Source organism: Hirundo rustica, chromosome 9 (genome assembly GCF_015227805.2).
Source record: "Hirundo rustica isolate bHirRus1 chromosome 9, bHirRus1.pri.v3, whole genome shotgun sequence".
In the NCBI taxonomy this organism is placed as follows: Eukaryota; Metazoa; Chordata; class Aves; order Passeriformes; family Hirundinidae; genus Hirundo; species Hirundo rustica.
In genome coordinates, this window is record NC_053458.1 from 11666125 (window position 1) to 12241654 (window position 575530).

At 38.7% G+C, this 575530-nt stretch overlaps 11 protein-coding genes and 3 long non-coding RNA genes across 40 annotated transcripts in view; 9 read left to right on the plus strand and 5 right to left on the minus strand.

Annotated features, from left to right (window-relative positions):
* The window catches only part of PIGK (phosphatidylinositol glycan anchor biosynthesis class K), a 66743-nt gene extending 49557 nt beyond the window's left edge, over window positions 1-17186 (minus strand). The window contains exons 1-9 of the mRNA XM_040073181.1: window positions 17091-17186; window positions 15589-15642; window positions 13473-13564; window positions 11293-11428; window positions 9949-10060; window positions 9508-9604; window positions 9046-9163; window positions 8190-8300; window positions 3568-3740 (exon numbers count right to left, since the gene is read on the minus strand). Coding sequence (XP_039929115.1) covers window positions 3568-3740; window positions 8190-8300; window positions 9046-9163; window positions 9508-9604; window positions 9949-10060; window positions 11293-11428; window positions 13473-13564; window positions 15589-15642; window positions 17091-17186 — 989 coding nt within the window. The remainder of the gene's footprint in view (window positions 1-3567; window positions 3741-8189; window positions 8301-9045; window positions 9164-9507; window positions 9605-9948; window positions 10061-11292; window positions 11429-13472; window positions 13565-15588; window positions 15643-17090) is intronic.
* A 15050-nt stretch (window positions 17187-32236) lies between these two features.
* Window positions 32237-115511, plus strand: AK5 (adenylate kinase 5). The gene is made up of 14 exons (XM_040073180.2): window positions 32237-32451; window positions 34137-34323; window positions 35300-35467; window positions 40933-41102; window positions 41222-41335; window positions 52114-52305; window positions 72077-72167; window positions 78318-78394; window positions 91578-91620; window positions 92732-92776; window positions 101158-101321; window positions 102317-102433; window positions 106217-106405; window positions 114138-115511. The coding sequence occupies exons 1-14, from the start codon at window positions 32392-32394 to the stop codon at window positions 114246-114248; spliced, it is 1728 nt and encodes a 575-aa protein (XP_039929114.1). The 5' UTR covers window positions 32237-32391; the 3' UTR covers window positions 114249-115511.
* Window positions 115512-115527: 16 nt separating this feature from the next.
* On the minus strand, window positions 115528-172971 carry ZZZ3 (zinc finger ZZ-type containing 3). 4 transcript variants are annotated; one of them, XM_040073178.2, is made up of 13 exons: window positions 172864-172971; window positions 148825-148977; window positions 144858-146419; window positions 132278-132416; window positions 130737-130884; window positions 130537-130652; window positions 130166-130237; window positions 129892-129993; window positions 128812-128907; window positions 124569-124721; window positions 121589-121723; window positions 118973-119073; window positions 115528-118602 (listed from the first exon to the last, which is right to left on the minus strand). In XM_040073178.2, the coding sequence occupies exons 3-13, from the start codon at window positions 146366-146368 to the stop codon at window positions 118458-118460; spliced, it is 2718 nt and encodes a 905-aa protein (XP_039929112.1). In that variant the 5' UTR covers window positions 146369-146419; window positions 148825-148977; window positions 172864-172971; the 3' UTR covers window positions 115528-118457. The 4 variants fall into 4 exon arrangements, with proteins under 4 accessions (XP_039929112.1, XP_039929110.1, XP_039929109.1 ...); XM_040073176.2 differs by having other exon boundaries at window positions 130537-130655; XM_040073175.2 differs by lacking the exon at window positions 172864-172971 and adding an exon at window positions 172403-172466 and having other exon boundaries at window positions 130537-130655.
* A 10382-nt stretch (window positions 172972-183353) lies between these two features.
* On the minus strand, window positions 183354-221918 carry USP33 (ubiquitin specific peptidase 33). Of its 3 annotated transcripts, none has more exons than XM_040072292.2 (24): window positions 221796-221918; window positions 216228-216366; window positions 215153-215206; window positions 213019-213081; window positions 210468-210620; window positions 209157-209256; window positions 206159-206228; window positions 204793-204906; window positions 204028-204106; window positions 201538-201958; window positions 201008-201148; window positions 199443-199555; window positions 197938-198110; window positions 197732-197802; window positions 197120-197153; window positions 196299-196344; window positions 195456-195636; window positions 194128-194254; window positions 192655-192824; window positions 191239-191320; window positions 189800-189908; window positions 187977-188079; window positions 187198-187266; window positions 183354-184875 (listed from the first exon to the last, which is right to left on the minus strand). In XM_040072292.2, the coding sequence occupies exons 2-24, from the start codon at window positions 216306-216308 to the stop codon at window positions 184718-184720; spliced, it is 2712 nt and encodes a 903-aa protein (XP_039928226.1). In that variant the 5' UTR covers window positions 216309-216366; window positions 221796-221918; the 3' UTR covers window positions 183354-184717. The 3 variants fall into 3 exon arrangements, with proteins under 3 accessions (XP_039928226.1, XP_039928225.1, XP_039928224.1); XM_040072291.2 differs by having other exon boundaries at window positions 197732-197826; window positions 221796-221910; XM_040072290.2 differs by having other exon boundaries at window positions 197732-197835; window positions 221796-221910.
* A 260-nt stretch (window positions 221919-222178) lies between these two features.
* Window positions 222179-257908, plus strand: MIGA1 (mitoguardin 1). Its single transcript, XM_040072293.2, has 16 exons — window positions 222179-222307; window positions 223045-223214; window positions 224921-225098; window positions 226062-226198; window positions 226421-226547; window positions 226954-227090; window positions 227847-227970; window positions 244149-244249; window positions 250961-251079; window positions 251262-251334; window positions 251672-251758; window positions 251882-251980; window positions 252295-252429; window positions 253611-253664; window positions 254305-254421; window positions 254756-257908. The coding sequence occupies exons 2-16, from the start codon at window positions 223092-223094 to the stop codon at window positions 254972-254974; spliced, it is 1830 nt and encodes a 609-aa protein (XP_039928227.1). The 5' UTR covers window positions 222179-222307; window positions 223045-223091; the 3' UTR covers window positions 254975-257908.
* Window positions 257909-258878: 970 nt separating this feature from the next.
* On the plus strand, window positions 258879-281373 carry NEXN (nexilin F-actin binding protein). Of its 8 annotated transcripts, none has more exons than XM_040072382.2 (14): window positions 258879-258911; window positions 266128-266209; window positions 267266-267457; window positions 267598-267679; window positions 267762-267910; window positions 269318-269359; window positions 270480-270674; window positions 270754-270927; window positions 273235-273420; window positions 277338-277538; window positions 278837-279058; window positions 280053-280238; window positions 280596-280953; window positions 281061-281373. In XM_040072382.2, the coding sequence occupies exons 2-14, from the start codon at window positions 266183-266185 to the stop codon at window positions 281072-281074; spliced, it is 2028 nt and encodes a 675-aa protein (XP_039928316.1). In that variant the 5' UTR covers window positions 258879-258911; window positions 266128-266182; the 3' UTR covers window positions 281075-281373. The 8 variants fall into 8 exon arrangements, with proteins under 8 accessions (XP_039928316.1, XP_039928317.1, XP_039928315.1 ...); XM_040072383.1 differs by having other exon boundaries at window positions 258893-258911; window positions 266132-266209; XM_040072381.2 differs by lacking the exon at window positions 258879-258911 and adding an exon at window positions 259368-259440.
* On the minus strand, window positions 271905-305894 carry FUBP1 (far upstream element binding protein 1). Of its 9 annotated transcripts, XR_005702120.1 has the most exons (22): window positions 305672-305864; window positions 304620-304710; window positions 303572-303634; window positions 302679-302717; window positions 302294-302333; window positions 301432-301481; window positions 301267-301338; window positions 300919-300976; window positions 300293-300455; window positions 300112-300210; window positions 299927-300028; window positions 299117-299219; window positions 298933-299033; window positions 298198-298339; window positions 297278-297438; window positions 296435-296589; window positions 296269-296348; window positions 293372-293500; window positions 292677-292751; window positions 287396-287541; window positions 285751-285843; window positions 282319-284883 (listed from the first exon to the last, which is right to left on the minus strand). XR_005702120.1 is itself a non-coding variant. In XM_040072391.1 (21 exons), the coding sequence occupies exons 1-21, from the start codon at window positions 305783-305785 to the stop codon at window positions 272693-272695; spliced, it is 1953 nt and encodes a 650-aa protein (XP_039928325.1). In that variant the 5' UTR covers window positions 305786-305864; the 3' UTR covers window positions 271905-272692. The 9 variants fall into 9 exon arrangements, 8 of the variants coding, with proteins under 8 accessions (XP_039928325.1, XP_039928322.1, XP_039928329.1 ...); XM_040072391.1 differs by lacking the exons at window positions 282319-284883; window positions 285751-285843 and adding an exon at window positions 271905-272710 and having other exon boundaries at window positions 299975-300028; XM_040072388.1 differs by lacking the exons at window positions 282319-284883; window positions 285751-285843 and adding an exon at window positions 271905-272710.
* A 303-nt stretch (window positions 305895-306197) lies between these two features.
* On the plus strand, window positions 306198-331382 carry DNAJB4 (DnaJ heat shock protein family (Hsp40) member B4). Of its 2 annotated transcripts, none has more exons than XM_040072715.2 (4): window positions 306198-306291; window positions 322462-322747; window positions 324991-325565; window positions 327155-331382. In XM_040072715.2, exons 2-4 carry the CDS (start codon window positions 322537-322539, stop codon window positions 327386-327388), a joined length of 1020 nt encoding a protein of 339 aa, XP_039928649.1. In that variant the 5' UTR covers window positions 306198-306291; window positions 322462-322536; the 3' UTR covers window positions 327389-331382. The 2 variants fall into 2 exon arrangements, with proteins under 2 accessions (XP_039928649.1, XP_039928650.1); XM_040072716.2 differs by lacking the exon at window positions 306198-306291 and adding an exon at window positions 322216-322384.
* Window positions 331383-334725: 3343 nt separating this feature from the next.
* GIPC2 (GIPC PDZ domain containing family member 2) lies at window positions 334726-358786 on the plus strand. 2 transcript variants are annotated; one of them, XM_040073524.1, is made up of 6 exons: window positions 334726-334993; window positions 342631-342816; window positions 346239-346419; window positions 349761-349870; window positions 350560-350641; window positions 358577-358786. In XM_040073524.1, the coding sequence occupies exons 1-6, from the start codon at window positions 334754-334756 to the stop codon at window positions 358729-358731; spliced, it is 954 nt and encodes a 317-aa protein (XP_039929458.1). In that variant the 5' UTR covers window positions 334726-334753; the 3' UTR covers window positions 358732-358786. The 2 variants fall into 2 exon arrangements, with proteins under 2 accessions (XP_039929458.1, XP_039929460.1); XM_040073526.1 differs by lacking the exon at window positions 334726-334993 and adding an exon at window positions 335224-335326.
* Window positions 358787-426308: 67522 nt separating this feature from the next.
* On the plus strand, window positions 426309-446932 carry PTGFR (prostaglandin F receptor). Of its 5 annotated transcripts, none has more exons than XM_040072916.2 (3): window positions 426309-426364; window positions 428245-429091; window positions 444746-446932. In XM_040072916.2, the coding sequence occupies exons 2-3, from the start codon at window positions 428303-428305 to the stop codon at window positions 445049-445051; spliced, it is 1095 nt and encodes a 364-aa protein (XP_039928850.1). In that variant the 5' UTR covers window positions 426309-426364; window positions 428245-428302; the 3' UTR covers window positions 445052-446932. The 5 variants fall into 5 exon arrangements, with proteins under 5 accessions (XP_039928850.1, XP_039928848.1, XP_039928853.1 ...); XM_040072914.1 differs by lacking the exon at window positions 426309-426364 and adding an exon at window positions 426529-426616; XM_040072919.1 differs by lacking the exon at window positions 426309-426364 and adding an exon at window positions 426529-426616 and having other exon boundaries at window positions 428245-428770.
* A 19756-nt stretch (window positions 446933-466688) lies between these two features.
* On the plus strand, window positions 466689-480857 carry LOC120756649 (uncharacterized). Its single transcript, XR_005702194.1, has 3 exons — window positions 466689-466745; window positions 467491-467628; window positions 480719-480857. It is a non-coding gene; the product is annotated as an uncharacterized LOC120756649 (long non-coding RNA).
* Window positions 480858-481363: 506 nt separating this feature from the next.
* Window positions 481364-485263, plus strand: LOC120756648 (uncharacterized). Its single transcript, XR_005702193.1, has 4 exons — window positions 481364-481546; window positions 481653-481790; window positions 482199-482305; window positions 483924-485263. It is a non-coding gene; the product is annotated as an uncharacterized LOC120756648 (long non-coding RNA).
* A 1685-nt stretch (window positions 485264-486948) lies between these two features.
* On the plus strand, window positions 486949-491308 carry LOC120756646 (uncharacterized). The gene is made up of 3 exons (XR_005702190.2): window positions 486949-487421; window positions 487913-487995; window positions 490822-491308. It is a non-coding gene; the product is annotated as an uncharacterized LOC120756646 (long non-coding RNA).
* Window positions 491309-506145: 14837 nt separating this feature from the next.
* Window positions 506146-571357, minus strand: LOC120756645 (vitellogenin-1-like). Its single transcript, XM_058421756.1, is given in 37 exon segments — window positions 506146-506352; window positions 509277-509438; window positions 510592-510751; window positions 510857-510951; window positions 511521-511618; window positions 512019-512205; window positions 512902-513037; window positions 514207-514345; window positions 514864-515006; window positions 516146-516352; window positions 517378-517593; window positions 518425-518481; window positions 518564-518591; window positions 518593-519491; window positions 520173-520342; window positions 521226-521445; window positions 522982-523126; window positions 528191-528376; window positions 528489-528582; window positions 528679-528868; window positions 529122-529241; window positions 529326-529427; window positions 529513-529637; window positions 534649-534746; window positions 534826-535043; window positions 537111-537329; window positions 538901-539023; window positions 540093-540258; window positions 540359-540516; window positions 540612-540762; window positions 543360-543511; window positions 544177-544338; window positions 546495-546746; window positions 549285-549436; window positions 549662-549682; window positions 551112-551130; window positions 571082-571357. Coding segments are annotated over 37 exon segments (6165 nt in total). The 3' UTR covers window positions 506146-506233.
* Window positions 571358-575530: the final 4173 nt, after the last annotated feature.

Here is a 575530-nt window from a genome sequence, read left to right on the forward strand (position 1 = left end):
CATGCAACCCTCCTAACACAAGCAACCAGTTTACTTATTTTTAGGAAAACAGTCACTGCCAGTAGGATCACAATTCTTCATAACAGAAGTATGAAATACAAGGCCTAATTCTCAAAAGCAATGAAACTAGGATGGTTTTATATGATGCTGTGTATAATTCACTTGTTACTGCCCTCAAGGGAAATATTCATCCCAATTTTTACCAACACTTTCTGCTGATACAGGTCTTTTTCCTCATAACAAGAACAAGAAAAGGAGAAAGTGTTCCAACTGGCTGTAGAGTTACAATCTAAGTTTATAAGACACACCCCTAATTTTTTAAATGTTCTAAAACCTGCAAGGCTCCTCCCCCAAAGAAGCAAGATTTCTTCTACTCCTTAATGCTGACTTTTTGCACTTGCATGGGGATTTAGACAAAACATAACCATCTGAAGCCTCAGAACCCCCAGACTGTCAGATTTTCTGCTAAAATTGGCAGCTACAGATCCCTGTCAGGACTGAGGCAGCTGCAGAACAAGCCCTTTGAAGTGAACACAGCTTAGACTGAAACAGCTACGAAGAAAGGAAATAGCAGAGGAACCTTCTCTTTATTTTTTAAAGCTTTTACTCGCAAATATTCACCTACCACTACGTGGATAGAAAGAATGCCTCTTCTCTTGGTTAATTAGTAGTTGTTCTCTGTATGAGCCTCAGCCCAAGCCAGAGGAAACTTCAAAGGCCTCACTCATCAAATGTCACGGCATGAGCTCCACGTGAAGCTGCCAGTTCTGATCTGGTTGCACAGCTATGGCTCACGCTGGGCTCGGGAGCGGATCTGTACAACCAAGTAATTGCTAAGCAATTGTGTAACAAAAGAACAAACTTCTATTGAAAAGATTTGGCAAAGTCACAGCAGTGGGCAAGATGAGAACTTGAACAGTCTGCCAGCAGTAGAATCCTGCTACGTGTTCATGCCTCACACGACAGCATCTTCTTTACCCGTAATCTGTTAATCAGCGGTTTACCTCTTTTGTTCATTTGGCTTTTAATGTCCTTATCTGCACATGTGACACCTGCAGCTTTAAAACAAACAAATCAGATCTAACATGGACTACTTAAGACTCTGTCAGAGTTGAGGCCCGGATTTTATTTTCTGATTATGCTCTGTAACAAACATTCTGCAGCAATCTACTGCCACCAACATGAAAAAGGAGAAGAAAAAAGGTATCGAGCTAACACTGAGGGAAGAATAAAACAGAGGACATGATTCATAAACGAATGAAGCCTCAAGACTTCATTAAATATTAAACCAATAACATCTTCACACTAATAACCGATGCAATACAAATTTTTCATGTGCCAGTAGTATATATTTGTATCTATACCTCTTGGTCAATAAATCTTAAAAACTCTTAAGGGCCCAAGTTCAATTCCTTATTATTTTCTTCATCAGGGCTTTTAAACCAACATTGGGCATGAACAAGATTAGTCATAACTATTTTGGAAGGATTATTTCACTTTTAATAAGCTAGGTTTAGTTCTCTCCCAATGAAACAAAAAAGAATAAACCAGGCTGTGATTGCCCCATCCTTCCCCAGCTGTTTTACCTCAGAGTGTCAGCAGCCATTGCAGAATGGTTTAACTGACACTGAGAGGGTTAAGAATAAGCACTCGCGTTCTTTCATTCAGGAGTCATTCTTACATTATTTTGGGACAATCAGTGGTAGTACCTATTCAAAAATCATGTAATTTGTGTTCCGCCTGCCTTCTCAACACCCTCAGAAACAGATGTGTGTAATGTTCGTAACATTCTTTTAAAAAAACAGAGTAACTAGCTCTTGTAGATCAGACACTCCAAAATTGCATTTTTAAAAAGCACTAACATTTTCATTTAATAAATTCATTTCAAGCTGTAATTCTTAAATTTTTTTGTAGCTAAACAGAGCTGTCATCCCAAGAGGAACTGACCTCGGAATTCTGCTTAAGGAATTTATTAAGCACTCCATATCACTGTCTGTTAGAGCTGTATCACAATTTTCCAGTACTTTTTAAACAAATTCTATATTTTCTCCTCCATTAAAAACATATTGTCTATAAACTCTTTTCAAATGGTAACAAGACACCGAAAACTTAAGTACTTTTTTAGAAAATTGTATAAAGGAGAACTATTAAATCAGCATGTCCCCATCCCTTCCAATTTCACAGACTTAAGTGGAATTGCCATGATAATGTAAAACAGCTTTCATTAACTATCAGAACATTTCACAAGGATAATATTCCTCTCTGTGCATGAGTGCCTATTTCTCAACAGGCTTCCATGTGTGCAGTCCAGTAGTGTCAGGCACCAAAATCCCTCCACTACTGCCACCAAACTACACACACACACACAAAAAGCTGAAAATTCCAACCAGTCATTTCCTGTTTCAGAATAGTAAAGCCCTTCAAAATCTATTTCTCCTCTCAATTGTCCACAAATTAGAAACCCACATAGGTAAGTTTTTATTGTGGTTTTTGAGTAGCAAAATGTCTCTTACTTGCCAAGACCTTTTTTATTCTTCAGTGAAAAAACAAATTTAGTGTCACTAAGGACTGTTCTATACTAAGGAATCACAAAACTAATTTCAGATTTATATCGTATGTACTAATGCATATGATCCAGATATAAATACAGTATGAAAGTAAAATATGAAATACACTAAACCTTGTAGGATATTAATAATGACAAGGACCAGAGTTACTGTTATCTTAAAAAAAATAAAACTGCTATCCACTGGCTTGAACAACAGTAAACAACAAGGCCGACAGGAATTTACATAAATTTATGCGCTGAGAAGTATTTAGTCCCTGATATAACACAATGTTTCTACCCTTTGTTTCCCCCTCCTACAGAGCAGTATCATTGAGCACAAAAGTCATAACAGAAATGGAAGTACAATGCTAAATAAACCCTACAGAACAAGCACATCTTCCTTTACATCTTCCCAATAGGTGGCAACAGAATCCCAAAAATACAAAGAAGGTTACACTTGTTTCTTCATCCACAAAGGAAGCCCTGTTACAACTTCAACCAACGAACTTGCACCAGTAATTTTAATCAAATGAATCACTGAATCTCAGGAACAAAAATTCTCAGGACAAGATAATGTCAAAGGCCAGAGAATTCATAGAACTCAAAGCATTTATTAAAAAGCTAATTGGTATTAAACACCTAACCTGATAGCTTATACTCGGAGCTTATCTGGGGTGGGAGGGGACAAACTACCACAAGCAGGAATTGCAGTAACAAAATATTTGAGCACTAAAGTAGAAACATTAAGGAAGAAAGAAAATTCTAAACAGTTTCTGTGGTTGTCGACATTCACACCTTGGTCTTAAGCAGCATTTATTTACAAGGGTGAGGAAAGGAGTGGGCACTTTTAAACAAAGCTTTCAGCTGACAACTTCACCACAGTAGGAGGTCCATATTAACTCCCTGATTCCTTGTAAGAAATGACAGGAACTCAGAGTTCTTTTTCCTTGGCAGTTACACAACTACTTCATTTTTGTGGCAAAAGCTATACAAATCAGGTCTAAACAATGGCTACTTACTCGCTTTCAAATCCAGCCACGTCCCGGTCCAAGGAGAGCGTCTCTGCGGTGATCTCCACCTTCCTGACGCTGCCAAAGAAATCTGTTATCAGAACTTTCTGCGGGTCTCGCTGGAACAGGTCGGTTCGGTGCCCAGGGGTGGAAACACACAAGCTCTTTGGGCAGACCTGAAACTGGAAACCAAGATGGACAATCACATCCTGTCCCTCACTCAACAGTCTCTACATATACCTTCCAAAATGAAACTACTACTCAAAAGAAAGATAAATGATACACGTAACTTGCATTAATTTCAGTACCAGCTCCACAGCTGAAAAAAAAAAAAATGTTGAAAAAACACATTAAAATGCATAAACATCTTGATTAAGCATTTCTGAAAACCTTTTTCCTTACAATAATGCCACTGGAGTTTAAAAATGCTCCTGTGAAAGCAAACTATCAATTACATCTAACTGATAAATGCACAAATATATTGCTGAATATAGATGCAGCAATGCTGTCATAACCTTCCAGAAGTCACAAGTGGGCATAATTTCTTCATATTTACCAAAGGGAGGCATGCAAAATTAAACAAGCTTTGATAAGCAGCTATGTTGAAGGCTTCATAAAGAAGCAAAAATTTGCATTTTGATCAGAAAAAGAAAGTCCATCGGTCTAGTTTCTAACTTATAGCCCCCAAATTAATGCATAAGATCTTAAAATATCAAAAGTGCTTTATTTACATTAAGTTCACAGACACCCTGTGACACCTACAAACTAGCTAAATACCCTATTATTTATTTTACCCGTGTACTTTGTCTACATATCAGATCCCCTATATCCCGCACATGCTGCAACACCTGAAAGACAAAACCAGCACTAACAAAATCAGAAGGAACAGTGACAGATCTGTTGCAGCGTTTAGAACACCTGGCAAGACAAGGATGCCTATTAAGTAACAAGTTTGTTACGTACCCAGCAGACACTCAAGGCAATACAAATGCATGATGGACATAAAGCCATTTTGCACAAGTCCTACCACACTTGCCACAACACAGATCACCTGGTAACAGTGCAGTGAGTCCTTCCCATTCCAGCCACACAGAACATTTTACACGTGAGATTTAACATGCAGGACTAAATCTGTCACCCTCCACATGGGCTCTTATTCTCCTTAATATTAATTTTCCAAGTGATCTTCACAAACAGGTCCATCAACCACAGGATATAGAGCTCACAGACCTAAATTACATCATGGGTCAGCTCTTACAAGGTTGCACCCTTGTGACAAAAACACAGGTCCTAATCAGCTCAGTGCAAATACAACTTGAATTATCCCAGCTTATGACTGACAAAAACCTGTGATACCTCCCAGCAGAAACACGGTGCTCAGCTTGACACAAAATGCACAGGCTTTTGTTGCTCATTCTCTTTGGACAACAGAGCCCTACATTACAAGAAGTGTCTCAGAGAGGAAACAATCTATCTGGCTTTTCTTCACAGAGGACAGATTCTATCTTCCTATTCCTCCCTTCTGCTCTATTCCAGTTTCTCTTTCATCTCTCTTTAGCCTAAGCCTGTAAGCATATGGCATTAGGCTGCCTGCCCAGGGAGACCTCAGCTCACTTTCACCTTTACCTGAAGCATACAAGCACACACTCAGCTCTTATTTCAATGATTCCCAACTCTTGTTGGCTGCTATCACACAGCTGCTAAAGAAAAGATGAGGCAAATCAAACCCTTGTAATGTTCCCTGTGGTGAAAATGAACTAGACTCATCAGCATCACGCTTCCCATACAAAAGCCATTTGTTAATGCACACACAAACCCTCTAAAGTTTTCATTTTCACCAAAACGCCATCAATTTTCTCCAGCTTTGCTCCAATTAAGGGTACAAACATAACAAGTCTCTGAACTAAAGTATAAAAAGTAAGCATTTATTTTAATCCCACTATTTGAAAATAAATTTATGCTGCAGTTGTACAAGTAAGTCTCTCACCAATGTTTTGAAGGTATAAATGTTGAAAAAAACTGCATCAGCACTGAAAGTAGGAAACTGATATTGCACCCAACTGATTCTTACCTGTCCCTCAACAGTTTACTACCACAACACATTGATATCAAATTGAACAAAAATATGAAGTGGCAGTGAAAAGAAGACTTCAGTGTTAAAAACCTACCCATCCACTACCACTGTAAGAAGGAACAATTACACCACAGCAGACTAACACTAATAACTGAGGTCTTCTGAGAAGAAAAGGAAAAAGCAAACACTGGCTAAGTTAAGCAAATTTTTTCCTATATTAATTTTTCCAAACTTTTAATTTTTTTTTTCAAACAGAGCTAGAAAACTCTCCCAACTTTGTTATCTTAACTTTTCTAACAACAATTTAGCTATTTTATGACAAATAACACCTCATTTAGAAATTTATTTGACTCTTATTTTAAAAGTTCAGATGTATGACATTCCAGTGTAGCTTTTATTTTCAGGGAATTGTGATCAAACCTGAAGTCAGTCATTTGGAGTTTTATGCTATCCCTTAGCAACACAGATGGAGCAGGTGGGGTGTAGGTGGAGTGGATTATGAAAAATGATGTATCATTCTTTGCAGGAATGCAATATCCAAATCTTAGGTGGATGTGAAGAGAAGCCGTTTCAAGAGTGGTTAGAGAAAAGTAAAGAGGTAATGGGATAGAAGCAGTGTAACAAATACATAGTACTTCAAAAAGAGAAGACATTTGACATATCAGAAGATCAAATAACTAATGATAATTTAATTTCAAAGCTAGGTAGTGAGCAACCTAAGTTACCCTGATCTTCGAAAGCATTAATTTAAGTTTAAAAAATCAGAGTTGGATAGAGTACCTCCTGCAATGGTTGGCAAAAAAACCCAGGTTTCTGTCCTCACCATGGACTAACCATATGTCAATTTGGAACTCTTAGACGAAGCTGTGAAAAGCACCAATCCAAAGTCAAATGGTCACATTTGCTGAAATGTGTGCAGATTATAACCCAGTACCTGATTACACAATGGTCTGGAAGAGACCTTAAAGATCATCTAGTTCACTTTCCTGCCAAGGGCAGGGACACCTTCCACTAGACCAGACATCAAAGTCCCATCCAACCTGGCCTTGAAGAAATTACCACAAATCAAGATTTATTTGTGCCCCTTCTCTTCCACTCCCCAAGCATCAATCAGCAAATCAATGTATGATAAGATGACTTATATGATAGAAGGAATTTACCAGTATGGATAACTTCCCTCAGCTCTTCCTGAGTATTTGGTATATAAGCAAAACCACAGTCAGGTATCTTCTGCAAAGAGCTCAAAAAGTAAACTACTTGGCCAGCTAAAAATTTTCTGCACTTTTCACAATAATCAGATTAACATCCTGCTGGCCAGACCACCTATACCACTTCCAAGAGAGTGTCTTACACAGTAGAAAACACTGTTCCTTTTTATGACCTTTTATTATTAACAGAAATTAATTTTCTGGTTTACAGGCATTTGAATGAACAGGCTAGACAAACATACTTAATCAATAAGGAACTTGCATATTTTTCTTTATCAAGATTTATTTTAAAGTCACCATATGTACCCCATACTTAGAAGGTATTAAATTATAGGACAGAATTTCATTCCCATAGAAGTAAAAGAACCTTGAGTCTTAGCCACTGAATCAATTCTGTACCAACATAAAATCTGCCAAGTGTGGGTTGTTTAGAGAGAATTCTAGCACACATGCAGCAGTCAGCCTAACACCATCCTCTGTAGACAGAGAGTGGCATAAAACTCTTGAGCAGCTGCTCCTTTTACAAAAATGAATCTATGACAACGTCTTTTGTAAGTGGTGGCTCTTAGATTACTGATGTGGCACAGGATTTACAGCTACAAGGTACCAAAGGATAACCCATGACTACAAAGAAACTAGCATTGGAACAGGTATAAAGAGTTAATAGAGCAAATAAAATATGGAAACATTTTCTGTCATCTCAAAAGTGTATACATCTCACTGCTAGAGAGGCATTTTCATAAATTTTGTCATATGCTATCTATCTGGCTTCTTCTTTTCTTTCTGCTTCATACCTGAAATCTACAATAATGTTTGCCTCAGCTATAATTAAGTGCAAACACTGAGGGATTTGTACATATCTTGCTCTGGAATCTAAGCAGATATACAGATAAATTAGTCTCTGCAGGCATGTCTGAGTGCACTGTTAGAATTTTAACTGTTTAATCACCTTCGCAAAACAACGTCAATGCCTGCTTTTCCACATCTGCAAAGTATCTGCCATCCTGGTTTTAGAAGCTTCCTGCTAAAATATTTCACATGCAAATGCTTCATTCTATTGGTATGAATATTTAATGAATACTTTATTATTTTTTCAGTGAAAAATACAAAATCCGGCTAATTTTGGTTATTTTTTTCTGGAGCCAGCAAAGCACTTTGAAATCAGGACAATCCTTGAAGTGTTACACAACTACATATAGCAATGGCAAAAAAACCCTCCCTCCAAAGCTGCTTCCGAGAGAAACAGCAGGAGCATAAAAAGCATTTGAAGAACCCTACAGACAAAACAGATTAGTTTTGGAACTATTAAAGTCATTAGCATATTCATGAATGTTGAGTATTCTACTTACTAGGTCATTCATATTCGTCTGACTGGCTGGATGAATTTCTTCCAAGAACTCTAACACATAGAAAGTGTATCTGTCCATGAGATGAACACCAATCCCCAGGTCAGGTTGATGCTTTAAAAACAACACACAGCAGTTATTGGGCATTTGCAGGAGAGAACTCAGCGTTCAGGAGAGGGAATAGAATGTAACAGCAGGTTGCAAAAGTCAAGCATAATTTTTTTTTGTTCTTAGGCAAATTATGCAAAGAAAATTGCTAGCTGTGAAGAAATCTACTGCTGATAAACTGAACAATGCAGTTTATCTATAAACTGTATCCTGGTAATATCTAAGTTTCCCAAAAAGCAGGGAACCCCTTCTTAATGGTCCAGCAGAGATCTGTGGACTTCAAAAAATAGGGCTGAGAGAGCCAGCGTATCTTACAGCAGCGTGTGGGTTCAGGGAATCCTGACCAGCTGCTTTTGGTCTGGCTGGGATCCCTCCAATGGCTCCTTCTGTAATTCAGCTGGGATGTAATTACAGCAGGTGAAGGTTAGAGTTTTGTATAGTATAGTAAGTCCTAGATTGAATATTCCTCACACACATCTCTCAGCAGTCTTCCCATAAGATTTCTTGCCATCCTAGGCAATGCATAAACTGGCCAGCAAGCACAGAAATCCATCATTAGCCTGGTTCTTTGGGACAGCACACAAAAACAAGCAGGGACAGTTCACTTACAAGTTTTGTCAAACCCTCACAAAAGATCGAATACATTCAGCAATTAGAATAAGGGGAAATTCTAAGTTAAAAGGCAACAGGAATTGTGCTTCTAACTCAGGCATTCTGAAAACTGTCTTCAGGATCACATAAATCTACTTACTGATAAAGAATCTTCTCCTACTTGGCTGCTAGCCAAGGCCATTATATTGGGTGAATAAAATCGTTCATACATGGATGCTCCTTGACAAGTATCAATAATAAACAACAATTCATTGTACCTGAAAGAAACAAAACAGCCTCCTTATCCATATCTGCTTAAACACCATATACATACTTTGCTTTTTAGTTACCAGGGCACCTGCTCAGAACCTAAGGAACAGGAGCTCACCCTGACTGGTTTTAGGATGCAAGTTTGCCCAAAGCAATACATTTGAGCAGCTTGAACTGCAGGAAGCTGAAAGCAAAAATTAAAACTCGGCTTTCTGAATGCAAACTCTCACACAATTTCATGGACAACTGACAGTAACACTGCTGCAGGTAAGCAAGGCCTACCAGTAAGACACACTTAAGAGTATGATCAGGATATTCAATAGTCAATGTCTACACAATGCTTATTTCTTACCTCCTTTTCTGCCACATTTGTTCAAAGGCATCAGCAAGTTCTACATTTGTGATTTCTTCAGAGTCTTGAAATTTTAGGAAACCATTTCCACCATGGCCTGACAGAAAAATCAGAACTTAGGCAATGATTAAAGGTTAAAGGAAAATATACAGCCTAGTTGATCATTTTTCTAAAACATGGTAAACACAATTCTCTTTCTCCAGAGACAGTCCAACAAAATAAAACGTTGATACAGTAAAAACAATACATATTCCATTTCAAATGGAAACTATACTGGATTAGTACTGCTTTACAGGTATTTTTCCTTAATTAGAATGACATGCTAAAACCAGAAAAACCTCTTTTGGTCAATCCTTTCGTGCATTTGGACTACTGATGCTTTCAAGAAACCCATCCAACTGAGCAAGCACCAATAAACTGTACACAGAAACCTGCAATTACCTGTCATGTATATTAGAATATTGCTTCTGTCATCAGAAAGAAGACGTTTAGATCGTGGTGTGCTTGGTGGAATTCTTCCCGTTAAAACACGCAAGAAATTTTCAACAGTAACCTATGAATACAAGCATAAAGTAATTTTCTAAAGATAAAAATATTGATAAGCTATAGGCTGGGTTACAGAAATTAAATAATGAAACACTAAAATATGCAGTGTATCTAACCAGACATAGTATGGTGTGGTATAAACTGTACAAATATTTTCTGTGTAAGGTTTTACTTCATGTGGTACCTTTTAATTTACTCCACTAACATCAGCATGTCACTCAATTACATCCACTAAGTCTACCACCATTATAATTTTTAAATATATTTACATTGATCTAAAAATCTGTCAGCATAGAGCTTCACTGTGCCAAAGCTGCTCCTGTACTCACAAAATGCTCCAACATTTGTGTGTTACCATGGGAAAAAAAAAAAAACAGTTTAAATTCTCTCTGCAACTCAGGAAAAGAAAAACAAGATCAATTAAATTACATAAATCTGAGTGATCAGATAAGATCCATCTGAGAGTTGCCTGCAAGACATCCTATAAAACACCACTTCCTCTTTAAGTACTCAGTAATTATGCACAGATCAAATGCCAGCAAAAAATCCATACCCAGGAAAAAACATGATGAAAAGAATGTAGCACTATTCCAGTTCTGTGTCTTAACTTCTTTGTATGTTCTTTTATTTCTTCAGAGAAATAAAACATCTACTATATACTTCAATACAATCCAATAAACCTTTAGCAATAATTCTACAGCACTATTAAACCAAGAAACTGATGTGTAATTTTGTCTCAGCTGGTAGAGATGCTGCCTGGTATGAAGGAATATTACATGAAAAGAGAGGTGACAGAACGCCATTTTTATACAGTAATTGCTTTGCACTAATGATTAAGTAATGGCTTTTGTTTTATTTTAGGAGCATATGCTTAAGATTAGGAAATGAAGTACATCTACCTAATAAACAATTCACTTGCACACCAAAATTTTCACAGTAATTTCTTTGTTGGCAAGATGAGACACCAAACAGTCATTTCCAAAGAAATTTCAGTAATGTGATTCTCTTCCATTATTTAAAATAGATAAACTAAACATGTTTCTGGTACAATGAACTTCAAATAAAAGCTCAAATATCAAGGAGGGGAGGGGTATGTATTTTAGATTCATCAGCTGACAATAAAAGCCCAGCCCAAAACCAGTAATATGAACAGAAAGACTTCCTCAGACTTCAGAGATGCTGCATAAATCTTTAACACTATAAATTAAAGACTTGGTGCTTTAATTAAAGCACAGTTACCTCATAGCTTCTGTAATCCACTTCCACATCATCTCCATAGACATTCAGCTCCATGTTTTTATGACTAAACACAGTTGCAGGTTTGGGATTTCTGGGATTACATGCCATATCATCTGCCAGCATCAAGACAATGTGACTGCGGAAAATAAGCAAAAAACCATTTCAGACATTCTACTCACACATAACAGTCAAACAGAAATTAGAACAACACTGTTCAACAATTACAACAATAGCTTGGATCATTAAAAAGATTCTTGGAATTACAAGTGAAACTTTGCATAGTTATACCCTATTTCCTTATGAGCATCCTCAGTATCACAAAGACAACACACAGAGAAATGCAGCTGGCTGTCATTTATCTACAGGACTAAGTCAGGCCAAAGATCAGCATGAGAGTATTTGACATCAGCAACTTTAGTATATAGGCTTGCCTGGACCTAGGAAGTCAGAGCTCTTAATAAAAAATAATCAGATTTTTAAAGGGCACTAAAAACAACCGACTCCAAGAATCATGACTAATGTTTTTTTTTCAACGTGATTTTGAGGCTTGTTGGGAACTTTGGGGGTTTTTTTGTTGTTGTTTTTTTTGTTTTGGTTTGTTTTGGTTTGGGTTTTTTTGGTTTTTTTTTGTCTTGTCAGTATTTTGAAAGAAGTCTTGCAGCAAAGAAAGAAAAACAGATAAAGTTTGTCTAAGGAAAAAATATGCTCAAATCCACATTAAAATTGCGATAAATGCTAAATAAAAAGGCACACTCTGTGTCTTCTCCAATGTCCTGAAGAATATTCCTGACTGTAGTCTAAAGCATTGCTGTCTTTTTGAGATTAATTCCAGATCTTTGGATACGGATAAGAAATGGATCTTGCTACTGAACACACAAATCTCAGCCACGCCATAGTTCTTGCAGTATTTCTCACCCCTGTTTTGACTTTAATGGTGAAGTCGGACACAAAGAAGATGAAAGTTCTCAGGTAAGGGCAGGACTAGTGACTAGTGACAGAATTTCTGAGGCAGTGCCAAGGGCACCCGTGCTTCAAAGGCTGCACAGGAGAGAGGACAGCTCCTTCTGAATGACCAGTGAAAGAACAAAAGGTATCTTTCTGTGCCTGCAGCCCACAGCACTTCTGCAGTGAGTTCCCTTGGATTTGTAACCCCAAAATGCATCTAAAAATTGAGTTTCAAAATCCTCTCTTTCAAAAACTAGAAAGACACTTTGTGGTTTTTTGTTTGGGTGTGGTTTTTTTGATTCATAGTTGAGTGGGAGTTAACTGAGGACTCCAATTGTCCAGTTTTGGTCTTGGACAAAAAAATGCCATACTAATTCAATCCATCAGCATATGCATTTTGCAGTGATGAAGCAGGCCACACTTCTTTAGGCAGACATGCTGGAGAAACTACCAGTTCTCTAAACTACCATTAAAAACCAGGACCACAAGGAATTCTATAGGAGCATATGATACATATAGCTTATTACACAATGAATGCTGGTGCCTTAAATTCACCTCCACAGTTCTGACAGAAGTAAATTACATTCTGAAACAACTGGATGGAACAGTGCCAACACCCCTAGAACTTCCAGTAGGAACACAAAGATACTTCAGAACCTTCCTGTTCCTGTTTTCAAGGAAGAGATACTGTTCCAATCCTTGTGTTATCACAAGAGAAACACAACTAGTATGGACAAAAAACCTGGTTTCTCAAAAAATATCATGCAGAATGGATTTTTTCAAGGCAACTGTCAATATATAGGAATTGCTCCTATAGCTCAGAGCCTTTAAAGACTCTGTGTAGTTACAGATGTGGAAGTTTTACAACTTAGTACAGTCACAGTCACCAACATCTCCACACTAAAGGGAAATTAAAGTACTGCAAGGCTCTTCTCTCATGGTAGTACTGTCATTGCTGAGTGCATTTAGCAATTTTCACATTACACTTTCACCAGTTTGTTAAGTGGTACATTTTAGTGGCTAGATTTAATTAGCCTGTTCCAAATGGAAATTTTATTATGCAACTTGTTGCTTTTCCTTTGGAATAACATTGCTGCACTTTTCACCACACTGATGTGCTTGCATTCTTCCTTTTTACTTTTATCCAGTCAAACTGGGAAGAAAAATGTATTTCTGTATCACTTCAGATAGCATGAGGACTTTTGCAAGAACTGGATTCACCAAGATTCCCTCACCTATCAGGAATGCCCAGTCTCTTGACACTTCTGTACACCGAAAGAGTATTTGCCACATGACGATAATTAAACCAGAATCGAGATGTACACACCTTGAAATGAGAAAAAAGGCATATTAAATAGTGTAAAGATACAAACTGGCCTGACACATTGCATCAGAAGAACGTGATTACAGGAATGTAAAAAAAAAAAAAATAGTAACTCAAAAAGACTGTAGTAACACCAAGAAACTCATGATAGAAGTTATGTAAGTCTTAGTTGTACCAAAGCAAAAAATTCTGAAAATAAAAGTTAAAAAGAAGTTCCTAGCATAGTGACTCAAGACAAAATTGTCACAAACCCTTACTAAATATAGAAAGTAGCACTTTAGGGAATAACTCAGTTAGAGGATAATCTAATTTTTTTCATTTGCTTTCTCCTTATCAGATGGAAGAAAGAACAAAGGAAGAGTTCTCATCTCAATAGCAAACCCATTCTGGGAGCATTCTTCCACAAAGGCACAAGTGAATTAATTCATACAGAAGCCACACACAGGGGAAAATGCACTGAGGACATTTGCATTTATGGAGTCAAAGTAAGAGCAAAGTGAGCTCTAAGCAATACAAATACAAATGAATCCAAACTCTCAGAGTTCAATTTCTACTGTTCTAACAGGCAAGGGTCAGGGCTCAGCCACTCTCTTTACTTACACGCTCCCTAAATCAGGTTCTGATCCAGACATTTCAAAAGCTTCTAAAAGAGGTGACTTTAAAACCACAAAAACAGAGATGCAGGAAAAAGCATTTAGATTATTTTTTTTTTAATTTTCAAGCTCTAAATGTAGAGCTGTAAGTTACACAACACAGCATCTTTTTCTCTACTCTTTTCATAAAAAGAGCTGAGTTGTAGCTTAAGTAATAATAAAATTCATCCTGAAAGGACCCCCTTGTGTGTCTCTCACCCCATCAGTTAGGAATTCCAAAAAAGCCCACAGGAATCAGTCCATGAGGACATTTGCCCTTCAGCAAGATTTAAAGCTCTGAAAACAGTGTCCAATCTAGCTGAGACATTTCAAGGTACAATCATCTGCCTCCAGTACCTCCCTTACAACAGTAGAAAGTGTGTCTAAGCTTTAAATATAATTATCCACACTGCAGCACATTAAATCAAGCTACTGATGAAGTGGGATTGCAGTATGATCCCGGGTTTGAAGTGCCTGACAGCAGCAAACCCCTGTTTTATTGCTTAAAAAATTAGTAGCAATTGCTACAAAACTTAATGATGAACCACTGAGAAAATAAAACCAGCAGAAAATCTGTTCAGCACAGAAAGCATATGTCCTTGGACCTAAATTTCCATCTTTTTTGTGTGTCTTTATGGGTACTAGTAAAAGCATCTATACTAATAAAAGCATCTCTTTGTTAATAGTATTAAAATTGTACGTTATGTTTAAAAGTTTCAAGTTTGTACATTATAAAATATATAAACTATTCCTCCAATTAGTTACTGTTAACTTTCCTTTTGTATTGCTCAGTTTTAGTATCTGGAAAACAAACAGCTGCTACTGAGTAATTACAATAGTGTTCTGAAACAAATTAGTCATTAAGACCTGAATTGTGATTAAGAACCAATTGTGCAGCATGATTCAAAGCTAATAAAAGTTACATGGCAAAGAAAAAAAGAATTAGGGTAAGAACAGTTGATCTAAACACTATGTTGCCTTATCTGATTTTATTCCCAGCCTGTTGTCACAAGTTAACAGATTGAGTAAGAACAAAAATGAGATACAAATTCTACCTTTCTGGTCAAAGAGACCAGAGTTCCGTGGTGTCAGAACTATGCCATTTTTCAATATGCAGTATGCTAATTTAAATATTTTAATGCTTTCAGAACTTTTGTTTTATGACTCCTGCCATGTAGCGAGACACATTGAGTGCTTGAAATTCGGTCATATTGAAAAGATAATTTTACTATAGCGTGATAAATCTGCAGGCACAATTTCAAGTTTATTCATTTCCAAATGTTTATTTCTCCGTTTCTTTCAAATGAGCACAACTCTTGAGTGACTGTTGCAATCATGGCTCCTGATGAAAAACTGTCAACTTTGTTGGAGAAAAACAACCTGGACCATGCTTACCAAAACTGCCCAGTTATTTGTATGTCCGCTTCTAAAAAACTGCTCTGCTTGATCCTGAAAGATGAACAAAAAAATTAGATTTTTTAGCAATACGAAAGAAATGACCACTCATAGTTTTGTTATTCCCACAACAGTACTCAATGCATATGTTTACCACACATTAATACTGAATAAACCTTAGAAAAGCTAGAAGTGAGATATTTTTCTTAACATTTGCACATTTCATGAGAATTAACTGCTCCAAATCTTGCCCTGAAACTTGCTACAGAACAAAGAGGAACTCTTAGTCACTTGCACCTTAGTTACCACCAAAAGCCCACACACCTCTACTCCGACGGACATTCCAAGAACAAAATTATATGATTCATTGACCTACAGTTTCATCCTTATGAGAAAAGAGGCCTGGATTCAATTCAAATCAATTCCATTTTCAAAAGTAGGTAAGAGAATCTGCAGTTTTAACCCACTTTAAATCCAAGTTGGTTGCATTTATCTTCCAAAATCAGGATCTATGACAGCAACCTTCTGTATAATCTGTGTTCTCCATGGTTCTCACTTTCCTCTGCAGATGAGAGAACCCTTTCTCCTCAACAGAGAGCATAAATCAGGACACAAAAAGGGGCTAAGACTTCGCAGAGGTAAGGGAATAAGTGTCACGGGGCAACAATAAAATCTGCTCTTAAATCAGACTCTTAACGCTGAGGAGTTCTGGGATGATGCTTGTGTCCGTACACAAAACGCACAGTAACAGAAACAGTGTTGTACTTCAAGCAGCAAGCAACTTGCAGTTTAATTAGTCATCCAGAGATTTTAGGACTATTTCTATTGTTCGGGGTGCGGGGGCTGTTTGGTCCTAGTTGTAATTAATTTCAAGCATAACAACTTGTTAATAACGCAAAATTCAAAAGCAAACAACACTCCAGATGTAGCGTGGGCACGGTGCATTAAGCTTATTGCTGAAACATGAAATTACTCCCACCTGCCAAACCCACTGGCACCGGCCGTGTGCAAGCGCCCCGCGGGATGGGCACCGGGCCGGGGAGCCCGGGCCGCTTCTCCGCCCTGGGAGCGCCCGGCACCCGCTACAAGTCACAGTGCGTGGCCAACGAGAAACTGAATTTCAGAAACCCGCCGGGGAATGAAAACTCTGGGACTTTGTCACTTCCAGCAGTTTCACCAAAGCACCATCCCAAAGCACCGGCGCCCCGGGCACGCAGAACCCCGCGGTTCCGCCCACGGGGCAGCGCCGGGCGGGCCCGGGAGCGGCTCCGCCCCGCCGGGGAGGCAGCGCTGGGAGCCGCGGCTCGGTATCGGTGCCCGTCGTAGCGATCGGGCCCCTCCTGCGTGCCGCCAGAGCCTCCGGACAGCTCCGCGGGCAGCCCACCGCCGCGCTCCCTGCCCGCGGGGCTGAGGCGATGGGGACGCCGGCAGCACCGAGCCCAAGGCGCCGCCCGCCCGCCCGCTCGCTCTCAGGCCCCGCCGCTGCTCCCCCAGCCCCGTACCTGGGGGCCGCCGGCCAGCGCCGCTCCGCAGCAGCCCAGCAGCAGCAGCGCGGCGGCGGCGCGGGCCCGGGAGGCGCCGGGCGCGGCAGCCGCCATCTCAGCCCGCCTCCTGCGCGGCCCGGCCGCCGCGGCTGCCGGAAGGGGGGCGGCGGCCTGTGCGCAAGTTCCGCGGGGCGGGAGCGCCGCTGGGCCGGGGCCGTGCCCGCCCGGGGCCGTGCCCGCTCCCGCCGTCCCGGATCCTGCCGGAGCGGTGCCCCTGCTCTGAGCCTGCCGGGAGCCTGGTCCCGCACAGAGCTCTCCCGGCCTCCCCGGCTCTGGAGAGCCCGCTCCGGTCCGGTTTGGCGGAGCAGAGGCGGCAATGGCAGCACATCTGGCCCTTGCCTTGGGCACACGAGTTCACCGTGGCGCCGTCACGAGCTGGTGCTAGAAAACACCGGCCGCGCAACCCTTGGCTTGGTTGCCTCCTGCAGGTGTAATAGCAGCCGTTTCTCTCGGCCGTCTTCCAAAAATTCCACGAAATCCTGGGCTCCGTTGGGGTCGCTAAGAGGGCAGGGAGCCGAGGGTATCATCAAGTCTTGGTGGCCACAGGGCTGTCTTGGAGAGTAGAGAGGGACCACCTTTGGCAAGGGAGGGAGTGGGATCTAAAGCTAGATTGTTTGTTTGTTTGTTTTTTCCACGAAGTCTTGCTACAGCTTTGCCTATAGTGCATGCATCCCTCAGAACTTGTGCATCATCAAATTTTTATTTCAATGTATTGAACCACTTGGTTTTATCTCATCTTGTCGCTGCTTTGTTCAATAGCCTGATGCCTTCCGTTAGTGAAGATCTGCCCTGAACCATGGAAGCTATTTCCTGCTCCATGTACTTGTCACCGGTAATGACTTTCTCAGACAGGAGCACATTCCCATGTATTGATGCTGGAATTTCAATGGCATCACGTTTGCTGTTTTAAAGCATCACTGGTTTCCTTGACAAAAATAATCACTTGTTATTAGATGGTCCTTACTCCCTTGGAAATACCACAGGCACCAGCTCCTGTTGTGCCTGAACCTGACTCCTGTGTGAGCTATTGTGAACCTACTGGGAGGTGCTATAGTTGTCAATGTCTCTTTGTGCCCACTTGTAAGCTGCACTGTTTATCTTCTTCCAGAAAGCTAAATGAATTTAGTGCCAGGCTTAAGCTTTTTTCTTGCTCCTTCAGATGCTTCTACTTCGGTCTCTTGATCATTCTCAGATGTGGTCAAGATGTAGTAAGTCTAGAGGATAGGCAAGGATAATACTAAAGGAACTCTCCAAGTGTGTATTCGTGCAGTTTAGTAAATCGATGAGTTGATTTTGTGTGCCTCGACTCAGATAGCACCTCATTACCTTTCTGCTCCCATGTGGAGTTGGCCAGAAACATTTGACAGAAGGTCTGAGCCTGTGACTAACTTCTTTCAGTTAAGCTTACTTCCTTGCTCCTTGCATTTATTACAAATATTCATCCTTTGGTAACATGCACCTTTTCACACAGAAATAATGCCAGCAGCTGCATCCTGATGATGCATCTTTGAAGCAGACATAAGTCCTGGTGTTTGTACCACATGAAAAGTTATGTCAAATATGGCCAAAGGTGACTTTTGGCTTATCAAGAAACATTCCTGACATGATAAGTAATGAATGTCTTTTCTGTGAATAAAAACTGAGTTGCATCAGCTCTTTGCAATATTCCAAAAGAATGGCCATTATTCCCTCTGATTTATATTCTGTGTAATACAGTGCATCACCCTCTTGGGTCGTTCTCTGGTTTGCCTTCTTAATTCCCTTAGCCTGCTTGAGTGTATTTTCTAGTGGATGTATTGCTCCTTCTACTTCTGGCTTGTATTTCTTTAGGGGCTCAATTTTTCTGGGCTTTAGTATTCATCAGACATGTATGAGTGTGCCAGTGCTTCAGGCATTATTCCTGGAGGTGGTATCACTTCTCCTTTTTTTCTCCAGTAAGACAGTATCGACAGCTTTGTCCTCATTTTTTTCATCTTTATTCCCTTAGGCAGCTCTCATTACATGCTTCCATGCCTGTACAGGTTTGGGGTTTTTTCTGTTTTTTTGTCTAGAAGTAAAGCTCTATGCTGTCTGCTTCTGTTTCTTCATTCTGCTTTGTTTCCATGCTAGTAACAGTACTTTTCATGCTCTGAGTGTTTTTAGCTTGACCTTTGCCACAATGTGTCTTGTACTTCATGGTGAGTAATTAGAAAGGACACCAAATGTGTATCACAAAATGATTTTTAATTAAAACAACTGTTTAAAAAGCTGCTGTAACTGCAGCTGGTATTCACATTGGTGCACATCTTGGTGCCCTTCCAGATTCTTTCCTCCTCTAGCAGGTTGCTCAGGCCCTAATTCTCTAATCTATACCCTCTAGAAATTGCCCTTTATGAACCATCTGTCAGCTTGCTCCTGTTCAGCATGGAGCAAACAAACCTTGCCTTCCACTGAGGAGGAGCAGAAATCCCAAGTGTAACCCCATGAGCTCCCAAAACAGGGATTTATGATACTAAGAGTTCACCTGACACTTTCTGATCACAAACTTGGTTTTTTTATATACCAAAAAAACTAATTAAATATCCGTAATTTTTTTGTTAATAACCTTGATTGTATTACCTATTTGTATCATAGTGTATCTCTTCCTTCTTCTATATTCTTGATCACTGGTCTGTGTCTGCTTTCCTGTTTGTATTACACTCACATGTACTGTCTGATAATTGTCTGCTGTGGAAGAGAAAAAAAATCTATCTTTGGCTGTATTTATTATGCTTCCAAGAGAAAAATTAAAAGAAGCTCTTGCAATGACATAAGTCAACTGGAGTGATTTTTCAGGAATCAATAATAGCTTGACTCTACAATCCCACTTAAAAATGCAGATTTATTGCTTTCTTCATTTTGACTGTCAATACAATAGATTTTAAAAAATGCCAAAACAAGTCTGCTATTGTTTGGTATCTCAGCTGATAAAATGGCAACAGTAATTAAATTATTGATTGATCTCACCCATTTGGGTTTTTCCCCGCTTCTGTTAATGGAAGGCTTGACTACAGAATGTTCATACTTTGAAAAGATTTACAATAGCAAATTAATACTGATAAAAATAGGCAAAATTAATATGGTGAGAGTAATAGATACAGAATTTCCAAAGGAAAATTATTTTAAAGAAGCCTTGTTTCTAATTTTACTGAGCTGAAACAGTGACAAACAGGGTGTTTGTCAATAGATTCTCTTTGTACACTGGCTAAACACAATAGACAATACACTTCCGTTCATCCATAGCATCGAGTGGTTTATCTCTACATTGGAATCAAACCAGACAGTGTTTGTTACTGTTATTTACAAAGTGGGATTATAGACATCATGTTTTACAGGCCTTTTGAGGTCAGAATAGAACACAGGCAAAAACCTTGAAGCCTACAATGAAATTCAGTTGACATTTGTTCTTAATGAATTAACCATCTACCTTGTCATCATTTCTGTTCTAATGATATAAATACTACCAGGCATCAAATTTCCATACTGCTGAATTCTGTAATAAACCAGTATTTCATCTTCAGAAGACATGAAGTTACCAACCATTCCAAAAGTTTATTCTGTTGATTAAAAAAAAAAATAAAAAAGGAAAAACAGTGGCAGCAGTTTATTAGGTGCATCACATTCAGTCTTTATGCATCAGTATTTTTCTCAATAGAAAAAGCTGAAAATATTTTCTCAAAGCATTATTAAAAGAGCAAAATTGTGGAAAATACAGCAGTAAACACCCTCAATGTATTATCTATTTAAAACACTGTTTAAAATTACCCTTCTCATTGTATTTTTTCATTAATACTTCAAAAGGATTCATTCTCAAATAGAAAATTCACAGGCTTCTTAATTAGGAACAAGATAAGAATCTTAATTAAATTGCCCTAAATAAACCTAAGTGTTGAACCAGTTTTACCTTTGACTTCAAGCAGTGGATAAAAGATTGCGTGTTCTAGAATCGGTAAGAAGTCATCACTTTTATTCCACTGTCAGTTCTGACATCTCTATGAGAAATCTCTCCTGTGTCCTGAACACACCGAGTACCTGAGTGTCTCAGGAAAGTCCTCCCTGTAGGCACTGAGCTGAAGTGGACTCAGCTCTGCTGGTTAAATTAACTCAAATAAAGGGCAGTGTTGCTGATAGACTCATTTTAGCTCCCAAACCAACACTTAAAGCTATTGTGTGTACTCAAACTACTCTTCAGCCTGCAATCTAAATATAACCTTTTGTCTTTCAAGTAATTGTCTTCATTTGCAAGCAAGGGGTTTTGTATTCCTTTGAGGACTACTCATCAGCTATATGAAAAAACAAACAAAACATTTGAAAAAAGAGGCTGGATGCACATCAGCTTTACCTGGAAAAAGTTAATATTATGAAAATCTTATTAGAAATAAGATCTCCAGTGAGCCCTGAGTCAACTTTATAAAAGGTTACTCATACTCCAAGTACAGTAACATTGATTAACGTTAAATATTTGTACAGTGACTAAAACTGGATCCAATATATTGCCAGGAAAGGTTATGCAGATCAATGTGTGATGGGTACTGGAATGTAATTAAACCTGAGTAGTGGAAGAGTGACTCGAGAAGCAAAATTTAAGACAAATCCAAAAATAGGCTGTTAAGGAATTTAAATCTCAATGAAAGGAATAACTTAATATTTTAAACTGTAAATATACATTGTTGCTGTTGTTGTTGTTAATCTTTATCCAGGTGTTTTGGGGAGGAGTAGATTGAAAGAGCCCAACAAGTTTTTAGACAAAGCCTACTTGTACTTTTTAGAGCAGCTGCTTGACAGCAGATCAGCAAACCTTAATACTCTACTCTCAAACTGTGTAAAGCAGAGAGATCATTTTGTTCTCTCTTTAGCTTCATTTACCAGGATTGTGTAAAAGCTGCTGTGGATCAGGTGGAAAGTGCTCATGCTGAACTAAGCATGGAGCATCCTTCAACAAACTACAAATTCTAACTTCATGCTCTTGGAAATTAAAAGTATCTTTCTGTGAGCTCATTTACCAGAAACTCTTCCCAAGTACAAATGCCAGAATGACTTCATACATTGAAATCATGGTGCTTGGCAGCCGGATTTTGCTATGATTTATAAAAATGAAGTCTTTTTGAAATTTCTTTCTGCACAGGTCGGTAAAAGGCCTTTTCACCATGACAGTGCTGGCATTCAGTGCAAGGTGGAATTTTCCTTTAAAAATTAAATGAGCTATTACTAAGCAGAAATTCTGGAAAAAACCAACATGATCAGCAAGAAAGTAATTCAGTGACTTGTCAACCCACCAAATATTTCATTTCTTAAAAGCCAATTTGTGTGGCCTATGTTAATGAGGATATTGTGCAAACTGAGAAGAACAGCCCACACAAGAATGCATTGTGAAATCTATGGAAGTTTTTCTATATAGTTTTGCAACTCATGAATAAAGAATTCAAGCCCCTTGTTTTCACCTGTCTTTGTGCTAAGGAGTGTATCCTGATGAGATTTTCTAACGGAAAGAGACCATCAAGAAAAAGACCTAGTGATAACTGGAATTACCAATACATGAATATGTGCCTGTCATTTCTATATATCTGCCCTGTGACCTGAACTAGTTGTTTTTGCTGCTGAATATGAAAATGTAAAAGCTACATTTACTGCAGTTAATGACCTTTTACATTTTAAGGGCATTTGAATTTACATGTTCATTCAAGGTGATTGATTTTTATATGGAGAAAAGACACCAATCAGTCAATCAGTTTCATTTAATCAGTGCCTTAATGGATGCATTTGCAAAAGTATTATCTCAGCAAAAATCACCTTCTTGCACTTGAACTCTCTTAGTTATCAAGGATTTCCTTAAACAAAATTTCTCTCATTATAATATTATGTAAATTTTAAAAAGATCCCTTGCATTTTAGCTGCAGGTGCATATTAAATATATATCTCAAAAAATCATAACACATCTCTTTACCAGGTACAGAAATGTAAGGATTCCAGATCTAAGTTTCACAAACAGAACAAGTTAAGGCTACTCTTTTCAGAATAATGACATCAAAATTATTTTTTTAGGTCAAGGGTACATAACTTTCCTTGCTACTTAGCTTTAGACTAAAGATGGTAATCATTTGACGTTGTTAAATGTAAAAATTATTAATGATTTTTAATAAATTATTAATTATTAATGTAATCTCAAACCTGATACTTCAAACACTATGTGAAAATTTAGGGTGTTGTTAATTTTATTTATTTTTGCTTTCGTCTGATTCTGTTTGCCTGCATATTTTGACAAGATTAGGAAAACAGTTTAATTTTTTTAATTGCTGTATATTACCATATTGTAAGAAGTGTTTTTAATACAGATTTTTTCCATGGATTGATTTTTGTCACATAGGAGACTGAACAAATTTTGCCTTCTTTATATCCTTATCTAGGAACCAGAAGAGCATGAACTATTTTTTCCATTTCCTTCAGTAATTCTGTGTCTAGTTATGATGGTCTAAAATCGCCATATTTGTTTTCAAATCCTTTTGTGAAATTAATCTTCATTCATTATGCTATTTATTGCCTGTCAATTCTAGAGACAAAATATATTTTCTCTCTTATAGGAAATCCTCATATGTTCATAAATCAAAATTTTGTTTTGGAAAGGAACTATGTCTGTGTGTGTTTTGGTAATATTGAATGGTAAACAGGATATTTACTCCAGAAATTGCTCATGTTTCAATAAAAGAAATTAGCTTGGGAGGCTGTACATTTTACTTCTGCAGGTCATGTTTCCCTTTTCCCTAGTCTAGAGGCAGATAGAATAAGGTTCCAGTAGAAAGCCAGTAATCAATAATTTTCAATCAATGTATATAGAAAAATGTCAGCTGCACTACAGGGTAATACAAAAAACTATTTCCAAACCTGATTTAGAGGTGATTTAGCTGTATATTGTAAAGAAAGGAGTAATTTAAGGGTTCTTTGAATATTCAAGTCTTGTCCAAATAATACAAACTCAGTTGCAAGCCCACGACCACTTTGTAAAATACACAAGAGTTAAAATAGGTTGGGGTTTTTTTTAATTCCTGAACATTTTTTAATAAATTAGAAAATCACAGCCACTGAGTTTCTCACTTGTACAGCTGTGTCATTTTATAGTAACCTGCCTCTGCTGATAAGGAATGCACGTAGGAGCAGAACTTTGTAAGTTCTCCTTAAAACAGCGATCCTCAATTAACTTCTCCTGAACCCTGCCTTGTGTCGTGACTCCAATATTCAGCCAAGGTGGATTTGCTTTCCAGAGCACAATTGCCTGATCTCTTACAAGGTATTAGTAAGGCAGAGCCAAGGGTCCTGTGCAGCCCTGCAGTTCAACAACTCTTCCATTTTATTGGATAGAATGACAAGAAAAAGAAAGGTCTTGGTGATTCAACAAGTGCTGAAGATTATTAGTGATATCCTACACATGGTGTAAGGTTCTATCAAATACTAAGCTAAAAACCTTTTCGTCCATTTAGCCAAAAGTTTTCCACCCCTGCCATGTTGAACCTGAGTTCAACCCTCATGTGCTAGTTCCATCAACAGTTATCTTTGCTAATAAGCCATCTGGCAGGGTGTCAGCTTGTACGGAGAACAGGTGTTTGATCCAATTCTCATTTGTTATACTGTCAAGAACACATTCACTGAGGTTGGTGACTAAATTCAGGCAATGTTCTCATACATCAGCAGAAAGACAGGATGAATTTCAAATTAACATTAAAACATTTCTATGGGTAAAACATTTGCCAGTTTCTCTCACGTCTCTCAACTTACCCCATTGTATCTTCAGGTGCAATTTCTTTATCTTGCCTACATTCTATGTTCTGCTTTGTATCTAATTATTACATAATGTGCATATATTAATCTCTAGATACTGCATTCCATTCATTGCAATGCAAGAACAAAAAGTTAAAGGGAGGAGTTCAAGAACTTTAGATCATTAAAAAATTACTTACGCAAAATTGAAATCCTCCCCTCCACCCAAAATATGTTCCTTACAGTAGAATTCAGAGTTGTGAGCCAATACCTGCCAAAGTTACAGCCTTTCTGGGTCTAGAAAAGAGGGTCTGGACAGTCATTCCCCACTTTATTATGAAATATAAAATACAAAGAGAGCTTTAGCTCTAGAAAAACTAACAAGGAGAAGTAAACACCAGTGGCTGACCAACATTTTGACAGCTACTACTCTGTGCTGAATACTGGAAACAAACTCAATACGAAAATAGGAAGCTCTAATTTCTTACCAGAATACAGTTATCACCATGGCCACTTTTGAAAACAGATTATGCTAACATTATTCCACTGTGAATCCTAATTATAAAAAATTGCCATTTCATAAAACAAGACTTTTTTTTTTCCTTAAGATTTATTCTATTCTTTGGCATACACACACCAACCATGTACCAGACCAAAATTAATGATCCTCATGTTTGAGTAGTGAAAAAAAATCTGCATTTATAAATGCTTTTCATACAAAACACCCCATCCAGGAATCCTTCTTGACCCTGTGTAAGAACAAATTATATCAAATGAAATTATATTTTTTCCCTTTGACTTGACACCACAATGTTTTGAGCCACTGTAAAGATACAAGCATCAAAAAATGTTGAAGTTTTCTCAGTGTGAGCAATCCCTGGAATTATTATGTGACTTTTCTAAGCCCTTCATACAGGAAGTTGATATTACTTGCAATTCATTTAGCTTTCTGTTAAAAAAAAAGTAGTCAAAATGATTATCTTTTCAAGAGCTGTACTTTGTGAGAGATGATTTTGAAGTAGGGAAGATTTTCACTGTATGACTGAATTACAAGTTATAGAAATAATGTATGCCAAATAACAGGAACTTGTACTTTCTAACAATCCTGAGCTCCATAGTGTTCCCAAGATGAGGTCTATAGCTGTGCTTGAATTCTTTTCTATTCCCACCACCACCCACAAGTCATTATTCAGTTCAAGCCTGTTTTATTGACTGAATTTTGCTGTGTTTTTTTGTATTTTGTTTTGGTGGGGTTTTTCCTACAGCTACACAAATTCCCCTAGCTCATAAAGAATAAACTAGATGAATAGAAATTATTAACAGGGGAAAATACATATATTAGAGCCTTAAAATCTGTAGTTGGATCCTTAGGTCTTTATTGGGAAAAAAACCACACCTCATTTGTACATTTCTGAAAATTCAGTATCTCTTGATTTGGAGTATTTATTAATCAGTAACTGAATAATGGCAATTGAGGAATATAATATAATCCTCCTGAAGATCAATTTCTCTAACACTATAGGGAGAGGGGGAGATTCAGTTTTACTGACATAAAATAAAATCAAAAAGCATCAAGAAGCTGTAATTGATTGGACAGAAGGTCTGTGTAAGCGCTCAATCTGTGTTCTCCCCAGCAGTGAAACACTGTCTGAGGGACAAGGAAAACCTCTACAGGACATCCTTTTTTTCATCTCTCAGAGGTTTAAGGACTTTCTGAGTTAATAACCTTGAATTTACTAAGTTACATAATGCTGTACAACACCCTCATACTATCTAATTATTATAAGCCAAATCAAGGATAAAAACTTAAATACAAAAATATGCATTATAATTGGGAATTATTTAAGAAATGTTAACAAAACAGAAGAAAAAGCAGCAATTTGCCTTGAAAATAAAGATACATAAGAATAAGAAAAACATCTCTTGCAAATACTAGGAGCCGCAAGAAATGTTTGTGAGAGATTCAGGAACTGTTAAAAAAAAGAGAAGGGAAAAAAATGACATAAAACCCAATGGTCAGAGGGGTGCAAGAGCATTTAAAAGAGCTGTTTTTCTGAAGAACAGAAGAAAACAATCCTTACAACATTTGTGCAATACGCTTGCACAGATTTATCAAAAGCAATTGAAAGACTTCACTAAATATTTCTGTTCTGTATATAAATGATTAGATGATGTAATTATACCATAGCATGATAATGAAACATTCTCCAATAGAATTGTAGTCAAGTAAGTTTTATAAATAGTAGTCACTAAAAATATCTGAGTAAATCTGCATATTTGAATAAGTTGTATCAGAGTTTTAAAATAGATGGAAACGACAGGAAAGGGAAAAACTGGAAATGGACTCAGAACCCTTGAAATATTTACATTCTGGGAATATGCTAGACCAGTACTTTCTAAGGGTGATGGCATTATAGTCTTGGCCATCTAACATGGAGCTTAGTGGAAAAATATAACTGATAAGAACATACTGGAATATAGCTTATATCAAATTTAATTAATGCCTGTCAATGCCAGTTTCTGAAAAAAAAAAAAAAAAAAAAAAAAATCATCTCAGATCTAGGCACAAATACTTGTTCAAGAAAGTTCCTTTTGGCTGATGAAGAAAAAAGTGCTGATCTGATGCCATTTACTTACTGCTGCAGGATATTTTCTTTAAGAAACCTGAGTGGATCAAAATTTGTGTATATATTTAATGACAAATTGACTGACCTCAAAAGTGAAGTGTAAATGGGAAAGACTGAGTTTCTGTTTTGGTGCCAGAGGAGCCGTGTTTTGGTTATGTGCTGTATAATATTTGCATTGATTACCAAAACCAAAGAAAACCACTGGTGGCAGGTAACACAGGCTGAGGCAGTGGGAACTCCCAGAGGGGACACTCACTGCTACTGAGCACGCTGATTTCTTGTTAAACTGCACACAAGCAAATATAGGAAGTCACACATCAAAGAATAAAGCGCAGGTGTTGATGCTCCAGCAGAGGAACCTGAGAGAGCAAACAGTGGAAAGCAGAGCTGCTGGGAATCTGCCAGGTAGCCAGCTCAGGGTGAGCCCTGTTGCCACACCACAGCAGGGCACAAATGCAAGCTGTCAGTGGGAAAACAACACAATGAGGGCAGCGAGGGTGTCACAGGCAGCCTGGAGGAGCAGAACAATGTGTCCTGTTTGATGCCTCTACATGCCACTCAAGATGCATGTAGATAAATTGGAGAGTTCAGGCAAGGGTCACAAGAATGATTATACTGTAACTGGAAAATAAAAAGTACAGCCATTTAGTTAATCATAACAAGGAGGGACTTGATCATGGCATTTCTTTAATTTTTTTTTTTTTTTCTCAGCAGATTCAAATATGCATCCTCAAGCTTTTAAGTGGCACGATCTTCTTTCTTCCCTCCCGTGTTCTATTCATCTTGGTGTCCTCAAAATTTACATAGAATGTTAATTCTGGGTCTCACTAAAATCTAGATCCAGAAATGAGATTTTTCTTGGTTGATTTTTCACTACTTTTCAATTAGTAATTTAATTCACTTAAGTAACATGTTCAGGTACCCGTAGAAAAGAAAAAAGGTCTATCAGAGTGGAAAAGAAAGGTGGGGGAAACATCAGGTTTAAAAACAACAGTTAACACTGTAGCAAAAGAGTTCAGAAAGGGATTCTCATAAAAGTGAAAAGATCATTTTAGCAACCTTGGATTAGTTTATACCACACTAAGTGCAATATGAGGCTGCAAGTATGTTCCAAGTTTACATTAAAGTATATACCACTTCTGGATCAGAGGCACATAATTCAGCACATTCTATTAAAAAGGCTGCACATAATTGGTGTGCTTACAGAATCTACAAATTCAAACTGTCCACATATCAGCCTATATAAATACATCAATCCAAGGACATTGGTTCTGATTTAATAAAGACGTCTAGCAGAGCAGCAACTTGTGTGACAAATCCAGCCACTAGTGTTTGAACAGGCACTAGACAAAAAAAATAAACATTTATAAAATACTGGGGTATTCTGAAGTGATTTTTGAAAACACAGAACCTAATTAAGGTTTGACTGAAGGCTATGGGTGTTGTGTAATTGGTTTAACCAAGAAGGATAGAAAGCCCAGAACACCATATCCCAGCTGATCCCTGAAAACACTGATTCATCTTAGTGCAGCATCTTCTAGCTCCTGGAGGAAACAAGAAGGATGAGAATGGAATCTGCCCAACAGTATAGGATCCATAAGAAGTTTTCTAGATGAATTTTCAGAAACGTTATAAATTTGCTAGCAAAATTTTATTTCAATTGTACCTTCTTGCCCTCCAGAAAAGACAGGAAATAACCTAAGTGATCCTTCTGCTTCACCCAGTACCCTAAAGAGCTGCCTGCACTTTCAGGAATGGGCAGTGCCCTGGAGCTCAAATGAATTCCCATTCCTCTGAGCATTTTTACATCCTGTGTTATTTTCTAAGGCAGTAAGACCACTTCGCTCCCACCTGCACTCTTGATCAGACACTTACACGACAAAGAGCTCACCTTTGAACAGCTCCTTTATGTTACCTGCACAACAAATAACCCAGCTTTTTGTGCCCCTTTGGCTCATCTCTGCTTAATCCTTCACTGCCAATGTTCTTCAGAGCCTTTGAGAAGCTTCCACCTGCGACCCTGCTTCAATAAGGGGATTCTTCTGACAGCAAACGCATAAAAAAATGCTTCTAGAAGAAGGTACCATATTATTAGATCCAAAAATATCCTTTCCAGATACATTTCACACATTCAGTCTGATAGATTTCCTAAATGGCTGTATTTGTTCTGAGGTGGTAATTTCCACAACACAGAATTTGATTTTGTGCAACAAAACAACATTTTGAATGATAATGAAGATGTGCATAATAATAATAATGCATAATTTTATAGCAGGACAGTTATTCCTGTCATTTTATTTTCTGTTAGTATTATCTAACTAAGCAAAATGCCTGGAAGCCTACAGTAAAAAAACAAGTGGGACAAGACTTTACACAAACATATTTCACATTCCTGAGGAAGATGCCATGGAAAGCACATGAAAGGAAACGTTTTTCTCTTGCCAAACTAGGACATTGGATGAGATACTAATTTACCCATAAACGTTGAGTATATAAAAATATATATTCCAAAAGCCTATAAATGGAATTTGTCCAAGACAATGTTAATACAGATGAAATTTTTTTTTGCATCAAGAAACAAAAATAAAAATATACACCCACAAAATGCCAAAACCACGGCTCTGTGTTCCTAAATACAATGGCATCTTCTATTAGCTCTCCTTAGCAAAGACCTTATTTTAAGAAAATATCTCTTTAATTTAATTCCATCTTCCTTTTGTCAACTTGCATTTAAGGTCTTTTAGAAGCAATTATGTCTCATGTCTTCTTGTTAGTACATTGGAGCCTACTCATTTTACTCCATCAAAATTAAGGCACTGTTCTTTTCAATGAATTTACATTTGGATGGATTAAAATTTTAGCAGAAGAAAGGGTTAAAGCCACATCCAGATTTTATGGGAGGATGAGAAAAACTGTAGAATTCTGATGAAACTCTTCAATGAAGACCAAAGTCTTCCTTGAACGTATGGGAAGTGTCAGTTCAGTGACTGCAGCTTCTCTAAGCAGACACCGCTGCATTCATAGAAACCGGAGCTGGAAAGGCTCTTAAGCCAAACTTCACAGACACTTCAGCTGTTGTTTTGCAGTAGCTTTGCACTGAAACAGGTTTGCCCAGAGAGTTGTGTGTGCCCCAACCCTGGAAGTGTCCCAAGCCAGGTTGGATGGGGCACTGAACAACCTGATCTTTTGAGTGGCATCCCTGCCCATGGCAGGGATCAGAAGTAGATGATCTCTAGGGCCCCTTCCAACCCAAAGTATTCTATGATTCGATGGGCCATCCATCAGTCAGTTGCTGTGAATGGATGTTAGTTGCTGCCCTTAATGTGGTAGCTGCTGGGAGTATTTGGATGACTTGGAAAACCAACCCAGTCCAATGTGTCGTTAGAAGATCATGGGACTGGTTTCTGGGCAGCATTTATCAGTTCATGGAATGAACAAGGACTAGAAGCTTCTCTGGGAGAAAGGAAAGTGTCTACATAAAAAGCTGGAGGCTGGGCTGATACTGATCCATAAATCATATACAAGACACCTAAAACCAATCCATTTTCCTATCTATGTCTGAGAAATAGGGATGTACACATGGAAAGCAGTTGTTCAGTGTTGTTTATAAGCTGGCAGTTATGTAATCTGTTTGTGTTAGGGTGTACCTCAGTGCAACTACAAGGACATTCTGTCAGAAAAGATAATAAAGTTAAAAGCTAATTGGAAAATCAGACTTGATACAGGACACTTCAACAACCTAAATAATCTACTCCGACTTCCAATGTGCCACAGAGTATCACAGAAGCTACCCCCTACTTAACACTTCCCAGGGTACCTCTAGAATAACGCACCCGGTTTTGGGCTCCCCTGTAAAAGAAAGATGTTAACAAACTGGAGTGAGTTTGATCCCTGTACAGGCCATTCACTTACAAATCGGACTCGATATATTCTGTGATTCTGAGTTGAGCGGACAGACACAAAGACAGTAAGGGATGGAGAGCGCTTGTTCTTGAAGACGAGCAGAGGGAGCTGGGCTTGTTCAGCCTTGTGCCAGGCTTAGAAGGTACATAACAGCAGCTCTCAAGGCTTGACAGGAGACCGTCATGAAAATGGAGCCAGGGTCTTCACAACGGTGGGCAAGGAACAAATTGAGACATGGGAAGTGATAGCTGAATAGGAGAAAACCCTTCTTCATGTCGAGGCCGGACAAGCAAGGGTTGCCCAGAGTGGCTCTGCAGTCGCCATCCTTGGAAGGTTTTGCAAGATGAGACTGAATAAAGCCCTGGGCAACCTGGTCTGACCTCAAGAGCTGCCTTTGCCTTAAGCAGAAGGCTAGACCAGAGACCATTTCAGATCTCTTCCTGTGACTCGCCGATCACAGGTGCCCATGACTGATCGTAGTTCGCGGCTTTATCGCCGGCCCAAAGCGCACGAAACGTCTCGCTCCTCAAAACGCCCAAACGCCGTGCCAAGGGCAGAGACCGCGTTACAGCGGGAGGCTTCCAGCGCCTCAGCGCTACCCCGGTGCCCGGCCCTCCCCGCGGAGCCGGGGCAGCCGGTCCGCTCGCAGCCGGGGCAGCCTGCCCGCGGCTCGGCGCCAGGCACAGCCCCTCACCGCCTCCGCTCGGCGCCTCACCGCGGGCACCCCCCGAAACTTTCCCCGGCAGCCTGCGCACGCTCTCGCTCCCCGCCGGGGGAAAACGCGCTCTCTCTCGCTCCCTCCGTGCGGCGGGCACGGGGAGGCGGGCGGCTGCCTCCCTCCTGCCTCCCTCCGCCCGCGGAAGCCTCGCCGAGGCTCCCGCATTGCACCGCCGCGCCGAGCCCAGCGCGGGGCTCGGGCTGCCCGCCCGCCCCGCCGGCGCCCCCGGCCCCCGGCTGGCGGAATGAGCGCCGGCGAGGCCAAGGAGTATCTGGCCCGCAGGGAGATCCCGCAGCTTTTCGAGGTAGGCGAGGCGCAGGGGGGGGGGAAGGCGTTTTCCGCCCCGTCGGGGGACGCTCCGCGCTGGGACCCCGCGGCGGGCAGGGCTGAAGGTGGCCGGAAGGACGGAGCGGCCGGAGGCTGCGGCTCGCGTAGCTTGCGCGGGGAGCGGCGCCGCGGGGCCCGGGCCGGGGCAGCGCTGCCCGCCGCCACCCGCGGAGCCCCCGCGGCCGCGCCCCTCCGCCCGCCGCGGCCGCGGCCGCCGCCCGCCCTCCGCCGCCGGCGGGGAGAGAACTTGGGCGTCCGCAGGGCGAAGGAGCGCCGAGGAATGCGAGCCAGGGGCATCTTACGTGGGTCGGGGGGAAGAAAAAAGCCGCAACTGTTTAGTGAGGTTTTGTTTAGCTTCCTACAAGTTACCTGCGGCTAATGGCTGATAATTACTTCTTTGTGAGATGTGGATTTCTTTCCCCCCCGGATGAGACATCATGTCATCTGTATATAACACACACACAGAACCCTATGTATTTTCCCTTGTCTGTGCTGAAGCTAGGCGTTTTTCTATGTATTTGAAAACTGCAGGACACGGAGCATGCTAATGCTTTAAATACACAGTTAGAATGTGAATGGTTTAACAAGAGATGCAGACAAAACTGGTTTTCTGTTGAGGCTCAAAGCTTGAGCGAGTGATTTTAAAAATTTGGTGAATATCTTCTGCGAAAATACACTGTTAGTTGCTGTGATCAGTTAAGCACTATAGTAAGGGCACAGATGCATAGAAATTATATCCTATTTTATAAGCTCAAATGTGTGTAAATACCAATTACCATATAAACTGTAGATAATAACTGCTCAAATCCTGAATTGGAGCTATTTATGTTTACCGTTAACACCAGCTATGACCCTCAAGTTTATTCACACAAAAATTAGGAAAAGCAGAGAGAACAGAAATCATCCTGAAAGACATGTATTGTTAGATGCAGCAGTCTCGTGGAGAGGTGAGATGATGACTTATGTATCACTTTGTCAAGAAAACGTGTGAGAAGAGGGCCTGGCAGTCTTTCTTTCACACCCCCCACAATGCTCATGAGTACAATGAGTAAAGAATTAATGCTGTAGAGAGGAGATTTCTAATGGCTCAGAGTCTGTGATCAATTAAATCAGGAAGCACCTTTGAATTTTGGGGTTGAGGGGTTTTATTTTCCCAATACTGATCAAGACGATATTTGAGTATTTCTCGTGATTTTTAAAAACCCTCTTTTCATTGCTTGTGTAAGTGTTGACAAGAATATGGATGAGATACTTGTAGGTGCAGTGGTCTTTAAGGAAAAGATACATTTTAGTGATGTCAAAGCTACAAAGAATATGTAAATTTTGGGGCTCTCTAGCTTGCGCATTGCTCTGTGTCTACTTGTCAGTGACATTTCTAAAAAAAATGTAGAGGGCTTTTTGCTGTTTTCGGGTTTTATTTCAGTGCAAACACACAACTGTAAAGACAGCCATGAGCTTCCTTTCCAAGTAATTTTTATGACATTGGCACGCCAAAATAATTTGATTTTTTGCAGGCCTCACTTTTACGCATTGGCTTGCAATAGAGAATCTGAATATCAAGGAATGTGGCGTTTCTCTGTGCGAAGTAAAAGACAAAGTAAAGGTGTTTGTTTTTCCCTGACACCTATCATTACAGTCTGTATTTCTGATCTTACATTTCAGAGTCTGTTGAATGGATTAATGTGTTACAAACCTGATGACCCAATTGAATATTTGGAGAGCTGTTTGCAGAAAGTAAAAGAGCTTGGAGGGCCAGAAAAAGTGAAATGGGACACTTTTGTCAGCCCAGAAAAGAAGACCCTGCCTCCACTCAATGGAGCACAGACCCGGAGGTCTTTTTTCAGGAATGGTAATGTATTAAACTTTAAAATAATTCTATTTCTTCAACTGTGTGTGGTTTTACATCCGCTACTGAATTATTTTATACACACTTCTATAGCAGATTATGCCTCATTCTGATTATCCATAGGCAAAGGAGTCAAGAATTCTGTTTCCTTGCTTTTTGGCATTTGTTTTTCTCCTGCCGCCTAGGCAGGAGAGGAAATTGTGATCACTTTCCAGCCAAATGATGGATGTTTGCTATGTAAATGTTTAACGCATCAGTGGAGAGATTTCTGGTATCCTACCTAAAACATTTGCAAAGATAGGGGCAGATCTGAAACAGTGAACTTGGACTGTGTTTTCACTTGGTCCTTATGGATGACATACACACCAACTTCAGTGCAGTTACAGTACGTGGTTTTTCTAGTTTACATTGGAGCTGTATGCTAATTTACTAAATAAAATCTAAATTATAAACTCTTAGAAAAATGCATCTAATAAAATCTAAGCACATGTCATACCAATACCTGTAATTATTTTATTTGTAATGTTAACGAAGAGTAATTAGCTCATCTTTCAGTTGCCATAGTTATTTTTCCTTGCCATCCAACATTTCATTAAAATAATCAGCAAGAATATTGTCTCTATCTCTGTGTAGAATATGTATCACTAGGAAGAGTCCTGCTTAATAGCAGAGGTCAGCTGCACAGTATAAAGCTTTTCTTCTCAGAGGCCTCTGCTGAACTCTGGGTGCTATGGGCAGATGTTCCCAGAAAACCTGATGTGCTTGTAAGGAACCACCAGAGAAAACTGACTCTGGGTGGTTGTCATTTAATAAATCAATTAAATAGAGAGGCCAAAAATATTTAATATAGCAACAGCAAACACTGTGTAAAATGATGAGATATTTATAACTTATGTATGATACTTATTTAAGTTTGTATACAGAACAGATTTTGAGTTTTCTATTTCCACAATTCCCAGTTTATTTTACTATTTTACAGTGATGCCTGATAACACTAACTTCCCATACCGACGCTACGACCGACTGCCTCCGATCCAACAGTTCTCCATAGAAAGTGACACTGACCTTTCTGAAACTGCTGAGCTAATTGAGGAGTACGACGTGTTTGACCCTGCAAGACCTCGACCAAAAATTATCCTTGTCATAGGTATGAAGGCAGTCATTTTGACAAGATTTTATCTCTACTATTTTGCCTTTTGATTCGTACTGCAAGTACATCGAATGCTTATATGAATTTAAATACAATTTTTCCATCTGCCATAGCAAGTGGTGGGCCAATTAAGAGTGTGAAATTGTTAGTGCTGGGGATGGCATCCCAACTGCAAGAATTTTAGGGGTCACAGCGAGCACCTGCACTCATGTTCTGTAGACTGGATGCCTCGTAGCAGCTGGAGGGCTCATGATTTGCTTATGAGCACATCTGCCACTTTGATTTCATCTTATCTAAACCTGGTTCATGCATTTCAAGGCAGCAGCACCTCGTGAACAAAAGTGCTCTTCCAAAGCATTCTCGGGGTTAAACTAAAACACTCAGATATACTCAAAGCTGGTCACAAAAAGGGGTATTTTAAAATATTGTGTAAGCCAGCTCAAAAAGGTGTTAGGGAACTGATGTCCTCTATACTTAGACCCTTGTCAAATGATTGGTATGTCCTGTTGGAGTGAGAATACAGAGTCACTGGTTCATTGCATTGGTAATCCCCAGGTCCATTTGGTGAATGAATCCTGTTCCAACTTTACAGAGAGTGAGCACTCAGTTCACATTAGTTAATTGTGCTCTCTCCCAAAGTTCTCTCTTGTGAGCTGTTTAGTGTTCTTTCTAAGCAGTTGATGCTTTCCAGCCTCAGACAAGCATAGGTTATTAAAAAATAGCTGCAGGTTAAGTGTAAACTAGTATTTTTTTTTTTCTGCTTGTGAATTTAAGTTCTTTGCATCAGTTTCCTTATCATCCAGATAGCTGTCTTTAGAAATTTTACCACCAGGCCTAATTATCTGATTCTCTGGATGGCTTAAAGAGTTATAGCACGGGTGCCAGGTGATGGATAATTACATTTTTAGTCTATAAAGCTTTATTCATATTAAAGAGAGATACTGCTTCCATAACAGAGAATGTATGTAGTATAGTAAAAGGGAACAGAAATGTCTTCTCTGTACTACAGAGTGGAATCTCTAGGAACAGCGTGTCCTCTAGGCTCTGCATCCAGCAGCTCTCAGAAACTAGATACTGGAATAGATTGAAAACAGAAGACCGGGCATTTTTCAAAGTATCTATGGTATTTGAAGGCATTTGAATTTTCTTAATCTTTTGTTTCAGGATTACAGATTTCAACATGCAAATCTCTCTAGGTATTGCTGAAATGTGAAGATTGCAATTAGATGGAGAAATAACGCATACCTTTCTTTCATGTTAATTAATTAGCTGCCCTTCCTTTTCATAAAGGAGAACAGCTGGCTTCTTTTCAGTGACCACAGAAGGCTCTTAATGTATCAAAATCTATGTAGCTCAATTGCAGCAGAGTGATGAATGGAAGGTTTGATTTAAGTGAGATAAAGAGAGATTGGCTTTCACCTCTGGAACTGAGTGTGGGTATATTTGAAGTGAAATCCTTGAACAGCAGCATGCAGTGACCAGACCGTGGATTTTACAGAGCTTTTCTTTTCTCCCATTTATATAGGGAACGTTGTAAACATTCCACAAAGGCTATTTCAGGTTTATATTCCCACTGGGTTTCTCTGAATCTATTACAGTGTGATCTGATAGAAACACAATACTGTATGTAGCTTTAGCAGCTATTGTCCATTTTTGTACAGTATCAAGACAATTTCTCCCAAATTCAACTTTCGATTGAGAAAGCACATAAAAACACATGTTGGAAAGAGTAACTGAATAAAAGAGAAAAAAATAATAAAAGTATACTGTTCATTTCAAGAAATATTGCACACAAAAAATATGCTGCATATTTTCAGTTAACATAAAATGCCAACCAAAAAAAATTTAGTTAAGTAATGTATTTCTGTCTAATTAGGGATAACTAATCATCCTGCCTTGCTCAGGTGGTGTTGGTCCCAGTCACTGTTAGGGACTGAAATGAAGTTAAAGACTTGTCTTCCGCTTCACATATTCTGTGAACTTTTCTTTATTAATGCATTAGCCCAAGATCTTTTTAATGCTTCCATAAAGGTTTTTACAACTTCTTTGCTTTATGAAATCTATCATCCTTATAATGAACCAGGTAGCTCCAGGGCTAAAGAGAACTCACTTATAAAGGTGGGGGTTTTGTTCTTTTTCTGGGTTTGCAGAAGAAACCTCTGGTGAAAGATAAAGCTATAAAGGTACATAGTGAGTATATGACTGGATTTTAGAAAAATCAGATGGAACCAGCCATGAGAGCACACATCTGAATCACTGGAAAAAATAAGGCACTATAGGACTAGTAAATGAGATTGTGTTTAAAAATGTGCTTCCTAATATACTTTTAAGAAAGAAATTTCTACTGTTAATGTAACTTGAATTTAGAGATTTTAAATACTAATTTTCTGGTGTCATTAGCACCTTAGTTGAATATGTTTTTAAGCTGCACTTTCTTAAATATATTGCTTAATATTAAAACAATACACTTTCCTTTTGAGATCAAAGTGTAAGGGCTAGATCAAATATAGTGCTGCCAGCAGGCAGCTGCCTATTGATTTGTTAAATCTAGTGCGCAGTTAGATTTTAAAGTCAGAAGTATTTTCCAAAATTTTATTATTAGATAAATTTATTCTGAATTTAAAACAATATATGGAATATTGAAATAATGAACAAAATTAGATTAAAACAACTGCTTTAATAACACTTTTTGGGAACACACATCTTTACTTGAAACCTGTTAGCAAACATAATTTCAGATGCAACAAGTGCTCCCTAGTCTAGACATCTTCTAGAAATATATAAAATAATCATACTTTCCTTGAATAATCTCAGAATAAGTAAAAAGAACAAAAACCAAAAGTGATGTGATTTTCCTTTCTTGTGAACACTTTGTCAGTGTGATTTCTCAAAGAGTCAGGAATGGATACATAGTTCAGTAAATTACGATCTGCTGTTGGAACCAATTTTGTCCTATCACTTTTCCCCTGTTTTGTTACCTGAATATTTCCCCTCAGACTGTAAACAGATAATACCATTTTGATATTATGTGTTTGGATTGATTTGGATTATATTTTTGGGATGTGTTTGGATTGATAAAAACAAAATGTGTGGGAAGTTTATGAATATTAAACTGAATACTTTATTAGCTATTTTCTGATTGCAGTTCAGGTTGAAAGAACAGAAGTGCTGAGCTGCACTTTTTTTGTTTTGGTTTGGTTTTTGACTTCTCTTTACTGGCAAAGAAAAGCTCTCCCTAACAGGAGCGTGAAGTCTATCTACTTGTTTCAAACATGTTTTTTTTAGCTATTTTATGCTTTTACAGACTGATGTTTTATCAAATATCATTTCTGGTTTTCTGGCACCTTTTGTATCTCTGTTGGAACACAAGCACTATTTTCCTTATTTGCCATTTTTCTAATTTTCTGCATATTACCTATGCTTTTCATTTCTGTTGTTGCTGGGTGCAACATAGTCTGTTTCAAACTTATAAGGTTCAAACTTGAAATGCATTTATCATGGGGAAGGCTGAGCATGAAAAGGAGCAGGGGGAACTGGAGCAGATGTGCTTTATAGCCACTTTGATGGAGAAGATGATTCCTACTGCTTATCTATCTACAGAAGGGGAACATTCTTTGTTCTAACAAAGAAGATAGATAGCTAAGCTGTCTATGAAAGAAAGAGTCCAAGCTGAAAAAACTAAGCCCATCTAGATCACCTGGAATTACTGAAATGGAAGAATAGCTGTAGAACCCAATGCAGTGTGCTGAAACAAGAGAGAAACTTATGTCTTTTTATGACAGAAAACCAAGTGAACTGAATGAGAGAAAAAGATTTTTCAGTTGTGATCTTACTGTATAAGATACAGTTTTTCATTTTTTTTAAAGTGTTTTGTGGACATCTGTAGCTGTGTTGTCTAGTTGGATGTTATAGGTAAATGCTTGTAGAAACATTATTTAAACTTACTGGATAATGATAAAACCTTTGGGGTTTTTTTGTTTTTTTTTTATTTTTCCCCCCAGGGGCATAAGTAAACTGTGGGTAGAGTGTGGGAACACAACAACAATGGGCACATTTGTGCGTGCACTCTCTTGAAATGGCTCCTGGTCTGAGCTCCAGAGGGCAGGTGCAGCAGCAGCATCGCCGCATCGGGGCACAGGGAGCTCCAAGAGACTGCTGGTGACACTGTGTGACGGAGATGTTGGGGTGCAGCTTGGAGCCTGGTTGCACAGAGTGCCCTAAGCATACAAATACCGTCCAGCTTATCCTGCAGCCAGAACTGTACTGATTAGAAAAATGCTTAAAAGCTATTCATGGGAATAATAGATAATATAAAAAGAGTTACATGATTGCTAACAAGAAGCTCAGTGTATTCAGATTTACTTTCATTGTATTGCTGTATTTTTTTAAATTCATAGAAAATGTATATTATTATAAATCTTAATTCTTTTTCTATTGAAATAAAATTCAGTGTTCTCACAAAGAATTTCCCAAACTATAGCTACTTAGGATTGGGAATTATTATCAAAACATTTGGTCTGGATTTGCTTTGTTATACTATTCAGTACCATACATTTTTCTATACATTAGCATTTATTTTTATGAAAACAATTCCTTTTTTTTACATTTTGAATTCCAGATTTCCTGTTCATCACATCATAACATGTCCTTTTAGTTCAGACATGGTCTGATTGTTTTGCCTGCATTCTTGCTGCTGCTCTCCAGCACACCTTCCCTGCAGCTTTCCCTACTAAGTAACGTAGCTGTTTCCTGTGAATTTGATACCCATTCAGCCTCTTGTATATATTGAAGGGTCTCTTTATTCTTCAAGTTGTCTAGCAAGCTGAACCTAATTTTTTCTCTGTCAGATGCTTCAAGCATCAATACCAAAAGCTAGTATTGCATGGTTCAATAAAAGTCCTTATACCAAATCACTATGGAAACATCTCAGATGATTTTTTTTTTTTTTTTTTTTTTTTTTTTAAATTTTAAAATCAGGAAACCTCAGAAGCTCTTGCAAGCATATTTAGGAGGAGATTTTATTAGTTCAATTTCATGACTAGGTTGTTGATTTAATTGGCTTATTCAACCAAGTATGATTTTTTCTGACATGAATACACTTCCGACTATCTGGCTCTGTCTCTGGGTTCACAGGGTTTAAGAAGGGAATAGTTCATTTATCTGCTTCTCTACTGTGGATCAAGAAACATTCCATTCAAGGAATGGCTTTAGAATGAGGTCAGCCTCAAAGAGTACTTATTTTTATTTTGCAAGTGGATTTGTATTCTTTTTGTAAATCTCATTTTACAAACTGTTATCTTTATGATCCAGTATATGAGACACATGGTTGGTAACAGGTCATGCAACTGTGAGATTTACTCTAATAATGCTTGGAAAATTGGTGCCAATAGCAAAGATTTCACTTATGATTGGGTACTTCTTATGAAAGGTTAATTTAATGTTTTGCTTATGATTCACACTAGGTGGCCCAGGAAGCGGTAAAGGAACACAGAGTTTGAAAATAGCAGAACGTTATGGATTTAACTACATATCAGTTGGTGAATTGTTAAGGAAGAAAATCCACAACACAAGCAGTAATAGAAAATGGAGCTTAATTGCCAAAATAATTACTACTGGAGAACTGGCCCCTCAGGTACAGTGTTTCCTATGTTCATATTTGCTTTCAGGGGTTTATACATCTTGTAGTGATGTGCACCATCAAGAAAACTTCCTTTACGATATTAAATAACCAACTTATTTTCTCTGTGAAAGGAAACAACCATAACTGAGATAAAGCAGAGATTAATGCAGATCCCTGATGAAGAGGGAATAGTAATTGATGGATTTCCCAGAGATGTTGCCCAGGCAATCTCCTTTGAGGACCAAGTAAGAGATTGTTTTTATTCTTAAAATAATTTACACGTTTCTACAACAGTTAAGCTTGTTGAAATAATTGGTCAGATTCTAAGAAGGAGCATTGCTCTTTACATCTTTGCAAGTACATAATTACAGGTTGACAAAAGATTTATGTTACGTTGTATTCTGTTGTCTGAAGACAGGCTACTTTGCAAAAAGACAATGTGATAATATAACTAAGAGTCCAAGTCTATTGTCTCGTTATGAAAGTCCTCTCAAGATGAAGAAGAAAAACACGTGAAATCTAACAGTGAATATTTTTTGCATATTAATGATTTATAAAGTAGAAAAATATAATATGTCCATATTTATTTGTTCAACATAATCTCCATTAGGAGAACCATACTTAAAGCAACACTACTTCACAGTGGTTTTAGTGTCAAGTTTATTACAGTGCATTGAAAAGATGAATTAAAAAAGGGTTAAAACTACCCATGCTTTGCAAGGTTTTGTAAACCAGAATGCATGCCTTTTTTAGAAAATAAGGTCATTTTGGTTTTTCTAAAGTACAATTCTAAGGTTTAGTCAACCAAAACTGTATTCCTGAGTTCTATTGACATGTTGTTTTCATGTGTGTATTTTAAACTAATCTAAAAATACTTTAATTCAGTGGAAAAACAAACAGCTGATGTCATTTTCTGATCAAGTGCTTCAAACATAACAGTTATGGTCACAAGAAGAGAAGTTTCAGAGCTGAATTAGAGTGCCTTCATGCAGAATGTTTCAAAGTCTTTCACAATTGCTGGTCTACTGCTGTTTCTGTATTTCAAATTCTAAGTGGCATTACCAAGGCAGAAGTAACAAAACAAGGCAACTAATGAGGCATTTCATTAATGTGCTTTATAAGGTATTATTCAGGGCGGAATTTAGAAAACTGAATTGAGGAAACTAAAGGAAACGGACAAAATAGTTATTACAGGAAATAGCAGTGACTGCCAGCTCTATCTCCTTATAATTAACAAAAGGGAAGATTGACTATTTTAGAAGTCAACTAGCAGAAATGTAGCCTTAACGATCGTTTCCTTGTGTTATTTTTTTTGTTCAGTGTGGTAGTGTGACTTGAGCACATGTCTTGGTGGCGTAATTTTGGGCTGATGTTGTTTTTCGTGAAAGAATGGGGGATATGATACTGGAGGAAGTGACAGGAATTAAGTTATCCTAGGCTCAGATTCTTTTTCTACTAAGGATAAATAACACTTGATTATAGTGACAGAGAGTTCATTCTTTCTCAGCCAATTGGGATTTGTAAATCATACTCCTCAAGGCCTGATTCTGCCTGAAAGATAGACCACTGAGTCTCTAAAAAAGTCCAGGAGCACTCCAGTTAGGGACACCTTTCAATATTACCTGTTCTAAAGAAATACAGGAAAGAAAGAATCCCAGGTCTTTTATAGGAGAATAGGCTGTCTGTTCAGATCCCCAATTTTCATCTGTCTTTGCAGTTGAACTGTAATATGACCATATCTGAGGCCATGGAAATAAATGTATAAAAGCTATACATACTTCAACATTCGATCCTATATCAACATCTCTAGTAAGATAAATTCAGTGCTTTATCTTGGATTTATATTTTAAAGAAATAAAATGTACTTCCTGTTTCTTTAAAATTCTCTCTTTAGTAAGCCCCAATGCTGCACACCTCAGTAGGAGGGTTTTGTGTTAAGGAAAAGGGACTATCAGCAGTCATGGTACTGATCATCCTTCACAGGATGAGGCTCACAGTCACCCATGGCAAGGCAGGTTATTTACAATAAGCATGCAAGCATTTTCCAGGCACTCAGAGATTCCTCAATAGGAAGTGCAATTGAGTTGTGGAGAGTTCAGTAATTAACTGTTGTGATAATTTGTCTAGGTCTGCAATTAGAGATAGTAGGGGGCTTTCCACAGCTGAGAAATGTTGCAGCTTTCTTTCTAGCACTGTGTAGAAGAACAGAATTGTTCTTATTAGGCAAAAGTGACAAAGTGGGAAATAATTAGCTGAAATTTCAGCAAAGAAAGTTTTGATTAAATAGTAATACAATTTTAATCTACTAAGCGATGGAACATCCTTTGAAGAAAATGGTGAAATCCCACAAAATGCAGATTGTACACGTACCATATTCTTATAAAGACATTCCCTGTAGAACACTGAGATCTGTTGATAAGAAGTTCCGAATAAGAATTAATTCTTATTGTTATCACTAGCTTTGTCATGAGCAAATACTTATTCCTACAGATGGTCCCTTTGAGACCATTGCATGCTTATGTACCTGAAAACAGCAGAAAAATTTATATGACACACACAAATTCTTTACCATTGTTTACACAAAAAAACCCTCCAAGGATAGTAATAGGTAGTAATACCAAAAATGAATTGTGGGGAGTAGTGGAAAAGGAAAAGCACAAATGAGGCTCCTGGTTTCTCTTGAAAACACATGTAAAATCTAACTGTGCTGTGTTTGCAGTCATCTTTAATGTAACAAATAATTTATGCTAAATTAATTCCATCAGTCTTTGGCTGTTTAGTAACAGAGCTGTTACTAAAACTTGACACTGGCTTTCATAATCTCTTCATTTTGTGGAAAAATCAAATGGATACATGTATGTCTGAGCTGCAGTTACGGGACCTGTCCTGCATAACGTTCTACTATAGAAATACATCATGATAACAACTGTTGTTAAATTTCGTTTGCAATTGCTCTTGGTACTACCAGCACCACATTTTTATCCCTTTGACTAATCCAGAAGCTGAACTTTTCTCTAGGAAAAAAAAACGTTATTTTTAGTAAACTAGGCAAAGCAAACCAGCTTATGCTAACATTCCCATACATAGGTATAGCTAAAAGATGATGATTTCTTCCTTATTATGTTGCCAGACTCTCGTGTGGACAGTAAGTTCTCAACATGTTGCTAGGCAGAATTGTATTAAAACACGTTGCATCTCAGTGACTAAAGTGCCTAAAATAAAGCAATGTATCATTTGCAGCGCACACAGTATTTCTCTTTCTGCTCAGATCTAGAAACCAGAAGTAACAAACACTGCTTCCATGCAGTAATGTCAATCTGGAATAAGTGCATTAGAAAGCACTTTGCACATCCCAGGAATTTTATATTTGAATTTAAGTTTTTCTCCCCTTTTTTTCTATTGAGTTTTGTTAACAGTGTTCCTCTCATCTGGATCTTTTGGGCAGCAAAGAAGTTTTTAAGATGGCACCAGTGATGTTTTCAGAGTTTCAGCCCTGCTTACCAGCCAGCACCACACTGGCCATTCTGGTCACTCACACCAGCTTCATTTCTTAATGCTCAGCTACTCATTGCAGCCTTCTTGCAGCCTGGAAGAACTCAGCCATCAGCACTGCAGTATTCTTTGAGTTTATCTCACTTTTCTTTGAACTCTTAAACCAAGTTGAAATAAGTCCTGTATTTTTCTCTTTGAAAACTGGGTTTAATAAGTAAATTCCTCTTATTGGAAGTCTGGGATTGTTGCCAAGTCCTGACCCTCTTATTTCTTACTTCCAGAGAGCAGAGTCGATACTGCCAATACTTTTGGTAGGGGTACTTTTAATAAAGCTATGAAGTTCCAAGCAGTCATAGTTGTAGGGAAAAAATGAAAACATGAATTTTAATGTCTTAAAATCAAGTAGGACTTGCAGTTTATATATTCCTTTTAAATATATGATAATTTCTATATTTTGCTCAGTTCGAACTCCTGCACAGCAGTGCAGACTTAATACAGATGTATTTAGACTGTCAGTTTGAGCCTAGGCATAAAGCTCCCCTAAACCACAAATTTCTTAGGTATCCATGCTCTCTGCTGAGTGCAAATAGCAGAAAGGTGTTTATGTTTCAAGGACACATTTGAAAATGCCAAGGAGAAAATGGTTTATTTACTATTAACCTCTCATCTTGAAATTCAGCGAGTCGCCTGCAGTCCCAGCATGCTGAAGCATGGTAAGTATCTTCCTCTCCTGCAATGCTGTAATAAAATGCCTCTGACTGGTGTATCGAACACCAATGGCTTGTGAAGAAATTGCAGTTTGACTTTCTGTGTAATCTCTCACATGTTTTTTTATCCTTCCCATGAGAAACAATTAACTGTATTTTACAGTTAATTTCAATTACTGCTTTGGTTTGTTTTTTTCCCTACCACTTTCAGTCATTCATGTGTAATTTTCCTTTTTTGTTAGTATCAATAGAGTAAGTACAGATGTAGTTTGCTTAAAAGATATTGGGCTTTTTTTAAAGAGTGAAATAAATATAGAACAGGTATTAGAATCAAAGGATATTCATTAATGAATGTAATTTAATTGCTTGATAAAAGAAGAAAACTATTTTTGTAGAAATTATAAAAAAAATATTTTTTGTTTTATGTGGTCTGGGTGACAAGACTATATTTGAGTTAAATTTTAACTTAAATAATAAACAGAGGCAATAAATTTTATCTGATTCTTTGTTTAAAATGTTCTTAGGAATATTCATACATGCACTATACCTCCGATGAATAGCTACTCATCTTGGCTGTAATTTGAGTTAATTTTTAACTCTCAGGTATATTCCTTACTAAAATTATTGTGAGAATTATTGTGATAAAGTATAACTAACTGTGTAGATGGCACAATACAGGATGGGTACTTTCAGAGGCTGAGGACAGCAGTACTGTTCCTCCAGGGCTGGTACTTAGACCTCCAAGCAGAAGCGATGCCTGCGGTGCCCTCCAGGTTTGACAGGGCTGCTTGTGCCCAGCTGCCTGAGGCTCTGACTGCCAAGCTCCAGCTCTGCAAAGAGCTTCTCCCAGCAGACCTGGCCCCGGCCAAGGGTGTGGCCTCCAGAGCAACCAGGGAGGTGAATGCAGCCTTGTTGTGAAGCTTCTTAAGGGGAAAGAACCTGGTTCTTGCAATAGGCTTTTGTTCGGGTAAAGATATTTCTTTCTGTATCATGGCAAATGTTATCTTCTTTATTTCCTTTCCCCGAAACTTCTACCTCCCTTCTCCCTGATCTCTACTTCACTGATCCAGGTACAATCCCCTAGTGAATATGTACCCAGAGATCCGTGTGAGGAGTGGGAGGACTACCACATGAGCAGCCTGCGTTGCTGCGGTGCCTTTTGTCTTTTCCCTGTGAATTTTACATTCCACTCTTCAAGCCTGACTGGGAAGCCTGTGGAATGGTCTTACCATTATCCTCTTGTCCCCTGGAAGCTGGAGCACTCTCCAGAGAAGGACAAGCAGTGGTTCAATTTTCTGCTGGGTGAGCAACCCCAGGCCTCAGGTTCCCAGATTTTCTGGGCAAGGGTTCTTCTCTGCAAGTCAGAGTAGGAAAAGGAGAGCTCATTCATTGCTGGTCCTCAGGACAGGACGCCTTGTTCTGAATTCAGAGTGAATTTGGGATGGAGGCGCCTGCTGAGCAGTTCTGAAGCAGAGGTCTTGCTCAGTCCTTCCTTTGTATCACTAGCCTTAGTGTTAACAGATAGGCACTTTTGTTAGTTAGCTGCCTGGCACAGGTGAAAAGCTGAATCACTTGTTCCCAAAGACACCAGTCTGCCTGATTACATACTCTAGGCAATTTGCTGGAAACTTATTTTCTGGGCAGTATAAATATGGTCTGAAAGAAGCTACCAGAAAAAAAGATTCCATCAGCAGGATCCATTCTTTGACAACATGATTCACGATTCTGCATTTCTAAACCAAGGAAAAACTATGCAAACAGTCCAATAACCCAGCGAGGATGGAGCTATAAAAAGCAAATAAGTAATTACAAAGGGAAAGCACACATACAAAGGACATAAACTAGCTTGCTAGTAACCTTTACCAACAAGAATAAAATGCACTGTTAAATTAATGGCAATTGTTCATGAGCTGTCAGTTTTCTCAGGAGTATCTAGTAGAACGTACCAGGAATTAAGAAACAGAGCATTTTCATATTTTGCCTAATGAGGAATAATGAGAGAGAGTGTACTCATCTAATTTCTAGCAAACAACCACACTACTCTCACTAACAAGAGATGTAGAAAATATCCCCAGAGAAAAGAGAGCATCTTTCCACTTATACTGCTTAATGTCAATAACACCATCAACTTGCATAAAATTGCTCTCAATTTACTCCCGATTCCAGTTTAGGAAGGAGATTCAGACCCAAAGAGAGTAGGATTTACTTACTAGTAAATATTATTCTAAAAAATGAGAGGATGTACCCACCAGTTTTATTCTGAGTTGATGCCATATGCTCTTCTTCTCATTGAAAATGAATAACCAGAAACCTGTCTGTTGCCATAGGCAAAGATTCTCCCTTCAGCTGTGTTCTAGTCGATAAGGAGTCAAATTCCCTTCCCTGAGCCCCACAGTCCCACCGCACATGCATTGCTGGACATGAATAAAACCCTCTGCCTCGAGCACAGGATGTGTGTACTGGGGGAAATCAGCATTAAAGAATCCAGCTCTTCTGTCTGTGTTGGTTCTGTACAACTTTTCTATGAGCTGAGTCTCAGAACAAAACTTATTCCCTAGCCATAAAACTCAACAACACTTAGTTGTGAGTTTGAAAAAAGGGTTTCCTTTCAAGTGAGTCATAAAACCCTGTCTCCTTTGCTAGAAAAAAAAGCAATTTATATTTACATAGGAGAATAGATATATTTCTAGAGAAGTAATCCCAGATGTCCATATATTCACACTGCCCTGTTACATTGCAGCTAAAAGTATTTATAAGTATGTCTTGCAGGCAGGTACAGTTGAGGTAAGTGGAAACAAAGTGGTTCATGAAAACAGGAGTGAAATATCAATAGCATTTCAAGGGTGTATCCTGAAGGTTGTAATGCATGTAGGAGAAATAATAATATTTAGTGCTATAAGGTCTGTATGCCTATGCATACAGGAGAGAGGTTACCCTTTTGTGCACCTTTTGTTTCTTAAATGCTTTTCAACTACTTTCTGATGATAAAGATGCATATTCTGAAGGTAAAAGTTGATTTCATAGAGACATCACATAATTAGATTCTGTTTTGAATTCCTACCTCAGATATGCTTGAATTACTTTCTTTTATACACTTCAAAAAATCTTTCAGACAATACTTCATTTGAAACTAGATTTCTTCAACTGAGAATTTTAAAGCATTGTTTTCATTGACATTTGATTTCTGTGAGTGAAATATATTTCAGATTAAAAAACCCGCAGTGTCAGAAAAAAGGTTGTCTTCGTACCTGAGATTCTGAGTGTCTTTTGTATTATTGCTGTGTAAAAAAAAATGAGAACAACAGTACTCAGATTCTGTAGAGAACTTTCAAAAGCAAAATGAGATGACTAAACTTAATTCATGCATTGTCCAATTCGCACATTCGCACCTTGTTATTATCCTCATTTTACAGTTAGGTTAAAAAAAAAAAAAAAAAAAAAATTCAGGATACCAAGGGTGTGTTCTCCCATTTTCCCATTTTCTTAAACAGTAAGTGACTTCTGCAGCCAGTGCAGTTTGTGGGAAATAAAAGCAGACGAGAACTTGCACACCTGACAGGACCATGGTGGAATTTGGATCCTTCCCTTCCTATGGGGCTGCACTTACCCAGCCACAGTTTCTTTAGAGAGCTGAGAAGGGTTGTGGTAAGCTGCACCCTCATGTTTGTAGAGACAGGAGACCCTCTTCCTTCAGGGCTGATAATTTCATGAGCGATCTGTTTATTCTAGGTACTCTCTGTAAGATGTGATGCTGTATGTCTTGTGGTGCACAAAAGCTCCAGCCTTGCACTTGAGGAGGTCTGGTATGACTTTACAGCCTGAGTAGGTGACATCCTGAAGTGCTGAGCACCGAATGTGAGGCCAGCTATGGCTTGCAACATCTGAAGATTTCTTACCGTCTTTCTGCCACTACTATTAGGATACACAGAAATGGAAGTACTAAATAAAACTACTCACTTGTCTAAACTCCTTTTGTCCTCCACTTTACTGGATCCTTGATTGCCAGCTGTAATTTCTGAGTCCTGTGTAATGTATGTTAGGAAGCTTCAATCAGCTGGATGTCCACACTGGGCCTTGAGATGTCTCTGTGCTCAGTCTGCTGCAAGGTATATCAGCCATTCCCTTTCATCAGGCTGTGTCCCATGACTAACAGGCTTTGAAATCGGTAGCATTTTCTTTCAGAATCTATCTGTGTCATAATTTGGGGTTTTTTAGTACTGTCTGCTTTTTGAATTCCCAAATTCCTCATTATTCTTCTACTGCTAGTGAAGCAACCTTAATTTAATGGAGCTACTTTTAATAATGTCCATATTGCATGAAAGTCTAACACAGAAACTTACTTTCACAGTCTTTCATGTGAAAAATTATGTGCCTTAAAGCTTGTATGTGGTAGAAAAATTAACTTTCATAATGAATTAATTCCATGAACAGACAGAATAACTCTGTCAGTTTATAATAGTCTGAGAAGGGAAGAGAAAGTTACTCTGGTTTTGTTGACGTTGAGGTGCATGTGATAGAGGTAAGAGAGAGCTTCTCTCCCACTGGAAGTTATTTAAAAAAAACAGGTTATAAGGTTAATTGTTTCAAAATCTAATAGATACTCATAAATAATTACCAGAACTATTATCTTTGTAGTTTGTGTGCTCATGTCTCCAATCATCTACAATGTGTGTAAAAAATAATTTGATTTTCTTTTAAATCCTATTTAATTTTCAGTAATGATAAAGAGGCCACCATCTTCCTTGCTAATGCTGCTTTTCAGAGTGTCCTTTATTGTTTGAAAATGACTCTGCTTTTTCACCACTTTCTGTTTCCTCGTATCCATGTACTACTCTGTCAGTGACCTCATTTGTAAAGGCTAATGATCACCACCTCAGGCAGGAGAAGTTGTGTTGGTTTCTTTTGACTTCCTAAGGATTTTTTTTTTACTCAGACTGACTGTAAAAAAGGCCAGACTATATTTTATGTTGTATTCTCTCAAATGACAGAAACCCAGCTTAGATGGGATTTTTTTTTTTTTTTTAAGCTTAGTTATTAATTTTCCAGATTTTCCACATGGGAAGTTTTGATTATTCAGTCTAGAAATATGGTTGTCTTTATGCAATTTAACACCCTTGGGTTGAGAGACCTACACAGAGACAGTATTCAGAAGCTTAATTGGTTTGTTCTGGCCCTCAATAACAACATAACAACTATATAATTAACATAAAGATATAAATCAGTTATTATTTACACCGTAGTAGTTAGAAAACATGTAGGTGTTTTAGTGATACTGGTGAATAGCTCAAATTTGACTTCCAAATTTACATTGCATCAAGCTGAACAAAGACAAAATTATTCTGTAGATAGAAAACATAATGAGAAAAATGTCTGTTTAACATTCTTGAGCATACATCATCATTTGCATTGTAACTAGATTATGTCATTTCTAGAATAGGAAGCCACGGTTTTTACTAATATTAGTTAAAATTAAAGTAGGAACTTTTTTGTTCGGGTAAGTAAAGACAGCAGAAATGACTTTGTGCTTGCATGTGAGAACAAAGAAATACTTTCTAATCTGTAATCAGATAAAAACTTGAACTGTTTGTTTTCATCTTAAATGCTTCTTACAGAGAATTCTAATATGTTTTAAAAGACAACACTCAGCTAGTGAAAACTTTAAGGAGAGGTAGGTTTCTTTGCAGCAACCAGATGCAGGAAAGAACAAAATGAGATGTTATGAATAAAGTCAATATACTTTTGTAGCCACATTTTAAAAATCCTGCAAATTTAGGTGTCTGAGTGACTTTAGGGTGAGAGGAAACAGTCTCAGGTTGTGCCAGAGGAGGCTTAGATTGAATATTAGGAAAAATTGCTTTATGGAAAGGATTGTCAAGCACTGGAACAGGGAAATGGTTGAGTCACAATCCCTGGAAGGATTTAACAGATGTGTGGAGATTCTGTGGTTTGTTTCTTTCACCATAGGTACTAAGTAGTAGTGACCTCTAAAGATTGCCTGTGAACATTTAGCCTTATTCTTAAGAAAGTGGGTCCATCACCGCTTTCCCCACATCAAGCACCAGAGATATCTCCTCTTTAAATGTTTGATAGCATCTTATAAAGAAGATTTAACTGGGAAAGAGCTAGAGTTCAAAAATATTTCTTTATCTCTTTGCTATAGGGCTTTACTTCTTGAACCACAGTGCAGGGATGGATGTGACACATACCAGTGCTCACCACACAGACTGAAAAGGACAGGGGAAATGAAAACCCTTTTAGCTGCCCCGCCCAACCTCTTGAAAAGTGCACTGAAGCTTTAGAGAGATTTAGAGAAATAGAGCAGGTGTTATAAAGTGTTCCATCCTCTTGGAACAGGTCTGTTTTTACCTGCTCCTAACCATCAATTAGCTTCATAGCGGCTGCCGGCTTTTAAATACCACCTTACTTAAAGAGTTTCCAGATGGAAACCATGCAACCATTTTCCTGCAGAGTATGAGACATCTATATTTTGCTCTTTAAAAAAAAAAATAGTTAGGGGAACCTTCTGGTAATGCAAATGATGAACATAGCCTAGAGAAGGTTTTTACTGTGAAGTAAAATTTGTTCATTAAACATTTTCCTTACATATCAGGTGAAACAAGTTGACTAGTCTCCACATAAGATCAACAAGCCCCTCCTTAAGCCTACAAACTTCCCGTAAAAATCCAACAGAAAATTAATAACTACATCAAGTTCCAACTTATAAAAATGTAACATATCTGAGCCCCACATAACAACGGAATTGCTGTGTTCTGTAGTGCTGGATAATCAACTTAATCAGACTTCTTGAATTGCTCTTCCCACAGATCTGTACCCCAGATTTGGTGGTGTTTCTGGCATGTTCCAGTCAAAGGCTGAAAGAAAGGTTACTGAAGCGTGCGGAGCAGCAAGGGAGACCTGATGATAACCTGAAAGCCACTCAAAGACGACTTATGAATTTCAAGCAGAATGCAGTCCCACTGGTTAAATATTTCCAGGAAAAAGGGCTGATTATCACAGTAAGTACTTTAGTGTATATTTCTGAAACCATAATTGTGGTTGTAGTTGGCTTCTTGTACCTTTTGCTTTAAGACAGGCTAGAAGAGTCTGTTTTAGGTTAATAGCATGGCTACTTAAGTGTTTTATGAAGACAACAAATTCACTGAGCAGTTGACAACAGCTGAATTATTGGCATGTTCTATGTTACAGACTGTGTCTGGTTGTAATAACACACAGAACTTGATACTACATATGGTATGAGAGCACAGATGGCCTGTTTCATTTCTTTTGATACCCTAAGTAGTTCACATTGGTATGTGCTCCTCACAGCAGGTGGGACTGATTCTGTGTGCTGGCCAGACTAATGACGGGTTAAAGCATCCTTAATTGTAAAATCATCAATTGATATTAGTCGCCTTAATGATATACTTTAGCATCTTTCTGAATTTCAGGTTGCAAATCCCAGGAAATTATTACATTAGCTTCTCCAGAGAGAATGTGTTCTGGTTTAGGATTTTGATTAACTCAGTTCTTAAGGATGAAAGGACTAAGATCATTGCAAGTTTTTTCTTTATTGTTGAGGAAGTGTGTATTTTTGTGATGCTCCTATAGCCTTTACAAGTGCTCCTATGGACTGCATATTTAGCTCCTCAGGAAATATGTGCCTTTGTGTATAAAGCAAGTGGGGCATCTGGAGAGAATTGCATTTCTGTGATGGGACCTGTGCAACAGAAGATTTTCTTCTTCATGGAGGTTTCTTCTACTTTTTAACTCTGTTTCTTGAGAGTTCTGAAGATAATTTAAATTGCAATGTTCACCTTAGATATCCTTTTTTCTTTTTGAAGAAAGCAGATGTTTATGATGGGTATGGAAGTGACAACATGGCATATGAACATTAAATTACTCTACTGCAGCACAAAGGAAACAGCATATACAGAAAATATTGCACTTATTTATGCTATTTCCCTAGAGAAGGAGGAAGAAAGAAAGAAAATAACATTCATCCTGCTGGTTATAAAGCTGAACCAGGAAGACACTGAAATACTATGCAGAGAGAACAGTGTGAGAACTAGAACAGCATAAAATAGAATTACAGTATCCTAATTCCTAGAGGAGTGAATCTTTGAGGCAAGGTCAGACAAGGTCAGCATTGACTAGAAGGAAATAAAAAGATTTACATTTTTCTTAAATCCCCACCTGCACCTTATCACTGCTATTCAAAGCTCTAAATCTCAGACCCTTCTAACCAGCATCACAATGCTACTCAGGGGAGAGAAGCAGAACCATTTGCCTTATGGATTGTTCTAATTTTAGAATGACAACTCATATTTTATACATATACTTAATAAATATATTGTTCTTCATCAATAACAGACCAAAAGAGGAAAGAAAAATTCACTGAAATATAACTAAATATGATTAATAAACAGGAAATTTTTATATATATATATATATAATTATAATCTACTGTTAGACACTTTATGAGCAAGATATAAAAATCTAAATTCCCAAAGAAGATTCATTTTCATGCTCCAACAGTTATTCCACACTGCTTTTAACATACTTTGGTTAATAGAAATGAGCCACATTCTTAATTTCCTCTCTTGTTGGTTAGGTTCCTTGGGTGTAAGTCTTTCCCTTCATTTTTTTTTTTTTTTTATTCACACGATCTGTGATCATTTGCTGCATTACCCAGGTTGTACTTGTTTGGTGCTCTGTATGCCTTATGTTCTCAGTCTGTGCATGGTGTACCTGCTCTCACAATCTGATCCTGGTTTCTGTTTTTTAGAAGTGAGGTCCCCACCTATGGTACCTCTAAGAATAGGGAAATACAACTCTGTCCTTTCTGAAAAACTCCCTCTTTGGAATAATGATATGTAAACTTCATTATAATTAACAGAAGTAAATATGTGATATTTTCATGTACACACAGTCTGTGTTTAAAATTCATTTTAGCAATCTGTCAGTAGTTTAACAAATCAGAACCTGACTTACTCAAATTTAATTCAGAAGGTATCAAGACTACAATAACACAATGTTGGACAGGAAGTATGTAAATAGTTGCATATGCTGCCATTTACTGTTTCAGGAACTTTTAACAAATATTAAAATATTATGTATTGTTTACCTAGATAATAACTGCACACAAATTACCTGGTGGTGGTGGGCAGATATTAGTTAGATTAAGTTATAACAGGGAGAACATGTAGGTACATGGGTGACCTCAAGTACTCTAATGTTTGGCAGAGAACTTCAGCTCTGGACACAGATTTCCAAATCTCCAGTGGACTGTAATCCACTAGAGATAATGGTGTAGTTCTTGGAGAGGAGATTATTGGGTTACAAAAATCTCTTGGCCAACAGTTATTAAAGCCGCTCTCAGAGAGCTTAGCTGTTCTTTGCAGAACATATCCCTTGTTCTAGACAGAAGAAAGTTTACAGAGATCATCGTCGTAACAGTAGAAGTTTCTCTTCCTGAAAGCAGGATTTGGTCCAGTCTGACTTATTGACAGTGATTCTACATAATCTTAGAGCTACAGTGTCAGCCTTGTTGCATCAATACGTCTGTGTGCATTAAAAGGGAGAAAATAAAAGACTGGCTGTAGTGAGACAAAAATACTAAACATTAAAAGAAGACTCTGGTCTTTATTTAAACAGCCAGAACAAGACAGCATCCTGTGGCATCCATGAAATGCAGATTTCTCTGATATCCTCATTGTTCCACTTGTCCTTTTAGGGAATTTACCATGCTTATGAAAACATTAAAATGACATTCAGATTAGTCAGAGAAGCAAAGAGAACCCAGAAAAAGTAGCTGAAGCTGGAAATTGAATTTGGGCACCAATTTAGAAGTCAAACAGTTGCGGGTGAGGGAAGTAGCTGTCTGCCCTCATAAGCATCAAACAAGCCTAATGGCTGTCAGCCCTCACAGAAAAATTCCCCACGGAATTGTTATATAAAATTTTTCTCTTGTTTTGGTTAAAAAAGGAGTTTTGCTATAGAACTTGCACATTGCCATAAACTTTATCTAAAGGCTGTGACTTACCAAAATACTGCTGAAAATATCAGTTCTAGATTATTTCTAAAATTTCTCTGTTATCATACAGCTGTCCAACTTGAGGTGTTGGTTTGGGCTTTTTATTTGTTTGCTTCTGAATGCTGATTCCAAAAGACTTGCATTTACTCATTCTTCCTTTAATTTTGGCCTGTCCCTGGAGAAATGTGGCTCCTGCAGTCCTTTAAGCAGCTCCCAAGGTCTATTCAAATCTCACTGGTAGCAAACTATTATGAAAGGCTTCATAGGAAACCTCACCCTGCTTTGCAGGTCCTAATGGCAGCCTCTGCCAGGCATGTCTCCCAAACCAGACTCCAGCTCAGAGAATCTTCTCCTCACTGGAGGAACATGAATGTGGTTTGGCAGAACACAGGTGGAGTAGATGCCTTTGTTTTCCTGGTGCCGATATCTGCGTGCATCCGTGCAGTCTTTGCGTTAAACAATCTTAAAAAGAGAATTTTAAAAATCCCACTCCTCCTTCCCTGAAGTGATGCTAGGAATAGGGACTGTTAGCCACCACCTCCCCCGCGTGCTCTCACCTCCCTGCTGCAGGCTCAGAATCTCATTTACGTGCCATCTGATGCCTGGATCTTGCATCCTGGGCTGCAAAGTGATACAGACTTGGCAGGAATGCTTTCCCTCAACTGTAGCCTCATTGGTGCCTGAGCAAGGCCTTTCTCCCCACAGGTCAGAAATGGGGATTTGAACCTGCTTTGTTTTCTAGAGGCTACTGAGCTTAGATTTCCTATTAATTGGCCCAAAGCCACCAAAATATTTTCAGATGCCTCTCAGTAGTCTTAAAAATACAGCAGCCATAAGCACAGTCCTTTAGGAACATTTTTGAGGTGTTTTTAACCTGATTACTACATAGGATCTTCAGAGTACGTCTGGCTTCTTGGGCATGACCAAGTGGACATGCAAAGGGGAACCCAGGTAGTCTGGAGCATCTGGAGCAAACCTTCAACGTTTTAGGACCTTTTCAAATCAAACAAGGAATGTAGGCAGCTGTTTGTGGGAACCTTGAGACCAGAGGTTTTGTTTGAAATTCAGGAGTCTTCCTCTGTTTTAGTGTATGGTAAATCTTTATCTGGCTCCATAAATGTATATGGTTATATAATAATTTAAAAATTTCTATAGAGGGAAAATTAGAGGTGGGATGGGAAATAATGACTATCACATTTTCATTTTTTGGTGTTTCAAAGCAGTGAAAGGTAAGTTGAAGGCTAAAACAAGTAACCAGAGCTCTGCAGTCACAGAAAGCTGTTGCTGAAAACTAAGGTTTTCTGTGTCTCTCCTTTTGATTTGATTGCCCTTTTGCAGAAAAACTGGGCTATAAGCAAGAACCTGTAACTGATTGCTGTAAAAATGGTGAACTAGAGAAAGTTTACACATGTTTTAATCACTGCTAGGTTTTACACTGCGTCTCAACTCTATTTATGTGTTTCTGTTTTGCGAGATTTTGAAGAACATACAAAGAAGGTCAATACAGGAATTTTATCTAGAAGTGAGTGTAAACAAACTGTTTGTAAATATATGCACATTTTATGTGGGAATGATAGATGAGTAATTTGTGCATATATAGAAGAATGTGCACCATAAACACTTCCAAGCTTCAAAATACTCTCAGCCTCCCATTTTATGCTTCATGTCAACAAGTATATCAGAAATACCAGTGTCTGCCAGAGAATGACCAAGGATGGAAACCTGCCATCTGTGTACATAGAAACATGCAGAAAAACCTTGAGGGTAGAAATTCTTTGCTGAGGTGAACAGTGAATAGTGCAACACTATGTTCTTTTCTAAGTCTGAAAGTGTGATAATTTAAACAGATACCAGCTCTTTGCCCTGCCTTTTGTACATCCAGTGGTTTGAATGAAGGAGATGACTTTGGAAAAAAAAAGAAATAAGCTTTAACCAGTCTGGCTATAGAATTCGGCAGTGATGAGTGCATGGGCCAAGCTGATTTAGGAACTCCAGAAAGAGAGAGGGAATGCTCGTTTTGACAGCCATACTATCCCAGATTTTATCCATTTCTGGCACTGTGAAAGCTGATACATGTTTAAAATTAATAGACCATTTTTTTTTCAGATCTGAAACTAAAACTGAGATAAGTAATTAAGCCAAGTTATCATGCAGAGGAATGAACTGTAGGAGATGTTTAAAATAACGTCCTAAATATTCTTCAAGTTATTTTAAACAGTTCATCTTAAGGTAATTAAGCTGTATCCTTTGGGTGAATAGCAGCTTCTAATTTTGTTCTTGTAGTTAAAGTGATGCTTAAAGAAGACTAATTTTTCGTATTTAGATGAGATATATTAAGGAATTAGACTGGAAAAAATATCTCTTCCCTGGGAAGACCTTTTGTATTGAATCAAGAATATTTATCATCCATAAGCAAATTTTCCTGTCCTGAACCACAGCTGGTTTTGTGAACATCCAGCTGAAGAACCAAAGCTGCATTTCAGCCCTGCATTGCTGTAAACAATAAAAATCCAATTTCTTACCCGAAGTGATTGAATCACATTAGTGATTTCCAGCTCTAATTGCCACCAGTGGATCTTCCCACTGGTGAAAAGTTCATAGTCGGTGACTTCCTGATTTTATGGCAAAACCACTTTGCTGTCATTTGGTGGAGAAAATTTTAATATTAACTTATAAAAGTTGCTACTTCAGTAGAATCAAGATGGTCTTTCAGCTCTCACACTCAGAGTCCTTTTAAAATGTTACTACATTTGACAGCTTGTGCTCTACAGTCCCAGTATTTAACATCCTTATTTTCTGAATCTATCATTGCTTATAGCACCTAAATTGCTAACATTAGGTGTTGTTAGCTATTCCTGTTTTCTTATGCAAGAGGCAACTGAACATTTTTTCTGCTATACTATTCTCAACTTTGATACGAAGGACAAAATGAGTCTGGGTGAACTGGCTTCTAGTAATCCGATCTAGTACCATTCTGGGATTATTTGAGCACTTGCTCCTGTTCCTTCTTTCCTGTAGATGTACTCTGAAAGAGAGGGGAATACCTAAAATATTCCATTTTCTTATTTTTTTATATGTGTCATAAAGATACATTTATTCAGGTTACGGAATGCTCAGGTATTGTAATGATGGAAGCCATTTAAGTGTCAAAACTGTCAGCAGAAAGTCTGATGCTCTTAATGTTATGGGCTTCTGGCATTTTTCTCCGGTATTTTGGAGCCTTATTTAAGCTTAACAGGGTTAGATGCAGCTACAGTGTTGGTGGAGAACAGAGAAAGCTGAAAAGTTACTCATCCATTGTGTGACTCAGGGTACACACTGCACTCGACAGCACTGAGGTGAGAACTACAGCCTTCCCCTAGGGCATTTTCCCCACTGCAGACTATCCTATTGAGCGTTTCTGATAGCTGTTTGGAGGACTTCTTAGTTTTTCTAAAGCAGCTAAAGAATATCTACCAAGCAGTAGATACTACTATACTACTACTTCAAAGCAGTGCTTTGAAGAACTGCATGGAATGATTCCTAATTAGGACAACACCAGTATTGTGTCAACTCAGCACTTCACTGAAGTAATATATCCTCACTCTTTACATTCACTGATACTTACACATCAGATAACCACTGATATGACTATTTTGTGTTTCTTATAACTGTGGTATCATTTAGTGTTAGCAGGAACATCTTTGCACAGCATTGCTTTTTACCATGTAGACATAACCTTAAAACTCTTGGCAGAGGCTCTCTTGTGAAGCCTGTGTGCTTTGTCTTTGCTATAACTATATATGTTTCTGTATCCTTTGGCTCAGTTAGCATCCTTCCTACTTCCACGGTTAACATTTGTATCTTTGAATCTTGCATAGTACTGCAGCTTGTTTCATTAATGGCCAGTGAATACAGCTGTCTGTTTATTTAGTTCTCACCATATCACATTCTGCAAATCAATAATCTACTTAAATAATAAAGCAGGAAAAGAAGCCTCATAAGACATAACTATAACACTGAAGTCAAAATTATTGTCATTTTCTGCGAAGGAAGAACCGTTGTCTCCACTCTCATCTGTGGGTTTTTTTTTTTTTTTTTTTTTTTTTTTTTTTTTTTTTTGCCAACAGTCAGTCATACCAGTCACAGTAAAAGAAAGAAAGAACTTAATGCACAGAATGTGGCATCTTTTCACGGTAACTTACTACGATCAGTTATTTATATCTAGGATTGTTCACACATATGCTACCCCTTGATCCATTTTGTTAAAAATAAAATTGCTTAAACGGCATTGTTTTTAGGCAAATCTTAACATTTTTTCATTACGTACTCCACTGAATTTCTTCTCCTGTCTTTAAACAGAATGTCAAAGTTGAAGTTGCACATTTATGTTTTCAATACCAGTACTTCAAAATTCTCTGCTCTGTATAGCATGCCAGGTCCTGTCTTTTCTTGTATGATACCATCCATTGTATTTTGGTAACACTATAATTTTTCTAATGCCAAGGTCCTCTCCCTCTCTTACCACTGCAAGATGCCAATTAGGCAATGTGAAAATATACTTTCCTAGTTTCCTGCCATGTCCTGCCTTCTGGGCTTTTTTTGGTCTGCTTTACTGAAAGAACAGACTTCTCTGTAAATGCAGAGTCCTTACTAAAAGGGAACCTAGAATGTGGGCAATGCAGCTCTTAGCCAAGTTGCTTATTTAATTTATTGGTCGCTAAGATATTGGAAAAAAATATCCAGCAATCCTCTTTGGATCTGCACCTTACTGCAAGAATTTCACCATATAGATTCTACATAATACACATTCACATAACCCCAAGGCAGGTCATTTCTGCTTCTTTTACAAGAACATTCTCTCTGCTCTCTGTCAGGCTCTGTATGTCACCTCAGTGTGCTGTAATGGCCATTAAAGGTTTTGTGGGTACTTTAGCTTTGATCTCTGACCCTGTTCATGGGGTACAGGATACAAATGAGCTCAGTTCCAGTACTGTGAACAGAGAGTTTCCTTCATTTATGCATTTCATGTTCCCTCATATCTCTTGATCTTTAGAAAGAGGGTCAGGAGCCATGTGAATTCTGAAATGAGTTTGGTTTTAAGGGCTATTCATTATAGCCTTGAACTACAGCCAGGAGACCACTCCTCAGAAAAATCACTAAATTTAGTAGGGCGAGTGTAATAGAGAATAAGTTAAACAAATTTGGGTATTCTCTCATAGGTTAGGTCAGCACTTGGCAACAGGAACCATGTCAGTGTTTCCTGGAAAGATGCCTCCGCTGAAACCCTCAGCTTTACAACCACTCATGTTAGTTCTTGTTAACTGTTTCTTATAACCCAAATCTGATCCCATACCTTGTAAATATTAATTATTCTTGAAAGTTAAAGGTTACAGTTGCTCTTTTTACATTAAAAAAAGTTCAAACAAAACTGCAAGATTCCCTTTTTCCTCATGAATTGCACAAGCATTTATGATCTTTGTTGATTTTTTTTTAAAAAGTGCCTTGGAAAAAGATTTACTCAAAGATAACTGATATTTGACATATGAAACAAGGCCTAAATCTAACCTCTTTGAGTACATGATTTGGCTTGAAGATGAAAAAGGACAGATAAAAAAGCCTTAAGCAGGAATAGAAGCTTGTGAGAATTTCTTCACTGGAGTATGGATGAGAATAAGAACGTAGAGAGCATCTCACCCTTCTCCAGTGACTATTTCTGTATTTACAGATGTTGTACTGCCCCGAGAGGAGGGTATGTAGGGAACTTACTGTCAATGAAACACAGGGAATTGTATTCAGTCAGTTCCCCATCTCCATTGGCATAATTTTAATAGATAGTAAACTTTACAAATAATTAGGATCTGCCCCAAATTATTTTTCTTCTTTTTTAATAGAGTCTACTCTCAAAACTAATAGAATCAAATAAGAGATTATAGTTCTGTGGAAGTTTGGACACTGACTTCTGAAAGTTTCTGGGAACTAGAACCCTATAGTACAAACTAAAGGAAATTTTGTTTCCTTTGTGGCAATAATGGCTGTATGAAACATAGTTATTGTTTGAACTAAAGTTTTAGAAAAATAATTTTAAGAACTAGCATATCTGAACTGTCTTGTAAACTCTGCAAATCTTGTTGTTGGTTCTATAAACTATCACAAGTCCATTTTTAGATGGAATGAGTACTGATGCTTCCTGCTGAACATTTATCATGCCTATTGGAGAAGATGGTGACCCTTAGAGTGAAAAAAAAAAATTACCTTTGATACAATTCTCTGTAAGAGTTACAAAATTTAGGATATGCAAAAGGAGAGAATTAGAATTGTATTAATGATTACAAATTAGGAGATTTTTGGTAGGACCCCATTTAAACAATTTTTGTTAAAACATATTTTTACTGTCAGATTATCCAAGTCATTTTATTCAAAATTAAAGCAAAAAAAAATTATAGAAAGAGAAAGGAACATCCAAAATATTTATTTTTCAATCTCACTACAGCTTAAACCATGTGGGAGAGTAGGTACATAAAATCCTCCCAATCCCTTTCATATGCAAAAAAATCTGGATGTAGTCACACTGTCTTTTTTCCCACTTTAAGTAGTTTCACTGCAAAAGTAAACAAACCTTCAATTTCTTTAATGTGTTCTATTTAATTAGAATTGTAAACAGAAAAAAGGTGCAGTGGAAGGTATTTTTAAGCCTTCATAAATGAAGGCTTAAAGGTATCCAAGTAATCAAAACTAAACATCAAAAAACCTTATGAATAAACTTGTTTTATCCCTACAAATTGCTTTCAGAACTTCTTACATTTGCTGAATATATTAACACTAAAGACTAAGCCCCTGTTTTCTAAGGTCTGTAAGTGCCAGGTCCAGAGCCTATGCCATTCTCCCTGGATCACGTGAATGGTTTTAGTAATATGTTTATCAGTAGTAAAATTTTAGTAATAAAGGCAAATATAAATCACACATTTGTTGTCTTAAGGTAAATTAAAAACAACATATGGCTGCTAATTTTTAAAAATAGCTATTATTTCTACTCACTGTTCGAGTCCCAGTCATTACTGCAATACCGGGGAAGGCTGACAGAGAGGAAGACCTTTTGTGCACTTTTAGCTGGTTTACATTACAAAGACAAACACTTTGAATGCACTTAATTTTGCAATTCGTTTCCCATGTTTTGCTGGGATCCCAGCAGAAATTAATATCACTACACAGCTGCAAGATTGAGCTTATTCTGCCAAAGCAATCGAGGGTTGAAACAGTCAGAACTACCCATACTAGCACTAGGCAGCAAACGGAAAGGTGGAAGCTTCACAGATATTTCTTTTACCAGGTGACATTGAAAACAACCAATCACACTGTGAGGAACACCATGATGTGTCTCATCCAGCAGAAAAACAGAGCAATGGTGAAGGAGCTGCGGTGATGGAGAGCAGTAGCCAAAATTATTTTAATACAGAGAAAACCCCCAATTATAAAATAATTACTGTTCAGTAAATGTAAAGTGGTGGATTCTGGTTTGGAATAAGAAAAGCTCTAATTTTCTGCATAAATTCAAGGAAAAGTCAGTTATAGCACTTTTTATAGATAGTGTTATATGAATACTCAGTATAGGTTGCTTAACTTGCTTTTGCAAGAAATTATTTATACTTTAACAATGTATTAATACTAACTATGGTATTAGACCCCAAGTGTTGGAGTTTCAGGTATTCTGTAAAGCACTTAGCTCAAACAAACAGCCAGAGGGAAAGTTACGAATTTCTAATTAAAAAAAGCTTACAGAGGCTTCATTTTGATCTTTCTTGGGTCTTTTGTTTCATCCTTCTCCTGCAACACACATTATGGTCACATTACATGCATTTCTTTTCCACATCCTTATCCCTTCTCAGATTTAATTTTCATAGTGAGGGTGATTTTCCTGATTTGTACTTTCTAGTTTTCTGATCAATACATTGGCCATTCTCTGTGCCAAGATGTTTCTTGGACATTTATCATGCTTTTTTAAATAAAAGAATTATATTAGTTAGGGCTTCCCTAAAATTATATTTAATTTAATAGCTTCTGGGAAGAAATATTGTCAAAAGCTTTAAAAAAGTTAAATAAATTATGTCAATCAGTTCCACTTCATCCACGTGTTTTATGATATTTTAAAAATGCTTTCAGCCTACATAATCACATGGGATTTTGTCCTACATTTGTTTCCAAAAAATACATGCTAGATGCAGGAATGTCATCTTACGTGATGACTAAAGCAATAGTTTCTGTCAGTATCTCCTTAGCTTGCCAGCTTTCATTTATAAATCAAGTAGTCTCCTTTTTGCTCTGAAACAACATGCTCCAATAATTTAGATGTCAAAACAGAACTTTCTGGTACAGAAATTAAAATAGCAGTAGCTCAATTCTTGCTGCGGGAAACAAACTCAGATCCTTCCTGCAGCAGCACAATTTGAAGTTGGCTTTATGAGCCCATCCTGAAGTCAGACTGACATCTGATGAATATTATCCTGTTTGATACAAGTCCTACTTCTAGAAGTAAATAATTTATTTCATGAAAATGTAATACTTTTTAGCTCGAGATTACCAAGGGAGGGCTAATTATCATGGATTCCAATACCATTTATGAAGTTTATTGATAGAGAGACCACCAGTGGAAATCCTGCTTATCCTGGGTCAGAATTTAGTTAAATACACTGGAACTGTGTAACTGGGAATTTAAATTTATTTTTGTCTTCCAAGAAAAATAGAAAAGCCAAAAATTTTCAAACATTCCAGTCCTTACAACCTGAAATTCCATTTTGAAGAGCTACAACTGTTGCAGATGAAATTATTTGTGTTGCTAAGGTCCTAGATAACTAAAAATGTCACATTTTTTCTTGAATTAAATGCAGATTTTGCATGTGAAACACCCACATCAGTGTTTAAGCCTATGGTTTACCCTATACTTGTTCTTGCAGCTGACTCATTAGTCCTCGTGCTTGAATAACTGGCTAAATTTGCAGCTGAAATTAACTCAGGACTTTTTTGTTAGCTTTCAGATTGTAGCATTCTTCCTTCAAAAATTGTGATGATACACAGACAAAAATTATATTTTTGGTAATAATTGCTATGAAGTCATCTAATAGTAAAAGACCAGACAACAATATTTTAGTATTTTGCATTCAAAATCTCTTCTACAAAAGCCAACAGGAGAAACGCTATTGATTTGAAAGGGAAATATTTGGCTATATTTGGCAGCAGCATCACTGTTTTTCTTTGAAATAAATTGCAAACTGTCAAGAGAAGAAAATAGTATTTATAGGAAGAAATGTATTTTATTTTTGTGTTTTCCCTTTTTTGTTGTTTTCTTATCTGAATTATAGTTGCTGCTCATTGGACCTTTTGGGGAAGCCATTGTCACGATATCTTTATTCAGGGGGCCTGTCTGTGATTTGTACATGCTGTGGGAGCTGATGCTAGAAAGTGATTTTGTTTTGTTTTAAACAAAAGGAAGAGTGACTCAGGAGCTCTATAGGCAGTGGGAAATGTGTACTTTTTATAAACTTTAATCAGGAAAAGTCTCTGCACACAAACATTCTGGTTAATGTCCTTTAGTTATAGGGCTCATTCTCTCTCAGAAGTACTGTTGCAGTCAATATTAGCAAAAGAAGGGTATTGAGGAAAGTATTTACCTGAACACATTGGTGATCAGAGCTGTTTCACTGAACTGGGTGCTCTGGGAATGAATATTCCAGTTCTTGTCTCATGGGATACTGGAAGAAATACAGGAATTGTGCTGTAGAAACTGATCCTTACCTGGTTTATTCCCAAAGAATTCAACCTGAAGAACAAGGGCACATCCACAGCCTCACAGAAGTCTTCATAGGTAAAGGTGGAAGAAAAACTACAGGAAGACAAGCATTATTACTGTGGAAAGAAAAACCAAAGGCATTTGGGGAAGAGCTGGGTAATTCTAGATCTTTCTGTAATGTCCCTGAGCTGTATAAAGCAAAGTGACAATTACAGCTTTTATTGACTGAGCTTCATGCCACTTGTTTGTACCTCTTTGCCCTTTGTCTACATTTCAAAATACTGAGTTTTACATTAATGCTACATTGTTACAGCATCACTGAGCTCTGGTAAATAAGAAAGATGAGCTCAGGCACAGAGGGCTGTTAAAGCTGTGTGAGGATTTGGACAGCTTTGAGTCATACCTGACTCTCTGTAATCAGTAATGTCTTTCCCTTTCCTTTGGGGTTAGGTGCATTAAAGTAAAAAAAAATCAAACAATTTATTCTAGACCCAGTGGAGGTAGAGAGTAAGAAGATTTCTCCCCTAGGCTGAATGTTTTCCTGGGTTCTACAGGAACAGAGTAAAAATTAATTCATGGAGCATCTCCTAACTCAGACCATAATTAAGTTTTCCATTCAAGCTCTTCAGAAGTGATCTGTCTGGAAGCTCAACACCACTGTTCTGTTTCTTTGTAATACCATTTGCCTCTTTAAAAGCAATTTCCTTTAAAAAGTAAATGCATAGTGAAAATTACTCCAACAGTGGAATGTATTTTTTTTTTTTTTTTTTAAAATAAGGAAAAGTGTTTGTGCTTCCAAGGTAGAAAAGATCTCTGTATGTTCATATACTAAAGCATTTCATTGGTGTCAATTAATCTTCAAAAATAATTAATATAGCTGACTTTGCTACAGAAGCGGCTGAACAGACGTAATACATGTCAAGGAGCAAGTTTTCAGTGATTTGCAAAGTGAATATGCACACAGAGTTTATAGACACATAGATGCTGGCTGTATTTATAGCTTGAAAAGTTCCTGCTAGAAGTAACTTATCTGAAAAGTCAGATAACCCAGAACAAACACATGCAAATCATGTCCTTTTAAATGCTATGTGAAATAATGCATATGCTGCCTAAGTGTTCTGATTCCTGACAACGATTTCCAAGATAAATAGAATATTTATGGTAGGGGTCACGGTAGTATAGAGAAATGGCTGAAACATTTTGAGTTGTATATTCCTAACTATGCTAAACTGACTTCAGGTTAACAGTTAGAGATACAAATATGGTGGAGGATAATGCCTATTGGAAGCTAAGGAATGGAGAACATGATGCAAAAATGACTGTGTTAATAACAGAGCAATACATTTCCTTTCCACATAGTAGTCACCAGCCTTCCAGATGAATATTGTTATTGGAAAAAAAAAATTAATCAACCAGTGCTCTTTAATATGTGCACAGGCAGAAAGGCTTTGCATTTTAGGATTATAAAAAATGTACGTGTTCCAAATCCACTCTGTGGCACCATCAGCTTCCCTATAAAACAAGCAATTGCTCCATCCGCTCAAGTCCATTAATTTTCTGTTACCATGCCACCAAATTATGGATTTCTCCCCTCACCCCCAATGACATCCAACTCTCCCTCAGCTTGTCTGCTTTCTGCTCTACGAGGGCCTGTAATTGCACCGTGTCTTTCCCATCATCTCTTGCCACCACACTGCCCGAGGCGCTCATTATCAGCTGAAAACTGCTCTAAGTCAGGGTGTTGCTCAAATGATCACAGCATAAAGACAGAAGTTCTCCCTCTGTCTACCTATCAAAAGCTATTACTCCACATAAACGTACAAAGACAGGCTATTACTTCTGCTGCTGGTGTTTCTTCAGTTGGGAGTTAGCATTTCCTTGCTGTTGCTCTGTTCAATATCCCAAGTATGGAAGCTGGCTTAGCAGTTTTACTGTGAAGGGAGGGAAACTGGCACAGCATCTCCACACTGGGCATGCTGTGGTGGTTTCAGGAACTAAGTTGTTGAGCGTAGCATGGAATAACAGAAAATCACTTTAAGAACAAACTTCCCCCCGCCAAGCCTGTGTTTTCTAGTAATTCCATTGTTTGTGTACTGCCAAATTAATAGAAAGGAGTCTGTGAATAGAAAAGTAGAAAAAATACAAAATTACTGGCTTTGAATTTCACCTATTTTGAGTAAATGAGTTTGGGATACAGAAAAGCTACCAGCAGCTGCTGCAGAACTGTCAGCTGCACTCAGGGCTGGAGAACGTTCACCCCTGTGCTTGTTTACAAGTAGCACTCACAGCAATAGATCCTTAAATTCATGTGGAACTTGAGAAACTGATAGATGTATGAGGACTCTGCAATTATTTATGAATACTCTTTGGAACTCCTGTGGTAAAAAATACAAGCTGTTAAGAGGCTTATTCCTTAGGACAGAGTATTCCTTAGGACTGTAATACTGGTGTTAATATCTCCAGTTCAGTTTTGTTCTAAATTTCTGTCTGTGACTCCTGCTAATTGCATAATATTTTAAAACTCATTGGTGAGCTGTAGTGTAATTTCAATTGTAGGTTTTTTTCTGTATGTAGTAAAATATAACATAAAAATTAATCTGAGATTTCAGAGTATTTGATGGAAAAGAATGAAAACATTAGAAACAGAGAATGGAGTAGAGAAATATCTCTCCCCTATATCCTCATCCCATCATTTGTGGTGTTTTGAAAGTCATTTTGGTTTTGTTTAAGTGTATCACTAAAAATACTTTATAATAGCATTATATTATACTATTTATAATAGTATAATAGTTTCCTGAACTCCCAGTCTGCACATTCCAGCTTCATTTCAGTGCCTCTGCTTATTGGTTTTCCTGCACAAGTCTTCATCTAATTTTTCTCGTCCCTCATCCCAATGGTTATTATACTACCTTATATATTCTTCCTTACATATTTCTTTGCTGTTTCCCCACATTGCTGGTGATTTTCTTTTGATTTTTCTACTTTCTCTAGAAATAACTGCACAAGTCAATTGCAATTATTAAGAGAAGCAAACTAGGGATGGAACAACAATAATGAAGGGATTACTGTGTGGGTGTCCAAAATGGCAAAGCAGCACCTATACCACAATGGTGTGTCTCGCTTCACCTTTTAGTATTACCAAGGGTAAAGTAGAACTGGTTCTTATTGTTTTCAATCCTTCAGGAGCAAACCCCTGCCTAAATCAGTATGAATAATTATTGTGTTCATAATAATATGAACACAAATGTGTTCTTGTCACATTTGTAGCTGCTGCCACCTGATAATCATTATAACTTGCTCAGTCCTATGAATTTCTTTATTTTACTAGGATTGTCAACTTTTCAACCAAAACTACAAACAGTTAAGGAAGAGTGGTGCAATCTGGCTTCTAAACTAGGTGTCTCTTAAAAGCATGGGAAAACCATGGTACAAGAAACCATGTTCTCTTTTCTGTAGATAAACCTTTTTTATTTAAGAAGAAATTGTTCCTCACCGCAGTTGATAATATATAGGTAATTTGTCCACTTCCTAAACAATGACTGTGTTTCACTTCCATGGATCTGGTTAATGGATTACAAAGATAGAAGTGACAGCTCTGGCTGTGTAGAGCAATACTGCTGAATTCCCTGAATTAGAGCCTATTTAAATTTTATTAATTTTTTTTTTTTAGGAATAACCTGAATTTTTCAAATAATGGGGAATCCATTGCAAATTGTGATAAATTAAGCAGTAAAGATAGTGATGTCAGAATAAGTTTTGCTGTTTGCTCCCATTCTTCTTTTAAACTTCTAAAATTTCTCTTTCCCATAGAAAGGTACAGGAAAAAGGTCATTGTCATAACCTGTCTGGAAGCCCCTCTAGTTTGTCAGCTGTGGATACTGGCACTGCATCGAGTATCTGCAAGCTTTCACCCCTGTGCAAACACCACAATGTTATGTTTAATTTGGACATGGCTTATTTTCTTTTCGTTGACATCCATCTTATCCTCAAATAGATGATATTTTCATCTACTGTTGTAAATATTATTTAGCTACAAGTTTGCTTGGGGTTTTTTTATGCTTTCTCCATTTCTGACTTTATTTCAGGCTGCACAAACAAGAATTCCCTGCAATCAGATTTCTTCCTAGCTTTCCAGTACTCCGGTTTGAAATGCTACTGTGATCTCCCCCTAATTTGGGAATGTTTTAGATAAACCACCTGCAACAGGCAGCAGTTTCGTTGGAGGTGAAACAGCCCGTAAGGGGCAATGCCAGACTGAATGACAGCCTCACCCAAAATTCTAGTTAACTGCAGCTTCCTTGATGTTTTTCCCTGACAAATGGGAGGAAAAAATTCTTCACTTTTTTCTTTAACTCAATACATGGTATTACCAAACCTCCATTTATCATCATGGACGTGTGAGATTTGCAATTTTCTATAACTCAGACAATTTTTCTGTGGAGCCTCTTCTGTTGGCTGGGATTTGTTGGGTGCTTATATAGAAACAATAATAATTTACTCTCTGCAAGCAGCAACAACCACCTGCATTCCCTAGGGTGATTATTTACAGTGCAGAAGATCTAGAAAATATTTTTCATCATTTTTATATAACACCATGCGAGTGACAAATTCTGCAATTCAACAATGCTTGTGTGAAAATTAGATGAACTTTCCAGAAAATTCATCATTAAGCTAGTCATCATTTACTTAAAAAAATAATAAACCCAAGCATAACCCTCAAGTACCTCAAGGTACTTTAGGATGGTCTGTGAAACTTTTCAGAGATTTAGATTGGTTTCTTAAAGAAATGTGATGCTCTTGTCCACTGAGGTTCTCTCTAATTTTTTCTGCCCCAACAAGAGACAGTACAGAACAAAAACACTGTTAGTGCTTCATGGAGGGAAATACCCTACAGTAAGGTCAGACCTCAAACCCCTTTGGCCACATAGGGAAGAAACACTTTGCTTCTTCCTGCATCACTGGTAGAGAGTATATCAATGCAGACAATAATACAGTTAATGTTTAATGAAGTTACACTTCTATAAAACATAAGCCTTGTCTATAATTAAACTGAGACATCCATTAAGATACCCTTAGATGACTTAGTTGCAAAGAACTGTGTATTGAAGCAAGAAGAGATTTGTTTTCTGTAAGGAAAACAACCTATGGATTTAGACAGGTTCTGCTCAAAGTACAAGTTTTACTGCTGTTTGTTCTGTGTGACTAGAGTTGTTTGAGTACGGTTTATCTTTTATTCAAGCCTCCACTAATTATCAAAGGATTTAATTTTAAAATATTTAGCTTTTCAGTGAAGTACAGAACTCATAAGGTTACTTAGTTTCTTTCAAAAATAATTTTTACGTGGAAGCTACCTTGCCTTCCTGTGGCTCAGGGTGTTAGAATTCTCATTTTGTGAGGGGAAAACTGAATCTATGTACAAGCTTCAAATAATTGGTTTTCTTTGGGTGACAATATAAGCTTTCATTACAAAGCCCAGACTTTTCAGAATGCTGAAGCACAGCTGGTGTTCTTTGAACAGAAAAGTTGGTGTTTCAAATTCTTGGAACCTTCAGAACATTTTGAGATGGATCATGTGGTTTTTTTCATAGTGCTCTGGATTATTCAGAGGAATGCTACTAATGAGAAAGCAAGTCTGTCATCTCTCCAAGTGTGGTGTGACCTACACGATAATGATCAGACACAATGTGATTACAATTTAGTGGGTTTTATGCACACACTTACCAGTAGAGGTGATACATGTTTTCCCTAGCAAACATTAGGAGCACTCTTTTCCTATCAACAAGGACATTCCAAAGCTGCTCTTTGTGTATTGATAATAAGTTGCCCAAAAGTTTTATTTTATTAACAGCTCTATTTAAGACCTGTTCTTCCACAAGCCTTGGTTTTAACACAAGTTAAAGTGTAATCCCTCCAATAAGTAAACACAAACCAATTTCTGCTTTAGGAACTAAAAAAAAAAGAAAAGCTTTGAGTTATGACAAATGCTAAATGGCAGAAGAATTTCTTGAGGTTAAATAAATGTCTGCCCAGATTGAGGGTGACTGCTGCAGGATGAACTTCTGAGTGGTCTTCAGGGTCAGACCTTCAAACTCCATTTCAAGAACCAGTCAGAAAACTCCATGTATTGCTACTTATGGTAGGCTCATCTATCTGTATATGTGATGATCTAAATAAATAAAGCTTGATAAATACAATAAGGAAAATCACAATCCCACTGTCAAGCACGTCACTGTAGCAGAACTTCCCCACTGCCACAGTAACCTGGCCATGAAAAGAAACCTGTCAGAGCCTAGGAAAAAGCTTGGGACAATCAGTATCAGAATAAGGGAAAAGACAGAATAAATGAAAAAGAAGGTTAAAATCATAAGAAATGAATTGTTTGTCATTTTAAAGGAGCTTTTATTTACTGATTTAATTAATTTATCAGTAAGTCATAGCACTTTCTGATACTGAGAAAGCTCTATTTTCTTTAAGTAGGGGATTTCAAAATTATTTTTTCTTTCCTAAGAGTTTTGCTCAACTACTTAAAGAAATTCTACATGTCACAAAAAATTGTTTCAGACAATTCAGAAGCTGCTGAAAGTTCTTCACTTGCAAATTTAAAAAGTTATTTATGCTAATTACCAAAAAGAAGTGGCAGTAAAGTAATCCCATTTCTGGTCTCTAAGCTGATATTTTTTTCAGCCATCCAATGACTGAAGAAGTAATGTGCATTACTAGTTTTACCTTCTGCTTTGAAAATTCATCCTCTGAGAACAAGTCCATTTTACTGTAGTTTGAATTTCTGACAGACTATTAAAAATAGCCAAAATGGTTTACAAAATTAAAGTCAAAATTTAAATGATTCATACCTAAAGCCATGGACTGCACATTAAAATGGAAAGATTCCTATCAGGAAGGCTTGGGGTGAGGAGTCACAGTACATGTTGATGTTCAGCCAAGTAGTAAGCAATGTCTGATTGCCTTTTTGCTTTGTTTTGTTTTGTTTTAGTTTGACGCAGACAGAGATGAAGAGGAAGTGTTCTCTGACATAAGTTCAGCAGTTGACAATAAACTATTTGCAAACAAAGAGACCACAGCAGGTGAGTTAATGTTGCACTGCTTTTGACACTGGGATGCCTTTTTCATATTCTTCAGGTTTGGATGTAGGTACTGTAGCAGAGTCTTGATTGACCTCAAACATTTGCACAATCATGGACAAAAAATCTCTTTATATTTGGAAACTTCATATAGCCTATCCAACAATTTGTTTATCTGCAAGTTAAGCTTAAAATACTATGGCAAGTCTACTAAACTATACTATTAATACAAAAATCATATAAATTTTCAGTTCTAGACGTCAGCTGTTTCAGTTCCAGTGATAGCTTGGTGTTCACCAGAAAATCAGTCCTGTCAGATTAATGATCATTCTTCCTCCCTAATAATTGGTACTAATTCTGAAATGGTGTGTGAATATAAGTCAAGTGTTTGGGGATTTTATTTATTTGTCTACTTATTATTATGCTTACTGAGGCTTGAATATCTTCAAAGTAAAGCCCTTGAGAGACAAAGGACCGAAAAAGAATTGAAATTAAAAAATTAAAAGCATTGAAAATCCACAAATCAGAAATAATTTGCTTGAGGGCAGAAGAGAAATGTTCCTTGGTAACTTCACAACTTCTTCCTTTTGCAATGGTATCCCTGGTTGTTTTCCAAATCAACACCTAGCCTTATATAGGTAGATGATGTAATAAATATCTTCTGAACCAGCACACAAAAAGAAATTTTTGATAATATTCTAAATGAGACAAAGATAAAGTACCAGGGTGGGCAGGGGGAGGGCAGTGAATGTAAGGTGGGCTGGGGAAGAGATTGAGAATTATAAGAAGTGCATCAGCTAAAAGCCCACAGGATTCTAGTGGTCACCTTTGAGATAAGATGCACACAAGAATAAAAATTATTCTCTTTCTCTGTTAAGTGACACACACTTATTTTATGCTTAACCGTATTCATAGAGGCAAGAGGTGGATCCCAAACTTTAAATGGCATTCCCACTGTAAAACATTTTGTTGATAATTGCCTCTGGATTCCCTAATTGATTTAAATTCTGGCCAGAAGGAGGAGGAAAGACATGTCATAAAGGTGCAAGCCCTGACAAACAGCTTAACGAGAGCTAAACAATTTGCACAAATTGGTTGTGATTCTGGATGAGTTCCATTCAGTTCCTCGAAAGTCAGATCTATTTAATAAATCCCTCACCAAAATAATTGGACCATGAGCAGATGCCATGCCACAATCACCTAATTAGTGCCTACTCTGAGCACTGATAATGAGATTTGAAGTAGGATTTCTGTGAAATCAGGTGTTTAGTTTCTAGAGGTTGCAATTCCAGCATGTCTTGATCTCACTTTTTGTCTTCTAATCTTATTAGTAATATTGCAATATACTGTAGTTCCTTGTAGCTAACATAAACATAGTATTTCAAATATTTTCATGCCACCACATCAATCTAATTCATGTTATACCTCTAAAATCCAGTTGTAATCAACTTTGTAACAATATGTACTGAAAGAAAACAACTGAAATGTTTATAGATGAAAATACAATTTTCTCATGGTTGCCTTCTACAACATATTAAGACTGTTGCCAAGAGCAACAACCTGTCATGAAACTCAACAGCGTAAGGTTACAATAAAATTTGTATTAGAAGCATCTTACCAAGAGGAAAATTAAAATGTAATTATTCTAATGCTCATCGGTGCTTCAACAAATAATTTCTATAATATTCCACTTGAAGTTTAGCTTCTAAGCATTTATCTTGCCCAAATGCTTATATGCAACGTGTATTAATTGAGTTATTAGACAGCGCTTCAGAGCATGTTCCATAACAAAAAAAGACATTTTTGTTTTATTGAGTTTAAACATGTTATTGAGAGAAGCAGTATGTTTCACAGGATAGGCTTAGATTGCTTTTATGACAGTCAGTGTTGAACTGTGTGAATACTATCATTGCTAAAATATGAGTATGGGCATACTTGAGCCAATGAACCATATTGAATAGAATTGCTAGCAGGATTCAAAATAAGTAATGCATTTAAGCAAGGATTGGAAATTCATTAGCTGATTTGCTAAACACAAATGGTCCAAGGAGCAGACTTAATTAATTTGCGTGATGGGTCATAGCTACCTTGTGATGGGAAGTGAAGTCAACTGCAGATAAATTTAGACAGATCAGTACAGTTTATTTTCATTGTATAAATGAATTTAGTGAACTGTGAAAAGGCAATGCTTGACATTTGCATTCGCAACAACTTAAGGATGAACACATTTTCAGAGAAAGTGCCATGAACTCAGGCTTAAAACACTGAAACGTTTTATAGGACCAGAGACTTTACAGCCATGATCCCCTGGGCTCTGGGGTGCATCTCTGTGGTAGGAATTATGCACCTACCTGTAACAGCCTCACTTTCTCAGCTTTCCATGATCAATCTTGTGCAATTCAGCTTAGGAGCAACAAACATCATGTAAAATATGGCATAAAATATAAAATACAGCCTCACGGTGAAGGAAGTGACTGAGCACAGCCGTGCACCCCTCTGGTGCAGGAGTGTCACTGTCCCTGACCGCGGACTTGGCAGGGGTAGCGCCAACTGCAGCCACCTTTAATTAACCTCATGCCTCTGTGCCGTGTCATTGGATCCTCTTGGATTCCTCACAAGACAAATTGTTATGAAAGATGCCTTCAGTGTCAAGATACAAAACATGGCAAAAAACCGGAATGCCTTCTAGCTCCCTGCTTTTTTGTATTTCAACCTGTTCCTCTCCAGAGACCTGATTATTCAGTTAACAGGGAATTAATAAAAACTTTCAACTGCTTTATTTTTTAATTAAGTAGTACTGCACCTAATAAAATCCTCTCTTTTAATCTCTTAAGGAAAACACAGAGCACATGAAAGTGACCAGATCTCCATTGCCTTAACTTTACTCATGCAATCAAGGAAGTATATTTTAAACCCTAAGGGCACCTTTTCAAATCAGGTGCTTGCAAGTTATTTCTCCATGGCAGTAAAACTTTCATGTGCTTTCTTAAATTATATTTTTAACTTGATTTTCCCCTTTTGCAATTGATAAAGTTACTCAGATCACTTCCTAAAGGTTCATATAAGCACAGGAAGGCTCCAAGTGAACCAAGAGCCTATTTGAGCTAAGAGATTATTTGGTGAAATGGGACATCCTTTTGAAAGAATTAAGACAAATCCTCCTGTAAGCCTTTCCTCCTAATAGACAAGTATAAATTGTTTTTATAGCCTAGTTCTCACGGTACCAACTTAGCAAAAGAAAAAGAATGCAACTTGCTCAGAAAAGGCAATTAAAACTTATGGTCAGCCTCTTTGTTGTCAGACATGAGATGTGCAGCCTGCAGTCTCACTGAAAGCAGCAGGGCATGCTTCCTTCCAAACCCTTGAACCAGTCCTCCTCTTTTCCGTAAGACAACACTGTGCATTTCACCTTTGCTAGATAAACATCGCCACAGGTTTTACGTAAAACATTGCTGATTTAAACTTGCATTTAGAAAACCTGAGCTGAGTTTTGAATTATCCCCTTCCCAAGGCTCTCCTTTTGGCTTTAGCCTTGTCTGCAGATCTGCCTACAGCAGCATTCCCGTCTGCCAGTTCCTTGCCGCGGGGCTCCCTGGTGTGCCTCGGCTCCCGTGCCTAACAGCGAGAGTTAATGAGCTCCTCGTTCTCCCCTGCATGACCTGTTTTAGGAAGATTTAGTCCAACCTTAGCAAAATATGCTCCCTCCAACAACAAACTGAGCTGGAGCATAGCAAACTACTCATGCTGCACCAGGGATATTCCAGGTACTCTGATATGACCTTTAATTACTTTATCTTGGCTTGGGAGTAGCCATTTGCTTCAAATAATTTCTGATGAGATGGTCTTTAGGCAATTTGAGAAGGGTAAAGAAGTCTGAGCATTGTTCAATGATAGATGGTTATGGGGTTTGTTAGTTTTCATTAAACCATGAAAGAAAAGACTGATTTTCAATTTTTCTTGAATATCCCCTAGGAAGAACCTATGCTTTTCCAAGGACACTGGTATTCTAATAAAAGGAAAAAAGGCTTTAAGATGCTTGACCATATTAAAATTGTATAACCATTATGGCTTTTATCACTTAAGATACATTATGCATGAGTATTCATTTTGAGCCTGACCTTTACATTTAAGTTAGCAGCACCATATTTCATACTAATGTTTCTAGCTAAGACTATGTACTGCTCTTGGTAGTTAAGTGACAGTTAATCAAGTGCCTTTAATAAAGTGCCAACAAGTGCCTTTAGACATGATTGATGTGTCAGAGTAGGCCAGTGCCAGTGACAACTGAGGCTTAGTTAAGTTAAATTATCGATAATGACATGGTGTTAAGAATGAGGTATCAGCTGTGTAAGATAAATCAAAAAATTAAGATTCTCTCAGCAGCTGGAAATCTATTTCCTTGAGTATATCTTTTAGAGAAAGGTATTTTCAAAACACCATAAAGTGTACAGGCCAGAGGACATGCTGCATGTGTACATGTGACCCTGCAGTACCAGGAATATAATTCCTTTCTGTAATTTTTTTATAGCAATCTGAAAAATTATACTTGAGCACTGGGGTGGTGGCAGGGGAGTGAGGAACCAAAACAAAAGCACCATCAGATGGTAGATGCAGGTCTTTCCCTGGTATGTCTTACGTAGTCCAGAAAGTGAAATTGAAGATTAATTTGGCAGTAATCGTTGTAATGATTGTAAACTAGAACACCCTGGAATCATCACTTGTACCGTGCTGTTACAGTTTTTGGTCATCATGACATCCAGCTCCTCTCCTCTAGTCTCTCTGTCAGGGATATTTACTTCACCACCTACATAGATTATAACTATGTAAACTTCAAAAGCAAACAAACCCAGATAATATATAAATGCATCTGGCACAAATTAAACTGCAAAATCTGTTATTGATAGTGCTTGTTACAGCAAGCCACCCATACAAACAACTCTAATGGTGAGAAAACAACTCCAGGTCAGCAATAGGCTTAAAACTGTGTACCCTCAATGCCAGTGCTTGCAGGAACATCATACCAGGTAGAGACACCTGTAACCCAGGAAGGAGGGGGTTATTTTCTTTGTTAGTGATCTTGTTTCACTGAGGACATGAGGAGACAAAACAAAACACAGCTTACACTTCCCCTCATGTTACCTGTTGCTCCCCACATGAAGTGAGTGGTTGGGCTCACCTGTGGCCAGCTGCCTATAATTTTTAGGTTTCTGTGTATCCTTACAATATTTTTATTATTCTCATTTTACTAATGCTGTGAAAGTGACTTCTATAATCTCATGTCTATTGACATTTTGATGTGTTTACAATACATGCAGAATTTGGTTTAGGGCTGCACCATCTGGAGGACCCAGGAGACCATTCCCTTCTTTATTGCCCAGGACTGAGATAATCTGAATGGGGTGACAGTGCCAGAATATGACGGCCGTGTTATACCCTTCCTGTGTTTATATAGAAACATTGTTGGTGGTTTATCCTCCCATTGTGGTTTAGTAATGACTCCCCCCTACATGACTTCTTGAAATATCGAGCTCAATTTGTGTTGTCCTGCACCTCCAGCAGTTCAACTGATGCTGAACTGTAAAGCTCAGCCAGGTCAAGGCTTCTCAACAATTGAATTTTGTCAGTACAAGAGACTGCATTCTTCCTGGTCCTGCCACAGGAAGATGACAAGGAGAAGGGGCAGAGCCACACAGTCTCCTTGGGAAGGGGTAGGATAGGATAGAAATGCTGCTGGAAACGTGCTGCTTTGGGCCCCTATCAATACCACTCAAAAATCCCTATCTGCTAATCAGAAATTAGTATTTCCTTTCTCTTTCTTAAACTGGTTTGTATTTTCCCTTGAGCGTGGCAATTTTACAATTGCAAGTCATGGCACGCAGAGCACCCAGCCCAATAAATATGCAATCTAGCTAAAACAATTCACCATTTAGCACAGCCCTTCCGTATTAAGATTTGCAGTGGCTTTTATGGATGCTTTGAAGGCTTTACTAATGAAATACCATTCACCTGGGCACTCTAGCAAACCTGAATAGTTCCTTGGATCATGGTTTTTGCACAGATACAGACAATTGAAAATACTATAGCATTCCATTTTCACATAAAGTGAAAATTTTCTATCCATTACTGAATTCTAATTTTTTTTTCCTATTTTAGGGCCAAATGAACTTGATTGCAGTCTGATTATGGATTCTGGAGATGCTATTTATACAGACTTTGACTTTGAAGACCAGGTAATTTTCTGTATATATGGCTTCTCTCTAGACAGTTTTCTAGTTTATGTACACACTGTGCTATAAAATTTGTCTGAACAAGGTGATAGAACTTTAAGGGTAGGGTAAATGGATTCTTAAGTGCAATATAAGTAAACTCATGATACACAGATGTTTCTTTCTGGGTAGAAAAAAGAATTAATATTATTGTAGTAATAAGAGCCTGTATCTTCAATTACTGTGCATTGCTGAGTTTCCTCCATAAATTTAAAAATGTAGGCAAATGTGACAAATAGAATTGCTAAAATCCACTGTAAGTCTGCTGTATGTTTAAGAAGTAAAACTTTGCAAATTAGCAGTATGAAATGATAAAAATTGTGAAATATATCTACGGCCGAATCAGACATTCTCCCTATGAAAAAATGTTTTTAAGAATAAAAAACAACAAAGCCTTACCGTATGTTGAAACCAGCCTTTCTACTGATCCTGTTCGATCCACATCTAAAAACTAAATTTTGATTAGAGCTTTCCTAGTATATAGGAAGAATGCCAGAGAGAGGGTGAAAAAAAGGTTGTATATATCTCTCCCCTATAATTTTCACATCAACACTGGTAAATTCACATCTAGACTAATGTTCAGTTCTGGATTTAGCAATACATCACATGGAGATACTCAAAAGAGTCCATCAAAGGACCACTAAGATAATTAAGGGACTGGGCCATCTCTCTTACAAGGAAAGGCTGAGAGACCTGAGTGTTCAGTCTGGAAAAGAGAAGGCTCAGGGGCATCTCATCAAAGTACAGAAGTCTAAAGGGAGGATGGAGAGAAAATGGATCCAGGCATTTTCTGGTGCCCAGTGACTGGACAAGAGGCAATGGGCACAAACTGAAACATGGGAGGTTCCTGTGGCTTGGATGCTTCACTAAGGATAAGGGTTATGTGCTTGTGACTGTGCTGTGGGTAAGCATTAAAAGAATGTTTTAAAAACATAAAATTTAAAGCCATCTGTCTATTACACCACTATATTTAAGGGTGGTGGTTTTCTATGTTTTGCTTCCTGTCTTCCACTTTTGCATGATTCTGCTTGTATTTTCTTCATGAATACCACAAACATCTCTCTAGATTTGTAAGCAGCTTGGCACAGAAAGTTAATTTGTGCTTCTGTTGTCATTCAACAAAATGCAGTTGCAAATGTTCTCACCTCTTTTCTCATTACTTGCAAAAGAGATCTCTTGTGACATTTTAAAGCTAGTGACAAAATGAGGGCCAACAAAACTGAATTTTTATTGTGATTGGTTCATTATTCATTGGTTTTCTTTCACAGTATTCAATGCAACACTTTATCCTCACCTGCAACACGTTGTATGTTCTAGCTCCATTCATTTATTTTCATTTTTAGACTCCTTTGCTGTTCTTTTTGGCTCAGTTATTTCAGCTTGGCTGTTTTCAAGGAGGCAGCTTGTCTCTGTCTCCATATCCCCTTTTAAATCTCATTCTTTCATAAACCCTTCTTAAAACATTCTCTGCTCTGGAAAGTTCTAAATTTCCCATTATCTTTGTCTGTACTCTACTTTATTATTTAGGGGTTTAGGCCTATAAGGCAGAATCTACATTTATATTATGTTTGGCTATTTTGATGTTAAATTTTGCATTTTAATGACATTTAAAATATGTGGAGGAATACATACACTAAAGAAATTATACTCTTGGTTCATAATGTTTACAAAATAACCACAAATTTTACAAAATAAATTAACAGAAATATGAAAATTATACTGATACCATAATAATTGCAAACTATATAGTTCATTGATGATACATTACACTGCCCATAAAAACACTACAGTTTTGAATGCATGTGATTCCCACACGAGATTGAACACAAAGATTATGATGGACCTTTCTGTCCTTGTCAACGGCAAATATTCCTGCTGCTGCCAGATGTGGCAGTTAGCTTTTCTCATTATTTTGCTTAAATTAACACATCGCCGTTCTGGCAAGAGTGCAAAACTGTTAACAAACAAAGAAGGAGAAATGAAGCTAAAACAGTGCTAAAACCCCATCAGTCAAAGACAGTTATACAAATATGAAGTGGCTGACACCAACTCACTTCAACTGCAAGTTGATATCTTGATACTTTTTACAAAATTTTTTAAAAATATAAATATTTATATTACTAATAAGTAAATGCATAAATAGTTTATATGATACACCTTGTACAAATATAAAGAAAATATAAAGGTGAAAGCCATTGCAACCCATTTGAAATTATGGAAGCAAGTATTATAAATAGAAGCAAAAAAGGGAGTGGAGATTACCATAAAGTCATAATACCACCTAGCTGCCTGGTCTGAAAAAACAAAATGAGAAATTACTCTCAGGAAGGAAAGATCAATAACTAAATTCAGGAGTGAGGAACTGCTCACATTCAAAACTTGAGCTCATTTTGACTGTGGCAGTGATTTAATACTCCAGTGATTTACCACATGCTGTTTACGAATTGTGTGAAGCATCAACAACCTTTACTCAGAGAATCTCATGTGGAAAAAGAATGTGTGTCTGGATACAAATGTGTCATGCAGTGATGTTATTGCATAGGAAATCTGTCATGAGGACGTGGGGGATAGGAAGGCTGGTTTCCAAGCAACCTTACACAGATGAGCTGCTAAAAATGGCTGAATTTTAGGGGAGCAGCTTGGTAGTCACTGAACAAGAGGTGCTGAGGGTCGCACAGAAGACAAAGCCACAGCTGGCAATGGGTTTCTTGGTGCAGCTGAAAAGGACTATACAGATACTTTTGTATTTTCTCATTCTTGTAATTAGCCAGGAAAATCTCCAGTGTAAACCAAGTCAAAAAACCCCATCTGAGTTCTTCAGATGTACATGACTTTTTCCAGAATAATGTCTCTTACTGGTAGGCAGAGCAAGGAGATCGAGTGGTGTGGTTCCAACTGCCGATGTAGAGGAGTGCCAAGTGCTTCCAGAAACACCTGATGCCTCTTGATGAAACAGTGCAAAGCAATACTAGTGCAAATTAAGATCTGGCTTTTCTGGAAGAGTATGCAGGGGAAATTGAGTTAAAAACAACTCAGAGAAAGTTTGAGCCTTGAATTATACATTTTATAAATGATTGTTGATTAAATTCATGTGACTAAATTAAAAGTAAGTTGTTTGTTTTCTACTGGCTATGCCTGAATACTTCAAGAACTAGAACACCTGTAATCACTAAGACCCTAAAGCAAGAGGGAAATACCCTTTAATAACAAACAAACAAACAAAAAAGCAAAAATAACCACAAAAAAAAGCCCCAAAACCCCTCACAGTCTTTTCTCCAAATCATTAATAACTGTTTTTCTGGTTTTGTCTCAGATCTGTGAGATCCTGTATTAAAAAAGGAATAAGTTTTTGGAATTACTTAGAAATATGTTCTTCTGGAAAACAGAAATAAATAAATACATGAAGCAGATAGTACCTCTCATTGAGAACACCTTGTGGAAGAACCAGCCAAGGTTTCATGTCTTAGCAATTTCTATCTCTTTTCCTGGAAAAATGATTACACTACTCATTACTTAATTGGATAACATAAAAGCAAAGCAACATGATTTGTTTCAGATATTTTAACCCATATTAAGACTTCAGGAATATATTTTGGGCCAGGCATTTTTGACTGCCACAGCTTAAAAGAGTATTCTCAATTTGCAGAACTTGCTGTCATGACTAGTGTCTGGTTTAATAAGGATTGTTCTTTGCTGCTGGAATGCTCTTGAGTGTAATAAAGGTTTCAAATGCTCACATTTATACTCTATATATTGTCAAAAACATATTTAGTTTCTTCTAATATTTGGAACAAGAGGTTACAGATTTCATAGAATGGTTTGGGTTGGAAGTGACATTAAAGATCATTTAGTTCCAACTTCCTGCCATGTGCAGGAACACCTTCCACTGGACCAGGTTGCTCAGAGACTGATTCAACCTGGCCTTGAATGCTTCCAGAGATGAGACATCCACAATTTCTTTGGACAACCTGTTCCAGTGCCTCACCACCCTTACATCTACAAAATATGGAAAGCATTTTTGTGCCTTTGAGGGTTACAAGTTCATAATTGAGAGATTTCCATGCCCTTGCAGTGCCATACTGCATTTACTGATGCAATTAGATGTGTGCAAAGAAGAGAGTGTGTGGGTTTTTTTGCCCTGTACCCCCCCCCCCACAATGTATCAAAGACCTAGGAAAGGTAGATGGGAAAAAAAAAAAGAAAAAACAAAAGGTTTTCTGTTCAGCAGTGACAAGCAATCAACTCAATATAAAAAAAAAAAAAAAACTGAATAACCCAATCTTTGCTGCAAGTGCAGAATGTTTTATAATTAGAAATGTGAACCTGAAAAATTCAAAAGCAAAACTAAAATCAAGTGGAGGAAAAAAGCCCTGAAAGACACTCATTCTAACAAGAGGAAATGGGCTCCTGATTAAAAGTTTTTGCCATGTAGTTAAAATTCGCTTTACAGCTTGGTGTAGTCTCCTGTCCAAAGCACAGAGGAATCCAGGCTTTAGGAGAGCAGCAGGAAAGCTTTTAGTGAACTGATGCAAAACAGACTCCATTGCTACCAAGACTATAACAATATTTCCAGCCTGACTCATTAGCATAGCTTGAAACTTAAATATTCAAGAGACATAATGAAAAGTTCCTGAGAGGCTTTTCAATGCAAAGGCAGAACACAAATATTAATAAAACTGATGGGCAAGAGCAAAATGAAAGCCTCATTTAACTAAAGCTCTGTGGATTAAACCAAAGACCATTTTTCTCCATTTACTATGTTTCCTATAATTTTGTTTTGACTCTCTTTTCCCTACTCTGAAGATTCAGTCCAAGTAATTTATTTAACCCTTTGGACACAATGCTTTGGGGTTAGCATTACAATACTACGGAGAGCAAAATGCACGCCTCCATTAGCAGGAGAAATTTTCATTCAGACTTCTAAAGGTACCTTTAAAAATTAGGTAAACATTACTTAAATTCTTCAAGGAGTCAAATTATAATGTCATTTATCAATCATGTGCTTTCTTTTTACTTGAGAACATATGGAACTTCTGGTGTAACAGCAGTTTTATTCATATGTGCTGTGCAGCATTAAACATTACAGGTCTTAGTAAAATGACCAAAAGTAGCCAGAAGCCGCTTGGGCTTTTAATACTGAACATTTCTACAGTGTCCATTTCTCTTTTACTGATAGACAGCAGTATCAATTTGAATTACAGATGCTGTTTATACCGGGAAACTGATTAAAACAGGAATATGGGATAGAAAAGAAGATGGGAGGACACTCAGAGAATGGTTGTGAAACTGTTCTCTCAACAGTTGTTTTTGTTAAAGATGGAGTCCAATCTAGTTTAAGGATATCTGCAAAAAGGCAAAATGAATAAGCATCCAAAGACATGAAAGGCCTGGAAAAGCAGGCCTAACTACAGAGAAAAGATGTTTAATAGAAATGTACTGAAGTCAGTGAACAATCTGTTCAGTTCACGTCACCATGGAAACTATCCTATTAAATGCTTAAAAAAAAAAAACAGTTCTAGAAACAAAGTACTACAGTTTGCCTTACAAAATGTTTCCTGAATAAGCTCAAACCGTGTGTATTTTGGTGCTTCGAAATAATTTTGTAAGCGCAAAGAATTTTTTTTCTCTTTCAAAATCACCATTGTACACTGTAATAAAGGCATGTATGAGAAAGTCTCCTGCTTTATTTTCCCCCATGCAAACCATGGCAAAACGGGCAAAAAAATAACCCAAGAGTCAACCTACACGTTTTCCTTTGAAATGCCAGAAGCAGTTGTTTGCTTCTCCTTTCACAGATGTTATTTGAACTTGCTTTCTGATGATACATATATCAGGGGAGACTACACTGTCAAGGTTAGTTGAAGTCTTTGCATTCCAATTCTTTCCTAATTTTGAACCCAAAGTTGCTGCCTGTAGCTCTGGTGGGCAGTACAGGGCATAAGGATTCAGTGGAAAATATGGTGAGCCCAAGTGAGTTACTGGAGATTTAAACAGCACTGACAACATTATTCTTCAAGAGGCGCTACATTTATGCCTCACTGAATAATTCTGCAGTAAATTATGAAGTCCTTCTCCGTGGCTTGTGGAAGTGTCTGTAGTAAAAGCATTGCAATTTGCAGTATCTCATCGTAATTTCTGTAGACAGTAGGATACTGTACGTGCTTTCCTCACACCAGCTTGCCCCTCCACTGGCAAACTGAGGCCTTATGCCTTCATGAACAAAAAAACCTTCACAGCTAAATTTATGAGTTCTACCCTTACAGTCCAGAGAACTTATGTAATTCTTGGGGAATATCAGGTATCCCACACAGTTCATGCAAATAGGATCCACAGTAGAACTTTTCCTATTCTACCAAAAACTGAAAAAGAAATGCAAAGGTGTATTTTAAACCCACTCTGCCTCCTAGATTTAGAGGCCTTACTCAGGGCTGTGGATTGGGTCTGTTCACATAGCCCAGCATCACTAAAGACAGCTACCAAAACCCTTTCTTGAAAACATTGGTAGTAATAATTCCTGTATTTTAAAACGCTGCAGAAGGAAGTGCCTTTTTATTTCTTTTATATTTCCTAATCACTGTCAAAGTACATCCTATATATTTTTACATATGCATATGAAACTGCAGTGATTGCAAAGATGCTGTTATACTCTATGGGATACAAACTGCTCTTAAAATCACTTATTTGCATTATATTGAAGCAGAAGAATTGCTTCTCTGGGTACACTGGAAAACAGAAAAAAATCCCCTATGTATTTTCAGAAAGCCATATGTTTCCTGTTTGGTTTTGTTGTTGTTGTTGTTGTTTTGGGATTTTTTTGGTTTTTTTACTCCTTATGTATCCCAGGATTGTGCAGTCGATGTTAGTCATTTTGGGCTTAAATATCAGTCATAAAGAATGAAAAGTGGCCTAGTTTTAGAACTCTTGCACAGCAGTGCATCTCAAATCAGTGGACTGTTTCTTCAGATAGTTCGATTCCTTCTTAACACTGAAGTCCTTTATAAATACTGCAGAAAGTTATCAAATGACCTAATAATAGATAAATAGATGTTTTAGTAAACCTTGAATATGCTTGTCAAATGTTAAGCAGAGAAGGTCTTTGAGAGGCAAAATTTAAGTACAACTGTCAATTTTTATCTGAATAGCAGCAAATCATAGGATCTGAGGTCACACGCTGGGTTTGGGGGGGTTTTGCAACACTCTATTTTTGTCCTTCTCCATGCCAAGATATTTTCTTTTCCAAAAATGAGTTGAGACGGACCTGCAGAAAAGCCTTTCTTATCTAAAGTTTAAAAAACCCAAAATACCCACAAAATGCACATACATACAAAAGAACCCAAACCAAACCATTAGCAACAAAGAAGCCCAACCACTGAATTTCAGCTCTCAGAAGGCAGCTCTCAGGGCAGACAGGTTCTGCATATAGTGCTGAGGTGTCTGATGTGAGCGATACATTCATTAGGATCGTCGTCAGCTGTCTAAAAAAGGAGCTGAGCAGCACCAAGTTTGCAGCTCAAGTACACAGGGAGGTCTCCTGCTGCACTTCTCAAAAGAAGTCCCTGAAAGAATTTGTGCCAAACAGCATAAATAGTCCACATAGAAAGAATAATTTAAGGAGTGATGGTGATTTACAGAAAAAAAAAACGAAAAAAAACCCACACCACTAAAGTAAAATCAGTGATAACTTCCAGAAAGAATTTTGTAGGCACTGGGTGTTTTCTGTAAATACAGACCTAACTGAAAACTAACTGAATACTATTTGTGATAGAACTATTTGAGAGTCGGTGATAGATAGAAAATATGCATAGATAATATAGTTATTGAATGTCTCTAATGTCTTTAAAATATGAATATATTTAAAAATCAAGCTGTAGTTCTTCTTCAAGTTACATACTAAGTTCAAGTTACTCTAGTCCAACTTTTATATCAAATTAATATTAAAATTGCAAATGAGGTGTTTGGTTTACCAGAACTCTTACAGTGCTGTGATGATGCAAACTGCTGCTGGTCTCCTGGGAGGGGTGTTCTGGTTACATACCTTGTTGCCCTTAAGAGGTAATTTCTTTGAAATTTTTTTCCAGTGTCTGGAAATCAAAATGAAACTAAATAGATTTTGCTTTCATTTCCATGTTTAGTAATCATATGTATTTTTGTCATTATAAATACGTACAGAAGTTAACAAAAAACAAGCCTCCCCCAAAACTAAAGCACACAGATTGTGGCTTTTTCCCCTCTAAACTACCTGCAGATATTCTTCTTAATGTTCTTGAAGAACATAAATGCAAAATCTGAATTAAAAAAAAACAAAAAAACCCGAACAAATTTAAAAGCTAGACAATTTGATCTTGGCTTGCAAGTGTTAAAAATTGATTAATCTCTAACTAATAGGTATCGCTTTTAAAAATTATTATTTTTAGAACTGATAATAAGTTTTGTTTTAAAAGAATAATCACGGAACACAGAATGGGGAAGGTGGGAAGAGGGGCTGCAGTGGGTCACCTGGTCCAACCTCCCTGCTCAAGAAGGCTCATCCCACAGCCCATGGCACAGGGTTGGATCCGATGGCTGTTGAATATCTCCAGTGAGGGAGACTCCAAAACCTCATGGGCAATCCGTGCCAGCGCTTTGTCACCTGCACAGTCAAGTTCTTCTCCTATTTAGGTGGAACTTCTGTGCATCATTTTCTGCCTGTTGCCTCGTGAACCACTGTTCAGCACCAGGGAGCAGAGGCTGGTCCATCCTCTGACACCTCCCTTCAGACACTGACACACATTCTCAGCCTTCCCTTCTCAAGGCTGAACATGCCCAGCTCCCTCAGCCTGTCCTCACAAGAGACAATGGCACAGAGTTTTGTCTTTGCTAGAAACCCAGAATTAAATGGGAATCACAGTGATCTCATCTGTCAGAATTTTGTAGATGCTTTTATGAACACTGATGTTTTTACAGTTGTATGCATTCTGAACAAACAAAAATCACCTCGAGAAGCATTAGCACTGTACCCTCATCTTAATTTCTAGTAGTTCCTTTTGACACAAGTAACTCCACTCTGCTGAGCAGTATGAAGTATATAAGAAAATTTGTCTTTTGGTGGGAAAAAAAAGCCTTGAAGTGTGAAGGTATTCCTACTGTGTCTTGCCTTATTTATTAGTTCTGGAGCAGAGGAGGTCAGAGCACAGCCACCTCTGCTTTCCAGGGGCATACTTTAACACTCAGCTTGCAGAAAGCAGCTCAGGCTAAAAATTGATTTGAAGTATAAATCAAATTTAATAGTATGGCTCATAAAATCCATTCTCAGGGAGCACTGCCCTTGCATAAAACCAGCAAAGAAACTTGTAATTTTTATTTGTTAAAAAAAAAATGTGTCTGAAACATTCCTTGGAACATTTAGATTCTCAAATTCAAAATTGAAAATTGAACATAATTTTAAACAGCAATCATACTGTATTTTAAATTCAGTCTTATTCTACTGCCTCTTTTCTCCTTTATCTGTAATTATTTATCTTCTTTGGTAAATTTGGAGGAGAAACTCCTGTTATATCTGTTAGAAATCTGAATAAAATGCATCAGGCACTTTTCACCACTATTTTCTAGAAGCATTCAAACAACAACAAGGTGGTAAGGGAGAACCCTTTTCTTTTCCACATAAAACAAACAAAAAAAAACCAACTAAAACATACAAGAACTGGAGCAGAGGTTAATAATGGGCAACAGGGAAGCTTTCTCATTTCATCAGGTGACTGACATTCACAACAGCTGTCACTAAGTCCTAATGAAAAAATGTCCCTTCATTAGATAAAAAAAATAAATCTATTTTATTGATATACCCTAAGAGTACTGATTCATTAGCAGCAAAATTGAAACTTCTGAAGAATTCTGTATCATTCCATTACTGTTTGCTGAGACTTACTGTCTCAGACTTACTGTTATTACAGAAATTAGGTGGGTTGGAACTAGATGATCTTCCAACCCAAATCATTCTATGATTCTGTGGACTTACAACTAGCAATGACAGCAAGTGAAAACTCATTGCAGTATCTACTACTCAATGAAGTATCTATTACCAGTCAGATATTTACCTATTACAACATAAGTGACAAGTAAAATGGCAGTCAAAAGCCGGCATTTTCCAACTCTAAAGACAAATGTCAAATAAGCAATTCTTTACAGGTAGCAAACTTCTCTATTTAGCAATTATTTTAACGCACTGTTGATACTGTTTAAGCAGTTACACGGACAGCTATACTCCATGAATGGATATGTTTTCAGATAATATCTGGAGATATAACTTGACTGTAAAGGCATTTGAAATTACAGACTACCCATCTTTCTTCGGAGCTCATTATAAGATGTAATCTTCCTCCCTTTGCTTTCAAGTACCTGGAAACAGCTCTAATGACTGTACTGCTGATGGCAGTGCGGTGTCAAATACCATTTGCTGTCTAACTGGAGGGACTTAGCCTTATGTGATCACTTGCCAAATCCCACAGTTATTTTCCAAAGCACTCTGGTAACAGGCAGAGCAGTGTCTTCAGCCTGATACAGGTCAAGCCTGCACAGTTTAGAGACCTCCTTGCTGGAAAGACTCAATCAGAAATGGGTATTGTCAACTGCAAGCACGAGGGGACTGCATTAAACAGGGTGCCAGACAGAGTGTCACTCTTTGCAAGGGACCTAAAACCAAACAGCACATCTAGCTCCTCACCCAGATCAGCACAAAAACTGGCTGGAGGCAGTTTCAGTCTGCAATCATAGGGAAGAACAAAAGCAAAACTTGAAAGAAATAATGTCGCTTTCAATTCTTTAATTTGATTGCAATCTTGGAATTCTGATCCTGATTTTTAAAGGAATTTTACTCTAAAATTTTACTTTAGTGCCTAAAACAATTTTGATCTATAAACTTTCAAAGGCATTATAAGAAGTAGAATCTAAAATGAAGCCTTTTGTATGCAATATATCCTTTGGAGGGTCAATTATTTTACTGTATTATTACTTCCAGAAATAAAGGACGTAAGGTTAATATTGTCACTTGAAATGTAGGAAAGAGATTAATCTCTCATTTGAAAATGACAGCTTTCTTTTTTTAAAATGGTAGTTCTTCTGCTGCAGTGTAATAGGCTGAGAATTACTATGAATCAAAAAATGAAAATAATTTGTGTAACCAATATAATCGTACTTCAGCCTAATGAAGAGTACTTCAGTTTCAGTGAAGATGGGAACACAAGAAGAAACCTGCAAGGGTAGTGCATGAGCCCTGCAAATTACATTGGGCAGCAGTTTACCCATTTCAGTCACCTTGCAGTTCATATCACTTCATCTGTTCCTGCAGCTCTACACATTTAAAGGTGGCTATTTGTGAGAGCTGTGCTGGCAGAAGCTATGGCTTGATAGCCATATGCTCCTGAGATGACTCACATAACATGTTTTGTGCTGATGTTATGCACTGATGATGTAATACTGTCACATGAGGATGTGGTGCTGTCAGTGCTATAATTGATATTTTACAGACCAGGCTAAAACATTGTTGCTGTGAGTATACTGACACCTCCTAACCTAGACTATGTCCAGCACATACATAATTCTCACTTATCTGAACAATAAAGAATTCCCATTCTGACAGTCTTGCTGGCCAGTATTTGTAATTTCGCATTGATTGTAATATACAGAAAGTGACAAAATTATTTTAAGTGGCTAAATCTCAGGAGAAAAAACATGCAACATCCCCCATTTCCCTGGTGTAGTCCCTCCTTGTAGTTCAACAGCCTTTATAACAACTTGTAGCTTGTGTTGCATTCAGAAGGTAAACACATTTAAGTTATTTGAGATCAAAGATTAATACCATCTTTATGTTATAGCTCACTTTTAGAAATTTCTCCAATATTGCTTTCTCAATATTAACAGTTGATCATACCACAGATACTTTGGAAGAAATTCAGGATGCACATTGGTTGGTTATATATCATGTGAGAATTGTGCAATTGGACAGTGAAGAGCTGTTCCTCACAAAACCAGTATTATGGCAGAGAATGGCCTGGGTTGGAAGGGACCCTCAAGATCATTCTGCTCCAAACCCCCAGCAGGCAGCTATATGTTCCAGTAGACCAGGTTGCTCAAAGCCCCATCCAACCTGGCCTTGAACACTTCCATGGATGGGTCTTCTATAACTTCTCTGGGAAACATGTTCCAGTGCCTCTCTACACTCACAGTGAAGAATTTCTACCCAAAATCTAATTTAAACCTACTGTCTTTCAGTTTAAAGCCATTCCCCCTTGTCACTCCATGTCCTTGGATACAGTCCCTCTCCACCTCTCCAGCTCTCTTGCAGGCCCCTTTCAGGTCCTGGGAGGCTGCTGGAAGGTCTCTGCAGAGACCCTTCCAGGCTGAACAAGCCCAGCTCTCTCAGCCTGTCTTCCTAGGAGAGGTGTTCCATCCCTCTGAGCATCCTGTGGACTCCTCTGGACTCGCTCCAGCAGGTCCCTGTCCTTGTGCTGGGTGCAGAGCCGGGTGCAGCGCTCCAGGTGGGGTCCCACGAGTGCAGGGCAGAGAGGAAGGATCCGCTCCTTCAGCCTGCTGCCTGCCCACACTGCCTTTGATGCAGCCCCGGACACGGCTGGCCTTCTGGGCTGCAAATGCACATTGATGGAGCGTGTTGAGCTTCTCATCCAACAACAACTCCAGTCCTTTTCCCCAGAACTGCGCTGGATCCGTTCTCCACCCAGCCTGTAACCGTGCTTACAGACCCAGGAGCTCTGACCTCGTATGCTGAACTTTATTAGGATCACATGGCCCCACCTCTCAGGTATCCCTCCCCTTGAGCACAGCTTGGTGTCATTGGCAGACCTGCCGAGGCTGCACTGCGCCCCGCTGTCCATGTCACCAACAAAGGTGTTAAACAACAGCAGTGCCCATCCCCAACCCTGAGGAGCTCCAGCCATTATATGGGATAGTGAATCATCTCAAGATATCTTGGGTTCTCTGTGCTCGTGTTCTAGCAACTGAAACAGCATTTCTGTGGCACTAAACTATATCTCAACATAGATTAAGACTGAGAGCTTAGAGAAATATATGTTAAGATACACAGATAAGCAGATGTAAGAAGAAATGCCAACTATGCAGAATATCAATTTCAATTTGTCAATTGCTTCATTAACAGGAGGAGGATCAGTCAAGTTTTTCTGGTTATGAGAGCACAGGAGGTAAGTTTCATTTTCAGTGTCAATTGCCATTTAATTTTGAAACCTTTGATTTCCCATTATTTAAATAGTTACTTAGAAAGTAAAGTGAATTCAGGTTATTTATATAGTGAACTTTATGCCTCAAGGGATTTTTATCATGTGAATTCTCTTTGAATGCAAATTAAAGTTTGTAAAGGATGTTTCTATACTCTTTTTCCCAATGGATCCAAAATTATTAGAAAATCCTACTGTTAATCAGCATCAAATCTCATAGGTGTTTTCAGAAATTGGCAGTCTCCTTGGAAAGTACGAGGTGCTGAGTCTAAGAGGAATGAAAGGATAAAGCAAAACATTTCAAGGCTAATGATTTTTTGCAATAAGAATCCTACATACCCCAAAATAAACCCCAAAAATTGTATGAGGTGTCTTGTATGTGATTAACACAATCACATATGTGTCTTGTAAGTTATTAACTCAAAGACATAATAAAATTTCAGCAGGCTCACATAGCGCAAGATCACCTTCTGCACTGGTATAATCAGCACAATGACAGGGACTCAGACCAGAAGGAATTGGTTTTTCAAAAGATACACTTTCAGTTAAAGGCAAAGCTGTAATACATACCATTGTTTTGTTGAGTGTATTGCCTGGATTTCAGCTAAGATGGTTATTATTTGGCTGAATTTGAGGCTGAGAGGAATTTAGAACTACATTTCAGAGAGTATAAAATCTAAATGGGAGGTGGGCAAGATTCTATAGCAATTATAATGTAATAATATACTCAGTAGAAACAGTGGCTGAGGAGGCATGACATCACATTATTACATCAAGATGAATCTGCTTTTTTTTCATCTTTATTTTTTAAAGAACTGATGTGTATTGCAAAGTCTATTTTCAGGTAAAATTTCTTTATCATAATTGCAATGACAACTATGAAACTGAGAGATTAATAGGCTTGTGGATAATAGCTCCTTTTGGAATGAAGAAAGTATATATATATATTTTTTATAGAAGAAAGTAAATCTAGTCAAATCAGATCCCCTTGCATGACTGTTACACAATTGGGTGTGGTAAGTAGCTGACATTAAAATTAGTAGCTCTTGCCACTAAAGAATTTTTATTTTCATTTTAGACTTTTCAGAAGATCTAAGGAAATCAAATATCATTTTTGTTGTTGGTAAGTAGGATTCCTAATTTAACTGCTACATTTGAATATTCCCATGTTATTTAGCTTTGATTATGTGATTTATTTTTTTTAGCAAAATAGATTGGCTGAGAACGTTTATTTTATGATGTTGGTTTAGTCTTTTGAAAGGGAGTTAGGATTTAATAGCATGTGATTAACTTGGGTCTAACCATGCTATCAACAGTCGTGTAAAGCTCAGAACAGGCAGCTCGTTTGATTGTGAACATGTTTGAAATAACATCAGCTCTTTTGCAGTTACAGTTGAGTTGTGTGACTTCCCACACCGAAGCTACCTCACCAGCATTAATTAAAATTTTACTAAATTGGATTATAACTCAAAAGTTTAAGATTTGGCTGAAAAATAGCAGGTCTCTTCCCTTCCTTATTTGTGAGGCAACTTCTGTTGAATACAGGTTTCAATTCTGCATGTGTTCAGCACTGTGTTAAAAGCCAACAGGTTGCTCACCAAGCATGATCCTTAGCACTGAAGCTTTGCAGGTTCAGGGTTTACTTTATATTGCTTTTGGAAATCCTCAGAGTAAAAGCACCGTGTTAATGCCCTTTATCACATGAATGTGAGTAATATAATTAGCATAAACTTAGAGCAGTCTTTTAAAACAAATTATAACCAGAAGATTGAGCTTAAAGCTTGGTAATAATTACTTGGAAAGAATAATTGCTTTTGTATTGAGCAGTTTTTGGAAATGCTTTACAATGCAGAGCAGGAACTCACATTTCCAAGGACCTAACGATAGATAACAGAACATGGGGGATTTTACATAGAACTAAATCAATGTGTGCATTGCTTTTCCTGGGGGGGGGGTGGGGCGCGAAAAGAGAGAGAGGAAGAAAGAAAGGACTTCCAAAATTAATGTTAAGTGAATGAAGTGAATGGAAGTTTCATTCAGAATTCAGGAAGCATCAAAAAACATTCCAATGCCTGTAGGTTGAGGGAGATGATCCTTCTTCCCTATTCAGCAGTGCTGTGGATGCATTTGGAGTACTGTGTCCAGTCTGGGCTCCCAGTACAAGAAAGATACTGATTTGTTGGAGTGTGGTATAGGACCACAAAGATGTCTGAGGAATAGGAGCATCTTTCATTTGGGGAGAGATTGAGAGAACTGGGACTGAGCCTGCAGAAGAGAAGGCGCCAGAGGATTTTACCACTAAGTATAAATAATTGCCCTAGGGAGGGAATGAAGATGAGGGAGCCTTAATCTTCTCAGTAATGCCCAGTGACAGGACAAGAGAAAATGGGGACAACTTAAAATGCATTAAATTTCACCTGAACACAAAAACCACTTTTTTACTATGAGGGTAGTCAAACACTGGAACAAGTTGCCCAGAAACCGTAAAGTCTCCATCCTTAAGATATTCAAACCCCAACCTGGCAGAGTTCAGATCAACCTGCTGTAGCTGATCCCAGTATAACACAGTCATTTGACTAAATGATTCCAAGAATTTCCTTGCAACCTAAAATTCTATTAAGAAAGCGTTCTCGTTGCAATTTCATCCCACGCTCTCTTATGCCGAATACAAGTTGACTTGATTTATTGCAACACAAGTGTTATCTGTTTGAAAAAGTAAAATGAGGTTACTGAAGAGTTCACTGGACTTTTTTTAAGGGAAGGATGCATAACACCTGATTTTCAATCTTTAAGCAAACTGTGATCTATGCTCACTGAAGTATACCTTCCTGCTGTTCACTCTGTCTCGCCTATCTTATTGAAAAAAACCCCAAAACATTTGGGTTTGTACAAGCAGATTTGTAAGGAAAAAAAAGAGAACACACTCAAGAATTTTGCCTCTGAAATTCTCCATGGCAAAGCATATTTTTCATTTGCCTCTGAGAATCTTTTTATTTTACGAGTGATTTTAAATTTTAATTTATAGGACATATATAATTTTTTTATAGGACATCTAGTAGTCATTTTGCAGCTTAAAATTGAAATCACACCTTTTTCCCAGTTATTCCTGCTCAGATTTTTGAGTAAATGCTTTCTGGGAGCAGAGATGAATTGTGCCTTAATCAAAACTCAATTTTCTTAAAAAGGTTATCATGAAAAGTTTTACTAAGTCCAAACATGGGTTAATTTTCAAAAAATTATCTAGAATGATTTATACTTTTTTCTCAAAATACCTCCATCTCCATCCCCCATCCTTGCACCCCTGCAAAAGTTTCTTAAAGTCTTATGAGAAGAGTGAGAGGGTTTTTGTGGCTTTGTTGGGGTGTTTTGAGCAACACGAGACCTGCATGCAAAATCTTGACTTTATTCTACTGTGAAAGTAAAAGGTATCTCCCAGAGACAGATTTCTTGAAGCAGTTAGTTTGGAGTGGTCACAAGCTCTGTTACCCCGTGTCCTTTTCAGGCAGGTAAATCTGTACGGATCACCTGTTGATCCACAAGCACTCCAGTTTTAGCATTACACACACGTTTGTGCAGGCAGGAAGTCACTGTACACGTCAGTCAAGAGCTGAAATCCGATCGCTGTGACGCTACAAGAGTGAAAGAAAAACATGAAGAAATCTCAGAGGAACAGGACAAAACTGTGGGGGCGTGGAGAAGGAAAAAAAGCCTCAAATGTCAGTGGTTAAGGCTCTGTTGGAGTGAGCAGTGCCAGAGATGTTCAGCCCAGGATACCTTGACTAGAGAGAGAGAGAAGTTGGGTTAGAGCAGGCTGCTGTAGGATACTGGAATGGGAAAAACTGTCTGGGGCTCAGGTGTCATTAAGGATGTTGACTTATTACATAGGTGTGCATTATTTGATGAGAAAATAATCAGATGGGTATAAGGGTGTTTTAAAGCTAGAATTTTAAAGATGGGCATTTGAAGAAGTTACCAAAAAAATCAAAACAAATGCACCATCTGCCATACTTGACAAACAGTGATACTGTTTAGAACAAAGGGAAAGAAACAGGCAGTTCCTTCCCCCACTAATTACCCTCGAAAACTTTCCAAAAGGGAAAAGAAAAAGAAATAATCTAATTAGCAAAAGTTTACCTCAAAGCTAATGTAGGAATTAACTAGAACAATAATCAAGTTGGAATAATTAAGCAACAAAGTCAATGTTTTATCCATATTGTAAAGCAGAAAAATTTTAACCACAATGAATGATGAACGATCTTCTAATTCTTAACTACTGCAATATTCCATACTGCATCCACAAAACTGTCACACATAACACAGTTTCTGGGAGCACTGCCCCTCCCTCGCCTGTGCAGGAGCTTCAGAAAACATTCCGCTTTGGTTGAGGCTGAAAGTAAAACAGGAAGTTTCAGGAATCTTTCTGCACTTTGGATCAGAAACACACTCCCTGCTGACTTATAAATGAGGTGTTTAAAGCTTAGTTAATGTAACCACTTTCCTCTATAGAATCTTTGTTATATTCTTGCTGATTATCTAAAGCTGGTAATTGCTTAATCTCAATGTAAGAAGGACCAGCTTTTTAGGTGACACTGAAGATATTCTCACCATTTACACCTAGGTAGACATTATCAGCTGCAGACAGGAGCTTCTTGCACACACACCAAAATTCAATAAGCAAATATATCACAAAACTCAAACTCTTTATTTGTCCCAGGTATGTCAGACCTCAAATGACATAACCTAATTCAATTTATCATGAATTTAGGTCTGCTTTGAGTGTAAGGTTTAACCAGATGAGGTCCCTTCCAACCTAAATTATGCTACAATACCTGTATTGCAGCTCCTTCTGCCATCAGAGAAGCACAGAATGAGCAGTACTGATAATTAAACATCCAGTCAGCCCAAGCTAACTGTAGATGCTGTGGAAGGCTAACTTCCCTGACTTCCCATGAAATCAGCTTCATGTTTTCTTTAAGAAGGATGAAAACTCAGTGATGTCCCAGGATATTGCATCACTCTGCCAACACGTACAACACGTTGTTTTCTAATGAAAATAATTTCTCAGAAAAAAAGATTTACAAAGGAAGTGTTGAGGGCTGTCTTGTTGTTAAATAATAGTACAATTTCTCTATGGTTTCCCTCAGACTAAAATAATTTGCGAACAACAGATGAGGTGCTATTGAGAAGCCTTCAAATGCCATATTCTGAAGTTAAGGCTTATTTTTACTTGTCTATGCAATCCAAGTAGCATTGATAAAATTGCCAAACTCATCAAGCCCTCCAAAATTTTTGCTTGAATTTAGGGATAGATTGACTGGGGTTATTTTGGTTTCAATTCAGACTTCTGAGGCTCCCTTGTGCAGCTAGGTTTCCCCTGCACTTCTCCCTGATACAAGAATGATACTCATTATGATAACAAGGTCTTGAAATTGAAACATTTTAAAATAAACAGTGGGACTGTCTTGTAAATCCTACTGCTAGCATTTTATACAAATACTCATGATATTTTGGTATATGATAAACTTGTAAGATTTAAAATAGAGACATCTCAGACTGTCTGCAAGACACTTTTGCTCTTACTGGTATTTCTGACAGCAACGCTGGTCCATGCACTGCTCATATTGCTTGGTCCTGGCCCTGCTCGCTGGCAGCAGCAGTCCCAGCTCCCTCTGTCATCATTAATTCATCTGCTGGTGATGCTGTGCTCTAGGTCAGAGTGGTACATTTGAGTCACATGCCCAGGCTCCTAGGCCTTCCCAGTCTGGAGGAGATTCAGGCAGGAGGGAGGAGAGCTTCCATGATCTAGGGTTGGCTGCAGCTGAGACCTTCCTTCCATGATCTAGGGTTGGCTGCAGCTGAGACCTTCCATGATCTAGGGCTGACTGCAGCTGAACACCCAGTAGTGCTGCTTGGGCAATTGGTCATTTCCCCACTCACTGAGACTATTCCTTTTCTCCCCTTGAAGGACTCTGTGAAGCATTTCTGCAGTCAATAATTACATGGGGAAAAGGAACCACCTAAGTCAGCAGTGCTGCCAGAAAGTTATTTACCAGAAGATCCCCTCTCACAGGCCCATGATTCAACATAATGGAAAGGAATACTGCTCTAAGGGATGGCATAGACCCTTTAATCTGGCCTTGGCTGCAGAAAAGCAATAGAGAACTGCATTTAATTTCTGTGTTAGTACTCTGGTTCTACATTCTTGCTTACTATTTGTATCAAAAAGCACAAAGGGACACTCAGAGAGTTCTGTTTCCAAGAATAACTTCACTGATTAATACATTGTTCTTTAATTTCTTCACCTGCAATTTTTTGGATTTTTATTAAGCTTCCAAATGAGCTTTAAAGCAAGGTGTAATACACTGGGCAATACTAGGAAAATACAAAAGCACACTAACATTGAAGAACTGCTGGTAGTTCTATATTGTCCTACAGGTCACATCACGCTCATAATTCCTCCGGCTTTAGCTTTTTTTTAGCTTTAGCTTTTTCTCTTCATGGCATTTATAGAAATCAGAAGACAACGTGATTAATCTGAATAACAAGTTATCATGAACCAACACTTTTTTTTTTTCCAAAGTATACGTAGGCAGATCACAAGTTGACAGCGTATAGAAAAAATGACAGTGTTCACAAAGAATCTTACAACAAAAGTGGGGACATATTTTTCTGCTAACAATTCAGCCACTGGAAAAGCTTGAATACCTCTTTCAATGCCCCGAGTTATTTTCCATATGAAAAACAGCGTAACAAGTTACAGTGAAGTCTTAACTGAAAAAATCTTTTCGCTAGCCTTTGTCATGTTTCATATGCACCTGTTATTACAGATAAACTTTCTTCACGTGATTTTTTCTTTAGAAAAATGAAGAGATTTAAGAAAAATATCCCCTAAAAGAACAAGTGCAATTTTTGTAGCACTACAAATTGATCCTGAGCCTCATGGCTGCTGGATTAATTTGCTGTTAAAGCTGCTTATGTAGCAGTCTTTTAAATATATACTCTGAGCAAGAAGGAAACACCTAATTAGTAAGAAAATGCACTTTCACATCCTTTCCCCACCTGAATAGCTCGATTTCAGTCACATTAAGGAACTTCAGAGGGAGACAAGATAGTACTTTAATTTCAGACACACAGATTAATAGCAGTGTAAAGGCCAAGTTGTGCTCAGCCCTCAATGCTGAATTTCCTGGGGAATTCAGCCTCTTCTCAGATCATGCCAGGCAAGAACTGTGGTCTCATTCAAGCATAAGAAAGCACAAGACTTGATGGAGTGGGTTGTATGCATTTGTCAAGCAGTAGGATGCTTTGCTACTCATCAGATGAATCTAAATTAATACCAGTGGCCAAAAAAACAACCACTTTTAGGACATAACTTACTCAAATATGTTTTTGACTCTTTAAAGAGCTCAGCATGTTAATCTCTGCTTCATTTGAACTTTCCTATTAAAAGAAATGGTCATTTTTGTTAATGTTTTGGAGGAATACTCATTATGTATATGCCCTGAATATTGTGCCATTCTGACAGTGTTCTGTTTTAAAATATTAACACACAAAGGTATTAGAAGCACATCCAATTTTCTGAATATTTACCTGCTAAAAAACCAAAAATGTCCTTGTACTGCTATTTCTAAAAAGAGATCTAGTTTATTTCGTATATGGGGAAAAATTATTAACATTCTCACTGGGCTCTGCATTCAGAAGAGAAACAGTTTATTTATTTATTTATTTATTTATTTATATGCACGAAAGAATACAATGATCTTTTTTAATACTGTATATATACACTAAATAAATAGGATGAAATTACTGCACTGTTAGCATTTTCAAGGCCAGGAGACAAAATGTGTAAACAAACTTACTGATCTAAAAAAAAAATCCCAAAACAGGCCAGAAATACAATTAATTGCCACGCAGATATTTAAGGGATTCATTACTGGTAATTTGCCTGTAATTTTGCTACATCTGTTTCTCTATGGCTGCTCCTATATTTTCCTTGCTTTCTTTCAACCAGTCTTTTTACAAAACAATAACATTCTTCATTTTATAGCGATAGAAAAACAACATGCAACCCACACTGGCCAGAAGATAAGCCTGCAACAAAGATAGTTCTAGAAAAATTGTAGCACAGGTGTGATTCTCACACCACAGCCTGGCCATTCTCCTTGTGAAGCTGAAGTAGAAGACTGCAGATCACAGAAGACAAATCCCTTCCTTTGATGCTCCTCCTTTATGACCCAATTTTTAGTCTCAGCTACAGTACTGTAATTTCTCTGAAAATTATATGCTCAGAGTAATTATTTCTTACATTGAATGCAAAAGTTAGAAGAAATTTCAAGCGAGGCAGAGAAGGTGCTAAATTTGCTCTATTGTGAACATGTTATTCCTATGTTTGTTTGTGGAAAGATAAGGGAACCAGGAAAGCCACGTATTTTCTAGCATCTTAAATGCCCGTAGCAGAGCCGTGTAGCCCTACCTGCAGGTCCCAACAGTTGATAAATGACACAGGTCACCTGCTGAAGAAAAACTTTACTGAAAAGAATTTGAACATTGTCTCCCTCCAAGGCTATAATTACCTCCTGCTGCAGTAGATCTTCTGAATAGATCCATCAAAGGCTGCAGAATTGCTGCTACACGCCGTGCGATTTTTCTCCACAAATTCCCAGCAGCGATTTGCTTTCCCGCCCCGCAGGCCCTGGCACCGACGTGGCGCCTCAGGGCCTCCCCTCAGCTGTGCCAGCAGCGCTGAGGTGCCGCGGTGGGACCGCTGGCAGGCGGCTTCCAGCAGGTTCCACGGGCCGTCCTTCTCTGCGGCCAGCCGCGGGTGGCTGCGGTGCCTCGGCGGGAGCCCCAAGAGAGCGGCCTTTGGCTTCCCGGGCCTGAGCCTGGCAGCGGAGGGAGAAGCAGCCGGCTCCGTGGAGGAGCTGCCGAGCGGCGCGGGCAGAGCTCGGGGCCGTGAGCAGGGGGAGCAGGAGGGTGCAGGTGCCATTCCTGCCAGGGGCACGCCGCAGCGTCCCCCGGCCTTGGTGCCCTTCCCTCCTGCCCGCTCTCTCCCACAGCTCCTGTGGGCAGCACGGGGGCCAGCTGCAGGTGGGAGCTCGTTTTTATTTCCCTCACTGTGGTGCAGCGAACATTACTTTGCTACCATTTGTTGCAGCTGTCAAACTGAACATGTACTGAGTCAAATCCCCTTTTCCACAGGCTGTTTCATGTTTTTCCTTTACATGCCAATAGTGTTTTAGGAACCGGTTCTCCTCTGTGGGAGATTTCACACTGTTGTGACTCCTTCAACTTCAACACATTTTTGAGTCAGCACTGTAGTTGTACTGGAAGGGAAGTATATGACTTGTTCTACTGTAAATAGTGTCTCTACAGGAAAAAAAAAAAAAAAAAAAAAAAAAGCCAAAATACTGTCATCAATTTCCTCCCATTTTCTTGGTGGCTGTAGTTTGAGAAATGGATGATTTCTGTTGTTTTCTAATTCTAGTTATTTTTTCCCTCACATAGGTGGGCCTGGCTCCGGTAAAGGTAGCCAATGCAAACAGTTAGCCAAGAAATACGGATTTACTCACCTGTCCACTGGCGACCTTCTCCAAAATGAGTTATCATCATTATCAGAGAGAAGTAAATTGATCAAAGACATTGTGGAGTGTGGTGAAGCTGTGCCTGGCGTGAGTGATGGTTTTATTTGGAGTTCTAATAGTTAAACAGAGGCAGTGGTAGGTATATTGTCTAAAACAGTAGAAGTAGATACTGGAGCTGACGATTCCCATTTCTAATCTAACCTCAGGGAGACATTTCATTGTTGCCAAATCCGTGGCACTTGTTTCCCCTTTCAGTGCCAGTATTTCTTTATGTTTCACATAGGCAATAAATTAGACATGAAATAAAGTGAGACAGATGCATTGCAAAATGTAAGTGTAAGTACAGGAAACAGAAACTTTATGTCCTTTTTATAGCGTTACATTTCAGATTCAGAGCTGGTCCTCCTGGCAGCTATTTTAAATTACAGTACCTGCAGCAGTTCCCTGCAGAGCTGGCTGACATCCCAGAGTAGCTGGACTGCAGCTTAATGGAGACTGTGAAGGCAGAGGGGGTTGTTCTCAGCTGGACCTGACTTTTATATGGCAGGTCCACAGTCCCAACCCTTGGTGAGTCTTCAGCAACTGCAGCTAGGTCAGAGGATGTGTTTGTTAATGAGAGATACTGGGAAATGCTGCTCAGGGGAAACTAAAAGCTGTGCTCAGGCTTGATTTTGATTGCTTTGCTCTTCAGTGTGTTTGGTAAGATGGGGTCACTTTCCATGTAATATAATTATACCGGTGACACAGCAAAATGCAATCAGATTGGAAAATGCTGCAGCAAAGCTCTAGAGTTTTGCAGGTATTAACATTCATTTTGAAACTATGAAATATTCTGAGCTATCTGGAGGGCACTTTGGGAAATCTTGGATGGATTGCAGCATTAGATTTGTGTGGCATAGCTGGTCCTGAGAGAATCAAAAGCAGGGTGCCCTGCAAGACAAGAAAAACACCTGCATTCACAAGGCCTACTTATAGCCAAACAGGGCTGTTTTCAAGGGTGTGGGACTGAAGTTAGTGCAACAAACAAAGGTATCAATCTTTCTTATTCATTAACCAACTAATCCCCTCTCTTTCCCATACAGAGTGTCATTCTAGAGCTACTGAAGGAAGCCATGGTTTCCCAGCTAGGGGACACAAAAGGATTCCTGATCCATGGGTATCCCCAAGAGCTGAAAGATGCAGAGGAGTTTGAGAGCAAGGTGACCTTACAGTTGTAATGCTGTTGTAACTCCTGTGATTCTGGTGCCGCTTTGGTCCCTCTCTTCAGCTGATTGCAGCAGGGACATGTAAAAAGCCAATCCAGCAGAGCTGTGCTGCTGATCACTGAAATTTTGGCCCCTCGTCAGTATAGCAAATCTAGCTGTTGCCCTTACCTACACAGACTCTAGAGTACAACGAGAAGTAAAGGCTGATTTTACCTAAATTTAATGTAAACCAGGAACAATTCACATTTAGTGGAAAACATCATTTTAGAACCAGTTTTCTAATTCTAGTGGATAGTGCTGTACTTCTCACGAAAATCTGATCAAGCACTATCTGATGCAAGTTCACAGAAGTATGTATCTTCACAGTTAATATTTATTACCAGTAAGCCAGCTCTGCTAAAGCTGGCTGCCACTTGAAACAGCCAAACAGGGATTTAATTTTTGTGATGAGTAACAGGTGGCACAGCCATAAAAAGAGCGTTCTGTGAGTGCCTGCGTGGCAGTCCCAGAGTTATCAATTTCCTCAGTATGTGCTAAGACCTAGTGAGAACTCTCCGCCGTACATTTCCCAGTCTGCTGAAAATACTCTGTCTAAGCCTAGGAATGAATCTGCCAGGGTTTAGGAGAAGTGGTGAATTAGGGATAGTAGTTAGTATATCTTACATCATATTACACTCCAAAAACATCCTAAAGAAGTTTATAAGGTAATATGACTTTAATGAATCCCCTGCTTTCTCACTGGGCCTTTAGCTGCTTTATTTAGTTGATTACCATAAAATCTTAGCAAGATTTAGGCATCAAAAGCCAGACAAAATAATGAGAAGTGTTGACTTATTAGTCTCTTTAATACAATGCTGTAGACTTAAAAAGATGCTGGAGATTTCTTTCATTTTGTGTCTAAGGAGGAACTATTTCAGCAGTGCTGTTTCTCTGGCAGGCATTCATGTTTGTGTCCTGGGGACACTCGTCTATATTATGAAGTGGGATTTTGAGATTGGAGTGTCCTGCACTGAGGTATTGCCAGGCAAATAAGTCTTAATGCATCCAGTGCTGAAGCAGAGCTCCTTGAAGTTCCCTGGAAGCAGCAGAAGATCCTGTAGTCCTGGACTGCATTTGGCATTTGGAGTACAAGACAAAGACCTCAAGTGACCATTTTGGACGTGTTAAGTCACCCGTGGTGTGCCCTGTGTCCACTTTTCACAGGCTGGCTGTGACCTACTCAGTAGGACTGTGAAGTTTTTTTAAATGAGTCCTTTTTGAGATAATGCTTTGCAGTTCTTTCCAAAGGGCGACGAGAAGTTCTTAAATTATAATTGAATGAGAAGAGGTGCACATCAGGCCTTACTAATTAATGGCAGCAGAGTACAGAAGAATAGTGCTGCATATCTACATGACATGTAGAAAGCTTTATAATTGTTAACAAAGACCTGTTCTACTTAGAAGACATCAAGAATGCTTATATTTCAGAGCTTGACTCATAAACAGAATGAGCTATGTAGAAAGAGCTTATTCTCCAGCCAGCTTTACTCAATTCCTTTCCATGGTACAATTGCATTTTTACCCAGCCATAATTCTGGAGAAGCACAAAACTCTTCCCTCCTCAGTCTTTCTACAAGGTGAAAAAACACGATTAAGTTATATATTCCACAGCACCAGGAAGTACCCAGTGAGACAGAGTAAAGACTCAAAACATTAGAGTTGTTTGGTATGTATTATTTAAGCTAAATTTTGTCAGGAAAATAGTAATTTAAAAAAAAGGTAGCAAAAATTGCTGTAATACCTGATAAGGGCATTACTTCCACTTTTTGTGGGTTTTAGTTTGGAAGAAAGGTATTTCTGTAACGGTTTGAATTCTACATAGCAATACCGAAACTTTTAAGAAAATCATGTAAATTTTTCAAAAGCAAATCAGACTGAGTGTATCAAGCAAGACACTATTATCTGATCCTATCAGTCAGCAGACTCCTTCATATCCTCATGGCAAGGTGATGATATAACTGATGGAAGGAATTATTTCCCATTTATTCTATTATAATTTAGAATAGGTCATGGAATTCCTCATGAAAAACTGGGAGGAAATAACTTCTCACCATCCTAATCCAGTTATACAAGAAGGGCGTTTGTTTAAATCATTGATTAAGCCCACATCTTTTTTTTTAATTCTCTATGTCTCTTGCACTATTAAAACTGCCTTGTTGGCTTTTTTAATCTCCAAACCCAGTGCTGCTACAGCTAATAGCATTAATGTTTTCTGTGTGGAAAAAATGGGTAGATAAAAGCCTGTCATTGAACTGTCTGACATAATCCCTTCCTTCAGCTTCTCTTACAAAGTCATTAAGGGTAGTAGAAAGGTCAACACAATCCAGACATCCTCAGTCAAATGCAGAAGGCCTGACATGAAATATTTACCTTTAGAATATTTCTTCCTTTAAGGACTGTCAACAAAGATAACAAGGACAATTTCCATATATTGGTCATTTAGACTTTCTTTGCTGTAGCCATGGTAAAAATATGATTTTGTAATTGTCATTAGTGTGAAGAGCAGTCATCTTTTCCCAAGACTTCTCACTGTTTCCTAAGAAGTGTTTTCCAGATCCCTGCTGGAAAGAGAAGGAATGAGAAAAAGAATGAAAGTGTCATTGAAGGATTAAATACATAACTGCACGGAAAAATTAACTTCTTTTCCCCACTGATCCTGTAACACCTTTTTTTTTTGCCTGAGACAGTGGAATTTATCACTTTGGGCTCAGCCCAGCAGTTCTTGCTCATCCAGAATCTTGTGTCAGAGATTGTGAAACTGGGCCTGAGCAGGGTGCACGACAGTGCATTCCAATATTTATGCTAATTGACATACATATTTTTCAGTGTTTCAGAGAAAGAATGATGAGGATTTGTGTTTAGAACTTTTGGCTCTCTCCTGAAATGCCATAAAGAACATTTTTCTCTTTCTTGCCATTTCTTTTTTTTCCCATAAAGTACTCCAATATCTATGATCAAATGTAGAGAGAGATAATTATTTATGACCTTTGCCAGGCCTAAGAATAAAAATAAATAAATCTGTATTTATTTTTATTAGAGAAAAGTACAGACTCTCCTTCATTACTAGTTTGGCACTAGTCAAACAGCATTGAAGAACCAGCTTCCCATAGAATTTGGAAATTACTTGCCAATTTGAAAATGCAGAGAAATGTATCACATCCTTCCTTTACAGCGTGGGTAGGAATGATGTGGGAACACTGCAGACAAGGACATAAAATTCTATGTGACATAAAGTAACTCACAGGATGTATTCCTGTGAATATTTGATGGTGTCCCTGAGCCTGTCAGTTGTTACTCATTTCCATCTCAAGTGGGTTCACTTTTACGTGGACATTTCCTGCTACTGCATCTTGAAATGCTAAGCTGTTAGTTCACCACTCTCTTTTCACACACTGAACAAAGAAAAGGCTACAAATACAACTGAGTCAAGTATCCCATAGGTCCTGTACTGTTTGCATCAAGCAAATAATGAACTGACACTCTTCAGTCCAAGCAGCCAGAATTTGTCAGATCCTATCTCTTTATCTCTCTGTGTAGAGCCCAGGCAAGCACAGCCTTGCTCCTCAGTGCTGGCATCCCTTAGTGCTGCTACAGTGAGAGGTGTTTGTTGATAAGCACAGTTCCCCCATAGACAAATACTATTCCCTAATAAATTCCTTGATGACTGTTTTGATGTTATCCAAACAAAACCTCTTCTACTGGGCCAGTACTTTGACTGTTGTTTTCCTTTGTCTCTAGGTTGGGGAACCAAAGCTGGTGCTCTGCCTGGACTGCTCTGCAGAAACCATGAGCAGTCGCCTTCTGATGAGGAATCAGGGCAGTCAGAACTCGGAGAACACTGGAACCACTGAGGAAAGAATTGAACGCTACTACCAAGCATCAAACCCTCTGATTGCATACTATGAAAGCAAGACACAGTTATGCAAGGTAAATTACTTGACCTTTTAAATTAAATTACTGCTTTTTACTTCAGTTAGATGAGCAGAATTTGGAAAACACTGATATTGCACCATTTATGAACTGTTCCTGCACTTTCCAGTTGTTCTCATTTCACAATTCCTTGGTTTGTTTGCAATTTCTGCAAACTTCTGAGTTCCACAGAACAGTCTGAAAGAATAAAACCACAGATTTATCCATAGTCAGAGAACCTATCTTGCATCAATAACTCATCTGTCTAGAATCTCTTATTAAACATAAATTCTGGAAAGCTTTTCTTTAAATATTAGGATTTATTGCTCTATAAGGGCTTTCAGAATTAGGATGAAAGTTTATGTTAATCTGAAGCCCTTCAGTAAAATATTCAAAACTGGGAGGGTATATCCTGAAATAAAACAGACCTGCATACAAAAAAGATATTTTGCTGGAATATATAACATCATTATATTAATTTCAATGAATTATCTCAGTTTACAACTGCTCAGGATGTGATATTTAAAGCATTCTTTTTATTCTATAATCAATACTTTACAGAGAAGCAAGAAAAATTCCATCAGTGCACTTAGCTGGCAGATCTGTAGACTCAATTACACAGGATTTTGGTTTTTTTTTCCTTTATTTCTCTGCTCTGTCATGCTCTGTCCCTTAGCTCAGTTACAAAAAGATCTAGTCCTACTGCTCTGTCTTTCGTAAAAGAGAAAGAATCCAGTAATTGTTTCTGGAAATATTATGGAATCTGTTTCTTCTAGAGGCTGCAGCAAACATGCATACACTTGCCCCAAAGTTTTCTCCTTTGCAAAGTCCCCAAAAGAGAAATGTGCAGCTAATTTATGCACCAATATCCTGACCTGAGGAACAGGGTATTACACAATGCTGACAAAAATATACTCAGAGGAAGAGTCCTGATTTGTGGCCTTTCCTAAGCCCAACGAGGAGTGCACGTAAGATAAAGTTTTATGTGGCAGAAGAAGTTCCTGATTACTTTTCCTCTTTAGGCTTACAAACGATTATGTGGTTTATTTGTTTTTTCTTTGAGAAGCTGTCTTGCCAAAATTGCAAGGATGTGCCTAACTAAGAATTCAGTACAATACACAATACACCAACACAGCACCATGCCAAGGAAAACAGAGCTCTCTGTCTCAATATCTTATTCCAGGGAGCTGTGCCTACCACAGTGTTTCCCTTTTTGAAGCATCAGGGAAGTGACAGCCCCAAAGAGAGTGAAACTGTACTTAATACTTTCACACAGATTTTGCAGTCATGGCCTGCCTCATTTCACTTGACACAGACTTTCCTTGCCCTTCCTTAATGCTTCTACTGCAAGTCCCTGCTCCATCCGCTACGTAATGGCAAAACATGCAGTCTTTTCTGGAAAGCTGGTAGCTCATTAGCTCCTTAAGGAACTTGCCAAATCTGTGGGTCAGAGCTGGATATGTGATTTGTGCTCATAGCACTGGTTTTGGGGAAGCTGACATTGTATGTTTGCATGTTAGAAAATACCTGTGCTTTGCTTGAACAGTGCCTACACTGTTTTTCTGACACTACACTACTTTTCTGACAATGTCTACATTGCCTGACCCTGCTTCTGGTGAATGTGGTGTTTAGCATATATCCATCTTCCAGGTGGAACCATTGGGTGTGAAAGCTCTGTCAAATCAGCTTTATAAACATTATTATGGAAAATGTCTTTTAGAACTGTTCTAGTGGTGAATATGTTTAAGCTACACGTGTTGAAGAAAGCAGAGAGTCAAAGGGAAGTTTGCAATTCCCAGGACATGGGGTTAGTTTCTTATTTATAGCAACAGATTTTACACACAGCCAAGCATTGTCATTAGCAGCCACTGGTTATTCTCTGAATGATGAAAGGAAATTCAGGTGGAAAGCAGAAAAACTGACACTAATAACTTCTGATCAAATATATAAAATGTAACTTCCGAGTGCATTTTTTTTTTTTTTTTTTTGTGCAGGCTAGGCTAAAATAGTCTTGGTTTTTTTATTTCTAATATCATGCACACACAGAGAAGACTGAGACTTTACCTAGAGGCACTCTAACGTGTTTAGTATTTTTCTTTCCCATTTCAATTAAAACACCACATACTTTCAGTGTTGGGGATTTGTTCATTCCTAAGTGGGTTTATCACTGTCCAACACTGACCAGTGCTGGCTGAAGATGTTCATGCTCCCAAGGAGATGCTGCTGCCTCTATACCTCTGTTTCCTGAAAGAACTGTGTGTTTCCTATCCATTTCAGACAAAGCCCCCAAAGTTAATTTAGCAGTGTTGATTTGAAGACCCCTTAAAATAAATTCTCATCTATATTCAGGGATTTATTTTAAATCACCCATGGACCTCCGTGTCACTACAGATCAGAGGCTCAGTGTACTCCTTTTCTTGGGCAAAGCTGGTGGGATCCAGTAGCTTCAGGGAAGCGATGCCTTCCCAAAGGTGCTATTTGGAGATCCAGATCAGTCTGTTGTCCCAGGATAAGCAATGGCCAAAGCATCTGAAGAGGAGGTGTTTAAGAGAAGAAGGGTCTAAAGAATCTTTGATTCCTGCCTAGGTTTGGTCTTTCCACAGAAGCAGCTCTTCAGTGAAAGCCCACGTGAGCTTTATGTCCCTTGGAATTGCAGCAATGCACTTTCTTAAGCAATCAGAGGAGTGGGTGTTGAGATTCTAGAATATTAGAGCCTAAATCCCTCTAACTTCCATGAAGATTTAGCATTAACCTTTTCTAGCCAGCTTACTGCAGCGTGTGGCTAAGGACCACTAAATTCTAAGTATTAATTGTGTAAGTGATCATGTTTTATAAAGGGCTTGACTGAAGCACCCAGCTCCACCTGGCCACAGAAAAGAAAATCACAAATAGACTTGTGTAACAAGAAAGTGGGGTTGGCATACTGGTGTAATTTAATTTCTCCAGTTTAAGTGTATTTAGGGTTGGACAAAATTTTCCACTGACTGGGAACAGCACATGACAACGGTGGGATATATTTAACTTGTCCTATCCACTCCAAAGGTTTGCAGTCCTGAAACAGGCTGATTAAATATGCAAATGTAAAATTCAGTCCTGGGCAGAAGGCCAGTAAAAGGTCTGGTGTGGGAATTAGATGTTGGCTGTGCACTCAGCAGAGGAGGAACTGATCTGTCACACCACATCAAGGTGTGGTGAGAGTACAGTGGCAAATGAGCTTTCTTACTCTGTGCATTGGAGCAGGCGTTAAGGCATGGCTGGATGGAGCCTGACACAAATGCAGTGCAGGCAGGAGAGCTCAGCTCTGACCTGGCTTCCTCTGCACTCACTGGGAATTCTCCCCTTGCTTGACTTACCCAGAAGAGACAAAGGTGTATGGTATATTGTAACAGCATTCCCACTTTAATCCTCGAGGATGTTACAACTTTCCCCAAGCTGGAGTTATTGTGCGTAGGTGCATTCATAACTAACTAACTTGATAGGTGGAACTGGAACATTTTTCCATTCTGCTGACCTCTGAACAAGAACAGTGACCTGGTGAAGCCAACAAAAGATCAGGACTGTGTTGGTGATTTCCCTTTGGCCAAGATTCCCTGTTTGTGTTTCTGCTCAGCAGTGGAGGCTTGAGACATGGACAGAGGGTGAAGGCTGTGGGTGCAGATGAAACACCTGTGAACCTGACAGGAATAAACAACAGCAGTCCTTCCAGCACCGTGCTGACATGAAGAATTGTGTACATATTGGCAAGGGAAGGTGAACTGACTGAAGAATGAAGGGCAAAGGCAGCAGTGTTCTCGCTTTTCTGCTGAGGCATTAAGTTTCTAAATTGTGTTCTGGAAGGTAAAGTAGTTGAGACTAATAAGTTAGAAAGTTTTCTTTTTTTTTTTTTTTCCCAATCATGTTTTTGGGATTTAGTTTAATATGCCGTAATTTCTTTTGTAGTCAGTTACAGAACACCCACCTGCTGCTAAGGACAGCGAGTGTCTGCTTTTCAGTAAAGACCTTGTACTGGAAAGGCCAGGGCTGAAAGCACTGCTCTCAAAAACACTGCCTGCAAGCTGCCTGGTTCTGTAGGAATCAGGTGCTTCAGATAAATGACATTAAATGAAATGAAACATTATAGTAGTACTAAGCAGGTAGACACTTGGTTTTAAATCTGTTTCTCAGTGAATTCCAAGGCAGCTGGACAGGAAAGTGCATCTGAAAATTTAGTAGACACCTACTTGTGTTTTGACATGGCTAAGTGTAAATCCCTTTGAATGTGTGGCCCTCTATCAACTGAGAAGAAAGGGAGGAAAAAAAGGATTGTTTTTAATATCTGACTCATCCTTTAAAGCTTTTTTTGAAGTGACAGTAAGTAGGAGGGTAGTAAGTAAAAGAGAAGAGCAGTGCCTTGGTAGTCAAGCAAGACTGCCCTGATCCTACCTAGCTAACATGAGACACCTGGTAGATGTCTTCCATACAACTTTCCTATTCAAACTCTGAGGAAAAGGCCATGAGTACAACAAATAAGCCAAGCAGGCCAGAGCAGAGGCTTAAGGGTGTCCAAAAACTTTGACTATTTCAGATCACATGCTATGAAAGCTTAGCCTACAAAGTCCAACAGAAGTTCATTTTTTCTGCGCTTATTTACTTTCCTTTTATTATTTTTTTCTCAGCGTTGTTCTACTATTTCTTCCTAAAATCACTTGCAATCACATTTTCCATGACCATTATGAGTGAACATGTGACCATCCACCCTCTCCCAGTGTTCCACTTGTGAGCCTTCCCTTGCTGATCCCATTATAATTGTGTGTGGGGAGGGGCGACTTCCCCCTTTCCAGAAGGGGCAATCACTGGTAATAGTGAGCAGTTATGTGGTTTATTTTCATCTTTTGAAAGGTTCTCAGAGACCCATTAACCCTGACAGATAAGGATGTTTGGAACAAAGGAACAAACGATTCTCTATTCCCCCCTTGGTGCTTTGTGGCCCATTAGATGAGAAACTGATCTAGAAAGATACATCAGAAACATTAGCAGGGGATCATAGATAAAGCAGAGCAGAAAATGCATGCCTACTATGAACAGGTCTCCGGGCAGTGTGTTCTCAGTGGATTGAGGCAGCCTGATCCTTTGCTGTGAGAACCAGGTGCTGCACAGTCTCAGGGAGATTTTCTAACACACTCTAATGCCCAAGACATAAATGTTAGTGACAACACAGCTGAGCTTGACTGACCTTCAGGAAGAAGATTCTAACTACTGAGTTCATTCCAGAGTCTGTTCTCAGCCATCCTCTCTACAGACAGGCAGGTTCTTCTCAGTGGCACTCTGTATTTAGAGTTCTAAATTTCAAAACCTACAACAAATGGAGATTTGTTGGCAGAAAACTTAATTGGTAGATTTTAATGACAAAAGGAGCAACATTGTACTATAGGGATGGTTACTCCAGTAATTTTTCATATGAGCTCATTAAATTTCTGTGTATTTGAAGTTACCAAAAGCCATAGCTGCATTTCAAAACTGTGGAAAACTGTATATGGATCTTGTTTTATGAGAATCTAGCCTTAAATAGCCTTGAAAATGGGCCTGATTTACGAGGTTTGTTATAATCTGAGGAAGAGAAATACAATTTTTTCTCTGGAGCTGCTGAAAGTGTAGTTGAATTACTGTAGTACTAGATGTGAATTATTGGCACATTAAGTTAGTTTTGTGCCATGATGTTAAGTTAGTTTTATGAATCAGGCCTTTGTTATTTAGGAGGCCAGCATGGGAAGCACTGGGGCTGTCATTAGTCAGCCCCATCCATATTTTATTGCTACTGTTATGAATTCAGCATTCCAGCCCATCATAAAGGGCGGTGGTTTCCATGCTTACAGAACTCATTCTTCATCACAACTCCTTAGATCTAGACCTGAGTAGTGGTCCCAGTCCTAAAGAGGTCACCAAAAAGCCAGTGGCAATCAGCTGTGCTGATAAGATTGGATCAGTTGGAAGTGCAGAAGTATTTATTAAGTAAAGCTATAATATAAATACATACTAAGATGAGAGCTTTGAAATGGCTGTGGCCTTCACGCTGCATGCAGTATATTTCCTGGGACAGCCATATGAAAATAGTTGTCTTGGCAGTTGAGACAGGCCAAACCAGGTGTTTTAGCAGCTGAGATGGGAGTTGCTGATTTTGTTTTAACTGGAGAAGGCAGACATTTGGTTCAGAATGGGTGATCACTCCCATTTTCTCTTTGCTACCAGTAAGTACCCCCCCACATCTAAACACTTCTGAAGGATGTGCGGCCCTTGTGGGAGAACTGCCCTTTCTAAGGCATCAGCACTTGTCTGCCTCTGCCTCAGCTCTACAAAAGGCTGGGTATCCAGTGCTCTGGGTGTGGAATAGGCTGGTGAGATGTGCCAGCCTTCTGACAGGATGCAACGGGGATCAAACTTCTCAGCATCTGCAGATGCCACCACGAATGAAAACCAAGCTCTGGAGAGTGCCTGCAGCCCCTGCTGGATCTCTGCAAGGAGCAGCTGCTGACTCCCACACCAGACTCAGCACCAAGGGACTGCAGTCAGCCGGACAGGAGCTGGCTGCAAGACAACATTGTATTTGAGCAGAATTTATTGGCCTATTTAAAAACACATTTATTTGAATATGAAACTCCTTTAATTCTCCTGCAGACCCAAGATGGCAGAAAGTATTATAGGCAGGGTTGTCCCCTTCAAAGACTAAAACTGTCTGGCTTTCTGGTCAACAACTTGGAGATGAAAATGCAGCAGTTCAGAAAAAGATCCTTTAACAAAGTTGTCATGGGTCCATTTAATCTTGTGCAGACTTCATGTCATGCATGCATGAAAGGCTAATAAGCATGGAGAAGCAGAGAAGAATCTTGCTTCGTGTAAAGACCAAAGCTCTCAGCAGGCATTTGAGGAAAGGAATAATTAGCATAGGCATCTGTGTGGAGTACACAGGCAGTGTGAAAGCTGCTTGTGGCAGTGCTGTGAGGGCAAAGACAGCTCTCCTTCCTCAGGTGACACAACAGGGCATGGACATGAAACTCAGTGCTCAGAACATCTCAGTTCTGCCTCACGTTTTCCAGGGAACACAGACTTACTGGCTGTAAGTGCCATTCCTCTCTGCTGAAATGCAGCTCTCTGATCTTCAGCACAGGAAAGTAAATTGGTCTTGTTTTTGTGAAGTAGTCATGAAAAACAGTTTGGTCAGAAAACTGAACCTTTGGGGTGTTCAAGAAAAAAAAGTGCTTCAATGAAAGTTGTGTCCTTATACCACAAAAGCAGTGCCTTACAAAATATAGGGGCAAAGGATGTCATAAAACCAGAACCAGTTCACCGGGTTTCCAAATACAAATGCACTGGAACACGTTGATTTGCTAAGTTAATGTGGAGCAGCCAAAACCCAGAGTGCTGTGCAGCCCTTCACAAGGACCTCGACAGGTTGGAGCGATGGGCAAAGAGCCCTTGGCAACTGTTCTGGATCAAAGGTGTAGCTTTACTTTAAAACATGAGTACTTAGAGTTTAAGCTCCCTCACTTAATGCACTTTGCTACAGATGATCAAGCCTGCAGAACCTTCTTACGGAAATCTGGAAACAAAATGAGTAATCTGGTTTATTAAAGCTGCTCCTCTACATTAGAATGCTTCTACCATGAAGCAGAACAAATTTCATTTTATGTTAGACCAGTTTTTTTGTGCCGGTGTTTAGATTCTGAGATAATACTGTGTGACTTGATCAAAACCTGACTTTTTTCCTGCTTCACAGGTTGATGCAGAAGGAACACAGGAGGACGTTTTCCTGGAAATCTGCAAGACAATTGACTCTTTTCTGAAAAAGGAAGAAGCAGCATTTTCTTTTCCACCAGAAATGCAGTAAAGGAGTGTAAGGTGTGTACACAGCCTTGCCCACGTGCACCCCACAGCCATGATTTGCTGGTCAAAGCAGTGCTGCTTCCTCGAGAGGTATCTGGAATTTGTGTATGTGGCGTGTCACTCTAGATGAAATCTTTGTTTTGACAGCACACTCAAAAGAAAAGTGCTCTGTATGCTAACCCCACTCTAAGAACTGTATTTTGTTTTCTCGGGTGTTTGCTCTTCACGGGTTAAAAGCAGCAGGGTGAGCAGCAGCTCTGGTTTTGTATTTCATGGTCACACACATTCCATGGGGAACAGGACCGTGCCTGCCCAGCAGGGAGCTCTCCACCCACCCCAGCAGGCTGACATTAGGGTTATTGCATACAGGTTTCCCATTATTATTTTCTTTTAATTAACAGTATTAATTTTTGTGGTGTCACTTAGCTTGTTCTTGGGCTTTAGTGACTGAAACCTATTCTCTGTAACCTGCAGCTCTAAGGGAGCTGGAATTAGTCAAGTTACAAGTTAAAATAAACTTTTCACACATCCCCAGAACACCGCTGCAAGAAGAAAAATTCATTGAAGATACAGCTGAATGTCGTGGAAGTCTGTCAATCCATTATTGGGGAGCAGACACCATTTTTGAGACAGTCTTGTCTTCTGCTGGGAATGTTACGATTTTATAACTGATTCCCAGTTGTGTGAGCTGAGAATGATGATTGTATTGTGTAGTTAAATGTGCAATCCAGTAATGATCCATATTAACAGCAGTTGTGCTAGAGCTATTAAAGTCCTTATGTAAAGTTGGTTATGAGCCAGAACATCTCATTTCATCTTTGAATTACACTTCAGAAGTATTTCAAATGCAAAATTCACATCATCATCTGTTGTCTCGTACTGGCATTGCCAAACCTTGGGATGGTGTGGTGGGGTGGGAAACCAAAAAAAGGAAAATGTCAGGGATTATTTGATTCATGTTGCTTGCACCTTTAGTAAGCCATTTATCTGTAAGCTGCAAAAAAGTCTGTAAAAGTGCTAATGTATTTCTGTTAGGTTAACTAAAATATTGTGGAGTTTTTTTGGTAATACTGACAGCTAAATAAAAGCTTGTTTGACATTCCTGTAAAGTAACTGCATCCTCTTACTGGAACTACTGGACGAATTCACAGTGAAAGTGGGTTGCATGACTGCTTGTACTGTCAAAGGTGTACTTTATGCAGCAGATTTGCATTTTTAAAGTTACCTTTCTTGTAATGAAGACATAATACAAATAAAACATGTACAACAACGAGGAGCAATGATTTCTGTTACAGTATATGTGGGTTTAATCCTTTTCAAAGCACAGTACATGACTTGAAAATATAGCTCAAACCAGCATGCTTACAGAGTATGTCCTTTTTCCAGTCAGGGCAGATCCTTCTGTTTCCTTTTCTTCCTTAGCATTTGCCCTGTAGATGCTAATGCAATTATTTTTTAGGGTCTGTTTTATTTATGTTCTTATCCTTCATATCCTGGATGTTCCTTCTTCCCTGGGTCCTTCTATAGCCTACATTTTACCTCTGGTGCTCTAGGGGTGCTTCTCCAGCTCGGGGCAGTGCCAGTGAGCAGCAGCAGCACTGGCAGTACCAGCACCTGCTGCTGCAGGCGCTTCTTTCAAACAGTAGAGTACTCTGCAGTTACCAAGAAGATGCAAATTCATCTGGGTAGGTTTTCTGGAGTATTTTCTATGATATTTAATTACAGTAGAAGTTATAAAGTATGGAGTCTCATACTTGTGCAGGATGGGAACAAAGGCAACAATCAGCTGCTAGTTTGTTGGGGTTTTTTAAAATTGAATTACAAAAAAATATTTTACCTATAACACTTTCAGTTTAATTTTTCTTCCTGCTTCTTCTGTCTTTTCTGTGGAAAAAACCAAAAAATCCCATGCTTGATTTGGTGTATGTGCGTTAGATACCTATTTGCATACGTTCAAAATGTATGCAGGAGAAATTGTTGTATATGCATGCATAGGGAAACATTAATATTTATACATATTCAATAAAATAGGACTTATCCAAGATACTTGTTTCTTGGGTGATTCAGACTGGAAATTATCCAACCTTGTTCCAAGGATACCAAGATCTTTTGTTCTTTCCAAGCTATCCTAAATTGATGACTGAGTATTTTCTCTAATTTATTTTTCTTATTCCCATAATTTTGTCAGAAAATGATTGTTACCACAGATCCTCTTCCTAATACACCTTCACCAACTCTAGTTTCCTGTAAAGACCACGAATGATGTGGAAAGCATATTTTTATGGTCTTAGAAAGCCTCTCAGAGCAGTATCTTTTCCAATTAAAACTAGAATATATCACGTGAGTTTTGTGGTGTTGTTTTAAGGTTTATTAAATTTATCTAAGTATATGAGATATGTGAGATAGTTTACATATGATATTTGCTCAGTGTTTTAGTAACTGTATTGTATTACCTTCTAAATAGATTAAATGTCTAAATTCTTTTTTCTGAATCAAAAAAATAGCTACACCTAAAGTCACTGCAAAAATACCGACCAATTTATATTCAATGTTACTAGGTGCAGCCAGCCAATTATCCTTCTTATTGCCACCTTTTAAAGTCAAACTCGTTTGTTTCCTAGCTAATTGCTCCGAGTATTCTAGTTTCAAAGCAACTGGAAGTCTATTACGGTTATAAAATAATCAAGTGGTTCTGAATCACAAGCTATACATTTCAATAAAAAATATATTAAGTAAAATATGTCACAATAATTACAAAGCTTTTCAAACAATGCTATACACCGTATCAAGGCTACTAAAATCTGGATTTCCTGTGACCTGACCGAGAAGTCTGTGAGTGAGGAAGGAGAGCACTGGAATGCTAACGGAGCCGTGCCGGGCGGAGCCGTGCAGAGCCGCCTGGGCCCGGGCGCGGAGCAGCGGAGGCGGCGCTGGGCGTCTGGCGGGACCCATCCGAACGGCCTGGAAACGCTTTCCATCTCGCTTAAAGAGTCACAACTACACAGAAAGGAAGTCACAGCAAGCATTCTATATATAAACAGACTGGATCCACATAGTTTATTTCTCACAGTTCTCCTGACAATTGAACATTATTTAAGAACGTACTGTATACACAGATAAGAAGAAACATACAAAATGTTTTAAATGATGCACAACAAAATCCAGCAGTATAAAAGAATGCATGTGAACCCTTGCTCACTGCTCAGGCTAAATTTAATCACTGTTTAAATAGTAATAAAAATACAATCTTTCATGGATCTTGTGCAGACTACAAAAGAGGAAAAATTATTACCATATATATGATTTATATTAGGCAGTTTTCTTTGATGAGTTGCACGAACAACTCCAAATACAGAGGCAGAAGGCTGTGTAATTTATTTTAAAGGAGTAAATGTTGAGTATTAGAGACTTTACACAGTTACTAGCACTGGCACTTTTCACCATATTTTGTACACATCACATGATCATCTTATATAACATTACATTTAAAAAATATATCTGAGTGACAATTTTATAACATTCACACACCATGAGCTGGTTAAGGAAGCAATGCCACGGTTGCCCCCTGTAGTGCTTCACTGTTGGTAAATAGAGTTCGTTGTGGTTTTAAAAAAAAATTTTAAAAATTGAAGGTCAACATGATTAAGCAGCTCCGATTTAATAAAGGCCCGCAGCCAACCATCGCCGAGACAGTGAGTATTTTTAGAGTACAGCCTAGAAGCAAACACTGTCATTGGTTAAAACCTTGCCTAAAGAAGTCAGTTACTGTGCTGAAAACTATTTCACAACAAAACTGCAAGCTACTAAACTGTTTTTATATAAATACTTCATCTCCTCTGGATCTCGTTATAACCAAGTTCTTCAAAGCCTTTGGAATTTACTCTGTCTTTAATGTGTGCTCTCATTTCTGGCTCACCCTTTTGTATGTGTTTCTTTTGTTTAGATTCACCACCTAAAAGTGACTAATGTGGTGAAAGAAAAGTCTCCCAGTGAAACCTTCTGCACACTAGGAATGTTCAGCTGCTGTTCAGTGATCTAGAACCATGACAGCTCAAAGCTGTAGTTTGACAAGTACACCCAGGAAGCTGTCATGCTGTGAGTGACATTTCAGGGAAAGCAGAGTCTTTCCAAAATGTGCACAGAATTAACAATGGTGCCATTGTTATTTTTCAAAGAGGATAGTAAACCCAAGATGGTAGATCTGCTTCCCATGTCATCTATTTGCTGGAAAGTAGTTTGGGTCAAGATAATTGTAACTGGTGCCCTGCGACATGCAGTAGTCTCTGTCTAAAAATGTCTCTGCTCTGTAAATAGGTTCTAACTGGTGATCTTCCTTATGAATCTCTGTTTCATGCAGACTGCAAGGGAAAGAAAAAAGATAACAGTTTAAAAGTCAAATACTTTCCTTATGTTTAACTTTCAGAAACAGCGATCATATGAACAGATTCATACTAAATCGGATAGCACTTCATTCATAAAGTCTAATTCCCCCTCCTATTTAACCATACCAAAGCTATCTGTCCACTGTATTCAAAGAAATAAAATTATACATCCAGAATCTGCTTACAAAATGTATCTCACACAAAAAGAGGCTAAATTATCTTCCACTTTGCTCAACACAGGGTATGTGTCCTGTGCTGGAGCAAAGATTTCCACCCTACGTAGCAATTATGCAGTAGAGAGATTCAATCTAATGACAAATCACAAGTAGAAGCACAGGCTGCTCACCAGTCCGAACAGGAATCACAGAAATCCAGGGACATTTCTTGAGGGCAGTCCTGGCAGTGCCACCGAACACCCTGGATAGGTTCAATCCCGCAGTTATCACACTGTGGAGCAGATGGAAGAGCACTGAGAACACAGCACCTGGAGGCACTTCCATTGCTAACAGAGCCCACCAGTTCACCTCGTGGAAACCTCTGTGTGTCCCTGTGCTACTGCCAGCCCACACAGCTGAATCCTCCTCACCACGGACCACAAGGTATTTGTGGATAAAGGAGTCCTCATTCTCTAGGAGAGGCCTCCAGAGCCCTGGGGATCCATCAAGCTTTTGCCTTGCTTCCCTCCTCAAACGCTGCACCTTGGCATTGTCCTGCTGAGAAAAGCGAGCCAGCCCTGCCTGGAGACACTCCCATCCTCAGCTGGCTCCAAGAACTGCTGTCACACAGCACAAGGACGTGATGTTTCACACGAGCCCAGCCACGTGGAACATCAGCCTTTCATGGCAGAAAGAAGCAGAAAGGCCAGGCCAGCAGAGCTTGTTGGGGGGCTGTGGATGACACTGATGCACTTTCCAACTCGGGAAATGTAGAAACACATCATGGGTGGGCTGGAACTAAAAGCCAGAGTGCTGGGAAGGAAGGGGAATAACATGTTTGGAGAAGGAAATGGAGGTCTGGAACTGAAACTGAGCAAGTGCAAGAGTATAGCATGAAGAGAAAAAAACTAAAGACAAAACCGTGTAAGATTAGATGAAAAATTCACAGTGCTATAGAAGAGGGGGAGAAATGCAAAAATATTTGATAAAAAAAAAAAGAAACCAATAAAATGGGACTTGCAGGCAAGGAGAGCTTTTCAAAAATCTGAACTATGAAGAGTGCTGCAGAGACAGGACTGAAAAGGAAAAGTGGGAAACAAGCCTGTGCTCCCATTGCTCATCCTCTCCATCTACCCGAACCTAAGTTCTGTCTCAGCATCTGTGAAAGCCGCTGCCGCAGCAGCTGCTCCTGCCACCACAAAGGCACTCAGGGTTACCAACACCTCGCACAGATCTGCCACAGCTGCATCCCTTCTGGCCACAGGTGGCTTTCTGCATGTCAGGGCTGAGAATGAGGAGGGACCAAGCATCCCAAGAGCTGTTCTCTGAAAACATCAAGTTCAGAATAATGCTAGAACTGAAAAATTGGCCCCAGTTATCTGAATTTGAGAACCAAGACAGCGGAAAGCCTTGACCTTAATTTTTGTGCTCCAGCTCCCCTCTGCCCTGTGAAACAGAAATACCATGCTTTTCAATTTGTAACGAAGAAAAGAAGTATTTGCAAATTGCTTGGATATTATGGCACTGAAAGCCACAAAAAGCCCACAAGGGATTCAATAATTCAATATTCAAAGCACAGGTTGAATAATGTGTAGTAAATGAGGCCAAAGGCTGTGCAGAACCCAAACTGCTCTCAATGGCTGCTTTATTAGGTGAGGTCAGTCCAGCCCGCAGACCAAATTTCCTGAGGGAAAGCAGTCCATAATCACCTGATTTCACAGCTTACTTAATGCATAGTACAAATGCAAATACATAACTCAAATGCAAAGAAACATTCAAACTTCAAATGCCTGACATTGTGTAATGCTGATTTACTTCTCAGAATAACTTCATCTAGATGAAGCAGTTTGTTAAAGTCTGGTTTGCCTGAATAAAGTCTCAAAGTTTGAGGGGAAGAAAATGCTAATTTGAAAAAACCCCACAAAATGACATACCAAACATACCATACCAACTAAAACCAACAAAAATAAGAAGCACCTTGGTGGTCTAATAATTTAAATCTGTCAGTATCGACTGATGAAATTATCTTAATTTTACAGACAATTTGGATTAAACCTTCATGAGGTGAATTATCCTTGCATTCTTATGTAAATGGGTATTAGAAAATAAATCTATCTCAGTATCACTAAAAAAAAACCCTGTTCCAACAGTTACAGCAACCAGTTAGACACAAAATCCCTTGCAAACCAGAAAATAAGATTTTGAGAATGCCCTTTCTTTCATGTTGCCTATTAATGGTTGTTACTGGGACAACATATCAGTTTAACTTAATGTTTATTTCCTTAATTTATATAAACATTGTTTTATGTCCTTGCTTCAACTTCTATCAGTTATCACTTGATGAGACTGTGAAGCTGCTACAAAGCAGAAAAAAATATTAATTTATTCCTCTTATCCAAAATCTCTGTCCCTTCTCTGGCCTCAGGTGGAGGAAAAATTACTCCAAATTCATAATCAGAAAATTAATAATGAATCACTGTCAAAACAGAATGTAGTGTCAAATGGAATTCTATCCTGATTTAACAAGGCTCTAATATAAGATCTATTTGCATAACGTGGTGAGAAAAAGACAGAATGTTTCTCAATATCCTCATAACATCAGCATTCAGTGCAAGCTGAGCTACCACAAAGACTGAATTATGTGGGCTGTTTTTCTTAAAGAAAACGAGGGAAAACAGACTCAGTGAACAAGAACTATGGAACCAAACTTGCAATATTAAATAAATCTTTTCAGGAAATTCAAACCACGTTCCCTTGGAAAGCTTCTACATTCCAGTGAGCAACAGAAGAACACCTCTTGCACTCACCTTAAATCCCACGTGCTGCACAAACCCACTTTCTGCATGCATCTGCTGGAGTTTCTGTTTCTTCAATTTTTTAAACTCTAACAGTTCTTTGTATTCGGGTAACTCTCGATAGGTTACTGGAATACTCTCTTCATCCTGTTCAAGGTAAAAAAAACCCAGAAAAATATTCTTACTGTAGGAATACAGTAACAAGTAAGACATGTATTTGTTCCATAAATCACTATGTATGATTAACAGTGTTTAAGAAAATTATAGCAATATATCCCAACATACTGAAAAAATGTTTTTTAAAACCATAACACCCATACCCAGTATTAACTTCTCACCTTTACTGGTAAGAATAAAATGCAATGAGAAGCACCACGCCATGACTGAAAGAGTAGAACTTTCAGAATTTTCCAACTCCCTTTATCCCTTTACTGTCTCTTAACAGTTTATAAAAACAGACTATTTTTTCATAAATTATGAGGCAGTTTGTCTCCCTACAGGCCAGTGCAGACATCTTCGCCAAAGACACGTGAGTTCTGATTTTTCTCACACAGTTTCCTTCAACGTAGGTTGAGGATCTGTTATCAAAGGACAGAAGCTCTAATTCTACCTCAGATGCTCATTTCAAGGTAATGATTTTATCGTAGCAGCTGTAGTTGGTAGATGTCACCTGTTTCCAAAGGTGACAAGTCTTTACTGATGTAGGGCAGTTTTCAAATCCTACACTGACAGGAACCTTCAGGTAGGGAAAAAAACTAAAACTACAAATAGTGATTAAAATTCTTCTAATGTAGCCTGAATGTGCAATTTCAGTTTCTTTTTATGAATATGTGAAGATTGAAGATTCTGTATTATTTAGTACGTTTATTAAAGCAAGTGAGGGAAAAGAGGCTTTACTACATTTCTGAAAGGCCTTATCAATTATTTAATTGCAGTTATGAACCTATATAAAGGACTAGGCTGCAAACTATCAGAAAAAGTTATGGTTAAATGACACAATTCAGTTGTGTAGTGATAAGCTACATTCTCTTTTCTATAAAACAGGGATTCACCTTCCATGCAAATCTCCCAAGTTTTTCTGAGAAAAGCTGCCAATCCCAAAATAACTGTGTACTGAATAAAGTATGCTTTAATAGCTCCCTGTGTGGACAATTCATTCTGGAATAATTAATAGCTGTGTTCTAGAATAATTAGACTACTGGCAAAATTAAGAGATCCTAACTGAAAAAGTCAATTAACTCTGTTAGGAATAGTGGGTCCTCACTTGAAAATGACTCGTTTATACCAAAATATAATTTTTCAGGAATAGTTATGACTGGTAATAATCAGGCAAATTTTTTTGTCATTACACAGGAAAAGCATGTGGTAATTCCACCGTGAAATCAAAGAAAACCTGATTTTCCTGCTACACTGCTTTTCTTCTGCTAAATGACACAAAGTATTTTTCTCCAAGACAGCGACTGTCACTGTGAGATCTGACTTTTAGCACTAGAACAGAATTCTGTCCATTCATTTTGAATATATTTTGCTCTCCCTTTCTGCTTCCAAATTGCTATTAGTTTGCATTGATTGTGGGGATCTTTTTGGTAACTGAGCTCCCCTGTATCCTTTTACCCTACTGAAAGCCAGAACTGTTTCTATCTGGAAATGTTACTTTAGTGAAGGGAGAAAAGACTATGCCAAATTTTAAAAAAAGTCTCTGTGTGCGTGTGGCACACGAGCATTATTATCACTGCAGAAATGTGAAACTGCAACTTTATTTATAAAAATAAATCTCAGTTGGTTCGTGGTGCCCACATTAATTATGAGTTAGGGCACCATGGCAAAACCAAAATGTTTCAGAAAACTGTTCAGAACAATTAGAAAGTATGTATTTAAAAACAATACAGAACAAAAGCATGTTAGCTCAAAACCAGCTGCACTGCATCTCTTCTAATAAGCATTTTCCTTTCCAGGCCTTCTAAGATTCTTATTGGAATATGCAAAGTTATCAGGAATGTCTGTAGATGAGCTGAAAGACCATCACAGAGAGAATACAGAACACGAGTAAAGATGGGATTTAAGACTGGGAAATAGGTAAGTAAATGTAACAATTAAGGAAGACTATGCAGTGCAGGCAAAGAAGTCAGTAAAGAAGATGAATGGACTTAGAGTGGGTGGCCTCAATACTGGTGTTATGCAACGAGGTTTTCACACACAAGATGTCACTAGGCTCACAAAAAAAAAAAAAAACAAAAACACAAACCCAAAAAATCCCAATTAACTAGTCAGGTTCTTCAGTCTAAGGAAAATCACAGTGATTCACACCAGCTGTTGAAACTTGCCCAGCTCCCAAACAGTAGGATATAGTCCCTCTACAGTTCTGTATGGAAATGGGAACAACATATGGCTAAATTCTTCTTGTATTACTGCATGTGATAAATTAGGAAAGTAGCACACTCCATGATGTAGCAATTCACTGGGTTAGGATGTCTACTAGAATTTGCCTCTAAGAATACATAAATATGCTCGCTGATTGACAATTCACTGTTAGTTCACACTTTGAAGTGGATTTTACAAAATTCGTAATTAATTCAGCCAGTAGAAGATAAAAAAACCCCAATGATGCCAATAGCATTTGAATTTTACCAGGCTCTATGTAACCTTTCTAAAACACATCCCTAACCAGAATCCCAACTCTATCATCTACATGATTTTCAAACCTCTCTCATGCCAGATCACTTACTAAAAATATGCAACTAAAACTTCTTCAAGATATTTCAGGACAAAACTGTTTATGACTTACAGACTTCCTTCCTGATTTGGTCTAAATTCTTTGCTGTTGGAGGCTGTTATATTAATAATGTATTTATATTTCAAAATGGCTCATAAATCTTACAATTTAATACTTACTTGATGGTATCTAATGGTGAAGATGCCTGATTCTCTAAACACTAAACAAGGTCAAAGTGACAGCAAGCAAAACATTCTCTGACGAATTTAAATGACATACCGATACTTCCTCTTCTGCTGCAGTATCCATATGGCTGTGAAAACTGCATCTGTCATCATCTTCATCCATATAAACTGGAGGTTCATGAGATGTCATGAAAGTTGAAGGTTTGAAAAGATGTTTATTTAAAGGATGTTGCCGTCTACTTGATGACTACAGTGAAAAAATGGTATATTTTTAAAAACATTCCTTGGCTATTATTTAAATAATCCTCATTGACAAAACTATGCCTGGAATTTGTTCTTTTGCACTCATTAATCTGTGATGTTTCCAGTTACTTATATTTATATCTCTGTATCGTGGCCTCCCACCGCCGGAGTTGTTCTCCCCCATATCAGGTGGAATCCAATGAACAGTGCAATGCTTTGGTAAAAATGCAGCAAGAAGGAGCCCTCACCATAAAACCCCGAGCACCTAAACAGGTGAGGCTGACAGCAAGAGTAAAACAGAAAGTAAAGGCTGTTACAATTTTGAAGACTGAGGACCAGAGAGCAAAAATAATAAAAAACTTCCAGCAGTGAGTGTATGAGACAAAGCAAGGAAGTAATTTTGCACAGGTCCAAGAGCCAAAAGGTTCATGCTTGACACTTATCAACTTCTTGTATTTGTGCTTTAGGAAAAAACCCAAGTCTAGAGCAATTGTCCTGGTGCAGGAGAGACAAAGCAATTCATTGCAATAAAAAGAGGATTCTAAGAGTTAGAAAGAACCGCTCTCTAAAGGTTTTCATTGCCATGGCATGAAAAAGGAACTTAAAAAACATTTGATGAAATAAATTACTCCATTACTGCACATCTAGAAACTTTCAACTTTAATGCTATCTGAAGGTGCAGAATGCATTCCAGTTTTAAAAGAGGTTACTTAAAGGCACTCAACTCCCATAACTTAATCCCCGTTGGGAGAATATTAAATATCAAAAAGAAGAATTTGGGGTGAATGAAACCGACTCAACCCTTTACTTAGCTACTTTCCAGACCAGCATTTTGACATTTAATGTCAAAACTTATATTCCTTGACTTAAAAAAAACCCCTACAGGTGTGACTCAAAAACGTATGCATGGGAAGTGCTTTCTCTGACAATCATAAAAGAGAGGATTGTTTTACACAGTACCTAGCTGCTCATACAACTAAAGCAAAAGGAATACCTGCAATGGTTAGTACTTAGTACATTCTGCTTTTTTAGCACAAGCTTTTATCCCCAAAGCTTCCTATATCAGTTACAAACCTAAAATATTATAGTACAACCCTTTACCTCTGAGGAGGGATGCAGCATTATCTTACAGCTGTGCACAGTTTGAAAAGTAAAGGCACAGATGACACAAATGATTTAGATGGAATGCATCTGTGCAGACAGAAGTACCAGGAGGAACTGAGATTAGCTCTGTTCCATCTTCATGGAAGAGATGAAGTCTGTAGCAAGAACTGGAAGGTGGTACCTCTGATCTGCAGAGCTACTGCAGTGCAAAAAAGAAAAGGATTTCTTCTAAGACTAATGTACTATACCTATTGTGTTGAATTTTTCCACTTTCTGCCTTATAATCACCAGCTACCTGTGCTTTGGTGCTTTTATGGTTTCCCTTGAGATTTCAAACCTCTCTAAAATACGTCCATGTCTAGATGCTATTTCAGCCTGAGCTGACACGGTGATTTACATTTTCTGTTAACAGAAAACAGATCTGCATTCAATACTAGATCTGGAGTCAGGAAAGGAAAACTGTGCCTATGCTTATACAGCAGCACTGCCATGCATAACATTGCTGTGACCTACAAATTGAACTGAGGATTTGAATTCTCATCCTTTGGTGAAGAATGAACTAAAATACTACTTAAAAGCAGACAGTTAAAGATCATTTTCCCTGTGGGAAATATATCTCCAGATTAAGTTTAAAAGCAGATGCACTAATGATATTATATAAGGATTAAATTGAAAATGATAAGCCATAATTGAAGAACTGAATACTAGAGTCCTAAATCTCTGATCCAGTTTTATTTTCACCAGCAGTAGGTAATGGTTATACAGGAAAAGAAACTGATACACCCTGATTAATTTCCTGTATCATTAGTTACAAGAGACATTTGTCATATGAGTAGATATACAAGGTAACTTCATCAAGATCTTCAAAGACTGAACAGGCTTCTAACCTCTCCAGTACCATTTTTAAAAAGCATCCTGAGCAATCCCTGTGGAGAAATGCAAGTATTTTCTTGTGAAGCATCCCTTCTGTCACAGATCTTTACATTAAATATATCTATGTTTTTTATTTTCCCGTAAGTATGCGCTTTAAGTATTAGCATCCAGTTTTCATACTTCTACTACAGGCAATAAAGCAGACACACTGCAGTTACAGTACCCAATATCAAAAGTAGGACAGGCATGACCCAGGCTCCCACTGGCCCCTGCATTTCCTTTCTGCCACATTCTATCTCCACTGCAGACCTGGGAGTAACTAACCTGGAATGGTGCTGTCAATCCGTGCTCTAAGCAGACAGCTCTATCAGCAGGCTGAGAGCACAATTTCTCCACACACATTTTCATCTGCTCTATTTCTTACACAGGATACAAATGTAACACAGAGATGCTGCTTAGTACAAACCAGGGCAGAACGACCTTACTCTTGTGACCTGGCAATAAGGATGTGAATCACACTGCAAAAACTGACCAAAGTACTGGATATGTTCCAGACAGAAGCCAAAGAAAAATCTGTATGATGGGATCATTACCCTTGCAATATGAGATTGTTAAAAGTTTTACAGAAAATACGTTTCACTCTTAATTATACTGGGTTTTGTCCACGGTGTGACCACAGTTTAAATTAGTGAAAAATACAGTTAAAAGGTCCCACACTGACCAAGTAATCCCACTGTTTATCAAATACACTGATTTTCTGCCTGACAATTTCACACATTCTGTAATGATGGTCTTTCCAAACAAAATTAACAGGAAAGAACAAAAGATGTGACCAAGGTAATTACAAGTAGTAGAGTGAAAAAAAGAACCCAAACAATTATAATTTTCAACGCCTGTTGAAATCGGCCACACAGCATTACTGTAGTACAGAAAGTAACCCAGCTGTGTAAGTAATTTGGAATTCTGACAGATGAATCTCCACAGCATTTAAGGTATCACTGTTTCCAGCTGTTTTTTTGGTTCTTCTGCCAGAAAGCACTTTTCCAATAGACAAGGTGGCAGACAGTCATGTCTCCACCTTCCCTGCCTCTGTTCATAGAGCACAATAGTAGATTAAAACTCTGGTAAAACGGTATTTCCATGATGGGTAGCAAACTGGAAAGGCTCCAATACAAGCACTTATTGTTTGCAGCAACTTCAGAGAATACGGGACAACTAAAGGGGTGTAACACTTTAAATCATTACACACAAACTGTGGTAGATGTTTTTATCAACCTGTGGACAGCAACTTTTGTTTCCAATCTTTCAAAGAAATCTGCAAGTCTGCCTTTTTGTAGAATCAGTGGAAAGTTTACTCTCTTATCTATGAGAAAACATCATGGACACCTGGATGCAAACCAGTAATGTTACTCCACAAAACACCATTGTAAGGGGCTTTGAAGAAGTTTTGCAAATACTGAGGAAACACAAAAAACCCCAAACCCAACAAATAAAACCCCCATGAAACCTGAGACTGTCCCTCTTTCACTATCTACAGACCTTATTATTACCCAAGAGCACCTTAAAGATTATTTAAATCAAAAATGTGACTGATATGCACAGAAATTTAGTCTTTGCTTTTGTAAATTAAGATTTTTTTGGGCCTATATTTTTTCCTCATCCATCCCAAGATGAGAAAAGCACTGTATTTTAATGGACATTTCAGTCTTAAGCCTATGCTTGAGCTAATTCAGCATGCTCAGGTATACATAATTTTCAATGGTTTTATTAATTAGAAGATTACTGTACAATATGAATTATAGGGCTCCTAATCTTCTTCCAACAGGGCTTTCATGATCACTTCCTGATCAGTTATAGTAAGCTTACAAATGAGGAAGAAGTAGCCCAAGACCATCATTCTACCCCTCAGTTCAGCCTGCAATTTGAACACTTCACATCCCCAAGAGCTGTCAACGTGAAACCAGAATTAACACCCAACTCACTACAGAGTGCTACTGGCAAAAGAAAAGAATTACTTCATTAAGTAACTTTATTAATCTATTAAAAGTATTAATGATTCCGACTCAACTTGCACATAAATGCAAACAGAAACACAGGATTCTGTAATATTGTCTCACCTTTTTGGAATATAAATATAAGTTTGGTGTTCTTCCTGGAACTGGAATACCAGCTTTAGTCAGTTTAATAAAATATTTCTGCACTCTACTGGCAACCTGGAAAAAACCAACATGCAACAACTCAGTATCAAATGAAATGTAACTGGTCTTCATTCCAAGTTTTGCCAGGATTGCTACATTGGTTCAGAATACCAGGAAAATAAATGCTCTGGATTCTACCTTGTGATGACTACTCTAATTGGTACTTATCTTGCAGTGCTGCATTTGTACTATTTCCAGATGCTCTGACAGCTTCCAGAGAAAAAAAATTACCTTTCTTTAAAAATATACGCAGAAGATTTTGCAAAAATTGTGATAGAAAGAACTTCAGTAGTTTGCTTCCTGCTGCAGCTAAACTCATTCTTAACAGATACATTATCCATAGTCAGCACACAGAAAGTAGGTCTCCATTTATGAAATAAGTAAGCATGCCTATTTTTTGAGATGTGGAGAAATACAGATATGAGCAGAAATGAGGTAATCGAGTATACTGAAGTACTTAATTAAATTTTTATCTGAAAGCTTGCAAATGAAATAAAAGAAATTAAAATACTGTAAACACAGAACTTCAGCATTTTTTACTTCTGGTCAAAATTAAGAAATTCTGTCATTTTAGGGGGAAAATTCCAACAAGTCAGATGCAGAAGTACTTGGTGTCTCCTCATCTGTGTCCTTCTTCAGCCTGTGATATTCACGTGTCTGCCCATTCTGCAGTACTGGGGTACAGGAAATTGGACACCACAGTGTAACTCAGTCTGAGCACAGTTGGTGTCACTATGCTTGCTGTACACAATTAAATTCATGTTGTCAAGATCTAATGAACAATTAGGTTCGGCAACTTTGCCATGGGGTTTGGGCACATTTAACATTCTGTATTTGAGATCCAGTGTAAGAGTCACACTTCTATTGGTGAAATGCAGGCCCTGATGTTACATTCTTAAGACAAAGTGATTACTGAAAACACATTGCTTCTTTACTGATATTAAAAAAAAAAAAAAAGTGAAGATAAGGGATTACTTCTCCAAGTGTTTTCCATGTTACCTGCTTTGCTGTTCTATTTCCCAGTTCATCTGCTATCTTCTGCCACCGTCGGGACTCTACCTCCTCTGGTGGATACTTCAAAAGCAATTGCTCGAGCTTTTTCTAAATCAACAGTGACAAGGAATAAATACATTTTTCCTAGTACAGCTAGGAGTTGTCAAATATCTAAATACATGCGACTCTGATCTCCCAAGTGCTATAAACATTATTACACAAATTACTTTTATGCTGATGTATGCTGCCACAGGTACAAAATTGATGAGTCTCCTGTTACCTGTTCCTCTACAGTCCACAGCTGGTTAAAAGTTTCAGGTTTGGTCTCATCGCAAAGTCGCCCTCTTATCATCTGCTCAAATACAGGACATAAAATGGAAAATGTGTTTAGAAGAATTATAGCTGGGATGATTGATTTGAACCCTCTTCCTTCTTAAGTTAAACCAAAACCAAACCAAAGCATGAGACTTCAAAACAAAATTTGCTTAAACTGAAGTTTAGTTATAGGATTTGAGTACAGGAATGTCATGTCATCACCAACACAGTCACCTGAAGCAACAGTTAAAATATTCACATTCCATACTTAAAAGAGGAAAAGAAATTTCAAAATGACTACTTTGTAATTTTTTTTCCTTCCTTTTGAACAACTACCTGTGGACGACTGTTTGTGGAACCTTCTGGACCATCACTTAAAGGCAAGACAGAGTACGAAACAGACTCTCCATCCTTCTTGGGATCCAAAGGACTTTTTGGTCTTGCAGGGATACCTACTGTAAGCAACACAAAGGAAGAATTATTGAACTTCCACACTGGTCATTTCTGTCTCGTAACATATGCCCACTTTCTTTTACCTTTGTCAAAAATCAGCTTCACTCTCCTACTGTTACGTTTTCGGTTCTTGAATTCTCTTTCAAAGTTTCCAAGGCTAGTGGTGTATTGGTCCCAGGCAATCTCAGGGAGCTGAACAACTCTCTGAGGAAATGGAAGACCCATATCAACCTGAAAAAATAAGAATGAAAAGTAAAAAACAGTATTTAATGTAATCCCTTTATATCCAAACCAAAACCTACAAATACTGAAATGCTCCAAAACCCAATGCTGCTTTTTATTTGACAGAAGAATGGAAAACCAGAATTTCTGAAGTGCCATGCAGCACAGTTTGTTTTGAAGAGACGGTAAGAACTTTCAAGAATTATACACAACAGTGCATATAAAATATGCAGCGGCACGGTCAATGATGGCTTATTGAGCATAAATCTTTAAAGTGTGCATTTCACAGCTGAAATCATGTGTTTGACACTTCAATATCCTGTTTCTGACTGTCCTTTATTAAACATACCATTAGCTCAGGATGTGCACCTTTCTTAACCCAGAAACTCAACAGATTCAGAGTTTCATCACCTGACACCTCAACTCCTCCCATCAGAGAAATTTATGCCTGTTTTGCACTGATTTTGCTGTCTTCTGCCTAGAACAAAACTGTTGCAAAGCTCACCTCTTTATTTAAAAGTCAACTGCAAGACTATCACTCCTTTGGTCCTTTTTGGACAAAAATACACCAGAGCACTTCAAACTGTCATTACTATTTCCCCATAAAATGACTATCAAATCTAACAATCTTACATCATGCATGCTATTAACCCATCTCAAAATTTAAAAGAAAGACAACTACTGGAACCAGGGGGCTTACATGTGACCTAGGTGTCTACAAACCTAGGAAAAGAGAACCGTAACTTCATTCTTCACCGCAATACATGTTGCTATCACACTACAAGTAACCGTGTTTGCCAGTGGTAGATGCTACAGCGATACAGGATTCAAGCTGAAAACATTTCTTCACTACTCCTGTTACTACAGGGTTTTTTAAAGCTTGAAAAGAAAATGTTTCCTTATAGAAATGGATTCTCCTCTATCAGACAATATTCTATTCTGTTATCTGTAACTCACATATGTTTTTCTAGTGTTCACTTTTGGTTTGGAATACAGACTACATTTCCTGCTCTTTTAACATACCCCACCAAATTCACTCAAAGCATATTTCATTTCTCAATTGAGAAAAATTAGAATTTTTTGATCTGTTACTTCCAGTCACCTGTAGATTTCAAGTTGCCTTAAAATACCTACACTATAATTAGAATTTTAACTATTACATTTCTACATACCAAAAAAAAGAAAAAAGGAAAGGAAGCATGTCTGATAAAATCATTGAAGACTTATGTCTTACAGATCTAGTAAGAAAGCAAAAAGCTATTTTTGCTCAGCAGTGAAAAGATTTTAAGCTCAAAATTTTAATATAAGTATATATATCTATTCTTCAATTTCTATAGACGCTGAATTACTAGTAATTAAAAAGAAAATCCAAGTAAGACTTAGGAAAAGTCCACAGAAATACCTTCTTCTGGAGTCTTTCCACAAATCCAATAGGATCTTTCAGTGCTTCTCTCTGGTGTCTGCCTAAACTTTCAAGGTCTTGAACTGCTTGAGTACGTTGAGCCTCGAGTACAGCAATCGTCTGTAACAGTCTCTGATAACTACAGAGACAAAGGAAAACATCTCACTGCATTTGCCTTTACAAGTGACACCCCCCACCTAAACACTAGCCACGGTTATCTACCAGAACCTACCAGATTTCATAGCTTATCTGAACCATTCCATGAACATTTTAACTGAATTATAGTAAAAAATATATAAAATTTATTTCAAGGCTATACAAATTTATATAAACCCATAAGGGAAAATATATTTAACTCTCCAGTGGTTTCCTTGAAATGTAAATTCTATAGCAGCAGAAACAATATGGTATCAGGGACAACCTATATTCATATTCTCAACAGCTGTAACCAACAGGCTTTGCTTACAAAGTTAAAAATACCACAAACAAAATGAGCTAATTTCTGTTCCACTTCAGCTTCCTTCCACCCCAGTACAAGCGGCTACCACAGAATTTTAACATTTCACTCCACCATCCAAACGCTGGACAGGAACTGTTCAGAAACACAACATTTTGTAGAAGCCCCACCTTAGAGCAGAACGTGAGAGTAACCTTTGAAATATAATAACAAACCAAGGAATAAGTAATTTGCAACATAAATTCAAGCCAGATTCCCCTTAAGAATAAAGAAGCTGAATGAAATGTCAGAGTTTCCTCTACCCCGGATTCCCACGCAATTTGGGGTGTCTGTTTAACAGACACACTCGAGCGTCACTGATGGCACTGTCTGCCTGTACCCAGTAACGTGTGCTTTCCAAACTGTTTTCCATAAAGCTATCTCAGACTCAGGAAGTCATATAACATTTAACACAGCCTTTAAAAAAGTTAACTACATTTAATACCTTTTATTAGCTTTAAAATTACAGTTGCCCACTTCAGTCTCTGAAATCCCGTAGCTACCCGTGTGGCCCCCGTTGTTGCAAATTATTATGTATTAACTTTTTTCATGACAATGTTTTCTGACATTTACTATTACAACTGTAATTTAGTTCAATACAAAATACACATACTAAAATCAGGTAAGAGATGTTTACTGCTGCAGTATTTCAGTAAATTGTCTTTCTGTTCCCTTATTGCTAAAATAAAGACAAGCCTGGCACAATGAATTCCATGTGTACTACAGAAAAGATCCAGAGGTTACTGAGGTAATTCAAGTTGTTCAATTGACTGCACTAATAATTGGCTAAGGCTTTAAGTGGACAGAAGTAAACAGTCTTAAGGCAAAATACAGGCTTTGTACCTTCAAATATTTAAGTTTCTTCCCGGACATTAAACTGCTGCCTCTCCATGAGAAAAAGTAATTTTCTTTCCACTCAAATGTAACATTTACAAACATGAAATACAGCTATACTTTCTGAAGTTTGAAACTAAAATACAGAGCTTGTTTAAAAACAATAGGACAAGATTGTTATGAATTTATTACTATGTACATTTGTCTGCACATATTCAGGTTTACATGGAGCCAAGATCTAAAATGCTTGTTTAATAGGCCATTAATAATGAACAGTACTGAATATTTTCATTACTGGGAAAGTGCTCCAGATTCTTCTAATCAAAATAACTCGGCATAAAGCGAGATAATTAATGCGGCTATTCTTCAGCAGGCGAAAAACTACCTCCAGCAACAGCTTACAGAAGTGCTGACAGCACATCAGAACCGGCCTGAGACAACAGCAGAGCTCAGGCTCCTCCAGGCTTACAGGATGAAGATCTTTACTCAGACCCTAAACACGGCACGTGTGAGCGCAGGGGCTGGCAGCTCCTGAGCCCTGGAGGCTCCAGGGCAATCAAACAGGCAGGATGCCAACACCTCGATGTAGATGCAGCTGTGACAACACAGAAGAGCTTAAGGATACCTGGGGAGAGGATTTACTCTGGACAACAAAAAGTCTGCTTCCATCAGCAGGTGCCCAAACTTGTGTTAAGAGAGCCGCAGTAGCAAAGGCTCAGCAGCGTACACAGATTTGCATGTAAGAAAAAGGCAGGTATTTAACACTGTTTTTCTTGAGCCATTTCACTTCATCTATTCAAACTGTATTTAAGCAATTGATTTTCTAAATGAAATTGAAAAAAAGGTAATAATCTCATTTAAAACACGTAAATACATAAAAGTAAAAAGCAACCAAATGTTGGAGATTTAAATGAAGCGATAATTTAATGATGATACACATACATAAAGGGAAGAAAGAAATCATCTTAATGAGGTAGCCTTAAATAATTTAGTCGGAATGGAAAGAGATGAATTTACATTTGGGGAAAAGTAACACAAACCCAAGAATATACAACTTCAGTTACTTCCCTCATTAAAACATTCATGTGACCTCACTGAAGTGGTCTTCATGGAATTAAGTAAAAACACAAGGATGTCAGGATCATTCAAAAAACACGTCACATAATACTGATCTGTGGCTACAGACTAGCATTATAACTGGAGAAAAGGGGGTTTTGAACCAACTCTTCAGACTAAAAGGCTTCCCAGCGCTTTTTCGTATCTCTACTAAGATATAGATTAACTTGAAGCTATTTACTTTAACTTCCATATTCAGTTTTAATGAATTAATATACTCTAAAGCCCAAGAATAAGACTGCAGTTTTATTAAGTGAGTATCAGAGGTACTGAAATACACAAAAATGGGGATTTGGGGATCATTCATTGCCTAGAAAAAAAATTTGAAAATACTAGTCCTGAAATACATAGTTTGCATACTCCATATTCTGGGACTTGCTGCAGAACTGCATTCTCCCCAAATCACTGCACATCCCTTTCAACTTCAACAGGACCTTTCAAATGTTCTTTTAAGTTTCGAACAACTATTTCCACAGGTTTGTACAGGCTCTCTGGCCCTATAGGGCTGTAATAACGCCAAGTATCTCTCTGAAAAAGCAGCAAGCTACACAACACACACACAGAACCCTTTCTTGAAGCCTCTGTCAATTCTGGCCCCACAGTCTTTAACACTACCACCATGCTCCTGCTGCATTATGCAAGAGATCATGTGAATGAATCATTTCCAGGACTATTTTAAAAAGTGGCTACCAATTCTCACCTCTATCTTTCCAGCTCCAAACTACCTCCTGCAGTTGTGTTAAAATTCTCCAAAACTGAAAGCCTAATAAAAGAGAAAGTAGCTCATTAACCTGCTGCAACACCAGCTCCATCCTTCAAGCAGGCACTCAAAGAGCAACCACCTCTACATCATCTTCTCTGAAAGATCAGAAATTACCAAGGAAAATTATCCCACATCCCAAACCCAAAACCACTCTTGAGTAAACTCACAGACAGGTCCCTTCCACTGTCTGAAGTTACACTTTCCTCAGTGCTAAATACTAAATTGTTAGCACATACAAAACCCAAAGCAGTTTTCTCTGCAAGAAAACTTTCACTCCAAAGAATGTAATTCTATTTCCATAATCCCAATATTGAAATACTCTTGCAAGTTCTTAGATCATGTTAATTGCAAGGAATCTTCCAAATTAACACTCGATTCATGCAGCATAGCACAGAAACAGCTTCAGAATCTCTGCTGAAAAACCTTGATTAGCATGGGGTTTGAGGGACTGATACTTAAAAAAGGAAAGCTACTTCTTACAGATTGATGCTGATCAGCAGGAATTCCAGCTGATTCAGTTTTTCTTTTGCAGTGATAAGTACTCCACTCTTTTGGGCTGCTCCATGAAGTAATTATCACAGAGCAGAGTCAGATTTCTGGAAGTCATGCCATAAGCAATTAGTTCTTACACAATTAATTTCCATTAATCTTGTTCTAATAGTGATTAGGAACACGGCAGCCTCCTCTCTTGCCTGTTACAAAACTTGGGAATAGCATAGCTATTGCCTTAATGAGACCCATGTCCATTCTGATCCAATTTACTGAGATCTACTTTCAAAATGCTTCTCCCTGCCATTCTTTCCATTCTAATAGCATTTACATTTCCAAATCAGGGTACTCAGAGTCATATCACAGATTTTAGTTTGTCTATGTCAGGACCTAACAGCAGCCTTTAGAAAAAACTATATGAATATGGACTCAATCTGGCTTAACAACTGCATGTTTCTTAAGTTAACCCTTGTTTTTTATACTAAATGACTTGGCACTGACCTATAAAAGGGGCCACAACTTTCAGCATTTTTAAATAAGTAATTTCGTTTTTACAGTAAGAGTCTGTCAGTCACAGAGTCCCTCCATGGTTTCTGCAGGTTTCCTCTCCCTTGAAGAGAAGATCATCCCGTACTTTAAGCCTTAGCTGAACAAATGATGTGAGCAACTGACAGTACAAAATGAAGCTTTTAACTTTTAGGTAGCTAAATCAAATTAGTTGGGGAAATAATGTGGGTGTTGATAACAACAACTCAAAATCAATATACAGAGTCTCTTGAAATTACTTTGGCAGCTACACTTGCCTTACATCACTCAGTACCTTGCAAAGATATGTACTTGGATGCATAATTAAAAAGAAGTGATTTGTCCTCTTCTAAAATGCTGCACAGCTGGTGGTCATCAATTTCCATTCCCAAATCTAACTTCACTTCTCCAGTTATATAGTTCACAGTATGTTAAAATGTACAGTCCCCATCAATTCGGGAGGGCTCTGACACTAAAAATGTGTACCCTAATTTAGAAATACTCATTACTTCTTGTGCAGGTAGGAACTCTTTCACACAAGGGTGTATACAGGTCTCATAATAAAGCACAGCTAAAATATACATAGAAAAAACCCTTGTTATTTTGTATTTCCAAGAGCTGTGACACAAAACTGGTTATTAGTGACTGGGAGGATTTGAGCAAGTCTTTGTTTCATTGCCATCTGCTGGCACTCCAGCAAAGTACAGATTACAACCTCCTCTCCCAGACCAAGGTCACTTATTACTCTGGATTTTGGTCTACTAACAGCTATTTAAAAAAAAAAATTCTCTTACTCCATGCTAAGATGAGAAGGTATTGGATATTAAACATCTTGTAAGACCACAAATTATGTAGGAAAAGGGAAACATTAATTGCACTTGGAATTTCCAAGTCACCCAAGGAGCTGTAGAAGAGATTCGCTCCCTAGAGAAACCTGAGCATCAGATCAAACACTATCCTGTCATTTCAAAGATGTGTGGTTTTTTCGTTTGGGCTCTGTTTGTTTGAGTTCAGATATAACAGAAAATGCTCCCAGCTCTTAAGCTTGGCTCGAAGTCTTTGCCAGTGTCACAACACAGTAATTCTGACACTGCAGAGTTTCTTGCAAATTATTCTGATGTATAACTAAGATTTTAAAAAGTCTCTAATTGCTCTTGGAAGAGTCTGGGATTCAGCGCTGGACGTGTGGAGGACAGGACAGCAATGAGAAAGTACAAGAGACTGATGCAGAATGGCCCTTCTCTGATCTCCCTTCAGAAACAGAAAGGAGTTTAAGGGTACAATCAATAAGAGCATCCATACATCAGCTCCCGTCAGGGCTTGTAAAAGCACCTTTGCCTGGAGGAAGCAGCATATGGTGGGATTTTACCTACTTAATGCTCAGACACTATGACCAGGGTAATCCATTTACAGCTCTTTCAGCAACTCTTTATTAAACTGCTTTCTACTCTGGCTTAATCTCTTTACACAGACTGTCATTTACTGTACTTTCACCACGCATATTTAATATTCATGCTTCAGACATCTTAAAGTATTTCAAAGGTAAATAAATAATTAAACTGCATCTCTATGTTATACAACTAAAGTACACATTAAAAGGCTTCTTCAAGTCTACTGTGCCAGGAACGGAACACAAAGCAAAATTTCTGAAGGTCAGCCTCACACCTATTTGTAACAGAACAGAACTAATCCAAAAAGCACATTTTTAAAGGACATTTTTAAAAACCCAACAAATCCTACAGCAAAAAAGCAAGTTCTTCTGCAGTAATTTACCTGGATGCAAAAGAACCATTTTCCACTCAAATTTTACCTTTCTTTCAACTTTCACAGCTTCAGATTTTGTGTTTCGACCATCTGAATAGTATTTTATTGCTTATCAACTTGGGACGTCCTTCTCTCTTAAATTCTTAACTCTTCCCCAGAAACAAAACACCCACTCATATTTCTAGAGGCTTCATTCTTGTCAAGAGCTGTCCAATGCATTCAGCAGGATTTAATATTAGCAGTACAAACGCACCCTTGTCAAATACCCACATTTCCAGCAACTTTTCTGAATTTTTATTAGCAATTAGGTCTCTGTGCCTCTAAACAAGTTTGGAACTTGTTTCAGTCTTGTCAACAAAACAGCACCCATCAGTCCTCTCCCAGTTAACACAGTTTAATACAGTCTTTTGATACTGATGGCACTCTAAACCATTTGCCTGCAGGACAGTAACATTCAGTAGGGAAAAAGATACAGGTCCCCTGTCACTCCTCTATTTTCCAGGCTTGTATTGACATGAGATAATGACAGAAATTGTTTTCTTCACAAAAGGCACAGAAAGACAGACTGACAGCACATCCCTAACTTTTTCTCCTTCCCTCTCATCATCTCTAATGAGAATGGTTTCAATTCCTTCACTGAGGGAAAGTAAGCCCTCCAGCATGCCCACCTGGACAATCATTTCTAGAAAGACGCTGGGAAAGCAACCGTTCAGAAGAAGCTTTATTCCACAGACAAAATAAGAGCGACCCATGGTCCCTTGAAACTGACCCAGCTGCACAGAAATCCTCTGACAAAACAAGCAGAGAAAGCTGACAACACCGATTACTGAACTTCTTCAACTCACTCTACATTAGCTTCTGCAGGTTTTCACCCAAACAAGACACACATATAACTCAATTATTCAGGTGCATATTCTTGCTATAGGAACAAATTAACATATTCTCCTCAATATGTTACAGTGATACTGAACATTAGAACAGAATTACAAGAATATGATCTACAATCATGAGTGGCTGAATGTATTTTTATTAGTACTCACTATAATAAACCATGGACAAACACAGCTGGTCCTTGTCTAAGGAAGCATAAACTTCCAAAGATTGCTATAGAAAACAGCAGCAATATTTTTACTTTGAGCTACCCAAAGCAAAATAAAGATGTGCAATAACAAAAAATGAAATATCAGCTAGCTATTCCTACCAAGAACAAAGTATAAAGGAAACCAAAGAGTAGGACCTTTCCAACTCTCAAATGCATGTATTGATTAGGACTCACTGCTGACTGAAAGAAGCTTGAACAGTATGTATTGCTTGCACAATTTATTTTTAAAAAAGATACTGCTGATCAGTTTTGCAGTTCATGCTGGTGATGTCAAAACTTCTTCAGAAAAGACCAGAACAAAAACTTGAAATTAGTAATGAAGCAATTTCAAGCTGGGTTAGTTAAAACTGACAAATAAAGAGAATCCATTCCCAAAGCAAATGGCAGTCACTTTGTTCTTGTCTTTGTGGTGGCATCATTATGCTTAATAATATTTTAGCAATCCCTACCAAGTAGGCAATTATGGTAACATTAATTTATTCCTTGTTCCACCGCACAACTTTACACCGACATAACTGGTATAACCACAATTTACTGCTTCTAAGCGTCCTTGTGTCAGCAGCCAAAACCACAGCCAGAGCCTTACTGTGCACACAGCTCTGCTGGGCCAGTACACTACTGCCCCGTCTTTTCTATTTTGTGCATCAACCACCTGCAGCATCCAACTTCTACATGATTTTACTTAAAGCCAATCTTGGTTTTGGTTACTTAGAATACAGACCAATCTACCAGACAATAGAAACTACTCTCTGTAGAAACAATGACATTTCATGTTTTAGTTTTACCTTAATAGGTAATTTAAGAAAAATATCACTGTACGCCACACCAGTTTTGCGAAACAAAGGATGAATTAAATCACATTGTAATCCAATACATATAGCATTTACACCTGGTTTTCTAAAATTATTAACTTCTCTTTTTCTTCACTAGAATTGCATATACTTCATCAATTCTTTTATATTGGTGATAAATTCTACAAATGACTCAGAGCTATGGATTAAAACTGCAACTATGAAAATTAACTTGATTTACACCAATTCCCTTTATTCCTTGAGATGAAACAAAGTCAGAAACAAAGCTCCCCCAGACTAAAACTGACATCTCAGGAAAATGAATTATCAGCTACTCACAGCTACATGACATCATTATAAAGGAATGTTAAGACTTAAGTATGCATTGAAATAAATCCCTACTGTGTGATCAATTTAACTTTGATTTGGAGACACATAGCTGTATGTACAGGCTTTATTTATAAAACTGATCTATGATTATTAGCCAATATATTCGAAGACAGTCATGGTATTTTTATCTTTTCAGGTTAAGGAAAAAACATGGTGCAGGCAAAGTTAGAAAAACTAGAAATTTAGAAAGAGGATGCTACAGTTACACTTTAAGAAGATTGTGTTTAATGCAGTTCTCAAATAACTGGTATGGCAAGGTGCACCAAGTCCTATTCTAACAATTCATATGCAGCAAGATGAACTTTTATACTGCTTTAATTTGATTCTTTAAGCAGAAAATTTGTGACTAAATAAAATACAAACCTCATGCCACAGGAAATGCTAAAAATGTTTCTTTTCTTTCTCACATTCACATAATATTAAAGGTGACTCCAAAGACATAAACAGTATTATCATCAATTGTTAAGCATTTGTAAATCTGATCGCTGCATGATCCTGCACCATTGTCTGTGTTTCCAAGATCTCTGCAACAACACAACCCATTGGAGGTAAGGATCCACAAAATTGGGTTTTAAGAGATGTATTAAAATCCTCATTTGATCTGTCTTCACTTTGAATGCCAGTGCATCTGTTATAATTTTAAATATTATCAAGTAATAAAGATACATGAAAATACCTATCTACTGAATAAGGTCCTAACTCTTAGAATTAAATGCCTGTAGGGAACTGCTCATGCATAAGGTTTTATTTCAGTGATCTTGCCTCCAGGTCTAAATGGCTCCTGTAAAGCCAACTGTATAGAGTCCTAGAAATGCATTCTGTAACACATTACATGCATGTGAAACCTCAATTCCTCAATCACATTTTCATCTAGAACCCTGGACTAAGAGTCAAATGAGGATTGTCCCTTTCTGCAAGCTAATACCTGCCAAACATTGCAAATCTCCAAAGGAAATACAGAGGAAGAAAAAGAAAAAATAAAACCAAAAAGGGGCACTAAATGATACACTGGACAAAGGCAGAAAGTACTGAGAATAAAATGCTGCACCAGACAGAAAATTAAAGTATGCTGCTGCAGTATGAGATAGAACTACAGTATAAAAAGATACAGCAAAGAAATATGAGAAATGCCTGAGGAAAGACATATGCAAAATATTAAGCACAGAATATAAAATTCAGGAGTGTAGAAAGTTTTAAATCAAGAAGCTCAGTCTTGATGAAAGTATCTCAGGAGAAAATGCAAATGTTTCTGAGCTAGAACACAGAAACAGAGAAACAGAATTCTCAAATATACACCAAACCGTACTTTTCTGAGAGCAGTTACAGTACACAAAAATTCCAGTTCTGTGTGTAGCAACAGAAAACATTAACAACACTTCACAACTTACAACCCCCAGATCAGTCTGTTATTATCTACAAAAATGCCTGTTATGATAAAACTTCTGCTTAGAGATCTCATCTCCGTCTTTGTAGGACAGTTCTATTTTAATAAAGAACATCCATCATTTCAGCCTTCTCTCTGATTAATATTCATCTGTGATAGTTATTTATTCTATTGCATCATCCAGTTTTCCCAGAAATATTAATATATGAATATTGTTTAAACATGTTAAGATTCAAAAAGCAGTAAAATTCATACAGAAATACTCCAATTTACATTTAGTTTTTTTTTCTTATTGCAAGTTTTATCAACAGCTCTTAAAGGTTTTGGTATATCCATATTTTATCAAAGTCACAATAATTTCTTGAAATGAAAATCAATTGTATGAATGTGTATGTCACCAAGCTATGTAATGCAACAAGACATAATATACGTTTACAGCCATATAAAATTGCTTCTATGACACAGAGGAATGTATTTTTTTCTGCTGTGGAACAATCCAGAGAATTATACTAATGCCTTCTTGGAGAAATCTGCCTCCTCAAACTAGCCAAGATGCTAATGTCTCCCTGAACTGGCTTTTAAGAGAGAACAGAAACATGAACCAGAGAAAAAAATCATCCATACTACTTCCAAACTGCTGAAGGACAGAAAAACCAAAACTGGACCATCTGAAGAAGTGATATGCAGAACACCAGAACGCTTGGCCTAGCCAGAACTACCACAAAGCAAAAAAATCCTTTACCTCCTGCTAAACATACAGTAATTGCACGGGAACCCTGGAATTCTTTGCATGACCAATCAGGGGGTTTTGTTTGTTTGTTTTGGTTTTGTGGTGTTTTGTTTTTTTTTTTTTTTTTTTTGTTTTTTTTTGTTTTTTTTTTTTTTTTTGTTTTTTTAGTTTTTTTTTTTTTTTTTTTTTGTTTTAGTTTAACCCTTTAGAAAGTAAATACCAAAAGAGATTAAATAAGGGTATAATTAAGACACTATTCAAAAACTGTTAAACACATGAATTAAGAGTATGCTCTAATGAACTTAGCTATTTTTAAAACTTGATAGAGGATATAGTGCACTGCACTTGATTTACTCTGGAAGTATGAAATTCTGGATAAATGACAACTGCACTCATATGTCAAAATATTGACTTAAGTTCTTTAGAAGGATACTATTACCATACAGAACCATCAATATACCAGACCTATTTTCTTACAAACATAAGCAACAAAAAAGGATGGCCTGTAATTTTTCAGTTCTATCAAAATTTTTTTAAATTAGGAGAAGATACAGCTAACACTCCCTCCCCCCAGCAGCATGCTTCCCTTTGGGAAAGTAGAAATATAAGACATAATTAAAACAATAACCACTTCTTTTGGAATTCTGCATTCAGCAACAAGTTAGTAGCAAGTTACCAAGTGTTACTCGCAATTTCAAAAGCTCCCCAACAAGGTCTCACAAACAGGCTGCCAATCTGAACAGCAGCTACCCACTTCTTCAGAACTCTATGTTCAAAAGCTAACACTAGAGCACACACTTGAAATTTCCAAGGACAATTTAGATTTGTGTTCAAGAATAGAAAAAACTACTGTTATTTTTACAGTATTTTTTTCTAACAAATACAACCCCTGACATCACACCACATTACTAATGAATCTGTGCACTAACATCAGATGAAGTCATATTACATACAGATCCAAAATCATCCTAAGAGAGTCAAAAGACAATAGTCCATTTTCCCCATTTGTAATTTTCTTTCTATCTACTGGGAAAAGCGTCCACTTTGGACTGATGGCTGAAGCTGCAAGTATTTGATCATTATTCTGAAATCACAGTTTGTCTAACCCATGCTCGAATTCAATTATTTCTGATTAAAATGATTTATTCATGTCCAATACTGAACCAAATTTCACTATATAAACATTGCAACTCTAATATCAAAAATCCAGTCATACTGGATTAAACAATCATCTGTGCCTTGTGCCCCAGATTCACAGTAATTGTGCTGTGAACATTTACTACATTTACACCGAACTACTATCAGTGCTTTACCCCTCCATGCAAAGCAGACTGAAGATCATCTGCACTTGGCCTTTCAGAACACCTACTAAACAGCAAAACACAGGACTCAAAATATCATTACAAAGACTGTGAAATAAAAAACTGTCCTGATCTACTTGAAGACAAATTTTCTCCACAAAAACATCTTTCAGTGAATCGCCCTTTTGTTTTAAAAATCTCTTGCACATTTACCACAAGGTATAGTTACCACAGTTCTACTTACAGACATTCAGATGATAAACATAAAAACGACTCAGAACATAATAATAAGAGTAGTAATAAAAATCATCATCCTCTATTTACATGTAATTAATATAAATAACAATGTAGGCATAATTTACTTTGGAGAAAGTTGCTGCATTTGATCAATTCATCTTCCTGAATACAATAATGCTGAGTTCTTTCCCATGACACTCTGAAAAAAGTATCTAACTTTAACTTTTATGTACAGCAGAATGCCAATGGCATAAGCTGTATCTGCAGTGTCTATTGGATACCCAGATAAATTACTGAACTCTAATTAAAGGTTATAATTCCTTTGGTTTTCCTTCCAGCTAGTTTTTAAGGGAAAATAAATTACGGATGCGTTTTTAAAGAAACAAAAACCCAAAGAAACGCAAAAAACCCAAGTTCTGGCTCAAGAATCCTGGTTGCTAGAAATGTATAAACCACATTGCTGTACCATACTGCATATTAAATAGAGTTTAATTTTGTTTGAGGTAGAAACAAGAAAAATTAAGACCGAAGAGTATGAAAATTATAAAGCACTTAATTTTTTGTGGAAGTACGGCAAATACTTAATAATTTCTGTAATAATAATATATTTTTGGTAAGAAACAAAAGCAGAATTCATGGTTACCATAGTTACACATACTCTTTGTTGTGTTTCAATGCCACATGATCTGACTCAAAGTAATACACATCAGGCTCTTCCTCATCCTCCTCTGCAGTGTGGATGTTGGCACTCTCTTTGGCAGGCGGTACATATCCAGCAACAAGCCTAGACTCAGAAAGTGGCTTCCTTAGTCCATCACTCCCGTGATCCCCTGTATTACTATTTCTCTCTTTTTCATTCTGTTTGATTTCTTCGGACTTTTTGGGAGATCCATTGATATTATTAATACCTATAGGTACATTCTTTTCAGTAGGACTAAGATTATTTTCCTCAACCTGTCCGTTTTCTCTACAAGGAGAGTTATTTTTAGTAGGGCTACTTCTGGCAGGGGCAGCCCTTCGTGGTGAAGTTCTCAACGTGTATCTGTGTTCTTGAAGTTCCAACATATTTGTCATCTGAGCTGAAACACAGTTCAGCACCGAAGAATGTGGTTCAGGTTCACCTGAGATTGATGCACTGTCATGGTGAGTATTCAGGTTGCTATTGGTGTTTTCAGCACACTGTTCCTTAGAGGCACTGCTATCTCCTACAACATCCACCTCCTCCTCCGAATCCCTTAACAAAGATGACTGGATTTCAGAAAAGGACCCTGTAGCTGGCTCAAATGCCTGATTAGCATGCTCCTCAGGCAAGCAGTCGTTTATTGGTTTGTGGTCCTCTAACTTTACCTGTTCTTGGGAGTTTGTGCAAGGCACATAATGGTCTACAACACTGTCCTCTTTGCTGCTATTAAGCAACAAGGAAGAATGGGCAAATGAGTTTCCGTTTTCTGCTACTGTTTTGTCCTTGGGCGTACAGGAACCAGCACTGTTTTGCTTAGCGTTCCCATCAAGCTGACAGTCATCACAGTTAAGAGAATTTGAGTCTCTCTCACCAACTCCATTGACAGTCTGATAACCTGCAACCTCTTCAACTACTGCAGAATTATTAAACCCTTCTGCACAGACATTCACCTTTTTAACTTCCCTTTTCTCACAATCATCCAATATAAGACATCGACAAGCTCGCTTAGTCCCCGTGGAGGCTGCATCATTGTCCGACACCAAGCTTTTATGCTCCAATGACTCCTTCTCTGCCTTAGTGGGCACGTCTTCTTCAGAACTGTTGGGTGCCTCCGAACGTAGACACCGCTTAATTCTTTTCAAAACTGGTGAAACAGGTTCTGCTTGTTTTTTTTCACTATTTTCCACAGTTTGCTTATCACCATTATCCTTCTCCGAAGTGGACAGCCCTCTCTTCCTAGGGCTCACCCATGACTCCCGAGCACTCTGCTGTTTCAAATCAGTAGTTCTGCCACCGTTGCTGCCCTTCTGAGTTTGCACAGATTCTGGCCTCTTCTTTGGTGACCTGGATCGGATTTGAGGATGGGGTGAGACTTCCTCCGGATGAGCAATACTACGGTTCCTTAATGTTCTACCACAAAAATTTTCATCCAAACCATTTAAACCCACTGTAGATCTTGTAACACGAGTAGATCGAGAAGCAGCCATACTATGGCAAGTCCCTATAGTATGTTCATCATGATCCACTCACTGGGAAACCTTCGAAAAAAATGTAAACAAAACAGTCATAAAACAAAATTTAAAAAACATCTAGAGACAAGCAAACCTGAAGAATGTGTCATCACAAATGTACCAATGTAAAACTGAATAAGCCCATTCAATGTATTCATACTGCTTCTTTCCGTGGTATTTCTTTAGAGCATTAAATTTTTCCATCTCAACTACAAAGTAGCTGACTTGGTATTTGTGGTTGTTCTGGCTTTAGTACTTGTGCTAGTGTTGCTCATATTTATGCCTTATGTAAGGCTGGAATGTCCCAGTTAGGCTCTAGTTACTAAAATACACTATTTCTATGTACTGTACATATGTTATAATGTGCTGGTATTATTATTTAAATTTGTTTGTTCAAGTAAAAGGTATGAGATTGCATTCTCAATATCCCAGTTCCATGGTTTCACAGACTAAGAAGTAAACCATTAAAATTGCATTTGCTTACTCAGTTGTTGCTTAAAGAAAAATCAAATATCTCATAAATAACAGAACTGCAATTCTAATTTAGCAGGAAATTAAAAAAACAACAAAGCACACGAGTAAAAAATACTTACCGTTACTATTATTAAAACTGAAATAAAACAAAATTTCTGAATCAGAATCATAAAATCATTCCAGCTGGAAAGGCCTTTGGGAGGCAATCCTATCCAACCTCCCATTCCAATGAACATGAGGCCTAAATTCAGATTTAGTTACATGGAACATTATCCAGCTGAGTCTTGAAAAAAACAGAGTACAGATATTCTACAACTTCTCTGGGAAACCTGTTCGTCCTTAAAGCAAAAATATTTTTTCTTATACCCAGGTGATGCCTCTCCTACTTCTGTATCACTTATGACAACAAAAGCTTGGCTCTATCAGGAATCTCCTCTGAGGTATTGGAAGGCTGTTTCCCTCTCAGCTGGTGAGATAAATCATCACTCACATCAGATTTAAGTAAATTCAGACTCAAAGATAAGTTTGAAACATCCCATTTCAGAATGCCCATATTTCACACTGCATGGTGAAATGTAGTATTTGACCTGCCCTGTATCTCAAAATAATTTTTAAGATAACTCAGTTCACTCTTACCCTTCTATCGATTTAAAAGTTTAATGTGTCAACCTCCATATCACCACAGATGTGTCATAATAACCTTGCTAATGAACAGATTCATATTTGTGCATAATGGCACACCTTCCCTTTTTCATCTACCTAAATTCCAGATTTAGGAATGAACAAACCCGTTCAACTGTCATATGATGTGAAGACTACAAATTTTAAATATGGAGTTAAATCTTTCACTCATTACTTGGAAATGCTGAAAAGAATAAATGGAAAAAATTGTTTCAAGAGGTGTTTTTCATTTTCAGCAAAGGGGAAAAAAAAGAACATAAATTCATAAATTCTACCAAATCTACTATTTAAGTGTCAGATGGTCCTAGCAGAGGAAAGAGAATGGGACAAGACTAGTACACTCTCATCCAACACAGTTCTGTTTAACATTTACCCATATTTACTGTATTGTGTGTTTAGGAATTCACAATGCAAGCAGTATTTCTAAAGGAAAGCAATGTATCCTAACAGTATTGCTTGGTGTAGCTCTGGACAAAACTGCAGAAGAAAGCACATAATTTTATATACATATGGTATAGCTCCATACACAACTGTTTATGACAGCTCATCATTTTGTGCAATGAAGAAAAAGACAATTATAAAGTGAAAATTTCAAATGTTCTCAAAAACAAATGTATCTGTGCTGCTACAATCCTCCTGCTTGTTAGCTATTCCTGCTGCCTTAGATGAACGCTTTGAAAGGTGCACTGTTTGTATTCCTGAAAATACATCTAAAGAGATGCTGCAGTGCTTTCATTCTGTCCACTTAAAATTAAACAAGTGTGAGCTCTCTAACACACTCTGCCTTAAGAGAAAATACAATTAGTACGTCAAGCAGCAAATGGTCAAGCATCAGCAGCTGACTGAAGAGAGCAAAACACTATGTGCTTTCTATAATGGTTTTTACACCTATTTTCCACATGGATAAACTGGCCCGCATATTCTCCCTCTTTGCACACAAGCTCAATACCACCTGGAGAGTGATCTCATTTGGGGTTGAACCCAAACATCAAAAACTGAGTTTATTTACATATTCCATTTCTCCATAGCTATTCTAATTAAAGCTAGCACACATTAGGGCTGAGTAACTGACATTTCAAATCAATACCAATAATATAACCTAAACCAAATTCAGATGTATACTTTGGTTAGTAATTAGTGCTGAGCTCAATGGACTTCAGAAATTGTTTGTAAGAGAGAAAGCTTTACTGATTTGCTGATATGGTACTTTCTAAAGAAATACACCTTACATGACAAGAAAAAAAGTTATTATTTCCTTAGTAAGTAAAAAAACTTACCATTGCAAAAGTAGAAGAAATATAAACTTCCACCATTTCATACAGCAGACTCTTACTGCACCACTCAAATAGTATCAATCACCATTGCTGATATCCATCATGTAATCCAAATGCTTTACTAGTTTATGCCATCACATTACCAGATTTTGAAAACTGTTGAGAAAAAGACAAAGATATCAATAAAACATTTAAATAACCTCACTGAAAATTAAGAAGAACGCAACAGGACATACAAAGAGTAACAGCTTTTTAAAGAAGAAATTATAAACTTTAAAAGTGTCCTACTGAAAGAAGAAACAATATGTTCTAAAATAATTAAGAATGTGAAATGTTAATTTAGGTTTTAAATGTAAAACATCTTTCTTGCTAGTTTCTAAGTGATTCACTGTATCACACATTTAATGTGCAAGCAAATGAATCCACAGGAGTGACATCAGAGTGTTCAAATTTCAGAAGGTATTTGAAGAGACACAAGAAAACAAGTAGTGAAAGGTACTACTACAACTAATGAATTATGAAATGCACTGTCAAATGTATTTTATAATTAGATACACAGTTAAAAACTCTATCTAATTTTAATTAACTGAGCAGACCTCTAAACTCATATTGTCTCCTAATCCCTGAATAACCTTCATCTATACAATGGGACTAGAATGCTTTCTAGAGTTCACATTAGACCTATTCTTCATCCATGGAAAACAATACACAGCACCTTGTTCGTAGTGGACGTGAAATATTTTGGATACTGAAAGACAGAATACATCTAGAGATCCAAAAGTCACACAGTGCTTTCAGTCGTCTCCAATTGGGCATCTGTGCCAACGACCAAGCTACTACTTGAAAAAACACACCAGCAATCACATTTAACTTAAGAACATCTAGTACTAGGAAGGCATCATAATTCACTAAAGAACAGTAGTTATTGAAGCTTTCTTCATATTCCGTTGACTTCATACAAATGATCTTATTTTCATCTTGATGGATGATCAAAACTTCATGATCTAAAACACAAGCTAACAGGTTCCTCCATATTCTTCATTCTACACAGTTTTTATATTTAAATTACTGGAAATTACTTTCAACGTACTTAGGATTTCATACTGGTAAGAAAAGAAAATTAATTCACCATTAAGTTACCAATTCAAAATACAAACTGAGCTGCATAAGAGGAGAAGAGATTAATTATGTCTAATTGCAGTGAAATTCAGTAACAGAAGATGTTTCTACAGTGATGCTACATGAAGTATCATAAATTCTATTATGTGGATAACTAAATCAAATCAGGTTTCATTTATTCACTGGGATTTCTCAATTTAACAAACAGCAGAGAACTATCATCATAATAAGACAAAGAACCGAAGAACAAGAAGGCAAAGACAAGCACTTGAAAATGCATGTTACTCTTAATCCATATTGTTGCCTTTCCTAAAGGTCCCTTTAACTGATGCATCTGGAGACACCAAAAATACGACACAGTTCGACCAATTTCTGCGGAATAACAACATACCCAATAAAAATACTAGCTAGGCAACTTTTTAAAAATACAAAATACATTTAAACAAAAAAACATTTAAACCAAATTTAACAGTGAGCCAATCAGAAGGTGGCCTAATCTCATAATTTCTAATCCCTCTACCAGTCCTAAGTAAAGAACATATGAAAAAGTTGTTTCAGGAATGGCTGGAATAGTAATGTCAGTATTTTGTCAGATTTGTACACCTCATCACTCCTGATTTTCTTTTGCCCAAAACAACCCTATTTTACTCACAGTAGGAAAGACACAACCCCTGCTGTATCTATTTGCCTTTGGGGACAGCTGAAGTTTTAGACGCAGCAAAAAGATTGTGCAAATATCAAAAAGAAAAAACCAAGGTGGGTAAAAAAAGTATTACTTAGTCAGAATTTTTTGTCTGATAGCAGTTTGCAGGGATGGAGGAGGAAATAACAATTTAAAAAACAGGAAACCTTAATCAGGATACAGTGAAATGAGGGCACCTTAATTGCACTTAAAACCTAGGAAACAACATTCACAAGGGCTTAACAAGCAAACAACTACATATTTTTCCCAGAAGTTTCCTTGGAAAAACTGTCTTGAAAATTAACTATAATTCCTTTACATTGCATAATCAATTACAATGACATTTTTCCCTTAGAACAACCACATCTTCTGTGGCAGAGAAATTCAATAGAAGAGTAATTTAATGTTTTGGACACACCTCATTTTAGAAGCTATTTATGAGTTGGAATACAGAGTGCAAGAGAAACTAAATAAGCTTTTAGATCTAAAAGCCTTGCTTTAGGGAACCACATCAACATTTAAGAAAGAATGCTGGAATACTGCAACGAAGACTAAAAGTTTGAAGAGTGATAATCGGCTAAGAAACAACGCAGTGGTCTGCAGAGCTCACTAAAAATTAAGAAGTTACAGTTTAAATAAAGTGTAATAAAAAAGCCAGAGCTCTGGAATAAGAAAGGGATTCTGAATTTGTCTCTTGTGGGGAAGGACCTGTGTAAGAAGCCAGTGAGCAAATGCTGCTGCTGAAATCATTCAGGAAATGGTCACACATTAACCTGTACGGACCATCTTCAGAGTGAGACTGAAGTTCAACTGCTTGCAGAAACTGTCTGTACATATTATGTACAATCAAGCATTTCATGACAACATGATGCATTCCTGGGTATGCATTTTTGCATTTAAGAACCCTTAAACTTACTCAGCTTTAGGCAGACTATACCAATACACACCATATTCACATTATGCTGGAATTTTTATTTAACTTAACCACAAGCCTATTTTATTTAGTAAAGTTACCAAATGCTGAACTATGCACATGAAAACTTCTAGCAATAAAGGAAACAAATTTACATGGAGATGAAAACCAACACCTAAAGACAGCAGAATAAGGAAAATCCTTCCTAAGTAGGCAGAATAACCAATTTTTTTCTGGGTTATGCTGGTACTGTCTATCTGAAAGTTAAGTATGAACCCAATTATTTAAAGGAATTCAGAAACATGGCTGCAGTTCCAAATATGTTCCACATGGCCCTAAGCTAGAGAAGAGCCAGTGAAAAGAAGCAGTCAATACCTGAACGTACTGGGTGTATACCAGACCTGAAACCAGCAGACACCTCTACTGTAACTGTGGTGGAATTATATAAATGGAACTTAAGATGGATAAATTAACATTACCTACAACACGAAACAAATCAAAAAAATAATGGTGTACTGGGGCGAGGGGAGAACAGATTTTCAAGAGAAGTCTCCAACAGTTGTTTGATGTCACTATTTGATGAAAATGGGCAGTATCTAGTCTTCTACAACAATTCAGCCCTAGAAAACAGGTGTGTTCATCTGATCTAGAGTATAATGAAGCACTTCATATTGAAGAGAAATAATCTGTTCTCTTCTTGTTCTTCTGAGTCTCATCTAACAATCAGCATGCTCAGTGACAATACTACAGCCATAAAGATTCAGATTATTCCTAGTGTTTAGATATGGCATTTGTAGATATCTGATAGCAGGAGCACTCTCTAGTACCATCCTTCAGTAAATCCCCAAATTACTTCAGAGACAATTATCTGCTATGGGCAAAGTTACCATTTAAAAGAGCAAATGTGACACACATATATAGCTGCCCAAAGTAATAAATAAAACTGATGGATCTCTGTGGTGTAAAATAGCAGTTCTTAACTTCTCTGCAGAGCAATGGAATGTTACTTACAACAGTACATTTTTAAAAATTGAAAGCAGCAGCTATTTATCCAAACAGAATCTAATCCCTTATAGAAGTATTTCCCCAAGACAGAAAAATTAGCACCTCTGAAAAGATGAGAATCTGCACAGACACCATATTATCAAGATTTTGGATTATCTTCACATAGAAAATACATCACTTCCTAACAAAGTGGTATTACTAAATTAGGGATGAATTTAATTTAACAAATTATATTCAGCAGTCTATCACATCTAGAGTATGCCAGCATCTCTTCCCACACATATTGAGTTTCACAGAACTACATTAGCAAGAAATCAGTTTTCTGGAAACAGTATTTTATTCTTCTGATTCTACATTACACCAAAACAAGCAGTACTTTCAAATGATAGAAGTAACCTTCACCAAAAGACATTACGAAGATCTTACTTGAAATAATATGTAACAATAAGCAGCTTAAAGCTATAACAAAAGCTTAAATGCAATAGAAATTAATAAATGTTACTGGAGCTGTTCTGAGATTTCATCTGTCTCTGACACAGAAAGATTATATCACATGGTCAAAATACAGTCTGTCAGAGTGGGACTACTTTCATTAATCTTATATATAAAAGACTAAGATTAAATAAAGAAAGTAAAAGAAAAAAATAGAATAACACAGAAAATTTGCCAACAGGTTTTAAAAGCATGCAAACTAGCAAGGGAAATGTTTTACTCAAAACTAAAACTGCAAAGAACCAGAATGGATAGTTCAACATGCCATTTTTCTTCTTTAAAAGAGGTGGGTTCTCTAGGCTAGACAACCTGTTCTTATGTAAGAGGAAAAAAAATCTTTAGAAAGAATTATCTGGTGGAAAGCTATTTTTACTTCTTTCTAGAAGAAAGAAATGTAACAGGCAGGGAAAATTAATTGATACTTAAATAATAAGACGTATGAAAACAAACAAAAGCTCAACCTTCTCCTAACAGTGTCTTACTCTTTCCCTAAAACCACAAAAAAAGGTCAAACCAGAAAGTTGTATGACAATGACCAGGAAGGTATATCTGTTCCTCTGCACACCTTCCACATCAAAACAGCTGACAGCACTGGTATTTCTCACTCTTCTGGGCGCCCTATATGAGGATACTTACTGGGAGGATGGGTGTGATACAGGCATCACTCCTCTTCCAGCCAGACATTCCAGGATAAGATTGCAAAATTATTTCACATAAAACTAAATATGAATTATACAAGTGTGACTTTACAGCAGAACTCTAGAAAAGCAACCACTATATCAAATTTCTTCTCTTTAAAGCCTGAAACACTTAAACTGCTTTCAGTTTCTTGTATCTCGGCCAAATTAGAATTTGTGCTGAAATGATACATTGAAGCATCTGTCTCAGACTGATATTCCCACCCTGCTGTCTCTCTCCTGAATTCTCAGTCAAAATAATTACTCATTTCTGTGCACAAATATGGAAATTATTTTAAACCCTTCTTGCTGCTTAAGATACATCTGAAGATTCTTCAAGGTTTTCTTCCTCCATATCTTGGAGGAAGAAATTGGGATTCGGCATAGAGAAGTGTTTGCCTGAGAACAAAAATCCTGGTGGAGCTGTGATGAAGGCAGGCTGAGGGGAACGCCAAATGTGAGTGCACAGGTAAGGAGAGCAGCTACACTGGCAAAATGAGTGGATGCTGACTGGAGAAAGAGACAGACTGGAAATGCTGAAGAACTGCTAGAAGACAGATCACAACTGTGACAAAAGAAAACTGGAACTGGGAGTAACTGGAAGGAACAGGCAGAATCTGTGATTTTACCTAGTCCCAACTCACCTACACACATCACACAGCACTCATCCCAATTACCTGTCTCAAATACCTGGGACAACTCTGTCAACACAACTATAGTGGAATTACACTCTGAAATAAATCTACAAATAGGTCAGAGTTGAAAAGATCATCTTTTTTTCTTTTCAGCTGGCTCCAGATCAATCAGGTTTTCCTGTGGGTCATATTAAAGGACAACGTGCTGCAGCACAAGCATGGGATCACATGGCCACATGAAAAGGTGAAGATGTGAACTTTGTAAGGTGGTATACCATAGCCCCTTGGAACAAGAAATCACATTCCACACTTCAATGCATCATCTGGTGTGTTCATCTTTAGCATGTCATCTTAACCAAAAAATGCAAAAAATGATCATTTAATACAATTTGCACTTGTGCTGAATAAAGACAGTAGCTTTAAGTAAACACCCTTAACTGAACCTACTTTACTAATATTTAGTCAATAAACCCACTACTGTCTGATACAATTAACTTATCAAGAAAATTAAAACCAGACTATGTAAATAACTTCCCAGTTAAAATATATACATATATATATGCTTAGCCTCACTTATTGGCCATCCCTCTGTATCCTTATCACCACACCTACCCAATCCACTTTACCGTTCTAGGTGAAAGTCCCACTCTAAATTATAGTATGCCTTTTTCATGTGAAGCCACTCAATTGCTAATTAGCTGTTATCCAAAGAGTATCTCCTGTGCAGGATTACCAAAACATGTGACTAACATCTTTGAGATACATTAAATCACACAGGTTCTTGAAAAGCTCATTATAAAATTAATTACTCTAATGTAATTACAGTAACCATTTATCAAAATGTTACTCTTGGAGAAGACTTCAATTGTATTTGATCTTTTAAACACAGAGCAGTTTAATATAAATAGGAAAACTATTATTTATTCCCTGAAGAAGTTATTATTACAATATACAGAAAGTATCTAGCATAAAAAGACATTGCTTTTTCCCATAGGTAGGCTGCAATTGTAGGAGTTCATCAAGTACTTAATAATCCTGCTAGCAGTTTACAGATGAAAAGGAACTTGATGGAGAAAATCAATGCTTCTTTACTTTTTCTTAAAAGTCCCAGGATAAACCAGTTTCCTCATTTTTATACAATATTACACTGGAAATCACTACTCTGATTTACTTATGGAGCAGTGACTATGAACATGCTACCTTAAGAAGTACACTGTAAAGTGCATATTGTCTGAAATACTGTCTAGAACATTTTTACCCAGGATGATTTTCAGTCAAGGGCATGCATTTGAAATACAACAATTAGTACAGGTTTTTATATGCAAAATCACAGCATCAGCTCCCGAAGCCTCCCAAGGCTGATGTACAACTCAGAGCAGCACCACACACACACAACCAGGTGCCCTGAGAGGGCTGAGCTTTGAAGTGCTCCTGCATTATACTAAGGCAAATACAAGCCCAGAGTTTGGGAAAGAGACACATGAGGAATGCAACCATTCCTGTAAAACATTTTCAATGTTGTTTCAGAATTAATATGATTTGTTCTAAATTTTTCTTCCGAATTTTAAATATGCCCTCACTCCCCAAAGAAACAAAAAGTGTGAAGGCTGTTTTTCCGGCCATCTACATTCATGAAAACTGTTTTAACCAGTTATTTTCCATCTGATAATGTTTTTGCCTTAGTCGAGGCTTTTCTCCCAGTCTATGGGATACACATTATTCTATAAGCAGATCAGCAATGGGCTGGCTTTGTAGTCCTAAACAAGGCACCATTCTGCCATACATTCCATCACACCTCCAATTTTCTGAAAAATTTCACTTTCCTCCCTCTGGCCATCTCCAAACCTCAAGGACGGGGAGGCAAATTCCAACCCATACATGCACTGACTAGAGTGCTTGTAAACCATGTACAGCAGGTAACTACTGGGCTCAAATCCCCCTTAAAAAGAGGGCTACAATTTTTGTGAAAACTGCAAGCTCTGTACAGTTCTGAGATGTTTACTGTCACGTAAATTTAGGGAGATTGCTAAGTTGGTCTAAAGATTCAAATGTTACTTAGTAACAACAGTAAATAGAGCGACACCTAAACAGTTGATCTAAATCACGCTTCAAATGCTTATAACATATTCTGGATAGACTGGGGGCAGGGAGGGCATGCAGAACTATCCCAAAATCCATGAAGAAAAAAAAAATGCAGTTTGTCACAGCTGTGGCCGTGCTGTGTCTTCTCACCCGGTGCATTTTCATGCTCCCAGAATTCCAGGCATCCCTTGGCACACCAACTGATCCTGTGTGTATAATCATAGCACCAGTCACCACCACCACACAGACGAGTTCTCACAGGCAAGGGGCATGGCAAAGTAATGGACAAGCTTATAAGCCAAGTATGCTTTAGACTTGAATTTAAACACAGTAGTAGCCTGCTACCATAGTAACCAAAGAATCTAGAAAAAGACTGGAAAATACCCTTAAGATCGCTGTGTCCAATTGTAAATGACTTGCCTTATGTCACTTTTTGACTGACAGATTTATAAAAGCCCCAGCTCTTTTAAATGCTCATCTGGCTCTTTTACAACTGACTTTGACATATTAATAAAATCGTATTACACCAAGTAATTTCTCTGGTGAACAACCAGAAAAACATCTATTTTCTGCAGAAACTGTCTGAGGTGCTACAGCTGTTGATATGTTTCAGTACTGTACTCTATGCTAGAACCTCAATATTGTGGCAGTTCTCAAAACAGTGATCTGCAGTAAAAAGACCTATCCCTCCTTCTGCCTTCTATATAGGATGTTGTTTATTTCCATTGCCTCGTGCTGCAGTTTGGTCTAATGCACAGCACTACTACAGCCAAATTTAGCCATATGTGACAGCTTTGCCACTGCAGTCTTTCAAAGCAGTTCTGAGCAGTTCCTACTCTGTGAGCTGGATGTCAGCATCATCTACACCAAGAATGCACCTTTCTCCCTAGAAGTACTTGAAGGCAGACAAATTATCTCCCAATGCTTGGGCATCCTGTCAAAACTGTAGCTATCAGCACCTGAAAATGCTTGTTCTTAGCTGCTTTCCAAATTCTGCTCTGTGACTGACACTGAGCTTGTTAAGCAGAGAGGTTTCAATACACCTCTACAGCCTGACGGTTCTCACTATATGTTCAGGCTGTATTTATGTTTTCTGACTAAGAAGACTTACGCATATTTCATTCTACTTGGCTTGGGAGTTTCCACTGGTAAGCACTGAAGGTGTTTTAAGTGCATTAGAACTGGGGTTTTTAAAAGCTCTTAAAGGGGCAGTGAGCAGCTGCTTTCTTGTTTTCAGGCACAGGAAACAGAACCTGCAATAAGAACACTATCACACCCCCCTTCCTTTTAATCACAGCACATCTACTGCAAATGGAGACCTTTATTTAAAAAAAACCACTGACTTTATTGTAAGACTGCTCCCAGTTCAACTAGTACATTACCTTTTTCTAGCTGCTACTGTTTATACCCAACTACTTTCAGATAGGATCACTAGCCACATTTTCCTTGATTTAATAGCACATCCGCAGCCTAATTTACTTTTCTAGTCTAATATATATAATTCAAATAGAACTATGACCACATCACATGTAATTTTGTTTTATTTGATTGCCATTCTGCTTTCCTCTCTTGCTGTGCTCAGAAGGTCTTTGTAGACCAGCACATTCACTGATAAAACAATATGCTGCTATTTATTTCCCACAATTTCTATGTTCTGTCTGGCCTATGTTTACAGCATCAGCTGGAAATACAAAGGAAGTTCTGTCTAGCCCACATTTATATTTAAAATTTCAGCCTTTTAGTTACTCTTTATTTTCTCAGTATGAACATTTTTTTTCATTTGAACACTTTGGCATTAAATTTAATTAACTGCCAATGTAACGGCCCTGTAAGAATGCAGGGAGTTGTTTCTTCTTTTCCTACAGGTTTTTGCTTTTCCTGTAAACACTGACAAAGAACCTTTAGGCTTGCTCCACTTTCATTTTTCATCTAGATGCAGGCTTACTCATAGGTTTGCAGTTCCTACAGTCCTTGCACAGTAAAAATTCAAAATAGTCTCATTCCCACTTTCTTGATCTTTCAAAGTCACAAATTTATTCCCTTGAAAGACTAAGCCGGGAGAGTACAACTTTTCATACAGTACCACTACACATCAGCTGCTTCTTCTCCAGGTATCTTATTAACGTGCTAAATATACAAATTCGATAGATTTAAAATGCATTTCAAAGCATTTCTAAGACTTTACACTGTTACTCTAAACCTACCATTAATCTGTCAACACACTGCTGAAATACAACTACAGTTTACCCAACACATCCTTTTCTTTTGGCTTCCTTTATTCAACTTTGTGATATAAGGAATACCCAGATATTCTACTTCGAATTTATTGTTCTTTGGGGTTTTGTTTTGCAACACTCAGTTTACAATTTCTTGCAACTACATGAGACAATATACTTCCAAAACTATGCTCACTGTTCAAGTATAAAATGAAAGCCTCCCTCTGAAGTGAAAAATTCCTTCTGATTCTATTACCCTACTGCAGCAGCTGAATACTTTATCAAGGACTTTGTAAAGATCTCTCTTGATATAGAGATGTTGCACCACATCTACAGAGCAAAAGGGACATAATTATTACTGCCTAAGCACATGAGCGTATCTGTCACCTATGCACAGAGACACTTGATTCCCTCTGCATGTTAATTGACTATTCACTTCCAAAACTTCTTCCTCATTAAATTTAAATGCAAATCAATTATGCTCAGCATTATTAACTCCAAGCCTCTTTTCTCACACAGAGCAAAGCCACACGTCTCTGCAGTCAGTACTTTGTCTCCAACAGCCGAGATAAGCAGATGGTTAGGCAAGAGCTCTGTGTATAATACCATTATAGCTCCCAAATATTTTTAGCTCAGAGTCCTCCTAAGTCATATGTAATTTCTATTTATTTTCTAAACTTCTGTGAATTTCTCTTCCGTGAACTTTCCTTGTCTTCCCTTGAGCTCCCATAAATTTTTAGCATTCAGGTTATCCCACTGATGTTTTTGTAAAAAGAGAATTCTGTACTTTCGTTTTTACAAATGAGCATAAAGACCTGGGAAAAAAGAAAAGGCAAGTTTAGATACCCAGTGCAACTCTCACAGCAACTTAATTTTAACTCTTTCTCCATTCTGCCTTCAATTGGCTTTTTCCTGTATTGCTTTACCTTTTTTTATTGGCAGAATAAATGTTTTGTGTTTTACTCAGAGCTCCCCCTTCTACTTCAGTTTTTCTGACTTTGCCAAAGATATACTTTCTCAGGGAAGGAAAAAAAAATCCTAATAGTAAAATTAATGATGGAAAGCTGCTACATGCATAAAGCATGCCTTTGCAACTGTAATGTCATAGATGATGCAAATACTCAGCTCCAGTAAAAAAGGTGTGTTTGTAGTTGCATCTACCCTAATAAAACACACAAAATTTCAAGGTTTTAAACAGCATTTTGCCTTTTTTCATTTTAGTTTTCTGAAACTGAAGTAATTTTTCACAGATTTGACTTTCCTCTTTTGTTTCAAGACAATAGGCTTCATGACTATGGTAGTATTTAGTAATTCAGGACAAACTCTGACCACATTTTAGTAGGATAGCAATTAGAACATTTAACCTTTTATATAAAAATACATGTCTGATTATGGTATCTAAATTTCTCGATAGTATCTATTTCCATAAATAAAAAGGAGACACCCATTTTGCCATTCCTTGCAGTTACCCTGTACCATCAGGTTAAAGGACTGAAGAAACATTAAAAGGCTCTTCAAGTCCCCAGTTCAGCCACCACAGAATTTCTCAAAGCACAAGAAAAAAGGGAAAAAAAAAAGAAGAGATACCATCTACCTTCAGCACATTTTATCACAGATTCAGGAAGCAGAAAGAAGCTGCCAGAAGGTGGGTCAGAGAGTGTGAATTATGTAGTTTCCATACCTACCCTGAGCAAACACAAGCAGATTGCCAGGGTTCAGACACTTCCCTAAATGGCCAACCCATCACAGCAGTAAAAAACCTGTACTTGCAGTTAAGTCCTTGCTTTGTCTCTGACCTGCACACACCAGGATTGCTCACATACTGTATCAAATGACAATACATTTAGAAACTTCTCATTTGGAGAAATTAGATAAAGCTTAGACTAAACGGCTACATTAGCTTAGATACCAACTTACACAAATACAATATAAAATTGACTTCTTTCCTACTTTATCCATCCAAAACATTCAGCTACAGAGATAAGATTACTCTGTTTATGTCTTACATGACCAAAACCAGTATGACCAGTAGCTTTCTGAATATGCCATAGATAAGAGTTTGGAGTCTTTAGAGTATGAATTTGAAAATAATCAATAAAAGCAGTTACAAAGCTAGAAGTCATAATGGTTCATTTTTACACATTTACTAAGATATCGAGCAGAAGGCTCTATATATGTTTCTTTTTAATAATAAATCACTTACAGTTTGCCAGTGATGTCCTAAAAAAGCCTTACTGGCTCTTTATAAGGCAGCTCTTACAAAGTATTCTAAGGAATTTAACAGCACTATAGCAAAACAAATGCTGTGCTTATTCCTTACTTAGTACCTCTGAAGAGCTGATATGAAATATTAAGTAAGGATTAGCTTGACTAATGCAGTTTATATACCATCCATAAAACTCCTTAACCTTTTAAAAAATATTATAGAAGAAAAACTCCAACCCTGATTGCCAGTTATCTTGAAGAACATCTAAAATTTCTGTTAAAAAGTACAAAATTATTCAGCTGTGAACAACTGTATTACTCACAGCACAATGCTGTAGCCATAAAAGAAGAAAAATAAATACAGTAAGAATATATCTCCTAGGCAGCCATTGCTGTATCTTGAACACACGAAGTCCTCATAACTCAGTGACATACTATCTCTCCAAGGGCAGTAAGCAATTAAACACTTTCCTTCTTTGATAACAGTAGGAGAAAAAAACCCCTTATATAAAATTCTCATACCTTTAAAAATTAAATTTCACAGTATCTGAGGACATACCTTAGCTGTAAGATCCTGGAATTAACGGTTACTTTATCTGGTCTATCTCCTTGTTGTTCTGCATAAAGAAACTATCCCAAGTTTTGATTATTCTTATTGTCCTTTTCTGTACTAAGCCTAGCAGACAGATCAGTGTGGGATAATCATATTTGAAGCATGGGCTATGCATGTCATAGATTTTTACCGCAGAATAGTTAATATTTTATGTCATGACCCCTTTCTATTAATACTCTCAACTCTATTTACTTTGTTTGACACCTAGTGAAAACTGAGTTGATGGCTTTACAAAAATGTCTATCAGAAGACTTTTCTGAGCACTAATAGCTGATTTCAAGTCAGGGCTGGGCTTTTTTTTATTCTTATGCACTATTTCACATTCCTAACAATGGGTTTCTATTTTAATACCCATTTGCTCAGTTTTGTGAGATTCTTCTGACTCAAGACAGTGGTGAAATAGTCATCAGATTTGTTTCGCTACTAGACTAGAGGAGTTTTTTTTCCCTGCAATCACTGAAATATCACTATTGGTATTTATCAAAATTGAAATGAACATCTGCCTATTATGACTTAAAATGCCCTTCTTAAATCACATACCAGCTAAGGTGCTGCTTCCTTTGAGTTCTGCATACACAGAGCTTGGGTTATCCTTGCTCAATTGAGGAAAACATTAAAACATGTTTTTAATTTGCTCTAAAGGATAAGAAAGGAGCAACTCACCAATGTATGTGCATTTAAACAGCCACTATGGAAATAAAAATGTAAATCCATGAGTGAGGTAACAATCATAATTAAAAATCCACTGGTGAGTCCAGGAGCCTATGCCAAAGGTTACCCATTCATTGACAATGAAGGTTACAAAGACAGCAAACAGCTTTTTTAGAGACTGAACCCTCTTTCAGCATCTGGCTTGACATCCAAAGGTTTTCAGTCACTCCAAGTGGGAAACTCTCATCATTTTGCATCTGAACTACTGCAACAGGTCCTTTCTCTTCCCCTGCTCAATTACATTCAGTTAGGTACTTCCCAAAAGAGCATTTCCTTCTTTGCAGTTCTGTCCAAGACACCACTTTCCCTGCACCTTCCTATCACAGCGATCAAAACCACACTCATCCACATTCCCACTCCATTATCAACAGAGTGGATTCACAGGCTGCTGGTGAGCCTTCAGTCATTCTCTCTTTAATTTTGCAACAAGACTTCCCAGGTGAGGAGGTTTCATTCACTGTTAAGTGATTTAATCCACAAAAAGGAGCAATCCCACTCCCCTGTAACTCTCAGGGACATCATTCCTATTTTTCCCATGCATTTGCTTTTGCATTCAATCCGATCTCACAGTGAGCGGATTTACAAGTCCTTACAAAAGAGTCATTTTTCCTCTAGTTTAACTTTCTGGACAGGTTCACTGTAATGGTGAAATGAGCACAGGAGCCAGTGGAAAACAGGGCCCACAACTTTGCATTTTGGTGACAGACAGTCCTTGGATCAGGTTTGCTGTAATGTGAAGCCCTTCTCTCAGGCTCTCCCTCATGTTTTGTAAGCCTAAGCAGCACAGGTACTCCTCTTATCTTGGAACTCTAAACTTTCATGCTGAGGATAAAAATATTTTCTAATTGATGCACAGAACCTAATTCCAGCAGGTTGTTGTTTCCACCTGTCTGTACTGCCCAGCTATACCCTGTATTATTCAGGAGTTGTGAATGCTGGAGAAATAGTCTTCACACAGCAGAGGTCAGAGCATCAGGTTTACTCTTTTCATTCTGGTTAAGAGTTCACTTTTATATGAATCTTTTTCAATTCTGTTGAAAACTTAACTGAAATCCAGCTGATGCAAGTCTTCACTAACAGAATCTGAGGCACAAAAAGAGGCATTTGAGGGGGAAAAAGCCCTGCAAACTTTCTGTATTCTTATTTGTTACTGATTCAAACCCCTGGGCTCTTCTTGACATCTCATCATGGAAAATAGGGTCAGGGAAGGTCAAAAAAGCAAGTTGTCCACACTTCAACAGAAGCTAATTTCTAAGTATCAGAAAGGCAAACTTTTGTTTCAAGGCAGTTGCAGGAGTGAACCAACCGAGGAAACCACACTACAGCCCACATAAAGGAAAGGCACATCTAAAGGAAGAGAAGCAAACAGAACTTAAATTGGAGCTCATGCCACGTCTGCAAATCAGGCCTGCTGACAGAACAGACAGGATGAGAAGAAATGTCCACATGATTATTTGGTACAAGTCATATAACAAAGCTGTAGTGACACATGAATCCAAACTGAAAATGGTACCAAGAATATTACACAGTGAGCTTCTCCAGAGCTCTCCTATGTCTCACAGAGTCTCCTGACCTTTTGGGATGGTTCCTTTGAGGGAATTTCTTTGGCAAAGTAAGTAGCTACATACAACAATCTAAGAAGTGTTTTAAAAAGGTAACTGATCTAACTGCAACTAATTCAATTATGAGATACACCCTAAAAGCAGGACACAAAGGTCTGATCACCATAGTTACCTCTCAAGTGGAAAATCAAAGAGACGTGAGTCACAGGGGATTAAATGACAGTAACTGGCCTGCCTTTACTTCCAGAATCCAAAAGAGAGGTAAAACATTCTCTCTCTATATTCAGAATTCTGATCGAGGGAAAAAATAACTCTTCATCTAAGAGGTGAATTTCCAATAAAACTGCTTCTGGGCTGGAATTAACCAGAGATATTTTCAGATCATGAGAGATGTAGCTGAAATCCATCTGCATTAAGAAGAAATTTGTTACCTGTATTGTTGGTTTGTTTGGGGGGTTTTTTTGAGGCACAGTCAGAACAACAACAAAAGACTGCCTATCAAGATCTTAACAGCAACCAATCTGTTCCTTCATACTTGCAAAATCTGAATGGTCTTGACAGCAAACTGTATTCCAAAAAGGCAATCCATTTATGAGAATAGAGGATTCTCAAGGATTTGCAAAATTCACTTTGGCTCAACAATTCAGACCTCCAAGACACATGTCAAGAAATCTGAAAAAGACAGACTTCACTTTGGGATGGGAGAGGTGTGGGAAGTTTTATTTGCACTCGGACATCATACAAGGAGTGAATGTTTCTCATTGTCCTTTTCAGCACTGGCTGTCAGGTAACAGATACGTGAAGAACTTTTTTCATCTGAAGTGTTTCAGGAATCCTCTTAACAAAGGATCACTGAATTCCCATGATCCAGAAAAATTCTCACCTGACCTCACTTAAAGAGAAATTACGTAACTACACTTTAATTCTGTTAGAAACCACTTCCTCACAGATGGATTTAAAACTATCCACGCACATATGAAAAGTAATTGCACTATAGCAGCCTCTACAGTAATACTGTGAATAAAGATTCTTTCAGTCCTTCTGCCTTTTTTAGAATGCACTGAATATAGCAGAATTTCCAGAAAATTGATGCAATAAACATCACGATTCTGCTGAAAATAAAACACTAGTTAAAAAGAGAAAAAAAACCAAAAACCAAAAAACCATCAGCTATACTTGGCTTCTCATTTTGCCTATTTTCCCAAGGATAAATAAACAGACCTGAACCAAACAAAACCAGAAATGTTGACTAGTGAGGATTGAGAAGACCTGAAGACATCTAGTCAGCTTTCTTTTTCCTGAGGTCTAGCTTTTAAGGAAATCCCCAAAGAACAGTGCTGGCAGCATAGCAAGGCACAGGAATGTTGTCAAATCTTTTCTAAGTGGCAATTAGACAGATTAGTTACTAACAAAAGCAATACATCATGTATCCCTAACCAGTGAAACTTGTTGCTAGTTATACTCTGACTTTTAGAAACATGTACATAGAAAGCACAAGTAAATGAAGAGAAGGGTAGAAAAGAGGTACTAGTATACTCTAATTTTACAATTATTAGTAAGATACAATTTTTGAAGTTGCCAATTTTTTTTTTTTTTTACACTGGAAATAGGAAAAAAACCCAAAGCAAACAAACCACAGCATCTGTTGAAATGGTAACAGCTTTCTACTCCAAATCTTTAGTCAGTCACCACCTATACACTGCTCCGGTCAACTCTGCAGGAACTGCTGCTCCAAACTGCAGGTTAAAGCAGCCTTTTCCAGGCAGTTCTGTCTGACAATGGCATCTCAGTTCCAGCTCTGCAGGTGGAGCTTAGGGAATAGGTGCATCTGCCTCTGCCTAAGACTTAAGCCCTTGTGCCCTTACTACATGAGATACCACGATCCTTTTATAATAGGCTACAAAAAAGCCTCTGTACTGCAGTGATACATAGAGGGAAAATCCCTGGAAGACTTAAATTCTTTTTCTCACATCATCTAATATGGTGAACAGTGTTTTCATTCTTCCTTTATTGATTTCCAGGTGTAGATAAACAAACACTACACCAGGATCTAAACCCAGTGCCCTGTCAGTTACCAACACTTTGTTTCTCGATGGTTTATTCACAATTTTCCCCATCAATTATAACAAAGATAATGCTGACTGCCTGTGAGGTGAAAGTACACATAAAGTCTACTCCATGTAACTGTGAGATGGAAAAATGTACTAGAAGTCTAATTACAATTAGGCTATAACAGATTGAAAGCATCATTTAACGTAAATCCTCTCCACTCTCTTTATATGTCAGGAATGTGACATTTGTTTCACTTTAACCCTTTCCAGAGCACAGACATATGTGACACAAAGCCTATCCTCCACTTGCCCTTAACCCTGAGGCAGCTTTGTCAAATTTCAAAAATCAGAAATGCTTGAACAAGGTCACATGGGACGTAGGTAGTTGATTTTGAATAGGAAAAAACTGCAGAAAAAGGCATTAAACTGAATTTAGTTCAAAAAGTTCTATCAATCTGTTCAGTACTTTTAACTCTAAAAAGCTTTAAATCATTTATGTCAAGGTTAGCTCTTCCAGTTTAATCAAATATTTTAAAATCATCCAAAAGAGTCACAAAGGAGAAATTCTGTATAAAACTGGTATATGTAATAGGCTACATTTCTGTTCAAGCTTATTTATACTGCTATTACATAGCAATAGGCATAAAAGACCAAAATCTCTCCCTAATACATGGAACACAAACCGATTTTAAATAACAATATATTTATATAACAAACCCTTCAGGAACCTTAAGACTTTATCAGTGGTGACTAACCCTCAACATACATGTCTCAGATATTAACTGTAATCTCAGTTTTTCAGAGAGGTGAAGTTGCATAGTGTGCTCTGTTTTAGAGCCTGCAATGCACCTGACTCCCTGGCTCATTAGAATTCATCTCCTGAGCTTTGCTTCTCTTGAATAAAGTCTTCTGAAAGATTTTGACTCTAGCTCAGTTTCTTTCTTTTGGATCACTAAAACCACCTAAAGGCAAGTTAAAGATATTAAAACCACAATGAAGGCTCTATTAAAGTTATCTTCTATATTACATTACAGATGGCTTTAAAGAATACTTTATAAAAACCCTTTAATGAATATATTTGATAGAGGGTTTTTTACTAAATCTTACAATTGTTACATCAGTATTTTTTCTTCTCCACCATGTTGTTTTGTTGCTTTACTTTTTTAAAATCATGACCAGCAATATTACAAAAAATAAAAAAATGAGGAGAGATCTAATGCTAAAAAGTCATCTTACCTCCTATGCGAAGGACAGAAAACTACACCTCAATCACCTCTAAAAGGAGGTTATTTAACCTTTTCTAGAGCACTTTCAGCAATAGCTATCCCATTACTTCCCTCAGATATATTACCCTGTGATTATCTATCCTGGATAGATAATCCTTCCTGGAGCTGGAAAGTTTTTCCTGACATCCAAATCTCTTTTTGTGCTCTTTAAGGCTATTATTTTGCATCCCACCTAGAGAGAACAGCTTCTTACATTATTCTCTCTTGCAAACTTTACCATATTTGAAGCCTATTATTATGTCTCCCCATCTCTCCTAAAAACTAAACAAGTACAATTCTTTCAGTCCCTCGTTAAAGATCATTATTGCAACTCTTCTCTAAATACTCTCAGCTGATGCAAATCTGTTTGAAGCAGAGTAACAAGAAAGGGACACTGAGTTATCTGAGGCCTTACACTGAGTACTGCAGAGCAACTTCCCTCTCACAGGCAACAATCCTGTTCATAAACCCCAGTTAAACTCCTGAGTTTCCACAGAATTGTCACAACTCCACTGAGTTCATTTTGTGATACAGCTGCTTGTTTACAGAACTATTGCTCAGGCAAGTGTTTCTCATATTTAAATTTATTCTTTCTACCCCAAAGAACTGTTTTGTGTTCCTTGTTACCGAACTGCATCCCATACAGTTCAGGTCATTCATCCAGTTTTCCGAGACACTAATGTTTGTATTCCCTCCCAGACTTGTCCTGTCCAGGCAATTAGTAAATCTACTTTGTTCTACCACCCAAGCCACAGAATGAAAAAATAAACAGGAATCAGTTCAAAAAATACAACTGCACAAGACACACCCATGTCTTTAATCTGAAATGTTCTTAAAGCATTTATTTAATAAGTAATTAAGCAGCATGATAAAACTTCTCTGTCAGTACCTATCTTTGGTGTTTCTAGATTCCTTGGCTGTGAGATAACATTCCTAACTTCAACACTACGGCACAGGCAGAGTATGTTTCAAACACAAACATACAGGGGAGGCTCTGTCACTCTCCTCCCGCTTTAATTCATTTCTGTGTGGCACAGTAACCCAGTTGCATAGCTCCTCCAATTTGCAGTTTGGGCTACCTCCCTGTTTTCCCTTCCTAAACTAGAGATACTTCAGAGACACTTCAGTTCACACAAAAAACCCTGCACCGCTCTGAAAAATTCACCTCACATGTACATATATATATGCTAATAAAACTAAAACATCAACAAAAAGCAGGATGTTATAATTTATGTACCAACAGGTAAACTCTCAGGAACACTCCTTTCCTCTCTGACTTTCAAATTTTCTAACTGAAGTGTTTTAAACAAAGTTAGAATCATCTTTTTCAGGCAAAAAGATATCAAGTACTTCTCGTGACAAGGGATTATTAAAATCCCACTTCTCTAGTACTAACTTATAAACATATAAAGATGAGGTTTTACACTTCTTACTAATACTTTGTCAGCATGTGTCCACCCCCAATCAAAAGAAATATTTGTGTTTAAATGATGTATTTAAATCCGAACTACTAAAAACATCTTTAAAACCCTGGACAATCAAATTGTCTATCTTGCCAACATTCATATTCCTATGAATTCTGTGATGAGGTTCAGAAGACCAGAAAAACTGGAGAGAAGCTCATAGCAATCTAAAACACTGCTACAAGGAGAATCAACTCTTTTCAGAAGCAACAAGAGACAAAGCAGTCAGCTGTATACAAAGCAAAATACTGAAATTCAGTATCAGGTAAAACTTTAACCGTGGGGCGGTGATGGAGCTGCTGAAACGAGTAACACAAGGAGGCACTCTCCCAGCAGAGGAAATGATCCCACTACGCTTCCACAGGACAGAGGAGTGGACTCCCTGAGCTTTATGTATTGGTATGTTTAACTGAATTCATTATAAGCATCAAAACACTGACGTAACTTTAAAGAACAGTTAAGTTCAGCTACTAAGCTTTTGGACAGAAGATACAACCAACTGCGTGTATAAGGGAAACCAATTAAATGCAATCTGTTAATACTCAAATTTTGAACACAAACCATATAAATTATTGACCTACTACACTACAAACCCCAAGTATTTTGATGACAAAGCTGCACTCCAAAAGGGAATCTTTTTAAAGGTCATTTTGTTTGAAGCACAAGTGTCCAACAAGAACACACCATTTAATGTTCAGCTGTACATTTCTGAAGTGTCTTTTAGAGTTACTCCAACAGAAGGAAGGTTTTCAGAAAACTGGAACTACCATGATGGTTCTTCCACAACCACAGCAGTTTTTCAACCACAAACCATATTTGCAGTGTTCTTAAAACTGGAACAATATACCCTTAAGTGTTAAAGTTTGCCAGGAGCAAATTCTTATCAGCAGCAGCTTGACTTCCAGCAGAGAACACTTAATTTGGAAACTAAAAAAAAAAAGCCCTCACTACAGAAGTGAGAAAGTTTCTCAATTTCTGCAACTTCACTCCCGCCTACAGAAGTGGCAGAATTTTTCTACTTCAAGGTTTTTAAGGACAAGGTCTACAAATATCTGTCTGGAATAATCCAAGCAGTTTCAAACCAACCTGAGAGAAAGGGAACAATAGGTCCTACAGTACTGCATTTCTAGAACAGTGAGTACAATATGGATGCAAGTGCCAAATACTTGATGAATAAATTCTCTCTTGCAAATCTGATTCCTTATGACCAGAGAGACCTGTATCATCAGTTCCCACACAATGCAAAGACTTTGGGAAAACCAGACCTCAATAGATTACCCCTAGAGATCTTAAAGAGGGGTTTAGAAATGTGAAAGGTAATTCAAAAGAAGAAGAAAAAAACCTAACCAAGAAAAAAAAAAGCACAACTGGAAGCAGAGCAGACTGCAAAGACTTCTGTTCCAGCTTCCCCAGTACTTTTAGGAATGTTACAAACACACTTTTTTTTTTTTAATTTCCTTTATGGTAAAAGAGCAGAATACAAGTTTTTCCAAGTTTGTATCAACCACACAACTATTATTGACCAGAAGTCAACCTAAGTACCTAAAACAATTTGGAAGAAGAGATACAGACAAATGGACCAAAAAAACCACCAACCAACCACATAAAACCACATAGAACTTTAAGTCTCTGGAAAATACTGAGGGTGTAAAGCCTTCATTCTGTATGAGACTATGGACAGCATATCTCACTATGTAATCTCACTACACAAGTATGTTAGAAACACTGATAAACATCAGAGTAGTCACATGCTGTTCAGCTGTAGAACAAAAGCCCTTATTAAGACACATTCCCAAATTCTGTGAAATAAAGATCCTAGTTATTTGTGCCCATTAAATCCATAATAACACCGACCCTAAGACTCCTATTTGCTATTTACCTTCTTCCAGAAGTGTTAAAAATGATGAGACAAGACAGACGACTGAGCTCCATCACTAAATACCTCAATAATGAAGCTATTTAAAATAGCCTCTCACTTAGTAATTATACACTTGGAGTATGCAAGGCAAAGGAAAAACCATTTAACTTAACAGTGGTACAACTGAGAATTTCAACAGCTACCTATGATAGACTAAACAACCAGAAACATAAATTATCAGCAGTATTTCAATGTAAGGTCATCCACTGCTGCTCCTCCCTGACACACACACGGTTGCACTGTGTAACACTGCTTCACAAAAAGCCTTTAAATTCAAAACTGCAAATTTAAGGCATAGAATTTTTTTTTATGGAATAAACACCACAGTGCTGGGAAAAGCCTGAAACCAAAGTTGTTTAAGTTTTTAATGACTTGCTAGAAGTCACATGTCAAACTGACTCAACCGCTAAGCCCTTCTAAGGTAATGGGAAGTTTCTTCAGTTGAGTAACAATTTTCACCTGATAGTTATTTTTTCGAACATTTTCCCCACATACTCTTTAAAGAGATTAATTTTTCTCCCCTGCTGTTTAACACACACCACGTTTTCTCCCTTACATTTTTTCCACTTCTGATTAAGCAAATACTATTACTATTAATCCAAAAGACAATACAGTAAGATTAAAAGATGCTTGAAAACAAACCACAACAGTACCGTGTCAACTTCTTTTCCAAAAAGCTATACTTGCTTACGTAAAGAATCACATTTTCCTAATACCAAACCTACCAGTCCCTACTAGATGACCAGTCCTTGGAGCAGCTAGGATGGGAAGCTAGTACCTAAGCACAGGTTAGAAATACACTCAAAAAGCATGCTCTTAAAAGGTTGCACAAGTCGGTATTTAATGTAAAATACAAGGTACACGTAGAGCTTCACTTAAAAACCTCAGTAAACAATCGCTATGTAGTGATTAGTACAGCATAATGACAATATCAACGGAAAACATGCAAATGTATGTACAACCATGGAAGAATTACTGGGGCTTTTTTAATGATAACTGGAAACATATTTACAAAATAAAATTCAGAACGTCAAAGCCTCAAGAACGTATTCTATAAAAAATTAGTCTCTGTTATGTGTTAGCCTAGAACCAGATTAGTAAAATACTCCAAGACTAAAAAACCTGCCAACATTACCGGATAATAACAAGGCCAGAACACAAAACACCATAAGGAAGAAGAACCATATGCTCTCCCTTAAAAGAGATTAGGATTAGGAGACAAAGGGAATATTGCTGAGCTAGGACACTTGCATACGAGTGGAATAATTTTTCTAAATAAAAAAACAGAACCGTATGTTACAAGTTTGTGACACGACGGGACTATATATCATAACCTCCATCGAGAGCAGACTTGGGATGTTAAACAGCTCTCTTTTAGACCCCTGCATCCTTAACCATCAGCGCCCCTGTCCCTGCGGGGCAGGCGCCGCTTGGGTTGCACAGCTGAGAGCAGAGGCAGCAGCCCGGGCCAGGGGTGCGGGGCAGGCCGAGCCGGCGGGACACCGACGGGGGCACCGACGGCCGCAGGCTGGCCGAGGAAGGGCCCGGGAGCTCCGGGTGTGAACACGGGCCGGCAGCCACGAGCGCCGCACGGCCGGGGCAGCGCTGGGAACTCGGGGACCCCCGGTGCGGGGGCGGCACAGCGGGGACACCCCAAGGGGCGCCGCGGGGCATCCGCGCCTGGCGGGCCCCGGGCGCGCGGACGGGGGCGGAGCGGCGCGGGGGAGGCGGCGGGACGGGGAGAGCCCGAAGCGGGGGAGGAAAGGCGCGGGGGGGGGGGGGGGGGGAGCGGCCGCGGGGCAGGCGCGGGGTGATGTGAGGTGAGGCGGGGCAGGGCCGGGGCGGGGGGTGGAGGCGGCGACGCGGAGCCGGCGGCGCTCCCCGGGGCGCGCGCCCCGCCCGCTCCCGAGCGCCCGCTCCCCGGCGGGAGGGGCGGCGGGTCCCGGTCCCGCCCCCGGCCCGGTACCATTACCCAGCGCGCTCAGCGCCGCCGCCATCCCGCACCCGGCCCGCTCCCGCGGGGGCCGCGCGACCTCGCGAGACTTCCCGCCGTCCTTCCTCGCCCGCCCCCTGCCCCCGCCTCCCGCGGTCCGGCCCGCGCGCGCGCACAGTGCCCGCGCGCGGCTCAGACGCAACATGGCGGCCGCGGCGCCGCGCACGTGCCTCGGGCCCGCCGCGCCGGGCGCGCGCGCACGTAAAGCCGGGGAGAGGCGGGGCCGCCGCGCACGCGCAGGAGGCGCCACGGCGGGCCAGCTGATTCGAACGGGGCGCGCGAGCCGCCACCTCCTCCCCGCACGCGCTGGTCACGTGGGGGCTTCCCCCGCTCCGCTCCCTCCTCCTCCTTCCCCCCTCCCCGCGCGGGTTCCGAACTCGGCACCGCCCGGGCTCCCCCCCACCCCAACCCCTTCCCCCGGGGCCGGGCCGGGCCCTCACCTGGCTCCCGCTCCTCGGCGCGACCGGGCCGCGCAGCCCCGCTCGCTCGCTCCCTCCGTGCCGCCCGCACCAGGCGGCGGCTCCGCACAGCGCCTGCTCCCCTCAGCGCGGCGGCGGCTCCTTCCGCTTCCTTCCCCTCCCCCCCGCGCTGCGGCGGGACCCGCTCCCTGCAGCTCCCCCTGCCGGCGGAGCGCGGCGGCGGCGCGGGGCCGGGCAGGTGCGTGGCGGGGCGCCCTGAGGGACGGGGACAGCTCCGCCCGCGCGGGCGGCAGCAGCGGCGCGGCTCTGGGAGCCCCGGCAGAGCCGCCGGCAGCGCGGGAACGCTCCGGGGCTGCCGTGCCGGGAGGGGGACGGGGAGCGCGGCTCGGGGGCAGCGCTCTGCTGGCTGGAGGGGCTCCTGCCCCCACTTGCCAGTTTTGTGCCCCCAAAAGCGGGGCTGTTCGGTTCGCGGCTCCTGAGCAATTTCCAGCGCTGTCTCCCGACTTAGCTCACGCGGTGCCGCAAGAACAGACTCGCTGGAATACTCCAGCCCTCTGGATTATGACTAAAAATTAATCGATTGCGCTTTCAAATTTCTTACTCTGGTGCTGCCTGGTTCTCAGCTCACCGGTGTGCAATCACCAAGAGTTACTACTACCTACCACCAGCATCCTGCTCTAATACATCAATTACCTCTACTCCTACAGACAACAAAATTAGTGTCTGTCTGTTCTTGAATTTCTCATTTTTTTTTTCCTGAAACACCACAGTTACAATGCATTTGGAAGAGTTTGTGTAGACAAGACAAGTAACATAGACTCAGGTTTTCTGTTAAATGCTAAGGAAATTCAAAAAACCTTTCTCTTAATAACAATGAACATGTCCAGTTTGCTGGAAAATCCTTAGGTAAAACAGTTCTCTGCAACAGAGCTAAGTATTGAAGAATATTTTCAATTGCTTTTAAAAGTAGTTAGTGACTGTATCATAATTCAAGTGATCGATACTTTTGTAAAGAAAGCACATTTAATAAAAACCTAATTACCCAAATTGCAAGTCTAGTCATACAGACATTCTTTCTGCAGCGTCTGCAGAAAAACCTCAGCAGCTTTTCCACTCTCCCAAGCAGTTCTCACTTTTCCCTACATCTTGCTGACTTGGAAGTCTTCTGTGATCGAATTCAAAACAACAGAAATCCCACAAAAGAGAGAGAGGGAAATTTTCTCTCGATTCTGTGCCACTGCTCTCCTGCAGCCGTGTTCTGTGCATGCCCAAGCAAGAGCGGCGTTCTCATTAATGCAGGAGCACCTGTGTGCACTAAAGCGCTGTGCCTTGCAATCCATTTAGAAATATGCTCACTTAGCTGAACAGCTGCAATGGCTGAGGATATTATTGCATTGCAGACAAGCCTTAGTGCTTTCACAGGAGAACTCAGGGTTCTGCTCAGCTGCTTCTGAGCAAAATCGATTTGGTGTGTTGATGGTGGGGTTTTTTTTCAGATTCCCACGGCGCTGCAAAGATGCAGTTGAGCAACAGACCTGACCAAATCCAGGGGCTGCTGACACGGGAGGCAGCACTTCTCCCATCCCTGCCCCACAGTCCTTCCTACTGCCCACTCGTCTCCTCATCCACACACACGGTAAACCAGCTGGATTTCCTAAACCACCAAGAAGCTGTTCCTGTTTCTGGTGTGTTCGTTTTCATCCACAAATTAAACTGCATTGGCTCACCATGGGGCTGACGAGAGCCAGCATGCGAGATGGGGGAGGGAGTGCTGCCAGTAGAGGTGAGGAACAAGGCAATCTTCCTTTGGCAGCAGTAACTTTTTGGCAATAGGATTAAACCAGTCTGACTATACTGTAACCACACCCTACACCAGGATTTGCCTTGAATTCACAGAGCAGGATTTATATATTATGTTCTGCCATCTTGCCTAAGCAGCAGTGATGCCTAGTGATGGAAGGTTAACAAAGAGCAACTGTTAATGGTGTGATGTTTGAGGTCATGGTTCCAGCTAATGAAAGGGATACTCCTGAGGCTCTTGCCCCACCTCTGCATGCTCCCTGCTTTTCCCTGGATTTAATCCAGCCATTGTGTACCTACTGTGTGGTTTGGATCTGTTAACCTTCCAGAGCAAAATTAACAATATGCAAGGAAGAGAAAGCAGCCCATATGTAGTAAAGCCTGAGATCAGGTTCACTAACACCTCCACCCAAGAGAATTTACATCAAAACCTGGAGAAACCTGCTTTGTTTGAAGCTCCCCAAGGCTCTACATTTACTCTGTTGTCCCCACAGTGCAAGATCTTTTTCACCCACTCTATCGTGCATCCCCTTCCCGGCAGTATCCTATAGCAGCTTTGAAATAATTTCTAAATGTCAAAGAATATACTCCTGCCTAGTAGCACTGTACTGCTTTCTCCAACACGTTTTCACTTCTAGTTGATGCCCCTTGTTCCTCATATACTCTACCCAAACTATCTCACATCTCTAGTTCTTGTGGCTGCAGCTTCCTCTGTGCTACAGCATCTGTCTCATACCAGTAACCGGTAGTTGTATTTATTATGGGCAGCCTTACATATTACTCATTTATAAGGCAACAACAAATTTTCAGGCTTCATCAGTGTTGGCAGTGGGGAAAAAAAACCCCAAACCACAAAACCCAAACCACAACAAAACCACTCCCTGTTCTGATCAGAATAATGGTATTAATGACAACCTTTCAGCCACTTACAATGGGACAAAGCTAAAAATTAGTAGATCAGACCCCTCCCAAAGCAGCATTTTCTACAAGAGCAGAAATCCTTCCATGTTTGTGGGATGCCTCAGCTCGTGTTTGTGCATGGAGAACTGCCAGCACTACAAGTTCCAGCTTTGATGAAGCTGTGACATAGCTCCTGCTTTCAGCAGCAACATCCCTGTTCCCACCCCTCTCAATCCATGAAATTGCTTAATTGCTTCTCCTATTATTAGCGCAAATAATATGTGATTTTTTTTTTCTCCTGACAAAAGATTAACAAAGCTCACTCGTTAGAACAGCACAACTGAGAAGCTGATCCTAAGGACATCTAGGTTAGTTCTGACAGCTGCTCTGCTCTCTTTCCACCATGCTCTCCAAACAGCATTAACAAGCTATTTCTGGTTCCTGCCCCTGCTCTGGTTAAATGGGGCTCACTCCGGATCTACACTGGCTCTTCCAGAGGGCATGCAGGACAAGGGAGAGTACGGCTGAATTCAGCTCCAGAGGCCTGTTTGATCTGACCCGGGGGGAACCGCACTGCACACGCGGGGTGTGTGGAATCACTCAGGTGGATATGCACTTAAACCTTGGACAGTGAGAATTTTCCTAAAGCCAGATTAAGTTCTGTTATGTCAACTTCCATGGCCCAAGCCTAAGAAATCATCCTGGACTGGATGAGAGTTGACTCAGCACAACAGTTAGATACCTCTGCATTAATTACTTTACCACCTCAGTAATTTTGTCTGTAGGCGTTTTAAAGGCGGCACTTTGAAGAAACAGAAGAAAAAGTATTTGCATTCTTGTAGATAGTTACAGAAGATAAAGTTATAAAAGGGTAGTTTTTGTTGAGACGAAAGGAAACAAAATTAAGTGTTAACACCATTTTCTGCTTGGATACATTACACATCCTTACACAATCACTTCATTATTGTTATAGGTTCCTTGTTTTGCTCAGTTCTGCCCACTCTGTACCCTGGAGACCCCTACACTTTTTTTTTTCCATTAATGCTACCATATATAAATAATAAATATGAGAAAGGCGAGATTGCCCTCAGTGAAATGTTTACATTGGTTTTACCTGAAGCAAAATCCTTTAGGGAAACAATTCTGTTTTGGTTCTAACCTTTAAGAACTATTCTGCCTGAAGACACTCTACTGATGGATTTAGGTGTGATTTCAGTAGCCAGTTTACATTAGACTGTTCTGGCTTTTTGGCACAATTTTCATTAAATTTGACAATATTACCAATTGAGTGCCATAATAACAAAATGCATGATCTTAGTAATAGTTTTACTACTTCAAATACTACTTGGACCAAGACTTTAGAGTTGCATGGAAGTCAGCATTTCAAAAACAGTATTAAAATATTACTAAACAAATAATTTTAAAAATGTAATAGTAGTAAATTTCATGCAATTATATGTAGACATCTGGTCTAATATCTACTAAAATAAATCCACTTCAATGGTAAGTTTAGAGTGCCTGGGTTTTATGCCTTTTTTTTTTCGGTAGGAACAAGGTAGGGGGAAAATAAGTTTTAGCTCTTCATTAAAGAGAACAATCTCCAGTCACTGATAATGGGTAAGTACGTTAGGCAAGTCAAGAGTCTTACAACCCACACAGATTATTATAGGTTTGACCTTAGTTACTGAAATTAATCATATTCTACGTTGAAAAAGCAAGTCACCAATCACAAAAGTGAAATGAATTTTCAAAGTTATAATTTGCATTTTTTGCAATAATTAAAGGATATTTAAAGTAGGGACAATCTAATCCAAACTGGTCTAAGAAGCTGCAGTGAAGTAACCTGATATTTATTTTTAATAATTTCATTAATTAGACTCTATTCAGTACCATTTAGAAACATACCTCACATGCGAGGTATTCCCATCTAAATGACTTTTTCTAATTTCAGTAGAGGCTTCAAAGTCAGGTCGATATGAAATGATAGCTAGATTGTAGTACATTATGAAAAAAAAACCATTCCACAGTGGAACTCATTAAACATAAAAGCTGCACACCAGAAGGAATAGCTTTGATTTTCAGAATGTATTACTCTTCTTAGTTTTTACTACTCAAAAGTGGGGGTTTATATTTCAAAATGGAAGTACTGCTACCTATTTCACCTAACTGCATTTTTAAAAATTTGGTTTATTGCAGTTTCTTTGAGTGTGTTATTATTCTAGTGTAGGAAATTTGACTCAGGCTTCAAGAAAACAACAATCCAGAGAATTCCAGGTTCTGAGACATTTCACATGTGTAAATCAGGGAAGTTTCGACTAAGCAGGATGAGAGGGTGAGCTGGACCCCTATGGGCACAGTGGTTTTGCCTAAGGCTAGTAAATCCCTAAAGCCCACATTACCTCCATTTACCTTCCCGGAGTGTTCCCATCAGCACAGCCTTTAAGAGTGAATCACCTTAGTCAGGGAGTTTTAGCCCTTACAGATGTTATCAACTCCTGTCCAAGCAGTCCCTTTTATCTTCCCTTTCTCCTTGAGTAACATCTCTTTGTTACACATTTGAATCGCTCTCGGGTATTAGTGGCTCTGCATTAATATTTTGAATTATGTATAGCCTACCTGAAGGTGCATCAGGTCAGAATATGCCTGTTTTTTGACTACCTTGCATATTCCTTCAGGTCCTACACCACCATAAATAGCTTTATTGTTACTCAAAACTGAACAGAATGTAGATTGTTCAATGTGTAAACCAGGAAAAAACATAAATTAGCAGTTTTCAAGTAAGATGGAGGTGTCTAAATAAAACAAATAAATAAAAATACCTGGCACACTTCTGCCTAGCCTTTAGGCACATTTTTTCCAAACAGAAAAGCTTTTCAAGGACAAGCCTGGCTTATGATTAGGACCCTCTCACCCTCTCATACAGGATGTGAAAGATTTAAATAGAATTTCAGACAAATTGCCATCACACAGGAACGAACACCAGCACCACCGACAGTTTAAGAACAGATTCCTGTTCAGGGCTCAAATCCAGAATGACAGTAGACACTTTTCAGATTTAACTTAAAAGCAGAGCAGAAGCCCAGAAACTGGCTCTATTACCTGTATCTTTTTCAACATCTACAGAAAGAGCGCAGGAAGACCAATCTCTGCACCTGAGTGTGCAAAGGTAAGGTCACATATGAAGCTCAGATTCCTACTGATCAAGTTCAAAAGACAGATTATCTCCACTACCCTGCTTGGTTGGACAGCAAATTCATTATATTACAAGCAAACGAGGTAAAAGAGAGCTTATTTCCCTTACTAAAAATTGTTCAGAAGACAGGTCACTCAGAGAGTTCATAGCTAAAACATGTTTTATTTCTGGCTTCTACGGTTAAATTGTAAACCTTGGTACTACATGAAACACTTAATTGAAAATACTGTCTAAGTGAATTAATAGCTGCCAGTTCGTTAGCACTTTGGCATGCATGAGTGCATTTCTTTTGTGTAACTGAAAATCTCAGAGTAACCTTACTTCTGGTGCTAAAGAGACAGTGTGTGCAGGAAACAAACATGCATTCACAGTGTGAGCAAGTGATGCATGTTCATTTGGGGTTTGGCATTTTAACAGACACCCAGGGGAAGTGGTGGTGGGGGAAAAAGCAGTGTATCCCCATGGTAACCAGGACATCTTGTTTTAAAATGTTTAACATGGTTAGCGTGTTTAATATTAAACACACCAGACAAAAAAAAATTAGTCACCTAGAAAAATAATTAATTTCTGAGCAAAACTATTCATGAACTATGAACATGAAAAGCTCCTGGCAGTGTCCTGGGAGATATGAAACAAAAATTGCTATTTTTCATTTTTGGCAGCTGACAATTTATTCTAAGCTTTTTCCTACGCCTATGAATCAAATGCCTCCTCTCTTCTGCCCTCTTTATTCTCCTCAACAAAGTACTTTTAGATTTACTTTCTCGTGTGCTAAGTTTTTCCAAAAACAGGCCTTATTAAATTTTTATTGTATAATAAATTGTTGGTGAGTTCCAAGTGAGGAATGAGGAACATATCTGGAAATGAAATCTTCTCAACTTGATTTGTGTTATGAAAATGTTTTGTGAATGATGACTGCTTTATTTTTGTACCTTCCATGCTTCCAATGACTAGGAAGAAAAGTGCTTTAAGATTCACTAGCTTTGCATAAAGGAATAGCAAAACTGCATAAAGAACCAGTGTATTCCCATTATGCTAGCTTTACCTTTTACTGATGGTTCATTTTATGCTTGCACATAGATCAGCAAATCAAATGTCAGCTCTATCTTTACATGTCCATTCCACAATCAGAACCTGAAGTTTTAGTTAATCAACTCAGTCATGACCAACTCAGAATAGAAAATAAATTTACTTGCTTATTCATCTCATAAACATCCTATTTGTAACCAAGTTCCTACTGCATTTTTTAAAGCCCTCACACACCCATGTACAACCTATGTGGAAACTTGCCATTAAGTGACTTTGCATGTTGTACCACTATTGGTCCAAGTGCAGAAAACCTACTGGACACTTCAGTGATGTGCTTCTCACAAATGGACCTTCCTTTTCTAGCTGCATGTCTGAGCTGACACTTATTTGGAAGAGAGAAAAGTTTCGAGACAGAATAAATAATTCTATCTTCCTGTGAAAACCATGACTGTGACTGTAAGCAAATGTGTAACATTAGATGTATTATAAGTGTATTTTATCTTACTGTGTGGCAGGGTTCACTGGTTTCTATGGAGAAGCAGACTTGTCACCTTGTTGAACAGCTTAAAGCTAGCCTAAAGTTTAACCTAAGACAAGTAATATCTTTTAAACAGATATATATATATTAAATATATATATACAATAGAACATATTCAAGAAAACAAGTGACACTTTTCATTGTAAGTGAGAATAGCACTTCTAAAATTGTACTGAACATGGCTATTTTCTAATCTAAGATTTTGAAGGCTAACATAAAACAAGTTTGTTTGTAACTGGATTAATTTCTGTGAATTAACACTGAAAGTGATTAGTCTGTCTTTGTAACACTTCAGAAACTCAGAAGTCTTATTTTGCTTCCTGCTCTTAACTGTCAGCTCTGGATGGCTTAAATATAGAGGGAAGCCAGAAAAGCCATCTGTTAGGAAGAATGAGAAAAAGCCTAGTTGTTCTACTCATTTCCTGGGCAAAATGAAGACTGAAAGGTTTTCAGTGAGAAAACTGCTTAGACTGCACTAAGCCAGATGTATATAGGGAATTCAAAAGGAATAAATGAAATAGAATTTTCTTAGTTCAGTATAAAGCAGTTGTACAGTGCAACTATGAAGAAAGTACTTGGTCCCTTTAAGCAGACAATATCTAAGTTTTTCAGTAAAATTTACAAATCCCAGAAACTTATATTATGAATAATGGGATACTCAGAAGAGTCAAATGTTAGCAGTATCATTACAAATAAATGCCTTCTGCTTTTAGGAGAAGTAGGATATATAGTGCTGGAAAAACCCAGTCACTATGCAAGTTTTGAATCTGAGAAGTAGAATTCTTAAATAATGCATTAGCATAGCACATCAAACTATATTAGATTTCATCAGAAAAATTCAGGACTACTGAACTGTGGGCATACTGAACTTCACAAATGAAAACGTCTTCATCCACATTATAACATAGCCAAACACATTTCTAACACTTCATGCTTTTTTATCGTATCTTGAAACAGGCCATTACTGATGGGAGGGCTGACACCCATTACAGCGGTAAACTTGGGTGTCATTTGCCTATTTAAAAAAAACAGCTTTACCAAATGTAGCTACTTGAGGTCACTACTCCAGCATAAACCCCAAAATAATTATTGTAGTGCCTCTAGCCATAGTTCAATTAAGATACTGGAGAGGTAGATTATGTGCATTTTTATATACATATATAAAATACACGTGTACATATATAAATATGTGTGTGTATGTCTAACATAATTATATTAATATACATAATATACATAAGTAGATATACACAGGGCCAACCTGGATGATACTTGCAGAAACAGCTTTCTGGACTCAGTTTAAATCACTATTTAGCTCTCACCTTTGAAACTTATTACAAAACTGCCTTATTTTACTACTGAATGATTCAGTAGCTCTTCTGCTATTCTTTTTCCCTCCAATTCTACTGTTCAGCTACATTACACAGTATCTAAGCAGTCTCCTCGATGTTGGGTGTTGAGATGATTGATTAGTTATACTGCTTGCAAAAAAACTTCAGAAACTTAAGAGAAATCAAGCTTTTAGCTGCTGAACGCAGTTTTCCTCTGAAGAGAGGATTAAAGTTCCCAGACTGAACTGCAGGTTTTTAATAGCTCATACCTAGATTTCCAGGCCTACAACAAGGAGTCCACTGGATTTTTCTCTTCTTGAAGTGACAGTTTCTCTGGCACCCAAACACATCGCTGTGTTTCCTCAACTGGAAACAAATGAACAAAGAATCCAAATAGTCTGGTGAAAGGCTTTTGGAAAAAAATAATTTCCACAGGCCCTTCCTGAGATGCATTCTTTCTTTGCTACAAATCATGACGACAGCTTTTCCCAGTAAAGGCCTCTCCTTTACCTGTTCTCTGAGTTATTGCTTTCCCTCCAGCATACACAAGCCATCCATCTGGAGCTCTCCCACACTGCCTTCCTTTAAAAGACTACTTCCATTTCTGCGACATAATATCCCTCGCAGAGCTCTCAAAGGGCTAAAAGCAAGACAGTCATCCCTTTGGAATTGTCTTAAAACACACCTATTTATCTCTGCAAACTCAGGGGTTTGGTTTTTTCTAAGTATGACAGAGTTCCAGTGTGAAAATGCCTTTTTCCACAGTGACAAAGGCATTTCACAAACTCTGCTGCCATAAGGAGAGTGTCTCCTTACTGATCTGTGTGCATCACAGATTGGCTATGGATTCCCAGACACCCAGAAGACTTGACTAGAAGGCTTCTAGGTTTCTGAAATAAGCTTCCTAAACCCAGCACAAGTCCCCATGCTAAAGCTGCGGCAAATATCTTTGCTTATCTCAGAAAAAATTGTTCAGTATTATCCAGCAATTATTTACACATTGGAAGTCTTGCATTTTCAGCATTCTTTTAAGGGAGAAAATGACTTCTTTTCAACACTGAATCCTTTTGCTTTTCCCTAAAATAACCTCAATTTGTATTTATCATCATATAGCATTCAGAATTTGGAACAGTACAGACACAAGCACAGCACCAAGTAGAGCAGAATAATTACCTCCTGTGCCTCACATCTGATGCTTTTGTTACTATTACTCAGAACAGGTTTTGTTTTGCTTATCACTGGGTTTTAACTCCTAGTTTGATCTGCTGTAATACCCAGAATACTCAGCACAGAACTGCTTCATTCCCTGACGAGCTGATGCCCTAACACTCAATTTTTCCCTTGCAAATTTGACAGGGCCAGGCTGTTCTACCACCCAGACTATTAACGAAAACATTGAATAAATTCGTAAACTTGATGACTGTACTGTGCTTTAACAGGAACAAGGAAATACTTCCTAAATTTCCAATTTAGAACGTTGTGTAGGAAAGATTCTTCAATTCATTGTTCTTTAGCTTTAATATGTTAAAGAACCTCAAATCAAAGAAAACTAGAAAACCTTAGGAAAAAAAAAAGAAAATAAAGACTTTAAATAGACTTTAACTCAGAATAGTTCACAGGCCAACATCAGCAACTTACTAATGACTGTTCATAAGCAAGTTAACTTTACCTGAATCAGTAAGACAAGCCAGTAGTAAGCATTTGATGCATTACAGAGGTAATATTAGCTTTAAGTTGCTTTATCTACTAACATAAAATCACATTTACAAATACTTACGGTTATTTTCTCTAGGGCTATTATAGGTGGCTTTTTAACTAGAATAGACCTTAGACCAGTATGATTTTACATTACATATAAAATGATTCAGAGGAATGTTGTATTAGCATTTTCTTACTTTGGAGCTAGAACTGTCAACATCATTGTCTAAACTTAAAATGGTCAAAAAATGTAATTGTATGGGTGTGAGAGCAGTTTTACCTCAGCATTACTTCAAAAGTTTTTGTATGTATGTAATAAATGAAAAACATTTAGGAAAGCTCCCCCCGTCTATTCCACAGTTAATTTTAGTTTTTTTATTGATCCAGTCTTGAATAATGCTGCTTATCTGGTAACAATATCAGGCAAAAACATGAGCAAGTGTCATTCTGCATTCCAATATGAATCATTCAATAAAGTTTCGCAATATATACATCTTATCCAGCTTCTGACATTAAAGGTCATCATGCCAATGAAAATTTTTAACAATACAATAAAATCTTTCAAATAGAAATGCTTATGAATGTAATTCAAGAGACCAGACAATTTAATTTTCTGAAATTTATATCACTCATGTCCATAATAATTTTACATTTCACACTTCATGCTCTCAAATGTTACCCTAGAGAAGACTAAATCTTTTTGCCACATATACTATTAAAGACACTAGCCAGGTTTATAGACTTACAGAAGACTACAATAAGATGTAAAATTTACTAGTAATAAGTTATGACATTTGCTGACTAAAACATTATTCAGTAGACCCTAATGTTTGAGCCACTCAAATACAATAAGTATTTGGATGTTATATACTACCGAATTCATATACTTACAGTGCAAAGTAAGAGACAGTTTTTTCCTGAGCGTTTAGGAAATGAAAATCCTTTTTCATCTTTCATTACAGTCCATTTAAAATATACTCCTCACATACCTAGGCTTGTCAAGACTGTACAATTAAGACAGGCAAAAGTTTGTAGATATCAGAGCCCAGTCAGGAAACAGAAGGGTTACTGAACATCTCTAAAATTTGTCCCTGTTTTTCAAGTCTAAGGATATAATAGGATTTTGCCTTTTAGCAAAAAATTCAGAAATTACATTTTTCCCATTGACCAGACATTCCAAAATGTACAAACCACATGCCTTCCAAAACAGAGAAACAGCTGCTAGTTAAACAAATCGCAATACATATTTCAACTTACTATTCTGTAGTTAATGTAATGCCCAGTGAGCTGTGCCTCCAACAGACATAAGAGAATAAAACTTTTAGGAATGTGTTTTGGGCATTTTTTAAGGAAGCTGGATTCCTTACAAGTTCATCTTTTTCTCAGTAGCTACAGACCATGAGTTTCTAATTCAATCTTCTCTTCTGTTTGCAATATATCCGGTTCTACTGGAGGAACAGGTGGTCTGAGTATAATCTCTGGACCTCCACCATAGATTGACTGAAGAAAATTCCATGTTTCTTCTGATATTTGTCCAGAATCTGCACCTGAAAAAATTTTAAAATTGAATTACTAATTAGAATAATTATTTAATGATTTAAGTCCAAAGCAGATACAAAAGGAAAAAAAAAAATCCAGATTAAAATTTAAAACAGTAAGAATTCAGATCCAAATTTAACACCATAACCTTCATTTTTGCTTTATCTTGCACCAGCTGCCAAACCAAATTACCTATTTCGTGTTAGTTTCATATTTCTTGATTCTTACAACTACGTGCTCTAAATTATGCAGTACTTGTAGAAAACATATGAAAATTCTATGATAAACATCTTATCTAATATCTACCAATCAAGCCAACAGCCAGCAGCTCTTGGTACTCAGGAAGCAATGATTTATATTGTTATAAGGACATGCAGTCACATCAATTACACAGTAAAGTTCAAGGACTCAAGACTCTTGTTTCATCAAAGAAATTCATACTGATAGTAAAGAATAGAAGCATGAGAAGCAGAGTGAAATTCCCAGAGAGAAAGGACTATTATTAGGATAATAACAGCTCTAGCAATGCTCCTGTAGCACTGATGGGTCAGCCTGATTTCGTTCACTGATTCACATCTGTGCTTCTGATTCCATGGCTCTGGCTGGAAGTCTGTCTCCTGTCTCAAGTTAGCATCCAACAAGCATTTCTCATTTTCCACAACTTTCTACAGTGGCAAAGACAAGATGCATCAGCACATCTCCCCTCTAGGTTTCAAGACAAGGATCCTGTCTGACACTGAGTGATTTCCCCACATTAACCCACACAGAGAGGTCACATTTCTCTTCTACCAGAATAAGCCTCCTCTTCCTTTAGCCAAACAAAACCCTGCCTGACAGCAAGTTTCCCCGATATCCTTATTAGACATTATTAATTTGACTTGTTAAGCCTTGTTTCAGCATCCTCATACTTTAAAAAAAAGGAAATTAGCACTATAAGCAGGGGACCTCCTCCCCTACCTCCTCTACCTTTCTGTCCCCATCACCTGCTGCAGTGGTGCCCACTGTTGTACTTTAAGAGTTTCTAAAGGGGAAGGGTACAAAGAGCTGCACATTTGTTTACCTACAGTAACTCAACTATGCAAAGCTTCATCTGGAAGTCATCATGCAGATCTCATGCCAGGACTAATGATGTCACACCTCAGTGCTACTCTTTAACTTTTAGGGTCTCAAGAAACAACTCCATGTCTGCAGGCACAGGAGTAGATAGAACTTCACCCCCTTAATCCAGATTGCAGCCACTCAGGTTAAACTGAACAGGCACAGTGAACTCAGGCACTGGAATCGGGACCACTGGATCACAGACATATGCAGTACTGGACACTATTTAGTGGTGTTCCCACCTCTTACAACTTACAAGACAAATTTTCCACATCCTATTAATTTTTATTTCTACCCAAGTTCTAATTTGTACCAATGTAGCTGAGAGTAAACCAAGAACTGGCTAATTTGCTATCAATTACTGCTTCTAAAGTGATTTTATTTTATCAGGCTTTATAGCTTGTACTTGAATTCTATCATCAGCACTTAAATCATTAAAATGCACTAAAAAACTCATGAGTGCCAAAACTCATTGTTTTTAAAATAAACTCTTGGCAATCTACAACTGGTGAGGTTTGTGGTAGGTTTACTGGTACATCCAGTGTATGCTGAGGCATTAAGCAAAATTGGGAAAAAAATCCAGTTAAATAAATCTTAATCTTATTGATGCAAATTCGACTTTTAGACTGAGCTGCAATGAATTTAAAGCTTCCTAGAAAGTCTAAACACTTCATAAAGCAGGTCATACAAGGATGTTTTCCTCTGTACCTATGAATTCCAAATAAATGGTATCTAGCATTTAACTCTGAAGAATAATGAAGAAATCCGTATCTGTGCAAAAACTTCTCTAACGTGCAACGTACAGTATCAAATGACTTGCAGAAAAATAAGCAACAGATTTTATTTACAGTGGTTTCCTCCCTCTGTGAGTAGATGTTTTTCTATTCAAATCAGGTTTCAAGATTCAAATAACTACACACAGATATAGAACAGTCTCCCAATTTTGTTAAGAAAACCCTCATCAAACCAAGTGATACAAAGCCAAAGCACACTTTTACCATTGTCAAGTTACTCTGCACCTCCTACACTCTCAACTGCACTTGGATTAGTCTGTTACAGATACTAATTCTTCATTTTAAGAATAAAATGATTCCCCAAAAATGGGCACAGCATAGATTCATTAGACACTGCCATTCATTTTATGGTAACAATAAATAAATAAAAATCATAGATTTTCCAAACTTCAGCAAATGCATCAGGGGCACAAAGCTGCAGCAACATTGGACACCTACCTTGTTTTAGCACAGTATTGCCACACTTCGTTACTGCAATCTTAGCATTATCAATGGGGCCAGGAGGATCTAGTGCAACAGAAAAATTATTAAAATTGGAGAGTTGGAAACAAACAGCAGGTTGGTGGTTCTATTTCCAAAGGGAAGGAAAAACAGCTCATTTGTTTACTGCTTGTTCTTCTACTGCTTAACGGCACATTCTAAGTCGTTAAAAGCTAATCACATTTTTAATTAGGAGTGAGTTTTCCAAAGCATTCATGATTACAGTTAAGTCTTCAAGCAACATAAAACACAAATTAATCCTAATTCTTACCCTTACCAAAGCTGTCCTAGAGCAGACTCTGACAAGATTGTAGAACATTTTATCAGTTTCTATTTTAAAACTTTAGAGGCATCTGAAGTCAGCTAAACTGACATTAGTACAGTTGTTACTGAGCTATTTGAGTTTAGATTTGACGAGGTCACCTTTCCTCCAGAAGCTGCAGCATTATCTACCAAAAAAATCCATCCCCCTTGTACTTAGATCCAATTTCCCTGCTGCTGCTAACAGCAAACATCCTACAAGCAAGCAACATTCTTTCTAATGCTATCCCATTGCTGTGAATTATTTTACTGTGTTCTGTAACCTGGATGTATTTGTAACCTATAGAACCTGTCATAGATGTTTAAGAGCTTTCGTTGTCTTTGCTATCTGCCCTTCCTACAGTCTTCTACCAAAGGAGAAACAAACACCACCACAACAAAATATTACCTGTATTTTGAAATGGGGCACAACTTACCATTGTCTTTACCCTTTACAAATCCTTCCCATTCTCTGAACCAGTGCATGCTAATGCAGTAAAATGTTGATGGAGATTCTTCTTCTTGGAATGCTCTATTAAGCTAGAAGGAAAAAAAAAAATCTGTGTTTTTCTGCCCTTTTATTTCTTTAAACTACTGAATTCTTTGAACCACTGTAATTATTAACACCATAACATTACGCTGTAACAGAACATTTTAAAGAACCACTGACCATAAAAAACAGTAAACACCTGGTGAATACCTAAAATGAGATTCTGATGGAGTGGTAGCCTTCATATTAAAAGCTGATTTATGATTTAGTTGAGAAATTATTTCTGTTTCCTGAAAACAGCAATGAGTTCTTAAGCACAAGTGCTTACTCAAACACTAATAGATAATTACTATTTATAGTATACTATATATATATATATAGTATATATACATATACACTATAACTACTAATTACTATACTGAGGGATGAACTTTTAAGCAGCAAAAAATGCAGAGACCTTATTTTTGTAAAATAGTGTTTTGAAAATTTTTTCCATACTTTTATGGAAAGTTCTTTGTGTGATGAACTGTATCTTCATCATTTTTGTTTTTCCTCAAGTATTTTGAGCAGATGGCAGTACAATTCCAAGCAAGGCACAGTGAACTAATACACTGTGACTTTCATGATTTACAGATCTTTTTACAACGTTATGAAGAAACAAGCAAAAAGTCACTTAAACCTTTAACATTATCTTTTTAGCTCTGTAATAATACAGCTACACTTCCCCTTTGAAGTCATAAACCTAAAGCATCCACACAACTTAAGGTTTCATATAGAGAAAGTGTTGCAATCATTCCCTAAAGCCATCTTTATAGAGGACAATAGAATTTTCTGTGTGCTAACCAGTAACAATATTGCACAACAGTGCACATATAATCACTGCTTTTACTGGAACGATACTGACTGCTAAAGCAAATGGGGTTGACTCAATGTCATTAATAATAATTACTAATCAGTGGTAATCCAGAGTAACTAAAATTCCTAAAAATTTTAAAAAAACATGGAAAAGCTGACAAGCTCTGAAGCATGATTAAAGGACAAACAGAACTAAAAAAACAGAGTCAATTCTATTTTTCTTCCTTTCATGAGTTGACAGAGCAGGAATGGGACTCCAATATCTCTGCATTTATTTTCACTGAAAACTTCAAAACACATTTTTGATTTAAGAACTTCAAAATCATTACCATTAGTTATTTACCTTCAGACTTGAGCACATAATTCTCTAACACAAGGGAAAATACACTAGCTCCTTGATATAAATTTTACAGATCCATAACAATATTAACATATTTACTTCACACCGAATTACTTATATTTGTTTATGTTTCTAATGCCTTTTTTTAAAAAATTAAAACTAATGATTATCATTATTTTTTTCTTGGCACAGTATTATTGAACTTAATAAATTATTGCACTTAAACCTTATCAGACTGCACAGAACAGACCACTGGCAGCGTATAAAGAATAGCTGCTCATGTGGCTCTTTCCATACTATAAAAAGTAATCCAAGAAAGGCATTAAAATTTTCTCCAAGTACACTTTTATATAAGCAGTGAAATCCCAAATATGAGCATAAAAGCTCATATTTGGGATTTCACAAGAACATTACTGCTGCCATTAGGAGAGCTGGGTTGGCACATAGGGACAGAGGTATTTAATGAAGTCCATTTGTCCCAGGAATCCCTTGTGCAATTCTAGTAATCCCTTGGGTCTAGTCATGAATGTCAGGTGCTGGCCAGTAGCAGAATGGATAAGTGTTTTCTTTTTTACCCGTATAAACATTTCCAATTCATTTTTCCTTCTTTTTTCAATTCTTTCAGACTCTATTTGGCAGGTGTGACAAACATACAGATGGTTAACAGCTGGTCCTCCTCCGTATCTGCAGTAAAAGTAAAAAAAGCCAAACAGTCAGCCTTGTGGACAATACCATGTAAAGAGATCATGCACCTGTAGATGGGGCAAATATCAGTATGAACAGAAGGCTGACACATGCCAGTGATCGCAAAAAGCCATAGTTTATTTTCCTAGTAATATTCCGTTCTCCAGCCTAAGACCATCTTACAATTTCTGACTGCCTCATGCCAGTACAAACCATGTCAAACTCAGCTGCATCACAGACTTCAGAAGGAGTTACTATGGTTAGAACATGTCAGTGAGTGCTGTTGTATATACACGGGTGTGATTCTACCACAAGCCTTTAAGAAACAGCCTATGGAAATTCCAGCCAGTTGTGTCTTAAACATGTTCCTCCATCCCACTGCAGACTTTTTACCAGCTTTGCTACCTCCCTGACCCCAGCCTCTAAACTTATTGATTGTTTTGCTCTTAATAGGTTATTCTTGACCCTTCCCTCCTGTTTTGCTTGTGTGAAACTATCCATGCAAGTCTGCAGGGGCATTGCTCCTGAGAAGGGTATTTTTGCATACAGAAAGTGAATAATGGAAGAAAAATTCAGTATATATAGGAAAAGGGAAATGCATTGGAAATAGCATTGTGTTTATTTTTTACTTGTGCGCACCAAAACTTAAAAAAAAAAAAAAAAAAAAAAAAAAAAAAAAAAAAAAAAAAAAAAAAAAAAAAAAATCAACCACAAACCTGTAGATGTATTGTTTAGGTGGCAGGAAATTAACAGCTAAAAATATTTAATGCAAGTGTAATACAGAGTGTTGAAAGCCAGCAGCAAAGCTCTGCTGCAGCTTTTTGTTTCTTTAAAATAAGGCACAGCTTGTAAGAATTCCTCCTTTGTAAGCAAGCACTCAAACCTGACTGACATGGAACTGTGGGGCAGTAACACAGAAGACTCAGATATAAGTTATTTTGAAGCAGTACTGGCAGCTGAGGCTATGGATTCAAAGCCAACATAAAAGAAAAGCTGTCTCTAGCCAACAAGAGAACAGGAAGCTGATACAGAGAGCTCTTTCAAAAAACCTCTGCAAAGCGTACTTTTGCTGACCTACTTTGTGTTATTTCATACATACCATACATGTTTATTGGCTTAATATTGAAGTACTACCCCAATAACACACTACTCTATGCAGTCTTTTACTCTGCACAAGAAAATGATATAAATTGGCTGTCTGCAGTCTCTTCAGTCAGCTGTGTGCCCAGAGGGCTGCCTTTTCCTGAGCCACTAATTCTAAAGTCTGATGTTGCTGCTAGGCTCTCAAACCGTGTCACTGGATTTTTTCCAATTACAGTTCAAAACTTACCTGCTGTACAGATTATCCCATATATTTTGAGGTAGCATTACAACGAGGTCCTCTATGAAGCTAGCTTTGTGTGGAGGAACACCTGCAGAAGGAATAAAAATAAACAAAACCCCCAAACAATAAAAAAACCCACTTGTGGATTTTAGGGAGGGGAGGAGACGATGTTAGATGTCCCTAAACAAAAAACCAGAACCTTTCAATGAATTCAGAGAAATTTTATGGACTAAATTTTACCTAGATATAATCTGTTACTGCATTTAGAGGCACCACTCTGATTTTAGTCTTCTATGAGGCTGAAAAGCTCATAAAAAGCAGAAGCAAACTAACTATATGAATAGCTAAAATTAAAGGGCTAGAATCCATTTTACATAATGATTTTAAAAAGCTTCTTAAGGTATACAGTTAGAATGTCAGGATGATTAATTATCTTGATTATGCACATAAACAACAACAAACTTTCTATTCAAAATTCACTTATTTGCTGCAGACCTTTTGGAATGACTTCAAACAACATGAATACTTGAAAGTAGAGAAATTTTGAGGAAGGCAGAAATGGAGGGGCTTGAAGGATTAGCAGTGGTGAGCTGAAGCACATGGTAAACAACAGTGGACTATGCAGGAACTCTTGGGAACAGGGAAAATCAAGTCATCTGCTGCAGCCCTGCAGAAGGAAAGCCAAAGGGCTCCCAGGTCCCCGGCAGATGGCTACAGGGACACAATCATCCTGTGCTAAGATTTTTGTTCAGCACTTCCACCTTCCAATCTAATGGAACTGATTCTTTTATTAGAAAATAGGTACTACATAGTAATGATTTCTTGGAATGTTAGCACTCAGATATGGGTATTTCCCCAAATGTCTTTTGCTTACTGTAATGCTCTTATTTTTTTTTCCACATATAGCACAAGTTAAAATTTTTATGTTCCTATATGAAATACACAGAATTACTACTTGATTTTCATACTGCTGTGCAGTGGATACTCTGCATCAGATCAATTTCCTCAAAAGCAGCTTTCAAACCTCACTGCTTATAGCCTCAAGCTGAGAAAAACATTTCAATTAGCAGATGTAAGTTTTAAGGATGATGATATAGTGACAGGATTTTTTAAAATGTGAATATTCAGGTTTAAGAAGCAAGCAGATAAGAGAAACCGTTCCTCTTTAAGAACCAAGGAAATTTATAAACAAAATCACATGTGCAGAGAAAAGAAAAAAAAAAAGTATAACTTCACACAGTATCATTTCTAATTAGTCAGCTACTAAAATAAGAAAGAATTTACTTAGAAGTTATAATTTACCAAAGAAGTCATAATTTGAACTTAGTATTGTCACATTGCTTTAATTGAAACAAGTATACACCGCTGTTATAGCTGGAAGTTGACAAATTATTTTTAAATGATTCACAGTTACAGTCTCACCTCCATGCATACAGAGAAAGTCATTATTTGAAATTGGTCCTGGCTCTGCAAACGTCTTGAATTTATTTAACCACTGCCTGGAAACGTAGAACTGCAGAAGACTTGGTTCCATCATATTCAGTAGCCCTGATATCCTCCGTCTCTCCCTCTGTGCTTCTTCACTGCTCTTTCTATCACAGAAATAGAAATCATTAAACAAATACAGATCCCTGTGTACAGTGCAGATAACTTTGTGAAAAGAAAACTCTGCCTTCAAGTAAATTACCTGGGCTTTGTCTGTACTTCCCAGTTTACACAGCCTAAGAAAGCAAACAGTTGGGCGGCAAGACAGAAGCCGACTGTGCTGCAGAGGTGCTACAGCACCAAGGGCTGTGCCCGCCTGCTCAGTTCCTGCAGAGTTTGAGATAAAGCTTTGCAAGCTGCTCTCCTGGGCCAGGTGGTCCTTGTTTAACCTTCACAAGTGGAGTTACACAGTAAGCTGATCAGGTAATTCCCCTACTTTTCCTGTTTCCGCCTACTTTTCTCACTGCAAACTGGAAGGAACTCTGCTTTCCCATTTTAGATGGAAGAGAATCTCTCTTCTCCAAGCCAGTAGTTGTCTTTTGTGGATATATTCTTTTTTAAAGCCGTATTTCATTAATGCTATTCTTTTATTATTTATTTGAATATGTTAACCCACAATCAAAGAGAATGTTCTTTCTTGGCAATACAGCATGACTGCCAAATTCCTTTTAAATGGCCCACTAAGTGAGACTCCTGGGCTCAGCTTGAACAGTGGCAGGTGGGAGTGCTCCTAATGAAAGTTAAAACATTCTCAGAACACCTTGTTTTTTATGCAACTTTGATACAACATATTTTGCAGCCAACTTGTAGCGGAAAACTGCTCTTAATACCAGGAATTTAAAATCTAAACATTGAGTTGCTTTTATTATCTCAAGTACAGAAGTTCCCTAGACTGAAGATGATAACAATGTGACTTCTCACCTTTCATTTCAATTCTCAGGAATAGAATAGTGTATGAAAGCATTAAATTAAATATATAATAAAATGTACAATAAAATGGATTAAATTACAACACAGTCAAAACTTCTGTTGTCCTACATCCCATCTGATAAAGACTTTGGACAATTCCAGTTAGAGCTCTAAGAGTTAAAAACCTTCTGTGTGCAAAACCTCCCCGTGTGCAGAATTCCCTTCCACTATTTGAAAATAAGGTGGCTAGTTCTTAATTGCTGCTTCAAGATCCCTTACTATGCAAATTTCATTTTAATATAAACACTTTAGCTTTGACAGAGCAAGTGTTAAGGACATAACTGAAGGATTAAGTTTTTCTCCAGCACAGGCTTTTCTTGTTGGTCAAATTCTTCTGTTAAAATTCTCATGGGGCAGCTAATTCTGAAAGCTGCCCAACTGCTTCAAAACTCACTTACATACATGACTTATAGGGATATGATTGTACTTCTAATGTCTTACCTGTAGAAGAGAACATAAGCTTCTGCATTTTGCACTGTGGATTCTGATACTTCCGTGACACTCTGGTCATCAAATTCATACCACAAATTATTTAAATTGTTGCGACAATAAGCTATGTAATGTCCACCTAGGGTGCAGGAAGTAAGAGTTATCAAAGAGTGCCTAGAGCTGCTCATTTTACTCTGCAACACATGAAAAGGAAGTAAGTCCTGAAAAAAACCCTCAAGCCTTAAATGGGACAAACAGAATCATTAGTAGATACGACTTTTGAAATTAACTTCTGTCAAACTCAGCATCAGCTTTTTTTCTGAATTTCTGTTAGCTAGCGGTGAGTTGAACGTCACTTTCAGCACATTCCTGCACTCTTCAAGCAGCGTGTTAAATACAGCCCTGCACCATGACACTGAGTTAGATTGTCTGAATTTACCCCCATCAGCTCCCACAACAAACTCTTTTCAAATTTTTGTATGCTTTATAATAGAAAATAGGACAGATATGGAACAGCTACATGATATCACAACCATAACTAACTGTGTTTCAAGACTCTTCATAATATATTTTAAATTATTACTATTTTAAAATATATATTTAACTGCTAATAAGTAAATAATCTAGTATCTGCTAAACTGATTATGTGAAGCACCACCTAGCAAGCACTAAAATAAAAAAGGAAAAAAAAATTCAAACAATGGATACCTTAAGTTTGAGAAGTATGAGGGGGTAACTTCTATAAAAAGCTATGTAAAGTTTCTGGCTTAAAATGCTTATTTCTCCTATTTTCCAAATCTTAAAAATACTGAAATCACCTAGGCAGAAATTACCTTGACATACAGCAGAAAGATGTTTATTCAGCTACTCATCACTACCCACAAATAGCAGTTACCACATGTTTTGGTGTTAAAACGGCAATGATCATCCAAGAGAACATATTTTTAAAAAATGACATGTCTTTGTAAACGGTTTCCAAAAGTTAAGGCATACAAAGCATTAACATGAACAGCACTTCTAGAGAGCAGCTGATCAACTGACTGGTCATCTGCTGGTAACATTATTTGTACATTTATATTGTTAAATGGTTTTCTTACTTAATATGCCTGTTCACTTTCTTCTATCCTCAATTTTATTTAGGTATTCCATATGATTTCAGAGATGTGTCAACTCTTTCAGACCAAGCCTAAAATCTTTTGGGTTAAGGTAAAAATTACAGCATTCACCTTCCACATTCTAATTACCATTGTTTATTTATTTCCCCTTTGGTATATAGTTACCAGCCTCAAAGAGTGCTGATGAACCAACTGCAAAGATCAAACAACCAAGCTCATACTCACTGCTGGCAGTTCCATGGTGGCAGATGACAGACAGGAGATCGTACGTCACGATCTGAGCTGGACTGTCCTTCGCAAGGAAAGGCTGAAGGTCAAGGCCTTCCAAGGGAAAGGACACGTGGGTCCCAATTTTTGTGGAAAACATGAGTTCATGTCTAAATCTTTTGAGATGAATGCACAGAATCTGTAAGATCGATCAACAGAGTCAGTCAAGAACTATATGCATTATTTGATATTAAATACCTAAAAAACTGTGTGTGCCATCTTTTCCTATTATAAGCCCAAAAAGAATACTTTTCCCTATGACCTGAAGCATATTCACAAGCTTTGTGTTTTAATCAGCAGTGACTACTAACATTGATGCAGCGCTGAAAAATGTACCTTTTTTCTTTCTCAAAGCACATATTGCACGATCTTGTCATGAGGGACATTAATTCTTCCTGATTATTGAAGATATCAACTCATGCTTTGAAGTGTAAGACTAGATTACTTTTTAAATGTAAAGTTACATATAGAAAAGCTTTGCAGTCTGGCTGTGGTGTTTAATTCAATGACCAACATCATAAACAGTAGTATATATAATAACACAGAATAGGAATGTTTTACTGTCCGCAGACCAACACTAAGAACATAGGAAAATCCCATTCCTGTGCTTGTCATGTACAAGATTCATTTTCTTACAGGGTGAACAACCACGTTCATCACATTCCTAAACAAATGCCAATATGAAGGCAGACTTTCATCGCACAGCATTATAAACACAATTTACTCCATGCAACTCGTTAGTCTTACCACATTCCTAATTATGCAGAAAAAAGTGCTTTAAAGTGCATATTGTAACAGTACCTCAGGAAATTTTTGCACTTTGCAGAATTTCACTCCGTTTCTTAACCTAAGCAAAGAAAAAACCAAACCAAAACAACCAATAATTAATTCTGAAAAAGTTTTACTTTATTGAGCTAGATCAGCAAAAGCCTAAGCTGAACATTGCATTAGAAAACCCAAAATATTTCTGGAATGTAGACTAGACTTGGAGTAGCCAAAATGATACAAACAATGATGGTTCATAAAACAATCTGTACTGCTGAAAAACTCAAACCAGCAAGTACAATCAAGTCCCAACTAGCTAACTAGTTTCTCTTAACACAGAGGAAAGAACTTGAAGCTTCATCAAAGCTGATAACCCAGCAAAAGACCAAAAAGAAATGAACTCATTTACTTCTAAAAAATTATCTACAGCACATACACGAAGAAATAACACTCCTGGACCATAAAGGGCTTAAAGCAGTCTTCAAACTTGGTTTCTTGGTTCTTCAGTATTTAAAGCCATAGTTTATTTATTTAACACACCTCAGTGACCTGCTGCGTATCAGGGGAAAGCTGCTGGTATTCAGGAGGGCTAAGAGCTTGTGTCTTGTCAAACAAAACCAACTTACATCTAAATTGCAAGGGCATGAGAAAGAACTAAGCACATGTGGTAGGGTAAGTTGGTGCTTCCTGACCCCTCCACCTTGGGAATACTGAATTTCTGACAGTCATAACACAGGGTCATATCAAAAGATGAAAAGCATTGGGACATATCCAACAGAAATAAATGTCTCTTGACTAACAGAAGCAGTAAAACCTCAAATCAATACGAAGTAAAACAAAGGTAAAAGCCAGCTTACTTTTTACATCTTCCACAGCTGTACATGTTATCACCTGCAAACATCAGGGAGAAGAAAACCAGCCATTATTCTCTAAATCTGAACAGTTATCCTTTAAGTGTGTACATTTGATAGAAAGAAGTTTCAAGGGAATTTATCTTTATTGCATTCAATATTTAACAGTCATAATAGTGTTGACATAGCAACTACAGGAAAGGTTCTTAGGTTTTATGTCTTCAAGTATGAAGTGATGCAGTATAATCTGAGGAGACGATGCTATATAATTTAAAAGGGAAATAATTTACTATGCCCAAATTGAGGTTATGAGAATGAATATTAATATAGTAGGCTTGGATTTTTTATGAGCTTTCAGTTGATACAATTTCACTAAACCAAATTCAGACTGACTTGACATTTCTAAAGCAGCTTTCATAGGCATTTATCTCAAATACTCAGTTGAATGAGAAGCTTACCTTTCTGAAATGAATGATCCCAAAAGAACAAGGATCAACTGTATAACACTAACAGGTGGCCTCTGCTTAACTGCATTAAGCTAAGAAGCCATTAATCATCTCACTGTGACAGGAGGAAAAAAAGCACAGAAGAAACATGATCAGGTAATTAACCTCTTACCCTTGAGCTCATCTCTGGCGAAAAAGGCAGCAAGACAATCTTGTAAGGTTACAACTGGACCCCAAAACCAGCTAGGAACACATGAGACAACAAACCTGAAACATCATTGACAGAAAAGAAAGAAAACCAACAAATGTTCTGCCAGAAGAGCAGAAACTACAATTTCAAAATAAATAATTAAATCAAACAAAGTAAATATTATTTACCTTTTGAAGTATTCCATAAAAAAGGCTATCCATCCCTGGGGGGCATATGCTTCTCCACATGACCCTGCCTTGACTAGAGATGTCTGATGACTTGCAGAATGGAGTTTAGCAAGATCTTCCTTACCTGGAATAGGCAAGGACAGATCCTGAAAGGTCTCCAGGGTTACAGACAGCTAAGGAAGAAAATAAATGAAACACAATGGAGTTAAGCTTGAAGAGAAATGGTAATTAAGCTGAATTCTGTAAAGTTCACTAGTAACTACCAAGTCAGTGCTTCACTGAAAATTCCACTAGTAGGAAGTTAATTATTAAAAAGTACATTAATAAGAATTAATTTTCTAAAAAAGAGGAACCAAAAAAACCCACTTTTGAATGAACTTGCACATTTTTATCACTGAAACATTTTTTTAGGTCATGATTATTTGTCTTCATATCAGCCATACAAAGCACTATGATTTTTGCCTCGGGATGTGTTACAGAAAATAGTTTCAGAAAGCTTCAGTTCACTGTTTCCACAGTATTTTACTCTGACATTATCTTGAGCTGATGTAACTGGACTCGCTGCAAGGGAGACCCATCTGTGCACTTTCTTGCTTCTGTGCTTCATTTAGTGATCACATAATCACAGAGTCAAACATCAAACATGTTTTAGAAATTCTTGTTTGTTTTTGAACTTGTTCACCAGATTAGCCTGAGGTCTCTATATACTTAGATCTAAACCAAGAGGTATTAAAGGCATGCAAATACACCAGGGTTAATTTTAAGCCTTATGTTGAGAAAGTTGTCCCCAGTGTAAAGATTTGGATATCCAGTATTTGATACTATTGCTTTTAAACTAAAGCAGTCCACTAGACATATTTAGGTAAACTGACTTTTTTTTTTTTAAATGATCATGTGTGCTGTTCCAAGTAGTTCTCTGAGCAAATAGTACAGAAAAAAAAAAATCAACTCTTCCTTCCTATGTTTCATCTCCTCTTGCAGTAGATGACAACCTCATAAAGCAGTTAATGCTTCATATTGTTGCAAAAGTTGGTGTCTTGGATTTTCTGAAAGACCTTAATTTTGTTAGCCTCAATCCATCTGATAAGACAATTACAGCACTACATTAGATCACTGTCTTGTCTTTTCTTTGAAACATTAGGTACCTGAGAACTTAGGACAGTAGCATGTGCCCGTTAGGGTATTTCAGAACATTATTAAAAACTAGTAAGACCTAAATTAAGTTGATGAGCAAGCTTCTTTCCACATCCTTGCTGTAAACCAATTCTCAAAATGTTATTTCTCAGACCTGAGTAAATATTCAGCTCAATGAATACAAGCTATTCTAAACACAAAATGCTGATAGTAGCCACTATTACAATTTGAGAGAAAAAGTATGAAACATCCCAAGCTTCTCAGGAAATCTGCCACAAAAGAATATAAAGTTACCAGAGAATAGCTATATTCATAAATCAGGCAGAAAAGAACATAATAAAATATTAAAAGCCAGAACTTTCTCCTCTTACCCGATCACAAGTCAAGCACTGGACTGAACTTATTATAGTCCCATCAAATATATCAGAGATAACACTCCTGTACTTCTTACGCTTCTTCCTTTTTGGTGACGACACCGTTGAAACTATAAAATGACAAAAATAAAATGCTGCAGTAAGGCAAAGTACAGTGGATTCTGATTACACTTCAGCTTTGTGCAATATAATTAGAAGTCTCTTATGTTCAGAGCTAAATTATGAGCCAAGCCCTGTTTTCTATTTATTAAATATTTCTTGGGAATTACAAGATCACATTACTGCCAGTACAGGCAATTCATGTGGGTTCCTCAAGCAGCTGGGGACAACCACCAGAACTGATTGCCTCTGTTAAGTAAAACTCAAACTGCCAGTCTTGAAATCTACAGCCTATGGATTCATCTTGGCAGGAATCCCCCAAGGTATAAAAAGGAACATTCTATTTGACACTTAATTTCCTCAGATCTTCCTGGGAAGTTTCAACCATGCTGGGCTGAAGAGCTCACACACAAGGTTACTGTATCACAACACTGATGACAGAGGATTTAAGCAGACAAAAGACTAGAGTCCAGCCTAACAGCAGCTTATTAAAAAATCCCCGGTCTCTCAACCTGTCCTTGGTCATGAAAAGCACCAGTGACCGAGTACCTCTTCTGACAGACTCACTTCAGGTTGTCTAAAACCCTCCTGTAATGGTGAAGCCAAAACTGGAGACAGTAGTACAGATGCAGTGTCAAAGCTGCTGAACAAACGAACCAAGGAGGTCAATGATTTAAGTCCATTAAATCACTGTCATGCAACACCAATGCTAAAGCATTAAAAAGCTAAGATGAATGTTCAGAACTTATCTGGACAGGCCAGTGAATGGAGCAGGATCACAGTATTAAAGGTGTATTTTTGGTTTGGGTTTGGTGCAATGCCTTAAAAGCATGCTCTGAAAGACAAGTTTTGCCTTAAGTAGTCTACCGTGAACAAATCAGGGAAAAAAAAAGATTATATATTGTTCCTCGTGCCCTAAAGCAGCAGTAAAAGTCTAAATATTCCGGATGCCCATAAATGCATCGTGCTGCAGTGCTAAAAGAAATACCCTGCACTGCAGGGACATTAACAACCATAAAGCAGCCAGCATTTACAGGTCTATCTACAGTACAGTTATACATGGCTCCTTAAACCTCAGTCAACTAAAATGGTGATTTACTGAACTCCTGCTGAAGAACCAATGAACTTATTCTCTGGAGAGCATTACCTTTGGGGATACTAACTTCTTCTACCTTTCTCTTCTCTCCAAACCAATGCTATTAAGAAAACTGTCTAAAATAATACTCTGTCTTCCCAAAATAGAGGCAAATACTATCCATGCTTCAAAAGAATCAGAAGATTACAGAAATACAGGGAATAATCTTGCATGTCCAGCTTACATAACACTCCCTCTCCCCACGAGAAACAAGGCTAAAACCCTCTTAGGAACAACACTGCATTGTTACACAAGATGTAAGAAACACAATGAAAACTGTAATGCAGGGTAATTTAGTACCAGGAAGGGGAAAATAAAGAGCCTCTACCTTTTTTGTGGACTTGTGCCAGTGAAGAGCACGACGGGAATGATTTTGGAGGACTGCTTGATAAGCGTGTGTTCGTCCCTTCAGCTGATGACGGTGTTTGGGCTGCAGATATGTCATTCATGTGAACGTCATTGATGTATTCTGCAATTGAGATTTGCACAAATTCTGTGAAAAAATTACTGCAGAATGAACAGACAGAATGGTAATATAACTTACTTAACCATGCTGTCAGGACATTTAGAACATAGCACCATTTCAGTTCCTTTTAAGTTAAGAACAAAACAAAAAACCCCACTCTTCTGGTTATCTGAAACCTTACCCAGTACAAGTAGTTAGCTTGTCAAGGGAATTAAAATTGAATTCTGAACACCTAAAATGAAAACATGAACTAAGTAGAAACATTGTTTGCAAGTAAAACCACTTACCCTATTCGACCCATACCTCTACTGTATTCTACAACTCATTTCCACTCACATTGATATTCTGGCTAAGATTTTGACTATTTCAATTGCACTTTAGCAATTCAGTACCTGAGAATCTGCTGTGTATCTGTACTTTGACAGTTCCTTGGTTATTTAAAAATTCAGTGGTCTCTGAAGCAGTGTTTGTGTCCTTTTCCAAGTCTTCCACAGAACTTGCTCGTTTAAGTTTGTTGCTTGATATTTTTTCCTTCTGCCAGTCTTTGGATGTGACTGAGTTGTTATCATCATCCTGAATTAACATGGTTGTTTCTGCAGGATCCTCTAAGACAGGTTTGAAAATTGTGTCATTTTCTGTTTTATCACAGTTACCACAGGATTCACAGGGCTGAAAGCTTAAGTCTGACTGGCTTTTATCTTCTTCCATACTCTCTTCAACACTCATAGGCTGGGCATCTTCCAGTTCTACAACCGGCTCTTTAAGTTCCTCATGAAGCAAATCCATTAGACAACGCAAAAATTCTTGTGCATCCTAGAATTTCAAACAAGTTTTACCATATTGCTCTACTTTATCAAGAAGATATTCATATCAGAAAAGACACAGATAACTAAAATGAAAGATGGCTGTTAAAGAAGAACGAAGAAAGTTCCAGGTCAAATGTTCAAAATGTCTTTCATTTCCAGACCATGTAAGTTTCCTGCATACAAGTAATCTTATCATACAAGTTTCCTCCAAAACACTCCAATTCCCAAAATAAATTACTTTAACAACCTGCAAAAATGCTGCCACAGCTCACTGGAATGATAAATGTAACTCAAACAACTATCAGCAGTGAGGTCAGACCCCAGCTCTGCTTGTAAAGGAACATTTTAAAGACAGTTCTTATAAACCTTGTCCAGAAAATCAACCAGAGCCTTGCTTTCACTGGGTATGAAGAACTTCATTAAAAAGTACTATGATGTTACTTAGCCTGTCCTTCCAATGCATCACACCATCAACAATACTACAACTCTTCTAAAACCTCAAGAAGATTTCCCAAATGTGTTCCCACAAAGAGCTGTAAAGTATTACTACAAGTCTCATCTGTGTTTGGAAACATCCTAAAAGGCACCAAATTTCATCAATCAGCACTGGTCCATGGCAATAGAAAGTATCCAATAAAGCAGGCATGCAGGAAAACAAAAGCCTCTTGTTGGCAACTACTACCGCTTTTATTTTCTTCTGCTTTCCTTTCTGTATTCTGGTTGTTCATAATAGTAATTTTTGCTGCTCAACATTCCCATCCATCATAGCAATTACTTATTAAGCTCAAAAATGCTGACTACAAAACATTTCTTTTATTAAAAATTGCAACTTACAGAACTGAGTTTGGATTTGGGTAATGAAAAGAAACCCAGTATGTCTACTTGCTGGCAATCCTTTCACAAAAAAGCAAAATTAACAAAACCATCAAGACATAGATTAAGAGATAAACATTTTTCATTGACCAATGTAATTTTCTCCCTGAAGACTGGACATGGCTGCCCAGCCTGCAAGGCTGGGCACTAGGAGAGTGTTGGTTATGAAAATCCTGCTGTGTTTTAATTGTTGCCATGAATCTTGCTGAACATACAACTGAACTATGATCCAGGCCTAACCTAAAAAAGTTCTTGTTAAGACTATTGCTCTGAATAGAAAAATATGTTTTCATCAGTGTTCAAAGCTGCAAGAATTAAGTTTCCACACAGTTTCGTTTTGGTTATCTGGTATATTTGGAGGCTGAATTTCTGCTTTTTCAAAAATCTTGGTGGCACTTCAGAAATTCATGAGCAGACCACAGAATATTAAGATTAGTATTTAAACATTGACTTTACAGCTACATGCAGCAATTGAACATTAAAACACGTGTTCTAATCCTACACTCCACAAACACAAAACATAATGGAAACAGCAAAACTCCTTTTAATAAATGCAGATTCCCAGAAGATACTAGTAAGCTTTTCTAACTACAAGGTTGAAATTTTTCACCTAGTCCTAAAGCTTTTACTGAAGCGCTCCACACTGTGTGAGTGCACCAAGATATTGTATGAAGCTGCAACTGAAGAATGCCTCTGCAATATGATAATCCCTGCCTATTGATCAAGCTACCAGCCTGTGGTTCCCGTAACACACAAACTGGGGGGGCTTTTTCCCAAGATACTAAATGGAAACTGCATACTGTGTGTTTTTTAAAACATCATTGGTAGACAAATACATTAAAAATCTGTTATATTCGTTTTATTTTTCAACATCTTTGTTTTGTTTTCTGGGACTGCTCAAACATTAGCAGCATTATTTTACACAAAGGAGTAGTTCAGATATTATTACTTAAATTTTCCTGAAAGAAAATGAGTTATCCTAAATTGAAGAACTTTTGATAATGTGATATAAATAAATCTAAAACATGACTTAATTACTGATTATTCCATTTCAGATTATCTGCTTTCAAGTCATATTAACTAAAGTTTATGTTGCATTTGCTTTAAACAAATACAGGTATTGAGGTATCTTAAGCATTACATTTCTAATTAAGAGATAACTTTATGACTTAGACAAATTTAAAAGGCATCAGGAAGTTTTACCTGTTGAGAGTAGCCTCGGAACATTGGATTAACAGTTTTAATTCCTTGAAATAAACCAGTAGGAACAACAGATCCAGGCCTTAAAAAAAAAAAAGTTTAAAATATATAAACACTGAAAAAGAAAGCATTTAAATGGATTTTTTTATCTTTACTGGGATCATACCATTACCTGCAATTAAACACCAGTAATATTAATCTCAACAAAACATAATATTGGCATTGAATTATTAACTACACGATTTTGAAAAACTCGTCACCCAACTGAAACAGTGACTGTATCAGGCCTTTTATGGCACATTTCTTGTCAGACAATCAGATGACAAATCGGACATACTCTTGGCACTGTGCACAATTACTGTTTCTTCACCTTTTTATTTGTATTTTGAAGTATTTTCTTAGCTAGGTATTAAACAAATTCCATATAAGGAAATAAGAGAAACTGATAAAACATTGATACAGAATGAAGGGACACAGAGAGGATAAAAGAGTTAAACATTAGATGTATTTCTGGCAAATATAAACATTTTTAAGAGCTCAATGCTTGTCATCTAATCTATTTCTTGTCATATCTTTGGTATATATAGAAAAGAACAGGTTACAAGGAGAGCTTGAGTCTTGCAAGTCAGTCTTTCCTTCCTAACGTTTTTTTAAAGAGGAATTCTGTGAGCATATGAAATAAAAATAAGAAACCTAGGACAGATTAATGCATCCCTCATGACTTTGGAATCTATTTATCATCATTTCATCACCAAAATTATATAATACCTGCTTTTGTGCCAGAGTTCTGTCATCAGCTTGAGGTAACTTTTACAAATTGCAGGTTTCTTATCAGTTCGGGCTAGGCCTCCGCAGTCAAGAAAAAAGTGCGTCAAAGGTGGGCTGAATAAAAAGAAGAAAACGGTAATTTTTCAGGTCGTTAAAATACAAGAGGAAATCTGCAAATCCATACAGAATTATAACATCAGAGTAATGCTATTCTATACTGAACAATTCCAGCTCCTATGTTCTTAAACGCTGTGACCAAACATTTCCTGGTAGGACAACTTCAGCAGTACAGGCACACTGCTCCTCAAACGTGCTCTGACACTCCTCAAGGAACCAGAATTGTCCAATGGGATTCAAATTCAAGGTAATTCCTACAAGCTGTCACAGGAGTACACATGTACCACTCCAGCAACAGCCACCATGAGCCTAGTCCATAAACAGCATCCCGAACAAAGCTTTTCTTTAGAAACCAACAGTGCCACAAGATGTGTGTAGGCAAATAATTTATACTTAAATGATTATTTCATGCAGTGTTTATTTCATGCAGTGTTGCCAGCTCACACACTCTCTCCTCTCCTTTCAACCTTCTTTCTGAAGTTACAACCCTCATCCATGTTGGACCCATTTCTCTCCAAGGAGACATCCCAGCATACTTCCAAAATGTGGCATTTCTCAACAGAATACTTTCCTCATGGTGCCTTGTCCACTTCTTTGTCTTCTAGAGAGATCTACCTCAGTTCTCCTCTGTCAGAGCCCCAGCGAGGCCCTTAGCCCTGCCTGCCCCTGGCCTGTGGCTCACAGGGACCCTGTGTGAGCCCTGCTCAGGACCTGCCACTCCTGCTGCGGGAAGCTTTCCAGCCGGGATACTGCTTCGATCTCTTCCACTTCTGTAGACTTCTCCTTCATGAACTTGCCTAGAATTCCCACAGATGGGATTTTGCATTCCATCATTCCTACCATGACTAGGCACAGAATGCTCCAGATACATTGTTTGTAACAACTGTATTCTAATCCCCATCTCTTTTTTTTTTTTTTTAATTATGGTTTATTCTTATGCATCTATTTTGCTTTTTCTATAGCAAAAGGAAAAATACACAGACTAATCCACAAATCAAGTAACTTTTTTCATATTTTCTTCTGATTTCTAAAACTGTATATATTTTTATTTAGGAGGCATTAGAACGAAACAGGGAAAAAGCTGAGTGACCCATATACCATAATAAATTGTTTGCAGTATACAAGACTGAGATTCAACAAACATATGTCCTCTTCCATGGTAGTGCATCTCTCCAAACCCCTTAAGTCCATCTGGAAAAAACACATGCATAAGCAAATACAAAATTGCATGAACTGTAATTTTCCTTACCAATTGGAAAGAGCTTGTAAAGCTGCATTCATGTAACAAGTGTTTCCAATATTTTTTAATCCTGTTAGACCTGAAAAACAGAATAAATACAAGTTTGTTAATACAATAATTCCTTAAAAATATATACTAATCAAAATACTCATGGAAAGCTTGGAATGCCAATTATAATGCAGAATTGCAACCAAAAGAAACACAGGACTCCTAAAGGAATACCAATCTAACTAGAAGTAATAATTAGGTGTTTTGATCTCAAATGACTAAAAACCACTTCAGACAAGTGGATTGTATTTCATCTTACTAACTTTTCATGGTTTATGACACCTGCAGATTTTAATTTAAAATATGTTTATCAACACTGGAGTTTTACTTTAGCTTAATGACTTACCTGTTCAGTTGAACTGTTGCTATGCTGCATTTGTAACTAATCACACTACCAAAAGCCTAAAGATTTCATTCTTCTGTCCCAAATTCATGCTAAATCAGATTACACTCAATATTCAAAACCTCCTAAGCATGTGATTATCCCAGGCTAGTCCTGCAATTAGTCTTTTTCTATTCCAATGATATACCTTTATTTTTATGAACAGATTACTCAATCTAGACATTCCCACGTAGTTTATTTCCTAACTCACACTGTTTACTTTCTTTACAGATAGTCACTTTTTCCACACACATGAAAGTTACAATTGACATTTATTCTTTCCATAATTACAAATTATGCTATCCACAGCTACTAAAGTATTACGTTAATGAAGAAATATTTCAAAATAAAATTGATTTTGTATGAGGGAACAGTAAATTTCTAAGCAAAGAATCAGTAAGACCAAAAAATTTAAAAAACTTGACAAACATCCAGCAATTAGTATTGATGACTATGCAATTCTTGAAGTATAGGAACTATCCTGGTAGTTTTGGTCTATGGCAGAAAAATAAAAGTTACTAATAAAATCTTCCTATATCTGAAAATCACTTCGTTTACACTTGAGTTACAATTTCTGATATACAAGACTTCAAAATTATGTTATAAAATGTCCTTCTATCTGTCTGAATGGAAATACAGTCCTGATTCCTGTATCTGAGTATGTATTCCAAATTCTGTTACAAAAGAACAATCGTTCTTACTGAAATTGGAAAGCAGTTAGAGGATTTTGATTTTATTTCAATTTTTTCAGAAGCAGCATATATTTCAGGAAGATACTCTCACTGCATTTTTCCAGCCTGTGGCAATGCAAGGAAAGTTTTCTAACAGACTTCATTTCTTGTGAAGATACATTCTAATGCTTGCTTCATCAAAAGCATTTCAAAAGAAATTTTAAGAGCAAAGTTAAAACAAAGCTAAAGAAGTTTCCCCCTTTCAGTTTAAGTGTCTTAACATAGTCACATCATTATTACTGGGAACTTTAACGCAATTCTAATTGTATATTATTGCAATTCCCCAAAATATTAATACAAGAAGAGATAAAATTATACAAATTCATGCATTGGTTGGAGAAACTAACTAGGAATAGAACACATGGTGTAATGATGTAAGGGCAGATGGCAAATTAGAGGGGTGGTGTCACATCCTGTAAGACTGTGCCAGACAACAGAAGGGACAAGGCAGGTTTTCTGGCCAATGCCAGCAGACTTAGGAGAGGGAAAGCTAAGGCTGGTAATAGATGAGTGAAGGAGAAACGATACCCACTGCTGTGGTTTAACTCCAGCCAGCAACTCAGCCCCCCGAGCCGCTCACTCACTCCCTAATGGTGGGATGGGTGGCGGGAATTATAAAAGCAAGAAAACTCATGGGTTGAGATAAAGACAATTTAATTAGATGAATCAAAAGCTGCTTGCACATGCATTTACCCCTTCCCCCAGGCAGTGTGGTGTTCTGCCCTCTCCAGGAAAGCAGGGCTCCATCGTGAAAAATTGTTACTTGGGAAGACAAACACCCTAACTCTGAAATCCCAACCTTCCTTTTCCCTCTGCAGGATGCCACATGTTACGGATTACCCCAGTGATCACTTGGGTCAGCTGTCCCAGCTGTGACCCCTCCCAACTTCTTGTGCACTCCCAACTCACTCCCTGGTGGATGGTGTGAAAAACAGAAAAGGCTGACTGTGTGTAAGCCTGGTCAGCAATAACTGAAACATCTCTACATTATCAACCTGTGTTTTCAGCACAAATCCAAGAACACAGCCCCACAGCAGCTACTGTGGAGATAACTAACTCTTGCCCAGCCAAAACTGACACGTGCATAAATTAGAACAACTTTTCTCTCATCACTGATGGAAAACAAACTGCCTTGACATGTAAAACAGTACCTCGAAAACAACAGCTCAACAATCTGCTGGGCATATTCTTCTGAAAAAATGGAATTTAGAAATATTTTCTTTACCATCAAATACACACATAGGTTTTAGATTGATCAATAATAATTTGAGGCTTTCAAGAAATAGTAATTACTATGTTATCTTATGAAATCAAAGATTAAAGCTTCACTGTTTGGGATTACCTTCACTGTTTGCAATTTCATGACTAATTTTCATCTTTACAATAGATTTAGTATTACAGTGGGGTAACCTTTGATACCAGAAAGTTTGGTAGTGCATGAAATCAATTATGTCAAGGAGAAAACAAATAATCAAAACCCCGCACTACGATACTACAGGCTCAGAAAAGGATTATTCAAAAAGCAGGAAAGTATTTAAATCAGGAGTCTTTTAGGGCAGGCAAAACCAGTAGAACCAATTTTAAAAAAGCCTACTTGAACCAGAGCGGCTACAATACCAACCACACTGAACATTACTCCAACATGCTTTGGCAACAGCCAAACTCAGGCAACAACCTCTGCTCTGAAGGTAAGAAACACTGCTGCAAGAAAGGTGAAACTAAAAATAGACATCTAAGTTGGAGCAGAAAAGGAAACAGTTCCACTCAGAAGAGAATTAGACCACAGCTGGAAAACAGACTTGAAAACATACTCATGGGATAATGCACGGGGTTTTGATTTTATTACCTCTGGTCTTCAATTCATCTTCTTCCACTTCTATATCTAAGTCATCAAATACAGCTGCTAATGGAATCTTCAGTGTGGGATTACTGGGTATTTTAAAATCCTTAAAAGGAGAAAAAGAATATTTACTTTAATTCATCGCCTTTCCACTTAATTAAGCTTACGTACAATTTTACCAACAAATCTAGAACTGGAAAGTTATGTAAAGGCATTTTGAAATCTCACTGCACAGGAAGTGAGAACACCAGGATTTCACAGGTACTCTGAGAAAGTTTACTAAGAATCCCCCCAGATTTCTGTTTTCAGATCAATGCATGATGTTTGTAATGACAGCTGAAGAACCCAAACAAAGGCAGGAATGGCATGTCTTCCCCCTGGATAACAAAGCAGCCAGCACGGAAGAGCTAAGGCAGGAGTCATCACCTGAGCCAGTGTAGGTATTTTTGATGTGCCACCAGATGGCCCTCTACAGTTAATGAAGACAAATTAAACTCTTGAAAGAAAATGTACAAATAGAGAAACAAACTAGTAGACAGGCAGGCAGTTATTGAATGATAGGCTCTTTTTGTGAGCACATAAATAAAAACCCTGAACAAAATGCTTCACAGACTTTTTAAGTTCCACTGATTTTTCTGTATATTATACCTGTTTCCCACAAAGACTAAAGAAGGTTAAACAGAATAGAACAGAAATTCAGAAGTCTGAACTCAGCTTTATATCAAGTGACAAGAATTTTTAGACAACAGAATTTATTTTTTTTGAATTCCAACGGTGATATTCCAGTTGAGCTGACAGCATTTATGAAAAATGGTCGGATTACATTCATATTAAATACTAAACTTTGAAGTTGCTATATTTCTTTATTACACAGACTGAAAAACTGCCCATCTTTCTGTTCAACCTGTGCATGATGGTCTCTTTTCTACTCCTCTATGTCTCAAGCAGAACACATTTAGAAATACTGTACTTCTACTTGTGACTGTTTTAACCAAATTACCTGTCGTGTTTATGTAACTACATTACACATGCAATAAAGAAATAACACTTCTTTTTTCAGCTACAAGCATTATTCCAAACAATTGTACTTAAGAAATTGCAGTGTAACTTTCTCCAAGGCAACACTTACCTAAGAAATAAAAATCAGAGGGAATGCTACTGATGCCAGTAAAGCCAAAAAAAATTCATGAAAATAGAGAGGAATTAATAGAAAGTTCAGTCACAAGAATGGAGGAAAAGTCAGTCTCTCACTTTAGAGAAAACACAATGTTTACTGCAAAGCTAGAGCTGCCTTTGTTCCACTGAGTTAAAAAATACCTGCACACTGTTTCCTTGTGCTTGGTGAGACAATCTTGTACTTGGTAGTGGAGAATGAGATCCCAATTTTCTGTCCAGGAATACTTCCTTACTACAGGCGTAACACCAAACACGCAGAGTAGTAAGATTGACAGTTAGACAGTGCTTTGTCTCCTAAAACAGAACAAGAACCACAACTGGGATTCAGAAATTGGGAATAACTAAATACTGCCACATGCAAGCTAGAATATATATATTAAAATTATAGGTTTTTCAACAATGAAACAAGTATATGTGTTAGAGCATTAAAACTGAGCAATTCAGTTACTGAAATTCTAGCACAAACATTCATTTTTAGTACCAGTCACTCAAATTAGCAACAAGATGCAATCAGAATCTAAGACACTGCCATATCTGATGTGCCTCTCTGTAATTAAAAAAATTGGAAGAAAACTATCTTATTCTTGTTAGAAATGCTACAATTCACAAGGAACATCTGTAACTGGCCACAATGGGAGCTTCCTCCCCTACAATGTTTATTTTTACTGGTTTGCTGCAAGAAATTCAGGCTATTTGCAGCAATCTGAAGACTAAGATAAAAATTTTTAATTCAGTTACAGTAAGAGGTCCTCATATTACCAGACTCAAATAGTTCTTTTGTTGACAGCTTCACACTCTGAAGCAATGTAAACTTGACAGATGAAGAATATTTTTATTGTTCAAATCTTAGTATGTTTTTAACCTCCTTGCCTAATGTAATGTTGGGCACTCAACTGCTATCTTCCTCCAAATATTTTCACTACTCCTTCCTGTACTTCTTCCTTCTGTGTCAGTATCAGCCAGGTTTATAGACAATACGGAAAATCCTAGAAATCAGCAAAGTCCTACAACTGCTGCAGGATGCCCAAGTTCCTCCTCCCTTCATTTAACAAAATCTTGTACAAGAACAATGTTTTTAATGTAAAGTGGGCTAAAATCTCATTAGGTAGCCCTCCTCCTACTAAACCCCTCAGATTTACATAAGTAAGTCAAACAATTTTAAACATGAGACTAGGCTTAATCCTGCAGCTTCAGGTCCATACATAATTACAAGACTTCAGAGCAATGGCCTAATGATTTCCTTGGAGTAGACACAATGAACATGACTATTTGCAGTACAGGGAGCCTTGCTGGTGTAAACTGGAGTAAGCAGAACTTGATTCATGCCAACCTCACTTCTCTCATTTTAATAGATTTATGGATATTTTTATTAAATAAGAACCCAGAAAAGTGCTTACTATCCTCAAATTAAAACTAAGTAATAAGAAAATCAAGACAAGGATGTCACTGACAGAGAATTAATAGCTTGACTGCTTTCTCCTACCTGGCAAGTACATAACATTGCTAAGGCAGCATGCAAAGCAGGAATAAACTACTGTAAGAAGCCAAGAGGTGTAAAACTGTAGGCAAGAAATTCGGGGACCATCTGGTCCCCAACCACTCTAGAAACACCTCATTTCTGAGTGTATTGTAAAGGCTTTAGAACTGTGATTCAGCTTTAACAGCTGATAAAAACCCTGTGAAAGTATTCATATAGATTTATATTAATGCACTATTGATTTGTATAAATACTCTTCTCAAGGTCCTGCTTCAAAACAAAACAAAACAAACAGGAGTGGTGGTAAAATGCAGTTATACCACCACATACTTCTTGTAAAACCCCTGTATAAATGATTCCTTCATTTTAATATTCACTAGGGTTTTTTCAGTAATTTTAGGGATCTAAAATTGCTCAGTGTGGAACTTTAGAGGCATTTACTGACAAACTGTCAAATGATGGCAAGAATTTCATTAGTCTCAAAATCAGCAACTCAGAAATGACATGCTCATTAAACTGCCACCTCTCTGTGCCCAGAATACCTTATTTGCTTTGTTTTGGCAAGCGCTCCCCTTGCACACGTGTGTGCCCAGAGCACACGGAGAGTTTAAGACCCAAACCTAGGCAGAGAAGCTGCCCAGCCATGGCAGAAATTGGTATGCTGGGAACAGAGTGCACACACCCCACTGCTCCCACCAAGGTGCATCCAAGATCAGGACACAGCAGGAAAGCACATGCTCAGCTCAGTCTACAGTTTCTTCATCTGAAACAAGGAGCATATTGCAAAAACAAAGCACCCATCCCTAGTAATTTATACTCCCTATCTTGCACCTCTTCAGCTGTCCATTAATGCAATTTTCCTCCTCTTACCCATCAGGCAGCCATAGTCTCAGAAATTCAGACAGAAGCAATGAAGTACTACACATAAGCTGAGGTACTCGAGTTTTTTATCTGTGCATCTTGAAAATCATCAGTAATTATAGTTCTGTTTTTATTTGCACCATCTTTTTTAGAAGAACTGCATAATTATGCAGCTGCACAAAACCTGTAAACTCACGTGTTCTTAAATTAGCAAGACCTGCTTCTAAAACATGAAAAACAATTGCAGCTAATCAAAGATCCCACAGTCAGCTAACACAGGTTATTGAGTTCATTGAAATAAAGTTTTCTAACTCCACTGCTTCAAGAAACTGTTTTACCAGCAAATACACGTACCTGGGAATGGGTGGTACTGTGATCAACATGGGATTCACCACAGCCAACATAGGTACATCTGTTCTGTTGGGCAAGATACACAGAAGTATACAGAATTAAAAAGTGGTCTCAAACAGGTTTACAGAATAGGAATATACTGCCAGTCCCTTTAAAATTCACTCATATTTCAGACTTGCACAGTCCTACACAAACCAAGAGACATGCCCAGTAAGCAATAAAATAATTAACACCTAAAGCAAAAAAGAATGCTGCAAGATTTAACTCAACTTCTCACACTGATGGGCAGCGTTTAGAATAGAATTTTTTTTGGCCATTTTAATCTATTTATTGCTATTACTGACAACACATATTTTTTATAATTCCTTATTTGGTAAAGATTGTTACAGAAAATGCAAAGTTAATCCAGTATTTGAGTGGTGAAATAGGGAATGGCAACAGCCTCAGACATGTTTATACAAAAATCCCTGCATAGCCCTATCTGCAGCGCCTATTCATCAGAGCATTACTTCACAACTAATTAGCTTCCTTACCTTTATATAACATTTCCAGCACTATATGGCTAAGAACTTGCCATGTTCTGGTTATAACAGGCAAAATAATTGTCAATTTTAATCACGCTCATTGCAAAATGTATTTGGCTGAGTTGAGTGTAGAATCTTGCAGCTGCCAATCTTCAAGCAATTTTTGCTAATTCCTCATTTGCAGGAGTCAGGCCAATCACACAGGAGGGTACAGCAGGTTAGCTGTGTAGCTCTCTAAGCATGTTAATTTATACAATCAAATAGTAGCTGAACACGGCCAATTTTCTATATTAAATGATCACAGATATTTGGTAAGTTAGAGATTGTTTACATGCTGGGATCTCACCAGGTTTTTCTACTGAAAAAGGTGAAGACAAGATGCCAATTCATCCAAGAGGAGAAACATCACAGCATGACATTAAGTGTCCTACTGCAACTACAAGACTCTCCTATGGAAATGTTGGTATAAAATTTAGTTTTTCAGTAACAGTCTAAGAGCTCTATGTGAGAAATAAAAAAACATGTTTTAAGCTTGACAGCATTTCCCCACCTGCCAGGTTGATGCATCCCTGAACACCTCTTCCCCACTCCCAAGAGGTTTTTTTATACAAAATTAAAATTCAGGTCATCTAACAAAATACATTAAACACTGTTTCTTTCCCCCTTCATGTCTGTTATTGACAAAAGGAGCAAAATAATCTGATCTCTTGTCACCACCATCCACCTAAAAGGACACAAATGAAGAGGATTTTAAAAAATACTCATAGTACACCTAAAGGGGGCATTAGCCTAGAGATCCTTCTGACAGTACTTAAAGAAAAAACTGAGTTAAATGAAGTCAAGCCTAAAGGGCAAAATTTCAATCTCTGTAAACAGCTGTAAGCGCAAAGAACTCAAAAGACATTCTAAAAACTAAGTTAACTATATGCTTTCCAGTTGGGATCATAGATAAGTCAGAAGCAACATATTTGTATTTTCTTTAAATACAGTGAAAATTACAGGTTTTTGTAGACAGCAAGAAGAGGCAGGCAAAAGCATATTTATGACAGAGCTATACCCAGGGTAAAGACTGTACAAAATTTTTACAAAGTAAGGAGAATGTTAATACAAGCTTCTGCAAGTTTCAAAATAAGTTTTTCTTTGCTTTGCTTAAGAATAGAAGTCAGAGTATGCATTATTCTGTAAAATGCCTGTATTTACTACTAGATGTTATAACTACAAATGCTAAGAAAGGCTTATAAAAGGTAATTTAATTAATTCAGGATTAATCTATTATTTTTTATATCTACAGACCCAGGGAAGATATTAAAAAACCTTCAAAACTTAAGAGCCAAAAAGTGTCATAACTCAAGTAAAAACACTAATATGCCATCTTCCTTCTTGTAACAAAAATCTAATTTTTAGCATATTATTCTTAAATTATAAGAAGCATGTACCCAAAAGAAATTAAGTAATTAAAAAAAATAAAGAACTGCAGAAGAAATTTTGCTTTTAAATGTCAAGTTCAACAATCTAATTTCAAGAACTTCATCACAGATATTACAGAAAAAAAAAACACTACCAAGTTTATCTTTACTAGAAAATGACTACTGTGGAACAACAAAACAACTTACCTCTAAGCATGCCCAAAGGTTGGGTCCTCTGACTTTACAGTCCTGACAGGTGCCCTATTAAAGTTCAAAACAAAACCAAGTTTTATTTCACTTACTTTCACCAGTAAACCACAACTTCAAGACAAAATGAGAAAAAAATACTGTAAAGCTTAGTATCAGATGAAAACCTTTAAGACTTTAAAGTTAACTTTAAAAGGGAGATATGCTGATAACCAAACTAGTTTCTGCTTCCCATAATCTCAAGATCAGCATATTTTTCCACTAAAATCTCAGATTTTGAGTTTTCATCTTAAACCAAAAATTGCTTTTCTAAGTAAGGCATAAATACGCACCATATCATATAATTATAATAATCCTCATAATGGGTCTTTCCTATAAATTTAACATAAAAAGAAATGACAGTGATAGAACTCTTAATAAATTCATATTCCTTCCTGCAGACACCACTAGCAAAGGTTTACACAAACAAGATGCAACAGTAGAAAAAATATTGTACTCCTCAGCAGCAAATTAATGTTACAGAAATTAAGCACCATGGACAGAAAAGGTTTCCATTTTCATCACTTTCCAGCTGCTTAAATGAGCTACAAGATACTTCTTTCTTCCATTTATTAATACTAGCTTGAAACCAAGCACTCAGGGAGGGGAGGTTTCTCAAACTGTGGCTTCTCTATCAAAGAGAACTGTTACCCAAGTAAACACAAGCATAAATGTCTTTGTTACAGTTTCTACTTGACGTCAGTTGTACTACACTACACTGATATTCCAAATAACTAAATGCCGCAAAATGACAATGAAAATGAGCTTGGTGCTCTCCTAACTCTTCTAACTAATGATTCCAATAAAACATCACTTGTGACAAAAGTGCTCTTTAAGTGCTGACAAATAGTTTTTCAGCTTCATCAAGCACACAATTCTCCTCATACTTTATTTAAACCTTCCTATTCCAGTTGAGGGGCTTTTACCCATGCTTGACACTTAAATGCACTTTATAACTAATAATACACTGAAACATGCACCTAAAAAACCTGACCAGTTAACAGTGATAGGAAGAAAGTGAAATGCTACAACTCACATGAGATTTCTGTATCAATTCCTCCTTTGTTATCTCACCAACCGATTCCAAGTGTGGGCAATTGCTGCTGGGTGATGACATTGCTGAAGCTGTATTTTAGGAGATCCTGAAGCTGGAATTTTCAACACCAGAGAAACACCTGTCAACAGAAGTAAGAATGAGTAAAACCCAATTCCTTAGAATAGACAGCAATACGAGATATCCAATATGCAACGTATACGTAACTTTTAAAACAACGTGCCTCTTTAGACTAAGTTAGTATAAATAATTTTATTAAGAGACTCCAAGAGCCCAAAACTAAACCTGCTGACTTCTCAAATGAAATCCAATGACTTCTAGGTCATAAACTAAAAGAATTCTGGATGGAGGAGAGCTGATTTGGGTTAATTATTTAACTTTCTGGACTCTGCCATGGCACCCAAATGATATAAACATTTGTTTTCAATCCTACCTAAAACTGCCCATGACCTTGCCTCTGTGTTCCGGAAAAGGATCTTTGCAACACTGCTGAAGCTGTGAAGGCTAAACTGCAGGAACACAAGACTCGTTTATCAAATGAGAAAGAAACTTTATCTTGGTTTTATTTATTTACAAAGACACGTTCTAGATTCAGACATATTATATATCAAACTCACACATAGCATTAAACACTCAGCAACACTTTTATCTTGTTCCCTTTGCCCATCCAAGGTCTCCAGTGCAGACACAGAAACTTATCAGAAATAGAATGCTACATACAATCACTTTGTCATTATTATTTCAATAGTTGCATAGAAAGCAACAGAAGGAACACCAACTCTGTAATGTACTTTTAATACAAATACTCCAATTGACTAATTCAGACAAAGACTATCCAATAACTTTTGTTTTTGTCACTTAAACAATTACTATTAATGACACAATCTCTCTAAGGGCCAAGAAAAAATTAACTTTTTTTTCCCAATTATTATCTGTCCAATGTAGTGCTCCTTTATCAAGACCTGCAATTAAACTTCAGCTTCACCCTCCTTGATCTGTTTGCAGGCTTTGGCACTGTAATCAGCACCTCTTTCCTCTTTGCCTGTGTGCTTTGGCAGCTTTAGGTTTGCTCCTTCCACTTACAGGACCAACCACTCATTTCAACATCAAGCACCCTACAGTTTTGACAGAGCGGGGGAAAACAAACCTTGCCCAGTGGGAATCTCAGACGCACTCCCTGGTAAACTTTCTGCTTATTATGTCTGACTTACTTTTTCCTTCCCTTGCTCGCAATAAGATCCCTTTGAATCAAGAGCCATTTCAGCTCCCTTTGGTAATTTTTCTATATGTGTGTGTATGTGTATAAATAATCTGTTTTATTATTATAAACACTGTTACACAAATAATATTATTGAAGCATTACATATTATTTGTAATGGAATGTGTGATACTTCATGTTGTGTTACATGCACATACATATATATACACATGCATATATACACTTAAATATTTTTCTTTATATATAAACAATTACTTATATATAAATATTTATTATATATATAATTGCAAATACAGAGTCGAGTATGAGTGAGCCTTTTTTAACATTATGTTAACTATCCTATAAAATATTTCAGAACTTACCTCATAAGACTGAAAATACTACAGTAAGTCAATCATTTAGGATTTTTTTTTCTAGATGAGATCTGAATTCTCTTCCAGGACCAGTGGCATGACATTTAAAATGCATTATTCTAAAACATAAGCTCCAGCTGGAGAAGTACTTCCTCAGTGCAGTGACTGACTGTAATCTATATGCACTGTTGCTGAAAGACACTTCAAATAAGGCAACAGATTTTCAAGCCAAAACTCCTCAACTTCCATCATACTAGCAAATCCTCTTTGAACTGTAAGGCTCCCTTTCAGAACAGAAATGGCAACATGAATGCATGTTACATCTTCCACAGTTTGCAAGGTCTGTTAAAATGTTAAAAAAGGACAAGTGAGCTTCAAATAAAGCCCAGACAACATTAAATACAGTGAGATGACTTAATACAAATGCTCTAGAAAGACTGATATAGTGGATTAGTAAAGCTTTAGGCTTATTTTTTTGTGTGTGGCAGAAGCTTTCTGAATGCATTTTTCCAAGTAATACAAAGCAATGAATGGAGACTTCACTTCATGCTGCTAGATTTGTATTCAATGTATTTAACTTTTCTTACACGAACTGCACAAATCCAAACCTGCAGTCCTGGACAAACCCAAACTCAGGAGCTCTGCTCATGCCAGTTTCTGTTTCTTGGTGCAATCTGCATCTCTCCTCTTCTAATAATCATCAGAAAGGCAAAAGCTGTCTAAACTCATGTCCCTGTGGATGTGGTCCCTATTCCTGTCCATATGGAGAACATCTCTTGTGGAAGTGTAGTTCATGTTACAGATTCTTCACATGTCATTATACGAGCAGAGCTGAGTGGCTTTTCACCTTTTGTTAACAAATTTTTACACACCTTCCATCTCGCAGCACTGTGATAACTCACTCCACTGCCATAACCTTGGTAGCTTAAAATACATTGCTGCAGGAACACATTTTGTAAAATTTTGTGTTAAAGTCTAAAACTGTAAAATTAATTAAAAACCATTAAAACCATGACTCATCCTTCACCTAAGTCCCAGCAAGCCCAGGGTAGCCCCTCCCTTGCTCACTGACCTTCCTCCATTTCACCACTTCCTACTCTATGTGAAGAGATTGCTTTTCTTCCCCTGCTCATCATCACATCTGCTTTTACACCAGCTTCTGCATTGCATTGGCCTCATCCAAAAATTGTTTTTCTGCATTTTCAGTCCTTGAAAAGAAACCCAAAATAATCCAACAAGACTACTTCTGTAGTTTTTCTCACATTCCAACAGGAGTTTTATTATACTCCTGTTCCAAAGCTGGAGTATATCTCCATTTCATGATCCCAGTGAGATCACACAATCATAGAATTGTTTGGGCTGGAAGAAACCTCAGAGATCATCTGGTTCCAAAGCCTCTACCATGGGCAGAGATGTCACTCACTAGATCAGGTTGCTCAGGGCCGCATCCAGGCTGGCCTCAGACACTTCCAGGGATGGGGCATCCACAAATCTGAACAACCTGTTCCAGTGCCACATTTCCGTCACAGTAAAGAATTTCTTCCTAACATCGAACCTAAACCTGCCCTCTGAGTTCAAAGCCATTCCCCTTGTTCTATCACTACGGGCCCTTGTTAAAAGTCCGGCTCCAATTCTCTCACAGCCCCTTTAGGCACTGGAGGTTGTGTAAGGTCTCCTCTTTGCTCCTGGCTGAACAGCCCCAACTCTCTCAGCCTGTTTCTACACCAACTGCTCACGATCACACTCATGCAATAAGGTTCTCATCAATGCTTCCCACAGATCTGGAAGAGAATTTCTCTCCCAGTCTATTGCAGCTCTCTCCACTGCTTCCCCCCAGAGGTTTCAGTTCACCTATCTCAATGCTTCATACTACCCTATCCCATGAAGCAAACCAATTAATGCTCCAAAGTAGGACTGATCAACACAATTTTGTTTTGAGCATGCATAGAGTCATACTTCAAAGAAAAAATTCTCTTGAAGTCCAGTCTTGGAGGGTTTTCTTTTCCTGACTAGTCTTTTCATTCATCAAGGGGAAAAAAAAAAAAAATTAAGCCATCAGAGAAACATGGACCATAATCCAAAGCATCATGACCAGCAACTGATCTATTATTCAGCAGAATTCCACAGCAGCACAAACTCGTGTGATGCCTACCATGGAAGACCTATCACGCCCACAGAAAACCCCCATCAAACACTAAGAGAATTCAACCGATCTCAAAAATTATCTTTGGGTCACGTAGGGAACCCAATTATTTCCTGAAGAAACAAACCAGATTTTAAATTCTTTCAAAAATTTTTGGATTAATGATTTCATCTGCCTAGTTACAGTAGTTAACACTTCAACAGATATTGAAACAGACAATTATATGTGTTATGTATTCCACTGATATTCTAAATATGGAGCTGTTTTAACAGATCATTTTACAGGGTTCAGTAAGGGAATGCTGATGGAAGACTTTAAGAATAAAAGGATGATTCTGAAGACATCAGTTACATGAAGCAGCAATTATGTCTTCATTACAGGGTTTTATTATTTTGTCAGTACAGCTCTGAATAACGGCATCTCAAACCACTAATCTGTAAATTCAGGCTTTTTTGTTGCACTCACAGTTATTTTACCAGTGATGCACTGGAACAATTTCATTTAACATTTATTTATATTTTATAGCAGTAATGCAAGAGTGACACAGGGTGCAACTCTGTACCTGAACGCTTAATTACTTAGAATACCAAGGCGTTCTGGAAGTTCAGTAATTACTTACCATATTAATATTCTTCACACTTCAGAAAAAACTCACCAGCATTCATTCAAAGCTGTAAAAGCCCACTGAAGTGATAGCCTTAGGCATATTCAGATTGTTAAGATACATAATTTTTATCGCTTTCCTAAAAATCTGTGGGCTTTTTTATAAACTTCACAGAAACTCCTTCAACTACTTTTGTACATGAATGACATTTTTACCAAACTTAAAATCAAGTCTTCTTAGTGTATGAACTTAAGGTTCATCTTTCCTATTTCTTGACCTATGTTCCTTTCAATAGTTTTGAATTTTATCTCTCCTCCTTCTGTGTTTTTATCTTTTTTTTTTTTTTAATCTAGCAAGAAAAAACAAGTGCATCACATTTCTTGAAAAAATTACACCACCAATCCCAGCTCTGGTAGAGAGCTTACTTTACCTATTTAGCATAAAACCTGGTATTTCCCCACTAAATGTCGTAAATATGCTCAGTAACCTGGTCAAAGGCACCTGGTCTTTCTCCTCAGGCACCAGGACCTACCCACTCAAGCAAAACACAATTTTGTAACTCAGTCCCATTACATTTTTTTTCCTGCCCTTAAGTACTATTACCACAGAGAAAAGGCATTTAAAAATATTCGAGAGTTGAGAGTATATCCTCTTACAGCGTTAGCCAGTTTCCATTTAACATTGGCTCTCAGGGAATACAGGCCACTCTTTCGTTTCTTTCTTCCATCACGCTAAATCCTAACTATGAAACCCATTAGCTAACCTCTCTATTTCTAAGAGGATTTTCCTAACTCGGGCTTTGCCTAAGCCCAGGAGAAGCTTACAGTGATTTTCCACTAGGTGATACCGCGGACTTTTCCCCCAGGCTGTGCCACCCCTCACACCCGATGATCAATGCGCATGGGTAACTCGGGGAGCGAACACGGCCATGTATCGGGAAATCACTGATTGTAGGGATTGCGCGGTATCCACGGCACCGCGGCCGCACAGCCGCAACTTCAGCAGGGACCTGCGGAGCTCTGCGGCCGCTTCCAGCCCACGGCGGGATGGCGGTCCCGCCCCACACGGCCCCGCCGACCTCCGGCCCCCGCCCGACCGCCGGGACGGCTCCCGGGGCGGCCGCCATCCCGCCGTGGGCTGGGAGAGCAGCCGGACACACGACCCGCCGCACTCCCACCCCCCGCCAGACCGAACCCTCCGCCGCTGCCCAAGCGGGCCCTTCCTCTCTTACCGGAGCAGCCGGGAGGATGCGCCGCGCACGGATCCCGGAGCTCAGCCGGGCCGCGATCAGCTCCGCATCTCGCCCTTGCCCGCGGGGACAGCGGTGCCGCAGCGGGGCTGCCGCGGCGGAGCTGGGCGCGCCCGGGCCGCGGCCCCGCCGGTACCGCCTTGCACACGCGCGGACGAGCGGGCGCGGATGCCGCGACGCCGCCGCGGAACGCGCCCCGCACAAAGATGGCGGCGCCGAGCGCCTCCGCCGCTCCAGTGAGCGCTGCCCCGCACAAAGATGGCGGCGCCAGGCGCGCGCCCCGCCCCTGCCCGGCCGCCCGCAGGTGTCGCTGCCCGGAGCAAAGATGGCGGGCGCGGAGTCTTGACGCCGCTGCTCCCCCTCACGTGGTAGCGGCTCCTGCCGACCGACGGCGGCCGCTTCTCCCTGTGCCGGAAGCGGATCCCGCCGATCTCCGGACAGCGCCGGGGCGGGAGCGGAGGGAGCCGCGTGCGACCCCCGTGCTCGGCGGGCAGGTAACCGAGTGCGGCAGCTGTAGCGACCCGGCCCGGGGAGAGGCGCGCCCGCTCTGACACGAGCGGCTGCGGGGAGGGGGCTGAGCGGCGCGCGGGGCACCCGGTTCTGTCCGCTGCCCGCCCGCGATGCCGGGGCTGCCCGGGCTGGGGAGGGCTCGGCAGGGCCGGGCGGAGGTGACTTCTGCCCCGCGGCCTCCATCGCCTCCCGCCGTGCCGCGGTTGCGGTCCCGGAGTCGCGATTCGGAGGCTTCGCCTTGTGTTCAGCATCAGGGAGTGAGAGAGGTGCGCCTGCATCGGAGAGATTACGTCAGGCTGTAGTGGATGTTTCTCGTGGTGTGTCTGCAAAATAAACGAAGCGCTGAATGAGATAAACTTTTTCTTGCTGCTCTCAAATCTTTTAACTCTTTCAGCTAGCAAATATGTCCTTCCAGCAGTCGTGGTTTCAGAGGCAGGGTTGTTGCCGTGCGTGATTCAGAGGCTATAGTACGGGAACGGCCGGCTGATCGAAGCACACCCAGCCCTCCTTAGCCCTGGCTGTGCGCGTCTGCACACAGCAGTTGGACAAATGGGGCCTAAGCTGAACCAGCAGATTTGCTGTCTCCACATTAAGTCTTGTCTCTACTCAGATACATCGATCAAACAAGTCATGTACCTGTGATGGAAGAGATTCGAGTTTGTAGAAGAAAATCGCCCTGGGCTTCTGTTGCGTAACTTAGTATGTATCCTTCATTTGACAGAGTGTTCCAGAGACCGTCTGTGAGTGTTTTCAAGACAGTTTCACTTAATGAGGTATGGGAGAGAAGGAGCCATGTCAGAAGAAGCTGTTACTGAGACACGGTTTTCTCTGAAGACAGTAGCTTTACGGGTGTTTCATCTTCCCCTTTCTTGGTATTATTCTCTTAACCAGGTAATAAATCCATTATCTAAATATTGTTATTTTTGTTGTACATTTAGAAGTTTAAAGCAGTGTTATTGCAGTATGTGCTTTTGTGAGTGTGAATTAAATTTTTACAGAATACCTTGGGGTTTAGTTTGTTTATAACACTGAACTAAAATAAGTGTGTCTTTTTGTCTTTTTCTGCTAATAAATGCTTAGTACATCATCCTACATCTGCTTCACCTGCAGTATCTGTGTATCTCCGTTTTGTAACAGTGCCATGATTCTCAAAATATGAAAATTCTCAAACTGTCTTTTTTTTCTTGTAGATTTTTACAAGCTAGACATAACTGTCATTAAATTTTGAATAATAGTATTGAGTTTTGCTTTTAAAACCAGGTCTTTAATATGACTGTATTTTCTTTTTATTGAATTAGACGCTTATAAGCAAAAGCTATGTAATGTTTTACAGTTCCCTGTAAGTACTTCTCTTTTACTGCATATAAAACCAGGATGAGATATTCTCAGTCTTAGCTGCATATGCTCATTTCCACATTTTTTCTGTACATTCAATACTTCAAAACTCACTGCAAGATCACTGTTTTCTTTTTCATGCTGCAGCATACTCGTCCTTTTTAAATACCACCTGCAACTCCCTTATGTGCAACTATTAACTTCCCTCTTTTTTGAGGTTTTCATTTCACCATTAATCAATTTATGATCATGTTTGTAGGCACACACAAATTTAAAGACATTCATTTGCAGTTCTTTGAAATGTTCACTTTGACATTTAATTTTGTGATCTTAGAGGTTTTGATCTCAGGTGTTTGGTTGTTAACTCTTTTCTGTGAAATACAGTAATTTTTTGTAAGTTTTGCCTTGGTGCTGCTGTTTCCTTTTCCTCGCGGAGTGCAGTGGCAGTTGTAGATCTCATCAAGGCATGGTACCAGCAATGGCAGGGTTCTTAAGTCAAGGGTGCTTCACTTGTTGGCTAAACTCAGTGCGGAGAGGAGCTTTCAATGTTTCTTCAGATTGCACAGTGGTGACAGTATCTACCAGCTGCACAGCAACCAGGAGTGCCAGAGTGCAGTGGTGCTCTGTGTGCTCTCTCTGGTATGAGGAATCACGTTACACAAACACCACATGAGGCCCAAGGACTGTGATTTTCCCCCAGCAGTCTGTTCCTCAAGCAGAATAAGTTTCCAAAAGATTTTGTGACTGAACTGTGATTTCCAGTTAAATGGCACTTTTCTTCTTCGTGTATCTTGTTACTTTGTATGTTACAAATTTTTAATGGCGTTTGCTACAAGTTGTTTGTGTATGTGGTTCTTATTTACTAATTTAAACACCTATAAGACTTATGACTGATCTAGATCCAAAATTAAAAGTAATTTTTTTTCCAAAACTGTTAATTTAGAGAAATGTATTTAAATTCATGTTCTACTCAAATTGAAACACTGCACAAATGCTGGCATTAGGATCTTCCACTCTTTTGCAGTGCAAGAAGTAGTGTAGTTGTAAAAGGCGAGTTCCTTCTCAGTATTTTCTTTGCTGTTAGAGATTTAATTGAAGCCCTGCATTATCTTGGCATTAAGAAGAAATTAAAAAAAACTTGAATCTTTGTTTGAAAGTCATTTGCTTAGATCCCCATAGTCTATGGATTTGCAATATATCTCGGTGCTGCAGTCTGTCTCTCAGTATATATATTTGCAATTAAATCACACTTTTATTTTCAGATAAAGCTTTCCCCGGGGTTAAAGAAACTTTTCACAGTAACAGCAGTGAGTGCAATATCTGTGATTTTTCTGGCCCATCACTTTAAAAGAAGACGTGGAAAGAAAAACAAGAAAGTGCCACCATGGGAACCAGCTCATCTCGTATTAGAGTGTACCAAAGCAGCTGCTTCAGAAAAAGGTAAGTCATGGAACCCCCAAGTTGTTTTTTTTGTTGTTGTTTTCTTGGAGACGAAAAAAAGTTGTGTGAGGGGATGGGTGTGCATAACTGCAGTAGTAAACCAAACTGTTTTCCTTTGATGATGGAATAGTTTGGATTGGAAGGGACCTTTAGAGTTCATCCAGTCCAACCCCTGCATTGAGCAGGGATGTCTTCAGCTAGACCAGGTTAATCACAGCCCCATCCAACCCGGCCTTGAATGTTTCTAGGGATGGGACATCCATAACTTCTCTGGGCACTCCATTCCAGTGTTTTAGCACCCTCATTGTAAACATTTTCTTCCTTATTATCTAATGCAAATCAGTTTTAAACCAGAGCCCCTTAGCCTATTGCAGCAGACCCTGCTGAAAAGTCTGTTCCCATCTTTCTTACAGGCCCCTTTGAGTACTGAAAGGCTGCAGGAAGGCTCTCTGGAGCTTTCTCCAGGCTGAACAACCCCAACTTTTAGCCTTTCCTCATAGGGGAGGTGCTCCATCCCTCTAATCACCTCCATAGGATGGAACACCTGAGTGGGTTTGAATTGTTGGACTTTACATTTTGAATTTGTCAAATTAGAAACAAGATTACAGTTATCTTATAAAGGAGCCAGGTGAAGTTTTAATCGTGAACCATGATTAAAACTCTTTATCAATAGTGTATTAACAATGGACTTTGCCATTCTTGCATGTTTGTCTCGATATGGAGAAATTCAGATCTGATTTTTTTGTAGATTAAGTGAATAATTAAGCTAAAATGCGTAGTTATGGTTACAGACAGTGAATTCTAATGTGTAGTTTCTCAAGTAGAATTGTAAGTAAAAGAATAATTGTTTTCTTCTAATCTAAATTGGGTTTTATTGAAAAGAATAAATGCAATTCTTAATAGATTTGCAAAAGAAGCAATATATTGAGTTTGCAAGAGCTTTAAAATTAATGTATCTCTTAGGTTCTAGTTGTTCCAGTAGTCGACAAAACTTGACTCTTTCTCTGAGCTCTGCCAAGGAAAAAGGATCTCAGTCCTGTATCTATGCAAATGGAGGACTTTTCAGTAAATACTCTGGTTCAGTTCAAAGCCTGACCTCGGTAAGTAAAAATATTTTAAGGCTCTTGAATGTCTGTTAACTTGCGTTGAGTATGGATCTAAAGTCTTCACTGAGCTGAAGGAAGTTACTGCACAGATGCTGAGAAACCACTGTCCTTATCACAGGGTAAAACCAATTTCTAGGCAGATGGCTTGGCTATATTGTACTCTGGCAGGAATGTGGCTCTAAGGATATTCTCTTTAACAACACTTTGATTTTTAAGGTTCAGAGTGCCACCTCATGTCACAGTTGTGCTTGTGCCAATTCTAATTCCTGGGATAAAGCAGATGAAGATGACATTAAGCTTGTCAATATTCCAGTGACTACACCTGAAAATTTATATTTGATGGGTAAGTCATAATAAGAATATTCAGCATCTGCTTACAGTGAATGTAAATAATTTCTTGGGTTTATGGTAAAGTGGCACAAAATATTATGGTGTTCTTTGTCAGGGTCCTGTTGGCAAGTGTCTGAGAACATTTCCATAAAATAATAAAATCATACTTGATCTAAAGTTAATTTTCCAGAATCCACTATTGCAGTAGTAATCCTTAAAATCAAGCCCTGAGACATGGGGAAAATGATCACGTTTCTTTACAGAAAAAGAAGGTAAATATGTACTGGGAATATACTGGTATGGGCTGGGAAGTGATGTTTCGACGTACATCTCTGTGATAATTATGCTTATTTTAGCTACATATTTTCCTGTGCCTCTAAAATGTGCATGTAGCTGAAGCTGTTCCTGCTCTGCCCTAGGTATGGAGTTGTTTGAAGAAGCACTGAGGCGCTGGGAGCAGGCTCTAACTTTTCGGAACAGGCAAGTTGAAGATGAGGCAATCTGTGGTTCCATTAAGCTGGGAGCAGGAGATGCAATTGCAGAAGAAAGTGTAGAAGTGAGTACATCCAGTCTGTAATCTACTGATGCTGCCCTGAATTGTTCTGTGTTATTACCTGAATCTTTTCAAATTCAATTATCAAACTTGACAATTGATTCAATTTCCAATTTAGTGGCATTGTATTTAAAGGAGATAAGAGATCTGAGTTCATTCCTTCTGACTTTTTTGGTTCGTTTTTTGGAGGAGGGCTTGGGAAGGGAGCTAACATTATTTACCTTTTGGCAATTGCTGATACATCAGTGTTTGCTTCTGGACACTATTATCGAGCTGTCCAGCAGACAGCTTCCCTGCACGTAATCCTTTGGGTCCTCTCTTTCTTTTATGATTATGTGAGAGGGTATCTGCTTGCCAAAGACAAATGCCTCAGGGAAAAATTATCAATTTGTGCATATTCACAAACAATGTGCTTAAACTTTATTTGTTTTCCTTCTTTCTCATAAACTAAATGCTAAAAATATTTTGAAGTAAACAGATATGTGTTACTTTATTTCTAGTGCAGCAAACATCACAGATAACTTAAAAATACTTTTAAATTTAGATTTTATTTTTTATTACTCTAAATGAAATACGTGTGTTTTCTGAAAAGAGTATATATTGTGGATGTTGAAGTTTTCATCTGACAGTGTCCCTGTGTGGTTTGTAGGAAATTAATGTGGCGCGGTTTGCTCTGTGGAGGCTTAATATCCTTGGATTTTACAAAGGAATCATAAAGGCTGAAAGCAAATAGAAAATCCTCTAATGTCTGTCTTGCAGGATATCATTAGTGCTGAATTCATTCATAAGCTTGAATCTCTTCTTCAAAGAGCTTATCGTCTTCAGGAAGAGTTTGAAGCCACCCTTGGGGTCTCTGATCCTGCTGCTCTAGCTAATGACATTGGTGAGTACTGCTACTTTACATCCTTTTTGCTTGTAATGGTGGCTCTTGGAGGGAGGACTGAAATCCACTGAGCAGAATTATATTTATCAGTAAATCAACAACAAAAAAATCACATTCTTTACATTACTGTGTTTGATGAAGTGGTTCTATTTTAGATAACAGTGGATTGAAAGGAAATTGTTTTCTTTGTAACTTGTCAGTATTTGAACATTTATACAGCAAGAATTTATGACCCTTTTTATAGCATGGGTGTTCAGAGGTTTTATGCATCTTCTGAACTATGAAACTTTGTATGCTTTGTCATAATTTTTTTACCAAAAAGGAAAATTAAACTAGAAAGACTTAATCTGAAGCAGATAGCCAGTAGCAGAGGTCTTATCTCTGGTGAGTGAAATTTATCACAGTTCTGAGTGATTAAAATGTAACAACAGCAAATACAACGTTTAGTTGCTGCCTGACATGCTGATTAAGTACATTAAGAGATTAAGATAGTTTGATTATTTTTATTGAAAGAATTGAATGTTTAAGATGGATGCTGTTGTACCCTTTCATAATTCAAGACGAAGCATCTGCTCTCCGATGACTGGAGTGGAAAGGCAGAGCCCGTTCTGGGATGGGTCTGTCAGGAGCCCTGTGCTGGCTGGCCTGGCACGAGGTGGCAGTGCTGTGCTGTCCTCTCCTGCATGGACCAACCGCAGCCTTGACCCGGGGGGAATTAGATTTAGGTCAGAGCTGGCTTTCTGACTCCTCTGCATACACCTGTAAATGTAACCCTTGAAGCAAAAAAGCGTTTGAATGTTTCATTTTGGTATCTGAAACCATCAGTCGAGTTGCATTGTATATCCATTATAATTTGAAGTTTATTTGTGATTTGTGTCTTCAGGCCAAATTAATGAAATGGTACTCAAAGGACTTCAAGTGAACGCTCAATGTGTTTGATTATTGTTTTGCTTGGTTATCCTGGGAGTACTTGCAATTAATATTTCATTTTTCAGATGTGATAACTAAATTCTTGTTTACCAAGAATCTTCTGAGAATTTGATTCCTTTCCAATGTTCTTTATAGAAATAATTTTTTTCTCTTGGGTTACTTTATTATTTCAATTTTATTTGTGGTGGCGCAGATGAGTGAGGGAAAAAAGTGAGTGAGGTTTAGTAAATACTGTTTTCTGTGTTCAGGATCTGGGGATTTTCATCATTATCTTTCTTGAATTTTTGACTTGAACAGCATGTATATTGAATCATGCTTCACTTTTTCAGAATAGTTTAATAAAAAATCAGAAGGGCATCATCTCCTTTGAAGCACTTGTGATGCTTGGAAGATTTTTATTCAATATTCAATATATTAACAACAACAGGAATGAAAGGGTTCAGGAGTCACAAGAATAAGCAAGTCCAAGAAAATTATGAATTCCCAGAGGTCAAAAGAAATAAAGATAGTACAGTCTTCTTTGAACTGCTAAGAATAATACCCTACTGCAAAATACAAATTACAGTTCTGAACGGAAACAGAAATGAAGGGTCTTGTACTATGTAGGAATGAATGTAATTTGTGGCAAAAGAGGCAGCTGAGATGTTTTCCTGGATGATTTATACATAAAACTTCTTAAAGAAATTAGATAAAAAAGCATCCTAGTGTATCATTTACTGTTCACTAATCTTGGAAAATGGGAATGGGTGTTGTTTGTTTGTTTGTTGAGATTTTGAGATCAATTCACTATTTTCCAATCATTTGGAACAATCTCCAGCATGTCATGCCTGTGACATTGCTAGTTTGCAGTTCTGGTGCCACAGACAAAATAATAAAATATTTAATTAGTTCCAGTTGATACAGTTTCATAGTAGGTAGGTTTGCTTGGACTATAGGTTTTTGAGAGATCTGCACTTTGGTGAATTGGTATAGCATAAATCAGGTGATAGTATTTAGCTCACTGACATGAACATTTATTTATATTTCCATCCACTGTTAAGGGAAGGGATTTACTTTTTAGTGAAGATATTTGGTCAAATACTGTAGTTTTATCAACTATATAGTTGATTATCAAATAATTTGTAGACCTGGAAGTTGATAAAAACTGATGATTTAGGGCATTCAAAGCATTGAAATGATAAAAAGCAAAGGTTAGTAATAAAGATCTGAATTATCTCCTTAAATTGTTTCAATCTAACAAGCTACATTCAGTCCTGGCCGGTATGGATTGTATGTAAAAGTGAGAGATTAAAAAGAAAAATCATGAAGAAACACTTTAGGACAATTACACATCATAATCAGTGTAAGCTCTCGGGACATGGCTGCAGAAAAAAAATCTTTTCCAACCTTTGTGTGCAAAGGACAGCACCAGCATAGAGCCAGAGATGCAGCCTTGGTTTGGTGTGGTTTTAGAATACTGTGTCCAGTTCTGTTGGTCATCTTTCAGAAGACTGGAGATTCTAGGCAGCTCAAAACAAGCCACAAAAATTTTCCAAGTTTTGGAAGAACAAGCTAATCTGTGGTTCACGTTGGGTATGTCAGCTTCTTATTGAAGAAAACACTGAGAGGTGACTGACTTGTTCTGAATAGCTGCTTACACATGGAAAAGGTATGTGGTGCTGGGGATTTGTAGACCTTGTTGTCAGAGTCATGACTAGATCAAATTTCTAGTTGTTCAAGTGAAACAAGTGAAGTTCTGAAGTAAGCTACCCTCAACACGCTTCAGAATCAAGATTGTTTTTTTTTTAGTGCTGTTTTGAGGAATGTTTTCATTCTTGAGAAGAAGATACAAACCTGGGCTTAAATGGTCAGTGTGGTCTTTCTGGCATTTAACTATTTCCACTTACTACTATTTTTTCTTCTTTTGTGGGCCTTGGTGTGAGGAAGAAGCGTTTGTCCTTAATAAATTCCTAATTGCCCCAGCCATGGATGTGCTCAAAGTCAGGCTGGACAGGGCTTTGAGCCACTTGATCTAGTGGTTGCAGGGATTGGAACTAGATGGTCTTTAATGTCCCTTCCAACCCAAACCATTCTGTGATGACACTTGCAGCTCATTAAAAATGCTTCTAACCAGCTCTCATGCATCGGGGTTTCAACTGTTTACCCACAACAATAATCAGAAAATGTTCAGCTCTGTTTTTTTTTTATTCTGAAGCATAGGAAAGATAGATATGGTTTGTGGATTTTTATTCTGTTTTCTCTACCTGAAGTGCTTGTGATCAGCCGCAGCTGCAGTTGAGGCTCTGACAGCTGGACAGATGCTATCAAGTGCTACATAAATGCCTGACAGGCCCTTCTTATTCTTAAGAATGTATGTTGTTTATAATTTGGTTTATAAGGAACTCCAGATTTGTTCAGAAGGAAACTTAAAAAGGTAAAAAATTCTAGCAATTTCTCAATTTTGGCTTTCTCTGTAAATTCTTCAATCAAACTTCCAGAGCTCCTGAAGCCTCTCTCCCCCTATTTATCTACTGTTCACAGATGCTGCTCCTTCCCAAAACCTTTAAATGTTACTCTTCCCAGATCAGCATTTCCCTCTACCACATCAAATGTAGATCTTGGTGCTGCCATTGATCAACCATACCACAGGCTTGCTTTTCACCTTGTGATCCCCCTTACTATTTTGAGTTGGTTGTGCACGATAAACAACTGGCCAAGCAGCAGCCTTCTGGAGGAGTCTGTCACATGGGAGAGGCAGGAAAGAGTTACCTGGAGCCTGCTGGAGTACAAGAGCTCATCACTGCAGCCACTGTCGTTCCTCGTGTGCTGTGTCTGAAGTGCCTCTCTTCTGCCTGCCAGGACAGCTACTTCGGGTATTTCTAAATATTCAGCTTTCAGCGGTGCAGAAGACAGGTATAAGTAAATAGTTATTTTCCCTGTGAGTAGAATACTGTTAAGAGTGATAATAATAAAAATAATTGGAAATAATAATTTTCAACTCGGTAAGCTGTTGTTGAGTTATAAGTGATTAATACCACCCTGGAAAAGACTTGCATTTTAAATAGATGAAGTAACGGAATACCAATATGTTCACTGTTGCATTCTCCACCAGGCTTTCAGTATTATCATATAAATCAGTAAGCTAAAAAAGGATTTCTGTAGAAAAAGTGCTTCTGGACATGAAAATGAAAGAAATCTGTCGGGCTGAACTGTGGTTGTTTTTGTGCTGTGCCTTTTAGCACTGTGAACCAGCATAGGGAGCCTACAAACAGGCTTCCCTGAGGCAGGCATAAGGCTGCACTCCATCAGAAAGGAGGCACTTGGCCCAAAACTGAAACAAAACACCCATCCTGTAATTTCTGAGTGATGAATGTAAAAGTATGTAGAGGGTTAAAAGCATCCAGTACTCTCTGTAGTCTGCCCTTGAAGAAAGTTCTCTGTATTTTTTTTCCTATTTAGATCTTTTCTAGCAGACTGAAATGTTAGTCGAGTTAACTTGGGAGGAATGCAAGGAGTTGGGAGAGAAACAATAGCTTTACTTACAAGCTGAATTGCAGGTCAGAGGGGAAAATTCTCAAATTGTAGGGTTCCTTGTCAGTGCTAAATTCCTAGTATTTCATATTATTTTTGTAATTTCTACTGTAAACAGGAATGCTGACATTCAAACTGATGGCGACTTGTGCGCACTGGCCCTTAAATGTTTTGACAATATTAAAATATTTTCATCTTAATACATTTTAATTTTTTAAATATTTAATTTTTATTGTGTATCAGTTACTCAGTTGAAAACAAATTAAGTGTTTGAGCTACTGCAGTAAAATCTCTCACAAAGGTCTGTGCTGTTGGATGATTTTGTTGAAAGGTTTGTCTGTTTCTTTTTTTAATTTTCTTCTCACACTCAAAGATATGTCTGGCATTTTGGAGAGAATAAGCACAGCCTTTAACCTAGTGACAAAACTGTTTGGAGGACTGATTTTCACATTAGAAACCTTTTCTTCAGCAGCTCTTAAAACGATCAAAAATCTTTGCATAATCAGTGAAGCTGTTGAAACCTCATTTGTATATAATTTATTAACACAGACTTCTGTAATATCGTCCTCTCCATGGATTAATATCTACAGCCTGTAGATATTTTCTTCCTGCCTCTGAAATATTATTGGAAAAAAATTAGTTGGAGTGTATTTTATTTGCTTATGTACAACAAATCTTTTCAGTTGTAATTCCTAGTCCCTAAAGAGGAGCAGTTTGCAATACTTCACTTAGTTGAGCTCTAGTAGTTCATACTACAACTTAGAGAGTCATGTAGCTTTTTATGTTAGCTTGAAAGCTTTTGCTTGCTTTGTTCATTCAAGATAAATTTACATTAAATAATTTCCTAATTTCTTGGAGAAGGCCTAAATACCTTACTCGTGGCTCAAACAAGATTGAAATCAAAACAAAAGAAAACAACAGCTTTTTCTGTAAGTGTGAAAATGTATTCATCCCAACAAGTGGGGGAAAAGGAAAGGAAGCAGTATTTATCTAAGTCTGAGGAAAAGCCAAGAGAAGTTATTCCAATCCTATTTTTTAAAAAATGATGCATCTTTTGAACGTAATTTTTAGCTATTGCAGTTTGTTGAAGTTCAGTCACTGCTAAAAGATGAGGTCTCATATTGCAACTTACTGCTGCAGCTCTGTATTTCTGACACCCAAGATACTCGAAGTGCAGATGTTTGAATTGGATTGTATGTCTTCCCTATCAGTAATATTTAAATATTCCCTTTAAAGGCACGTGGTTCAGTATTAATAACACTTCCTTTCTAAATTGCCGTCCATAAAATTCCTTATCAGAAAGCGCCTAGGTACGATGCTTGACTTGAGTAAGATCGGTAGTTAGAAGTTCATATTTCTGCAGACATTTTGTCTATTAAAATATTATAATGCTTGCCTTTCGCCACTATACTCTTAGTTTTGGCAATACTCTACTAAAAATGCAAAGTAGCTTTGCATAGACATGCAGTGAAGTTACTGCTGCTGAAAAGTACCGGTATTCATTATATGTATCTTTTTGTTGCTATTTGCTAGCATGGAGTGTATTTTTCTCTTAATTCTAGAAGCTGAAATCTTTTCAACAGTGGCTCAAGGCTATCTCTTTTTTCTGTTCACTGACCCAGCACTGGAGAAGTCAAGGTCACTTAGCTTGGAGGTTTTTCCAAAAGCACTTCCAATAAGAGGAGAAAGGGTCTGTTTCTGGTTTTTGAGGACTCTCGTTGCTGTTTGCCCAACAGCTTTGCCGTTAGATCCAGCAGTGCAGGCTATTTATACACCTCATTGCTTGCCCTTAAATGGCATCCCCGAGCCCTGTCTTCTTTCTGTCCACACCAAAACTCCTGTCTAAGCCCTTGTCTCTCTCACTTCTTGACTCCTGCCATGTTTTGCCTTGTCTTGTCCGTTTAAAACTTGCTTGTCTGACATAGACTTAACTGTTGTTTATAAAAATCACCTTTGCTCGTTTTTCTGACCAGATTATTCCTCTCTTAGGAAGTGTCTCTCCCTCGGGAACTTCTCTTCAAGTGGAATGCAGTGGTCCTCCTTTTAGCTCTAAAAGCTGCTTGTAATGGAGTCGCAATCCACCAACATGATTTTATTTCCCAGACTTTGTTCAGTTAGCTGTTCCTGTGCATCCCTGCTCAGGCCTCCTAACACAAAATGCATCTCAACTAATTCTGCGTGTTCTTTACAATATGTGGGCAGCTGCAATTGTCTCTTTCTCAATTTTTGGAAAACTATTTTAAAAGTACATATTTACCTTCTTTTTGGGTAAAGAAAAGGCGTCATTTTCGCCATGTGTCAGGGCTTGAATTAGTAACTGCTTACCTACATTTTGAAAAGTTACACGTAAGGAGGAAAAGGCCTCCAAATGCAGGAAGTTGGTTTTTGAAATTTCTCCTCTCTCGTGTTTTTGTCATACCTTCTTAACAAGTTATAGTTTGCAGATTCTTTTTCTTGCTAGAAAAGGTGTACATGCACTGAACTTCTATTAGTTTGTATATATTGTGAGTATAAATGTTCTAGAGGTATGAAAAATCAGATAGATGGCAATGAGTGAGGGTGGGATAAGTGTTTATTTTTCTGGCTGGAGTACTGACAGTGTGAGCTTGTATAAACTGATGACCAAGAACATGTTTTGGTCCACAGGGCCAATTCCTCTTTTAGAACTTCTCTAAAAACAATCTCTTCTTGAATTGCATTCTGCTTTTAAGAGAGGCTTGTCTGAGACGTTTTTGGGCAAAATGAAGAAAGGTGAGCCAGAATACACTGGAGGAGATAAAGGCAGTGATAGTTCAGAATTTGGAAATACTTCCAAGGTAATCAACTTTCTTGGCTTGCTAGCTTAGTCTTGGAAGTGCAGAAACAATACTTTGAGCTTTCCAATTGCTTTGGAGCACAGTATCAAAATGGAATATTGACAGAATCATAAAATCAGCAAGTACAGAACTCTGCACTGGACTTTTATTAATTCAGTAGTTAGAACTAAAATAGATACACTTCTGTCTGCAATTTATTTTCAAGGACTTAAAATGAAAAGAAAATATTGTGTGCATGTGCAGATACCCAAATCTAAGAATGAATGTGTCTACTATGTTTAAATCTTGCTGCCCTTTCAGTGGAAGACTCTGACCCATCAAGCTGGCATAAAAGGCTGTGGTATATCCATACAGCACAGTCCTCAGGAATTGCTGTTAAAAGGACTTGTTATTTATCGCTAGCCATGCCCCATCACTACAGCTCTGTGCATTTATTTGCCAAGCATTTCGTTTGGGGTGTGGTTTTTTAATTGTTTACCCTGTAACTGGAAGGCTCAAGTAGTCTGTGTAAGCATTTCATTCCTAATGGCCTTTTAATATCTTACAATTTTCTAAACTTCTGTTTCAGCTTGAAATGTTTCAAACTGGAGTAAATTTATAGCAAAAGTGACCAATAACAGTGGAGGGAATAAAATTTATTATTTATGTATCATTTTTCTCTCATGCGTGTATTTGTGCAGTTAATTGCTAAAGCTTTTAGAAAAAGTAACTGGGTTTGAGATATATTTGATTTCCCTTTTGATGATTCAAACTAAAGGGGTTTTTTAAAATAAATTACTCTAATTCTCTGTGAGATATCTGGACTGTGCACATGTCCCACCTTACCTAATGATCCAGTTTGTAGCAGAGTGCTGTGGTGTAACTGATTCCAGAGCACATGTCGATCACACCAGGCTTTATTCTCTCTCCTGCTATTTAAAGCTGCCCTTGTTCTACATGGAGAAAGGCTGCGAGTATTTAAAGGTAAATGTATGCATATTTCCACATGGCTTGGCACTGATTAGCAGCTGCTCAAACAGATGTACTTAAAGTTGCCATCTAGTCAATATATTAGTTATCAGTGGTGAACCAGAGCCAGGTAAAATAAAGCAAGGCTTGAATAATAAAGAATGGACATAACTTGGGTGATCACCAATGGTCAGGTTGCTCTAATCATTACTTGCTTTATGATTCAAGTATTAATATGTTGTTACTAATGCATTTAGCATCCTTATAGTGTTACTCATTTGGTTTTTTTTAGTTTCAGTTTGATAATTGGTCTTATTTAGTAAACTAAAGATTCAGAAGAACTCCTCATAGAGTAAAACTTTATAAGGATTCTTATCTCATTCTTTCCCATTGTTGGGGACAAGTGGAATGCAAGTAGGCCCCAGTCAGTGGGGCACTTAAGATATTCTTTAAGTCTTATTGCTTCAAGTTAAGCATATGTCTTAGTAATTTAAGTTCTTAAACCCTATCTGTTTGCAGCTGAGTTTGAAGAAGCCAGTCACATTCCTGAGCAGTGTCAGTGGAGTCTGCAGCATTCTGTAAAATAGTTCTGCCCTGAAACTGAAGGGAAGATTGTTAGGCTGTTCTTAGAGTTTTTCTGCATCAAACATGCTCCATTCTGAATACGGAGTCCAAGTGTGAGCCCAAAACACACATGCATGTCTGCATCTTTTGATTTTTCTTTCACTGAGGATCACCAGTTGTATGGTTCTGTCTTTGTCTGATAATTCAGGGATGAGAAGGTATCAGATTTTTTCTGATACTGTCTTCATACATGTAAGTGAAATTATCAATTGTTGGACAGCTTATTTTCTTTTAATGGAAGAACAAATGAATGTGTGGGTTTCTTTTGTCAGACTGTCTTTCTTGCTTTGAAATGTCAACATCCCTGTGGCATGATTTACTGGCTAAACAAAAACCTTCCCAGAAATCTTAGTTTGACAGAATCATCTTGCGTGGTCCCATACTCTTATGCTGTGTCCAGCAAAGTAGTTTTTATGCCAGAATACTAAAATGTTTGCACTTTTGGGTTTCATATGTTAAGAAACTGATTTGAAAAAAAAAGTAATTTGAAGAAACAAGGAAACAAAAAGTTTCAGGAGCTGAGCAGCACTTGCTGGTTATTATTGTCCCCTTTGATCACCACGTGTGGAAAATATCTGCTCTTTGAAGAAATGTGTGGTGGGAAAGCGAAGAAGGGGGCAATGAATTGCCTTGGAAAGAGGGAAGGGATACTCTTAGTAACGCACAGGTATAAAATCCTGCATTTAAGTATGCACTGACTCACGGGTGTGGAAGAACTGAGACCAAAGGGAGAAATTCACTTACTTTTGAGACTCCTCTCTCAGACTGGTGGGAAGACTTTTCTACCTAACCTGCTTATGGAGGCCTCTGGCATAGGAAGGGTACTGAAGGCACTAATTTCTAGGTGTGGAAGCCTGAAAGTTAGCCTCGTACTTCCTTCTCTAAATATGACATTGCATCTTGAATCCGCCCTGCATCCCCGTGAGTTAATGTACTGTCACACTGAATGGGGTTGAACAGACCATTCCATTGTCACTAGAAGGTGACTATGCAAAAATAGCAGTAGGTTGCACTTGGTTTTGAGATGTAAAGAACTGAGAAAAGGCAGTGACATTTAAATTTGGTGACTAAGGTGTCTGGCAGACTCCACAGGGCTGTGCTGTAAAGCCTGGTGCTTCAAAGTCTCAGCTTTGAATAAGCAGCACTGGAATTCAAACTGGTCTTTGCTGGGGACAACAGAGATGTGATGCTTTCTGAATTCCAGGAGAAAGGAGTACCCCCATGAAGAGGAGTGACAACTTTGTACTGCACATCCATCCAAACAGACTCTGTCTGGGTTAGACAACTGAGCAAACTTTGCTTGGTTGCTAAATCTTCTCTCTCAAATCAAATACAAGCACAGAAACTGTTACCTAAGCTGTTAGACTTGGAAACAGAAGAGTGCTCAGGAAACCTTTTCTATAAAGGATAGGGATTTAAACCTTAAAATCAGGGAAGATCCACTGATATTTAGGCTCAAGGTAAAGAAGTTGTAAAAAACCTGTAACCCAGTGTCGAATGGTATAATGTGCAGTTATGAATCAATGTTTACATTTTCAATGAAATGAAGGGCTGTGTGATAGGGAGAGACCTCCTAGTGACATGTAGTTTACACAAGATCCATCTCTCAAATCTGTTTCAGGATCATATGTCTGTAAAGCAGAGTCAGAGAAGTAAAACAGAGAGGTTGAGCACATGCATGCATCTGTTTTGTGTTTACTAAGCTGATTTCTCCGCCGTCAGCACACATGATGTGTCAATTCAGGGTATAAAATACATATCAGATGCTGATTTGTTTTCTTCAAATTCAGATTTCAGCAATATAGCACCATGTGTGTTTACTCTGCCTCTTCCTTGAGATTGTAGAGTTTCTCGTGGTGAGGTCTTTCTATTTTGAAATTTTGGTTTTACAGTAAATCCTGCTACAGTGATTCAGACACAGCTTTCACAGGTCATATTCTCTATACTAAAGTGATATTTTTAGCCCTTGGTAATTTCTTTGCTTAAAAAAAATTGCAGCTATCGGAAAATATTCCAACTCTGTTATCAAATTTGTGGAAGAATTCTTTAGCAGATTTAAATCTTGATAGAATAATTTCATTTATCACCATTCCACAAGATCAAATTTACATAGTATTTCCTAATACTCTTCTGTAATTTGATGTACCTGTGTACATGGATTACAGGAAATAAATTGAACTTATAATCCTTTCTCAGGTACACTTGATTTTTACATAGAGAGACTGAAATTATTACTGATGTAATTTTGTGCTGTTTACCTTTGCAAGATGAGAGCCATAGGATATAAGAGCAGTAACCACGTTATTTTGTTTTTTACACCATTAAACGTGGTATTCTGCAGATAATATAACTTTATGGACAAAGTCAGCATCTTGAATGTCTGAAAATAGCCAAATTATTATGAACATCACAGAAATTGTTGTTATTTCTTTCCAAAGCATTTGGAAAATCTCTTGAATATTATGAGAATGTTTTAGGCAAATTGCATCTTTTTCCAGATGATAAATATTGCAGATCAATACATCACAGTTTTCAGGTGGATTTTCTTGCTTATGTGTGTAAACTGAATGGATTGTACTATTAAATTTTTATAAGCATTCTCTACTTGTGAAGAATATATTACTGTCATCTATACAAATGCTTTTAATCAGCTGTACTACTTTTGTCTTAAGAATAACATCGAAGTAATACAGAACACAGTAACTGAAGAACATCTTGGGTTTTACATGATGATAATTAGGTGAGAACCCAGTGTCTTGGAAAATTGACTTTTTTATACCTGTATGAGTATGTTTTAAGTAGAAGGCTTTTTTCAGAACCCTGAATATTATAGTTGTGCCTGGAAACAATTACAAAAGCTCTATTGAGTCAACTTTTTCCAAGGAAGTGAGATTCAGTTCTCCATTCACACATAAGCAGAAGATAATTCCCTGCATGAAAACTACTGAGGTTTCTGTTAAGGATGTAATCTGAAGGCTCAGCAGTAAGCTCAGCCAGAGCTTACCTTGACAAAGGTCTGTAAGTACTATGAGGAAGGTGAAATTGCAAACTCTGATTATCTGACGCTGTCCTGTGCTCCGTTTTCCCCAGCTGTTCCCCACTAGACAGCTTTGGTTGCTGAGTTCCTGGTCTCACGCTGGTGAGCAGAAGCTCCGAGTTAGAAGAGGGTCCTGCTGGAGGTGTGAGCACCCACTGAGAGCCAGGCTGGAGTATCTCCTCTGGGTTTGGTGGGTGTGGGAGGACTGTTGCTTTGTTTTCTAAGGAAATCTGTCGCTTCAGTTTACATCAGAGCAGTTACAACAAAGAACCATGAGACATGTTGAACTCGTGGTACATGCTGATGTACCAACAGAGTATAAGATTTATGTAGATATTTTTGAAGTACCCTGACCTTAAATACATTTTCATGTTGAAGTCAGTAACAGCTTTGGTTTTATGCAGTTAGATGAGGTGCCTCCAGCTACCCCAGATATTTGTGTTACTGGTGAATATAAACACATAATGCAATAGGAGATCCACAATGGTCTGTGTGGGTACCCTGCTCCATTCTTGGCTTGCTTTTTTAACCTGTGGCTGTATGACCCAGTCATCAAAAGGGGCCACCTGAAGGCTGGCAGTTTTCTTTTTATAAATACGAAATTATATAAAATTCATTGCTTTCTGGGTGCATACTGTAAGACTTCCTGTAATACTTTAACAGCTACTTGGTAGAAGTGATGATCAGCACTCTCCGAATTACGACTATAACTCTCAGAATTATGACTATTTATAAATGTAAATAAGGCTGCTTTTGGATGTTTCAGCAAGAGGTGACAAACCACTGTGCCACTTGGGACTAGCTAGAAGACTGTGGCACACTCTCACAGAACTGAGGAGTGTTGATTCATTCTGCTGTGCTGTCTGAACTGTATTATTGTAATTCCTTTCACTGGGCAGGAAGCCACACATCGAAGGGGTCTGAGCACACAACGTGGGCTGGCAGAACACTGAGCCCCTGCTGCTCTGAGGGTACCATGACTGCTCATAAGTGGATTCCTTTGCAAGGTTTTTTCCTCTCAGAGTCTGTGAAGTTTCTCCTTTCTCATCCTTCTCTCCTGCTTGTGATGTATTAACTGCACCGATTTGCCCCTGAAATGGGAGGGCTGAGGAGAATAGGGAGCCATGACTTTAATGGTGGTACTTGGAAGTAAAATCTATAACTCCCAGTGAGTTCTTTACTAGTGGGTAAGTGCTTTCCTTTTTTAAATGTGTCAGCTAAGTGCCAAACTCACTTGTGAACTCCTGCCATGTTTCATTCAGGGTTGGCAGGAAGATAACATGGAAACAGTTTTCAGAGTTTTAAAACATTATGTGAAGGTGAATGCTTCCCAGTTGAATACTAAAAAGTTAATTTCTGTGCAGTTATGAAGGTCAGATTTTGCTCTGAGAGTTTAAGGGGTTAGCTTTGTGCTATCTTCCCATGAAAACTACCGTAACAACGACAAATAATTTTTCTGGATTAGCACTTTGTAAATAGATGTGAAAATAGCTCGGTTCTGGTATTTATTTTTTTTTTTTTAATCTTGTTTAGTTTTAAATAGATAGTTGTTTACAAAACCTTATAAGGCTAGGAGTAATTTCACAAGCTTTAGAAGTCCTCCATATTGTTCCATTTTTTAATACCTTAATCTAATTTAGGGACCACATATACATTTTACAGCACTACAGTCAAGAGCCATGATGGTAACATCTGAAATTCTGCTTCATCCTCTTTACAAATATAAGTGAACCCAAAATAACTCCTTGGCTCCTCAAATAAGTAAAGTATATTTGAAGCTCACATACTTGCTAGTGTTCCTTTCCTGAAGTTATTAGAATCCATAAGAACTAGGGATAAGTGTGTGAGCAGTTGCAGGCACTGGTGGGTGGGTTCCTCTTGCAGCTGTTCATTCCAGGAGTCTTTTTGTGCCACTGTCTCTTTTTTTCATGTTCTTGTGTCTAAGAATGTTCTGCTGGTACTTGCATGGTATGTACTCCAGCTGTAACTTAATTTCCACCCTAGTGAAATTCCGTGGTGAGTTTTCACGATAGCGTGCTCTCCTCACAGCGTGGGTATTGATAAGCACCTGCTTGGCTGAGGATGTTTTAGAGTATTAGGGTGGTGGTGGCCTGAAAGTCAGAAATAGCTGACAAGGCTGTTTTGTTTTCTTTAGGGAGGCTGTGCTTTGTGTGCACATATCACTTGCCAAAGGTATTATTTCACTCAGCAATACCAACCTTATTTTTAATCTTTTTCTTCCTCGTAACATGCAAATTTTGTGTCTTTTTCTGTAGCAGTGAGAATTTTCTTTGAGTGAAAACACAGATATTCCATATTCAACTAATTAACATGTTAAAAACATACTGGCTTGGTGATAGTTTTAGGCCATATTAGACAACTCAGAAGTATGAATTTTTCAACAAAGGTAGATTAAGTCAAAGTTTTATTAACTCTAGAGCTTCATGTAGTTTATAACAGGCTGGATGCAAGATCTATGGAAGAACCCCTGATTCTGTGTGGTTCTGGGCTGTGGTTCCTTCATTTACACCTTTTTTTTTTTTTTTTTTTTTTTGAATGTACATGGAATAAATTTTAGTTAAATAGCATTGTTCCCGTTTATATGTAATCAACCACATAACCCAGTGTTAAATAATTTAGAATCAGTCTGGGGATATGTTCTTGTTATTGAGCTGTAGAGTCACATATAACAGTAAAAGCAACTTAGCCAAAGGGAGAGTTTGAAAAAAGGAGGACCAAAAAATCTGCAGCCAGGCTAGAGATGCCTGTACTACCCTGGGTTTAACAGTATTATTGCAATTTCGGCAACTTTTTTGTAAAAAAGTGATACTAGAATATCATCTAATGTAATATTAGAAGAGGATTAATGCAAATCATGAGTTAGAAATAAGAAAGAAATATCATGTTACCCATCTACTCTAAGGAGACCTCAAGCTAGTGCTTTACAAACCACAGTTTGTTTTTCTCTTCCAGCATTTCAGAGTTCAGCATGTGATTGTTTCTCAACCAACCTGGAACTGCAGCTTAAAACCCCTCTTGGTTTTAAGAGTTCAAAAGAAAGAACTGGTCAGAATGAGCTGAAAAAGATCAGGCTTCATATGAATAGTGGTGAAGTCGTGATTGCAATCTGCCTAACTCACTCTAGTAAAATCTTTGTCCAAACTTTGAATAATTTTTTCCCCCCGTGAATATTCCCAAAGACAGATATTTGTTCTGTGCAGTTTTTGAGCTGTCATTCCAAGTCCGTAACTAATAAAACCATAACAACCACCAAAGTAATAGTTAAGTAATGTGGCTTTGTAGCATTTCAAGTGATGAGTAAACCATCCCAGTCAATTGGCATTTGGCCACTCCACTATGTAATGGTGTTTTTAATGAAGTATTGCCCTAGCAACAGGTCTGGATGACATTGGGTAGCTGGTTGCTGCTGACTCTTGGAGATAAACCAGACTTTTAGGAACACATGTGTAATGTCTGAAGGTAAAATAACCCAAAATAAATGCATCGGCTCTACTGGGAACGTAGGATGGGCCACATCAAGCCAAAGTCTGACTTACTGACTTACGAATTTAATCCTTCTGTGGAAGTGTTTCTATACGGTGAAAATGAAGCCATCCAAGAAGTGCAGTGGTTGAAATCTGAGAATAAAGTAAAGCAGAACTGAGAAGAAACTGTATTGCAGATGATTTTAAGAAAAAATATCAGTTGTTTTAAAGGCTTTAAGAATTCTTGTACTGTAGGAAATACTTGTGGATGTGTTATTTCAATGGAGAAACTTTTTGAGGAAAGAGGATGCAGTGAAAATTAAAAGCTTCACTTGCTCTGGAAGAACCAGCAAGTGAAAAAAGGCATGAGAAGTAGAAAGTTAAGCAAATTCAAGTGAAACTAAAATGTGGTGGTGTTTTTTTTATTAATGGATTTTTATTTAGAAAAACAAAAGTGATGGCTAGGACATTGAGCAGTTTGTTACGTAACACAGCCAAGTCAAAATTCAACTGAGGATCTAGATCAATCTAGCAAAGTAGTATCATAAGATAGAGAGATCATCAGAAGTCTGTAAAAGAAAGGCAAAAGCCTTGGTCGAGTCTTTTTTCTTCCAGTTCATTGTGGATGATATCTGAAAATCCAGTTTAAAGGCAGAAAAAGTTGCCTTTATAAATGTAAGTGGGTCATAAAAGTATTTACTCTTACAGTTGTATAATGTTATGCCTTCCAAATGAAATACTGTGTTAAAGTACACATGAAACTCATTTTTAAGACTCACATGGAATTTTCTGATAGTCTAATAAACTTTTTTTTTTATTATTTTAAAGATAAAAATACAGACATTACTGTAAAGGATAACGTGGATGATTTCTGCCTTCGAGATACATTAAGCATTGCATCCACGGATTCCTTTGTTTCCACGGCTGAGGTAAGACTCCTAAAGATTGCTTTTTTAAAGATTTATTGATCTATTTGAACAGTGAACAGAAGAATCCTAATTTTTTTGCTAATCATTGTAAGCAAAAATATATTTCTCTTATGGGGAAAAAGGAGTTTTTCCAGACTTCGTTGGAACCAATTGTTTTGGAGGGTTTTTTGGTGTACTGGCATAATGCATCCCCAACTCCTCCTAAACAGAAGTTGCTTTTGAAAATTAGACCACATTTTTGTGACTGAAGAAACAGTCAGTTGAGGCTGCAGTAGTTCCTTTCACCATGATTTATATTTTTCTGTCCTTTTTTCCTGTTGCTTTACCATACTATAAAGATGTGTGAAGAAGGCTTGGTATTGTTTAGACCTGGAGGGGTTTTTTGGAGAGGAAATGATAAGAAAGTGACCTGTTTTAACGTGCCCAATGTGAAGGCACCAGTTTGAGCTGTTGCTCTGCTGTTGCTCCATGAGTTAGCAGGAGCCGGGGGTCTGGGCTGTCCTGGAGCCCTGTGCCGAGCTGGGGGAATCGTGTCTGGCTGTGCAGGTGTGGTGTGAGCAGGGAGCCCTGGGGCTGGCAGGGACAGTCCCTGGAGAGCGGTGGCACTGCCAGGGAGCTCCTCACTGCCACGCTGGGGAGCTTCCTCGGCAACGTGATGTGCTTCCTCTGACTCGCTCCCATCCTCTGGGAGGAGAGTGCAGGGGATACACGAGCAGTGTGGCTAATGGCCTGTCAGCTGGAGTCTGCTACAGCTCCCTGGAGGCATCTGAAAGAGGCTCCTGAGCAGTGACACACTTACTTGGTTGAGGGATGTCTCCTTCTCTAGTCTCTGGGGAGCTGAAGTGATCTTGAATAACACTCTTCTCCAAAGAACAGGAGAGGCAGTTGGCCTCAATAGATCCATTTTGAGATAGATATTGCTCTCATATATGCACTACAGCCGAGCTACTGAAATCAGTTGCAAAAAGAGAGAATTGCACACACATTCTTTGCAGTTGTTTTGACTGTCTATTATAGGGTTTGTTTTTCCGTAATGTAATTTCCTTGATTTAGTAATTCACATTAAATTGTGATTTCCTTGATTTAGTAACTCACATTAGGTTGTGGTGTCGAGCATCCATTCCTAACGAGGATTGTATCCATAGAGATTGGCTACTCTTTGCTGTAATTTGGACAAGACCACAATTCAAGCTTGCTTCAACTCTACCAGCTCATGAGAGGAACTGTAAACCTTCATAGTTTGTACACTTTGTATCTGCTTTGGTGGGGTTTTTCCCATGAATTTTCATAATGCTTTTGCAAGTATGTGAAGATGGGAACAACCCCTTATGCTCATTTGTGCTACTTGGCTTAAAAAAAAAAGGCAAAACCAACCAATGAAGGAAGCAAACAGAACACCCCAGGATGTATCATCCTCCTCTACTGAAGCTTTATTGTCCCAGTGTGCTAAAAAATATTTGAATCAAAATCGGGCATGTAATTGTCTTTAAGCATCCTGAAAATATTCTCCACATTTTGATACCTCAAAGCCACTTCTGTCAACTTGTTCTTCCAGGTCAAAGTAATGCAGATTTTCTCTTCCTTTCCAGCTGTTCTAGCCTTTGCCAATAGAACAAACTCCCTTTTCTCAGATTTTATTGAAGAATCTGGTGAAATTCTTAGGTGACAGAATTCCTGAAGATTAATAGAACATGAACAATTTTCAGTTTGGTGTTCAAGCCAGAATACCATCAATGTTCTGGGTTAATTAGGAGGCACTAGGCTTAAACTGCAGGTTCAGTTAACTCGGGCTACAGGGCATCATTCTGTGGTGCAGGGAAAAGAAAGCTGTGAATTGGTGTTCTCCTACAAAAACAGTTCCCTTGATTTGATACTTAGTCCATCCTCAGGAGGGTGTGTGGCAGGGAAATGCTTCACGTTAGGTCCATGAGAAGGAGCAGTAACAACTTCCCAGTATATTCAGCTATTAGTAGAGAACAGTAATTGCTTTGATTTAACAGAATTAGAATTGACATACCAGATTCTTTTATTCTAGACGTGATGATGTCAAGTAGCTTCCTCTTGCTTATCTACTTCTAATTTTTTTTTTCTTGCACAAGGGAAACAGTGGAATGTTTTAATTTAAACTAAGAGGTCTGAGGCTTTTCCAGCCTTGGATTTTTCTCACCTAAGGGCCAAATGAGGCAATTCTTTCATCATAAGCTCCCTGATTGCAGTTACAGTATTAGTAACTGTCATAAAGTCCATGTCCTGAAAGAAATATTTAGTAAAGTTTTCAAATCTGAAATTCATATTTGTTTATACTGCTCTGTGATCATGCCCTACTGGAATTAATAATTTCACCTTCCAGGAGATTAAAATGTGGCACCATTTTCTGTGGCCTCATCACGCTGCAAGCGTGTGTTGACAGTTCCTTGGCTTCCTTCTGCTCTGCATCCTGTCCCAAGGAGCAGGACTGAGTATTTTGTGTGACTCTGATTTTGGAGGCTGGAAACTGTGTTCATGTTTCAGTGCTGACACGCAGTCAGGTCAAATTTAGCTCCCTGCCCGCAGGAGAGAGAACATTCATAAAACAAGACACAGATAGATGTTTGAATGGAAATTGATAGGGATACTGCTTAGGAGGCAACAAGAATGTCATGCTGTGTTGTATTAGAACAAAATATAGGAAAGAGCTGTACAAAACTGGGGCAGTTTGGCAGGGTTTGCATCACGTGCCCTTTTGATGAGCTCTACAGGATAGCAGGAGGGTGTGCCAGAACTTCATCTTGGCTATGGCGGGTGCTGAGGATCGCTCATTTGATGACTTCTCAATCAGAGTTGTGCCTGTCCGGATACCTACAATACACAGGTGTCTGAATCCTTGTAAAGACAATTTAGACACAGTTGCCAAGCCCATGACCAGACAGGCTGCTATTCTTAAGCACACTTATGCTCTGGAAGCACTGCAGAAGGGATGGGAAATACAGCTCTTTGCCCTAATTAAGTTACTAATACTACTTCTACTGGATAAAGAGTGGTATTTTCTTCCCTATTTGAGCCGGCTGCCATTAGCTTGTGTTGATGAGGGTTAGTATGCTTTTCACAGTCTTGCTTTCCCATCTACTGTGATCAAAATAGCTGCCACCTTTGGCATCAGTGCAGTAGTGAGTGTGCCAGATAAAGGCCTCTGCCCTCTCCTCCCTGGCTTCTTTTCCATCTTCCTAACACAGCCTCTTTCCTGCTCTCCCTGACAGTGAGTTTTGTTGCTGCTTCTTCATTGTCAGAAATGCATTTATCATGCACTTATTATGCACTTACTTTTATGTTTTGACTAGCACTGAATCTGTAGGTCTGTTATCAAATAAACTTTGCTTTCCTTGTTAAAATGTTAACCCAGTCCAAAGCTCGGGAGATTTTTTAGACTTGTGAATAAAGCCTTCGCTGCTTTTTATCAGTAACAGCCTTCCCACTTTCTTCCAGACCTTAGGTGGAACACACTACTTCATCATTTCAGTTTATTAAGATGCCATCTCAAAACTTTTTGGTTACTGATCACCATCACATCTTCCAACTCCCCAGACAGGTTTCATTTTCATCAGCTGCAGCTATTTACTTTTTTTTAAGGAAATCTTTTCTCTGAATGTCTTTATATTTTAAAGAGATCATCATCAGCTTTTTTCATATAGGGTAAACATAATTCTCAGAATGTGAGGAATGCTGAATGTGCCAGTAAAGTGACCTCTCTATTAGGGGAAGCAAGTAAGAATTCCTAAAAGGTCTAGCATTGTTTATTTTGGTACATTCATGTAGGTGGTTATTTTGGTAGTCAACAAGGTCTTGATGCACAGCTGAGAATTTTTTCTATTTATTAAGAAACAACTTGTGGGTGGCAAATAAGAGTACTGAGCCTGTTCCTTAAACCAAAGCAGTCAGGGCATCCCAGACCTAAAAATGATTGCAAGTGGCAACAGTTTGATGCTTTAGAGCAATGATTTCAGCATCTCTTTACTGCAGATACAGCCCTAAAGCTGAACTGTCCAGAGAAAACTGATTAGCATCTCTGGAACAATGTCCATGTTATCATCTGCAGAGGCTGCTCTGCAACACAGCAGGCCTCCTTAGACACAAGTTAGAACTACAAGCTTTGGAGTTTTGAAGATGCATGTGTTATTTTAATGTGATGATCTTAGGTATCCACTGCAAGTCATCATAAATGTCCTTGTGGTGGTCTCTCTTTCTTGAGCCTTGAATGGATATAGGTAAAGCCTTACAAAATGAGTTTGCTGCTACAGTGTCAAACATCTTTTATCTCTTCTTTGTCTGCATTTTCATTTTCTTCTCCATGTACCTCCCTGACACTGAGGAAGTAGCAGACACTTAGGGGCTGGCATGTCCAGTCCATCACCTCAAGCCTCTGTGTTCCTGGCCACTGCCAGCGCTGTAGGCAGCTGTGACCTGGCTCCTGGTCATCCCTGGAGGTGTGTGAAGTGTCTCAAGGTGGCAGTGGCTGTGCACAGACGTGACCACCTCAGAATTTCAGGAGCTTTCAAGTGTGCAGCTCACCTGTGATGCCAAGATGTTGGATGCTGGAGCTTTCTGGTAACTTCTCATGAGTACCCAATCCCTGCTGAGGAGTTAGGTGGTACTTAGGTGTACGCAGTGGGATAAAAAGCAGGTACCTGAATAAATATCATGAGCACCTGCCAATTTATATAAGGTGCTTACAGTGAGCCATCTAACTGAAAACTAACCTTTCTGCCCACCTTTTTCCTCAAAGGTAGCAAGTCCTCAGAGACTTTTACAACGAAGAGTTCCTTTTCCTTTTGATGTCATCTTGGGAGATTCTTATCTAGAAAATGTTGTATGCTCTGAATCTTGTTAAATATCGAAGAGGATTTGTGAATTTTCCTAATAGCTGAACTCTTGTACATTAGAAATGTGGATGTATCTTTACAAATCATCTCTAATGAGTTTTACTTTAAGCAGGGTGTTTATATAGGCAAGCTTTCACCTTATTTAATCTCAAAGAATGGCCCCTACTGGTTGCAAGATCATTTAAAGCATAATAATCTATGCTACATCTATATATTGTTACATCTATATACTTTCTATGTCTGCATATAAAATACTGATGTAGCAATATATTTTTAAATAATGGAAAGCATCAAAAGAAAATCCCTGATGACTCCAGGAGCATTAATGGTGCAACTTCAGAGCCTGTCTGGAATCACTTTTTCTAGTTAAACATTTAGGGTCTGGTTTTCAGTTGGTTTGGTTTTTCTCCCCTTCACTTTTAAATTCCAAGAGAAACCAGCAGTAGAGGAATTTGCTCCCCCTTTCCAAATATTATTTGTTGGAACTTCAATCTGTAATCAAAATCATCTTCTCAGGGGAAGAGCAGTTAGACCTTTCTCTCCTGATATTTTATTTCATCTGTTAGCATGACAGGGATTGCTTTCTTTTTAAAAAAGCTAAATATAATCAAGGACCTCACCCAGTTCCCAGGTATCAGTCCCTGTGACCCCAAAGGCAATGATCAGCCATCTTCATGTGTAAAGATGTTACCACCTGAGGTGCTGGCAGCAGATGAAGGTTACCTGCATCTCACTGTGGAAATCGCCAGCCCTAATCCAGTCCCACTCAGTTTCATAAATATCTGAAGAAGGTGAATTGCCTGAAATTCATCATACTTGGCTCTATGGCCTCAGTGACGGAAGCTGCTCAGCATTTATTTACTTGAAAATTTTAATGGAGGCTTAACAGAAAGTAATACTTCAATGTGATCTTTTGAAGTCATTCTAAGATATAGATTAATCTTTTATGTAGTTCAGTTACCTTGAGAGTTATTTTTAAAGATGTTTCTATGCTCAGTTTTAATAGCCTAGAAACGCAGGTTTGTTTGCCCCATGAAGGATATTGGGAAAAAAAAATTTAAAAAAGCACTAGAATTAATTTTCTCATTGTTAGCTAAACTGAAGGATGTCTAAACATCAGATTTTTTTTTAAATCATTATTATTATTATGTAATCTTTGTTGTGAAATTGTAGCTAGACGTTTTGTGGATTAAATATGATACCCTGTAAACAGGAGTTCTCTGTATTATTTATGTGCTTTGATTTATGGATCTGGTTTTGGTTTTTTCTTTTAAAATGTCTTCAAGTTCATGTTTATTTCTATGTTAACCATAGAATTAAAACTGCAAATAATGAAAACCTTTCAGGGAGCCTGTAGTGTAAAACCCTGAATACTTATGGTTTATACAATATGCTTTGGTAGCTGGCAGACTTATTTACCAGAGAAACGAAAGCAGGGGTGGGAGGGTGTTACTATTTCCAGCTTCCTGAAGAATTGTATGGTGCAATCATTCTGTACTCTCTGTCCTGGCAATTGTTTTAACAGCTTTGAGTCCCATTAGATTTACTTGACTAGACAATTCAAAAACTTAACTGGGCAAATTAAACACGAAAGTAAGCTGCCTTTATTTTGTTAATTAAAAAGTTTTGAAGCTTGAAACTGTAGCTTTCAGATTTTAAGAGTTACAAAGTTGAGTCTTATGTCCTGGTGTCTCTGTTCTGTTCACTTGTTGGTTGTTACCCCTTTGTTTTAAGCAGATGCAGAAAAGGATGCATCTTTCAGTAGAACATCAGGACAACTTCTTTGATTTGTTTTATCTTTACAAAAATGATGTCAGCAAGCTCTTTGATGAACTTCCAAACATTTTTTTTTCAGCTTTCAGAGCACAGAGATGTTCGTAGCACGTATGGTCTGGATTCCCTTTGCCACTGTCCCTTGTATGAAGAAGCCATGCACTTAGCAGAAGAAGGCAAGATTTATTCACGGGTGTTAAGGTATTGATTTATGTCTATTTAATTATTTCCAGGAAAAGCAAGAATTCAAGTTTAATATTCTGTCTAGAAATCACTTTATAGAAGTTACTTGTACTAGGTATTTTTTCTAGCAATTAGACTTAGATGGATATTCCTGTGCTGCTTTTCTTAATGGTCTTTGAAAACTCTTCTTTTTTGCATAGGACTGAAATGTTTGAATGTCTAGGAGACAGTGACTTCCTTGCTAAGCTTCATTGTATTCGACAAGCTTTTCAGGTAAACAGGAAGGAGTGATTTGTCTGTCTTGTTAAGCCTAAACTAAAGTACATGGTGTTGACGCTGGCTGCTACTCTTTGAGCAAGCATTTTTATAATGTAATCTGTATTTAAATATTTTCTTGTTGCTGTTACATTGTTACCATTCTAAAATTGAGATGTGTTTGCAGAGGAGTCCAGATTTTATGATTAGCTTTGGAACCTTTGCACCCAAGGCTTATTAGGAACTTGCTAACTATGCTAGAGGTGATAATTATATGAAAATTGATTGAAATGTTTAAGGTCACTTGGTATAACCTGTGAATGAACCTGTCTATATTTTCTGAACCCTTTTCTAGATAATTCTTTCAGAAACAGCAAACAGAATATTTATTGCTGAAAGTGGAAGAAAAATTTTGTCTGCTTTAATTGTGAAAGCACGAAAGGTAAAAGACTTTTTTTACCAATGTTTAGTTGCTTCTGTAACTTCTACCTGAATTCACTGTCTGAGCAAAATCAGCCGTATCTCTTTCTACATTTACTTGATACTCATTGCTTTTACTCTACAGAATCCAAAGAAATTTGAAGATGTCTTTGATGAAATGATATATTTTTTGGAACAAACAGATCACTGGGATAATACTGAAATGGAACTTGCTGCTAGAGGAGTGAGTTGCATTTCTGAAAAGTGCTTTTACCCTTACTGATGCCATAGGATCTAAAAATAAATTTTTACAGTTCAGAATTGTGGGAAAGGCAACTCTTTATTGTTTGTATTGCTGATTTAGAGAAATGGCATTCACCAGTTTAGTACTAGAAACCACACATTCTTTTAAACTTCTTTACTGACAAAGTGTTTTTAATATTCATTAAAAAGAATTGCAAATCTGCATGTTAATACAGCATTACAACATGGTGCATGCTGAATTTCACTGCTGAAAGAGAAACTAGGTTACTTAGATCATGTTCTCATTTAATATAGGTGAAAAATCTGAATTTTTATGATGTTGTTCTGGACTTCATATTAATGGATTCATTTGAAGATTTAGAAAATCCACCAATATCTATACAGAATGTAGTAAATAACCGCTGGTTAAATTCCTCTTTTAAAGAAACAGTAAGTATTCAAGTGTAATTCTCATACTAACTGATCTGTACTACATTGCAGTGTACTGAGTATGTACCTGAGATCTTCCTCAAAAGAATTTAACAGATTGTAGTATTAGGCTTTTCAGAACAGGAATTTAAAAGTTACAAATCTGGGCCCAAAACAGAGACTGATTGAATGTATTGGAGAAAGTACTTTAATTTGTCCTTCCTTTCTCTGAGGAAGTAGAATTTTAAAAGAGAAGTTTCTGTTAGCCACATCTTAAGATGTCAGGTCCAGGTTTTGGTTCATAGACCAGAGATTTAGCAATAAGGGACAAAATTGCAAGGAAACAAAAGTAAATTAATACAATACAGGTATTCAGCTCTTGATAACAATTAATGATTTTTCATACATGCCTGTTGATTTGCCAAAGAGATCTCATCCCTCTGTTAGAGACACAGGCTACTGCCATGGTCAGCTGGTACAGCAACTACTGTCATTTCATCCTTTTTTATCTGCAAACTGCAAGTTTTCCTTTTATTTTTGTTTTTCAATTGAAATATTCCCTATAGAGGGAAAAATATATAGGAAAACATGTCTATATTTTTGTAGTTACATGGTAACATTGTGCTTTGTCTGTATTAAGCTCTCTTTGCAGTACTGAGGGGAGTCAGATGAGGATAGAGGATAGGAGGGGAAAAAGCCCAAGACTGATATTGGTATATTGTATTTCACAGGTCCATATTTGGACAAAGCTCCATAGCTGAATCTGAAGCTATTGCAAGAATGTTTTTGCTAAGATGAAAAAGTGCATTTCAATGTGTTCACATGCCACTTAATATCTAAAATAGTTACTGATGTCTGAGCACACACTTTAATATGTAAGGCTGGTCCTCACTTAAACCCAGTGAGTGTTGCTAACTGTGGTAGCTATAAAATCAGTCAAGTGAAATTTAAATTACATTTGAATTTAACTGCCAAAAATGTTGCAAAGATGGATCTGAAATAGCAAGTATGAGCTACATATGTTTGTTATTTTAATCAGCTGCTGTTTTATGGCTTTAAACGTTGTGTTATCACAAGATTGAAACTGAAGAAAATACATGTCCCTGAATATAGAATATAGAAATACAGTATTCTACAGATGAGTTCTTTTGAGAGAGAAAAATTATTTGGGGCTTGCTTTATTTTTTTCTTTCTGCAATTAGGCTGTGGCTTCCAGTTGTTGGTCAGTACTGAAGCAAAAAAGACAGCAAATGAAGGTAAGTTGCCCTTCAAATTATATGGAACATAGGTATCGATCATCTCCTAGGAGTTTGAAGTTCTTTTCGTAGCTTTGGAAAAATAAATGAGCAACCAACCCTTAGTCCTGTGGACTTGTTAATTTAGACAAGAGGTTTGCCATTTGCAGAAGTTTAGCTCCTGGGGCCCTAATACCTGTATTTAGCAAAAGCCTTAACTGCAAGATTTTCCTAAACCTAGTTTAGGTCCAGTCAGTGGTGGTGTCAGTCACTTCTCTGACTTCCTGCCCACAGGCAGGTCTGACTTCTGCACACCAAGGTCATGATTCCTGTATCTCACCTTGTGCTGGGATTCTCAGCCCCATCTCCCTGCATGACCCCGCAGCCAAATCCCATCCAGTCCTGCCCCATTACCTGCCTGGAGCACCACGTTCCTCCCCAGCACCAGGAGTTGTGCTGCAGCCTCCCCCCAGCCCCTTCTGCATCCTGACCCCCTGTGCAGGGACTCAGTAGAAGTCTGTGCCACAGCTCCTTACCTTTGGAGGATTTTATTAGACCAAGGAGGGAAGTGTTAGGCTTTTTATGAAGACTTAATGCTGAATAATAGAGCTGTGTACTATATTTACTGTGTAACTTTCATCTACAATTTTTACATCACTAGGTGCCTGATGGATTTTTTGCACATTTCTATGCTATATGTGAACATATCAGCCCTGTTTTGGCCTGGGGCCTTTTGGGCCCTAGGAATTCCCTGTATGACCTGTGCCGCTTCTTCAAGGTTTGCAACTTCTTTTTAATTACCGCTTTAAATTGTTTTTTAAAAAAAATCTTTCTGGTTAAAATAAATTAAGATCTTATGTATTAGTATACATTTGCATTTTCTTAAGATTAATGCTAACAGTAAGAAACCGTGAGAAATAAATACTTTCATATAATTGTTTTAAGCCTGGAACTGTTTTGCAAAGGCTGTTTTAGCACACGTCTGTCTCTGCACCAAAATCATACATGATTGGGTGCTTTTAGGGAACGTGGTAAAGAGCTCTTAGCATGCCACACTTTCTTTTCCTTCTTGTAACCGAAAACAAGCGTTTCCCTTTTTTTCCCCCCACTAGGATCAAGTGCTTTTCTTCCTCAAAGACATTTTTGATTTCGACAAGGTGAGATACTCCAGCATGGAGAGCCTGGCTGAGGACCTCACGCTGCTGCTGATCCGGCACACGGAGCTGCTGCTGGCCTACTTTGGGGCAGACTCCCTGAGACACGTGGGTGCCTGCGTCAGCGCCCACGGGCCTGTCCTCACCAGTGGGCTCCTGGAAGCGAAAGTCCAGTGAGCTGGGCATCCCTGCAGGTGACAGGAGTGCACAGGGAATGCTCCTTTCCACCCTTTTCTCCAGTGCTGGAGCTCCTGTGGCTGGTACCGAGCGAGCATCTGGGAATGCGTCGTGTTGCTAAGTATGGAGAAGGACTCAGGGAGGTGAAATGTGCGTCTGTGAAAAGAGCTGGGGAGTGTATTACTGTATATACCTAAATTAATTTCGCAGCTCAGCTGTCACTGTGTTTATATTTCGTGTATCCCAAAGCTTTTTTCTGTAATATTCAGGTAAAGTTTATTTATGGAACACTGTACTTCTGCACAAATGATTCGTAAGTGAAGCTGATGGAGTGGTTTCCTTTAAAAGCTTATAGTACAAAATGTTCGTTGCAGAAGTGTCCAAATCATTAGGTGTCTGGATCTAGGAGGTGTTTTGGCTGGGGTATCTGCAGTCTCTGATTCCTGTGACACGTGCAGTGAAGTAATCACACTCACGGAGCTGTTGTGTTGCCCCTGCCCCAGAATTCCATTTGTGTGGGTGTAAGCAGCCGTGTTGTGTGTAATGGAGCAGTGCAGGAAATGCAAGCACCACTTGGGCAGGAATGACTGCCAGTATGCAATTTTACTTTATTTTGGTTTAAAATATCTAAACATCACTAAGGTGTTTTAAAATCCTTACTTATATTTGAAAAGCTATGCTAGCTTCACCAATTAATTTAAAACTTTCTTGTTCTAAAACCATTACTACTCAATGTGGTGGTAAATGAACCAATATTATTCTCAGTTCATATGTAGCATTTCAAAATATATTTTTAAATAAGTATGTATTATAAGATTTATTAATCATGAAACAGAATTGAAGCAAGTGTTTTATAATTTAATGATTTGTGTCTTCCTCCCTTCTTTGTGGGAAGTCAGGTGTCTGTTTAAGAGGAGATTTAAGCAATTGTGGCCGTCTCTGTGCAGTGTAAAACCGTGGCTCAGGCCACGGAACCCTGAACTTCAGAGAGGAGCACAGCAGCTTCAAGAAGGCGTGAGGCACCTTGCAGCCATGGCTTTTCCTGTTCCAGAGGTGATAAATAATGAGCTGTAATCTTTGAATTTCTGTCAGCTGAAGCAATGTTCACAGTTCGTTTAGGCTCTAAAACTGCACTTACATGCCTTTGCCACACAAAGCCAGCCCACAAGAACCTCTCCCATGTCAAGAAACACAGAGTAATTACAGAGTAATTGCAAATGTTCAGATACTTGAGGAGCACGTTAACATCTAGGATATCAAAACAAACTTTGACTAGAAACGTTTCAACTTTCATGTCAGACACAACCCAAGAAGATGCTCAAAAAGGAGGGCCAGTCTAATTCATAATTTTTACTGAAGCCAGCATTTTGCTCCTTTGTTGTATTCATTGATAAATGCAAAAAAATGATGAAAATGTCATATTACTTGTGTGAAATGCCAACTGATTATAGTTTATTTAACAAAAAAAGGGTGTACTCTATATATAATAAAACAGAAATTCCAAATGCTGTTCTTGGCCTATTTCCACCATTTAACTTGCTGAGCTTGGCACCATCCTCCACGCTGTATTTTTTTTTTCTCTGCAATGTGTCTTCAATACAGGCATGTGAAGTTTTTTTCACCCACCTCACTTAACTTTTGAGCAGACAAGTGTGTTTAAGCTATGTGTATTTTGGCAGCTTTTTGCAAGTTATGAAAGAAATTATATGGAACAATAACAAGGTTTTCTTGTTGGGTTCGGAATGGATAGGAATAGCTGGAAATAGAAGGAACAGAGTAAATATTCTGCATATTCCACAGCAAAAGTATGACCTGTAGCTACCAGAGGAAGGTGTCTGCTGTGATTTGTCTGGTCTGATAAAATGGTATGAAGAAAATTATACTTAGCATACATCACAGAGAAACAGAAATACACTTCTTCACATAATTAAAGGTATGTTGAGATTTTCATATTATCTACAAAAAAAAACTCCTGAAGAAAGAGTTGCAGATGAGATTATAAATGTTTCCAGACACTTGGAAAAAAGTAAAAACTGGAAACTTGGTCTTCTGTCAAAAAAAAAGGGATTGTTTTAAACAGAAGGGTAAGAAAGGTCTAAGCAAACACCAAACTATTTAGAAAATGGGGAAGAATTTGATAATAACTGACTTCAGCATTTGTGTCCCTTTAAAAAAGGAGCACTTTCATACACTCACAGAGCTCTCAAAAGTCCACTGAATTGGACTGGGAATTCAACTGATGTATTTCCCATCCAAAATAAGAAATACAGGATCTGTATTTCCAACAAACGCTTGACTGAGAAACAGTAAAGACACTGAAAAGGAAGGAAATAGACAGGGGAACCTGCAGGTACAGGTGGGAAGGCTTTTGATCTCCTCTGAGTCTTTCTCAGTCTAAAGAACATTCATCTGTTCTGAGTACGTAACCAACTCCAGAGAGACATGCAAGTTTAAGTGGGAGATGGATCCCTCCTTGCAGCACAGGGCTGCAATCAATTCTCTTCAACCTGCACCTTCAGCTGGACACAACATTTGTTGATAACCGGCCGTGTGGTTTAAGAATTTCAGAAGTGCACCATCTCTGCAAACACAAGTGCCAGAGCTGCACCACAGCAGTGGTAGTATGATGCAGTTCTACTCTAGGTAATTCATAATCAGACTCAGAGTTTAGTTTATAGTGTCTAAATTGAGATAGTTTTGAATTATACTTTCCATGCTCCTAAAAACAAACTAAATTTAAAAGCCATCCTCTTCTGCTGTAGCGGTACTCCTAAGATTAGAAATGTTGAATGCATAGGGATTATAAAGAGTCAAATATTTATATCATTTGTAATTTAGTTGTAATTATAATCTTACTTTAAACGTGTTCTTAATGATTATTATTCTTCCTTTTTGTAGTGTTTGGTTTCTATCAAAGTAAATGTGTCAAATCAAGTGTCAGTAAGAGTATTTGTGACCTTTCTATTGCCTAAATGAACTGCAGCTGTGTATATAAAATAAAATATTTCAGTGAAACAACTGTTGCTCATATAACTGTATCTGAGACTTGAATTTGCACAGTTTTTGGGCTGTCCAGTTTCATTGCATACAGCTCTATGCCAGGCCGTTGTCTCTCTACTTGGTTTTAGGAGGCAAATATTTTCAGGCTTATTTCCAAGCCATACTGCTGTACTGAGTTCCAGTTGTGGATTAAGGACTCCTTTATGGAGTAATATAAATAATGAAATAGGGAACATAAAGAGACTGACCCCCGCTGCTGTCCAGGGCCGTGTATCCGTGCTTTGACCTGCCCGGATTTATGCGTTGTGTGTGTGCATCTGCTCAAAGCGGCTGGGTCCCTGGGCGGCGGGAGCCCCGACACCGCTCCTGTGCTTCAGCGGGGCTGCCCCGAGGGTGGCACTGGGGGAAGGTGCCTGCTCTGTCCTTCTAAAGGCAAAAACGCCTTTTGTGTTTTAGCTTTAACGCCCTCGTTCAGATCTGCGCAGCCCTAAGGTCATGCGGAATAGTGATAACCCAGCTGAAAGTTAGGCTCCGGTCCGGCAGACACAATAAAAGAGAGATAGGAAGAAGAAAGTTCTGCGCTGGAAACCTTGCAACCGAACATGTCGGGAAAAAGTCATCTTTCAGCAGGAAAAGGAATGTGTTCAGATGTAATAAAATCACGTTTCTGCCTCTGCTTCGTGAAGATCCTAGCGACAGGCGCTGCTTTGAGCCACCCCGCTCTGCCTCTCGCGGTCTGGCGCTAGGGAGATTCCTCCCCGCTCCATCAGCGACCTGTCACATTACTATTATTAGTCGATCGCTCTCCATGTGCCATTAACCGACCCGGGCCCGGACCGCCGTAGGTATAAAACCCCGCGGGCCGGCAGAGCCAGCGCAGCGGAGCGCTCCCTGCGTGCGGGGCCGGGGGCAGCGGCGCGCCGGGGCTGCTGCGGCGGTGAGTGCGGCTGACCCGGGGCTGCCGTGCCGGGGAGCTCCGGGCCGGGCCGGGAAAAGCCGCGGCGCCCGGGTCCAGCGCGGGCGGGGCGGAGGCTGCGGGCGGTGGGTCCCGGTGCGTCCCGCCGAGCCCCCGCTGCCCCGCGGCAGGGCCGGCACGGCCAGGGACGCGCGGCGGTGCGGCGGCCTCTCCGCCCCGGTTATTTATAACTCGGGGCTGCTTCCAGCCCAAAATTAGCCTGTTGGCCGGGCCGCTGCCCGCGGGGAGGGGGGGGGCCGGCCGGCTACCCCCCCGCTCGGCGGGCGAGGGGCCGGGCACGGCGCTACGAGCCGCAGGGCCGGGGACGAGCCGGGCCGGGCCGGGCCAGCTGCCGCGGCGCGGGGCTCGCCTGGAATGCGGGCGTCGGGCGCGCGTCGCGACTTTTATGGAAAGTTGCGGCGGCGGAGCGGCGGCCGCAGCCAAGGGGCGCTCGGCAGCGCAGCCCGCCCGCCGCCGGAGCGCCCCGAGCCGCAGCGCGGGCAGCGCACAGGTAAGAGCGGCTCCGCCGCCGCGGGGAACAGCGCGGCTCGGGCACCCCCGCCCGCTCCCCTCCCCTCCCCTCCCCGCCGGCGGCCCCGCTGCCCCGGCGTGCGGCGGGGCTGGGGCTGCCCGCCCGGCCCGCTGCCCGCCGCGCCCCTCGGCCGGACCCGCGGCGGGAGCCCCGTCTCCTCTCGCCGCCGGGAGCCGCCCCGCCCCGCTCCGCTCCGCTCCGCCGGCGGCCGGGCCGAGCGCAGCCCGCTCCCCACGCTCCCCACGCTCCCCCGGGGCGCTCGGGGCGCGGGGCCCGGCCGTTTAACCGAAGCCGCTGCCGAGCGCGGGGCTCTGCCCGCCCGGCCCCGCTGAGGCGGCCCGGGGCACGCCGAGCCCGGGAGGGCCGCCCCGCCCTGCCGTGAGGGACCCCCGGTGGGTGATGTGCCGTTTATAAAAGTTAGTTGAAAATGCCGTAAATCCCCGATTTTGGGAAACCGCGTGTCTCCACACGCGGAGGAGTTCAGTTTTGTTGGTGCGGTCTTCAGCAGAGAGGGCATACTGAATGCGTCCTTTGGTTCCGCTGCACTCTGAAGCGATGGCTGTAAAACAGAGTGGCGTGGAAGAAAATGTTTGGTTTCTGTGACAGCTTGCAAATTTGCTTTTATTTTAGGTAAATAAGGGCTTCTTTTAGGTCAACGGATATATACGTATATAAAAAACCCAACAGGTTTAATGAAACATGTTAGAATTTCAAAAATTAATCAGCAAACGATTAATGGTATAGTTGAAAACAGTACTCTTAATCTTAGATCTCAGGTCTTAAGAGACACCAGATCTCCTAAAATTGTCCAATGAAATGAAATTATGAATTGTGTTTAGTCTTATAGGAGGGCCAAGTGTGTCAATTAAGGAGCATGCAGAAGAACGAGAATGTCTCTGGTGTATGTGGAAAGCACAGTCTGGTGAAATACAAGAGCTGGGTTAGATGGTTTGAGGCATTAGTAAGGAATACATTCTCTGACCGCATTTGGAATGTATTAGATGAGTTGTTTTCTCAGTGAAAGAAGTCAGGCAAGCATTTATGTGGTTACCCAGCTTTGAAATTTCTTTAAGAGGGACCAATGCCATGGTCAAGCTGGCTGTGGGGAGGCATCAGGGAAAGCTCATGGCACTGGGAGAGCAGGGCAGGGCAGGGCAGGAGGCAATGGAAGCGGCCCTTGCTGTGCCGTCAGGTGAAGGTGGTTCACACGATCAGCTTTTACAGGCATCAGCACCACCAGGGGCTCCTCAAGGGGAGGCAGCAGCGTCTCAAGGAAGCTCTGGAGACATCTCCTTTGTGCAGAGGCAGAGCTCAGGCCGTGACCACTGTGGGTGACCACCCTGCTTCAGTCTGAGCTGGCCAAGGGTGTTTTGGAGAAGAGGCAGAAAGACTGTGTAATGTCAGTGGGGAGGGTACAAGTTGCAATGGCGCCTCACGGCCGGTCCTTGCATTACCTTGGTCTCCGAAATTCTGTCAGTGAAGTCAACAGAGCACACGGGTCATCTTCAGCTGCCGACACAGCGGGCACTGGAGGAACTGTGGCGTGGGGCAGAATGTCCTGGTTTTTTTGTCTTGGGGACCTCAGTTCACAATTTACTGCCACTTCCATTAGGATCAGCAGATACCATGGAACATGAAATCATGGGCCAGAAGATCCCAGCAGGACTTCCCCATTACCAGAGCAGTCTCTGAACCCCCACTATGCTCTGGAGCCTACGTACTTCATAATAGTAGAAGAGAGTAAGGAATCAACAGAGAAGAGTGATTATGTTTTTTGATAGTTGAGCTGAATGGCACTGTTGCATTAGAAGTGTTCATAGCTGTATGAAACATAGGCATCCTTTATAATATGTAATATATATAATATATATAATACATATATATACATATATATAATATAATATGTATATACATATATATAATATGTATAATATAATATGTAGCACCCTATCTGCTAGGAGTATTCTACAAAAAAATAGGGCTCTCAATAAATGTTGAAGTGTGATAAATTCAAAGACTGAGGAAAAGATTGTGTATGAAAAACTACCTGGGTCACTTGTTGGTAAGCATTCTGGTCTTTGATTATAAAGGCTTAATGAAGGAAACACAAGTGAGTGGAAGTAGTTTTTGCATTTTGTATTTATACAAAATGTGAAGTTTAGACAGCTGGTATTAATTGTCATAACTCACTGGCTTCAGTGGAGCTGACGGTCGATGCCAGCTCAGGATCTTCTATGCACGATAATTTTAGTATCTATTTCAGTATCTGTAATTTGGTACAACAACTGGTAGTGTCATTCCAGACCTGTTACAGGGAGGACATAAATGATGACATTTCCCCTCCTCTGTCCAGTTCTGTTTAATATTTTGTTAAATATTTCAAGGCTGCAGACTGTGTTTGCCTCTGCTTGGTGCTTTGGCTGCAAGCAGTGAGTTTCCAGCTCTCACAGTTTGGTTTTCTTATATAATGGAGTCTTCCCTGCAAGTAGATCACAAAGAGGAGACAGATGGTAAACGTAACTTAGACCGTGCCATGGAGGGCTTATTTATAACTCACAGTACCCAGCAGGAGAGCAGGGGGCCTCCTGAAAGGAGAAATCACTGAGGAACTGGACCTTCTTTTAAAGCCCTGACTTCATACTTCGATTGTAAAGAGTTGTGTTCAGGGAAATGCTGGTAATTTTTGTGTCTCGTGTGAGGGTGTTTATCATGCCCTTGAAAAACAAGAATTCTTTTAGAAAAAGCAAATTTTATTATTTATGGGAAGGTTTTTATTTTTCAATCTGGTTAAAGCTGCACAACCTTTTTTTCATCAATTGAGGACTCTGACCTGCTTTCAGGAATGGAAATTAATTAAATTTAGGGAGATGGATTTTAGGACTTGTGAACCATTAAACTTTCTGTGTCCCCTTAATGGTTTTTTCTTTTTTTGACTTTTTTTTTTTTTTTTTTTTTTTTTTCCCCCCAAAATAAGATTTTTGGGAGGCTACATGTAAAGTTGAAAAAGTGCTATGATCATAACAGATCAAGGCATATTGGAGGTGATTGCTTGTCCATTTAGAGTAAATGAGTAAGATGTTTGAAAACAGTAATTTATTTTTTTAAAGAACATTTCTGATCTGTTGCCTGGTTTCTTATGCATTGTTTGTTTTGTATTTCATTTTCACTTGAACATAAGAGATCCCTCTCTACATTACAGCCAGTCAAGTTAAATGGCATTTTCTTTTTCTTGCAATTCCAGAGGTAGGACCATTGATCACTGGATGCAGGTTAAATTTTTCTTGAGGTGTGGACCTTTCAAAGGGATCCTGCAGTATAAAACTCATAATACCAGAGTAACTTTATCAAGGATACGTCATTTAATCATAGGAAAGATAAAATATGGTGAGAAAAAAAATGACACTATTTTCAGGTGAATGCTGGAGTGATGAGACTGGGTCATCACTCACTGAGCAAAGGGTAACAAGCTGAACTCATCTTTTGATCATGGTTATGTTCGAAATTATCATCTGGGACTTTTTTTGAATGGGAAGCTTCAATGAAAAGCTCTTACAGCTTCTGCTGAGGCATGTTGGTCTTGGGAAATAAAAGAAAAGATGAGACAATATTAGGATTGGACAGCTTTGTAATAGAAGAAACAGTTTCTGAAGTAATCAACTAAACTGGCAATCTCATGTTGCCTCAAAAAATAAGAATTGCTTTTATTAGATGAACTCTGGGAAAATACTAAACAAGATTACATACATATAAATGCACCATTTAATGTAACTAGTTCATCTCAAAAGAGAATTTATAGGTCAAGGTTTCTTGGGCTGGAAAATCTATTACTGCATATACTTCTGCAAAGCTATTGGCAGGTGAGGAAGGCGCTGCACTGTTCTTTGATGACTTGGAGGTGTCAGGACTTTCTGATGTAGCCACTTGGGTTTCTCAGCACCATTCATTGACTGTGACCCTCTCCTGATGGCGAGGCAGATACAAAGGAGCTTCCTGAAGCAGTGGTTGTTTCTGAAGCCCTGGTCACTGCCTCACAGACCCAACCCAAAACTCAAGGAGTGCTTTCATCTTAAATATTTTGATTGTCTTTATTGGAAATGACTCATCTGCCCTGAGGGGTGCCCGGGGCAGGGTCCAGCTGCCGGTCCTGCTCAAGGTTTAATGGCCTTGGAGAGGGATGGAAGTGCAAACATGGGTGGTATCATGTTCAGCAGTGCACCGGTGCTTTATATCAATATCTTTCAGCATCAGAGGCGGGGGTAGGATGACTTGCAGAGGCAAAATGCCTTAGAGCCAGCTGGCCAACCTTCAAACATATTAGTGATGCCAATGAACTGGAAAGTAGCCTGAAGTAATAGCAGATATGGCAATATTCCAAATGGCAGAAACATATCTGCCATCTTGAAGGCCCATGACCTGTTGGACTGGCACTATCTTGGAAGTTCAGACAGCAGGAATTTGCAAAGGAAATTTCTTTGCACTTTTAAGGAAAATTTCAGATTTGTTATCGCACTGTCAAGAAGTTCAGGTAATCGGAGCTATCAAAAAGGTTCAAGACAAAGCCTTGACTCATGAACATCATCTTCTTACAATTAATAGCACATAAAAAAGCAGACTTTGGAATAGTTTCCAAATGATTTTAAGATGAAGCCCCATCCATTGCTGTGGTCAAGACTAGTGGGAACCTTACCTTGAGGTGTTGAGGTGAAATGGAATTTCTTGTGACAGATTATCTTTGAGTCTTCTCTGCTCCAGCCCCATGCCAAGGGTAAAAGGTCTCTGTGTCCCAGGTTACTTCAGTGCAAGGGTTGCACCAGTTCATGACACTCCTTTGTTTTCTGATGGGTTCCTGCAGTAAACCTTTGAGTCAGCTGCTGTATGGTGAGTACCAGGCTAAAGGTTGCCAGCCCCAAGAGGGGAAGGAGCCACTGAAAGAGCAGAGTAGCAAAAGAACAGAGCAGAGAACTTTCTCTAAGACCTGCTTATAGAAATAAGGAAGTTTAAAGATTTGAAGTAGTTTTAAGGTTATACTGATCCCAGTGGAGGTTTTACACGCATAGAAGTCAGCTAAAGATTGCAGAGACGTGCAAATCCTGCGTGGTGTACAAATGGATGGTAAAGGCCATAGGGACCCTGAGACTACAGAATGCTGATGCAGTTATCTGCCTTCCTAGACTCCACACAATTCTAACATGTTATTGCTGACCTGAAACAATCTCAATAGGAACTGCCACTTAGTGATCATATGTTCATGTGTTCACAAGTGAGAAACTGAAATGCCTGGGATTCCTATCAGTCTACAAGTGAAGGAGTGGGGTGGGAGTGGTGTGACTTCCAATTCAAAATTGTTGAAAGGGAGCACCCAAGTGCTCTCCAGAACATCTCTATTGAAGCCAAATTTAAAGAGTTTAGAATTTGTAAATCAGGGCAAGCGTTGGTAGCTAAATGTTCGTTTCATATGTTGTGACTTCTTTCATTGGGAAAAACATCCCAAGATCTCTAAGAATCCCATTCCATCTGTGTAGCTACAGCACAGCTGGTGAGTATTGGTGATGTTGGTGTATTTTGAAGAGTTTACATGAAAACACCCCTTAATATTAATTATTTTTAAAACTACATAGAAATTTCTGTGCTTATAATCTGTTTGCAATTAGCAATTAGAGAATTTGAAAAATAAGAGCTTAACTTTCCATATAATGAAAATCCCTGACTTCAGCTCCTCTAAACCACCAGGTGAGAAGTCCCTTCCAGGGGTAAGCTGCTTTTTCAGTGTTTTTTGCTTAAAATCTTTGAGCCCCTTATTCACACCACATTTGGCACACAAAGTTTTTAGGCTTTCCTGGGTCTCAGAGGATCAATTCAATACAGACAGCAGTAGCACTGGAGTCACATCATTATTTCCTTCCTCCCACAAGCTCCAATAGACTTGAAGCTTAAAAAAAAAAGAAAAAAAAAAGGCACTTTCTGTTAGTTTCCTAGTAAATACAGTGTACTTTAAATTTTCTGACAATCTTCTTATAAAAAATTCTATGCAATTTCCAGAACGCAACTAAATTACACAAATGCTTTATCTGTATGTGGCTTGCCCATCCCGTTTCACCGTTTTTAGCGCTACTTTTCCCTGGAGAACAGCCCCAGGGGAAGGGAGAGCATCCCTTCGTAGCCGTGTGAAGGGCCGGAGATGCAGCCGGCCCTGTGACGCCCAGGGGCTGCCCCAGCCCCGCTCGGCCCCGCGGCCGCGCAGAGGCGAAGCCGCGGCTCGGGGACGCTCCTGGCCTCAGCTCCGGCGGAGCTCCCGCACCTCAGCCGCGGGACATCCCCGGGGCTGCCTCGAGCACCGGCAGCTGCGCTTTGGCAACAGCAGCCGGGGCAGCCAGAGCTTGGCTCCAAGTTGTTCGGGTTTGGTTTTGTTGTTTTTTTTTTAATGGAAATTAGAACCCAATATCTAGGACTATATAGAGGAGTTATGAGCATGAATAGTGAATCATAAGCTTGTTCTTTTAATTACTGCGGCATACTTAGAACCTATTCATGTCTTCAAAAGCCCCAGAGGACCAAGTGAAATCGTGATACATCAATTTCAGCCTATGCAAACTTATTTACAGGAAGATGGTTAAAGCATCATTTAAAAGGAAAAGAAAGAAATGTAACTACAACTGTTTCTTTCAGGTAGAACCTGAAAGCCATCTTAAACATACCAGGTGCAGAGCACAATACAGTAACCATGAATGACATTGCACAGAAAACTGAGGTATGTACTCATTTTAAAGTAATCAAAGCAATGTAATAATTAACAACTGACGCTTGCTAAAGTAATAATTACAAATATTTGTAATATTTATACTGGAAGTCTGCTGGTATTGCCATTAGTTTTAGAAAATGGAATGGGACTTGTTAAATAGCTTAAGATTTGATGGAATTATGTTTTTATTAGAAAAACTTGGAGGAGGGGAGCATAATAAATGCAACAAAATAGGAAGGTTTAAATGTTGTGGCAAAATTCTGGGCAACATTTGCATCTGATTCTAAAATGTAAATATACTAGGCTACTTCTAATATTTCTACATAGACTTACTGAGTAGCAGGAACAAAAACTTCTGGTGAAGGTGGGAAAAATATGAAACACGCCATGTTTTTAGCCATTTTTCTCAGTATTACTTTATTGAGAACATTCCTGTTGGCATTACTGTAAAAAGAACTTCACAGTACTGAAAGTGGGAACCTTTGGTGTTTGGACACCCAGAGAGTAATCATTGGCAAAGAAGTGTCCATTTGCTGTATCATTGCCCTGACAGTCCAACGATCTTTGTACTTCGTAACATAAAATCACTGGGCTCCTGGCTTCCTTTAGATATTAAAAAAATAAGCATATAATGTACTGGAAGTTTTAAATTAAGAAATACTACTGTTTATTTAAAAACTATAGATGGCGGTTGAAGTGTTGCAGAAAAACTCCCATACATATTGTATTAAGCATCTATGTCTTTATATCCTTTTTAAATGTTAGGGGCAGAGAGTTATCTTTGGTGACTGCTTAAGATTGAAAGCAACAATATAAACATGTATCTATTTTAATAGTTTAATAAAATGCTGAATGTTGTTTTGGTTATTTGAATACTTACAATTATTTATGAACAAATACAATGATGCTTAACTGATGATGGCTCGTTGGCACAAAGTTCATAATCTCAATTGCACTTCTGTTTTATGTTCTTACATTCTTTCTAATCCAATCTATCAGAATATTTCTGTCTATCTGTTTCATCTTTCTTTTTCTTATCTTCATTTCTTCTATATCTTCACCAAGATTCTGCTTTCTTCATCTAAACCCGTCCAAAAGTCCTATGTGCCCAAGCTTCACAAGGGTGATGTAAAGGATAAATTTGAAGCTATGCAGAAAGCAAGGGAAGAAAGAAATCAAAGGAGATCTAGAGATGAAAAGCAAAGAAGAAAAGAACAATATGTTAGAGAGAGAGAATGGAACAGGAGAAAGCAGGAGGTTATTTTCTTTGCTAATATTTTGTGTTTTATTGATATTTAATATTATATCTGAAAATCTATTCACATGATTTTAAGACAATAATACTGGGATTTCATTTAAGTTATAAAGACAGTTTATTTCTGTGTTTCATCAACTAGATGAAAGAACTGCTTGGATCTGATGAAGATGATGACACCAAACTATCTAAAACAGAAAAGGGTTATGTTCCAAAGCTCATAGGTAAGAGAGGCTCAGCTTCAAAGGCTGCAGAATTCACTGGGTGTTAGATGGAACTGCTGAGCTGTGCATTTCATGTCCACAGGAACTGTTAAAGGCAAGTTTGCAGAAATGGAGAAGCAAAGGCAAGAAGAAGAAAGAAAAAGAACGGAAGAAGAAAGAAAGCGCAGAATTGAACAAGATATGATCGAGAAAAGAAAAATACAAAGAGAACTGGCAAAAAAGGCACAGGAGGTACGTTCACCTTATCACAACAATCAGGATGTAACTGTAAGGATGTAAGCAATAAACACCAAAAATGTTTTGTATTGATCAGAAAGATTTCTCATAGTAGCAATTTACATGGGAGATGCTCAGTGGGGTGGAAGTGAGATATAATGTTCAGAGTCTTCATTTCTTTACAGTAACAATTTTCTTGTAAGCTCTGAAGTTGAGTTGCAGATGAAACAGGGCAGGTATAAACCTGGTAGGAACCAAGCACAAATTTTGGTGTCATATGCATACGAGTTTACTAAACTAATTTGAAAATGCTTCTTGTATTGAAAAAGTTTCTTATATTTTTATCAACTCTTACTTTAGAAAACCTTTGCTTGCAAGTTGATGGTTAGAGTTCAGTGATACACGAACTAAGGCGATCAAGAAGTAGTAAGAGAATGCCAGTGGTAGGAAAAAATGAGACAACATGAAAGCAGTAAAAATATTGAATCATGAAGATCCAGGTCATGTTTTATTCCTTTGCCATTTTGTGAATCATCATTGCATACATATATATAAATACATATACATATGTATACATACATACATATATATACACACACACACATACATGAACAGACTCCAACTTTTGTTGATGCCAATAAAGCAAACTCGGTCTTTTGTAGAGTTTTGTGAAGGGATATCAAACTTAATTCCTTTTGCAAGTTTTCTTCAGAGCTGCAAATACTGCAGTGAGAGTAAATATTTAAATGAGACTAAAAACATATGTAATTTTCTATTCAACCAAATGATAGCAGTGCTTAATTTAAGTTTGAATTTGTTGTAAGAAATGAAAGGTAGTGCTATAGGAGAAGTAATTTTTGGATTGTCTTTTCTAGTAGAACTTGCAACATTGTTAAAACTGCACTTTTAATTGGCATTGTATCTAGCATATATTTAATCTACCCTTCAAGACAGAAGTACATAGATGTAGAATTTTAAAAAGCATGTTCATTTTAGGGCATAACATAGGCTTACCATAGGAAGCCAGCAGGCTTTAGGCCTTTTAGCATCAGGCTTTTTTCAGTTCAGGGAAAGAGTGTGTCACTTGAATCAGAAATAATCTGACTTTGCTTTAGATTTTTTTTTTAAATGCAATTCTGGAATGTTTAAATGAAGAATGGACATCTCAAGTACAGTTCTTGGTTCAGCACTGTGTTGAGAACGCTTTAGCAGATGTTGTTTGGGATGTTTTATGTCTTGTTGCCTCTTCCTTGACAAGCTGACCTATCTGAAGTATTCCAACAGAGCTTCGGTCATTACCATCTCCGTGACTTTATGTGCTACATACATATCACTGATACAAAAAGAATTTCCAGTTCTATGTTTGCAACTCTAAGGCAAAGAGCCAAATTAATGTAATCATATGAAATTCTCATTTAATAGATTGATGACTTTAACAATACGGGAACTGAATCAGCAGCTGAGGTAATCAGATTTTTTTCAAGAAATGTTCACCTACATTTTTATTCACTTTGTTTTATTATTGTAATTTGGGTTGGGAAAACTTAGAAAACAGCACACAAATACATAATTAAAGTTCAACCAAGGAGCTAATGAATTTTTAACGTATATGGAACTATCCCTGTACTTGAAATCAATATTAAAGTCTGAAACAGAGCCTGGACTATGAATACTTTGTGGTTAGTTAAAAACATCGAAAATGTAAATATTCAAAGCCTCCAGAATTCTTTTATGTATCTTGAGAATGATTCTTTTAAGTCCTCTGGCTTTGCAAAGAATTATCTTAAAAGCTCTTTGCCTTAAACTTGAAATTAAAGGGGGATTGTGACAATATACAGATGTTTGAACACCTCACTCAAGTTAACTTTTTTATTTTTTTTTTACTAATATACCATATGGGTTTTGAATGTAAGTCATATAAATAAATGTTTCATTTCAAAAAGCTGGATCCAAAGGTCCAATTGTCTTTCACTAACAGAAGAAAATCACACTCCTACTACAGTTTTGGAAAGAAAAAACTAAACCCACAAATTAATCAGTTTTAACTTATTCGACAAGGGAGAAAAATATTGGTAAATTATATTTTGACAAATAAGTTGTAAAAATAAGAGTTGACCCAGCACCATCCTTCAAAAAACAAGTCTTGTACCTGACAAATTACATATTAGAAATTACATCTTTCTGTGTTGAGCTATTGGCTTATTCCAGCTGCAGTTTATTATCATTTATATAAATGTAAAACTGGAAGTAGAGTGTGGTTACAATTGGTGTGTATTCAAAATTACACCTGTTCTTTCCCAAATCTTGAGTTTTCATGGCTAACAGTTAGTGAAAATCTATAAAGAAATTAAGGAGTTTGCCAGCCATTGCATTTATAACATAATTCAGTCTTGATACTCTTCAGATATTAGAAGAAAACTAGTGACTGCCATAGGCAGGTGGATTTATTCTTGTGGGTAATATTCAATACAAGTAAATACTTTGGAAGCTTTGGTGCACAGAGGTTAAAAGAGCAGTTCATTAAGAAATGAGTCTATCTAGAAGTCAAGTTTCATGAAAATACAATAAATGTATTTTTGGACAGGAAGGGGATGATTCACTGCTAGTTACAGTAGTGCCTGTCAAAAGTACCAGGACATCTGGGAAGATGAAAATAATCTCTGAGAACACAGGAAAGGAGAGAGCAGAAGACAGACAGACACAGGATGAAGAAATGAAGCTAAAATATGAGGAACAAAACCAATTCCTTAAGGAACCCAAGTGCCTTTCATTTGTCAAGGTAAGCCAGTCATCCAAAAATACCTATGTAACAGATATTTATTGGCTTAAGATACAACTGTTTCATTTTTCTTACAAAGGGTGAAAATGAAGACAGTGAAACTCAAGGGCCTCTGTCTCCTGGTAAGCTGAAAGTCACATTTGAAGAACTGGAAAGACAAAGACAGGAGAATCAAAGGCGGCAAGCAGAGGAAGAAGCAAGGCAGCGTTTGGAAGAGGAAAAACGTGCCTTTGAGGAAGCCAGGCAGCGAATGGTAAGTACACGTTTGGTTCGTGTTGGTACAGAATTTTGCACACTGCTTTTACATTCTTTTCCTGTATGTGATTCTTCTTCCTTCTTATTCCTTTTTTTCAAGCTGTTGAGAGTCTGCAAATGGGTTTTTGAAAGACATTTCTGACCTTTGTTATAACTCAGTAACCACACTGGCATAATGCTTTAGACATTCTTTCAGTAAACCTAACAAATACAGGTGTTTTGATTTTGCCAGCAGCTCAGTAGATCCTCTATCTACACTGTAAGCCTTCAAGAAGATGAATGGCTGTTTTCTTCTGAAGTAGTGCTGCAGATGGTTCTGCAGCAAGGTTTTGATGCAAACATTCCATAGTAACAGAATGCTATTTCTCATCCCCATACTTAGTTGTGATAGAAATGTGATAGAAATATACATCAATTAGAGCTCTCTTCTTATGATGAAAGGCAAAAAAAAAGGGGGGGGGGGGGGCAAATCAGCTCTTTCGTGTATACTGACATAAACAACATCATACTACAAATTACTAGATGAAGTCCCCTAAATTGTCAGAAATGCAGCTCACAGATCCTGTTCTGTATTACTTGGAAAACCACCTCCATATCTGTTCTTTATGATAAGTCAGAGTTACATTAAATCAGCTATAGACAGACCTCACTATAGTTCGTTCTTTGATCATAATGAAGGAATCATACACTTAGTATTGCCCTAAGATAACCAGATAGTTTAGTTCTGTATTTCCTTATTTTTCCATACCCCATTTCCAATAGCATTTTTAAAGTTCTGTATTTGAATACTTTTCCCCTGTAGTCATGATCACTATGACTTTCTTAATTCATATAAAAAATTCACATACAAAGAAGATTTAACAAGAAATGAGATTTTAATCTTGCATAAAAACTTGGAAAATAATATTTATAGGAATTTGCTAGCTTTAACAGAGTATAATTATGCATGAACAGTCTTGGAAAAACAACTCTAGATCACTATTTTGATTTTATTTCAAAAACATTCAAGACATTTATATTCTACAGAAACAAACTTAAACAAAACCACCAACACAGAACTCCTAGAAAGCTGAAACACACAAATTCCCAACTGGTCCATATTGAGAGAGTTCTAAGTTTAGGCAGCTAGCCAAATTGTAGTTTACTTCTTCATCTCCACCTCCAATAACTCACTGTTGTTTCACACCAATAACTTTGCCATTATGTCAAGAATGCACTTTTTTCTTTTTTGTTTGGGGTTGTGCAAGGGCTTCTAGTGAAGGAGAAGAGTGAAGAAACTGAAGGTTCTAGCTGTAAGATTAGTTCACATCTCTCTTCCTTACGCTTATGTATTTATTTATCGAGTAATATGAAATAATTTACAAATTCTCCAGATCAAAAGAAACGTTCTAACATGAAGTTGTACCTGCTGACCAGTGGTTGTCAAAATCTGAAGTAAACATTTCTCTTAAGAACTCACCAGTTAATTTCCTTCAATTCTGTAATTTTTTCCCCCCTTACAAATTTCAAATAAAAGATTTCTCTAATTCCCTTAATGGGCTACCCCACATACCAGTCCCAGGGCTGCTCACAGTATAGAGATTGGGATTATCAGTACTCTCAGCTCCCTGTCCACTTCCTCCATTAACAGATAAAGTACTCTGGGATGTCCTCTGAAAGGGGATCTTGATTGCAGCTTGCAAACCACAGGCTTCTCTTAGCAGCTGAGTGTTCACTGGAAAGAAGCTATAGTGAAGAGATCAGAGTATCTCAATTCCTTTTCTTCAGTGATGATTAAATGTCTAAAAAGGAAAGAAACAAAAATCTCAGTCTGGAATAATAGCAAAATGCTAAGTGATTCAGTTTTGCTATAAGACTGTACAGCATTTCTTTAACTGGTGCACAGATGAAAGCGATTTCCATACAAACAAAAAGACTTGACGGTATAAACATCTATGAAAATGATGTAAATGAAGAGAATAGAGAGTGATTTATAGAAAATGATCCAACAATGAGACCATAAAGTATGTACTTAACTGTTCAGCCTCTTCCTGATAACACATTGTTCTTTGAATTACACACTCGACAGATTTTTAAAAATTATAAAAGCTATGCATAGGATACTGAAAATTTCTCTTCTTGCTCCCCTGGCTAAAACAAAGATTAAAATGTTTCCCACAGGAACCTAACTCTTGATGCATTTTTTCCCCAAGGAGAAAACAGTATTTATAAAAGATCAGAAAGGAACAGAGTATTTATTTACCATAAAGAATATTTTTTGTTCGAGTAAGTGCTTTCTACATTCTCCTCTCCCTATTCCCTTAAGATAAATGAAGGTGGTGATGAAGAATCTGACAATGCTGTCAAAGAATTCCGCCCTGGTAAACTCAGACTCAGTTTTGAGGAGATAGAAAGACAAAGGAGAGAAGAGGAAAAGAGGAAAGCAGAAGAGGATGCACGACGACGCATAGAAGAGGAGAAAAGAGCATTCGCTGAAGCAAGGAAGAACATGGTATGGTATTTTTGTCTAGCACAGAATTTAATTTTCATCTAAATCTCAAGCTGGAAACAAACTCTGGGAAAAACCTTTATTTAAAGTTAGGAATATATGCTTCAACTCCTTCATCATTTAGTTCACCTTACTATTTATTAGAAGGTAATGGGGTAAACTAGTCAAGTTCATTTACCAAAAATCATCAGAGAACAATCCCCTCCTCACAGCCAGCCTAAAGAGGATTTCAGAAAATTTAGTCAAAACCAGGTATTATAAACAGCGGCTGCTAGATGCAACATATTTGGGAAGCAAAATGTTTCCACAGGGAGGGTTTGTTGTTTTGGGTTTTTTTTTTGGGAAGAGCAATTTCTTTTACAGCTCTAAGTTTATTTCCCTACCAGAGTATCCACCAATCATCTTTTACTACTAAAGCACAAATAATGGCATAGTAGAAAAATGCTCACTGCAAGTATGAAATCTTCCTGTCAACTGTGGCTCTTTAGGGAGGAAAAATTAAAAGGCTGAACTACTTGGTGGTCTTAACGCTTGTTCAGAGAAAAACAAAGTATCACTTGTGGTGTTTACCATTAGAACACTTTGTAATAGTATCTTCACTTGCCAAATACAGATTTCTATCATATGCAAGGACTTCCAAAATTTGAATTAGGATTATACTGGAGACAAATTTTCAGGGGCTTAGGACTGACAAACACTACCTGAAAGCACAGAAAGATGCCCATTTTCAGAAACTGGCAACTATTATTTACATTAAAAAAAAAAAAAAAAAAAGCAGCATCCACAGAGCTTTTAAGTGTGGTCTTCATACTTATTCCAACCACTCCAAGATTCAACAGGCTCTTGGGAATAAACCAGTTACTTATTGGTGGATATCAGGAAATGCAGCATTAAATGACACAAATATAAACTAGAATGAAGTAGTGGTTTTTTTTCAAAAGGGAGAGTAGGACCTGCCAGTCTAGAACTGTGGAATAACCCAGGCAGCTGGTAGCATCTTCCTACATCCTGTGTGGTTGGACTGGGAAAGACTATTTGCGTGCCCAGTAACATTCTCCTGATCACTCAAAGCAATACCTGGGAGAGAAATGAAAATTTTGCGTGAGTACTGATACTGCTGGCAGGGCTCCCTCTGCCTGGAAACTGGGCCAAAGACAAGACCTATGCTGAAAGACTACCGAGAGAAGCTATAATGTGAATTTATTTTTGTTACTGTACTGAAAAATAGTGTCTGTCCGTATCTCCAAAGAAAGAAAACAGAAGTGAAAGCCACTTAAAAATACCCTCAAACCAACAACAAAAAAAAAGACACTGGAGACTTTTGCCACTACAGTTTTTATGAAAAGGCAGTGGAGAACGAAAAGAAGCACAGAAAGCACTGTTTTTTTCCTGCTTTCTTGAGAAACTCTTTTTTGGGCCTCAGCGTAGCAAGAACCTAAACTCAAGTGACCAGACAAGAAAAGACTCATTGATAAACAGGGTTTAATCCACCAGATGCAGCACAGAGCCTGTGACTGCTCTACCTACAGACAGTGAAAATGGTCTGTAATTAAAAAAATTACTGAAATGTATTTTCAGCATTTATATACTTGAAAGTTTTCTGTTAAGTAGCATCCTGAATATGAGTACATTTCCTACCACTTGTAACAGAATATAACCCTCTGTTTTCCTTATTTTTCACAGCGACAAAATGTAGCAGCAATGAAGATTTGTCCTATAATGTTTAAAAATATAATAGTCCTCTCTTTCAAAGGCAGTGAAAATGAACACGAAACTATTATTCCAGGAACTATTTAATGTTCATTCATTTTAATTTCGTTTTTGAAGTATACACACAGAGAAATGTGTTGTGGCTGGAAAACACACATGCCACCTCCTTTTGGATCTGTTTCACATTTCCTTGTGCTATTTCCAGGCTCCCCAGCATCAGTGTGATCACTTCTACGCTGAAGCAGTTATCTTTCACCCCCATCAATCTTTTTTTAGTAGAGACTGCAAAAACAGTCTTAGCACAAATTAAGAAAAAAATCTTTCCATTTGCCCCCTGAATACTTGTTGACTGTGCTGCAAACCATGATTGTTACAGGAATGTTTCTCATAACCAACCATTTCCACTTTGCAGAAAAAAACCTATGGCCTAATTTCATATTTTAAAATATTTACTGAACTAACCACAGAAGTTTTGTACATAACACAACTCAGCTAAATCTTTGGAGTTTTTAACCAGGGAGAAGGTGGCTCACGGTCTTTTCACTAACTTAGGAAGTCAGAAACAGAGAGGACTGCTAGTGATTGCTCACATGCACAGCTATTGAACTCTTGCGGGCAAATTCTGAATTAATGCTTCTCGTGGTCACTTCGGTTTGGTGTCTGGAAGCGATGAGCTTATGAACTAATGCATCACCAGCAAGATGATTTATGTTTCTTTGCGAATTTAGTTATGAGCAACCTCTAAAAACTATGGGGCATTGTTTTCACTATAGGTAAGAGTTCACAGCTTTGGGTTTTGAGTTCACTTCTCTATAACACAATTTCAACAAATACGCTCATATTACACAAAACGAATAATGGAAGGAATGGTGCTGAAGTCTAATTGCAAGCTTAGAAGAAAAACCTGAGTAAAATCTATAGTGAATAGCAGAATTTGAGTGGGACTGGCCCAAAAAACTACTGAAAGAGCTGTGGCAAATAAAGATATGGGCAAAGTAGGCCAAGACGGTGGTGTGAACCAAGATGACACCCAGAGCAGAGCAAGGTGTGGGTTACAATGGCAGTAAACAGCAATAAATAGAAGTAGTGCCAAAGGCTCTTACAGAAATGTCTTCTGTCCCTTTATAAAGATAGAGCACTTTCTCAAATAGAAATGTTGCTCCTTTAATTCTTTTAATCATTTGACTGATTACCGCTGTTGGGAATGCTACAACTTAGGGCACATTGAGCTCTCCCATGTTTGCCAGGCAGCTTTTCAAAGCTGTGCTGATTAAACAGTGCCAAAAGCCACATCACCCCCAGGTCAGTACCTGATCAGTGCCTGACCTCACCTCACCTTTACCTACAGAATATTCCTAGTGAGACAATCTCTGTTAGTAAGTTCATATAGTTACATGCACATACATTCATGTAAATTTTGTCACAAATTTACATTAACATTCCTGCATAATTCACTGTCACAACTGGCTGCTTTTGTATTGTTCAGCTTCGTATTTTAGCATTTTAACACATTCAGTCTGATAGAATAATAGTTCTTGCACTTCCTGCTTTGGAAATAATGTAAACTGCCTTTCTAGGCCCTACTGTCTTACGGGTTACTTTAAAAGATAGGCCAGCAGCTCCTAATGCCAACCAAGCCTAAACCTACTCTGAAGCCAGACAAGGGCAGGGAAAGAGGAAACCCTTGCTGGTCACTGTATAAACCAATAAACTGGCCACATAACTTAGCATAAACAAATTGTGCACAAAGAAGAGCTGCTTCTGAATGTTCTGTTCAATTATCCTTACTGGGAATACTAATACTACTTTAGAACATGAATATAATTCAGATTGCTTAAGATTACAGATAAATGTACTTCAGCATTAAGAGCAATGACACTTAAACACAAACACTTTGCCTGAAGTAAACAAGAATGAACTGCTTCAGGTCCTAAAGGTGCATTTAGAGGGCAGCCTCCCCCACAGAGGGAAAATACTGCATTTTAGAAAACCACCTGATCTTCATGATAAAAGTTTAGTGCTGTAACTAAAGTCAAATACAAATCCCCAAACCACTCCCTCACACACCATTAGAGGAATACCCACATGGCACAGTGCACCTTCTGTGCTGGGGCAGAAGTGACAAAGCAGTCACTTATCTTTATATACCAGAAGCATCTGAACAACGCTGTGATTTCATCACAGATGTAATTAATGCTTCGAATTTCCAGCAGGTGCTGGATGATGAATCACCAGAAATGTTTAAAACCTTTTCTCAAGAATCTCTCGTACCTGGTAAACTGGAAATTAATTTTGAGGAGCTGCTGAGACAAAAAATGGAAGAAGAAAAGAGGCGCACAGAAGAAGAGCGTAGGCAAAAGTTGGAAATGGAAAGGCAAGAATTTCAACAGCTGAGACAAGAAATGGGAGAGGTTTGTACATCAAACTATATGTTAAGCATGCTCTGATTAAAAATAAAATATATCACTTCATTACTAAAATTTTAAAGTTTAAGATGGGAAAGAAAAAATCCTTCAAAAGAAATTATAAGCTAATACATTCAATATTATGTGAAAGAAAAATAGAAAACCCTACTTTTAAAACATGGTGTATAATGACATTTTTATCATTAATTTATCAGGAAAATGTATTTATCCCTTGCCACCTTAGAAGTAAGTACAGTTACAAATTTGTAATTTGGTTTTGCAGTAATTTCTGAAAATTCTGGACTATTACTGAAATGATTAGATAATGCTTATGAATACTGGGAGAACAGAAACATCTAGTTCCCAAAAGACAATATAAAAACACAAGTAGGAAAGCGCAAAATTCTTGCTTTTCCTCAGAGAAACACTCTGCTACCTAGTGAGAAAAATACAGTGGGCTCAACTCCTAATTGGTGTATCAAGGGTTTGAAGATTGTCACAGTCCATTTTAAAAATAACACACAAAATCTGCATTACATCCCAAATGCTTAAAACATCACATTCATGAACTTTAAACTTGTTTGGCTGTGGGCGGCAATTCTTTATTACTTCCTTTTCAATGCTAGAGAATGACATTGATTTATTATTTTATTATTTTAGTTGCAAAGCTTGAGCAAGTAGTAAAGGCTCTAGCTTGTGATGTTCTCAACTAATCCTGGGGAAGCTGGGAGGCAGGGACATCCAGCTAAATTGCATGTACATCTTTACAATCAGCCAGAGGTCATAAAAGGAGGGAGAAAAATACCAGTAATTACAGATGTGGTTTGACTACAAGATCCACAACTGCCCTTTCTTTTCCAGCCATGACATCCTGAAATGTCATTTACTTTTTACTGAAAAAAAAAAAAAAGAGGCAGTATTTTTTTAAACAAAACAGCTGTATTTTAGAGGATTACTTCATATCATATCGCAAGCAAGTAGAGGTGAATTCTGGACCCGGGATAGTAAGTTTTTTGTATTGGTCTGTGTCTGGTTTCCCGAGTTCATGAAGGGCATTTTATTGATAGCAACCCTTGAACAAATGGCATATTCAAGGCAAGGTATTTTAAAATCTGTATCTAGTTATGATATAAATGCATTCTTCATGAGATAGCAAGGAAAAAAAATTACAGGGGAAAGGTCTCTACTGATTTCAAGTAACTAAGAGAACTGTAATGTATTGAATTATACCATCTGGGGGGAGAACGGGTAGTAAAAATAATGAGGGCATTTTCCATCTTACACATTCTGTAATTTCTGAACAGCTGGAAGAAGAGTCTGAAACTTTTGAGCTAAGCAAAGAGTATGAAGAGTTGATAAAGCTAAAAAGAAGCGGTTCTATTCAGGCAAAGAACTTAAAAAGCAAGTTTGAAAAAATAGGACAACTGTCTCAAGAAGAAATACAGAAGAAGATTGAAGAAGAGCGAGCAAAGAGGAGAGCAATGGATGAAGAAATAAGAGAAAGGGAAGCTGAAAAATTTCAAGAGGTAAGTTGCATTCTGTGTGTGTTAATGATCTACTTAACCAGCACACTAATGATCCAGGAATGGAAAACACTGCTGCTTTAATCAAATTTTGCTGTTTCCACAATTGTTTTCCCTTCTTTCCTATTCTCTCCTTTGGATGTTTAAGGACATCACACTTCAGCATCCCTTAAAGAAACAGCACCAGTTTATTATCAGTGATTTGGTCAAGCAGTTCTGCATTTCTGCTCAAAGCCCTACAATTCAGCATTTTAACCTGAAACCTGCCAGTCTGAGGGCTTAAAACATCCCTACCTGAGAATTATCTATTAATCATCACTCAAACTGCTTCTCCTCCCTAACTCTCCATTCTCCACTACATGAATTGAATAAAAAAAATTCAATTACCAAATCCAAACAATACCATTTGAACATCAAGTCTCTGTCAGGTATACTCACTCCTTTGGGTAGAGCAGAAGAGGGTGCCTATTTATCTACATAAGCTCAGTCTGAACTTCAGTTACAAAATGTAAAATTCTAACAATACTAAGCCTGATCTCACACTCATTCTGGCTTTTCTCCACAGGACTCACTTCAGCATCAGCTCAAATCCTGTCATATTTGTGAGCTTTAAATGACTGACACTCATTGTTTTCTTAAGATCAACTATTGTAGGGGTTGAACCCACGCTAACATCACAGCACAAAATTCCAGTCACTGAGGATTTACAGTTGCCACGAAGTGCTCAACTTCTATTCTTCTGAAACTTTAGGAATATTTTTTACCTATCACTTTTGAAATTACTTTTGCAAAAATCTTGTCCTATCCTTGGGATGAACTATTATGAGACCTGCCCTACACTCAAACAAACCTCTGAAAAAAACCCCAGGTCTCTGCGTGGCTTTGTTCAATTAAAAATACCTCTGGGAACACAAAACTAGTTTTACTAACATGCTTATTTACTGTATGTCTAAGGTAATACATAATCTTTAAGCCCTGTTTTTTATCATTTCCCAAGGATGATGATGTAGATGTGACACCAGCCATGAAATCTGAGGCTCCATTTACTCACAAAGTAAACATGAAGGCTCGTTTTGAGCAAATGGCAAGAGCCAGAGAAGAAGAGGAGCAGAGGAGGATTGAGGAACAAAAATTACTACGCATGCAGTTTGAACAAAAAGAAATTGATGCAGCATTACAGAAGGTATAAATTGCAAAATAACATTCTCCAGTTGTGTCATTTAACTTAGCTTCTAATTACCACTGCAGGCAACACTACCAGATACAAAAGGAATGTTTTACTTCCAGTAGGTGCTAGGAATTGCTGCAGTAATATAAAATGGAATTTTGACATTCATGCCTGTGTTTTACACCAGCAATCCAGCCTCATTAAAATGCATTTTACTGCCTGTGGCATATCTAGATTGGGTGCATTGTTATGTACTGAGGACAGATGTACAATTTCCCCTTCTCAGAAACACAGTAACTTGTAATCAAACACGTATCAGTAGCAGTCATAGTAATAGCTTTAAATGTTTTAAATCAACTTATTTTAAAACAGAAAAGGGAAGAGGAAGAAGAGGAAGAGGGAAGCATTATTAATGGTTCTACTTGTGAAGATGAGGATCAAGCTCGATCTGGAGCTCCCTGGTTCAAGAAGTCACTGAAAAACACATCAGTTGTTGATGGCGAGCCAGTGAGATTTACAGTTAGAATTACTGGAGAACCAAAACCTGAAGTTACATGGTGGTTTGAAGGGGAAATGTTGCAGGACTCTGAGGACTATCAATATATTGAAAGAGGAGAAACCTACTGCCTTTACTTGCCAGAAACCTTCCCGGAAGATGAAGGGGAATATATGTGTAAAGCAGTCAACAACAGAGGCTCAGCTGCTAGCACCTGTATTCTCACCATTGAAAGTAAGAGCTAGCATTTTAACTTGCTTAAATCTCAGATATTCTTCTTGCATCTTTCCTGTTATGAAAATCTAACTTCTGTCTCTCTTAACCCTTTTTCTGTTTTCTAGCTGATGACTACTAATGCTCTACTTTAGCTGGAATCTTTCTTCCCCTCAACTTCCTTACTGCATCATCTCTTTCTCTGATGGGGCCAACTAAAGCAAGCAAGGATGTGCATTAGTCATTCCTGCACCACATAAGAAAATACCCTTGAAATTGTGAGAGTTCCCTACTCAATGTAAAAACTAGTATCAAAGGCTAAGAATAAAAAAATCAATGTATGAAAGATCAACTGAAAGAAAAATCTGAATTATCAAAGTGCTCCAGCATCTGAAGACCAACTCTGTGTAACAGAATAAAGCTGAATACACGATCTGGAAACTTGTGTAATAGTGTAAATCTATTGGTGTATCTTGCATGAGCACTGAATATTTAAGCTGTTCTATTTTGTCCCAAAGGCACTGGCAAAACTGGCAAAAAAATTACTGTTGATTTTCAAAAACCCAAGTGTACTACTTTTAAAGAATAAAAGATGACTTAACTGCTCAGCATTGTTTCAAGGCACTTAACTTTTGTTTCAAAATGGGCTTGCCTTGAAAATGTTCTGATCAAACTATGCAGCTGATAACCTCAAATAAAAACAATCTCCTTTAGGTTTGTAGTAGTCTCCAAAGTACCCACACTTGCTTGTAAAACCTGTGATTTTTTTCATTGATTAAATGACACAGAAACAAGTGGTGACATCTATAATTGGCTCATATTAAAATCTGCTAAAAAGCAAGCTTTAAGAAGAATATTTTCATAAAGTGCCTATTTTCTCAATCTTAACGCAATAAGTTTATTGCCACGTGTCTAAACATTGTTTTCTTAAGGCTACTGTACTATTTTTCTCTAAGACTTCCTGACATCAACATGCCTGTCACTCTTGCTAACACCCATCTGAACCGTTCAGACTAAGCTTCTGGAGGAGTGACTTTAAAAAAAAAAAAAAGTCACATTTTGAAGTACTCATGTATAGGCCTTAGCATAAAGGCAAGGTAAGCTGCAGGAAATTAAATTTATGCAGTCATTTCAAAAAGAAATTTTCCAGTGGCTGAATCTGTTTTCTTTGTACAGTTACCTGCTGCAAGTCACTCGTTGCTAACAAGCTGCATGGTGTTTTGGATTAGTATTTATCTTAATAACCACATAAACGTTTTACTTCATTTTCTCTGGGTGATGTTCATTCACAGAAGAACACGTTGCTACATTATTTTTGCTCTGAAGCTGTTATTTCAAACTAACAAAGGCAGGGATAGGAGCATAAAAAAGACAAAAACATTGCTATTATTATTCATCAGTTTACATTTATTGAGAAAAAACCATACAAAAACCATTATACAGTTAATGTGTACCCATATTACATACAATGTCAATGCAAGCTCAAAACCACATTTTTGTAAAGCATTCAATTTACCTCAAGTCCAAGCTGCATCTCCCTAAGACACTGTTCCCATCACAGTTGCCTTTTAAAGCCAATCTTCTGCATACACACGGGTAGTTTCTGCAGAGAACACTTTTCTCAGGACGAAAAGGCATTTCACATGCACGCAAGAGAAATATTTGTGCATACACAAGAGTTTCATAAGCTATTACTAGGGAAGAGGGAATCCTGTCAATTGTATGCTTTCTGAAAAACCCAGTCCTCCCTTCCTCCCCCCACTTCCAGAAAAAAAAGCAAGATGGAAAAGCTTGTAGCATGCAATGGAAAATTTAAGAATTACTTTGGAACAGAACAGGGGAGAAACAGTTTCTACCATCCAATAAAATACCACTAGTAAAAAGATGAAATACTTCAAGATAGGCTGTGCAAGTGAATCGTGATCCTGTCTGCCTGGACAAGTGAAACAGATGACTTACTACACTAAAAAGAGTATCCACCTGGTATTCTGTTCCATGTCCTAATAAAGTGTAGGCTGCAGAAAGTGATTTGAAAATGCTTTTCCTACTTGGAACATTATGCTCCCTTTTCAAACTTTTCTTACACTTCACATTCATTGCGGGACACTAAATGGTGAGGGTGGGTAAGCAAGAAACATTTCAAGACACCTTTTGGACAAATCCACTGCATTTCTAAGCAAGTCCAGTTATCTCTCTGGCTACTGGGGTAACTCCAATAATCTACTCTTGTCCCAGGAACTCTGAGTTTGGAGACAGAGATGAAAAAGCAACTCTATGCTCTGCACAACCCCCATGCCTGTAAGCCCTGCAGTGAGAAAGCTGAAAGCCAACACACCTCAAATGCTACACAGAAGAACATCTCACCTTCCACACACTAGCAACATCCCAACACACTGGCTTTTTCTTCTCTTTCTCCTCCCACAGGCTAAATTAACAACTGAAAGACTGTTCAAGATACCTTAGGAGTAACAGTTGAAGGAAAAAGTACCATGTAAAAAGGAAGTGAACAAATGACTCACCCCCACACTAAATCCACAGTATCAAAATCCACACCTACCCTCTTCTCACATCATAAATGAAGTTACATATTACGCTACAGATGAAATACTAAGTGGCTTGAGAAACTGAAGCACAACTATTAATTCAGTTCAAAAATTAGCTTGACTGTTTAGAAGAATATAAAGTAAAATAGATGGTTTATATTATTAAATCACAGTTTAAAAACTTAACAGATCATGGAACATTTATGGTCAAACAAAGAAAACTTTAAAGAATGAAAAGTGATCAAAACAAAAATTATACCCTATATCATTATGTATGGGATACATTTCAAATCTGTTATGCTTTTGCCAATTTTACCTTCTACATGGAGCCCTTCTATGGTCCATGCTCATCGGCTCACCAATGGCATACACTCAAAGGATTCCTCTTTACTGGTAGTAACTATCTCAGGACCTGATTCTATGAGCTATGATTTGGTGCTTGCAGCATCTTCAGCACTGTGTGTGAAAATGAAGGCAGTATTTTTGAATATTTTTCTTTGATGTACAGATAAGCAGGACTTTTGAAAGAGGAGCAGCACATTTTAGAAACAAAATAATGAACAAAAAACCAAAGCAGATGCTGCTTTACGTTAAGCTAAAAAAAACAGCAACAAAAGCTCAGAACAAAAACCTGTACGAGACCATCTGTAAGACATTTAACATTTCATACTGTCAAAATATTCAGTAATTCAGTTAAAAGTTTCAAGAAACAGGATACACTGACTGCTATAGTGATAAAATATTATTTGCTGTGCTGTTAAGATTTAACTGGTGCTCATGCTTTTTCAGTTACAACATACTCATCTCAAACTCCAGAATCTCCTTTCCTACCATGTCAAGTATGAATAAGCACACTAAGATATCTAAAGATTCCACTAACACACTATAACTGTAAGACAAGTTATCAAGTTCAGTGGTAACAACAAGTCATTCTTTACATTTAGGTCTTATGGATTAAATGGGAATAGTGCCCTATTATTAAAAAAAAACATTTGTGAAGGCTGTTGACATCTCTAACCAAAGCAATTCCTGCGTATTTTAAAGGTTTTGATTCTTTAATTGCAACAATTATCTCTCTGAGGTAAAGCAACAAAAATTACTTATTCTGATCAAATTCAATTACTGCAATCTAATAATCTTAAAAAAAAAAAAGAAAGAAAAAAGAAAAAATACATGTTGACCTAGAAATATAAACAGTTGCTTAAAAACTTAAGATTTTCCACTCAAATGGAACCGTGAGTAACAATGCATTTGGGGAAGCAGCAGATTGCTTTTCAATACACAACCACAAAGATCTCACAGGGACAACATTAATGTACTGAAATATATCAATTTATATACTTCCTTAGGTTGTGCTTACCTGTTGCTTTTTTGCAGCAGAACCTAAGGTGGAAGGTCTGGGAAGGCACTGTGAAGTATAAATAATTGCACTGTTTGCAATTAATAAAGATTTTATACTTTAAATGAATCAAAATCAACAGCCTCCATTTTGTGAATGATAAAGAATCCAGTGAATTTAATTTTGTTCAGTTTAGTACATAATAAATGCACCATTCTGTAAGGTTATCTACAAAATACCATGCAAAATACCTGAACTATTAAACTTAATACCCTACACTAAAGATAGCAAATACTGTCCTAGCCTTCTTCAAGCTACCAGCATAATTCCTAATTTTAAAAAGGGATAAAAAAATTCTTTCTATTTCTACAGCACAATACATACATTGCTGATTACCTGAAAAAAACTACTTCAGCTTTCAAGCCTTAACTTTTACTTCTCTGTGCAGCCACCCTAAAAAAATTTATACTCAAAGCAACAACATGGTGTTCCAAAAAGTAAAGCAATTAACAGTTACAGAATAATTGAAAACATACCTACATCACTACATATCCGCAAACTATCTGGAGACAAAGACAACTCTGTCTAACAAGTGGTTCCGAAGACTTCAATGTTATGAAATGCATACTTTAAAACACTGAATGACAGCTGTCTCAGGAGTACAAACGAAAAAAACTCTTACTCAGATAAACAGAAACATGATTTTCTTTAGCTATTGCTAAAAGTTTCAGGAATACTTACCCACAAAACTCAGATTATGTGTATGTATATATATAAGCAATCCTACGTTTCTGAATTAAGAAGCAATTAGGATTTCCTAAGATACCAGCACTGTATTCCAACATAATATCACACAAGTACAGCATTTGCATTATGTGGAACATTGACAAAAAGATACTGTTGCAGTTCATCAATTTGTCATTCTGATGTACTTACAGTGCAATGCTCCTTGAAGGAACAATCAAGGATGATACACAGCACAGTCCTCCTCACCCCTATAGAGCTAGTTCTATACTGGCTGGATCAAACCTGCACTTCAACAGACAATGGCAAGACAGACTGTAGTGCATGTAGTCTAATATATGCAAAGAGCCAATAAATATGCAAAGAGCAAACATAGGATTTCAAGAGAATCAGCTTTTTAGTATGAGCATTAGAGCAATAAGAAATTTCAAGTATATATAAAAAAATAATCAGTTGATTCAAATACTTGAATATTTACAAAAAGAGAAGTTATCTGCTCTGCAGGAAGTTCTCAACCACTCCCACCACTCAAACAAAACAGCGTTTTAAGGACAGATGCAATTTTTGTAACTACTATGCATTACCACATTGACTTTTCTATACTGAATTTTGAAGTGGACTACTTTAAACTGAAGGCTTAAGCACGTTACACTTAAAGTAAGTTTTATAACTAGCCTGAAAAAATTCGTAAAATAGTTATGCAGGAACAGTTTTGAAGTACTCAATTAAAATCAGAAGTTATCTGTTATAGCAGCTACACAGGTCTGAAACAGTGGTCATGTATAAAAGGAAATTTCACTGTTAATGCAATGGAAGTATGCCAAAAGATCATCCTCTTAAACACATGCAGTTTTAATCAAGTAGAAAGAAAATTAAGGTATCAAGATTACTGGTGCTAGGCAGCAAAATACAATGAATGAAAGAGATCCTCCACCTACAGCTATTCTGCAGGAGGGGAAACACACGCTAATGACAAGTTTTTAAACTCAACATGGTTTATGGGGCGGGGGGGAAAAACCCAACTCATCTGTGTACAGGTACCTTGATTCAGCGGTGCAAATCAATCCTATAGTTAATTCTGCATATACCCACATATCCAACTTACCGACACAGGAGGTTTCATATTATTTATTGTAAAGCACAAAACAGGCATTTTAAAAGTGATAAAGTATACATTGAAAAAGTACATTTATATCACAAAGCATTGACCACATAATTGCAAATACATTTGCTGGAATGTGTACATCTACACTAATACTAAAAACAAACCATTTTTTTCATTTCTACACAGAAATATTACCTCCTATCAGTAGTGATAGATATTTTGTACATTTTCAAAAACACTATTTTTTTAACCAAAATTAAGATCTTCATCAAGGCGTCTGCATCCATACATTTAACAAAGGTTTTTTCCCCCACACAATGAAGCAAATACTGTATTGTCCACTTCTTATTATTGGCCCTGTGCAGAAGAGATACATAAGAGATACACAAAAAGTTAAAGAAAATCCTTTACATCGAGCTAACTCAGGAGTGAAGCCTTTAAGAAAGAAAAATCGGTTAATGTAAATGGTGGTGGCTTCTTGCATGGTTTTCAAAACCCTGGGAGGAGAAAGTTTTTCTTCTTTAAAAAAAAAAAACAAAAAACAATCACCAAACATATGGATAGATACAGAACTCAAGTTATCAGGTAAACAAAGTCATCTACTAATTATTCCAATAGCTATTTCGCTAGAAAAAAAGATGCATACCCCAAAGGAACAAAGCAGGAGACATGCAAAAAAATATCTACAACCACTGAGACGGAAGCCAGCCAAAAACCACTTTAGGACTGTACCTGTGGTGCTGGAGGATGCTGTGGCATTCCCTGTGGACTTGTCTGAGCGTAGTACGCTGCCTGCTGCCTGTAGTACTCAGCCCACGCTGCGCTGTAATCTGGCTGACCGCCCGGAGGAGCCCCAGCAGGGGCAGGAACGGCTTGACCTGCAAGTAATTAGAATTACACAGCTTTGTTGTTGCAATAGAAATGAGAAAATTTCAAGATCTCAGCATCTAACAAACATCACCTAGCAATAGTCTTCCAAGGCTTTTGAATAAACTTGTGGCTGCTTTTTTCAGCCTAAACACTCATCCTATTATTTTAATGTCATGATTCCCAAGTAAATCAAAATTGAGGAAGTGCAAGGACAGTTTTCTCTGCCTCTTGATTCATAATCATGAATCATGTTTAAAGCCTGCTGACCTAAACAACAGTAGCACTTAAATACGTACCAAGAGGCAAAACTTTGTGTAATCCACCTAGACTAATTTTATCTTATTTTACAGACTGCATTCATTAGATCAGCAGATGCAGATTCATACACTTCCCCAATTCTGGCATGCTTCATTTAATTACAAGGGTATTGCAGGTTACAGTTTTCAAGAAGTGCAGTAATTCTTGTAAACGTTTACTCCACCACAGACTACAGTCCTGAGACTTGTTTACACAGACTGTCGAAGTTCCAATCCTCTAGAAACAAGAGCATGTACAAATACACTCTCCCAGACAGCTCAGAATTACTGCTCCTTTCAACAGAATCAACTGACTACAATCCCAAACAGTGACACACTGATATACAGGGACTCTTCAACATATTAAAAAACCAAGCAAAAAAATTTACAGCCAACCTTTCAGCTGTGCTGTTCTTCCACAGGAGATCTGTCACAGACATCTTCACTTCCTTTCCCTCAACTTCAGAAACACCAAATACACCCCTCTTAGTACCACCAATCTTTACAATTTCTGAGAGGTTTTTCTCCAGTTAGCACTACAGAATGTGCCAGACTCTAAGCAAAGCAACACTCTTTATGCTCTACCTAAACATCTGTCCACACATACACCTGCAGGCACCCAGACAGAAGGGTTTTATACATAGTGCTTCATTTGAAGTTTCCTGAAATTCCAAAACAGAACTTTTACTACTACTGTGCTATAACACTTTTGATCTACATTTTTAATGGGTTATTTTTCAAATAAAAGTTCTACAGTCAGGATACTGCCAAAAAACCACTATCTCTACTATTTTTTTCTAAGATACTAGGAAAAAAACCACAAACCCAACAAAACCAAACCACCACATTACATCACCCTACAGGAAATAAACCCAAGCAAAATGCAAGCCCGCAGCCTGTACAATTCCAGGTGCACTCAACTGTCTATTCTGTTATGAACAGAAAGCTTCCACATGAGGAGGGCTGAAAAGTTTTCAATCCTACCTGAAACCACCTCACCTTTTATTTGATTACAAGACCACTGAGCAACCTTCTGAGGAATATGAGTATCAAAAATTCTGATGAAGTTTTCCAGGGTATCAGACAGAAGGCTGGCTTTGTTGGTCAGTTTTCACAAAATACTTTAACAAAGAAAATTCACATGAAGAATCCTAGCTATTCACACTATTCACATGTGTAGTCTTCTAATACTCTCAAAAATACAAAGTGTGAGTAGAGAATATGAGTGGCAAAGCACTATCCTGAAAATCATCGAAATACAATCTTCCATTTTCCAACTCTCTTTACAACTTATTTTTTCCACTTACACTGTAGATAAGCTCTGAAAGTCTATCTTTTATTTTGATTTATACAGTTAAGGAATTTCCAGAAAAACCTAAATTTCTTTAACTTTTTAGAGCTGTTACCACATTTTGCAACTTGTAATGTGTTGCTGTAGGACATGAAAGAAAGAAAGATGAAAGACTCCAAATATTTCAGAAGGCAAAGATTATATAAGGCTTTATTGTCTAACTCTTACCACCTTTTATAAGGTGTTCTGATACAGACTTAACATGATTGGTGAACGACACCTCTCTAATTTCATTGGTTAAACTAGAGAAACAGCAAAACACCACCTGGAGAAGGATGGTTTTGAGAAAGGATAGTTGTTTTGCCAAGATGGTTTTGAGAAGAAGCTTTCTTGAGAACTTTCCCCTTGGGAAAAAGTAACCAGCTGCTAGCAGGCTAAAATCTCTTAGACCAGAAATATCAAACCCACAGTAATGTACCACCACTTACAGTCTATACTTCTGATCAGTTATTTTAACATAAACTACCTTTAATATGGTTACAAATGATCCCAGGATACACTCTTCCTATGTTCACCATCACTTTGAGATAATAACTGTACTTACAAACTATTGTCAGCACAACTGGATGTCAAAGATAAGGGAGTTTTTCTGCATTATGACCCAAGAATCTTTGCACATTCAGCCAACTATGTCAGGGCAGCACTGAAATTCAAATAATGAATTAAAAAAAAGGAAAATTAACATCTACTCAAAGATGCCAAACTGGATTTCTGTACTGATGGGTATTTTGGGTGCACCATTTCCTTACTAAGCACGAGTAGTTCTGAACCTACACACAGAATTCAGCAGCTTGGTCAAAGCTTCCCTTCAGTGTAGAAGCTGCACTAAGCAGCACCTGCTCATTAATATCCAAATTCAACAGAACACTTACAGGTTACCCTGATCAGCTCCATACAAAGGGAATATGAGAAACACAGAACACCTCCCCTTTATGGAGGGCTGAGAAAGGAAACACCAGCAGATTTTACATTTCACCATTATCAAGGGTGATTCTAGTAACAGCAGTGTTTTATTTCTTCTTTCCCACTATGAGGCTAAGGAATCTTTTAAAAAACACTTATTTTATTGTGGAATCCTTTAACTGTACGTCAAGCCCACAATATATAGGAATCACTTTAAATGATAAATTTAAAAATTCCAATAGTGACGTATGGATTATTTACTAATAATCATGAGTTCATGTTTAGAGGGAACCACTATCCATGAGAGATTTTCTGGAGTATTTGCTTCTCAAAGCAGTAGCCCTTGAAACAAGGACTTTGCCACCTTAATATTCAGGTTATATTCAGGTAATATTCAAGTCACTACTCAGTGAAAAATAGTGAAGTGTTCTCTGTGATTAACAGTCATATCACACCAGTAGGAAGCCACTTTGAAAACACTATTATTGTCTGGATGGGCATATTCCGGGGTGTTTTAGCATTTTCAGATCACTCATACCTGACTAAGTATGAGAAAATCCATTAACACCAACTGCAATATCACAGGCAACCTCCTCAGCTTGCTGCAAGGATTTTCAAAATAGTTTTCTTCAACAGCAAAAATAGAACTGACCGAGCTCAACAAGTCTGAGTTTCAGTTCAGCTCTCCCTAACAGTGTTTGGTGCAATCATCTGTGCTGTGAGAAATCTGAGTCGAAGAAGAGCAAGTGACTTGGAATTCCCATCCTTTGGCACAAGTCAATGGGGACAGAAGATTACAGTACTACAGGAAGCACAAATGGCACTGGAAAACCTGGACACCACAAGAACTTGCTGTTGGACAGCCTTCCTGTCCATCAGGTCTTCTACTACTTCTTCACACTGTTAATGAGGTGGGGAAAACCAGCACCACTTAGCATTACAGTAACTCCAGCTGAATTCCTCTTTTCTAAGTGGCTTTAGAGAGAAATGGTATCTACCACATCAAGATTCTGCAGCAAAAAGTTCTCATGATTTACAGTCAAGTTCTCTAGGTCCGCCCATCAAGAGCTCTCCTTCAGGCAAAATTCCAAAAGGAATTAAGTGAGAACTGCCCTTGTGTTTTTCCTCTTATTTGACTCTCTTGGCATTTTTTACATTTTTAACTTTAAGAGCAACTATTTTTACCTCCCAATTTATTTTTGTGGCTCACACTCCACTTTGGAATTGCTCCCAAAACTCTATCCTAACACCTTATACCTACCTATTATTTAATCTGAGCAAGTGCAAGACTAGTGCAACCCAGACTTTGCTTTCCAAGACAGCAAATTAGAAAGATGGCAGAGTGTCTGCCAACAAATTACATTATTTGGGAAAAAAAGTGAAAGCCACCCACAAGTTTGCATTTCAGAATGAGAGCCAAAATAACGAAGACAGTAAATTGAAAAGAAATAGCTGAATGAACCAGGAAGAAGAAAAATAGGAAGGCCTATTACCTTAGAAATAACATGTCTGGGAGTTGTAATTTTCTAAGTCAGATACACAGTTCTTGAACTTAATACTCATTATATATTTTCTGTAGAATTAATCACTTACACTGTACCAAAATAAGGAATAGTTATGTCATGGCAAATAATTATCAATACAGTGAAAGATTGGTATGAGGCATTAAGCATGTTATTAATCTTGTATCTGAATGCTTTTAACATTCCATGAGAAAACTGAGCGTGGTTGGAAGATGGTGGAACAGCCACCAAACCCTCCTGTGCAAACAAAGATACATCCCAAACCAAATGCTGCTGTATGTCCAGCCAGGGATACCTGGGAAAGCACTGGCACTCCTAAGCCCACTGGTGCTCCGTATCCAGCCTTCTCTCACCTACAGTACCCATGGCAGGCCACCACGGACAGAACACGACCATGATTTAAAAGGTAGTGACACCTTCTGCCAGTGCATAAAAACCACATACTCTCCTTATACAAAAAATAATGAAATAATCAAGTTAACCAGAGTATTAATTTCATTTTTACAAAAAAAGCTACCAACAACATCATGACCTGCAGTTTAAACACAGCTCTAGAGTGCTGCAAAGCTAACGCTATTTTAAAAAGGGCACAATATAAATGAAAACCAATTACGATGTTTTGGTAACCCAGAACACAGAAAGCAAAGTACAAGAAAAAAAAATTATATGTAATCTGAAGAGAATTGGAAAACAACTACCAAACAAGAAAAACAACTTCATAATGGAGAGCAAAGTTGAATTTCAAAATTTAGGAAATGTACTTTAAAATACTCAGATTGAAACATTTAAAAGATGTTGTTTCCCAATGATCAAAGACAACATCTCATAAAGTTTGAAGTATTTCTGTAAAGCTGATTACTAGGCTGAGTACCATGAAATGCCTAAAAACAAAACAAAATTGAAATCTGTTTCTCAGCAGTATTTGGTTCAGAAGACACGTAATTGTGCATTTCAATTTTTTGGGGGTAAAAAACCCCAGCTCATCCAGCAAAATATACAAGTCTCCTAAAAGATTCCACTATGAATGTGGAACAGAAAAAAAACCAACAGAAAAACCCCTGCACACTTACCCATTTTTTTGTAGTACTCCTCCCAGGCCTTGGTATAGTCCACCTGCCCTGCTGGTGCTGGATTTGGCTGATCTCCTGAATTACATTAAAAATAGTTAAACCAAAATTACTGGGGTTTGTTTCACACATAATACAAATAATTGACTGGAATCTTCAGTAACAGTCCCACGTGACATGACCCACATCTGACACTGTAAACCTTTGTGGTACAAGCTACTGCAATTAGAACCTACCAGTAAAAAAGACAAGTTTTCAAGATTAAGGAAGTGCATACCACTAGCAATACAAAATACCAAAATTCAAATGGTAAGCCTCAGCCAGGCACAAAAATTAAAATAAAACAACTAAATACCACAACTGTAATTGTCCCAAACCCACTGGAAGTGATGCAACCATTTAAGCAAATGACAATCACCAGCTTAGCTCATCAAACTTTTATTTATGACTGCTCTGTGTAGTCATTAAGTCAGCCCACACTGCAGCAAAATTCTCTTTGGATTATATTCCAAGATATATACATTACCCTTGTTACTGCTGAAATTAAGAAAAGCAGTATTGAAGGCTATAAGCAACAGTTTTCCAAGATAACCATCTATTTAAAATAAACTGACCTGACAAAGAAGGACAACAATGAAATATAATGGGATATTTACACCTCCAGCAAGGAGAAATACGTCCATTCCACTCATATCTACCTTGTCCATTAGTTTGGGTTGTAGCTGGTCCACCAGGAGGGGCTGCAGGTGGTGGCTGTGCTTGCTGCTGATAATAGTGAGCATAATAAGCTGCCCACGCTGCTGAATTAGGATCTGTTCCTGGCTTACCTATGAAAACAGATTATAAGCATTTATAACAGTACTACTATGAACAGAATGCTGTCCTCAATTAATCCTGTCCTAGGCATTCTTATTATCCTCCAAGGAAAAATCCATCTAAACAAAATATCCATGTACATCCTTTAAGTACTTTTTTCCTTTCTAGCATAAACTTTTGAGCAGGTTTCAATGTACTATACAAAGTGTACTTTCATAGACCTGGTGAGATAACATAATTTTAGAACCTCTACTACTACAATACCACTTATTAATCGTACACGTGATAAACAAACTGATTTTTTCAAGTTCATTTCAACAATCATGTTAATAAATGGCAGCAGCAATGCATCATTCTAGCACCAAACAATTTCAGTGGTTTTACTTTTGTTAGAACCTCACGCTAATGACACTGGCACCGGTGGAGGAGGCATGCCAAATACATATTTCTGAAACAGAAGAATACAAGACTTACTAGGTATTTGCAATGCTTGTCAGTTACAACTTTATGGTAACAGTAAAACAGAGAAACACACAGCATTTTAAGAATCTGAATCCCCAATAATGGCTATTAAGCATCACTGTTTACTTACAGCTTTTTAGTATTAAAACAAAAATAGAAACAGTTGCCATCTTCTGCATCTATCTCCATGGTTCCTTATTTTTACCTACATCTAGGTAGGCCAATGATGCTGCTTCCTAGGGTTTTATTTCTCTGTTTCTCACATTTAGCCTTTAGGAATGGCTTATTCTTGTTGAATCACAGATTGATTACATTACCAGACTGGCAATCCACCATACCTGAAAATCTACTATTAGAGAACATAGTATGTTTTACACAACCAGCATGTATTTGCAGTCTTAAAGAATAAAAGTATCTGCAAAGAAATGCAGCCAAGTGAAGAGAGAATTTCACAAAAGGACATGGACACAACTGATACGTTACAGTAACTATACAAGGGAAGAGAAATACAATCCTCCCTAAACATGAAACAGGTAAGGCAGCGAGTAACGAAGATGAAGAAATCCCCCAAAAAAGGCGTACAAGAAGAAACCCAGAACAACAAATTAATGCTAAACGAAATCCTGTGACAAAAGTCAGATGTATCCACCCCAAATGCACACAGAAAAAAATGTTTACACGCTGCTTTCTGTTTTAAATTACACTGCTTCCATCAAAAATAGTAGATTTAAACTAACACATTCTATATTCTAAGGTTACCTGCAAATATCAAATAAGCCATTGCTCAATTCCCCCCCCTCCTTCTCCTCAGCTACTTCTCTAGAGTAGAAGAACACAGAGATGATTTAATTAAATTTCCAAAGAAGTCTGACTGTAGTAACTAGCTCCACTTCCATGTGACAAGGACAAGCAAGCACGATTCTGGAGAAAGTTACCTCTGAAAAAAGTACTATAATAACCCATTTGTTATAATGGAATGAGTAACTAAGCAAAAACTGTAGAAAATTCATCCAAAGAAATGCTATTCAAAACAAACACCAACTTCAACTGCACATATGAGAACTTCATTAAATAAAACAGTTACAGAATCATTAAAATGTCAAGGGAGCATTTGCCATTTTTTCTTACACAGCCTTTATGCAGATAAATAACTTCATAAAAACAAAAATCGTGGTGTGAAAAAGGCTGTAACATTTTAGCAGTGCTTTTGCATTAAATACTTTTGCTATGCTGAGACTAAGTCACTTTGAACCATTCTACTTCTAAATTATGTCAGCAGGCACTTTAAATACTGAACTGAATACATGCAGAGCTACCTCGTGCAGGAGTCTGGGAACTAAAAGCAGCAACAGCTCCTTGCAAAGACGTAATGTGATACATACACAAAGCTCCCTTCTCTGCTAATGGAACCTATGTCAGGAACAGTGGCTATCAGAAAATATCTGTCATTTATAACAAAAATACGGAGATCTTTTGGCTCAAGTTCTGAGGAAACTCCACCTCAAACAAATGAGGTACAACAGACTCAAGCATCTAGCCTTACCATACCTTCTGTGGCTGATGTTCCATTTCCCCATATCCTCTAGTCCAACCAAAGGATGTAAACTTAAAGAAAAGCAGGATACTACAACTTTGGAAGTTGTAATTAAGTAAGAATTCCCAGTCTTGACAAAGATAAACAGAAACAGAAGAGACAGATTCTACAAAGATGGGTTTCAGAAGAAAATACAGAACTACTACAAGCAAAAGCTCAAAATACATCCCTAACTAGTTTTACTGTTTTAACAGCAACTCATCAAGGTTTTAGCCCTCAAAAGGGACTCAACAAAATATACTGGTGTATCAGACTCTTTAAAAGTAACTGTAACCGAACAAAACCTAGAAACATCATAGCATTAACTGCTAAAAGACAAATCAGTAAATACTGTTTAAAATAAAATACGAAGTAATTTACTATTAGAGAAAGAAAAGACATCCTTATTCAAGAACTTTATGCAAAACCATCAATTTAAAAAAAACCGAACTGCACAAAATCAGTGAACCAAGACTTGCAAGAAGTATCACAGTGATGCAGTTTCAATAACATTTGTAAAAAAGCATACTCCAACCGTAACAATTAAATTTCAACATTTCACAAGCCACACATAGAAAGTGCAAAACACAAGTAAACTGACAATCTGAAAAAAAGCCAGAAAAACAGGAGCTTTTCAGCTTTATGAGGTTAACACAAGTGAACTATACAATGCATATACTTGTAAGGACAGAATGGATGTACTTGAAATATACCAACATTACAGTACAGCTGTGCATTTCTTACCCGGGTCTGGTGGGTTTGGTGGCTGCCAGTGTGGATAAGCATTTCCCCATCCCTGTGGAGCGTATGGAGCTGGAGGCCCACTGTAAAAGAACACGTCATACACACAGAGTGAAAGGCAGTCCCAGGGTCACCCCACACAGAAGGAATCAGCTGAAGCAATACTCACTGAGGTGCAGGACCAGGAGGGCCTGGGTTATAAGGAGCTGGATTATAAGGTCCCATGGGAGCACCAGGACCTGGTGGCCCAGGAGGTCCATGAGGGCCAGGAACAACACCATGGGGACCGTGTGGAACAGGTGGACCCAGTGGATTCACTGGACCCTGTAACAAGAGTAGCAAAGAGATGAAAATAAACCTTGAGGTTCTCCATTTTTCAGCATTTATCTGAACATTTAAAGAACGCCTAAAAGGTTTGACTGGTTTTAAAGACAGTTCCCCGCAGGAAACAGGCTACTCAAAGTTTGATTTGAGCTCTAGGCCTAGAGCTAATTAAAGGCAGCTGTGGCAGTAATAGCAACTAAAAATAGCAGCTGCACTTATTTCAGTTCCTTCTTGAGGAAGTCAAGGTTTTCTGTAAAATCAATACATCTAAATCTGACTAAATAAACCTGCTTGTAAGACCACACACAAAAAGCGTAAATTTGATTACACGCAAACAAAAGTGCAGTGAAACTAAAGGTGTAACTTAGATTAGGACTTTACCCAAACATACTAAGACTGAAAAACAAAATACACAATTTAATATCACTGACATCTCTGGACTTTTCAATTTTTTCATATGCATAAAAGTGGCATTTTCAAGAACACTATATGATGTTGAAGAGAACAACTTCCCATTTCAAGATTTTATTGTATTACTTTAAATCCGGATTAATTTAATTAGATAATAAATTGATGATAATGGCATTCTGAGAAGTGAAAGGAAAGAGAAATCTCCACAAAGGAGACTTGTTTTCAGGTCTGTTTTCATTGTCTCCAATAGTAAACAAAAAAGTAGTGTTCTACTCACTCCAATCTTTTCTTCTATAAGTTGTCGTGCATAATCTATTTGCTGGGGTGTTCCACGGATAGTAAACATCTTCATGTTTGGATCCGCATTAGGTGGAGGATTTCTCTGAAGTTCTATTCTAGCACCAGACTGTTGGCTTATACTTTTAATAGTTTCACCACCTACAATGCAACACAGCTTTTATGACGTACATCAAAGCAAAATATACTGATTCACATCAGAAATAGCCAACACAATGGAAGCAGAAAAGACATGAAAAGGCACCTATTCTTATGAGCCATTCAAGAACATTCTAACACTTCAAATAACATCTCTTCAGTGTAGTATAGAGCTTCAATGGCAATAAACTTGTAAAAGAAATTATTTTTTAAAGACTACAAAAAAGTGAGACAGAAACAGCAGCAAAGACTTTCTACAATCTTGTATGTGTTTTTAATTTACATAAACACTTAATATTAGACATTAATAACAACAGACAAACATGGTTATCAGTAAATATAAACTGAAACCCCAACCTTCCTATAAAGGGGCAAGGAAGCCCAAATGAAAAAAAAGCCACACAGAGGCTGACAAGATAGTTAAGTCCACAACTTCATGCAGTGCACTAAAGCCAGAAAACTAAATTCCCTGAACTGGCTCCTCCTCTTACAGGATCCAGAGAAGTTGTATGGACCATTAGTATATAAAAAGTCTTCAAAACAACTGGGCAATTAAAATAAAAAAAAAAATAAATTCACAGTCACAAAATATTCTGAGTTGGAAGGGACCCAGGAAGATCACAGAGCCCAAGCCTTAAGTGAAAGCACTGAACATACAACCTCAGCATTACTAGCATCATGCACGTCTCTAGCATGGCATTTGTCCACACAGAGAAGCTGGGTAAAAGTAACATACAAATGTACATATATAAGATATATTGCCTTTTCCAATGATTAATCCAGTTTTGCCAGTAGGGACAATAAAATTGAACTCCTGTAATCCACCAGGAGGTCCCATGTTCCAGTTGCCTTGGCCTCTACCCCTTCCTCGACCACCAGGTCCTGGTCCACCAGGATTACCAGCCTAAAAAGAAGCAACAACAAACAAATGAGCATGTTCTACAAAATTATAGCAAACAAATAATGCAAGCAGGTTACATGACATCATTGTTAAGAAAAAAACGATTCACTATTCAGACAATTTTGGTAGTTAAAGCAGTACTTTCTATGGAAGACCTAAACTACATTCTAAGAAAGGTTCTGTACAGTTCTGTATATGAGAGATAAAGGAGGAAAGAATACAGAAGAAGAAAATTTTCACACGTACAAAAATGTAATTTCTGCATGCTTTTTGTAAATGCAGCAGTGAGGCTCATCTAACAATAAGCTTTTAAACACTGACTACAACCAAAAGTTAGAGCATATTAGCTATTAATACAAAATAGAAGAAGCAGCTCTAAAACCAGCCACATAAGAAATGCCGTAACTATGAATCAGTATGGTCACTTGCAAAACTGTAACTGTAAAAGTAAACATTCATACTCCAGACCAAACTGTGAAGTAGATTCAAATGGCACACATAAATTATTGTCATTAGTTAACACACACTTTTTGAAAACTTTGCGTCTTTCCAAAAGGTGGGCAGGAGATTTTAAACACTGAACAACATTACCCAACCTGAACACTGCGAAGTAGATCTGTAATAATTTCTGCAGCATGCTGACATCTGTCAGGAGGCCCTGTGATCTGGGCTATTCTATCTGGAGTTGTTCCATCATCTGGAATAAAAATGAATTATTCCAGTATATGCAATTCAGTAAATTTACATTAAGTCACAGAAACTTATGAATGTGTTACAAACCTGGCTTAAACTGGATCCTAACACCAGCATCATTCTGGATCTTTTTAATCATCTCTCCATTTCTTCCAATTACAATACCTACAGCAAATCGTGGTATTGGAACCTAAAAAAAACCCAACCAAACAAGATGTTGATGACACAGATATTCCTAAAAAATCTACACAATGAAAGGGTTAGAATTAAGTCAGAATTGTAAACTAGGGCAAGACCAACGCCACTTCAAGCTTTTTCAAGCATCAATTTTTTAATATCAAGTCACAAGCCTAGCACATACTGGACTAAACCATTAAAAAGGAAGTTACCCTATACTTCAGAAGTTCTCCCAGGGGTAGCAATTACAGTAGATTTTATGCTTCACAAAAATTAGAAAACAGGAAAAAAAGAAGAAAAAAAAAGAAAAAAAAAAATTATAGAATGTCTAAAATGCAGGTCTCTAGCAGATGAAGCTTTAAGCCTCTCCCTTGATGAACAGTTACTAGCTTGTGACTTGCATTAACAGATGGACTTAAATAGTTCTGTAAAGGCCAAAGTCCAATTTCAGTAATGTTGTAACATGTACATTTGGCATACATAATTTATTTGCTCATTTGATAAAAAACTCCAGCTACTTGAAATTGTTCGTAACTGCTGGCAATGTAAAGTGATTGCTGTACATCATTCAGTGTCATAAATTCAGCAATGATCAAGTAATACTTACATGCCACAGACACTTTTGAAATCTGGTTAAAAGCTTTCAGTGGTATTACCCAGCTTAACATTTTAAAGTTAACATCTCAAAATACATTTAACAAGTTTTTCAACCATGCTTACGTCTATCCCTTCATTTCCTCCTATTCTTGACCCATATTCGTTGCGCACCTCTCTAAAGCCACCTTGATCACGAATTAACTCCAGCACCATTTCCTTGGCTTGCTAAAAGAAGAACAAAAATTCTTTTAGGTACTGCAACATAAGAATGGATTTGAAAAAGCTCTGAATTGTGAGGCACTCCTTACCTGAACTTTATAAGGGTCTCCAGTTATCCTAAGGGGCTTGTCTGCACCAGTGTTCTGTGGACCATCTTGAATCATGACCATTTTGACACCTGCCCGCTCCTATTTGACAAAAGGGAGGTCAATACTCACTCAAATCCAGATTCAGTACTATCATATTTAAAAGAAAAAAAAATATATATACCTGTAATTGTTTAATTGTTTCTCCACCTTTCCCAATAACTAATCCTGCTTTACTTGCTGGAATCATAATTTCTTGGACTGCATTTCCAGGTCCATCACCATGATGAAATCCAGGTGCAGGTCTTCCCTTTTCAACTATCTGATCAAGTAATCTTTTTGCTGACCTGTGAAAGAAAACACACATTTGTAATACTTACTCTTGAAAGTATCATTTGCCCACTCCTATTCTGCTTGGCAATGCTTTTAATTTGAAAAGTTTCTGCAACAGAATCATGGTTATTATCACTAAAAAATATGAAGCAAACTCAATCAATCTGCAAAAGTAACTTCAGAAACTAACTGTAAAATAATAAAATCACCCCAATGTTGGAATACAGAATGCGGTCCTTTACCAAGCATATGTAACGAAGTTACTTCCTCAAAGTCCTTGAATATACTTACTCTCATCAAAGTTTAATTCAGAACTAAAGCTGCTGCTTGAGTCAGCATGCAAAGTAAGGACATTTGTACCTGTAACCACTACCAAACAGTGGAACAAAGCAAGAATATATTCACCGCATGTGTCAGGACAGCTGCCATCAGAGTAAAATCATGATTACAGTTCTGACATCAGTTAGAAATACTTACTGAACAGACTCTGGTGTTCCAGTTAGCATACATGATCTTTCAGGCAGGCCGCCACTATCTGCAATCATAAAATAAACCAACTTATCAGTAGTGTTAAATCAAAAAGAGATTATGAAACTAATCATAATATACAAACTGCTGGAAGTTCATATTCAATGAAACAGCATAATCAGTGTATCCCGTTCTGCATTTCTTTAGCCCATCAGTCACAATTAACACAAAAAAATTAACCTGTATCTTAAATAAAGGTTCAGGCAATGAGAAGCAAGGAGCAATCTTCTGGACTTCCTACCAACTGCCCCCCATCCCCCCCAAACAGACAAACCACTCCCCCTCCCCAATATTTACCAGGTGCAATCTGTATTTTACAGCCAGACTCTTGCTGTATGCGTGAGATCTGCTCTCCACCTCTGCCTATTACTTGGGAGAAAGAAAATACAGAAAGATTATTTGTATTAACAGCATCTGCTAACATGCACCCCTATACTACAAGACCACACCCATACTACTTACTGAATCCAACCATCCCATCTGGAACTTTGTACTCCTCTGTCATCACAGACCTACAGCCAATGTTAAACAAAGACATGACCATCCAGAGACCAAACCAGCATTACATTTATAAACACCCTCCCATTAAACCAGAGCAAGCTACTGCCCAACCCTCACCCTGGCTTGTCTCCCATTAACTTTGAAAGTCATTATGCAAGCATGGTTCTACATAAGCTGACAACACACAGAAACAACACAAAAGGTTCAAGTGTCATACAAATCAGTCTAAAGTTTTCCTTCACTGTCTTAATTAACAAATGTACAGTACAGAAAAGGCTACTGTAGCATTTAAAGTTTCATCTGTATATCCATCAAAGGATACTGGAAATTTTGGTATCTCAGAACTGTCCAAAGCCTAAGAATAATAGATGGATCTGGCTGTTCAGGTAAGAAATGAGCGGAGAAAACAATGAAGTTGTAACAAATGTAGTTGAGGAATACTTTGTATGAAGTCTCAACTATTTAATTTGTTTTGAGGTCATTCAGCTTTGCTTTTTGTTAACAAGATGGCATCACCCCCTTTTCTCTTCAAATCTGCTTCCAACTTCTACCTGTGCTACCTACACTGAAGAAGTAAAAGCCAGCCAACATATTTTCTTTTTATTAAGTTCAATCCACAGCTTAGGCTGTGGAGAAATAAAGAGAGAGCAGTGAAGGTACATTTTAAGTGTCTGACTTGGGACTTGATAAAGCTAAATTTCAACAGATCACACAAAGAGAGAATAAATGCGTCATGTGTTGATACCACTTTTTCAGAAAAAAACCTGCTTCAAACTGCTTGATTTCAATAAAAATCCTACGTAAGATGTTGTGTAACTCTTACCTTTGCTGCTGATGCATCGGTGGTAGCTGATTTCCAAAAGCTATAAACAAACATTGTTAAAATTAAATTCAAACAAGTGGTACAGCTTACAACTAAGCTTCTCCTTTGATAACAAAACTCAACTGTATCAAAACTTTGCCCAAGTTCAGTTTTAAGAACTGTTATCAAAAGGTTTAAAAATGATAAAGACTTTCAACTGCTGCTACCACCACTGTCAGTTTTACCAAGCAGATTCCCACTGCTTCAACAAATTAAGACATAAACCCCCAGCCATTTTTTGGATCTTACTTATTCAAGTGTCACCTACCAGAACACTTTCAAACTGTTGTTCAAACAATGTTACACTTGTTTAGGTTTTTCTGGCAACAAAATAAAAATTACTTACAGTCATTCTGGGGAGCAACTTTCTTAGCATCTGGTTGATCTGCAAAATTAAGATTTTTTAAATTTTTTTGCCAAGAAAATTCACTAAGTGTTTAAACCTTTAATGTGAATTGTAAATTTCCAGTGTATTTTAGCCCCCCCTTTATTTTTCTTTCTTTTTTCTCCTCCAATTTCAGGGAGTTGATCATCTGAATAAAAGAAAGAATCTCACGAACACTCAGCATTGGTTAGTATAGCTGAAAAGATGTTAGGTTTTTCCATGTATCTATTCAGTTTAACAAAAGGCAGCTTTCAGAACGCACTGTATGTAGACAGCTCACAGATACCCAGTCACTGAGACTCAACTAAGATAAGGAACAAAGTTGAGCTTTGTTGGCTGCTCAAGCTAATGATGCTTCTATAGTAAAAAAAAAAAAAAAAAAAAAAAAAAAAAAAAAAAAAAAAAAATCAAATCCATACAAAAAGCAACAATAACTTAAAACAATAATGCTGACAATGACCACAAATCTAGACCAAACATCTGAAAATACAACAGTATCACGTAGCAATGCAATCTCAATCTGAATGTTGATATGAAATCTCTATCCACATATCAAGCATTTCATAGCATAAAACTTCCAAAAAAAAAAGCAGAATCAAAGCAACTACGTCACTATCGTCCAAATCCTTTCTGTACACTAGAGAAATAAAAGGCATCATGAACCTATATCTGAAAAGACAGTACTTCAGATGCTTCCTTCCCACCCCAAAATAAAGGCTTTATGAACCATCATAATTCATGTGCAGCAAAAACTCAGCCACATATTCCAAGAAATATTTGTGTCAATCCAGAAAGATCCACTAGTTTATGTCATGTTTACATACTAAACACAGGTAATAAATAAAAATTCCTGCCTTTAAAAGGAGAGGGCATTCCCTCCCAGTGTGTTGTACTGCTCGGACTTGTCCAAGAGCCATCTACACATAAAATAAAAAGAATACATTACATATATCATCTGAAGCATCATTAGCTCATTTTTGTATATTAAAAACCTCACCTTCAATAGAAAAAAAAAACTTTATCGTAGGACACAAGAACTCCTGATGTAAAGCCTTAGTTACATTCTGTATACTGAGTTTCAATCCTCTTAAACGAAAAAAAAAACCGGCATTTCTCTTTTTTGTGACCTATTAGAACATTTCAGCAAGCTCAAAGATTTCTTCCTGTATATTCATCTAGGATTTTGAGTGTATATTAACCATATCAAACCCTGTTAAGTTCCAAGTGGATGCTCAGTAAAAGACAGAAGACAACACACACACATTTCAGAAGAAAACTTTACTTCAGCGTAAGGCAAATCTAAAAAGCTGCAACAAGTCAGAAGATTTAAGTATGATCTTATCAGGGTTCACACATGCTGTAGGCTGAACTATACACAAAAGTGTCTTCAAGGCAGAAAATTTACTTTCCTGTGTTTTTTTTAAGTCCAATGCTTTTATAATGAAATGCATTAAGACTTTTAATCGAAACAGTAAAAAAGTTAATGCAACAATCAAGCCTCAAGAGCACTTCCTGCTTGAATAGTAATTTACAGGTTGTAACCAATGCCAGACAACCACGAAAGACTTCAATGATACCTGCATAAGAATTCTGCAACCTGAATATTTCTGTCCCTTTCCCCAGCATGCATTTTTCTATTTGCAGCACTTAAACCACATTTAAAATACTGTAAAATACGCTCACATTCACTTCAGGTTAGAGCACAGCGGTTTAAAACTTTCCCACTAAACTCAAAATGAAAAATATATGTCATGATCTATGAGGGGAACAAAATGTTTTAACGCTCTGCTATGGGAAAAAAAAAACAACAAACCGAATCCACAAACAAAACCACCACCTACAATCTTTCTGATACAGTGGCCACACTCCACAAATATAAATGCGGCAGGAACGAGTGCGTACCTCCATCCTCAAGAGGTCTTTTCTGCCCTCCATAACCGTAGTCGTTTGAATTCATTGCTGTGCCAGCATCTCCTCCAATTTTCGCTGCAATCTAAACAAAAGGCAGATGTGAGCCAAGGAAAAAAAATAATTAGTTCGGCCCATATTTATTCCACATCTTCTGAAACATTTCAGGGATTTAAACAATGCACATTAAAGTGACCCCAAATGCTTAAAAAAAGGCCAAAAGCAGTTTTATTTGTAGAGATTTTCTTTAATGTTTTAAAGACTTGTGCTCATCCTTTAACAGTAAACCCTCCTAAATTTTACTCACCTACGGAAAACAAACCCAACGAGAACTTGGCCTTTAAACACCAAAACCTTTTTCCCAACCGGGTTTTTTCTTTACGCGGTCTTGGCGAAACACTGTGGTATCTCACGGCAAGGCCTCACCAAAAAATTTCAAAACCCGACTACACTGGGTCCTCAAACACTGCCAAAACCGCGACCGCTTATTAGCGGACAAGGCGAATATTTCGCCCGAGAAGCGATGAAAACATCGCCCGTGGTGCAGAAGCGACAAATAAAACTGCGGGATAAAGAGCTTCCGCAAGGGCCGCCCTAGCTCCGCAGGCCGCGGCGCTGCCCAACCGGTCCGAGCAGGCTGCGGCCGCCGCGGGCGCCACAACACGGCCCGCGCCGCGGAGCCGCCGCCCTGCCGTCCCTCCGCCAGGCCGGGCCCGATAACGCGCCGCTACTCGCCCGCCGAGATTTCGCCTCCCCGAGGATCCCCGCGGGGCCGGCTCCTCTCACCGAAATCCCCTCGTGCCGATCCCGGCGCTGTTCGCGGGCGATGGCGGAGCGGGGCCACAAATACCTCGCGACCCAGGGCGGGCAGGTGGCGCAAAGGGGGCGTGGGGACGGGACAAAGCTCCCCCCAACGCGCACACGATGGCGGAGGGGCCCGACTTCCCACAGCCGAGTGCGCAGCGCCCTCACTGTTTCCGCGGCTCCGAGACCGCGGCCTCCAGGCCCCGGGACCCCATTGATTCGATGGAGCCACACACACACACCTGCCTAGCCCTCTGCAGCGCGTCTTTAAAGGCATCGTTCACTCCTCCAGCTCCGCCGCCGCCTCCTCCAGGCGCGCCCGCGGCAGGAGGGGGCACCGTGGAATAGTCCGCCATGGCCGCCCCGGCGCCGCTCCGGCCGCTGCCGCTGTCTGCCAAGAAAGAGAGAAAATGGCGGCGGGCGCGCGCCTTTCACATTCCTGCGCGGCATCGTGCTCGGGGGGAGCGCCGAAACCTCGCGAGATCTCGGGCGGGATTTCATTGCGGGCGCCGGAGAACGGCGGAGAAGCCTCGCGGCGTTTCTCTCGGCCCCACCCAGTCGGCCCCGCGGGGTCTCCAAGGCCGCCCTGCAGGGGGAGGGGGGGGGGGTGAGATCGCGATGTTTCCACGGGAGGCGCGAGCGCTTGGATACGCTGCTGATAGGGCCGGGAGAGTCACGTGGGGGGAAGGGCGGACTGCGCGCGGGGTGGGGCGGACAGCGCGCGGAGGGGGGGAGGCAGTGCGCAGTTCTCGCGTCATTTGGTTTGGAGTCGCGGGTACGCGCCTGGGAGCGGCGGCTGCGCTGCGGGGGCTGCCGGGAGCGCGGTCGGGCCGGGACGGGACTGAAGCGGCGGCGACGCTCGGTGAGTGCTGGAGGTGCGCGGGACGGGCCCGGGGCTGTGGCAGCGCAGCCTGCCTGCGCCGGACTGCGCTTTGGGATTGCTCTGCCTTCCCGGCTGGTGCCCGGGCGGACTAAGGAGCGGGCGGTGGCAGCGGCAGAGATGGTGCCCTAAGCTGGGGCGGGCCGAGCTTTCTTCCCTCCTGAGCGTGCCCTGGGGAGAGGCTCTCGCGGTGCGCGGCCGCCGGGCGTTGCCACAGACAGTAATGTGAGCGCCGTTTCCGGGGGATCCGCCTTGGCGCCCGGCCGGCAGCGGGAGGGGCGAGGGTCGGCTCGCCGGCCGGTGCCGGAGCGGCGGAGCCGTTGGGCCGAGGGGCAGGGCCGGCAGGCGGCCCGTCCCGCCGCTGCTCGCGGCCCTCTGCCCGCTGCGATCCTGCGGGCGCGGCCGCTCGTTTCGAACGGATTTTTGGGTCGTTCCACCCCGCGAAACGGGACCGGCACTCTACTTTTACGGAGCTTCGCTTCCTTCGTCCTGCGGTGTCCACGGTTGTTTATTGCTTAGCTGAAAGCGTTCATTGCTAACGTACGATTTTTACGGCTGCGGGTTTTTTCTCTGCTCAAGCACAAGTTTTAATGAAAAACTGGAATCTGTAATACTTTAATCTGGGTCCTGTTAAGGTCCTGTGACCTGGTGGGGATGAACTGTCATGCTGACTATAGATGACGGTGTTGGGGTAGGCTTCACATCAGGATAAGGTCGTAGAACATCTACTTAGGAATCATAGCGGTAGAGACTGAGTAATACTGAAGGGGAATTGCTGTAGGATGGCCTTCTGTACCATTCTGGGAGATGCTTTACAACTTTTAAAGAATATTTGTGGAGTTATTTTTTCTTCATGGGCTCCTGGTTTACATAAATGTCATGTTTGTTTTTTTTTTAAACACGTGTGCTTTTAAACTGAAGCGTAGCAGGTCTCTTCCAGGCTTAAGCGAGTGTATTTCTTTGTTGTCAGTGCTTTTACTTGAGAAACTTGTTTTGGACTTGGTGTGGTTTGGGGCTGTGTGCAGGGACTCTTGGATTCGCATAAGAAAATATCTCTCAGTGTTTTCCCTTCCCTGTCTTTCAGTGCTGCCTTATAGTTACATGCTGCCTTAAGGCGATTGTAATCGGGATAATTTTAATAAGACTGTAAGCCACAGTGTTGCTGAGCTTAGATTATCCTGCATTCTCCAGCGCAGGTAACTTCATGAAAGGAAGCTAAAAAGTGCTAGATTTTTAGCTCCCTTAACACTATTGAGGTAGTGTAGTTAAGAAGGGTTATAAGAGTGTGCATATATGTATGTATGTACGTATGTATATATATTCCACAAAGTTAAAAATACCTGTGTGCTTCTAGGCAGATGACAGTATATTACTACAGCTAAATTAATGAAATTTGCTGCTATGATACTTTTGCTGAAGAAGCCTGTACATAAGAATTAGCTTATACTTTCCATTAATGTAGCTCTGTTATCTGGAGGAGGTGGGGAAAAGAATAAAATTATGCTTGGAGAGTGGGAATTTAATTCTTATGCTTGACTTTTGCCGCTATTACTGAACAATATTTTTTCATTCTCTTAGCTACTAATAGTTTGACTGTGTATAGCAGGTACTTACTTGTATAATTTTAATTGAGCAATAGTAGTTGACTGTGACACATAGAAACCACTCCTGGCCACCGGCTACGTGTTTTATGACTCTCCCCTTACTGGATGAAGGGGAACGTGAGTGTGCTTTGCCTTCTACAGTTACAAAATGTGCTGGTGTTTCTTTGCTAAGTTCTGTGAGACAAACCGGTAGCCGTGTAATGCTGATGATTTTTAAGCAGTCACAATGCCTTGAGCTAATAAAAACACTTGTCTGGTACAGTCTAAATGTTCTAGTTGAGTTCATAAATAGCTGATGATAGGTGAATGTTGATTTTTTTTGGCAGCTTTTTACTATTCTTTGAGCTGATGCTTTATTTGAAAGCTGAGAGTGATATTTAGTATATGTATTATTTCTCAATCCTCGTAGTTCTTGAAGTCACTGTAGGCTTTACAGTGAAAACGTGAGATTTAGCAAACTGAAGAGGAGAAAACCAATCCGCTAGAAAATCATGTCTCTTATACACTGTCTTCATACACCTTTATTAGGTGATATTTCTGGTAAGAAAATGATCCCTATGAGATTAATTTTTTTCTGTTTAATCTGTTAATGGTGTGGGGTGAGGCTCTAACTCCTTAACAGTGCTAACTGCAGAATTAGTTCAAGTCTGTTGCTGGCATGTCAGAGCAGCATACACCAGGCTGTTCTGCTTTCTCTCTTGCAGGAAGTTACCTGCACTGCGTGTTTTCTCAATCAGGTCTGCCTTTTAGAAAATTAAATGTGCTTGATGTAAGCAGTTGTTTGTGCTGGGCTGCTAGAGCATGAGAACTTTGGTTTTGTTGTGTAAAATAAGGTTCACTTCATAAAGTAACTCAGTCTTACTAAAGAAGAATGAATAGGAGGGAAATAAACCTTTTACCTTTCATAATCTTAATAAATAGATAGTTGGCAATGTAAGAAATAGAAGAATATGCGTTTTTAAAAGATCTCTTCTCTGTTCTATTTAGAAATTGGAGGAAGATATCTCCCTTAACTAAATTTACTAGATTATGACATCTCCCATGGCTTTCAGGCTGTAATGGTTGTTTTTTTTTTGCAGTAATCATCGAACTAAAATATTCTACAAAATGTATTTACTGAGAAACAGCCTGCGTAAATATTTGACAAGTCAAATATTTGGCTTTTATTTGTGTGGGCTGTCACGGATTTAAGTAATGGATGGTTCTGAGGAAAGAAATAATCAAATACTGTGTGTGAAAGAAACCTTACTTTTATCAAAAGGCCCTCTGGGTTTTTCTATATTAGTTTAGATATTGCAAAAGCACCAGTGTAAAAGTGTGGAACTGACACAAATCCTCTGCATAACCAAAGGCACTTCAGTGCGTGCATGCATTGAGTTCTGCCGGGTTGGTAGTTTTTTTTTTTCCCTTTTACTATTCACTTCAACTTTGCTCTGTGGTGACCAGACCAAAAGATAAGGCAGTCCTGAAATAAGTGGTCCTCTGGTACAAATAAAAAGACTTCTCACCAGATCAATCAGTAAAGAATTACATTTCTTACGAAGTTGCCTCTGCAACCCTCTGTTTAGCTTTGCCTCAGTACACTGAGCACCTAGGGAGGGGAAGTGCTTATGTTCTGTGTGAGAGAAGGATAACCACTGGGATGCTATGCATGTGCCTGCCGTGCTTTCTGCAAGTCATTGCTGCTCTGCTGAAATCTGCAGTTGGTGTCTGATGATTTCATCACTTTAGGAGATGTAGATCAATTGATTCAGATCCTGTCAGCTGCTACTCCTGCCCTGGCAAAGTGTGTCCAGGATCTGCAACGTTATCAGTAGAAAACTCCCTTAAATAGCTGCAGAGAGAAGAGTGAGCATGTGCTCTATCCAAATAACTTTATCTGTCAGGAGTTTTCATATTTGCTACATGTGTACTGAAGTAGTAATTACAGTTTTCAGTTTGGATAGTATTTAGATAACTTTTACATAGTGAGTTTGGAAGAAAAATCATATCTGGTGGTTTTGGCTTACATTTAGTCATGCTGCCTTTCTTAAAATAAGTTTTAGTGTATTAAAACTTTATAGAGAAGCTGTATAAATGTAGAATCTTCAGATCCTTTGCATGTTTTACACTGTGAATCTCGTTTAAAATTTTGACTACCTTACAGGAGGCTATCAAGTTGCATTAAGCCATCGTTGCATTGGGTGTGTCAGATATAGGAAGATAAGTCAGAGAACACTCACTTATTCCTTAGATACAGCTCCAGTGTGCAAAGAGACTGTGGATCACTGTTGAAGGAATGTGGTGCAAAAGGCAACTGGATAATATTAGTCAGCATGATCGTGTCATCAGTGCTCAGCCACTGACTTGTTCAAGGGGGTTGGGTGTTTTTGTGGCGATGTCATGGGAAGAAAAGCTTTGAGAGCACAGAGAATTTGCTGTTGGCATCTGCACCCTGATGGGGGAGAAGAGTGAAAGGTCTGCTTGGAATAAGTTGGGCAATGGAGCTAGGAGTGGAAGTTGCATATGAATGGGGATTAAGAAAGGCTGAGATGGCGACTGGGAGACTGTGAAAGGAGAACAAATTATTAATGCAGTAGTAGCTGTAGGGGATGAAGTGTTTTAATATAGCCCTCTGCCAGCAATGCACTGAAAAATGTGCATTCAAGTCCTGTTAATTAGGGAGTAAATGCTTCATTTAAGACATAATTAATATTCAGAATTCTCATCTTGAAGTGCTAAAAGCTTGATTGCTCTAAAGGGATTGGTGTACTTCCCTATTACCCAGGTCTGATCTCTAGTAGTATTCTTTCTGATACTGTTTAATTAAGCTAACAGTTGAATTTCTTGCTTTGTGAGTCAGAGCATCTTATTTTTAAACAATTTGTGCATGTATCTTAGTGTAAATTAGAAAAAATACCCCAAACATAGAAACGTAAATCTTTTCTGAGTCTGAGGAAAGAAAAATGGAAGAGATGGGTTAGAAGCTTTAAATGTTTAATTCCTTCAGTCTGTAAAACCATGATTGTAACAAGGTTATCTAACCTGAAAATCCTCTTGAACTTTGTTGTAAGGAACACGTATATTTTATCATTTGACTTGATGTAAAGTGCGAAAGAACAGGAGATTTCATAAGTTTAGCTTAAAGAAACAAAAAAGAAATATGCATGTAAATGTGTTCAGTATGGATTGATATTTTCTGCAGACATGGTAAAAAGATCATTTACTTCCTTCTTTTTGGTTGTCTTGTTAGGATTATGCCCTTATGAACTGGTAATATTTTCATAAAACTTTATCATTTCCATGACTATTTGTTTGCAGCTGTACTCTGATTCATCACTGGTTTTTGTACTGAATTTTTTTAGAAGGGGCAGGGAAAAGATAAGAAGAAAAAGTGTCACTTTTACAGTGATGTGTCTCTGTAGGACTGGCTCCCGTGCAAAGTTTGAACTTCTGTTATGGGTGAGAGAAAATTTTCATGGAACTGTAGAATTCTGATTGTTTCTTAGTAGACTAGATACTGAAATTTGCTATCACTCCAGAGCACCTAGATATTTTTCTGCTGAGTTGTTTATCTTTCCATGTTGTACTTTCTTTACCTCTTAGCTAGCTATGTGCTATTTAATCTAGAAGAGTAAAGTAATTGAAGACACCAACTGCAAAGTAGATCTATTAAACTCCTGCTTTTTATCTTGAAAAAAAAATTCTAGGCTGATGAAGAAGGGAGAAACCAGCTATGAAACATAACTTAGCTATGGGATGTGGTTGAAACATTACAAAGACTGGTGAGCAACTATTTTGACTTCTGTTACAGCAGAATGTAGTAAATGTAACTAGGACTGCTTGTCTTTCTGTCTGCTATAGGTGAAGTACATTCTTACTGACATCTGTTCTCCTTTCATGTTGAACTGCCTTTTTGAATTCCTGTCTTTTTGTACCACAGTTCAGTGTGTGTTTTCAGCCGTGCATGTAAAACTGGCTGCATGAATCAGAGCAGCGGGGTGGGATTTTGACGAGCACACTCTGGAAAAAGCATCTCGTGTGACCACCTCCTTTTGCTTATGTAAGAACAGTGGGATCACATGTCCACGGCAAAAATGTGGGCAGTTCCTTATTTGGTAGTGCATTAATAACCTTGATCTTGCATGAGTGTAACAGCAATTAAAACAATACAGTGTAGCTGAGTCGCTTTTCAACTGGATTTATTGTGTTTGCAGTTCATCTCTTCATCAAGGCTGAAAAAATAGTTTGTTTTCTACTGGAAACTGGTGACTTCGTCATTATTAAAGGGGAAAAAAACCCAGGAAAACACAAGTAGAGTTTGCATAGGGATTGTGTGAGCATCTTCCAGCTATCCTTCACCCTCTTCCTCTTGTGCGTGACCTGTACTGGTGATTGCTGTCACGTTTATTCAGTTATTTCTCATAGATAGCTTTTTAATTATGTTAGAAAAAAATCTAATGCTTTTGCAAGAAGAAAAAATGTCTTGCAGATATGACTTCTGTCCCTTACTTATGAAACATGACTGAAGTAGTGATAAAATTCTAGATGAGTCTGTCAGCCTTCTGTATAAACCTGTAGAGTATATTCATCGTTAGGAAAATATTTCTATAATGTGTTATGTTCCACTAATGAATGTTCCAAACTGGCAGTGTGTTGAGGTAGTAATGGGTTTTGGTTGTTTTTTTTTTTTTTAACAGAACAAATCCTAATGGTAGGCTGATAACCATTGGAAAGGCAGACTTCTGGTTCAGATCAGGTTGCGTCTGAGTTGTGTCTGTGCCAGCATCGAAGAGACTTTTTTGCAAGAGCCAGTCTTTGAGGAATATCTTTATTCGACAGGTGCCCTGATTGTGTATTGCTGTATCTTTGCTAAGACAGCAGGTTATTAATTCTGTTGTTTAGTGTAAGAAAACCCATTGGGTTAGTTTGTTATAGATGGAATTGCTACTGTGCTTAAGGTAAACAGCAATAAATTGTTACAGGTGGTAGATACTCTCCTTTTTCTACAGATGCAAGGCTAGAAGAGGAGCTGTACTATACTACAGCCATTGAAGTAGATATTAAATAAAACATACTGCTTATCCTAATATTTCCTGGGGCGGGGGTCAGAATCGTGGTAACTGACGTTATGTAGCCTTTGGAACACCTTCTTCAATTCCAGCTTCTTGAAGGAAAGTCAGCAAGGCTTATTGTGGAAACTTGTATGGAGTTTTCCATTGTCCTTTCCCTGTTAATCAGTACATAGCACTAGTATTAGATCACAGAAGTTCTCCTACACCAGGATTCATTGGTGGAAGATCTGGCAGGGAGCCAGTCACAGCTCTCGGGGTCTGAGCAGCCTGGCCTTGTGTCCAGTCTCAGCCAGCCCAGAGCAAATGTTACTTTGGTTTGTGCCAGCTGGCTCTGGGCTGTGGGGGGGGAATGCTGGACTGCAGAATGAGCTGTCCATTCTGTCCTTATATTTTTAGATGTATTTCTGCCCCTTTTGTGCTTCAGGAGTGGGGCTGAATCCATTGGCTGTGAATGTCAAAGCCTCTCTTTTACTGAAGACAGGAATACTTGAAGCATCTTCACAAGTGTAACTAAATGCCTGTTTTAAAAAAGTGTATTTATTGTAAACACCACCTCTCTACTTCACTTAGATGGAAAACAATACAGATATACTTAAAATTCACAGTTTATTTTCCAAGATCTGTATAATAAATCCATCTGCAGGACAAACAAGTAGAGATCTACTCATTTTTTCAGTGTTTTTTTAATTGTTTGACATTCCTGCTCTGGTTTCTTTGTTAAGAAACTTGCAGTGCATCTCTTACATAGTATTTTTTCAGTGTCCCACTGACACCATTATTGAGTCTCCAGTGTCCTTTGGCAGGTAATTCTATCACTTGTAGAACTTCTTCATTTTATTATTTAAACTGGCTTCTTCTGATTACGCTGTGGCTCTGGCAATGGGCATAGACCATACACGATTCATTCCTTCCTTTCTCCATCATTTGTTGTCCTCGCAGACCTGACTTCAGTGTTCTTTGGAGACTGAAGAATTCAATCCTCCTCAGTTGTTTCTCATGTGGAAATACTTGCATTTTTTATTATTATCTGTTATGGTTCTCTGAACATTTTTTATTTTAAATAATATGCATGGTTTTGGGGAGCTGAAGCAGGCAGAATAGCTGAGTGTTAAGGTGTAGATGTTCTACTCCTACTGTAGTGTTCACATGGTACTAGAGTCATGTTTTCTGGGGTTTTTGTGTCCTAGTATCTCCTAATACCTAATTTGCCTCTTTTTTTTTTTTTTTTCCTCTGGCTGCCAAGCAATCTTGCGTTCTTTTTGACACTGATCAGATTTAATCAGTACTTTTTTAACCTTTTATAAACATATATTTTATTTAGTGGTGTAGTCTTCGTGCTGAGAAAACAGTGTAACATTGGAAGCCTGTGGCTATGTATAAAGTATATGTACATCCAGTAAATTAGTCCTTTTTGAAGGTATTGATAACATTCAGGGTCTGAGTGTGTTGGCACTGGAGAATCTGAAAGACTTGGATTGTAGCAGTATGTTTGCCTGAAACAGTTAACAGAAGGGCTCTAAGACTTTTTACAATCAAATTAAAAGCAGCTGGTCTCAGAGGGAAACAGAACATACACAAAGCATTAAGCTGTTCATCATATAAATATCTTTACTTGTTATATAACCAACAGAGAAGGTTGGTGACGTGAGTCAGAAACCTGACTAGTACAATGTGGTAAATATGTGATTAAGTGTAACTCTTCATTTGCATATGGGCTGTTTCAGGACAGAATTCTGTTGGAACCTTGGTCACTGAAAATTTTAGACTTTCTGTGCTGACAGGCACTGACCCCCAAGAAAACACTGCATTTGACCTGAGGCCGTGGAGAAGGCTTCCAAAATTGAATGATAGAACTGGGATTATGGGTGTGTAGTTTGAATACAAGTCTGTAATATCACCTGGTGGAAAATTTTAGAGTTGAAAGTTTTAGAATATAGTAGTATATATAAAGCAAGTTTTAGGGTGGAGGCTAGTCCTTTTTCACCACCTTCTTCATGGTCTAGGTGGTATTTTCTAATTGGATAGAAAAGTCCACATTGTGGGCCAGGGCTGGTTGGTTATTGAGTTAAAAGTAAAAATTTAGGTATAATTTCTTAATTCGACAGTTTATCGTTAAAAGGTCTTGTTGAAGAGAGAGGTAGGGACCATTTTTAGTTTGTTAGCTAGAAATGCTGTAGAACTATGGTTTGTGAGATGGTAATATAGATAAGAATTAATAAACATCTGAGTCCGAACAAGAAATACCATCTCCTGCATTTAATCACAACCCTGGCAAAAAGACAATAAAATACGGCAGAATTCCTTGAGGCTTGGCTAAATTCCTGAGTAATAACTATCAGAGTAGCAAGTAATTAGGACAAAAATCCGGGCTTTTTATACGTAAAACTGAAAGAAAGAAGTTTGGTGGCACTTCTCTGCTTTCTTTGCCCCAGACTGATAACTTAAGTAGTGAATTGCGCAGAACTTGTTAAAATCAAACATTTTCTGAGAGGAAACAACTTCAGCTTTGCTGGGAATGTGGGGGCGTTTTTTGGTAATAACAGGGGATATCTTTCCTTACATAGACACTGCACTCTTCCATACAGATATTTACAGAAATATGTGTGACAACATTCTTAACCACATGAAGTTCGTATTAGCAGGCATAGCCAGTAATTATGAGAGAACCTGTTAAATGTTTTGCATGATTGGCATTTTTCTGACCTCTCAAATTGAGTAAGAATCCCTTTACAAAAATACATAGGTGGGAATTGAAATGGATGAAGAATCTAAGTAAGGAATTGAAAAACACCTGTGGAATGTGTAACTAACTCCCAAGAGGGAGTTAGTTGTGTTTTCCTCAGTCAGTACATCATTGCTGAGTCCCAAGGACTCTGCTTACTGTCAAATAGTTGTTCATTCTTCCTGAGTGGTGAACAGTAAAAACGTGGAGGATTATTCCAAGAGTGTTTTTGCTTATCATATATAGTTGAGATTGTGACTTAGTAGACAGGAATCAGTATGAGACAGAAGTTTGCTATGCTCTTATCAGTGTGTAATGGAAATAATTTCCTGAAGAAAATGAATTAAAAATTTAAGAGTAATTTTTAAAAGATTGCTAAGAGTCATCTTGTCATGTAGACTTTTCCAAATAAAATTGAAGACTATGTGAATCGCATGCTCAAACATTCATTTTTGAGATTCAGAAGTGATAACAGTGTATCTCTAGTTTGAGATTTTACACTAGAGATGTAAATTCTGGAATGTATATTTAAAGTAAGCTTTTCCACAAAAGACCTTAGAAAATACATCCTTTGGCCTGTTGGTGGAATTTCATGTATGTTCCAGTAATATTATAGACACTGTTTTAAAAGATATATTGCCAATAAAAAATAGAAAATGTTTTTGTTGATGCTACGACTGGTATAACTTGTATATAATAAACTTAATTGTAAGTTATGTGGCATTTCACTTTGCTTTTATGATTATTCATTTAGATGTAAAATCAGCCCCAGAATCCTTATGTACAGTTAACTTTATACTTGTGTCACAGTAACAGTTTCCACGGAGAACTGAAGTAAGAATTTGATAAATTTGGTGCTTACTGGGGTATGAAGTGTATGACTAAATGAAGCTTTTCTTTTAGGGCCATCAATTAGAAAGAACTGTTAATGTTCTGCAGGTTTCACTTTGCATTTTCTGTTAGATATAATTTTTTTTAAATCGACTAATTGTTACTTCTGTTGTTAACTCCAAAATTTATTTCTGTGTATGAGACCATCTACTGAATAGTTCTGTGGTGAAACTCTGTTTAATAATAGAATTCATGAATGGGGCTGGCATGTACCAGGTCTTATTCACTGTATATAAAGTACAAACATAGCTCAGGCAACAACTGCATCCAGTTAAAATGGTGAGGAGAAGAGTTGTCAACTTGGTGGTTTTTTTTTTTTTTTTTTTTTTTCCTGGGAAAACAATGGATGATGTTACAGGAAAATTTTTAATTGTATATGGGTGTACTTTTTTCAAACCTTTGTAGATTAGTATAAATTTATTCCATTCATTAATGTGGGTTTACAAATATTATCCTTAATTGTGAATGCTTTTCCTGGGGAGGGATTTGGCTCCTCTGCCTTGACATTTATGTGCACATGTGTATTTATAGTTGTGATCTGTCTGGAATTTGCCTTTGTGGTTTTGTTTGCTCTTTAATTTGTTCTGTGATCTAGCCCTGTCTTTCTCAGTTTTGTTTCTGTAGTTTAATACGTGAGAAGTACAGAAGAAATGGCTTAATTTAAAGGAAATAATGAGCATTTTTATTCAGCTTCAGGGTTATTGTTCTGCCTAGAAGCTTTTCCTTGAAGTAACATACTGGTGCTAATTTATGATTACTCTGTTATTTGAGTTCAGTATATTATTATTATTCATGTTTCCACAATTTATCTCTGTTGTTGTTGTGAAGGCTTCTTTAAAGAAAGCAATTGATTCAAAGCCGATGTTGTCAGTACAACTGTTGGAAGACTTGGAATTGGTATGACCCTGCCCCTACTTTCTGCCAAACAAGATGTACAGCTCTTGGTCGTGTGTATGTGAGTTAAACTATGGTTGTTCTGAGAGAGTAATGGAAAAGACATTTTAAAGCAACAATTCTTTTACTGAAATACTAACTCGGGTGGAATGCAGTAGTCAGACTCTATCTCTGAAGTGGAGCTGTTGAAGGAACAATTTTCAGCTTCCTAGTATGTATTTCATACACATTTTTAGATGAAAAAAGGAAGTGTCATATTAAAAGTGAGTGTCAGGTTTTGATCAAAGAACATAGAAAATCCTCTAGGTAAGAGATTGCTTATATTAGGCAAGTTTTGTATGTTTTCAAAATTTCATTCAGTTTTCCTAGCAATAAAATTTTTAATAGTCTATTTAACATTTTAGTAATTTTTACACTTGAAGATGTATGATTTTTTCCCCCCAGTCAACATTAAAAAGCTTGAACTGTTTTTATTTATTTGTTTGTTTATACTGTAACAAAGACCAGTGATGTAAAGGAGCACTGGACAAATACAGGCTGTAAACTTTCTCAGTGCAGAATAGGAGTACCGTGACATTACCCTGAAGTAGCTTATAAGAACAGAGAGGCAGGTCTGAGACTGCCTAGTTAGGTGGAAAGTTGTTTTACAGGGTTGACTATAACGAAGAGCCTCATAGATAGATATCATTTAGATACGGAAATGATGATAACTTTATTCTGTGTACGCCTGAAATGGAATGTAGCTGTTGTATTTGAAGACTGTATAAATAAAGAACTGATGATATAGAGGGTTAATTGAGTCATAATGTGATGTAACAGTTGGAGAATTAATATGATAGAGTGAGGAAGAAAGTTAATGTTGAAGGGGTTTTATCTGTTGTGTTTTTGAGGTGGCTTCCCGGCCAAGTATGTTACTGGATTTATAAGTCTGAGAATTTCCTTAGGTTTCTTTCAGGAGCCTGCTTAATCAAGTCTTGGATTATGGCCTTAGCAATTTTATAGCTATGCAGTTTGGTGACTTGTTTCTGGGAGGCTTGAGTGAGTTGCAGGACTCACTGCTGCTGGCTTGTCACAGCTGAGGGCAGCCGTGGCTATGCAGGGTCTCTGGGGCTATGTGCTCTTAATGCTGCCTGAGCAAACCTGATCAAATCCCAAAACCACCCTTCCTTCATGCTGAGGGTGAAAGTCCACGTGGAAGGTGAGCTCACACTCACGTGCCAGTGTGCCACAGTTACAAGTGGGTGTGAGCAGGTGTGCAAACACTGCAGGTACCTGTGGGACTTGGACACAGAGTGTCAGTCTCTGAAACAGGAGGTGACTGAAATGCGAGGATTCTGGGAAATGGGCATACTGACAGAAAGAAGCCCCTGTCATGTTTCCAGGTTCTACTACAAAAGGGGAAGACATCAAGGTGGAAATGCAGAAACTTGTCTTGGTTTGAGACAAATTTAGGAGGAAACATGTCGAAAAGGTATCTCTTATGAAGAGTTTCAGCAGCCCATCCCCCACAGGCCTTCACAGGTTTGAAAGGATTTTCCTTGGAGAAAGTGAAAAAACAAAATGGTTTATTTAACAAGCAGAGTGTTCACGGAAGAACAAAATAATTCCATAAATGAAGTCATATGTCACACAGTGTAGGTAATGACCTTATCAGTTTTTTTAGGAGACAATTACTCAGGCATTTAAGCAAAAGATAGTCAAGCATATGGGAAGCAAAATCTTTTCATAGTCTAGAAGAGTGTTTTTCTAGATATATATGGTAACAGGGAAGATAAGACTATAGCAGTATAACTAAATGTTTACTTGTGTTTTTTTAAGGCTGTTTTGTTTTCTGTTTATGCTTATTTGTAGGGACTGCGGGGCAAAAGTCCTTGAAGAGAGTACATGAAGGATTTCCCTTTTCTTTAGGTAGTAGTTCTGGAGGTGAATATGGGATAAAATTACAAAAAGAGCAGCAAAGAACTGCAAATATTGGATATTTGGAGTTCTAAAAATCTAGCTGCACTAATACGACAAAATTGGAAGATGTAAAAGCTGACCACACTTATCAGATGGATTTCAGTGTCTGAAGAGGTGCTGGTATGATTGGATGTACCCAGATTATTTTTAGCATAATTATTAGATGTCCATCTTATGCACACCAGTCTTAATAATTTTATTGAAATTATAATTTTTATTGAAATTATACTGCTTTTAAGAGAGTATCTCTGTCTATTAAACACTGTTTAAAGAGCTCAATATGCATATGAGAGGAACTGTGGCCTATGTGTATTTTCAAAAGATCTCTGATTGTATGATGAAAGGAAGGTCTCAACATGGAGAAGAAGGGACATGCTTCCTGGAATTGTCTCTTAAGAAATACAGGATTCTGGAGTAGAAATTCATTCTGACATGAAGATCTCATATAGGGCAAGAAGTAGAAGTAATACAGTCATTGCTGTACATCCCACTCAGAATCTTAAGTAGTTGAATTTTTAGGGAATAGCTTACATCATTATGGTATAACTTGGCACTCAGGCCAGAATACATGTCCGCCTCTGTAGGGAGAGAAAGGATGCCTGAGCACTTAGTCACTGTGATACTGGGCAAAAAGTCCCAGTGTAACTTTGTTACCAGAATTTGTTCTGTAAGTTTTAAGAATTGAGGTGAAGGGAGGTTGTAGACAGGTGGGGGTTGGTCTCTTCCACCGGGCAGCAACTGACAGAACAAGGGGACACAGTCTCAAGCTACGTCAGGGAAGGTACAGGTTAGATATTAGGAAAAAAATTTTCACTGAAAGAATAATAAAGCGCTGGAATTGTCTTCCCAGGGAGGTGGTGGAGTCACCATCTCTGGATGTGTTTAAAAAAAGACTGGACATGGCACTTAGTGCTATAGTCTAGTTGAGGTGTTAAGGCATAGGTTGGACTTGATGATCTTAGAGGTCTCTTCCAACCTCATTATTCTGTGATTCTGTGATTCTGTGAAACCTTTTATTTCGGGCGAAATCCTGATTATTGTGGCTGTTAATGAAACCCTTGAAATTAATCACTGTGTTGTTACAAAATGGGAGGGATGTTTGTGCACAAAATCTCTCAATAAACCTTAATTGCACTGCGTGAGTATTTCTGCGATACTTAAAAGGAGACATAGTGCTTAATACAATATTCATAGTGGGGAAAATGTTGAATTTAGGAAGTGGATTTCAAAGAATTTATCTGAAATATTAATTTTAAATTAACTGAAAGTACACTTTAAAAAAAAAAAGGTAAAAAGAAAAGGGTGATTTAGTAAAAGATTAGCTTTATTCTGGTGGAGCTCAGCAACAACTTCTTCCTTCAGCTGCAAAGGTAATTGATTTTATAACCCTGTGACTCCCACTCTGCCAAAAATGCAAGCGAGTCCTGAGAGATTTGGTGGCAAGGGGAGCCAGTTCCTTCTTTCGATACCCTTTGGCCTCTTTTACATTTGAAATCATAACTACATATATGCTAAAAGTTCTTGCTTTCTAAAATGCTCTGGTGAAATTTTGACTTTATTCTGTCTTTACCTTTTCATGCATATTCTAAGGAGAATGTAAAAAAACCCAGATAAATAATTAGTCAAATCCTGTGTACACTGGACGGAATCTAGTAAATTCTATTGCAGACATTGGAAAAGATAAAGGTGTGAAGATTAGGAGGATGACGCAAGTTGAGAAAGTGAAAGTGGAGTCCCAAATCGTTTTCTAGTACTTTCTGGTTAAGAAAGCATTTTCTGTCTCTTCTAATCAGTCTTGTAAGTTTGAGCAGGTTCTAGAAAACAGCTTCAAATATAATGCTCGCTGAGTCAGAGGATTAGTGGGCTTTATTGTTAGAAGAAAGGCAGCTGAGTTTAATTACCTCCATAATAGTAACTTCATAATTCACCCTAGAAATGCCTTCGTACTGACAATGTCTAGATATGACCAAAAGTGTTGTATTTTAACACTTTGTTCCAGGGAGGAGTAATTTTTCAGTTGTGTTAATCTGTCCTGTAGTTCATTGCCCTACTGATAAATGTAGCTAATTTCTTTACCTATAGCTCTTAACAGAGGTACGAAAGAAATCTTGCAGGCTGAAACTTCGTAGCATTTTCTCTATGGAGCATGAAAAATACTTCAGTAGTAGAATTTATTTTAAATATTTTAAAATAAATGTGTAAGAACCAAGTGTTTTTCTGTTATTTCATCTCATAAGATGAAAGGTATTTGTTCGGTATATTGCCATACTTGTATAATAATCTTGAGATTTCCTATCCCATAGAAGAAGGCTGAGACAGGATTTATGTTTTGATCTGCTTTAATTTAGTGGCTTGGGTTATGATAAACAAAGTGGTATTTTTTTTTCTCAGATTTATTCTTACTGCTTAATAGTACATAGCGGTGGTCAGCTGTGGCTGAGGTTAGCTTAATTTTATTTTTAAAGAAACAAAATCTTGTTGCGTTCTGAAGCTTTGTTGTTGATTTGGGTGTAAAATTCTTCGTAGCCTTTACTGGAAACTGTACAGCTCCGTGTTGATATATTTGGAAAAGAGTTGTTTACAGTTGTCTCTATAGAAACAGTGAAGTAAAATGCTATAATTACTCTAGACGGGCTTCAGCGTGTCTCTTGGGGCGGATAAGCCTTCGGAGCGGACTGGATTCTGCCGTTGGCGGAAGGCGCTGGTGTGGCTCCGCTTTAACCTTTAAACTCGGGCAGCTGGGGCTGAGCGCGCAGCCGCGCCGGAGCGCAGCGCCGCGGCCGGGCGGCGGGGAAGTGACGTGCCCGCTGCTCGGCGTTCTAGAAAGAGCGCAGACACGTCCTTCGGGGGAGGGCTCTCCCGGGGCTGCGCCGGGCCCGGCGTGTCATCGGTTATAAATCAGCCACGGGGAAGGGATGGAATACGGAGCAGCCGTCTGGTCTTTCTTTAATGTATCGTAGAGTTTGTTGTCTTGGAGCAGCTCTGTTTGTTTCGATTCGAAGTTTGATTTTTATTTTTCCTTCTCTAGCGTCTCCACCTTGCTAAGACGCTGGACGCTGCTTTCTTTACAGCAAGGAAAATCTGAATTTCTCCAACGCTCGGAATGGGGAAAGATTACTATTCTATCCTGGGAATTGAAAAAGGGGCTTCTGATGAGGATATCAAAAAGGCTTACAGAAAACAAGCACTGAAATGGCATCCAGATAAGAACAAATCTCCCCATGCAGAAGAAAAATTCAAAGAGGTTGCGGAAGCTTACGAAGTGCTGAGTGATCCCAAAAAGAGAGACATTTATGATCAGTTTGGGGAGGAAGGTATGTATGTCTCTGTTATATTTTGATTGGTCGGTTTCATTGTGTTGAATGAAGCAAAATAAACATATGAGGACATGGTATGTGTTTATCTTTAGGCAGTGTATTTGTTTGGCTCGTGAGATTTTAAGTATAAAATGCATTGCTAGGCTTTAATGCTGGTAAAGTTTTAAGTTCTTATTTTAACGGGGTTTTTAACAAACCGAAATACCTGACAGACAAAAAGTTACTGAACATAAAAAGTTTCTATCACTCGTAAATAGCTTTCTGTGATCTCTTACTGCTGCCTTCCCTTTCGAGAGCACTTTTTGAGATGCAGTTCAGAAGGCATGTATTCTTTTCTTTGATTTTTGCCTAAGGGCAATCTGCCTGATCTAGGCAAAGCAGTCTTTCTGAGCAGAAGCCCAGGTGTCCAGCCTGTAGTTGTCCTTGGCTTCCTGCCTGGAGAGGAAAGAATTTGGCTGATGTCATGAAATACCAGAGCAATTTTTTAGCTTTAATTGTAAACAGTGATAACATGCCAAGAAAATGAGCCCTCAGAAAAATCACATTTATCCTAAAATGGTTATCTGGAGAGGGTGATTTTTTTTTTTTCTTCATTTTTGACCGACATGACTTTCAGTCTTATGATTGAGCAACAGAGGAAGTCATTAACATCCCTTCCCATGAATGTGTATGATATCAGGAATTCCATTTTAAATAACTTCGGATGTGACAAGTAGGACTGCTCATTGCTGTTTGCTCAGGGCCATGTTTTTTACAATTATAAAGGAGGGCACTTAAATGCACTACTTAGTATTTTGGGCAAAGATATAAAGTATGATATTTTAGAATGTTTAATGTGGGAGTACCTCCTGATGCCTCAGTTATTCTCTAAGCTCTTCTAAGAGTGTAATTAGTTGTAAGGGAAATGCAGAGGGTTGGAGTTTGTAGGAAGGAGGAAACTTCATTGTGTTTACAGCCAGGAACTGGGTGTACCTTCAGTAACTTCTGGCTAGCTATTCCAGGAGGTGTCCTTCTGCTATCACAGACTGAATCCCTTGATCTGCATGTTTGACATTAACAATAGTGAGACAGAAGGATGTGCTATAGTTTGCTAAGTATTGAAATGGGGAAAGCATTCTAATGTCGTAGTTGGTTAGTGTTGGTACCTGACATTAAACCTATGCATGAGAACACTGAGCTTAAAAAAAAACCCAACAAAAACAACAAACTCCTCTTTCAAATTTACAGAATGCTTCCCTCATAATGAAAGCCTTCATTTTTCTATGGTTATGAAAGTATGATAGCAGCTGTAGTTTTGAGTTGGTCTAAGACTTTCAGTCTTCCAGTGCTTTGAGAAAGTACCCTGAAATGGTTAGTGCAGAAGAGAACTGTTGAGAGGAAATACTTGATCACCTGTTGGGAAAGAGGCATTGAAAAAAATCTATTTTAGATTGGTTTGGAATGGGAGCAAAGGAAGTACAAGAGAATTTTCAGTGAGAATTCTTGGCAGGAACAAATGAGATTCATATCTCTCCATGTGAAAGATAGAACAACGTTATTGAGAACCTTCTGATTTTTTGCACAGTCAGTGATAGTGTATTCAAGGTTTTTGTACCCAAATGGATCTTAGTAAGGTCCATGATGCTTTTATTTGTGGCTACACTGAAGAGAGTTCCCAGGATTTGTACCTGTTTTATATCATAGGAACACAAGCTGTGATAATTTTGGGATTCTGAATTGAATATTAAGGAAGCATATATGTGCTTGACTGTGGGCATGTTACCTTTTAGTCAAAACAAATTGCATGGAAATGGCTAAAACTAATTAACACTGAGTTACAGCTGAGCTATAGAGGCTAGGGAATATGTTGCATATGATAATGAGTTATTTTCCCCAGAAGTGACCTTGTAGAAGGATGCAATTCCCAAAACATTTTGCAGAAGAAGAGAGCAAATCAAACAAACCTGTCTTCTGCTCTTAAGATGCCAATTCATTAAAATAACTTGTTTCAATCATGCTGTCAGAATATCTGTTCTTCTGAATTAAGTCCTTATAGAGCTTCAGAAGCTTTGGTGCTGTTCAAGGTATTGAATTGCTGGTTAGTACCTCATATTCTCATGGGGAATCCTCCTTGAAAAACAGACCTTTCACTCCACTGCAAATATCTTTCTGATTCATCAGTTCTGATATCATTACACTGTATGGCAGGAAAGCTTATATACCCAATTTGTTTTTTAACTTTGCTTATTTTTCCTATTTAGGTCTTAAAGGAGGAGCTGGAGGATCTGACGGCCAGGGTGGTACCTTCCGGTACTCCTTCCATGGCGACCCACATGCTACATTTGCAGCTTTCTTTGGTGGCACAAATCCTTTTGAGATCTTCTTTGGGAGAAGGATGCCTGGTGGCAGAGACACTGAAGACATGGAGGTGGATGGTGATCCGTTTGGATCCTTCACTAGCTTTAGTATGAATGGTTTTCCAAGGGAAAGGAATACAGTTGGCAGCCAGTTACGTCGTAAACAAGATCCCCCTGTAATCCATGAACTGAAAGTGTCACTGGAAGAGATCTACCATGGCTGCACAAAAAGAATGAGGATTTCACGTAAAAGGCTTAACCCAGATGGTAGAAGTGTCCGAACAGAGGACAAAATTCTTACGATCGAGATTAAAAGAGGATGGAAAGAAGGTACCAAGATCACTTTTCCGAAAGAAGGCGATGAAACGCCCAACACGATTCCAGCTGATATTGTTTTTATCATTAAAGATAAACCTCACTCTCATTTCAAGAGAGACGGATCAAATATTGTCTATCCTGTTAAGATCAGCTTAAGGGAGGTAAGTTTCTCTTGTGGTAGGTCTCTAAATGTTTGATGTTATTACAGTATGATATAATGGCTAAAGCTGTATGGTCGCTGTGAAATTTGAGGATTGGGAGGTTGGGTGGTTTTTTAAAATAGTTTCACTTTTGTGAATGGCTGAAGAGCAGAGTCATTTTATTTATAGTGGAAACAATAGCCGTTTTGCTAGAAATGGAGTATTATTTCAAGCTGTTTACTATAGAGGCAGCAGAGGATAAGGGTGGAAGGGTAAGAATGAAGGCTGAGAAGTCTTAAATCTTGATACATAACTCTTTTAGCTAATGATATATTAGGCTGAAGTGACAAATGCAAGCTAAGAAATACCTCCTATGTGATATGCTCCTTGCTGCTGTGATATGATTGCTACTTCTGTAGGACAAACTAGAAATGTCTTAAGTATTTTCATTACAAACAAAGTCTCCCTTTTTAGCTCATAAGTTACTGCAGTGTGATTTCAAACTACATAGAGATTGATTTCATGAAGATGAATAATTGTGAACAGGTGTAGGAGGAGCTATATATAGCAACAAAAATGGTATAGCTTTTTAAAATTCAGCTTCAAGTCAATACACATTGGCTTTCTGAAGGAAAAGTCAGGAAGACTTCTTGGAGTTCTTAAGAGTCTGAAGCCTCAACATAATCACCATTTAAAAGATGTAGCTGAATGTGTGTAATGTATTTTTTCTTCTTAATTAGTATAAGGTGAAGAAATAAACTTGCTTTCATTATAAACTTTGTGTAAATTAAGCTACCTTAAAGGATTCTTCAATATGTGTGAAGTGAGGTGAAGTACCTGAAGTAGTGAGGGAGGGAGATAAGACAATATTTAATGTTAATGTGGGTAATAGAGTTACTTCACAGATAAAAGCCTATTTAGACTCATTGCATTGTTATGTAAATTGGACATTATCAATGTAGGCTAAGTATGCTAAATCAGGTGAAGTTGCAGGAATCAAAATCTTATTCTCAGAGATCCTAGTAATGAAAATAAACTGCTGGATAAATGAGAATGTTTGTAAAGTTATGATTTTGGTGCAACAAAATTATTGTTTGGATTTCTTTAGGCACTACAAATATTCACATAAGACAGCTGTGAAATTTGATATGCCTCTTCTTATAGGCACTTAAATGTTGTTCTGAAATTTGATATAATAGATGTTGATAACGTATTAGAAAAAAGGTCCTGTGGAATGTAAGCAAACAAAAATGAAATGGAATTCTAAATTTCCAATGGAAATTTAGAAGATTAACATCTGTAGAGAAGTATGAATGAGGAGTTCACTCTGCTTAGCTCTGTTATTGTTTAATAAAGTCCTTGAAGGCCATACAAGCTCAATTACCCTTCAGTAGCCATTGTGTAACATTAATAAATTCAGTAATAATCAATGACAAATTGAAATTTTCTCTTTTTAAGAGAGGAACATTGTATTTAAATTTTGACATCTCAGAAGTGCACAGGAGAAATTCTATTTAGAATTCTAGTCGCTTTTTAATAATCCACATTCATTTATAGGTACCAAAAAGGTCTCACCAATTTCTTTTTTTCATATTACAATCTTTCTTTAGGCTTTGTGTGGCAGCTCTTTCAATGTGCCGACGATAGAAGGAAGAACCATACCCATGACAGTCAATGAAGTGGTAAAGCCTGGGATGAGAAGAAGAATTATAGGATATGGTTTGCCATTTCCCAAAAATCCTGACCAGCGTGGAGACTTAATTATAGAGTTTGAAGTAATTTTCCCAGATAACATTTCTCCAGCATCAAAAGAAGTACTTAGGCGAAATCTTCCGGTTTCATAAAACGGGAGACTGTGTATGTCAACAGATTAAAATAGGACACTGGAAATACAGAAGACTGGCGAGTCTGTGCTTTAAAAGTGCAATCTGTAACATCTAGTGGAATCTTTGTTTTTTTTGTTTTGTGGGATGGGTGGGGGGAAAGTACTGTAATGCTGCATGAGAAGAAAGGGGTTTAAGTTGAAGTCATACTGGTGAATTCTGCAGTAAAAATTACAGGGAAAACCACTCATTTTGTTTTACATCTTCCTAACCAGCAAAGTTTAGTAATTATTTTGCTTAATATATTTACAGTAATTTTTTAACAAAGTCAGTGCATAGTTCTGATAAAGTACTTGAGCCTCCAAGTACATTATTTCTTATATCCTCACCGTGTCTATAACATTACACATCTATACATAAATTTGAGATCATAGCAAAAATACACAGAGGTGTAGATATTTTAAAGAGCAAAACATGAGAGAGATCATTTCAGTATGTTGCCTTCCACTGCACAAAGCATAGGCCAGAAAAATCAGCTTGGACTCTTGAACTCTTTCCCTGTGCAATGAAAGCCTTCTCTTTATTGCCCCCAGAAGTTTCAGGACTGCACTGTGTGTGTGGCAAAGGGCACATGGCCTGAGGAGCCAGAGTGGCCATTTGCTGTGGGGTGGTTCCTCAGCCTTCAGGCAGAACAGCAAGAGGGGATTCTTTAAGGACATGAACAGCAGAGGGTGAACCTGCTATCGAGTGGGGCTGGTGCCCCTTAACATGGAGAAGGCTGAGGTACTCTGCTGCCTTTGCATCCGTCACTGCCACTAAAATAAGCATGCAGGAATTGCAGGCCCCTGAGACTAGAGGGGAAATCCAGAACCATGTGGTGGTGGAGGACTGGATTAGGGTGCATTTTACCTGGAAGTCGGTGAGCGTGACAGATTGCACCCAAGCGTTGAGGGAGTTGGCTAATGCCATTGCAGGGCCACTCTTGTTTATCTTTGAATGGCCAGGGAGGTTGAGAGGTGTTCCAGTAGACTGGAAAAGAGAAAATACCACTCTTCAAGAAAACCAAGATTTGGGAATCTACAGGCTAATCAGCTTCACCTAAGCCCTTGGTAATATGATGGAAAAGAATCCTCCTGGAAGGCATTTCTAAAAGGTGGTCTGGATGTACAACAGGGAAATCTTGCTGCCATCTACAGTGAGCTTTGGGGATGCTCAGAGAACAGTCTGTGTTGTTTCCCTTTTACATCAGTAGACAGACTGAAGTACAGATTAGATAAGAGGCAAGTGGGATGGATTAAAAGCTGGCTGAATGAGGGGGCACAGGAGGTTTAATCAAAGGCACAAAGTCCAGTTGGAGGCAAGTCAATAGCGGTGTACCCTATGGCTCAGTACTGGGGCCAATACTAGTCAGCGTCATTAGTGACTTGAATTATGGGATGGAGTTTACAAATCATATAAACCGGGAGGGGTAGCTGGTGCCACCAGCTGTTGTACTGCCTTTCAAACGGGCCTCAGTAGGCTGAAGAGCTGGACAGAAGATTCTAAGTTCAGTAAGGGGGAATGCAGATTTTTCTTCCACTGGGGGGTAACTGATCAGCAAACTCAATAAACTGACTGTGAGCTGGCAACGCAGCCTTATGGCAACAGAGGCCAGAGCTTTCCTAGCAGGTGAGAGGAGATGATCCCTCCTTGTTACTCTTGATACTGGTGAGGATCCATCTGGACTGCTGGACTGCCTGGTACTTGAAGGATATAAACTTAGTTGAGCAGCTCTAGCACAGGGCTGTGTATGAGAGGCTGGGAGAGCTGGAGCTTGCTGGCAAGGGGAAGAAAAGACTCGGGGAGGTCTTGGCACCTGGCAGAAGGGAATGAAGGTGGAGGAGCCAGGCTCTTCTCAGTAGCTTTCAGTGACAGGACTAAATGGACACAAGTTAGGGATTAGTTAGGGATTCCATCTGAACACAAGGAAACACCTTTTTACTGAGAAGATGGTCAGGCACTGGAACAGGTTTCTTAGAGAGTTTGAGGAGTTGCTATCCCTGGATACTCATAGCCTGACTGGATATTGTGCAAGGCAGCCTGCTCCAGCTGACCATATGTGAGCAGGGATGTTGGACTGTACGATGCCAAGAGAGAGTAATTTCTTGCTGGGTTGGAAAGATGAACAAAGAACCCTATAAAAGCATTTGGCTAGGGCAGGTATTTAAAGTTCGTACTGATCTCAAGTATTCCTTATTTTTAAAGGCCAAATTTGACTCCCATGAAGAAGAAGTAAGAGCTAGGTCCTATCTAAAGCAAGGTATGCTTAGAGTCAAGGTGAGATAGGGGTTGCCCAGAAACTTTCATATGCTTGAATTGAGGGTTTTTTTTATTTTTAATTCAAATATGAGTTAGTTGTCTTTAGAGTTAAAAGTTGCATAGAGATGGAAAGCCCTCTGTAATAGTCTAGTTTTATAATACAGTAACAGGGCTGGTTCCCTTGGTTGCAGCATGGTATTGGTGAAAGAATGCCTTGTGGGCATACTTTATTGAGTTTAAAACCACAATACAGTGCTTTAACAACACTTTCAAAGGGTTTGGGATTTTTTTTTGTTGTTGTTCTTCATAAGAAAATATTTCAAGATTTGCTGTCAGCCTTTTGCCTGTGGAAATTTAGAGGTTACCTGCTCTGTTGGGTAGCCTAAGAAATAGCAGTGTTATGTATGTGACTCTGGAGGATAGTAAATTGTACGGAAGTTGGGATTTAATTTACAATAATTTTTTAATGAGTGTAAGAAGAATCCAGTTTCTTTTACTTAAAGGGATAGAATTTCTGTGGGGTATTGTTCAAGTCAATTTTTCAGCTGCAGTATCATCAGTTAGTTGTAGACCTACATCGACAGGAAGTAAACAATTGCTGGAGCAGTATCACAAAGAAAAAAAAAATGCTGCTTAGTGCTTCTGCATATTGTTAATACTATATATTGTTTGTTGAAAAAATTTCCATTTCAGTATGTTCCGTATTGCATTTCTTATGTGGTTTTTAAGTAAAAAGTGTAAAGTTGGTTTTTAACTTTATCTTATTTTGTTATGACGCCAAATGCTACAAGCTACACGTCTTTAAAGCATATCAACTTAAAATACCTATTTGTCATTTTAAAAGCTAATGGAATCAAGCATTTTGTAATCCAGGATCTTGTAACCATATCCAACTTGTAAAAAAAAAGTTACAGCAACTAGGACTATTTTTTTGTAACCATCTTCAGGTAAGAGGAGTAGTATTAAATTGAAGAATTGCAGTATCTTGTGTATTTAGAGGTGTATATATATATATATGTGTATAGCAAACTAAACTTTTCCAACTGTTTTCAAGCTCAAAATATAAAACTTGTAAGACTGGTATGAAATAAATGCTTGTATTTCTTTTCTTATGGAGAGGTAACAAAGTATATGTTTTAGAAACCAGCATGTAGAATTCAAAATATGAGCATTAGTATCTGTCTAATCCAGGATTCACAAAAAATATTTTTTTAATCAAAAATGTGCTTAAAAGCTATGTTTTAAAACCCACTTGATTATTTAATAAAGCTACTTGGGAGAAGGCAGCAAATACTCGGTCAACTACTATATTTGTAACTACTGAAATACATGAAAATAAAATGGTCATTCATGAAATTGGGATGGGTTTTGATCTCTTAAAGGTTGCTTAGGTGCCATAGAAAGTAAAAAGTCATTTTGTTGCTTTCGAGTTCATCTAGCAAGTCTGAAAAACTCTGCTTCTAAAGATCCTTTTGTAATCTCACCAGTATCAAGCTTTAGAATAACCTCAAGCTGTTGGAAGTGTAGGTCAAGCTACATTACAACCTTTCTGCTTCCTGCCATGGAGTGATACTCTGCTTGCTCCACAGTTTTCTGCTGTCACGAGGGGGTTACCATTCCATTCTTTCACTCAGCCATTTTTGTAGTAGTTGTGCTGAAAGCTTCCTGAAGCCTGTTTGTGGTGTGTTGAATAAATGCACTCCATACTTTTCTAGTATGTGTATCTTTTGTGCTAGTCTGACTCACCAGAAGCAGACTTTTTGGGGGTCAAATAGGTTTTCCTTAAACAGTGAAATTTTCCATAACTTAAAGTGAAATTCTGTGCGCTTTAATTCATGTGCTAGACCTAAAAAATATGAGCCATGCACATGATACTGTAAATATAATTGAGACAATTTCATTTTTCCAGTAAATCCATGCTAGTCCTCTTTTGCAGCTGACATGAGTAGTTCTTACTATATTGCTTATGGAACTCATCCTATAGAGCCTGGGCCTTTGTCATACAGCCACTTACTGTTCAGCACCCAAACTGAGCAAATAGCAGCCCTGATCTCATGAGGTGCAGAATCTCAACCCTTCATTTGTCAGTTTGCTCAGCAATAGGCTGTTGGATGGCGTGATTCGTTTCCTCCAGGCTTCTCCAATTAATTGCTCTATTATTTAAACAGTGAAAATAGAGATGTATTGTTGATCCCCTTGGGTGTGGAAGGTATAAGTGCCCTGAGCTTGTTGCCCTGGAATAACTGGCTTACCCAAGGGAGGAGCTGTAGAACAGCAATCTTGTTAGTCATGCCTGATTGCTTTATCAAGGACAAACTGCCACGTTCACCTCCTGTGAACAAAAACCCCCTAACACCGCCCCACCAGCACCTGAAATACCATATAGCATTTCCCTGGATAAGGATAGATACTGCTTGTATAGTGAAACACTGATAGTGCCATTTCATATCCAGCAAAGTAACTTTGTTCCACATGCATTCTCCACACGCTTTATGGCTGTTGCGTGCCAGGATTCTTGCATCACACGTATTATGTGTGAAAAACTGAAGAATGGGGTACCCTGTAGTGTGCAAGATACCTGGGAGAAAAGGATCAAAACTATTTTTCTTTTTTTTAAGTATATGGTTTATTTTTCTTTCTAAAACCAAGGCTAATAGCAGTTTTATTTGTTAACTCTCTTCAAAAAGTTTGAAGTAATTTTTGTATACTTAGTATCCTGAGTTGCTGGTGGCTCATTTGGATTGATTGATCTAGTTTTACTGTGCATTAATTAGTGCTGGAAGATATTTCCTTAGAGGGTGCATATCCAGGGGAGTCTGAAGACAGGACTGGTTGTAGTTGGAGAAAATGTCTCTGTCCCTTACAGTATTCTTTTCATTCACGTTCTCAGCAGACAGACTCATTTACAGTTCTACAAACCAACCAGTCAGCATTGTGTTATGCTGATTAAATCATTGAAACTGCTAATCCATGATCCAAGCAATATTAATAACTAGTACTTGTAGATTAGGGGGAAAAAAAAGTCCATGGTAATGTACCTTTTTCAGTAACAGAGATGAAACTGAGTGTTGAACACTTCTTTACCCTTCCTTCCAAAGCAGTGGGCTTCTATGACAATTTCATATAGATGCTTTTCTCGGTTTGGGGTTTGAAAATAATTAGGCGTGTGTGCAGTGTCATCCTCCTCCGATTTAAATGTCACAAAAAAGGTTTCATTTCACTTGTTACATCATGTAATTAATGATGGCATATACATGCTCCATACAGTTTTATTTGATCAGCTCCATTGGTCTCAACATTTTTTCCTTCCATAGTGAAAAGCTGATGCTATTGCTCCAAGCTGTAGATCAGCATAGTTTTTGTACCAATTTCAGCTGTTTTTCTCCATCCACCTCCACATGAAACATAGAGGCACACTTCCACTGAAGAAAGTTTTGCAACAGATACCTAAATTAGGACCGCTAATGTCAGTGAATTCTTTTTAAAATAAATCTGCACAACCTCTGTATATGTGGAAACTTGGCTGTGTTAATTTAGTAAATCTCATTAATAAAATGACTAATAAACAGTATTTAGTGGGTTTTAAGATTCAATTATATTTTCACAAGAAAGGAATGAGTTGAGACAACACAAATACTTGTCACTGATTCCTAATACATTTTAGTAAATGGGAAAAGGCTTCTTTTAAAACAAGTTGCTTATTTAAAATTGAAAACCAGCAAATCCCCCTAAATATCAAGATGACCATTAATAGTTTGGTGCTGTTAGTTAATACCTCATTTCGTCTTACTGCAGTGTTATCCAAGGAATGCCAGCATGCTCTCTGAATTGCATTCCAGTTGTGGGGAAAAACGTACACACAGTTTTGCAAATTCAGAGAAACCTTCAGTTTTGTGGTTTCAAACTGAACTGGACAGTCAACTATTAAAGTGTGGGAGCAAGTTTATTGTGCAGTTTTCTTGGGCTTTTTAGGTGGAAATTCCTACAAAATTAGTAACAATATTGAATCCAACTAGAACTGGATAAAAGCCATTTTTGAGTATTCATTTAAATCCACTACATGCTATCTTGGAAAAGCTGAAGTCAAATTGGCTTAGAACCTTTTTTTACTTTATGCTTTTTTACAGCATAAGGAGTTTAAAATCTGTACATAATTTCATGTAATCAGAGGTGTTCTGATTAGATCTGCTAAGAACTTTTGACTTGGGGCTGCCTCACAGTAATTCATGTCTCTGCCTGCCTGGTCTGACTCCATGTGCCCAGAATACTCTTTCTCTGCAATGGTTTGGGGTTTTTTTAATTCTGAAAGTCAGAAGGTGTGGTGAGGCAGTGCTACTTCTCTCTCTGCCTTTCAATCACTTTGCTTTAGAAGTGCTGAATGTTGCCTCATGAATTTTGCATTCTTCGCTTCTCGAGTGGATTCAGTGCACTACTGAAAATGGAGCAGTTGCACTGAGGTGAGTGTGGTTACTTCGGAGCACAGATGTCTGCTGTAAATGAGAACATCTAACTGCAATATGTAGTTTTACTCCACAGTAGAGGCAACATTTTGAATTCATTAAATGTTACAAATACTTGAAAAGTATTTTTTGTGTTAAATCTCAGTATTTCAGAGCAGTTGTCCAGTACAATAGGAAGTCTCTTAAACTTTGGTTACGTTACTGTTGCTTTAGTAAATAACCCTTAGATATTTATAGAGATTTAGAGATAGTCAGTGATGAGAGTTGCCTGAAGTCCGTGTACACTTTAGGTTTTCTTTTATATCCAGGGTATAAGTCTATACCGGTCAGTATTCAGTACTTCGCTATTAGCAGAAATTCCCGAACTCTGAGTGGGAAATCGGTGAAGGACCCCTCTGTGGCGGGGGCAGGAGCGTTCTGAGCGCAGGCAGGGCAGCTCCTAGCCCCGAGCCGCCCGGGAGGGGCAGGGGCGGGGGCGCTGCGGGCCCTCAGCGTTCCGGGCCGGGCCGGGCCGGGGCGGGGCCGCACCTGGCGGCCGCGATGGCCGCGGGGCCGGGGCGGCGCCGCGCCGGGGGCAGAGTCCGGCGCGGGCTGCGGCGGCCGCAGGAGCCCGGGGCCGGCGCGGAAGATGCCGCTGGGGCTGAGGAGCAAGAAGAAGGACAAGTCCAAGGAGACCTTCAAGCTGGTGGAGAGCGAGGCGGCGGCCCCGGCCCCCGCGGCGGCCCCGGCGCCGTCGGCCGGCGCGTCGCGGCTGCAGTTCCACACGCAGCTGGCGCACGGCAGCCCCACGGGCCGCGTGGAGGGCTTCGGCAGCGCCCGCGAGCTGTACGCGCGGATCGCAGAGGCGTTCGGCATCCACCCCGCCCAGGTAGGGCCGGCACCGCGCCGGCCGAGGCGCCGAAGGGCGCCGGGGCCGTTCCCACCCGCGGGCATCCCGTCCCGGGCTTGTGTGGGCATGCCTGCTTCACGCTTCTCGCGGGAAAAAAACAATGGTGCTCTTGCCCAAAACTCCGGGGTCTCGGTTGACGCGGCTCTTGGGCACTGCTTCATTCCAGTTTAAAAAGGGACAAGGGATTTATGAGGCTAAATGTCTGGAATGAAGGCGTTGAAGGGGAGGCGATGTGGTATAAATGCTCTGAATCGGACGACATTGTAAAATTTTAGCCGAAAGTGATGTTCGGAATGTTTTCTGCTTTTTCAGGTAATTACTTTTAAAAGGCTCACTGTTCAAGTGGAGTTATTTAAGTCTGTAACAGGATTCTTTTTTAAGTTCTGCTGCCTTTTTGATCTTTTTTTTTTTTTTTTTTTTTTTTTTTTTTTTTTTTTCTGAGCCATGTTCTAAACATTTGTTTGGATAAGGATTCATTTGTGTTCGTAAATGCATTGTTTTCTCTTAGTTAAAAGGTAGTGGCCGTATCAGGTTCTTCCTATGTGGTTCTGTGAACTTTAACCTCTGAGTGGCGAGTTGAAACAGAAGGCTAACATTTCATTATGCCTACGTGTGGCTGTACAGCTTTACTTGTTTTCTTTGTAGATGACATTTTAAAAAGTTAAAAAGACTACTACTATGACAGGCTTTGTCCTGAGAGTTTGCTGTGGCCTGTTGTAGCATTTCAAACACTGAATTGTAAGGGGAAAGTGGCAGTAGCAGTGAACACAGTTTAACCGGTCACTGTTGCATTAAGTAATTAAGAGGCAATGCAGACCTTTCCAGCTGCTTTCTGACCTTCTGCTCCTTTGTTTTCTTTTCATCCCGAGCTGCTGTTCCCCTTTTGTTCTCTGCCATCTCAGTTATACCTTTTATTCTCAAGTTCTCATAATTACCAGATTGTCTTCTATTTTTGTTTTCTTCCTTCCACTGTTGAACTTTTGGCTCCACTGACTTGAGAAAGAACAGCTTTCGCAGAGAAATTTAATTTTGTATGAATGGTATGCTCCTGTTTCTCCTGCTAGATGTATAATCTGACACCCTCAGAGGTTTTAGAGGAAGCACCATGTATCATGGGCATCATTGCCAGCCTTGTGCCAGACTAGAGAAATTTCTTATTTTCTTTTTCTTCCTAATATTCTATTCCTTCTATTTTTTTTTTTTTTTTTAATGTGGCTTATTGCTAAAAATGGATGGAGAATTATTGCTGGAGGTACTGAACTTAAAATCTTTTACTCTAGTAATTTAGTTTGCTTTAAGAAAGTTGCCTGAAGTGAAAATAGTGAACAAAAGTATTTCCTGGTGTAAAGGTGACATAACAGAGTGAAGAATTCGGACCAGAGAGTAATGCAACAGAATTTTAGATAGACAAGATAGATCAGTGAACAGCCGAGAAATATGAATTTATTAGAATTTATTTAAAATGGTATTATTTATTCATTAAAGCTGCTTTTGGACAGATAATCCAGTGTAAAGAATAATTCCAGAAGCTACATCTCAGCACACTGAAAGACATTGAGGTACTCAAATGCCTTTTGTAGGAGGAAAGTTTCGGTGACCCTGCTCTGCTGAAGCCTGTGGGCAGTGTGATACCCGACTGCCTTTGGAAAAAGGCCCTATCACAGAGATCTCTACCCTGTGCTGTAGTGGCTGAGCTGGAAAATAATGAGGGGGAGTGGAGGAGAAGAGCTCTGTGAGAGAGCATTCAGATACCTTTTGCAGAAGTGAATACATTTAATATGATATGTGAGTTTACCACAGGGTAGGCAGGAATATGGATTCTTGGATGAATTCCTGCCTAAGTGTTTTAATACGATTCTGAATGAGTTACACTTGTAATCTGTCACTTCTCCTTTTGACTCCACATGGTTACAGCACCTCTTTTCCTCTTTGGATCACATCTCCCAGGACCAGCTGAGTTTAGCTTCTGCTGGAGAATCCTTTCCAGTTTCTGTGATTGACTGCCAACAGAGGGAAGCTTATATAAAACACAGTATTTGTTGGACAGACACTGACAGAAACTTCTGTGCAGACCTGGATCATGACGAGGGTAGGATGGGGACAGGATAAGATGGGTATGGCTTCAAACGGGATGTTTGCTAGGTATCTGTGAAGGAGTGAGACATAACAGTAGCTTTCTGAGGCTTTTCCTGTACTCATCCTTTCTTGTAGTTATTCTATTCTTCACCCATCTTCCTAGGTGAATTTCTATCTGTCGCCCCTTTTGAGCTGAGGGGTAGGCAGAAGCTTCCCTTTCTGCCTACCTCTCCTGACTTTTACAACGTCCAGCATTTCTTCTTTTCTCTGTCCGTGACTGTTCTTTCCACAGGGAGGAGGAATGAACATGACAGGATTGCCTGTGTCATTGTCACCAAAACTGCAGAAAAAACCCAAAAACTCTCCAACAACTTTTTTTTTTAATATATATTAGAGAATTAATGCATTGCTTTATTCTGGCCAGGATGTGCAGTAGAAATCATTTCATCCACACAAGCCCCGGTTGTGCAGTGAAAATCATTCCATCACACATAATTCCTTATCAGAACTTTTCACACACTTATACAGACAAAACCCAAAGAAATTCTTGTTCATTGGTCTTAAATTACGCAATTCTTAGTATTCGATCTCCTATTGCTTATTGATCCCTTCACCTTCGATGCTAATTTGGTCCTTGCTCTTCAGGTCTCTTATCGCTCTTTTCCCAGACCAGGTGTCTCTGGCGCTGCCAGGCTGTGATGTTCGGGGGTAATGGTCCTTAATGTTCGCTTATCTCCTGTGTATCTTCTGGCTACTCTCGATCTGTGGACGTTTAAATTTTAAATTTTAAATTTTAAATCCCGGTGAGGAGTCTTGTAAAGAGAAAGTTCAATTCCCCTCCCCCTGGGCAAAGGAGAACAAACCCCTGACTAAAGTTACATAAAAAAACCTGTAAAAGTTGTATCATTTCCAGCATAATTATTATGAGTGTTGTTTGAGGTAGATCACATTGTTCTTGACTTTTAACTTGATTGCTTCAAGAGGCTTTCAACAAGAAAGCACAGAGCTAAAATAAAATAGATAGATGCAACTCTTAACTAACAACACAACCCACGCCTAGTTACGTGTATGTTTCTATTTGCATAAATAACAGAAATATCTTCCCGTATTTATTCCATGGAGGTTGAAGGAAGAAAAGTAGTTGGAGAAAGTATTTGTGTATAACTAGGCCTTTTAGAATTACTCCTCCACTGTGAGTATTGGGAATGTAGCAGGGAATGTTATGTTCCCCGTAAGGGTGAAAGTGCCGGGTGCAGCCTGTATGATAACTAAACGAGCACTGACTAAAGGACAATGTGGGTCTGTTAAAGCATTTGGTGGTGGTGTGCTCCTGTGAGAGCACATGGTAGGGCTTTAAAGTATTCAGAGTAGCTAATCAGGCACTGAGAGCGTGGATATTAAAGTCCAGCTGTAGCAGGGCTATTTCTTGATCAGATGAGAAGGGCATGGTAACCCATAGAAGCTGTAGGGATTTTCCTTTGTCTACTTGCAATTTGCACTTTTGATTATTTTGTTTGCTTTGAAAGGTGAAACGTGGTGGGCCTGGTGAACTAAACTTAATGTTCAGTGATTGTGTCTGTCCGGAGCCCTTGAAGGTTGGGGTTTCTTTCCCAGTAGAAGGAATTTTGCATCACAAGGGTAGTTCAGGAAGAGACCTTTCTGGCAGCAGTAAGGGCAGAAGTGCAGCTCCCTCTTTCTCTTCAGCTGCTGAGCTTGTGTGTGGGCTGTTTTTCCACAGGCCTTCCCTCCTCATGCTAAGCAGTCAAGTATACAGTGAGGCTGTGCCACATTAAACTTTCATAGAAGTATTTGATTTAAACCTCTTCAATTTAAACTTTTATGAAAGACTATCAACAAAGAAGCCACTGCTGAAACTTGTGTTTCTGAACAAAACTGTCCTTTTAACAATAAAACATCTGAAGTGTATTTTAGAGAAAAGGGTAAGTTTGTGAGATCCTCATCAACAAATGTTGGAAGTTTTATTGTTTTGCTTATCTATTGAAACGAATTGCTCACAATCACGCCTACGGATTGAATACTTTAAATGAGCAAACTTAACACTCCCTACAGAACACCTCCTCCCAACCCTATGGCAAGAATTGTTTGCTTGCTGTTTCCCTTAGCAGTGCTTAAATGTCACACCCACATTGCTTGTGATGCTTGCTGTGTCTTTCAAATACTTTAATTGGATGTATTTGAAATATTTGTACGGAAATAATTGCATGGAAGAACTTACACTGTAATACTTGTTTACAATCCCCTCCCCAACAAACAACAGCAAAAAATAAAAAAAACCCCAAAAACCCACTCCCCCCCGCCCCAAAACAACAACAAAGCAAGCAAACAAAAAACCCCAACCATATCCCAAAACAAACAGCAAAACAGTGAATTTTTATTTTATAAGACTTTGAATGTTTTGGCCAGGTTGAATACCTGACAGTACCAAAAGCACACTAGAGTCTAGAATCTGGAGGAGCTGGTTACTCTTCTTGTTGCTGAAGCTGGTCAAGGCTCCCACATTTTCCTTGGGGAAGATAAAGTGAGGAAGATTCCTAGAAAATGAGTTGGTGATTTCTTGATACAATGACATCTACATATATAGGGAAATATGTCAGTGGGTGTTACATCTTGCTCAGATTTAAAATTCTCAGTTCCCTACCTCTTAAACAGAAAGTGATTTTTGATCTCTGTAAAGTTATCTGAGATTTTTAAATACCTTTTCAATAGCTTCTGAGTATGTAATCTATCAGTCAACTTATTGAGTTCTTCTCAACGTGTCAGCTCAATATGGGAGATTAGAGTATAATTAATGCATAGAACTTGCAATATGGTACTGCATATATACTTTATGTAACACATCATGTAACCCTCTTTATCTTAGCTAATACAATTTATTTATATAACACACAGTATAGCCCTGGTTTCATTGGCTAATGTGGTCTCTTCCAACTGAAGATATGGATGCAGGGAATAATCTGTTAGTCATCTTACTGGACAAATCTATTTTATAAAGTTGTGCATAAGTTCCTAGTGTCCAGTGACATGGAATTTCCTTGTTCTGAGTGCTGCAGAGATAACTCTTGGTGAAGGAGGTATCCTAGACACTTTGTAAGTGATGTAACAGTTCTGATTTATAATATCTTGCTAAAGTTGGCATGAAATATTCACAGCGCTGGTATGCTGAGTTAAAGACCAAATGCCTATGAAGGTTTACGGTAAGGACAGAAAAGACTTAACAATGAGAATTGCACATTGAATTTTTTTCTTGCTTCATTTTAGCATAAGAAAATTACTATTAAAAATATGCAAAAGTTTGAGTGAGTGGAAGCTGGCATTTAAGTATTCAAGTATATAATCTGTCATTAGGTAACAATATTAAACTTATACAAAATCTATGAAAAAATACGATTTTGGAATCCATAGGTCCCATTTGTGTACATATAAAGCTATGCTATAATCGGAAGATGGTGTAGTGGTAGACCTGGGTAGATACATCTTTAGTACATTACTCTTTGCATATATCTGTTCTGAGAAAAAGCATTTGTTCACTAAAGAGGATGAAGAGTGATTTAAGTTTTATTTTTGACTGGCTGATGCTCTCTCAGCCTTGTGGTTAACACAGAACTGACTCACAAAAAATTCTGAAGACTTATAGGCTGCAGTAGGAATGCCATCCAGATGAAGGTCTATAAAGAGAAACTCTAGATCAAGTTTCTAAATATCACATTTCTGCTCTGTTGCCAATTTTATCCAAAGGTGTGACATTATTTACTAGATTGTCTGTTTGACAAGGTCAGATGAAGGATGCTAATGTCTAAAATGCAAAGACAGTGCTTGTTCATCACAGGAACAATGAACTGAGTTGGTTTTAAACTGGCAAAATTATCTAGCTTGAGATAGCTGAAAATGTGTATGTGAACTTGATATAATCTGTTTTAATTTTTTGTTTAAAAAAAGAGCTTGTCATTAGATATTATTCTTGTCATTATCATTATTATTTTCAACTTAAAACCAGATTAATTTCTCTACGTCGTGTTATATCTAGAGTATTGTTTAACTGGAAACCTTTGCATTACCTGAGCAAATAAAACTAATGTCTATTAAGGGTGTGCTGGTACTACTTTCATTGTTAAATAAGGTGTTAGATTGCAGTGGATGTTTGATGGATTAGATGAGATAAGCAAGTAGCCATTGAAGTAAGGCTGTTTGGTGGGGAGGGTTGTTTGTTTTGTTATTAAAAACAACAAAATAAGACCTCCATCAAGAAAACAATCTCTCTATTAACTTTCAGTCTTTTGAGATTTAATCCCCCATAGTTCCAGAATCTAAGTTCTAGAAAGCTCCAGAAACTTGAATGCTCTCTGTGAAATACATTAGTAAAAGTATCCACTCTTCGTTTGACCTGGAATCAATTTAAACAGGTTGGTGACTTTCATTTCAATTTTTCTGCTTTCATCCAGTGATGCCAGAATGAAGGAAAAGGTGTGTGTAGTGTTCTGTGTGGAAAACCTGTGTCTTTGCCTCAGTGAAGCAGATTTTGCGGATTCTCTAAGTTTCTCTTGGAGCCCAGTTTCTCTGGTTTGGCTGCTGCCCTGTGCTCTCCAGTGCTGCCCGGGAGGAAGCTGTGTGGTTCCCTTGGCCCTCACTCCTCTCCTGCTGCAGCTTGGAAAGGCTTGGGCAGCTTGTAGCTGTGATGGGGCAGATTGAGCTTGGCCAAATTCCTTCATGCAACTCCATGGTGGGCAAAAGCTCTCTGTTCCCAAGCAGTACAGATGGATTATTCTCACCTTGCCTATGCCCAGGACAAGAAACATCCCTGCTGAAGAACTGGCATAAGTGTCGGGAGAAAAAGGACTGCCTGAAGGGAAATCCCGCAGAAATGCTGATTTATAAAGAAGCAATTTGACCTTTTCATAGAGCCTTGCTTTTACTGGAGCAGGGATGACCCCAGCTCATGCTGGGGATGGCTAGGAACTAAGGCTTGTCACTTCCATTGGAGATAGCGTGTTGTGAGCGAATGAGGGAACACATGGAGCAAAACAAAGCATTTCATGGTCTCTCATGACTCTTGTTTTGATAAGCTCTATTTTTTTTCCCTTTCCTCATTAAACTGCTTTCAACTAATCAAGTTTTAAAGTAGTCCCTAGTGATCTTTGAATTGTGTGGAATTTAATATGGGTGAATGATGAAGCAAAAGTTGGTGATGGCTCTTCAGTTTGCTCACTCTGACCTCTGGTGCAATCTGTACCAGCTCAAGCTGCCTCTCCCAGGGCTGCTGTGCTGAAACAGGCCATGAGAGGCTGCTCACACAGGTAGGTCTCTTTCCTATGTTCTCTGCCAGCTCATACCTGCAGTTTGAGCTACTGATGCTTTCTGTTGCATGTGCTGGAGAGTATCCCTTCTCCTGGTACAGCTGGAGAAGGGGGATCATTTTAGCTATGGACTTGTCACAGGGGCCTGAACTGTGCTCTCATTTTAGCTTCCTATCAAGCTCACCAAACCTAATACACTGTTAATGTGTTTGCTTTCCTTCTGCACAGATCATGTTTTGCACTTTGAACACTCATAAAGTTGATATGGACAAGCTCTTAGGTGCGCAAATTGGCCTTGAAGATTTCATATTTGCCCATGTGAAAGGACAGCGAAAAGAAGTGGAAGTTCTTAAAACTGATGATATGCTGGGACTTACCATTACAGACAATGGAACTGGCTGTGCCTTTATAAAGGTAAACTCAGTTACCAGTGAAATACTTTGTCCTATAGAAGCTCCTCTTATTATAATAGGTTAATTATTGGTTTAATGATCCTTTGGAACTATAAAGTCTTTTATCATCATATATATGGTAAGTGAAGGATAAGGTTGCTCTTCTTTAGGTACATAATTCAAAATTAGTTCAGCTAATCTGTACTGCATGTCATTCAAAATCAGTTCATTTGTTCATTGCTTCTGTAACATGTATCAGCTTTACAAAGAGACCATTGTATCTCCTGAGCTACTCTGAGGTGGTAGGTGTAAGATATGGCTTGCATCTGCCCCCTCCTGTTTTAAACTGATTTTCTGATGTCATTTATTAGATGCTTATAGAACTTCTGTCACTCATGTGATAATGAGATCATGTTCTTTCAGTCTCTGGCTGTTCCCAGAAAGGGCAGAAGCCTTTGTGCTGTACAAGAGTAGGGAAAAGTATAGCAGTTTTTCAGCTTTCCAGTACTGTTGCCTTGGATAGGGTGAATTACAAGGATATGGGTTAACATAATTTACCACAATGAACTTGAGTAGCAAGTATGGGCAGTAACATATGCTATATATTAATCATAATTGCTTTCCTTCTCCTCCTCTATGTGACCCAGAGGCAGTATGTTTTAGGACAAGCAGAGGATGAGGAAATGATGCTGCCCTTCTTTCTAGACTAGGTATTAGGAACTTTAATCACATTTTCTGCCTTTTTGAGATTCTTTGCTCTAATATACTCCAATTACCCATTATTAGTGAGGCCTTAGCAATTATCTTTGATTATTGCTGCCCCAATCACTGTTCTCATTGTAAAGAGAGCTTCTTGTACGGAATGGTTGTATTTTCTGTTCATTCCTTAGCTACCATGGCTATAAAACAAGACACGGTTGAGAAATCAGTTTGCTCATCTTTGCTGTGGAAAAACGTGACTGAGGTCATGTTTGTGGAAGTCAAGATGGAGTGAAGGTTTCACTAAGCATTTTGGCAAAATCATAGCCTAACTTTTATGTTTACAGACAAAGAACTGTGAATTTCTAGTGATGGCATCTATACAGCCCATAACATGCTGCTGCTAATGTGGCATTTTAAAAGAAGGCATTGAAACCCGTGCTTCAGTGAGCGGTGTTCACGAGTGCAGCCCTGTGCAGTGACACTCCCTTTGTGCTTGCTTGGTAACAAGCAGAGAGAACAGCCCTCACACAGACTCCTGCACAATTGGAGCACACTGGAAAACCCTCACAGCATTAGCCAGACAAGCTGTAATTTCCAGTAAATTGTGTAAAACTCCTCTGAGCAAATACATATTTCTCCTTGTACCGGTCTAATAATAAGCATTGTAATGAAAATGGTGCGGTTTTCATGGGAATGCATGAGGTTTAAGGAGTTTCTTGGAGATTACTTCTTTTGCTGTTGTTGCAGATTTAGCTGTTGGATCTTTTAAACCAGCCTAGAAAACATGTATACAAAATGCATCTTTTTTATAACTTTATTTTCTCGGTAAATGACTAAGCAGAGACTGTATGTAAAATTTCATAGAACTGATTTTGCTTATATACATATATTTTCCTTGAAAATTTGCAACTATACCCCTTTCTTAATTAAAAATAAATACTAAATTTACTAATTGGTGGGTTGTTGAAGGTTGCTCTGGGTTGTAGTTATTTTACTGTGTTTTGTGTAACATGGAGGTTTCTAGGTTTGATGTGGTAACCCGACCAATTTTAAACCTGACAGTGAACTACAGGTTTTTTTCCTATGAAATTTAGTCTTATTTTGCTTTACTGAGAACAAAACCTGGTGTCATTCTGCTTTCATAAATTTGTTTTTGGTGTACACGGGCAGGTGGGTAAAAGTACTATGGAGTCAAATTAGCATTCAAAGAACAGCAGTAGAACTTGAAGTATGACTGAGTGGTGTTCAAGGAGACATTATCAAATGGAGTAGGCGTTGCATAGGAAATATAGATCCTCATAGCTTCTCAATGGACTGTAGAGCACTTGAAATACAGGCAATTGCATCTTAATTACTGTGACAATGTAGCTCATCTGTGTCAGTTAACTTGGAGTGATGATAAAAAGTGACACAAATAACAGCCAGTGAATATTATTTAAACAGTTTTAGTGTTGGGATCCAAGTGCAGAAGAGAAAGTAAATGAATATTCAACATGTAGAGTAAACATTAATTCAAGCCGGGTGGGACAGGTTTCGAGTCCTGGTAACAGAGACGCATTTGACACATTTTGCTCCTGGTGCGTATGATACCTGCGTCCGTATTCACCACGAGGCTTCTGTTTGGTGTTAGGAGGAGTTAAGCTCAGCCTGAAGCTTACGATCGTGTCAGTGCAGTGTAGGACAGCAAGCACTCACACTTCCCACTGACTCTCCGACGGAGGCCCACGCGTGGGCTCAGACGTGGCAGGGGCTGGGAGCAGCTCCTGGGAGGGTTGTGCAGCCAGGCTGGCTGCTACAGTGGGAGGTGGCGATGTGTCAATCTGCCTTGTCTCACTGTTATCTCACGCAGTTAGCCTCAACCACATCAGTCTTTGTTGAAGAGATTGTCACTCAGGAACACGTTAGAACGAAATTTGTATCTGCAAAATGTGAGCTATTTTACTGCGTCATAGCTTCTCTATTCGGTAGCCATATAATAATGGCTTACGTGATGTATGCACATGATGAACAAATATGACAGTATGTAACAACAATAAACAGAATCACTGAAATTTAAAGCGTGATAAATCATAGAGGTATTTTAAAGGTTTTTCTCCATACTTTTTAAATTACAAATCATAAAAGCTGTAACTTCTGTTATGACCTTTAGACTATTTGTGTTTTCCATGAGATGGCAGTTAGAAGATTTTCTTATTCTTTATTATTTCAGAGGATATCCTTTAATATACAGCTGTATAGCTTGTTGAGGAAGATAGTAGTTTCACCACTGGGGATGCATCTTATTAAGATCGGCCCTTTACAGTACGTAATTTTTTACTAAGTCCCTGGACCGCACTTGAGAACAGAAAAATTCTGTTCCTATGCTTGTTAAACTATTAAATAGGAAAACTCCCAAAACTTGAATAATCATTCACATTACTGAGATGTCTGTGATCAGTTTTAAAGCACAAAAAATACTAGGTTATTCAGAACCCTTTATTTCTAAAGTGTGGCTGCATTCTTTTTTCTCCCTGAGTGCATATTCAATGCTTATTAAAATACTTTGTTTGAAAAATAATGCTTTTCAAAATATGCTTTATGATAATCTTATAGACAAAACACACTGCTGGAATAATAAGCTCAGTGCTATTGATATTGTTAAGTGACATTCTTGAAACTCTGCGGTGTCACCTCTTAAAAATTATCACCTTTTGAAGAAATGTTTCTAATTCTGGTGTTGTTTTTTTTTTTTTTAAATAATAGCGAATCAAAGAAGGCAGCCTTATGGACCAAACCAAAACCGTCTGCGTGGGTGATCACATAGAGACCATAAATGGAAAAAATGTGGCAGGGTGTCGTCATTATGAAGTTGCCAAAATGCTAAAAGATCTGGAGAAAGGTCGGAAGTTTAAGCTGGAGTTGGTAGAGCCTTTGAAAGCATTTGGTGAGTGACCTGACTGTCCACCTTGTTCAGTAAGACAACTTGATAGTGAAATCCCAACATTGCGTTACATTGTGAGTTTTTCAGAATGCAGCCAGGTGTCCACCTAAGGTAATGAAATGACTACAAAAAAGTACATTTAGTTTTTTTCTTTGAAGTGGAAGGTTAATGAATGAATTTTCTTCCATCTTGCTCTCTCCAGCAGACATCCTGGTGTGGGTTACCTCAGCCTGAGCCTTAGTCTCAGTTTCTTTTGCCACTACATGATGTTGCAAAATAAGTAAAGGAATTGTTTATTAGGCACAGTTTTAAAGCATGGATCACTTCACCAATGTCCTGATCCTCAAAACTCTTTTGTTGCTCCATTGATTCATCATCCCTGTTGTTCTGTGTGTCAGACTTTTCTATTTCTGGACCCTTTACTGGGGTCTGTGCTCTAATGCAGAAGGAGTCTGGAGCAAACCCTGTCTGGGATCTCCCAGAGCACCTCCTTTGCTGCCTGCCTGCCTGTTCACCCTCTCCCCAGCCTTTTTGTGGATCTCCAGTCATGTAGCAGGTGTACTCAGAATTGGAAGAATGCAGAATTGCAAAGCTCTGTCTCTACTTGCCACCTGCATGCTATGAGCAAGTGCTGCTTAAATAGGATGAATGTATACCTACTGCTAATTCTTGTATATATTAATTCTATCAATATAGAAAACAAACAAATGAGAAGTTTTGCTCAGGCAGTCAAAATAGAGACTGAGTTACAATTTTTAGTATCCCAGTTTTTTGGATCTCCTCCCCAAACCAGGTAGCATTTTCCTGTAATAAAAACTTCAAAGTAGTACTAAACCATAAATTTGTATTCAATATCACTGTCTTCACTACAGCAGCAAGAGTTTTAGATGTTTTTCTAATTTTTTTAAATGTGTTAGTGGTTTACAGCTACTGTCATACACCAGTCTTGACACTTGGTGTCAGAATAGCAGCAGAAATTGAAAATGAAAGAAATGCGGAGTTTTCCTTTTGCTTTTGGTGCTTCTGAGAACAATGAGAGTTATGAGTAGATTCTACTGTGTTTGTATATAAGTTGGTACTGCTGTTAACTAAATGTGTGTTATACATTATAGTATATTGTGTGTATATATATATATTGTGTATATATAATATACTGCGTATATATATACATATATATACACACACACATATATATATACACACAAAGAATTGCCTATGTTGTCTATCACAATTAGTCATGCAGCAATACCTTTTTTAATATGGGCCTATAATTTGTGTTCAATGCTAGAAATGTTACACAGTCTGTTTGTAAAGAACAGGGTAAATCAGCATTTGATGGATGACTTCAGCCATAATTTAATAGTATTTACTCTAGTCAGGTGACCAAGATATCTTTTAGTCTGCCTGTGATGTAGATGAGGAAATGCACTAATTTCATGGCAATACTTTTTTTCTGACATTGATTTAAGAGGCAAGTAGAGTTTTGTGGACAGATTTTTGGAAGATGCATTTGTAATAACATTTATAATAATACAAAATAACATTTAGGATGTTATTTTCTACCCTAGAGAAATTAACTTGCAAATTGCAGTGCTCAGTAGGTTCAAACATCCTGCCTTTATCCTTAGGTACAGTTAGGCCTCAGGGACAAGCATAATGCTTAAGCTGCAGTTTAAGCACTAAGAATAGCCCCGGAGGAGATGACAGACGAGATCCAGATCCTGCTGGACAAGTAGATGCTGAATTCCTGTTAATTTCAACAGAATTTGGTGAGGGTACAGAAATAAGAGACAAGCCTTTGTGTGAAATGATTTTCATTTTTCTTCCTCTCAGCAGAATGTGAAATAAGTATAATTTACTGGCTGGACATTCTTCTACCATGTACATGCAGGCTGTCTCAGCTACTCTAGGCAAGGCTTGTAGCACAGAATTAAAGATTTGTGCCAGTCACAACCTGGCCTTCTTTGAATTGTGAAATATGAATAGAAACAAAGTAAAGGCAGCATAACACAAACTCTGCATTTTAATTATAGGAAGATGAAAAATAATTTCTGTGATAGCCTGTGTTTTGGTCGGAAGCTCTGCAAATAAAGGTTATATCAAATCATGAGTTTTAAGGTGGTAATGGTGACAGAATTTGAAAACTATGGGGTTTTTATCAGGAATGACTTTTTGAAACAAGTCTAGCAGAAATGATGACAATCTTAAGGATATTTTAAACTGTCCTTGAAGCAATAAAAGGATTAAGAAAAAGTGTTGATCCTAACCTAAAGATTTTCTATACGAGACTGTGACCTACTTATTTGTATCATGAAAGATAATAAAATTTACTTTTCAAGACCTGTTCAGCATAATAATCTAGATTTGTGACTACTTATGTAAGAATGCTGAGTTGAAATCTATCTGAGCAAAATTAATGCAATATGTAAAGTATTGCCTTCAATTAGAGCTTATTAGAAAGGCCTGCTGTTAAGAGGAGGAATAATCTGTTAGAGAAAACAGGATAATTAAAAGCAGTTCTGCAAAATGGTCTCCTCTCTTCTAGCACTTTCCAGATTTACTATGTAACTCCCATGTCAGTAAGTAAATTAAAACCTTGCCGTTCTTGAATGTAAAATTGCATACTGGAACAAGAAACCCAAATCTTAAGTGATTCCATGCTCCATTTACTAACTTGGGTGCCCTTACAAAGGATTAAACAAGAAAGGCTGAATTAAGGTAAAGGAAACTTTGTGTAAACCAGGTACTCTTCCTAGACATTTATCAGCTGTGAAATAATATTGGTGAAACCAGTGGAAAACCTCCTGCTTATGGCCACTTCACCTCTGTGAGTGCTGATAAGCAAATTGTTAGCTCAGCCCAATGTGGCTCATCATCACCTGCTTAGGAGTGTTTACACCATTGCATCGGTGAAAGATAGAAATGTTGCAATGCTAAACCTGCTATATGTTCTGTGGTAAAGACCAGAATAAATCAGCAGCTGGCTGGTGACTTCAGCCACTGTCTAATATGAAGGTATAAATACTTTTCTGTAGAACAGGAAAAAAAAATTACACAAGGTGCGTATATGAAATTAATGCCATAGGCCTGCTTAGATATATTGGTCAATGGAAGTGCTAGCCTTCGTGCAGTTGAGCAGCTATTAGAATTCAAAGACAAGAAATTGTCAGCAAAGCTGTGTTTAGAACAATTAATTTATAATTAGATTTTTACATAGTCTAGATCTCCATTAGAATAAAATGTGAAGACATTGCAATAACCAAAACAGATACCCCACATTCTGTTGTATTATATATGTAATTTTGTTTGGTATTTTACTTTTGTTGGATATTTTTTGTCTTTAGAAAAGCTGGAACCAAGGTCCAAGGGCAGAACTCTGTCAGAGGCTAAAGTCTCCAAAGGGAGAGAAACGCTTCGCCTGAGGACCAAAGGCCCTGCTACTGTGGAGGAAATGGTATGGTGTGGTATATGCCCTTCAGTAGTTTAATCACCTAGCTTGTGATTTATTCCTCCCCAGGTAGGAAGGAAAAATGTGGATGTTACAAAGTTTGTGGGATTAAAAAGAACAAGTAAAGTTGATGACTAGCAGGGGTAGGATGGGGCTGAAGAACCTGGAAGCAGAGAACCTATGGATGTCATGGATTACAGGGATGAGTTTAAAGTAGATTAGCCCAAGGAGTGCTGAAAAGAGGGAAAAAAAAAAAAAGAGGTGGGATGGTTGTGAAGAATTTGTTCCATTTCTGATACTGAAGTGTATGGGGTTTGTGGAAGGGTTGTTGTTAGGAGAGGCCAATTAGATAAATTGGCATGAATTTGTGGAAAACTAGGATTAGTTTGGTGAATAAATGTTATTTATTCTGGGTTTTCTAAAGCTGATGAGGATTAGGTGAAGATCTGGATCGTCAGGAGATATAAGGCCCCTGTTCAGTTTGAATGTGTGAGCTGTGTGGCTTGATATTAGGAGGAAAGCTCATGTTTGTGAGAAGAGGGAAAGAGCGTGAAAGAGCGTGTTTTATCTACAGATTTAGTAAGTCTAGGTGGCCAAGATGGAGTAAGGATAATCACTGGCACATTGCTGGTTATTTTGACATCTGCATGGATATAATCATACTTTTCCTCTTCTCTCCCTTTATTCCAACAAAGCCAACTGAAGTTGAAGAAAAAGCAATTAAAAAAGTGGACGAGCTTCTTGAAACATACATGGGCATAAGAGATACTGAATTAGGTGAGTTTTAGCAGATACATTGCTACAAGATTAAATAATTTCTCATTTTCTGTAGTCTAAAATTTATTGAGTACTTCAGTCTCTGCATATAAGTGAAGCAAAATTTGTCCTGCCTCCAGTCTCAAAAACTTGTCTGTATTTCTATAAATGTGTTTGTCTGATAAAAGAATCTCCCTCCCACTTCAATCCTTATGATGTAATTACTCAATCAATCCTCTATTCTTTCTGCACATTATCTATACACTGTTGTATGAATTTTTTAGTTGTTTGCTATAACTGTCACCACTGTATTCTTTCTGGCTTATATTTTCTAGTGGATCTTGTGTGTGCCATGGTTAAAGATTCTTAAGAATAAATATGTTTATTTGCTTTTTTGCCCCTTGGCGTAGACACATCAAAGTTGATTGCTGAGGTTTGAACCTGAGATCTTCATCAGTGAGCAAACAACTATTTAGCAAGGGAACTGACAGAATAATTACAGGAATTTACCAAAATCTCTAAAACCTGTGTTCTGATGAATGTGAGAAAACTTATAGAATATTTACTAGCTATAAGAATAATTGATTTATAATGAAAGAAGCTACTTAACCCCAGCATCATAAGTTCCTTAAAGATGCACCAAACTTGTCCTTGCAGCTGTTGCTTTTATTTGTTATTCTGACAACAACTAAATAGGAATTTCTATTTGTGTGGGGAGAAGCTGCAGTCTAGCTGTTGTTGCCTGCTGTGGCTGGCGTAGTCCTCCCAGGATCTTGTGGAACTGCTGGCACTGAGACAAAGAGGAAGGTATTTATTATGGTAATATCTTGAAAGAATCAGCCAAGAAAAAGAAAAGAATAAGCTAAATGGAAAGTGATCTTGAAAAGAAAGCTTTCATGAGAGAGAAATGGAAAAGGCAAAGCAGAAAAGAAAATAGGTCTGGCATGAAGCTCCAGAGGATAAAGCATCAGGGCTGGAGGGGCAGGGCAGTTAGCACAGAAGAATGAGAACAAAAGGTGGTTATCTGAACAGCCAAAAAGGCCTTTGTGAGATGCTCCTACCAGCAAACATCTATTTGGCAGATTCTGCTAGTCTTCTCACAGGAAAAAATGTGTGTAAAACAGTACTTGTCCTTCAGTCTAAGGTCGAAGTGGGCTTCCTGGCACAGAAGAGAGGCCAGAGCTGCCCAAAACTTGAGTTCTGTTTTGTAGGTTCTATTTAAACTTTCCTATCCCCAGGAAATTAGAAGTTCTCAAAATTTCCTTTCCAGCAACTCTAATATGTGATGCTGCTGCCGTGTAATACACTCCTGGGAGGCCTGTGTGGTGCTGAGCCGCGTTTGGGTTCCGGAGGATTCCATGTCCCATCTCACTCCTGCAACCTCTGCGCCTCAGTCTGTCTCTGGCTCAGGCTTCAAAGCCCTGAGTCTCCTGCCAGCTCTCCCTCTGGGAGCTGTTTTTGTCCTGCAGCTGTTGCAGTCCTGGCTCAGGCTGGGCTTCTGGAAGCTCCTGTCCTTGCAGGTTATTTCCAAGGTCCCCAGGCTCCTTGCCCTGCAAGAATAAGCAGCTAGAGGTGATCTGCTTTTGGTGTCCATGGGAAGAGTCCTGTGGGAACTGGTGTTCCCTGTATTTTTGGCTCTCAGTACTGTAAACAGGATGGCTCTTGCACAGTAGACTGAGAGGTTCAGCTTTCAACACATATGGCTGAGTTAATAGCTGAGCACTCGGTAGAGTCTACCCATGAATCCCTTGAATTTTTTTTTTTCCCCAGAAAAGAGCTAATGCCCTTCATCTTTCAGTAGGTAGTTTGGAAACTTAAAAAAAAAGCAGCCTTGAAAGAATACTCAAAGAAGGAAGAGGCCTTTGTTCATAGAGAGGCTCTTTTCTTCCTAGCTGGGTGGTGGTTTTGCCCCTCACCTCTTCTTTTCCTCCCCAAAAGGTAGTGAAACCAAGAGAAGCTGTCAGAAATCAAAGACTATAGGGTTCATGGAGCTTTAGTTTGCACCTTTGAAACCGTATCCTGAAGTTCAAATCTGAGAGTCAACAGCCAATGGTGATGACTCAAACCCCCCAACTTTACCATTTTAAAACAATTAAACAGCTCTAGGATTCTTTAGGAAAGGAGAGCTAATCACCTGTCACAAATCTGTTCAATTAACAGATGTCAGTTTTTCACATACTGGATGTGATCAGTCACCCATGAAAATGAAATATGAGGAAAAGATTCATTCAGAGGATGCCAATCACCACTTAGCTCAAAATTTCACTCATTACTCAAGCCAGATTAGATGAAAATGCAAGTCATCACAATGTGCAGCTGACAAGTGATTAAGATCTCAATCATTGCTCACTTCCATGCACTTCTGTTTGTCAGAATCTTCAGATGTCAGTTAATGTTGCTCTTTCATCTCCATTAAAATGACACTTCCATGGTGTGATTGAATTCTGAAACAGTGCCCCAGTTTTACACCACAAGTTAGAAGGAAAGGAAAGAAAAACTAATGTTAAATTTCAGACAGAATTGAAGCTGAGATAAGGCCTTTAATTTGTTCATAGTTAAGTATCTTGGCAGTTTCAAGAATGGCTGATTAAATCTACACAAAAAACCCTTGGCTGGACCAAAATACTTGGAAACTGTAAAAGAAAATGCATGCACCTCTTTTTGGCACAGTTTTTATTTTTGTTTTCAGAGATCTAAATGCTGTTGATATTTATATACCTGCTTTTGGATGCATTTTTACCTTTTTACTTTCTTAATCCTTTGTACTGAAAACTGGGCTTAATCCAGAGAAGGGACAGCTGCCTCTGGAAATGTCTTCCTCAGCCATTTTATGGACACACTAGAAATTGGGCCAAGGCTTGACTTCAGTATTCTTTAAAACATAAACACACAGCTGAGAGATAATTCAGGTTATTTAAAATTCTATGAGTGTTTTCTTGTAAAGGAATTTGAGCAGTTGATTAATAGGAGCAACTCAGGAAACAGTGAAAAATATTGGCATTTATTTATTTATTTATTTATTTTAAATTGTTATGGACTGCTGTATTTAATCCCAAAAATTCTGTGTAGGAGGGAGCCTGGAACTAACCCCAGAATGCTACCAATTCTAAATGATGGCAAAAGGGCTTCCTGTCCAAATTTTTTTCAGCATCTTTTGGCTTCATCCACCAATATTTTGTTCTGCATCATCCTATTTTTCTACTTTTGTATGATTATTTCCTTTCTGTTGCTCTCTATACTGCTATCAGACATGAAGTACCATAGAATCATTAGAGTTGGAAGGGACCTCCAATATCACCGAATCCAGCCCTTGACCAAACACCACCACGTCAACTAAACATAGACTAAGTGTCACACCCAGTCATTTCTTGAATACTTCCAGCTATGGTGACTCCACCACTTCCCTGTGCAGCCCATTCCCATGCTTAACCACCCTTCCAGTGAAGAATTTTTTCCTGATGTCCGACCTGAACATCCCCTGGTGCAGTGATGGGCTGCCAGCTTCTCCCGGAGAAAGGCATGGGGAACGGTATCAAAGGCTTTACTGCAGGCCAGGGAGACACATCTACAGCCTTTCCCTCATCCTGTGGGTGGGTCACCTGGTCACAGAAGGAATCAGGTTTGTCAGGCAGGACCTGCCTTCCCTAAACCCCTGCTGGCTGAGCCTGATCCCCTGTTTGTCCTGTACACGCTGTGTGATCACACACATGATAGTTGGTTTCATAACCTTCCATCACGGAGATCAGGCTGAAATATCCTTGCATATTCTGTGTTTGTTTAAAAAATTTAAGATCTACTCCTCCATTTTTGACTTAATTTTTCAAACTTACCATCTAGTCAAAATATCTTAACAGGTTTAAACCTTTTTTGTTACCCAAGCTTCTTAGCTTGGCTCACAAATCCAACCCATCAGTATTCAATAGGTATTTTTATCTCTAAATGCTTTAACTGAAGTGATATTCTCCCTGAATTTGTTTTTTTCCTCTCCTGTCACCAGGATTCCTTTCCCAAAGGGTTTTATTGTATACGTCCTGGGGTATATTGTTTATGGCTGTTCATTTACTCTTAAAGAATAATGGGAGTTTTTTGATAAAAGGAAGGGCAGCAAGTCCAGTTAAACAAAACAAAAACGAAAAAATTCAAGAAGAATTAGTACTTAAGAAAAAGGAACATGAAGAAATATTTCTAATAGTTCTTGAGTACCAGATCTGACAATGTTCAACATGAAACTTAAACTAAGAAGTGTTAAAGTACTGGTAACTCTAATAGTGTGTTTCATTTTCTGCTTCAGAGTGACAGGACAGGACAATAACCTTTGTTTCCTTTCGAGGAAGGCAAAACTTCTAATAGCATTACAGCTAAATAAATATTGAGGCTTCTGTCAGGACTTCTGAAAAAAGTTTTTTCAGAAGTTACAGTATAGGATATAGGTAATAAAACTACTATGTAAGGTAGATAATAATGGCAGGCAGAAGGTAGCTTTCATGGCTTGTGCCCCATGTATCTATTAAAAATGAAAATAAGGATTTTGTGAAAGATCTTGAAATTATTTTAAAGGAACTATATTTGAACAGCCAACATATTACTTTGTTCGTATTCTGGGAAGCCTGATCCTAATTCTCCGTTAAAGTTGACAGGAGTCTAATTCGTTTCACCACTTTTAAGATTGCTGAACTTTTCACATTTTATGTTAAAAATTAATCAGATATTAACATCCCCTGAAGTGAAATGAAAAAAGGAAAATCTGAAAACAATTGAGGCTCTTTTGACCGTGGAAAAATATTCTGTTGGAATAAAATTCCTGTAACCACTTATTGTGCAGCTCTTACAAGAAGCAGTGGGGAAAAGGGAGGGGAGACAATTTGGCACGAAGCTGTCACCCTCTGGAGAACCAGCGAAGTTTTCTTCGAGCTGGCAAGTATCCGCTGAATGCCTTGGCACCCGGGTGGCTTTGATTTGCCCCGGGAATTCCTCGTCGCAGATGTCGCCGTGTGGGCAGGCGATCCCTGCGCAGCTGTGCCGCCCTGGGAACGCCGTCCCGCGGCTGTGGCAGCTGCCTGGGGAAACGGGAACGCGTTCACGGGGCGAAGGAGAGGCTGGCCAGCTTTCTGTATGAAAGTAGCGCAGCGGGCTCGGTGCCTTGGCAGAGCCCGGTGGTGCGCAGGGGAGGCAGGCTGGCGGCGGTGCCAGGGAAGGCAGGCTGGCGGTGGTGCCAGGGAAGGCAGGCTGGCAGTGGTGCCAGGGAAGGCAGGGAAGGCAGGCTGGCGGCGGTGCCAGGGAAGGCAGGGAAGGCAGACTGGCGGTGGTGCCAGGGAAGGCAGGGAAGGCAGGCTGGCGGTGGTGCCAGGGAAGGCAGGCTGGCAGCGGTGCCAGGGAAGGCAGGCTGGCGGCAGTGCCAGGGAAGATAGGTTGGCGGTGGTGCCAGGGAAGGCCGGGCGCGGCAGTACAGCCCGGCTGGCGCTGGAGGTCAGCACCGCCCCGCTCCCGCTGCCTCTCCCTGGAGCCTGCTGCATCACATCGAGTGGATCTGGGAATGCGAATGTGCTCTGGTAAATACACTGCATTCACTGTGCCCAGCAGCGCTGATTAGACTTACTCAGTGCAGATGGACCTTTTTTTTTTTTTTTTTGAGGCTGGTTTAGCACGGCAGTGATGTTCTGATTCTTCTTGCATGGCTGGGTTGAAAGTCGATCCGCTACGTTTTTAGTGGATTTTGTTTTCAAGTTTTGCAAATCTATAATAAACCAGTTTTTAGAGTCTATTTAATTATTTGGGAAGGTCAATCTTTAAAGAAAGTTGTGTTTGAAGTTACACTTCCTGTTAATGGCAGTTTATTATGTGCAGTTATGAAGCTTTAGTTGGGGCAGTTGGACTGTGATATCATGCCTTGTTGCCTTGTTTGATTGTTGCTGTCTGTGTCATATCGTTCTTCCATATCTCTTGGCCAATTTATATTAAAAATGGCTAAATTTCTCACTCTCACCCTGCTTGAACACTTGTCTAGGCCCTTGCTTTTCTGTTGGCAGCTTTTTCTAAGTATCTGGTGTAACAATATCTTGATGCGTTTGCTCTTACTTCACCTTGCACAGCTCTTTTCTCCCCACCCTTCTCCCAGTGTCCATAACAGGTAAGTCCACATCCTGCTTCATATCCAGAAATCTGCAAAGTTTCAATTATACTCTTCACCTCATTATCTCCAGGACTTACTCTTCCCTGTAAGTACCTTCTTGTGCCACATTGTCAGGGTGTATAGAGTGGTGTTGATAGAACAAATCCTTATATCCCATTTACCAGGAATAAGAGTCCCCTGTTTAATGCCCATTTCCCATGCAGACTTGTCTGAATCATAGTCACAGGAACTTCATGGGGGACCCAGAGAGAATCAGTGCAACAGGAATAGGGTTTCTTCTGGCAGGGTCTTGGTGATCCTTGAGAACCACTAGTGGTGCCTGGGAAGTTGAGGCACACTTGAACTGTCTCCATCACTGCAGTTTATTTGTCAAGATTTACATAAATCTTCTTTGGACAGCTTTGTGTAGTTTGACATACTGTGATTGTGTTTGGAGCCTCACATCTGAACACAGTTAAAACCAAAACATCAAGTTTCCTCAGAATTACTGTTGTTGACATTTACAATGTGGAATAGGGCTCAAGCTTGCTTATAGCTTGTTGCGTGTTTGCACAACAGCAAGTATTGTTTGCCAGAAGTTCATAACCATCAATAAAACTGAGCTGAGTTTTAGATCAACAAAATAAAGTTAAATAAATTTCAGAGCGGGAAAGTTTATTTTTGTTTTTATCAGGGAGATTTTGCCATGTTGATTCAATACAATGTATGTGGTAGATGGCAGACTGCCCCAGTGAAGATGTTTCTGTGGCTTCAAAACTTCCTTCCCTTTCTCAGGCACTATATTATGTGTTTTGCATTTGGGCATTCCTCTAAGAAAAGGCTAGAAGCTATCAAATCCTTCACTTTGACACTTGAATTTGATATACTCATGAAGAAACTGGTGGTTATTTGATGTTTAACAAAAGATGGAGGACACCTTGCAGTTTAAGGGAGGTCTGTAAAGTAATCCCCAAATGAAGCAGATGTTAATGTTTCATCTCTTGTACTGTACCATCATTTTCCTGTGAAGAGAGGCTGTGGAGCAGAGATACAGGTCAGAAAATAAACTGTATTCAGCAGTGCTGTTTGCGCTGAATGTGTCTGACAGAGCATTTTGCATCCCTCAAGCCATGGTATCTTCCTGCCACTTCTCTGGGTCCAGCTTAACCAGGAGAAACTTCTGTGTTGACTCTTTTCACCCTTCATGGAGGTGCAGGTGTCATGGGCAAGAGAGGTTTAAGTCCTCACAGTTTTCATTTGCTCTAATGTCCGTTGCCAGCATTCAGTGTTGTTTGGGATAGACTTCTAAGTTTTCCTAGAGTCCAAGAAACTGCAGTGGCAAAAGGTGAGGGATGAGCACAGCAGCTAAGGAGTCAGTCCTAAGCAGCAGCCCCAGTGTAGCCATTTCAAAAGTGAGCGCTGACATTTGATAAATTCTGATGCTTTTGTGGTAAATAAGAGAAAATGCTGGACAATATTGATATACAAGATACCACAGTTTAACTCCATTGTATGACGCCTCTGCTTTCATTTGCCTGGATACCAAGATATTCCTAGTGTTTGGTGGCTCCAGTTTATTGTGCACAGCAGCAAAGCCTTTCTCTTGCTTCTGCACCATTTGACCCACCTGGCTGAGATTTTCAGAAACAACTTTTTCACTTTCTGGAGGCATAAGCACAAACTAAGTACATAATTCCTGTTGAATCCTAAATTCTCCTGGTAGACTTTGCATCTGCCTAAGCTGACCTTACCAGGTGTTGAAAATAGGCATCCCAAAACTATCTTGGCCCTCTGTGTTAGCTGTCACTTTCATGATAATTACATTATTTTGTTTTGTTGCTCTTTAGCTGCAACAATTGTGGAAGCTGGAAGAGACAAGAAAAACCCGGATGAATTTGCAGTGGCCTTGGATGAAACTCTTGGAGACTTTGCATTTCCAGATGAGTTTGTATTTGATGTATGGGGAGCAATAGGTGATGCTAAGCAAGGACGACTGGAATGAGAACTGTGCAGTTTATCGATCCCTGTTTGAAAATAAAGAATGATTTGCAAGTACATCAGAATTTTATTTTATTGATGTGGATTCAGGGTGCTCTGCACCACTATTCTGACCTGAGACCTCTGACCTTCCTGCAAAAGAAGGTTTGTAAAAGAAATGAAGGTAAACCCAAACTTTTGACAGCTGCAATTTAAAATGTTTATTTTACATATAGATATTACTGTGAGGAGAGTGTCAAGGTGATATATTTATACAGAAATTTTATGAAAATTAGGTAATTTTTCTTGTGCATATGCTTTGATACCAATATTCTGAAAAGACACATGCAACAAGGAATTTGGATAATTTTACCTCTTTAGAGAGGTTCAAAAGGTTGTTGAGAAACTACCTAGCTTCAGGCTGCAGTTCCCTAGTTTTCTGCTGTCTCTGTGTATTAACCTAAAGCCTTAGGTTTTCTTGCAGTTTGGCCTGGACATTGCTTTTACTGTAGGCAAAGCTGGGAAAAAGCTACCCTGTTTCTTTAGAACCCAAATTCAGGGGAAGAAAAAATGCTCTGAACATGAAAACTAAGATCTTTGGATGAGAAAGACTTGCTCTTGAGTCGTCATATGCTCTGTCTGGGTTATTACTGAGGTAAGTAGAGTAGAAATGCTTAAACCAGGAAGCTGCTGCTTTATTCAGATGCCATATTATTGCAATAGGAACTGCATAGGAAAAAATAAATGTTCATTTTTATTAATGTTAATGCATTTGAATAATATCTGTGATTTGGCACTGGAGACTACAGTGTATCACTAAGTTCTTAATTGATCTTTGCATATGCTAAATGATTCCTTGAGATCCCATGGAGTTCCCCTCTTATCTGTGGGTTTTTTCAATATGGCAACACAAGAGAGGTATTGTAGGTGTTCAAACCCAAAACATATTATTGTAAAGTCACAAAGAATTGTAGTTTGGATGACAATGCATGCCTAGACCCTGAAAAATATGTTAAACTAATCTCTGATGTTAGGATTTCCAATTATATTTTATATAAATGTTTATTTTAACTACTAATTTTTTTACTAATAAATCTGAGATTATTGCAAATGAAATTGAACAAGAATGTGGATTCTGATCTGGGAAGCTGTTATAGCTTTTTAATATTTTTATATTTGCATAAGAATATAAAATAATAACAGCTACAAAAGTTTCTTTCTAAATCACTACCTGAAGAAAATGTCTTTCACTGAATTGCAGAGATCTCTTTAAAATAAAGATTATGCCAATAATTTTACATGTTCTATGTCAGTGATTTTTTTTTGTCTAAAACCATGAGACTTTGAAGTGTCATTGAGAGAACAGGTTCTTGCTCTCTTTACTAGGTTATTGAGGAGGGATTCTAAACTCCACTTCAGCAAATTTCTGTAAAACTTGGAAATAAAATTAAACTGTAAGGAGGTGGTAAAATTTTGTACATCCCATTGCTCATTTGGGCCCTCAAGGATGTATTACTTTGCAAAAGGAGTTTGAGCATTTCTTCTTTTTCAATAATTGCAAGTCTGAGTCCACAGTCTTCTGTTGCAGTTGAGCACACACTGTCTTGGACAGGGTTACTTTTACTGATTTACTCATGATAATGAGGGGTTAAAGTGTTGTGGGCCATGTAATTTGTTTGTTAAACTTCTAGGTGAAAAGCAAAAAGGAAATGCCAAGAATTCTTTGTTGGTTTCAAATCATAAAACTCAAATGTCAAATTTTGTGGAAGCGTTTATGTACACTAGTGTTAGTTACCAACATGCTACTGGTATAAAATATACTAAAATTAAGAATTCCTTTAGAAAAAGAGGAAGTAGTAAGAGAAAAGAGAAGTACTAAGGATAATGCATGAAATGTTGCCTGTAGCAGATAACCCCTTGTGTTTTGGCTATTCATTTTATCTTGAGAAATTAACATTGTTCAATCAATTTATACTCAGGGGATAATCTGTCTCATTACACTGATAAAATAGTGAGATAAAAATAATCTCTGAAGTTCTAATTCTGCAGAGAGCTGCCTCTTGTCACAGTGTCCTGTTTTTGTGGAGTTTATTTCAGGCCTAAGATTTAAATAATGATTGCAATTTTACTAGCATTTACTGCAGCGAAGCATGTCAATATATCTTACTTCTTCTGTGTTCTCAAAGCATTCACTATTTCCAGCACATAAGACAGGTACCACCTGTACAGGTACCTAATTTGGTAGATTATTTGCATTCTCCAGCCATGCATGAATAAATTGTCACATGAAAATCGCATTGTCTTATAAAACATGATAAATACTTCTTTGTAGTGATTCGTGCAGTAAATTAATGTTGTTTTACTAATAAAATACAGCCTTTAAAACCTAGTCAATAATGACATTAATGCCTTTAGATGCTGTGTGCAGTGAAAATATCATTAAATGTCACTACAAAAATCTCCCAGGTGAGTTAGACATCATCAGTTCTATTTAAGTGCTGATCAGAGTGGTCAAGTGTGTAAACATCTTGTTAGTGTGTGTTCCACGTGGAGGTGAATGTTGGTGAATGCTCCACGCAAAACCTGAGGTGGAATGGCACAAAACATTAACTCAGCCCAAATGCTGTTCTAACAGTAACCAGTTCCTTACTTTTATAACTTGGTGCAGAGCCAGCAGAGAGCTGGCAGATGCAATTTGTGCCTTTGCTTCCAGACTTACTGCTATGTTCAAGACAATGGAAAACACACCGCTATTTTTTTCTTTTTTTGCAGAGTCTTTAGGTGCAACAAGGGGATTTAATGAAATCTGATGTTCATAAAGTTCTGAGCTCATAATCTTAAAAATATGATGAGCGATGAATATTTTGCACTTTTAAAGGAACAAATTTTGCAAATTACAGATACATCTTTTGTGACACCTTTAATATGCCAAATTATGCTTCAGTTAAACCTGATTTTATGCAACCCTATTCTTACAGCTGATATTCAAAGAGCTATTAATATAATTAGTCTATTTAGGAAAATCTCGTCTGCTATTCAGATTTGAATAATGCATATGCTCTTATTTCTGTATATTCTTTTCATCACAATTTGTCTAATTTCTTTTTTCTTTGAGATAAATGTAGTATAAAGCTTTTAAAAATCTGGGGTTTGTGAATTTAAGAGTACAATATTAATGTTAATTTGTCATATTTTGTAAAATTAGGCTAATTTGTAATATTTTGTTAGATTTTTTTTCTTCCTGCTTTTTAATGAGAACTTGTGCTACTTTTAAAATTAAATATTGTTTGTGACAAAAGCAGCTCTCAGGATGTCTCTTCCAAAGTCTGAGTATGGTAGTAAGATGATACATTACAATTTTTAGTTTTCCTTCCCCCCCCCTTTCTTTTTATTTATTTGTTTGTTTGTTTGTTTGTTTGTTTTTGCTGGGATATATTTCAGAACAATTAGGAATCAGGGTGTTGACTCTTTCCCCTTTTGAAAACAAAGGCATCTTTGCCATGAATTTCAGAACTCAGCTCTAGCAAAAAGAGCTTAATCTGAAATATATATTCAGTTTTGTTTTCCTTTCCAATTCTCTGACTCAATATGTTTGTAAGGCATTTTGCATTTAGATGTTGTTATGCATCTAAACAACTTTGAGTGAAAAGTATGCAGCCTGCAGTACAGACTTTGTCCTCAAGAAAGGTATGTTTAATGTGTGAGATTCAGGCACAGACAACTAAAATAGATTGAGACTGCATGAATGTACAGAAAATATCTTTTTTTCCCCCACTGAAATGTACACTGTCATTAAGCAGAACACAGTATCTAAATAGAACAACAAAGAGCCTGTAGATTGAGCAGGAGCAATCTTCTGATGCATTGATATTATCTTTATCTCTCCTCTTCTGTTGCTTGTAAACAGAGAGGTCGTGAGAAGTTTGTTCAGTTTTCTTTAATGGCACTCCTTACTTAAATCTCTGTTGTGATGTCTGGGCTCTCTCAGAAAAATGTAGGTGCTGGTTTTGTTCCTGAATTGTTATTTTGTGGCGTTCTCCCAGTCCCTTGAGAACTAACGCAGATTTTCAAGTTGTCATAAGCTGATTTTACTACAGTATTTGAAAGAGGGGAAAAATCAGGGAGAACGAAACACCTGCTTTTGTTTGGAATGAAGGGATGTCTGGCAGGTCAGACTAGAGGCAGTTCAGTGGAAATCCCTGACAGAGGATTAGTGTGGATGTTGGGTTCTTGGCCCCAGTGGTTCTGGTCAGCAGAACTGCTGCTGTGGTTCTTTGCATGTTTGCCAAGCAGCTCTCTTGCCCTGCTAACGTTTGATAGGACTGTGGGCTCATGAATGTAGTATAGGAATTATTGCCTAATGAGTTTTGTAAGCCTGCCTGTTTTATCTTGGATATTAATTGTGATTTTTTTTCTCCTTAGAGCAAGATAGGCTTGTCCAAACATGAAGGTGATAAACAAAGGTCCCCAAAGATTTTCTGTGCTACTCGATTCTGTTTTCTAACCACTGCATGTCAGAACTTTTCATGTAGGCAGAAAGAATTAAAATCAGATTCACTCTAATATTTAAGAATTTGATTACTAAATTTGCTTTATGCTGACTTGCTTTTTTTCTGTTTTCTTTTGGGATGAATAATATTTTTTTTTCTTTTACCATGAACTGAATTAATTAACTATATGAAAGAAATAAGGTATTTGAATTTCAGATGAGCTCGAATTGGAGAAGCAATATTGAATAATGCAAGTTTCTGCTTACTAAAAATATTGTTTTATTAACTTTTCCCAAATCTTTTCTTTGTGCTTTTAACAGAGGAATAATGGTGAACAGTCAGGCAGGAAACCTCTTAGTTTAGTGGAAAAAGCTTTTAAGGACAGACTTAAGAGTTACAAGTTGTGCTTGTAACACAGATGACCTGACAACGATTTGTGCAATCCTTGTACTTGACAGCTCTTCCAGTAAAGGCACAAATTTGTACTTTATATATATAAACCCTCTCTGTCTTGAAATGGGAAAGCAAGCATGGTAAATCCATTGCAAGGCACAGTCTCCCGGCATTCATATCATAGTACTGAAATCTCTTTTAAAACCCTTCATACATACTTTCCAAACATTCTTATTTTTACAATGTGGATTTTGTTTCCAGTGAGTGTTTTAGCAGATAATTTTACTTGCTGAGCTTGAGTTTTGAAACCAGTAAGCTTTTTTTGAAGCATCTCTAAGTAAGCTAAATTTTTAGTTATCAGATACACAAACTGATCAACAGAATTACATAAATCTCAGCTCTGTTGGTGACAATACCTGAAATGCCCAATGGATGTTTGCTATTAGTATGTACAAATTTGGTAGTGAAAAAATCCCAGTTGTAGGATTACAAAAGTGGAGGTTAGCCTTGTCCTTTCTATGTCAACAAACTAAAATTGCATGTTGTTTCATGGTTGATATGTTTTCATTATCTATAAAGCAAACCGGAAAAGAAAGGGATCAACTGTGATCAGAATAAATGTTCCAGAGTTACAAGTATGACCTCTTTCCAGGAACTGTGAATTGAGGCAAAGCTCTAGATAAATATGCTATAACTACTCTCTCCTTTGGTAAAGAATAAGCAAATACCTTTCAGTAGCAAGGATAAGTGAATATAGCTTTAACATTACTGTTAGAACTCCGTGCTACCAACTGAATGTGCAATTTTCTTGGAAGGGTTCTTGGTTAGAATGAGTTGCTGCAAGGGAAAGGTTCATGAAACTCAGCTCAGATTGGTGGTTTGGCTCATAAGGTCCAAGGCAGATAATACATTGCTTGTGAGGGAACCAGCTCTCTTCTTGAGCTGTGCTAATTGGTAAACTGTTGAGCTAGTGAATTTACCAGAAGACTTTCTCAAGAATTGACCTGGGGCATGATTTCTTTTTTAAAGAGGCAAAAAAAAGACCATGGCACAAAAAGTAGGCTTATGTTAATGCGATTGTTGAGGGAACAAACTGGGAAATATGACATGACTAAAAAGGATAGTGGGATATTGTACAACAAGATGGCTGTTAAAACTTGACTAACAGTATTTTAATAGTTTAATAGTTAAAAATTAAAGGTCAGAACTTCAAATTTCAGGGACTGAGGGAAGTTCTTAGTTTGAGATGCTACATGAAAAATACCTTGATGCACTAATCATTCACTGAATGACTGTAACCCACCAGAGGGCTGCATCTGGGAAAAAATTACTGGTGTGCATCACTGGAAGGAAGACCAGGAGAAACTGGAAGGTAAGGTTGCCACCCAGAGTAATAGTGAGGTTTTTATTTTCAACCCTATGCTCAGTGCAGGCTTCCCCTGTTGTTTAAACATTGGACAGATTTGGAAAAAAGGTCCAAAAAGCTTTACCCAGTAAAGCTTTGGTACAGCTAGAAAATGTTTGTTTAGGTGGCAAAAATCTTGGAGAGAGGAGTTCTTTAAGCTAACCAACTGCACTGCCAAGAATACAGGTGTGGCCACAAGCTGCCTTCAGTCTGAAAGTATTGAGGGGGATATCTAACACAAATGGAACAGTACAAGGGAGGCGTATGGGGACAAAAACCAGGCTGATTTTAGGGCAGAACTTTAACCTGAGGAGAGGATGTATGAAATGGTTGCTGGACCAAGGTGTGATTCCCCCAGTAGATTCCTTTTGGTCCTAAGAATTGTTTTGCCTGTGTTTTATTGCCAGATGTTTTGAACTCTCACCGTTTGAATTTAAATGTGGACAGATTTGGAAAAGGCAGGTAGGATTGTAGGGAATTTTTAAAAACCACAATGAAGAAACTTGCCTTTTTGGCTGAAGTGCAATCCCTAAGCCCTCCTGAGGTCTCTCTTCAGGGTAGGTGGTTTTGGATATTGCTGCTCCAAGGGTGCAGAGGGACGTGGCTTTTCTTTTGTGTTCTAAATGTATAGGAGCTGTTTCAGGGGACATGTCTCTGGAATGCTGAGCTTGCTGCTGCTGCTGGAAGTCAAGAAGATTAATTTCCATCAAAAGCAACTGGACTTTTCCTCTGGTGCTAAAATCCTTGCATTTGGATCCTGGTTTTTGTGTGGATTTGGTGTGCTACACTAATTGTTCTATCTTTGAACTGTGCTTAAAGCCATCACTACAACTTTTGAGTGTGGGGAAGGAGGCTGCCAAGGTTTCATCCTGTCCCCAGGAACAGGTGAGAGACATTCTAGTCTTCATCTAGAATTAGGTGTAGGCACTGAGTTGCCCAGGAATAACAGGGGGCAGAGCTAAGTTCTGTTTGTCTTCTAGCTATGCTTGAATGAAGAAAGGGTGCAGACAAAATGGTGTCTGTGGTTTATGCTGCAGACTGTTGCTTGGGACAGTATTTTCTCCATTGTCTAGGTTTCTAGTCCCTAGTAAATAAAAAAATGCCTGCAATTTGTATCCTGCTAAACTCACTACAATATGCTCTCCTCCTGCATTTCTGGCCTTTCAAATTTGTGGTTAGTCTCTTGAATGATCAGGGGAAAAGGGATTAGTAAATAGCTTTGGCATTAATCTGTATTCAGCTCTGTGTTGAACATCCATTATTTTTATGATTATAATAAAATGAATAGCAGTATAACAGCTGCCTTGGGTTTTCAATTAAATGCATTAATACACATGCAAGAAAATAGCCCGTCTCAGTAGTATTTATAGGGAAAAGAATATTTTTCAAGATTTGTGACAAATCATTATTATGCCTTTTTTTTTTTTAATATGGCATTTGGAAATATGAGAGTGGAATTGCAGGCATGCTGCTTTATTACTTGCAAAGGGAATGTGTGATAATCAGCCCTTTGCAACACGTCTTAATGACGCCAATTTTCTATGCACAAAAGTCAGGCTTTATAACTTGATGAACAAGTCTGTAGTCAGTTCCTGGTTTAGTAAGAACATGGTTAATGCTTGCAAAAGGTCCTAAATGCATATTTACATCTTTGCAGAATTATATGTAAAAGAAATTTTTATGGCATGATTGAAGTGTATAAAATCCTGGTTTATTCTGATGGTTTGAGAGTTGGGGGCATTTGTTTCCCTCATTGTTTTCAAACTGCTTTCTCCAACATGCTTTATTTTCTTCATCTTTGCTCCATGTCAGAATAATGCCTTTGACAGTTTTGTTTGCTTACAGCTTTCATTCTTCTCCTTTGTGCCTGTTAGCTTTGCCAAACAACACTGAAAAATAAGGGAGTCACTTTTCCACCCAACTCAGCTTTCCAGCTCTTTGCATTCCAGCTCATTCTTCTATTCTTTCCAGCTGTATCTTGTATTTGGGGCCTCATGCTTCTGCCCATGAATCTGAAAGAATTGTCTTATTGCACTCTTTTTACAGATTTTTTCCTTCTGTATGAGTAATAGACTGCCTGGTATTTACTAATATTTTTACCATAACAAATGCAATGGCAAAAGTCACCTTGACTTTGCAGCATGGAAGATGACTGATTAAAAAAAAAAACCCAACCAACCAACCAAACAAAACAAAAAAACCCCCAACCAACCAACCAAACAAAAAACCCCCCAAAACAAAACAACAACAACAACAAAAACCCCCAAACCCCCCAAAAACCCCCACAAAAACCCAAAACCACACCCTCACAAAATTACCATCCTGCCATATTATTTACTTCAGTTCTAGAGCAAGTAGGAGTTTAAGAAGTTTTCTAAATCTTCATTCCCTTCTCCAGAGCCAGTAATAAAGCCCAACAGGTAATAAGCTCACTAGGATTAGTATGAGACAAGTGTTTGGTGCATACTTCGGTCATTTACTCGCAGCACTGAATTCCTTTTGTTGAATTGTTTCACTGCAGAAGCATTTTAATTTTCTATTAGTAAGAGCACCAGAATAAAATAATGAATAACCTCGAACCAGTTGGATTGTGAACTTGCAGGATTGCCATCTTTCTTCCCAATGCCACTCTATCTCCCATGATCTCATACCCAAGATTCCTGGGCTTTCCCCTTTGGTGTTTGTGAATTTATACAGAAACAGAGGTGGGTAAGAGAAGCTTTTGAGTGTTGAATTGTTGCAAGGGACCGTCATTTACATAAACAGTTCTCAAAACAGTACCCACAAAATCACAGAAAATTCTTTAGAATCCAGGGCAACTGGCTCAAAAGCCTTAAAGAGCAAACAGAAATTATTTATACCTGATACTGTCACAGTCACCATGTAGATAGAAAACAACTCCTGTGATACATTTAGGTGGGCAGACAGTGCAGATTTCATGAATTTAAGAAGTTTGTTTTCTACAGCCCATCGCTGTGAATGATTTATAAGGGGGTCATGACTGATGAGAGGGTTAAGTAAGAAGAAAAAAAAATTCTATTACATACTTCAATTTATGAACAGGAATGTATTTCCTTTGTCTGGAAAAAGGATTCTTTATTGACTGCAGTTAATAAACCTGGATTTTCATATTAGGTTTTCACTGTCTGAGGAAGTACATAAATCTACTCTCAAGCATCTGTCCTGAAAAGCATCTCATCTAGGCAAGGACTAGCTAAGTACAGACGAAGTAAAGTGTATGATCAACTCTTAGTAGGATTTACAAGAAAAAAGGTTCTATATTTGCTTACAAGCATATGAGGACAAAGACATGAGCTCTGCTTTGTCAGAATCCGTGGAGAAGCAGGGAAGGATTTCTCCTGGAAAACGTGGAATGACACTTCTCTTGTCAAGATTAAAACAAGCTTTTCAGCAGATTCTGCTTCCTGCTCCTTCCCTTGGACTGATTCCAACCAGCTTCTAGCAATTATCTCCCCATTATGTTCATGTGGGATAGGAGTTTAAAAGATGATATCACTCAGACACATATTGTGATATGTATGACTAATCAGTGTTAACAATGCAACAATTAATTCCTCTGTGGCATTTTATTTGTCACTTAAAAATATTCCTTTGACTCACAGAGTAACTCATACCCTGCAGGAAAAAAATCTCAGCTCATTAGAACTGATCTGCAGTTATCACTTGGCTGGTCTCTCCACTGACGTCAGTGGGCCTCATTTATTTTAACCTTGATCTGAGATCTCACCTCTCTTTTTTATTTTTCATGTCCTTTTATTTGCAGTGGAATGTCTGTCTTGCTTCCAGGCAGAGCAAAGGAATAAAAAAGTATTATTAAAAGGAAATAAAAAAGTTTAAACAATGGGCCTTTCTTCTTTCTTCAACAAGCCTGTGTGAAAAAGTACAAAAATGGCTGAAATAAGGTATGCCCCTGTGTGAAGGTTTCCTCTGAGCTCTAGGCTCAGTGCAAGAAGCATCTGTGTTTTCCAGTGTCCTCATTTGCACTTTCCTGCTTTTCCTTGAGATCAGTCCTGCTTGTAGTTTCTCTGTGGATTTACTTATTCTTTCGGAGTTCATCCTCACAAGAATAAAATTTTTTGCCTCTTTACCTGAATCTATTTTCAGCATGGCTCATGAAACTGAGAAGCCAATGACATCTGTTTTTCTGAAGAAAAAAAAATCTCAAGTCTTCTCCACTAGGTTAATCTGCAGAGATCTTTTGGAGTACTTTTTTCATTTTTGTTCATAATGAGAGTTCCAAATGATGTGGTTTTGGCTGTCGTGTGGCCTGAAAGCATGAGGTTATGTTATAAGGTCTTGTCCTATAGGAAATCTTGTTATACACTCATTATTCTACACAGGCAGCTGAGGCAGTGAGGGAGTGAATAGTCTATTAACAATCTCACAGGGGCAAGAAGGAGGAATCAGAGGCAAAGCAACTTTTACTCTATGCAGATAAAAGATGAATTTTTACTTCCAAATTAATAACATATTTCTAGAAATATGAAAGCAAAATAGATTATAAATGGATTGTAAATGTTAAGGTAGCAGAATATTAAAAATGCATGCAGGTAACTACTGTGTACAGTGAGTGAATTTCCCTGTATTCTGAAGAGCCAATACTTATTTGGAAAGATATCTGAAACATGCTTAAGTGGTGGAGTGCACCGTCTGAAATGATAATAGTTGAGATATTTATGGGTAAGCTAGATTTATTCCTTTGAGAAACCTGGTCTAATACATTTTGGAGTTTTTCTTTAAGCTGAAAAATCTGACTTGTCCAAATGGAACTGTTTCTTAACCCATTTGATTCAGTTTGATAGCGGAAGATATTCTGTTATACAGGGAGTACGGCACTCCTTCAGCCACAGAGCAGCAAATCACTTCATTGCAATAAAGGTGCAGTCAGAGCAATATGATGACTTTCCGTCACTTTTGAAAGCTGGGCAATTTTAATCTCTTGCATAACACCTTTGTACTGGTCTGGTAATTTCCACATCAACCTCGTAATTTCTGTCTGAGGTCTTAGCATACCGCTGAAGTGTGTGGATAAGAATTTAAAGGACTTCAGGAGATGCAGAGCCTATTATGTTCCCAGGTAAAGTGCTCCAATGGGTGAATATTCTTAAGCTGAAAAATACCCCAAACAAGAGAAGTGCCATTTCTTGACCTAAACATGAACTTTCAAGGAGCTCTTTCTGTTATGAGAAAAATCTTCCCCAGTTTGGTCTTCCCACGTAAGCTGATGTGGCCTCACCAGTGCAGAGTACAGGAGAAGAATGACCTCCCTGCTCCTGCTCGTCACACTATTCCTGATCCAGGCCAGGATGCCTTGGCCTTCTTGGCCACCAGGGCACACTGCTGGCTCATGTTCAGCCGGCTGTCACGAGTACCCCCAGGTCCCTTTCTGCCTGGGTGTGTATACCCCACACAATTCAAGTGTAAATGAAAGGACAGGGAAAGGCAGAAAAACAGCAAAGTGATCCTTAGAGGAAGCTCTTAATCCTGCTGTGGCAGTTAAACAACAATTAAGTTCAGATCCCCTCCGTTTGTAATTAGTCAATGCCCTTCTCAGGCACAATGGCGTTTATATCTTTTCGTGTGCTGCCTGTGATATTACACTAAGGAAGAGCGACTGATGCTCATCTTGACTGTTCCATCTATTCCTCCTGGCATTGAGGAGAACAGAAAGGGCAGAATGGTGCTCTGCCATGGAGGGATGTGTCCTGGGAGAGCTGGAGAGCAGCACGCTGGTGCAGGGCTGCTCAGCAATTGCACAGCTCCTGGCAATCTGGAGGCTCTTTTGTGGGAGGATGTATGCCCTGATGTACATTTTTATGTGATCACTTCAAGGCCAAGCTGTTCTGTTTACTATAGATATCACCCCTCTCTCTGTCCTCAGAAGGAATACTCACAGATATGCATATCCCTGTTTTTTTTTAGCCAAAGACTATATATGTAAAAACTGGACATTATTTGAAAGACTAAGGATTTTAAACATTTTAAAATATTTTTAAAATTTTCTCTCAGAAGCAATGCTTAAAGAATTTAAAGACCATTAAAATTATTATTAGAGGTGTATTTCTCTTCCACAGAATGACTTCCATAACTCATGAAGAGTGACTTACATCAGTGTTTGTCAGGTCTTAAAATCATGTTGTGGATATCTACAAAACAAAGAATACATAAAAGCTAATTTAAATGGAAATGGAGACTGAGAGTCTCTTCATGTTCCAGACATTTTTATTCTGCAGAAATTTCCAATTACTCCTTAAGCCCATTTTATATATCCTTCCTAAATGTCTAAAGACAATAAATCTTGTTTTACTATTATCAATTTTTTTCCTCTTCTTTTTTGAAAGAAATGTTAAGACACCAAACTACATATAAATACATTAACATGCAGTGCAGCTTTACCTATAATGACAAATATACTGGCCATTAATTGAATGGAAGGACGAGGTATTTGGCTGTTTCATAAATATATCAGGACTACGTGCTAATTCATTAATCAGAATAGATTTGAAACTGAAATAAATTGAGATTTAGTAAGTAATTAACAAAAATGCCAACCAGTCTCTACTACACATGCTGCATTTTCCTTCTAAATTCATCTTCCTGCTCCCCATCATTTTCCCCATACTTGCAGAAATGCATTTTCATTAACTACAATTTTTTTAAGATTGTAATTGTGAGGAAAACCTTGCTGAGCTGATGCTTGAGTTACCTATTTCTATCGGCTCTGTCTTAAGTAAATTCTTTTCAGGAGATTCCAGATCTTCTTGTATCAGAACAACAAAGTGAGGACAGTCAATTCTGCTTAGAAGCGTTGTATAAGACCCCAGAATGGTATTAAATACTGTTTGAATTACACTTGTGTGCTCATGAGAGCCCTCTGAACTTTCCCTTCTGCTGGCGTTACACCAAAGCGTGAGGGAGGGACTGGGAATTGTGTTTCCCACAGCCATGTGAGTATTGTGGGAGATTAGGGACAGGCAGTCGGAAGATACCGCGTTGTACGGGCAGACAGAACCCCTCCCTCAACACTTAGTTGTTTAGTGTCCTTGATAAGCTAAGCAACACCTAGTTTGTAACGTAAGCAGACGGAAGTGATGTAGCAAACAGAAGTTTTATAACCCCATGTAACCAGTCAATAAACGCCATTTGCCGTCCACCACACTGGTGTCTGTGAGCTGATGGACCGAGCAGCCTGGGTGTGGCTGCCGTGCCGTTCCTGAACCAGGTCGCTACGCCTCAGCGGAGGCAGCAAGAATGGTATTAAATACTGTTTGAATTACACTTGTGTGCTCATGAGAGCCCTCTGAACTTTCCCTTCTGCTGGGGTTACACCAAAGCGTGAGGAAGGGACTGGGAATTGTGTTTCCCACAGCCATGTGAGTATTGGTGACATGGTTGTGTCCCTGCCTGGCTTCCCCGAGAAGCTTCTGCCCAGCCAGCGTGGGGGTGCTCTCAGCCACGGGGTTTAGTTGAGGTTAGGGTTGGGTTGAACTTGATGATCTTGGAGGTCTCTTCCAACCTAATGATTCTGTGATTCTGTGATTCTGTGAGTCTGTGATTCTGTGATGTGCATGGGGCTGTACAGCTGCTGCTTCACAGTCACAAAATGGTAGCGTTTTGTCCCTGGTGTCACCAAACAATCAGTGTTTAGGACAGCTGGAGCTACAACCGTGCTCCTGGAAACCACACAGGGAAGCGTTTTTCTATGAGGGAAGGCTGTTTTGGGAAGCAGTGACTCAGAAAAGGACTCTGGGGGTGAAGGAGCTCTCAGTGCAGCGTTATGAAGGTGATTCTTTCTTTCCCTGTGTGAACAAAGGAGTAAGAAATTGTTCAAGCTGTAATTACCCACGGTACAATGGTTGCCGGAATATCACATTCAGATCTGGAAGTTTTTCAGTCAGGGAGGTGTAAGAGAGGAACTCTGAGATTTGGAAACGTTTTTCTGCAGCAGGATTCAGCAAAGTTTATTGAAAAGAAGATAAAGGAGCAGCTTGCCCATATATGCAGCATTGATTTGATAACAAGAGCTCTACTGTCTGGCTGAAAGAGGTAAAATGGGAACTATACAATTAAATTCAAGACTAGGCAGTTTAGATTCCAAGCAGGCACATCTTAAATGGTGTGAATGATTTGCCAGTGGAATGATTTAATAAAGATTGTAATAAATTTCCCCTTATTGGACACTCTAAAGTCTGAACTGGATGCTTTTTGGAAGGAAATGCTCCTATTCAAACAAGATGAATACATAAGTCTTATAGCACAATTTATTCCAGGGGTCACACTGGAAGATTGTAATGATCCAGTCTGTCCTTCTATTGTGCAAAAGAAATTGTTCAGTGGTTGGTCTGTGCATATAATCATATGAAAGGATTATTTCTCTAGCAGACCCAAATGATACCAATTCAACAGAGAGCTCTCAAGTCCACTTTTGAGACTCTAGCTTTTGTCCTAGAAGGAATGGTGGCCATAACTCCTTTGGTTTTGTTGCCTTGAGTTAATTAATCAGACTAAGAGCTGCTAATGTGTTTAATGTTCCTCATGTATCTTGAGCCAGCATGAGGCAATAATGAAAAAGGCAATTACTAGTTTTATTTTCGAATTTTAAAAATCTACGGCAGTGGGACTCTTGTGCTTTTGATTTGAGGCAATAAATGAGGCTTCATACAGCTGATTTGTGAGTGAAGTTAATTGCTGGTCTGTGAGCTCTTCCTGACTCCAATCATAGGGAAAGAACAGGTTGCTGCTGTGGGTTATCTGGCAGAATGCAGATGTACACAGTATTTCACCCTTCCTTAAAGCATGGTCTCTCCTCTCTGCTTGGTTTCTCTATTGGAATATAGAGACTGGGTGGATACTAAAACAAAGCTGTGCAATTGCAGAGCTCAAATGGAGGTGATACCATGGAAACGTCCTCAAAACAGAGGACACTGTGGCGAATTTGGAAGAGAGATGGCTGTGCTAAATAAATGTTAAGGACAGTTTAATTGGAGAAATGTCATTTAGAATGGACTAATTAATGTCAAATATATATATAATTACTTGAAATACATTTGATTTGATACTATAAGCACAGTTTAGTGCAATTCTGAAAAATCAGCATTATTCCATGTTGCTTTAGGAACCAATATTTAATACAAATGATTCTCACTCATTTGCATTTTCCTAAACTTTCTGAACTAGACATGTGTCAACATGCAGGAGACATTGCTGCCAGGCATTTCATACCTAGAGGGAGTTGCCTTTATTTAGGAGCTATTTCTCCTCCAATAAAGCTATTGCTTTCCTGCTATCTCATTTCTTATGAACCCTGCTGTTGTTGTTGCTGTAGTTTTTTTGGTTTTCTTCCTTCTATACCTGGTACAAGGTAAGCAGATACTCTAATATGCTCGCAGTGGCTACCTCATCTTCTATCTACGTGCAAAATAAATTGGTAGAATTGTTAATATTGCATCAAGTTGTGCTTTTGGAAGCCTTTTGTTAGGGAAGTTTGTTCTCCTAAGTGGTTACAGCTGGCAGACTGCGCTCTCACACCTGTTTAAAATTTGGCTCAGGGTTAAATTCTGTGTTCCTGTGATTTGTCATTCCTTTGGTTATCAATGCATTACATGTTGTGGAGAAAACACCAGGAAGCCACGTGCCTTTATATGTCTAGATTTTCCATTCTTTCCATTTCCAGGTAAGTAAGAATTATGTTTTGAAATAGGTGATTTGCAGGCATAATCATTCCACTTTGGCCATGATACTGAACCATACTGTCACATCTTTTAAATACAGCATAAAATTTGCTAAAGAAAATGGCCCTATTTATATCACTGAAACTTCCTTGGTCTTATCATAGCTTTCCTTTTAATAACTTTCTTAGTTCCCTCCTCTAATGGTGCTGTATATTCAGGTAGCAATGAAGTCAATAAATCAGACCTTCCTATTTAGCCAGGTGTGCAAATATACTTTACCTGCCTGAAGTGAAAAGAAGGGGACATGGTGGATGAGCTGACTCACTACAAGAAGATTTCTTCTCATTTTTTCCCATGCATGCAGTACTGCAAGGGCAGAACTGCCTCTGCCCTTAAAAGAAGAGCATACCCACAAATTGCTGTATTCTGTGCATCCAAATTATTTTCCCAGTTACATTTTCTTGCTTTAATCTTTTCCATTGATTCATTGAAAAGATATAAAGGTTTTAGAACTGAAAGCAAAACTGCAGATATATTTATCTTTGGAGCATCTACTGTGAAAGGCAAATGATTTGTTTACCTTCCAGAGAACACAAACTTCTTTCATTGCTTCATCCTCCATGGCCATTAAAAAGATCAGAGCTCGGCAGGTGGCATAACTTTCTGAAGGGTTATTGTTTTGCCATAAATGCTCAATGTAATACTATTTAATTGCTTCTGCTAAGCTTTTCTTAAGTGGAAAGCAAGATGGATCTGAAAATGATGGATGGAGACAGGATCTAATGTGCATTTTCAGGAGACAAATGCCTTGCTGCTTCATCCTCACTTACTCTGGCTCAACTTTCTGTGGTGTTTGACCAGCTGGGCTGTTCTCAACTGAAAACATTGGATCAACAAATGCTAATATTGACTCTCTTTCTGCCTAATTGGGCTTTCTCTTGAAAGGCTACTGTGATTTACATGTTGAAGGTACAAAACATTGTTCAAGATATGCCTACACTGAGCATTGGTAAAAAGAAAGACAATTCAAAATCCCAACTCAAAGGCAGTGCGGTTTCTGTTCTATCACAGAGCCGTTTGGGCTGCATGAAAAACACTTGTTAAACCTGCCTGATGTTCAGACCTGTCTCTTATCTCACTCTGAAGTTTTCATAGTTGTTGTTTAATAAATATTTTTATAATTCTGAGTTGCCTATTTTTCTTGTTTGAATTCCTGTTTATTTAAATGAGCAATATTGCTTTGCAGGTCTGTCTCTTGTTGTTTAACATTTCCTCTTTCTTAATGTGTCTGTCTTTGGAAAATGACATCTCGTTTTAGAGTCCAGTAAAGGTTATTTCATGAAATATTTGAGTTAATTGAGTCATGAGGTCAGATATTGGAAAAAATAGGTTTTAAAATAATATTGAAGAAAATTCTGACAGAAGAACTATCCGTGCTGTGATGTGCATGAGGTCTGGGGGAAAAAATGCAATTGCATAGTTATAGCATGTATCACAATACAGAAGCTGTATTAGGCAACCTTGAATCTGGCACTTCTCATCTTTTGAGAGTTTGCAACCTCTGTGTGTAGCTCACCTCCTGTTGTCACCTAACAAGGAGAGAATTATGATACAACAGATGTTTAACCAGAATGAAGTCTAGGATTTCTTCCAGTAAAGCTAACTGAAGTAAAGAAAAGCTAAATTACAGTAATATCTAGCATAAAATGCTTGTGTCTGTGTTGTGCTCTTTCTTATCTACATTGCTGATTTCCTTCCAATGCTCTCAGCTAACTTCTGCTATTTGTGTTAAAAATGCATGTTCTGAAGATTGGATGCAAATTAACAAACTAACTGTGAATTCTTAGCTGGAAATATTGCTATGTGTCCATTTTTAAGTAAAGCTTTCAGTACTGTCTCTCACAGGATCTTTCTGGACTAAATGTCCAGCACACAGCTGGATGAACACATCCTGTGATGGGTGAGCAGCAGGCTCAAAGAGTTAGGGTTCAGGGAGGCACAAAACCTGCAGCTACAGAGACACCAGGGCTGCAAAAGGCTTGCCAAGGTGAGCACTGCACTATAAAAACACTGCTCTCTCCACATTTTTCTTATCTGGGCCACCAGTGTTTCAGAACAGTTTATTCCAGGATGGCAGAACAGCAGAATCAAATAAACAAAAAAATAGAAGAAAAGCATGCAGGATGAAATGGCTGAAAGCACTTTCTGGGCACAGGAATGGTGGAAGTCAGATAATCAACAATAAGACATTGACCAAGATTTCCAGAGCAGGAATATGAGGACCAAGTTGATTAAAGTAGATGGGATGCTTTCACCCACAGCTTATATGCACTACAATCATCTACCTTCGTAATGAGGAAGCCAGCTAAAGGACATTTTACTTATTGAAAAAGTAAAAGAAGGAAAAAAGAAAGAAAAGGTTTCTTCTTTTTGGCTGTCTATTTGACTGGGGAGCTTATCCAAAAGGAATCATGAAACATCTGGCCAGTTGGGTTGAGTGCCCGCGGCTCTGAAATGTGAAACATCCATCCTAGCCCAGGATGTCATAACAGCGGAGGAGTCCTGGCATGGCTCTGTGGCTGGGTGAGGTGATCTCATTTGTGGGAATTCTCCCTTCTCGGGCCGGAAAAGGCCCCACTGTGATGACTGAGAGGGGAACGCTGCGAGTACAAGGGTGGAAACAGTCTGGGGAGGTCCTTGTTGGGGGCTGAGAGAACTCTACTGTGACAGTAGTGTCAGACTGTGTGGGCCACCTAAGTAAAACACTAACAGAGCCAAGTGGTGCGTGTGTGCGTGTGTGTGTTATACTTTCCAATGTGAAGGACAATTGCTTCCCTGTTTTATATAAGAAAATAAATGATTTTCAAGAAGAAAATTAGTGGTTAAGGGATTGCCTGGAGGGTCCTGGATGAGACATAGCTGTCCAGCAGCATAAATAACACACAAAACTTCTCTACTATTCTCAACTCTTCCACTTTTTTTTTTTTTAAACTTTAGTGCGATGTGAAGAATTCTTATAAACCAGTTATTTACTCTGTTTCCTACGTACTCTTTCTGTGGAAGAGGCCACAGTGTGGCCTTGCTCCTACAGTAAGGTCAGTTTCTAGATCTGGTCACTGTTTTCTTTCATCACAAAAGATTTGATATGTACCGTTCTTTCCTTTTTACATAGTCTTCAGAAGTAATTCTGTTTTGTCAGCCGTTTCTAGGATGTTCAGTATTTAGCTGACTCTTAGGTAGGTCTGTGACTAGCTCTACATAGTAAATTGATGAAGCAGTATAGAAATTTCCAAGATGTTGAGAGTCTGCTTTATTCTTGCTTTTGCAGCAGTCAATGCCATAGATGTCATCTGGGTTACTGAGTAAGGCAAGGGTAGATAAAGTTTAAAGCATTTTTATCAAAAGTAACTTCCCAGACTGGATTCAACAATACTGTGACAGCAGTATTCCTGTTTGGAATTGGAATATGCTACATTTGATTGTTGGTAATTTTCTTTCAAAAAAACCCCAAACCGAACACAAAACGAAAAAAACCTTTTGAAAGGTAGTGTGGAGCCTCTGCTGGGATCTTTAAGATGGTATTTTTTTAGGGATGTCCTGCAGCTTTAATAGACCAAGAGTTTTACAGGAGTGGGATGCTTGTCAAGATTGCTACATTTTATATTTTGAAATTATTGTTTGCTGAACTGATTTACATGCAGTTTTATTTTTTAAAATGGTGCTGTATGCATTTATACTCCTTTTCCATAGTACTACCAACAAAATGGACGCTGGTCAAAACTAATGAGAAGAGCTGATAAAAGCTTAGGTGTGAGGTGGGATCTGCTGATGCTCTTGCAGAGTGTGATGGTATAAGAGAACATTTCTCAGCAGGAGGATTTGGCTGCATTTACAAAAATGACCAATGCCCTTTGCCAGATTTATAATCTTAAATTATACTGTAATATGAAAGATAACATATGCCATGCACTACAGAGAAGATGGCAGTTTCTTCAGAATACCGGCAGCCTGTCCTTTTTGTAAAGCTTTCAATTACAAACTGATTACAAGGAAGAAATTCTAAACATTGTCTGTTTATGGTCTACCTCAAACTGCTTCTTCCTTTCAAATTACCTTTCTCTTTTTCACAAAGAAAGAGTAATTTCATTTATGCAAAGAGTGATTTTGCAAATGTTTCTTTATTTCTTGCTCTTATTTGCATAGGAGCATAAACAGTGCCATTAACTTTAAAAGGACAGTCATGTCAAATTAACTGTGGGCATTTTAGGACAAGACCTAGTTACAGGTTTTTATTATGGTTCTAATCCATACAACCAAACACAAGTAGTCAATTATACCCAAAATACAGGACAATTCTAGAATGGTTTTAAGAACAAATTCTTACCCTTTTTATTAAAACCAGCAGGGTAATGGTATATGTCAACACATGTGTTTGACTTGGGTACATTTTCTTCTCTGGACCACCTCATACTCTTTGTTAAGAGCCAGGAGTGAATGATCTCATGTATGACTTTCCAAGTGGTGCTAATGAAGGATTTCCTTGCCAGGTGCTCAGTGTGCTCCACTCCTCTTGCTTTCAGTTGTGGCTGAGAGCATGCTGCATTCTCTGGGTTACAGCCCTATTGTTTATGAGTTCAAGTCAGCATTGCCAAAAGGAATATGATGAGAGAAAATAAACGGCACTGAGGTTTACTTTGAGGGTCCCCTAAATTAGCTAGTTTTGTGGTTTTTTTTTTTTTAACTTGGGAATATCAAAATCTACATCTGGAAAATATTAGTGTAATATATAAATGCTGTCTGCTAATTTCACAGAAGAGTCTTGTACAACTTGTGGGAATTGAGTTTTATATTATAGGAATAAGGATCTGAAGTCTCCTACTGACTTAAGAGCTCTCTGGAGCAGTAACTAACTTCCTTCTTGTAACATGACCCAACCTCTGTTTCAAAAATCCACATTGTGGCCAATTAATTATAATGTAGTTTTCTGATAAAACCTCAAATAGGCTAATACTTGGATATAATACTGTTCATGGTTATTACTAACAGTGTCCTTCAGTCCTGAAAGCTGCAGTTATGTGCCTTTTAATTTCTTTAAGAAAAAAACAGATAAGAAATGTGAAATTTAGTAGGTTATTGTGTTTTTTTTTCATTAAATTGTGTATGTGGGATGTCTGGGGATGAAGAAAGAGGCATATTTTCAGCTTTAAATTTTTCAGCGAGATGACTTGAAGGGATTGTATTCACAAGAGAAAATCTTCCCTCTTACCCGCTGGAGACACAGTCTGTGTCATGGGAAATGAGTTCCTTGTGGGACAGAGATGGGTGAGAGAGTGGAGATTTAAAGGTGTGCTGGTATTCATGGTCAAAACCCATTGCTGAGGGAGCACTCTCCCTGGGGCTGTGGGTTACCCAGCAGGAGAGGAGCTGCAGGAAGGATCATCAGAACTTGGGGCTTTGGTAAAGTCAGTGCTGCAGCTTCATGGCTGGATTATTCCTTTTCTTTACCTCTGTAGGCAAGATATTTTCTAGTCTTCTTCATCCCTTTGCCTCTGGTGTCATGGACTGGTGCTGTAACAAGATCTAATTCCAGCTCTTGTTTAACCCAAGATAGAGTGAGTGCTCTGCAGTTCAGTGCTGCCTGCTCTGAGCCTCGGCTACTGCAGTCCTTGTTAATAAGTCCTTGTTAGAGTGTCTCAAAGGGAGAAAAAAAGCTTGGTTTATTTGTTATGATAGCTTAATCCTATCTTCTGTCTGATTGTACTGTGCTTCTCTAAGGAGGTTTGTCCCATTCTCCCAAATCATTCCTCCTGTGTACCGTTAAAATACGTGTTAGCCCAAGGATTGATCCAGTTTTTTAGCTATCAAGCTGTGTTTATGTGAGTGTAATAAAAGCTTTGCGAGTGTCCCAATAAAATATGAAAAGTAAGTTCATGTTAAATGCTCAGACCTAAATGTAACTCTGTATTGAAAATGACAGTGGCCACGCTGCAGAATTCTCAAAAAGCACAGAGACAATTTGCAATGAGAGATACGTGAGTTGTAATAAATTTCTAGCAAAGGGGTATAAAATCAGTTCAGATGGGCTAATAATGACAGCAGTAAGTAGACAACACTGTAAAAGTCAAAGTTTAGAAATCAGAATAATTAAAGAATGTTTGTAGAGGGTTTCTGTGACTGCACTACTAGAACAGTTGTAAATTCCATTTTCATGGCACTCTAAGCTTTACATAATACAGAAGTTACAGCAGAGGTAGCTGGTCTGTCAGTATCTCTGAGCAAGGTAAATTACTAAACTTACTGTGTTGAGGGCTTTTTTTTTCTTTTTTTTTTACTTTGATTTTAGGAAAAGAGCCTAGTTAAACTTACTCCCTCCAAACTATATTTTATTTTACTCTTCCTTTAATCTTGATTCTGCTTTGAAAAGAAAATATATTGCTGAATGAACGTAAACAAGTTATTCTTGAGAAGCAGCTTTATCAGAATAACCTCTGCATTTTTAAAATTCTTTAAACTTAGAATTAAAATACATTTCTGGACTTGCACTCTGAGGCCAGCATGGAGATCTTCAATGAGCGAGCAGGGGTTTCCATCAGCTGTAACCTCAGTGATGTTGCAACATTCTGCTGTAAAACTCAGATGCTATCTTAGGTGATAAATGCATCTGAGTGGTAGGAAAAGATTGAGCTCGTCTGGGGAAGAGCAGCCTAGCCAGAATGTTCATTAAATATATGGGGTAAACCCTGACTTTGAGAAAACAGGATAAGGAGATGCAAATGGATCTTCTCCTTTCAGACGGCCCCTCTCACCTCCCATTAGGGACATTAATTGGAATCTAGTCTAAAAATGCACTGTTTTAAATGGTTACTAACTATTAGCATTTTTTCTTGACTTTTTGAGTGGGTAGCACATCAGCTAGACATTCATATTCATGGCACGATTTCACTTAATTAAAGGGCGTATGGAGACTTTTGGCATTTTCTTAGCCACCATGTTGCAATCTGAAAAGCTCAGAGCTGCTGGAACCTGACCTAATCCGGGAACTGCTGGGAGAGGCAGAGTTTTGCTGTGCTGCTGAGAGAGCCTGGGTTTAGCTTTAAGAAGCTCTAACTGACCCATGTTACAGGCACTGTGCATGTTCACCCAGAAAAAGTTTAAGGTTCAGTAAAAATTTTGCCTGGACACTTCGAGTTTAAAGTAACATTTTGTGATCAAGATTTCACTTTCTTTGAGATGAATTATAGTATTTCTGGTAATTTCGTGGCTGATTGGAAACCAGTCCCAACTTAGTGTGCATATTGTCCTGGTGCAGTTCAGTTTATATCTAAGCTCTGATGAAAAAACATGTATAAAACCAGAGTTTTTTTAAAGCACCATTTAGTGTGCAGAAGTGCTATGTTGTTGTGTCAAATACTTAATATTTTCACACATCTGACAAGGCTCATATGTTGTCTGGGGCTGCAGTGTGCTGACTTGAAGGGAACACTCTTCATGAATGTGTTCAGCATTCCCAGTCTGCCAAAGGAAGAAGGCTGGCTTCAGCCTGGGAGAAGCCTGACTGAACACTCCTGCTAAACTTTTTGGGGAATATCATGTATATTTTATGATTTTTAGGGAGTACAGCTGAGTCCCCACAGAGCCTGTCTTCCTAAAATGGGGCAGAGGTGGAATAGAAGTGCCTTCTTCAGAGCGCTGCAGATGGTTATACCTACATCTTAATTTCCTCCTTTCACGGGTTTGTTGATCAGACAGGAAGCATTGGCTGTTCCCCATAGGTCTATTTCTGGTGACCACCATTTCTGGAGCAAGTTTGTTTGATTAGCCACGGATAAAGTAGTGCTGTTTCTCCTCCAGGTTACGAAACTAGATAGATAACATGTGGAGTAACTTCAGGGCAGGGCTCCAAAGGACCTTGGCTGCATCAAATGCAGGACATTACTGATGTGTCCTGGAATTTGAGTTGGGGCAGCTTCTGGGAGAATTTACCCAGGCTGATGTCTGACAGAGAACTGAGCCTGTGTAAAAGGAGTACGCACCTCATGTGCTGTTCTCCTCAGACCAGCAGTCCCCTCTGCCTTCACCTGCTGCACCTCCTGCTCCTCAGTGTGTGATGGTCTCTGCTTTCCAAACACTGCTTGTTATTTCATGGTCACAGTCTGCAGAGTCCTGACATAACACTCCTGGTTGTGCCTTGTCCTCAGCAAGTGTGTTGAAGGAGGCACAGAGGCATTCTAAAAGGAGATGGATCCACTTGCATCTCCTTATACTGTTTTTTCCAAATATCTGAGTCTTAATACCATCAGTTGCTAGGAATTCCGTTCCTTTGAATGGATTTTATTATGCAACCCATGTGTGGGGAGGCTTTCTGAAGGCTTTTTCCCGGAACTCATCCTACACAAGAAGCCAGTCTCATAGTTTGCTGGTTCTTTGGATCCCCTCTGATGGGTCTAATTCTTTCCGTGATTGTGGAAGGACCTGTGACAGATAACTTGAGGAACAGTGCTGCAAAGTCTTGTTTTATGTAATAGGAACTTAATTCAGTGAAGAATATGCTTACTTTTGACTGTGTTTTAAAATTAATATATACTTGATGCTTTGATTAAGAAATCATAAAATCACAGAATATGCTGAGTTGGAATGGACCCATGATGATCAAGCCCAGCTCCTGGCCCGACACAACGCCCCAGGAATCACACCATGTGCCTGAGAGCATTGTCCAAATGCTTCCTGAACACTTTCAGGAAAGTCCATGGAAGCACAGATTAACTATGCTTGGACCTGGTTTTGTCCTTTCATCTATCTCCTGGGTTTGTGTGTGCACTGTTTTGTTGCCTCTGTCCCTGTGTTAGGGGACACTCTCTATATCCATCCATCCATCCATCCATCCATGCATCCATCCATCCATCCATCCCCTGCTTTCCTACACTTCTGTAGCCACAGAAAGACAGAGTGGATATCACAGGTCTGGGTGTGAAATGGTGGGAGCCTCCCAGCACTGGGATGGGCAGCAGGATGTCAGAGGTACAGCTCCTAATGAGAGTAGAAATAATTGGGTGTGGTCTATGAGATAAGTGAGAGACTGGAAACAATCTCAGCTATATGGTTGAGTAAGGAAAAAGCAAGCCTATGATTAAGACAAACGAAGTAGAAGTTTTAAAAATAGAATTATTTAAAATATTATCAGAATCCACTTTTTGGAACTTCATAAACTCTGTAAGGGAGATTATGATAGTTATTACTGCAATGATTACTGCAATTTCGTTCTTCTGGCTGGATCAGGTCTGCAGCTGTGATCTGTGTATTCTGGAAGTTTGAATTCAGCTCCATTGAGGAGAAATGCTCTCCTGAAGCATTTAACTTCTTTTCAACAACAACACCATTATGTGGAGAACCACGTGTTGCCTATTTTTATTCTGCATTCTACTTTTACTGCTGTAATTATTTGTTACATGTTCACTGTTGTCTACTATGAGCTGTTCAACCTGCAGCTCTGTTTTTGGTGTTAAAAATACGCTGAATTTTACCCACTTTCCCCTTAGTTTTCCCCCTACTCTTCCTTCAATAAATCTGTATCTGGTATTAGAAACAGATAGGAGGAGAATGATGCTCAAACAATTCTGTTTCCTACAAGCTTAATTATAATTTTCAGTTCTGAGGAAGAGTTGATAGGTTGATATCTTCAAGCAGTTGCTCGTTTTGCTATTCTCAACATCATCACTCTCTGAAAAGTTTGTATTTGTCCCTTAAAAACTTTTACTAGGTTAATGTATTCAAACATTATTCATTCATTTTCTTATTTTGGGTAAGTTTGTGTGTATTATCTGATTCTATAATATTGTAGTTTGAATGCAAGAAACCAAACTAGACAAGGACTGGAAAAAGTTAATCTGAATTAAACATTTATCTGCAGATTTGCATTGGGAAAAAGGAATGTATGAATTATAGCTGCTGTAGTTACAGTATTTTGGTGAAAGTTTGTAAAGGGGAACTACAGGAAGCAATGACTTAGAAGTATCTGCCATGGTATAAAATGGCCAGATGGAGATCACTGCACTTATTAACGGGATCTTGGCAAGGGGATTGTGTGAAACCTTCTCACCTGGTCATGTACAATTTTAGTTGGCTTTGCTTAAATTTGCTTTCACAAGCCTTTAAGTTAATCTTCAGGTTGTTTTAGCAGTGGCATCTTTGTGGTGAAGTAGATAAGAAATGCTCACCAACCCTGCTATTGCAGGTCAGGATGTGCTGAATAGAGACTAACATGGAGCAATATCCTCAATTGTTTTAACCAGCTCCCTAGACAGACTCTTGATTGATTTTTTGGTTGTGGTGTTTGTTTTTGTTTGTTTATTTAGGTGCTCTTTTTATTTTGTTTTATTCTTGTTAGTCATTGACTAAAGAAATACATTTTAATTGTACCTAAACTTGTGTAATGGATGTATCTATACAAATCTATCAGATGCTTAATTTTTTATATTGCTAAAAATACCTTTCATTAACTTATGGTATTCAGTACTCTGTATATTGTTTTTCAACCATTCATGATCAAAATGGCTCCACATGTGAGCTGTATCTGTTTAACAGAGCATGAATTTTACAGATTAAATATTAGGTTATTATAATGGAATTCGAATTTAATCTTGAATGTTCACCACTAGGCTGAGAAGATGTAGTTTTTCTCAGCTGGAGCTCTTGGTTTGGCTAGATTACCATTTCAAAACTGGGTTCACAAGTTATTTATTAAGCCCTTGAAGAATCCAGTAATTCCTTCCACTGGTACTTCTGAGATGTCCCAGGAGAAAAATTCTCCATCCATCGAACTGCAGCTTCATAGAAAAATTAAAAGATAAAAAGTGACTTGCTGTTAACATGGTCTAATAGCTGAACATTTTAAATTTTATACTGTAGTCCTTTTGCTAAAGTAAGAATACTTTCTTATTAAAAAACACGGGAATGAGAAAGAAATGACAGCAAATTCTCAGCCATAACAGTGAAGCTTTATGATGCAGATTTAGAATGTCAAACCCTTGTTCAAAAATCAGATAATTGCCTCATAAAATGCAAATGGGAAATATCGTCTCTTATTTCAAGAATGCAAGGTGTTATCTAGAATGTTCTTTCTCACCTTGTTGTTAAAGCTCATTTTTCACTAAGTTCTAAAACAATTTTATCGCTATTCAGCAGTTCTCTATATCCCTAATCTCGCAAATATTTAGTAGGTATTTAACCTCAGGCCTACAAGGGACAACTTTCAATAGCTTGAAGGTAGGCCAGTTTGTAAACAAATTTTTTTCCCCCCCTTTCTCCATGGGTTTTTAAATGGAAAAGTAGAAAAGACTTCAATTAAAAAAAATTACTTACTGAAGAAGATGAGGAATCATGGTTTCATCACATTGAGATCCTGCAAGAGACAAGTGCTGCACAACAGACATTTAAGTCAACTTTATCTTGAAGGCTTAGGGATGACTTTGAAATTTTTACATTCTCTTTGGCAGTGTCTGTTCTTGAAACTTGCACTGCTTGTACCTTATTAATGTACTGGTGTCATCTTCTATTTATGATACCTTCCAGAGGTTAATTACACAAAATAATTGTGTCATGTATAAGATAAAAGCTGAAGCTCATGTTTGGGTTAGGCTATGAGCAACGCCAATTCCCTGCACTGCAGACCTTAGTGATTTTCTGGAAGTTCAAGCCATAAAGAAGAAAGAGAGGCATTGTGCAGGGCAATTGTCTGTACTGAAGTGGGAATTCCACCACAATTGTGGTGAGTGGTTCAAAAGCAATGTTAATAGCTGTACTCTTTTGGTCTTCAGAGAAATACCCAATTTACTTCACAACCCTTTTTAAGGCCAAATTTATTATAAGCATCTGCCTCATAGGAATGCCCTTTACCTTAAGATCACTTTAATTCGGGTGTGAGTCCTTGCTTTAAAATACTACTTAGATTGGGAGTGAAAGGTTTTTGCAGCCTGTTTTTATTCTTCCATCTTCCCTTAATGAATCACTATGCCCTTCATTTTCCTAAGTCCTTATGCAAGCTCTGAAATGAGGGGAAACCCCCCAATAATTTAAAGTTTTAAAACAAGGATTTTGTTAGTACCTAGAAAATGCCAACAAATTTCTTCTTGCTTTCTCAAAGAGCTTTTCAAAAAAACCCACGTAATTTGTTCTAGTATTTCAAATTTTTCCCTAGAAAAAGTTTTCATTGATTTAAGTGGCAATTTTGCTTGAAAATATAGTTCCAGTTCTTTATTTGTTGCTTTTAGTGGTTATAGTGATTTGAAATCTTGTTCTTTTTTTTTGTCATTCCTGTGAAATGTATTGGTAGCTACATTCTGTAACTCATTCAAAGGCCTTTGTTCCTTGGTTGCACAGGTTTTATGACCACACTGTTATTCTTTGAGAGATGTACTATTTGAATCTATCTTTATTGCTGTCTAGACTTCCAGTCTGTAGTAATAAATATATTATCTCAATATTTCGTATACAGTCTGATATTTCTGTCTTTAACATGCTTCTGACTTAATTTATGGCCAGTTTTATTACATCATGCAAGATAAATTAGCTATATAAATGAAGTCCTCAATTGATGAAAGCTAGCATAATTTTTGAGGCTTTCTCAATAAGTCTCTGCTGGCAAATATCCTGTGTGTAAAGTTTGTGCAGGATGGTAACAAAGTGCTGTTCTGTGATGCAGCTCCGTAGGAACAGTACCCAAGGGCTGCTTGAGTTACTGGCTCCAGGTCTGCATAGTGCATCCTGCTGCTGCTGAGGATGTGGTTTGCTGTGTAGAGATCTAGCTGTGCAGTTTGCTGAAGAAGTTTAGCAACTTGTAGTTTAATCTGGTGTATTTATCTTGTTATTTCACATCCCCAACTCTATTCTAAATTGCAATTTTGTGGTGTGTCATTTCAGTGAAACTTCATTTTTGGGAAAAGTGGACACTGTGTTATATGGTACAAATTTTCAGGCATCAAAGGAAGATGTTGCTCTAAAATTTTAAAGGCTAAAAGAAATATTTGTGCTTCACACAGGGGATTGGAAACTGCTGTGGTACTGAGATGTAATCTGATTTGTACCTAGACAGGCAAATTGTCCAGAAATTAAAAGAATCAAACATAAAGGTGAGGAGAGAATAATAAAATTCTAGAATTATCAGGTTAAAGAGACCTTTAAGATAAAGTCCAGCCAACAACCCAGCATTATAACTGTACCCCCTAAGCCACTCAACCTTATCACTCAGAATGAGAAATGCTGAATGATTTTGCTGGAAAGTTGAAGTACATAATACTTCATGTTACTCTGAGGACAGTGTTTTCAGTTGTTGAATTACTCCAGTTTTTATGTAGCTCCATTTGTTGTGAAGCTAGATGGGGGTATGGGGGCCTGTTCCAGAAAACAGTGCAACACCTCCTGAAGCTGCAGTGTAGCTGTTAATGGACTTCAGGGGACATGTATCAGCTTAGTGGTTAGCATCCCATCATTGTCCTTCTGTTACAGGAGGTGGCATCTGTGCAGAGCAAATGTCTCTGTTATCATCCTTCTCCCAGAGACGTTATAAAGTGGTAAAGCTACGTCTGTTCCGTTTCCAGACTCTCATCTGCAGGTGGAAGCTGAACCTGTTACTTAAAAGCCTTGTTAATATGACCAAAATGGGGTAAGTAAAATCCTTATCCTTTGTGGTCTTCGTGCCAAGTGTTTGAAGGAAGTTTTCCAGAGAGACCACTGAGCTGCTCGGATCAGATGGAAGCTCCAGCTGGGGTTTTCAAACCTCTTTGCTTTTCTGACATACACAGCTTGTGTGTAAAATAAAATAATGGCAAGCCATGTCTGGATCAGGCAATTGTCTTTTTTACAAGCGAAACAGAGCTAACAAGTCCTTGTTGAGATACAACAGTAAACAACTAGGTTGTTTTCCACTGTCCCCTTTGTGGTCGTTAGCAGAGGCAATGTTAATAGTACCAGGAGGATACTTGGGATCTGCCACATGGAAAAAGGAAGGAATATCAAATAGTGTTCTTGTTTCAGGCAGTATAAACACAGATAATCTGAACTGTCTACCCAGTAAAACAATATGTGTACACAGAGTAGTTTCATCTAATTAGCACAGCTTACAAAATAAGAGCAGAGTTGTGGTAACTCAGGTTTTGTCATGTGTCCAGTACCAAGGTCAAGTATTCATTATTGTTGGAGAGCTTATATTGTCTAAGAGTTGCCAGCACATATTGATGTGCACAGCTACACCTTCAAGGATGCGATAGCTGAATCCAAGGTGGCTTCCTCTGATGACAGTCCTCCTTAAAACACAGAAAGACTGCTGCCTTTTCATTTAATGATACACCAGAAGCTAAGAAAAAGAAGCTTTAACCAGTCGGTCTGGAATACATGCATTTTTAGGCTAGCAAAGTATTTCTATCCTTCTTGTGGTTTTGCTTTTGCTTTCCTCATGTTCAATTTTACTCATGAAACTCTGGTTTAAATTGTCTATTCCTGCAGAGAATTCCTGGATTCAGAACAGTGTGAGTAGCCAAGAAATCTGTAGCTGTTCATCCCATGTGCTCTTTGGATGTAATTCCTTCCTAAGGTCTGCCCAAATTAAAATGTTTGGCTGTAAGTTGATCCGTATGGGAGATATTTGTGGATTTGGGGGAGGTGGTGGGTTTACAGTGGCCAGCAGTGCAGTATAATGCTGTAGACATCCTGTCAGATGAACCATACTGGTTCTATGGGCACTGGGAGCTGGGGGGCACAGAGCAGTGTGCCCTCCTCTGGATCCTCAGCTCTTTTCTCTTTGCAGGTGTCCCAGGGACATCCAGCTTGGCTCTGTCTAATTCTCTGGCCACTGCAGCAGCCAGCACTGCTTTGCTGTACTCACTTGTGGCAAGGAGGTTGCAGAATTTGGAGAACCAGCCCTGAGGAAGGGCTGGGTGGCGCAGCGGGCTCCATTGGTGGGAGAGCTGGCGCACACTGATCCCAGAGCAGCCTGGGCACTGTGACACAGCAGTGGAGGAGGATTAGCACAAAAACCAAAGCTCAGTCCCTTTCTTCTAACAGAATTCTGTCTGGGGGGGATGCCTGCTAAGTGCTGAAGAACTTTTTTCATCAGAGTGAAAAAACACCCCCTAAAATTAATAACTGCTAAGTATGAGTAAGAGCCAGATGTGCTGACTGGCTGGAGAGGGTGCTGCAGGGCAGCTGGCCTTCATAGTGTGGTTTGTTAGAGTTGAGGATGGAATTTTTCTATTAAAGGGAAGCATATTACAATTTGGAGACATCTTTTCATTATTAGTGCATTAGTAATGATTTGTGTGTTTAAACTGAAATAATGCAAAATGAAGCACAGGGTGGGTGACAGTATCACAGTGCTCCTTGCAACCTCTAACTGCTAGGGAATCATAATGCAGGAGACTTCCTTTTATTATAAATTCTTTTAACTAAATTGGGAAACATACAGAAGAACCTCAGCTTTTTAATTAATAATTTTAATTTTGATACACTTTCTAAATGAATTCATTGCCTTTTTTATTGCTTTTGTAGTTGCCCTAGTTACCTCAATTACTAAGGAATCAGCTTCAGACAAGCTTCAAAAATATCCTTGTGGCAGCTTCTCACAAGTGTTTGTCTTTTATTTGCAGACGTCTGAAGAGATGCTGCAGGACAGTGTTATATAGGCATATAAACCTTTAGTTGTTTCTTTCCAGTACTGGCTGCTCTTCCTAGATTGCACAGTCCTGGTAATATAAGGGCTGATGATGGACCATTGGAATATTTGTCTGTGTTCTCTCTGACAGAATTTGTATTGTTGCTAAACTACCTATTTTTTCCACTCTTCTTCTTTAAGAGCACTTAATAAGGGTTAATGCTATTTCATGACTTGGTTTCATAATCAACTCCTGCCAATGCTAATTTGCTTAGTTCCTCTGCAATTAAGTGACCATACACTGCCTATACCTGTTAACAGAAAGTCAAGTGACTTTTAAAGACGGTCTGAATAAATCAAGTGGAAATGTGACCTTGTATTAGTTTTTTTCTATACACATAACTCTGTGTTTCTTGCTGAGGTTTTTTCTCAGTCGATTTGGCAATTTCAAATCCACAGTATCAAATATAAAGAAATACAAAATCCTGAGCATGCTTTCCTTTACATTACTAAGCTGTTGATCAAGTTTTTTTTTAATGTGTTGCTGTGTCAAAGTTGTCCTTTTCATAGAAAAAACAAACCGAAGAATAATAATTTTGAAAATACTTGGTGATTAAAAAATAAAAAAATATTTAATTTCTCTAAACAATTTGAAGTGAAATCCAGTAATAAGACGATATTTTACATAAAATGCTAAAATTCTACGGATGAAACACTTCCAGCACCTTATGCTTACATTTTTTTATTTGTCTGCTCATGGCTAAAATATAAATTGTTGTTTATATTTTTTGCATTTGAATACTCTTCCTTTAAATTCCGTTTAAACCGGAGTATTTATCTTACATAATTTATCATAAGGTATATTTGCAAATTATACACTGAAACATCCATCCAGATACCTTGAAAGGTACACGATATATGTGTATATGGATAGGTGGTGATTGTACATAGCTAAATATATATTTATAGGTGCTATAGCACAAGGCAGGAACCTATTGAGTAGCAATTCACTTCTGAGTGGAAGCATAGATCCTGAGGTGAATGCAGACAGTGAGTGCAGAAGGGACTGAACCTGTTTTTATGGTCTACATAACACAAATAATATTTAGTGCTGGCAGATGGAATAGAGTGCTCAGGACTCGGTACCAAGGAACAAGAGCACAGCAGATAAGAAACCACTGAGTGTAGAGGGCATAACTCTGCAGCAGACACAGTGTTTAGATGAGGAGCAATATAACAAACTAATTATGTGCCAGTACAAACAGTTCCTGGGCAGGAGTGCTTTGAGCCAAGCTCTCGGCGCACGCGGCTCGTGCAGCCCAATTTACATCACCCTTCTCCAGTGAGGGACTGAGCACCCCACCCTAGAGCTGCTTAGCTCTGAGCATTTCTGTGTGCAGCTACTGCACACACACGGTCCCAGAAACACGCTCTCTCTTTAAAGCTGCAGATAATGGGGCATTTTTGCATTCAGTTACGTGCAATTAAAAATCCAGTGGCATTCACAGTTTGAAATGTAGATGCGTCTCACCTTTTTAACATTTTGAAAAAGGGAAATTCTAAATTCGTTTTTGTCAACTAATAGGAATATATTTATTACCAAGTAAAAATGGACGAAAATGAAATGGAAAATCTTAGCTCAACCTCAAGCGTTAAAATATTATTCTGCAAGATAATACAATTGTTTTACCTCTTTGTCCCTTATTAGAATACTTTAGCATGTTTCATATGGGAAATTCCTTTTTTGGTCAACAAACCAATCATTGGTTTATCTTCACAAATTGGCATAAATCCTCACCTTCTCTAGCTCTTGGAATTTTTTCCCCAAGAAACTGCTCAATGGAGCTTCATTTGAAGATCCACCTGATTGATAAAAGCTGTCAACTGTCTTTAAGCTCTTGAGGACCCTCTGTATTTTTTAATGTCTCATTACAGCAACTACCCTGTCTGTGCCTTTGAGTTCACATATACACACAGCAATTCTGTCCCTCTACTTTGCATTAACTTCTGTCACATAATGGTATGTTGGCTTTTTTTTTTTTTTTTAAATATTCTTTTCCTCTCCACTGGTATGTCATATAAGAAATTACTGCAGAAACCAGGGAATGAAAATTGTCAATATGTGATTCCTCTGGTTGTAATTAAACAACTGAAAGAAAACACATTTGTAAATGACAATAAGAAAAAAAATTCTCCAGACTTCAGGAATAAGATATATGGGTTTTGACATATTTTAATATGTACAGGAAATTCTTCAGTCATGAGGAAAAAAATTTACTTTGTGATGTCCCCAGTAGGAGGTTTCCTTAACATGAACTTGAAACTGAATGAAAAATAGATTTTGAACAGTCAGTTTAAGAGATCTATTACGTTGTGCAGAGTCTGAAGACTACACAGGATTACTCGGTTCAATTTTTGTCTGCTACTGTGTATATAATAGGTTATGATACAGCTCTGAATCTATAGTAAATCAGTAGGCAAATTTAAATTGCCATAGCTTTACATCTTTTTCTGTGCACTGTGGTGTTTTTGTTGCCAAAATATGACAGTAAAAAAAGAAAAAAATAATTGAAGAGAAGAAAAAGATTACATTCCTGTAAATAATATATAGTAAATAATATATAATTGGTCATATTTCTTCTGAATTTTGCCAGTGGCTTGAATGGGGAGAATAGAGTCTTCCTCCTGCTGAAAAGGAATAGGTTAAAGTTTAATTGTGAGATTATCTTTAAATTGTATTGTGACTGTGGATTGTGGTCAGAAAACTTCCTGGTCAGTTTTTTGTTTGTCCCAAAGTATCAGGCAGGTATTGGGGATATATCTCAGTAAGTACTGAAACAGCTAAAAAGGCTGCAAAGAAGTTGGCTCTATCAATTCCTGCATTAGGGTCCCAGTGGGGTCCCTTGCTTTGGTGCCTGAAAATAAATGAGAAGTCACTGTGTGAATGGTTGTAAGTCAGAAGGTTCCTGTGGAGTTGTATATATTTGATGTGCTCCCTTTGTATTGTTTTACCTTCATGTGAGGTAAAAGGATGGAAGAGACTGTATAATCTGTGTTCCTGAGAATCCTCTATTTCTCATGTCCTTGTCTAATAGCTTACTACAGAAATGTTTATTTCCAAACAGCTATCCTATATTGCCTTTAGGACCAGCAGATAGGGTGACACTATTCAGGTGACAGGACATTTTGTGTGTTAAACTAATTAAATGCAGACAAAAGCCATTCTTAAAACAAATAAATTCCGCATCTAGAGTCATGTACTTGCCTTTGTGGGAGAAATTAAATAATGATGCTTTCATGGGGGACTGGAGAGATTGAATGGAGCTATCTGCCAATACAGTCCCTTCCCAGACTGCTGCCATTTCACCACAGGAATTTTCTGTGATTTTCTGGGTGCCCTCTAGAATCTTTTAACTGAGATAACTAGAATAACCCTTCAGCTTTAGGTTTTTTTGTAATAAAACATGAGAATGGATGCCATGTTTTTTGAAGCAAGTAAGGAGAAAAGAGAATTAAAAGACAAAAATGCAAAAATTTCACACAGGGAATCTTAGAGCATCCTTTCTTTTGTTTTTGAAATGTTGGTTTTGTTCAACAGTTTTAAATAGTTGCTTGATTTCCAGGCTTCAAAATCACAGAGAACAATCAGTAAGATTTCTCACATTTTTTATGTGGGAAATAATTACTTGCATATACAGCATTTCCAGTTACCTCATGTTTGTGGATTGTCAGTGTCTCTTCTAAGGACTGGCTGACTTTATGTCCAATTTTTTTGAATGTTCTCTAGTCTGGAGTGTGTTGAGTTTTTTAATGTGCATATGTGTGACTAACTAGAGCATCTTCTGACATTTTTGGATGTGACACCTAAAGATTTCTGATAAGCTCAGCAGGATTTACCAGTTCTAGAAACAAATCAGAACTATTTATGCAGAGCACTCCAAAATTCAGATACCCCAAGAATATAAGCTACTGAAAGCTGACAGAAGAGTTTCAGATTGTAGGAAATTTTTTTTAACTGGAAGGGTTGTCAAGCATTGGAAGAAGCTGCCTAAGGAAGTGGTTTAGTCACCATCCCTGCAGGTTTTTATAAGGTGTGTAGATTTGGCACTTAGGGACATTTTTCAGTCGTGGACGTGGCAGTTCTGGGTTAATTGTTGGACTCAATGATCTTAAAGGTATTTCCCAACATAAATGATTTTATTATTCCTGTTGTCCTTTGCTGCCTGTTTTTTGTTGTTGTTATTTTTATTTTCAGATACTTATCACATTTATTCAAGGCATCTCTACCTCGAAGTATGTAACTCAACTGATTTGAAATATGAAGGCTGAGAAGCTTAACTCAAAAAAACCAAAAGAAACAAAACATACTAAATTGTAGAAAAGGCCTGAAATCCAGCCTTGGTATGGTGTGCTGCCCATTTTTTAGTAAGTAAAATGTTCTCTTCGTGGATATCTTTGTTCACATAGGAGAGGAGCATTGCTAAAGGAAACGCAAAAGGACTTGTACAGAGAAAAAAGCAGCTCTCTGACTACTTATAATTATGTGAATGTTTTAATGCAGAATGCAATTATCTGGTGGAAGGTAAATGCATTGGAAATGCTCAAAAGCTCAGTTCCCATTACAATACATGTGAATGCTACACCTAGAAACAAAAGAAACTGGCTTTGAAGATACAAAGATGGCAGCTGATGAGAAGGAGAGCATTTGGAGCTGTGTTACCAACAAATCCCATGCCATTTTCCCTCCTGCCTGCTGCTTATCTGTAAGGCTGGGCTCCCACTGCTGCATCGGTACTGACTTCATCCAGAATCCTGAACAATGGGGAAGCAGTGACAAATTCAGCCACTTACTGCAATTGCCAGAGTGACAGCAGCAGAGGGAGAAGACAAAGCAGAGCAAAAAAAAGCTGATGCTAACAACAATGACATCTAGCATCCATTTGACACGGGCTAGAGCCTGTGCTGTACAGGTCTGCCTGCCAGCACACTGATTGTAAACTGGCACCCATGTGCTACAGAGATGGGCAATAAATAAATAACATTGTTTTGTGCACAATGAAGATGAGTCAGGACCTGATGAGGCAGGGGATGATTCATATTCAGCCTTCAGAACTCCATCAGCTGTAAGCTATTTTGCTTGCCCTCAGGAATTCATTAACTGGGATGGGGAAACAGATAGTTATTACTGTGTTACTGCTGTGCTTGGCTACTATATGCTAATTGACAATTGTCCCATGTTCAAGGAAATTGTTGCTTATTCCTCAGGTGGCTGTAGTAAGGATACTGTGAGGAGTTGCATATTTTAGGATGCGTGTCCACTAGATTGAATCCTTCTGCTGTTACAAGCCATGGAAGTGAACAACAAAAACTGAAGCAAATTAACTGTAGTCTGACTTCTCCTCTGCCACAAGTGCCTTTCTGAGGAGATATTAATATGATTTTTCTCAGTCTTTCACCTAATATTTTAATTCCTTTTACATAATTTTGTGCCTTTTTCTTTCTTCCTAGAGTGTGACAGAATGTCAAAGTCCCAACTACACTTGTTCTTCTCATTGCGAGAGATATTTAAAAAAAAAAAAAGTAGCTCAGCTTGAAGTTATAATTTCCTTTATTTGTATTTCTTCATGGCCATGAAAGAGCTTCATTCACTGCTGCATCCTGATCTTGCATATGGATGGAGCTTGTTGGTCTTGTGCCTGGAGCTTGTTGGTCTTGTGCCTTTTCTCTGTTTATCAAGTCTAAATAACACAAAGACCCATCAGATCTGTCACAAATGTCATGTGAGGGTGTTACAACTTGGGGAACAGAGGCACAGATTTAGAAATTAACTTGTGTGGTAGAAAGATTATACAACTGGTTATTCTGAGAGGCTGCTAAAATCACCAGGTGTCCTGGTTCATTTTCCTTTCATGGGAGGTTCTGAAGGCAAGGTTCTGTAGGTAAAAGAAAATTCTTACATGATCACACTGCATTGTTTAAAAGCTCTTGTTGTTCTGTCTTTATTACAGCTTGACAACTGTGATTAGTAGCAAATGTCTAATTTGAGAAGGACAATTCAGGGATACAGTTGCTGTCTGGCACAGTCTTCTGTTCTGTGTAAACCTGCACAGCCATGAACATCCAGCTTTGGGCAGCATGGGATCCAGATGGATCTTTTTGCTGAGCCTGGGACTTTTGTTTACAAATGTTCAACTCCAAAAAAAAAAAAAAAAAGAAAAGAAAAGAAAAAAAAAAACACCACCCCCCACAAACAAACAACCCCCCCCCCCCAAAAAACCCCACCAAAAAACAAAAAAACCCCACCCCCCCAACCCCCCCCCAAAAAAACCACACCAAAAAACCCCACAACAGCAACAACAACCCCCCCCCAAACCCCACAATCTTAGAAAATTCCCCAGATACAGTTAATAGAGCAATTAAAAAATGCATTTGAATGTTATATATATTTAACACGTCATGAAGGTTCAGGTGCTGCATTCCTGCTATATTTTAACTTCATTTTAACCTTTTCCCTTCCTCGATCTTATTTTTTCCTTTGAATTTGGGTTTTGACACACTGTCTGAGTATTTTTTTTCAGCTGAACTTTTTTTCCATGTTTCTAAATTATGAGATCCTCCTTCTGCTTCACTAGTTGCGTTTGTGTGTTACAACACATCACTGCAGGAGGATTACATTTGTCAAACAAAATTAAAGCATATTTAAAGAACAGACTTGTCCAGTGCTCTGTTGGCTCCTGGAATAAATTTTGTGACACAGGAGACAAATTCAACATGCTTTTGACTAAACTTTAGGTAGAAGGGTTTTTTTAATATCTGCTCAGGATGTGTCTCAGGATGGTGTGTCAGGACATAAGCCCAATTCCTGTAGTATACAGGTGACTATTTATAGGAGAAAATTGTTCTGCAATAATTACCAATATACCCTTGTTATGCCATCCAGTGGCCATAAATGGCTGCTAAAACTTTCTTTTTTCTTCTTTTTAGATGTTTTAAAATGAACCTTTCTGTTACTTTACTTCATCATTTTTATCTCATTTTACATCCTGCAGTTAGGAACAGTCATTTTCTTCTTTGTTTATGAAAAGATTTTGAAAGATGTATGAGTATTTACTTTTCTTGAAACAACCATGTTAATCACATTATGTGTAAAACATATATTCTACTTTAATACGGTTCAGATTACCAAATGCAGAAATAAAATATTTTCAAAAGGAATCTTTTCATAATCTCTGCTAGAAATACAACATCCGAGCATGGGGTATGCTGAAATCTCCAACAGCAACCCAGAATTAGATTGGTCTATTTGAAATCCCTGAAATGATATGGAAATACTTCCTTACTGCCAAATTGCACTAAGAAGAGTTTGAAATACATCAATTTTTGCTCATTATGAATTGTTGTAATTGCTCCAGGAGTGTGAACAGCTGCCCAGAAAACAGTCTCTATGCCTGACATGGCACGAGTGAAATAGAGAATCATTACATGTCCTCTGTCAGCATTGCTGTCTAGACAAACCACGTAGCAAAGTGCACCTGAATATGGTGGAAGAATCTAGCTTGATAAAAACTTGACTTGAAGAGAGTCACCCATTTAAGGTCTTTGACTGAGAATTAAAGACTTGACTCACAATGCAAAATAGTCTCAGGAAAGATTATTTTGTCCAGAAGTTTAATTCTGATATTTTTATTCCTTTTCAAGTTGCATTTGATGCGTGAGTTGTTTACTGCCTTACAGGTGGCGTGATATAACTTTTTTGTAATGTACAGAAGAAGAATAGAAATCAAAGGCTGGGTTAGTGGTAAAAAGAAGTTAAAACAATTACGTGGAAAATTATTTGAAAATTAATTATACGGAGGAACTTGAAAGAAAAAACCTGGAGATTTGGTGGTCAGGACAGGGAGAAGTGTTTGAGACAGAAACATGCAGAAGGAAATAGATCTTAAAGTAACTTTACGTTTTACCTGTGCAATGCTAAATCTGAACAGATGCACAATGGTCTGGAATTTTGTATTTTAAAGATTATGGTTTGGTTTTTTTTTTTTTCCCCATCTCTTTCTTTACCGGACTCGTCTCCATTGAGTCTGACCAACTTTGTGGATTGGCTGATTTTTGGGAGATTCCATTACTGTTCATTAATCATATGTACGCAGGATGAATCCCCATGTTCCTGTTTGAACAGTACATCCAAAGCTGTATTGGAGACACCTCAATACTGTTCTCAAATAGTTTTGATTTAATGTGATTTTTTCAGTTTTTTGTATATCATGAGATTTGGGAGCCGGCTGAGCAAGCCTAACTCAATGCTTATGTTTCAATTTTTGTCAGTGGAAAGAATGGAACAAATGATTCTTGATACAAAGCAGAGTCTGCCTGGGGTCTAATTTTATATCACAGCCATAGCTGTTACTCTTGCCAAGTCCCATTCACTCCCTAGAGTGGTCACTTGGTTTGCAATTTTGAGTTTATGCTTCTGCTGAAGGAATTTACTGTGAGATTTGTGGTCAGTTTCCAGCATTTTCATCAAACTCCTTAAAGCAAACTCCCTTTGGAAAGCAGTGCCCATGCAGTGAGAAGTTGATCACCTCTTGCCACAGCAGTTACCAGATCTCCAGGTGGGGACGTGTTCAGCAACGCTCTGCATGCTCTAAGACAAAGGCCAATGTTTGTTTATTTCTCCTATGTCTGTTTAACAAATATTTTTGAAATATTCGTAGTCACCAGTTCTTCACGGTTATTGAGTGTGCTGACTCTGTGATTGGAGTCAGTTGATATTAGATTTCTTTACACTGTGTTCCTTGTTCCCTTTCGGAATTCTGCAAGAATAACACACAGCTTCTAAACTGTCTGTAGATGCTGCTTACTGAAATCTGCACAGGCAGGTTTCATGGTCAAAAGATATTTTCTGTGCTGGTTGGCCGATCCAGCCTACTGGCCTGCAGGAAGCCCCTCCAAAAAGCCAGCTATGCTTATTGCTCAGTCCAGATTTGGGGTAAATGGTCAGTATAGACATTAGATATCCATGCTTGTTGATTTTTTAGAAATGTATGAGAAAGTTCTTAGTTTGATAATAGATACTAGTGAGTGACTTTGTAATTTATATTTACTTAGATTTTTTTCCCCCATTGATGCCTAATTGTTCAGTTGCAAATTGTTTGGGCTATCATGTATCTTCATCTTGCTCTGACTTTGGACTCCATTTGCACCTTGACAGACAACAGCACCACTAGTCCTTCTGGATCCCTGGTGTGTCAGGGCCCTGCTTCTAGGAGCTGGGGAAGGATTTTGTATATCCAGAAGTAAATGACATATGATCTCTGTCTTTTTTATTCAGCCTTCAAGGAAAGTGATGGACAAATGTTTGTATCTTTCAGAGAATGACAGTTGTTTTGCAGAAAATGGCTGGAGAAAGGTCAAATTTGTGAGTATTGTATGTTGTGAAATATACATTGTGAAACTAATGAAAAACTTATGGAACTGGTTTTTTATGGAGTAGAGGAAAAGCAGAATCAGGCCTATAGGGAGAAGCAATAAGTATGGAATATGAACAGTACAATAGTTTTATTCACATGAAGACTTAGTAAAACAAGCTGTGTTATTTTAGCTGAGTCTGACTGATTTGTTCTCCAAACCCAATATTAATGATACATAACTGGCACCTGATCAGTACCACAGAAGTGGAATATTATTGTGCAATGTTCTGTTTTCAAAGCAGTTCCCTTTCACGGTGCTTTACCAGCAAGGTCTGCTACACAGTGCCAAGAGAGAGAAGTAGCTCCTCATGTGCTTTGGGAAGATGTGTGACAATCCTTTGCAGTATGACAAAACCTTGGTGTTTCTGACTGCCTGTGTTCTGCTCCAGAGGCTGCTGCAGCCTTTGGTGTGAGATGAGGCTTAACCAGAGACTGCCCAGAGCCTTGGACTGCTGGAGTGTAGGATGCTTGGTCAGGCCCCCCACTCCCTTCTGCTGAGCTGTGTTCTCACCCAAGACACCAAAGAGCTCCAAGGAGCCAGATTCTGGCAAATGCATCACTGCAAAGGAGCACAGAAGACCTTGCATTCTCTGACCGTAGTTTTCTTCTGTGTTTCTTTGTTGTTTTGCAGCAGTGTTTCTGTTAGCTGCAATATTTTGAGTTTTTCAATATGCTTCTATTAACATGTTAAAAGCCATGTGTTCACTTAAGCTGATGGAAGGAACAACTTTAACTCTGTGAAAGGGCTGCATGCTGTGCTCACTAGCACTCATGGGGCATTGTTCCTATTTTTTCTGATATAACTGGTTTCCAGAAGTTTGCAAGCCTTCAACATTTAAAAGACGGAGGTTTGGAAAAAAAAGAGAACTTCTTGGTAAAGGTAGGCTGTAATTCTGCTCTTTATAGCTCAATAATTTAGTTTAAAATGTATTAGAATTAGCAAGCTTGGAACTTGCTAATTCGGGGCCAGGCCTGGGACATCTTTAGGAAGCAGCTATTTGTGCTATGAGCCACTATGGAGTGGGCAAAGAGAGTAAAGGGCTAAAATGCTGCTTGTGGTCCTCCCAGACTCCGTTTTCTGTCATTTACCTACTAGCTGAGACCTGACATATGTTTCTGGGGGATATAGAACTAGGTTTTTTTGGTACTTCCAACAGTTACAGATGTTTTGATGTTCCTCTGCTCTCCTCCCTCCCACCCCCTGCATTTGGAGGTGTTTGCTTCAATGTCAGTCACATTTGACAGTTATTTCTTAAACCTTTCTGTAAGTACAGATGTATAACAGTACTGTCACCAGGAAAAATGTGGGCTTTCACTTGTGGTCAGAAAGAACTCTGAAGTTTGCATAATGCATTTCTTTCCTGGAAATTTTTTGTTCCTACACCATTGTATATCACTATGATTTTGTAGCATGGCTTGTGGTTTACTCTCAAGACACATTTCATATAGGAAAAGGTTTCCACAAAACCTAAGTGCTCGGAGGGATGTGGATGGAGTAATTTACTTTTGCCTTTTAATTTTGGGCCACCAACCACCAGGAGCAGTTTTGCTCTGCAGCTGTTGCTGATTGGGTTAAATTCTGAAGCTGCTTCTTATATGTATCATGTCAGTGGAAAGAGTACAACTGAAACTCCAGTATCCCAATCTACAGAGTCAAACTTGTGCTTACTTTGGACATCCTTTCTCTAAGAGAGGCTTTCTAGAGGAAACTCAAACTAAACAAGTTCAAATCCCTTTTGCAAGAGAAAATCTTGTCTAGAATACGTATAACAGATGGACACTTGTATTTGCTCTGTTATAAATGTAGACAAATGAGCCAAAGTCTTCAAGGGAACCTGTGAATTCTAAATGTAGAAGGAGAAAAGTAGGTTTGGAAGGAGCTGAACTAGTGCTTATATGCAGATAATATTAGATCAGTCACACAAAGTCATGAGTACCAGTAGACCAAAATACACCGTCACATGCAATAGTGCCCATGTGTCTAGAGGATATGAATATTGGAGATATTGAGAAGGAGAATGTTGTGTATTTGTATACTGCTCTTTGGTTCTGCCTGTTTGTTTTGTACAGGTCTGGGATATGCTTGGGAGCCCCAGTGAGTCCTTTTGTACCACTGAGATCTGGAAAACTGACAAGTCCTCCCAGTGGGGTAACAGGTAGTTAACACAGTAATACCCAAATTAATTTGCCCGAAACCATGTTTTTCCTGAACTCAGTCTGGGGTCTGTACACATCTTTCTGGGTTAACCAGAGCTGTCTGCTGGGTGCATGATGGACTATATATTGCTAAAGGCTAAGTGGGAAATATTCCACACCTTGAGTATGACAAATATGTTCTATCCATATATTGTGAAATTCCAGCTGCAGATAGTGGACAAGAGGAATTACACACAATCTTAAGAAACCACGGCTTCATTGCAATATTTTTTATCTGTTCTGCTGTTTATCAAGCAACTGCCAAGAAGTAGGAGGCTCTCATCTTTATTTCTCACTGAAATTAAGAGAAGTAGTTTGTGTATGTCTTCCTGAACACTTTCTGAAACATTCCAGCTGGCATGATAATTTGTGAGCTATTCATCTTGCGTGAAATTCAGCTGCTAAATTGTTTGTCAACTGTATTCCTTGCATTCATTGTGTACTGGTCTCCTAAATGAAACAGCTGTGAATGTATTTACAGTCTGAGAAAGCTGGAGCAGTGATGAAAGTCTGCAGTTTTAGTTGTTTGCTCATCAGCTGACGTAAAGGCAAAACCAAAGGAGGAGCATGTACTTACTTGCTCTCTAGTCTTTAACTATCTCCATGTGTTGCCATTTAATTTGAATGGATCAGAGAAGTCATTATTCCAAATTTCTGATAATTCAGGTCTGTGAGGGCCTATTAAATCCCAAACATTGTATGGAAATATTGGTAAAGACTCCAGAAAATACAGTTATGTATATTCATGGCCGTGATGAAATATAAAATAACTTCTCTAAGTAAAGAACAAAATTCAAAACCCAAAGATCACAAGTTATTTAATGATTAGCCTGTAATTAGAAAAAATTCTAAAATGTACTGTTTTCAAGCATCCTGGAATTCTGTTGCCTCAAGCAGGCCTTCCCACAGATCCTTGTACAAATACACTGAATTTGCTTCTGAAACTTTGATGACAGAGAAAATGTTCCTGGATTTGTATTTATCTAGAGAATTCACTTTATTACCACAAAGTCACAAATGCCTTAAAACACTTTATTCTTGTGTTTGGTTTAGAAAAACAACATCTAATTGACAGCTGTTATCTTAGAGCATAACCAAAAGATGGCAGCAAGCCAATATTTTTTTCTACCAAGCAGACAAGAGATAGTTTATTTACAGTTTTATGAACTCTGTTGTGTAATCGGAAGGGAAAGATGCTATGGATTCTATTTCCTATTGGAAATGAAGTGATTAAAACAATTTGAGAGGTAAAAAATACTCTGCAGTTTTTTTATTAATGTAAGAAAACAAAGCAGAGGATGAACCATGTTGAGATGAGTAACTCGCCAGACCAAGAACAAATATCTTTTGTTTAAATGTTTTCATGTTGGACAATTCCCAGATGGGACTTCACCCAGCAGTGGCAAAAAGATCCAACCGGACCGCCCAATAAAGAATTAACTTCCTAAAACACAAGGAACTGGAGAGACAACCAGAAAGAGGCAAATTTCCTTACCCTTTAACAGTGAACCTGTCATGATTTCTAGTGCGGAACCTTAATATCTGTGTGCTTCGACTTTCGCGGTGACATTCACAACGGAAATGACCAGATGAATGAGCTGGTCTTCTCAGGCCTTCCTGCAGCCCTGTGAGGTCAAGGAAAAGGTCCCCAGTGACTCCATTTTTGTCTGAATCAGCTGCTGTCTGGTGGCATGCCAAAAGGGCCTGAAATTGTGCAATGTACTAACATGCACCTTATGCTGGGTTTGGATTATCAGTGCCATCAGGGAGGTGAGAACAAAACAGAAGCTACAAAGAGAGTTTGGGGGGAAAATGGGGAATTAACTGTTTACTTGGCTTGCAGTGCAGAAAAATTCCCAAACAACAAACCCTCAGATAGCCAAGTTGTCAAACAAAGAGCCTTTACTCCCACCCCCAAGGATTTTTAAGTTCAAACACCTCACAAATCATAGCGCATAATGTCTTTCAAAACAGAAAATCCCTTAGGAAAAGGTTTCTCATAATTACAAATTTCCTTACAGGAGATTGCTCAACAACTCTTAAGCAACATTTCCATTATGTGCAAAGCCAACACAAAAGCTTGTAGTGTTCCAGAGTGCATTCACTTGCTGGTGTAGCTGCATGAGGTTACTGCTTTGTGGGGCGAATATGAATTAGGGACACAATCCTGGTGACTGATCCTCACTCTTGTGAAGTGGCATTATCTTACTAAGGTTTTCATACATTTCAGCAAGACTGATGCCCTGCTATTCAATCAGTGTGAATTTCTGCAGTTCATTGCAGAAATACTTCGAGTGGTTGAAGGTTGTCTTGATCAGGGGTCATCACTTATTTTAAATTATGAAAATCCCTTTAACATTTTCTTTGACTTAGTATTTATTTTTGGTACTCAAGGTTCAAGGAGGAAGTCAGTCATTTTATGATATGTGATCCACACAATTCTGTCTTCTGAACAGAAGCAGTTTGTCCAAAGGAAGCAGGGTATGTAAGACTTGCTTTTTCCTACATGAGGTTTTAAGAGAAAAGCTACAGGAGAAAAGGGTCAAAAAGACTTCAGCAGCTGAAATATAATGGAAAATTTACCTGCTTTCAAAAACCTTAATCTTTTCTTTGTGACTTTTGACTTACCCTCATATTAGATAATTCTAGTTATACAACTCTGAATTGCTACCGGATTTTACTCCTGAGGGGGGAAAAGTGAATTAATTCTGTTTAACCTCTAATAGAAATCAGATTTTTCCTTCATAATCCCTGCTGTGCTTTATTTAGGCAGCTGCTACCTACAACTGTGAAGGCACACCTTGTTTTGTTCACAGGCCTGCAACTTCCCAGTCCTCCTAGCAATTACTGCAGTGCAACCAGTGCTTACCCAAATTTACAAGCCAGGAGGGTTGAAAGTGTGATTTGGCTCTAGAAGAGGCACATGAATTCCTTAACCTCTTTGTTAAATAAACAAAGTATCGATGCTTGTGATGAGTTAAACATCTGCATTTCACTTCAAGCATTAAGTGAACTTTGAAAATGCAGTACCCTCTGTTTTTATTAAATTCAACAGTTTGAAAAAACTTGGCTGTCAAAAGTACTTTTAAAACAAGTGACCAGTAAAGAATGGTGTCCTTTATCATGTTGCAAAAAAAAGATGTACTAACCTCTATCGTTTTTTTGGTGGCTCATGCATGTACCCTTCATGTGGATGGTGGCTCCTTTATTGGTCTTACTAAGTGTATTACTTTTTGTAATGTGTAATTAATTTTTTATGTGGTAATTAATTTATATGTTAAAATTTGAGGCTTTTCTTCTCAAGAAAAAACTGCATAGGAAGAGGATCATTCTTACAGTTATCCCAAAGCTTAAAGATGGTTTATTTTTTCAGGAGGAGATACAACATGAACAGATTTTTTTCCCAAAAAAGCAAAAGCATGAAATTATTTAGAAATTTAAACTTCTGAGGAAATCTGGACTATCACATTACCTACACTAAACCCCAAAGGAATTCAAGACACACATGAATTTTTCTTTTATACCTTTGACCTACTGTTTTTAGGTTTTTACTTCTCAAAGTATACTACTTCATGCAATACAAGATGAAGAATATGTCCTGGGATATATGCTAACGAGAGTTTGCTCCCATGGTGTCCTAATCTACTGCTCTGGTCTACTCGTGGGATGAGCAAAATTTCTTCTTGGAGTGTGCAGGGCAGTGTTAATGCTCAAGTAACCTATATCTTGGATGATTTTCCAACAGAAAAAGGTGAAACTTGTGAGTGGTGTCCCTTATTTCACTTCATCAAGGAGCAAAATGCAGTAACTCAAAATCTGGGAAGAGGAAACTCTGAGAAGAAGGTCACGGGCATGAGGTGACAACAGCTCCCTGAGGCTGAACATGTCACTTGTCACTGACCCAGGCCAAGAGTGTTGGCCACAGCTGGCTCCTTTCTTCTAGAGAAGGGTTCAGGGGACACAGCCAGCACAATCCCACAAAACCCAGCCTTGCTACTTCATGTAGCCAGGCCTGGCACAGCAATGATCCCTGGACTGCCTGTGGGTCTTCTGTGATCCGAGAGCCACAGGATCACCACCTCTGGCACACAGAAGCAGGAACACAAAGCGGGTTTTTTTCCTTAATGCTTTCTGAGTCTGTCTGGCTGGTATTACTAAGTATGTCTGATTTATTTCTCTTTGGATTAAATGTTTTGTTTAATCTCAAATGATCTGTCTTAATTGGCTGAGTATGTGGAAACATTTCAGTCTGGGACAGACCCAAAACAATAACCAATAACTTGTTCTTTTTGGTTGTTGTTGGTTTTGTGCTTTTTTTTTCCTGTTGGCTACTGAACAAGAAAAATTATTTGCACGTTTTCTGTTTTAACATCAACTGCAGAGGAACTCAGTAGGATTATGCCCTTATTTGAACTTGAAAATCAATGTGAAATGTGATCAAAATCAAAGCAGGTTCAGAGAAACAACCAGGATAGAGAAGACAAGGTAGTTTGCTGGTTTAGATGCATTTCTTTTTATACGACAAACTGGAATTCAAACTGAATTAATATTGGAATCTCTTGAAGGTGATATTATTTGGGGATTCATGGTTTCCTTTGGTTGGGTATAAAAATAGAGCTATAGGTGATGTACACATTCTGTTGTCGCTATATAATGTGAGCAGCTGGTTTAGATCAGGACATAATGACAGGTTTTAAACTTGTTAAAAAGTGTTTTCTCTGGACCAGGACTTCATATTTTGAGTCATCATCAGAATTACAATTTCTAGACAGTATGAGCTTTAAAATCTTCAGCTGGGGTCTCCAGATCAGCCACATCTCTAGTGAAGGTAAAATACAACGTGGAGAAGGACACAACACAAAAGACATTTTTCCTGTTTGTCTTACAATAAGGTAGTACTGAATAGAAATGGAAGTAATGCTGTTAGAAACTACCCAGCACAAACAGAGTTTATAGAGATGAACAAGAGCTTTGGCTGTATCTTGCTGCAGAATGGAGTCTGAGGTGTGCTTGAAGACCTATGCTGCTTCTCCTGTAGTACCAAGAAAAGGCTGTGGTTTCTGCTGCATCTACGTCAGCAGTGTTTGACTCTCAGATGGAAAATAAGAATTAAAAAAAATCCATTCTTGTTTGTGCAAACACAAATTAAACAACTATAATTTTCTTTGTCTGCTGTGGCATTGGGGAAATGGAAATAGCTCACTTAGGTGCTGGCGATGAAGGCACTCTCCCTCTCTTCTTTCCCCTCCAAGCACTTCCTTATTTCAAGCTGTCATTTGATACGTTGATCACCAAATTAAACACGTACAACTACTGTTATTTTGCTTTGTTGTCACAGAAACAATGTTAAAGCAGTTATCCAGTAAACACAGCTTTGATTAGGTGAAACAGCTGCCAAGAGTAGATCATATGAAGAATGTGGTAAAGAATGTAAAGTTAGAAGGTGTGTTTTGGGTAGGCTAGATATGTAATTAGGGTCAACCAGGGGTCACTTTTGGTAAATTAGCAACATTTTAAAATTTTTTTTAGCTCAGTGCTGCATATCTTTGAAAAGGCTAAACTGAAAGGTGTAGCAGTCTCAATTACACTTTGGAAGGGTTCCTGTCAGACCTGCTTATGTCTGTCTGCAAGTTCAGCGTGTCGGATCACATTGAGGTTTTCTTAACATTAAGCAGAGCTTGGAATGTCACTGACAGAAAACAAAACCGAGTTCTGTGGAAAATAGGGAATAAATAGGTAGCTGCACTTCGTGGGAAAGCTTTCGTAAATGAAAGAAGGAGAAACTAGTCGGCTAAAAGAATCCTATACTGTAAGGAAATGAAATTTCTCTAAGCAGGTGTGTTAGTTGTGCTGGTTTGATAATCAAATAGAAATGTTTGCAGGCACTGCTTGTGTCTGATGTGTCCCCAGACCATGGGCACAGCACTGCCAGTGCTGATGGGTTTGCTGATCTGGGTGCAGAGCTAAACTCTGGCAAGCCTCGGTTTCGCAGCTCTAACTCTAGTTGTGTATACGCTTGGTTTGTAAGATAAGAGGTCCTGATGCAGCATTATCCACTGTCCATCTGCCTTCCTAGTCCCATAGTTTGCTACAAAATGGTGCTCTGAAATTTACAGTGGAGGTGCGGGGAGAGGGAATGATGACTTTTTCTCCTCCAAAACTGCCTGCAAAGTAGCCCACTTAAGCTTTATATTGTGAGCTACTTATTACAGAGAAAGGGTGGTCTTAGGAGTTTGAGGAGATAATTTGTCTCCAAGTTTTGCTGTTGTTGTTGCCTCTAACCCCAATATACTAGAAACAAAAAGTAGAAAGCCTGGCTTACTAAATGTCACATTACCTCATTTTACATGTATTATGTATATCACTCTTTGTAGATGAGATATCGCTGTGTAAAGAGAATCAAGGAAAATAAATGATTGGGAAAAAGTTATTTGGTGAAGTTGTGGCATTTTCTCCCTTCTGTCAATAAATTGATCTTATAATGATAATGCCAACAAGATTTGGGATATGGGTGCAGCATAATGGCCTCCATTTGATTATTGTTTTCTGGTCATCAGTTGCCAGTAGTCTTCACTAGCATTAGTTCTCCCTACAGCTTTATTGGTCTTTTGTAAAAGATAGCAAGGATTGGACTGAGCTTCCTTCTCTAAAGGTGGTAAGATTAGGATTAGTTTACACTGGCAAGACAATGTAGTAATACCAATTTATCACCTCTTCCTTAGTTATGATTTCCTCAGTCCTACTTCTCAAACTTCCTATCCCCAAAGTAAATTACACTGTTAGTTTATTTATTTTTTTCCTACAGTTATGCTACTGTAACTCATTGAAGTCTGTCAGTCTCTGCTTTATTTCCTATTTTCACTGTTAGACAAAAGTAAAATCCTGACTAGAAGGTCAAACACGATACAGTGGGAACAAACATATGATATTTTTTCCAATATATTTCCAGTGTCTTTTCCTTAGCTGGTCCAAATATTATTTTTCACAAAATACCAAAGGAATAATTTAACCACTCTATCATAACTATTCTCTTGTGAATTTTTTTTTGCTCAGTGCACATAATAAGAAAATGTATAAATTTCTATCTTCCTACTTTGTCTAATTACCTGTTATCTAAAGTAGGTAACAGCGATATAAATGATTACCTAGGACTTTTAATTAAATTTGGATTGTTTATGATTTAGCAGGACAGGGTGCTAGGCCATCTTGTCTACACTGTGTTTTTGCCAAGAAAGGTTGGACCAGATGATCCTTAAAATCCCTTCCAGCCTGGTATTCTATTGGAATGTTGACCATGGGTCTGAGTCATCCCTTTCCACTCTAAGTGTGAACTCCATTGGCAGTAACCATATGTACAGCCTTTGGTGCATGGCTAACGGATCTAACAGAACAGACACTAAGACTTTGAAGCTGGGATTAGAAATGTTAAAAACATCCCCCAAACCTCGTTATACATGGACATGGACCAAATTCTAGAATGGAACAAAATCTGTGTCTCTCAAGATTGGATTTCCATTATGGAACAAACACAAACTGGGCGGATAGACACTGAGAGCTTTTCAGCTGTGTTTAATTTTCCTTCATCTGTTAACCAGGAAACAGGTATTATTATTATTATTTCATTTTATACAGGGGGATCAGAAGCAGAGAGAAATTTATTTAAGGTCATTCAGGAAGTCTACAGCAGAAGAGAGGATCAGGAATTTCTGAGTTCCAGACCAGGACACTAACCATGGGACAGCTCATTTCCTCTCTGTAGGAGACTCTGCTGCCAAATTGCGTTAGATGAGAACAAGTCCCCCTTGTTTACATTTCTTTAAAACAAACCTTCATTAGGACTGGATTCAATACATCACAAATACATTATCAAGATTACCATGAAATGTTTATAAACCTCTAAATCCTAAGGATAGGATTGGCTCATGTAAATGAAAGTGAGATCACAAGATTCAGGACAAAAGCAAGTAAGTTTTCTGAGGAGAAGAGTAAGGTTGTTTGCTGATGTAAGGCAGACAAATTGAAAAAACTCAGACAAGTTTTTCTGAATTGAGGATAACTTGTTTGTGTGATTGAATATGTCAGAATAATTTAAAAGCTCATTTATTATGAAACTGAATTTGCTTGTTTGAATACTGCATCTCATCAAATCCCCTGCGGCTGTTTACATAAAAACAAACAATCTGCAAATGTAAAAATTTTACTCACTTCCCTCATTTCCCAGTTCTTTCTTAAGAAAAAAAAAAGGAAAACAAAGAAAACCACTTTTGTGCAATGTTCTTAAACTTAGAGGCTGACTGTCCTTTTGCAAGAGCTCAGGGTCGCTGAGCTGCCGTTGTCTGCAAAAGATGTTGCTCAAGTAAGTAAGAGAAAAAACCTCTGCTTTAAAGTCAAATCAAATGAACCTCTTTATGCTTAGTATTAGCTTTATTGGATTTTAAGTATTGTTTAACACCTTGAATTCACTGTAGTGATACTCTTAATTTTTACAGCAACTCTGCATTCCTCACCTTGGTTCCAGGAGAAACAGCTCCTGGATATAAGTCAAGGTATGTTTTCAGCACAGTGACTGTACAGACACCATTTGTCTTAATTTTTTTTTTTTTTTCCCTAGGTAATTATATATTTAAGTTGCTGCCAGATTTATTCCACATCAATTTCTGCATTTTTCCTCACATTTAATGGAGGTTTTCTAATCCCCGCTAAATTTTGGTCTGCATTTTGCCAGCACTATTCCTTCCATGGCTCTGCTGTAGTGACAGACATACAGACTGGTCTGTGTTTTGACTGTGAGTGAACAGCCATTCATTTATTTGGCTGAGTGCAATCCTGCTGAAGTCAATGGGGATTCTGTCTTTAATTTCCATGAGTCTTGTCTTTCAGCCTGTGCCTCAAATGAGGGTCAGAAAGTTCCCAGGAATAGCGGCTAAAGCCATGGATTTGATTAAATCTGTTTGCAGAGCTGGAATTGCTGGTAACTCAGCCAGCTCTGCTTATGGGATGAGACAGGTGAACGTGTCGTCTGGTGTCCAGTGGCAGCCACATCCACATGTCCAAATGCAGGACTGTCCATGAACTGACTACAATGGAAGATGATAATCTTCATCTAAACAAGTTGTAAATTTTCTGGTGTATGTATGTATGTATTGATTGATTGATTGATTGATTGATTGGTGTTACTCAGCAGCCAAAATCTAGTCATAAAGAAAGTTGAAGTACTTCACCTGGGCCCTTTTTGCCATTTCATAATCATGAAAATATGTGTCTTTTGAAAAACAAATGTCTGGATTTCTCTTGCTGCCCAAAAGAACATTAAATACTTGCTTAATGTCTGTCAAGTAAATACAGATATAAAACTTCTTTTAGACTTGCATACATTCCTTTCTATTCATCATTGGAACATAGGGAAGAGTGAAGCTGGAATAAGGTTCCCATAATAGCCTTCTTTATTGCCACCCATGCCCCTCCTTCCCAAAATTGTGCAACCTTCCTGATCTTTGTTACTCTTCATTTAAACACCACCTTGCATCCCTCCTATCCTATTAGTATGGCCACTTGTTCTTCACTCCCTCTTTCCTTTGGGGATGATTTTATTTTCTTTTTCAGGCTTATCACTTCATATAATTATTTTTTTTAAATCTATTGCAACAGAACTCATCACAGGGGAACAGTTTTATCCTAAAGCTGTTCTCACAAATCCTTTGGGAAAGGCAGGATGATGTATTTGATCAAGGAATATACTGTTTTGTCTTCTGGCAGGTGAGTGGTGATTATTCTAGGCTGGCTTTTTTCCCTATTTACTTATCAACAGTTTTGGTACCCACACAATTTCTCTCTCCCAGCCCTTCAACAAAGCATAAGAATTCTTGACATGCATCATTTATCTCCCAGACTAATATAGGCTCCAATACCAGAATATTATTTCTCAATTTTACCCATCATCTTGTTTTATATGAATCTTGCATTTACAGTGCTGCTGCATCTGTCAAGATGAGTCTTCTGCTGTGTTTAAAGGTGATATTTCTAATAATGCTTGAAAATGGTGTGCACTTTTTGTTGGGAAAAAATAAACCCCAAAACCGTGTCTGGTCTCAATACTTTTCTTTGATCAGATTTTTCCCTATATTGTTGACAAGGTCAAAACAGGAGCTCATTGCAATGATTAATTATCAACCAAGACTCTGATGTCTGTTGTTATAGTCTGTTTTCAGCTGCGGCAGGAAATCTCAGCTCATACAAAGGCTCTGCTCTAGGGAGCCTGTAAAGCAACACTGGCTCCAAACAGGTTGGGCTGGAATCCCAAAGCTGCAATTTTTTTTTGCTGACAAAAATCTTCCCACCAGTGACCTCCCTTGTGCTCTTCAGCTCAGTGAGTTCCCAGACAAGCTACTGCGATTGGACTTCTCAGAATTGGGAACAGGGGTAACGGGGGCACATATTGCAAACTCCGTTTTGATAAATAGATAGGATTTTTTCTCCCTAGAATGGGATTGGAAAATTACTAGCTTTTTAAAAAAACACCATTTCAATGATTTCAATGCTTTATTGCTATCAAATATGATGAAAGCCAGGTCCTTGGTTCACTTGGCCCCTTCTGAAAATGAGACCAATTCCTCTGCTAAGACTGCTTTGGGGATTTTGTGTCTTTTGCTTGGTCCTGTGCTGCTGAGGCAGAATTGGAGATTCTGCTCAGGTTTAGTAAAAGTAAGGCTGAGCTCATGCCTAATCTTTCAGAATTTTGTGGTGCACTGTTTTCAGGTAGACAGTGAAGAGTCTGTTTGGATTACCTCTTTCTTGAAGAACTACATCAATAAATTAGGAATCTAGAAGTGATCACCACAGGAACTCACAAGAAATCCACACCACAATGCAGGCAGTTTGAAGATGATGTCTCAGTATTCTTTTAGACTCTAAAGAGCCTTCATGGGAAAAGAGGCTGTTATTAAGGATTTTAGTGTCCTCCTTAAAAAAAAAAATAAAAAAACCAAAAATTGCTGGGTCAGAAATAATTTCACAGAAGACAAAATTCTTACCAGCTCTTATCAGAATTAAGTACCACTCATGGAGACAGAAGAGTTAATGGAAGAATGAACTGCATTCCAGGAAAGGCTGCTGTAGCTCTTACACATACCATTTCTCTGATTATCCAAGAAATGATGTAGATTTCATTAGAAAGAAGAACATTTTTAGCTTCTGATAGGCAAACAATAAGAGACACACATTATTTTAAGGCAATAATTTAGTTTCCATAAGATTCAACCAGCTATTCTAGGGCCAGTGGTGACACTGATTACTTCAGTAGGCAGGTGATGATAAGAACCATTTAATACCCATTGGAATAAATATTGAGGTAGAATCAGGAATGCTTTCATGTCTCAGCATTGATGTTGCTGTTACCCAAGGGAGAAAATTTTTAAGAAAAAAAATCAGATAAAGTGTGTCTAGAACTGAACTGTAACAAAGAAATAGTCAAGTAAAGGAATTTTAAAAATAAGAAGTACAGTAAGTACAGCATTTATTCTGGGGCTGTCTCAATGACTATGTCTGAAGTGATCACAAGGAGGCAACCTGGATATTCAAACAAAATAAAAATGGCTGAGCCAGATGATCCATGGGAACTGTTTGCTCTCTTATTCGCCTGTGGCCAAGGCAAAGCATTGGGTGCAGCTTTTTTCCCTGCAGAAAGGACGACACCAGACAAAGTGTGTGATGCAGATGGCCTGCAGCTCCTTTGGCAGAAGGTTCAGAAGCAGGAGGTGAGCACTGTTTACATTTATTGATGAGGGGTCCTGATCCTGGTTTTCATGTGTCATGGTAAAGTAATTGAGGCAGCAAAACCTCAGTCTGCCGAGCTGTGAACCCTCATGGGGGTTAATTTTGGGGTCAATACAGAGCACCGATGATAATGCACTCTATGACATTTAATCAAAATTTCAGAGAAAAGGATGAGATGTAGACTACAGCTGCTCAAACCTGTTGGAATGACTCTTTTCCAAATGCAATCAGGCTCTCTGCTGAGAGTCTGATTCACAGCATCCTCAATGTGATTCGAGTGTTTAGGGCCCTTGCATTCTGAGGATAAGGTTTTGTGTGAAGTATGAGAAAACAAGGAGCATGAAATATAAATGTCAGCTGTAACAGTGTCTGGCTGTAGAAAAATTAATGCTGTGTTAGAATTTTAATTCCTTCCTGAGTGAATTACTCAGTCAAATTCTGGCCCACTGGAAAAAAGAAGGCAGAAATTCAATTTCTGATGCAGATATGCTCCTGTCAACGTCATACAAATGGGAAAAATATGTAGTAGCATGAATTTGAGCTTTAATTAACTATATTTCAGCATAATTGCAAATATGAGCTGATTTAGGTATAATATTTCATGAAGAAATGCCCCTTAAAATTTACTAAAGTGAGTAATAAATTTTCAGCCTCTATTTTTAGATCAGTTTTCTGAACAGGGGAGGGGTTTTGTTGTATTTCTTGCTATAAGTGATTTTTGGTGTTTTGATTTTTGGTTTTTTTTTTAGCCTGAATTCCCCTACAAAAAAAAAAAAAAAATCCAAATTGTTTCTTAGTATTAGTTTTCCCCAGATTCAGTAACCTTTCTGCTATGTCTAACTGGTCACCGGCAGAACTTGGGCACGGTCCTAAGTGGTTAAAATTGTTCGACTTTAACACCCAGGGAAGGGATCCTGGGGCAGTTCTGGTTCATAGCTGAATGTCACCTAGCTGATCTCTGCTGAGTCTGCACACAGCCCTGTTGCTCACAGGCATTCAAATCAAGCATCAACCACACTTGTAGCACTCCTGATTTTCTATTCTGCACTCTCCTGCCCTGTTGTTAAGTATTCTTATGCTGCAAAGCAAGTAAAAGAATTTTCTTTTTTTCTGATCCTAGAAGATTTAATTAAAAAAAAACAAAATTCACTAATAAATGAGAGCCAGAACTGGTGTTGGAAATGGTGGTATTGAGTGAGTGCCACTGGAGTTGGTGAGTGAAACCTACCCAGTGCCAAGAGATGGATGTCAGCCCAGGAAAGGGGCAATTGAACTGCACATCTGGAATTCTTGGGAAAACCCTGGTCCTAAATCTAGCCAAAAAATTATATACTTCAATCCTGTAGTTTATCAGGTCACTAGTATATAGCCACATCATTGTGACTGTGTATGAAAGCATGAAAAAATGTAACAAAATACTGTGCTACAGATTTGTTCTCATTAGCCCACATCCATTAGCTTGGAATAGGATTTTTCTAGAGAACAGCTGATTAAGTTCTTGAGCCCTGTACAGAAATATGTCGAGTGATTTTTTTTTTCTTTCAAAAATAAAGTGAAATGGAGATGCCATAATGTCTATAATTTCTCATTTAAATGAATGACGCATAAGCTTTAATATTTTTATTACTGATTCACTGCCTAAATTATCTGCTGTTAGAAAGTTATTGCTGATGCCCTGTATTGTTAAACCAAATTATGCTTGTAGACCCCATTTTGTCGTCTGTTTCCACACCTGAAATTCATCAGCATGGCTGACTTGTTTGCTAGCATTTCAATGAAGCAAGTTTTAATTACAGCTTCTCTTTTTTGCCTTCTGCACCAGCAAGGTTCCTGGGTACAGCTTGTCCCCAGAAATATTCTAGGGAAATGTAACATGATTTTCCTCTGTTTTAGTGAGGGCTTAATTGTGCAATGGTAAATAACGTAATTGCTCATTTAGCAAAGCCTAAATCAATGGTGCTGCTGCTGCATGGTTATATTCTGTGTTCCAGTCTGTAACTCATTTTCCCTGACTCAGAAAACCACTGATTCTTAGGAAAATAGTTCTTGAAGAGAATTTAGTATTTTTAATTGTTTTTTTTTTTTTTTCTTTTGTTTTTTTCTATTAGCATGTCTAAAACTTCAGTGGTTAACCTGAAAACCTGACTCAGCTGTGTGACAGTGTGACAAGAGGGCTCTGCCACACACAACAGTGATTGTCACCACGTGGTCCTGGCACAAATTCTGTGTGCAGTTAGGGGTTCTCTTTATAGAGAGTGCAGACTAATTTGCTGTTTGCTCAAGATGGTGAGGCAGTAGAAGGACCATCTGCTTGGACCACTATGTTTTGGATCATTGCTGAATTTTTGAAAAGATTGTCCCACAACCTATTACTATTAGGGTTTTTGTTGTTCTTTTGGGATTTGGTTTTAGTTAGGTGGTTGTTTTGTTTTGGTGGGGTTTTTTTTTTAACTTTTGGCTCAGTTAGGAAAAGTTTTCTCTCTTCATGGATTCAGCTACAATTTATCTGCTCCCAAAAAAGATAACGTACATTTTATGAAGGTATTAACAACTTCTGGATATTGATGCATTCCATTCAAATTAGGGCCTTGGTAATTTACCTCCAGATTTTATTCTGTTGTCAATATGTCTCATCAAATGTAAGGGCAGGGAACTTAAGCAAAACATTGAATATTACTCGCTGTAAACAGCTGACAAAAAGATCACAATGAATTTCACCAAAGAGTAGGTTCTGGCAAACAAAGGACATTACTCAGTGATTTTACCAACCTCAGTCACTTTGACCTACTCTTTTTTAATACTGTAAATTGATTATGATATGTGCTCCTCTTCCTGTGACATTCACTGTACTGGCCTTGCTGGATATTCTGTTTTCTCATTCAAATCGTGAAAAATTTTCTTCAAAGTAAAACGGAAACATGAGATTTGAAAACAGTAACTTTTCCTGGCCTTGAAGGTGTCATGAAAGAGCCAGTGGTTTCACGCAGCCAAAAGTTCTCCCTTTGTATTTATTTCATTCAAGTATGGAGTTTTTAAAAGAATTATTACTCATTGATCTGTATGATGTTTTCATGGGATGCTCAGTCCCAGATTAACTCAAGACTTTAAAGTCCAGTAAAATTAAGACCCCTTGATTTCATTCATTATGGTCAATCAATTAATACATCTGAGAAACAGAGCTACCAAGGAAATATACTTCATATATTACACTCAATGAACAACAAATAGCCAATTTTAAATTGATACACTCTTAGAAAAATAGAAGCTCTGTTATCAATGTAAAAGTGTAATATTTTGGGTGATTTTAGATTCCTAATGTAGGATGTAGTTGTTATTATATATAAGAAGTAGATTATATATATATATATATATATATATAAAAGAAGTAGATTTTAAAAAACTGATAGTGTTTATTTTCAGAAAGTGGGAAACAAAAATATTTTCTCTTTTCGAGCATTGAAATTTCTTTTCTTGTCTTTCATAGCTTCCTAGTATCTTCCCAGAAACACCAGTGGCCTGTGTTAGCACTATGAACCACAATATCTATAAATGTTACCTTTCCATTCTCATATGAAAACCAAATCTGCTCATGCAAATCTTTTCTGGCATGACTCAGTGTCTCTTTCTTTCCCCTACCTGGCCTTTAATATGGAAATAATCATATAAATGAAAAGAAAATCAAAATAAATTAAAAAAAACCAAAACAAAACCAACAAAACAACAGACCACCTCTTCCAAAAAAAAAAAAATTAAAAAAACCCGACAAACAACAACTTAAATAAACTGTAAAAATACTGAGATGAAATCTGTGTGGTTGAGCTGGCCTGTCTGGTTTGGCTCTCCTGTTCAGTGTTGCATCAGCACCCTGCCAGAACGCATCACAGCTGCCCACCTCTCATTTTACCACATTCTTCTGTTATTTTCTATTGCTCAACCTAGTCCAGTTAGCACTAGTTTTGTCTCCTTGGGCTTCACGTTTAACATTTTATTTCTTGTTTTTGGTATTTATGCTCAGGTAGAATATAATTTTATCTCCTGCTTAATTTCTGCTTAGCCAGGTCTGATTCATTTACAGCATTCCCTCAAAATTCACATTTTTCCTTCAACCCCTTAGTTCTTACCCATATTTAATTCTTTCCAAACTCTTGGTCATCTGTGGCAGCAGGGCAGAACTATCTAAATTTTTCTAGGTGTGAGGAAACAGTAACATTTTTTCCTAAATAATTTTTTTTTAATCAGCTTTTATCAGAGATAATGGAAGACCTTCAGAAGACCTCAGAAGAGAGTGCATAGATAACTGCAAAAGCTAAGGAAAAATACAGGAAAGACTAATCTTCTTGAAAAATACATCAAAGTCTGGGAGCCATCCAAAATGGAACATGGAGATCCACTGTTAGCTTTTACCCCTTGAGTACAGCTCAGGTGCAGTAAGGGCTCAAGGTTTACCCTCCATCCTAAGGGCTGAGTAACTGTCAGAAGGAAATAACTCTGATCTCATATGGGCAAATGAAAGTTGAAAAGGAAAGGAGAAGAATCAAAGCTATTACTCAGGATGGGATGAAATGTCCTCTTATAAAGGTCTTGATAGCTGACTACTTAGGCAAATTTCAGCAGAAATGGTCCTTGTCCAGCAGCCTTACACACTCATCCATTTAGAACTTTCCTAACCCAAATCAGGCCACTCAATGGCTGTCTTGTTTCCACTTCAGTGCTACACAGCGCTAGTATTATGGACTAATTTTGTACCCTTTCCCATTTTACTTCTGGAAGGAAAATGTTCTTTACTGTTTTATGGGAGGAAAATGTTCTTTACTGTTTTACTTCTACTAAGTAAACAGCCCTGCCTTGTCCAGTTTCCCAAGCTAGAAAGTCGAAGTCTGATGCATAATTTCTTGGTTTACTATTAACTAGCTATGACCCCAGGCAATCAGAATGTTAAAATGCTGTTAATTGTTTTGGTACTAATTAGAGATTTAAAAAAAAGTAATCCCTTCTCATGTTTTTACCACCTGTAGTGTTGCTCATAGATTCAGAAGCTGCTGAAGAAGCACCAGTTACTAACTCTTTAAAAATCAGAAGTCAGACTCTCTTTCTCTGCTCGTTCTTGCTTATATCTATGTAGAAATACTTGTTGCTGGCCTCTGAGAACCTTTAGGACATTTTTGTTCTGAGTACATAAAGCCAAACCTTCTCATCAAACACCTGCACCTGGAGAGTTTGGCTGCAAATCTGTGACTCACAGAGGTTTTGTCTCTGTCCCTGTACCTTCAGAGGCACATGGACCCTACTGATCACTAAACTCTTACGTCTGAAATTTGCTTGGTCAATCCAGCAAATCCTGTAGAGGTTCCTTCCTGAACCTGAACACTTCCTTTGACCTAGAAATTCAGCCCTCTGCCCTTCAGAAAAGAAAGCCAAAGAAAATCAGCGTGTTGACATGTACTGCATGTGAATTCCCCATTGCTCACTTCCTTCACAATCAGCTCTCAGGCTTTGACTCTGGTTCCCCTCCAAACACCTTCTTGTTCTCTCTTCTCTCCAGTGAAACTCCACTAATGCAATTACTGAAAATACCATTATCTTTCATTAGCTCTCTGCTTATCAAATCCTACTGTTTATCAAGAGTAACTGGCTTACTGAGATTTCATAGGTAATTTTTCTGCTTGGCTTAAGGCTATATCTATACAGATTGTATTAATTTAGCAAGAGCTGAGTGGTTACGTGGCTGCCAATCACATTAAAATATTCTAATTAAGGATATAAACTTGTTTACCACTTTCTTTAGCACAGATATTACTTGAGGTAAGCCAACACTGTGAGAACTACTTATAAAAAAATTAGATCATTCTTAATTAAATCTTTCCACAGAGACCTCTCCACATCATAAATGAGTGCTCTTTCTTTTCATTAATGTGTATTTATTTCTTCATAAAAAAATTATCTTCTGCCAGGAAGTTGAAATACTTTCACTTAGTTGAAAGCCTTGAGGCTGAGTTCCTGCTTCTGGTTGTGGTTTGTTGTTGAGTCTAAAGCTTCTACTTTGCTTTAAGATAAGTACGATTCTAGGGAAAAAATTATGTTGTGAAAACATGAAGATTTTTCTAAAATTAGATTTGCTTGCCTAAGCTGTTGTCTTATTCTAATTTCATTTAGTTTACTTTGGTAATCATAAAAATTTATTTCTCCTCACATTTAGATGATAAGACATTCAGATAACTTTTTATTATTTATCTGGAGCAATCACATATTTTTGCATTCCTATCAATCTCTAGCTGTGGTGCCGTGGCTCAGGGAGAGAACTGTTTATTTGAAAAGTAATCAGTGGCTATTCTGGGGCTGCTTTTTCTGCTAACTTGCTTCTGTAGATGGCATTTACATTCAGATTTCTTCTGGCTTGTCTCTGCAGTCTCTGTTCTGAAGAGTGGAAGAAGAGGAGATAGTATGAAGTTAAAATGAGTTAATTTAGTATAATTTTGTAGGATGTTTGCTCTTATGTCTCCAAATACTAAAGAGCTGAGTCAAAAAAAGAGAACATTTTGCCCCACATATGTAAAATAAAAGAAAATTATGTTGTTACTGTGATGTATAGAACTCCTGATTAAGCCCACTTATTACAAATTACCCCAGCCTGAACAGGCAATACTCAGGCACTAATGGCAAGATATCTCCTCTGGCCTTCTAAAAGCTGGGTCTATGGCAGTACAAAACATAGATAATTTATATAACCATAAAGGAGGCAACCCTTGGTTCTGAAACATCAGATAGAACTTTAAAAATATGTTAAAAATGTTTATTCTGCTATTCATTAGTCAGATAAATGGGTACAGAATTGCCACATGAAGCTTCCTACAAATTCTTGAAGGGAATGCTTTCAAATCCATAGTTCTATAGTTCAGTGATACACCTGCTCTGTAATCAGATTCCTATTATTCTGTTCATCTTCCCTCATTTCTAAGGGCTGTACTGGTACAAAGCAGAGCATAAAAATCCATGTAAAAAAGAATCAAACCACTCTCAGAAGGATCCTGATCCATGTATGCCTCGTAGTGTCATACCAGATAAAAAAGGGTTCAAAAAAATACCAGATGCAAAGTTTGCAAATGAGGAAGAAGGAAGGGGAATTATTGTCCTGAAGTTCTTTCTCATATAGCCAACTTAGTCACTATTGGTAGCAATCAGATAATTTTAGAGTCACAGTATGTGATTAAGATGAAAGTCTATCTCTAAGCAGGAATAAATGCAAATCAATGAACGGATGCAATGAAAGGTTTCAGTAGCCACTTCTAATATTTAGCATTGGTTGTCATGATCCATTAGGGAATCATTTGACCAATGTGAGGCATCTAAATTTTTATGCTCATGTAAACGTTGCTCAGAACAAATGTGAATAAGGCAGTATAGAATATTTTTGTTGTTGTTGTATTGAATATCCCGGAAGATTACAAATATTCTGACTTAAACTGGCAGCTTCTGGGTTTAGTAATTTTTTTCCATTTGGAAGTCTTGTCTGTGTCTTTATAGCTAGATGATGGATAGTTGAGCTCTCTCCTCCTCTGCTGACACAGTTTGGCAAGGATGACTCAGTCAAATTCAGCTGTTTCAGCAGTTTAGCACTTTAGTTTTGGGTTTGCTTATTAAGGAATTGCTTTGCAGGTCTGCTGGTATGTCAGAAACCATATTTGCTTGGTACCAATAGTACCATCAGCCATCTGATGATCAATTCCTTGGTTAAAGGATTATCTCTGAATGGACTTCTTGGACCCTTCTTGTGAAAACAGAAGGGTCCAAGAAAAAAAATTCTGCTAAAACAGAAAATCGGTCTTTGCTCTTTCTAGTGAAAAGAACTAAAATGCAAATATGTATGTCACAAATTATAGCAAACCTCTGTGTCCCCTCTTCTGCCTCCAAGCCTTACCAGGGAAATTGAGAATATTTCCTCTTTGTTCTATCTACAGCAACTCTTACTCCATTTGCCAGGAGCTGTGTCTCATTATCAAGAAGCAAATAATTTAACTTCCTTGTTGATAGGGATGTTTAGAAAATAAACCACCATTATCCACAGCTGTACTTCCAGTAAGAGCAAACAGTCCCTTTTCAGATATCAGCAGGTGGAAATCTCAGCAGAAAGATGCATGTTTGTTGTTATGATTCCTGATGACCTTTCTTGGTTTTATGTTGCTCTGATACTGAATGCTTACTGGCATGTTGGTGGTTTTAACCTCCTGAACTGAACTGGGGCTTGTTACAAAACACCATTAATTTATATTTAACTACCTAGGAATTTCCTCCTTTAGCTGCATTGGCCAGTGTCCCAATGCAGGCAGCACTTAAGCCACAATTTGTGACTGTTTCGCTGCTTCATGGTGAGGTATGAAGGTCAGAGTGGTGGTTATTGGAATGACAAAGCCATGAGTTGTCTGCATTCTGCTGAACCACACTTCTTTTAACTTGGTGAATCGTCTTAACATATTTTAAAATATGTATTTTGAATATGACAGGATGCAGAAAGTATTCACCCACCCTCCTCAAGATTCAAGCAAACCCAGGATCCTGAGGCAGACCTTTAAGGAGGCATATTCTGACCTCCATTACTTGTTTCAGATAACTGCACGGTCTAACTGCACACCAGTAAGACTGTGCATGTGTTCATACAAAATCTATTTCCTAGCTTGGGCAGAAATATACAGTTTTGTCTTAACACTATAAAGCCAGGATCTTGAGGATGCACAACAGTCACATAACTTTTAAGGAAGCTTTATTTGCTAAATTTATATAAGTTTAAAAGCCCATGAATTTGTGACATCGTTTATTGCGCACTTACTGTCATTTTACTATGTACGTGATCACCTTCTACATTACTGACCTAATTTTCTGATTGCATTCTCCACACAGGAGGTGTAATTATTTTCTCAAGCAAAACTAGCCCTTATCAGTCTTAACTGTTTAATGAATTGAGATTGCAAATTCTCTTTCACTACTATACGATTTAAAACCAGTCTTTGAAAATGTGCTGTAAAATCAAGTTAAAAACCTTAAAAAGGACATGGAAATAATTCTTCATTTCATAATGAGAATACTAAAAAACACCACTAAAAATCCATGAAGAATCAGTAATGCTGGTGTTCTTAACGAGTGACTCAGATTTTCCAAGTCTATATTTTTTTTTCTCCGTGTTTCTGTGTCTGACTATTGCTAACTTCAGAAGAGACAAAACCTCTGTCCATCCTCTCAGCATTGGTTATTGACCTTTCGAAACTCATCATTTGCATTTTTTTTTCCCTCAGCCATATAATATTTAGAATGGTATGCATCAAAATATGTACAATCTTTCTGTAAATCCCACCTAGTCTAAATCTCCTTTCTTCTCTTCATCGGGATATCAGCTTTTTCGTTTGGAGAGCTCATTCACTGTGCATAGTTGGACCTTTGATAGAAGTTGTTTTGTGGGTGGCAGGGCATTAATTCCAGAGGAGAAGGAAGTCCTGAAGGATTGCTAATTTTGAAGAGACGGAAGGCAGTAACTCTAACCCTCTATGGGGATGAGTACTGTAGGACTCATTGTCAGTGTCTGTGGCCTCAGAAGTCTTTTTTGTCTCAAACAATTATGGGCTGAGCAAGATGGCATTTAACTGAAGGATTTTCATTGACAGCTTTATTTGACTGAGGTGCCCCAAATCTGATCCCGTATTCACAATTTCCCTCTGTAGTTACTTTGATTTAGTACTTTTGTCTCTGAAATATAAAGGCTCTTATATCACTGCCATTTCACTAAATGGAAGCATGACACTTACTGTTGTCATGTACAAAAAAGAAAAGGCTTCCAACGTTTTGCAGCAAGGATTGTGAATATAATAAAAGTGTATAGCAACTACCATTGAAGGCTGCATGAGAAATTTATGAGTGGATGAAAAAGGAGGAAGAGATACTGTTTTTATTTGCATTCTACCAAGTTTGTTGTTGCTACTGAAATGCCTACCTGTTCATTTACAGCAAGCTTGTTTGAAGCTGTTATTTAGCGAAAAATTAGTTCAACACTTGAGTATGTTCCTGGCTTTGTAGCAGGAGGCTTTGAGGATTTGATTACTGTACACTTCATGGGCACTTCAGCCACGTGGTTCTCCATCCAGAAGTTCTTGTCACATTTTCTTCCCACTCTTTAGTAACCAGAGGTAACTGCAATTGTCACAGGACAAGAGATGACTTTTTATCTCTGTATCTCTTTCTCTCCATATATGTTAAACTATTGCTCTTGAATTTAAACTCATTGAATGTGAGCAGGGAATTCTGGTTCCTTCAAGTTGAAACTTGTGGCAAAAGGAGTATTTATCTTCCCTGTTCTTGGAGTACCCAGGAGTCAGGGGTTTTGCAACAAACAACAAACAACAAACACAAGCCCAACACATTAAGAAGTGCTGAAGTCAGTGAGCTAAGCCAGGGCACCACCTCCATTCTTCAGTCTTTGAACAGATAGAATGAGAAAGCCTCAGGAAACACTTCCTTGTGGCTCCTGCACCTACAGCTTTTGCTCACAGACATAAGAAGGAGCTCAATCAAACCCAGCTCCATAATGGTTGACTGCCAAGCTGTTGAGAGGAAGAGCCACTGCCCTGATGAAAATGACATTAATCCTTCCTCTCCTTTCCCACAGCTCTCTCCCAGGTTTTGCCCTGTGAAGAGACTGCTGCCCTCTAAGAAAGCAGTGGCTGCCCATTCAGAACCCACAGCAGAGGCTGTGATGGGACAGTTTTGGTCACTCCTGTTCTCATTAGCAATAGGAGATGAAAGGAGCTGACCACTGGTCAGTATGAAAAACGTAGTTCTGCTGGTGTCACTGCCAGTTTTCACTCCTCCAACACCTTCTGAGATCTCCATCCTTCTCAGCCATAATCCTACAAACCCACCCCATTCCAGAGAAGCAATTATTTAAGTTATACCTGTATCAGGAGTGCACAAATGTGTAGAGAGCTGAGCCCCAGACACACCTCTCCTGCTTATGCCAATGCTTAACAGGCTGCTGTCCTGTCACAGCACAAAACTGGGATGTGGCACTTTGTGCTCTTACAGCTGTAGAGCTGTACTCTTTGGTGCCTCTTGTCTGAAAAGTGAGGTGGTAGCTTATATTTAATTCCCTAACACTATTTCTTGCCTTTTTTTCTCCATCTCAGCAGCAACTGAAATGCCACTCACTCCTTTTGGCAGGCTCCTGCTTTACCAGGGATGCACTCCACAAACTTGCCTTTCCCTTGCTACGGTTTTACAACCACACTGAAACAGCTGTCTGGAGGTTTTTCTGCTCCTCCCTTTGATCTGCCTGTTTCAGCTTCTACCACCCAGACTGCAGTCTTGAAGTATCCACTTCATTGCTTCTTTTCAAGCAAAACCACCCCCATTTCAGGATCTTTGGGTGAAGAAGTCTAGCTAGGGAAGAAGGGCACAGAGCAAGCTCTTTGTAGTTTGAGATCTCCATCTCCATTTATCCCTGGGCAGGGGAACATAAAGTAAACCCCTCTTCTCTGAACTTTAATAGGCAATTATGTATTTTGTGGTATTTTTATATTTTACTGTTGTCTTATAAAAGAACTTAAGGGAATTTATAGGTCCCAAACAGACCAAATTGAACATTTTTGCTCATTGTATGATAAAATGCCAAGGTCTGACAAGCATTTGAAAAAGAAGGCCATCATGTGGTGCTTTTAACTGTTTATGCAAGTAACTTTAGTTACTATTTGAAGAAATACATTTAGCTAGCCTGTATTTCCTCACTGGTGGATTACAGAAAGGCAACTTGTACCTGTACTATTCAAGATAAGAAAGTAAGCAAAACCTAGTATATTTGAGAATTTTAATTTTTAAATTGTCCTGTGGGGCCAGGAGTAGTACCACTCAAGACTGTGTGCCAATGAAAACAAAATTAAATTCTTCATCATTGTAGTCCATGATAAATTCTGTAATATTTTTCAGTTTTGTTTCATCATTTGACATTGATTTTTATATTTTGGCTTATTTCTGTAGTAGGTGGCCTTAATAAACGTTCCCATTCAGGACTGCTTGGCAGTACTGAGCATTGAGGGATGAAAGAACTTGAAAGTCATCTATAACTTCAAGTTGTAACAGCTTGAGTGCACGATGGGAAACAACTTTTGAATTTCCAGCCTTATCGGTCATATCATGAATGCCTCATCTGGATGTGTTCTCATCGCATCTGTCCTGTAGAGAAATGGTCCAAGGAGCACTGTTAGCTCTACTTGCGCCGGGACGTGCCAGGGGCCGAGCGTCCAGGGCTGTGCCCAGCCGCATCCCTGACTGTATTCCTGGGGCTACCGCTTCCCGAGCTCCCTGCGAGCTGCTGAAGCAGCTGGGAAGAAGCGTGTGGAAGGTGAAGCTGTGGCTGAGGTCAGATGTGACCTCTTGGTTGCCCGATGAGCCGCTACTGCTGCGGCTGCAGCCCGGTGGGCAGGATCTCGCCCTGCCTGGCCGGGGTGGCCCTGTCTCCCGTCGCTGTGCTGTGACACGGCAGCCTGGCCGTCCTCGCCGGACACACCGCCGCAGCCCGGCACGGCCCCGCTCCCGCAGCGCTCCTGCCGAGGACAGCGGGCCGAGGTGCGTGTGCCGCGCCCCGGGCATCGGAACCGCGGCCCTGGAGGGGGCACGGAGCCGGACCGCGTCCGGGGGCGGCGGGCGGGGAGGGCGGACGGGAGGCCGGGGGAAGGCGGAGGGAGGGCGGGCGCGGGCGGCGCCGGCGGGAGAGGGGCTCGGCGGCGGCGGCGGAGCTCCGCGCTGCGCTTCTCTCCGGCCCCGCGGGACGAAGCGAACGTGAGCGGCGGCGGGGCCGGGACGGACACCGAGAACGGGGTAGGGAAGGAGCGGCGGGGCTGGCGGGGTCCGTGGCACTTGTGCCCGGCGAGTCGGGCTCGCCCCGCCCCCGGCGGCGGCAGCACTTGAGGGAGAAAGGGGCTGCGGGCGGGGGCACCGCTCCCCCGGCACCGGGGCTGCCGCCCGTCCGAGCCGCCTGTCCGAGCCGCCTGTCCGAGCCGCCTGTTCACTCCTGCCTGTGCTCTCCTGCCTGTGCTGTCCTGCCTGTTCACTCCTGCCTGTTCACTCCTGCCTGTGCTCTCCTGCCTGTGCTTTCCTGCCTGTTCTCTCCTGCCTGTTCACTCCTGCCTGTTCTCTCCTGCCTGTGCTCTCCTGCCTGTGCCCTCCTGCCTGTGCCCTCCTGCCTGTGCTCTCCTGCCTGTGCTCTCCTGCCTGTTCACTCCTGCCTGTGCTCTCCTGCCTGTGCTTTCCTGCCTGTTCTCTCCTGCCTGTTCACTCCTGCCTGTTCACTCCTGCCTGTGCTCTCCTGCCTGTTCACTCCTGCCTGTGCTCTCCTGCCTGTTCACTCCTGCCTGTGCTCTCCTGCCTGTGCTCTCCTGCCTGTGCTCTCCTGCCTGTTCACTCCTGCCTGTTCTCTCCTGCCTGTGCTCTCCTGCCTGTTCACTCCTGCCTGTTCACTCCTGCCTGCTCACTCCTGCCTTTGCCCTCCCGCCTGTGCTCTCCCTCCTGCTCTCTCCTGCCTTTGCCCTCCCGCCTGTGCTCTCCCGCTGGAGTCCCAGCCGCGCAGGGACGGGAGGCTGCTCCGCGCTGCTCCGCGCCGCTCCGCCAGCGGCGTTCGGCGGCCGCGCTCCGCTGAGCGCTCCCGAGCGGCAGAGGTGCCTCGCTCCGGGGTGCCCCGTTCCCGATGTAGCTCAGGAACCGAGAGGCTTCAGCGGCAGTTTGTAATACGGGCTGTTAACGCCTGCTTTTTTTCCCCCTACTTTTTTTTCCCCCTGCCTGGGAAGGTTTTCCTATTAGGAATGTCCTTGGAGTAGAGATGGGAGATAAAGTTTAAAGGAGCTTTCAGAATTAGTTTCTGAATTACGGTGCATCTAAAAACCAAGTTTGGGCTTCAGAGAGGCAACTGGGAATTTGAAGGCTTCAGTGATGGTTAGGTTAAAGCTTTAAAACATGAATTTGTGGGAACAGAATTGTTTAGGAGATGCTAGCACTGTTTTGAAAATAAATGTTTAAAAATGGAGCGTGATTGTGATCTCAAAATGCTCCAGTTTCAGTATTTCACTTTTGACTGTGGCTGGGCAGGTTAAATACTCTCATTCTTGGAGTTTGTTGAAAAAGTGTTTGCTTAGCGTAGTTTAACCACCGGAATGGTTTTATTGTTTATCTCACTATATGTACATAACCATGATATATTTTATACATTATTTTGTATATATTATGCATGCAGAGACTCTAAATTTCCTGTGGACTGTATTTGCATTGTGTAATGCACGCGGATAATTGTTTTACCCTGTGAGTGATGAGCTTAAAATGTGATGCCATATCATATCACTCAGAAAACCAGAAAATTAGATTTGTACCACACACTAATATTATGGAATTTCTGCTTCAAATGCCATTTGAACGGCCTTTTACAGCGTTGTGTATATTTGTTTTTAATATTGCAGATGCCTTTTGATTGCAAGACTGCTGAAATGCTTTGAGGGCTGCGCTCCTTTCCTAACCATGAACAGTTCAAAATCACCAGGGCTGGCTGGATTTGGAGTCTTGAAAAACACAACGTGCCACACGGAGAAAAAGATTTCAGTTTTCTTTTCAATAATCTTCATGACAGTGGGAATTTTGTCCAACAGTCTTGCAATAGTAATTCTCATGAAGGCATACCAGAGATTCAGACAGAAATCGAAAGCCTCCTTTTTGCTTCTTGCCAGTGGTTTGGTTGTCACAGACCTCTTCGGTCACCTCATCAATGGAGCCATTGCAGTGTTTGTGTATGCATCAGATAAAGACTGGATTCGATTTAACCAGTCCAACATTCTGTGCAGTGTTTTTGGCATCTGCATGGTTTTCTTTGGTTTGTGCCCACTCTTCCTGGGCAGCGTGATGGCTGTTGAACGGTGCATTGGAGTCACTAAGCCAATATTTCACTCTACAAAAATGACTTCTAGACATGTGAAAATGATGTTGACTATGGTATGTCTGTTTGCTGTTCTTATAGCTTTGCTGCCTATCCTTAGGTTTAGAGCCTACCAAATTCAAGCATCGAGGACCTGGTGCTTCTATAAAACAGAACATGTTGAGGACTGGGAAGACAGATTTTATCTCTTACTTTTTTCTTGCCTTGGGTTCCTGGCTCTTGCTATTTCATTCCTGTGCAATGCTGTCACAGGAATTACCCTCTTAAGAGTCAAATTTAAAAGTCAACAAAGACAAGGCAGATCTCATCATTTTGAAATGATCATTCAGCTCTTGGCTATAATGTGTGTTTCTTGCATTTGCTGGAGCCCATTCCTGGTAAGAGCCTAATGTATTTGCCAATGTTTAATGCACATCTCTGTATAAAAGTTATACTTTTTGTCTCCAGGTTTTAAAGCACTTAAGTTGTGATAACAGCTCCACTCACTCAGTGATATTAATTTTATAGCATATTGCCCATAATGTATGTACCTGTGCATCTATAAAAAACTGGTATTTATTCTCCACTTCTGATCAATAATGCACTAAGCTAAATATATAGTGATTTTGAGGACTGTATTTCCAGTGCTGTGAAGCAGACAGTGGTAGAAGAATCATGGCTAGAATAATTTAGAACAAGTATTGAGCTCTTCCAAAAATTCAGTAAAATCTAGGACTGAGAAGTCTTTTTACTCTACAGTGTAAATATTTTTTTTTAAATTTGTGCCAGTCTGTTTGCTGTTATTTCAACAGTTTACTGCTACTTGTGAGCTTTAGGGCAGATAACAGTCAAGAACCTAAAATTCCTGCCCTCCATTATCAGGGCGTTAAAGGTTCTGCTTTAGGGTCGCATTGAAAAACAGTGGTTGGCAGTGGGTTGAAATCAACATTTGGTTTAGGCTTAAGCAAGCTGGGTTTGTAACGTGGACAGATGAGCAGCAGAGGTGTGTGGGCAGGTGGTGTGGGACTGTCCCTGCTGTGACTCCCAGAGGGGCAGTGCCAGTGCTGGTAGTGCCTGCTCTGTCAGTGAGCAGGGTCAAAGGAAGTGGGATTGTGGTACGGGAAAGAATTTGACAGCTCCAGTTCTATCATGGTGTTATAAAGCTGGTGTTAGCTTTGACTCATTTTAGTGTAGCAAATTTGTCTGAAGAAATTTAGTTTTCTTTGCTAGGTTCAGGAGGTTTAAATCACAAGTCATATGGAATCTTAATTTCTTCCCTAGAAACAGAGTCCTGTAGTTTTCCAGTGATATAAATGAGGAGCAATTTTGGTTTGAGCTAACAAATACCAACATTTAAGTCTGAGATCTGTATCAGATCCAGCTATATTTCATTTGCTCACTTTCTATGGTAGAGTCTGAAGTTGCCCGAGTTAAAAATTAGATACTGACCCTAGCCTAGCTGCGGCAGTTTGATATATCTGGCAGGTAACCTTTAATTAATCCAATATCACAGGCTTCAAGGAGAAAGTCTTGGTATGAATGTCTGCAGTCACTGAAATGCACAAAACCTCTTTCACTTCTGTTCAAATCACAGAGAATTTTTCTAGTCTTGCTCCTCAGCATAGTTTAAATTCATGTTGGCTTCTCAGTGTCGTGGCTGTCGCATGTGGGGCATAAACAAAGTTGTCAGAGCAGCAGAACAAGTAAGGAACTTCTTTACAGTTACTTCAGACACCATCTGAAGTTTGGGGCAAGCCACAGAATGGTTTTTAAAAGAAAGCATCTCATATGATGAGTTTACTTTCCATGAAAAAGCAGCATCATTATCCTCTGGTTACATTTATTTTCATTTAAAATAATTGTTCCTAAAAGCAGGGATTAATTTGGTTTTGAAAAACCATCAGGTGTCAGAAGAACTATAAACTTTTTTTAGTTCAAAAGAGGTACTTCATTTATTCAACACATCAAGGAACACTAAATTGCAACTACTATGGTTAATTTTGTTATGCCATTCAATTTTAATTATATGTATTAAATGTATATAAAAATATAATTTTAGAAACTGAGGCAATCTAATGAAATCAAAGCACTAATTTTGTTAAAATATTTAACTTCATCTAAGTTGTAATTGAAGATGTATTATTGGTCTATCAGGAATTTTTTTTCACACCCTTTTCAGAGTTGGTGTTTGCATCAGCTTATGATGCATGCCAGTGAACGACTTCTTGCTTAATTTTGGACTTGTTATTTTTCAGGACTGTGTGGCAGAGGGGAGTTGGTACACAAGGAATTCTGATTCAGTGGGTGGCAAATCTGCTGATGCTTCCTGTGCATGCTGGGCTTGTGATGCTTTGCCTCTGGATCCCTTTTGAAATGGGATGAGCCAAACTTATGTCATAATCAGCCTGGCATTATGGAACATAGTTCTGCAATGTGGACAAATTTAGGTTAGAAAGGAAGAGTTTAAAAATTAAAAAAATAGTAGGTGTAGTGTGGGATTAGATTCTTGAAAATTTCAAGAAAGTGAGCAATTAGTGTTTTAGCCAGAGAATTTAAGTGGGAAATGCAATGGGACAGGGTCCTTTGTGGATTTTTCCTTTCTTAGCTGTTAGGATCATAGAGTTTATATCAGTTAATTTGCTGATTTATTCACCCATTCCTTGTTTTGATAGCAACAGAATACAAACGGAATTACGAATGTGGTGTTAATTTAGCAAGACTTCTTGGCCTGCAGTTGAATAAAGGTTTGTCAGGAATCTACTGCTCAAGTGCTACATTAAAGTTTTCCAGGGTTTATCAAGTTATATGCTCTATGATTAATTGCTGATTCAAACCTACTTGTCTGATACATCTGAAAGGTGTCAGGGCTTTTAATTCCCATCCTATAATACAAACAGCATATACTGAAACAAGTATTTCTTGACATAAATATGTGTTCATAAGTGAAATTATCTGGAAAAGGATGCAAATACATGCTTGTTCTGTAATCATTTGCTTCTTAAATTTTTTTTTCTCCAAGCTAAGTCTAAAAGTCAGAATTTGAAGTCTGGTCTTTAAATTGTAAATTCTACCTATGTTCTCTGTCCCAAAAAGTATACAGAACAAAATGTTTTGTGACAGCAATTGCCACAAAGTAAATCAAAGTTATTACACACCAAATAAACTTCCTGAAGAGAAAGTGGAGGAAGGCAATGTGTTTTGTACCACATGTGGTATGCAGATACAAGAGTTTGGATTTGATTGGTGTTATTCCCCATCAGATGGGGGGGGGGGGGGGATGTCTTGATTTATTTATTTCCCTTCTGTTTTCAATCTAGTCTGGTATGTCCATTGACATATGTGTATGGCTACCATCGTCAAGTCCAATACTGTAATCCAGCTGCAGATTTATTTCACGATTAGATTTAAAATTAATTTTAGTTTATTTCCAAGTGGCGTTAATATTCAGACATTGTCCCTGTCTTGTGATAAAATCTTGTGATAAAATCATTTTCAGATGTCATTAGTGTCACAAGACCCTGGATTGTCGTTTATGGTGTCTGGTGTGGAACTGAACTTGACTTCTGCATCTGCTCAGTGACTGTGAAGTTGTTTTGCTGCCTATTTATGTATGTATGTAAATGTATATATAACTAACACTTAATATTATAAATAATAACATATAGTATTGGAATCAATCACCACATCTGTCTTAAGGTTCCTGAAGATATGGATGGAGTGTTTTTCAAAAGCAGAGCTCATAGCATGGCACTTCTATAGCTCTCCTTGTGGCTCTTGGACAGGGACATGCTTCTGATTTCTTTTTTTTCTTTTTGATTTCTTTCCCAAAGCTCCAACTCATCTGTTTTTCAAAAATAAGCAGCATTTTCAAGTTTTCTACCACTGTGAGAGAATCTTCCCTTAAGTATGAGAATGAGAGATGCTCCCTTCTTCTTCCCTTATGGGGGGACAGTGGTGCCTTTTGAGGAGTTGAGAGCAGGAGAAAATTCACAAAAAACCCCAAAAAAGTGAAATTCATGAGTTTTATAATAATATATGTAGTCAATGATTTGCAGAGGCACATCTGTTCTGACAATCCAAATAATTTTGCTTTGTGATGGGTAATTCCATGTAAATATGTTCTGAAGATAGCAACTTCAACTTCTCTTCAACTGTCCTCATCCTTGGGAGAGCATTAGCCCTTTGCTAAGGTTATGCCAATTTTGCTGGACAAATTTGATCCCTAGGGGTTGGATTCCCAAAGCAAATATTTGGGCAGGAGCATTTTGTGACAAGCACCTCTGATGAAATACATTGTTATATAAAGCTGTTTTTTGGCTGTGACTTGACATCTGGCGTGTCATGAAACAGCTTGGTTTGGAGCTGTGTTTGTATGAGCAAATTCTGACATCGGGATGTCGTATTCTGTAGGGCTCAAGGGATAAACTTGTTATAAAATTTGGTTTTTTGGAGTAGCAAAGAGAACTGCCTGTAACTGTGGACAGCAGAGATTTATTTTGAAGTGAATTTATTTACAGGAAGAAATTATGATACGGAGAAATTTCTAATCTTTTTCATGCGTGAAACACAGCCTGAGAAAAATACTTTTACATTCAAATTATTCTTGTTAAGATCTTTTTCCATGCAGTTAACTGATGAATTTCATTCCAGTTTTACCTCCCTTCTACTGCAGAAAATAGCCAATCCTGTTTTTTTTGGAAAGAGCTCTGTTTACCTCATAAGAATAAATCAGCTGTTATTCAGTTGCTTTTTTTTACTGCTTAGATTAATTTTTATCAGTCCCTTCTCATGTCATCTCTTCTACTTCCAATTTGTTATGCTAATTGTGTCTCCCTGGACTTGTTCTGACTTTTTCTTGTCCTCAGACTGTCTCATGCAGTGAGGCTTGATGGCTGCTTTTCGTGCACCTAGGGCTGTGTTCAGCTTGTGATTTACTTCTTGTGAATCCCTTCAACTCAGATGCTGCAGATGCTGCTCTGAGTGCTCCTTTCAGAGAGTGTGCTCTGGAGCTGGTGAGAACAGGGAGTGCTAACAGGGAAGCTTTTGTTGGAATGCCCTTTCCCCATCCCACCCTGGCTGCTCCACCAGCTCTTTTGGGTGCAGGGACAGCCCCATGGTTGGCATGTGCTGAAGGAGGTCAGTTTGTTGCAGATTTAACGCTCAGTATACTTCTGGGCCATGCCCTTGTGTACAGTACAAGGTGGTTGGATGTACAAGGCAATCCTCTAGCCCTCATTTGAGTGTTTTAGCAAGTGTAGTAGCCATGTATGCACTTTGTCAGGTGTTCATACCCGGGAACTTGTTTCTCTTGAAGTCTCTCCCTCCATTCTTGTTTTCTGACTTCTTTATGAAGCTGGCAGTTTACATTTCTGTTGTACTGCCTTATGCTTGTATGTGCAATGGGCATCATATATATGAGCTTGTTGCTTTATTAATGTTTTACATGCCTTCATTGCTGGTTGTATTGTCCCTACAGCTAAAGACTTACTAAAAAATTTACCCCTCGTGCTCTTGTGACTGGTGATTACTCATAATGAGAAAGTGCAGCTGAGGAGAAGCAGGGAGATGTCCCAGGATGCAGGTCCATGCTCTGCCAGTGAGGACTCAGATCTCATGTGGAAGCGTGTTATTGTCTCACTATTTATTAGTCAAAGCTGCAGCCACCATGAGCTTGTGCCTGCACAGGCACTGTTGTGATATTTTCTTTTGGAAAAGAATAAATTGGGCTTTCAATTCCCACAGGAAGGTTTCAGAAGAATGAAGAAAGAGATACTCTTGAATATGTTCAGCTAACCTTGCAGCTTTGAATGCTGTTGTAAATTTTCAGAGGGGGAATTGACACTTACCTGCCCTTTTCAGGGGTCAGATTTTAATGAAGATAATCAGTGATAATTACTGTGCTTGTGCCGGCTTTTGTCATTGAGCTCTTGCTTGAAAGTTTGTCCGCTGACACCACACAAAGACAGGATGCATTGTCAGCAGAAGTGGTTTATGTTGGCTGTGGGAACTCTGCCTGTGGTAGGGGAGGTGACCTGCAGGCTGGTCTCCTAAGGGAGAACTCCTTGGACGCCGTCAGTGCATCTCTGAGGCTGGGTGCAAGCCCATGTTAGGAGCCCACTGCTGTCACAATGGTTTTAGTAAATGAACCAGTCTCATGGGGAAGGGAAAAAACGCTTTTTGCCAGCATCAGACCTGCTGGATAACACCTCTTTATCTCTAGTCAGCTGCATTGGTACAGTGATAGTTGTTGTTGACTGTAGGTAGTTATTTCTCTTCCAGACCTCGCTGTGTCAGAGGAGACCAGGAGTGTCAGCTGGAATGAATAAAATGCTCCCTAAGTTCCTCTGAGAAGAAATTCCCGAGTTTGATTGTCTTTTTGAGCTACATTAGAGAAAGGGCTCTCCCTCCTATCATGGTCCTTTGATTGCTTGCTGAGTTTCTCGGTACATCCATTAACTCTCTGCAAATTCAATTACTGTTCTTACTTGTGCTTCTCTTAGTGCCTGATAACCAGCTCAAGGTTAAATTGCTGAAAGATTGCTCTTTGCTAATATTATGGGCCAAAAGGTATTTTGAAATACATAAAATACATAACTCATTTTATGGGTTGAGATGAAAGAGAACACTTTGATTTAAGTTTTTGCTAGTGTCAAGGAAGAGGTTTCATTCCAGCTTAGTCTCCCATGGAATGAGGTTTATGCAGCAGCTCACATAATTTGAGTGTGCTTTTGTTTGTCCTCATGAAAATACTTCTGGAAAGAATTTGCATGTGTTGGCAGAGAGAGTAACAAAGTTAAATACAATGCATTTAAAAGTCCAATCCACCTATTCAAATGCATTTCTATGATACTAGAAACCTTTGGATAAGATGTTCATACCTTCCTTAGTATTGGTTGTAGAGAACTTTCTTTGATTTTGTATTCTTAAGTGGCACAGCTGCCTAATTCCACCAGGCTAGATGAGAGCTGGAATGACATTAATTTTAGACTATACCTGCCTAAAATGACACTGAATTTTAAAGGTACTGTTTCGGTGTTAAGAATTGGTCTGTTCCTATTTTCATCCTTTACAGTACATAGAGATCTTACGGGCCTTATCCTTTCTGAGAATCATGAATCATTTTAACAAAAATGTTTATAAGCATGGGCCAGGGCACAGTTTATCATGGAGTGCTTAGAAACTCGATAGTAATTATGGCTATATTTGTAATTCAAGTGTTTACCTCCCCCTCACAGAAGTCAGGGAGCTGAGATACTCTCAACAGGAAAGTGCTGGAGAAGAAATGGGCAGTGGTAATGATATGAACCAGGGAAAGGAAGGAGGGCTGAGATTGACATATTGCCCTTTACCAGAGGCTTCTGGGGCAGCATAAATATAGTTATTGTTATCTATGTTACTTGTGCTGTTTGGAAAAAAAATGCATAAAGCCTTTTCTGCTAATGCAGTGCCATCAGAATACAATAAGGTTGTTTGTCTTGGAGAGAAAAAGTAGGGAAGGCAGGTTTCCTGTCACGTGAGAACATGGCATTTTCAGAATAATGTGCTTCTGGTTTTCTTTCATAATTGTTTGCTTCTTGATTTTTTAATTTAGATGTTATATACAGACTTAAACTGTGAAGCACAATATTTTGTTTCAAATAGGCATCAGTGACTTTCACAGAAAATGTGGTTTTTTTTTTTTTTCAATTTTGAAGTTGCCAACTCAAGAAATCCAATTCTGAAAACTTCACCAAAATAAATTTGCCATTCATAACCTTTCCTTGTTTATTTCACGTGGTTGAGTTTTTGGATTCTGTGTTTGTTATTAAAAAGTAAGTCAGATTGACATTCATTCCATTGTTTGATATAAGAGAATTCTTCCTATTTCCTAGATATTACACTTATTCAGGCATTTCTTACTTGAAAATGTCATACACTGGATAACCATCTTTGGAAAATGTCATACATGGCATAACCATTTTTGGATGGTTATTTTTAGGAAAGCTGTCTTTCCTGACTATCTAAAGACTTTAAATGGTAAAGTTGTTGCTGAAAAATCTCAGGGAGTACTACACTCACATGGAAAAACTCCAGAAAGTCCTTCATCCCCACCAGTCATTAAAATGGCAGACATCAGGGTGTAATATACATTCGTATATTCTGTGAGAGAATATTTATTATTATCATTATTATGGTGTTAATTCACAATCTGAAGCGTGGCATGGTGTTTTCTAGTACAAGTTATCTGTGTCTCTAGTGCTGTTGGATTGGTTCATGTCTGAGAGGAATTGCTGAGTTGCAGTTTGGGTTGCAGGCTCCCCGAGGACGGAGGTTCCCTGTGTGCCCAGTGCCCAGCAGGGCAGAATGCCATCCCATCACAGCTTCTGTGGGTGTGCTTTTAGAAACAGCAGTGCTCAGGGAGCATGGCACTGCAGAAAGGGTGTGCACCAGGGGTGACAGTGACGTTTTAGTAATCGTGACTCATTCTTTGGGATCCATTTTCATATTGGGTGAGGTGAAATAGATGAGCAGTGGAATGAAGTGGAGCTGCTTTGTAGGTACTGTACCATCTCCTGCTGTCCTGGACCTATGTGCTGCCCCTCAGGAGCTTTGGGCTCCCCAGGTTACAGGAGTGGGGTAGGATGGAAAGGATGCAGTGGGTCTGCTCAAGAGTACCCTCGTGACCCGTGTGATGGCTGACATCAGGACATGAGTACGTGGGGAGGAAGACTCTTGTGCTGGGAGGGATGTGACCAGCTCTATTCCCATCTGCTTCACTGCAGGGAAGGAGAGAAAGTGAAGCAGAAAGGAGTAAGCGGTAGCAGTTTGTTTTAGGATTTACTGTTCATTAGTGAACTGGAAATAAAACGGAATCCACCTTTTACCAGAGGCGGGCATTTACAGGAGTAATGAGAAATCGCTTTTAAATGGAGACTTGATTTTTCTCTTCCATCTTCCTCCTGAAAGGTGGTTGAGCTGCACAGCAGGCCCTTGCAATTTATTTGCCAACAACGTAAAATAAAAAGGTAATTGCAAAATTATATATTCCAGCTTGGTAGTTATATTGCTAATTCATTAGTCTTGATATTTCTGATCATAGCTGCTTAGTTTACTCCTTCAGAATGATACACAGAAAAAGTCACTTTAACAAAGGTGATCTAAAAAGAATGACGTGAAAGCAATGTATTATGTCTTCTTTTGTCTCCAGCCAGATTTTTTTGAATGCTGCAAATCAGATGGTACTGAGTGATTAGGTGACTATGACTGCAGTCCATCTTCAACAAAGACAGGATCACCAGTGGAGGTTTAAACAGAAATTAGGAGAACGTATCTTCATTGAAAGGGTGATCAGACATTGGAATAGGCTGCCCAGAGAAGTGCTGGAATCACCATCCCTGGGAGTGTTCAAAAGGCATGTGGATGTGGTACTTGGGCATATGGAAACGGTTTTGTGGTGAGCATGGTGGTGCTGGTTAAGGGTTGAACTTGATGACTGTAAAGGTCTCTTCTGACTTTTTCAGCCTGTTCAATAGTTCGGGACCTCTGCAGCTCATCTTCTCCCAGGCTGTCTGTATATTGTTGCTTGTTTCTTCATTCAGATAGTTCTCTTCCTCCCCAGCATTGTGTGATATTTGTGATTCTTTCTTTGGATGTTTGTAGGGTATTAATGGGAGAAGTTCTGTCACTCCTAAGTAAATTAGAATATTTATATAAGCAGTAAAAATATGATTTTTTTTTTTTCCAAATGAGTGTGAAAACCTGGGAAAGGAAAGCAACAATAAAGAAGTAGCAGGTCATTTCTAGGGTTTGAAGCTTTATCTAGCTAATGGAAGAATAAATTAATCTCAAGCACATATACTTCTTGCCTTCCTAAATACTTAAGGATGGTCCTTACTATAGATATTAGACATACTCTGCTGTTTTCTGGTCCTTAAAATTGTCCTGTGAAGCTTCTCTCTTGCTGGGTAAAGAATATTTTAATTCTATCTAGAAAATAAATTTTTTTGTGCGAGAGGTTTTTTGTTATAGACCTTGTTCTTAGGCAGGAATACATTCCTCACGCTGTGGAAACAGGCCTTCTTGTAACTTTAAAACATGTAGCTCAGGAAACAGGTTGTTTATTTGACTTTGGTATGGACGCTATGTCTTTTCATTGTGAGGTGAGTCATCTACTGTTTCCAATGCTAGAATCTTTTCTATCCATGCCCACAATGCTTTCCTTCAAATGAGTTATCAATTAAGCTGTATGAGTAATTACATTGCTAGCTAGTTGAAGTGAAGTATTTCTTATTTTGATGGCAAGGAAAGGCTATAAAGATAGAGGACTGTAAATCCAAGATAGAAATATTTGGATTATTTAGGAGAAACAAAGAGGTGACCTCGAATGCTTTATTCAAGCCCAACATGCATTTATCCAAGTGCAAAACTGATGCAAAATAGATAGTGTCTAAGGGGAAGGTTGACAGAAATAAAAACTTCACTTTCACTTAATGTTTGCAAGTTCATGCACAAAGACCAGCCCCTGCCTGCTGGTCATGAGGCTTACTTCATAATTACTTTCCTGTCAACTTCAGTGAGAAATTCCCTGGTCACAGACTAAGGAATATGAGAAAATATTTTTATTTGCTTTGTGAAAAATTTGTTTTCCTGTCTCCTCTATAATTTCTAGACTTTTCACACCTCTTTCACACCTCTGTAGCTTAACAACGCCTTCAAAATGTTTACGCAATTCCTTTTTAAGGGGGTCAAATAGTGATCCAGTGAATCCACTCTTAATTTTAGTGGCATTATTATTTTAGCACAGAAATATACATGAGAGAAAAGGTGACTCCCTTATTCTGTTGCTACTTCTCAAGAGCTAATCCTGCCAAATTGTACATAAGGAATTACTACATATGCTCTTAAAAGTACCCTCTGGACTCTAACGTGGCAGAAAGCTAGCTCATATATTTTGTCATCTACAATTCCTTTTCAAATTGTCATTTTTTAATAAAATCACTATGCTCAGTTAAAATTTAATTGCTAAGCTAAGTGATCATCTGGTATATAAAAGTTGAAGATATAGTTAATGTTTCTCTTTTAGGAGGGGAAAGGAAAGCGTTAGGGGAAAAATGTTGCAGATCTAGAACATGAAAGCATTATGTGGCATAAGTAGAACAGTGTGTGTACTAATATTTTGATGGCAGAAGTGGTGCACTGCATGTTGTTCTTGGAAGCTCTTGCTTTTAAACTGACTTGCAGAATAATAAAAAGTAAAATTAAGCAAACTCAGCTTTGTTGCAACAAATGCTCGGCTTGTATACTACAAGATCAATATAGCAATGGTACAGGCAATTTGCTGTCAGCATTTCTTTTTTAACAGCTCTACTTGGGAGATATAAAATGGCACTTAAAATGTGAAGATATATGCATTTTTATTTCTTTTTCATGCTATTTTGCAAATTTATTTTCTTAAGGTCTGTGTTTATAGAGTACTACAAAATGTCATCTTGTACGATCCCGTACCTGCTACACTGAATGCTGCTTTTGTAAAATGAAAAGTTCCAAAAACTCTAGAAATTCAAAATAAGAGAATCCTTTTTATTTCAGTGGATTGGGACATAATCAGTTATATTCTGCCTTGAAACCTCTGCAGTTTAGGAGAAGGGGATTTGTACCTCAGGGTTCGACATAGGTAATAGTGAAAAAATATACTTGTTCTGCAAATACTGAAAAATCCATGGACTTCTTCCATTAATGGAAATCCTCAGAACTGCTTGTAGGGAAATCCAAAGGAAGAGGAAGAGGCTTGGGAGGGTCTGCAAGGCTCCCACAGGGAAGTGGAATCTGAAGGCTGAGCTGCAGAAGACAAGAATTTCCGATATTTGTCTAGTCTGCTTTCCATGTCAATCTCTTGCTAACTGGGTTTTATCCAGTTTCCTGAAGTCAAGGATAGAACCTGGATTTAGAGCCTGAGATGCGAAATGCATCAAAGTCTCATTTTTGTCTTATTTCTTAACTAGCTCTAAAGTCAGCTGCTTGTTTTGATTGGTTGTCCTTGATTACTAACAGGAATGTGACTAAGCAGCACAGCCTTTGAGCCTATTGGTTGTTCTCATGTAGACTGAATTGGAAGGAAGATTAAATTAGTGCTGTTTATGTTTGGAAAGTGGTGTGAAGCCTTGGAGCTTCACAAAATTTTTTTTTGTTTATTGCCCTGAGCTTTGTCCCTAAGGGAAATGGTAATTCTCTGATGCTGTCTGCTAGGTGCAGAATTGAAGAAGCCAACAATTTCAAAATATTTTAAAAAAATTTCCATCAGACTTTCTGGATCTTGCAAAGTGAGCTGTAGTTTTAATGAAGCTTAAGATCGGACAAAAAGTATGTAGAAGTCTAATGTATTGAGTCAAGTCCTTCCTTGACATAAATTTGATTTCTTTATATATATTTTTAGGGACACTGAACTCTCAGGTCCTTTCTTAGACCAGCAAGGTCTAACCTGAGACAGAGTAACTTTATATCTTTCAAGAAGGTACCTTGGTTTAAAAAATTGCTTTTACAGTTATGCTTTTATAGTACCTTTTCTAAAGAAAGTTTGAATTGTCATAGTTACATCATGTGATGCTTTTTTTTTGCAAACCAGGGAGACATGCTACAGCTGTCTTCATATAAACAGTGTATAAATCAGCAGAGTGCTACTTGGATTCTTACATTTCTAAATATGTTAGAAAATGTCATGAGTTACGTTTATTATTTACCAACTGGGGATTAATTTTTTGAGTCATGGTGCTGATCCTGCACGAATATTAACTTCAGTTGTAGAGGTCAAAGGTGATCAGATATGATGCAATGGTGTTGCCTCTTCCCCACTTGTGTACCGCTGCCTACAGAGAACAGAATTCCTTTGTCATACCATCCTGGTGGACCTGCAGGGAAAGGAAAAAAGGGTTTGAGTTGGTTCCCTGACTTTGAACCAATTATTCACCTCAAATAAGAGCACACAAAGTGTTCTTTTTGTGCCTGTGGAGATGGTCCCACTCTCAAAAGTCCACTTGGCACTGCACCAAGTTCTGGTGGCAGTTTCTGAGCTGATGACTTGAACCATTTCAGTGACACAAATTTCTCACCCAGGGAGAAAATACAGACTATCTGCACGTTTTGCTTCAATGAAATCCTTTATTAAACAGCTGGTAGTGCATTAGTCTTTTTTGTAAGTTACGGTTTCAAACTGACTTTGGAACAGTATTTTAAGAATTTAAATTCAGGCAAAACAAATTGACTATGAAAATGTGATAGGAATAATAATTTATATTAAATTCATTCTACTCCACCCCTCTTCTGCTGAAGGTTAAGTCTTGTTCAGCAGATGATCTTTGGCTCCAGAATATAGTCTCCTCTTTGCACAGTTGCTTGCAGTTTTCTTACATGATTTTTCAGAAGATGTGAAGAGTTCCCGGTACAGGGCAGTCTCTTTGGAGGAGTGAGAAACTCAAAATGATGGCAACATGTCCTGCTACTCTGTGTTTTAGGGTAAAAATGCTCCTGCTCAGAGCTGCAATGAGATTCTTAGTGTTACTCCATTTCTATATGGAAATCTTGGCCTCTCAGAACTTCAAAAAGCTGGAACATTCTTTTATATTAGTTTTAGAGATATAAGAAAGAAAATATTTTTAAATTTCTGCATAATACTCCCAAATAATGTTAATAATATGGTTAGGAATATAGTATTTTATAAAACAAAATTTGTAGATAATTAGATTTTATCTTATTTCAAATCCAGGAACCTACATCTGAGTTGCTTAAACGTGTGTCTGTGTACATAAGCACTACTTTCTCTGCATGAGTTTAGATGTATTATTTTTTGTATGTCCAGTGTTCAGAAGAGGCAACTGAAATGTTCTGGATGAAGCTTCTCCAAGTGTAAGAATCCATAAATTATGTATCGGTTTTCCTTGTTGTCCTGATTTACTTCATGCAAATCCATAATCAAAGCAGAAGTTGTTTATGTTAAGCAGCAAATTAATAGATTCACTTAGAGGTGATTACTTCTAAACTCAAATTACTTCTAAATGCAAACACTTCTCACAAGTGTTCTAGGTAACATGAGAAAATAAGTTTTACAAAGTCTGGATGGAGCTACTTTTCCTTATTAGCAGCATCTACTGCTTGTTTTTCTGGACATGAAATAGTTTTGGATTCGACATTTATTAACTCCAGGAACAACAAATGAATTTTTAAGTACATCAAGAGGCAGATTAGTAAACAGTATGTCTGAATTAAGTCAAACATGCTGTATGGGATAAGGACATTGGTCTGTGAGCTCTCTTGAGCTGTCATTTGCTGCCCAGTCCTGTTTGCAGAGTAAGGAGTATTCTGTCTGAGTTTGCCTTGTGGTATTGGACTTCTAATAAATAAAATGTAGTCTGTCCTGAAAAAACATCCCATGTGAAGCCAAAGGAGCTGTTCAAGTTTGGGTGGGCTGCTGATGTCAGAGAGGAATGTGCCCAGTGGTTGTGGGGGGAAAAGCAGATTCAGGGAACTGGCTTTTGTTTGTGTTGGCTTGGTGCTCAGACATTCCTCCTCCTCCCCACACCAGTTCCCAGCTGTGCTCCTGCCAGTCCTACCAGCTTCCTTAGCAATGCTCCTGGGGGCTTCCTTTGCTGCTCCCACAGAAGCCATAGAGAAACCCTTGATCAAGTGCTTCGTCAAACAAGTTCAGTGTCCTTTTATGCATTCACTTTGTGCCATTCATGTTTATACTCAGGTGTGGTGGCCTGCGAGCTACAGGTAGAATCTGGAAATACAGAGAAGCATTTAAAAAAAAGTAAAATAGGTCTGCTGGCATATTGAGCTTTAGGTTTTTCTCTCTTCATTCATTATTATTTTTTAGTTTTTCTGTTGAGTTTCTTTTCGGTGCATCTTTTTGAAACTACAGCCCTGCACTTGGACAGCCTGACCGTACCTCTCATTGCCCAATAAATCAGTGTACTCCCAGCATCAGTTGTAAAATATCCCATTTCTTAGTTAAATAACTGCAGTGCTTTAAAGGCTTTGGAACTAAAAGCCTTACAGTGTTTCATCTTTCTACCAAAAAAGTCTTCATGTGGTTTTAACATTAATAACAGGGACACATAATTTACCATCTTCTGGCAGATTCCTGGCTTGGCAGATCAGGCTTTCCTCACACAGGAACTTAGGTTACAGACTCCCAGCAGCAGCCAGCCTGTAAAGGAGGTATCTGCAGGGCAGGAGTCCTGAGCTTCTCTGGGGCTGTCTCACAGCCCAGCTCATTGCTCTGCAGAGCAGGGAGGCAGAACCTCATCTTGCTGGGCTGGTGCAGCCCTTGGGTATCTTCTGCCAGATGCTGCCCTGCCAAGCTGGTGTGGAATTCCACCATGTGGAATTATTGGCTCTGGTAGTGTTTCTGCTGGTGGAGGTCTGTGCATGTGTAGCACTCCCAGAGGTGAATGAAGCCCTCTGTGTCTCCAGTGACAAGTGGGTTTTGCCACCATGGCTTAAATTTTCCTACAGACCTCTTAATCCTCTGGTGTCAATAAATTGTGTTCTGCTGCAATGTAAAAAATGTGAATTTTCTTCTTGAAATCAAGGTGCTGTGTGAAAAATAAATAGCTGTTATAAAAATGTGCTGACCTACGAGTGGATTCTGTCCTTGAGAAAATCCATTTCTAGAACAGTCTTGGCACACTTTGTTAGATCAAATTCTGGATTAAGTTTTCACTTGATGCTCAGATCAATCTCTCATTTTGGGGGGTATTCCCTGGCTGGTTGCCATCCTCTGCTTAAAGTTCTGCAGAAGTAATTTGGCAGAGGCACACATATATCCTTTGTAAAACATTAGAGGATTTCTAGGATGATAGATGTATGCTTGAAAGTTTTTGCATTGCAGTTTGGGATGCACTGCTTCTGTGAAGCTGTGAAGGTTAGAGACAATGTTGAAACAATTTTACTCATTTACATGCTCTCCTTGTATGTTTTTTAAGGTACAGTTTTCAAATACTCTACTTTCAGGTTTAATTTAAATGCTCTCTTGGTGTATTTTTTGATGAATAATTCTAAAATATTCCCCTTTCCAGGTGACAATGGCCAGAATTGGGATTAACGAGGGTCGCTCAAAGGAGACCTGTGAAACGATACTTTTCGCTCTCCGAATGGCCACGTGGAATCAGATTTTAGATCCCTGGGTGTACATTCTTCTCCGGAAGGCTGTTCTTAGAAACCTGTACAAGATCACAAGCGGATGTTGTGGCGCGCACGTCATAAACTTACACATGTGGGAACTCAGCTCCATCAAGAATTCTCTGAAGGTTGCAGCGATATCGGAGTCACCAGGCAGTTCCAAACAGATAAACCTCCAGCCTCTCAGCTCTATGGGACAATGAAGTTTAACTCAGTCTACGAAGAGATGATGGGGGCAACGCTCCTGCATGGACAGTACTTTAAAATGAGTTCCAAGGCTCAGTGGTTTGGCATTTGCTTTAAATTGTGGGTGGTTTGCTATTGCTTACCAGTTTGATATTGCTACTCCAAAAGGTGCCCTTGAATGTTTTAATTCACTTTGGAATACATCCCTTCCAAATCTGGTAGTGGAATGTTTAATCTTTTTTCCTTCCATGTACTAAAGCAAAGAGGGTTCCTTATAACACTTCTCACCAAACCTTTCACCTTAACAGGCTTCTTACAAGTGCAGAAGTGATCTCCAGGGGGATTTTTAAAAGGGGTAGATTTTTTCTACCAGAGATACCCTCAAATCCTTTGCAGAGTCACTATTTTCTAGAATAAAGTCAAACATCCTTTCCATAAGGGTATTCTGTGCTTCTAAGCATTGAAGTTACCAATTGTATATATAAAAGACATTTTGCTTATGCCCAGTTTATTAAATGATCCACTGTGCTTGGTTCATTGACTTGAACTCTTAATTATTTACTGTTCCATGAATGTTTGGGAGAGCCGCAAACTCTGTGTCAGTGTTAGTGTTCCTTTCAAATCACTGACAAAACCTGAGGTTCCCTGTGGGAACACAGAAGCAGACGAGCTCAGCTTCCTTATGGTTATGTTTTCAGGTGTATTGGTGAGCCTTTAGTCCTTTCAACAAATTTTGTTGAAAGCAACAGGCATAAAGCAGTGGTAAGTCTGTGAAAACAGTAGTTTTCCCCTCCCTCCTGCACTGAAGGATGATTTGGGAAGCGTTCCCCCAGTGCATGTACTGAAACATGTGGTACGTCATCCGCTTCATTTGTAAAATGTCACATGTGTGCTGTGAAAATGGACGTGACCAAACGAGCACCTCTGCAGGAAACTGCTTTGGGAGCAGGGTTTTGTTTGTGCAAGCAAACTGAAGGCTCAGTTTTTGCAGGATCTGTGCCTGAAGAGCTGAGAGCATTCAATAACTTGAAGGTACCAGAAAAATTTCAGGACAGCTTCACATGGAAAGCCCTTCACCTTTAATGCTGCTAAAAGAAGCTTTGGTTTTTGTGACTGTATGCTGTTCAGAAGCCAAAAATGAGAGATATTATTTTAAGATAGGTCTGTGTTATTTTTATCTACAACTGCATTAGTGAAGTGTTGGTATATTTGAACAAAGTAATTAAAAACCAGATTCACTAAGAAGACAGTCTGAGGGACCAAAACTATTCACAAAGTACAAAATCATGTTGCATGTGAGAATAGTTTCTAAGTCAGAAAATGAAAACCCAAAAGGTTTAATTTTTTTTTTTTAAAGTTTCTAAAGCTATTTCCTTTTTGTTTTAAAAAGGTTGAAAAATAAGTGGGTTAAATAACCCTGTAATGAAATGGCTTTATTTACCTTAAAGAATTTCTGTGTGGGATTTTTTTTTTTTTCAGTCATAGGGCTGATAAATGGTGGAGAGATTTGATGCTGGTATAAGTTCTGCACTATTGCTTCACGTGAGTTCTGCTGAAATCTGGAAGCATTCAGTCAGTGCTCAACTTGGCTTTTTCATTTCGTAAAATGTGATGTCAGTGTATCTGTTGACATAAATTATTTGTTCCTTATGGAAGATTGTTGTTTTAGCAGCTGCGAAATAAAGTTGGTCCGTAAATTGTTGAGATATTTGCTATTTCGGTGAATGAAGCTTGAAAATGTTCCATTTTATTGTGTGAATGAATGTAGCTTATGTTGTTCTTTCTGGTTGGCTTGTAAAACACCAAAGCAAAGTTTATATGTATATGTGATTTCTTATATTTTGTGTACTGATACACATAGAATGTAAATTGCAAAGCCTCATTAAAGTTACCAAGCTGTATCCTGAGAGTTAAGGTTTTTTTGTGGAACAAAAAAGATCCTAAGTTGTTAAAAATAATCCTTATGACAAAACCCCTCACACTGGATTCAAGACAACCACTACCACTGCCACGTGTGAAGGCAGAGAGGAGGCTGGTGAGAATTCAGGTAAGAGGCACCGGTGTTTGTGCACGGCTGTCGCACGAGTGGCCCAGGGCAGTTGCTGGTCTGAGGCAGACAAGGTCACGTTCTGATGACCCAAGCTTAGACAATGCAAATGTGGAACTGAGGCAGTTTAGTGCTTGGGATGAAAGTATTTTTACCCAAGTATCTGCCCGTGTTTCACCTAAACTATGGATCCTGAAAATAGAAGTGAGTTTTGCTGTTGATATTTTGCATCGCTCAGTGATGTGTTAGCCTGCAGAGGCAGCTCAGGATATGGTCACCCAAGGACCTGTTAACGCTGAAAGTGATTGGATTATCATTTCATCTCATCTCATCTCACAGAAGAGCCAGCTAAGTGCTGTGTTGTATGATTAGCAAGTTATATGTTTTATGGAATATGAGATTATTAAAAAACCAGTGGGATGGCTTCACATTAGGATCTGAGTATTGCCCAGGCAGGGAGCAAAGGACAGTCTGCTTAGCGACATGCTGATGATCTCTTTAGAGGTTGGCTAACGATGCGAGCAGTCATGAGCTGCCTATTTACTGCTGGCAATAATTAGTGCCTCCAGAGCAGGCAGGGGCAATAAGTGCTCTGGTGGGAAGAAAGTGAGTCTCATTTCTGTCTAATGACTGAGGAAATCCTCAGGGTGAGAGAATATTTTAATCTAATTGGGATTTAAAGCAACGGCAGGCTATATAAGGAAGCACATTATCCTACAATGAAGTCCTAGCCTGGGCTGAATCAACTGTGCTGAAGAAAGAAACCATCAGTAACCAGTTGCTCATCACAGGGATTATGCAAATACCTGTAGTTTGTTACCTGGATACAAAGATGGAGAGCAAGGTTCAAGGTCTTTTAGATGTGATTCTTGAGACAAAGGGTCCACCTTATGTGCTCATTTTCAGATTTCTGTTAAGAGTTTTTATTAGTGTAGTCTGATATGTTAGCAACAATTTCAGGAATAGAATATGTACCAGTTCTGTAGCCATGGTGATCCTTTAGGACAAGATATTGGGACCTTTCAGATGTGCCTTACCTGCCAATGCCCTGCTCCAGGATGTTACAGGTAACTCACCACTTCACTGAGTAACAGGATAGATTGGGATGAGATTTAATTTTCTTGGGAAAAGTGTTTAAGTGCCAAGGGAATTCACAATGCCTATGGTGACTTTTATTGCTTCCTGGAAAAACCTCAGATGCTTTTCGGTTTTAACTTCTTCAATCTCTCACCATTAAAACCAGCAACACCCGTCTTTCATTTCAGCAAACAATGACTTGCTATTAAGGGTTGCTGCATTATATTGAGGGAAGTATTTACAGTTTGAACAGACAATGCTTTCCTGCTAAATGTCAGTTAATTTTGATACTTACAAGGAATTTTTTATATGCTAACAATGTAATGCTATTTCAAAAGTGAGATAAAAGAGGGGCTGTTTAAAATGCATTTTGTGTTTTTGAGATTACCCAAGTTTACTATTATGGTGAGGAATAGCTGCAAGGAAAAAAAAGGATCATGAGTTCCAATATCTCTTGGCTGGTGTTGAGGGAGTATCTCAGGTGGATAATGTTGCCCATTTAAGCTGTGTTGATTGGTTCAGTAACAACATCCTTTATATTCTCATAAAAATGACCTTTACAAGGTGTGTTGCTCCTTACCAGCGGCTGCAGCAATGTGGGCAGTGGTGGTGACAGGTATGGTGTGTCTCACAGGTTCTTCTCTTGGCCACTGGAGCTCGGCAAACAATGGGTAAAATATCATATTTGATTCTCTGCATGGAACAGCCACTATTGCAGCTTACTGTCTCGTGATCATTAATACATTCAGCTGGATGATTTGGAGGGAGACCTTCTTATGTTCTAAACAGAACAATTCAGATTATCAAGTAAACTGCTCTCTCTGCACCAAAATGTTTGCTGTTGATTTTACTCAGTTTTTTTTGGGAGCCCACGCCCTTGGTGAGAGCAGGTCAGGCTAGTGAGCAGGACCTGCACTTGCTCATCATTAGAGATCCTTAAATGTAACTCACAGATTCTTTAACTCATACTTTCTTCAGGCTTTTGTAAGTTTCCTGGTTATTTAATTAGGTCTCAATTTTTTTTTTTTTTGTGTGAAGGCTGAAAAGCAGTGACAATTGCAGATCTTTATCATCTGTTCCTGGTTTGTCCTTGTTAAGTAGTAATCTGTACTTTTTCTGGTTTTCAGTTTACTTTAATAGTGTCTGGGAAATCAAAACAGATTTGTAGTCTTGACCCTTTTGTAGCTGGTGCTCTGCTTTTGTGCAGATGGATGCAATAAACATACGTGGTCCACAGTTTCTGGCTCAAGGGTCTTGAATGCTATCTCTGAGTACAAAGGTGTTTTTTTTTTTTTTTTTTTTAAATTTTTATTTTTCTGTTCCCTTAAGGAGAGATGCCATAGAAAAAGGTTCCATCTGTCTCTGGAGAAATGTAGAAGAGATTTATGTTTAGAACAGGTAGGCAGTGCAATCGAGGAACAGATCTGCTGGTGGAAACAGGGATTTGAGCAGAGCCTGAAAATTGTGCAAGCCCTAAACCATTAGGTCTTACTCAGTACAATTTATTCATAAGAAACAGAAAACAAACAAATATAATATTTTCAGCAAGTTACAGGAAGAATTAATAACACAAAATTGCCAAAGTTTGAGTCAATGACAACTGCTTGCTGCAATAGATCTGACCCTCGTGTGGGGAAAAAGGCTTCCTGTAAACACTTCGGGAACTCCAAGTGATGATGCTTTAAGAGCAAACCCACTTGTCCCTTTCTAGTGCTTCCTGTAAACAAAATGACGTCTGAAGTGATTGGACAATGGTTAAATAGTAAAAATATAATTTCAAATGCAATTTAAAAAAAGTTTTATAATTAGGATAAGTTAAAGGGTGACATAGATATACCAAAGATTTGGTTTCTTAGCAACACATTCATGAAGTCTTTAAAAAAAAAGTCCTGTGGCTGCAGGAATATAAACGTGTATCTATCTAGCTGTTTAATTTCAGCACCATGGTTGCAAAATAAATACTTTTTACAGAAGTTTACAAAAATGAATCCATTGCCGTTTTTCTAAAAAAAACCAAAACAACTTTACTTTCAGTAGGAGGTTGACTAGTTATAATACTTGAGGCAAAAAATTGTTACAGTAAATCATCTCTGTGAGGCATCTACCCTTCCCGGCAAAATTCATGTGAGTGTATCTACTTTCTTCTGAAAGCAGCAGCAGAAAAATACTTTGAATTCTGTTGTAAATTATAAATGAGATATTTTTAATCTGAAACAATTTCTTTGTTGGATTGCATCTTTCAGTCCTATTTTCACTTCAGATGTGCTGAAGGCAGAGCTGTGTGAAGTGGGGGCTCCAGCAGGAGACTGTAGAACAGTCCATGCCAAAGCAGCCTTCTAGCCAGGAGTGGAACTTTTGCAGTGACACTTGGACAAGTGAAAAAGTCTAAATTTAATTTCAGGATGAAAATTTATTTTTATAATTCCTGACAAGCAGTGATTTCCAATAATTTCTAGGATACCTTAATTTTTATGCATGAAGTTCCCCAGGAGCCTGAAACACCATGTGCTATCTGCTCCTCCTGGTCTATGTAACATAGGCACAAGAGGAAGATGAGGAAGACAGAACTTTAATCCATGATTGCCTGAAGCAATTCAGCCTCCGCTTTCTAAAATCGTAATTTGACATTTTCGTCTCTGTTGAAGATATTCTGATTTTTCTTTAAACTGAAAGAGGGTAAAATTAGATTAGATATTGGGAAGAAACTTTCCTGTGAGGGTAGTGAGGCACTGGGACAGGTTGTCCAGAGAAAATGTGGATGCCCCATCCCTGGAGGTGTTCAAGATCAGGTTGGAAAGGGCTCTGAGCAACCGGGTATAGTGGGAGGTTATTTCATGTTTCTTGCATGAATTCTCAGCCATGTTTCCCAAATCAGACTTGTCACCGGTGCAGTTAATTCTAATCTGTTTTTGTGGTTGATGTAACAGGATTTATTGCTGCTGTGCTTACTTTTTGACACACTTGTGCCTTCTGACACAATCTTTGGTGCACTCTGTATTTCTGATAAGTTTTTTGTGGTTACTCTTCTTGCAGCTGTGTTGTCTGCAACCGTGGGACTTCAGCAGTGATCCCCTTTAGTTCAAATTTGAGCAGTCCAAACCAAATAACCTCTTTGACTGCATATCCTGAAACATTTAACAGGGCACATTAACATTGCTCGTTTATTATTTTATGTCATCTCCTAGAAGGGAATGGTCACTTTTACGAGGATGCGATGGCAGTATCAAATTTTACATGATGTAAAATATCTCCTTCAGATTTATGTCCTCCAAATGCACCAATGTGGTATATGATTCTTTGTGAATACTTTTAACCTGGAGCTACTTTTTATGGCTGTACTGCACTCCATAGAATCAGAAACTTGCAGACTAATAGCATCTGGCACAACAATGATAAATTTTTTTTGGGAAAAGCTGAAAAGTAAAATCCTGCATTTTCTTTCTGAGTAGTTTAGTAAATAGTCTAAGGTGTCTGAATCTTACATACAGTACCTTACTGGTCCTCTGCCTCCCTCATTTACAACCATTATGCAAGGACTTGTGTTGTGCTAATAGCGAGAATTCTTGAGAAATGTAGCAAAATCTCCAAGAAAGGAATGTTATCAAATTTAAGGTAAAATTACTTAATTAAAAAATAATTATAAGTGGCATAAGGTCGATCACAGTTCATTGTTCTCTACTGCTGTCTGTTTGAGGAGTGCTTGGTGTGGCAGAGCCACAGGTTCATGGCAGCTGCTCTTTGAGGAACCCATCCAGTGAGTGTGAGTAGGAACTAATGGCTGGAAGGAAGGAAAGTGGTCTGGATGATTTAGCCTGAAAAGCCAGATAAACAATTCTCATATGTCTAAGAATTGCTCATATTTTTGTACAGAAATAGCAGATTTTGTACATTAACAGTTTCTTCCAAGGAATCATTAATCCACTTGAGGGAGAGACTAATCCTTGCTGTGGGGTTTTACTGGTTCATGGAAGCAATTAAACATTTTTAAGCATTTGCAATGTTTAGTGTTACATTTTTTGTGGTATTCTTACTGTAAGTCTATTCCTCTTGTAACCACTGTCAGAGTTCACGTTGACTTTGATGGAATGGTTTTCAGTTCTAGAAGATTTGACAGAGCTGTAGCAAAACATTCACTGCTTGAAGAGATACTGATCTATTTTGAAATTACTTCCTTCTACCAAATAACTTACACGTTGACACAAGGTAATTCTACAAAAAAATCACTCACTGCTACATTTCACTCCCAAATAAATGTTCACATTTCACCATGTTTGGTTGATGGGTTTCTGCTTCCATTAATGTCATCTTGGAAAATAGTTTTTTTCCCAAGAAATAGTTTATATGCATTCAGTGATCTGAAGGGAATGCAATATATGATTTACCAAATACATATAAAACAACCAGGTTTCTCACTGGAGCCTTTGCAAGGTATTTCAGAGTTCTGATTTCAAAGAAAGTTAAAAAAATTTCCAAGTGAAAGTTAGAACCATTCATACTTAAAAAGTTACTTTTGTTCTTAAAACGCTTCAGGTCCTCAAGCACAAACTCTGCTTTTTGCTGTAATTGAGCAGGGGTGGTTCTTCCAACTTGTGTGCCTTTTTAAGTTACTAATTAGTTACTGTAACTAATTTTAGAAGATGACATTTTTATCAAGAGAAAATGTACTATTGTTGCAGGGATAGCCCAATAATGAACTATCATCTACTGTGTCAAAAGGTGTACTCATTTTTGGTTAGCAATTTGCGCTGTGTATCATTGTGCTAGTGCTGAAATGTCAGCTGTTCATGATAAATGGTCTGAGTTCAGGCTGGTAGTCTGCAGAAAAATAACATCCTGAGTCAAACCTTGTTAAGGTTATATGTGAGTGCTGGTGCCTCCTGCCAGTGAGTAATTAGTGTGGTAAGGTCATGCATACCATGTTTTGCTTAGTCCATTTTTCTTTCTCAGATACAAAAATTAAAATGTCATTTTAATTTTAGAACTGTGAATAACAGGAGACTCAGTCCAGCATATATGTGTCTGTGCACCACTTGTTTTCCAAAGAAACACAGACTTACAATAAAGTTGTCGTGTAAAGGTTTAGCAATGAAATAGATTAGGAGTTCCCAGTGATATTCAAAGTTATTATTTGCATGGCTTTCTTATTTTTTTACTTAGAAAAGGCTTAGGAAATGTAAATCAAATCATGTCATACTATTGAAAATACATGTGTAAGTCAGATCTCAGTGCTAGTGTGAGACTTGGATTCTGGATATGTTAATTTTAAGTGCGATCACAGAACATCTGGAAAAATCCTGGATGACAAAACCAAGCCAATACATTTCATAAAAGGTAAAAAATCTCTCAAGTGTGGTGTTGTCCAGTATACTTATTTTCAGAAAAATTATGCAAAGAACAGATGGAGAAAGTTGCATCTGTAGGCACCTTGGATTTCAAAACAACTTTTGACAGTGTGGTGCCCTGGCCTGAATGGATGAGCTTAGTCCGTATCTTCATGTCTTAACCTATATCTCCAAACAAGGGAAAAAAACTTGGCTGGGAACAAGGAAAATTGTCTAAAGCAGGTTAAATGATAGTGTCACACACAGGGGAGCCTGTGTGCAGTGTATTGGTAATCACAGCCTTCTACAGAAGAAACTACCACAAAAACAATCCATTAGAAAGAGGGAAAAACTACCCTTAACACTTAGTTCAGCCCTCCTATTGCCAAACTGTCTTATAATTTCTATTTTTCATCTTTCTTCTATTTTTATGCCTCTTCTCCATTTTAATTGCTTTGTATTTTTGCTGTCACTGGTGGGGATTTACGGCAGGAGTAATGAGAACTGACCCTATCACTCTTCTGGTGCGCTTTTATGTCGTAGATCCTTCCCCAGGCTGTCCATCTCTACTGCTTATCTTTGGGGTGATAAATGCTCATCTTCACTGTTCTGTTCATAACCAGCGGCAAGATCAATGTACACTGTCTTTCAGAATGAGAAGTGATGCAAAACCACTGAGTTACGACAGAATAAACAAACGGAACCACTGTCACCCGAAGGCACGTGGCAGAGGACGGAGCGCGAGGATACCCAGTGCTCTTTGTACTGCACACTCACAGGTGCTGTCCTCCCACCCTGTCTGCCCTGCAGATCAAGGAGGACAAACACAGGTGTTGTGACTGTCACCTTTTCCAGAATATTTCTGTTTGGAGGGCACATGCTGGACAGAACTAAGTCTCACCTGTGGGGACATGAAAAATGCCTGCAGTCCCTTCCCCTTACTAGGAGGGTCTGCTTGGCTGAGGCGATCCCAACAGCTTTGCTGCATTTCCCCTGCATTTTCCACAGGGAACAACAGTGAGAACATGAGGGGAAATGAGGACTATGCCACTGATTAAATGACTTTTATGAGCAGTGCTTGCTAATTCTTTTTTTTCTCCCCCCATAGTATTAACAAACATTTATTACTGCTTGCAGACAAAATGAGAAATCATAGTCATGCTCTAAAAAATGGATTCTCCGATGTCTTTTCAAATTGCCATAAACTCTGCTACCAGTTTAGAGTGGCTTGTTCTGATTTGGGGATGAGTTCTATTTACTGTGATGGATTCTGCTGCTACTAACCCATGATGATTCACATCACAGTCCTTCATGAGTGCCCCGTGTCTGCTCGCCTCCTCTTAATGCCTCATGTAAACACTACAGTCCACAACTGCAAAGCCAGCCTAAGATAAAAATAAATATGTGAGTAGGGTTAAAGCAATGATGCTTAGTAATGTCTCTTGTGCTGAAGACAGTATGTTCATGTTTTGTCATCCGGAGGAGAGGAGGGTCTGGGTGCGTTCTTCAATTATGGTTATGAGGGAAGTTTCTCCTCAGCTGGAGAAGATGAGTGAGTAGACACCCCGTTCTCCCCAGATGTATTAATTTATGCTAAACTTGTGCAATTCTTGCTGATAGCTCTGTATGTATGAGGCAACGTGCCACTATTTTACTCTTCACCAACAGAATCAGGGGGTTGCAGGAAAAAAAGCAGTCACAGAACAAAGACTCCACAGGTTTCTGGCTGTTTGTGCACCATTAAAAATGTACATTTCCGCCCCTTTGCTTGACTCTACTCAGGTTTTTTGACTGGATAGAGTACAATATATTAATAGTTAAAATAATTTAAATTAAAAAATCCCTACAGTGACAGAGACCTGACAAATATTTATCAAAGTCTTTGCAATTACTCTAAAATTATTAACTTCACAACAAAATCCCATATGCATTAAAAGACCAATCTGACAAGTATTCTCTTGACACAACATGACAAAACATAAAAATAAATTCTTGGTTCTTTAAAAATATCTCAAGGCTGTAAATGAGCTCCTTAGAAGACTTTATTGTCTTTCATCCAAAAACAAAACTCAGGTCTTCAGTGCCCAAACTGGATGTTGTTATCTTCAACCAAATCTTCAGCCAACTTCATTCCTCCAGACTGTGTGTTTTCCTAATTTATTCAAAACTCATTGCATGATAATTGTAAATAACTTGAATCTTTCTAATTAAAAGTGTTGTGGGACTCTAAGCAGAAGGAAAAAGGTGGGATTGTGGAGTGAGTAGAAAAAGCAAGACAGAATGAAGGTTTTCTTTAGGCAGCTTTAAGAGATTTTGGAAAATAGTGAAAATTATTTTTTTTTAAAAAAAACAAACTTTATTTTCAAAATATTAGTAATGAGCACAAATCGCTATTCAGTCCCAGCTGAGTAGTATATAATAAAAAAGTTCACTAGAAGTTGAAAAATGTCATGTATTACTGTTTTTAATGGTCATATAACCTGTTTGTTGTATCACTGTAGCACTCAGGGTGGAATGCCAAGTGTAGGATGTTCCCTGACTATCCACATTGTTTTTAACTTGTGAGATCTTGAGATTCGCAGTAAATGTAGAATGAGACAGAGTGTTCTGAAGGCACTAGTGAGATTTTTTTTTTACTAATACCTAGTTTGGTTTTTTAAATCCTATTTTAACAGAAAAATGTGTCTTGAAATAACCTGAAATGTGCTTATTAATTCGCTTATTATTTGGTGTGGAAATTCAAGTGCTCTCTGTTGTGTCACATTTTTCTTTCTTTCTTTACTTTTTATTTTTTTTTTTTTTTAATGTGTTAGGAAATGTGGCTTTTGATTCTCTTGAATGTTTAGGAATATATTTGGACACTGAAGCCATGGAAATATTTTTTAATGATAATCACCTTATCTTAATGTCATTATTCTCAGTAAGAATATAAAGGGACTTCCTTTCAGTTATATGTCAGTAAATCTACAGATGCTTAATGATACAGTGGTCAAAATAGGACAAAGGGCTCACAAGATTTTAATTTTTAAAATATTCTTCAAACTCAGCCACAAAAAGCCCTATGAGCTTTTATATTTGAAAAGCAAAACTCCGCAGGAAATGGAGGGCTGTATTTCTAAGTCTCCAAAGGCCAGAGAACTCCTTTCAATCAAAGTAAGCCGACCTCCTTGTTACCATCACATGCTGTGGACACTGTGTGCTATACAATAAGTGTGTGTGGTGAATAGAGCAGTATTTATCTCTCATGTCTAGAAAGAAAAACAGCTTGAAATAAAAAAAAATAATCCTGAAAGTAAAGTAAGGGAGACTGTCTCCATTGCTTAAGTTGTGTTTACTTGGGAGGGCCAGCTCTGTTTGTGTAAGAGCAGATTATAAAAGTTCAGAGTCCAAATTGTGCGAACAATAAGGAGCTAGAAGTGAATCCCTTATCTGGATGCCATCAGTAAATGCTGACTGCTGCCAACAGTGTGGACACCTCAGTCCCAGCTCCACTTTCTAAAGCTTTGACTTGTACTTCTTTTATCTGCCTTGGAATAATTTGTTGAAGGCAAGGAATTACTTATTTGAGCTGGTACAATAAAGGTAGGTATGTAAATAGGTATTAATATGCTTTTAAATGGCTATTAAAATGAGTGAGGCATGATTAAATCTGCAGAAAGATTCAGTCTTGGATTTGATTTTGTTCTCTCGGTGATAGAAATAAAAAGCATTTAATGGAAAAAGCAAACCACACCACGCAATTTAAGGATATGCCAACACTTGAAGCTCGAGTGTGCAGCGGAGTGATACCTTATCTAAGTTCAAATAATGTAGGAGGAATATCAGGAACAGTGCTCGTGCAGTATGAAGCCTTTCAAGGCAGGCAGGCATTTTGTAATGGAATCCAAGAGATGGCCTTGAATTCATTCAGGAAACTGATTCCTAATAAATGTACATGGTTCAAATGAAGATGAAAGGAATTAGTATACTGTAAAATTGACTAATTTGGTTCTATTAAGAACGAATCAAAGTGATGGAGCTTATAGGTAATCGAAGTCATATCCCGCAAATAGTACACAATTATATTACTTAGTAGTAGATTTAATAATGACAAGAGAGGTAAGATTTTCTTGCAAGTCCTTTTCATGTAATTTAATACAGACTTCTTGTTAACTTCAGTTATATGGGGCAGGAATTCTGATCCTGTTTCTAGCCCCAATGGCAGAAGAAACTTGCCTGTCTTTGGTTATTTCTTTGCTACAAATATGAAATAGTAGTATAATGTTGACTTGAACAGAAAGAGCAGAAATATAGTTTATAAACCATCCAGGCTTGCTGAGCTCGTACATGCAGTCTGTCTTGAGAGCAAGCAGGAGACAGGACAGGTTAGCACAACTGAGGGAGGACTCATGGCAGCTAAGGCTGATCTCAAATGGGCAGGAGGCTTGCAGTCATTCAGGGTGTTGCCATGGGCAGCAGCGTGGGTCAGGCTCAGGCAACGGGATCTCAGTCCTGAGGAAACTCAGTGTGATGTCCCCAATCAGCTATCCCTCAGTCCTGAGGAAACTCAGTGTGATGTCCCCAATCAGCTATCCCTCAGTCCTGAGGAAACTCAGTGTGATGTCCCCAATCAGCTATCCCTCAGTCCTGAGGAAACTCAGTGTGATGTCCCCAATCAGCTATCCCACCCTTTTCCTGCTCCCTGCATGGCAGGACAGCGTGGCTGAGCTGGGCATTGCCTGGGCCCTTTTGTCTGCTCGTGAATTCTCTGTCCCTGCATGCTCACAAAGGGTGTTCACTGTCAATGAGCCAGCCGTGATGCTCCCTGAGAACGCCAGATACAACCAGTTGCACTTGCTGAAGTTTGAAACATCAACCTTTTGCTTGAAATGGCTGTGTTGGATGGCTTCCTGGAGGGAGTCTTTTTGGGAACAAAAATCAACTAAAGTGGTTCAGCTGTCTGTGAAGACAGCACTGGGGAATGATATGTTACTTGGCTCAAAGCCGGTGGGAAAAAAAGCTGAGGATAGTTTTGTGGTGCATATGTACAATATCTACACGAACCATAAAATTTGGCTGCAAGGGCTGTCTAAATTATTAGGAATTTTCTAACTTCTGAGTACTTAATTTTAAAACCTTCACATCTTTAACAAAGTTTTAAATTAGTTTTAAATGTGATAAAAAAAAGATTGCCTTCATAAAAACACTTGATTGATATAAAACCCCATCAGAAATTAACTGAGGTGTTCACTAGGCAGAAAACATATAGTGTTTCTTTGGGCTGTATCCATTCTGAATTTCTCTGGAATTGCCACACTTTTCTTTCATGAGGGGAGCAACATATGAAGATCCTGTGATAGGGACAGGTTGTGCTAGACAGCAGAAAGTGTTGTATGGGAAATGAGGAGGTTTGGAGCACACGTTAAAGAGCAGCACACAGCTCCTGGTCCTTGGAGTGCTGCTTGCTGGAAGCCTGAACTTCAGGAGTGGTGTAAAAATAGAGGCTGTGGTGTAAAACCACCTTTTCTTTCAACAATAAAAACAAATGAAAAATAACAGCTTTAACAGGAGACCCTCCATCACTGAGTTACTCCACAGATGTAACTATGACGGAGAGGTAAATTGGTTTCTATATTTTAGGAGACAAAATTTTAAAGTCAAAGGTACAGTTTGTTTTTCGGAAATAAATCTCAATTTTGAGCACAAAAAACTTCTAGCATTTTTTGTTGGAGAGGAAATGTTTGTAGTTCTTAAAAAAACCCTTTCCTGCTCCCTCTGTTTTCTAGCTGTACAGAATAAAGTTTAATCAGATTATATATTGAGAAAAATTTAGGAATATATGGAAAACTTTGATTTTAGCAAAAACTTTGTTTCTAGAAAAAACTTTGTTTCAAACTAACCTCTCCCCCCCCCCTAAATTTTATTTGCTTTCACATAAGATACTGCCAGACCCATAACTGCCAGCAGTAAACGAATCAGATCTTATTATTTGTAAATGTTCATATTTTTATCACAGGAATATATACTTTCTTGGGATCATACAACAAATGATAACAAACATGAAATGTTAAAAATTAGTAGCAATGTTGGAGTAGTAAGAGACAAATTATTTAAACTTTTTTCTCTTGAATGGAGTGTGTTTGTACATAAACAGATGTGCACACATGCACATAGATATGTATAACACGGCATAAAGGTTTTAATTTAAAAGAATTGAAGAAAGCTCCAAGCCTTGCCCTTCCCTTTATAATTATTAAAATGGCATGTATGTCAAGAGAATGAACATATTCTGTGTGGAACAATTAATTATGTGAAAACAATCTGTGTAAATAAAATACATCAATATAAAAGTCATCTGGTACTTTTATTGCTGCAGAGGGAAGAACAAAACATTTCTGTCCCCTGTAAAAAGGATTCTAATTTGCATAATTTTAGCCTGACGTATTATTATCTTTGTCTGAAATATTTTTATTACTTACGTTGTAAGTTCATCTCAAAAGATTGTTTTGACTCTGCACTGATTTCAATTTGCCTAATAAATCATTTTATTGTATGCAAGTTTGACCATATTTTTACTTAGTTATAATTAGGAAATCACATGAGAAATGTGAAACTTTGCCTATAGCAGTGCATTGTTCTAAGTCAGTTTTAAATAAAGGGAAAGATGATGATGTATTTTTTCTTTCCCGCAGTCTGATATCTATTAATTTTGCTAATGTTATTTCTAAATGAAGTTTTTTGTTTTCCATTTTGCTCATTACTGTCAGAAGAAAACAACACATAACTTTAAAATCCTGCAGCTGAAAACCCAAAGCCTTTTTCTTATAGGAATTTTGATGTATTTTGAACCATTGTGTGTAATTCTCTAATTCCTTCAGCTAAATATTGTTTTTTCAGGTAAGCCCACACAAAAATAACTTGGACCAGGAGCAGTAAGTTTTGCCTTTGAATATGCTTTGCCTCTTTTTGAGATAAAAGGGATGAGGATTTCACCTGTTTTTCTCTGAAAAATATTTTATTAAAAATATTGTGTATTTTCTTCTTTCTGAATCAATATTTTTAAATATGATCAGTTTCTAGCTACCTCTAACCAGATGGCATTGGTTTTCCTTTTAATGTTGTGAGAAGTGGTTTCAAAAAATAGCAACAGTTAGCAAAGAACTTGTGTGTCCAGCTCTCCATTCTTGTATGCCAAAGGATCTTGAAGGGAGTGCACTTGCACTCAGGAGATTGTACAGATAAAAATTCCCATCCCAAACCCAAAACAATTAAGTGTAATTTTCTTTCCCATCTGCATTTACAATCCCAGTGGGATGAAGTTCACAACTGAACAGATGGAGTCATTAGAACCTATCCCTGTATCTGTTAGATTTTGAACTTATGACAGGGTGGTTAAAGCCCAGCTCTCAGCAAGGAAGACACAAGCACTTACGGAGCCAGGGCCCAATGGGTAACTGTGTGATGCCTTGGAGGCTACCTAGAACAGAGGCTAGCAAGTGTTAAAGGAATAAAGTAGGTACTTAGTAAAAAGTAGAGGCAGTGGAAACTTGTTACCCATAAAGTAAGATGGAATCATGAATTGCTGCTCTTGTGGGACCATCAGTTAATCTTGCTCATTTTGCATCAGTGATAAAATTCTACACGTGGAGAGGAGCAGCTGAAGTCTGTCTGGGTGATGGCAGGAAGAGCTGGAGATGTGCTCTGTGTCTCAGATACTTAAAAAGAGAAAATCAAATTCTTTTTTCAAGGTCTTGAAAAGGTCTAGACCTGAACAAGAAAACAAGCTGTTGGTCATACTTTCCGTCTGATCCACAGGTTTAATGTGTAAAACAGGAAAATCCCTCTTCATTAAATTATTCTCAAGCATGCCTTAAGCATATTGTATCATTTTTAGGATGACTTAAAAATTCTGAATTAAACCCAACCAACCCACCAACCACCCACATGTTTATGTAAAACAAAACAGAAAAAATATTTAGGTCTCGTTAATGATCCAGAATATTTTACTGGACCCTGTGTCAACAAATCAAGTGTAGAGAGGTTTGGAAATTTGACATGATATGTAAACAGAGTTGTACCGGGGCAGATGGTAAGGAAATAATTTCTCCATCCTTTTTGAAAAAGAATGGAAAAATCCAGTGTGAAGTTACTTTAACCAAATTTTATTTTGGGTTTCTTTTGCATTGCCTGGAAATGATGTAGCCAATATAATGCTGGTTTTGCATAGTGTCTGTATAATAACGGTGCTGACAAATACAAACCAGGTAGGGCCTGGACAGTCATGTAAAATGTAAAACTTTACTGACTGTGTATGTCTTCAAGTTTCACATTTTAGAAGATAACTCTAGTCACCAAGATTATAAACCAAATCTAACTGGGGGATGTCACATGTTTTCCTTTTTTTACCCTCTCTGAATTCTTGAGTGTGTATGTTTGCTGTGGTATATGAAATATGGGTTTGTTCGTAGGCATTTGGAAATGCTCTGCAGCGGAATTTGATTTCTATAATAATTTGTGAAATAAATTACAAAAGGCTCTTTTTTGTAGCATAATTGTTGTTCATGCAATGACACATGGAACGGCACATGGAACTTCTATCATCTGGGAGATACCTGCTTGATTTTTCCACAAACTAGCTAGCTTACATATTTAAGGGTGAATTTGAAGACCAAGGAGTACATTAGTGGGTATATTTGAAAATACTATTTGCTGGTTTATATCCACGATGGTAGTATTAGCTTTAAGTACAGATGCCTATCATGTGGATTTTATTTTTGCATTCCATTTCATCTGTATTTGCATTTTCTCAGTAATGTGACCAGATGCCTCAAATAGCATATTTCTGTTTGGGGTTTTCAGTTAAATAAAACTTAGTTACTGACATTGTTTGCTTTGAGATAGCACATCGTAGTTTTTGCAGTGTGTAAAACATTAATAAAAATGTTTCATCTACTTTTGTCAGAGAACTGGAGTAAGACATTTGAAATGACACTGTGCTGAGAGCTGCTTAAATTCATGCCACTGCATGTGCGATCAGATCTGGCAAGAACCTCATTATAATGTCTTCCAGATTTGAATTTATTTTTAACTAAGGCTTTAAGGTGCCTGAGAAAAAGCATCAGCTAGAATGAATTGTTGGACAACTTAATTGTTTATATTTATTTTGCAGGAGAAATATGATAAATTCCAGATAATGCAAAGAAGTAGAAATGTGCAAAGATCAGTTATGGTCTGAAAATTTTTTGGCACTTTCGAGTATTCCTTTGGCTTGGCATCTGAGTCTGCTTACTGTGAAACCAAGAACGTATGCCTTTAAATTTAAATGTTGTACTGCCTTTCAGATTGTAGTCAATTTGTCTTCTGTTGTGATATTATTCACAAGTTACTGAAAAATTCCTTGGAGTTACTGTTACTCTGGTTATCCTTTCTGTTTATGCTGTGAAAACTCTGTTGATATTCTCAAATTCTTGCAAAGTGATAGAATCCTTTGAAGTTTTTGCATCTTCCCCCAAATACAGCAATTTGTTTAGTGATATTTTACCCGTCTGTTTTGTTTTACAGTCTTGAAGATTGATGTTCAAATTTCTCTCTTTATCTCCCACATTATTTTGAATTCTTTCTTGTCCTTTGTGTCAAGATTCTCTTCAGCCTTCAAACTTGACCAGCTTTTGCTTGCCAGCAAATAATTTCCAAGAATTCTAGTCCTTCTGAATGTCCTATGGTAGACCCAAGCTCAGAGTCTTTACTTTTAAAATAGTCACAGTTTACTTCCATTTTATACTTTGTGAAAAGGTGTCTTGAAAGTCTGAATGTGGTGTCATATGTCTATACACAGTATCGCAGTTGTCTGTCTAACCAGACTGAGGCTTACAGAAAACAGTTTCAGAAACAGAAATATCCAGATATCAAACGACCTTCTGCTTGTCTTTTTTCTCACTCACTCCCATTAGTTGCTGAAAGTCCCTGCTTCTGCTGTTCCCACATTTCATGTTACTTTAATGTCGCTGGGACATTTTTAAAAAGAAATGTCTTAGCTTGCTTTTGCCTACTGTGATATGGTTTTCCACAGTTTCACATGGCCTGATGTAGACTTGCTTCAAAGGATTTCTAAGTTGCTATTTCACTTGACACTTGCTCCTTCAGTCTTCTGCTGCCTGCTTTTGTTTTGCTTTCTGCCTGTGATTTTGTTTTTGCTCACCACGCAGAGGAGATGGAGTGACATGGGTTGACATATGGGGAGACAACCCGGCCTTTAGGACACAAATCTATACAACCTCACCATCTGTGAGCGCTCCATGCAAAAAGGAGCCAAACATTCACCCCAAGTACACAATCCCCAGCACAAAGAATATGCTGCTGACAAGAGGAATATAATGGAACTAGAGTAGATGGTCAGACCCGTGTGGAAGAGTTTACAAGACAAAGTAAATTAGAAAAACCATAACATGGCAGCCCAGCAGGAAATCACAGAGTCTGTATTTACTTCTTGTCTCTGTCTGGCATTAGATGAGGAAGGTGGACTCTAACTGCAACAGCTGAGGCACAAAACTCAAATTACAAATTTGAGCCATATGTTTCCTAATGCTTGAACATAACACTTTAACAAATCTGGGTGTGGAGGTTTTACTGCTTAATGAAAGGTTGCCATGGAGATCATCAGGCTTCTAAGAAAACCAAATCACGAGGGCGTGATCGGCGAACTGATGAGCAGAACGCAGGTGTTTGGAACAGTTGTCCTTTGCTTGCTTTGCTTTGGCAATGTGGTTTACATTTTGTGCAAGACCTTTCATAGATCTCTCTTGAGAGCTTCTCTACACCAGCAGTCGAACTGAGTGCCTTTTCACAACAGCACATTTCATGTGTTTGGTGTGGCTGGTTCAGTAAGCATATTTGCTCCTTTTAGTAAACTAAAACTTCCTGGTCCTTCCAATCAGCAGTGAAGGTATTATCAGCTAGCATCTCTCTTGTGCAGTTTCATGAAATGAAACTGCAGTGAGAAAAACATCAAGACAAGCTATTTTTTCCTTCTATTTAACTTTTTCTCTTCTCTAAATCTGTCTTCTGTTTCATGCTCTGTCTCTGAACTCTTCCCTGCTTCATTTTAATTTCTTGTTTCTAGGAGTTACAGTGGAAGATATGACCGTATTGTCCTTCTGAACAAATGAACAGCTACAAAAAAGAAGGAAAAAGATGTTATAACTTTTGAATGCTATATGTATATAACATATATATGTACAAAAATTCTTAATTTTTTTGCTTTTCCTTTTCCTGAGCAGCAGGAAAAAATGAAGTAACATATTTATTACATAGAATATTACATTATTACAGAAGATAGAGTGTTTTTTCAGTAGTTTGATCCTGTGTTTGTGTTCAATACACAGTGACTGCTGGGATACTCTCTTCCTCATGATAAAGGTGAGAGCTTGATGGCCAGTTCTCACTTTCACTCTGCTCTGATTCAGATACACATTTTCCCTGGTATTAGTGCACTCTCTGGGTTTTGGCATTCATTTCTTCACACTATTTTGGCATAATTCCTGTCTTAAGTCTTAGTGCTAGTAATATATTGACTGTAATAGATTACTTACTGGTGTGTTTTTTATTTCTAGTGGACATGATGGACAGTTATACGGTAATGCTGTATTAGCAAATATGAGGCAATATGGTGCTGTGTTGAAATAATATCCTGAAACTATACAAACACTTGTTTTCTTCTAACTATGAAAAAACCCATGAGTTATTTTGTTTTTTAATCTTTGATTTCAATGCCCTGGCCTGGAAGTGGTTCAATATGTTAGAGTAGATAATTCCAGAATGATTGAAAATTGCTTCAAAACATCTCCAGGTAATCTTTTCTCTTTGCTATGAATTAAAAAGAATTGGGACAAATTAAAGTTTACATACATTAAAAAAACTTCCGAGAAAATTTCTAGGACCCTCTGTAATCAGTGTGAATCTAAGTGGGGAGCAAACACAAAAAACCCAATCTAGTGCATTTGGATGTCTAACTGTTGTAGTAAGAAAAACTGGAATAAAATATGAGGAGAAACCTATAAATTGCTGAGAATCAGGGAGCATCAAAGACCCAACACAAATATAATCGTGTGGTTTTGCCTTCCTTGTTACTAGTTCTGTCCTTACCAAAGATGAGTTGAGGCAGGGAAAGGGCTGGGGGAGAGAATAAAGCAGGGCTGGAGGAGGAGGGCACGGACTGAGAGAGCTCTGCCCTGTGTCGGCTCTGTGCTGACTGACATGGGGAGCCGGGCAAAGGAAAAACATCAGGAGTACCCAGCATTTATTTGGAATTCAAATTTATTCACTCTTCTCAGCCCTGGCTAGAGTACACTCATTTGAGTATCTCCTGCTTGCTTGAGACTGAAGAAGCAGTTTCTATTTGTCATACACAAATAGATTCCCGTATGAATTATCTCAGCCTGAACAGAAATTAATTATATCTCTTGTTCTTCAAAGCCTCAGACAAACTGTATATCTTAATACTGTGAGTCATATCTGATATCCACTTAAAAATAGAGAATAATTTCAGAAAGGAAGTTCAGCTGAAGGATACCGTTTTTCATGTTTGATATTATCTTTCTTAGGATCAGAACAGTAGTTTAAAATAGTATTTTTGGGAAAAGAACTATTAATTTATTGATAAAATATCCATTTCTGTACTTTAGAGGTGTTTTCTGTTACATGTTGTGAAGGAAATTCCTACATCTTTGCATAATATTGGTTTAGGAACACTTACCTAAATTAGGAAAATTTTAGAGCAGTAAGGATTCAGAGGACTCATAGTAATGAAACTAGGCACATTTACTGAATTTTATGCATTATTACTGGCTTGAGAAGTAGAAGATACGTTTTGCCATGGGCAGAGAAACCTCCACTCTATCAGTGAATTAAGATAACAAGGTTTCACACATCTTGTCTCTGAAAGAACTAACAGGATGCAGATTAAATTTGGCCTTTTAATACTTCAGACTGTATTCATAAAACCTGTGTTTATACAGCCATACACACATGCTTTATATGGCTGTAGAAAAGAGTTTGTGTATTATACATCGATGGGAAATTAATCTCATGTAAGTGCTCTATTCAATAAAGCCATCAGGATAAACCAATTAACACATCAAGACCTAATGAGCAACAAGACCTAGCCAATTATTATGTCATTAATTAGAAAGGATTAGACCAAGAGGTGATAAATTGTTTTTCACCTGCTTATCACAAAGCCTTTTGCAAGTCAGTATCCCTTTTCCTCAGGGAGACACTGATGTGCTGGAGGTCAGTCACATTAAATGGGAAATAGAACATGGTTCTACTGGGGCCCAGTCCTGTGCCCTGGGCAGAAACAGCCCAATTATACTGGCTGACCTTTTCTGGAACACTACTAAAGCTATTATAGATAGCTGCTGAAAAACATTTTGAATTTATAAGTCAATTCCATTTTAAATTCTTTTTTTACGATCAATAATGTTTGGTTTCCAATTACTGTGAAATTATTATTCAGCTTTGGTCAGAATGTTCAGCAGTGGAAAAATGATCTTTCATTTATTTCAGAGGAGTTTCAAGATGTCACCAGTTGACATGCAAAACCCAGATGTTTTTAATTCTGAAAATTGAGAAATAGATTTTGAACAGGAAAGTTATCTTGTTTGGTGTGCATCCTCAGGAAGAAGGATAGCAGAACATTCCCCAGTTCTCTGCCAGGCTGTCATTTATATAAAAATATGTGCGGAAACAGTTTTGGGGCATCTGTGCGGAGCTTTAGGAAGGTCTTGAAGAAATCAGAAGACAATAAATAACCTCCACAACTATTGCATCATTATCAACTATCAAATCCTCTATCAGACCTCTCCGAGTAAATCAGATAATTTGCATTCTTCATAACCTTTCTTATATAGACATAAGGGGAACTACAAATATAACCTACCAAAGTATAATCTAAAAAATTAACACAGTAGTCAGGAAAGGCTAATTTTTTTTTTACTCCACTCTGTGCTGTGACGTACTTGCATGCCGTGCTCAGCAAACAACATTTTGGGATTTCCACATGAGTGTGGAGGAGAGCACTAAACCTTCAGCTTTGGTGATAGTTGGCACAATGATCCACTTGAGATTTGAAGCAGAAACCTTCCTTGGAGAACAGGCTGCATGTTGCAACAAGGTATGTGATATTGCTCTCAAAAACTGGAGTGGGATTCTGCTATTTATGACTATTATGTATATATTTATGACTAATATGTAAAGATGTGGCAAAGGGTGTGAGGGACCAAGAGTAAACAAATGTATTGCCACAAACTCTTAGGATCCTGATGGAATGGGTTTAATCTGAATTTTATCTGGGACTATTCTCTCTTCTAGGTGATGTTGCCAAACTTGATCTTTAGAAAGAGCATATATAATTTTCTTGCTTTCTAACATATGGTTATCTAGCAAACTCATGAGCCAGTGTTACTTGGGTAGGGAATTTCCTTTTAACCTGAAAATATTTCTAGAAATCTGCTTGAAATGCATGATTAAAATCGGTGGCAGTGTATTATCAGATGATAATTTTATTTCATAGTGATGTTTTATCCTTGGATAAATCCTTTGTCCTTGAATTTCCTCCAGTACTCCATGGTTTTCTTTTCATTCTGAAGGGCTCTAGAGTCATATCAAAGCCATAACATACAACTGTAATTTGCTATAATTAAGTAGGACTTCTTTATATTCAGTGGGCAAATAGTTGGCATGATTGTGGTGCTACTGTTCCTCTCTCTAAGAGAGCAGGAGCTCTGAGCTACAATCTGTCATGCAAGTTAATCAGGAGTTTGAGCTGATAAGGCATGGCTGGGAGTGAGGGGAGAGAGGGAATTTTTTTGTCTGGCTGAAGTGAGATGTGCATGCAAGGGGGCTGCAGGGGAGGAGCACCCAGCCCCCTCCCACGGGTGAGTGTGGATCTGCTGGGGGGCTCTGTCCTGCCTCACAGTCACACACCTTGTCCTTCCTTCTGTGTGTTTCATTTTCCATTCTGCTCACAGCACTCTAGTCATGGAGTTGCTCTTTCATCCTTTTGGCTGTAATTGTTTCTGCTTCATCTTGGGTGCAGCTGAGGGTTTTACTGTGCCTGGTTCTGCTGCTCAGGTGCTTCAGTGGTGTTTAGCTGGAGCCTGAGAGAGGACAATGCTGCTGACATCCCTTCTGGACTTTGTTTCAGCAGCAATGTGTGGTGAGCTTCTGAACACGGGTGTGAGCAACTGAGCACCAAATCTCAGTGAGACAGAACGGAGCATGGAAAAATCAACCCGTTTAAAACTTCTAATGAGCCAGGAAACTATGACACAAAAGAGCAAAAGTAGTTTGCCAAAAATGAAAGGTGAAAGTAGAGTTCTCTTCTTCATTTAAATTCTCAGTGCAAGCTTTTTTTTTTTTTTTTTTTTTTTTTTTTTTTTTTTTTTTTTTTTTTTTTTTTTCCCCAGAATAGCTGCATTTCTGTAGAAAAATCCAATTTTCATTCTGTCTCTTTAATCAGAATGGCCACAACACAATCTAATTTCCCAGCTGATGGTGATTTTTCTTTCACTTCATATCTAAATCTTCAACAGATTTTTTGTCCTCCATAAATAAAAATTCTCACTAGCAATTCCTGAAAAAATGTTGCTTTTATACTGACATGCACATATTCCTTAACTGTCCGCTTTAGAGCTCAGTATTTTTTGCTGATAAATATTCCAGTGTTTTCTGCTTTGAGGCTTGTAGCATTGCCCTGTGAAGAGGTGAATTTCATGTTATTACTTTTGTTCTCATCAGTGAAAGTACCAAGACTGACACAAATGAACCAGAAGTGTTCAGGCACTTTCCTTATCATTCCCCTGTAAATTCTGAATTCTTAAACCAGTCCTGAATTGCTGCACACATCCTAGTGCTCAGCTAAGAAAGAACGGTATTTAGTGTGTTCTGGTGTTTTCAACCCCACTTGAGTCCAAAGAATTTGTGATGTACTACGTAGATATTTTTCTGTTTTATTAAAATAAAACAAACAAATAAAAAAAAAAGAGAAAATAAAAAGAAATTAACTCAGTCAGATAACCTGGGAAAAAGTAAAGCATCCAAACATCCATTTGAAAATGCTGGAGAAGGCAAGGAATTCATGTATATAAAGCCTGTGCTATCATGTGCCTTGGAAAGCTCACTTGACCATTTTAAGTAACAATTGAGTAACACTTCAACAAAATATTTTCCAGCTGTTACTTCTGCCTCTTCACTTCAAAATGTTATTTCTAGCAATATTATTCAACAATTCTGTGAATGCTGTGAAAACCTATCATGTTCTGCTTCTGCAACTTTTCATTCTACCTACTGTTTTCGCTTTTTCTAGGGAATCAGAAAATAATGTAGGTAGGAAGAGACCTCAGGAAATTGCTTAATCCAGCCATCAGTCTAAGTAGGTCTAACTTTAGATCTGGTTGCTTAGGGCCTTGCACAGTCAATTTCTGATTATCCTCAAGGATGAAAATCGTAACCTCACTGTAAAATGCTCTTTGATTTCTGTGGTGAAGAGCTTGGACTGAATGTACGTTAGGAGAAAAACCAGTCTAACGCTCAACATTCAGGTGGTTACCAAAGCTGGGATATCTGTCATGGATCAGTGGCTTGGGAAAGATCTCAATAGGAAGTTGGATTTTCAAAGCTGTGAAATCAAATGGCATGATGAAAAAGTAGTACTCAGGACTCAAGTCATGCTTTCCTGTAAAGAAACAATCAGTACTGAATAATTTAATCCCTAATAATTATCAGTATTGCTGCTGCATAGTCCTCTAACACCAGATTATTCTGAAAGGCCAGTTTTGGTGTATGTCTCAGTAAAACAGTGCTCTGTTTCATGTTTGAACTTTGGGGACTTTGGTTTCAATGGATATTGCTGTAATTTTGAAGAGCATTTTAATATGTCTGTCTTTACAGGTAGAAATGAACCTCAAAAATAAGGTTAAATTGATTGAATAACAGGACACAGCCCTAATACTTGAAGATTAAAGCACTAGGATGCACTTTTTTCCTTTATATTTTGGTAGAATGTGTACTGGTTGTGCACATCTGGAAGGATCTCAATGCAGTTATCTATTCAGGGTGTATTTCTACTAGCTGTATTAACACATCTGAAATTTTTTTAACACACATTTTAGCTCTATAAATACTGGAGTACTAGATGTATATAGGATATTTGATTTAATAAATCTATTTCTACTAAGTTATTGTAAATTTGCATTAATATATACAGCTCTCCTAAACTAAGCTACGATAATATATCTTTTATAGGATAACTAAAGCAAATGGTAACACATTGGAAATGTTTTGCTTTGCAAATGTTTTATTTTTGTAAAACAAGAGATGGCAATGCTAATTCAGACACAGAATCTAATTTTTAAAAAGTTAATAATCTATATGTTTGGTGATATCTTTGTTCTTTCAAAATCACAGCATATATCTGAGATGAGGTTTCAGAGGTAAACCACAAATTTTACTTTCTCATGTCTGTTTTGGAATTTGTTGTTTTCAGATGCTCTTTTTAGCAGTGGACAGGGTTCTGTGGAAACAAATATATTTCTTAATATTTTTCCTCCTGGGAGAGCTTTACATCATCAGGGTACCAGTGAGGAGTGGGACTGAGGATCTAATGTCAGGAGACCCATTCAATTTTACTGTGATCTGTAGTGTGGGAAATGTGTAGTCATATTGCTTTCCTAATTTCTCCGTCCTGTTGGCTTCCTCCCAAACCAAATTTAGGAAGAGCAGATTCATCTGGAAATGTACTTTTTCTCGTTGTTCTTGTTTTTGCCAAATTTTCAATTAAAAGTATTCAGTAAGCCAAGAAACCTGCCTCCCTTCTCTGCTTCCCCCTCTTTTTAAAAATATTTATTATGTTTTTGCTATTTGCAATATTTTTGTACTTATATAGCCTCACTTTATGCATACACATAAATATTTGAGAATATTTTCCATGTAAAGTCTTGATAGGAATAGTTCATGATTTTTAGAGAACAGAGAGAGGTGCCAAAGCTCCTCTAATGGGACAGCTATGGAGTTTATGCAAGAATGAGATTCCAGTCCTGAAGCGCAGAGCAGGCCTTTAAATGTGAATCTCTTACACTCTATATGAACAAACTACCATGTGGAATGTATAAATCTGTCTTATCAGGAATCTCTGTCTTTTAGGAGAAGGGATTTGACATTAATAAATGTCAAAACCTTAAAATCCATAGTGAATGATACTCTTGTCATTTACCAGCTGTACTTACTTTTCTTTTCTTCTTCCCCCATAATTTTTTTGGCCCTTCCTAGGAAAATGGCAGAGCTTCCTTGAAGTAATTCAGTTTCATAGTGTTGTTAAGAGCACTGCTTTCAAACCTAAAGCATGTAATAACTGCCTCGGTAACAGCCTGAGACTGGTGACTTTCACTGTCAAATGAGCAAAGAAAAATGGATTTTTCACACACAAAAGAAAGCTGCATAACTTAGACCCTATCTGGTGAAAGACTTGATTTGATCACTGAAAAGCTATTCAGGTACTGTCTGTTCATTTACTTGCTAGTTTTTGAGGTAGAATTAAGTCATATGAACCATTGTGCTTCCTGTAGGAACCAGAGCATTTCCAAAGAAAAGGACCCGAATGTGAATTTGGCCTATGGCCCTTCTTGAAGTGTTTAAATGAGAAAAAAGAAACTGTGAACCCCTCTGTCATCTTGAAAATGTTTAGAACTGAGATGTACTCATGAAGTCCTTTCCCTCTGCACCTTGAGGAGAAAGGGTGAAAGGGCTCTTTGTGTTACCTCTGAGTGACAACCTAATAGTATTTAATGTAGTGCTAAAATGTACACCAAGCAGGGAGGAGGGATGATTTTTCTACCGTGTGTGACGTGAGACACGTTGGTTAACATCAGGGAACTTGCCACAAAAAGTACAACTAGAAAAATGAAGGTAAAAGGAAAATGAGCTTGCTGGGACTGACATTGTAACACTCACTGGTAGGTGCACAAAGGAAAAGTATTGCCTGAAACACCTCATGCAAGTGAGGAATTGATGCTCTACTTGAGCAGTCTTCCAAAAGATGGCTTATGTGAGGGGTTAGGGCAAAGCAAGTGGCTTTGGCAAAATTTCAACTTACTGTTTCATGTAGAAATAATTAAAGAAGGGAATAAAATTAATGTCATCCAACTGGAATTAGACAGAGTTTCATTGTAGAGAGAATAGGACCTTATGCTATAAATCAAACCTGTGAATTCCCTGTGTAGCCAGATGAAAGTGTATATAGGATATTTAAGGTTAATAATCCTATTTCTAAGTTATTGTAGGTCCACTAATCCATACAGCTCTCCTAAACCAAGGTGTGATAATGTATCCTTATAAAAGAACTAAGGCAAATGACAACATGTTAGAAATGTTGATGTGCTGCTTTCACTAGAAAATCCACACATCCTTGAGGAGGTGAGGAGGAACTGGATCCAAGGCTACAGTCTAGCCAGACTAGCCTTTATAAAAAGGATTGCTATTAGGGAACTTCGGGAAGGAAGGAAAGAATCTAAGGAATTAGCATTTAGTGATATAAATGGAAGGACTGAGACGACACTTTTAGAACTTAAGAGTATTCTGAAGTTCTTCATTCCATAAGATATCTGGGAAGCGTGTGTTTGAAAGCAGTGATTAAACAGATGTAATGATGATCCTTCTTGAGCAGCTGTTTAGCTGTGAGGAATGGCACAGCATATACTCAAAAACTGAGCCAGAGACAGAGGCATGCGCTTCTCCAAATATTGACCCCAAAACATTTCACTTTAAACCTCTGGTCTCTAGCTATAAGGAATCTAGAACTGGAAACAGCAACTGTGTGTTTCAAACTATTGGTTTTTCAAAGTACTTTTTTGTTTCGCTGGCACAATTAAGTTATATTTCTGAACAAGTAAAAAGATTCCTTTTTGTAGAGAAGTCATAAAGTGCTGTACATTTGACTGTGAAGGCTGGATCCCAGCAAAGTAAATCATGGCAGTACTGGGGTTACCACTAAGCTTTCCAAACACAACTCATAGTATTATATCCTTTATTATTATTATTATTACTAGTAGTGGTAGTAGTAGTACTGTGCTGTGACTTTCTGATGTCTTGTTGAAGTTCAGTCTCTTTCAGTCTTTTTGACTATAAATTCATTGGACAAAACAAAAAGCAGTCTGAGGCTGAACCTCATGTTTGTAAGGGGAATAATATGTGAAGATTGGTCTCAGGCACCTCACACAGCCAGATCAAACAGATTAACATTAGAAATTACTTTCATCATGGCTCAGCCTCACTCTTAGCCACACCAATTCAGAGCATCCAAGAAGACAATGTGATCTTGCTTTTGACAGGTCTGAAATTGGACTGGTTTGTGTTTACTTCTCAGTACTGGCAATCAAAATTGCATGGTGATGTGCAGGGCTGGTTCCTTCAATTGCAATGAGGAAATGCTTAGCATGCCCTAGGAAGACCTGCTGTGATGCAGTAGAGTGTGTTGTCTTTGGACTCTGAGCTCTACAAAGCGTTACTCTTGTCTTTCTTGAAGTTCTTGTCAAAGGAGATTGCCCAAGATTTGGTCAAATTGAACACTCACAAAAAATTATGCCTTTTCTCTAATCACTGTCAGACAGGCAGCTAAATAGGTTATTTTGAGAACACTGGGAAAAGAGAGTCTGGAAAGAGAATAAGGACATTTATTGCAATTTAGGAAGGATAACTTAGAAATATTGAAACCAGAGAGTTCCCTGTCTCCCATATTTGATCTACATTAAAGGCCTATTTCAATCTCAAATGTGTTTCAGAGATCTATTAAAATGATGTGCCAGGAACTAAAGACAAAATCTTCAGTACATAAATGGAAAGATTTTTTTTTTCCTGTAACTGCCAGCCTAGAAAATTAATTTTTGGCCCTGGAAGTCAAATCATGTTCTTTATTTCTATTTCATTACCAGTTGTAAGTGGTTAGCAGGTCAAATTATGCTCCCACAAAAGTGTGTAATCTTTTCTGATGGTCTGGTAGCATCAAAACAGGAGCAAAACTGGGCTGTTATCAGGCACCTCTGATAGCCCTGCAGAATAATAGATACCCTGGAGGAGCAAGAGGCTGGTACTCTGTGGAATAGGAAATGATCTTAGGGCTACAGTGAAGTCTTAGGGCTATGTTTTTTAAGGCAAAGATTAGGGAAATAACTGATAAGTATGATGCCACAGGAATACTGAAAAATAAGATATTTTTCATATAGAGATGTCTATATCTCCAAAGGGTTTTTTTTTTTTTTTTTTTTTTTGCGCTTTACATATTAAGAGGTGACACCTGGTACAGGCTTCTGCACACTTTTGCTGTTAATACGTAATAGTCAAGGGCTCCTGGCTGCAGCTCAAAGGGATGGCTGCCTCAAAAGGACATTTCTTCCAGAGGGTGCTCTGTACCCTTCTGTTTCTACCACTACATGTCCTCTGCCCTCCCCTGAGATCCACCTTTCTGGGGCTTAGGTGAGCAAGTTGTTCCAAGTACCCAAATCTGTCCCCAGTTTTGTTCAAAACCCTTGAATGTGAGCCTAAGTACCCCAGCAGTGCCCAAGCTCTGCTTGCCTGTGCTGCACGAGCTGAAAAGGCTCTCGTGGCCCTTGGACAGAGTGGAAATCCTGTAACTGTCACAGTCAGCTGCTTCCCACAGCTGAGCCAGGTGCAGGGGCACAGGAACTGGGAGCTGCTGCTGGTTTATTTGTTCCCAGCATCAAGGAGGATTTCTGTGATGGATGCTGCTGGAACAAATACAATTGTTAATTTCCGTGGACACAAGCCATGAAAGACCATCATACAATGCCAGAGTATGAGGATGTTTATATAAATATGTATACACGTGTATGTGAGTATGGATTTTATACATATGTGTGTATGAATATTACATTTCTTCAGAGAAGTGAATATGGGAGTAACAGTGCAAATAATTTTCGAGGAGACTGCCCAAAGAGCCAGTCATTCTACAAGATCTGTCCTTAAAGGTGTTCACAAAGTGTTATTTCAAAAAGGCTGATTGAACAAGTAAAATTTTGAGGATGTGGATTTTTAAAAGGCAGACTGTAGTTTTAACAAGTTCCAGTGTTTCTGAAAAGCTGTGTTACTTTTCGCAAGAATGCAGAATAATCACAGCAGAACAAAGTAATTGTAATTGATATTATATAATATTTTGACAGGCTGATCTTCATTGATGACTCAGTCAAGCTGGTTTTCATTCCAATTTTCAGCAGCTTATGCTGATTTCTTGGTAGCGTACTTATATTAATTTTTGGGGCATTACTCTTGATTTGTACTAAGGCGAGATAGTGCATTAAGAATAGTGGATAAATAAAAAAGTCTTTTCATTTAATGTTGATCAAAGATGAGAGTGTGCTACACTGTACTGTGGTGCTCTGGTGCAAGGTGTGCATTCAGGGCATTCTCCAGCTTCCTTCCTCTCAGATTCAGCCTTGTGCTGTTGTTCTCTGTGGATGTGGAGAGAGTCTCTGCTGACACATATTCTCTCAATAGAAGACCTGTGATAAAGACACCATCATTCAGAGAAATGGTCTGCAAAATATTGGTGTGTGCAATGTGATACAATGTCTTGTCTCATTCAAGATATCACGAGAAGGAATTAGTTTCAGTAGTTTCGATGAAATGCTGCTCGTAGTTCTAGCTGCCAGTGTTAGAAAATCATTTTGGATAACTCATGGTCTTGTTTCAGCAGCAGAAGAGAGCTTTGGGAGCTGGGATGCTGAAAGCTGCTAGCTATGGCAGAGGTTGTCTTGGAAATTTCTGGTATTTTTTTTTTTTTTTTCCAAATTTAAGTTCCTGGGAATGGAATTTAATTTGTGGTTGAAAGTCATGTCTCAGACTGATAGAAAGTAATGTAATAGGTTCTCTAAACAAGTTTTTTCAGGTCATATAACTTTCCCATTGAAAATTGAAACTCATTTCAGAATTACCTGAAATTGAAAGTATTTTTTACTTTCAAATAAATAGTAATGGGTTTTAACAAGTGTCTAATTCCTGTTACTGGTACTTTTATGGATACTGTTCTCAAGAAAAGCCTGAAGTTATTTAATTGCATCTTTTCTTTCTGGACTAGTGCAAAAATGACATGGTGCCATTTTAATGTTTGTTTTATACTTCTCTGTAGCTACTTTTGATTTGTTGTCCAATTTGGGCATCATAGTTCACAGAGATAGCCAGACAGACTCATGCTTATTTTAAATTTGATTAAATACTTTTACATAAAATATAATATATATATATATTTATAAAATTATATTTTCCATCCTCATTGCTTAATTTTTCATGCAGAGACTAAGATCATTTATTTTGCCTCTTAGCAGATGGCTGGGACCTAACAAAGAGCATCTAAAGCCAAAGTTCTCTCTTTAACACATCTGCCTCCACAGCCAAGCAGCAGAGACAGCACAGTGACATAAATTGGTCTGGATATATTTCAGTGACTTGTTGTGCACCAGACCAGTGGGGAAGTGGGCAGCAGGTGATGTTATTTTCAGTGATATCTAGGCTTCTCTTCGGTTTTATGGAGACTGCAATATTGCTTCATTGACATAAAAAAAACCAACCCCAAATCCCTTTGGTATCTGCATCCAGTCTATCAATGATTTGAAGAGCAAAAGTCTTTTCCCTTGAAGATTTTCATGCTTTTCAGTCTGATTTCTTTGGTTCCATTCTGGGCAGAAGACATACAATCTCATTGTTTTTTCTTTCATGAAAGAACTGTCAACCAAATTTTTCAACATGATAGAGAGTTTTGAGGAGAAGCTTCTACACATTAATTTCTTTCAGGAGAAAGAAAGAATTAAAGACTTAAAGCTGCTGGGCACCCTTTACCTCTTTCTCCATCACTCTTTCTCCAGTGTGGCCATTTTTTCACAGCCTCTTGGCTCCTTGATATGTGGCTGTGCAAGGGCTTCTCTTGTTGTTCATACCTACAGCTTTTTTTTTTTTTTTTTCCCAGCAGTTCTTCTTGTCTCCATTTTGGAGCACTGGATGCCCATGGGGAACAGGCATGCCTGACTAATATGTGGACTTGTTGTTACTCTTTTGTTCAAGAGACATATTTGAAGCATGATTGGTATCCTGTCCTGTTCTGGGATATCCCTATGCTTTACCATATCAGCCTCACATCATCCTGAAATTATCCCAGCTCAACTGAGCTAAGACAGGGCTGTCCTTCATCCTGCTGGCACTCCTTGTTGTAACATTTTACAATTTTGAACACTTTCAGTCAGGAAAACTAGTAAGTTTCTAGGCAGGAGGCTATATATTTAATTCTTTGGCCTCCTTTGGATCACCTTGATCTAACCTTTCAGGAAGCTCTCTTATGGAAATTCCCCAATTCTAGACCAGCAGAAACCTTAAAAAAGAGCTATCCCTGAGCCCTGTCAATAGAGCTGAAGGCTGCAGAGGATGCCACGGAAGCCAGAGACTGAAAGATGCAATTTCACTCACTTACTTGACATCACTGTGCTCGATCATGTGGTTTTTGGGGAGAAAACACAAGAAATGAAACAATGCCAGATCAAATATGCCTACAAAATATAATACCAGAAAGCAGTGACTAGCAAGAGATGCAAAACCTCATGATGGGAGAGAACAAGGAAGAGCTCTGCCTACCTGGCACCTGACCTGGTGGCAGCTGGCCCCAGTGATGAGGAAAGGACTCTTCTCCAGCTCTCTCTGCCGTGGCCATGGGTGTGCAGGAGGTGCCCTCAGGGATGTGTGCCCCTGTGCAGGTTGCAGTGAGGAGCGACAGCGTGTGCTTGTGGCTGTGCTGGGGCTGGGTTGTTGGGACAGCACAGCCACAAACTTAGCCTGGCTGCCCCAGAGCCTGGGAATTAATCTGACAGATGCAGGAATTTTGCTTTGTCTTCTGCTAACACAAGGCACCAGTGAGAAACAGATTATATGTATACATAAATAAAGTGGAACTAGAATATTGCAGGCTGTGCAGCATGAATAAGGCAAGGATATTGTATACCACAGCACAGACAATATACCATGAGGGCCATCTTGTGGTCAGAGAAAGTTTATTCTCTGTGAACATAGGAATAAGAAAATATTACCAGAGAAAAAATTTAATGTACCTGAAGGTACTGTCAGCTATCTTGTAATTCTTAGAACCACAGAATGGTTTGGGTTGGAAGGGACCTTAAAGGCCACCTAGGTCCAACCTCCCTGCCATAGAAAGGGACACCTTCCACTAGACCAGGTTGCTCAAAGCCTCATCTAACCTGGCATTGAACACTTCCAGGGTTAAGGCATCCAGAGTTTCTCTGGGCAAACAATTCCAGTGCCTCATCACCATCCCAGTGATGAATTTCTTTCTAATCTCTAAACTTACTCTTTCAGTTTAAAGCCGTTGCCCTCGGTTCCATCACTGCAGGCCCTTGTGAAAAGTCCCTTTCCAGCTCTCTTTTGTCCCCTTTATGAACAGGAAACTGATGCTAAAGTCTCTTCAGTGCCTTCTTTTCTCTTGGCTGAACAAGCCCAGCTCTCTCAGCCTGTCTTCCCAGGAGAGGTGCTCCATCCCTCTGAGCATCCTGTGGACTCCTCTGGACTCGCTCCAGCAGGTCCCTGTCCTTGTGCTGGGTGCAGATCTGGGTGCAGCGCTCCAGGTGGGGTCCCACGAGCGCGGGGCAGAGAGGGAGGATCCGCTCCTTCAGCCTGCTGCCTGCCCACGCTGCCTTTGATGCAGCCCCGGACACGGCTGGCCTTCTGGGCTGCAAATGCACATTGATGGGGCGTGTTGAGCTTCTCATCCAACAACAACTCCAAGTTGTTCTCCCAAAGGCTGCACCTTGTCAGCCCCACCTGTGTTTGGGGTTGGGATTGCCCTGACACAGATGCAGCACCTTGCACTTGGCCTTGCTGAACTTCTTGAAGGTTGCACAGGCCCACCTCTCCAGCTTGTCAAGGTCCCTCTGGATGGCACCCCCTCCCTCCAGAGTGTCGAAATTAGAAATTGGTTCTGATATGCTGTAATGAATGGAGCTGCTCTGCTGCTGGTCATTAACCAGCTCGTTAATCCTCAAGGGACATACAGCAGGATTAGCTGTGATCCCATGCCAGTAAGCAAAATAAGATGTTCCATGGGTTGGGAAGGCTGTTGCAGATTAATAACTGGAGTCAGAGTTTTCCCTTGAGGAACATTTTATGCCTGTTTGCTTTGGAAATTTCTTTCATCCTCTACACAGTATAAAACCTTTCTGAAATCCATGGATTAAATACCATCACAGTACTAAAGTTAAGAATGCTTATTTATTGTCAAATAACAGTTCAAGTCAAGAATCAATGTTCTTTTCATGGTTATTATATGATGAAACCACTCTGTGGGAGATAGAGTTCTCAGCTGCACCCCTCTTTAGTTCTGTATCTCTGTGTTCTTGATGACAGACTAAAAATGCTGAATTGAAAGGAAGACTGCCCATTGAAATTGAGTGTATTATCCAACACAGACATGGAAAGTTGAATAAGATCTTCTCTGTATTATTCTGATCTATTCATAATTACTCAAGGTCTTTTTTTTGTGTGTGTGCTTCCCAGTGAATTCAGATGCCTCCCAAAGAACCCAAAAACTTTTCTTTACTGCTTTCCTAATGGGAACCGTCTGCCAATGGTACTGTGCAGGCACAGCTTTGCTTAGTTTATGGGACCATGATCCACGGTCAATTAACCAGGCTTTTTTGGTTCTAGAAGAGGTGTGTTTACAAAAAACCAGCCCCACCATCTGGTACCATTGGCTGTAGGTCTGCTGTAGATCACTCACAGTGAACAAATATTTTTCTCATTTGTCAGTCAGCCTTTGTCCACACACAACTGACTTTTCTAATAACATTAAGTGCTCCTTATTGTACAGTTTTACTGCTACTTATGGATTATTTAATTCTTTTAATGGCTCTGCAATGGTTCATTTGCTTTCTAAAATTATTCTTTAAAGTACTTGTGCAGATGGGGATAGACGAGGTTGATTCCTCCTGCAAGGAGCTGTTGATAGATTCAGAGATGCTGGCTGCTGAGTACTGCTGTAAATATTCACTATCTCAGCTCTGCAGGCTTAGCCTCTTTGTAGGGTGTTTGGGAATATCTGACAGTACAGAGTATAAAAGCAGAACAGTGGAGAGCTGCCTTCAGCATCCAAATGAAAATGACTGATTATAAAACCCGTATTTTAATGGCATTGTCTCTCCCAGGAACATTTGACAGTTAAGCCAGCAAAGCCCCAAGCAGATTTTACGGACCAGGCACGTCCGTGGGCCGCGCAGGCACGTGTCACTCACTGGAAGATGCGCACCAATTCCCGGAGTCGCGGTTTTACAGCGCTCTGCCCATGCCCTCGGCAGCGCTCTGCCCATGCCCTCGGCGGCGCTCTGCCCATGCCCTCGGCAGCGCTCTGCCCATCCCCTCGGCAGCGCTCTGCCCATGCCCTCAGCGGCGCTCTGCCCATGCCCTCAGCGGCGTTCTGCCCATCCCCTCCGCAGCGCTCTGCCCATGCCCTCAGCGGCGTTCTGCCCATCCCCTCCGCAGCGCTCTGCCCATGCCCTCGGCAGCGCTCTGCCCATCCCCTCCGCAGCGCTCTGCCCATGCCCTCGGCGGCGCTCTGCCCATGCCCTCAGCGGCGCTCTGCCCATCCCCTCCGCAGCGCTCTGCCCATCCCCTCCGCAGCGCTCTGCCCATGCCCTCGGCGGCGCTCTGCCCATGCCCTCAGCGGCGCTCTGCCCATGCCCTCGGCGGCGCTCTGCCCATGCCCTCAGCGGCGCTCTGCCCGTGCCCTCCGCAGCGCTCTGCCCATGCCCTCAGCGGCGCTCTGCCCATGCCCTCAGCAGCGCTCCCGCTGCCCGGCCTGGAGAGACCAGGAACCAGCCCAGCAGAGCCTCACCTGGGAGCAGCTTCCATGGACAGCAGCTCTGCAGCAAAGGCTCAGCTGGCCTTGTTCTGAGCGTGGTGTGATAACACAGCCTGGACCCCTGCTCAGAGGAACAGCCATCCCCTTTCCCGCAGGGGAACTGAGAGCAGCATCGGTGAGAATGGCACACGTGTCCCCTGGGGGGAATGTCCCGTCTCCCTTTCCAGAACCTTCTGTGCAGGGCTGCAGCTCTGGCGCTTTCACAGTGCCCTCTGCTGCAGGCTCCTGGCTCGAATCGCAGCAGAGCCCTCGGTCTGCTCTGCATCGGTTGGGAAAGCAGGAGCTGCTCAGGGAGCCAGACCCCAGCACCGAAATGTGTCCAAAGAAATCCCTGACACAGCAGAGGGCTTGTGAGATGAGTGAGTATGTGTTTAAGAATTTTTGTTTTTAAAGTGTATTTAAGAATTTTTATTTTTTAAAAACGAGAAAGATTTCTTGCACCTACCTGTCAGATCACACAAGCAGGGAATACTTATTAGAGATATTGTGATTTTTCTTGTAATGCTGAATCTCTGAGGCTCTCAGTAATGGCATACAGAGCCATGTAGGAAGTGCACTGGATATATGTCTATAATTTGTGTACACAACACTCTTTCTTATGTTCTTGAATGGTCTAGTAAGGAATAAAAATAAAGGAATTAAGAAATTCAGATCAAAATTGGCTTGAATTAATAATTCTTTTCTTCAGATGAAGGCACAGATATTGAGATAGGTATGCATATATGCAAAGTTGATTGATTTTTTTATTTACTCCTGCAACAATCAAGATCTTTCAACTGCAAAATACCTGGATCCAAACTTGCTTGGGACTCTGCACAGGCGTGTGTGAGGACTTGAGGGGCCATTTTGACACACTTCTGCAGCTTTTGGAGGGGTAAGAGTACTTGACTCCTAGGTCAATTTGCACAACTTGGCTTCATGACTTTTTTACATCTAGCTGAAGTTTCCCCCAAAAGATGGAGAAACCTGATTTCCGTTTTCCAAGGGAACCTGTGCTGAGGAATGAGGAATCAATGACCCTGCTTAGGGCAGCAGCCACCTCTGACACCCTTTGGGAATGGGGGGAACCTGTTGTGAATGTGGGGCTGTGCTGCTGGGTTTTGTGTCTTGGCCAGGAGGGAGTCAGGGCAAGAGTCTGACTCCCCTTTCTGACTGCACCAACAGAATTATTAATTCTGCTTTTTCATTGCGCTGGAAGGGTGGCAAAATGTTAAGTACTTCTCCCACTTGTTAATTTCCATTTCTGAGAGTATTTGTAGTAAGTGGTGGGTGCACAAGATTATAGCTCTGTAATGGGTGAGAAAGCTGCTTTCTGCAGTTGAAGTGAGATGGGCTCTTGGCAGCAGACTTTGGTGTTTCCACAGAAGACCACAATAAATGACACATATCAGGAATTATTCTGACAATACGCCCAAAGCTTTGGGTAGATCTTGCCAGACTTCAGACCAGATGTTTAACCCTCCCACCTTCTTATGACATTTCCACTTGTTAATAAACTGTCTCCACTTAAAGGAAATACAGGGTTCTTCCATCTGTGTCCTTTGCTGAGACATTTCAGTGTTTGGCCTCTCCTTTGGAGGCATTGTAGTTGCATTTCCTTCCTCCTTGTAGGGAATAATTGCCCCTTTGCAAAAAACCAAAACCAAACAAACAAACAAAACCCCAACAAAGCAAAAAAACACAAAAAAACCCCAAAAAACAAACAAAAAACCCCCCACCCCCACAAACATAAACAAAAACCAGTCAAACATCTCTCTACTATATACTACTCCCTCTAGTGAAAGCCTCAGAAAATTTTCATATCAATAGTAAAGAACAATGAGCATGGACATGTTCCTTAGTATTAAAGTCTTAGCAAAAGTAGGAAAAATTAGCACAGTACAACTCATGAATGAGGCCTCATCAAATTAATTGCTGAAATCTGGTTAAAACTAATTAGTATTTTTGATTGTGCCACAGCTGGCTCATATTTTACATAAGGATATTGTTCAGAAAGGGTTAGTGCAATCAATTAATTGTCAATAGTTACTTTTACAAAAGCAGACCATAATGTTATTTATTACAAATAACATACAGGCAAGCAAATCAGTGTTAGCAGTGTCTATCTGTACCTAGTGTTTTATACTGATTTACTTTTAGCTCTCTGGAACCCAAGAGTATTCATGTGTAAAACGTGCTCTTGATATTTTAATTAATTAGTTTATCTAAACCAGTAATAGAAAGTGGAACCCACAGCTTTGGTGCTGTCTGGTTTATTATTATCCTGCTATCTTTTTGGCAAACCATGCACAAATTTCATGCTGTAATAACTCCCCTTGAATTAGCTAAGGAGCGGAAGGAAGAGAAAAGAGAAAGGATATAGAATGAGTGCTATGTTTGCAACTTGTGTTCACTCTTTCGTCCCCTGTGACAGTATAGGTTTGATGCAGTATTAAATACAAGCAAAGCAAAGTCATTGATACAATTTCTTTTTTGTGCCATGATCTATTTAGGCTGAATTCTGTTGACAGCTGAGTAACACTGTTACCTGCCAGTATGATTACAGCAGTGTCCGCCTTCATTTTCAAATCCAATTTGCATCTAATAAAATGAAAGATGAAAGCAACCTGGCTGAAAGTGCATCATCAGCACCAGCTTGCTGAATAATGGATTTGAAAGACTGGAAAGAAGTCACCAAACTAGTTACAACGTTGGAGTGAATCTAGGTCAGAGAAGCTTCAGCATGAGTTATTGCAAGCCCATGACATAAATCATCCAGGAGAGGCCAGAGAAGACCAACTTCCGAGCTTATTTATTGTAGAGAAGATTGGCATTAATGAGCCGGAGGAGGAGAACGCATCCATCGGGGATTAAAATACCGGCGTGTCCTTCAGGGGAACGGTGACTATCCAGAAAACACTGTAGCCAGTGTGTCCAGGAGCACCCTGTGCTCCGAGCCATGGGGGGGTTTCCTGCTGACTGCTCTGTCATCCGTGGTACCCATCCTGCTCAGCCCTGGGCAGCACACATGGGAGCTGGTGGTGCTCGAGCCGTGACTGCCGGCGCTCAGCCGCTGCCCTGGCCGGGGGCTGAATGCTGCAGCTGCTGCTGCTTTTACAGCTTGGCTTTTCTGGCTTCAGCTGGCATTACCTGTTCTGTCCTGGCTCCGATGGCATTCCTGCCGTGGCCGTGAGGGTGTTGGGGGGAAGCCTGTGGCACTGCTACAGATTGTGGTGAACCAAAAATCCGCCCTTTGTGAAAATCAGCCCTTTGTGAAAATCAGCCCTTATACTGTGATTCTTCTTTTTGGGCACAGGCAGAAAAAATGTTTCAGCTTTGGTTCATGTGGGTTGAATAATAATTCAAGCTGTTTGCTGCCTTTGAGCAGAGAGGATGGAAAGTTTGTGGGCTTGGGACTAGCCTTGATTAAGGCCTTTTTTCTCCTCTGTGGTATAAATATTTAGTGCTCAGTTGGACAGGGATGTTTTCCAGTGCAGTTCTGTTTTCAGCATGATTTCCATTTTAGCTTCCATTTCTAAGTCACAAAATTTTGCCCTAATGATTCTGGATTCCAAAGAGTGGAAGTAGTTGGATTGTGGGAGATTGGATATCATGAACAAGGTACATTTGTTATTTTCTTTCCTTTATCTGCTTTACTTGTAAGGCCTGTTACCTAACTGTCATTTTCCTTCCTGGATTTCCTGTTTTATGTTCTTGTCCCAGAGTATTTATTTCTCTTTTGTCTGCACCCAGTACTTGTAAGTGTCTTAATTTTGTTTTCTTTCTTGACATGCTCCTGTGATGCTTTGTTTCATAAAAAGTACACCTGGCAGGGAAGTCTTGTTTAGCCCATCAGTTCTCAAGAGTGTTTATGGAATAAAAAGAACTTCCTGATGTTTCTGAAGGCGTAAATGTATTCAGCCACACCTAACATTCACAATTGTAAGTTATTTTAGAGGGCTTTTTTTCAGGAAATTATAATTATACAACAGTAATTTCTTTCAAGTTTTAGTATCACATGTATTGCAAGGCATAGAGGAAACCCTGGTTTCAAAAATTATGTATCTTAAAAGGGCTGTGACTTTGTTTGGTTATTACTGCTGGCACAGTCTCTATAATGCTTATCATTTAAACAAGATTTTAAAAGTTAAGTCATATAAAACACGGTTTTGAAGCAAGGAAAGGGTACTTGACTATAACTAACCAGTGAAGATGGGCAGAAAACCTGCATAAATCTTACTGGTGGAGCCAATGTAACTGGAACCAGGATGTCAAAACTTTCAAGGGCCTGACAGCTATCAGCAGGACCTTAAGTGAGGGGAAGCTTTTGTTCAGTAGAGCTGATGAGCAGCTTACTGATGTTAATAGGACACTTTTCATGTAGTTCGAATTTTTGGACTTTGAATCAGGTCTAGCATTCTCATTGAAAGTGTGATATTGCAACCCTCCTGTTCTCATAAGAATGACACCTTCTTCAGAGGAGATTATTTTCTTTTGGAAAGGGAGGGAGCCATGAAGGAAATAATTGATAGTCTTAAATCCTGTACTTTGGAAGTTCAGGTTCTCTTTATAATCCTCACAGAATGAGAAAAATTACTAGCAACTGCACAATACTTACAGCAGACCTGATAATGGAGTAATTATTTTACAGAAGAGCGCATTCTTCATTGCAAAAATGAGCATTTAATTCTATCTATACACAGCTTTGCAATAAAGGTAATAATTTCCACCAGAACATGTATGATTAAACGAGCAACTCGGTATAGAGTTGTCAATCTTGAATGTTCTGGTAGCAAGGAAAGAACAAGGACACCTTGTCTGTGATTACTGTTATTGGGGTGGGGGTGGACAGAAAGATCTTACAAACAGTGTCTCAACTCACCTTAGGTGTATCCTTTAGATCCACAAAAGAGAATGGGGGATGAGGGGAATAAAGAGGCTAAAATGACTGCCTGCTTGCTGCTGAACAAACCAGTCCCTAGGAAAAATGAAGCAGAAGCATAAGATGGGAGAAATGCATGATCTGTGCCTGAAGAGAATAATATGGAAGTAGAGAGAAAAAAATTAGTACAACAGAAATTTAGGAGAATAACATTATCTAAAATTACAGTGCCTTGAAGGCAATAAAGATATTAAAATATCTTTATTTTTCCCATTTTTAATCTGTGTTTTTTTTTTTTTAATTAGTAAAAATTGGAAAAATAAAGTTCTAATTATTTTTTTAAATATGCAGGAAATGATAATGTTCTTTTTAACGGTACCTATGCCTGGACTAGTAACTTAAAAAAATGATTTTATTTTTTGCTTAAACTGATAATTGCATTAGTGGTTCATAATCTATTAATAAGAATGTAACTTTCATGTATTTTGTTTAAAAGACATGTTCCCAAGCAGAAAAAAAAGCATTAAAGATGTGCAGTGCAATCCTCAGTGTGCTGGCAAAATTCAAGAATGGAACACAATGGAAGTAAAAGCAAATTTCTGGGAACAAGCATTTGAACTTTAAAATTTATATCAATGACGTGTCTCTGGAGAGGTGTTGGTCACAACAGCAGGAACTTCTGTGCCTGCTCAAACTACAGACCTGGGAACATCTGGAAGGTGGCCACTGCAGTTCTTCAGGGTAGGCAGCATCTGTGTGCCCAGCACTGCACCCATCACCACACTGCAGAAAAGAAAGGAAGCTCATCTTCTCATCCCTTAGATTTTACATTGTGTGGCACAAATTCTGGTGAGCTTTTGCCTGTACATTGTGTAAGCAGTGGAAGTATTTGCAGTGTTTCTGTTTGTTGATGTCCTGAGGCATGGAATTCCTCGAGTTCCACAGACTGCATTTGCATGAATTTCCTGTTATTTCTCACTTTGAACATGAGTTTGGGAAGACAGAGGAGTGTGATCTCTGTTTTCTGAGCCCTGCTGCAGCAAGAGTTGTTTTATGGGAACAAAGCACCTGCAGAGGACAAGAATATATCTGTTGGTGAGCGCACAACTGTAGCGAAACACCAGGAACTGTGAGTGCTTTGAATTTGCCAGTTTGTTGATCTGTTGCTGTCCATGTCTTCTCCTCTTAGCTGATAGGTGGGGTCTGAAAGGATGGGGCTCTCCATCCTCCCGAGGGTCTCTTTTGAGGTGGTTGCTACCTATGCTTACCCAGCTACTTACTTGTGAGGCGTCTGTGAACATGTAAAGGGACTCTGTGTTCTATCTGCATTGAGTAAGAAGATGTTTCTTAGTGTCAAGTGTTCTTATGTAAGGTTTTCTTGTACTACATGAGAACATCTGCTGTGGTGCGTGTTTTGTTATAAAATGACTGTAATCGCTATTTAAAAGAATCCAAGCTATGCAATAGCATACTGGACTGTGTGAAAATACATTGTCACCCAGCTACCAAACTGGTGAACCAGGCTAATGAATCTTTGTTCTTTCTTTGCAACTGGTAGCAGTGAAAGCCGTCTCATTTTGGCATAATGCTATTCATTCTGTTATTTTCTGCCCCTTCAAGCTGCTGGTGTTTTCATCTCTGTATTGAAGCTTAGAGACCACAGAGAAGTCCAGGACCGTCCAGTCCTTCCTGCTCATCGAAAGGTATGAAATCGAAATGCTATAGAGATGTGGATTTGAGATGTGAGGAAATCTAAGCCTCCACAGTGGAAAAAGTACTCTGTAACAAAAATATTAACCCCAAATTTCTTCCGAGTCCAAAGCTACAGACGAGACTGAGAGTGTTCACCCTTAGATGTGTACATTTTTTTTCAACACAGAGATGAAAGAAAGCAAATGGCATCCAGAGGAACTTCACAATCCTCTTTTTAATGGGGACTGCAATGCATGTGTGAGGGGAAAGGCAAGGGAGCCTCAGCAAACCCAATATCTCTAAAAACATAGTGGGTGAGCCAAGTCTATATAGATATTATGTAGATGTGGAAAGGGTAGCGTTTAAATTTCATTCGGGTTAAATGCTGTTATAAATACACAAGAATGGTCAATGAACTCTTAACTTCTGTTAGTTCAGAATCTACTTACATGTTATATAGTGTATATATACATAGAATTGGTGATTGTGTCCTTAACATTACTGCTAGACATTTTCAGCCATCTCAGCTTCTCTACATCCCATTCTCTGATCAGCTAAAAATCTTAGCAAAAATCTCATCCTTTCTCCAGTGGTAGTTTTAAGAATTGATGGGACATAATGAACCTGACATCTCCCAGTTTGTGCAGAGTGAATGAAGACACATCTTTAGAAGCAAATATTGCGTTAAGAAATATAAATTTCCAAAGAAATAGCACTTAAAAGGAACGTTTTCAAGAAGCGTACAATAAGGTCTGTCATTGAATAGCTGAACCCAATGCTTGTATTTATGAAATCATTCTTTATTTGTGAGAACCACAGTGATGAGTTTCAGACAGAGAGCAGGCACAAAACTCCGTGGGGAACACTAGTGAATCTGTAACCTCAGCCCTTTCTCTCCATCTGTAGGCTGGGGGACATACTTTCAAGTGACAATAACACAAGAAATTAAAACATTCCCTTGACATTAGAGACAATAATTCAGTCTTTGTTTCCAGATGGAAGCACAGACGCTTGCCTCTGTGACAGAAGTAATTTTACAAGAGTTAGAGAGTGCTCCATGGGCTACAATGAACTACGGGTTTATTGCCTTTTATATATTTTGTATCCTTTTTTTTTTTTTTCTTTTTTTTTTTTTTTTTTTTTTTTTTCTGCCTGAATTTAGTTTACGCATGGAGTCTTGGAAAGATTCTTTTAAATTATCTGGGGCTGGGATAATGTTGTACGTATTTAATACAAAGTATAATCATCCTGCCACATGAAGATTTATTTTTTAGCATACAGGTAGATACACTCAAAGAGACCTTTTGATAATACAGAATAAGAGATGTGAAAATGGCCTGACCCACGAGTTGGGACTTAGCAATCTGGGCTATGCATACCTGGCCAAAAAGGACAATAATCTTGTTTGTGGGATGTTTTCTCGTCTGGCTGAACAGCCAAGATTTATTCAGTATGGAAAAGGGCAAAGGGCAAAAGCAGGGTGTGATAGAAAAATAATTCAAACAAGAAAACCAACAGCTGGTTTGAGTTGGGTCAACCCATATTGTAGTTCTTGACACCCATGCACAGAAGAAGATGCAAGTTGGCTAGAAAAATGCACAGATAAAACTGATGTGCTCCCTAAGGGATGGAGTTTGCTGAAATTCCAGGATTCAAGAGGTTTTTGTAGACCATACAATGTCAGTAAAACAGTCTGCTGTATGATCAGTCTTTATAGAAACTTATTTAAAATACGTCTATAAAAATTATAAATAATGCAAAATATTAGTGAGGACATATATGTGATTTTACTCATTCAGAACTGACTAGTCTGGCAATTTTTGATGCCTTTTTTATGCTTAATACGTACAGAAAAAGTAATTCCAAAGATGACAAAGTCCTTGAGACTAGTAAAGATTTATCTTGTGTTTCTTTTCCTTTATCTTAAAAATGGAGATAAAACCATTTTCTTTTACTCATTTGCCTTGTTTGCTCCAACTCTAAGCCTTGAGTTTCAAGGACCAAAATTTCTCTTCAGGCATCTCTCTTAGTTACCCTGACCTCATACTGGTATTTCCAAGCACTGCAGCTAAAATGATAACAATATTAATGTTACCAGTAATAGGCATGACATCTGGTGTGGGAATAGATCTGTAAATATTTTTTTTTTTCAATTTCCCATTCAAGAGAAAAGAAGTATTTCTGAATTAACTGGAATGTAATTTTTATCTCTTCTTAATAATAACTGTGTCCATGGTTACCTCGCTGCTGCCAGTCAAGCCAAGTGCTGTTATCAAGGTATGAGTTAGCAGTCATACACAATAAAACTGATGGTGTTTATAGATGCTTTATTAGCCAAAATTATATTCCAGCTGTAAGGTTTGCTAAAAATGAAAAGGAATTTTATTTCACATTAAACAGGAAAGAGTGCAAAAGAAGAATATCCTATTAGAGACAGTGCAGTGAATGCAGGTTTATAAATTTGACCCTCATTTTGGAAGCAAGTCTCTAATCTTGCTGTGCAAGCAGCACTTGCTGAACAATAACAGCCCAGCCATAACATTGGGTTTTAAAAACTGCACGTTCAGTGTGACAGACTTCCTTGGAAATGATCTAAATCTTGTGGAATGTGATTCAAAGGCAGGCTAATTTTAAAAACCTCTGATGACCCACTTTGAATGCTGCCCTGCTCTGTCTCCTGGCAAGTGTCTGACACGGACACAAGTCGCATGGCAGACAGTCCTTGCAGCAGCTACTCTTGGCTGTGGTTGGGAAAGTCCCTTCTCTTGGAAACTAACTAAAGTAGATCCATGTTCTCCCAGGAGGTCATTTAATTGTCTTTGATGCTTGAATTTTAGGTTCTTCCCAATTCCTAAGAAGTCTGAGTGCCTTGAAGGCCAAGTGCATCTACGCCAGAACTGCTCCAGTTGGATGGGATGTTGCACAGAGTGAAACTGGGGACTGATTCTCTAAGGACACACAAGATGTTTATGCTTCCAGTCAAGGCATGTAACTTTTGGTCGTCCTGATCACACAGAGGATCAGGAGGGCTCAAGGGTGGGATTCTTGGAAGCCAGTGTGCTCAGAGCTACTCCAGTAGGCCAGGGGGTAATGTCCTATGCCCCACACAGGCATTTTGGGTGGGAGGCAGGAAGCTTTGTGCACCACAAGCTGCACGTAGGGAGGAAGAATGAAGCAGTGCCTCTTGCATGATCCCTGATCTGTGGTGCTGAGCTGGAAATGCAGCTGTCCAGAAAATCTCATCCCCATTGTAGAGAGGGTAAGATGTGTTAGAAAAGACAAGGGCAGATGAATTATAACATGCTATTCCTTTTCAAATCTTTGTCTTCGTTACTGTAAAATCCTTGAGGATATTTATTCTAAAATTCTTTATGTCATTAATTAGGGGATTCTCAATTTTGCTTTCTCTTTGCTGCAACCTAATTAAATATTACTTGAAACAGGAGATATCACAGAACATTTTAAAAATGAAATTTAAAAGTTTCCTGTCCCAGGTGCAGCAGTACCATGGATACCGAGGCTATGTGAAGGATATGCATAAGAATAGTGAAGCTGTAGTAGTTGCATTAATATTGCAATTACACATAACTTCTCTCTGACCCAGGTAATGCAATAGCTTGTACTTCAGTGAAAGAGAAGACGGTATGTCTGTACTGTGCCATGGAGAGGCAATGCAGAGACGTTCAAGCTGCTGCAGAACTGAAATAACATAATCGCACTAGCATGTTGCCAATAAGGTCTGCCAAGAGGACTGGCATCATTATCTAACTTAGTGATTATGGAGCTTGGCCAAGAGTGATGTATTCCTGGTCCCAGTCTCACTGTCCTTGATTATTTCTGGCTTGTATTTGTTTTTTAATCCAGATGCCATCTGATGTTAGGTATTTGAACATCCCAGGGAGCAGAAACTGAGTCCCAGGTCTCTTCCACTCAAATCCAGGTTTGTCCTTCTTTGCAGGCTCTGTGTGTTCCCCCAGGAAGTAAGCCATAGTTTCAGCCCTCCTCAGCAGGGAAAAGCTTGGAATTCAGGTCTACCCCTTCCTGAGCAAACACTCTATTTGGGTATTATGCAAAAGACCATGTCTGTGAATAAAAACTTGGCATACGTTAAGATTGCCCAAAGCATACCAAATAAATCAGGCTCTTCAGGAGGGACAGCTAGTTTGTAAATCCCAAGCAGCCTTTGTTGAGAGAGAAGTGCTTAGATTGTCAGCTCAGCTTGGATTTTTCAGAAATCTAGTGCAAAATCCCTTTGTGTCTTCAGTTTTCATTACCCCCTGAGCTGTGAGGTGGAATATTCGTGTTTGGCATCCAGGATGAGGGGCTTTGCCTGTCCTGTGCACCTACAGCAGCTGCACCCAGAGCCCCTTTCCTGTAAAAGGATTTGTGGCCAAAGAGCAGCGCAGTGAGAGCAGGAGCAGTGCTGGACTGTTTGAGAGGACAGCACCCAGTGAATCAAAATTCAGAACAGGAGACTGTGAATGTATAAAGAGGGAAAGCACAAACAGATCCCCAGCCTGCTTACATGTTCAAAAGCTGCTTCTTAAAAAAGAAAGGAGAAAAAAGGTAATAGATAGAACAAAGAGGTTATTTTAAATAATTGTATAAGCCCAAATTTTAATTCAGTTTTGAAAGGAAACAGCCTTTTAATACACCCTTGAGCAGTTATTTTTCATCCTTGTTAGTTTCCCAAAGCTTGTTGCTTACAAATCGAGCATTCCGAGCAACTGTCCAGAGGCTGTGGCCCATACCTAAGCAGTCAGATAACTTAATGACAAGCGACAGCAAGTTCTTTTGTGCAGCTATGTTGCACTTGGCTAACTGCTCAAGATGTCCTGGAAAATGATATCTAATGCTAACAACATTTGTGTCTTGGTTCTTGTCTCAGATATGTGATGTTAGAAAGCCTAATATGTCTGTCCTGGGGTACTCAAAAACTTCTTACTACTCTGGTATCTTTTCCCAGACACTAGTAATTCTCCAGTTGAGTTACACAATGGTTTATACATATCAAATCTATTTATGTGTTCATAGTATAAGGATTGCCAGGGCCTATTTGCATTTGTGGTTTATAAAACCTGAACATGATTTCCTGAATGCGTGACAGTGCCCTATATTGTCTCCTGATGTGCTGTGAAAACCAACCTCCTAATGACTTTTAGCTTATTCCTAAGACTGCTTACATTATTGTAAAGTTGTTGAGTTACCTCTAACGGAGCCAGCAGCTCACTACTGATATTTCATTCCCTTGTGAGACGGTAAAGCAACTCTTTTTCTCAGCTGCATTCTGTGTCTCAGCGCAGATAACTCGGCCCAGATTTACATAGGTGTTGGATGTCACAGCTGCGTGTCCCAGTGGCAGCAAAAGGCACCCGGGAGTGCTCAGTGCTGGCTGAAAAATGACACTATTCGGATTTCAAATTTACCACTGCAAATTAGAGGGGTGGAAAGTATGAGGCAATGAAGAATGGGATTTATTTGCATTCTCATGATTCCTGTATTCTGGTGTGACTACTAAATATATTTTGAGATCCCCCGAGTCTTAGTGGGAATGTAATATTATTTTTTGTCTTAACAAGGAAAGGAAGAAAATGATGGATGAAATTGGCTGTCACAAATTTTATTTAAACATGCTGTCATGGATTTGCATTTTATTTCTTGGTCCAACTGGAGTAGGGAAATCCTGCCTTTTCAGCTTTCCAAGTTCTGTGCTTACAGGAGAACCCCCTAAAGAGCTGATAAAACAAGTGTGACAACTCAAGATAAATAATTGCTCCTGGCTAATTTTTTCCAAACTACAGATGCAGTCACATACTCTAAAGTCATTGTGGCCAGTTCATGGAACAGCTGTTTCATATAGAAATGCTGTGATTCATTTTGTATTCCTGTCCATTATGTGCTCTTGGTGAATTTAGTGCAATTATGTGTAGAAAAAGGTTATTACTTTTTTTGAAGAAGGCACTGTAAGCTGCCATTTTTCAGTGCTGTGTTTCTGTGCTGTGTTATTCCTCTCTATGAGAAGCAGCCAGAAAGGTGTGTCTGAAAGACATCTTTGAAAACACATGAAATGTGTCAGTCTGATTTTAACACAGTTTTGTGCAATTTGTATTTGTTTTCTGTCACATTAACTGTTGACTGTCCTATTTGGTAAAGATGCATGCTGATAAGAAAAAAAAAATCCAAACGAGAAATGGCAGGATTTTCTAAAGAAAATTGCTTGTGAGAAATTTTGCTGGGCTGTTCCTTCTTTTGCAACAGATAAACAAACTGCCATACTAATAGAAGAGATTCTGCCCAAATTTGGCTCTCCACCCACAGGAATGGGTGTGGAACTGAAGCTGCAGTGATTCAGTCTGTTAATTTTCCTGGGTGTTTGTTCTGTTATCTCACTTTCCTTCTTATAAAATGGGATATTAATCCTTCTTTCATTCAGAGAATTAGTTGGGTTTTGTGCAGTCCTTTGGTACTATTAATGAAGGATTTCCTCTGCAATTTAGCTCATCTCTCCCTCTTTGCACAGACAATCCTCACTACACCAGGAACCTTTCTTTGCAGAGTCAGATTTGCTGTTTTTCATTAGGAGCTGATGAATGTAAAGCTGAGATTTTCCCTGAGAATCTGGAAGTGAAGCTGAAATCACTTCAGTGAAAAGTGAAGCCAGCGTGGTGAGTTTTATATCCCTAAATTAGCACTGAAGAGAAGGGGAAAACTTAAGAAGTAATTTCACAGAAAAGCCTCAGTGTGCTGGTGAGTAGGAAAATATTCTTCACCCATGAATCATGCTTGCTCCCAGAGAGGAGAGATAGATACTCACTGCTCTTGCCATTTACCCTCTAGCCAGCTGTCTGCACAAGAGTCATGCACCTATAGCCACATGGTGAAAATATCTTCTCTGCTCTCTCAAGTTGTTATAATGGTTAGAACAGAGAAGGATTGTGAAGGACTTCATTATTCTCCTCATTTAATTTTGCAGGATGCCCTTTAGTGCTTCTGCTCTGTAGTACAGCAGAGTCATTCTGATTGATGTATGCATCTGGTGGACACTAAAATAAGGCTACCATTACCAAGAAATACTGACTTTAAAGTCATGAATTACAAAAAGAAGAAAGAAAGAAGTAAGACCATTTTGAAAATAGGAAGTAGCAATGTTTACTAATTTAGCAGATACAACACGGAAGGAGAATACCAAAAAGTAAATACCCACCCCCACAAAGTATGGGACTCTAGTGCTAGCAAGCACCAGTTCAGCCTTATCTCCTATGGATGCAGTTGGACACAGCAGCAGGAGTGTTATTTTCTCCCTGCATGATACGAGTCACTTCCACAGGAGACAATATGCAATCCTAAGAGCTAAGCGCTAGGTGTTTCATATTTGCTGAATCTCTTGCTTTGAGTCATTGATTTCTTCGCATCGAATCTCATCTCTAGCCCAGTTAGTGAGCCATTAAGTGAGGAGTCTACTGTGTTGATGAAATAATAATTCTGTTTACAGAGTGCCTTCTCACCAAGGCACTGTAGGTGCGGCTTGCGCTGTCTGCTTAATTCACACTCTTTTAATAATTAAAGCTTTTGTACCTAATGCCTTTGTGAAAAACTGAATTCTTGTGTGAGCTTCAACCAGAAGCAATTGCAGAGAGGCTTCCTGGGGAGCAGTTCTTAGAAGGTTGCCCATTTGTTTGGTGCCAGAGCATACTTTCCTCCAGAATGAGGAAAACATTTCCTTCTTTTGAGAAAGGTGCTCAGGCCTTGTACTCAAGCACATCAGCTGAGGAGAACACAGTAGTACTCCATTTCTGCCATACTTTTGTCCCATTAGGGATCACCGTAGTCTGAATACATCGGTTATGTGACAATTCAAAGTCTTTTTTCCCCTTCTAAAAACTTAAGATATGCTGAAATGATACATATTCCTTAAAGAATAAATTATCTTCTATTAGCAGAGAAAAAGGCAAGCTTAGGAAAAGTAAGGGCTAGCATGACATGCTGCATGCAGCCCAATCCAGAACAGCAGGACTTTACCCACCCAGCTGCGGGGTTCCCTAGAAGGAAAAAAAATATCTTGTTCATATGTTTTTGGACAATAGTATTCTACAAAACTCCATTTTTTAAAAAAAATCTTGTGCATAATTAGTAGAAGAAGGAGAAATGGAGGTATCCTGTTAGATGCTGTGCTATCTCATTCCCTAATACCTGCATACTGCTGGCTTAAATGTGAGCAGTTCCTGATGTTCCATCTAAGATTCCATAGGAGCACTTGCAAAACCCGTCCAGAGCTTTTCTTTCCTGGGCCACAAAAGCACATCTTCGTATGCTTGGTGAATCTAATCCAGGAGGGAATAAGGTTTAGTTACAATGGCAAAAATTTTGCTTTAACCTTAAGGGCTTGTGCCTGTGTCTCCTTCTTTCCCCTTCTGTGGACATTCATGAAGTTTTTGTAAAAAGAGGCACTAGGGCTCTGTACATACCTTGTGTGGGTGTAAAAATGACACGCAAAAAGAAGGATGTAAAGGCTCATGTGTCATAATCCTAAAATTACATTATTTGTGATTTGGATCTGTAGGTTTGCTCTTGGGCTAATGATGTAGTGCCTGGATGTAGCTCTGAAGTGACCACCTGCAGGTCTGAAACCGGGTCTGAAACTTTCACACCTGACTCACGTGACTTCCCTTAACCTGAGGAAAGGGGTCCCAGAAGCTGATGCTCTTGTAGCAAAATTTAGACTTCAAGTCACATGACTGCTTGTGTTTGAAGTATGCTTTGAACAGGAAGAAAACCTATCAGGGAACAGATGACAGTCCATGTTGGCAGGAATGAATTAATTTGCTTCTTATACTTATTGGCTTTGGGAAGCAGTGTCTGTTCCCACTGCCATGGCATGTCCTTGGTGGTCGTATCAGGGGACCACTGACATGCTCAATAGGTTAAGCTCATCAAGCTGAAACTCTTGAAAGTACACAGCTTTTTTTGGTCACCAGACCCCCAGGAAAGGCGTTGGTTGAAAGCAAATGTCATCAGCCAAACTGCAGCCGTGTGGCACCATTGCTGGCGTGGGGGCAGGGGAGCAGCTAACACAGTCTCCTCAAAAAATGCCTTTGAAAATATTTTCCGAAGATTTTTATTTTGTTTTTGTCACAAAAAGCAAGGCTAGAAGATAGTTTGAGATCTCTTAAGATAAATCCTTTTGTGCCTTTCCTACAGATACAGGTAACTGCAGAGAGATTTGGGATCTGTCTAAGATCCTGCCCATTAAAAATATATCTCAGTGTTGGATTTGACATGCAGTATTGACATCATTCTTTCTATAGTAAGTCAGATGATATGTTTAGTCTACAGCTACTTTGACAACTTTCCTTCTGAGACGCTGGAGGAAAATGCTGAAAATTTTCGATAGCTTTTGACATTTTATGTGCTTGTTGGGCTAATCTTTGTAAAATCCTGATGTTGGGAGGTCCCTTACTGATACTAGAGGCAAATGCAACTCCAGAGACTGTATTTCATTGCAGTTAGGGAGCTGGACCTCCTGTTAAAAAATATTGTCTTGCTTACATTAAAGGGAGAACAGACTCACCAGCTTCTGAACTTTGATGCCAGTTCTGCAGGATCTTTCTAAACCTATAATTTCTTTTCATTAGAAAAATCACCTGCAGAAATCTTTCAAGAAATTATCAACGGAGTGCTATTTCCTCTTCATAGTTTAAATGACATCTTGAATGATTCCCTACACGGTTTTCTTTACTTTCTCCTTTCACTTTGCTGCACTAGGAACTACCTTCTGTATTTCGAATAGCTGAATAGCTAAACACCTATATTATGTGATAATGACTAACTCCTCATACAGACCCTGAAGCCATTATGAAGAGTTGTTGAACAAAACTAGAGCTGCCTCTGTGCTCATTCAGAACGAGATGAAAGCCAGACAAGAGTCTTGTAGAGGGAGTCAGTCTGGATGTCTCATTGTATCACCTCTCACGTTAATAGGAAACACCTAGAGTGGGATCTCAGCAGTTTTCTGGAAGCCTTCTGACTGCTTAGTGTGAATATATTTTTTCAAAATAATTCTTTTCCATAGGGTGTAAAATATCTAGTTTGTTTTCATTTGTATTGGTTTGAAGAACATCAATGCATATACCATATTTTTACTTGAATATCTGAGGAGAGTTCTTTGCTTGCTTGCAGTTATAAAAGCTTTTAGGGACACGTGTAATAAAATGGCCATGTGTTTTGGGAGAGTTCCAACCATGAATATTTTTAGTGTGTCTGTCATCCGTGTCTCTGGTAGAAGATACCATCACAGTATTCTTTCTGAAGGTATAAGCAGGTAAGGAGGCTTCTTCTCACAAAATTAGCCATAATGAATAGTGATTATCTATTGATGTGCAGGGATTTATTTTGTTAAATGGCTTGGTCATGTTTGCCCTCTAGTGGCAGTGAGTTTTTAGCTGATGGACCCCCAGCAGCGGCAAAGAGGAGCAGAAAATATCACTAATGGATTTTATTTAACTCAGTTATTTGTTTTATGGTTCTGTCTATTTATCAGCCTCTCCTGTGAGCATATAACTGTACAGGGAAGGCTTCCTCTCACCCAGAGGTCAGGGTGAAGTGTGAGTAAAGCTATTTCCTGCTGCTCCATTCCCTCAAGGGTAAAACCATAGTGGAGATCACCAAGTCTCTTATCTAGAAGGTAAATGCAGCAGCAGCTGGCAGGAGTAGAGGGGGCTGCAGTTCGGTTTCCTGAGGGTTTGCTGTAGGAATCTGTTCAGCTTGTTGAGACACACTTGATTATGTAGTGCTTTCCTGATAACCCTGCTTACTGACTAACAAGGGAAAAATAAGCCCTGCAAATTGCATAATGCAGAATTTGGGCAAAGAGAAGAACTTAAAGTAGGAAAGGTCTTTTCATAGGAAGGAAATCTTCTGGGGAGGGAAGAGGGTAATGAAACCCAGCAGCTGTGAAATTGCTGTGTGATCACCAAGCAAGAAAAGCGCTTGGTTTGTCATTCTGAAAAATTATTGCAGTTTTCAGTCTTGAAACATTAGAATAGTAAAGGCAGACTCTGCCACACATTTTATTTCTCATATACTGTTTTCAAAGATCTATCAACATTTTTGCAGCAGAAGAAACTTTTAAAAATTTTTTTTCCTTCCTAAGCGCATATTGATGTGGAGGAAAACAGCAAGGTTCATGTTTTCAGTGTTAGTGCAGCTATAGAGGAAATGGTTGATATTTTAGGATGAGGTAATCAGGAAATTACCAGGTATTTTCCTGAGGGGCTGACTCTGGGTGATCCCACTCCATCTGTATTCCAAACCCCTATGACTCAGGGCCATTGGTTTTTAAAAAGCACTATTTATTACCGTCTTGATTGCCTTAGGATGAAGTGCTTGTACAACAGTGGAAGTGTAATGAGATCTTTATTGGATGAGAGACTTCCCAAGCTAAAATATGAGTTTTGGCAGCTTGGCTAAACAAATATGTTTCCAGCTAGCAGTTGTGAAAATCTCACACTGTCTCCAGCCCAGAGGTTATGCAAATGTAAGCTGCTGTGGCATTGCTTGTCTCTTCTGCTCCATATGGAGCTGCAGTTAAAAGGGGACTTGATGACTGGAACAGTGGTGAAGGGATGGACACAAATACAGGAAATATTTCTATTAATGTTATGGGGCCATTCATGCATAGATTCCTGATCACTGATTGCAGAACAAATCAGGTGCATATACAAATAATATAAAAACATTCTTTAAAATGAGACTTTTATGGAGAAACAAGCTCAGGAGGAGCAAAACTTATACATTTCAACTACTCTTCGGTACCGTGCTGAAAATATGCAGCAGGTGAGTGAAAGTGACAGTCAAATGTTTGTATCATAGAGGAGTTATCCTTAGAATCGATAATAGAAGCTGTGGAAAAAGTGAGAAATCCTTTTAAATTATTTTTATATTTATATTGACATGATATAGAGCCAGACTGTACTCTGAGCTATGATTCTGCTTGGCCAGGAGAGGGTTTACTCTGTAGGTGTTTGTTCATGTGAAGCTGTAGATCTGGTAGAACACAGAGCATGGAGCTTTGCTTGCGCATGTAACCTAAACCATGACCTCTAATTCAGCCAGTCTGTGCCTACTCATTAATACAAAGCTGAAATGGGATACCAAATGATGTGCAAAAATTTAGAGCTTTGGCCTTCAGATCCTTTGAGAAATATAAATGAAATAACTTCATCACAGCACCCCTGAAAAGCCCCTGTGTCCCCAGCCCGAGTGAAGAGGGTGAGGCACAGAGCAGCCTGCAGGTGCTGCAGAAGGAATCCACTTCCCAGGGCAGTTTGGGGCTGTCACACGGAGCCCCGCTCTGCGCAGGAGGGGGCTGTCGGCATCCCAGAATTTCTCGTGAGTGGAGCAATCCATTTTGTCCATCTACCAGCTGGCCAAAAGGTGGGGGCCGTGCCAGGTTCCCTGTCTGCCTGGTGCTAAGCAGCTGGCCCTGGGCACGCTTAGGAGCCTGCAGAGCCAAGCTGAAGGCAGGAGGCAGAGCAGGGGAGCTGGCTGCTGGCTGGACTCGGAGTTGGCAGCGTCACCCAGCCCAGGAAGCAGTGTAATCCACATGGCTGCAGCTGGGGATCGGAGCGCTTGGCAAAGGCGGCAACCTGCCTGCCAGATTTATTTTGGTCTGTCAGGCAAGGTCACCAATTAACTCCTCTGGAGCATTTCAGTTTGGTTGCATTAGGATTTTCCAATGTGAAGCTGTTGCGGTGTAGAGACTGATGCCCAGCTTCACAGAGGAAAGGAAAAGACTTAGATAAAATGCAGGTGCTTATACTCAAGACTGAAATCCTTAGTACTCCATTCTATACCTTAAAATAGTAAAGTCTTTCACTGCCTAATTATCACAAGCTGTAGAGCTCTCCAGTATCCAAAAAGCATCCATGCCTTCACTCAGACGTGGTGGAAAACCTGCAGGGCTCAGTCCCTTCTCATGGGTATGACATGAAAAGTGCCACACAACTTGCTCTTCCCTCTATACTCTGCTTGTGATTATCCTTATGCCTGTTTTCATACACTAATTTAACAGGCTGAGCAATCATCAGAGATGTGAGCCTCCTTCCCTGGCCCACCATCCCCAGCTGTGTTTCACCATGGGTGATGTATGTGCCCAAACCTAGAAGGGGATTTCAGGCGTGGAAGCCTGGTCCCAGAGAGCCCTGGGCCCTGTGAAATGGGGTGTGTATGTCGACATCCTCAGCATTTTCTACTGAAGTCTTGGTAGGAATTGGGCTGGAGGGAAAGACGCCTTAGATCCCACCTGAAGTGCTTTACTCTCCTTAATAACGGAATTCAGGACATTGCCCTGGGATGAACACTGTGCTCTGGCTTCAGACACAGGGAAGCCAGGCCTTGTAACACAGGGACTCAGAATGCCAGGGAAAACGGGGGCACCATGACTTGTGGTGTAGATCAAAAGGAAGTGGTGGTATTCCTCAAAAGTGAAACATTCAGATGTATCTGCATTGAGTCTGCAGTAATGTAGGCAGGTTAATGCCATGGTGAGAATATGGTGGAGAATATGGCTTTTCAGTAAGAAGATGCAACTGGTACTCTAAAGATTTTGACTTAATTTTGCCCATAGTATGCAGAATGGCAATTGGAGTAATTCAAAATAATCCATAGAGGTTTTGGATGTTTAAACTTGGATGTTCTGGGGCCTGAACTCCAACCTTGCCTAAAATCAACATCACCTGTACAACAACTACGGTGTCACATATGCCCCTGATTCAGCCTGTTCACCATCACAGGTGGGAGAAAGGCACTGCAGAAGGAAAGTCCAGAGAGGAGAAGGGAGCAAGTTTGCAAAGCTCCAGAATCTTCAGCTCACTGATATTTTAACCTGGGGTACAACGTGAATTCTGAAGGTGCCTGAATAGATGGTGCACAGCAGTAGCACTGCCTGCTCTCCCAGGAGCAGGGTGAGGGTGTGCTGAGTGCCTCCATTTTCCTGGCCAGACAAGTGGATGCATAAATAAAGAAGGGAAACTGGGACAGCAGAAAGAGACAGGCTACAGGTAATGAAGTGTAAGCTCTGTGGTCAGATCTGACAATATAGATAATTCCAAACCTCATCTGAGAGGCAACTTAATAATATTAGGACATAGGAGTGAATTACAGCTAAGTGAACTGCAAGCAAAAAAAGAGAGATAACCAGATTTTTTCTGTATATTAGGCATTTTCAGGTACCAAAATAACAACCTTCTCACAATGATTCAGGATGAACCGTAAGTACTGTTTTTGAGCAGCTTTGAATTTTCTTAGTAAACTGTTCTTACAGTACTGCTTCCAGTATAATTAATGCCTATCCAACAATACCAGAAATAAGAATGTCTTATGCAATGTCTTTTTTCTCTGGGGACAGCATGAAATGATATTCAGAATGGTACCAAACTGTAATGTACTTATAGGAAAAAAAAAATCACAGAGTAATCAAGTGTGGAGATGAGGGAAAAACATCCCACCCCAAACCTTGATTGGAATTTATGTAAAACTACCTGTAAAACTATTTAAAAAAACCCTAAAGGAAAATATTTAAACCACTGTAACTAAATAAATAGCCAGTAGATGGCAAGAGAGACCTTGAGATTCGATGTAAAACTCAGATGGCCACTAATAGCTACTCACTTCTGCAACCTTCTGAGCTGTCTCTGGTTTTAGCCTTAACTACTGTATTTGCTAGATTCCTGAGGTTTCTTATTCATCAGCTGCACTTAGATCCACACAGTACACTTATTTTTAGGGACAACTGAAGTTCATTTAATAACTCATTCAAACATGCTGAGTAAAAGCCTAGCTCTGTTGAGTTTAACCATTGGCTTCGATGGGGTTAGAATTGTAGATGCTATTTTTTTTTTTTTTTAATGCTCATGCTGCGGAGCCGGCATTTCATTTCCAGGAGGGGTCTGGTATTAGTGATTTTGTCCTTTCCTATCACACTGCAGCTGCTTTCTCTGGAGCAGAATGATCGTGCTTTCTTGAGAGTCACTGTGCCATTTAAAATTAGTGAATCAAAAAGAGCCAGGTCTGATGGACAAAAGGTTTGTTGTCTTTGTCCAGGATACAAAGGGCTGTGTCTCTGATAGCCTTTTTGCCTATCTGTCTGTAATAACACCATCCAATTCTAGCTTTTTAGGAATAGTCTACTAAGGTTTAACCAAAGCTGACCGTGAACAAATTAAGTGTAGTGTTTTGTTTTTTTCCAAATGCATAGTTATTTTACAGTTGGATGAATCTGAAAATGAAACCCTTCAACTTAGCAATAAAATATACTCATGTGGTTAGGCGATCTAGTGGAAAAATTTACTTTTTATTTCTAGAATCACTGAAGAACTTACAAAAGACATATGGGACTAAAAATTCATAAGCATTTCTGACTCCATCAAGTAGGTAAGTAGTCATATTTTTCTGATGCAGAAAATGAGGCACAGAAGTCCCCAGCCTCATGCAAAACCACATTACAAAGCTGCAAGGGCAGGATTAGGACTCATGCCTGGCTTATGCACCTTTTTTCTGATTTTTTTTTTTTAAACAATACTAGACTACCATAATTGCAAGATTATATTACTTGGTTACTGCAGTAAAGTCCAGAATTCATTAATACACACAATTCAGAAGCACTAGGAATGAAAAGTAGAATGCAGAAGAGCTCAGCCTGTGTAATACACATTTTAATACTCAGTTGAGTACATAGCTTTGGCTTGCTTTGTAAGAAAGGACAGGCATGATTTCCAAATGAGGTTTAAATCTGGACTACAGATATTCTCCCAGATGGGTTGGAAATGTCTGTGTGGTGTATTAGAAATTCCAGAAGGGCTTTTTCACACTTGTACTGCTAATGTTCTTAATTCCTTTGGCAAAATGAGCTGGTTCTGTGTCTTTTGCTTTGCGGTGCACACTACCAACCTCAGGCTTTTCTAACGTTCACTACATTGTGATTCTGCAGCTGCAGTGAAGCCTTTCAGGCAGTCAAAGGCATTCAGCTGTCTCAGCAAGAGGGCACTAAGGAACAGGAGCTGGACAGAAAGGAAAGCTGCCCCTTCCAAGTGGAAATGATGAGAGCGATGTGCTGACCCCAGAAAAGTCACTCCCTGGCCTTTACCAGTGACTGCTTTCCCCCTGGTTGAGCCTGCACCCCAGCCCAGGCTGCAGTACTGGTGGGGTGATGGTGAGTGAATTCCCTGCCCTGGGAGCAGAATTTCTTCTCTTACTAATGCCTCTTTGCTGTTACTAAATCCCTGCTTCAGTAGTTGAGCATGAAACTTCATTTTTCGTCTCTCCCTACTACCTTTGTCTTATCTGAAGTGGTTGACTGGCAAAAGTTTCTCTTTTGTAAACAAGCGGATTAAAGAGAGAGGTGTTGGATTAAAGAGGACAGTCTGATCCTATGAAAGCCAATGTCAAATCTCCCATAAGCCACAGTGAAAACAATACCAGCAAGAAAAGAACTCTTCAGGTGAGAGACTACTGTGGTGTAGTGGTTTTAAGGGAAAGTGGAATACAAAGTTTTTCATCTCCTCTCTTGTTTGAGGCTGTCTGTTTTGCAGTCTAACACTTCTGATCTAGTAAAACACAGCTTTTTTGAATGCATTTGTGAAGGCTTTATTAGAAATAAAAACAGGACAAGAATTCATGTTACTGGTCTTAGTTTGAAGATACATGAATGAAAAAAAGCTGGTGAATAGAGCACTGGCTATTTGTATATATTCTCAAATACAATACATAGACTAAATCAAACCTGGGGGAAGAGAAAGAGGCAGGTAACTGCCTGTTGCCCTCGTAGGTTATCCCCAGGGGAGAGCCTTGGTGCAGAGGCAAATACCCTTGCCCCAGAGTATGCACCAGGCATCTGGTTTGAACTAACTTGTATTGGCTTATTTCTGGAAGTAATGGTGCTATGACTGTACATGGAGAAAAATTGGGCCTTTTCTGAAAGTTGGTGGCAAGCTGCAATGAGAGAGAGAGTAAAAGGAGTACCTCCTTACATTAGTCATGCTTCTGCTCTTGAAAGAAAAGCACTGCGAAGTGTAATGCTGTAATTGTTCAACTATTTAGTCTTCAATCATCTTTCTGATAGATCAGTTTTTAGTTAGAAAGAAAAGTATTTTCTTTAATGACAATTTCCTGCTAGGATTTGGCTTCAGCTGTACCTTGCCCATGCTAAGGCTTCTCTTGGAAGAGTGTGCTGGCTGCTATTGACTGTTATGGAAAACATACCGTGGTTCAGTGCACGGCTGATTTGTGACACAGAGTGAAGAGATATTGTGCCATTGCTTGGGGGTTTGTAGGTGCCACCTACCCCTGGTCCCCTGGGGTGGGAGGGAATTGCCTTTCTGCACAGAGAAAGCTAGCAGATTGACTCTTCACTGGTTAAACACAGTCTGACTGTCCTGCTTGTATTTTATTTCAGCTTTATGATGCTATTGATCTTACATATCTTTCTATATATAGCTTTTTGGAGTATTTGGAATGCTGCTTGATGTATTATTGTTCCCTGAAGTTTTTGAAGCCATCATTTTCATAAATATACAATAGGAGATGGTAAAGCAAAAAAAAAGTTCCTATTCACACTTTTAGTTAGTTCATGAAGCAACAGCGCATCCATTGAAATTTAAATGAAAATGGGGACTGTGTCACACACTATAGCTCTCTGGAAAGCTACAGTGGGAGTCTAGCAGTCCAATTCATTCCTTTGTAGAATGTACTAAGGCTAATGGTCTTGCTGGGAGCAAAATATATTTTTTGCAGAATGGTTCCAGGAACAGACGCTGCTCTTTACCAGAAAACATAAAAGAAAACAAATGCTTACTGTGTCTTTAGTATGCTAAATATGAAATTCTTTGCACAATGGAATGTTAGCAGTAGCCATAATCATGTTTTCCTTTCATCACCTAGTGAACATAATTTTAAGAGCGGACTGCTGTAATTATATCGCAGATAAAAGGGAGCAGAATTTCTGTATAATATTATAGTTGGCCTGATTGTTTTGTTGATAGGGAAAAATAAAGAGAGACCACATGAATACTTATTTAATGAACATATTTATTAAGCAGTGCAGACTGTACATAATGCATTTGACTTTGCAGTAGGCTTGTTTTCTTCAAGCACCTTTCTTAATATTTTACTACAGCTATTATGTTCCCTTCTTATCTGTCCAGCTATTCAATTATATGTGTAGTATGTCTATAGCACAACACCAAAGTGTTTAGCTTAACTACAGCTGCCAGTGCAGGTACAATCAATGTCAGCATCCACAGACTCCACAACATCCTCAAATGCAGATTTCTTATCGCTGCTTTTCTGCCATTCCAACAGGCTTACAGCAGTCTCTGTCAGAAGAGCGAAGCCATTGTTAACTAACATCAAGCAAATGAACACATTTCAAAGAAATACTGTTTTGATGGCTGTCAACTCCCTCATCAAGTAAAGAATGAAATCCTGCCCTCACGACTGACATCTGACTCATCGACTTGGAACAGGATTTTCATCCATGATTTAATTACTGTAATACTTCCCTAAAACCAAAATGAATTACATTTCATGAAGCACAAAGACAAAAGGAGGCTGTGAAAGTGCTGGAGGTAACCCTTGTCAGTGTAAGACCACCATGTATCAATCCACATCAACAATCACTTATGTTAGTGCTGCATATCACTGAGTATTTCAGCTGATTATTTGTCAAAGTTCATTTCTGAAGGGTAAGCCCTTTGGAAAAATTTCAGAGGTTCATAAACTTCTAATTAAATTTTCCCATATATTGTGAAATCTGGCAGAGCATATTATTAGTTGCAGTATTAACCTTACCACACTGCTTTATCAACAGCAGCTTGAATAAGCCATATTCCTTAATGGTGAAATAATCTAAATGGAATAATGATACTCATCCTCCCAATAAATATTCCTAGCTAGTTGGAAGTTTATCATTGCATCTGGAAGAAGATTAGGACATCCATTTAGAGTCAGTTTGTATAATGAGAAAGTAAAGCTTTCATAATTTTACTTCCATTTGTTTTATTCCTTAGTTGGGCAGTACATTCATAACATGTCATCCCTCAACACAGGGAAATATGATCCAGGTTGCATCAGTCACCTGTGTGTGCCACGCCCTCTGTGGTTTAATTACTGTCCAATATTAAACACAGGTTTAACGTAATAAACTGGATGATAAATATTTCCCAGAAAGATGCTGGAGATGCTTTTAAAACATATGTTTTCAGGCTGTGAAATGAGAAATGCTATAAAATGTCTGAATTCTGTTTTTTATATACGCTATGCCTCTTACTCTTGGCACACTGTGGGTCTGAGCACATTCATAGCCATGTAGGAAATAGTTTCCTTTCAAACTGGATCACGGCTGAGTAACTGATCTCCATGCATAGGCCTTGTGGCATGTTGGAAATATAAACCAATATGTGGACTTAAACTTGGAGTGATGCCTGCCTCAGTCAAGTTCCTAAGGCCACAGTCTTGTTGATTTGAGGACAACAGGAGAAATTATGCATTCTTGTACTTCATTTTATCCTTGCTCCACTGGGGTCCTTCAATTTTGAAACAGCAAACTATCATGTCTAAAGTCTCATAAAAAGAGTTGAGAAAAATTCTTTGTCCTGTGCATAAATGTTCCTAGATTGAGAAAGGTGAAGATTTCTACTGCTTCTCCAAGTCACCAGACAAAGAAAGAAAAAGGATAGTTTTTAGGTGCTGGCCTTGTATTCCTATTAATCCTTAGCTTAAGAAAAAGCAATCAATTTAGCAAGCTAAATAAAAATAAATGGCATCTTTTTTCTTCCTTCTCCCCTTCCTCCTCTTTTTCTGCTCCCTTAAATAAATAAATAAACAAACAAACAAATGAATGAAGCATTGATTAGAAGTACTGCTAGCAGACTTCCCAGTCTCTGCTTCAGTAAATGAGCAAGAGAAGCCTGCAGTTGCTCTGAAAGCAGCGCTGGCTGCAACAACTAACATACCTTTTTTTTCTGATTTTCCTTTTTTCTCAAACAGTTTTATGGGAGAATGAGACAGCTTTATTATAGCCTAATATTCCTAGCCAGTGAGTGGTCTGGGGTTATGACACTCCAGAGATATTGACTTGGATACACAATAGAAATTTGTGGAACCTGGATATAATAAGATTTTGGGAGGATTTTTTGCATAGGGTGGGTTTCTCTATTTATGAAAGAACGCATCCATTCTCATCTCAGGGAGCCTTTATAAAACTATTAACACTCTCTCTGTGCTACTTGTTGAATAAGCTGTTGCAGATACTTGATTATTAGAGAGAGAGAGAGAGAGAGTGAGAGAGATCCTCTGTTTTTCTGGGCTGATTCAGCACATTGCAGCTATTAATAACACAAGCAAGGTGCAAAGTTCTACACAGATGTTTAAATTCAGACATAAAATACCCTGTCCATTCCAGTACTACTCAACTACACTGTGAAACTACACTGGATTATCCCAGCTAACAATGGATTTGGCCAACAATGTTTAACAGAGAAAAACCATTTCCACTGATACTTCCTAAGGGTAGGTTTCCCTGTAAGCTATATAGGTAATTAATTAAAAGAGTTAGGAAAGAATGCCCCAGAAATATCTGTAGGTTCCAGGCTGGATTCTCCTTTCATGATTATATAACTTTAGTGTGAAACTGTGACAGTGCCTCATATCCTGGTATAAATGAAATGAGAAAAAAGGCTCGTGTTTTTTTTTTTTTTTTTTTAAATCTGGGGCATGAGTATGTGTGTATAAAAAACCTTATAAACCAAACAGTTTTCTGGAACAATCTAGAGAACCTTCCAGCAATGTGCTTTTGCTGATGTATTGCACAGTGGCATGGCATGGCAGTCTAATTACAGCACTCATGTCACACTACTTGACTGACTTTCAATTGCCTTGCCTGCCCTGGTCTACATGAAATTGCAGGCTGTAATGTACATAAAAGGACCCTGTTGCTTATCTCAACTTCATGGAGATCCTGAAGACACAAAAATTTTATTTTGTGATATTATTGATTGCTGCTGCCCCTTTTGCCTCCTCAAATGTTTTTCTCAGATGATGCTACCTGCCATCACCTAACCTAGCTTTTAGCTGGTCAGCACTGTCAGCAGTTCTAGCAAATACTAATGGGATTAAAAACAGCAGCTCAGAGAGGAGCCGGAGCAACATGTGCATGGCTGTGCTGTGCTGTGTTTTGTTCTTTTGAGCGCTCTGACAGCTCCTGCAGTACATGACACACGGAGGGAGAAAAATACTGTACCTTTTGGGAAGCAGTGGAAGCCAACCTTTACTGAAGCTTTTTCGATTGGAGTACAGTCTTTCATACATTTCAGTACTGGGTCAACAGAGTAGCACGTAGATTCCTCACCATCAATAGTGGGATTTCGATTCAGCTTCACATAACTGCGCTGCAGCTTACACCCTAAGAAGAAAAGGAAAGGTAGTTAAAATTGTAGAAATAAATCCCAATCGATCCTTGCAATAATAACAGTCCATATTTTCTCTTCTGCTTTTATTAAAACACAGGCATCTGACAAACCATTTTTATAGCAGTGAGGTTATCAAGATAGGACAATAATAAGTTGAGGAAAGAGTCTGAAAGGGGAGCTATTTTTAAAATCTAATTGCACAATATAACCCAAATGGAGTCATGTATACTCAGTTTTTTAGAACTACCTAATACACAGGAAATAGCCTCTCATGCCTGAAAGCTATTAAGAATAGATGCTGCAAGCACAATGGCTACTTCATTGCATTAGGAAAAATGTCAACTGTAGTGAATGGATAAAAAAAAAGGAAACATTTATATAATAACAACAAGGATAATTTTTGTATTGGATGATTTTTATAATGCTGCAATTATCTCACTAGAAAGGTATAATGTAACTTAAGAGGATCCCAGCTACGACTCTGTTTCCTGACACACAGATAAGCACAATTCTGCTGCCACTGAAGTCAGGGAGAAAGCAACCATTAACTTCAATAAAATTATTTCAGGTCCAAGGTAAATGGAGACCTAGCAAACAAAACTGTATTGATGTTATGGGAGTCTAACATTGTTTCTCCAGCTGCTGTGAGATGAAGCTCTTTACTGTTGGAGTAGTTCTAAATATTTTCCTGAGAAAAACAAAATTTTTTGTGCTCTGGAAATTTACGTGTGTAGGGTCTGATACTGCATTTGCAGTCTGCAACTTGTGTGGTGAAATTAAGTTTGCAGATAACAGCTGAAACTATTTTGATACAATGGTGAAAATCACACTTTTTTTGGTAGGAGCAAGATTAGGGCTGGTTTTGCCTCTCAAAAAACCCCAACAACTCAGTGTAAGAAATAAAAATGGATTATTTAACATTGAATTGCAGATGAGACAGAGACTTTTGCTGGAGTATATATTCTCTATATTCACAAGAAGTGTTTTAAACATTCAGTTGTTAAAAAAATTAAAATGGATACATATTGATATTGTAATTTCTAAGTAAAATACATTTACTGCCCTAAAAAAATATTTTCTAGCTGTAGGCAGAGGAAAAGTGAAATCATAATCTATCCAAGCATAAAGTTTTCTGGATCCACTCACCACCAGAGCAGGTTTCTTCTAGCAGTACCCATGAATGAACAAATGCAGAACAGCTGTGTGCCAGCCTATGGTTTGGCATGAGGAGTTCATTTTCCTTTTCTCTGTCATTATTACCACAAACTCCGCAGGTCTTTCCTCTCATCCATGAAGCAACCGTAACCTGCAAAATAACACATCTTTGTAGGGAATGTTGAAGTGTTGGTCTGTCACACTGGCAAGGTACTAGGCAGAAAGAAAACCAGAACACTGAAAGTAAGTGTAGTACCTTAAGATTTACACCATCAAAAGTCACCTTCTTCAGTCCGAGTGCTGGAACTTCCACAGTAACAGTTTTTCCATTTTTATAAATTTTAACATTGTCTGTAAAAGGATGGTGAATCACACAGTGATCATCTTAAATTAATGGAGAAACGGAGTGACACAAAACCCACCACGATGCATTTTTCTTTACAATGATAATTTTGCTGCTACAGTTAAATATATATATTTAAGTGGAGAGGAAAAAAAATAGAAGAAATATATTTTTAAAAATATTCTATTGCTGTTGCCTATAGTTGGAACTGACTTCTGTATACAGTGTGCTAAATTTTGAAATGATAATGACAGTGGTGGTACTCCAGCTAAAAGCCTGAACTAAAGCATCTCTCTGTGACTATAATGTGAACATTTTTTCTCAACAATCACTGACTGAGTATATGGTAAGAAAGGGCTTTATTTACCTCTCAGTTATGCTGGAGGAAAGTAAGAGTGTACATATGATAGGAAACATGAACATAAGTCAATACAAATCTTAAGTAAGTTGTCTTTAGTTTTCTCTTTGAAATAATTCCAATTGTGCTTTCTTTACACTGAGATTTTTCTGTGAAATTTATAAAATCTTGATATTTAGTTCCCAGGTCAGTCTTGGAAAACTAGTTATCACAGCTTACCTTTTATGTACTCAGAACCTCCACTTTGTGATAGAACTCGTTCTTCATTGCATGCCACAAGGAGAGATGAATTTGAGGCAGGACAGATTGTGATGTTCCTTTAGAGAAGGCAAAAATAAAAGAATAAATTAGTGGTTAATTTAAAATGTGAAAAGTATAGGTATTTGTGACTATCTGAATTTTAATTAAAGAACAAGCAGTTTTCTTTCCAAAGTGCAAAATTCATTGGGACTGTGGGCTTTACTATTCGACCTTTAAGGAAAAGACAGCATGGGGCTTAGTGAACAAGTTATCAGATATTAGTGGCTGTGGAATTCAAGACAAGAGCAACTACACCGTGGAGTCTCAGATGAGGATCCTTTCTGGAAATTCTGTCTTTCCCCATACGTCTCATTGAAAACCAGTTTCAGCTAGAAACTAGATATCTCCCACTCCCAGACTAAACCCCCTGAGAAAATTTACACCTAATTTCTAAGCCTCAGTATAAACCACACTTACACTGATGTTGTATTTATGTGAACCTCTCTTGAGAAAGATTGAGGATCAACCTTTCTTGTAGTAATGATGAATTTTGGGTGTTCAGTACAGTCTTGAACTGCCACCAGGTTGCAGCTTTTATTGAAAGAATATGAATGACTCACGCCATCAAACGTTTTGAAATCTCTCTCTCTGATTTCACAAGTGGCTGCAAGACAAAACCACGCAAGAAACAACAGATATGACCACTGCATGTGTTGCTGTGAAGTATTGAAAGACACATTTATGAGATTGAACCACCCAGCAAACAGGAAGAAAAGTTCACCTCTGTGGCAGAAGCCAGAGTCTGTAAGGACATGAGAACACTACAAAATAGCTACCTGCTGTAGACTATACTAGTATTGATTTTGACTACATGCCAAACACAAAGCTCAGGCTAACAGGGACTAAAATGTCCAAAATTCTTGAGAAACGATGCCATAACAAACTGCGATAAAAACTCTCCATTTCCCACAGGAGTGCTAGGCACCAGCTGGGTAGAAACTCATGTGGCTCCTTTTTGAATAAAATAAACTGGACAGAAAATACATGGACTCTCTTGTGCCCATCACCTGATGCTTCTCAACACAGAGCTGGCACCTTCTCAGGAGAGGCAAATGACATCCTCTAGTCCTTGAAGACAGGAGTGATTCCCAAACTGTGAATGTTTACAGCAGTTAGAAGACTCTTCATTCACCTGCCAAAAATCCTGCTTCTCTGTGAGGGAACAAACTGCTGGAAGCAGGGTTACAGATGTTACCCTTCCCTATAAGACCATTAGAAGGAAAGGCAAGGCCAAGCTGTGGCAGAGTATGGATCTACACACATTGCTTATTCATGAGACAAACATATAAGTAACATTTACATTGATCTTCTTGTGCTATTTGTGAAGCTATTTCAGGAAATAAATTCCAGGCAGTGATATCTCGAGTCTCGTAATCTGGAGATGGGCCTAAGGGCAGAGTGAATGGTAATCGGAATCCCTGACAATAAAGCGTTACCTGAAAAAGCAGGAATGAAAATACATTAAGATAAATTGAACCGTATGACTGTACCCCCCCCATCCCCCCACTCTTATCTTGGAAAAAAAAACCCTTGAAGATGCATTTCTACAATCACAGTTGTGTTAGTCTCTGCAGAATGCACCCTAACTTTCAGCTTTTGTGAGGAATCATTATCATCTCTTCTAGTCATACTTGACTTTTTGAGAAATTGTTAAGAACACTGTAAAGTAACTGATAGAGATGAGTTTAAGTGATAATTGAGTGACTTCTTAAAAAAATAAGGTGACAAGTTGAGTAACTGAGACGATGGATGTGCTTGGGAAAATGAATATCATCCATTAAGGGCTGAAAACCAGCATGTTCAACGTTGGGGTAAGATCCTTCACTGTAGGTACAAAGTATATTTGCCAAGAGAATCAAATGAATGCCTAATGCTCCAACTTCTTAATTATCACATATTAAAAATCCTGCAGCACTGAAGAGCTATGGAGGGTTAAAGATACACAAGTTTCTGTGTATGAATATCTAGCTGTTAATAATTTGCCAGAGATCCATAGGGGAAATTTATAAAGACGTGCATAGGGATTTGGTGGACAAGGACCAATTAATTAGCGGACTCCGCAGACCCTGCCTGTGCAGGGTGCTCTGAGAGGGTGACTATCTGCTCCAGTTTGGTTAGAGCAGAGCTGTATTTGTGGCTTGCTTGGACCAGTCACATCAAGCATGGTTACTGCATGTGTGGGACTGGAGTGCCATCACACACAGATGTAGTTTGCGGCTGCAGCAGAGTGCAAAGGGTTCTCAAGGCCCCCTCAATCTGCCCTGAGACCCTCATTCAAGAAGTAGTCACACTAGGTAAAAATGCCTATAGGTGTGAGTACAGAGCAGTCATACTTGAGACAATTTGGCCTCACCGCTGTTCTCAAAATGCAAATAAAATATTTGGCTACATAGTATGATTTCCAGCTTACTACTGCACAGGGCCAAAGCAGCACAAAATCAAGAGAACTGTTGTATGTATTTCAACACCCACCTAATATAGTCAGGTATATAGCAGCTTCTCTAAAAGGGAATGCTTTTCTTTTTATTTCTTTACATTAAGCATCAAAAATTCTAAGTTAAAAATCATTCAAGGTAAGGAAAAGGAAGATAAAAATTTAACGTACCTCAGGAGCTTTAATTACCGTATCAATTGTTCGTGGAGATGTTGCAGCTGCTCTTACTATAAATTCATGAGATGGATTTCTCTGATGTACTTCTGAGAAGCCCAACACGAGTGCTGCACCAGGAATGTATTGCATGAATCTAGAGGTAAACAAGATGTGACATACTCAGGTGCATGAACAAAAGCACACATGGGACGGTGAGGACTACTGGCAGATCCAAACAATCAGGAAAAAAGAGAAGAGCTGAAAAGCCAAGGAAATAATACTTTGGGTCAAATTGAATGGTTGATTTTATCCAGAAGAAACACACTGATTTTATTTTCCCTATCTAAAATTGCTATTTTTTGAGACTGAATAGAAGAACATCTTAAAACAAAAAGACATTTTGAACTGAAATAGCAAATAATTTAATAAGGAAAATGAAATCAAGCATAATTTTTAAATATTTGGAGGCTATCATTTAATATGAAACATGTGGAAAAAGTAGAACACATTCATAAAATACTTGTGTACCACTGAACTTGTGCTTTCCATCCAAGCACTGCCCATACAAATATGTTTGGGTTGAAAAATTCCATCCAAATCTTTCAGTGTTCTTCAAAAGCGAAGTAGGGTAAAAAAGTAAAATAAAAACTTAGGAAATAACGAATTACATACGCTGTGCTTGTCTTTTTTATCCAGGATGGAAGATTTCCCCATTGCACCTTCAGCTGTGCAGCTGGCTTCTTCGCCAGTTGTCCTGTGGTAGTCACTGCTGCTATCCTGTAATCCTGGCACTCCTTTCCCCATCTCAGTCTGGCCTTTGTAAACAGAGAAACAGTCACCCAAAGCTCAGAAAAGAATCCCAAAATGAACCATGACCATTTCAAAATGCAAAATTTTCTTTCACCATTTTGTGCATTGATCCTTCATATTTCCAATCTTTTACTCTAAATAGGCTCACAGAGAAATTTTGACTTCTTCATGCAAAATCTGAGGCATAGAAGGAAAAACGTTTTCTAATCTGTGCAGAACTACATATACATGTTCTAGTCTCAAAGCAGCCACTGAAACCTGTTGAGATTTCCTTAAATGTGGTAACTTCTTAATCAACATGTGTTTTTTTCCTAGAAGAGGGCTGCACTATAATTTCTCTGCCTTCCCCAAGACCTCCTGATTTGAACCCACCCCACTTTCTTCAGTACTGAATATCATGCTGAATTTGTTAATTGCAACTGCAGAAAGCAGAGGTTTATAAATTGTTGCACAAACATCTCTTGCTCTAAAAACTCATGGGAAGCATAGCACAGGGATATGCAAAAAAAGTAAGCCCTGTTCCTTCATTTATGATGCTCTCTTTGGCATCAACCTGTTACCCAACTTTGTTTTTTCCCATCTTTTCATATAAATCCTAACAAATACAACATTGCAAATATATTTAAGTTATGAGTCTTTTGAAATCACAGAACAGTCTGACTTGGAAGAGACTGAGAAGGATCATCCAACTCCATCCAGAGAGAGTTCAACTCCTAAGTGAATGGCCCATACTGGGATCAAATCCTGTGCCCTTAGTGTTGTCAACATAATCTCTAACCAACTGAGCTAATCTTGGGGTCAATAAATTATATACAGAAGAACAGGCAAATTTTCTGACAAGAAAACACATAGTAGAACAAATAGTGATGAAGAAGTCAATTTCTCAATTTTTAAATGCTTCTACTGGTAATATTTTGATATATCTTGAAATCAATATTTTTTGCCAGATTTTGAAGTATTTTTTTTACTATTATCTATTTTTAATTTGAAAGAAAACTGAAATATTGTCTGAAACTTCACCAACTTTATGAAACATTTGAAAATCAATATGCCTTTCCTGTTTAATACTCCTCATCAGCAGATTCTCTGTGCCCGCTTTAGGCTTTGTAGATGTCTCTCTGTGCAAAGCTACCTGTGCACTTACCTGTGCTTTCAGAGGCAGTATCACAGCATCAGCACATGCTTTCCAATTGGTTTCAGCCAGCTGAACCACAACTAGTTGCACATCAACTTTGGCAGCATCAGAACGAACATATGCTGTAGCTTGATAACCTTGATTTCTGTTGTCACTCCTTACTGCCTGTGCCACAATCGTAATGCCAGGTGGAATTACATCTCCCAGGAAGTTGCGCTGAAAAAGAGCCCCCAACCATCTGTGCTTAAGTATTTCTGTGTATTCACCAGAGAGCCTGCAGTCCAGTTAATGTGTGCTGATAGCAGGCAGCAGCCCTTGTCCTTCATCAGTTTTGTTTGCAGTACATATTTCTATATCCACAACAGTTAAGGACGAATTTAGCTGGAAACTTAATTATTCAAAGATATGATTATTTTGATGGGGGATCCAAGACACTTCCAAGCTATCTTTATGCATATAACAAGAGTTTGGTCATTATTTTAATGTTGCAAATAGCTGCTTATAGTGTGTACTAGAGACATTCAGAGTAGGATACACATTCACAACTTATTTTACTATATTACAGTTCCTTCAAGCCCATCAAGTATTTTAAAATCCTGCTTAGTAGCAGAATTCCCCTAGATTTTGCCTGCATTTGCAGAGCTATTTGTTCTATTATTATGTAGATACCTTTATGCAGTACAATTATAGAATACTAAGTGCATAATAAAGGTAAAGACGATCTGTGCTTAATGGGCCTTCACGTTTACCAATCAGTAATGTCCATGGAAAGTCTGATTTTAGTTATACTCTGCATGCACTCATGACCTCCAGTCTACATTTAAAAATAATTAGGCAGATTTATTTATTTCTTCCTCCTATTTTTACCTAAAGCAACTGTTTTTGTATTCTGGGCTTTCAGGGGAAAAAGAAAATTCTTTCCTCTTTAACTCACAGCTATATTCCCTTCAATGTATATAATTTCCAAATCCAGGCTTTCACATGCTGCAAATACCTTCAGAAATGAAGGAAAGGAAACAGGTAAACAAAAGCCTGGATTTGGGGAAAAAAAAAAAAAAAAAAGGTGTTTTTTTTTGAGGGAGGAAATATCTCAATGAACTTTGACTTTCAATTTACAGACTTGATTTTTAGTGTCCCTCCTGAGCCTAACCCCCTCAGCTTGTCAGTGCCACCACACCTACAGCTCCTGCTCAGCGGCCAGCTGAGCCTGGCTGCTCTGGGTACCACACACAGAGCTGTACCTCATGTGTCAGGCTGGAGCCATGGCTGTGGTGGTGGATGCTGACTCCTTTGCTCCTCCTTGAGTTGTGGGCAGAATTTTCTCCATGGTGGTGGTGATGGTGGCTGCTGCTGCTGCTGCTACTGCTGCTGCCACTGCTACTGCTGCTGTTTCTGTGACTGCTTCCCAGCTCAGAGGAAGATGATGATGAGCTGCTTGATCCTTTATGATCGGGATGCTATGAAATAAAAATAGGTTAAAAATCTATGAGACAGCCTCTAGTTTTACAGTGTAAATATAAAAATCAGAGCTATCAGCCTCCCTTTATGGGTAACAGACTTGGACATATCTAGAGTGTTATTTTTATTTCTATGTATGGACATGGATTAAGTTGGGTTGGAGCGTGCCTCAGATCCACCTCGACATCTCTGCTGAAAGAAAGGCTGCATAGACTCTGTTTGCAAATGACAATATCACACTGTTCAGGTCTAATGCTAGGGAAAATGAAAACTGGCATTTCATAAGTGATCAAATACATCTATATCCAGGAAAAAAAAGATTATACAATTTCATGAATAACACTATAAATCATCATCTTCTTTCATATGCAGGATATATAATAACTGTACAGGTGACACCTACAAAAGCCACTCCATTTTCACCCTTCCAATATATGCTAAAAATACCTTTGTGCCATAATGTGTACTGAACCTGGTTTCTGGGAAAAATCCATGTAATGATTTTGCCATGGTTGCCTAAGAACTGTAGACATAACTATTCCCATTGGAAGGTCCCACCGTTTGATCATTCCCCCACGGTGTTTGTTAACCTAGCTTTGGCTGCATTTATGTGTCCTGACCAAAACTTGAGAACTGCAAGTGCTTCAACACCAAAAGGATGTAGCGTAATAGCATATTAATAATAAATCTGTTTTTTTGTTCATCATCAATATTGCTATTGGACAAATGGAACGGTCAAGGGAAATGGCCCAAACAAAGCCCTTCAGTATCAGGCTTGGTTCCATTAGCTGCAGCTACCATGGCATTGTGCACTCGAATTAGGCACCTACCCAGTGGATGTGAGCAGATTTGAAGCGGAGACTGTATACTTTTGGAAGGTGAGATTCCTGCAAAATTCCAAAAGAAGTTATTACCTACAGCTCAGTCAAGATCACCTCCCATCAGAAATCAAAGTATTAGACATTTTACCCATTCTGTGGAAATGTCGTGACTACTGCCTACTCACTTGGGACTTGGCGTGATTCCTCTCAGCCCGTTTGTCAGATTTGCTGTGCCAATGGGAAGCACCACTGCTTTCACTGCTGCTGCTGCTACTCTGTGTTTTAGACTTCTGCTCACGGGCACTTCTCTCTCCTTCAGCAGCGCTGGCAAGCGGAAATGATGTGGTTTTGGATTGCTTCTTAGCCTTAAGCTTTATACCAGATGCTTTGCTACTGCTGCTGCTACCTGCACTGCCTCTGCTACTGCCTTTGCTGCTGCTACTCCTGCTGCTGCTGCTGCTCTGGCTGCTGCTACTACTGCTTTTGCTACTGCTACTCTTGCTACTGCTACTCTTGCTACCACTGCTGCTGCTCTTGCTACCACTGCTGCTGCTCTTGCTACCACTGCTGCTGCTCTTGCTACCACTGCTGCTGCTCTTGCTGCTACTACTGCTGCTCTTGCTGTTACTACTACTGCTCTTGCTGTTACTACTGCTGCTCTTGCTGTTACTACTGCTGCTTTTGCTGTTACTACTGCTGCTTTTGCTGCTACTACTGCCGCTCTTACTACTACTACTACTACTGCTACTCTTGCTGCTACTACTGCTACTCTTACTACTACTACTGCTGCTCTTACTACTACTACTGCCACTGCTACTACTATCACTACTACTGCCACTGCTGCTACTACTACTGCTTTTGCTGCTGCTACCACTACTGCTGCTGCTGCCACTGTCCCCAAAGGGGTAGAACTTCTTTCCTTTGGCTTTAGGCTGTGCTGTTTTCAGATTTATCTGGGTGCCTCCCTGTGATGCTCTGTCATCAGAGTCGCTGCTGGAAGGGCTGCTCGTTGTACTCTCGGCACTTCCACTGGCGCTGCTGGCACTGGATGATGAGCTCCTATATTTTCTTGTCCCCTAGTCAAGGGTAACATTGGGGAAAAAAAAAAAAAAAAAATATATATATATATATATATATATTTTTTTTTTTTTTTTCTGTGTTCCTGCAGAACATCATAAGTAAAATCAGACTCAGACACCTCTGAATCTCTGTTGCCTTAGAAGACAAGGTGCATGGTTGATAACTTTCTTGCAAGACATCACAGTAATTCAAAGGCAATTTCATAATAATGTGTCAAACCCACACATAAGCAGAACAATACCCCAAACACTTTCATGATAAGGAGCGTGTGCAGCAGTAGTTGACCACGCAATAACATGTAACTGATATGGGTAATGACAGTGCTGTAGCTGTCACTGTCTCAGGGCAGGTTGTGTGGTTGGTGTCAGAGCATTTTGCTGCAGTTGCAGCAGCTGTAAATAACAGACTACTTTTTGGCCACACAATAGCTATTTTATCTCTTACAAGAGATTTTCAGAAAAGCATACAAAACCAACTTGCTCTTTCTAATGTCTTTCACTTGCAGAAAGGATGAGGGCCAACAAAAGACCTGCCAAAAGACTTGTGTACCCAAAAGTCTGTCATTATTTTCCACTTTGGCATAATATCTAAACAAAGGAATTATTTAGTAGAAGGAATAAAAATAAGCTGTGTGTAAGGTCTCCCACAAACCTAGAAGTGGAATTTCACATCAGTACCTGATCATCAGTGTCTGCAAGGATTTTCTTCACTTTTTTGATTGCTTGTTTTCTGGAAGATGCTTGTGCTTCTGGATCTTCAAATGTTACCAGACGTATCATTTTTGTAGGAGCTTGGTCTCCTGCTTGAATTGTGACTTGTATTTTTTCAATAGGTGCCTCGGTGTAAACTGAAATTGCATGACAATTAGTGCTACTGTTACTATTAGCAATTAAGTGAGAGAATAAGCCAATTTTGTTATAATTCATTTAGCCATTTTTTTCTCAAATGTAAGTGTTCAATGATTATTATTGGCATTGAGCAAATTTGTTAAATTTTTTCTCTAATAGCTAAGGCACGTAATTGCAATCAAATTTTAAAATATTACCATGATACTGGATTCTTTTCAAGTCAATAAACAGAATGATCAGCAGATTTAAGTCAAATGAATTGGATTGCTTAAAGAGATAAACCATGGGTTAGTGAATTGAACGTCAGACAGGAACTCAGGCTCAACTCTTGAACGCTAAAGAAAGGCCCAATGGTTTGGCCATTAGTTTCATACTTAGGAGACCCAGATTCAGTGGCCTGCTGTGCTTTTATTTCTTATGATCATGGATTAAGACATTAAGGACTAGATCCTGGCAGGGTTAATCCATAATTCCCTTTTAGAGTCTGGGTTTTAGAATGTAGCTACAGGACCCTGCATCAGATCTGTTGCCCATGTCCAATTGCTTCGTGCTTGCATCCCAAATCCAATGATTCAGGATGCATCAGACACACTCTGCAGGCACAGATCAGCTCTGCTTGACGCTGGCCACGCTGAGTGACATTGCTGGGAGAGCTGGGAAATTTCTGCTCAGGCGAGTGGGGGAGAAATGGATTCCTGCTGCGACATAATCTGTTGCCAATACTGGCAGGCCTGGTACTTCTAATTGTAGATTTAGCGGTATTTAAGATGCAATATATATATATATATATGTATGCACACACCTGTATCTATCTATCTATATGTGGTGTATATACACACACTTTCACCCACTATTTTCTTTTTTGTGCCCAGTTGTATTTACCTGGCTTGAAGGTCATTCTCAGGGCGTGCTCTCCAACTAGGTAATAAAGAGGCACATTTTTGATAAATGCTGCGTGTATGCTTTTTTTCTCAATGCACACTTGAACTCCAAATGTACTTGCATTGAAGCACACAGACTGAACAAATGGCTCTTTTCGGGAAGAAGAGTGTCCAGAAGAAAAGGGATTTCCTGATGAAACATCCTCTGCAGACTGTCTATCCTATTAGATAGCACAACACGTCAAGTTAACTCAGAAAACAGTGAGAGGAATGCCTGCGTGTTATGCATCCTGTTTTGGTAACAGCTACCTGTACTCTGCAGGGGGAATTAAACCAATTTATTCGAGATAGCAAGGCTGTAACATAGGACAACTTGGTTATGAATTGGACAAAATTATCATCTGAATCGGTTGATTAGACTACCTACTAAGGGGCTTCAGGCTATAAAAATGGAAAATTATGCCACAAATTAATTCTGAATATTTAATTTTGTTTTCCTGGAACATCAGACAACGTTAACAGGTCCTTGATAAAACTGACCATGTTTTAGGCTGACTGGAATTTTTCCCTTTGATTTTTGATGTGTCAGACAACAGAACTTTCAACTACGTCCACAAAAATTCTAACTCAGATGAGGTCCAACATGAATGCGACACTATATCAATTAAATGGTCAAAACATATCATGTATTAGAAATTTCCACTAAAAACTATGTAATTTACATGTAGTAAGAAATGCTTGCAGAATACCAAATTAAAATGAATTAAAATTGGAATCAAATCCATGAAATGAAAACTATGATTTCCTGAAGCAATGAAGCAAATATCTAAAGACACAATAATCACAAGCTTTTTTTTCACATATAATTCAGGTTTGCAATTAGTTTTTTTATGCAGTTTATCATGTCTCACAAGATTCCAGCCTTGCATGAACTCTACCACAAAAACTGGAATTTCTAGTGATATTGGGAAGTGCTCCACTCAGTGCCACTTTTCAGTTGCTGTTCATTTAAGAATAACTGTGGAGTGCTGAGTTTACAGGAAGGGTAGCACAGAGGCAAAAAGCAGAAGAAAGCTTGTTCCAGGATATTGGAAACTGCTCCCACTGATTGCACATTTGTCTATTGACTTCTCCTTAGGAAAGTGCTGTTCTTGTCCTCTGTTCAACTCTTACTTTATCTGAAAACCCTTCAGAGTTGCAGGATAACAATGAAACCAGAACAGGACAGCGTATTCCTCACCTCTGTCAGCCTTTTGCTGAGTGAATGTCACAGCGATGCCTTCACAACCCTGCCCATCTTAGAAAACCTGTCCTGGCTTTTATGGAAACATGGCTCAGGAAGTCATGACACAAACTGCACTCTGTCCTTGAATCAGGATGGTTTAAGCATTAAATTCAGCTCTGTGAGTTGAGCAGTGGAGCATCTTGTGGAACATTTGTGACTGCCCCAGGAATTTCATGCTTGCATAATGGTTGCAAAGTATTTTAAAGATCATGGGCCTGTAGATGGCAGTGCAAAATTAATTACCAAAGAAAATGTTTTGCTTTAGAAAAAGTGTTCCAAATTTGATGTATTACATTCCAGATTTTAAAATAATATTACTATAGAGCTATTTGTGTTATTAGATTGAACCTGACTTGTTTTGAGTGAAGCAGCATTGGTCAGAGATGAATTGTACTCTTTTCCATAGAGAAAAGAAATGGTTCCCTACAGTTTAGAATTCCAAAAAAGAATAGTCAGACACTACATAATTTACCTCCGTGCTATCAATCTCGCCTGATGCAGAATCTGAATTGAAGGACGTCTTCATTATGTCGGTCACTGCTTCAGGTAAAAGAACTGGAGTCATCTTACTAGCAGACAAATCCCCAATATTTCGTGTAACAGCAAATGTCTTGGACCTGCAAAATAAACATTAGAGGAAACCTGTATTGATAAAGCACTGCTGAGGAAAAGACCTGAACGATGCCTTGTGGCCTGCACTCAGCAACATGTATCATACCTTGCAAATAGCTTTACAGATATTTACAGCATCCTTCCTGTTAGCTGCATTTTCAAGGACTGCTAAGAGTCAATAAAGACCCAGAACAATCTCAGGGGCAGACAGCCCAGCTAGTTTTTTAGAATCATGTGTAAAGGTTAAAAACCTTACTGTTGGTTGGATCTTCATACCCAAATACCATGAGAAACAACACACTTATAATTTTGACTGTGGATTACATTTTCAATTTTTGAGTCTCCTATTTTGAGCTCCCGGACTTTCAAATTTTTAAACTTATCTTCTGTGTGTTCACTGCAGTAGCCTTAGTTCTAATTTCTTTTGACATTATATTTGGAAAAATACTGCCATAACTTCAAAAAACAACCTGGGGACTGGTGGCTACTGAATGCTGTTTCCTGTGCAATTTTTATTAAAGCAGAATTGAAGAAAGGAGTGTGAAGTCATGAAAGCAAGTGTCTCCAGCTTGATTTAAAATCACTAATACTCATGGCTTGGCCATGACTTGGCAAGAGGTCAAGAGAGTTGTGCAGGAAGGTTAAGAGCCTATTTATGTAAATGTGTTCCGTACATTGTTTCCAGGGTTGTGAATTCTAAGTGCATTAATCAGGATCCCAGATAAGTGATAGAAGGTGCAGCAGGAGACAGGCTCTCATGGTAAAATATCCTGAACCCCTGGCTTCATACCCCACATTCTTCATGGAACTCGTTACAGTGCTGTGACCTATCAGTTTTGCTTTGGGTCAGAGAAACATCTTGAAGGCTGAAACACTTTTGAGAGACAAAAACCTATTTCCCCCAGCTATTAACACTGTGCTAGCTCTACCTTATTAGCCCTTTATCAGCTAACATCCATCTCAAAATTCCCCATCCTTTCTCAAAGATGAAGCTGATCTCTTTGCCCTGGGCCTTTTGTGGTCTGCCAACGGAGGTGGCCGCTGTGACAGTGAATGGAAAGATGGTCTCAAAATGGTCTCTATTTTAATACGGTCTACACTGTACTAGCCTGAGCAATTCCAATCTAATCTATTTGAAAGATGAATTTGTATTCATTTGATAGCCCTCTCTTCCTCTTGAAGGCTCCTACCGTGCTGTATGAAATATAAAGCACACAATTGCTCTTCATGTGGAACACCTCAATAAAACGTGTGTCACCTGTGGGCTTTGTTTTCTTTTCCATCTCTCTCTTTTTTTAGATAAGGACATGACAGCAACGCTCCATGCTGGGTGATAGGAGAACCTTGAAGAATGGAATCTGAAATAAAATATTCCCCCTAACAAGTTGAAGGGATAAAAGAAAATACAAATCAACTTGCATTTCAGATGGCTCATCTGGGTAAAGAGACAAAAAGGGAAATGGTTTTATTTTAATCCCATTCAATAATTCAAATGACCACTGAACTGCAGGCTGGATCTCCAAGCAGAAAGCCCTGGGGTTTCTTTTCCAATTTTTTTAGTATTTTTATGCCAATAGTCTACTCCTGCCACCTAATGAAAGCGAAGGATCGATTCCTCCCTGTTGAGCACAGAGAGCCGACAAATGTAGCTGCATCACAGGTGACACATGTCAATGTCTGCAGAATCACACGGCACAGTAAAAATAGGCTACAAGAGCCAGCTCTGGTGCTTTAACAAGAAAAAACACTCACAAAGAAGGCCTAAAGCTATGGTATGAAAGGATCTGTTCTCTCTGATCCCACACAAGGGAGAAAAAAACAAAAAGGAGATTTTCCAATATGTATTAGTACATTTTTTGGATGAGAGAAGGAGCTGTGCTACAATATAAGCCAAACTCACTGCAGGGGTAAGGGACAAGCAACTCAGCTATGCTGGACCCACTGATGTTTCAGAGAGTGTGGCCTTTTATACATCCCTAACATGGAGACAGAAGAGCTCAAATGTCTGTTTAAAACAAAAAACAATCAACAGAAAACTATTTCCCAGGTTTTAAAATACTGTGACATCACATATAAATACATGAGAAACAAAATGCAATCAGCCAGCCAGATCTTTAGCTCTCTTTCTGATATGGTGAAACAAAATCTGCTTTTCCTATGCATCTTCCTTCCAGCTTTGGTGCAAAGGTGTTATAAAAACAGAGACTTGGAGCCCCACCTGTTTCCCTTTCTGCCCCCCAAACACACCTTGCTGCATCAACAAGATCACAGCATACAGTGCCTCTTCTGCATTTTCCCCTATACAAAGTGTTGTCAGGTTGGACAAAGAATTTTCTGATTACCTGGTTCATCTTATAAATAAGATGCCCATGTGAAACAATTTCTGCTTATCCTACAGCTAAAAAAACCAAAAAAATCTTATGATACAAGCCCTATTCATGATTATGTATATGCTTCAGTAGGCTGTCATTATGAATATGTGGTATATTAGCAAAGTGCATTCTCTGGCAGCTCTCCATATTTATACTTTAATCACAGAGCTCTAATCTCCCCTGAAATTTATTTGATTTTTACTTCTTGTAAATTTTGTTTAAAAGTATGTTGAAGTAGCCATCTGTAGTATACTAAATAATTATGTTAAAAGAGCCTTTAAAATAACCATTGTTTTTTAATTAAGTTTTGTTAGAAATGAGTTGAAACACATGCTACATATTCTCTCTATAGCAGGATTAATTACTGTGCTCTGATTTTTGCAATAGAGAGAGTTGAGGCCATAACGTGCTGATTTTTTTGGGGGAATGCAAATCTTGATCACCAAAATGTTCTTTTTTTTTTTTTTTTTCTTTTTTTTTTTTCCGAGCCTGTGATTACTTACTTGAATTTCTCTTTGGCTCTTGAAAATTTATATAAATCCCACTGCTGTGACATGTTATAACCTTTATGGTGTGTAGGATATAAATGAACTTAATGCTATTGAAAACAATTTGCTTCCTGTGTCTGAACGTGAGAGATGATGGGGGAAAATAATATCACACCCTCTCTAGCTTTAGTGACATGGGACTGTAGAAGGTAACCTGCTGACCATCAAGACAGTGACTAATACTAAAATATTTTCAATGAAGCTTACAGATGCATGACAGATCTAAAACTATTTCTTTAAATGGGGAATTTAAAGCTAACAAGGGAAGGTGTCATGATATCTCAAAAATATTGACTTCAATTAGATCTTTATTATTTGGTAGATCTATGCAAAAGGAACAAAAAGACTATGTTGAACTAAAATTTTTAACTGAGTCTATATAGCTATATATGGATATATCTATATTTATATATCTATCTCCTTTCCCTCTACCATGCCTGCCTGTTTCTCTTCATACCTCTAAGGTTTTACTTTGCTTGGTCTTTGACCTCCTCAGTGATGTGGTTCAATGTTACATTCTCTAGTTATTGCTTTGCCTTCGCTTCCACTCATTGCTGTTTCATCACTCTGCATGGTTTCCACCGGCCATTTATTTTGTAACAGTGAATGGGAATGCTTTTTGGAGAGAAATTGATGATGCTAGAAGTCATCCAGTGAGTATTAGCTTTCTCATATACTTGGCATTATGGAGCTATTTCCAAGTGACTACTTCACTTTATAAATGGGAATGCTGCAGGGTCTAGAGCAGGGCTTGTGCTGGAACTCATGGGTTTCTCTGCTGTAATACCTTGTTTCTGATACTGACTTGCTTTCTGTTTTATGACAATGCATTTAACCCTTTTTGTGTCTCATTTGATCTCCCCTTAAGTCAAAGGGAGAGAATATTTTTATCTATTTGCAGGGAGGATCCTTCTGCTAATATTTCTCTCCGCTTGAGGCTCTAAACTCCCTATCAGTATTCCATATTCTCATTTCAGTTCAGTGTGCTTATTGACTTCATTAATATCTGCCTTATCCTCTCTAACAGTGGGAACTAGTGAGAATTGTTGCCTGCTGTCCCTGATGACCTTAGGAGCAGACTGTCCTGACCTCCATAAGAAACTGAACAAAAAACCCCATACAGCTAACTTTTCATCTCTGAAACGCTGAGACCCTCCCTGTCTCTGCATGGGTAGAACCCATTTACAACCACACTTGAAGGAGTGGGGGAATTGTCTTAGGGAGGAGGATGAGATGTCAAATGCATGTCAAATGGTCTGTGACTATTGAAGGACGAGGGAAAATAATGATTAGCCTAACTGGTGGCTAAATTGAGGAGACCTGCAGAGCATCTCTGGGCCAGCAGCCATGCATGCTAATTGCAGCTGGATCAAGCCACTGAGCTCTTTTGTTACGGCTGTATTCCTAGAGCAGAAACTTGTTAACATTTCAGTGGTTTGTATAATCGCTGATTTCTGTTGTCAGTGGAGCCTTTTCCTTTGTGAAGAATTTTCAGCTTCTCTTTCTCAGGTTTTTTTCATGTGTGTGCGTGTGAAGGTTTTCTAACTTTGGTCTGCTGCTTTGATTCCTTGGACATACTTTTTCTGTTTCCTCCTGCTCCTTGCATTTGTATTTCCATCTGTTTTCATTTGTTTGGCATCTGGCTACAACAGTTTTCCAGAGAGTATTGTAATTGCATGCACTGATAATAAATCAAGGAGACCTAACAGGTAAGAAAACCAAATGGCAGCCACAGGGGAACAAGGTAAAAACATAAGAAACACCAAACCCTCTATGCTTCAAGGCATCTAATCCAAATATAGCTGGGATAACTGTTCTAACTGATAGGATTCAGCTGCCTTATATCTTACCTATTGTTTCAAGTTCAAATATTTGTACCAAGATAGAAATTTTATGTCATTTGTGTTTCAGATAGCTTATGGAACTGAACAACTGAGATACAGTCCTAAGGAGGATTTTCAGGTGAAGACTACAGAAAGTAACACATATTTTCAAGCAAAGGTTTAGTGCATGTCACTTCATTTAAAATAAAGATAAGCTATACCAATCACCCCCACTTATCCAAGCTGTAAGTAAAAGATAAGATTACTAAATGTATTTAGGAGACTCTGCTTTGCTATATAGAATAATCCTAAGTGTTATATCTTACCTTACGCTAATTATGTTAGTCTCATCTTTACATGGTGGAATTTCAATTTTGATATTTTTTTCCCTCATCTGGATAGTGGCAACAACATTCACAGGTACATGAACATCCATTTTGGTGCGTGCCTCCAGCCCTGCCTGGACTGTGTGTGTGTTGATTCCCATTACAAAGGTCACCTCCTTGGCCATGCTGAAAAGGTAGAATGAGGGTATAATTATGTTCATGCAGCAAACAGCTGCTGAATATTTATGGCCTCTGTCACTTGAAAATATTATTCTTTTATTTTATACTAAATACTTACCTTAGACTCATTTTGGATCTCAGCTTAATATTGGCATTTAGTAACTCAGTCAATCTGAAATCAGACTTGGGGGAAGGTGTAATCTGTGCTTGAACTATTACAAAGAAAGCAAAAAGAAGGGTAAGAAGGGTTAAAAATGCCCTCCAGTCCTAGCAAGAATGTTTGTATTGCTAAAGCAATGAGACGTTACCATTTCCTGACACTTTTGTGACAGAAGAGTAATAGAAGCTGGCCTCTGTTGGGAAGCCAGTGCAGGTGGGCACAATGCGGCGGATCTCAGAGGACAGGAGAGCTTTGGTCCACTGCCTCCCTACACCACTTTGAAGGCTACTGATTATTCTCCTTAGTGAAGGGATTTTTTCATCAGATCCATACCATGCCTGCAATTACAGAGTTCAACATGTCTAAATAAGCAGAACTTGAATATCATGATCCGTGTCATTAACTATGCCTCAGGGGAAATTCTGCCAGCAATGATTATAAATAATCCTGATCAAAGCTTGACCTTATTTGCCTTGATTAATACTAGAGACAAAAAAACCAACCATGAATTTATAAAAGGGAGAGAATGTATGAGAGTAACAGAAATTTAGAGCTTTTGATGCTTGGGTAGTGGTGCTTTAAAAATTATACCTGCAGTGCATTTTGGATGGCATATTTATCAAGTCCACCAAAAAACAGCTCTTGGCCAAACATCTTCAAGTAGCCTGATGCAAAAGGTTTGTCACTGGAGAATGCCTTCCAGTCAGAGAGCTGTGAGAGAAGATGAAAAAAGCCTGATTCTTCATAACATTTGAGAAAGCAATATTAGAGATTTTCTTTTCCCCCAGAATTTACCGTTTTCAGGATTTTCTTGAAGTCATATTGGGTCTCCCAGTCCCTGTCTGGAGAGTAACCTTTAGCAAACATCTCCTGCAGTCCTTCAACAGCTATTCCTACCTGTGGGAAGAAGTAAAGTGCAGATGCCAACAGATGATGGTTGTAAGAAGGGATTAGAAGGCAAACTGTGGGTAGACCAAATTACCTCCAATGGATCAGCCACTCTTCCAAGGAAATGTGTCCGTAGCTGGGACATTGCCATAGCTGGAATTAAGCTACCCGCATTATTCAATACCAAATATTTAGCTGCCAGCCCACTCATAAGGAAATCTGCAGAGAAATAGGCAGTAAGACACAGCACAGTTAGTTTTTAGGACAGAGTGTACAGATTGTATCTACTTACTTATTTAATAATCAGCATCACATGAGCAAGGCCAGAAAATTCAGCTATAAAACTGGTGTTATAAAAGAGTTATAAATACAATATTCGGATATTTTTAACTAATAATGGGCAAAGCTACAAGCTCACTGATCATTGCATGGCGGTTATGCCATTTTTCCTGTTGCTTCCGCTATATCATAGAATCATAGTACGGCTTGAGTTAAAAGGGACTTCAAGGACCATCCAGTTCCAACCTCCTGCCATGGGCACAGGCACCCTCCAGTAGATCTGTTTGCTCTGGATCCAACCTGGCCTTGAATATTTCCAGAACTGGGGCATCCACAATTTCTCCAGGCATGTTGTGCCAGTGTCTCATCACCCCCACAGTAAATAATTTCTTTGTAATTTCTAATATAAACCGATGCTCTTTCAGTTTGAATACATTCCCCCTTATCCTGTCACTCCACACCTTTGTGTAAAGCCCATCTCCAGGTCTCTTGCACATTCCCTTCAGATGCTGGAATGCCAAAATTAAGTCACCCCAGAGCTGCCTCTTCCCCAGACTAAACTGTCCCAATTCTCTTAGCCTTTCCTCATAGGAGAGGTGTTCAACTCATCTGATCATCTTGCTGGTCCTCTGCTGCATTGCATTATTTGTTTTCATATTGTATTTTATGTTAATTTTTGTGATAATGGTTTGTTCCGTACTCCTCTGTTCTCCTGGAAAATGTTATATCCCGAGGTTTGTCCCTGCCCTTTTCCCTGCCCATCCTCCCACACTCCTCCCAGTCCCCTCCTACGGGCCCTGTCTGTCATTCGGCTGTTCCTCCCAGCTTCTGGAGGGTTCGGGTAAAGACATCAAATGATAAGGCCAGAGCCGAGGAGGTTCCTCCCTTCATGTTCCCATGGGTTCCTTTGAATGTCCCTCCAACCCTGTTCCACCTCCGCCTTTTCCCTCACTGGGTGCTGGTTTGTCCCCTCCCTTAGCCCCTCCCGTGTATGTAAGCCCAGACCATGAGGCTGGGCCAGGACTTGGCCTGAGCAGCAGAACCAAGGCAGATGTCAGAACACGACAGGATAAAGACTGGAATAAAGACCTTGGACTCGCCCTCTCACCAAGCCTGTCTCCTTTCCTCTGCCACAGACAGGGTCTCTCTCATGATAGGGGAAAAAGCCCCTTCGCCGCTCCCCGGGTTTTTAGGACGCAGGGGAGTTTTCCTGTCTCGTCGCAGTCTCGAGCTAGCCTGGGTGAAATGGAGCCAGTGGCTCCAAAAGAGACAAGTGACAGTCCTCCCTAAGCCTTGCTCCAAGAGGTCCATATCCTTCCTGCGCTGTGGGCCCCAGAGCTGGATGCAGCACTGCCGGTGGGGTCTCACGAGAGCAGAGAGGTGCAGAATTTCCCCCTTGTACTGCTGGTCAGGCTTCTTTTGCTGCAGCCCAGGACGTGATTGGCTTTCTGTGCTGCTGGCTCATGTCCAGGCTGTCCTCCAGCCCCCTGAGTGTTTCTTGGCAGGGCTTCTTTTGATCTGTCCATTCCCCAGCCTGAACTGATATGGAGAGTTGCCTCAACCCACATGCAGCATCTTGCACTTGGGTCTTGGAATCTCACTCCTGAGCTTCTCCAAGTATGGAAAATATGCCTGTCCATATCATTTACATCCAGTCACATTCTGTAAAATCAGCTTATGAAATGCTTTTATGAGACATCATTCATGGTACCTTGACAAAGGAAATGAGAAATGAAAACAGATTTGCCATCCTTTGCTAATAGTTCAGGGAGAGTGATACAGATGTCTATAAGGACAGATGGCGAGCTATAGATTTGTATCTCAAATGACTCAAAGACTATTTAATACTAGTTCCAAATGCTGTAACCCCTACATGAAATGCACCAATTGGTAAATTTTTAACTATTGAGTGAACTTTGAGCAAACAATTTGTTTCTATTTATTCCCCCACTTAGATTTATTAGCTATAATATTCTTAGGTCCAGATAATCAGTGCAGAGCACAGTCAGGAATTCTTCCTGGTCTTGGCACAGTTATATCCTGTCCTGTTTTATGAGTTAAAATAACCCCATTGCTTTTCTAGGTTTCCTTGGGTTTCAAGAGGAACAAGGCTGACAGCATATCCAGGCATCCTTGTTGTGCTTCCTTCTAGCCCTCCTCTCCTGTTCCTACACCATTTGGAGGATAGGGAAGTATGTATGAACTGTAATTTCACCACACTGCCTTCATTATTTTGCTGTATGAATCTACTGTGCTATCCAAAGTGCTGGGCACTATGTACCTATAACATATGACTCCTTCAATCAAGACTCAGGTATTTATGCCAGCCTGCTTTTTTCAGAGGAATAAGCAGAGAATATTCAGTAGATGGTGATCCTATTAAAACAAACAAACAAACAAACAAACAAACAAACAAACAAACAAAAAACACACCCCCCCCCAAACCAAAACCAACCAACAATAAAACTCAAACAACAACAACAACAAAACAAACAACAAAACAAAACAAAAAAACAACCACAAACAACAAAGTGGTGCCACACTGCCATTACTAGTGAGTTGACAGGAAACCTGGAAATGTGAAGACTAGTTTTTCTCTGCATGAGCTTAGCCAGAGCAATGCCAGGTGTTTTGTGAACAGGACACTAAAACTGAGGCACAGTGCTTTAAGTGAATTTGTTAAAGCTGTCTTTTATATTCTTACCACAAAACCTGTTAGTTAAAAAAGTCCGTGGTACTTCCTGATACTTAATAAGAAGCATTGCTTATAAATTATTAAATGATTATATAGAATTCATTGACTTGAATAGAGCAGCAATATTTTCCATACCTCAGGCCATTACATAGTGCTAATGCCTCAAGAATATATTTTCCATTTCACTGTGAGAGTCTGATGACACCTCCATATATCTGAATAAATGCCTTGCCCCAAAGATGAGGGGAAGAAAATTTAGTGAGCAAAGAAAGCAGTCTTTGCTACATATAAGCATTAGTACATATTTAATTATATGAATCTGTGCATATTGAGAGTCAGATTTTCACAGTCCTCACACTGAGCAGAACCTGAGCCACCCCTATGATTTCATTAGCAATGTGTAGAGCATGAAACATCATTTGTGGTGGCCATGTGTGCCAAATTCCAGGTTAGAGATAGATTCAGCTGACATTATTGCCTGTCATTAAAAATTCAGCATCTAGCATCACAAAGATCTGTGATGCTGAGGGCAGATTTTTTTTTTTTTTTAAATCAAGGAAATAGGTACGGCATTACAGCCATCACTATGGTAACTCCTCCAGAATGGACTCACAGAAATGTATTTCACCTGTGGCTAGTGGAGACAAATCAAATTAGAAAGCTGGAGGATGGATCCTCTTCCCATAGTAGTGTAGTAGGAGATTGACTTAATTTAGCTGAATTATACAAGTCTAAGATTAGTGTGCATGAGAAAAATATCTTGTTTTTCATCCTTCAGCAAGAAGACCTACAGCCAAATTACTGACAATGGTCTTCACCGGGAAGTAACAGCAATTCTCCGATGTACTGCATTTCCAAACTACAGCCAAAATAATGTATTCCATTTCACATAGCTTCCTGCCAGCATCCCTCATACATATTGCACCTTTCTTTCTAACTGTGTGAAAATTTAGATGGCATAATTTTAAAAGCAAAAATTATAAGACAAAATGAGTGCCTAAACCAAGAAACACATATCTTCATATTAACAGAAAATGTATCTATCCCTGAATGTATTTTATGTAGTACAAAAGTTCACATGGTGTATAATAGTGACTGTGTCTTTTTGGGCACTAGCTGTGTCCATCATTGAGGCAGCAAGCACATGTATAGTATATTACTGTGATTCTTGCAGTATGTATTAAATTTATTTCCATTATAGAGCACATTAAATGATCACGTAAAATCCACGAAACTGGGGCAAGACAATAATAAGATTTACAAAAGTCCATCAAACCACACCCGTCTCCAAGCAGAAGGCAGAAGTGCTCGTACACTCAACACTGTGGATTTCAGATGTTTCAGAGTCTCTTAATATTGATTACTTTGAGAAGAATCTTAACATATACCAGTGAATAAAAAAAGCGCTAAAAACATCCAGTTCCTGATAGGTAAACAGCATGTGTAAGGAGACTGTGTTTGGAACTATAATCTCCCTAGTCTGCCAGCTACATATGCCAAATCACTGAGGCTGTCATGGTCATTTACATAGTAGAGTTGCTTTAAAAAATCTACTGAGAAAAACAACATACACAGAAAATAGCAAAAGCTACAATGTGCCCCAGCCAGAAGCTGTCTTCTTATCTGGTCCTTCCCTGCTTTAACTACATTTTTATGTGCAACTCTGATGTAACTGGCCTCCAGATACCATACATGGATCTGCTCATTCTAGTAAAGAATCTCAGTAGGAAGATCCAAGAAAAATCTTTAGACAATAATCCTGACGTAGCTGCTCATGGGTGCAATGAATTGCCACCTCTGAATGTTTTCAGAGTTTTCTGTTTTGCTGGGCACAATTGTTGGGGTGAAGAATCATTGAATGTCATTTGAATGCAGTGGGAGTTGTAGGTGTTCAACTTTGGTAGAAATTAATCCACTTCAGCAGTAATTTAGGTCCCTTCTGTTTGTTTGGTGCTGAACAAGGGTATGACATTGTTAAGCACCATCGAGAATACAGCATTTGATACCAGGAGCATGTGCCTCCCTGACTAATGAAAACAGAGGGTTAGAGACCCACAGTCTCTCTGGTAATTTCATGCTGGCAGTGTACAATGCAAAACACACAGGGACCTAAACATTCTTCAAATGGAGAGCCTGAGATTCTTGTATTTTTTTCACTAACAGCTGGCTAGGAGAATTGGGCTCTGGTACCGTACAATTTTTTTCACACATATTCACCAGTATATATATTTCTCTACAAAATCTTCTGGATCTTACCTTTAAAGATACTGAAGCGGAAAACCTTGCTGAACTGATATCCAGATCTGTCAAATTTGGGACTTAGCGCTCTGATAGCCATTCTGCAGGCAGAAGCCCTGAAAAAGTTCGGTGAGCGCATTAACATTTCAATTTGCTTGCAACAAATCTTTCTTCTAGGAAAGGAATTTCCCTTACATCAGTTGAAGATCTGGATCTGTGCTTCTACCCAGGGCCCTCAAGTGAGAGTAGATGAAACTTGCCACTTGCATACTAGGTTCCTTCAGCACAGCATCAGCTAATGTCATCACGATTGGAAGACCTGGCTTGGTTTCAAGCAAAACCACCGCAGCTAACATTCGGATTCGAGGATGAATTTTTTGATTCAGGAAAATCTCAAGGGTGATAGCCTGGACCTGAAAATAATATATATATCAAGTTTTACTGTATGTTTGAACATTTTGCTAATAACCACTCAACACCAATGAATGATCTGTTTCATCATTAGCACAGTAAAAATTTGGATTATTTAATTATTATGGCAACACCGTTCCTGGTTCCATGGTCTGAGGGCTGGAAGGAGCATTATGGTAATGTAGTCTGACTTCCTACACGATGAAAGCCAGGGAACTTCACTGGATAATTTCTACATCTACTCTTTTATCCCTTTTTGAGCTATCCCACTCCAGGTAAAAGAGATTTCATGAATCCCTTACATACCTGAGAAGTGATTTCAGTGATCACTTATCCCTATGTGTAAAGGTACAACTTACTTCTAATATTGTGATCTTCTGGGATACTTTCTGCTGAATAATAGAATAAAAGTGAAACAAATAAAATCTGATTTATTATCAGAGATCTCTATGCTGTATAGGCAGCTTAAACAAAAATTTAATGCAATAAATGTAATTTCCTTAGTAGTACTTGAGATTGATGTGTTTGCCCTCAGCAATATTCACTACCAAGACCAACTTTGTACTGGAACTTTTGCAGTTTTCAGGAAAGCCAGGAGCCTTTGGCCCTAACTTTAAAATGAATGTGGATGATGTATCAATGTTCTGGCAAACTTTCTATACAGCCCTGTCTTGCTTGGGAGAGTGATCATCCATGAGCTGTAATGAAGGATGACCCAGGAAGCTTCAGCAAACTTTGGGAAAACCCTGACTGGTTTTATTAATTTGAATATGCTGATTATCAAATGCCAATGTAGAAGAGGTGACAAAGATGCAGTAGGCCTAAATGAGGCTTTTCAAACTAAACAATAAAAAAAGCCATGAGTTAAGCATATTTAATCCAAATATGGGAGTGTATCTAGCTGCAAACTAGGCATTAAATAGTTTTTTGAACAATGAAAAAAGTAGTCATAATAATTAACTTGCTCCAGATCAATTTTCTCCAAAGAGAATGCATAAAGAATGAAACTGAGTGGTCTGGGGCACCGGTGGAAAGCCAGACCAAAGAGCAATCAGAGACGGAGCGTTGTTCTCAAACACCAAATTGGCTTTTATTTTTCCCCAGCAAATACTTTAACTTCTACCCTTGCAATTCTCTCCCTCCCTCCCATGCATTTCCCCATCCAGCTCCTGCACTCTACTAAATTGGTTTTTTATTCTTTTTGTTAAAAGCATACCCTGGCACACTATTGTCTGCAGATCAATATGTGCACTCAAACTGGGAGGCACATGCAAAGAACGAGTACAATGGAAACACTGAAACCGATTTGTAGGTGAATGGTTAATGAAAGCTTTTATTTTACTTTTTATATTAAGAATTTACTTATATAAAACAAGAAACTTCAACATTGGGGAAAAAAATCTTGAAAACCTTTAAAAGGTTTCCTTTTAAAAGCAGATTTCTTCAAAGTGAAAATGATTGTAAAGTGATGCCTGTAGTAGATGACAGTATGCTTGTGTAGGCATTGTATGTGAGATCTAATAATTATCTCAGTCAGGGACAAAAGTCACATTTAGTAAATGCTCTGTTTATGACTCAAACCCACACAATGTCTGTAAATTTGTAATTAGGATGCAAACCCTTGGTATCTATTTACAATAAAATTTGGTCTTGAATTACGATTAGATGTGACACTCGGTATTAAATGTCAATTCTCTGAAAACCTTGTTTTGTGATTCTCTCACATACCAAAGGTGAAGTAGTACTAAACACATTTGGGTCAATAATTTAGTTTTCTGTCTAATATCCTTGGAAATGAAATGTTTGCAATGGAAATACATTCATTGTCTTCAACAATGAATGTATCCTTCTAATGGGATTTTTTTTTTTTTCTTGCAGTCTGAAATACTGGAGGTTAATGTCAAAAGAGATAAGACATGCTTACCAAGGAATGGCTAAGTATTTTTTTTTAAAAATATCATTATCTTTGGAAAAAAAAAAAAAATTGTTTTTCCCTCATCACCCATTATCCATTAGCAGCCTTGTAAGTGGAAGTCACAAGGGCAAAGGAGGCAGATTTGTTTTCTTACCATTTTGGGGTCTTTCAGGCCTATGTTTTTCAGGGCCATCACAGCAGTTGCATGGACCCTGAGTGGCAAATCTGAGGCACCCGCTGCATATCCTGGCAAAAACTTCTTGATGTGCTTGATGCTGGCTGGATGTCCTACATTCCCAAGGGCTTTCAAAGCCAGGGAAATTTCTTCTGTGCTAGACTTGCTCAATGCCTCTCCTGCAAAGCTATGAAGAAGCTGCAAAATGAAAACAAATCTGTTGAGTTCAATTCAAGCTCTTATCTATATTCCATCCACCAGCCTGTTGTGGGGTTTGACTTCCATAATTTCAGTTTGTTCAATTCATTTATTTTAAATATTTTCATATTCTTTTTTTTCCTCATGAATACAACATTTTATTCATAGAACAAACATAGCCAAGAAACCTGCAACGAACAGCTGCTTTATCAGTATACCTTAAAGTTATCAAGTAAGATTTTAAAGGAAAAAAATAATGGTTAGCTCCTAGTGCCCACTGCCTTTTGGGATAAGTTGGAAACCTGAAATAATGCTGTTTGAGCATCTCTTTCTCTCATGGTTGAAGACAGGGGCAAACGTAGAGATACAGTTAAACCTTCAGACCCTTAAAAAATCTTCCTGAAGATATGGCTAGTGGTGGTGCCCTCAACCAGCTATGACAGCCTCTTTCAGTGTGGATTAATAGATGCAAAATGATATCACTGCCAAAAAATCAGTTCATTTTACAGCCTTCATTGTAAGCAACTGGATCACACTTCCATTAGTATGGCAAGATTAGAAATCGTTGTCTGAAGGCTGAATAAGGGCAGGGAACTAAATCTTAATAGATAACAGTTTTAAATTATAACAAATAGCTCTAAAAAAGAAACTGAGATGTTGGAGGATAATTTCAATACAGATTCTGTACTTTAAAATAACACATTTGAGATCCCTTGATGGTGCAGAAACAGTCGAATGCATATTACTAATCAGATGAAGGGACATCTGAAATGCATTGAATAAGCCTAAACAATCATTTGCTGTAGGAAGGAATTTTCATTCTCTGACACAGGCCTTCTCAGATTTAATTAGCTCAAGAGAATTGGTGGCAGTAGTAACACAGGAGATGTATGTAGGAATGTTGGCCATGGCTATGTACTACAGGAAAAACATCATGTCAGGCACACGGTGTATTTGGAACACCCTGCTCTCACTGGGGAACGGTGGATTGACGGATGCCAAACACTAAACACACATTTCTCTTTCCCTCCTGGTTACTGGCTGAGTGGTTGGCCCCTGTAAAACATGACATGAATTTTCAGAACTGGGTAATGCTACTTAATGACTACTCAAATTGTTTTGAGGCCTGCTGATTAAAAGCAGTGTAGAACAGGGAGGGTGTTACTGCCCTTATAATAACCTTATAGCCTACATTGATGCCTGGGCTCTGCCTCTGGCTGGGATACATTAATTCTGGCAAAAACCTGTGCTTTTGTGTCACTTAGTTAATTTAAAAATATACATAATACCTATATTTAAAGTATTTTTGAGCAATGTCATGGGACTTCATTAATAATTGGAAATAAAGCACTCAGAGGTACTCAGATGGAAAGTGTATCAAATTGTTTGCTTCTTCTTCTCCTCACTCTTTTGTGTGCTAATCTAAAGATAAAAATGTTGTATTTAACCGACTGGGGTTCCTTTCCCCAAAGGAAACACTGTAGTGAAGCGAAATACAGCTTTCTGAATAATGAAGAAAGACCTAAAGGCTTAATTTTTCTTTTAAATGATAAGTAACCTGGTGTGGTTACCTGGAGACATTCGGAGCAGGAGTCTGATGAGGAACACTGTTTGTGGCACAGCGACGCGTAGCTGAGGTGGCAAACCTTGCCAAGCACAGAGCTTGAGCGTGGGCAATGTTTCTTTACGATGACCTAGGGAGAAGGCAGAGGGTTGTTACTAACATTAATGCAAAGAAACATTATTGAAAAATATGTTTCTGCCCAATGAAAGACAAAACCAGGCTTTCGATATATTTTTTTTTTGTTGGTGGATTTTCAGTTAATCTGTCGATAGTACTGTATTTGACAGTGTAATTGTAAAGTAATTCCAAGTAACATCTGGAAGGCAGATCTGTTTCTTTTACAGTGTTTCAGATTTAAATTTGGCATAGCCTATAATCCAAAGGGAAGAAATCACCCAGTTATGGAATGGAAAAACACACATTGTTGAAGAAATATTCATCATGTTTTATGATTGCCTCAGCTATAGGTACAATAATGAATTTGAGATTTGTTGTGAATGGACCTCACTACTTGGGCAGATAGGAATTTCTTTTTATAAATGTAGGAGTTGACAGAAGGCACCAGCCCACTGGTTTCTTGTGTGGGAAGCATCAGCAAAGCTGGGCTGTCATAGCTTTCAGTGAGGGTAAAACTCTAGTCTGAGGTTCATTGTCTCTGCCTAGGGTAGGCAGAGATAAGTTCTTGCATCTGAGACTGGGATTAAACGCTGCATATAGAGAAAAAAAAAATCAAAAATAATTAGACTTTCTCCTACATGGCCTTCATATTGACATAATTCCTTTAGTTTTGACAAATCTTCTCAAATTCATACCCACCCTTCCAGGTCAATTAGGACAAATACATGGATATAACAAATATGTATTTCTTGCTCCCTTGTCTTTGTAGACAGTCAGAGATGTAATCTGATGTAACTATAAAGTACATTTGGAAAAAGAGACTAGAAGCCACTGTTTGCAGCAAGAACCTTTGTCCCAGAGGGACAAAAGCCTTTATTTCCTGTTTCATTTCAGACTCATTTTTGCCCTTTTGATTTGCATTCTCCTCCTCTTAAGACACTCAGGAGAGAAAGCCCTTTCAACCACGCTAGAGGCTATAAAACCTTTATCTTTTCAAAGCCTTTTCTATCTTGTCAAAGGAATAAATACAACAGATGCTAGAATCAGCAGAGAGTGATTTGAGAGTGTTTAGAGAATCCTACCGTTGCTTCCTCCATCACATCCCGAGTTGGAGTGCTGGAGTGCAGAGCCACGAGCACTGTTTGAGTCACCTCCCAGTTGGTGAGCTCCTGCCTTTCCATTTTATGCCGCAGGAACCTGAGTGCACGATGGCTGGCCACTGCAGGAATTATATCCAAAATGTGGCGCCTGTATTGGGAAAGACAAGCAGCATTTTCCAGGTCTGCCCCTGAACACAGGCATTCCAGAGGGTCTCCAGCAGAAGCAGCACCACCTTTATTGCCTGTACCTGTATGCTGGTCGGTTGGAGAGGTGCTTCCACACTGATTCGTAATTCTCCTCATTTGCTGCACGGAAGAGGTGCAGAAGCTTGAGAGCTTTTGCTGGTGCATCACTGGGAAGTTGGTCAGAGGTGGCCTCTACTAATTCTTGCAGACTTTCCTCTATCTGCAGACAAAAAAGCAGGAAGCTCACATGCATTTTTTCCCATGTGCATGGATTTAAATCTCTGACAAAGAATCTGTCCAGTGGCTGGGCTTTACCTGGCTTTCCACATCTTTTATTTTGAATAAGTGGACAGGAAGCTGAAGCAATTCACTGCCAAACTGATACTGAAGAGACCCACGATTCTGGTACTCTTTTGGTGGTACCTCTGCCCTTTGCTTCTGCACATCAGTCAAAACAAGTTTCTGCCTGGAATGGAGAACCCCAGGAAGAAAACATCACAAGATGCAGGGTACAAACTAAAAAAACCAATAACCCAGTAATTCTGCTTCCTCATATTGCAATACAAAAGCTTTTGTTATTGAGGGCAAAGTTATTTACAGACAGATGCATTTGGACATGCTACTTAGAACCGTACTCTGAGAAGGTGTGCACTTGCACAGCAGCGTTCAGATCAGAGCCACCCTTGAGAATTTGCAGAAGAAGAGGGAGGTGAGAAGCTGTGGCCTAAAGAATATCACAGGAAATACATGTTGTGTCTTAAGGAGTAAACTATAGACTGTAGAAAAACACAGATGGGAAACTTGCTCAGAAATTATAATTTAATTTAAACATTTTAAGAAGTTCATAAAAGTTGTTATGTGTCTGTGTCTCTCCTGGAAGCTTCAAATGGAATTGAAAGTTTTTAGATGCAATAAGAAATGCTGCAATCTTTTTACTTGAACTATTACAATTCCCTCCCCATTTTGTTTAGTAAGCTGAATATCCTGGAGACTAAAAAAGAAGGTTCTCATGAAGTTTTAAATTGGATTTACCAAACAAAAAGGGCCACATAAATTCAGGATTAGTCTTTGGAAAAGTGCTCAACCTTCTGAAAACTTTTTAAGAAGCAACAAACCTTCATCATTTGTTATTAAGAATAATTCCAATGAGAGACTGTTTTTGTAAATATTTGCTATCTTTTTACATTTTCAGCTAAAGAGATGCAGCCTATCCTACCAATTATGTTTAAAATGGGTCATTTAGGACACTATAATAAAGTTAGGTATTTGTACTGAACAACTGAAAACATTCCAAAAGCAATATTGCTGTACTACAGAGTCTCTCAAAATCTCTGTAGAAAATTGGTGTGTTTATTTTGGAATCTCTATGATCTTCTGTATCATTTCTGTTCACTCCTTTCATATGGATTGCAGAGAACTGCTGCAGAAAAATAGCATATAACTGCTTTACAGACAAGCCACTGGAATTTGAATAGAAACTGCTACAGAATCAATAGAGATTTTTTCTCTCTTGAAATTTTATACAATATTATTGAAAGGGCATTTGGGTCAGAAAGTATAACATCAGAAAGTATAACATACACTTGGGCAGATTTAACTCCTCCTTTTAAATCATGATGAATCTATTATGTCCATTTTCAGTGTTTTGGGAAGGGATATATCTGCCTAGAATGGGTGGGAAAATGCTGTATTCTGAAGAGAAGAGCAAATAAATGCTAAAGATAGGATTAAAATGGTGAAACAGTAGAAAAACCTCTCTTGGCCTTGAAAAGTGCCGCAAGAGTCTTCTGCTGAGCAGGTCTGAAAATTCACCTCCAAGTGCTTTTTTTTTTTTTTTTAACAGAGAATGCATTGTGGAAATAACTTCTGAAGACTTGAGTGAGATAGTCACATCTTCCAACTATCTTATATTTGTCCCCTTCAGCTGGGTAATGATAAAAATGCAGAAAAAATGGGAAAAGTAAGGGTACTACCCTTCTGAGAGCTGAGAAAGACCTTCCTGAAGACAGTCTCTACAGGCTGCAGAAGGAGAGTGTGAAGCATCATTAGTCCATTGTCTCCAGACTAATGCTGACTCACAAAAAACTGTAAAGCACTGCAGCTGGGTCTATCTACATCTTGATTGCATAAGATAGTAAAGCCACTTTCAATTTTTAAAAATTATACATATGAAGTTAATCAGTGAGTTACTAACACAAACTATCTGACATTGTTGTTTCCAAAACTGTGTATTATACCAATAGATCCTTGCAGAAACTAATGGAGCAATGAAGTTTACAGCAGCTGTAGAATGGGAACAAAGAATGCCTTAAGCACTGTGAAATTTATGCAAAGCCTCTCCCTTCAGCAGGGCACTCCTATTTACAGAGTCCATAATTAAATGAGTAAGTGTATTTTTTTTTACTCAATGAATTTGATAGATGAAAAAAATTCAAATACTGAAAGTTTGAGTGCTTGAACTTGGGGCACAGTTTCATAGACAATCATATTCTTGTCTTGACCCCAATTTCTTTAAGAAATATGCAAAATTTTCTGTGAAAAAGCAAAGCATTTAACATACCTTGTGCCCAATTGTTTTGCAATAAAACCCGATTTCCTATCAAGAAACAGCTTTGATGGAGATTTGCATGCCCATAGTATTTAGGAATCCAGAGTCCTATCTAGGTTTCCTCTGAACTAGTCTCCACGGATCTCTTACGACATTATTATTTTCCAGGGAGCTCTCTTTCCTGAGTAACTGTCTTTCAAATCATTTTACTTCAAATATATTAGTTCACAGTTTCTCAGATGGAATCACATTTGTTTTGGCTTTTATGGCATAAATCAAATATCCCTGGAGAAATAAAATAGTCAACTCCTGCCAAGTTTAGCTAACAAAATTTGGATACCGATGTGCATGTTTCAGATTTACAACTAACAGTGAAGACTGTTTTTATGAGCTGTTTGGTATTTTATATAATTAAATACTGGCAAACAATAGGCTGCGGAAGTAAAGGATTTATTTCACTTATGGACCTTCACTTGGATTACTGAGTTGCTGAATTAAAGGAGTATGTACAGTACCTTGCTTCTACGATAGCGTTTCCTCCTGTTATCTCATTGAAGGGTGAAAACTGGTGGATTTCCTCGATGTCAGCTTGTGTAATTACAGCTTCACTACGCATATATTTAATTTTATAATTGTAAGTAGCGGTTGCACGGGAATTCTCGTTCCTCTTAATAATATAAAAAGCAATGAAACAAAGAAAATAAAAAGTCATTGAGCTTTGAAATTCTGTGACTAGAGGCTATTACATCACCCACTTCAACCCATTTATTTTCCAGGGCTGTTTTGTTCACTGGCCATAAGAGCAATCAGTGTGAATTCTGTGCACTCACTTCCATGGGAGAGGTCAGGCACACTGCCCGTCTCGATTATTTTTACCGCTGAGAAGTGTTAGCTGCTTTTTCCTTTTCTCAAATCTAAGTAATTGGCAATTCCCTTGAGAAGCAGACACATTTTCTGAGGAGAGAAGCTGCATAAACCACTCAACTTTTTATTTCAAAGATAGGATTATAATAAACTGCAGCATTATGGACATCATGACTACTTTTTTTACTCAACAGAGTAGGTGAATTAACTCGTGCTGATAATTAATATTTTCCAAGCGAGCTAGTTTGAGCTAGCTCATGTGCGCTTGCAGTACATGACGGAGTGCAGCCCAGACCTCTGCTTCTCTGTGGGATCATTTTCATACAGAAAGAAAATATTGACAACTGGATACAGCAGATCTGATTCTTGCTTCATTTTCAGTATTTTCAATGAAGAGATTGTGTGGATATCAAATGGTGTTCTGCATAAGAATATAAAATACATATATGTAATACCACTCTGATTTACCTGCTGGCAGGTCTTGCATGGATGAGTGTATGCTGAACCTGTGACAATTTGAACTTTCTCTTCACAGCTGTTCAGGTCCTTGGATTTGGTCACATAGACTAGGTTTGCTCTCTTGTTTTCCTGAATTGCATATGTTGTGTTACAAATACCTCCAATCCCAGCCTGGCAAAAGTGAGAACAGGATCAGAGAAGTTCACTATTATGCAAAGCTTCACTTCACCACCTGAAATTTCCTGTTTAATTCTGCATTTTCAAAATTACTAATGGAAGTGAATGCTTTATTTTTCCTTATACTCTTCAGAAGCAAAATTGCGATGATCATTACCTTCATCTCTTTTTTACATGTACGGGTTTTCAGTAAGCCAAATCAGTTACAGCCAGAGAACTATCTCCCCAAAGTTTCACTGGGAGCTTCAGGAAAGGGGAGTAACAATTTTCAGTTAGAGTTGTTGATTATGAAATAGGATTTGAGGGATTATTAATAAAGTGTCAAAATAATTTGATCTGTCAGAATGAAATCTTAACAGCAAAGTATTTCTAGGTTGGAGATGACATTCTGTCCTTAAAACTTGCTTTTACAGACAGTTTACAAATGCCCATGGAACAGACCTTGCCATATCAGGTGATCTGTCACAATATGAATGACTAGCAATAATTTAAAAGAATTTCAGTATAACAGAGTTTTGATTGTGGGTCTTCTTGAGTTCACAGTTTTAGCTGAGCTCTTCAATAATATTTTGAGTATATACATTTATAAGAGCTTTCAAGTCTTCACAGTTGGTGAGATTTTTGTAGAGTCAAAATGCTTGATTGTATTTTAGGAGGGAGAGTTATTTTCCTGATTTTTTTATTATTGTTATTTATAGCAGAGCTGGTGCAGGGACCAGCTCTGGGCTATGTGAGAGCAGTGAAATGGTCATGTGGTGTTTAGGAAGCAAGATATACCCACTTCATCTTCAGCTTAACTGAATTCACTGAGACACTGTGCCTTTGGTAAAGGCTAGAAACAGGAATTGCCCAAGATTTCTGGAAGTCTTGTACTCTGCAAATACAGGTATGGGTTTCTGCACACTGCAGGGCGCAGTAGAGACATCCAGATTTTAAATGGGAACTGCCCAGAGAATTCAGTGGGATGAAGTAGACTCCTGCCTAGCTGGACTTTATGGCCATGTGCAGTTTATGGCTAGCTCAGATACCCTTAGCCTGAACCCACAGGATGGGATGTATACACTTTCCCAGATAAGTCCTTTAAACCTCTCTGCAGCTCAGATTTTGGGACTAATAATGTTTATCTTCCTTTGCAGAGTGATTCAAGATTGTCAAGCAAGGGTGCCAAAGCTCATTAATCAGTTGCTCTCTGAGAAAAGCAAAGAAAACGTGGAAATTATTCTAGGAGGTGAAGTCACATCTATCACCTAGCAGTGAGAGTAGAACATATTGCTAACTGAATTTGAAAGAATTAAGGTGTAAAAGTAGATAGGAGAAAACAGTGCTGCAGAATATCCAACAACACCACCCAGATTTTTATGTGCAGGAAACAGAGTGAAGAAAATTAAATCATCTAGCTCCTTTCCCAGAAACAACTCTACTTACATAAAAATAAATTTTAAAAAATTATAGTTACTCTGGTCTATTTTCAATAAAAATAGCATGAAAATATAATAAATTCAAGGTTTTTGCTGATCTCTGAATTGAATGTAGTCTAATCAATGTAAATATGGTTTCACAAAAACTAAACACATTGCAATTTCTGTGGTGAATAGTAATATCAGATGATTGACCTTAACTAATATATTAAAACTTGAAAAACTGGAAATTCCAACAGAGCATCAGCTGCAACTGTCAAAGCTGTTACAGTAATGTTATGACATATATACTATTTTCTTCCTAAAAAAGGAGCTAGAGGAGATTAAAGTATATATGATTGGTGGAAAGAGTCAAATTACTGTTATTTTGACTTTAATATTAAACTGTATTGTTAAGGTTGTTTTATACAGCGTTCGCGTTTTATGTAGGCTTCATCTTTCACAGTTTATTTTCTCTAGAATCACAAGCCAGATTTTCTAAGGGATTAATTCTGCAAATGTATTTTCTGAAATACTTTCATCAACCAGTTTAAAAATATGCCCTTCTGTTGTCCTGTTTAACTACATCTCCACCAAAAGTTGTCCCATAAGAAACTTAATCATGATTTCCCAAGCTTAGGTCTTCCTTGTAAGTGAAGTTTATGTCAAGGATGAATTCAGAAAATGCAGTAGAATACTCTGACGCGAAAGTTTATTTACAAAGGCACCACCATGGCCAAACCCACAACTCACCTCCTGTAAACTGTATGAATTCTGTGTCTTCTTTATGCTCAGCTCCAGCACATTCATAATCCCTCTGTAAATGTTCAGAGCATCATCCGAGACAGAATCAGGAGCCAAAATGTTTCCAACGTGGCCACTGCTGTACTCAAACTTGATGGGGATACTGAGCTGCCCAGTCAGGACCTGGGTCAGTTTCAGTGATCGAGAGAATGAACTCGTGGGCCAGGCACCATTGTACTCTGCAGCTTCGATCGAGTGGATCTAGAACAAAGGGGGAATAAAATCCCTCTTTAAGATTTTTCCCCCCGGTTAACTTTTTTTTTTTTCAATACACATAAGCATCTAGAGCTTTAATCACATCAAAAATACACTCTTAAATAACACAAAGCCTCTTCAAAGGGGCAACTTAGAAGTTGTCATTTAGCATTACTAGTGTCAATACACATATTTCCGTATATAAAAGGAAAGAGAGCACTGCAAATGGCTGATATTTCCGCAGCCACTGCACTCCGTTCTATTTCATAGACAATCCATATTGCCAAAGGTTGACTTGTGCAAAGAAATGAGCCAGAGAAGAGCCACATGAAGCAGGTTGCTGCCTGAAAGTAGTATGGAAGATCTGCAGGAAATTGCAGGAGAAAGTTAATGTTGCATAAAGCATCATTAACTCCTGTTGTGAACTCCGTCATTTCCCTCACTGAGGTCACAGAGCGCAGGCAACAATCTGAAACAAACACATGGCCTCTAGGCCAGCCAGACATGCAGAATTAGTTTGAGCAGTGGACAGCAGATTACAGAAATTGTCCTCCTCTACATGTTTTGCTGTGGAACCAAAGGCTGAGGCGCTGGCTCTAACCCCACTCTGCACTTCACGCTCCAGCCTCAACCTGGGGCACATCCGAACAAGTAGAAAGTTGTGCTAAACTACGCATAACTTGAATAAATTCTACCCCATGGGAACGGGCATGTTTAGCTTAGTTTCTGAGAGGATCCTTTCCTTCTATATATTTTGACAACTTAAAGAGACTTTTCTCTGACACCTCAGGCTGGCGATGTGGTGCAAGACACGGATTAATTTCTCAAAAAGCCACACAAACTAAATCCTCATACAGCAAATCACAGGAGACTGCACTTTCATATTTATTTTTGTTATTGTCGGTGGAGATTACTGCCATCCCCAGCAACTGAAGCTTACAGGGAAGGCTGTTAGAGAGTAAATCCCTCATGCTGCCTCTTGGACATGCTTCTGGCATATTGCATACAGGCAGGTTTGGGACTGCTCTGCAGGGTCAGGGCGAGGTAGTTTTCCCCAGCCCTTGGGGCCCAGGCAGGACTTAGGCTGTCTGCTTGGTTTTGAACACAGCTGGCAATTCTTACTTGTAGGTTTGTGATGAAAAAATTGTCAGCTGGAAACTGCCCAGGGAACACAGCTTTTTGTTTGGGCTGAATGTGAACTAGTAGGCTGCAGATGAAAGTTTAATTCCCTGAACCATCCCTCCAAACTGTCTAATTTAAATATAACAGCAGCAAAATAAACTTTTCCCACAGAAGAAGGGAATAAATGTGCTATTACCTTTAGCTTAGAACTTGCCCCAAAAGTTATATTTTTTTTTTCCTTTTCTTGCCTGAAATTATTTCTGAAATGGAAACTTTTCACAAATACAATGACACCAGTAAAGCTACATTAGAAAGTTTTAGAGAAGAGGAGACAATTTTTGGTGAAGACATCCTGGCACACCTAGAGCAGTTTAGGCAGGAATGAAGGAGGATCAGGGATAAGGATAAGACTGCTTCTGCCAGGGAAGCTTTCTACTCACCACTGCAGATGTGTGACTCTTATTTCCTTGGTTGTTGTGTGTTGTTGTTGTTTTTTTTTTTTTTTTTTGTTTTTTTTTTTTTTTTGTTTTGTTTTTGTTTTTTGTTTTGTTTGTTTGTTTTTGTTTTGAAATCCATCCCCTTACAAATGTCATGGAAAAGCAATGTTTCCCATCTAGATCTATTATAATTTGAACTTACAAAAATACCTAGTAACAGCAGGTTAACTCAGGCTGGAAGGCTACAACATTTACAAGCATTTATCGGACAGGCACCAGTCTTTTTAATCTAAAGTGTTCAATATGCCAAATTAAAGATTTTAAAAATATAATTTTTCTTCCCTGTATACACAAGACTAAGTGGAGTTTGTGTGAAGCAATTGAGGTGTGCATTTCTATACACTCATTATAAGTGGCTATAGGCTCCTGTTAAGGGCAAAAGTGTATTTCACATAATCAAAACTCTCAGTAATTACTCAGCAAGCAGCAAAAATATACAATTGAAGATGACAAAGTATGTCACTCAGGCCCCTCAGAAAAAACAAGGATGACATTAATTATGCTAAATATTGAATCCCATGCAACAACTGTTGCATGTTTTATTGCCTTTTGTCTGCTGGTTATGAAATCAGTTGATTAAATAATTCTAGGTTGTACAGTTAGAAACAATTGGATTGATCCAGTAATAAATTATTGTGCATTTCAAATTACATTCCATTGTCTCCCTGACCACAAAGCAGAAAAAATCCTTCAAGCCCAAGGTTGGCTTGAACTGAGAATTACCTTGCAAAGTGCAAATAGAATTTAGGACACTGTATAAAAAATAACTCTGTTAGTTACATTATCCCTGAGTAAGCACAATACATGATGAAACCTAATTACTTCACAAAAGCTTAAAAAAGAAAGTACGTATGATGAGAATTTTACCTTTCAAACTGAATACATAATGAGAATTTTACCTTTCAAATTGAATACATTTTCTTACCCTAATAAGACAAAGTTTTGGCCCAATACCACTAATTTCCACTTTACATTTTATTCTTATTCCAGCTCTTGCAAGTCCTTTCTCTGGAAGTCCACTGAGAAGTGTGGTTTCATAATCAAATGTATAAACCTTGTTTTCACTGAGATCAGGTTCTGCAAAGAAATAGTTCCCATAAAATATTATACAGGATGTACAGAACGTATTAAAGTACCTGCATTAGAATGTATGGAACAAAAAAAGACAAATTTGTTCATTTTTGCACTGCACCTGAACAAAATTAGCTGTTGTAAAACTATGTTAAACATTGATACACTTTTCAGATTCTATTTTTAATTTCACTCATTATAATTATATTAGCTGATAGGAAAATTACTTACGGTAATTAAGATGCTGGCTTCCTGAAAGAGAAGAAAAAACAGAGGAATGAAATGAAAAAAAACAACCCCAAAATGTTAGTGTATTGTAGTATAAAAAGCTATATCTCATCTTGCCCATATAGCATAACCCTTTCTAATTAACCTTACTTCTATTTCAGCACCAATCAAATACCTTTTCTTTTCTTTAAACAACAAGAGAAGTAATAAAATATTTTTTTCTACAACATGTTAAAGTTCATGTCTGTAAGTGAACTATATTTAGATTCTGAAACCTTTTCCTGAATATACAATTTTAGATTCATCAAAGCAGGTAAGTTGGATACTTACCCCCTAGGGTTAAAACCAGGGCTAATATCAAGCCCCTCATGATGGGAATAAAGTAAAGGTGAATGTGATGGGTTTCTCTTTTATAAAGGCATGTGATATCACATGTTTCTTTTGGCACGTAAGTTTGACAAATAAGTGTATTCTAGAATGCATATTGATCAATCAAAAAATAAACATTTCTGAGGTCATCAATGCTGATGGCTTCAAATCACCTCATGATTTCAGCTACTTTACTTTTTACATAGTTCACCATGTTTGTGAGCCCTCTGAAATTTAGCAGGACACCTTGAGAGGAATATGCTGGAAGAGAGATTTAATTTTCCAAACAACCTGCTTGCTATTTTCCGCCATCTCTGTACATTTTATTTATACAGTAAAAACCCCCTAAAATTTTAATTATGCAAATATAATTCCTCCATCATAACTGAAATAATTTAGCTTTCTTCCAGTCATATCTTCTATCTCCTGATATTTTACTCTTCATAAGGGTCACTGCTTTGGAGAAAAACCTTGCTCACATTGAAACTCTACTTTGAGAGGAGAATTTGTGCTTGATTTTACAGATTTTGGCTTGAGACACTTTACAGCTTGAAGGCATGCCATGAGAAACTGCTTCTCTGTGGTATCTACCATGTCTGTCTTTGCAAGCATATCTTATTACCCACACCTGGAAAGACAAAACTTGTCAGTATGACCATCACATTAGCCTGTGGCTAATAGTGAATGTTTATACCATGAAAACAGGAGGGAAATTAATCTCTTTGCTTATAAGGAGAATCTAATAAGAAGTGAATTACATTTCCAGCAGGACCTCAGTGAGCTGGGAGCACTGGGAGCTTCTCAGTAGGTTTTCTCATGAGGCTTTTGCTGCTGTCACTCTTGGGGAAATATATCCAGAATTTCCCACTCATAGCAATAACATTTAGATCAATCCTTAGCAAAACTATGTCAGGAGGGAGTTTGCTCCCTAACTTCAGTTATAAGTACTTTAGTGCAAGTATTTAACATTTACTTTGAATTTAAGCTTGTCTTTTGTTCAAAAGATAAATTAAATATCATGTAAAAAGCCACCTGCATTCAAAGGTTACTGAGGAGGCAGGAAGGAGTGCTCAGGAATGCATACCTGCTATTTCTCTGAGGCTCTGGAAGGTGCAACATGGTACACACCGCACTAAGGCAGCCAGACTTTATCCTCCAGGAGGGGAACTAAGAGGTCTCTGCTGGTGCTATTCATCAGGAAGGAGAAAGGTGAAACCTAAATCCAGGTCCTGAGGTCTTCACTTTCAGGCCTGAAGACACATTTACTGCAGGCCCCAGTCCTTCACATTATTGCTTCATTTACTTGGAGTGATACCACCTGACTGAGGAATAATGAAGTTCATTGTTGTGGTGCCAGGGCACCTGAGCTGGAGTCAGGGGTGCAGTTGCATGGTCCCCCTACTCATCACCATCATCATCATCATTGCTCCACCAGGAGTCAAATGAGGGCTCCCTTGCTCAGACTCCTTCACTACAGAGACCTCCCGAAATCTTGAGGATTTTAATATCACAGTTTTTCTTCAAGAAGGGAGTGATACAGAACTGTATGGCTAGTCAGACCTTCCCTGAAATGGAATCTGTCTAGTAAAATATTTAAAGATGTAGTAGACATATGAACCATTAAAAGAGATTAATAGTTGCATTTTTGGTTCAGTGTGAGCTCAGGAGGTGAAAAATTAAGTGCACACAGATTTTTCTTGATGTTTTCGGCTAGGGTGCTAAGTCCTATGAGCTATGTCAAGATACACCATGTTTGCGAGCCGTGTGAAATTCAGCAGCACACCTTGATGCTGTTAGATGCAGTCAGAAATTCCTTACAAACAGTTACATTTTTTGTAGCCACAATGGAAGTAAATGCACAGCAGCAAAGTAAATACTGTAAGTGATAACATGCAAAACTCCTGCTTCGATCACCCTGCTTTTATGACACTGCTCATCAATGCCACACCTTGACCTCTGCAGTAATATTGTGCCACCATATTGAGCTCAACAAGCTCCATTCCACAGGGTAGAATGTATAAGATAAAGTTTTTATTATATAGAGAACTGTATGAGAAAGGATATTTATTTAAACATTGTTATTAATAGTTCATTGAAATACTGTGTGAGGGACACATACATATTAAAATAGAACTATAGCATTTTTCAAGTTCAGTAAAAGGTTTTATAATTAAGATGTAACATGAATAAATTTGTTCTAAATGGGTACTGAAAATACTGCATTTATTTTTTCTAATGAAGTATACTGAATCTAAGCTTACAATCAGCATGTGGATACCTGATTGCTAAAATAACAACTATAATAATTAAGATGGTGCAGGCTGCCAATTTCTCTTCATTTGCAGCATGTACTCTCTCATTTTAATAACTCCTCTCTACCCAGGCTTGTTTTCTTGGGCAAGAAAAGAAAGTGATCTCAGATTTGTTGTACCCATTACTACTTTAAAGGAACTATTGAGTAAATGCATTAAGTAGAGAGGAGACACAGCTAGAGTTTGAGGGTCAGAGCACTGAGCTCTAATCCTTTCTTCAAAGTAGACACATCATTCCAGCTAGTTCTGAGGGAATAAGCAGGAGATCTATCACTTTAAGGAAAATGGATAGAAGAAGGAAAGGTAAGAGCCACACTTTTTAAAGTCAATGTGATTTTTCTGAAACATTCAACAGGCCATGTTAGTGAGCAAGAAAACGCAAGAAAAATATATAATCCACAATCAAACAGGCCCTCGACAATTTCCAAGTGCTTAATTTGGCGGCAGAGGAAGAAAATTTCATGTGGCTTTATACACAACCTGTATCTCTTCCTTTTTTTCTTCTTTTAGGCACAAACAGTGAAGAAAAGGAATTGTTAAAAAGCAGTGGGAAATATCTTGGGATTTTTTCTTTTAAAGAAGAAAATATATGGTGTTGAGTGTTACAGAGAATGTGATGGCTATATAAGGAGTGCAGTAAGAGGAAGTAGACTGCTTTGAATTTACTGGGCACTTGCACCATAAATGAAACATGAATACAGCCTAATTAACCTGATTAGAGCTATTGCTTCTACACAGCAATTGTCTTTACATAACACATTCTGCTTGAGTAACAGAGTCTTATTATCTGCTGTTGTACTGCCACCGATAGCTCTGCACACTCCTTGCTCTGTGTTCACATTGCTGAATTATGGTGCAGCGATGCCATTTCCATCCTGCTAATGCGTAGCCCAGCGACAAAGCAGAGATTAGCCAAACAGCTCCCAAGCAACCAGAGCAGGTTAAAACAGATATAACCAGCTGGCTAGCAAAAGAGCTTTTTAGCCTTCAGTTTTTCTCATTTCAAAAGATTTTTAAAAGGAAACTTCACACCTATTTCATCTTTAGCATTCACTCCTTGAATTTTTTCCTCCAAACGTTCAGCATTTGTAAGTGCGGCATAGCCTCCAAGATAATGTTTGATATTCTCTCCAGAGACATCATCTAATGAATAAGAATGTGTTCTAGGTTGGGCTAAATTGCCATATGCTGATTCTAGTACATTCACAAAGGGATTTTTTTTCATTAGATTGCTTTGGTTTTTTTTCATGGTTATCCCAGCTTGATGCTGGCACACCACCAAGGGGCTGATAACTGTGGGAATTGGATGTAAAGTTTGAGAACTAAAACAGGAAGAAATGCTATTTATAAGTTATCTAGCTTTTGATGTATGTGTGGTTTGAAAGACACTGTTGGTCTAGATTTATAGAAAAGCTGTAGAATTTTATTTTGATGAATTTTCTTTTTGCTAATATATGCTGCTAAGATAAAGCCACATTTTGGTGCATTTTGTGAAGTAGTTGGTGGGACTGTTCCTAAGGCCAAGCGTGCATTGCCTGTCATTTCCAAATAAAAGAATGAAATTAAAAAGAGGAGTGTGGAATCTAACTCTGACACTCTCAATCTGAAAACAGATTGTTTTGATACAACTTAGTTTTACTAAGAAGCTCAAAGGTTTTTATTTGTATTCAAATATGGAAAACACATTCTAAAGCCTGACAGTCCACCATGGTGGCTCTCATCATTGGCTCATCAGCCAGCACACTGATTCAGTGGCTTCAGGGTTTCCCCTCCCCTTCCAGGATATACTGTTTCCCAAGTCATTCAGTAGGGTTAAATGTTAGACAGCTTGCATCTGAGGTTTGAGTCATGTCATATTTGAGGACTGGTGTTTGCCATGTAATTCCATTACACTAGAAGATAACTAATAAGTTTATCTTAACCCTTAGACTTCATGGTCACAGAGTGATTAGCTCCTGTGTGGCTGGAAATTGGGTAGCCCTGAAATTTAGCCGTGTCAGGAGTCCAGCTCAGTCCCTCCAGGGCTGAAATGCTGACGGCACAGACGGGACATGGAGAGCTCCGTGCCCTGCACTGCCCAAGCCTTGCTCCGTGGGCTGAGGTGCTGCTGGTAACTGCACGCCTGGCCACGAGTGCTAACTTCTCTGGAGGGAAGATAATAAAACATAAACCTGTGTAATGGCTATTGTGACAAACTATGGCTGTATAAAGTGTGGGCACTGCTGCAGGGAGGTGAGGAGCGCCCAGACCACCCCGTGTGCCTCAGGGTGGAAAGCAGCAGAGCGAGAACACCCGGTTTAGCTGACTCAGCATCACAACCCTTTTTCAGGAGGCACTGGGAACACACAAAACAGAAAATAACCACTGCCACTTCAGAAAACAACTCATGACCCTCTGCATGGGGATGCCTTTCTCACTCTGGAGGAACAATGCCCAAGTCAGTGGTGGAAGAGTTTTAAAAAGAATATTCTCAAGGCTTTCTTTTTTTTTTGCATCAGTCCAAGTGCATTGCGATGCAAAACTGCAGATTCTCCTAAGAAAAGAATTGGATTGATTGTTTTTTTTTAATTTTCAAAGTGTAGTCTTGTAAAAATATACAATGATTTCTCAAAATTGTTATATTGTGGTCCCACCCAAAATGTGCAAAAAATTTCAAGAATGAAGGGGAAAACACTGATTTTTTTCTTAGAAGTCAATATTCTCAGGTTAATGATTTTGTTTTGTTTTGTTTTGTTTCATGGACCTCCATCTTAGTAACATGTTCCTTTATATCACAGAGCCACGGCAAGAACAGAATGGGTCTTGATCACTCCTTTCTAGTGCCAGAGTAACAGATAGGTTTGTGGTGACAGGAAGAAGCTCACTATGAGTTTATCTCAGTACAAAATATATGAGGTGAGTGATACCTCAGTTTCATGGCACTGGGTCACTGTGACATTAGGTCACAGGTCAGATAAGATAACCTGTGTATTATTCCTAAGGAAGGAGCAGATAATACCCAGCCAGTTCAAACAACAGGCATTGACTTTACCCTCAAAAAATAGGTAAAAAAGGCAAAATCACCTACCAGTATTTAATGAATGACTATGACTTCCAAAGTATAAAAGGCCTAATCATATACAAATAAGAACACATTTTAAGTTAGTGTGAAAGTTAGTTCAGTAATAATTTGAGCACCATGTTTCATCAGTTTAAAAAAAAGTTGCTACATGGTTATTCCCACAACAATACATGTTAATCATCATAATATTTTCTATATAAGACAGTTACAGATAAAATATTAAATGGAACACTGATATTCATAGCTGCTTATCAAGGATTGAAGCACTATGGTTCAACCCATAAAAATCAGAGGGCAAACTAGCTTTTGAACACACCTTTGGCTAAGACCATGAAGATTTAATTTAATCCTCACAGTATGAAGAATTAAGGCTGAACAAATTTGTACATCCAGGAGAAGTAAGATCTGGATTCAGATCCAGGCCTGCTTTCTTACGCACTTACACAACTGCATTTTCTCCCATCTTGCAGAAAATCTCTTTTCCATTTGACTGGGAACAATTCTAACACTTACGATAAAGACTGTCTTTTCCTGCAAGAAGAACATATATCACTAAAATCCCATTCTCCAGTGTGGTATGTGCAGCCTTGATGTGTAACTACTCAAATTCTATTTTCGAGACTTTTAAATATAAATGTAAGAAAAAAGCTAAAGGCAGGCCCTTGCTCTCTGTAGCCTGCACTGAAGTTAATGGTATCTGTTCATGGAGTGTAACTGGAGCTATATCTAGTGTATGCTGACACTGATTTTCTCTTTGAGAATTCACTTTAACTTCAGTGCAGACACTCAAGGAATAAAACTGTTCTCAGTATGAAGGGCTTGAAAATTGTGCTCTAGTATGGGTACCTCATTAAAAATGCTGTATGAGAACTTTATTTCAGAAATGATCCAATTCTTTTACTATTCAATTATTTTTAATAATAATACCTTATAAATAATACCTTATAATAAAATTAATTTCCTTTTGCTCACCTTTGGAGGGAACACTAGGAAGATTGTTATTTTCTTGGTTTTCAAAGGCAAATAACTGGGAAAGAAATTTCTAAATTTAATTTTCAAGGAATGCTTGCACTGATCAACAAATAATGTCAATCTCCAAACTTAAATTGGACATAATTATCAATTTTTTAATTCTTCAGAGAAAGCAATGTAATTAAGCCAGAGAGCTCCCATGGATATTTTCTGCAGTTTTGTCTTGTTGGATTTCTTTTCCCCTCTGAAAATTTATTTTTAATTCATTCATTGGCTAAATTTCTTCTGAAATAAACTGATGTAGCTCAAATTAAATCGAATTGGATCAGTTTACTCCAGTTACGTATTCAGTATTTTACAGTTTTTAACATAGGAAGAACTTGGTTGATGCTAACATCTTGTTTTTCTAGAGACTTTCTAATGGGCAACTAAGTTCCCTGGAACTGATTATTAGTGCATAAACCCTCTAATTGAGGACTTACATTGCAAAACACAAAGACCCATAAGTTCAATCTAGTAAATGATTCAAGCACTCCTATTAATCTTCCCAGAATCTCTGGACACTGTGACACAAGTGAATGGAAATTTGTCTTCCTCTTGATTTAAAGATTAAGATCTTTCCTGCAGCAAATAGAACTATTTGGATTCGTATATCTGTGAGTTTTCTGAAGTGAATGTTAACTTCACCACTCAATTCCGTACTTGTGTGCTTCTAAATATATGCAGTGTATACCACAATCGTGTAATAAATATGTGCATTTAAGCATATATATTTCTAACTCCTAATTAATTATGCAAATATTTCATACCCCTTGTGCTCTTGGTCCAGCTATCACAGGCATCTATGCTTCAGTGCATGTGCCAGTGGCTGCCATCTCACACAGAGTCACAGCAGAAGGGCCCATTAACACAGCCAAGACTCTTAACACAAGATTTTTGTGCCTATAAAACTCAACCACCTTTCTTAGAGTAACTATTATTTATAAGCATTAACGATTTTTTTCAAATCTGCCCATGTTTAGCCTCTCCAGACAGCTCCTGGGCTTTCTGTAGCAGCAATGTGCCTAAGCAGATGAAGGCAGGGCCACTGTTGAACTTGGAGTTAAATGAGCTATTATTTTAGGTAGAAGTGGTGATACTAAATAATTCAGTGTCTTTCTGGAAGGTAGCAGCACTGTAATATTTCAGCTCTTCTCACCAACCAGCCTACAAAGAAATGTTAGTGGGAGAAACTCTGGAGGAGAGTGGGAACAGCTCGTCTTCCAGGCATAAAAGTAACTGCTGGTATCAGCAAAGGAAAATTAAAATATGAGACATACAGCTGTAAAAGAAAATATGCTCTACATGAAAGCACATCAGTAGCTCCATCTGTAAATTTCTACTCACTCAACATGTTGGGAAATGTATAGAAAAAGATAAAAGTGCTTGTGCAAAGACTTAGGCAATGTCTGAAGAGAGGGTAACAAACGCTCTGTCTTAATGAAGCATGGAAAAGAAACCAATCTCAGAGTACAGTTTGAAAAGCCAGGCCAGTCACCTGGGAAACAAGAAGAAAAGGCAAACCAAGAAAATAGGCTATCAGCCTCACAAAGCATTCACAAAATACAAGCACCACAGACTTGTAAGTTAGTGGTTAATAGGCTCTAAAATTACAGAACTGTCTATTGCACACATGGAACCACAGGTATGTGAGCCAGCCTTATCACTGAAGATCACTGGAGCAGCAGGCTCAAAGCACATCGGAGTGAAGACCATTATAGGAGTTTCTAGATACCTTTCCCTGACTCCAAGGAGCAGTTCAGCAATGGGTTAGAAACAGTCTGCCTTTCCATCTTGAAGTTACAGCAAATAAGATTTCAGTGCTTTTTAACGTGTAAAATTCCTCATGCAAGAACTGTTAAACCTGCGGACAGTTCTTTAAAATGGGCCTGGACTGAGATGATGAACCTCCAGCTATAAAATATAGGGTGCAAGGACCACAACCTAAGACAAAAGGAAGCAGTGTGATTCTTCAGAAACAGTGGGAAGAAAAGCCCTGAAACAGGCTTGAGCTGCCTGCCACAAAAGGTGCCACAAGCTGTGAGGAGAAGATTTGTGACAACTGTATGGAAGTGCAGGTCAGAGAAGCAGCCAGGATTTTCAAGAGGGTATTCCCTGACCCCAAGAGATATGGGGAGTCTATTTTGCTAAAAAGCACGAGACACACAAGATGCTGACAAGAGCTTCAGATTGATCTGGAGAGCGGGAAGGGACGATGGACTTCTCAGGGAAAGAATTGTTCGATTTCTCATCAGAGCACTTTGCCCTCACTGTCACTCATTTTGCTCTAGAGCCTTATAAGATCTTTAACCCAAAACAGGTGGTTTTGTCCTACTAATGAGACTTAATTGGAAACCTATTGTTTTTACAGAGAGACTCTTAGGTCTCCTCAACAGGCAGATCGAAATAACATGAGGGAAAAAGGGATTTAAACTGAAAGACACGAGTGACATTTTGTCCATGTTATTACCTCAGTATTAAGTAGTTTATTTTTGTCTCTGTCTTGGGGAAAAATGGTTTGGATTTGCCCTTGAATATGAAAGATGATAGAGGTTTTAAACAGTTTAGATAAATATACAATAAAAATCACTCTGGAAACAAATAATAATTTGAAGCTACACAATAAAAGAAGATAGAGACATATAGAAAATTCTACTTTTCTATTTTGAAGTCCATTCAGTATGCTTCAGATTAGAAGGCTGGAAAAAGGTGTCTACTTCAGTCTCTTATCTGAAGCCAGGAGCAAATGTACAATGCAGAAAAAAAGGAACCAAGGAAAACTTTTTATTTTTCTCTTTGATGCCTTCACAGATCCTTCAGAACAAAATAAAAGAGCCTCGGATATTTTCTTTTTCTTAGTCTTGCACCTCTGGAAGACCCCTGAATTTTATATATTCTGTTTTTTCCAGTTAGCTTTTCCTTTTTTATCTAGGAAATTTATTTTAACATCTCCCAGCATTTTTAGCTTGTCTCTTGCTTTGTCGCATTATAGATGCAGTGACTGTCTCAAAGTCAAATGAGGCCAACAATATTTCTCAGATGGTTTTTTGCTCTCTGGAAAAGCCTATTTTACAGTTCTCTAAACCTCTCACTAGTATACATTACTTCATGGGGGTTCAGGAAAGACTAAGTAAGAGAGAGATGAGTACTCCTGTTAGATGTCCAGAGAATGGGAGCTCCATTGAAGTCATCCTTTAGGTGCTGTTGCCTCCTCCTGTGGTGCTCTGACTATTCCACTGTGACAGATTTGGACACTGACCTTGCCACTTCCCCTCCCTCCTTTGGGAGCTCACACAAGATGTGGGAGGCTCTGTCTTCCCAGACTGCTCACAAAACTGGTCTTGTATTCACCGTAGACATCGCTAACAAATGAATACGCAGAGAAAACCCCAAACCCAAAAGCCCAACCAGAGAACCCCAGAAAGACCAAAGCAGAGTTGCCTTCCATGTATGTGTGTGACGTGTTGATTACCAGGGGTGTTAATAGCTGCCACAGAGACGCCAAAAGGCAAAAATACCCAACCTCTCCTCAGCATTATAGCACAAGGGATAAACGGAAAGTGAGTAATAACAAATATGTAAGAGGAGAGTCCAAAGACCTGATTCATTTGCTGGTGGTAATTCATGTGCTGTGGTGGGAGGAACACTACTTGAGGTGTATCTGCTTGAAGGAGGTTAACAGGAATGCTATTGCTCCTCACGTTTCTGTTTCCCATCCTATTTCATTAGGTAAGATCTCTGCAGCAACAATTTATCTTAACCTCATTAACAATCTCTGACAGCTGCTTTCTCTCCAGCTTTGTTTTCTCCCAATTCTTATGATCAAGAGAGACACAGTTCACTGTTTTCTCTTCCCTGATTTTCTTCAGGTTTTTTTTTTTTTTTTTTCTTTTTCTTTTTTTTTTTTTTTAATGAAAGCCTGCAGTATATAATGAATGATTGCTGCCAGGAGCACATTGCAAAGTGTCTGTGTGGTGATTATGTGAGTGGCTCACAGTCTTTCACGTTCCATAGTATAGAAGTGAGCCTTTGGGGCAACTCAAAAAGTTTTAAAACACTTGATTTCATTCAGGGAAGAATCAAAGAGTTTCACTAGAAGAAATTGTCTTTACACATATAAAAAATGAAGGTTTCTAAAGGGATCTTTTGGTTAGATGACAGAAAACCTGCATTTTGTAATACCGCAGGGGTTCTTTTAATAAGTCACTGAAAAGTTCCATTTGACAAGTCAAACCTTGAATTTTTTTTTCGTACTTATTATAGCCAAGGAGGTGCTAACCTAATACAATGGGCAAAGGAGTGTCATCACAATACAATAGACCAGACAGAGTTAGTACAATGCTGGGCAATAAGGGATCTCACTATAATGAGTGAGGGAAGCAGTGTCTGCAGCATAAGAAACATGCTTCAGAAAAGAGAAAAGAAATGCGTTTGGTTTGTTACTGGTCATTTTATAGCTGCAATTGTAACCCAATGCAATGACCTCTAGATGCTTAAGAGTCTTTAAAAAGCAGAATGATCATTTCAAAGGTTCACAGGCCAAAAGAAACCATTATGGTACCTAACTGGGGGCCTCAGTAACACAGGCTTATAGGTTTCTGCACAATGTTGCCTCTATCTAACTTGATAATTCAGTTACATCAGTGGTGTCAGGCTGAGGCTCAGTTTGGCCCTCTGTATTGCTCGTATTGATGCACTGTGAGAGCTACAGAAGTATTAGAGGATGAGATGAGAGAGATTCCTCTTGACATCTATTTAATTATATTTGACAAAAATTTGCATAAATGAAGTCAGAAATCTCTTCTTCTCCTGTACTTTTTTTGGTATCACTTTCCAAAACTGTTATTATATTTTTGGCCCTCATATCACTTTATTCCATTTATACTCACTTCCCAGCTCATGTTCAAATTTCGAGCTGCACTAGCTCTGGCAGTACAATCCTGTAGAAAGTATGACTAGAAGAAGATTCCCACTCACCACATCATTCTAAAGCACAATAAAGGCAAAGGATGCTCAGAACAACTCCATAGAGTATGCTATATGTAAATCTCCACAGGTTTTCAGCAAACTAGACTCTGCAAATTTACGTGACCTACTTTTTCAGATTGCTTAGCACATAATAGCATTCTTGCTGTCAATCACATGGCAACTGCAAGTATAATATACGCCCTTGATGTGAAAGAATAGAACGAGGCATAATTGGAATAAAACTTAGGCAAGGTGCAGAAGAAAATAAAGCAGGTTTGAGTTCAAATTTGCAGCCCAACAATACAAATGTTTGGTTGGGGAAAAAGCGCTGCTCATTCGCTGAAGACCAGAATGAAATATATGAGGTGGAATGGAGTAATTTGTACAGGTTGGATCACTTAGATATGCCTGTGACAGGCATCTGAAAGTCCAAGCAACACCTTTCCTGATTACCCAGAAGCTCTAATGCGAAGAGTGACATTACAGAATCACACAATAAGCTGAGTTGGGAGGCACCCTCAAGGATCAATGAGGCCCTGCAGAGGACATCCACAAGAGTCACACCATGTGCCCAAGAGCATTGTCCAAATGCTTCTTGAGCTCTGTCAGGCTGGTGCTGGTTCCACTGGGAGAGCCTGTTCCAGTGCCCAACCACCCTCTGGGTGAAGAACCTTTTCCTGATATCCAGCTTAAAATTTTCTGATGCAGATTTGAAGAGAGACAGCAAACACAATATGCTGGTGTTACTTGGTGCAGTACAGCTTAAGGAGGAGTGCATTTCTGGACCTAATTTTTAAAACATTTTTAATAGTTTAGTACTCATGAAAAGTTGCATTCTTATTTAGCACAGAAAAGCTGTAATGGTACATAAGCTTTAATTCAAACATGAATGACAAAACAGCCAAACTGCAAATATCACTAGAATGAAACAACACTTTTGACTTCAGTAAGACTCAATTTACAGCCACTAAGAAAAAGAAACTGTGAACTATTTCTGAGTTCCAATTGCTAAATGGCCTTCAGGAGTCAGAAAACTTGGTTTTGTGGTTCAGGCAGTAGATAAAGCCTGAGAAGAACTGGTTTCAATTTATGGATCCGTGTTGGTCTTGGAGCAAATCACACTTAATACAAAATGTGGATAGTATGTCATGCCTGTTGGACTATAAACGTTTTAAGGCAGGGAAAATCTCTCACTAGGTGAAGACTCGGCATCTACCTCAAAGAAATATCTCTCTTGACTGAGAGGCTGAGGTATTCCTATACTAGAAATACTGATCAATAACAAAAACAAATATTGCTGTCTTTTCCCAACCTCCCCTGGTTGCTGGAGCTTATCTCAGATGTGAGATTGGGTACACAGATTTTCTTCTGCACTTAGCTTTGTTGGGGGCAGACAGTTCCTGCTTGCTGATAAAGATCAAGAAGGCTGGTAAAGAAGCAAATGAACCAGAGTTGTGAGGGAAAACAGAAAGAAGGAGTAGCTGATGGAGGAAAATAGAGTGGTGGAAATATTTTGGTCTGCAGATGGTGAAGGGCTTATCCCAAATGCTTTCCACTTCACCATCTGGCACTAGCTAGAACAGAAAGTTCTCAGGGAATTAGAAAAGGTTGCTTTCACCTCAAAAATAACCCAGATAGAGGGCTAATGATTAAGGGAAAAACATGATTATGTAGCCAAGTATCTAGAGTTCAGAGAGCAGAGAGAAAGCATAAGCAAGATTTCATAAGAGAGCTCTAAATATTTCTTTTTTTTTTTTTTTTTTCTAGCCAACATTCAGGGCAAAAACTAACCCTTGCTCTGAATTCTCTTCACCTAGTTCCTGTGCCTGATGCTTTGCGCAGTCCTCACCATCCTACTTCTCTCATCCCTTCCGTTCAAAAATCCCTGGATTTGCAATATCGCTGTGACTTGCTTCTAGGACATAACCTGGCACATGGGATGAGGGCTAATGGTTTCAGTAGATATACATGCTTTTTGTTCTCAAGGGAGATGACATAGGTTAGAAAATGAACTGCCCCCTCTCTATCAGTGTTATATTCTTGCTTCTCTAAGGGACATTTGGGGTATAATGTGGTGGGAAGACATGTTACAGATGGATAAAGCATGGTGAGAAGTTCATTTTATCTGCCTCAAATTAGACATGGAAACAGAAAGGACAGCAGTTTCTGGACATTAGGAGGAAAGTTTGTTTGGCAGGGTTTTTGAAACTCAGTCACATATTTTTTGTTTAACAGCTTACAAGATAGTGTATTGTAAGACTGAGTGAGTGTTTATGATCTGTGTTGGAAAAGGACTGTGGGATGTAAGTTGCTGGTGAATGGTTTCAGCTTATGTCTGAAAGGCTGGCAAGGGTTAAGGAGGCACTGTTTAGGGCCCTGAACCCTGGAGAAATGGATGCTGACTACCCTACATCTTCTCCATGGCTCCTCCTTGGGAGGAACAGTAGTTGCTACCATTCCATGGGGGGATTACTTCACTCTGGTGTTTTTGGAGGACAGCAATTTCCTTCAGTTTATACCTGCACTTGTATTCCCTTGCTGAGGGAATCTAGCTTCTCATTAAGTGCCTCTGCACTCAAATAGCTCCAATTGTTCTGCCTTCTTTTTTTGTGGAGACATGTAAGGAAAGACCTATACTATCAAAGACAACTCTGCTTCTTATTCTTTAAAGGGTTTGCAAAATGTTCTTATTTAATAACAGTTATCTTTATGTAGTAGCTGGATCTTTTCATAAGCTAATGGTTGTAAAGCACTGTCTGCTTTGCTTAATGATGCTATTTTCCCAATATAAAACAGGTCTAATGGGTGTCAAATGTGAAAGCAATATTCCTGCAATTTATCACTTAAGCCTTCTTTCACTCTTTTGGGGTGAATTGTTGTATTTTTAAAAGGAAATTGATTGCCTTGAGTGAATTCTTTTGTTCTTCTACATTAACAATTCATGAATGAAGCCAATAGCTGCAACATAATCTTCAGTTCCTTGTCCCACCAATAACCTCAGCTGTATCCTGGAGGGTAAACTCACACTGCATCAATCAGCTGTCTCTGTGGTCTGTAGCACAGCCATGTGAACTGTGGCTTACACTATGTTCTCGTTTGCTCCCTTGACTTTTGGCAGTAGGGAACTCCACAAAAATGAATTAACTGCTACAAAGTTTTCTGGCGTGTTGTACTTTACATGATTGGAAAGTTATGCTACCAGCAAGAATATAGACATTTACTCTGAAATTCAGAACCAAACGCCAATGGTCAAGTGATCCTGTGCACCTTTCCCCTCTGCTCTCCTCTTTTCTCTATCATTGTTAAGCATTGGGCCGGCCCAGTTAAAAACATTCTGAGAAATTAAAGAGATATCTGTTAGGGAACAGTTGGACCACTTATTTTTTTTTTAAATAACCCAACGACAGAAAAATAACCCCAAACCAGCCCAATAAAAATGAACTGGGAAAGGAAAAGAGGATAGCAATTTAAGAATACATTAAGATTGCACCTGCAAATGAGTTCATTCACTTCTTTCCATGAGCAAACCCTGTGCTTCTATTCCCAAATGAGAAATAAACACCAGAGCTGGTCAGGCAGACATCCAAATACCCAGACTCAGCATAGCTGTGTGCCCACAAAACTCTTACAGACAAAATGGAAGCTGTGAATGTGGACTCAGCCTAACTTGCAAAGCTGGAGCTGTTGTGCAGGAAAACTCATCAAAGTCTGCTCTCCTGGCTGGCCTTCGGTCACTAATAAAACTTTTCTCTGGTATGTCCTTCTCCTCACTGCTGCTGACTCCTCTCTTGAAAGTCACCTGTACTTAAGCATATTTTCCTCCTTTACCAGTTTTATTTTGGCTCAGTCTCCACATAAGCATGGCTGTGCCTGTGCCTTTTGCAGTTTTAGTTCCTCTCAGCCAGATTTGTTGTCTCTATGCAGCAATCTGTACCCACACACAAAGCTCTGTTGTGAAGTGACAGGTTAGACAAGAGCAGGCTTCACCCAGGAGTAACACCTTGGGCTCCCTGGACACACTTATTTCTATCTCAGTTTCATCATGGTACTCGGTGTGGCTGGTTATAATATTTGGTACAACGATAACAAAAGAACCACTGCTGGTTTACAAAAAAACAGCCAACCAACCAACAAACCTAAATGTCTTTCATTGAAAAAAACCCATTTTTTGTGATCAAAACCCACTGAATAAAGCTTAGCAAAGAGTTACTTTATTTCCTTGGGAAAACAAGAAATTAAAATGCAAATAAGTAGATCCCCCTTTGTCATTGAAACTATACTTAAGAGAAGCTTCTTTGGCCTACTTGCTTTACCATTTGACTTCAGTGAGATAGAGGAGATACAAAAGATTTTTTGTTTGCAGATTGTAAGATAACAAGCAGTGCATCTGAAAATTCAAACCTGAGATGACTCTTCTACAAATGATCCTGGGAGAAGATGAACAAGTACAAGAAAGAAAAGAAAAAAAAAAAAAAAAAAAAAAAGAGGCAGAGAAATGAATGACAGACCTGTAGGCTGTATGAATAAAGATCTAAGTAAAAAAACCCAATGAAAATAATTAATTTTTCTGATTCACCACTGAAATTTCTTAAAAGTCTCCAAGAAATCTGATGTCCATTCTGCACTTATTTTTTTTTTCCTAAAATTATCCACATTTGAAACAAATATTGCCTGGGATTAAATAAAAATGCTTATTTTAGCTGAATTTTTTTAAACTTTGTTTTAAAGCATTGTCTGAGAATTTAGCAAATAAAGTAAGTACTTGAAAATAAAGGGATTGACTCATAGGGATTACTGCTAAAATAGAAGAAAGAGAAGAACAAGTAATGATGGCATCTTTCACAAAATGGAGCAGAAAGAAAATCTGAGTTGTGGAAAACCCAGGCTTAGATTTCACCTCTACCAAAGCTGCAGTGCAGACATGAATTTTCCTTTCCCAGGCTCATGCCATTTATTCAGATGAACATTCAAGAAGACTTAATTTACATGTTCGTTTTTCAACATGATATAAAATTATATCTATGGGCTCAAGGTGCAATCAAGGTCCCACACACACCAGGAAGAATTAATGAGATGACCTTACATGGTGGAGAGAGAAGATCTGCACCCTGTTCTTAAGCTGTGGCAAGACACAGAAAGGCTGAAGTTTTCTTTTTTGTCCAAAACCATCCCTGGAAAATGGAATCAGAAATCTGAGTCCTGGTACAATGGCTTTTCAGAAAAATATTCCACAAGACACACTATAAAGACTCTCTCTAATGTCCCTCCACCCGTTTGCTCCCTGAACTGGCTGTGCTGAGACTCCAGGAAACCTCTGACCAGATAACCTTGATCAACAAAACACTTTACAAAGACAAGGGCAAGGTAAACTTCCCTGGGCTACTCTGCAGTGTCATAAATGTTTGCAGAATTGACTGTTCCCTCCAGAGGCAGCCCCATGCCTCACTGTCCCTGCTGCATACAAATGAAGTCACTGCACAGCACAACCAAGTGCATATGCTGTGGTGTGAGCTCCTGTTTGGTGACATCCATCAGCAAATTGCTCTGTGGTAGTGGCTGTCTGAAAATCAGCTGGTACATTAATTTCTACTCTGATTTCACTAAAACCAAATCAATAAGGGCACATAACTTTAGTGTTCTCACATATCTGTTCTGTGAATGAAGTAAGTGAAATATTTGCACAGATTTTTGTGATTCTTTTTAAAGGGCCTGAGCAGAAATTAGAACATGTCAGGAGCTCTAAGAAGGAGACTACAGACAAGAAGTATTGTATGCACAGGAACAACAAAGTCCTCTCTTCTAGGTGGAGGAAAAGGAAAATCAACCCAAATATCAATGAACACTCAAAAAATCCTGAAAGACTAATTTGTTTTAAGTTAGTATTGCTAACTCTCTGATGCTGGACCCTTGTGAATAGGTGATTCTGACACAAGAAGCACTATAGATAACAGTTGAAATAAAAGCACATATCCCAGCTGTATCTATACTTGCAGAGAAATTTGTGAAATAAAGTTCTCTTGGCATGATAATTGTAAGGATATTATCAGAGAATTTTGTTTTTCTGGTAAAAAAGCAAAACCATTAACCAGTCCGATTCTTTTGTAATTATGGAAAGATTAGGTGGGAAGTGGAAACAATGGCTCACTTTGTATTCTACTAAGAAAACTACAGCAAAACAAACAAAAGTGCAAATAGTAGTTTCAGAATGAAAGGAGATTTCTCTGTACTGAGTGTGCCACTAAACACAACATGTCCCAGCTATTGAAAAATATCCATGACTAATTGGAAATCTTCTGAAACAAATTGCTACTAAGACTCACACAGAGCTATCCCACAAAAAAGACCCAATGCCCCTGGCGGCAACACTGAGAAAATATAAATACTTGTTATTTTCTGAAGTTCATTCTAAGAGATTGGCTTTTAGTTACAGACAGTACGTGTGGCTTTGTGAGTAAGAACAGCAGTGCCAGCATGAGACAGGGGGGTTATTATTCCTAAATGTTATGTTATTGTTCTTAAAACATTCTTCTGCTAAGAAACAGTGCAGCAAGATAAAAACAATGGTATTTTTCTCAGGAGAAAAAAACAATGGCTTTAGAAAAAACAACTCTGGGAAATAGAAAGGAGGCTTTGCAAAAGAACTCTTGTTTTGCTTTGCAAAGGTCTACATGGGACTGAACACACATAATGGCTAAAAGCAGATACCAAAGCATTTAAATGAGCTTTTCAGAAGTTTACTTGATAGATACACGTTTTACATCAGGGACAGATGATAATAACTTTCCTTACTCTGGGTTTTTGATTCTGATGAAGGTGTGGGTAAAAGATAAACATATGTGCTTATGTTTATTTCTGTTCTAGCGAGAGATATTTGATTAAAAATGTCATTTACTTTTCAGCTACAGAAGTTATATGCTAGTCATTGGTGTTCAATAAGAGTTTTTTTATGTCATCTCAAGCATTAAAACTGCTTGGTGCCATCTTAAAATCCTTCACCTTCTTGCCGGTCCTCTTAATTTTTGTTCCTATTTTGTTCCCTAATTCCTTTTCCAGCTGTCCACAATTATAAAAGTAAACGATTTCAATATGATGCAAAAGAGTAAACAAACCCTTACCCTGCAATTGTTCTAGGCACTGTGAAAGAACAAATAATCATTTTGACAGGTAGACGGGAGACAGGTCAAAGTGATCTGCTGAAAGTCTGCCTTCAAGGAAGGGCAGCAATGCAAAGCTTCTTTCCCTTTCTTTTCTTCTACCTTTGTTTTCTTTCCTTCCCCTCACTCTCTTGAGTTTCAGTGTGATCCAACAGCATTCATAGACACCAAGCTAAAATAGTGACTTTGTTCACAGCAAACCATTTCTAAGGCAGATATTGCAGAAATATGTGATCTTTTCTGCATTTTTAAAGTAGTAGTATGAGATCCCTTTGCTTTTGCACAATGATATAGAGCCATTGCCATTTTCTCGATCTATTACAATAAAATACACTCTGAGCATTAACTACTTAGAGATATGGTAATAAGAAACTATCAAGAGGAAAGGTTTGGACATGAGAATGGGAAGGGTACAGCTCAGCAACTTTTTCTTTCGACTTTCAACTTTTTCTTTCGACATCCCATCCTACTAAAACAAGGCAGGTTTGAAATTTTAATTTGGAACTCTAAATTATGGACCTTAAAAAAAATCATGCAAATTCTGAAAAATATTTATAGAGGCATCTGTATACATCACACATATATCTTTATACAAATAATACATTTTAGAATTTTTTTTAAGGACCTCCCATGTCTTTTTCTGAAAGTTTATTCATGTTCTCAAGCTTTGGCCATTCCCCCAGGCTCTGAAGATTAGATTTTTCTCCCCCTAATGGCAGCTGGCACGGATCATCACATTCCAGCAGCTACTCTTGGTACTATGTGGACAGCCTTGTCCTGACCTGGGGACAAAGGGCAGTGGGGACAGCTGTTCTGGCACTCACGGCCTTGTGTGGTTCACGAGGGACTGCAGTGGGGCAGGGAGGAGGCAGGTCCTGGCCACGGCGTCCTGCAAGCAGGGTGGTGGCTGCAGGCCCTGGTGCCCCTGTGCCCAGGGCTGCCACGTGGGTTTGGAGGTGTCAGGGCGCAGCGCTGGCCCCGGGCTGCTCACAGGCCTGGGCTGTTTCTGCCTGGGCAGGGAGATGGGCTCCAGGAGACACCACCAACCCACTTTAGAGGCCTTTGTATTCTGGTAGCTCTCAGCTACACATTTGCTTGGGTTATTACTTCTCACGCTGGCAGGCTCGAGCTGCCAAGGGTAATCCTGGGACAAGCTACAATTACAACTTCTTTCTGTTGTGGAGACATGACCTTTGACTGTTTGATTGCAGCTGGCTTTGGATCAGGGCCTGTAGCCAAAGCTGTGTCGCTAGCATAACATGCAACACTCTCTGCAGAGCCTCTAAGTATAAGCCATCACTCCTCTGATCTAAAATACACATAGTTGCAATGAGCTGTGAGATCCTCCAGCATTTCACAGCATATAGAAGAGATTTATTAACAAAGATTTTCTGTTACCAGATAGAGAATTATACAGAAAGCCAAATTTTTAGCTTTCATGAAGGAGACAAGAAGCCCACTGTGCAAAGAATGGATCAGTTTTGGGGAGTGAGTCTGTGTCTGCACATGGGGACACACCTTTTCCATGTACTGCTTGGTAGTTCTATGAGAACAGATCTTCAAAGGAGCCAGAAAAGCCTGACAAAATTGTTGTAGCTTTACAGTCCAGTTTAGGTTAAAACACAACTACTAAAAAGGTGATATGGGCATTCCACATTCTCTTGCTAGGTAAATTTGGGTCATGCCTTTCACATAGGGAGTGGTGGTAAATTATTACTTAGCAATCCATACACACAACAGAATTATACCTCTGAGTTCATGAAAGAATTGTGGTTAAGACTAGTTTGGCAGTCAGACTGCTGCAAAGGTTGTGTTACCGTCTCGGCTTTAGGCACAACACAGGGCTGTCTGAATCAGTGGGACTCTGCCTTCAGCTCTTCTGTGCTGTGCAAGCTGGGACCAGCGTACCCTGACTCTGACAGCAAAGGGGCCTGTGAGAGGAGCACTGCAGCTACCAGTGCACTGAATATCACTAAAGCTTCCAGCATCAAAAACAACCCCAAAAATCTCTCACAAAAGCAACTGCCCTGTCAATCTCTACATAATCCAGTTTATCTGTCACACATGCTTTATAAAAACATCAGCCTATTAAATTCAACAGAGTCGACTTCAAACTTGCTAAAAAGGGAACAGGACACAATGAATATATTTTGGTCAGGCATAGTACAATATTTATGGCCTTTCTTCCCCACTACAATTATGTTACCAGATGCATTTTATGTGAGTAGATCTTGTTAGGGAAGGGGGCATTTGCAAAACGTTACAAATGCAACAAAGTGTAATGAGTACTACTTCCAGAGAGAATCTTCTGCTATGCTCCAGGCCTTGATTGGGCCGCTTGTTTAAACATCAGGTTAAATCCTTTTAAAGTGAAGTGCCTTATAGAGGTTTTGCAGCAGTGCCCTTAATGACTTAAAAAAAAAAAATAAAAAAAATTGCCAGGCAACAGAATAAGGTCAGCTCTCATTTTCTTTCAGCTAGCTACTCCAACAAATCCATCCCCAAATTTTTTTTTTTTTTTTTTTTTTTTTTTTTTTTAAACACACACGCATGAATTCTGCGTGGACTTAGAGGGAATGTGCGTTCTTTTTCCTCTCCAGCCAAGCAGCTGCCCCAGCTCCTCTGGCCCTGTTCCCGGGCCGGGTTTCCGCCGTGCCCAGCGGTTTCCAGCGGTTTCCAGCTGCGGCCCCGGCAGGTGGCACTCGGGCTCCGCTCCGCGCCTCGGGGCGCCGCGGGCGCGGCTGCGGGCGCGCCTTGAGCGCGGCCCGGGGCGGAGCGGCGCTTTCGGGGCTCGAATCGCCCGGAGCCGTGGGTGTGCCGCCATGAGCACGGCCCTGCCCCGGGCAGGTCACACCTCCCTGCCGGGGACAGCCCTTGGCTCCTGCGGGGAGCGGCGCACACGCGGCAGCGCCGCAAACCCGCGTGGGAGAATTTGAAACACGCTTATTATCCCCGGGGGGAAATGCCTGCGTCGAGAGGGGAATGTACGCATGCATACTGTAACTCCTGCTAGTGTTAATGGGAATTATGTGTGTAAATCCCCAAATTCCAACGTACAAAGATGAGAGTGTCCCTGCACGGGTCTGAATTATGCATTTGAATTAAACCTGACTGTTGGGAAACTCGTAATGCTGTGGCTCTTGTTATAAATTTGTACTCGGTAGGACTGAGTTTCACCTGAAACAACAGAGCCTGAAGTGTTATTTGTTCCAGCACATTATTTTGTTAGATGTGATAATCAGCTCACAGCAGGACTGTGACAGGCTACCTCAGCTTGTTGACAATTCGGGGTCCCATCCAGTTTCAAGCAGCAGCTCCAAAGGCTACAGAGGGGGATCCCAAACCTGGCTCTTCAGTAAGACATGGCCCTGGCATTGCTGGCTGTCCACAGTTCCTTCCCAGGACATCCCTATCCTAGGCACAGAGTTACCTGTTCTGTTCTGTTGTGCACTCCCACCCCAAAGCAAAGACTACAGGTAAAACAGTAGTGGTGCTCCTGTTCCCAGCCCCCCTGTATTTTATCAGGTGGATGAAATTTTTTTTCTTATGAGCTAAGTGCCTTAAAAAGCAGTCTGAGGTGGAGGAGGAGCTTCAAATCAGTTCTCCTTTATTTACTGGGCTACTTTGTGGATTGTTTCAGGAATTATGTGACCTAAGGGTATGACTTCCATTAGCATTACCTTTGAATTAGGAAGGTGCCTTTCACAGGAGCTTTTGTCCCACATTTATCATCTCAGCCTCAGATCTGTTTTAATCCCAAGGTATCCCTTCCCTCGAGGCTGCACGTTTTCCCTCTGGTCTGGAAGGAAGGAAATCGTGTCCTGACCCTCAAGTGTCAGCTGCTGGGTTTGGTGAGTAGCTGTGGTGCTGCAGGAGGGATGCCATGGAGTTGGGGGAGTTCTTAACAGGGAAACACATCTAAAGAAGCCATGTCCGTGGTTTCAGCCTGCCGTATCCTACCTTCATCACCTTATTATACAGCCCAGCACCTACAGGGAGGAAAACAGAAACACCAAGGACAGCTGTGGAGGGCCTGAGGCAGCAGTGCATGTGTGGCAGGGAGGGGTCCCCTTTCCAGAGTTTACATGCCTCAGGGATTGCAAGGGTGCTGGGTGCCAGCATGAGCTCCAGGGCCACTGCATACAGGGATGGCCACCACCATGGTGTGAAACAACTGCCAAACAGCCCCTCACCCCCTCCCATGTGGTCATATTTTCTCCTCCTTCCTGTCTCTTTTTTTTCAGTGCTCAGACACTTCATTCCTCTCAGCTACCCCATGCGAGAGCAGCCACGCGTGCACTCTAATCCTGTGCAGTCCCAAGGTTAGGCTGAAGCAGACCAGCACTTAATGCCATCCTACATTTAAATACCAATAATAGAGACAGGGAATTGCTTTATTGTGAATGAATCCTTAATCTATTGGGTTATTTGGAACAGCACAGTTAATTATTTTTAAACCTCGCTCTCCTACCTTAAGCCTGGGTGTGTCTCCAACAAATTTACTTTCAAATCTTGTAATGGAACAGAAGTGTTGCCAGTCCTCATTAAAAACACCACAAAAGCCACAGCAGCAGTGCTGTGTTCCTTGTGATGATTTGTTTTACTGATAGATCAAACAGCCTGTTGACAATGTTTGACTGCAAGCGACAGCCTTTTCTAATAAGATAAAGAAGTTGTACATTTTATTGATTATAAAACAAATTGGGGTTTTGTCCCTTTAATTTTTTTTATTGGCTAAAATTGGGGAACCTGGGCCTTTGAAACTGCAGCTTGCCATGACATTACAATGAATTATAATCCTAACCTATTCATGCTTCCTCAAAGGCCTGACCCGTTTGCCTGCCTTGCGAGCATGTTGTAAAATGCCCTGCATTTACATACATATTTTCAGGAGCTTTTTATTCAAGAACTGTGGCAGGCTGGAGAAAGAGAAAGGGGCTCAATGGGCAAGAGTTCTCCAGATCCTGGAAGAGTCTTGCAATATTTTGTCACAAGCTGAGAGCTCGAGGCAGACATTTTCAGATAAGGTCCTTAGTTTTTCATTACACGGGAGCTGAAATTTTTAATCCTTTCTGGCTCTGAAGATCTATGTTCCTGAACATCCTGGGGATGGAGCCCATATTGCTGAAATAAATCTAACACTTTCTAGATCAATTTTTAGGGTCAGATCTTACAGAAGCTTAAGGCAAATCAAGATTTTTAAAGACCTGCCAATATCGCAACCCCCAAATCTGCTCTCAGCATCTTTCTTGCAGCCCCAGATGTCTCCCTGCCCAAATCCAAGCTGTGCAGGCATCTTCAGCTCTGCCTGTGCATTTGCACAGGCTGCAGCAGGTAGATGGGGATGTGTGACTGAGTGGCACTCAAGTCCCCTGCCTGGCATGGTTTGAAGGGGGAAGCCAGTGAGCACCAGTGACCGCCAGCACAGAGTGTCTCGAAAACATCGGTGTCAACTTTTCTCTTCTAGCAGAAAGAGAAAGGGAAGGAGAAGAACTGCTTGTCCCTTCCCTGACACACTTTTGTGGGTAAGAAAGCTGGAGCACCGGACTGTCAGTAAAGCTGCACAGTTGAGTCAGCAGCACGAAGGATCCCTGACTCCTGCTCTCCTGTCTCAGGGCTATTTTTGTTCTGCCGCTCTTCCTGCTCTTTTCCTGCTCGCCCATAGCAGTGATAAATGAGGGGGTGGGGGAAGTTTTGGAAGGAGCTGTCAGAGCACAGACTTCCACCTACTGTCTCAGGCACTTCCAAAAGGAGAATCATTCAGACCCCTCTTGGGCCCATGAGTTCTTGCTTCAGCAGCTGAGATTTGTCAGGAAAACTTACCCCTACTGTGCTGAGTGGCAAGTTTCTGGCAAACACTCCCAAAAAGCCAGAGATTTAGATCTGAACCCTTACAGGAGCTGAAGAACGTGCTACCTGGACTCACTGCTCCTGGTTAGGAGGCACTTCAGGATAAGTGGATCAGTGTCACCATTGCAGTTTGCTATGAATCAAGAGTGTAAAAAACAACCCTTGCTCTGTTATTATGCAACTGGATAGGTTATGTCTCTCAGAAATCCTGAATCTAGCACACAGTGATAGCAACTGCCTTCCTAATCACATCTCTGTTAAAAGGACAGACTATTCCTGTGCTCTTCGTTTTCTAAACTAGTTCATATATATGAGAAAAAAATGCAACATATCAGATACCACACCACCCTGAAAAACATCCCTCTGGACTGGGCATTTTGTCTGTATGACACTTCCCATGTTCTCAGCCTCGACCTCTTTCAGTAAGGGGGAAGCACACACACTCACAAAGAACCTACAGCAAGCAACAAGGGAAAAGTGAAACTCAGTTCCCAGTGGCTTTAGAGTGAGCAACTCGTGATCTGCTGTCCACAATGTGACAAGGCACCTCAAACCACTGCTAGTAGTCTGCAATCACTGTGGCACCTTGACCTCTGATGGACCCCTGTCCCCGTGCAAGGACCAGCTTCTAGATCTGCATGTCTGGTCTGTCAGCCTGGAAACTGGATCTGAAACCCAGCTCTCCAAACAGGCAGAATTTCCACAAATGGTGACCTGCAGATTGTACCCACAGTTGGGTGCTTATGTATCTTATTCTTAAAAAAAAAAAAAAAAAAAAAAAAAAAAAAAAAAAAAAAAAAAATTATCTGAAATGGTTTACTAACTCCATCATAGGTTTCAGTGGGGTGCTTGAGCTTAGGAGACAGGTTTGAAAATTTTGACCCAGGTATATGGTTATAACCAGGTAACATCCATTTACTCACAAAGAGGATCAGTTAAAAGCAGTTTGCAGTGCAACAGTTCATGCTACCTCTGTCCTACAGGGTTGAAAAGTACTTTGGCTTCCCGTTTGTTGATTGGGTGCTTTCTCCAGTGCTCAAGTCAGTCAAAGGAAGAAAAAAAAATTAACTGAGCTTTATAGAAATATTACATTCTTTCCCCGGAGTGGAGGCAAAACAAACAGAAGTTTAAAGTAAACAATCTCTAC

Coding starts and splice junctions, on each gene's coding strand:
- AK5 (XM_040073180.2), top strand. CDS start 32,392: ATGAGCGCCGGCGAGGCCAAGGAGTATCTGGCCCGCAGGGAGATCCCG. Junction 78,395..91,577: donor ACTTTGACTTTGAAGACCAG/GTAATTTTCTGT, acceptor CTTCATTAACAG/GAGGAGGATCAGTCAAGTTT. Junction 106,406..114,137: donor GCAAGACACAGTTATGCAAG/GTAAATTACTTG, acceptor CCTGCTTCACAG/GTTGATGCAGAAGGAACACA.
- ZZZ3 (XM_040073176.2), bottom strand. CDS start 146,368: ATGGCTGCTTCTCGATCTACTCGTGTTACAAGATCTACAGTGGGTTTA. Junction 132,417..144,857: donor GCATTGAAACACAACAAAGA/GTATGTGTAACT, acceptor TTGTCTCTGTAG/TTATCAGAGACTGTTACAGA. Junction 128,908..129,891: donor GAAATAGAACAGCAAAGCAG/GTAACATGGAAA, acceptor GGTTTTTTCCAG/GTTGCCAGTAGAGTGCAGAA.
- USP33 (XM_040072290.2), bottom strand. CDS start 216,308: ATGTCATCACCCAGCAGCAATTGCCCACACTTGGAATCGGTTGGTGAG. Junction 197,836..197,937: donor TTTATGGAATACTTCAAAAG/GTAAATAATATT, acceptor TTTCTGTCAATG/ATGTTTCAGGTTTGTTGTCT. Junction 196,345..197,119: donor AGCTGTGGAAGATGTAAAAA/GTAAGCTGGCTT, acceptor TTCTTTGCTTAG/GTTAAGAAACGGAGTGAAAT.
- MIGA1 (XM_040072293.2), top strand. CDS start 223,092: ATGAGGTATGGGAGAGAAGGAGCCATGTCAGAAGAAGCTGTTACTGAG. Junction 226,199..226,420: donor CAGTTCAAAGCCTGACCTCG/GTAAGTAAAAAT, acceptor TTGATTTTTAAG/GTTCAGAGTGCCACCTCATG. Junction 226,548..226,953: donor TGAAAATTTATATTTGATGG/GTAAGTCATAAT, acceptor GCTCTGCCCTAG/GTATGGAGTTGTTTGAAGAA.
- NEXN (XM_040072382.2), top strand. CDS start 266,183: ATGAATGACATTGCACAGAAAACTGAG. Junction 270,675..270,753: donor AGTGCCTTTCATTTGTCAAG/GTAAGCCAGTCA, acceptor TTTCTTACAAAG/GGTGAAAATGAAGACAGTGA. Junction 273,421..277,337: donor CTGAAGCAAGGAAGAACATG/GTATGGTATTTT, acceptor TCGAATTTCCAG/CAGGTGCTGGATGATGAATC.
- FUBP1 (XM_040072388.1), bottom strand. CDS start 305,785: ATGGCGGACTATTCCACGGTGCCCCCTCCTGCCGCGGGCGCGCCTGGA. Junction 300,456..300,918: donor GGAACACCAGAGTCTGTTCA/GTAAGTATTTCT, acceptor TTTCTTTCACAG/GTCAGCAAAAAGATTACTTG. Junction 293,501..296,268: donor ACCAAACCCACCAGACCCGG/GTAAGAAATGCA, acceptor CTGTTTTCATAG/GTAAGCCAGGAACAGATCCT.
- DNAJB4 (XM_040072715.2), top strand. CDS start 322,537: ATGGGGAAAGATTACTATTCTATCCTGGGAATTGAAAAAGGGGCTTCT. Junction 322,748..324,990: donor TGATCAGTTTGGGGAGGAAG/GTATGTATGTCT, acceptor TTTCCTATTTAG/GTCTTAAAGGAGGAGCTGGA. Junction 325,566..327,154: donor TTAAGATCAGCTTAAGGGAG/GTAAGTTTCTCT, acceptor ATCTTTCTTTAG/GCTTTGTGTGGCAGCTCTTT.
- GIPC2 (XM_040073524.1), top strand. CDS start 334,754: ATGCCGCTGGGGCTGAGGAGCAAGAAGAAGGACAAGTCCAAGGAGACC. Junction 334,994..342,630: donor TCGGCATCCACCCCGCCCAG/GTAGGGCCGGCA, acceptor CCTTCTGCACAG/ATCATGTTTTGCACTTTGAA. Junction 346,420..349,760: donor AGAGCCTTTGAAAGCATTTG/GTGAGTGACCTG, acceptor TTTTGTCTTTAG/AAAAGCTGGAACCAAGGTCC.
- PTGFR (XM_040072916.2), top strand. CDS start 428,303: ATGAACAGTTCAAAATCACCAGGGCTGGCTGGATTTGGAGTCTTGAAA. Junction 429,092..444,745: donor TTTGCTGGAGCCCATTCCTG/GTAAGAGCCTAA, acceptor TCCCCTTTCCAG/GTGACAATGGCCAGAATTGG.